This window comes from Trachinotus anak, unplaced genomic scaffold (assembly GCF_046630095.1).
Source record: "Trachinotus anak isolate AG129_WGS33_773 ecotype Australia unplaced genomic scaffold, CSIRO_AGI_Tana_v1 ptg000019l, whole genome shotgun sequence".
Lineage (NCBI taxonomy): Eukaryota > Metazoa > Chordata > Actinopteri > Carangiformes > Carangidae > Trachinotus > Trachinotus anak.
Window position 1 is genome coordinate 21,964,782 of NW_027273870.1, and position 576,716 is coordinate 22,541,497.

Sequence of the window (576,716 nt, forward strand, 5' to 3'; positions counted from 1 at the left end):
TTTTACTTGAGCTTTGGTTTTGCTCCCATTTACATTTTTTAATATTTTTATAATGGAAAATTGAAAATATATTTGAATCAATAAAGTTTAAAAAAAAAAAAAAACAGGAGAGGACAGGCTCCAAATCCAATTTCGCATGGTGTGTCACAGATCATGCCAGATGTAAACAAGAAAACCCAAGCCTAAGTCTTCCCAGCATACTGAGCCTCGTTTATTTATGGACCAAAATGCTAGGTGGATTAGTGTCCTCCTGCTCCTGCTGCTGCTGCTGAAGTTAGCCCTACAGTGCCAGCAATGGTTAGTTTTGGCTCATGGTCATTTTCATGCCCTGTATCTGGATCCTCCAGGGAAAGTCTGAAACCCTGAGATATCACTAAGCACCAAACATGCGATCCTGAGAAGTGTGGAATTGCAGCTGGCATCCGGTCAATGAAAACTGAAAAGCAGACCCTGGAAACAAAGGATGGCTGTAAATATCCTCACTTTTGTTATTAAATGCACTCAAATAGAGGTTTGGCAGCAGCTGTAGCTGTATATGCTTTTACGGAAATTCCTCCTTACAGTGACTCCCCACGAACATCTGAACTTTCTGTGATTTTTCTGCCTTCTGTTTCAGTCGTTTTGTCAGTGAAATACAAAAATACAACTTTTAAATAATCATTTAACCTAAATTCAGTTAACCCTTGGAACTTGGATTTCTAAGTTTCACCGGCCTTAAAATGATTTCCTTTAAAAAATCCCACTATGTAAAATGTAAATGACACTTTTAAATTCCCATAAAAAATACAGAGGACATGACCTGTGTGTTCTCAGTGGTAGCTACAGCCCTATCACCCTCTATCAAATGTTGTCCAAATGGTGCAAGAGGCAATCTTTCATAAGAGGCAGGGGAAAGTTTCACACGGTTCAAAATTGCTCATCACAACTCTAAAGGACCAAACTCAAAACTATTGTGAAGTCTCCCATAATGGCATGAACACACGCTCTCACTTGTACAGATTCCCTGGTGTATTATGTGTTTTCCAGTCAGAGATTGCCCAAGAATGACTGAATGCGATGATTGCGACAGACAGACGATGCTCTGTAACATCACAGCTCTTGAAGGCAAACAAACACGGCTGCTGGTGCGGCTGTGAAATGGAGCTGATAGAGTGTGACAGTCAGGAACAGTGCCTGCTGGGCAGACAGTGAGTCAGTCAGCAAAGCTTGGTAAATTCAGAGAGATAGGTCACTGGAAATATGATGTTATGAACGTGTGCATCAGGTTATAACATCACATCATTCCTGTTCCCTATGGCAGACGTGCCTATAAACAATAAGTGTTGCATGCTATAGGCTCAGATTTCTCCGTCACTGCATTACCCATCACGCAGTGTTTGCCAAAGTTGTGTTGGGTGAGAAGCATTACTTTTTTATTTGCATGTAAACCAGTTTAGCTAGTATCTGGCACAGTGTTGGTGATGATACCTTTGCACACAGTCATTAAAACCCTACACCTGTTATTGTAGCACATCTATCTGAAAGTATTATTCAAACAAAGGGTAGTGGTGTATCTGCATTTTCTCAATAAAGTAATTTTGTGTCCGTATTTATGGGCTTAAAGTGGACTGATACAGACATAATAATAATCTTTATTTATACAGCATGAATGCATGGGGTTAAAAAGTGCTTCAGACAGGGTAACATAGATCCGTTTACATGTAGATTATTTTCTTGATTAATCATTTTACTTATTCTATGAAATATCAGACATTAATTAAAAAAAAGGCCCATCACAATTCAAGTCCAAAATGATATAGTCAGGTTTACTGGTTTTCTCTGAGCAACAGTCCTAATCCAAATATATTCATCTTACAATCACAAAAGATGAAAAAAGCAGTAAATCCTGACTTATTTAATGTCAACTGACCAATCATTTGACAAATTATTTTAGCACTAAACATCTTGTTATTGCGCCATTTGCTGAAAAGATGCTGTCTCACATGACTACTAAGTGTTAATTGACAATAAAACCTAACTATGGGTTACGAAATAAGGTTTTTGCACAGACAAGGTATGGAGTCACTTTTTATGGGAGCAAAGGAACCAAAAGACCAGAATTGGTATCAGTAATGGTAATATTGCATTTCCATCAAGTGGGGGATTTGCTAGGGACTTAAAAAAGAATGGTCAAAACAGAGGCTGAATCTTATGAAGACTTTTTGACTTTGGTGGGTGAAGCTCCAAAAGCATTGGATTCAAAACACCCCATCATGAAACTGAGTAGTGTTTTCATTAGAGCCTCCCTGACTGGTAAACACCCAGGTCTTTCAAACTCCACTCCCCCTGTTGCTAATGCAGGGTTTCAGATTCCTCCTGAGCCACAGAAGACATTTTAAAATTGTTTTCAGAGACTGGGTACTGACTTTGACATGTATAATCAGTTGGGATGTCCTTTTTAATTTGAGAAAATATCAGTCCTGAACCTGCCTTGGAACCAGTGTAAACAGGCTTAAATAGGTGTGACGTCCGGGTGAAAATCTTCGCTAATGAGGTTTTTTAGGTTAAGACAAGTGAAGAGCTGTAATAATCACGGCAACAGAGACAATACAAGTATGTAAGGTGATGCCTGTTTTTCTAAAACTTGAAATAAATCTTATTTTTGAGGGTATAAAAACACAACTGGACAAGCCTTTTGGTATCATTCTCTAAACTTAAATTACAACCAAACAAAAGGCAGAACAAGGTAACATGCTTGATACAAATATGCAAACAGTAAATCAGTATTTCCTTAATAGTTGATTATGAAAATGTCAGTGATTAGTCAGCAGTGTCTGACCAGCCTGACAGCAGTGATGATGAGGACAGTGTGACAGGCAGAACAACTGTCTGGAAATCTAATGAGGAAGAGAATGAAAAGCAGGAGTGGAGTGAGAGACTTATATCTCATTTGTATTCATTGGTTTGCATGGATGGTCTGTGCTTTCTCCCCCAGATCTTCTTCTGGTATGAATTCCATCAGCTTTTCACAAGTGACTAAGAGACATGCAGAGCTCAAAGAGGAAAGAGAAGCAGATTCATCTGTTGATTTACAGCAGGAGACATACAAGCTGAAACAGAGAGTGTACAGTGACAGGAACACATGTTGAACAGATGTATCACACTTTAAACCTGCTGTTTTGCATTTATGGTGCTATTATTCTAAACTGATACAAAAGCCCCTTTAAAGGTTTTGAGTTACACTTACACCAAGCTGAAAATATTACACAGCCATAATTTCAACACTTACACAGAAACAGAAAAATGCATTAATCACATTTATTTCTGAGGTTTCTCTTTGGTCATTTGTACATTGCTTTGAACAAAAGCATCTGCCAAATTAATGAATGTAACTGTAAAGATTTATATAATTATCCATACAATATGTAACACCATATTCAAGACTAGGTGTCTCCAGTTATGCTGGTATTTTAAACCTCATGATGGAGCTACATGTGAAGTCAGGAGATCACCAAAGTGATTACAGTTCATCTGGAGAAAGACGGACTGAATGTCTGGACCATGACTTAATACAAATCCATCCAATAGTTGTTGAGACATTTTGCTCTGAAACACAAATATCAACCTGTTGGTGGCACCAGAGCCACTAAAGCCACAAGGATTCATCCTCTGAGGACCTTGAATATGTGACGCGAGTGTAATTATAATTCATAAAACTGTCATCAAGACATTTCACTTAAATTCATGGTGGCACCAGAGGAAAAGTTAAAGGATTACCAGTCATTACATTAGTCAATATCTCAGTCTGGACAAAAGTGACATATCACGATATTTTATTTACTGAAATGTTATTCAAAGCTTCACAAACAAAGTAAAAATACTACAGCCTTATATGAAATATTTACAAAAGGCATTCAATGAAAATATTCTCTTCTGGTATTCCCATATTTACAGTGCAAGATTCTGCAAAATACTAACTGATACATTTAGATCAGTGTAACGACTGCTTAGATTCAACAAGCCAAAACTGGTAACGAAACATCTGAAGAGCATCTTTAGATACAAGCTATTCAGTCAGAGAGTTATTATCTATGATGAGATGGAAATCTTATCAGTAGCAGCTTTTAGAAAGCTGTTTCAGCAACAGGCAGTAATTTATCAAAAGACTCAGAGACAGAAGGCCCCTGATTTCACACTCTGAGATTTCAATCAGTTTCCGAATAAAAACTCTTTCTCCATAAATCCTAACCGGCTCTGCACAGGCATGAAAAAGGAGTGGCCTTCTTTGTCATGCATGCCTACAATCTCCAACAGGATATTTCCCCATTAAAAGCTGCAGCTGGAGGGAGTCACACAGTGTAGCACAACAAAGAGGCTTTGAGCTGAAGATAAGCCATCAGCAGAAACTATGAGCAGTCATATCTGTGAGGGGTGGAGAAGAGTATTGACCTAATGCACTTGAAGATGATCATGCACTCTCAGTAGTATGAACAGTATGATTCAGCCGGCTGGGAACATTTGGTAGCAACACCACAGTGTTTTTTAGGTTTAAAGCAAATACCTTATTCTCAGGCTGATTTGATGAGACATAAAATACTGTATCCTGGTATTATAGACAATAAGTAGAAACAGCAGACAAATCACCAAAGAAACAATACATGAAAGACAAAACACTGATCATTGTGATAAAAAAAAATCCAAGTCCAATTGTTGCACATTGCTCTCCACTCAAGACTTTCAGCAGGAAGGAAAGAGAATTTTGAGATTCATTTTTCTTTCTGAATGTTTTACTGTAAAACCAAAAATAATGTTTGTAAGTGTCCCGTAAGTGTTGTGATGTTGTTTCCCGGCAGTCGAATTACCTTCTGTGGTCACAAATGTAGTTGGATTATTGTATAAAGGTCAGAACATCCAAGTTGGCAACTATGCATTGTTGTCTGTGTGTCCTTGCATACCGGGAGAGTGTCCTTTGTTAACCTGCAGTAAAGGGATCATGCGAAAGAGAGACGACAATGTCAGAGTCAGGGAGAGGGAGGTCAGTCCTCTGACAGTTTGTTAAGGGAGTAGTTTCATTCTATACTTTGCAGTAGTTTATTGGTACTGCAACTATATCTGTAGAGTTATTAGGTAAGCTGTAAATAACACTTTTTTTTGTCATTTTCAGTATAGTCAATGAACAAAAGTACTAAAAACAAACAAACAAACAGGCAAAAAAAAAAACAACAACATAAAGCAGAGAAGAAAAGAAATTCAGTCTTCAACCAGATGCTTTGCTGTAGTTCAAAGCTGGTTTCTGAAGGCAAACCCAGTCAATGTCACTAACACTTACTGACTGTTGCTACTGTACAGTCCACCTATAACTTTACCACTTGTTGTTCACACAGCATCAGGGACGAACCACTGTGGTCATGACACTGACAAACTCCAACAACAAATCTTACCACAACACAACCCACACTTTCACTTCTGGTCAGAGTAAGGTGAGCTGAAACACACTCTGCACACAACCACAAATCAACAGATCAACAGACAACATACTTGACTGTTTTCAAAATTTTACAATTAACTTCAATATTTGTTATGTTAATAGTTAGACATGTTGGTACATTATCAACCCTACCTAATGCTTTCTCTGAAACACAGGCAGACATTCCTCCTGCGGTTACTCGTAGGCTAAACGCTCAAAGCTACGCTCATCATTTTATAGAGCAAGAGTAATTTAAAAAGGGTTTGTTCATGGTGACAAACCCACAGGGAATTATAACCTAACTCTACAATCCTCCACAGCTTTATGGAGAGCTTTAGTGTTTTTCAGCTCAGTGTTTTGGCTTTAGGGTCTACAACTTTGCTATTTTGGTGGGAAAAAAACCCCATACACTACATAGTGGGGCAGATATTTCCCTCAGGAGTCGGTGTAAACCAAAACAGCTTACATTACTTACATCCATCAGGTGGACACAAGTACAACCCCAAATGTATGCTAATTTTTCACTTTTTGTGTCTGCTGGATGTAGTAGTAAATAGTTTGTTTGTCACCACAACAATTTTAGGTGATGCCATGCCAGTGTTGTGTGTATACCTAGTTGTACTGCTCCCAAGTGGTTAAAAATATTAGTGCAGCTTTAAGTAAACAATGGTGCGCTTTTTCAATAAACTCAATTTAGAGTCTGGGGGGGTTTTGCTGGCTTTTGGCCATTTTGTTCATTTTCTTCAATTTGAATTAAAAAAAAAAATTCTAAACACCTTAACCAAACCTTTTTTGTATTGTGAGTGATTCTGCTATGCTTCAACTACATCCAGCACAAAGAAACGGGTAGGTTTTAAAACTGCTTTTTCAGCAGCTTCAAAAACATTGTACACAGTCCGTTTCTTTAATTTGATTCACTACTGTGCCTAAGCTGCTGTGGAATTTCACAGGTCTGACAAACAGGGCACAGCTGCCGCAGTAGCAGCATCACATTTTGCAACCACAGCAGCAGTAACATCACATTTACTTCTGTTTTGAGATCTCTTGAGTAACTTACTGTGTACAGAGTGCCTCCCTGTTGAATGAAAGTACAATCTAACCCTTGCACAGCTTTGGAAATAATATCCTGAGAAAAGGCAGTGTGTAAATGACGTTGGTCAACAGTTCGTGGAGTGGACCTTGACCTCGCCTTCCCAGCCCTTCCAGTAAGGAGACTATCCCAGGGTTAAGTTGCACCACACTTCCATGCATGCCTGTTGCAATCACTAACAGATGTTAGGGTGTTTGTGCTTTCAAACAATACCATGTGTAATGATGAAAGGGTCATAGTTCATCAGTCACAGCTATACTAGAAAACCAGCTGGTGCATCATAACAAACAGGCTGGCAGAGAAAAGAAAGTGTCTGTAAAGCCTTATTATTACCCAAGTCATCTGTTGATCTGTGTTGTGTTAGCATTGTTGTGTAACCAGCTGTATGTAATAGGTTAGTCATAATGTCTCAGTGTGTAGACCTTGAATATTAACACTTTTGTTTTGAGAGTATTCATAATGAAATAGTTGATCTGAAATAGGTTGTATTCACACCTGCAGGAATGTTGCTTGATAAAAAAGTTAAAAGAAATTGCTCATCCAGGGACACATGACCGATTCAGACATAAACATTGCCAAACAAAGGCTCGCAGAAGCACATGTGATATAATATTAACAAAGGATAGCCAGTACAAATGATTTATTTTATGCCTTTATATTAAAGACACAACAAATATCCAGGCAAACGATCACTACAACATAATAAAAATGCAAAGAGATTCCATGTTTGATAAAGTAAGACTCTCTAAAAGGAAGAAACTCAATCAAGTCCGGATGTTTTCAAAACAAGTGTAAAACATGCTCACCATGGTTAGATTCATGCATTTTTAGACCTCTGCAGTTTCACCTAGAACAAACAGGCAAACCTATAAATGTATATTCACTAAACCCTCCTGAATGTGATCACTGGTGTCACAGAAATGCTGTAAACAAGTCCTATTTAGAAATACAAAAAATTTACAAGAATGACTTTGTGATAAACTGATAACGGATAAGACAGCGATATTAGGAGCCTTTATGTATGTTACTTCTTAAAAAGCAACAGTGACCTCTGCTGGATAAATGTTCCCAACTCATGTTAACCTGAAAAACTTATTCTCACTTGCCACTTTTGTGAAGGTTATAAAGTTCAGTTGTTGCAACTGTTTTAGAGAGGTGCTGATTCAACTTTATGATCGCTCTGGAGGATGTAGTTTTAAGTGCTGCTGAACTGTATTGAACCGTATTCTATTATTTACTCTTGATATAACTGGGTTGGACAAAATGTTAGAAACATCTCTTAGTATGATGCAACATAATTCAACAGCACCACAAACTACAGCATCCAAAATGACCAAAAAGTTTATGAGGGATCTAAACAAAAACTGAAAATTATACGCTTCAACTGACTGCATCAGTTTTAGCTAGGTGTACCTAATGAAGTGGCAATTGAATGTAATTCTGACAGAAGGCACATCATGTGTATTTAAATAGCTGTATTTGAAACTATTGTTTATTTTTTGTTTAGAAAAACTTACCGTCTTTTTTCATCCATTGGTCCAATTCCTCCATTTCTAGCTCCAGTACAGAGGGTACGTCTTCTTCAAACATTGGCCTAAAAGGCACAAATTCTTCATTAAATCAAATGACAGTTAAGACAGATTAACAAACTACCTCGTCATTGTTCTAGCCACCATTTTGTCAAATCTGTGACCAAGCAAATACTGAAAAACATCTTTAATCTACTACCCAAGTTCCCTATGCATTATGTTTCAAGGATTCTTTATGCTATAGCTGTTATGTGATTGTCAGTGTGTTTATTATTAATTTAGTGAAACTGCAGTCCATGTACTACTAACTAAGCTAGCCGTCAGCTAATGCATTGCGAGCAATGGTGTCTCCCTCTCGGTGAAAAAGAACTAGAGACATGTCAACAAACTGTATTAATGTTAATTAATTGTAATGATATTAATAAGCAAATAATGTCAACAATCACCAATAATTTTACAGTAGCTATACCCCGTTTGTATATGATTAGTTGGTAACAAATTTGGCCAAAAATATGTAAGACATCCACAGTAGCTAATTTAGGCTATTTATTTAGTCTGACTCCAAGGTTAGCACCAGGGCTAACCACCTTGGAACAATGCGTGAACACTCCTAAATTAGAGGAAGGGATGTTCATCCTGTTCTTCCCATTCTGACAAGATTGTGTGAATGCAGCATTTTACAACATTCAGTGACTGTTAATTTACTACCAGGCTAACAGACATCGTTTCACTGTTTTCACTTTAACTCTTGTGAATTTCTTACCAGATTAAGCTCACTGTATGGTGATTTACTGTTATTATTTCATTGGTTACACTTAGTTTTTTCCTGACATGAGGGATGATGCATCAACATTAATTGCTAATTTGTCCATTTGTGAGTCCACTCTCCTTGTTACTGTAGCAATGAACTTTTTACAACACCTATTTTCAAGCTCTTGTTTATGGTATCTCATCTTTTCTGATGTGTAACCTCTGTTGTTGAATTTATTGTGACTTATTCAACGCTGTTCACAGTTGCATCCACTACACTTGAGGGCCAACTGATGTCTTCAGTCTTTATTGGAAGTGTGTTTAGCTCGCTGCATAGCTGTGCAACTACACAGATAATAAGAGCAGATGTAATTCTCAAAACAATTTGGTTGCTAAAGGATCAAGAAGTAAATCTAATATTTCAGATGTGGTGGATGTCATAAGATACTGTGTGTAAGCACAAGACTCAACTTGTGATGACTCCATCTTACTTTGATGTAACGCTCACAGTCATATGAAGCCAAAACCTCCTTTACACACATGTTGCATTTTGCAAATTGGAAGTTACACACTGAGGATAATATCTTATTAATTGATCATTAAGGTTAGGATACTGTAAATTTAACTGAAATTAAACATTGTACATAATTTGTCATATTCATTTAAATTAGCAGCTGCAGAGAAATCAGTTACATTAAATTCTCTGTACTTACATTGGCACCTTCTCAGTGTTGGATTCATCCAAGTACGGATCTTCTTGTCTTAGCTCTATGAGAAGAGAACGTGCTTCAATCATTGTCATTAAAATGGAAAATAGCATTACAGTAACTGAATATAGCCCATCTGTAACTTCTAAATAGGTTGAGTGATATTGGAGTTATATTGATAACAGATATTGATAAAGAGTCAATAGTTTAGTATTTTTTTTTAATGTTAATTCAATATGTCATAATAATGAAGTCAGATTTAACATCAGTTGCCACAAATTGTTGTTTCAACTTAACCCTGGTGATAGTAGTAATTACATACTAATTTGACATTATTTTAAGGAATAAACTAAAAATTTGGCATTTGATAGTACAATCCACGTATCTCACTGTGGACGGGTGACATTTTATTTGCTGTTGTCAAGCTTTCAATGCATTGAACACCCAAAGACAAAAAAGTCAGGTGATTTGGGGGAACTGACCCTTTGAAATGTTATATCTTGTGATGGACATACCTTGATTTGTTGATTTGTTGTTCCATCTGCGGCTGATGAAAATGCCGCAAACTATCATGCCGATGATTACGACCACCAGCACAACAAGGACCAGGATGATGATGAGGCCCAAATTCTGTTCATCGTCCAGTGGTGCTACGGTGGGACCTGTAATGCTGGGCTCCTCTGTACTTGTTTCTAAAACTTCAGCAGCAGCAACACAGCACTGATCAGTCAGTCATCATCAGCCTAGTCAGAGGCTTGTGATGCATCATTTGATTAACTACTGTTTTCACCATCTTCCTAAATGCATCCTGCTGAATTTATGCTAAATTTCTGCAGAACCAAACTGCTGAAACTTCTCTCGTCAAATCAGATGGTGCTCTTTACAGCCCTGTCATTTTGTCTAATGATTGATACAAACAGTAAAGAAATTATTTTAAATTTACAGGGAATCTAGATACAAATCAATACTGTACTGGTATGTTAAGTCATGGTTGGTCTGACATACCATAATTTCTGGAGAGTTGGTTGTCCTGTCCTGAGCCTTGTTCTTCTTTATTCTCTTCAGATGGAAACAACAACAGAGGAAATAATTTGATGATTTTACTGACAGGTTTCAGTGAGCACTGACTAATATACTAGTTTTGTTTCCTCTCTCCACATGGCGCCAAGAAGTGACATCAAATGGTATTAGGACGTCAAATGCTGAACATCTGTGTGGTTAATTGAGCTAAAGTACAGGACAACAATATCCTCTCATTCTAGCAGATTAGAAGCAAGTTTGATAGTCTCAGGTCTGACTTCTTTTTAAAACATATTCAGAGCTTCGTATGTGCAAAGTTACATTTATTTGCAGGTGGCTTTGTTATTTCACTTATAGAGCTTCTTTTGAGGGGCAAAAACTAATTACACAGTATACACACATTATACATTATATCTATTACAAAAATATTTTTATAATAAGTTATGCAATACCAATGTGGACAACGCAGATAAAATTAAAACAATGTTGGAAGCTGATTCGGGTTCTACAAGTGATCTAGCAGACTGGAAAGATAAACGTGAACAATTCACTCATGTTACAGCAAGAAACTCAGCTTGCACGGGAAAGCCAGTTCAAAATATTGCATCACTCCAGAGGCTATGTATAGAATCCAAATTCTGTAATAAATTTCATTTTGCAGTTTCTCTTTTGCTCCTTACTTGTGGGGCTGTCCACATTCACTCAGTTAGCAGTTTAGTAGGAACACCTAGCTAGAAGTGATGCAGTCTAGTACAACAATGAAATAAATCCTACCTTCATGAAAGTTATAATGTTCAGTTTCTATTGAACCTGTTTTAGAGAAGTGTTGATTCAGCTGATCATTTGGAGGATGTAGTTTGTGGAGCTGTTCAACTGTTTTGCATTATATAGTGAGGTGTTTCTGTTTTTTAGCCTACCCTTATTGATGGGTGGACAAAACAATAGAAACAACTCTCTGTATAAAGTGATACAGTTCAACAGAAACAAACTGCAGGCTCCAAAATGACCATATGGTTGACTCGACATCTCTTTAACACAAACTTAACATTATAACCCTCATGAAAGTAGGATTTATTACACAACTAATCAGTAAATCAATTATGAAATACTCTTTCTAAGGGTAGATGGGCCATTGTAGAATAAAAGCCTGGTGAACTTATACCTTGATCGTCTGTAGAGGAGGGGTCTGTTGGTAAAGTGGTATAAGAAATGGTTGGGGCCAACTCTACAAACAGAGAGAGTAGCACATAGTCACAATGACAATATTTACAATGAGTAATGTGTCATTCCATATACGCCACATGGCCAAAAGTGTGGCAGCCTCTAGCAAGTCTTAACACAAGGTTTTGTACCCAGTAGGTCCAAAGGCAAAAAAGAGTTACACCTATTTGGTGACTTTTACCAGAATGAAGAACAAACACTGTCCTTCAGTTTCAGTCTCAGTTCTACTTGGTGAAATAAAAGGAATATTATTACTTAGTTTAAAGTTTGAACTTTAAGTCACTGTAAGGGGTTTAACCCAAAACATCAAACATGAACGATCCCACACGTGGACACATCTGTCTAAATACTTTTGGCCCCAAAGTGCATACATATTATCATTATTCACATCTCACCAGCGTCAACAGGGTCTGAGCCATCGGCTTCTGGTTCCTCAGTCGCTTCATTTTCATCAACATAATCACTTTGGCATAACACTGCAACACAACACCTCTCATTACTTTATACAGTACCATGTCACTGTCACATCTTTGTAAAAGATAGAGGAACTTAAAGTTAACCAATTGTATCTATATTAAAAGTGAAACACACAAGTGGAAGAAGAAGAAAAAGCAACATCTGCACCGGAGGAGAGTAACTGTCACTAAGTCAGATCTCACAGGAACTGAAGACTTCCGTCTGCATGATTTCAAATGGTTGCTAAAAAAAATCAAAACTGTTGCAAAATGTACGTATTGAACAGAGCAGACTAGGTGGAGATACTCATCATGTTGAGCAATTTGTTCCCGAAACAGCTTTGTCATGTTTCTCTTGCTTAAGAAAAAATAGTGGCTTTTAAACAAAAGAGGAATACACATGATCAGTTTTAAAGGTAAAATAGTAATATATAATGGTGTGTATTGTAACAGTTAAAAAAATTCTAACTTTGAAATGCAGGAAGGATTAAGTGTCTAAACCACACTGGAACACAAAGTTTAGTACTTTGGTTCATCAAGCCTTGCTATTCAACCTATCTGCTCTGTCTCACGCTTCTCATTTCATCATAAAAGTAGCAAAAGTGCAACTGTATGAATAATAAGCAGTCTTCACTTTTAGTCAAAATGCTGAATTCGCAGTAACAAAGTCAGAAAGAATGACTAAAGCACAAAACAGAAAACAGCGAGGAGACAGAAAAGTGGAAAAATTTCTGTTGCGTCTTAGCTCTGAGAGTAAAAAAAACTGTGTTCCCAGTCCTACCTGTCCCAGTCAGAGTGGTCAGCAGCAGCAGCAGCAGCAGCAGGAGAGAGGTCTTCACCCGTGGGACTCTCATGTTACCAGGCCGAGAGGCAGACATAGTGCCATTGTGTGCCTGCTTCCTCCTGTACTGTCACAGCATCACACTTCCTGATTTGACTTAACATGTTAAATGGAAGGCACAAAAAAAAAGAAAAAAAATCACACACACACCCTCAGACTCACACAGATAACTCACTCGGATGTGATGCAATCGACTGTGTGCTTGTAGCCACAAGTCTGACGGCTCCTCAGCTGCAGTACAATCACATTCCTGCCTGTTAGGTATGCAGGCCTACAGAGTGAGGGGAAAGCTCAGCAAACTTTAAGGAAGGGAAAACAATTTGCATGAGCTCAGTGAGTGCCAGCTGGTCTGGTATCTTGAGATAATTGTTAACGTGTCTAGTTGCTGCTTAAAATAACTCCAAGGCTGTAAATTTGTTTTCTTGTTACTTAGCTCGGGCAGGATCATAAGTCAGTCTTTGTGGTGAAATACTGGTCATGAATTTGAGGGTCATGCTGTTATGATTATCTATGGGCGAAGGCTGTTGGCCTACTTTTATAAGACTATACAGTCTTTTCTTCTTCTAACAGCAGAGACATGGTGGTAGCAGGTTTCAACAGGATGACTGGCTTTTGGGATTTCTCACATCTGTGACTATTTTTCATGCATTAATGAAAAAATTTCAACTACACTTTGAATACAGGGGGTTGCCACTTCTCAAAAGTGAGCGGTTACGGTAATATGTGGTGATTCTTACATGGCAAATACCAGGGCAAAGGGTGAAGTTACCCAGAGCTCTGTGAGGACAAAACTCATTTTCTGTTCTGTCAATTATCAGTATTAGTATGAATATGAACATGCTAACATACTCACAATGGCAATGCCAACATGCTGACACATTTTGTAATTATCACCTGACGTAGAGTACAGCTGAAGTTGAGGGGAGTGACATTAGTTTTGCAGGTATTTAGTCCTAAACCAAAGTAATTCTTGAAGACTCCTCTTTTCCAAGAGCACCTCCCCTTCTAACATCTCTCACATACCTAACCAGCACTTACTATGCACTTCTTTATCTGACCTCCTTGGACTTATTCAATACATGTAGTATTTATTTGCATCAAAGTCTCCTACTGCACTGAAGTTTTAGTAATGTCCCTCACTTGAAAGTAACTTTGCATAAAAGCATCAGCCAAAAGAGTAAATGTGAATATAAATGTAAAAGCCTAAATTTTGTCCATCCGGACAATTGGATATATTGGATATCCAACTACCTAATAAATCTAATAGATGTGTTCACCCTTTAGCTTGATTCATTATCCTGCATCTGTCTGGCTGAATGTCTGATTTGACCATACTGGTCAAGTGACTTATTTGGATTCAAGATGATTCATACATAACTGGAAAGAAAGAACAGTGTAAATTAAAGAGGAAACTTCCAATGTCATTCTGTGATGGGAAATTAAAATGACAACTTTAAAGAGAATAGCCCTGAAGGTGTTGGCACATCGAAAAAACAGAATTGAATTATGCTTTTCTGAAGAATCTCTGTTTTATAATTCTTATATGTGTTATATTATGCTTCTCTTGAGATTCTTGTCCTCACCCAGAAAACCTGCCCAGCGACATAAAGCTTCCATATTTTGACCTATTTGGATTCAAAATGACTTTGATTTGAATCAATAATTCATGCATAACATACATTTGCTGGAGAGAAAGAACGGTGTAAACGGAAGAGGAGACTTCAAATGTCATTCTGTGATGGGAAATTAAAATGACGCCTTTAGAAAGAATAGCCTTGAAGGTGTTGGCACAGAGAAAAAACTGAAGAATCTCTGTGTTATAATTCTTTCCTGCAACAGTGCAGCCAGCTCATATTTACGTGACTGCTGTTCCTCCTTCAAAAGATTTTATTCATCTAACTGAGTCATACAATCTGCGTCAGTCTGTTAAGGTGTAACTCACTTCAGTGGACAAACACTTGGTTTATTACTGTGAATGTGACTGACGACATGTAACTTTGTTTTGCAAGAGTTGGGCACATTTTACAACATCACCTTTGTAATGTTTGTTTTTGTACATTTGTTTTAGTATTATGGTGTATTTATGATAGTGGCGTTCTAACTAAATACATCTACTTACTACCTCAGAAGTGTATTTATACTTAATTCCATTTTATGGTACTTTCTAATTCTCCTCCACCACATTTACATTTATTTGAGAACAATTACTAGTTGCCTCACTGATTAAAATTTTATATGAGCAAACATATGATAATCCTATGATGGTTAAAGACTAAACCCTGAGATCCCAATCATTAGAAGAAATCAGACATTCAATGTTGTGTCTTCTCTCCTATTAATCTTCTTCATAACCTCATGTCAGGTCCTATGGAGGGGCCTGACCGCCAGGTTGGGAACCACCAGACTAAACTAAGTATATATAAAGTAGCTGCAAAGCAACTTGCTACAACAGTAAAATGCTAAAAAATCTGTATTAGAAACCTAATAATGTCTTGTATAAAATAAAGCAATCAGTTACAGGGGTCTTTTTTGTCTGTCGAACAAGTATTTCTACTTTTATACTCTCGGTATGTTTTTCTGATAATGCCCCTGTACTTTTATCTAATTAGCATTTGGATACATGACTTCTACTTAATATATAGTATATCTACATTCTTGTATTGGTACTTTTATTTAAATGATAAGTAAAAGTACCAAGATAATATATAGATAATGATATTATCTATATACTATAGATAATAATCTATAAGATATAAAATGAAAAATCTTTTCAAACAGGAAATGTTAACTTTGAAGTCACTTCAAACAGAGAGAGAGAGAGAGAGAACCCTAACCCTAACTCAGGCGTTAGGGGACACATAGAGGACTCATGGGGTTGAGGTCAGGACTGTGTGCAAATCTTTCAAGCTCTCTCACATGCCAAAACTGGGGAAACCATTTCTTTATGGAACTGGATTAAAGTTATTAAGTAATTAAAGGAGTAAATTATTCTTCATATCTGATCTGTTCAACATAGGCCTAGGAAAAGCCTGAGGTGCTGGAGGAGCTTCACTGGTCTCAACTGGTCTCCCTGAAGTCGTTTGAACTAGACTGATCGTTATCATCGTCATCCCAGTAAAGCGCAGATGTGGACAGAATCATCTTGTGTTCTGCTGTATTCTTTTGCAATTTTGTCCGTTTAATTCTCAGTGGTGAATTTAACAGACAAAACAATCAGTGGTGAGGTTACACAAAGCCACTGTGAAAGAGGAAATGCTGTTTTGGAGGTCTCCGTACAGACACAGAGCAGAAAACTCAGCTGTTCAACAATCCCAGTGTGTGAGTGACAAGTACACACTCTTCTTCTCTGTGTCTGTACACAGATGTTGCAAAGTTATCTCTTCGTTTACAGTGTCTTTGTTTGATCTCAACAATGATCATTTGTTTATAGTTTTGAGTCACTTTTTTTTATTTGATGCCATATTGGTATCAGATGCACTCATGCGCATGACTTACCATTTCTTGCTGGTTGTGGAGGACCATAAGGTGTAGTGCTGGCTTGAGTTGGATTCTACAATCCCTATGAAGACTCACAATAGCAATTGTATCGAATAAAATGGGTTTCCATTGCAGGCCAAACAAGGACATTTTAGGTAGCTTTCTTTTGACTATGAAATGTTTTTGAAGCATTCTAAGGACCTAAGAACGAAAGATTTATCAAGCATCCATTTAAACCTCAATTAGCATATTCTGTAAGAAGTACACTTTGAACAAGTTTGTACATGTGAAAAAATTTGTATGTAGGACAGATTTGTATTCTTAAAAAAGATGCTGTGATTAAAATCTGTGAACAAATGATATCAGTGGTGAGGTTACACAAAGACACTGTAAAAGACGAAGTGCTTTTGTCAAAATCTGCGAACAGATACAGAGCAGAAAACTGTAAAACTTGGCGCTCAAAGTTCCTACAAGGTGTGTGACACTGAAGTTAAAGGTAACTTACAAAACTGAGTGACAGATCCTCCATTTATTGCACCTCTTACTGTTGTGACCATGTATTAGACATTTAAGGTAAAGCTTTAATGCTGTCTGAACCCCTCTCTCAAATTTGTGATACCTTGATTCTATTCGTGAAAATGCAAAAAATATTCCGCTGCTTTTTATTCACATCTAGACCTAAATGGACCAGGTCTAGATCAAAAACCACTACACCTACACAGCTCTTTAAAGCATTGTTTTGTTTTTTTGCTGGTTTTTGTTGTTTATTTTTTATTATTATTGTTGATTATTGTTGTTGTTCCAATAATAATACTTACTCAGCAATCCCACCAATTACCTGTATTACTAGATGAATGTGTTAGTTGAAACTTGCTGTTTGAAGAATTATTTTATGAACCTGACACGTTTAACGATCTTGAATTTAGGACACACTGAAAAACAGGAACGGTGTTGTTTTCCCCGCGACAAAGCCGGACACCATTTGATGACGGACCAGGCGGCTTCTGGTGCAGTTGTCAACAGAGCGGCACCACGCGTGTTTCTGAACAGATAAAATGGTAATACTCGTTTGTGCCGTCTGAAACTATTACACATTAAAGCACATATCATGTTTGTGAGCTCAGCTGTTTAATGTGACTGATGTGGATTTAAATCTGTTTTTCAGCCAAAGGTTCAGAAAGGAAAAGTGTCGGAGAAGGTTGTTCACCCGTTCAGCAGGAAAGCTGCTTATCTCGCCCGAGAGGAAATCCGGCAGAAAAGGAAAGAGAGGTGAGTGGTGAATAAATAAAAAAAATAAAAAAAGATTCAACAGATAACAACAGATAACAAGTATTTTTAGCACAGCGTGTCGGTGCCTCTCTGCAGTGATCTCATGATGCGATTACTGCAACTGTCCTGTGATAGGTTTTGGGGACTTGTTGTGACATATATAACAGACGTTTCAAATGTATTGTGACATATTTGATTTTCTTTACTCCTACTAATGAAGCAACAGGAAATACAATGTTTTTGCACCTCATACTGCTGTGAAGGGGAGTTAGACATGGTAGTTAAAGTCTTAAAAAAAAAAGAAATTCACATCTAGACCACATCAGACCAGGTTCAGATCAAAACCCACTTTACTTAGACTTATCAAATCTGGACTAGTTTATCCCCGAGAAGCTAAAGACTCTTCAAAACTCTTTCCCTTCCGGCTTTCATAATAAAATACATTTTTCGCAAATTTGAAAGTGGGTGTCAGACAGTGTTAATGCTTTAACTCTATAACACCCTTTCACAAAATGTTAGTACACTGTCACAGAAAAAATGAATTTGTAATTTAAATTTGGGTTTAACATACAGGATTATAGACTAGAATAATTCTCATTCCAACGTCTTCTCTGATACTGCAGGCAGAAAAATGACAAAGCCACGCGTCTGAGCAGCATCGGTAAGCTGGTTTCTCATTTCCACTTTATTTCTTTTGAGCACCTGCTTTATATCTTACATAGTAGCTAGTTGAAAGAAGGGGACCCTGCCTCAGGTCAGGCATGAGGTCAGACAGTCACATACCTTTGGGTGCAATGATATCATGAGACACATCCATATGTTTTCTTTGAAGGAGTTTGGTTTGATTTACATCAACACTCAGCCATCTCCTATTTTAAATTTAGCGCTTTAGCATCAATATTTTCATTTTATTTTAATTATTTTGCAAATGTATCTTATCCTCTGTTCTCTCTTTCTCTCTCTTCCAATCTTTTTATGGTTCCCCTCCTTTTTTTTTATTGGGAAAGTGTGCAGTGAGGGCCTTTTGCAGCACTCCATCACATTTTTTTGTTGTTTCTGTTTTTACCTATTTGTATCTTTTGCATATGTATGAATAAATACAATCTGAAAATTCTTTTCAGATGTTTCACCTCTTCTGTGGCAATTTTCAGTCATCTGAAGCCACTCTTCCAGATATTCTTGGTGCATTACCAAATGCACTTAATAAACACCTAGAACCAGAACAACTTTTAATAATATTGAGAGTTATGTGTTGTTGTTGTGATGATATAAAATATTGAAAGAGAACATCTTCTCCTTACTCACAGGTGAGAAGCTGCTGTGGTTTCAGGGACAGTTGGATCCAGCAAAGACGACGTACACCAGAAAAGATGCCTGTGACATTATTGAGAGGTTGTAAGAATTTTGTAATTGCAACAAATGGAATCGATGCATTTTAATTAGAATATTGTTAAATTTGTTAATGTAAAAAGTTGCAATTAAAATTGGGCGCATTTTAAATTGTGTGTATTTTAGAGCAGTCAGTCATCGTGTGGGTTTAGTTTCCGTGTTTTTGCTTTGATCAAGACTTTTTGTCACCATCATATGATAGAAGCAAATCGTTCCCATGTTTTTGTTTCATAATCTTTTGTAATTTTTTTGTTAAATACAGTAATTGGTGCTTTTATCTAGTTGGGGGAAGGTACCTTGTAATAAAATTAGGAGTAAAAATACAAAAGGCAGATGAGTATATGTACAAACGTAAGAACGTTTTAATGTTTAACGAGCTTGTGTCTGTGTTTTCTCTCTCTCTCTCTCTCTCTCTCTCTCTCTCTCTCTCTCTCTCTCTCTCTCTCTCTCTCTCTCTCTCTCTCTCTCTCTCTCTCTCTCTGTGTGTGTGTGTTAAGGTACCTGCAAAGGTTTGATTCTGAACTTGAGCAGATCGAGTTGATGAATGGGATCAAAGGTCGTCAGGGTCGTCTCCATGGTGCACGGGAGGATGTCATCAAACAGACCATCGAGCGAGAGCGAGCGCAGTATGAGGGCGTTGGATTTGGTCAGTCCTCACTCTATAAATATATGCACACACATATGCACATACACACACACAGTCATTGTTTGAGATTTTGCAACAATGCTGTGTGTTGTCTCCTCCACAGAAATCCCAGACATCATCAACGCAAAGCATCTCAAAACATTCAGGTGAGTGAATTGGACTAACATCATCTGGCATTAATGTTTTGTTGTAAATGTCCAGTTTATTTAAAATGGTCTTTTACTGTTATCATGTTCCTTGGAAAACAATCAATGCATCATTTTAGCATGTCTGCAGCCTGAGAATGAGACCACATTTCCTTTTCATACAAGTAATTCATTCAGTTTAACATAGTGTTAAGACTGTCACTGTTTTCTCATCCAAACCAATCACTACCAAGTGTTTTAACTGTACTGAAACATTATTGATAATACTCTGTTAAGAGTGAGTTGTATAGACTAGATAACATACTTCACCTTGTGTAAAGAAAATGTGTTTTGAACCATTGGATCAGCAGATGAGTTTTTGACTATGATTTATTTATGATTTATTCCTCTCTGATAACCTTTGATATCATGTGTTGATTCTCTGTTTTGGCAGGGAGTGGACCGGCGATCTGAAGAAACTTCCAAATATTAAACTGCGAAAGGTGTCTAACAAAGGTCTGGACACGAAGAATGAAGGACAGGAGAATGATGAGGCAGCAGAAGACGATAATGAGGATGATGACGATGCTTTGGATGATGAGCAGGTGGATGAGATGGTTCTGATGTCAGACTGAAACTGAGGCTCTTCGTATTTGACCATGTCTTAGTATTGAAGCTTCAGTCGTCCATTCAGGACAAGTGAACATCAGACGGCCTTCAGCAAAGACTTTTTGTGCCTGTGTGAAGATGCTGCTGCTCCATTACTATCCAGAAGATGGCACCACAATCTTGAAAAGTGGAAACTAACTTTTTATCGGTCTACTCTCTTGTCCTTCTGTTTCTCAAAAACTTAACACCAGCCTGTGAGGGGTTCTACATTCATTTATTACACAAACAAATATACATTGTATGTAACCTGAATAATTTATCCAATCAGAGATAGAAAAAAGGTGTTGACAAAGATGTTGAGTGCTCTGATGTTGTGGTGGATAGAAGACACAGAGAACATTGTCTTTTCCGTGACTTGACAGTGACACTGATAAAAAAAAAAAAAAAAACCCAAAACAAATTAAACCTGTACAAAACCATGAACTAATGGCAACCATGAAAGCTGTAGTTACATAAATGTGTAAGTAACGGGCCTCGCAGAGCAGGACCACATAAAGCTGCAGACTGTCAGAAGAAAACATCATAAACATTTGGGCTACTTGAGATTTGCTATTTAAAGAAATATTCAGAACTTTCCTATGACAGTAAATTAATTTTCATAACATATTTTTTTTTAGATATCAGATTGAGCTAAAGATACTGTTTAAATAATTGTTTCTCATCATAATATCTGACTCTTTGGTGTCTGAAGACCTGATTGTCCAAAGGGAGAGTTAAGGCCTCAGTATGCTTCAAACAAAGACCTTGTTGGATTCTCTAACCACATCTAAAATCTTCTCTCCAACCCCCTTTCTTCACAAAGCATTAGGCCAGATGTGTGGAGGTGTGTGCAGGCTTCTCTTGAGCTTTTTTTTTTTTCTTTCTTCCCACAGATAAATCTATCATGTCTTGTGTACAGCTGGGCGCGGCGCCACAAATGACTGTGGAGAAACTGTCCCAAAGTGTGCACCGTTCATTTCAGCAACTGTCACACATTATATCACACATAATATTTAAACTTGAAGCCTAAATTATTAATTCTGTGCCCATGTGACGTGAACATCAATCAGTTAGTGTGCCTACAGACGTGTGAACAGATGTGTATACAGACGCCCCGTGCAGTAAAAAGAGACTGTAGTGTGCGTCTGCTGTCTATATCTGCCCCTTTATACAAAGATTGGCCAGGTTTGAAGTTCTCGCTTCACTTTTTGAACGTGTAAATGAGTGTAACTCAATGAAAGACGTCTGTAGGAGTGCAGGCTCTCTTCAGACATGGTCATACATATATATGACATGCTGTCCAAAGTTTGTTTGAAGCATAGGGAGACCTTTGGTTAATAGCATCCACAGAGTGTTTACACCTTTAACCCAAGTCAGTGCAGTTTTTCAAAGTGCATACAGGAACGAAATGGTGTCATATACCACATAACAACAGTCTTTACACCGCTTCCTTGCTGATGGCTTTATTTTCCTTTACATCTCCTCACCACCTCTTCATTCTATTTTCCGGCCTGTTCCATTTTTCCTTACTTTGCACGTTCACTGAACTGCAGCCCTTCAGCCTTTCAGTTTTCTGTGATCACTGAGGGACAGGATTGGTTCTTTCACTTTAAATCTGTCCGCTGTGTCGCACAAGATCAGAAATCACAGGAGCTGGGAACAACAACACACTGAAACACTGTTACAAGTCTAAATCACACCTTGATCACACCAGCTTGTGTTTTAAGAGCAGGGTGTAATTCAGGACTTTTCTGAGCAAGAGGAGAATCAGTCAGACAGGGTTTTGTACCGGTGCCACCGCAGCCTCCACTGACATGTCTGAGTCCATCTGTGCCTCTGGAGCCAGGACAGGGGCTGGGCTGACTGGCACCTCCACAGTTTCATGCCTGCCGTTGGTGAGGACGTTGGGCCGGGCCTGAGAGTTGTGCAGGTCTTTCTCGGGGCAGTTCTGCACAGTGATGATGCGGTTAAAAGCCTTGAGGCGGCGCCACAGCTGCAGGTACACTTTACACTGAATGTACATGAAGATGAGGCCGCCTGTGAAGCCTATGGCCACCACGATCAGTTTGGTCCAGAAGGGCCACTCCAGCACACCTGAGGACGTGCACATACAAACACACAGCGCTGCTGTAAGTCAACCTGCAGGATGTGTGATGGGTCATGATGGGTGGTGTGTGCAGAGCTGTGCTTACCCTGTGGCGAATAGTACTTCAGAAGAGAAACTCTCCATAAATCCTCTGCAATCAAGAGTGAGTGTAATTTCTCTTTATTTCTATAATCTCAGTGGAAAAATGTTCTATACTATTTTTTTATGATATTAAAGAACTATATATTAATATTTATTAATTAATATTATTATTATTTTTTAAATACTGTATCTACACTAAGTTGCCAGTTTATTAAGTACACCTAGTTAAAATTCACCCAGTCTAAAGCAAGAGACCTGCAATAAATTCTTACAGTTTTTATTGAAACTGTATTAGAGAGATGTTGATTCAACTTTATGATAACTGCTGAACTGTATTGTGTTATACTCACAGGTGTTTTTTTTTATCATTTTGTCCACCTCATTTATATTAGTGAAGGTGGGCTAAAACAAAAACACATCTTGTAGTATAGTTCAACAGCACGGCAACATAAGGTTGAATCAACACCTCTTTACAATAGTTTCAACAAAAACTGAAAATCATAACTTTCACGACGACAGGACTTATTGCAGAGCTGTCATGTATTAAAACTAATAAACTGGCCACTAAGTGTATGATTTCTGCCTCTAACATTGGGTCCCTACAACATGAAAGTGATAAGACAGATATACTAGCATCACAGCACAGCACAACACACCACACCATCACTAAACACAGCAATGAACATACAAAAGCACTGAGGGGTGTATGTACAGCATCTGCACTATGTTCACCTTAACAACGTCGTAAATTGCGACAAACTCAAATAAAATTTGAGATATAATGTGCATCACACTGTAGCCAGCACATCCCTGATTTTATTCATTAACAACCATCATGTGACCTGTGTCTGACTTGAACTTTAATATTTGAAACTTAACCCAAGTATTTTCATGACATTCGTATTTGCATACAGTCTTGTTTTCTCGGTTTCATTTCCCAGCACCATGCAGTGCAATACTGGAATTTCCACAAATTCACCAGTATTTTCAAAACATATTGTCCCCAGCTGCATCACCATGTGACAAAAATAATGCCTATATATGCCTGAAAAGTAGGAAATTGATCATAAGAAATTATTCAGAAATCATATATAAGCTTTATGCAAGTTGTAGTTAATGAGCCAAAACATCCCCAGTTTAGCTAAATACCCTCAATTTTAATTACAGTTTTTGTATGGGGTGCAGGTCCAAAATATCATAAACAATTTATCTACAAATCAATTGAATGTGTCTTTTTAAAGTCAATGATATAACAGTTATTTATTTCAAATTTAAATTAGCTTTTTTTAAATGTAAGATAAGATGTTGTGATTTAAGTAAATGCATCTACATGTTAAACTACTGGTAGGTAAAATTACAAATTTGACTTGGATATATGTGCACTTCATCAAGAATATGTCAGCTGTCTATTTAATTTGCAGAGCGACAGTTAGTGCTGACTACCACTGTCTGTTTATTAAAGATCAATACTGTACAATACACTCACATACTTAGATTTAAAACATGAAAACAGTGGTTGACTACACAGGAAATGTATCTTCAAAATCACATCACCAGAGTCAGACAGGTGTAGACTCACCAGGTGAAAGGGTGAGTTTTTATAGAGGAGTTTTTGACTTCTCTGGGGTGCTGCAGAGTACAGAGCTTAAAGCAAAGAAAATTTCTCTGCCTAAAATGTGTTGAGGGAGTGGCTGTTATTGGCCAGCAAGCCCAGTCCCAGAACACGCATACGGCACGCTCTCATGACAGACAAACAGAGAGGGCTGAAAACTTGGTGGACTTTTTTCAGGGTCCACCGGACCATTGGGATTTGTCCCAGTAATCCTGATTGGCGGATCTGATGTGTTCATTACCACAACTAATAACAAAACAATTTGTACAATAACAAATTGTGCAAAACAAACAAAATGATATACTGCACTGGTATAAGATACTAAAAACATAGACTAGCGAGTTGTAGGTTACAAGCCAGATAGTTGCGGTCTCTGGTGCATATCACAACCTGTGAGACAAAAACACAATATCTAATTCTTTCTAAATGTGCATCCTCACATTAACTTGAAAGGTCCAAATGATGGGAAATGCATTATCTACTGACCCTTTCCTCTGGTGGAAACTGTAGTCTTCCAAAACCATAAAGAATATTTAATACTGTCTTTCAAACTTTTCAATGCTCACTACTCTGTTGGTCTCTAAACAGTGTATGCAGCTTAACAGCCCTACTGTTGTCAAATCATTGCCAAACTTGTCCAAAAGATGGCAACGATGATATGAAAACAAAATGAATAGCCTGTTCATCACAGTGCTTTTTCAAAGTGGAGTGGTCATGTGCATTATTGAGCTGGCATTTCAACAAAGGTGTCAACAAAGGTTTTTATAAATAAAGTATGTCTACTTTATGAATACAAAATATAGGGTTCCTTATGGCTGTATGTTGTACATACATATACAGCCATATTCTTGCTGTGCAACAGTTAAAAATATGCAAGACATAGACACATAATTATCAATTTTCTAATCTAAAACTTTAGCACTTAAAGCCCTGAGGGTTATGATGTAATAGCCCTGTATTGTTTTGGTCAGGGGTTTCACCAGCATGTGCAGATGTAATGAGTTATAAATGTCTACAGAGAGCAGTATACTGACATTTGGAAATTTTACTTTATAGTTTGTCTTCCAACTGTGATACATGTACATTTTATATTTTTATATCATGTAACCATTGTACAGCCCACCCACTATTACACTTATATAATTTAAATATTTATACTGCATATATTTATTTTATAAATTATTATTTTTATCTTTAGTACTCATTATTCTATTACTTATTCTTTATTGCATACTTTATTGTATTATTGCAAAGGTAAAAATTATTTAAAGTTTCAGATTTCACTCTGGATGTCTCTGGTATGTGAGAATGGGAGTGGGGAAAGTACTGACCGTTCTTCCCAAGTCTGATCTCTTCAGCGGTTCTTTTGACCAGAATGAAGACTGACCACAACATACACACTAATGCTATCAGGTGAAACAACACTGAACAGAAGATCTTTCTCCTCTCACTCTTCGACATGTGTAGTCTCTCCCACTGGAAGACAGAGGGATGGAGACGGAGAGGGGATGAGAGGAAAGATAATATTAGATGTCAAGAGGGACAGAAGGTTGAAGGGAGAGAAAGAAATGAGAGGTTGATGAGCATGTACGTACTTTCCGTAAAGGTTTGAGCTTCGTCTCCATGATGAAGTCAAATTTACAGAGTTCACAGCAGCGAGTATCTGAGGATTTGATCCACTGGTTGAGACAAGCCTGGTGGACGAAACTCAGGCTCCCTGTGCAGCGACAAGGCATTATCAATGGGTACTCGTCATCCCCCTCACAGTGGCAGATCCTACACACAGACACACACACACACACACACAGAAAGTATACACACACATTAGTTTCAGTACACAGTGATGTGCAGCTACTGTACTATTATTATGGCTTGTCTCTGTTGTTTTACCTTCTGTCTCTGTAATTGTTTTTGGTAATAAAGTTAAACTTGAACTTGATGCTGATAGATGGCTTTCACCCCAGTACATTGGAGGTGGATTCAATTTTGCCTGAACTAACAGACTTAAAGAAATTCAACACAAACATCTCTTTGTTGAATTTCTGTTCTAGTTACACTGGAAATTCTGACAAACACTAACCTGCAGACCTCAAGCTCAGAGTCATCAGAGCAGGGCCGTAGCGTGCCTCCATTCACACCGCAGTGTTTCTGTGGTGTAGGCACTGACATGTCTCCACCCCCTGACCCCTTTTCTTGGTATCTCTTGGTAATGAGCTCTTCAGCATCCTCTGCCAGTGAGGAGCTGCCTGCTGGGCTGTGTGACTTGTAGCTCTTCTCCTTATCTCTGCTTTGTGAGCATTCCCTCCGTGAAACATGTCCGTCTCTCTTCATTGAGCCCCGGCTGCCGTGCCGCTTCTTAAGGCCTCCGGTGTCCTCCACCAGAGGCTGGTTCTCCCTCCCTTCATCAGAACCCACCGACTGCAGCTCCATATCTGCTTTGTCTTCACCTTTACCCCTGTTCGCCCCTTCCCTCTCACGACTGCTCCCACTGCGGCGGCGTGCTCTTCGGGCTTTCTCTTTGCTCCAGCTGCGGGCTTCACGGCACACCTCATCTTCAGAGGATGAATCAGACTGTGGGGCACCTGAGCAGCGGAGGCGAGGTGGGAGGTCCCTACGGTTCTTGGAAGACCGCTCCCTCTTTTCCCCCCTCTCGCTGCGGTCAGAGCTCAGGCTGCGGTCGCTGCGGTCTGTCTTCTCCTGTTTGCCATTGGTTTCCACGCAATCCAAGGCGGTGCAGCTGCTCCTCTTGCGGCGGTGACGACGCTTCACCTGCTTCTTCTGGGCTTGAGCTGATGAGCCCAGAGTTGTGCTGGTGACTGTCATTGCAGAGGTATATGTGTGCTTTTTGTGTTTGTGTGATTCAGAAGTATCCTCCTCTAAACGGGTCAGCTGGCCAGAGCTGCACACACACACACACACACACACACACACACACACGCACACAAATGAAGATGTGTAAAAATAACGTGAAACAAGATGGAAAAGACATGGACATGAGGACATTGACAAAACAAATGGCCTGAAATCTGAATATATGCACTTGAAGGGTCCATTCACCAAAATTACAAAAAAAGTTACTTACTATCTAGCCATGTAGATTGTTTTATTTTATTTATCCAGGTTTTTGAAATATTTGTATCTGTAATTTCTGCTTTCACCCCAGTACAGTGGAGGTGAAAAAAATTCAACACAAATATCTCTTTGAATCTCGTTGAATTTCTGTTCTGGTTACACTGGAAATTCCAGACCTAATTGTCAACACTTTTCATATGGACTACTTCTTTAAAAGAAAGTAGTTCCAGTTTTAGATGTTTACAGTGAGACCTCTAAATTATCCTGAGTAACATCTAGAAATATGAGTGAACTTTGAAATATCATCAAACCTGGGCAATAAGGCTAAACATATTTGCACTGTTAGATAAATATATATGTAATTCTGTTGGATCACCATTTAAATAGCCAGTAGCCAGTGTCCTCCAGAGCTGAATGATTTTAAGATAATATCAAACCTGGTTCCAGACTTATAGATCAAATTCACATATCATTTTTAAGTGATTCAAATAGGTCTGTTGGACAGCTGTTTCCTGTTTGGGAAAATAACAGAGCCAATTAGAGTTTTATAGGTGGTAAAAGGAGTCAGAAAAAAAACTGAAACTGTGGATAAAGTGGCACAGCTGTTTGGATTGCTGTAGGCTGACTTACAGAAATAACTAACCCTAAATCAGCATATTTCCTCAGCGTGAAAAGCATTAAGGAAATGACTGAAAGTGACTGGTATCATGGCTTCTGTATTAACTAAAGATGTTATCAGTAGGATGTATGTGTCACATACTACTGACTGGCTGGGGCAAAACAGCTGACAAGAACAAAATGTCAGACGAAATAATGAAGAGAAAACAAAATGGGAGTTTAGTCTGATTAACAGGCTAAAGAACCAGAATAGGAAATGATGAATTTTGAATGAGATAAACAAATAAGGTTCAAGTGACAAATGGAGGTTCAAGCACTCACATACATCTCATGTTCACTTTGCTAACAGATACAGTGTCCTTTCAATCTTGAAATCGAAGGACTGAGCCTGTCAGCTTGACGACCACATCAACAATGAAGATAATTAGCTGAAGGATCTCATTTCTGCCATCAGTCATCTTCCTCTCATTGATTACGCCATGAGAGCACCATTGGATTTCAGCCTCCACTTTAATTTTGTTATGCCCTCTGGGTGCGGCAGACCATGATAATTCATTCTCCCACTCAGTGGAGAAACTGCTTTAAACTGCGCATGTTAACATCACAGAGTGCATCTGGTGCCTGGCTTTAAGAGAGATGTTTGTGTTTGCAAGCAGTCATTAAACAGAGAAGGAATCATAGTTTTCTTTTGGCCTTTCACTTCCTGCACATATAACTAAAATTTTGGATAAACTTAGTGACAGCGGTCTTACCTGCATATGTCCTGAGAAGATGGGGTGATTGATGTCCTTGAAGCTGTAGTTAGTCCTGCTGTAGAGTTGCTGGCCTGCAAAAGCCAACATACTCAAATTATCTCTAGTCTGTACATGTCTAACAACCTTAAAGAAACACTAGCATTTATTTTTATTTGTATTGCTGCTCACTTCACAAATGAAAGTAAAATGTTTTTCTCATTACCTGATTGCTCACTTTGTCCTGATTTACCTTTAACTTAGGTTGATTTTTCTGAGGTTTAGCTGAAAAAAGCCGCCTACTGCAGCTAAAAGCTGGACTGACACTGGGGAGACTAAAGCCCATCTGACCTGCTGAGCTACAGGTGATGATTAATATGTAGGTTTGTTACTTTGACTTACCCTTACTACACAAAGTGATTTGATTCATAGTTATTCTGAAAAAGAGTTTAAGTATAATTTTGAGTCTCATAAGTAATACAATGTATGCTTAAAGCAACCTTACATTGATTGGTTTGTAACACTGGTTTGTGCACACATTCTTGCACATCAGATTCTGCTTGGATAAAAAAAAAAATGCTACCATACACTATGAACTGTGACCTTGATTTTGGCCCTTGAAGCTGTCTGATATTCAGTGGTTACCTTGGAGATGTTGCTGGATCGACTCCCTGAGCGCCCAGGGGCCTTCCTCCCCTGCAGGGAGAAAGAGAGATAGAAAATCATTAGAGAAGTCAAAGAATATCATCTCACCATAGCATTTTAGCGTGATCTGATTTTTTTTAAATTGATTAATAGTTTAGTTTACAAAATCAGATAAAAAAGTTTTAAATAACCATCAAAAGTTCTGGAAGCCAAAGGTGATGTCTTTCAATGTCCTTTTCTATGATACTCATTTTGCACGATGTTTAATTTAAAATAATATAAGACAAAGAAAAGCAGTGAAGCTTCACACTTGCCAAGTTGTGATATTAATTAATCAATTATCAACATTCTTGGCAATTACTTTAATGTCGATCAATGAATCATAAATTGACTGCATGTTTCAGCTCCTATTGGCTGTCAGTTACATTGCAGGAACTATAAACAGGGAATTTTTAACTTTGCAAACCAGATTTTCAATTATATTTCAATTCTCTTACTTTCAAAAATAAGGAAAATAAGAGAAATCTTGGTACATTTCATAAGTTTTGTGTTGTTAAAGTAGCTACATATATAATCGGACAAGCTGCTTCTTAAACTCAGCAATAAAAACAAAAAAATTATATTAAACTAAGCAGCTTTTAACATCACCACTGTGTTCTACAGTATTCAGTGTTGGCTGGTCCTGGGTCGACCAGTTAAAATCCAGTGTTAGGAGTCATGTGTGGCCACGTGTTATTTCATTCTGACCTGAGCTAAAGCCAGCCAATCCTATTACCTGGTTGTCCTGTTAAATGCACAAGACGCTGCTTTGCAATGTGTCTCTATTTAAAGTCAACTTAAAGCACTTTTTCTGGAACTTCCTAGAGTTCTGACTGTGTGAACTCAACCAGTAGACCTTGAATTCAACCCTCAGGCATCTGCAGCCTTGTTCACCGTCTGCTGCAACTTAAACAAGTTTCGGGTTACCAATAGATGATGGTGTGTAGGAGTTACCAAGTTTACCAAGGAACACGGTTAAACCATAATGAAAACATCTCTTATTTTCTCATGTTGAATCATGTTTCTACGTTATTTTCCAGACACCAAAACACTCTTAAACCAGGACAGCTTACAAGTGGCCAATATAAAAATATCAATTTTTATCATAATAAAGAACAGTTCTAAAACATGCAAACTGAAATTGTTCATGACTAAATAACTCAACAGAAATGTCTGTTTTGGGGTAATTCGGCAAAGTCAGTATCTGACAAAGTACTTCATCACACTGATCATCATTATGTGTAACTTTTCCCACAATGGCCCAATACACTGGGAGATATTAAAGAGATGGTACTATGGTACAAACAACACAGAAAAATCACTGAAAGTAGAGAAATTTATATTATTTGACATGACACACATTATCATATCATCCAAACCTAGTTCAGCTGTGTGGCTGTGTACACGAGTATATTACTTCTTGTTTTAAAACGTGAAATAAATGTACAGAAACTGAGCATATTTATGGCAACTGCAGGGGTTTGGTCCATATAGAGTACAAGAAATAGATGGAACATTTCTCGTCAATGTATTTGGCCATAAAACATCAGAAAACCCTTAGCAAACACACACACACATACACACACACTTAACATGCCACAGAGACATGCTAACCATCCAATTGTATTGTAGTCACTGAGTGGTGGAAAATGAACAGATGCATAAAGTCAAAGTATATGTGAAAAGTATATATGTATGTTTTCATAGTATATGGCAAGGATTTATAGGAAATTTCCAATGAAAAGACTAAAAACAAAAATGATTTTGTCTGTCTCCCAATGCTTTCTGACTTCTCTCTCTCTGTGGTACTCAGCATCAAGCTCATTTGATCTCACTAAAGTACAAATATGTACTTTCATTTTTTAAAAAGGCTACATAATTTCCCCAAACATCTAGACATTGTAGTTTTTAAGCAAACATTGCTATAATAATAGTAGGACCTACTTTCAGCTGTGAATTTTTGTGTATTTATAGCAGCAGGAAGGTCTACGTGGCTCTGACTCAAAATAAAAGACAGTGCCCACGTTCTCCATAGTGAAGGAACATGTCACACAGTGCAACCTTGTATGGCTCACTGGCATGATTTTAATAATTTATGCAGAAAAAAACTTATATCACATTCTGGCTACACAGACAGTAAGTGTTAGTTATGATCAGTTAATTATTAGTTCTGGTCTTTATATGGGATTTGTTGACTCTAATATTTGTTAAAATACTTTCCAGCTCTGATGGCAATGTTAAAAATCAAAATGAACTCAACACGCTTGCTTACATGTAGTTAATGTGTTAAATGTCTGCAAATCATTATCGTTATTCAAATGTCAGTATTTGGTGTACTGTATGATACCTCTAGGTATAACAATATGAAGGTGGAGTTAACGTTGATGTCTGGAATCTCTCATGTGGGTGGCTTCTTCATTTTCTTTTGTACTTGACATTTAAAAAGCAAAACAGAGCTTGCACATATCAGCCCACATACAGACAGTTGTGGGTACATACTGTGCATATCGGAGAAATAAATAAGAGGGACACCGACAAGTGAAGACTGCATCATCTAAGCTGATCAAGGGATTTGCCGATAGCCAGCTTTAAATCAGTAGTCCTGCGTGCAGTCAAAGCAAACACTCTGCAACCTCCTCTGGGTGTTAGAGGGACACATGTACCTGTGACCTCAGATGCATGTGTGTGAGGTTTTGGTAGTCTTATCTCACTGGAAAAATCAGTATTTGATTACAATATATTATATAAAAATACATTTCATTAATATATTTATAACAGCAGATAGGTCGCTCATCAAAAGTGACACAGTAGTGTTTCATTTCACTACCCAAACTTTCAAAATATGATTAGAAAATCATGGGTAAATCTATGCCTTTAAATGATACATATGTGTGCTCTCCAGGTGTACAGGAATGCTTAGATTTTTCATTACTCTAAATTTGCATTTCTGAGAAAATGTAGATGTTAGTACCTCTGTTTCCCATTCAGAGATTTAAAATTTTCAGTCATGTCAGGCTTTCATTGACTGTTGTCCATAAAGCTGTGTTCATACATGTCCATGGAGAAGCATGTAGACAGTGGCTTGCAACGTTCACATGTGAACTGTTTAGAAAGTGTCCTGGGAATTGAAATCATTTATCATATTTTTAAATTTACCCAACAGGTTCGTTACTGAATTCTGTCATATTCAAATCAGATGTAGGTTCAGAAACTTGAACACAGTTTGCCAAAAACTATTGCTCATCATTAAGAGATTAATAAGATCTTGGTAGCTTCTTTCATAAAAAAAAAAAAAAAAAACCCAAAAAACTGACATAACTGTTAAGTGTGAGCACACCTTGTGACAGTTACATGTATGTAAATAGAACAGCATGCAGTAGACTTTCTATAGCAACTTCTCTGTATTCAATAAAGAGACTGGTCTAACAGGTGTTTCACATGTCTTAGCACAAAGGTAGAAAGAAAGTAAAACAGTTACCCAGCACAATTTGTTAGAGGAGGCTTTGATGCAATCTGCACCAGATGTAAAAAGGGAGAAGCACTTTTCTGAGGCAAGCAAGGAAGCCAAAAGGGACAGGCACAAATCACACTTGTTCAGAAGTCACAGCACAACAGAACCAACAAGTTAAATGAAGATATAAGTCATTTAGAGGCTGTCCAGTTTCTTCTGTATAGAAAATAACAATACATTCTGCTAATTACTGTTCAGATAAATTAACCTGTATTTTGCAATATACTTCTAACCATGTGGGCATGTAAATATTGTTTTGGATAACGGTTGTGTTACAAACAGTAGTTGTAGTCCTGTGACAAAGTCATAGCTTGTGTTTGTATCGGCCTTTTCCCAGAGAAAGTATTTGGCACATTGTGTGAAAGAGTAAAATATTTTGAGCTAGCTGTGGTCTGGATTAAGAACAGACACGCTTTAAACCATAGCTGACAAAACAACATTACATTAATTTCAAATATCTCCCACTGTTTTAGATGAGACAGACAAGAAGAGAACATGAAATCTCTGTTTTGTAGCCAAGAGCTAAACAGAATTAGTAGGACGGGGTTTATACACAGCGGACTAACACAATGTACCACAGATACAAGCACTATAATTGGCTCTGAATAACTTTAGTGAAAAATTCAACATGCTCTCCAATATGTATACTAGTCTGTAGCATCTGCACAGTAGCTCTCTATCTCTATCTTTATTGGACTATATTGGTTCCTCAATTGTATGACTCACACACAGAGCATCCTCAGTGGTACAGTTCTCAGTCCCCTTATGGATTTTCATTTATCTAAATCTGTATTTTCAGTCCTCATGACAAGCAAGCAAACTGTAATTTAAGATCCAAAGTATCCCAAATTAACAGCCTGATAGGGCTAAGATGCAACAAATCACTTCCAGCTAGAAGACTTGCAAGAAGATTTACACACAAACTTAACATCTGATCACAGGAAAACAAACAGTTCAGTTCTACTAGGCTCATGTATACACCTTAACTTACAGTCCTGTAGTATTAAAATGCTGTATCAGAGCTAACATCTGACTGTCACTTACCTGAGCCTCTGTTCCTCTGCCAACACTCTGACTCTGATGCACAGAACAGACTTTGGTGAGTCTGTGTGTGGACATGTACATGTTTCTGCAGAGGGGATTAAGTGATGTGGCGTGGACCGAGGGCTATATTTTAGTTCTGTACTCTGGCTTGGGATCAAAAACACCTACAGCCACATTTAGACAACCACCCATGTAGCTGCAGTTGCACAGTTTATAACTATTCACGTCATGTTTTACAGAATCTGCTTTAAGGAACCTTAAAATCTTAAATATTTCTTTATGAGATGAAATATTTGTGATTAAATAAGCTGCAGTCAAATTTTTACTCAAAAATTCTGTTCTGACTATTATTCAATCTGGATTGGTCCGGGAAATGTGTGATCTCACCTTTTTCCAAAAGAGACCTGCCCACCTCAAACCAGTGAGAACAGCACATAGCAAGCATCACTTACTCTGTCATGTTAAGATGCTGATATGAAAATATGGAAATCTACACTTGCAGTAGAGTTGTGAACAGTGGATATTTACCTTAAATCATAACTTAAACAGCTTATTCAGTAGAACCTCTACAGCCTTGAGATGTGGCTGAAGGTGTTTTTTTAAATCATGTAAATGCTACACTTTTTCATTTTGAAATGCAGTCTTTTTTTTTTTTTTTTTTTTTTTTTTTTTACTTTTTACACAGTATGAAAATCAAAGTCCAGGCAATGTAATCACATAACTTTAAGAAAAAATAATGTAGAATTGTTTGGGCATCTCCTAAAAATAAGATTATTTGATAGTTGGCAGTATAGGTAGAGGCAGGAAACAAGGGAAGCCCCTATGTCTCTCCCTATAGCATTGAGAGAGGGGTATGACATGCAACAAGTGTCCCTCAGCCAGGAATTGAACTGTGGACATGTAGGTTATTTGGCATGCACCTTAACTAGCCTTGCTAATTGATGTTTGTATTTTATGGCTATGAATGGAAACCAATGGATGTTGCTTTTAAAATAACAATAACAGATCTTAAATATAGATAAAGATTTGGATTAGAGAAAAAAAACAAAAACAAAGTCCTGCATCATTCACTAAGATCATTTATACGTACTATTATTATGACAGTACCATTAGCAGGCATGTGTGTGTTATCTATCTAAATACATCTTTTTTTGTCTACATAGGTGAAAATCAGTAGAAAGGACTGTGTAAATGGTCATGCTACACAAGAAGTTAGCCTGTTATATGTGTAGTCTGTGGTAATCCTCGTGGCCCAATGATCTATTAATGTAAAGTGTGCAGCCACTGTATTTCAGTCACGCTTGGGTCCAGTGTTGTGTGTTATAATCCCACTGCCTTACATTTTCTGTTTGTTTTCACTGTCATTTGTCACATAAAGACAAAAATGTCAAAGATGACGATAAGGTAAAAAAAAAAAAAATGCACTGGATGGAGGTTTCAGGTATTAAGGGGAGTGAGAGGAGAGATGACGTGTAACAAAGGCCCCCAGCTAGAGTCAGAACTCAGACTGGGGAAGTTGCATTGATGTGGTTGTGGTGTCAAAAAAAAACCCCAAAAAAACATTAACACATTAAAATGGAATAGTCCTGTTCCGTCTCAAGAAGCAGATATAAAGTTCACTATAAATGAGTGTAGCGACAACAAATGAAGAACGTCATAATTTTGTTGTTTTTGAGAGAACTGAGAGAACAAATATACACAAACTAATTTGCATGACTTTGAAAATGACATAGTTATAGAAGCCAGCTCACAATGACCTCAGTTCTTTTATCACTATCACTATATCAAACGCTTCCTGTGTCAGAGAAAAACACTTCATTGCTTAAGGAATGTGGCGTAACATCAGGTGAGGCAATGTGACATTCTATAGTGTTCTAGGATGTTCTAGGATGTGATATTTTCTTATGTGATTTTTTTTAGGATGTGACGTGATGCCAGGCTCTGCATAAGATTCAGCTGAAAGCTCCAAACCCCAAGTGAGCAAACAGTGATAAAAGGCTGCTGAGTACATCCATACTGTGTGAATGATTGAGGGCGAGAGTTGGAAGGACTATCAGCTGATACTGTAAGTACGCACAGACACACCACACACGAGCACGCACGCACGCACTGCAAGGACCAATCAATCAATCAATCAATCAATCAATCAATTTTCTACCCTCTGACCACGTATATAACTTATCTTGATATCTTAGATCTCTGTTATTTGACTAACTTTACATTAGTTTTAAACCTTAACCACACACAAAAAAATAAAAATAAAACAAAAAAACTTACAAAGAATTTATTGCACCTCTGAGGCTTGAGAACAGAGTTAAGAGGTCAGGAACTCACCTCATTTTTGTCTTTGGAGCGAGGAGCGTTCTTGCCGTTGCTGGCTGTCTCCCTGGCCGGCACCACAGTTATCTGTTGTACTGGCATGCTGCTGTTTCCAGGCAACACTCCGGCGTTACTCCCACAGCATTCCCAACACGCCGCACCTTCCCGTCCTCCGATCCTTGTCCCTGTGTGTGATTCTCTGTCCCATCAACGGGCTGTTTTCAGGGAAAGGAGACAGTACTCCTGGGTTGCTCTCCTTTATCAGCCCAATCCGGATCATCAAGAGCAGCAGAGATGGAACAGGATCAGGTCACCGTGGCAACAGAAAGACAGCTCTGGAGATGGTGGGGTGTGAGGTCGTCATGACGACTGGGAAACTACTCAACAGTGTGCACCACCTCCTCCCCCTCCTCCTCCTCCTCTTCTTCTTCCCTCCTGCTGAGAGAGACGGAGCGAGGAAGAGTTGAGATGGAGCTGAGCAGTAAACAAGGAGGCAGGGAAAGCGTGTGTTGTAGTGTTGTGTGTGTGTGTGTGTGTGTGTGTGTGTGTGTGTGTGTGTGCCTTCTAAGGGCGGAGCCAGGATTTTGTCGTGCTTACTGGGTAACAAGCATACGGTCCACGAGGATTAGGGCTTAGACTAACCTCAATCTCCTCCTCTGACCAGTGGTGCTGCTAATAAGCTTACACAACTAGTGCACATGGACAGAGCACTCACACACTCACAAACACACACACACACACACACACACACACACACACACACACACACAGTGCGCGATGGTTCAGGGACTCCCTGGTGAGAAACAATGTGTTGATAGATATTAACCCACCTCAATTCTCCTGTCGTGTTGAATGAAAGGGAAATCACTCGGCTGACTGGCCATGAAGTGAAAAACCTACAGAAGTCATATACAACTATAAGAGCATCTTCACAGAATGTGTGTGTAGGTGTGTGTGTTGTTGTCAAAGGTGTAATCCTATCTCAAACTGTCTCAGGTCATGAGGATTATGATTGATATAACTGGAAAATGGGTGACTTAAAGGGATCACTAAAGAGCAGCGACTGACTGAGGTAAGAAGGCAGATGCAGATGAAGAGGCAAACAACTCAAGTGGTAAATTAAATAAAACGTCTCCAAAGACTGTCTACTCTAACAGTACCGTTCAAAATGGTTCATGGGGACACAAACTGCTTCCAAGTTGCATATCAAAGATAATTTGGAAAATTACAAAAATGTATTTATGCCCAATGCAATTGAAATTTGTATATTTTTTTCTTTCAATTTTATTATTAATATGAGAATATTTTTGGATGGGACTCCACGCTCTGCATGTTTGCGATTCGTTTGTTGGCTTTATAAATACATTTTAACCAAGGCTTGGCGATTTCATTATTGTTTGCTATTTTGGAACAGCAATAGCACAGAATGTATTGATCTTATTGAGTTAATAGCAGAGAGGTGACAGGAAATGGTCAGACCTTGTAGTCCTCTTCTTAGGATCATGTGGATGTGGACAGACCTGATTGATGGGCTCTCTTAATTGCCCCTTTTTGGACAGAACAAATTACACCTTTATTGTACTTCTTACTACACAGCTGTGTCACCTTATGTAATTCCCACCATAGCTCTGCCCATGGCAACTGAATCAACTGAAAACACCTGTGAGGGTTTGGAGGGCCATTCAAGTTAGTGTTGGTTAGTTAATATGAACTCAAATTAAAAGTGAAGTAAACGTAAATTACAATTTAGTCTTTTATCAGGTTAGCCACAAAATGCTTCCAAAACCTGAGATAATTTTGGATTTAGAAAAAACTAATGTTATTAATTTGTTTATGTAAGCTTTTATGTTTTCCTACAGATGAGATTGTAAAGTTAAGGAATTTCCACCACAGTGGACTATTAAGTCACAGTATATTTTATGGTATCGTATATACAAACTTTCTCTTTTTTGCATCAAGGTTTAAAGCTTTGCTTGACTGGTTTGTTGGACAGCAGCTATACTGTTGAAAGCCATTAACATTTATTATTTCTGCCTCAAAGAAGATTCGGTTAGAGCACTTATAGACAGATCTTATCTGTTTGTAGGCCTCAGGATTTCAATCTTGTCTTTTTACACTGAAAAGCCAAAATAAAATTTGAAACTTGCACTTTAATGTGTTTAAATTTCTATTTAAGGTAAGTGTTCCTCCACCTGAACCTTGTTTGAAACTGACCTTCTGCCTCCACTCTACCTGGTTGTGCATCACTTCCTCAGGCTACTTCAACATTTCAACACTTTAACGTTCAACACCATGGTAGCAGCAGCAGCAGCAGTAGCAGCCACCCTGTTCTCAGCAAGAACAGAGAAGTGGTCAATTAGGCGCCCCAGATAAACAGTACATGGCCACCCACATCCTTTTCACACACTTGCACACAACCACAGGTACACATTGCTGCCATAGCATTCATAATTATTTTGGAAATGAAGAAGTCAGAAGATGCTTGCTTTGTGGTATCTTATCTAAAATAATGTGTAGTATGCAAAGCTTCAGTTCTTTTAAAAAATGCATTCAGAGAGGATATGTGTGTTTGTGTTTGTGTAGGAACTGAATAATAGTTTCAGAAGGCGAATGGATTTGTTCCATTGCAACAAGAAAGCAACCACATCACAAAGTTTATCGCAAAAAAACACAGAAAACCACTTCAGCTTTATTTTTAAGACTCTCGGTTTCATATCCACATGTGAATGTTAGAACAATGTGTAAGTGGAATGTGCAAGTAAGCTCTTCACAGTTCTTGCAACAGTTCTTGTTATCACTGGGAGAGAGACTTAGAGAGAGAGAGTGCAAGAGAGAGACAGGGGGTGTGTGTGTTGTGTCATGAAGCATGTATGTATGTTTGTGTGATAGTCAACATCTCAGTGCTCCTGTAACATACCCAGGGTAAGTGTTAAATCCTAATTTTCATTTGGTGTGTGATGAGAGGGGATTTTACAGATGAAACATTTACTGTTGACATACATCATATGTAGATGGCGTCTCCATTCACTGAACTAGAGGTGCTGACGATCATGTTCTCTCTCCTGGTTTTCACCCTCCTCATACTTACTGGGATTATCAATGAGGAATGTGCACACTCGAACGGTATGACTGCAAACACACACACACACATAACAAAATGCCTGACATTGTCCTTTCAGTCACTTTACAGACCCTTATTCTTTATCAAGAACAATATTACAATCATATGTGGTGTTTAACTTTTACATAATGTACTTAAATTTTTATAGTATGAATCGATTTCACTGATCACTGTCACTGTCAACAGAAATACCTACTGTACAAACTGTTTCCATTTTTATTAGATACACCTGTTAAAAATAATACAATCTAATACAACAGTGTTGCAATAGAAGGTTATGATGTTCCTTTTTTGTTGAAAATGTTTTTAAGACATTTTGATTTAACTTTGTGGTCATTACGGAGGCTGTGGTTTCTAAGTCTACCTTTGTTTTTATAAATGAGATGGAGAAAATTTCAGAGGCACCTCACCGTACAACGTATTGTAATTCTACAGCCAGCAGAGCAGTTGTATTAAACTACATTTTTAAAGGTGTACATATTAACCTGATGATTAAGTGTGTAGTAAATGCTGAAAATATTTTTGTGTTAACACATCCTATGATGTCTATTAATATAATTACAGTTCAACAAACTATGGCCTCAAAAATTACAGTGAAATTAATTCAAAACTTATCTGAGGCAGTGGCAACATTTGCTACATTTCTTCTGAAATGTAGCAAGATCTTAAATACATTTTCACATTTTTATTCTTCCTAAACGTCATCTTAAAACTCATTTTCAAAAAACATGACAGTGCTTTTTTACCTTTCCTCGTAACTTAATGATAGTCTTTCAGTACTTTTTTCTGTAACATTATATTTATTACATTTTCTTGCCCTATGGTCTATGTGCATGTCTCCTTCATTATTTAATTCCTTTCTCTCTAGCATTATTTCTTTTATTTCTTAATGGTAACCGTTTTTTTGTCACTGCGCTTTAATTGCAAATCCTCTGGAAAACAGTTGGTGCTTTTGGTTTACAAAGTGCAACATAAAATTATATACAAGGTGTTTCTGATATTTCATCCACCCTGTTTAGACCAATACCCACACGATAAATATTTGAAATACATTTCGGTGTAATGGTATACAATTCAACTGCACCACAAACCGGCTTCTCCTCAAAAATGATAGTGATACGTGCCTGCGATAGACACTTCATCAGTTCCAATAAGACAATAATCAACACCTCGTGGGAGTATGCCTCCACCAGTCAAGTTGCAGGAAATATGGTCACAATCTCCCCTTCCTGAGTCACAGCACTGAATAATTGCCTATAAAGTGTTTTTGCCAAACATTATAATGTCACAGTGAAGTTGACCTTTGACCATTTGGATGTAAAATCATTTCATTGTATTAGACATTTGTGTTCAGTTGTGTCATAATAAGCATATTCATTTTTAAGTTATTGTGTTCCAAAATTGTGTTCTGTGAGGTCACAGTGACCTTTGACCTCCAGGTTCTGTTCAGTTCATCCTGAGTCCAAGTGAGTGTCTGTGCCAGATGTAATGAAATTCCCTCTGGATGTTCCTGATGAATTGCATTCACAAGAATGAGGTCATCATTTGACCTTTGACCCTTGAGTCCAAGTGAACATTTGTACAAATAAAGTGAGAAAAGAATTAAAGTGAGAAAATTGTAAACAAAAAGGAAAGGTATGCTTACCAGTGTGGTCTGACCGATATCAGAACACCAAACTAACTAACAAACTAGAGCCCATCTCGCAATGGGATCAAACCATCTGCTATGCCCCTCAACATGTTAATTATCGAACCGATGAGTACTCAGTTGTCATTACGACTTGTTACATGAGTATTCAGTACTCATGCTTCCGACACCAACCATCCTCAAACTTGGCCTTTATTTTGATCTCAACTACATACCTGTGTTAGTTTCAAGAATGTACCTGGCACAGTTGTGACATTATTGCAGAAACAAAATCCGTCCACATACATACAAACACCTGCCAAAGTACTCAAAATGCCTCTGTGGTAGTTCCCACTCCCGGATCACAATCAACCATGATGACACACACAGACACAGCCAGACTCACAAAGTGAAAACAATAGCAGCCAGCCTGTCATGGCTTGTGATTAAATTTGATCTTTGACACTATGGACTCAGGGATTCATAGTGTCAAAGATCTATACATTGAGGGTACATTTCCCACCTTCGCAGAACTACAAAAGAAATTTGCCAGACTTTTGCCAGATATTTACAAATTAGAGATTACATACGAAAATATCTAATAGGATTTGAAACTGGAAGACAATAGACAACTGTCTGAAAACATCACCATATCGAGATTTCACTTCCTACCTATATGACACCCTACTATCAATAACCTCTCCATCTTCTTAAAGTTTTAAGGGCCACCTGGCAAAAGGAAATAGGTAACTCTTGGACACATACACAAATGTTCAAACAACACCAGACACTGTCTTATAGAATTTAAAATAATACATAGACTCCAAGGTTAAAAAATACACTGCACAGTGAATATCCATATATATTACCTGCATGTGATAAATGTCATACCTCAGAGGCAACTGTTTTTCCAAGCGTCATATCATGTACCAATGTTACATCTTTTTGATCTGATATCTTCAACAACTTCTCATAAATTACTACTTCACTAGAACCAGAACTGTTATCAATCATTCTTGGAATGTCTGAAGCATTAAGAAGACTCACCACAGCCTAACAACAATTCCTCTCTTACTGCTTTATCACAGCAAAATACACAACTACTTATGTCATGGAAAGAAACAACTTTCAAAATGTGGCTACGTGATCGAACAAGTACTTTACATTTGAATAGGATATGGTTATGTATATCTTAAAATATAATATATTTGGCAATCCCTCATATCACACATAGCACACAGATGTCCCTGAGTTGTAACCTATACTTAAACAATGTTTCATTTTATTTAATTAGTAAATGAGTGAGAGAAGGGTAGGGTACATGCAAAAAGGAAAGGTTCAGGAGAATAAAGAAGACTAAAGGAGAATATTGGAAATCAATGATCCTAGAATGTCTTATCTGAATTATGTTCCAATTTTATGAATTCAATTTATTTTATGCTTCTTTTCAGAATCAGAATCAGAATCAGAATCAGAATCAGTTTTATTGCCAAGTATGCTTTCACATACAAGGAATTTTTTCTGGTGATTGGTGCAATTGATCAGCAACAGTGGGGCTCTCTAGCCTTGTTGATGAGGCTAATAGCAGATGGGAAGAAGCTATTTTTGTGGCGAGAGGTTTTGGTCCTGAAGGACCGCAGCCTCCTGCCAGAGGGGAGTGTCTCAAAGAGTTTGTGTCCAGGGTGGGAGGAGTCAGCTACAATCTTCCCTGCACGCCTCAGAGTCCTTGAGGTGTACAGGTCCTGGAGGGACGGAAGATTGCAGCCAATCACCTTCTCAGCAGAGTGGATGATACGCTGCAGTCTGTTATTGTCCCTCTCCGTGGCAGCAGCGTACCAGATGGTGATGGAGGAGGTGAGGATGGACTCAATGATGGAGGTGTAGAAGTTCACCATCATAGTCCTTGGCAGGTTGAACTTCTTCAATTGCCTCAGGAAATACATCCTCTGCTGAGCTTTTTTGATGAGGGAGCTGATGTTTAGCTCCCATTTGAGATCCTGTGTGATGGTGGTTCCCAAGAATCGAAAATGCTCCACGGTAGCCACGGGGGAGTCACACAGGGAGATGGGGGTGGGTGGGGCTGGGCTCTTCCTGAAGTCCACTATCATTTCCACTGTCTTCAGAGCGTTTAGCTCTAGGTTGTTCTGCCTGCACCAGGTCACCAGACGCTCAGTCTCCCACCTGTAGGCAGACTCATCGCCATCAGAGATGAGTCCAATGAGAGTGGTGTCGTCTGCAAACTTCAGGAGCTTGACAGACTGATGGCTGGAGGTGCAGGTGTTGGTGTACAGGGAGAAGAGCAGAGGAGAAAGAACGCAGCCTTGCGGGGATCCAGTGCTGATGGTCTGGGAGTCAGACACGTGCTTTCCTAGCTTCACGTGCTGCCTCCTGTCAGACAGGAAGTCGGTGATCCACCTGCAGGTGGAGTCAGGCACGCTCAGCTGGGAGAGCTTGTCCTGCAGCAGAGCCGGGATGATGGTGTTGAAGGCAGAGCTAAAGTCCACAAACAGGATCCTGGCATAGGTCCCTGAGGAGTCCAGGTGCTGGAGGATGAAGTGGAGAGCCATGTTGACGGCGTCGTCTACAGACCTGTTGGCTCTGTAGGCGAACTGCAGGGGGTCCAGGAGTGGGTCAGTGATGGATTTGAGATGGGACAGGACAAGACGCTCAAATGATTTCATGACCACAGAGGTCAGGGCAATGGGTCTATAGTCATTTAGTCCTGTGGGCCTTGGTTTTTTGGGGACAGGGATGATGGTGGAGGATTTGAAGCAGGCTGGCACGTGGCAGATCTCCAGTGAGGTGTTGAAGATGTCTGTGAACACTGGAGACAGCTGATCAGCACAGTGCTTCAGGGATGATGGAGAGACAGAGTCAGGACCGGCTGCTTTGCGGGGGTTCTGCTTCTTAAAAAGCCTGTTGACATCTCTCTCCAGGATAGAGAGAGACGTTCCTTTGGTAGGGGAGGAGGGGGGTTCTGATGTGGCTCTGATGTGGAGGTTAGTGTCAGGCTTGTCCCACTGTCTTTCAAAGCGGCAGTAGAACTCATTCAGATCGTTGGCCAGACGGAAGTCATTAATGGAGTGGGGGGGTTTAGGTTTGTAGTTAGTGATCTGTCTGAGCCCTTTCCAGACAGAAGCAGAGTCATTGGCTGAGAACTGGAGCTGAAGTTTCTCAGAGTACAGTCGTTTAGCTTCTCTCACCGCTTTGCTAAACCTGTACTTGGACTCTTTAAACCTGTCCCTGTCCCCACTCCTGAAAGCTTCCTCCTTTTGCCTCCTGAGCTGACTGAGCTTAGCTGTGAACCAGGGTTTGTCATTGTTATAACTCACCCTGGTGCGTGATGGGATACAGCAGTCCTCACAGAAGCTGATGTATGACGTCACAGCCTCTGTGAACTCATCCAGACTGTTGGAAGCAGTCCTGAACACCTCCCAGTCAGTGCAGTCCAAACATGCCCGCAGATCCTCTATGGCTTCACTGCTCCACTGCTTTGATGTCCTCGCAACAGGTTTACACAGTTTTAGTTTCTGCCTGTATGTGGGAATCAGGTGGACCATGACATGGTCAGAGTGGCCCAGTGCAGCCCGGGGGACGGCGTGATAAGCACCACTGATTGTGGTGTAACAGTGGTCCAGAGTGTTCCCCTCTCTGGTCGGGCAATTAACAAACTGTCTGTATTTGGGCAGTTCATGACTGAGGTCACCTTTGTTAAAGTCACCAAGGACAATAACTACGGAGTCCGGGTTGGTCCGCTCCACACACAGTATCTGGTCTGCGAGCGCCCGCTGTGCCTCCTGCACGTTGGCCTGTGGTGGGATGTAAACACCGACCAGGATGATTGAGGTGAACTCACGGGGGGAGTAGAAGGGCCTGCAGTTTATGATGAAAGTCTCCAGGTCAGGAGAACAGTGCTGCAGGATCACTGTCACGTCTCTGCACCAGCCACTGTTAGCATAAAAGCAGATTCCTCCACCTTTGGTTTTGCCGGACAGCTCTGTGTCGCGATCCGCTCTGAAGAGCTGGAAGCCGGCCAGCTCCAGCGCAGAGTTCGGAATCGATCCACACAGCCACGTCTCCGTGAAGCACAGGACGGCAGATGAGGAAAAGTCTCTGTTCTTCTGCACCAGTAGCTGAAGTTCATCCAGTTTGTTGGGCAGTGAACGCACGTTGGAGAGAAAGATACCTGGGAGAGGTGTGCGGGTATCTTTCTCTCCAGTGTTTTATTTAGTATATGCACATTTATTTTACTTTTATCAATTTGTATCTAATTTAATTGTTTCTACCTTTATTTTGTTTTATTTCTGTGAATATAATTTTATAATTGTTTCATATGAATGTAAATGGGCATTGACATCAATATATGGTATGTATATTCTTTGGTTCAATAAAAAATATTTGGAAAAAAATAAAAAAATAAAAATATCAGTCGCCCCCTGGTTAAGACTTTATACTTGTTTTTTTGTTTCCAATTCATTTATTTTTAACATATTGAACACATTAATTTTTAAGTATATACCTTATATCATTGATTTATTTTGTACATCATAGATTTTTATCTTATCACAAAGGACAACGATATTTATGTTTGGGGTTTTTTTTGCTACAAACCATTCTCTCTCATAGATTATTACTAAAAATAACTGTTGACAAAGTGCTAATCATGTTGATAAAAATGTTTCTTCTAGCTGGAAGTGGAAAACCAAAGAAAGTGACCTTTTTTAATGTTTCCATCTTCTACAGAGACTAACACGCAACCACAAAGTGAGGAGCATGTTGTTTGACTCCAGATGAGATTCATGACAAAGAACGAGAAACTTCTGCCAAGCGCAACGAATTCTTTCTTCCTATTCGTTGACTTATGAGGACGTGTCCTGCCTTGAGGACTCTGCGTGTGTGAATGAGTGTGTTAGTGGCTACCGGCACAGAGTTTACACCACTGGGTGTGTGTGTGTGTACTTTGTTATAGGATCCAGTGTTATTTGGTTCCGGGTTGTGGCACAAAGGAGTGGCCTAGATAAGGGACACTAAAAAAATCAATAAATAAAAAGCTGCTTTGTCAAACAATGACGAGACAGTATCTTGTACTTGCTTTCTTTCTTCTTTGAGAGTGCGTGTGTGTGTGGAATACACACAAATCCTTTTAATCTGCTCTTCAGATCTGAAAATAGGGATTTCCAATGCTGGGATTCTTCTTCTGGTAAGTTCCAAAACCTTGTAACTGCCACTTCACTTTTCTTGTTGTATCTTGCTGTTTGATTTGACAAGAAATTTCTATCAGACAAAGGTCATCTCAGATTTAAAACTACAGCTCTTGAGGGGTTTTTCAAAATATGGGTCAGACAGGATTGCTGACAGGATTAGAGTGAGCTCTCAAATTATTTGCAGAAATGAGATGTCTGAATCATCCTTGTCAGGGATCAAAGGGTGGAGCTTGTGTGAATGAGCAGATCACGGCAGCAGGAAAAATGTGTGAATCACAGGCAATCTGTGTTTGGCTATTATGATACATTAAGACTCAGCAATAATATAAAACTGCATGGTGCAACATAAATGATACCTGTTGATGTATTATTTCAAACAGACGTGAAAACCAACAGAAGGGTCATATTTTTATAATTTTTTTTCTTTTTTTCAGTGAAGCTCCAGACCATATTTACGGTAGTTTAACATATTTATATACATGTTTTCATAGGATGTGTTCATAAGAAATGTTTGTTAAGATTCAATCTCTGATTATATTATAATTTTGGTTAAAGTTAGGTACCTGAGGCATTTTGGCTCAAGTAAGTTTAAGAGTTCAAAGGAGGTTTGATCATAAAACTCTACCAAAAATGAAAAATTCATTCATTGAAGTTTCCTGTAGGCTGAGATCACTGAAATCTTCCAAAACTTCTGTGTCTTTACTTTCTTCTTTGATATCAGCCCTGACTGTTTTATTCATGTGAGCCTCCAATTTTACCCAGTCATTCTCAAAAACTATAGTGTATTTATTAACTTTGTGACACTCAAACACAACATCTGATATTGCTTAGGCCACTGGAAGGATGGAAGTGGATAGATTATTCAAATGTTTCAGACTGAAATTAATCATAAATAGACAATTCTGCAAGAAAATGTCTTATAAAGTCAAGGAAAAATTATTCTGCTTTAGCATTTTTGTGAACAGAGATGAATTTTGATTTTTAATACAGTAAAAAGATATAACCCAGCACAACAAAGAGCACTCTAGGTAGACTGAGGAGCATGAGTCATTATTAACCAACAACAGTTAACACAGTTAAATAACATGGTTATAAGGCCCCCTGGTGGAATAACAGGCTGCTGCATCTCAAGCTGTGTGTAAACCTATTTGCTATGAAAATACTTTTCATGCATGTCAAGCAAATCAGTGGCTTTTGAGTTAACAGATAAATAAAGTATATTGAGTATTACTACTGGATATTTAAGTTAGCAATAACCTACAGTTTCACTATGAATTCAAGACAAGTCAAGTCCTGATTTTATCCAGATTGAATGCGAGTAGCCTGGTCCACAGCCCACATCTAAGATTTGTCAAGTGGTCTGAATAGTGAATGGATGAAGTGAGATGAAATTTCAGTCTGATTATCAGGCTACAAGTATAGCAGCACACATGTATACCCACATATGCAAGCAGGAAACTGGTTTGGTAGCATGTGTGTAAAAAAAGATGCAGTAAATCTGACTGGAGAGTCCAAACATCTGCAATATGCATTTAAAAGGCAACAAGATACCCGTCTGGGATCAATGTTCAGCAATGATGGAATTTTTGTTACTTAAAAAATATGGCAGCAAAAATTAAAATACAGCAAGTAGATTGACACGATAACAGGGTGGAAAGTACAAATAATTATTAAAAACCTATGTCTATTTATTCAAGCATGGATGAACTCATGCTTACTATATATACACGGGTAAATATGCACATTTTGTAAATTATCATATGACACACTGTGTTTGGTATGACTATAAACTGCCACTTTTAAACATAAAAGGTTTAAAAATGTTTTGTATAGGTCTATTTTTTTTTAAATAACAACACAGCAAGATCACAAAAGGTGATTTCTGAATTTGTCAGTGTCTTTGTCATGCTTTACATGCTGTCTGAATGTGAGGGTCTTACATAATGTAATGGCGTTTTTTGTGTTGCATAGCTGTGTAGATGGCATTCCCATTCACTGGCTTTGAACTGACCTTCATCATTGTTGCCTTCGTCATTTTCTCCCTCTTCAGCCTGGCTTCAGTCTGCATCCAGCCACAAGGAGACCAGCCAGGTACCAAATGTCCTCTGTTATCAGATTCACACAGAAAAATGTCAGCTTTTCTAATGCTGCAAAGTATATACGTGTTTACTTTCAGAAAACGGTGTCTGTGAAGTAAAGAAGTCAACACTATTCAACAGAAAGCAAAGAGTGATCACCAAGCAAGCTGGACAGAAGCCATAAAGTCAGAATTCTTTATCTGCTGGGTTTTCATGGTACCCTGAAGTTCTCACAAGAGCGAAAGAGAGAAAACATCAAATGAACTGAACTGGGGGCGTCACCAAGATGGCTGCTGAGTGGCAAACCTTGCCTAGGCTCGGCACACTTTTCATCAAGAATCACATCAACACTATTCTAATTCCACTGAAAATGAGCCAGACAGATGGAACCCAAGTTAAACAAGACAAAGCTCAAACTTCTGCAGGATTTCTTTGTGAACTTTTAGTAGATGTGTCTACTAATGTGTATGGACATACAGCCATACAGAGCCATACCGCAGTGCAAAAAAATCTAATGACTGCCTGGGTTTGTGTGTCCATAGAAGCCGCTGTGTCTGGGTTAGGATTTAACAAACCAAGTGACTTTTGGCCCCTGAAGCCCTTGTGGGGTGACATCCTGGGGGTTTAGAGGCTGCTCCCTGTTGAGTTTGCCCCTTGACCCATAAGCCCTCCGTCACTCCTCCACAGTCAGCCGTCTAGTATCCAACACGGAGGGGAGTTGGTGCACCAAAACAGATAGAGTTTATCAACTGTTGTGAGATCTTTTTCTTCACAGAGCTGCTGGAGAAAAAGAGACACCCAGCTCATTTGTGTTGTGATTCGGGGTGTGTGATGTGTCCTGATGATCTATACCATTTAGGCGTGTATTGGGTGTTCACTGCTGTTCATGCATCTATTGAGGTCTGTATTGGGCAATTGGAGATAAAGGGTCTTAAGAGTAATTAAGCCCTGGCTGGCTGCGGCCCTCATTAACAGCGATGACCTTTGGCATGACAAGAGAGCCACTATCACTCTAACGATGGACATTGAACTGACCCATCAGAGCACAATCAACACTCGTACACACACATACAGACACTGGACGACACCCTAAAAATTTCAGACAATGTGGCTCAGAACATCTCTGCTCTAGTGTATACAGTCGATACAACTTGGGTTTTATTTTGTAACCAAGTAATTGCTGGATATTGGACCAATACCAGCCTCATCACTACTAATCAGTCCAACATGGCAACAAAATAAAAAGTTAAATAAACATGTACAGATGTTTCCAGAAATGACACACTGGGTCAATGAAAGAGAGTGTGTGTGTGAAAATGAGGTGGGTGAAATGGATAAAGTTCTCTATCACAGTATATGTCATTTCATGTCACAATGTCAATTAGGACTACAATTACAGACTATTTTAGTCAGAGGCATGTACAAGAGTTTGGGCTCCGTACATATTAAGCCCAAGTGGGCCCACTTCCCCTTTTAATACTTCCGTTGTCATGCCTGAACAAATATACATTCACTATATACCATTATAGAGGACAACAGAATAAGAGTTCACTGGAAATTTGCAGAATGGGGCTGAATCAGTTCCCAACAAGTGCCAGCCCAGTCTGTTGCAACGCAGAAGTACATAATAACCTAAGGGCACAATCAGTAAATATACAAAACAGGTATCCCAGATAGTATTAAAACTGAACTCAGCGTATGACCCATCTCAAACTGATGACAGGTCCTAACACAGGGAGCTGTTTTAGAGGCTCATGTTGGCCCAACATTTTACTAAAAAACTTTATCTTGGTCTCCTTTCTGTATGTAACATATACAACTATTTGCACATGTTAAGTGTACATGTATGTGCAACAATGTTTGGGTCAGTGGAAAAGAAACAGTCACTTTATGACCCACTGTTCTTCTTAACACGTTTTATCTGGGAGGAAGTTCTTTATCAGTATATCCTGGTCAGGAGAAGATGGGAGAGAAAGAAGAAAGTGATAATTCTGGAGGGGAGGAGAGGCTGAAGCTTCCTCTGTAGTCGTAAAGATCACAGCTACTAGGAAGCCTGTGACCTCTACCACAGCAGCAGTGACATCATCTCCAGTCCAACTCTGTCAAACTCTCTCTTGGGTTACACACTCACCCATGATTCATTTAAAATTAACCAATTGGCAAAAGGAAATCAGGTAAAGCATTCTGCTCTACATGTAGGCTGACATATAACTTTGTCATCATCTAAGTACAATTTGAACTGTCTCCTTCCATGAAACAGATACAATAACCGCTTTCATTTCTACCATGTCATAGGTTGACGATACTCCTTCCAACTCTCTACATTGAGAAATATAATATACAACAAATACAACACCCCTTTTCTCTACCAACAAAAAAAGGAAAAAGTGTCAAATAAATGTTGTCTGGACTCAGGCCGCCATACAAGAACTTAGTCTATATCAAATAAACATTTTTAAAGCATTAACTATGCAAAGAATCAGCCAACTTTAATATAAATTTGAGTAGATGTTCAAAGCCAGTTTTCAGCACTCTAGATAATGACAGGTGTGGAGATATATTTCAGTTGGTATCAGACAAACTGGTTGATTAATAGATTAGTCAATTGACAGTGAATATGAATTCCTTTATAAAGGAATAACACACAACATTCTCTGGTTTCATCTTCCCCAATGTGAGTATTTGTTGCTTTTCTATGTTTTATATACTAAACTGTAAACCATTTGATTTTGGACTTTCATTTGTACAAAACAGGATATCTGAAGACATCACCTTGGACTCTGGGAAACTGGAGGATATATTTTACTGTTTTCTGACATTCTATTTACTAAATCCAAGGGAAAAAAATAAACGGATTAATGAATAATGGAAAATAATCATTTGTTGCACCCCCGCAGTACTTGACAGTTTTTGATACTGAGTGCAAGAGACACACTTTGGTTTATATAAAACAGTACTGAGCTTTAATACGCAACTATTCATCGCATACAAAATATTCACCTTTAAGACAGTGAGTCTGGAGTACAGCCCTGCCAAGGTACCGAAGCGGTTTAATAGGAGGCTGCCCTGTGTGTGTGTGTATGCCTGTCTCTCTCTCTCTCGTAGGGGAGTGTTTGAGCAGGCTGGGTAATCCCTGTAAAGGCGTATAATCCCCAGGAAGAGCAAATATTACAACATGCTCGAATCAGTAACACAGAAAACCTGGTGGGTAGAGTTTGGTGAGATTCACTTGCTTCTGTTTTTCGGGGCAGATAGAGAGACACAGAGACAGACAGAGAAACTGAGATTTGGCAGCAGTTAGTGGGCAGTGGATACCAGGTGGCTCTGAATGACAATTGAGACCAAATTAGCATATTCAAATAGGGAAAATAAAAGTTTTTTAAAAGACAATGGCAGCTGATATGCAAAGCGCAGCTCGCCACAGAAACAAACTACATACCTCAGCTGAGTGTTTGCAGCAGGATGATGTGTGTGTGTGTGTGTGTGTGTACGTGAGATTGTGTGTTTGTACGTTACTCAAATCCATGTGGAATCTCTGTCATTTCAAGCAACATTTTTGCAAACACCATAAAACAATAAAGGCAACATTTCTAAAGACATAATGACGCTGACACATACACACATACCACTAAAAAACCCACAAATGGAGACTCTGGCCTCTTTTGTCTATTTTTCAGGGCTAAAGAGAGCTGACGGTCCAGATGCTTGTTCAAAGTCTCTGCGACTATTTTGAGCCCTGCGGTCCATTAGTGTCCTGCTGCTTCTCTAATCCTCATTCACATGTAATGGCTGACATTTCATCTTAATGTGTTAATTCATTAGCTGGGTGCTGAATGGAGAGTCTCAGTCCACAGAGACGGCCGTAAGCAGACACGCTAATGAGTCCTCACACTTTGCAAAACCACCGGCAACCGCAGAGCTAATGCCAAGTGAGGTGGGTTACCTGCTGCAAGAAAATCCCCTGTTATACCACCAACTGACAACCTGCATGAAAAGTAGGACTGGGTGTTTGGGTATATATTTTGATACAACGCCAAAGACAATAGCAGCATTTCTGTATGAGAAAATTTTTGACCTCTTACTTACTATTTTTTGAAATTTGGCTAAACACAAGCAGCCCACAACAGCTTTGCATAAACAAAATGGTGTAAAATTGGCAAAAAAAAAAAAAATCTAAACCAGGAACTTTCAGGTCAAATAATGAGTAAACAACTACATGCCACCTTAGTTTACAATACATGACATATTACAGTATTTTCAACTGCTATCATTGGTACCAAAAAACTGCTGAGGTTCTACATTCAACACAAGTTGTCACAAATCAAAACATCAAATCCAGTCACAAATCAATTTGTCAAGGATTTGATTCTAACTTTTGGTACTTGACAGTTTTCAATACTCTGTACAAAGGACATATTTTTGTCTATAAAAAGTACTTAAGTTTGATAACCTGCCTATAGAGAGGACACTAAAAATATGAACCAAACTATCTGAATTGAAGATGACACTGTTCTAAAGAACAGCATTCTCAAAAAAACATTTGCACAAAGGACTTCTTGTTAGATAAATACAGAAGTTTTACTCAATCAACTGACAACTGATGAGAAAAATTTGCAAACCAACAAGCACCAAACAATGATGGACACTCATGCAGACAGTAGATGGAGACCCAGACGGACAGTCAGGCTATCGTTACTCCAGTTCATCTCTGGATTTCATTCAGTCAGGTCCCCTGCCCCAAAATGCTTGGTGCAAATACCCCCCACCACCAACACCACCCAAAAGCACCAGATGTGTGTGTCCTCAGCGCGGGGGTAGGGGACGAGTAAGGGAGGAGTGACCTGTTTCTTGAAGGACCTGCTACTTTCAATTATGATTTCTTAAATCTTTGCTTTGTTATAAGCGATAAATCAAAAAATGCCTGCTTCCTCAGCTCGTCTGACACATATCAATTACTCATAGTTGCACACACACACACGCATCCATGCATATATAAAATGTAGCAGGAGAGTGTGTGTTCAAGGGGCAGTTGGAGGCTAGGGAGGGGGCTTCCTGTCACTTGAATTACCCTCTACATGTGGGGTCAATATGTGCAATGCTGAAGTGTGTGTGTGTGTGTGTGTGTGTGTGTGTGTGTGTGCATGTATCAGGGATTGGGGTGGGGGCTGCTGTGGGAGCAACACCCCTCCATACTCCCCCCTCCCTCTAAAAGGCTGTATAAATGAGATGGGGGGAGAAGCACCTTTGTCACTTTGCTCTGAGACACAGAGACAATCACACTCTCACTGGACACACAAACACTCTGGACACTCACATTCCTCGGGGACATACTGATCATCCTGAGAAAAGAGGTACTTCTGTGTACTGGATTCTCCCTGTGGTGGGCCTTCTGGACTGAAAGAGAGGAGGGAAAAGACTGAGCTGAACCACACTGAGCATCATCAATCCAGCACAGAGCCAGCAGGACTTTTGGAAAAAAAAAAAAACATATCAATAACTGAGCTCCTCTGAAGTTAACTAAAACCAAGCCATGAGGATCTTCAACTTGCTCTACCTGCTCCTGCTGCTTGCAGCTGTTGTAGCACCATCTTCTGCCAGACCAGGTAAGCATCCTAAACCGTTACCGTCCAGATTTCCCGGATGGCCGTCGGGTGTCGGTTTAAACTCGAATCACCGCACTATGAACGTTACTTCTTGCTAGGTTACAAAACGTTAGCTGAGTCAAACAAGTGCGTTAAAAGCCTGAACTTACTGAAAATCTAAGAGAGTAAACACGGTTTTATAAATGCACGTATTTTTGCTAGAGATAATGGTAAAAAGCAGCCCAAAACTTTACCTTTCAGCTTTCCTAAACGACCAGCAGGTGTTACAAGTGGCCAGTCCCGGGTTTTACGTTAAAATGCCGGTAACCATGGCAACAGACATGGGTTTGACAAGTTGGAAAATTCAAACTTAAAAAGAAACTAAATTGAATTGTATTACAGCACCCTTTTTTCTTTTTTTCTGTTTTTTGAAATGGCAATATGAAAAAAAAAACAAAAACAAAAAAAAACGATATCACATTGCGACATCATGGCCTGATCGAATTGTACCGATTCCTTTCAACGTATGCTGCGTTCACGTCTTGTCATACAAATCGTAAAAACGACAACGAACACCGTTACCATTAGAAGAGACCATAATAAAATACACCAACAACCAAAAAAAGGGTCGGGTGTTTTTGTAGCTATACCCAAAACAAATATGTAACACAGTTAAGTTGCTAATTATTAATTCGTTTCTTTATATTTATCTGCTAAAACAACGTGGCTAGCGAAGGGGTTAATTACAGTAGAATAATGTCTTTAAAGGGAAGTTTTCCCTTTCTCTGCCGACATGGTGTAAATGCAGAACTAGGAAAAGCCACGTTAAGTTGTGGAGTGCTTAGGATTTAAATTAAGTTTAAAAGTTTAAAACCAGAATCTGGCTAAAAATGGGCACACTCACTTTTTAAAAAAGTGAACAGTGTGCTTCTCCTGTCTGGCATAGCAGGTGCGCTTTTTGCGTAAATCCAATCCGGTTTGCGCTTATGTTCCCCTCGGCCTTGCGGCAGAGACAAACAGCTGTTGCTGAAAAGGTTGAGGCTTTGGGCTTGAGGTCGCGATTAGGTTCATGTGACGATGGAGAGGAGAGGATGAAGGGAGGAAGAGGGGTGGGTACTGGAGCGCAGCGCCGCCGGGGATCGCACAGTGGCCCCAGTGAGTCCTTTTGTCCCCGGCTGGAAGGCGCTCCGGCGCGCTTTTGTTAATCACGGTGTTAAAACGCCATGCAAATACCCCTGCTTTATTAACATGACATGGAGTAGCAGTGCCAAGTGTAAAGAAGCCTACCTTCAGGCGTGGGGAGCAGTTTCTTGCGGAGGTACTCAGAGTGGGGGGGGGGGCTGGTGAGCCATAAAGTCATCTGGCTGTTTATCTCTTCCTGGGCTTGGCTGGCAGCCTGTGAACCGCGGGAGTCAAAGTGGATTTATTAGGGACGTTTAAAAATAATCATGTGTTGGGTCTGTGTGTCCCGGTTTATTAGAGGGGGTCGCCCTGCTGTTGGTAAATGCATCCAAACAACACCTACACATGTAGGCCTTTCCTGGTCAGGACAGGATTAGTTGAGCTATAGTGGGCATTGTTAGTGTCAGTGTTAAATTATACTTGCTTGGAAAATGATGATTGAGGGAGGTGTAGTTTTATCTTTTTTGGTGCTAAAATATCCAGGTTAATATTACTATCCTCCATTTGGGATTAATTAGGCCTGTCCAGTGTAATGCAAGGGTCCAGCTGCAGACATAAATCTTTCCAAAAAATGACTTTTACACTTTTACACTTTGTACACAACAGTTGATAAGCAGTTAATCTGACTTCCCAACCAGCCCAACTTACTTGCTTAAAATTCATATATTTGTAGCCTACAAACTGGTTTTACAGCATGCTTATCCGGTGGTTTAATTCTGCATATTTTAATTAAAATCTCAACATTAATTTCAGATTTCCTGAACCTAAGGAGAAAATACCACAGACACCACTGCCCACACAGGCGGTGTCTGCCTCTCCACTCCAGAGTACCCTTCCCCTAAGGTAAGACATGTGATGTGATACATGGAACAAAAGCAGGTTACAGAGCTGGCAAGTGGCAGTTAGGGAGGTGTGTGTGATTAGTGGCAGAGGTGTGTATTCACGCAGAACAGGAGTGCAGGGGAAAAGGCTCAGACATAAATCTCACTAACGATGAAGAGGAAGGCTTTAGTGCCACGAGGAGTTTGTGTGGAGAGGGGTGGGGGGTTCAGCTTTAACTTTGACTCCTATACATGCACAGTTACTTAAGCTTACCCTGAATTCCAGGCACTAAATGTTGCTTTTCCATTACAGGTAGAAGCACAAGAAGGAAAGTGGTCTAAGGAGAGAAATATGAATCTGAAGCAACTGCAGTGTGTGGCACAGACACCATGGATGGATCCCAGGGCCAAGACATGGACTCAAGTGGAGGAAAACTATGGCACAACACGAAAATGCCATCCAAAAACTATGTATATACTATGTATATGTAGCTGTTCACATATACACAACCAGCAGAAGAGCAACAAGCAACTTCAGATTGTGCATTACTGACTTTTCATTCCAAACAAAGAAAACATGAAAAAATATAAACCATGACATTTTACTTTATGGCAGTTTGGTAGCCACAGATCTGAGTTTCCCCAGTTGCAAGCACCTTCCCTTCTCGTCTTTAAGCTAATACTACTCTCACCGTCATGGACAAGGGAGACAGAGCTACAACATCATAGATCTTTAAGTAATTTAGACACTCCACTGAAAAGCTACGGACCAAAGAGCTGGGGACATCTTAGTGACTGCCGCTACGATGAACAGCACCCACATTGTATTCCTAAAAAAGTGTTTATATTGCATGTATGCACTTCAAATGTTTATTGAATTACATTTTAAACGTTTTAATAAAAAATGTATAAATGTTCTTTCTGATATTCTATTTGTGTGTGTGCGTGTGCATTTAAGTAACAACTGATTACAGGTCCAACTGAATGTGGCGAGTTTGAAGATAACCGCTATTGTTAAGAGTAAGGTTTTAAGCCAGACTTCATTTAAATCTGGGATACTTTTATTATAAACTGATTAAAAAAAATCTTTGTGTATCAAAAGCCCCAGATCAAACACTGATCCTGATACCTGGAGTACTCTGGAAAACTCCCAGCAGAAGCCACATGGGAAAGAAGTCGTAAATGCTGTGCTCCCTGTGGAGTTACGGACGCCAGAGCGTTAAGGAATCACAATGGGGAACAAACACCAAGGGCTCAAATTACGACCTCGATATTTCGTTAACATAGATTCCCGTGACTGTTGAAATTTAACACAGAAAAAGTGAGGCGGGAAAAGGCATTCACACCAGCTTATGTTGACACTGCAGTGTTTCTATTGTTTGGGCTCTTTCTTTTAGCTCTTACAGTACATTCTACAAAATAAACACTTTTCAAAACACAAAACAGAAGCCACTTACTTGGGTTTCACTAAAGTCCCGTGTCAATTCTCATCCTGAAAAGGCTTTAAACATAAATGAAATAAACAAGACTTGAGAATATTAAAGATTTATTGAAATCTGATCACAAATACACAAACTGATTGAACGAATAGAAAAAAAAAATCACCCAAAACAGCGCATTTACACATATGACACGTATTTACAAAACTACCACTTAGAGACATTTTACAGTGTTATTTGAGCTCTTTCTCTTGTTTGACCCTGAAAAGTGATAACCTCCCTCCTGTATCTCCTGCTCTTTCAGTCCCTCCTTAGTGCAGATCATCTCTAAAACAATTTCACCTCCTCTGTTTCTCTCAGAGTAACACAAGCGGCAGCATACACGGGTCACTGGGGGTCATAAAAGAGCGATAAAAACCCCTCACCTCTGATCTGTGACCCATGACTCCTCCCCCCACTTCTCCTCTTTAACTGCCCTCCACTTTCAGCTCACCTCCTCCTGCGTTATCTGTCCATCTCAGGTGGGATGCCCTTCTGTCTCAGTCTGTGCATACAGGTGCATTTGCTTACGTTAGTCTTTCATCCACTGTTTCTCATGGCTTTAGTCCTTTCTGTTAAATAGATCCCCTCTCCGAGTGTTAAAATGATCAGGCTCTTTCTCCACAGCGCTGTCTTCTCCAGAGAGGGTGTCGGCTGGCTCATGGGGAGGAGGGGGCCGGGCTGTGGTCAGTGCTGAGCAGTGAGGTTGAGCAGCCTCTTGCTCAGTAAGGTGTTGTGCTGTTTCAGGTACTCTATGAGGTCGGCCTGCTTCTCCACCACCTCCTCCAGACTGGAGCCCTCTCTGTCACACACACACACACAGAAATAACACATACACCCTATTTAGACAGGAATCCGTAACATTGCTGGCTGCATCTGTCTGTTTAAAGATAAGTCTGGTCTATATTTTTCTTTATTATCCACAAAATAAATATTAAACTAACAATGAACAGATCTTAAGTATTATTTAGCACACTATTTAGCACAGTATTGCCCGTTCAAAGGCTGTCTAAAGCTTATTCATCTGTGCCAGAGCTCTATAGCTGTCCAAACTATTAAAAACACAGCAATGGTCAACAGACTTTATGGGAGAATACATATTTAACCTTAACAGACAGACATTTTAGGACATGAGAAGTTGTACTGAAATGTAAAAAGAAATACCTCCCTATCTTTGACAATAGATAGACATGGCATGGGATATTTATGTGATGGAAAACTGACTAAGGGGGAGATTTTCTCCAGAAAACGGCAGAAATGGATCTGTTTCACTGCAAATGACAAGGATGGTGTCATATCTCAGTCTGGATGAAATCAAGGACAATGTGGACATAAAGTCAGTAAAAGAAATGTACACTCCACTTTTTCCGTCATTACCATGGATATGGGCACTGTTAAAAACAACAGTTTTTTAAGATGTTTCGTATGAATGTGCTAACACATTGTTGGTTTTGGTGTTTTCATGGGATTTGTAACATTATGAATAGAACATCTGTGCAACATTCAGCATCTGGTAAACAAGAGGGAGCGATGGTACAGCTGGAGAACAGAAATGAGGTTGTTATAGGTTTCACAGTTTATCAGACATTATACAGAATAGCTCCTCGTTCTATATGGCTAAACAGTGCCTGTATAACTTAAAAAACAACAACAGGGGAAAAATGAAGACATGTTTTTGAGATGGATCTAACATGAGAAGAAAATCCTTAACAACTTAAAATTTGCTCAATCTAATTATTTCTTAGTTTATTTTCTTTTCTTTTTGCATGAGAGACTAGATTGCACATTTATTACAGTATTCTCAAGAAGATGGACCAAGTACTACATTTAATATCTCTCTCTGGAGCATGTCTGAAAGGGGCTAGAGAGAGACAGGTGTGTGTGGCTGAGTGAAATCTATCTACCTGAAGCCGGTCTCAGTTGGCAGACTCGTGACACTGTAGGTGTGCGAATGCTCTTCTTGGCTCACATCTGGTGCAGCTCGCTCCCCGTTGAACCGCATCACCTTGACTAGAAATGCAAACAAAACATCTTGAGTCACTTGGACATGAGGACGCACAGACACTATTGAGCAGTGAGAGCTTTTCCTACAAACGGTAATCAGGTGAGAAACAGCAAACATTCGTTTTTTTTACTGTTTTCCATCCCTCTCCCTCTCCTAAACACACACAGGCTGTTATATCCTGCACTTAGACCTTATGGGCTGTCATATCCTGCGCTCAAACCTCTAATTCTCACACCCTAAACATACACCTTTACACAAGGGGTGGGGTTAGCAGCAAGGTGTGAGTGTGGAGGATACAGTAGCGGTGAGCCACAGCCAAAATATGGGATGAATGTCGGTGCTGTTTGAATGAGATAAGGCTGTGGTATGTGTGTATGGATGCAGGCCGAGTGTGTGAGGAAGGGCAGAGGGAGGAGCTGGCTGAGTATTGATAAGACTGAGTGTCATTAGCCAGAGGAAATTGTCAGGGAGGTTCTAAAGAGCACTATCTTTGCTTTGCTAGAGTGCAGCATCTCAGTATCCACACTCACACTCAATCCAAAGAAATACTGTGCATTCCTGCATAATGAGGCCCTGAAACTCTGTGTGTGTGTGTGTGTGTGTGTGTGTGTGTGTGTGTGTGTGTGTGTGTGTGTGTGCGTAAATAAAGAAATAGAAAGCAAGTATGTGTGAGAGAAAGACATTCCAGAGAGGCAGAGCAGTGAGTGTGGTGGAGAGAAGAATAGTGATGATGAGCCTGCATTTGCTGAGTGTTTGTTGCAGAAAACGCCAACACAGAAAGGCAAATTGGTGTCAAATATTTACAGTGAATGCCACCATGGCAGAATCCAACCATTTCCCCAGATTTTTCAATAAAGGGCACAAATGGATAAATGTTTCCATGCACAAAAATTACTGAGAATAACCAGGTTAAAATAAAATAAAATAAAAATAAGCATTTACTTTCACAGAAACCTGTTTTACCAAGTAACTTGACTTCATATTATTAAAAAACAAAAAACAAAAAAAAACAAAACACACACACACACACACACACACACACACACACACACACACACACACACACACACACACACACACACACACACACACACACACACACACACATATATATATGGTAAATGCATTTCTGGAAAGTATGTAGTGCAGTCTGTAGGAGGCACCTTTTTAGCTCTACAAAATTATGGATTGACAATTACATGTATAATTTATGAAAATAGATTTACTTTGATGATCTACCACCTTAGTGCCATGTTTGTCCATTGCTTTACATGCATTTCACTCAGTTAACTTTGTAGCTTATGAGCATCATTAAAAACAAGCAAAAAAGAACCAATAAACTTATGAGTGAAGCTGTGTCAACCAATATTTTTCGGTGGTACTGGCTGACATTTCAGAAACAAACTCATATCCTATCGGTCTAATTTTTATTAGGGGATCTGTATATTTTTTAACCTGCTGTAGTGAATTTATAGAATATAAATACATTATTTCAAAGTTTCTTTAACTAAATTTTACTTGCAATTGTTTTTATCTCTGCCTCTGGAGCAGCGGGATCCAGATCTACCACTACTCATCATTACTATTAACCACTGTTATCTATCATTATTATTGATAACACCATTACCTACACAGCTGTTCCTGGTCTCTCTCTCTCTCTTTTCTCCTCTCTCCTCCCCCCACCCTCTCTTTCTCCTCCTAAACCCAACTGGTCGAGGCAGACGGCTGCCCACCCTGAGCCCGGTTCTGTTGGAGGTTTCTTCCTGTTAAAAGGGAGTTTTTCCTCCCCCCTGTTGCCAAGCGCTTGCTCTCTGTGGGAACTGTTGGGTTTTTCTCTATAACAAAGTAAGGTCACAACCTTACCCTGTAAAGTGCCTCGAGATAATGTATATTATGATTTGGCGCTATACAAATAAATTAGGAATTGACACACAACAGTTGAATGAAACTTGATCTAAATTTCATTAATTTGATTTAAAAAAATCTTTTTACCACATAATAATGGGATTCATTTCTATGATGAGGATTAGGATTTAGTATTTCCTTTTCTATATCTTGTTGACTTCTACTGTTGCTAGGTCTGATGCTACATTATACAAATACAAATACAAGGAAGTAGTGCACACACGCACACAAAAGGTGAAGTGTTTGGATGAGGTCAGTGAGGATGTTCAGGAATTCCTTAAATCAGACTGATGTCTGTGGAGTTCAGTGTATTACAGCAGGGGGCAGGAAAAAAACAGATAGAGATACCAGGATGGATGGATGTATGGACAGAGCAGTGCAAAGGAAGTGACACATTTCACACATCCCTGTGACTCTCACACACTCGCACACCTGGACAGACAGTGCTAAGACCTGTGCTTCTCAGATGTGACAAGCTTCAATCACCCATCCAGAGGTGCACATTTCCAGGTGATAACAGTGAAGCTCCAGAGGTGATAACAGCTAATGGCAGCACACAGAGTGTTCAACAACTATGCAGTGCCCGTGTTGAAAATCAAAGAACTGGAAGGAAATGGATCCCAACGACCACAGGAACTGATGTTCAGTTTTGAATAGAGCAGTGTAAATCACCTTTTACTTCTAAGTAGTCTGAAGTCTACTGAAGTCTAACGATTCAAAAACTTGCTCCAAGGACAAACCTGAGGAGATGCTCTAGCTTCTCCTCAGACTAATTAGACGTACTGTATGTTCCACAATGAGCAACACAACTTTAGAAATTCTGAACCATTTAGATGAAAAAAGACCAAATTTTGTGTAAATAATGACCAAAACTATAGTTTGCACTTCAAAATCGTGAGTGTGGATGCTAAACTAAGAAAATTATTTCTGACTAATTTGTCAACAGTTACAGTTTTGGTACTTCTAGAGCATAACGGCTTGTGGACTGGCCTGACCTGGGTCAATGTAACACATTTCAGGCTGTAGAAAACGACACTAGATGAGTTGTTTGGGTTGTTGGTGTGAACTGCTGAACATGTGACACCACAACCCCGATGCTGTTATGGGCTTTTTATAGGTCTGGTATTGCTATAACTTTTTTCATAAACAGGTTTCTATGATAACTATAAGCAAAACTGACACAGCGTTACTAACTACAGGTTCACAGCAGTAAACCTATAATAGTCTTAACTTATTACAGGTGAGTCAGTTCAGTCTTTGATCATAAATTGACTGAATCTGACCAGTTAAGCCAGATTGTTTTTGAAGTGAAGCAGGTTTTCTCCAGATCCCCAGCTTAAAAACAATACTGACCCCTAACGCTCGTAAAACATCAACGTGCCTCTGCAATCGTGTTGCTACAAAATACTCATTGTGGTTTACAGTTGGCATAGATCTGTAGATATGATGAGCAGATATGTAAGCTAAATTTTACTGAGAGTTTAAATCATAGGTTTTGCTCTTGGGAAAAAAAAAAATCACTTAATGAGATGAACATGATATTTGCTACGTGACAACCGTGACTCTGAGTAGTGATACTTTTATTACCTATCCTAATGTTCATTTTGTACATACCCTCCACCCCTAGCACAGACACAGTTCAGAAACAAGTGTGAATGACAATGGTCAGGTATTTATAATCAATACTATGAATGTCTGCACGTACACTGAACATGTCCCTCCACTTTATTGCTTCTCCTGTCTCACACAGTACATGGGGTTTGTGCATGAGAGGTTATCTGTAGGTATCTGTATCTGTGTGTGTGTGTGTGTGCGTGTGTGTGTGTGTGCGTGTGTGTGTGTTTGGACCCCGTGCCCTGCAGTGCTTACACTAAGTTCTGACCAGGCAGAGGAGAGAGATGTATTCTAAGTTTAGCCTTTGAAGGCCAAGGCATGGCTTTGATGTGCATGGAGGTCTATAGAGGAGAGTGTATTCATGTTAAAATGAGAGAGGCAGAAACATACAGAAAACCTCAAAGACACACACACGGGCACTCACACACACACTTACAATCAGCACGCACTTCAAAGAGAAGTTGAACGAGGCCTTCCTGTATGGACTTCATAGCTGCAGGCATTATATCTCTCCCTCACTGTCCCCTCTAAAAAGACAGTTTTTCTTTTCTTTTCGTGATCCCACTGGTGTCAACTTGACTATGTCTCAGTTGGAGTGTGTGTCTGTGAGTTTGCGTTAGCGGTTTAAAAGGTTTGTGCTGCGAGGCGTCGCTCAGTTTGCGTCGTGCCTGACTGCACTGATCTGAGCAGGAATGCAACGGGTGAACAGAGGTACCCTCCTCACACACTGGATCACCCTCACTGTAAACACAGGGACAATGTGTGTGTGAGTGTGTGTGTGTGTAAGTGTGTGTCTCCTTGTGTTTGGGTGGAGTGGGCTCAGAGCTACCCTTTGGCTAGGTTAAATCCTAATGCCTCTTATCTTCTCTCCTTGCCTCTGTAGTATCTCCATCTCCAATCTGTGCCCTTCAGCGGCCAAACACACCTTTAATATGGATTTCCTTTCAATACACATTCTTCAATATCAATATCCTCTGATAGAGCATCTTTAACAGCAGTTTTCCTTTACACGCTGACAGACACCAAACATTCTGGGCAATAACCAATATATACTGTTTATTTATCATGTTAGCACTGTGTTAACATGCAGTGGCATTTCTTAAATATTGCAATAACACATTAGTTGTCTAAATCAATCTTTAAGAAACAGAATAATTACTAAGTCAATGTGGACTCCCTGTAGTTCAGCAGTTAAGATGCCGACTGTGAACCACAATGTCCCCAGTCCAAGTCCGACCGGGGACCTTTGTTGCATCTCCCTCACTCATTTTCTTTCATCTCTCTATTGTCTATAACAATGAAGTATTTTTGGTCATTTTTATGCCAAACAAAACGAAAGATTTGTTACAATGATTTCTGAAACTGAGTTTTGTACCACTGCTGCCAATATGATATAATTGTGTAATTGTTTTGAGGAATTCAAAAACGTATTTTTCCAAACTTTAAGCTCTATTTAATGAAATCATCCACACTTCTCAAATGCATCTCATCTTAAAACAAAGCAGCTGTAAAAGAACAGTAAAATATCACCTAAAATGTGTAGTTTTGTTGCGTGTCGTTTTTTTATTTTCAGCGCTACAGAGGGATTTCAGTCTGTACTCACAGTGGGCTGAGGTTTCATACCCCTAATCTGAAGTCGGACGTCCTATTACCATGTAGCCTAATGTGATGGACATCAAATAGTAAACTGGGATTTTCAGGTGTTTTTCTGAAAGGTTTTTCCATCATACATAGGCGTTGGTATCACACGAAGTTCATGATTTTTACTGAAATATTTTAAAGCCCTGTTATAGAATAACATGCCAGTCAAACAACAAGCTGAGTGATTTCTGTTTTTTTTTTAAGTTCACAATGTTTCTGTGAGGAATACAGGGATGCTGCAAAGTTTTTGAGTGGCCTGCGACACTTTCCCCCCATTCAGCCTTTACAGCCAGTTTATTGAAAAATGAATAAATGGTTTAAAATATACCAGACTGTAGTTGTAAGTCTATTTAAGTGTTTATTCATGTTTCTGTCAACAACTATTACTCTTCCATAAGTGAGGCTGGTATATAAACAGATAATTGATAACAATATAGTAAAATACAGGTGTAATAATATAAAATAGTCCTAACAGATCAGAGAAGTTGACGGATGCTATCCATTAATAATACACAATAATAAATTCTGCTTTCAGCTACACTATGGTGTGGTATAAACCTTCTGTTAAATGATCAGTGCTTATAAATGCAAAATAGGAAGAAGAATAGAAAAGAATAAAGTTTTACACCAGTAAGATAAGTAAAGCAGGTGATAAAGGGATAAAGAAAATGTGCTGTAGGGATGACATTTAATAATGAGAACCTAAACTCACACATAATTCAATACGAAAATAACAAAAGACATTGAGCTGAATCATATGAAGGAATGTTCTTTAAAAACCATTGTAACACAGCAGTGACTTGTAATTTGGCTGATTGTAATGGATGATATCGTGACTGCCACAGCCTGACCAACTTCTCAGCATGTGAGGTGTCACCTGTTTTATCTGAAGCATGTGCACAGATCACGCTGGGGATAATTACAAATGTCTCCACTGGAGAATTTCATGATACTGTCCAGTGCTTCTGTTCTTTATTTGTGATGATCGAAGCTCAGAATTCAGAAATATGAGAGCCAGCTGCAAAATAGCACTTAACTCATGAGCTTGGTTCAGCTTAGTTATATCAGTTTGACATTTTCACACATTAGTACACTGGGACTTTTCAACAAGTCCAAACTTCAAGCTGTATTGCCCAAAGGCTTTAAAGGAAGAAATATTTGCAAAAAAATTGATTGACTTGTGGTTTTATCATATTTGAGAGGGCTGTCCAAACATGCAATGCAAATGTATTTCACTGCTTTCCCACATGCTTTTGGGTTATTTATTCTCACTATTGCTGTGACTTTTTCACAACAAATCCAGTGAATGGTTACAGTATGTTACTGCAGCCTAAGGCCATTTCAACAAAGCTACCAAAGTTGGTTATTGAGCTCTAGGGCAGAGAGAAAAAGACAGTAGAAGCGTAGGTATGGGTATCATCCCGAAAAGATTGCTTGGTGTTTGTATCGGAAGTAAAAGAAAAAAAAATCAGATCAGCAGACAGAGGGGGAGAGAGGAGGGAGGACAGGGAGCTGAATGGTTGATTGTCATGCTGTCGAGTCTGAAAAGGGCAGGGCAGGTATTGTGATGCGAATGTGCTCAGATTGAGAGTGGGGGTAGTGTGTGTGTGTGTGTGTGTGTGTGTGTGTGTGTGTGTTTGTGTGTAATGTAATCTGTAGGGTGTGTCTCTCCATATATCACTTCTGATATAACTACCATCATCCATAGGCATGAACGATGCGGCAACACTAAAACAGAAACACACCTAACTATATTGTAAACTATTAGATGTGAACTGACTGGACAAAGGTCTCACTTGTCAGGCATGAATGATAAACCAAAAACACTGATCTATTCCAGCATAAGGGAAATGGGAGAGGAGCGGAAGATGACTGTATCAGTCAAAGGTATGAAATGATTCAGTTCACAGACTTACAGTAATGACAGGTTAGATCAAATATATCCTTCTGTGAACCCATTACATTTGAGGTATAACCTTGTTTCATTTTGGTCCTGTCTTCTCATTAGTTTCTCCAAACTGGACTTCCAGCTTTGAAAGGGTACCATTCAAACTCAAAGCAAATAACTCACAGAGAAAAGCTGTGGTATTGGAAGTTGAGCAAATACCATACTTTCAAAATGTGGATATGTGACATTCTGTCTTTATTATGAGAAGGAGAAAGTTTTTTTTGTAGTTAATGTCGTATTTTTATCATTACATAATAGAATATATAATATAATATGTATCATAAAAAGGCGCCCAAGGCGACGTCTTCAAATGTCTTGTTTTGTCCACATTTGATAAATTTAATACAAAAAAAAAAGATTGTCTTTGTTTATAAATTCCACGCGGTTGTATTCTGATATAAACTTAATTGAGATATGTATCTTTTTTACTCAAATGTTACTGTCTTTTTTAGCAGGTCTCCTGGTGCAAAGGGGGTGGTAGTGTGGAACTGGGAAAAGAGATGGGTGTGTGGATGCATGTACATATGGGTAGGTGGGCGTGTGGCTTGCAGAGGTGGGAATAAGGGGTTTATGATTTGGCCGTAAAGACAAGGATGCATGTCCATGAATAAGAAAAAAATAATGCAGTAAAACTTGACTCAACCACATAAAAGTTTGCAGAAATAATGCTGTTTAAAAAATGTCTGTCTGGAATCACAGAGCAATACGTTTCAACACTAAACAAATGATAACTGAGATCAGTTTACCTGCGTAATAGAACAAGCATGGCACTGCCACCAAGAGTTCCAACCCCAGGATGCTGAGCAGCATGTAGGTTTGCACAGCTGATGATAATCTAGCGGCCAGAACAACCAACACCAAAACATTCCCTGCAACACAACAAAAGAAACATTTTTCCTGTATCATTACTTCCACCTTGTGGAGAAAACTGGCCCCTACATGGGCAGTAAAGGGACAACGTGTGTGCAGTCGAACCTGCAGAGTGAACGGTAAGAGGCAGGTGATTCAGTCCTTGTGTCTCTCTGTAAAACCGCAGGTATCCTCTCCTTCTGGCTTGACTGTGATGGTGCTGCACACACTGTGTGACCACCAGCACCAGCACCCACAAACACACCTTCCCAAACACAATGACACTGTCACCTGACACATTACGCAAAACACTCGCACACACCTCTACCTGACCAAATTTCAACACACACAGCACGGACACACACACTGACAACACAACATACACAATCTGAAAAGAAGAAGAGAGAAGTGGAAGTGAGACAGATGTATCAGACCAGCACATACTATCGCTACTGTTATACATATAAAATAAAAAGTGAGTAACAGAGTTAAGAAGACAGGTTAGAAAAATGCCTTTACATGTGCTACGTTGGCGAGATTATCTAAAAGGACTGAAAATAAAGTTTCAATTTACATTTACTCTAGGGCTGCAACTAACATTTACTTTCAATATTGATTAATCTGCCAATTATTTTCCTAATGAATCAATTAGTTCTTATGTCTATAAAATGTCATAAAATAAAAAAGGTAATCATCATTAAAATTATTGTTCTTTCAGCACTATATTTCCAAATGCAACTGTTATTTCGGTTTTGTTTTGGTTTGATTTTTATTTAATCACATGTAATTCAGTTTCCCCAGCAGAAAAAAACAAGCCTTTTCTGTGTTAACTGACTTTGTACAAATGTTTACAAGGTCAGGTTTCTGATGATATTGGGGAATATGCATGAAAACACAAAGTGTGTGTGTGTGTGTGTGTGTGTGTGTGTGTGTGTGTGTGTGTCTGCAAGTGCACATCATACATGCAGCAGGGACAGCAGGCCTGCATGGCAGTGTGTTGGCACAGTCTGAAACTGTCTTCTGATGGCAGAGTGGAGGGCGTCAGCAGAGATCAGAGGTCCATCCACCAAAGAATCTTCCTCTATACTCCGTGTCATATCTACTGAGGTGCCAGCCTGCTGAAATAAACCATATTATTATACTATTATACTAACAGTTCTTGCAGAAATTTTATACATACTGTATATAAACTACTACATTATACTTTTCTAATGCCTATAATGTTTAGTTTTTGTTGACACTGTTATAGAGGTGTTTATGTAATTACATATTTTAGCAGCAAGCATAGTTAAAGGTGTTGCATTATATTCAAAGGTGTCTCTTGACCCCCTTATGTAGGTAAATAGAGTGGACATAAACGTTTGAAACACCTCTGAATATGATGAATATAATGTAGTCTACACAAACACCAACTCTAACTGTGACCTAAGTAATAAGCACATAACTGAGTGTACACATTTCCAGCAATGTCCCAAAAAACTGAACATTATGAGTTTTGTAAAGACAGATGGTATGACACAGCTATATTATATTGTGTGCATATATGACTAACAAAAGCTTCAAATTTGCACATTTGAGAAGCTGGAACCAGTAAATGTTTAACAGCTTTGCTTGAAATATGACCCCAGTTATCAAAATAGCTGCAGATTTTTTTTTTTTTTTGGCGAGCAACTAATCGATTAATGGACGAACTGTTGCAGCACTAGCTTGCAGTATTATCACAAGCTAACACATAAATGCCGTCATACCAAGATATCTCATAAAATGTAGTACGTCTTGAAGATCGAAGCATATTGTTTCATCATTTTTCAGTAATGTCTAATGGCTCATTCCTTATAAAAACGACCAATTGACTAAACTCGACCCAAAACACCATCAATAAATTAGTCAATTCAAGATTGAGAGCAGCAAAAAAAAAAACAAAAAAACAAAAAAAAACCCAGCTAGCGGGTCAGTTTATAAGATCTGTGTGTGACTAACCTCTGAAAGAGAAACTGTTGAGATTAATCTACAGTCTGCACCGCAATGATCTTCAATATAAAACATAACCAAAACAGGAAAACAACTGAAAAACCACAAGATCTACAAATGCAGATTTTAGTGCGTGTTAATGCTATGTAGGGCTGATACTCTTTTAGTCTGATAATATGGGAAAGACAACTATCCTACATAAAAAAACAGATTACAGTCGTACTTTAGACCAGCTGTCAGATCTTACTAGCTCCTGGGCTAACTACCGAACAAACTAAGCGTTGACATATTAACCAGTTATCGTTCAATGACTTGTACTTACTGCAAGCAAGCGTCCCTTCGAGTCCATTTTGTTTGGATATTTCTACGTTTTTGAAGAAAATGAAAATAAAAAAACAACAAACATTAGCTTACATACTATCAGTGAAAGGGGCGGGCAAGCTTATATTTGTAAACTTCCGGTTTCCCCATTTTCTGGTCCCGTTCTATGTCGAACTGGTTCCTAGCACAATGGTTCCGGCAGAGCCTCATCATGATATTGACGCAGATGCTCAAGGCTTAGTTAGCAGTTGTTGTCTTTAATGATCAACTGATTGTTCAGTATATAAAATGTCAGAAAATAGTAAACAAAAAAGGTAAAATAGTTAAAAATGCACCCTGAAGTCCAATTTTAATATCTGAATCTGAATATGTTATTCATACAATTCATACATACACATACAAGTGAATTTTTCATAATTTTGCTTTAAAAATTAAAAGCAATCAGTCAATTAACAAAAACTTCTATTGACATTCATTTTCTGTCTATCAACTAATCAACTCATCAGCTTACTCATTTGTTGGCCACTGACTGTCTAGGGCAACAATGAAACTGACAGGTGGTCTGCATCAATAGAGGCCCAACAAGAAATTTAACAAAAACTCCAGGATTACTGCTTATCAACTAGTTTGTGCTAAGCTTAATTACAAAAAATGTTGAAGGGTACACACCACCAAAGCATAACATCATTATCAACTGACATAATAATCGCCTTTAGGTGCTTTATTACCTGGTCCTCATATTTCAGATTTGTGCTTCTGAATTGAATATTCCTCAATCCACACATTTCATCACACACAGTAAATTGGGGGTCATGTAGTACTGAACACACAATATGTGTTTCACACAGGTCTTTGTCATTTGTGACTGAATAGACCTACAACATACTGTATGCTATTTTCTAAAAAATGCAAACACAACAGCGCTCTACACAACGTCTGATCTAATGTCTGGTGTTGTGTAGGCAGTGATGGAAGTTATATTACTTGAGTATTTACATTCAATACTACTTTGTACTTCTACCTCACTACATTTCAGAAGGGAATATTGTACTTTATATTTGTACTTCCACTACAATTATTTGACAGCTTTGACAATTATTTTGGAGAAACCTTGGGCTCATTTTTATGAAAGAAAACTCAAAGAAAAAAAAAAGGAAGCATCCCATTTAAAATATTTTATTGATAAACATACACTTGCTATAAAATACAATGAACTAGGCCATCTATTCGTCTGAGTGATGAAGACGCTGTCAGGTGTCCAGATAGAGGCAATAACAGAGAGGAATTCAGCTCAGACTCTGGGGAGGCAACACTTGTGATAGAGGCAGACAAGGAGAGATTTTAGGACATTGTGAACTGATATAATATCAGGGGGTAATAAACAGGGAAGCAGCAAATAACTGTGTCATTGGTTTAGCTCATGGGAAAGGGTGGAAGCGAACAGAAGGTGATTAGGAGCGGCTGATCCATTTAACTTTTTTTTTTTTGCTGGTATGGAACTGTGCTTCAAGTCAAATCACACATTGCATACATACCTACATGCATGATTTCATACACGCATGCACACACAGTCATAACACACACGCACACAATGTGCCGAGACCCAGAGGTCTGTGAGTGGGAAATACTCCCGCACAGAAAGTACACTAGCCCTCACATTCATTACCTAAGGCACTGATTCGGATGCAGTCAGTATATGAGAATAAACAATTGCTAAAACATCTTAAAGGGAAAATATTTAAAATTCAAAGTATTATTACTTAATATAATGCATTCCCATTCTTGTACAATGAAATATAAAGAAAAAGCTTGTGTAAGTTTGCCATATTTCCAAAACTTCAGAAAATATCATGATGATGTACAACATACAAGAGGAAAGTTAAAGTTCAGCCACTTAGAAGATACCAACCTATGTCAAACTCGCACTATCCATCTGAGCAATACTCACAATAACTTATATATGTTCTTCTTTCATGCAAATCTGTAAACACAAAACCCAAAATGAATGACAAAGTATGATGAGTAAGGCATTATAATGGTCAAGCTACTTCAGGTTATCCAACCCAAACCAGTTTACAACACACTCAGAGAGTGGAGTCACACGATCGGTGCAGAAGCTGGGGTTAATGAATCAAGAGTTTGAGACTGTATTGTGTTAAAGACAGTAGAGATTAGCTTGTAGTGTAACATGTCTAGCTTGTGACAGAACAGGTCCTTATTTTAGTGTCTTGACTGTGCTAAGTATGGATGTGCAAAGGCCTAAACACACTGATTTCTTGATTATGTGCATGCTACACATATGAAAAAGAAGTGTTTACATGTGTACAGTTACGAAGCACACACTGTACTGTACTGCATGTGATGTTGTGCCATTTAGTCCATATATCAGTCCAGTTCTGCTCTCAGCAACATCCATAAAGCTGTTTGTGCATTTCAGGAAAAAAGGGGAAAAGAAATGATGATTCCGAAGTTCTGCAGAGATTCCAAGAAGGTTCCAGAATGTGATTCAAGGTTCTAGAATCGTTCTCCGCCCAATCACAGACTGTGGTGGTGATGGTGGGGTTCCAGTTCTAATGCAGGTCATCATAGGGTGGTGGGCTGTCCCCTGCCTGCACATACACACACAAACACACACACACGCACAACAACACATTAACGTCTATACAACAGCCTGCTCTCATAACTTATTGAACTTATGTGTTTTAGCAACGAGGACACGCTCCGACTCTGTTATCTTGTCTTTTCAAGTCCATCTAAAGTACACCAGAAGTGGTAATGTGTTGAATTGTGTGGAAGTAACAACCTGCATCAATTCTCTCCATAAAAACAGCTACAGCATCATTCACTGAGTGATTCGAGCTAGTTGTAAGCTAATTAATGCCAAATGTAATTTTGAGCCAAAGATCATCAAGATTGTTAATCTGGTGTCTTTGGTGAATATGATGCTGTCAGGCTATGTGAGCTTCTCAAAAATGCGGACGTGTACTCCCAGCAGTGAGAAATTGATATCAGGCTGTATAGCCTAATCAGGAAAGACTTTTAACTTTTATTTACTAATTTGTTGAAGCCAGCTTCTCAGACCTTTAAAACAAAGACAGTGAGTTTATGTCAGTTTGCTTAGTCTATTAACCTCACTTTTTTAAGGTTAGGGCAGTTTATATTAATCGGTAAAGTTTAGAATTAGGTTTAGATTAGAGAAGGAGTTAGGGTTAGGCCAATATAAACTTCAAAAGTCTTTAGAAAAAGTGTGAAAGCAGTAAAAAGTCCTTTTAAATACTCCATATGAGGTAGGCAGTGTCAGACAGGTTTTGCAGTTTTCTGAAGGTCTATATACTGCAGATGTCAAAATAGGCAGAGCTGCAAGTTCCCTTCATATCAGGGTTTCTGCAGGGTTCACAAAGTAAAATTTCAGATTTTTAATACTACATACAAAGTAAGCTAATAACTGTGTCTCATTGATACTGGTCAAAGTAAGAGTTAGAGCATGAGTCTCCTCTTTAGTCAGAGATGGAGATGAAGTGCGCTTTCATGTGCATTTGGAGGAGATGTGAAGAGTGTGACCAAAGCGGTTGTTGAGTTTAACAGTGCTAATAACTTTGAAAAACTTGCCCATCCTGAATGTGGGGTAAGAAGCAGGTTGCACCTTGCACGTCCTTCGTCTTTTTAAGTATATGAATGTAGTTGAAAGATGATACTCATGACTAATGTAAGAGGAAATAAATGTGTGTGTTCCATTGTGTGTTAGTCTGTGTGTCTTTGTGTGTGTGTGTTTTCTCACCTCGAGATGCAATATAGCACTCATGACAGCTCAACAGTCCATTACGAATCCTTACGTCAGTCCCTGCAGTGGCGTCACCAAGCTGCCCGTCACACACTCCACACTGAGGTGAGAAATACAGTGAATGACTAACATGAATCGTAGAAAGGATGTTTTAGACAACCTCTCAAATGGATAAAAGTGTCATACAAACACGAGATGATTTTTGTGTTTTATATATAAGCCATCTTTTTTATGCACATTCACTATCGTGGAGATAATTGTGTTGTAGTAAACATGCTTTAGCAAACTTTGTACATCATCAAAAGCTTTATACAGAAGCCAAATGCTGCTCCCATACAAAGCAAAATAAAGTATGAAGTTTCTTAATTAATGTGCATGTGTGTACTAGTGCCTAAAAATACAGTACCTTGAAACACTGTATGTGGAAAAACAGTCCCAGTGTATCGATGATCATGGCGGCTCCTTTTCCCAGAGGCTGAGAACAGCCAGAACATAGTCTCTTCCCACTAACACACCTACACAGAAACACAGCAGTGTAAAAATAGACATTAACGCAGATACCAGTCCTAATTCACACACACAGTTTAGGCTCCTAGTCATTCAATCATGCAGTGTAGCCTTCTTTTCTTTCGGATTTGTTTTTCTGTATGTGTGCAGATGTGTCATTACCTGCTTGGTGAAGGAGGCTGTGGTGATGGGGAGGAGGAGGAGGACTGTTGTTTTCCCGTCACAACGTCATGTGATCCAGACCTGTGGTCAAGAAACATAATGGAGAACTTACATTCACATCCAAAACATCTGTGACATATTTCAGTGAATTCAGATGACAACAGTATATACACATAAGAAGAATGAGGCAAGTGAACATTTTTCACCTTGAAAGAGTGGCTCAGAAATTCTGAGCACATTTTTGTCGTCTCTACAGTAGAATTAGCGCTTTGATACTTTCATAGTATTAATATAGAACCTACACCTGATTTACAATCAAAAAAGACATGGAAATCTCACTTTATATAATATGGGACCTTTAATGGATCATCAGCTAATGAATATTAACCCACAGTTACTTCATACATTACTTTATATGCGATCAAATTAGCAGGAACCCAGTTACATGGAAAAGGGCATTTCAGATCTATTCAGCCTCTCTCAGAGCAGAAGAGCATCTTTTCAGCTCAGTGTTAACAATATGTAAAAAAAGAAAAATAACACAAAGGCCATAACAAAAAAAAAAAAAACAACTTCACATATATTCAGTGTCATGCACATGTAAACACATACAAAGTATCCTGACATACCTTTTAACAACATGTGTCTGGTTTAGTTGAGGGTTGCGGTCTAAGGATGCTGTCTTCCACAGTTCCTGTTTCTTTGAAGATTCACCATCACATGCAGAATCTGCAAAGACACATCATGAAATAAAACTTAATCACAGAAACTCCGAGGAATACATGGTTGAACTAGACTGACTGAGCTGGGCACAGACACATGCGGACACTGTCTGCCTATCAGTGCGTATTTCTGCATGAACCTCACCCTGGAAGAAATGCAGCTTCGATGCATGCTGATCCTCGTTCCCTGCGGAGATGCTTTGGCCGTTTTGCTGCGGAGGAACATGTGTCTTCTCTGTCGTGCTGTGTTCCGGATCTGAGGAAGTCACGTCTGTCTGGCCAAACTGCTGGTTCAACAAGCCGGTGGGATTGAGGGGTGTTACGGTCTCCTCCAGAATTCGTCTCTCCTGGAAGATGTCCAAACAAATTAATCACACAAAGAGGAAGATATAAGACACACAAAACTAGGAAAGAGTTTTTTTTTAAAGTGTGTCAGTCTGTGTGTTTGTACCTCTTCATTGTGTTTTCGCTCCTCCTCCTCCACCTCTAGTTGTGCTTTTTCCCACTCCTTCTTCAGCTTCTCCTGTTCTCTCTGGTATTGCTCCTGCAGAGAAACAATGTACACATCAAATACTGCACATAAACACACACATGACAAGCACATGAACACATATACATACAAACATCCAAAAGAGCCTGTGTCTTCCGTTGTCTGCTAAACATTCCCAGGGCCATGCACATACACACCATTCCACCAGTACCTGTAGGAGGCGCTCTTGCTCGTGTTGCCACCTCTCCAGGCGTTTACGCTCTTCATTGGGGTCCCAGACCCAGTGATTAACACGTTTAGCCAAGTTCAACATGGGGGTCTCAATCTAACCAGACCCGACCATCAAGGACACACACACACACACAGATACATGTATACGCACCAAAAGGACAGAAAGAGAGGAAAGGTGAGAGGACAAGTAAGACTACAGTAACTACTGGAGACGAAGGGTCAGGACAGGGTCAAATTTAAGAATGAAGGAGAAACAGAGAAATAGAAGCTGGAACTGCTCCGAGATACTCACAGTCACACTGCTCTCCTCGAGTCCCTCTGTGCAACAGGAAGAGAAAGACAAAATAAAATTCACACCTGCTAAAAGAAATGGTACAGACGTCTGCGAGGAAGAATTATGCAGATATAAAAGATACTTGTTTGAAATGTAGGGGAGTATAAACTATAGCTCTGTAAATTATAAGTGACTGAAAACAGAGGTCATCTGAGGTATAGCAGTTTTACCTGTGACAGTGGGAGAATATTCTTGAACGCTGCTGGGGGACGTAGCCGACTCAGCCTTTTTTTCCTGCTCCGGTGTCCCAATCAAACCTGTGGTACCATTGACCTGAAAGTTGAATATTCAACTACATAAATAAAGCATTTACAGGAAGGATCTGTGTTTGTCCTGTTTCTACAAATCTATATTTAAAATATTTAATGGACCATACTGACAATTTTGGATACTGTAACAAATTTAGTGAAAATTACATAATACATCAATATCTGCTCAACATTCTTTCAAAACATGGCATTAGGTTTAGACTTCAGGCAGTCACTTGTTTCAGTTCATGTAAATGCAATATTAAAATCAACCTGAAGAAACTCGAAACTTGCTTTACATAGGCCATCAATCACAGTGAGCAACTGAGGAGTTTCAGTACAGGCTCATGTCTGTCCACTGTGAATTACAATTTCTACCCACTACCCACTGTAACAAAACATTGTTTTGTATTTGTATTTCAATTTAAGGGAGGAAAAAAAAATCCTGCTGGCCTAGGATTTGTGAAATTCCCTGTACGTGTGAAACAATTTTTAATTATTTTTTAAATTGTCATGTGCAGTGTTTTATGTCTGTGAATTCCCTCTTGCGTTTGCTATTTTTAGAAGCGCCAGGCACACAAGGCAAATTTCCCAATAGGGGCATTAAGTATATTCTATTCTCTAGACTTTCTATTTGTATCATCACTTTGTAGTAATGTAGATTAAGAATGAATTAACTCCAATACTCTGCATTAGAGTATTCATGTGCTTCCAAGACCGGAGTCAGTCGCTAAACTGAAATTCACCATGTCCCTTTAATAATGTCCATGTTTGTGCTTGGTTTGCCTCCTGGGTTTAATTTTCCTCCAACACAGCACATGGATAGACTGAAGTGGCACCTGATTCTCATGTCTCAGGTGTAAAAGAGTTCACAAACACTTGAATGCTCCAGGATGGAAAATTCATGAAAGCGATCCCCACTTTCATCTGCATTTCCCATGCAGACAGTAAACACAACAGAATCTTCACTGTGCACCTGGAGCACCACCTCAGTTAGACTGAAGTGTCTGTAAGTGGATCTTATCGTGCATCAGAACTGGAACAAGTGTCTGCCTGGATGTTAGAGAACATATTCAACAATCTGAAAACCAATGGTCAATAGGAATAACAACAAGTATTGTCCTTTAACATGTCACCTGTAGTGTTACCTGTCCATTGCTTTGGATATCCGGGAGATGAGGCTCCACCAGAGTCTGGGTGAGCTCTGTGACAATAGTCGTTGTGATGATACAGTTTCGGCCTCCAATTAAGGAGCTGATGGCAGAGCCTGAAGAGGGGGTTGATTTCTCTGTCTGTGGAGGTGGTGGGTGCTCTGTTGTCTCCTGACTTGTCACTGTCTCCCCAGGGGAAACATCTTTCTCCGTCTGTTTGGAAGCAATGTCTTTGTCCGTCTGTTCGGTGGTTTTGTCTTTGCCCGTCGGTTTGGGCGTGACATCTTTAATCTCCTGTGGCAAGGGCTGAGGGGAGGCAGGTGTAGTGGAAACAGGTAAATCCTCCGTGGTCTCTCCATTCACGCGCACCAACCCATCCATCTGAGTGGGACACATACATAAAGATCAGGATTGAAAGGATAGTTTGATCACGCAAAGTTCACTTCTCTACTTAGTGAAAATCACAAACGTGGATTCCATTTTAATGTGTCTGTGTGCAGTTTGAAGACCTGCCCAACCCATTTGATTCATTAGTGTACTATTTGTCCATTGTTAAATTCTTCATAACAACCCGATGACCCACATTATTGGAACTACTTTTTTTACCTTCAAGGTTCCATTTGAATTTATCCACAAACATATCGTAATTACAATGCAAAGCAATGCTGATTATAGAATATATGTATATAAATAAAATTAAATAAAACCATGGATAAACAGTGAGCATGGTTTGCAAGATTAGCAACCCTCAGAAACCAAATATCTGGAAACTAATGTACTGTATTTAAGTATACACGCAGTCTTTGTATTGATCCAAAATGTAAAAAGGAAGTGGATCAGAGGTGTGACCTTGAATTGTTTCTTGTCAATACAGGAAATGATCACTGTGAATATATGTTGATCAGAAAGGTGAGCATTCCTCATTTGGAGAAGCTCAAAGATCATTTCTACTTTCTGAGAGAAACTGATACTGACAGAGCTAACCGGACATATTATTCAACACGCCTTCAAGCTGCATACAGAGAAGTACGACAAGCATCCATGTCACTAGATGAGAAGTCAGAATGGTGAAACTTCCTAAAAGCTGCAAACAACTCCTTTCATATATGTGTGAGGTCAGGCACTAAGGTGAAAGGACCAAGTATCAGATGATGCTAGTCGGTCTGACCGACTGTTATCGCGCCCTCACCTTGACAGGTTTGTGTCCGGACGGTGTACTCCTGGGCTGGCAGTAGGGCTTGGCTGACAGGAGGGGGACAGGTCTGGAGGGTACAGATGGAGGGGAGGGGAGTGTGTGTAGTGGTTGTGTGGCGTGAGGCTGCACTTGTGCAAACTGAGGCGCTGCGTGCTTGGTCTGAGCCTGTGCATCTCCTGTAATCGGTTGTTTCTGATGTGTGGTTGGAGACTCTGTGGGTTTGGATTGAGGTTCATTAAGCTCTAATGACTGAGGTGGTATATTATCTGAGCTTGTGACCGTGGTGAGGGGACTGTTAGGTGTTGGGGAGCTGGTGGAGGCAGAAACTGATGTCTCTTGCTGAGCAGTGGGCTCTGTCTCCATCTCCTCAGGTTTAGTGTGCTTCGGTTCTGTTGGAACAGTTGGTTCTGGTTTGTGCAGAGGTGTTTCAGAGTCATTAATAGGTGATGAGGGTTTGTGCTCTTTGTCCACCTGACTTAGGTCTGATTTGGGTTTTGAGGTGGATCTGGGCAGTTTTAGGCTGTCCAGAGTTGCGTCGCTGATGGTGAAGCGAAGAGCGTAACGCTGCAAAACCATGGCTGCCTCCTCTGGCGTTGCTGCATTTCTGTAGGCTTCACACAACTCTGCTTCTCTACGCTCCCTAGAAAGGAGGAGTACACAGAGAGACACAAAGCATTTGGTGTCATGGTAGTGTTTCTGATAATGTATGTTTATCTATTCAAGGATCAAGGTTTAACTTTGGCCGACTTTAATTGAGTTTGTCTCATGTTGGCGCCTCAATATCTTCCTTACTTCTCCTCCACAATCTCTTTGTAGGTCTTAATGCTTTTCCTCTTGTTGCCATCACTTCCCTCCTCCTTCATCCTTTTCTCAATCCTCTTCCTCTCTTCCTCTTTCTTAATCAGCTCCTGTGATGCGCTGCGGCGGCGATTCTTCCACCGAGCCAAGTCCTGTCACAGTGTCAAAAAATAAGTTATTGCAGGACATTAAAGTCTTTTAATAATATCCCCCCCCTCTATTATTTAAATGGATACAGCTATCTTACTTTGTTTTAATGTCATAAGTTTCTTACATCTTGCCAGTGGTCCTCGTCTTCCCGAAAGCTGTTGTACTGATCATGCATGCGCTCATATCGTGATTGGCTCAGCGGTGGTAAGTGACCCGCCTCTTCCTCGTTAAGCATGTCACTCATACTCACGCTCCTAGACAGGAAAGAGGCCAGGATAAGCTTGTATAAATTACTTAATCATTTCACCCAACAAGCTCACTCTGTCCAACCTGGCCATGGACAAAAGCAGACATTTGAATTGATTTAATTCATTGTTTGCTTTGGTTTCCAAAGAAAATTTCACACAAGATAAACATTGCAAAAAAACCCAAACAAAATCAAAATAAAGAGATGACAGTGAAAGATGGTTTATCTTTTTGCTACCGTCATACACAACCAATAACAGTCCACTAAATATAAAAATTACATTATCATTCTTAATGTTCTTGTCTGTATATATACATATGCGTTGCCCCACACCTGACAAAAATATGTCACTGATTTATGAACTGCTCACAGGCAATTAAACAAGCAACTGATCAAATGGATAAACTTTGATTGGCAAGCAAAACAAATTAATTCAACTTAATATGAATATGAATGTGTTAGTTGAGCAGTTTATATATTAGCATACGTATCTTTAACTAATTTAAACAAACAACCAAAGAAAGTACATAAAAGAATACAGTGGTGGAAAGTACATTTACTGTGCTGCATGTACAGCAAATGTACAGGTTTTATGTATTTGTACTTGTGTTTCCATTTTATGCTACTTTTAACTTCGCTATAACTCTTAATAAAGCAAAATATAATGAAAGATATGTTATGATGTATCATTATAAGTTAAGACTATGATCCTCTAGGGGAAATTAACAAACAATCTAGCAGTAAATGAAGTGTTAAAATCAGCTCACGTTATTGCATCAATAATTATTATCCAATGATATACACTATTCTGAAATGGGCAATTTTTCATAATGAGTAATGTTACTTTTTTTGTAGTAGTAGTATATTTTGATGCAAATACTACTGTACTTACTTGTAACCTATTATTTCTAGTCTGTTGTGTTACTATATTTGCTTAGGTAAAAGATCTGAGTACTTCTTCCACCACTGAGAGAATAAGGTTAAAAATACCACTTCAAAGCAAAATATGACAACAAGAAGCTGGATATTAGTAATAAGTGTTATTGTGTCGTACATTAGTATATTTTTGGGCTGTACTCTTGAAATCTAACATGCACAGCGTGCATATATTGTTGTCATGCAGAAGCTCTTCCAGGTTCACACTAAAAGACTTACTCTGTGTCCTCAGACATAAAAGCCACTCGCCGGCTCATCCTAAACCAATGACAGAATAAAATGAATGAGGAAAGATCAGGTGAGGGAAAGTGGAGCATGTTGTTATGTAGGAGTGCTATCATCATATTCAATTAAACATTTGCCAACATTGCAGCAAAAACACTAGCAGATAGTAATCATCCCAGTCACTTCGATTCACAGATCAAGTAACTGCGTGAACCAAAACCAGACTGGATTGATGCCAGCAACTCTGAAAATGGAAGTAAAGACATTATGCAAAAAGCTTCGACGGGCATCTCACATAATGGGAGGTAGATCATCGTCCTCCAGCCAGAATGGTTTCTTTCGTGGTTTTTCATTCACATCCGCTTTTCTCTCTTCCTCCCTTTTCTCATTTTTTTCCTCCACACTCTGCTTTTCCAACTCTGCCTCCACTTTACGGATCGGGGCAGCAGCAGGGCTGGGTGGAGGGGTGAGTGATGGAGAGGAGAGGGGTTCAGTCACATCTGTGACTGAGGTGTTAGGAACTGTCAGTTCGCCCTTTTGCTTTCCATCATCCTCCTCCTCCTCCTGCCTCTCCCTCTGTGCTGCACACTTGGGGCTGGTTGGGGTTGTGGGGGGCGGGGCCTGAGGTTCTGCTGCTACGGTAACGACGCTGCTAAAATCCAGTGACAAGGCCAAGATTACCAAGAAACACAGTTTTAAGTGTAAAACAAGTCAGCATCACACACAACAGAAGGCTGCAGCAGGCCTGCACTTATGACCACCCCCCAGTAGTCAATGTAAGTTATAATGAACTGTCAAAAGCAAACAAAAAACCTCCTGTGACATAATTGAGTGGGGAGTGGCCAGATTACATGTCCTTTCACCCAAATTACAAAAAAAAAATTCTCACTCACATCCAAGATTTCTGCCTCCAAAATAATAGTTTTTGTTTATGGAGCTCAAAGGAAATTTATTAAACATTTCTCTCCTGTTACTATTAATAATCTACTGAACTCACATGATCAGTTTGGATTAGAAATACTTTTTACTGAAGAAATGCTACCTATGAAAACTATTGATGGCAAGTTAGATTGGTATCATTCTTTGTAATACATCTCTTGCAAGAGTATTGTTAGTAATTTCCTGCTGATCGACAAAATGATTAATTTACTTATTGTCTCACTATTTACTTGATTCTTGGGCTCTAGCAAACTTTCAAAGATATGTATCTCAAAATCTGGGAAAATAACACCAAAACTATCTGTGTGCCTAAATAACATTAGAGGTGAGACAGAAAAAGATATGTTTTTGTAGTTTATTTTAAAGGTCCATAATTTCATAAGCTTGGTGGGCAGAACTACGTGTTCAATTGTCACACTTTGATCTAGAGTCTTTTATCCAATACACAGTGGCTAAGGTGAACATGGAAAACTGTAAAAAAACGTTGTCAGGTAAGCCTTTTTGGAGAATATGTGGAGAATAAAGAGCTCAATAATAAATTAACAAAGTCAAATTACTTTATTTCCCTAAAATGTACAAAGCAATTATCAGATAATTACAGACCTGTCTGAAGGCTATTTTTTCTGTAATTTGGGTGAACCAACCCTTTAAGAGTTTCAAACACTAGCGAATAGTGCGAACAGTTTTCGACCCCATGTGATTCAGCAGTGATTAACACTTGAAGTACAAAGATGAGAGACATCATCAGCCAGTCAACTTCATTCCATACTCCACTGACAGTGAACAATCAAAGTGGTGCCAAACAAAGCTAGAGTTAGACCTCAACAACAAAAGAAAAGGCCAGATGAGTCCAAACCAAGCACAAACTGAGCCAAACCATGGGAGAAAGAGAGCTGCAAGAATCCGACCACAACAACAAATCAAATCCCCCGGTCCTTTGATATACAAATAATACAAATAAAACCACATCGGTCATGCAGCTGCAGGCACTCAAACATGCTGGAACCAAAACAGCAACACTATCAAGTCAGGATCTAAATCATCCACAGGGACTGAATGTTAGCACTGCAGGCCATAAAAGTTGCGAACTTGATTAAAACTTCATCTTTGCCAGTAAAATGTGCTTTGTTAGCTGTCGTAGTTGACCAAAACCACAATCTCATTATCATTCAGACACAGTAAATACCTTTCATTAGCCATCCTCTCTGCGAGCTTAGGTCTGCTGTGTAGCTGCTTCATTGCAGACACTGGGCTGACGTTAAATTTGACTGATCCAGGTACAGGCAGGAACTGATTAAAGGACTGATTTGTTTTGACTGCAACTGGTTTTTGAAAAGATCCAGTCCTTCGTGCCATCATATCATCCTTCTCCAGGTCAGGCAGAGGCTCATTTTCATCATACTCATCCTCATCATCGTCATATTCACGGTCGCTGTGAGAAGTTGATCGGGTCACCACTGCGTCAGGCTGCGGTTGAGGTGTTTCCATGTGAACTTTGGATTGCTGTTGCTCCACTCTGTGAAGGAAACTCCTGCAGTTGAAACAGCTAAAAATCAAGTTGGAGATTCTAATCTAGGATGCAAACCACACCAAGCTTGTTAGCGCTCTCTGCACACTGTGAACAAATCTCAGCCCACCTGACATTCAGTTTCTTGTTTCTCTCTGTCTGCACTTCCTTTTTGTTTCGCGGAGCAGCATCGGCAGTGTCCTCCCCCTGTGTGCAGCGTTTGGAGCCAGGCAGAGGCAGGAAACGGTTGTAAGTCCCTGTAGCACTGCTTTGTTTATGGAAAATGCCTGTCCTCCTTGCCATCATATCGTCTTTCTGAAGATCTGGGATCCTTTCCTGTTCCTCCTCATCCTCCTCGTCTGTTCTCTTTTCGTACTGAGCCAGACGAGCATCCAGCTCAGCAGGAGTCAGAGCAACCTCTGGGGTCCAGGGTGGGAGGGCAGCAGGAGGAGGGGTAGTTCGATTGAGGTCAGCTCCATCAACCTGGCTGTGAGAGCATTGCATAAAGCTCTAACTGCAGCAGTGATGATGGATTATCTACACCCAAAACTTGCAACTATGCCCTTAAAATCCAGGCATGTACATGCAGAAAAGCAGGCCAGGTATGGTCAGAATACAGACTGTATTTTCAGTCAGATCAGAAACACCAAAATAAAATTCAGTAAAGCAAAAAGCAAAAAAAATATTTAGTGTTAGAAAAGAAAACATGCAAAAGTTGTGCAAATCTACTAAAACAAAAATGTTCACGATGAGATTTTGAGCCGCATCAGACACTTTGACCATCAGAGTCCTGTGACAACCTCCATCTACAAAGTGTAGCTTCTGCTCAGACCAGTAATTAACTTAAAAAATATCAAAAACATACATTAGAAAAGTTCAAGGATTCACTGGTTTATTTCTCACATCCACCAGCAATATGTGCCGTGAAATGCAATGTGGCATGCTCCTACACCTGTGCTCAAAGACTGGTGTGAAAAAAGAGGATAGGGAACAGGATAGAAAACTCAAGATGTAAATATATTTCAAAATGTAAAATGTGCTGACATCACAGTTTAAAGGAGAAGTTTCTACATGTTCCAATGAAGCAAACTGATGATGTATCATCAGTAAGATTTAAATAAATTACAGAGATAAATGATTTGTGCATTAACTATATTTTATCAGGCTAGATAAACTGACCGGTCTCCTGACAAACATTAGCTTGTCATATATATATCAGAATCAGCATATATGTAGGTAGAAGACAGAAATGCCAAAGAGATGTCTGAGGTCGTTTTAAACATAGTGTCTCTATCACAACGTTTGTCAACCAGAGGGCACTGGAAAGTTTATTTTTCATGTAGAAAATGTCATACTCGATCCACATCGTGGTCACAGTTACAAAAAAAAAACTAATTTAAGAGATCCTGTTATTTGGTTTTTTTAAACTCTTAATTATTGATATATTGGCCTCAGAAATCCAGAATTGGTCAGTTGACATAAAGCTGATCACAGCAAGATGTACATGCATGTGTCTGTGTTTGTGTGAGTGTGGACCTTTGTTTCTTATTAAAACTTCAAGCAAATCAGTACAATGCAGAGAAGTGCATCCAAACTACCTAATTTACTCATTCAAATAGGCTTGAAATGTCTTACATTTCCTAAAATGACATTGGCAAGCAATTAAATTAAATCAATTAATATGTAATGCAACAGAAAGGGATCTATTTATTCCTTAATGCAGTCCATAATAATGCAAGTGAATTTGGATTCGAGCCGCTGTAGCCTAAGTTGTCTTGTATTTGGCCTTGTCCATACCTGCGTTCCCGCTCTGAAAGCTGGGAGCCCAGGCCAATGGTAGGCATGGCTACAGTTGCCTTGGAAAGGAGTCGTCTTAGCAACTCCGTCTCCTCCCCTTCATTTGATGTGACTGTGTCTATTGGCTGCTCGATCTCAGTCACGCCCCCAAAGGTCACAACTTTGCTGTGACTTCGTCCAGCCTTTGCTGATCCGCTGAAAGGACTTCCATAACTTTTCTCCAGACAAGCCTGACACACAGGTGCCGGACTAGCCTCACTGTAGATATAACAACCTCACAAATGAAGACACACACAAATCCACCCACGCACACAACAGCCAGCAAAAGAGCAGGGGGAAAAGAAATCATGAGCAACTAGAGACAAAGGATCAGACTGTGAAGACAAAGGAAGGATGAAGTGGAAATGATGAATCAGACAGGAAGTGTGGATGGACAGAAGAGGACAAAAGCATGGGGTTGTGTACTTAAATCACTTCAGCACACACACATACATTCACATATACATGCCACGTTTTTTTATCTAGTCTAGGTAGCCACATTTTCCCGCTAACTGCTGCTCCTCTGGGAACACAAAAAACTCTTTATCCTGTCTAATGACATCAGCACAGAGAGAGAAAAACAAAGCCGAAGCAGTGCTCACAGCCAACAGTCGCCTCTTTTCTTTTTTGGTCACACACACAGAGTCTCATACACACCGGCCAATTCCCTTCTCTGTTTCAATGCCTGTCAAAGAAGACTGAAGAGGACTGAAGTGCACATTAATGAGGAGAATAAAAAAAGCAGATGAGAACATGGGGAAAACAGAGACAAGGAGAGACGGGAAACTATGGCAAACTATGGAAACTAGACAATGAAAGTTTTTTTATTTTTAATTTTTTTATTTCTGTGTTTCTAACAATTAAAAGATTGTTAGGAGGGGACTTAAGTGACATGTCCTTAAATCTGCCTGAAGTAAACTTTATTTATTTTTAAGCCTGCAACAAACAACTTTTTACATCCTGTTGATCATTTTTTTGATTACCTAACTAATCAGTTCTTGTAAAAATGTCAGCAAACAGAAGAAAAATGCCCATTATTATTTCCCAGAGCCCAGGAGAACATTTTTAGATTAATTGTTTTGTCTGACCAATCGTCAAAAATAAACCATTATTAAATTTCTAGGGTATAAAACTGGCAAAATCTCACATTTAAGAAGCTGTAACAAATAAATGTTTAAATGTTTCTTAACAAAGGACTCAAAGTAATAGTTTGACATTTTGGAAACATCAATTTGCTCTCTTGATGATGAGTGGCGAGTTGATTGATACCACTGTCATGTCTCAGCAGCTTGTTATCTTGTCTTAGCATAAAGACTGGAAATAGGGAAGCAGCTATCTTGACTCTGTCCAAGGGCAACAACACCTGCCTACTCTAAAGCCCAAAAATTACTTTGACTTATTAATAATTATACCCTGTCTCCTCAATCAAAAAACGGGCTGTTTTACGAGTGTTGTGTGTCAAACCCAGAAACCCAGAATGTTTTTACATTTAACCTTTCAGCTACATTTATTTTTGACCAAATTGAATTCAAATTATTCAAATTACTATATTTGAATATTCACCTGCTCCCTTACAGACTACCCTCTACTACTACCCAAAACAAAATGTTTAGTATTCTTGAACCCTTGTGACTACTGTCACAATCCTCTTCTGAACGGAAACTCTTCAGAGTTTACTCTCAAAATGTCAGAATTTGCCCTCAGCTGTGATTTAAGCATAGTTTGTTTTGTTTTTTGATTTTGCTTTTCTGGCTTGTTCCTGTTCTTTCCCTGTTTCTTCTTGAATCCCTGCAAACAACAGGAAATGTTTTTTACAAAGATGTTGCGATTTTAAAATGGCTTACAGAGATAGGTGCACTAGGCTTTCAGCTTTCGATGTGTATTTTGTGCAGTTTGGTGACGATTCAACTGCATGCCATCCAGAATAAGGCTAATTAAACCCCTGCTCATATTCAAGTTGCTGTTTGTTACTGGTTTCAAAAATATCTCATATGTAAGTTTGCTTGGTTACATCTGTGCAGATTTATGGGACTCTTCCGCCTCCAATGACCTGCTCAAGACTGGAACAAAAACTAGAAGCAAATGCACACACACACACACACACACACACACATACTGCACATTCTCTCATCAGCTTTGCTACACACAGTGATTTACCAACCACACACTAGACATACAGCAGGATTTACGTGCTTTGCACTGCATGTGTGCTGAAACAGAGAGTGTGTGTTGGGCACCTGGGTTCAGTCATCTTGAGTCTCTCCCACTTCTTCATATCTGCCTGGCTCATGGAGGCAGAAACAAAGCTCATTGGTCCATCCCTGTGAGGGAGGGGCCTACTCTGAGCCCGCCTACAAGCCAGGTCATCCTTCTGCTTGTTAGGCATCACCTTAACCCTTCCCTCTTCTCCCTCCTCCTCCTCTTTCTCCTCTTCCTTGTGGCAAGGGGCAGAGTTTAGGAAGGGGTTGTCTCTGCGTGTAATGATGTCAGGGAATGTTTCCTTCTCACTGTCCAATCAGATGGCCAGTACACAGGCATCACACAGCACGTTACACATCAAAGTGGAGCGCACACATCAAACCACACGTGACCACAACACCCAAAGAAAGAAAGAGCAGGAAAATGGTTCAGAATTTTTAGAAGTGAGTCAGAGGAAATGGAAGAAAAAAGGTAAATTCACACACACACTAACACACGCAGCTAACCTGAGCTCCTTCTTCTGCAGCGTTTGCTGTGAGGCCCGTCTAATGCCCTCCCAGCGCTCTCGGTCTTTGTTACTGCATACAGGTGGAGGGATGAACTGGTGCACCTTAGGAGCAGCAGGGCTGCGATGAGCTCGTCTGGATGCCAGGTCATCTCTACGAACATCTGGAACCTTCTGCACCGCTGCTTCCTCCTCCCCATCGGAGGAGGAATCCCAGGCAGATTTCTGAGAGCTCAAAAAGTCGTTATCACGACGAAGGATGATGTTTGGAGACGGCGACCTTACTTCCTGTTCCTCCATTGTGGGAGGGCTGGAGTTGGAGATGGGATGACGTAGCACAGTCATTAAAAATCCATCCTGACAGGTTGTGAGCAGAGGTAGCGACGTGCAAAATTCAAGTCAAATGCAGTCAAATATATCATAACGTGCTCCAGATAATTAGGATTTTTTAACACATCAACCCAAAAGCAGTCACTCAGTTGGGTAGCAATTCCCGTCCACTGAAACCTCTATTCCACTAAAACCAACTGCCATGGTTTGATCAATCTCTCCCATGCATCTCTCTCCCACAACACCAATAAAGAGCAAGCAGTTAGTTATCAGTCACTCCACAAATCAGTATGCACAAAACTGGTCATAAAGTAGCCACACAGCTCCAGTGCTGGAGCAAACCACAGGTAAAACTACAATCACAACTTTTCATTAGTGGACACGACCAAAGTTGTTGAACCACCACGACAGCGGCAGATCTCATGCCCGTCCTCTCTGACCTGCTGTAGCGAACAGCAGCAGGCAGAACTTTAATTCCCGCCTTCTCCAACCTCTGCAGCCTCCTCTGCTCCAACACCTCCTGGGGCACCTTCTCCTCTTCCTGTTTTAGTTTTTCCCCATTGTTCTCGAAGGCCCAAGTGACAGTCTTGGGAGTTTTGTGGTGCAGTCCAGTTGTTTTGCCCTGCTCTGGAGGGTAACTAGGGAACAGTGTGTAACGGCAGGGAAAGATTAGGGATGATGGAAGTTTGTATGTCTGTACGTCCGTGTGTGTTTTTCTTCTTTCTGCTTGTTTGTTTTGCTTTTTCTTTTGAGGCTCTTCATATCATTCATTTCATTTACATTACAATTATTTATTGTATTAGCTGTTAGCTGTTACCTCCGCTGCTCTCCCTCCTCCGCATGTGGTTTTCGTCGCGGAGTCGGCACGTAGGAGCTGGCGTTGGTTCGGTTAGGAAGAAACTGGTTGAAGGGGATGGAGCTTCTTGATTCACTGCTGGCAGTCCGCCTGGCCAACATGTCATCCTTCCGCACATCTGGCTTCCTGCTGGGGGCATCAGCCTCCGAATCGCTGCCTCGCCCTGGGCAACAAAGACAGATGAAGCGTAAAAGAGAAAAGAGTGTTTAAGGTTAGACAGTATGTCAGGACTTTGAGAAACTACAATTAATTGGTCCTTGTGTAATGACCTCTCCAAACACTATACAGTTATCAAAATATATGGCTCCATGTTTCTTTTCATCAAAAGCTTATAATTTCTTCAATTCCATTAACTAACAACTGACATCATCACTGCTAAAAATCACAAGCACCATTTTATGGCTGGTCAGAAAAACACATTAATCACTTCTTCTCTTGTCAACCCTTTGACAACCTGCAACAATGCAGTATTCTGACATAAAAAAGACACACAGACAGGGAAGTACAAATTATATCAGCTGTCCATCTTGTTGGGTAATAAATATTACTTGGTAAAGCAGTACACCATCTCTGTGACCTCTGGGAAATGTAGGGAATGATTCTATTCCCGGCCCTTGAATAGTGTTTTTTTTGTCACCCTGCAGCACACATATTACATTGTCAACATAAAAGACACAAACAGGATGCCAGTGATACTTCTAGGACACACACACACATATGCACAGACTGACATATGACAGGCAGGATGTTGACCTCAGTCTGTGTTTCCCAGGTCCAAATCTCTAGTGATTGCTACTTAGACCAACAGCTGCTGCATCTGGGACACACACACACATATGCACAGACTGACATATGACAGGCAGGATGTTGACCTCAGTCTGTGTTTCCCAGGTCCAAATCTCTAGTGATTGCTACTTAGACCAACAGCTGCTGCATCTGGGACACACACACACACACACACACACACACACACACTGAGATGTTCAGCTGTTGTCCACAGCCGGTCTGACTGACCGTAACATACCAAGGTTAAAACTCTAACATGTTACAGAACTGCAGTCAGACTATTTATGGATGAGTGACTCTGTAACGCTGCTTTAAAGGAATAGTTCAACATTTTGGGAACCACGCTTTGCTGTCTTTTTGAGAGTTATATGAGAAGATCAATATCATTCTCAGGGTTGTGTGTTAAGGATAGCTTAGCTTAGAATAAAGACCGGCAGCAGGGGAAAAAGCTTGCGCTGCTATCTCCAAAGGCAGAACATTTATTTTTCCTACTTAAGAGACGTTTATCAGAACCAACCATCACTGTTGCCTCGATTCACCACATCAGGAGAAGGACTGTGCTGTGAGCGGGAGCCAAAAGAGTCCAGACTGTCCAAAACAAAGGAAAACAGACCAGAAAACATATTATAGTTTCACATTGCAGCAACTAAATGAACACATGGGATATTTATTTGAAAGAAATGCAAGTTTTATGTCTATACTGGGACTGAACTTCTCATGAGTGATTTTAAAAACCCTAAATGTGTGGTTACCTTGTCTTAGCATGAAGACTGGAAATAGGGAAGCAGCTACTATGTGTGTGAGTGTCAGTATTGGCAGATGTCTCTCACCTGTCAAGGGAGTTGTCGCGAGTGTGTCGTGGTGGAGATAGAGACTCACTCCTCTCAGAGTCCCAGCAGTCATAGCCGCTGTCTCTAACACTGCGTTTCTGTGGACTGTCGCCTCCTTCCTCACTCTCCTACAAACACACACACGAGCACAAAAGGGACTTGGGTTGTTTAATGTCCTGCCATGATCTCTGAGACAGAAGAGGATGCTAACACACACAAGTTTTTGAAAAAAATCTGTTTTACCTAATTAATATGCAAATGTATGAATCTTAATAGATCATGTATTTCATAACAGGTACCTTTAGTGTAAGTATAAAGTTACAGTCAGTATAAACTACTATTTATATATTCAAAAGCAAAGATTTTTCACAACAACATGTTTGTCATGCTACATACCTGGTATCAATTTGAACTTGTTAACCTAGAGTCTGGGAAATCAGTGTTTCCTCATTAATATGCAAATTTACTCAGATCGTCCACTCCATAAGGAGTACCTGTGGTGTAAGCATGACGTCTCCACTATATCTCGTTCTTGAGCTATCAGGTTCACAACAATGTGTCCACACAATAACAGAGTCACTGGAGATAAGATGCAAAAGAGCTGAAGGAAGAGAAACTTACAGCCAAATGAAAGGAAACTGAAAAAAATAAGATAAAAGAACTCAAAACTGCAAAGATTAACTAATTTGAATGGACCCGAATTGATCCAAAAGATAAAATTTAGAGAGCCAAGCCCCTGTTTTTTAATGATATCCTGTGTCCTCTCTCTGTCTCTCCCTGAAATAGGAGTAGCTGTGGTGTAACAAAAACAAGGATATGTTTTCTCCTGTCTCCTGCACCCCAACAAAGACAGGAAACTAACAAATCCATCCCCTGCACCTCCTCTGTGCTCTTATCGGTCTTTCTGTCTGCCCCCCCCCCCCCCCCCCCCTTCTGTTCTTTCTGTCCTCCTTCGCATCGCTGTGTTCACTCACCATCTTCATTTGAGCAAGAAGCCCTTCAAACTCCTTGAGGTTGAGAGTAGGGCCAGTGTAGGAGGCACAGCCGCTGGCAGCCTTCCCCAGCCAGAACACTGTGTTCAGCACCTGAGAGACATAGATACAGGGCGTTGGTGTTTGCTAAACACACTAGCATTGAAGCTAATGCAGGAGAAAAAGAAGAAAGAGCAATGACAACTCACATTTTTTAGTTTGCGGTTGCAGTCGGAGTCCCTAATGAGAGAAAAGTGTGTTACTGTGGTGCTACACTACATTAAATTGGACAAGTGCAGGTATAGAAGCCACCAACACGCCTATTTACTTGAGGTTTGCTCGTATAGAAGTGTCCTGCAAGTCTCCAGGGTCAAACAGCTGGGAGCCCCTCAGGCCCAGCTCCTCACAGCCCCGCAGGAAGACTGACAGGTTGTCCTAGAGGAAACAGCAGGGGATGACAGACAGTCAGAGTTTATCACTTTGACGAACAGGGTGGTTTACAGGGCTGAATGTCACACTGGGGAGTGTCTTCTTACCAGCCCAGCGATGGGGGTGGGCAGTCTGTTGATCTTCTTGACCAGCCCTGGTTTGATTGCACTCAGCAGCCTGAGTGGAGGAGGGGAGAAGCAGAGATTTATTGAGTCCTGGGGGAGTTTATGTATGTTGATGCTACTACAGACATCAAAAACTGAAGAGGAGTGATGTCACAGGCTTACTCGCATAACAGGATGCCGTTCTCCAGCGCACTGCGGAAGTCCTTGTCTCCAAAGCTCTTCCCCGTTACAGCCTTGTGAAGGGGGACAGGAAGAGACAGATGTAAAGGAGGTGGACTGGAACCTGGGCTGCAGCTAACAATTATCTTAAATATTGATTGAATATTGGTTATTATTTGTTTGTTGATTAGTCGTTAAGTCTGTGAAATATCAGAAATCATTAAAAATGTCTGCTTTGACAAATGACAACTTGAAATTTTCATAAAAAGTAATGAAATATATGAAGAGGACATAGACAGACAAGGAGTGTAGAAAAGGTTGATCATAATAGATCCAGGCAACATTTTAAACCCTGTTATGTCATCATAACAATACCTACACTAATGTATAGCAATTAATACAGGAATTATTGCTGCAATTTTACAGATATGTAATTTCTCTTCAGGTCTCACCTGCCAAATATGGCTTGATCTCAATAAAAATCCCTGCATAAATAAACCTAAACCAACCAACTAATTAACTAAGTCCATCATATGAATATGATTACAGTCATTTGTAGACAAGTATTTTATACTTTAGTCCTGGGATTGTGCCTCACTGTGTCCCTGACAGAGGAACCTGCTTCTGCTTGGTCCACCCTTCCCCCAACATTTTGCTTCAGTAGAAACCAAATTAGAGTGACACAGGCCAATGGCACACCGCTCTGTGTCCTCATTCCTTTTTCCCAAAATGCACCCTGATTCCTTGATTTAGATGCATGGAGCTGTATCTTGAAAAAGCTGCAATTACATCTCCTCTAACTTGGGCTCTAATTTGCCGTCTATCCTCCACAGCCACGAGAGGAGGAGAGAATCAGGAAGCTAACAGTGACCAAACCAACCCCCTCACACACACGGATTTCTGGAGCTGTTGTGTAACCAGCAGCCAAAGATGAATGGAAAAGCAGAGAGGTTTGACTGACGCTGTTTAGACGTCTAATCCAGATTAGTACAGATTACATTTAGCACCCAAACTGCTAACTGCAGGCACAAACTCTCTCTGGCTCTGCTGCCTCTATGTACGCTCCTATACATGCTTTTACACTTAATCACACTTAATGTGTCAGTTTCCATGGGCAACTGCTCACAGACAATTAATAATCTGAGGAATCTAATCAATTTTCTTTTCGTTTCTGATCATTCTTACTGTTAATAATAATGAATTATTTTGAATTCTTCATGTACATTTCTGCCGGACATGTACCATATGTATTAGGGGAAAATACACACACAGACACACACACACAGCGTATCTGCAGCTATGAAAATAGTCTATTGTTTTTTGTTATATAAGTGATGACCAGATGTTTCCCATTGGCATCCCCTTCTTGTTCTTGTCTTTCATCCTCCGTCTATCACACACACACGCACGCTGGCACATCATGTTTATTAAGGTTCGACTCCAGGCCTTTGAAACATTTACACCATGGCCATGCATAATTTACCCTCCAAGCAGAGTACTATATAGAGGGAGAGCAGGACTACTGTGTTTGTATTTTGTGTAGGTTGTGTGTGAGGAGGAGGCAGGACACAGACAGTGGGTTGGGGGTGGAGGTGGTTAACGATTGGCTATGTGCAAAATGCTGAAACTGAAATATAGCAATTAGAAATAGTGCCTGGTGTGAGCATACACATTTTGGATAAGATGAACAGACGAAAAGGGATTGCCGTGACGTTTTTGTGTGTTAAAAACAGAGAGACAGAGTGTGTACATGTGTGTTAAGTGAATATTCATGTCTGCTACAAAAACCAAGCCAAAGGCCTTGGGGGTATTTCAGCGCCAGCAACAGTAATTCGACCCTCTGTCGCTCCCTCTCAGCCCTCATGCTGGATTGCTCTGCTCAGTGTGGGTGAATGGCAGCAGCAGCTACCATTTAAACCCTGAGGAGGGAGTGTGTGTGGGGGCAGAGGAGAAGCAAAAGTAGGCCAAAGTACCCTTTGCTTTTATTTCAACAACTGCAAAAAGATGGAAAGAATGAGAGGCTTGAAAATCAGAGCGAGAAGATGAGGAGACAATGATGTAGTACATCGTTAACACAGTGGTGTTATTTCTGGTCAGCACATCAGGTGCTGTAATACACTTATGTGACAAAAGCCAGGATTTTGCAGTCCCACACTAAATGATGAGGAGTTGGTTCAGGGCTATGATTCTGCAGTTTACTCAAATTGTTGTTTATTTTTAGGATGGGACAGTCAGGCAGTCTCCTCTGTTGAACCTAGTCCCACTTTACGCCTCTCATGGATTACCATGACTTTTGCGTCACAGAACTAAGCATGTTTTTCTAAAAGATAAATGCCTGTCAATGTTTGAAAAACAGATTTTATCATTATTTTATGTTTAATTCCCAGACACTCCTTGAACCACGTGGATTAAAAAATATTTTGTTCAACATAAAGAAGAATATTTTTGGCCAGTTTCTGGAAATGAGCCTGAATATTAGGATTAATCCATAATTAAAATATTCATCAACTGCAATGTAATAAATGAGAAGCACAAACAGGGGCTAGTTTGAACCACACTAAACTGTCCGTGTGTTTCCAGTAAAGCCAGTCCTGAAATTAAATACATTATCCTGCCGTAAGAGCTGGAGATGAGGAGTATTTGAGACCCGCTGTAATGGAGCGGCCACTGAGAAAGTCTGATGTTTTGATTTGTGGTGTTGCCTAAGCATTAGCCTTGTTATAATGTTATAATGTTATAATGTGCTGTGGGCACTTTGCGCACCAACGCCATGTGGTACACAAACACAAAGAGAAGACAACAAAGAGAAAAAAACAGAATGAGGAAGAGAGAAAGACAGAGAGACAAAGTCAAAATCCAGATGTATTGTAGATTTGAGGATGAGTTTAATCTGGATCAGAGTAATTAACCAGAGTGAGTCGAGACCAGACAGCACAAGACCCTTAGACTGCTTATGACTAAGCACAATCATAGTGTAATCACTGCTTGATATTTTTATTTGATTAAAATATAGAAATATGAAAAGATACGGTACTCTCAAAAGATATTTTTATAAATTTACATTTCACTCTGCACTGTGCCAAAAAATGTGGTCAGTTCTTCAGTATAGACATGACGATGTCGTATCGCAGCACAGCAAAGAAGCAGTTTTATTAACTTAAATATAAATTAATAAATAAATAATAGTACAAAAAGTATGAGGTATATTCACTAATTGTCTGTTTTGCATGTACATTTCAAAGTACTCTGTATCCTACAAAGTTGTATTGTTGAAACTAATGATATATGGAACATCTGTGCAGTGCTTATCAGAGACAATAAATCATAAATTATGTATGATAAAGCATATACCGTTATAAATTACGCAGGCTAGCTTATGTCCCGTCTGTAATTCTTCAAGAAAATACAACATGACATGTTCACTTCTGTCTGTGGCGGACTGTCACCATCCTGGCTTTACAAAAACTCAATCACTGAGGCATGAAAGACATTTTAGCCAACAGCAGGTCTGTGTCAACATTATTTCACATTCTTTAATACAGCTTTGATGCACGGAAAGTCGATGAATCCCAGCTCTCACACTCTCTCTCGTGCAGACACAGCTGGCAGTCTGACTGGAGTTAATCTGCCCAGGACAGCTGTGACATCTGGCACACACACACACACACTTGCTCAGTCACACACATTCCTTTATTTATTCCCTGTGTGTCAAACCCTCACTCTTGCTATGTACTGTATGTTGGTGACAGCAGAGGTTAACTGCTGCCACTAAAGTCAACTTTGTGTTCCTCTGAGCCTGTACAACTTTAACTTGCTCAACGTCACTTCCAACAGGTTTAAAGCACCTTCGACAGTGCGTGTGAGAGACAGTCTAATCCAGCCTTGTCTCGGCTATAAACAGACAGAAAGGTCTGGTCTGTGCCAGTCTAATTTCCTGCTCAGGTCATGTGGTGATATATAGCCTACTGCTCTACTGCCCCCCTGGAAACAGTGACACCTGAGAGCCTATCCATGTTATGTTCCCATAGTGACCAGTGTCACCCAACCGGGGCGTGTCTGAGTGGTGTGTGAGCAGTATCATGCATAGCTGATCGGCATGGGTGTGTGTGTGTGTGCATACACTTTGCATACTCTTACACAAAAACACACACACAAGGAGCAAAGGGTGGCATGGTTAACCCTGAATCATCCCCACCTGTGAGAGCATATAAATACACCACTAGAAATAGAGTCAGCCTGACCAGTCTGAAAATATCTGGAGTATTAGGAGGCAGGAAGACGACAAAGCACGAGGAACACCGAGCAAAGATACTGCAGGAGAGATTAAGACTTAGAGGCCAGCATTAACCTAGACCAGTGTGCTGACTACTGATGTAACATGGCTGCAATTGGTCCCTTTTAAGCGCCGACCAAAATGCGTCTATAGCATCAAGCATCAAAAAATATTGATAATCTAAAATGTTCACATCATTTTACAGTAGTTCCCAAAAAACACAGGATGCTTTGAGAGAAAGATGAACCTCAGTTAAATAAGGATATGTTGGGGTCAACTGTACCGTAGACTAAAAAATGTAAATTTGTTTTGGAAAAATAAAGTTTGTTTATAGCCCTTGGTATTGAAGTGTTACATTTGCGTTGACACTGGTATTGTGTTGGTGTTCTAACCATCAATGAGTGAAAAGTATGCTTAATACAACAATACACACTCCTGCTTTTAACTTTATTGGTTTTAAGAAGATGCAAACATTTCTTTGAGGTTCTTTTTTGTGACTTGAGTAGAGCACAAGGATGACTTGAGAGAGTAAACGGCATCCAACCTCAACATCATTCATTGAAGGGATAACTGTTCAAGTTTGGAGGGAAATTATCTATTCACATTAACATCCCTAAAGCCACATAAATAGGTCATTCTTCTCCACAGAAATATTTAATAAATACTGATAACTTTGATTTTCTTGCACTGTATGTGGGAGTAGCAGATCTGAACTTGGTGGTGGGAAGACGAATGATCCTCTTCTGTGGCCTCTGAAATTTTAAAATTAATCATGATGAAAAGATGTGGCCCCAGGCAAGCCATTTAACTCTCACACATATATATTGATAGACTGGTTAATAAAAGCTAAAAGTGTATTTAGAAGAGGGACTGTTAGTTTAAAACCAACGGGCGTCAGTGTTTTTGAGTTTTACAATTTACCAAGTCTTTGAAGAAGTGTAAAAATGTGACTTTATCTGCTCATATTAAACTGGTAGATCCCAGCCTTTTTAAATTGTGACCCCTTAAATTAAAGCAATATCTACTTGTCACCCCTAACCAATGTCAGCCTACTACCTAACGTCTACGGGTGGGGATACGTTTAACCAAACAGTGATTTTTAGTGAACTTTTAGGGGCTGTAAAGTGATCCAAATCAGACTGCTTGGGAGGTTTGTGGCTCACCAAATTCATTCACATACCAGAGTCAAACAGACTTGTTAACCTATTAGCCTGTGGATATTAATCCTGAGTCCTGCTGCTTGCAGACTTCAGAGAGACTCGCTGCTGCAGTTCAGTTAAGTTGCAAAACTTTTTGTGCTTGTTAATGTAAATAATGTTTTGCATTTTGATTTAGCTGAATACCACTATCATCTCTAAGTTAATCTTTATTTATGTTACTGCCATGACACAACATATATATGAGTAATAAGTAAAGTAAACACATCTTCATTTTACAGGTTATCAGTTTTATGTGGCCTGCAGCTTAATATTTTGTTTGATAACGCCATATCATGTAAGTGTGCAAAACACAAAATACTGGAAAACACAAATTACTTGACACATTTAAAAGTCTGCAACCAGGATATAATGTGGGAAAATAACACTCAAACATTCCAGCACTAGTCCTTGCCCACGCAAAGAGATACTCAGTGGTATGGTGGATGCTTGATAGGCAACTTCATCCGAACACCGAATTCAAATAAATCCCATCTATCCATGTTCTCCTTCATCTACCTCCACCAGGAATAAACTGGTTGACTGCAGGACAAGCTACACAGGCTGTGGGAGCCCCGAAAATACAGCCAAGCTGAATCCAAACCTTTATTTCCCCAATATCTGAGATTCCAGTTGGCAGGTAGCTTTGGCTAAAGCAGACTGAGCAATGATGGAAGGAAAAAAAAAAAAATAGGTCATAATGCAGCTCCATGGGCAAAACATGATTCACCACTCAGGCTTAGAGTGGGGCGTTTCAGCCACATGATGGTGGAGGCGATGCAGCAGACCACGGATAATAATCTCATCCTATCAGCTGCTGCTTAACCATGGCAACCGGAATCCCCTCACACCCGAAGAGGGGGGCGTCCCCCCCCCGCCCCCCCGCCAGCAAGTAGAAGATGGGCTTTTATTATCGACGGTAAACATATAGGCAAAAAGAATCGGCTACTTTGTGGGGCTTAGTTTGTGTTTGTCCTTTATTTTATAAAAGTGCTCACAGTGCTGGTCTCGGTGTTGGATTCCACCAAGAGTCAGGCATGACTGAAAACTTTGAACACACACACACACACACACACACACACACATACACATGTTTGTTCACCCATGCACCAGAGCCGTTGTCCCACAGCGGTAACCTAACACTGCCCCCCCCCCCCCCCCGCCCCCCCCCCAACAGGTGATGATGCACCGGTGGTGCTGCTGGCCTATGTATTTATATCCCCGGTCGCAGAATGTGGCAGTATGACCCATTTACCAGGCCCCGGAGCCTCTGTGGTCGGTCACTTCTCTCACCTCTATCCATTTCTGTGCCTCCTGACAGGCCGGTTCGGGATGGCTCGGCTCCAGTGGCTCCGACTCGACATCTCGACCTGCTGCGGGACTCGCCATCTCCGGGCCGGGCCGTGCACCAAGGAGCAGAGTCTGACGGCGACGATACTGTGAAGTGTGTTGTGCGATAATGCCCCCTTCAGATGCGCGGAGGTGCTCCCCTCCCCTGCTCCTCGCTTCCCACCGTCGACTGAGTCCTGCCCACGCTGTGGCGGGGGAGAGGGAGGAGAAACGCGGCGCTGCAACGCGAACCAGGCGCTAAAAATAACAATGTTGTGCGCCGCCAAACTGCGTGAGGCCGCCGCCGCCGCTGTCCTCAGCCTGCAGCCCGCACATGAACGCGCAGACAGGAATCTATGCGGGGGAGGTCGAGAGAGATAGACAGAGATAGGAGAGAGAGAGAGAGAGGGAGGGAGACGAGGGGGTTGCGAAAGATGTCCCGTTATTCCACAGTTCCCGTGCGTCTGCTGGGGTGACCGCTGGGAGATGTGCTTCATGCTTGCGTGGGCCATAGAAAGTCAACCGGCTTTAAAACGGAGAGCGAAGAACAAGTCGGCCACCTGTCAAAAAGCAGAGTTTTAAGATCAAGGCTTGATTACCAAACGGGCAACGTGGGCTACCGTGCAGTGGCCCCAGAAAGTCCAATGCAATATCATTTGAGTCTGCATAATTGAATTAATCACAAATTTGCACCTCTACAATAACAGCTATAACTAGTTCTAGTGAAAACTGGCATGTTTTCTCCAAAGATGCCGAGTTTACTATCATAGAAAACAGGAGAAACTGGCAAATACAAAAAAAACACACAGGCTGTAAAAAGTTAGGTTTTGGCATTTTTGTTTTAAAATTACTAAATTTTTTAATCAAAGTTTTTGCCAAATACTTTTCTGGCAATCATCTTTTTGATAAGTGAACTAATGATTTCAGCTCTAGAGAACTGGTTGGATTCTGTATGCCTCAGGCATAATAATATAATAATGAATCTGCCATGGACAGTGGTGGGACACCTATAAGGTTAATCCAGCCTATGTTTGAGTTATGTCCAAGCATGAAGGTGTAAATGCTGTTTTAAAGCCAAGAAGGCAACTAGCCTGGGCCTCTCAGATCAATAAATTTGTTAGGGGAATATGCACCTGAACCATAGCAAAATATAAACTGCATTTACTGTACTTTTACTGTCTTATCAAGGGGGCCTTTAATTTTAATATTTACTTCAGTTTTTACTAAATACAGTTGTGTTTTATCAATTGCCACAAACAAACAGATTTCTGGCAAACCTGGGCCAAATGTAATCTACCGTGTGCTATACCTGATGGGAGCTTAAAGATGGGAGCTTATAGACATGCTGTACAGTATGAAAAGGTTTTATACAGGAGTTCACAGCTCAACTTTGCTCCAGTGCCCCCCTCACAGAAATGAATTAATAATTCCCTTATTTATTTATGTATCTGCTGGCCTTAAATTAGTTAAACTCAAAATGCAGAGTCCAAACTAGAACTTCTCCCAGGTTGCTTAAACTCCCCAAATGACCTCAGTGTTCTCAAAAATAGCCCTGTTCCATGTTGCTTAAAATAAAAAGTATGCCCCATTTTGAAATAGACAGCTTCTCTGGGACTGTCTTTAAAGTCATCGATTACAAACAAAAATCAATACAAAACGGTCATCAGGAATGTTGTAAGTAATCAGTGCAGTTGGTAACAGTTGCTTACACAATGGGGTTGAGTGTTGATAACTCCTGCCCTTTCCTTTTCGATGCAAATGTGACCTTTTCAAACGGCAGGTCACACTTTTATTTTACTGTTACTTTATCTAATCAACTGAATGGAGAGGTTAAGTCCTCGTAAAAGACACAAGCAGGGGACAGCAGGTGTGCTGTTCACGCCCATTTTCTACTATATAAATATTGTCCCTTCTCTCTGTTAAAATGAGGACTTCATTATGCATCCCTGCCTCTGAGAGTATCTGTGCAGATAATAATCCTCCTTCAGAATAATGTTGGCCAAAATAAGCTTTTCAAAGCACTTTGTCACACTCTCTTGGTCTTTAAGGGAGTCCTGTCAGTCAGGTCAATAAACCTCATATCACACTGTGCCTGCTCTTTTGCAACACAGAGAAAGTTCTTGTGTCTGTATCCACAGCGATGAGTTGAATCACCAGACAACCTGTCGTCAGCTCCTCTATCCTCCTCCTGTTTCAGCCCTTCACAGCTGAAACGCATCCAAGATCAGCGTAGATGAGCCCCGGGCTGTGAGAGCCTTGGGATATTAACCACTTCATCACCTCATGTGACAGAAAGTATGAATGGGTGTCTGCTAAAATCTAGACTAATGACTGGAGGGAGTCGAGAAAAGAATATACATGTGGGTCTGAAGTCAAGAGCCAGAAAGGGTTAGGGCCATAACTAACGATTATTTTCATTACTGATTAATCGTTTAGTCTATGAAGTGTTAAAAATAGTTTTAAAAAAATGCCATTTGACATGATAGTGATGGCTTCACTTTGCTAGCTTTATCTGATCAACACTCCAGAACCTTAAGATATTTGATTGTTATATGACAGTGACTGTTATATATGAAAAACAGAAGAAGTAGCAAATATTTGGAATTTTTTACTTGACTGTAATCATTGTTGATTATCAAAAATAATTTCCAATTAATTTTCTGTTGATCAACTAATGAATTAATCAACTGATCATTACAGCTCTAGAAATGTTTACAGGCAGTCAAAATAACCAGAACATCATATTAAGAAAATTATATTTTGTTTTTTTGTATTTAAAAGAAATCAAAACACTGACATCCAGCTTCAGACATCTAATATCACATATCTTAAATTCAACATAATGGAGCTTCCCTGGTGTAGATTAGAAGGCAGATGCACAAGCAGGACTCCAGGCAAACAAAGCAGCGGACACATACAAGTTTAATGGTTGCTTTATTGAATTCCCACAGCTGCATCACCAGCAGAACTACAGCAACACAGTATTTGGAAAGTGCAGAAAGGTAAACAATTTGAGCACAGTCTAGACATACAGTACTAATCACCCTGCACTGCACAACAACAACCCAAAAACAGTAGCACTTTATTTGGATGGTCCCTTTCTTGATTGGAAGTTTTGTATTTTCTGTGTTAGATTTGCACAGTAATAAGTGCATTTGACTATTTGAACATTTGTGGATTGTTAAAGGACGGTTACCCAAATAAAGAAAATATCTGTAATCCACCACTGTCACTTTAATTCTGTATTTCAAATTCAAACCTCTGGAAGAAAACTTCAGCTTTTCCGAAAAATGTCAGTTTGACACCCAAGAACATGACTCAAAAGGTTGCGTGCATGCTCTGAACAATGGGTAAATTATTCCTACGGATACATTTGGGCTCTTCTGAGGAATGTCAGATCCTTACAAGCTCAACCACACAGCAGCTGAAGGCATTCGAACAAACAGGCAAAAAGTTTCCCTAAACAAGTTTTCTGCCTTTTCCTTTTCACTCATATTGGCACAAAAGGTATTTAAGCATCAGTCTTTTCAGCTTGACACAGATGCGCAAGTGATTACATACAAAAAAAGTTGCAAAAAGAAATACACACATGCCCACAAGCAGTGGTGACCTCATCTTTTACAATATTCACTGCTAAATGATATCACATAAAAACGTTTGGGCAAGCTTGTATCAGTGGGTGTGAGCAGAACAAAAGGTTTTGTTTGTGTTTGTGTGTAGATGTGCTAATGCTAAAGATTGCTTTGTTCATGAGATGAGAGTGCAATATGTGGAAACAACATGTGCTTTATAGTGCATAGTGTCTGCAGATGTATGTGTACACAGGTCATTCTGGGTGCCTGCTGATTGTGTTTGTCATGTGAATGCTCCAAGACATTTTGGTTTCCAGTTGGGTTCTGTTTCTAACCAAATATCTAACTGTGACAAAACGCCACTGCAGAGAAACGGACTTCACCTTGCTCTCTTTCCACAAATCCACGGCACACTTTGGCTGCATCCTGGACATGATTAACAAGAAAAACAAAGGAAATGAGAATGGTCTATATACGTTTAATAATCAATTAAAATACTGCACATTGCAAAAGGAAATTTTAACTTATGACATCTGATTAAATTAAATTCTAGCAGCCTCATCTGAGGTTACCAGTAACAGAGGACACTACCCCAAAGATGTAGGATTGTTCTTTTAATATTAAAGTTTCACTGCCAATATTTTCATACACTTCAGAAGGGCTGAATATATTTAATATCATTAAATACTAATGCTGTAATATGAGGCTTGCTGTCATTAAATCATAGTCATCATAGCTTGATGTTTTCCGGGTTTTTAAGGCTTGTTTTCCAGGTTTTTTAATTTTCTTAACTTATTAGATTGTTCCAGCTGAGTAAAATGATTGCCTCTGAATGTTCAAAATAAAATGTCGTGTATAGTTGCAAAAAGCAGTTCCCTGAATATCATCACATTTCTGAAATATCATTGGTGGTACTTGGTCAAATATAAATGAACTGATTTTACTATAATAACCAATGCATGTGGAGCCCTCTTGTGGTAGTTTGATGTGACTATCAAGAACAGGTTCTGTTGTCATGGCCCCAAAGCAAAGTGTGACTTTTGTTTTTTCAGTTGAATTAGTCATACATGTCATGCTTTTCCTAGATAGCTTAAAACTTTGTTAATTATACCTAATGTTTAACAAATAGACTTGACTAGCATGGCTTAAGAGTTAGGTGAAACACATCTAGCAGTCTTTTTTTATGCATTATACTGGAGATATTTCAGAGTGTGCATTAGCCAGGTTTATTGATTGAATCAAGACAGTCAGGAACTGCCACTCCCTATTCCAGTCTGATACCATGACTCATCAGAGACCATGTGTATTAAAGGTTGGATGACCATAATTCTACATACCGTTATGAAGGATTCATCTTTGGTAGCTCCGTGGTTCACTGGCCCATTCATTTTTCCATCTGAAAAACAAATAAAATAGTTGGGAATCCAATCGCTCCATCCAATGCAAAACACATACAGGAATGTACATGATGTGAGGGACATGCTTACCAAATTCATAAAGTTGTCCATTTACATTGACAAAGGCAATGAAGTGGAAGTTGACTTTGTCGGCTTCCGGCTGTGAAAGTTGATATATGTGGAAGTAATAATCTGAGTAAATTTTTGTGATACAAAAAAGCTTCAGAAAGCAAATATTTGCCACCAACAGTACATCCAGTTTAAATACAAAGTCTCTCATCTCTCTTGTACCCAGACCATCCCTAGAGCTCATGCATGGGCTATCAAGAGAGAGGAAACATGCATATAGACAGACAAAGAGATTAAACTGAAATTTGATCTTTTATTAGGTAATTATTGAACATAAATCAATGTAATTCTCAGGTTTATCAATAACATGTATGGAAATATACTGCAGACTGGAATTTATTCATTACTGACAGGCAGGGTGAGAGCTGTCTCATATGAATGGGGCCAACATTCGTCAAACATTGAGTAGACGCAGTTAGTGGCTGCTGATGTTGTGGATAAGTATCTTACCCTGCACTGGCCCTGCGCTGCAACCTCATTGTGAGCCCCACAGATTGCCTGGAGGAGAAAAATTCCGAACACATCAGTTTAATAACACTAAAATAGATAATTTTATGTTTTGAAATACACATTAAAATCCTTTTAATGGTAATGATGCGTATATAATGCTGTTCCTGTCTATACAAGTCAAACTGTCCGCTCTAGTGACAAGGATTTAACAGTGTCTGGTGCCCCCAAGTGGCCTCAACATAACATGCAGGTTATGCAACAGTACCAGTGATTCTTGAAACTTGAGATTCGTTTATGGTTGATTTCATTTTTTTTTTTTTTTATGCACTTTTGATAACTCATTAAACTTTCTACTTTTGTCTCAGATATAATGACATGTTGACATATATTGTCACATTTTAAGGATGGGTGATATGCTGAGTTGTGACTGTTTTCTTCAATATTTCATGCATATCTTATTTTCTTATTTAAAACAGTAACCATACACACAAGCACAAGAAAAAAAATGTTTTGATTGTGAAGATTACAGGCAAAGTAGTCTTGTAAAACAATAGTAGCAACTTTATCCTCTGTTGATCAGATATGCAGTGTACTCTATGTAATAGTTGAAACATCATTCCTTTACATCAAACATTACATAAAGCAGCATTACCTGGTTATTCTCCAGATGTTTGGCACGGTCATTGGCAGACATGTTTGCAGTCTCATCTAGAAACTTCTTCAAAGCAGAGTCAGTATCTGAAAACCCCAAGAGCAGCATTAGCTTAATCAATAATAAATATGACAGTCATTTATTCATTTATTTATTTATTCAATTCATTTATTCAAGTTGTCTCAAATCACAACCTGCCAGACCAAATAACTTCATAATTAATTCTCATTGAGAGGTTAAAAGTAAGAACCATATCTCTTTCCAGGCAAATTCAGCAAATACTGGAGAATGTGAATTAACATTTTTTAAGCAAACAACTGAAGAACTAACTTCCATATTTGTGACTGTATTGGACTGTAAATTTGTGGGCTGCTCAAATTCTGGTTCATAGCTGTTAACAATATACTTGAACATACATTTTATTCTGGTTAAAGAATTGGAATCAAACAGCACCTCAGTCACAGTCCTAAGAGAAGCCACTGTATTTTACCTTCAAGTAAAAATCACACATACGTATAAACAATATCTATAATATTTCAATTTGATTTTCAGGAAGAATGAGTGGTGCAGATTTGAATAGCCACACTATGCTTGTTTTATAAACAACTATTAGTTTTTGTTCCCACTATTGCACCAGTATGTATTTCAGTTCCACTCACCAAAAGTCAGTTTACTTTTGTTGTTGGCCACTGCGTGCAGCAAAGCAATGGTGCCACAGGAATTGACTACTGTCTGCTTCAGGAAATAAACCTCAGAGTTTTCTGCAACCTTGTCTGCCTGCTGCTGTCTGAAAGACTCATGCTACCATACACACAGACAAAACACACATGCACACACACGCACACAGCATGGTCATTGTCATCTGCTCATGAAAACACAATGTGCAGCCAATTCTTCCACTTAAAATGTGCACATGAATTAACAACAGAACTGGAAAAGGTAATCAATGGAACAGAAAAAAATGCTGTCACTGTATTTCTCATTTAAATACAAAAAACAGCCTCTCCAATGTAAGTCTTATCTACTTTTCTTTTTCTATTCTATATCAGGGCTATATATGGCTATAGGTAAAGATCTTTTTATGATCTTTCAATCTTTTGACTATTTTCTTTATTTATTGTTTGGTCTACTGAATATAACATCAGAAACCAGTTAAAAATGCCCATCACAATTTCCCTAGAGTCCAAGGTGATGTCACCAAGTGTCTTGTTTCATGACACCATAAGATATTTAATTAAATACAATCTTTAGACAAGAAATGTAAGAACCTTAAACAACAGACTGTTTGAATGTTTTACTTTAAAAATTAATCAGCAATCACAATGGTTATAGGTTATTGTTCTGTTGCTTGACTAATCATTGTAGCTTTAGTTGTAAATTAAATCTCTTTGGGGTTTCAACTGTTGATAAGACTAAACAGGACATTGTGAGGAAACTGTGATGGGCATTTTTCACAATTTTCTAACCTTTTGTAGACCAATTATTGATTTGAACTGCAAAAAAAAACCAAAAAACAAATAATGAAATAAACAGATAATGGCATTAACTACTATTAACTGTTCGTGATTAATGTCTAGGCTTGACAGGATAATTAGATTTCACATTGAGAAAAAAAAAAAGGTAAGCTTATGCTGAATCACTTCCTCATCAAGCCAGTCCTGCAGCTCCTTCTCGCTCTCAGTGCCCTCCCTGCATCTCAGTCTCACCCCACCCCACCCCACAGAGTCTGTATCACTGACTCACCCCACCCTCGGTCACCACCATCACCACCACCACCACCACCACCTCATCATCATCATCATCATCATCATTATCACCATCACCTGTTGTGTCAGTGGGAAGAGTAGCATCAGGGCACAGCATGGCTTCGGGACGGCGGAGAGTTGTTCACCCTCCAGCCCCAGCACATCCACGAAGCGCCAGCTCTCACCCACGCCTAGCTTGGTCATCATCTGAAACACACAGCGAGGAAAATAAACAAAACACGACGCTTTAAGTGGATGTCAAACAGCTGAGGTTACGGTGACGACATCTACTGAAGACCCCCTAGTGAGTCTCTTAAAAGATGCTGCGTTGTGTCGGTCCAGTGAGACCACACCCTTCAGCCCAGACACAGGAGCCAGCGCTGGGAAGATGCTGTCGCTCATTAAAATTAGATAAACGCCTCTCCTGTTTGTTGTCGCGCCTCTTTTGGATATTATTTCCCACTTTTCTTTACATAGACAGACACGAAATATCAGTGTGGCTGTTATTGATATCGCGGCTGCTACGTAGTGGCCTGTTGGCGTTTTAACGGTTACCTTCGTAGCGGTTAAACTGTCCTCACAACTAGCTAGCTACCGTGAAACTTACCCGGCGGTTGAACAAACGATTACCGACATGTCGGCATTGTCTGTTACCCACCTTGTTCAGCATCTGAAACGACATGAACAGAAACAGCAGGTGAGTTTGCTACCTGTGAAAACGGCATTTAAAAGTTGGTAAACACGGTTACGTCCCCACCTCGGGATTGATCTCCATCGCGGTCCACTCCATTTTTGCAATGTTTTGATGCAGCTCGGTGAGTCCGGTGTCGTCTCGTCTCTCGGTTTTAGCAGCTGTCAGTTCAAGTAACAGGGCGCCCCCGCACTTTATGCTGCCGGTCGTACCATCTTATCTGCAGACAGGGGGGTGGGCTCATATTAAATTACCTGTGGTGCACAGATTTAGCAGCCTTTTTGAGAGATGTTGAAATCATTTAAACGCTATGTTTTACTCGCTACACGTTAAGATGTGCAGTGATATCTTATGAATAATTATATCTTTATTAAAAGTTGAATAAAGAGAAATCACACCGCTAAATTTCAGATCACTCCGGTCAAATCACGTTCTTTCTAGAAAGAAAGGTGTGACGTATTTATCAACAATGGTTTTTGTAGTGTAATTTATTTTAGCACTTTATTTAAAACAGTTACTTTTACAAAAGGCCTGTAGTGCTATTTGTTTGAGAACTGCTTTTAAGTTTAAAAATGTCAAAGGTTACATACATTAGTCAGCTATTAGTATCAAATATTAGACTTACAAAAAGAACAGGTTACATTAACAGTAACGCTGCCATAGAGGATTATTTCCATATATTCCCAATATCAAGTATAATAGTCAAATGACTATTATGTGGCAGACTATCAGCCTGAATTGCAATGCTCTTGTACCTGTGCATTCAGCAGCACAAGAGCACCAGAGCACAGCTACCTGGCTTCATAGACTGACCACATACAATGATAAATGTGTATTTGTAACAATTAACATTTGTTGACAGTAAAATTGATGATGGAATTATAGGAACTTCTTATGAACTTACAGTTTACACACTTTTTATATTCATATTCCTTTTCACAATGCAAGTGAATTAAATGCTCATTGGAAAAACAGCAAATTCAACTAATACAACTAATAACACAGGGTGAAAGGCTGGTTTTTTCAAAATAGTTATATATCAGTGATTATTAGTTAGTTTGTTTTTAAAGACAATGATTTCCCTCTTCACAGGCCAAAGAGTGTTTTCCACTACTTTCTCTGTCACTGCAACAATCCACTGTTGCCAAAACTGTATGTGCCTTCCTTGTAAATTGATATTTTTCACTGTCCACGCAAGGGTTATATATCTAAGTCACAAACCTTTAGGTCCAGATCTATGATGTGCTTGGCCATAGTGTACACTGAGGCTAAAAACAATGTTGACTAACACAATATTATGCTCCTGCAGTAGGCCCACGAGAGGCTGCAGAAACACCGCACTCAACAACAAAATCTTAAGTGCAACAGACTGCAGTTGCCAAATGTCACCTTAGGGTGTTGATATTGTGCCACTAGTGAGCGATCGACTGTATTTTGAGCAATAAGTAGTTGTGAAATCCACACATATTCAATCACTTCTTACTCCTGAGGTTTGCACAATTTGTGAGAATTAGAGTGACTCTTCACTGCCGACATTTGCATACTAGTTAGTATGCCTTTGTGGTTTTTGCCAGTGGGATATTACTTTGTTTTTACTCTGCCTTTGTGTCCTGTTTTGCTAGTTTTTGTGCACCTGTTTGTTCATGTTGATCCTTCTGTAAGAATAAGCACCTGTCTGTGGTAACACCTCATGTTGGTACTCGTCTTTGTCAGTGGGAATTAAAGTGTAGACATAAATGTTCTGTGTGCACAGGAGCTCTGCTAGTCTTTTTTAATATATGTTTTGGCTATGTGGCTTTCCATTCTTCCTTCCTCCTGGTGGCACTAAAATCTGTACTGTCTGTACCTGGTTTCATTTGTATGATAATTGTAATATAACCAGTAATGATAGAAACTGAATTGGCATTAATAAATAATACATAAAAACATTTTGTAATTGTTTGTTTTGCCTCCACTAAGCACTTATTGCATGTGTGACATTCCCAGAACGAGAACACACTCTCAGGTTCTTATTGTTCGATGATACACTGTCAACTTTGAGACCATAACTCTAAGAGCTTTCCAGATAAATGTGGCTTTACCAGACTCATCATTTATTTGTCAAAACAGCAAAACATTTCTTCTATGTGGAGATATAGCAAGTGGAAATTTGTGTAAAAGACTCAGAGACTACATTCTATGATGTCATATATTAAATGTGTCACTAGGCCCTTTTGAGACATTTCCAAAATGCACATTAGTAGCAGAATAGTTCAATATGCATGTTTCATTCATGAAGACTTTCTTTGGAGAGATGTTTTAATCAGAGGTGAAGACAGATGATCCCAGACGGTATGAATCATACACACTTGCAGGGTGTGTGGGTGTGTGTTGTGTGTGTTTATGAGAGAGTGAGAGGGAGTGAGATTGCCTGTGGGCTGATGGGTTCACAGGTTAGAGGGATATGGGTAGTTGGTGATTTATTCTATGTGTGACTATCTGTCCATCTGTCTGTCTGAGTGTTAAATATGCCGGTTTAAAAAGGGGCAAGCAACAGTGAGACAGTGTTCTATGAAAATCGAGGGGAGAAGAAGACAAGCTAGACAACAACAACAACAACAACTCTTATTTTTGTCTTCATTTTTTATTGTCGTTTTAATGTGGATGAAGGAGTCAGAGCACGGAGTACACTGGTGAGTCATAATCTCAAAGGATATTCAGTCACTCTCTTCAGACAAAATTTCTGTTAGACTTGTTGCTTTGAGCAAGATCTTTGCACTTGAAGAAATTTGATTGTAGCTATCATGATTTCCTTCTATAGAGAGTTTCTGAACAGCTGGTAAAAACAACATTGTCCGTGCCAGTGAGCCTCATGGAATAATTGTGGTCCTCAGAAGATACCGAAAACCAAATATTCAGCCGTGGAGACCTGGAGACAGTTACTGTACATCACCAGCAGGGTTAATGCTGGAGAGCCCACTTATCATCTCCCAGTCAACAAGGAAACTGGTTCAGACCTTTGATACCCGTGCACACCGTCATGCCTGTCCCCGCTCAAACTGTGGAGGTGAACGGTGTGCCTCCTTTACCAGGAGGTTGGGAATTGAGCACAGTGGTGTATTTTTGTCTCTTTGTCTCACTCAGCATGCTGTTAGTTCTGTTGCTTTGGTTTTTGCTTTCAGACTCACAACGCTACAGTTACAGAAAGTGAGAATGTACTGTGACCTTCACCTGCTACCTCAACATGGACAGTTTGTGTGTGAATGTGCTGGGACGCCTAATGTGTATGTTTAGTGGTCTCTGTAACACTTTGAATATTTCATTTGTGTTGTATCATAATGTTTGAAATATTTTTAGACCTCTGTATATGATAACAAATAATGCAAAGGTAAAGAGTTTCAAACTACATTTACAGCTAGTTTGTTTATATGAGCACATTTAAACCATATAAGACACTAATTATTACTTAAAGTGAAGCACTTTCATACCTATTGACATGTTTGAAAAAAATTAAATTATGTTTTATTTATTGCTCTTTCAAAATAAAAGATTATCCACCTCCCTAAATCTTTCAGTTAGAACACACACACAACTTTTTTCTTTAAATATTAAACATACATTCTGTTTTATCCCCCTATCTCTACCCCTCTCTCTCACTATGTTTAGTCCCTTTGTAAGAATTGATCTGCAGCTCTCAGTTCAGTTTACTTGGTCATTTATTGACATGGCATGTAGATTCCATACATGCCAAAGCAAAAGGCGAAGAATGGATAGCATTCATTGTAGAACAATTCAAATCACTATATGCTCATGGTGACATTCTTTATTGAGTAGGCCTGTTTTGCCCTTGTGATAACAGTTTTGGTGTCATTCTCCACCTCATGTCAAAACTTAATTGCTTCTAAATTTGGTCTGAATAGGTGAACAGTTCCTGAGTAACGAGTCGATATTTATTTATTCATTTTGTATTCAGTTATGAAGTCTATGAATTATTGGTGCATAACCCTTATTTTGAACTTTAAACCAAACCTTGGATTCCTTTATTACAAACCAGCCTAGTGAGGTGTTCTGGTCCTTTGGTTTTAATACAGTCAAGTCGCAGAAAAAACTTTTTGGTGCAGTGCCCAGTGATCTCAATTATTTCTTGACCAAAACATTAGTTTTATTTCTTTAACCTTATTTCCTTGACCTATGTGACAAATTATACAGCCAAAACTAAAGCAAGCATATAAGTGACCATTTGATCAGTTTCTCTGTCTTCAGTGTATATGCTACATGAATGATTACACATTGAGGTTGATCACGTTGAGTGAGCACGTTATTTTGCAAATGCTAATTTATAGCAATTCTATTTATTAGTAGCAAACTACACATTATGTTATTGCTGGTTTTAGTAACCAAGGATATTTGACCGCTGCCGAGGTGAAAATAAAAATCAAAAACAACATTTCCCAGAGTGCTTCGGGAGCGGGGCTGTGCCACACCGGGGTGTGGCGCACAGACTCACGCACAGAGTTTTTCTGAGTGGGTTTTCTCTCTGCGTCCTTCTTCTCCTCCTCTCTTCACTCTCTACCGGGTCTCTCCGTGTCTGCTCCCTGAAGCCCAGCTGTCGGCTGCAGCTCTGCGGTAAGTCTCTCCACCGGAGCGCTTTCAGGCGGTCGAGTTCACCGATGCGTAAAAGCTCAGCAGCTGCGGCCAGGTGAGCGGGGACAGCCGGGGTCCACCTGCGGGCACAGAGACGGTCATGTCCGGTCCACGGAAGTTTGACAGCTACTGTTGAGAGAAGACAGAGCAGGAAATTTGATCGAAGCTGATACAAGTTAATCGCTGTCGTTTTGAGTGAATACCTCTGGTCCTCAGAGGGAGTTTGGTATCTGTCTTAACGTTTTTCTCTTTTCAGCAGACCTTCTTCTTACCGTTGAATAAACCTTCAAGACCGTCGAAATGGTGAGTCACTTCCACCCTGCAGACTTTTTTTTTTTTTTTTTTTTTACGTGCCAGCCCAAAGAAACACGACAAACTTGACGCGAAACGGATGATTAGAATAATAAAATCTCAAATAGTCTTTGTAAAAATCCGTTATTTATGCAAATGCATGACTCACAGCTGCTTTTACCCCGTGAACTCCAAGACAACGCCCACTTTATTCCACATTATATAATTCTAAAATTTTGCCTGACTGGTGAGGATAAGTCAATAAAAGATGGATATTTATTCACTCCGGATAAAGTTTAGATATCTTTCTAGTTCAACAAAACAGTACCTTTTAGTCAAATCAATGTCAGTACGTTTGTGTAAGATAAACCATGTACATGCAGCTGAATGAATAGGTACTACTTTCTGTAATTCAGTGTAGTTTAACAGAGGATTGACAAATTCTCTGTTAAAAAACTTTTCAGCCTGTTTAGCTTTAAATGTGTAATATGTGTATGGGCTTGTATTGCTATGTTTGTGAGGACCAGTTTCAGTTTGGACCCTGGTACAGAGGACATCTTGGTTACATCTTGGTTAAGGTTGGAGTCTTGCATTTAGTTGTGATTGTAAAGTTTAGGGTTTGGGGCAAGAGAATGTGCTACGTCAGTGAGGGTCCTAGCAAGTATAGAAAGACGTGTGTGTGAGTGTGTGTATTAAGTTTGTGTGGCTGCAAACTATTTTCTGTTGGGGAAGTAGGGAAGTTTAGTGTATGACTCATGTGGGCTGTATTCCATTCGGGTGGGTCTCCATGTCTCTCCACCTCTCTCACTGTGTTTAATACACCCATTTCCACGTCTCGTCTGGAGTTTAAAGCCGCCCTCCCTCTCTTAAAGGGGAATCAGTTCTTTTTCTGCATGTCAGGGTGGGGTTGGTCCGTCACCATAAAAATTATGGTTATATTCATGATGATAATCAGTCGTGATGATGTTGCCCCACCACAGTCTGCACACAGTGGTTATACACCAAATTCACAGTGGTCAGTTTTAAAAGGACTAAGATATAACTTTATATAAAAGATACATTTGGTGGTATTCAGTTTTTCTTGTTGTCAGCAAATCCTGTGAAAAGATCAAAACCAACAATGAAATGATCTTACTAACAAGTATTGTACCATTGAGCTCCACTGTTAGACAGAAACTGTTAAAATAAGTCCGTGAGCCAGGCCTTTGCATTGGGTGACATGGTTAAGGATGCTGTAGTTTCAATTGAATCAATCCCACATACTGTACACTGCCCTGTCTGTGTAAATACTCACTTGCATGTGTATTTGTAATTATTTGCAGCTGAAAATAGTCCCTGACAAATGCACCGGTCACTCCTGTTTGTACAGCCCAGCTGTTTTAGGATGTTACTATGCTTTTTTTTTTTCTACGTGCTACTATATATCTGTGACATTTTTTAAAGATTTAAGTCTTCAGTAGGAAAAAATGGGCTGGGTACCAGGGCTGCAGCCAGGATTTTTGAAATACTGAGATCATAAGTTCAAGTAGTCTCACTACTTCCCTGATTTAAAGGGAACTGGAAGATTTTACAGTTCATTTGTATTCCTTTTTCATGTTTATACATTTAAAGATCCACTTTGACATGTTTTAAAACACATAACAATATTTTATTTTCAATAATGATTTAGGTTTGATATGTTTTCTTAACCTTGTTAATTCTTAAAATCCCATTTGCTCCTCCACCCTCATTGAAAAATCCAGAATATATGAAAATGTAATTCATTGAAAAGTCTATTATCAGTGAATGTATTCCTTCATTTTTCTCAGCCTGAAAATCGTCAAAGTTGAGGACACTGAGTCTAAACATTTTTGGTATACAGCTTTTCTGCAACACACTGTGTGTAACTTGAAATTAAAAAATGTAAACTGCACTTTGAATTGCCAAATAAAAAATACAGAGGACACAATCTTTTGGTTCTCATCTCAGTCACAGCCCGACTTGTATGTATGGTAGTGGCATCGAGAGAGACACTAACACTTCGTTGGTTTTGGTCTTTTAATGATTTGTTCCTAACAAGAAAAATATTGAACAACGAGGGCATCATTATTTAATCTGGGAAGGAGTAATATCCATAGTTAATAATAAACAGTTAATAATGAACATATAATAATAAAATTTGTTATATGACAGTATGATAAGGAACTTCCCTTTATACAAGCTTGGCTACATGGATTGTGTACTGTCTCCATGGTAACCACAGTCCATAAATGTAGGGTGGGAGTGATAAGACCTTGTGTGTGGTGTCACTGTCTGTGCTTTAAAGCAGAGATACCACTTATGACACCCTCTGTTTACATATGTAGGGTCAACATACCTCCATCAGAAGCCCCCCCCCCCCACAACGCAACTCCTTACCTCAGTCATGTCTGAACTAGCTCCACAGGACTCAGAAATAGGGGCTGAAGTCTGAGTCTAACATTCCACTGGAAAGTATCTGCATTGTGTTGTGTTGTTGTCTAAATATCTCCTTGTTTGTCTGAGCAGCCGTCTGCACTGCACGTTGATTAGATTTTGTTTAGCTTGGGTGACGGCTGTGTTTATGAAAAAGGAAAGCTCGTGGACGTTTTGGCATTTCTTCCTCCAGAAAAAGACAGAATCCTGGTTGTTGGACTTTCAGGGTTAGAATTCCAGAGTCATTCCCGTGGTTTTCCTCTCTAAACATTTCACCCTCTGAAATACGAAGCAGCCGGTTGACTATTGTATATTGTTAATATGTCAGAGTTTTAGGGAGTGTCTGTAACGACTGGAGCATTGTCACAGCACTAAACACTTACTAAAATCGATCTTAAAGTTAATGTTTTTTCAGCCTTATCACACTCTTACAGTCTTCAGTGTCAGTCAGGCTGCTACTTTGAAATATTTGTTCCACACTGAGAGAAATGATTAGCCAGATAATCAGAATGAATCGCCATTTTGTTTCACTTTATCCATCACATGTGAATCCCTAGATACATCTGAGATATGGTTGGCAACTCACAGGCTCAAGAATGATGTGGGAACATGCTTTTTATGAAATGGGAATGTGTGAATAAAGTGGTTTAATGAGAGATCATGTGTGCCCATCTGAATGTTTCACAGAGCTGCAAGTTGTTATGGCATAAAGTTCGCTAAGTGCACCTTAAAGGAGAAATCTTTGATGAGTATCAGATTTGAAACCTAAGATAGAGTTTCATATGTAGCATGAAAGATTGCTTCAGTACTTTCTGTGATTTTATAAAGGGGGGGAAGAGGGAATGTCTTTGATTATTGTACAAATTATTTTATTAAATATAAACTTTATTACTTAAAATAAAAAGTGTCCTCAATTGTAAATTCTGTAACCAGAACTGGATGAAAGTTTTTGCCAGTGTTCTGTTTACCAGTGTAAAAATCCAGTGGATGGAAGTATATTCTGTAATAACTCTCCTCTGCGCACATCTTCCATGTTGCAGGCCAGCAGAGGAACCGTTAAAGCCAGCGGAAACTTCAATGCCAGCGCGGATGCTGAAGTCCTGCACAAGGCCATGAAAGGGCTGGGTAAGCTAATGCAAAGTGTGTGTGTGTGTGTGTATGTGTGTGTGTGTGTGTGTGTACTGTATACTGTATCTGCCATCAGCACATTGTTATCTGATACACTGAAAGCACATCAGTCTGTAGTACTCCTCCAACAGACCAGTGTTAGAGAGTGTTATTTGAGGACTTCCTGGCTGAACAATTACTGTAGTAATGCCTGTGGCCTGTGCTGAGCCCCGCCCAGACTGCAGTGAGTCATAAACACGTGAGCAGAGAGGTGAAACTTGAGACCCGTCACTGTGAGCAAACACACATGCTGTCCATACATATGAAGGCTGTAATTATGTGGGTAAAATACTTGTAATCAAGAGTCTACTTAGACAGCATATGCTTATTGTTATGTGATACGTGTATCATGTGAGAATAATTCTAAACAAACACTCACAGCTTGGCTGAGTAACCATGGTGCTTGTTGCCGTAGGGACTGATGAGGATGCCATCTTGCAGCTGTTGACGGCTCGCAGCAACGCCCAGAGGCAGGAGATCAAGGCCACCTACAAGACTCTGTTTGGAAAGGTTGGACTGCCTTACAGTCACATGATCACAAATAACATCACGTCTCCAACTTGAAGGCCTCAGTGTGCTTCAGACAACATGTCACATTGGTAGTCCTGTTTTGACAAGAGTTACTGAAACATAATGATCTCCAACAGTTTAACAACATTTCACTACTGTTTGATAGAAACCACCTTACAGTCCTACTGTAAATTGATAAACATCTGTATCCTTATTGAACACATAACGTGTACATGTAGATTCATATACTCTGTAAGAACATGAAAGTGGTATTAATATTTTCATTTATCTCTCAGCAAGAAGCAAATAAATGTAAAATGTTGAACCAAATCCTTTATATTCTCACACTTGAAAGTTAAACAGAAAACTGTGTGATGCCACTGCACAGGTAATAATCACCTCCCAAAATGATTTGCTTTTAATTAATTATCCATTTGAGCTGAACAGATTAGCCGCTTGAACATTTGGACACCTCAAAGGCATCTGAGTGCACTTGGTTATGAAAGGGTTGCACACTAACCATAGCATAATAATCCAGTCACACTCAACAACCATAAAAATCCCTCCTGTTACGGTGCTGTCACACATTTATGCTGCACCAGAACTAACTAAAGAACATTTTGTGTCTGCATGTCAGGATCTGATCAGCGACCTGAAGGGAGAGCTAGGAGGCAAATTTGAGACCCTGATCGTGGCTCTGATGACCCCACCCATCGCCTATGATGTGACATCACTTCGCAATGCCATCAAGGTCGGTGCTACAGTTACCAGATGTGGACAGATATTTTATCAGATAGGGCAGCTGGAAACTGAAACTGTGACATTTCCCTCCTTTCACCTGTAGGGGGCAGGAACAGACGAGAAGGTGCTGGTGGAGATTCTTGCCTCTAGAACACCTGGGCAGGTGAAGGACATCATCGCTGCCTACAGACAGGGTAACACACACACACACTGCACGATAAACTCACCTGAGATCATAAACATGTTGATGTTGGTCGCATTTAGTATCATCAAGCTGTAGAGTATAACTGTGTTTGAAACCCATAAAAGTTTTTCTCTATTACGTTAAATATTCAAGACAAAAAAAGTAACAAAATCAAAGTTGGGGAAAAAAATCACTAGACATTTCAGACCAGTGACAAAACACAAAATACAACTGTCTTTCATGTGAAATAAACAATACTGTTCTAACTTCAGTCGCACATAGTGAGAAGTTGACTGAGAGGCCTTTAAGATTTCCTGTTTAGACACCGTGAGTATTGCGTGTGAAGTCTTCTCTTAACTCTTTATTCATTAGAACTAAAGCATCTATGAAAGCATTAATACTGCTGCTGATCCACATGCAACTGGGTCACAAGTTTATAGTCTCATTACAGTTTGAAAAGTTGAGTCAAGAGAGGTTGTTAGTTGGAATGATTAACCTAGAGGAAACCCACAAAACTGAAGTGAAGTAATCTTCTTCCTATTTACGGATGTTGGCTGGACAGCAGTAATATAGTTCCTGTGGGTATGTTTCATGTTACACATACAAAAAAATGACCTGATGAACAGATGCTTTGTGGGGTTGAACAAAAATGAAATGGAGCTTGAAGGTTCATTCTTGACTGTGGAAACAGTAGTTTGACTAAAAATTCTTAACTCAAGGACCTTTTAGCAGTTTTCTTTCAAAGCTTTCAGCTGCATCTTATGACTGAAATTAACAGCTAACTTGCATAAATTATAAGGTTTCTAAAATTCTATATTTTTTTATTACCCATCAAACAACCAAAACTCTTCCATTTCTTAATTATTTTTAACTTCCTTACCCTCTATGTGGGTCTCAGCCCCAAGCAGGTTTAAAGACCTAAATCTTTAAAAATGGGTCATACATATACAGTTTATATACAGTGCTTTAAAAGGCTCTATAATTTCTCAAAGTCTCTGGGTGCTGTAGTTTAAAGCTTAGAGCCTTTTTTTTTGGTATTTTTGCATTCCAAGCTTCTGCATTTGGCCACAAAGTCTCATCCACATCACATCTGGGGAAGAGTGACAAGTGATCCACAGTGAGACTGTGAGAAGAGTTTTTAAAATGTGTGCTCAGTATAGAGAGATGTGACAATGCAATGGAAAAAAAAGTGTTACAGTAATCAAGGAACACTTTTTTTTCAAGATTCAGACAAGATATATGAGTTGTGTCTTTGCCTGTTTTCCTCAGAGTATGATGATAACCTGGAGGAGGATGTGTCTGGTGATACTTCAGGTCACTTCAAGAGACTCCTGGTTATTCTGCTGCAGGTAAACCTCTCCTCTCCTACCAGAAATGGATTATACTGATTTTTAACAATTTTATCTTGGTGTTTTCTCGTTGCAAATTTATGAGATTCATGGTAGTGTTTCAACAGTTCTGAAGCTCCTATTTTTTGAGTCCTTTATGGTCATTTATTGGATTTAGGAGGGGTAATTGTTTTCTATTGCGTAAAACACTTAATGTGTATAAAAGTACTATACAAATAAAGTCTGACTGATTGAAAGATTAATTGATTGGATTGTCTCGCCACAGGCAAGCAGGCAGAGGGGGATCCAGGAGGGAGAGATCGAGAACGATGCTCAGGTGAGTCAGTTGTTGATTGCTGCTCAGTAAATACTTCTGCTCCTCACCATCAATGGTGTCTTTGTGTTTCTCTCTGAGGGTGTGACTGTCACATGTGTTTGTGGAAAGGAACTAAATACTGGGTTTTGAGCAGGATGAAGAGTGTTTTGTGTATGTGAGTGTTGTGGAGGTGGGGAGGTGGGGGGTGGGGTGGTGGGGGGGGGGTTGCAGTTTGTATGACTCATCTATGATGATGTTGTGATGCCTTCTAGTGGAGGGAGCAAGTAAAAATTCTCTCAGCATTTCTTGTTATATTTTATATTTTTGGATGAGCCGGACCACTCCCCCATCAAAGGGTCAGGGTATCAGAGAAGTTGCAAGATGATTAGCAGCATGAAAAAACTGAAAGAAGATATTTCTGTGACACATTTTTTTTCAGACTTTTTGCATTTTTACACCTCTAAGATTATCCAAATACAGCAAAGAAGAACAACCTGTCATGCTCTAATCTGTCTTATAATAAATTTTAAATTATTTTTGCATCTATGTGATCTGTGTACACTTTGATTTGTCAGGTATTTAATTTGCTGCTTTAGCAAAAAACAGACGTTACTGTCTGGTGTCAGCTGCAAAGCCCCTGTTTGTTTAACATGCTCCTCATTAAAAATCTTTAAATTAAATGTTAAAGTTCATCTTTAGTCTTCAAGTCTGAGCTGGGATGACGCCACTTGAATTGATTTTAACTCAAACTTTTGGTCTCAGTGACTGGTGAATTGACTTTGGCATGTAAAACTGAAATGCTCCATTATGAGTCTAGTTTAATTGCTTTCATGATTTTAAAAAGACAAACAATGTGTGATGTACACAATTGTTTGTGGTTGCAGGCCCTCTTCAAGGCTGGAGAGCAGAAGTTTGGCACTGATGAACAATCGTTCGTCACCATCCTGGGCAACCGGAGTGCCGAACATCTAAGGAGAGGTGTGTGTGTGTGTGTGTGTGTGTGTGTGTGCATGTGTGTGCGTGTTGCACTAAGAATGAGAAGCTACTATAATGATTTTGCAGTTTCACATATTTAATTAGACTCATTGTGAACCTGTGTGTTGCAGTGTTTGATGCTTACATGAAGCTGTCTGGATATGAGATGGAGGAGAGCATCCAGAGGGAAACATCTGGAGCCCTGAGAGACCTGCTTCTCGCCGTGGGTACGAAACAAGTCCAAACTGCAGACCGGTTCTGTCTTTATTTCTTCTTAAAGGGTGGTGATTTATAACAGCTATTTTTAAAATCGTTGCCTATCATTTCTGTTTCCTCTACAGTGAAGTGTGCCAGGAGCGTTCCAGGCTACTTTGCTGAGACTCTGTACTATGCCATGAAGGTAAAACAACCCAGAGCTGTGGAGATTTAGAATGAAGATTTCTGAATATCACTCATACTTTAACCTATTTCTCAAAGACATATCATCCTTGTATGTAATGACACATTAAAATGGCAGAAAAATGCCATTAATGCTATAAAGATTCATGTTCGGGGGGGGATTCATGTTAATTTTTTATTTACACAGAATCAGTTCTTCTTGAAAATGTGATGCTGCTGTCAAATGTGCTGTTTATGTTTGGAGTCATGATATGTTTATCTGTTTGTTGCAGGGTGCAGGTACCGACGACAACACCCTGATCAGAGTGATGGTGTCTCGTAGTGAGGTGGACATGTTGGACATCAGAGCTGAGTTCAGGAGGAAGTTTGCCTGCTCTCTGCATTCCATGATCAAGGTATAATGATCAATAAACGACACCACACACACTCTTATGCACTTACACCAGTTGCCACCTATGAATCCTTTTTTTCCCCCCTCTTTAAATCTTTCCGCACGTGTGTGTTTGTTACAGGGAGATACTGGTGGTGACTACCGTAAGGCCTTACTGTTGCTGTGTGGTGGAGATGATGCGTAACCACAGCAACAAGCAGTAACAGGAACCACACCTGAAGTGCCTCTCCTCTAAGTGAGCCCTCTGGGCCGTTGGCTGACAGAGACAGCAAGCTAATACAAAGTCAAAGTTCATTGCAACAGAACTTTTTTATGTGTGAGACACAGTCCATCAGGTCTTTTAAACTATGATTCCAAATGTTGTCTTTGAAAGGTAGCTAACATTTCGTTTTTGTACACATTTATGCAGCTTTTGGTCGACTAATACCTTCACTATAACTAATGTTTTGTCATTTATAATTCCAAAGCCTCTGACTACATTTTGTTTGCACTTTGTATGGCAGAGCCAATATGCAAAAATAAATGTTCATTCGATGAAGTGAAATAGTGACTTATTTCCTTTTCTGACGCTGTCCTGCAGCCTGTGTGCTAGATTCTGTTGGATGTGCACTGACCTCTCTTGGCCACTAGAGGAAGCTAGATTGCAGGCAATCAATGGAATTTCATTTATAGTGTTTTGGTCATTTGCATGATCCCTTATATAATCAAAATTCATATAAATATAGGATGTTTCACTGCTGCATGTTTTGCAGGGGCCTCATGAAAAGATTATGATGGTTAGTGCCATGCTCTTTGCATTCATTGTACCTGTATAACTGGTTGTTCGGAGTAACCTTTTGGCCTGAGGTTCATGTACTTTAAATGAATACCTGCAGAAGAGCATACAGTAACTGTTGCCACTACGATGATTTTAAAGGAAAATGTTTTTGTCTGTGTGTTTTAGTGTGTGCGTGTGTGTGTTGGGTTGAAGGAGGGGTCACCTCAGTCCTGCTACACTCTGTTATTCTTTTCGCGGAAGCGGTTGCCATTGATTGTTGCCACGGAAACAGACAGCCAATAACGATGTCTGAACAGCAGGGTGTGGGGGTCAGGCCACCTCGAGCCACAGGAAGAACAATACCACCAACTCCTCCCCCTCGCTGCTTTGCGTGTTTTTGGGTGGGCGTGTGTTCGGTCAGCTTTGTAGGTCAGAGCTGAAGTACTTAGTGGAGCGATGAGTTGTGTTCTGATGTTTTTGTTTCCCCTCCTGACATCCAGCCCCTCCTGTCCATCACACTGCCTGAGGCACTGTGAAGTTCAAGTTCCAGTTGAGTCTGATGGGAAGTTTGTTCCCCAGTAACACATGAATGACAAAACTTTCTGCTGCATAATTTTGTCCGTAATTCTCTAAACTTGCAACCAGAGTGGCTAAAACCTGCCCAAAGCTGATACTGATGCTATTCTCCTGCACTTGGCTGCTGGTGTATTTAAACTGATGTAGAGCTGAAACAATTCCTTCATTCATTTATTAGTAACCCAAACCCCAACCAGCAGCTATTTTGACAATCAATTAATAATTTGATGCATTATTCAAACAAAAAAAACAAACTTTTTTTTACAGCTCAAGCTTCTCAAAAGTGACAATTTGCTTCTTTTCTCTGTCTTATGTGATAGTAAACTGAATATCTTTTGGTTATAAAACAAGCACTATGGTTAACCTTGGGTATGAAAAACAAAACAAAACAGTTAATTATGAAAATAATTGTAAGTTGCAGCCCTACGGTCATGACAGTGTGTTCATCTCTGCCAAATCATCACTATACCAGATATTATCAGCTTTTGAATGGTCTTAAATGATAAAGACACAGGATATGAAATTTACATACGTAGACTTACTGGATGTAAGAGGATTATGAATGCCTGCACATTAGTGCACATAAAACACAATAAAATATAATTCTGTCAGATATTTGTGTTTCATCAATTCTAAAATAAAACAGCTCTACGTGATTAACAAAGCTGTGGATGGTTTTATGTCAGTCCTGCTAAGTTTTGCTTTCTGTCAAGGAGCACAAGGCTGATTTTCTCTGCTGCTTTCATGACTTTACATCAAGTGGCAACCATCAATCTGTGGATTTAACAGTAATCTGGTGGTAGAAGTTGTCATAAATCCACAACACCCACATTCCTGAAGGCGTGCCCTAGCAGTGCGAGCTCGTTGGTTTCAGGGTCAGGTCTAAGTCTTTTGTATCAATCCGTCTTCCCATTGTTGGTTTTATCCTCCATATTTCTCAATTACATTGACATCAAACACAACTTAATTTTACCTTTCATAATGGTAACTACCAGCTCTCTAAAGCAGATGTCACTATATGCTTTGCAATAAAAGTCAAAGGTAAAAGACACAATACAAGATTTAAAAAAAAAAATACCCAAGTAAAAATAAATGCAACTAGATCTGCAAGCAGGTGTACTATGGGGGTCCAAGTACCTGACACAGCTCAGAAGATAAGATTAACCAACTCGTGGTGATCAGGAGCCTGAGACAATGGCTTGAGACACTCTACTGCAGTGAACTGTCAAAATCTAACCCAGCCTTGGACCATAAAAGAGTTAAGTCCATGTCTGTGCCACCATCATTTTGCTCAATTACAATTGTTTCTCTATCGCTTTGATGGAATTCACACACCAGAAATGTCATTCTCATGTCACAACTCTTGTGTCCTTGTGTCCCGTACAACCATGGTGTCCAAACATCCCTGTGTCTGTGTCTTGCCTCCCTCATCTCATGTTGTGTAGGTTTCCCAGCCAGATCAATGTGGTGGCTGTTATCAGCTCTTGGCCTGGACAAAAGGAACAAGAAACAAGCAGCTCGGAGATGGGAGAAGAGGCTGAACGAGTTTCTTGCTGGATTTGGAGTAGGTGAGAGGAGGGAAGCTGGAAGCCAGGAGCAGAGGGGCAGTGATTTGGCCACCGCTGCTGGCCCATTAACTGGAGAAAGTTGTGGTTAAGGGTCGAAACACTCAGCGAAGGTTGGGTACCACCTGATGACATCAGTTCCTGGCTGAAGACTACGGTTACCTTATTAGGTAACTGCAGATTGCACTCCAACAGGTGTATGTAGCAAGATCTCTCTAATTGTGTCCAAAATCCAGGAAATGCTTTTACCTTTAACATCAAAGTGTTAAACTTTAATGCTCAGGAAAAGAATATCTGTAACCAAACAAACCGTTAAGCTGAGAAACCTGTTTGCACCTGTTTATTTAATCTAGAAAACACTCAGTAAGAGGTGGATCTGCTGTTTGCGTGATCATGCCTTTATTTGCAAAGTTCAAAGAGGTTTTAAAGGAAGTTGTTTTAATACCATATTTAATACTTTAATACTTACTGAGCAGAGGAGTCAAAGGCTGGTTCGTTAGTTTGGTTTGTAAGGCATCAACAGCACCTTCCTCACAGACAAGATGAGGCATGCACCTATTATACCTGATATGAAAAGGAAAAGGGCACACATACCTGGATATGACTCAGATGAGCTAATGGTTATTGACAATGATGGGTTTTCCTTCAGGGATTTCCTCACCTCATTAAAATTTTACGGGGGTTACTGACAGTTTGAGAGTATTTGCCTTGACAGGACTGCTAGTCTGTAGTACTTACAGGCTTTACACATCACTGAAAACTGTACTACATGAAATTAAAGGGGCGTTCCACCAATTTACACGTCAAAGTCAATTTACCAGTCATGGGGACTAACATTCAGACTGTGGAAATGTTTTTGTGGCTGTGAAGGAGCTTTTTTTGCCTTTACTTGAAAGTGGAAATGAGAAGAGAGTCAGGTGTCGGTATATGCCATCTGAAGCCTCCTCTCTTTACACCTTTCTGCCGTTGGATTCAGTTGAAAATACATAGGAATCATGACAGCTTTGACTTGCATTGCGGTATTGCTACTTTTACTTAAGTGCTTTTTCTACCATTGTTAGAATTTAGGAAATTAGGAATCTACATCTGATCTGCTTTTGTTGAATTTGTTTGCAGATCTACTGAACTCTGACAATAAATTTGGCCGGTGGTGTTAACTAACCAAGCAAGACCACGAACACTTGATTTTCCTTTTGTCATTTGAACACTTAACCTTCAGTCCAGCTTCTGTGACACCTACAATTTCAAAACACCCCCAAACCCTCATTTACAGTAATGATGAAGATAATAATACATGAGTCACACAAACACCAGAATCAAGTGATTCCCTTTTCCACTCTGATGTTTATCTTCTGTGAAGCACAGTGCATGCCTCCTGTGATGTTAATGATATACAGTACAGAATTGGCACGGCCTAATGATAGAGCCAGTCAATTACACACATACACACACAACCTACCATCATGGGCAAAACATGTCACTAATACCACAATCCAAAAGCAAGAGCCAAACTCTTAGAACTGAAAAGCAGAAACCTGGATTCTATACGGACTCTGATTTATAGCTCTGCAGTTCTTCCACTCTCTGTCTAAACCAATTATCCTACATTATCCCATTGGTGTATCTTCTTCTGCTCAAAGCCTGCTGGAGCCCTGAGATAAAAGAAATAAACTCACATGACTCGTAAAGGTGAAGAAGATGTTTACAGTGCAGACCTTTGGATGGTATCCTCATTTCCTTCTTCACCCTTGACCTCTAACCTCTAACTACTTCCTCCCTGAGTGTGTGGTGGTGATGGAATGTGTCATCGAGCTCGTGAGAAGGAGTCAATAAAACAATGCGTCTACAAAAATCTCTTTTGTGCCATCAAAGAGAGCGGACTTCCGTTAAAAGGTGGAAATTACTCTCCAGTCGGCTTTTTAAGGGTGTGTCTGAGGGGACAAAGAGCAGCGGGTCAGAGGTGACGAAAGGTCAAGAGCAGACAGGAAAACATAAAAATCCACATCTGGGGTTGCACTTGTTCAGGGATTACACACGGACACACACACTGCTCTGACATACACAGCTGGATCATAGGAGTCTTTACTTCCAGTCTTGCTATATGGAAATGGCTCCTAATGCATCCGGCTGCTCTCACTCAGACAGTAATTAGAGACTTTGGATGCTGTGTCGCTATGAAAAATAAAGAGTATTTCATCACAAGTATGTGGTACTTTAACCTGAGGGTATGTCAGCCAAGGTAGTGCAGTTCATTAATAGTTTAATCTGTCAGAAAGAATATTCATGTTAGTATCTTGAGAGGAGATATAATAAGGTTGATTTCTGTGTTGAAATGAAGAAAAATGACACTCAGTTATGGAAACTTTCTTACAACAAGTTGATTTGTATTGGTTGGAAACAATCTGTTTTTGGAAAATACATTTTTAGGACTCAAAAATAAGAGAAAAAGAGGTGATAAAAATGGGTATATTTTCACATTTACAATCCTGATGTACATGTCTTATGTTATAGGGGTGTTCATACAGACCCCGTTAAAGGTCACATGTTTCCTATTGTTCAAGACAACAGAAGACATTTTATAAATAGAAAATATTTGGTGCATAAATACAGTGGTGCTTCTATGATATTAGTGGCTGAATGATAATATTGACCAGAGGTAGAAGAAAGTACCACTCCACTTTAATCATAAATCATCAGTGCTATGTGATAAACAGTGATGGCAATCAGGTTCTTTACTTGAATAAAAAAACAACGCACTTTTAAAACTTGACTTAATCTTACCTGTCTACAAATCAGACATTACGTCAGATTCAAAACTTTGAAACCATTTCAGTTTTTTGTTTTTTTTTTTGACATTGTAAACAAGCCCCTGACTCCAGGCAGTTAGTCACATGTAAACTTGAAAGACACATGGAGTGGTTAGGGTTTGGGCGCTGACTGTTTGACTTGAGAACATAGAACACACTCAGTGATATCGTTGATTCACTGATTAGTCTAAAGCCAGATTATATAAAATCTTTAGGCTACTGTAACATTGATGTGTGGGCAGAGTTTTAATGTGTGGGGCTAATTTTGTCTGCTTTGTATACTGTTGCATAGTTAAATCTATATCTATAGATTTAAATCATATTTTGCAATCTCGTTACATATTTTGGATGAACACTTTAATCTGATTTTTTTTTTAACATTATTATGAATAAGAACTACAGCTGACAGATACTTGTAGTGGAGAATAAGATTTACCTAAATGAAGATGAGTAGAGGTTTAAAGTAGCATAACACTGAAATACTGCAGTGAAGTGGGCCTGCAAATACCTCAAAAATGTTCTACCTGAGTAACTGAATTTAGCTACTTCCCACAACTGGTGATAAATTACAAAACTGAATGGAAATGAAATCTTCACTTCAGATTTAGAATCATGTGTGTATATAAAATAAACACCTGATAAATAAGCAGACCTGCACGACTAAATCTTGGTGTATGTGATAACTGAAGAGCGCTGATTGGATAGAAGATTATTCATTCAAAATCAAACATGTGCCTAATATGAATCCCGCATTGAGTCCGATCAAGTCCGCGTCCCTTCGTGGGGTGTGGAGCTAGCAGTCGTTACCCTGCAGCATGGAGAAAAAGAAGGAGCACACGCTGGCCCATGAGCTGCTGCAGTACTCTTCCGCCTTCTTCCTGTGGTCCGCGGCCCGTGTGCAGGCGGTGGGCCCGGCGGACGTGGAGTGGGGCGGCGGGGTGGGCTCCGCGCCTCCGGACTCGGTGGACACCACGGAGCTGTGGATGTCCAGCTTGAAGTGCGCGTCCCGGGGTGCGCGCTTACACATGCCCGCCTTCACGAGTGCGCGCTCGTCCCTGCACACGCTGCCTTGCAGCCTCTTGAACGCGCGGGCCACTTGTTTCCAGAAGCCTGTGGGGTCGGACACGTAGCCCGGGCAGCTCCGGGGTCTGGCTGTGTACTCGCACTTCACGTCGGTGATCCCCGTCATCGGGCTCTCACATTTGACCGACAGCCTCACCGGGTCCCCGGTGCCTCTCGCCCCCCACCTGCACTGCATCCCGTTCTTGAGGGAGAACCTCCCCCGGCCGGTCGCTGCGCCCTCGGTCCCGCTCCTCTGCGCTCTGCCGGGGCCTGGGATCACGGTCCTGTCCGCTCCACGGGTCTTATTGCGCGCACCGGAGGACAGAGGGACCTGCTGCCCGAGGAAAGCCAACAGCAGCCAGGGAGCGACCGTCCTCAGCAGCAACATGTCGCCTTTTAGAAAACAGTTTACTCACTGAAAGGACACAGGGGGTAGAAAACAGTTTAAAATGAGTTGTTGGGTGCTCAAAGAAAATAAAGGCGGCATCCAGCAAAACAAAAGTTTTTTTCTGTTGTCATTTTGCAACAATTATTAAAGGATTTTCCAGCAAAGATTCAAACCTGGAAAATACGCATATAAAGGGATGCACATAAAACTGCTACAAATCCACAGACTGCTGTGAAAAGTGAGGAGGCCACAGTACAGTACACCAGCTATACAGACAATACATGCAAGAAAGTCAAATATATTGGGTCTTACTTACCGAAAATGACAAGTGTTGGTGTGCGTAAAGCTTCTTTTTGTGGCTGTCTGTGGTCCCACACATGGCTTTCATACATAGATGCTGCGGCACCACGCCCCAAAACACACACACACACACACACACACACACACACACACACACACACACACACACACACACACATCCATTGAGAAAAATCTTGGCGTGGTTTTTGTGTTTGCTCTGTCCTGACCTGACGTGTCCCGCCCTCTACAGAAGCTCAACTGAAGATCAAAGAGACCATAAACTAAAACTGATGATGGATTTGCTGTCTTCACACACTGTGGGGAGCTATTCTAAACAATTTTAACAAGACAGGCTACCACATTATAACCCAACCTCACAGCACACACACACACACACACACACACACACACACACACAGTATGCCTACCTCTTGGAATAGTTCATATTAATGGTCAGCTGTGCAATCTGCTGTAAGGAAAAGTATGAACTGTGAACTTTTAACACAATTATATTGACGGGTTTCCAGTCTCTACCATTAGGCTACATTATATCCATATAGGCCCTATATGTCAGTTTTACACATTACACATATGATAAGATTGAACCACTAGTCCATTTAGCGTCTGTTCTCGAGCTTTTGTTTGTATCACCCAACAGATTGTCCTTTTTAAAGAATAACCTTTCAGTCTCAACTTTTTCACCAACACATGAGAAAAATGTAAGTTCTGTCTATGCAACGATTAGTTGATTGACAGAAAATTAATAGGCAACTTTTTCTTTCCCTCTCATGCTTTATATCCACCTGTTTGGAAGTATGGTTTTAGATTCATAATCATCATAAAATATTATACAGACACTAAATGAATATATTTGGGTTTTCAACTGTTGACTGAAGGCATTACACTGGGCTCTGAGCATCTGTAAACGACATTTACAAAGCTTGACAAAATATTGGTTTACTATTTACAGACACAAAAACAGCTCGAACTCAAACTCTGCAGTATGTCATTTGAATCACTGAAAATATCAGTAATTCAAAGCTTAAAAACTGTTTTTCAAAGAAATGTTTGCGATCTTTAGCGTTACTAGAAATAAAATAGGTGATTTTTTAATCACTTGTCAAACACAGTGTAACTAAAAACACCAGCGATGACTCCAGTCCACTCAGGTGTTCCAGTATTTACTGTTGTTCATACTGGTTTGCTGGCAGGACTTAGTGGGACACTTAATGCAACAGAGCAACCATTAATGTTATTAATTGCGCCTGTTCTTTTGCTGCTAGGACAAGTCAAAATGTCTTCTCTGAAAAAGGTTAACACACCTAGATGTATTTTCTCATAGTGTTTCATTAACCACTCTGTGAAAAGTTGAATCACACAGGGGTTTTGTTCAAAGCTAAGTGAAAGTCTACCTCTAGTAGAACTCAGATATTGAAAAACCAAGGATTTTTGCAGACAAAAGACAGAGAAGCTGCATGTTTGGAAGAACAGAGATAAAGGAATGTAGGTTTATGCAAATAGCATCTTGTTGCAAGAAAATAGGAAGTGTGTAGAGTGTGCTTCACCGGAGTCCAGATGGAAACCCTCCATGCAACACAAACCAAAATGTAGACTTGAGTCTCTTGTTAGCCTTTGCATACCTATTGGAAGGACCTTAACGATAAACTATGCAATTGTAAAGGAAATCTCATTTAATATTGCAAATGTATTGTAGTGTTTTCGTGCTATGAGTCTGACCTGAGTATCTCCTACACATGACTGGATTCTATGAGGGTAAATTAGTAAATTCACCCCATCCTGTCATCACGTTTCACACCTGTAATGATGCAGCATTTGCAGGTCTGAGCAAAGACTTTGTGATAACAAGGAAGGAACCATATAAGGCTCATATGGGCACAGGTCCAATAAGCTTGCAAGTTACAACAATTTATCAGTGTGAGTCACTGTGTTGGAAATAGTAGTAGGGGATTTGCTGTAGGTAAACAGTGGCAGGGAAGCTGTGTGTGTGTGTACATATAGCTGCCATTAAGAGGACACAAGAGACAGAAGGAGGGAGAGAGAGAGAGAGCGAGAGAGAGAGAGAGAGAGAGAGAGAGAGAGAGAGAGAGAGAGAGAAGTATGAAGCTCTTCAGGGCAACAGATTGTTTCCTCTCTGCTCAGCCGCACCACCTTGTGGTTTCCAGAGGTTACTGACTGATGAAGATGTGCACTGATCCTGTGAATGACCACACGAACCCATACATGTCTTGCAATACATTTAAATTTAGCTTCATTTAATTCTTCTCATTCTTCTATGTAGAGTAGGAAAAAGGTTTTATCTACAGTTACTCAGTATCTCTTGTTTATTCTGAACGCCTAAACTAAGTCAGTTGATATAACAGTCAGATTAGATCCCTGTTTATCCAGAGTCATATAAAATATTAACCATTTGTGTGAAATCTTGTCATAATTGCTGTGTGAAGTCCTGAGTAATGGCTAAAAAGTGTTTTGTGAGGTCACACTGACCTTGACCTTTGACCTTTCACCATTAAAATCTAATCAATCATCCTTGAGTCCAAGTGAATGTTTGTATCAAATTTAAAGAAAATCCTTCAAGGTGTTACTAAGATATCACCTTGACCTTTGACCTTTAGCTACCAAAACTTAATCATTTTCAATCAAATTTGAAGAAGTTCCATCAAGGCGTTACTGAGCTATGGATTCCATGAGAATGGGACACGATACGGACAACCCGAAAACAAGATGCCTGTCGCCGGTGCAGAGGCATAAAAAAAAAAGTTCAGTCGGATTCTCTCAGTCGTCTTTTGCTCAGTCCTTATGAACTCTTGTTCACATCTTTCCTCAACCTCATGATGTTCTAGGAAAAGTGCTTAAAAAAGGAGATTAATTTGACTTTTCAACTGCAGTCCAAGTGTAACGCTGGCTACTCATAGCATTAACGATAAACTTAGTTCTTACCAAATCAATATACATTTTGGGTCGTGGGTGGAAAACAACACGGGGACAGCTTCATCTAGCTAACTTGATCCACTTTTTTTTTTTTGTATTATCATTTTTTGGGGCTTTTGTGCCTTTATTATAGTACAGTGGAGACTGACAGGAAAGGGGGTAGAGAGAGGGGAATGACATGAAGGAAAGAGTCGGGTCGGTCAGGAGTTGAACCAGCAACTGTCTGCTAAGACTTGATCCACTTTTTAATGTCCACTCCCACTGTAGGACAACAGAACACTGACCACCACTGTCATACATCACCTTACTGCCTTACATCATATTACTCCGCCAATCTCAACCATCACTAACTTTACGAGCAAAGTGAATAATGTAGTTGTGAATCTTAATGAACAGAATGTATTATATATGCATTGTCTCTGTATTGTAGTTACATTATTTCAATTATTCCAATTCTCTCAATAAACCCAAGGAAAATAATGTAATGTACAAAATAAATCTTAACAAAAATTGACCTTTCCTCTAGCACCACCATCAGGCTAAACTGAGAAATCTTGTTTCTATCATCCATCCAGTAAAATATTGAATGTGCAATAAACAGTAAAGCTGGGAGACTGTTGGACCTTAGTGGAGGTCTGCTCTCATTCTTCAAGTTATACTCATGTATTGTTTTGTTTTGTTGCAGTTTAAGTTACTAAGTGGGTTATTGCATTTGAATAAAAGTGATTATTTGGATGTACATGTATTTTACATCTTCTTATGCACCATTCATGGAGAGTTTAGGTGTCAGCTCCTCTACTTCAACATGCACTCAATTTTATACACAACCTAACATTTCTTCAGAAACTTTCAAATCACCACTATAATTGTAGTTGTAATTGAAATGTAGTTCTGTGTGTTTTAACAATGTGACAGCACAGCATGAACTCCTGCTGAGGGTTTAAATAATTCAAAAAGTGGCTATAGTGACTGACGCCAGTAAAAGTGATTTGTATCGTTCTTCATCATCCACAAGTGCGTGTTTGTGTTTGAGTGTGTGTTAACCACACCGGTGCTGCAGCCGCTCTTTGGCTTTGACCTCCACACAGACCTCCTCTGTTCCTGCGCACGGTAGCTCTTAAGACTCGATTCACCAGCTCATACAAAGATGTGTTTAGCTCTGCTCAGACGCCCTCTGTGGCCGAACTCTATTATCTTTACTGCAGTCTGTGTCTGTACCTTAACAACTTCCTCAGCCAGGCAGCAGACATGTTGTTACAGCCGGCGATGAAAAGAAACAAGGAGTCCTTTGAATAGCGAGTGTGACAACTCGCTGCTTGTTTCAGCTCAGTAGAAGAAACACAACGACACAGGAGAAGAGGAGGTGTTACCACTTTGACTTTATTCTCATATGATAAATGTTGTTCAAACATTTATGTGTCTTACAAGGAGGGAATTTTACATCATATACAAACAGAATCACATGCCTGCCATTTTTCCCTTTGCCTTGCTGTGTGTTTTACAGATTTAAAAATTACGTACACCACATGACAGCACAAGCAGTCGTCTGCTAACCATACACAAGTGTAGGTTGTACATTTTGGCTCAGTCAAAAAAGGTGACTCCAGAGGTTCCCGGAGAGATCCTGGAGGGGTCTAAGATAGACGAGAAGATTTCTGACTGGGTCCATCGCTGCTGTTTCCAACCTTAAACAAGAAAAATGTCGGATTTATGAAATTAATTGAAGTTAAAGTTTGTTTCTTTTGTGAACGGGCAGGCTGCACAGAGACATAATACTCCATAAACTAGACTTTGTTTGAGTTGATTTTACAGACAGTTTCCCATTAGAAATATCTATGGTGATTGTATATTGTATTCTGGCTTTACAGTCATTCTCTGTTTAATTAATGCACCAACGCAAAACACAAATATTTGTCTTTTCAGCTGTCTTTATTCTACCTTTTTTAATCTACCGCTTGCTAAACTTCTTTTGTAACTTCTGTCTTTTCTTTTCCTATTTGTCCTATTTGTCATTTTTCCATCGCTCACCTGTTTCTGAGTATCATCTCAGTTTTGGAACCAGCTGATGACGTAGGTGCAGACGCCATGGAAGCTCTTCCAGCAGTACTCGGAGGCAATGCGGGAGGCTTTGGAGTCAGGCTGCTCTGTGGGACGAGTAGTGGTCTTTCCTGGCTTGGGGGTAGTTTTCTTGGTCTGGGGGCCCTTGCCTGGCTGGGGCTTGATGGGCTGCTGAGGCTGGGGCTTGACAGATTTAGGAGTCGTGACAGGCTTGGTCTGGGTTGGGACCGCCGGTTTACGTGGCTCCTGCATAGGCTTGGAAGGCTTAGGGGTGGTGTTCTTGGGCCAGGAGGCCAGGAAGGTCATCTGGGCCTCATCAGGGTATTTCTTGCACATCTGTGGGCGGTAGATTTTGGGTCCCTGACAGGCATGGCTCAGCTTCCTCAACTCCCACATCATCTGGGTGAAGTAGTGGCGAGGGTTGAGGTTGTAGGCACGGCAGAGGTTGGGTTTTCCCTGGAAGTCGCAGTAGTAGGAGCGTCCTGGGGTCTGGCCCTGGCTGGGACCTTTGCAGGAGACACGCAGTCGAGTATAGTCCCCGGCTCCGGACACCACCATGGTACAGGAATCCTTGGTCTTGGTAGTAAATTTGATGGGCTCATCCCAGATGCTTCGTTGTTGCTGCTGCTGCTGCTGCTTGTTGTCATTGCTGCTGTTGTTGGTCTGAGCATTTGACACACAAGCAGTTGCTGCCAGAACCAGCAGCAACACTCTCATCATGGCTCTCATGGCAGTGTGTCAGTGATGGATGGGCGTAGGTACGGGCTGATATGTATGTATGTGTCCGCACAGAAGGTTACGGTAGAAGGGTAGAAGGCATCCGAGTTTGACTTTATAAGGCTGAAGCTCACAAAGAAGGTATTATTCAGGTGAGCTGAGGGACTCAAAACCCCTCCTCCAGCACTGACCCCTCCTTCACATATGCACACACACTCACACACACATATGGCAACCACAAGAGGCTTCTGTGGTATGCTCAAAACTAAAAAAATGATGGACGGGATGCATGGCAGGAGGGGGAGAACATTAACTGAGGAAGGAGAAGGGGAGAGGGTCAGTGGATCTGTGGTAGCCGGGGGGGAAGGAGATTTACAAGACTGAAGGAGGGTACACACATGAAGCCAAACGTTGTGAAAACGCATGGTAGGACATTATATAATCTCACATAAGAGATTCTTTGACTATTGATGGGGGGAGGGTCCAGAGCCAAAGTGCAGACCGTAGTTATTTGCTGAAGAGGTTAATGTTGATTGGTCACCCTGTAAAAATAAAAGCCTCACTTTTGTTGCTGTACTACCATCAAAGCAACAAACTATCCCAATGCAGCCAAACTTTGAGTTTCCAAAGATGCCAAATTATGTCAGGCTGAGTGTTTGCAAAATCAGTATATATTACACTGCACACTAATATATCGCTCTTTGATGGACTGCCATTAAAACACAGTCTTGGGTTTGAATATTTGACTCAGTAGGCTGTATTAGAATATCATCCAGTCACTCTAAAATTTAAAAAAAAGTGTTGTAATGTGATATGATTTGGAAATAACATACAGTTACAACTTCTTTTAATTGTGCAGCATTTTTCCATCCAGATGGTTAAAGGAGTCTGAGACTGGAAATACCTTCAGGACAGAGTTAGGTGTTGTTAAACCACCTTCTAGGGTCTTCAAAGATCGTTGGGTAATTATCTTCATGAGAAACACATGCTTCCCTCTGTGGCTCCAATTTAATGACAATGCATGAGGGGAACAAACAGGGGCAAGATTATGGAGGTTAATATTAGCTAATTGAAGTGGTAGATGGTGCATATCATTGCATAACTGAGTCAGTTCACTGAATCTATGCCTCGTCTTGACTCATGCTATTGTTACACTGTTTTAGTATTTAGTATTGTTTTAGTATTATTAACTACTACAAGTGGCCTTGCGAGCAAAAGCAGCCTCGCTTTATTAGGAATATTTTGACATTTTAGGAAATATACTGCCCCTGAATGGCTTAAAAATATTTCAATTTGAGCATTAAATTCATGCCAGGACTTTACAAATCTACTTCTAAATCCACAGACCAGAGGAAAAACTGAAAAGATTGGAGTAAATGTGAGCTGTTGTACAAAAAGTTGTGGTTTTATGAGGACTAAGATACTGGACTTGTTACTTAGTGGGGTTTAGAGGTGCTGTTAGGCAGGTTTTGTAATCTTTGTTCAGGTCTTTCTGTCAGCTCTGACCAGTCGGGCCATTCTTCTTAGACCTCTCTCATCAGCAGTGTGTTTCCATCTGAAGAACTGCTACTGTGAGTAAAAACTTTGGAGACAGTTGTGAGTGAAAATCCCAGGAGATCAGCAGTTCTCCAAACAATACTCACACCAGCCCCTCTGGCACCAACAATCGGGCAATGGTCAAAGTCACTGAGATCACATTTTTTCCCCATTCCGATGTTTGATGTGAACATGAACTGAAGCTCCTGACGCGTATCTGCAGGATTTCATGCACTGCACTGCTGCCACATGATTGGCTGATTGGATGATTACATGAATAACCAGGTGTACAGTTGTTCCTAATAAAGTGCTTGGGAAGTGTAAAGCCAAAACAAAATGAAGACGCTCAAATTGGTGGGTGAGAAACAATACACAACAATGAAAAGCTAAACTAAATCTCAGAAGACATACTGAACTCAATAAAGTCTAAATACATACTGAATACATGTATACTCTGCAGTGATAGCCACTATCATTTTATAGCCCTAACCAGGCCTGACTGAACTCTACAACGAGTTTTAACTTCTGAAACTGAACAGAGAAACAGACGCTGCCTTTAAAGAAACTCAAATATTCCATATAGATCTGCTGGTGCGAACAGAGCGGAAGAGCAGAGTGCTGAGTACAAAGTCACACATACAGTTTGTGTACAAATGCACACATGCCCTCAGTACATTCAGGAAGTTTTATTTTTATAGCCATCGAAAAGAGTAAGTTCCCCTGTAAGAGACCCAGGAAAAGCAAAGTAAATATGTGAAGAGAGTGTGTGTATGTTGCCTGGAACAGATGTTCTCCCAAATTAAATAAGTGTGGTCATCTGCCGATAGGTTGCAACAGTGTCACGCCACCTCAACCGCTGCCGAGCCCCCCCCCCCACTACTCCCTACAAACCTGTCTACCCCCCCAAAACAGACTGCTGTGTGTGCATGTGTTCAACCCTGTAAATGTTACATGAATGTTCACTGGTGCACCGTGTTTTGGCAGAGGGGCTCCTTTTTCATTTATACCTGTGGCTCAGAGATTATGTAAAGTTTCAATCGTAGGTGGTTTCAATGAGAAAAAGTTTCCTGAATATTTTTGTTTTGGTGTGTGTGTCAGTGTGTGAGTCAGACAACAGTGGTTCATGAATCCTGTGTTTATGGAAGAAAAACAAAGCAGACACTTGGATGGATGGAAGTTTTTATTCACAGGTTTGCACCCTCACCACAAACTCCAGATTGATTTCGTGTGTGTGTGTTTGTGTGTGTTTGTGTGTGCTTTTCCATTTGATCTCTGACAGAGACACAGAGGCTTCTGGGAGTTTTATTTCTCAAACCACAGGATGGCAAAGAAAAAACAAAACAAAAAACAAAACCTCTGACAACACAAGCAACTAAGCCCTCACTAATGGTCTGGCGAGAAGTGCCTAAGACACAATATTTTGTTTGTTAGCTGTCTTAAAACCTTGTTAGGGTAATATGTATGTAGCTTATGTGTGTGTTGAACAGCTTGAAACACTTTGCCTCTTGCAGTAGAATGAACCAGGATCAACTCTGGATTAATCTCTTCATGTCTCAAAGATTTGAATACTGAGCCACTTTCCTCAGCCAGGGTTTGAAGGAATGGTTTGACATTTTGTGAAATACGCTTTTTCGCCAAGAGTTAGCTGAGAAGATTACCAGCAATTATATGTGTGTATGCTGAATATGAAGTTACAGCCTAGAGACTGTTAGCTTAGCTTTGCACAGAGACTGGAGACAGGGGGAAACAGCTGACCTGGCTCTGTTTCAAGGTCACAAAATCAGCCTGAATCCCACTAAACAACACTTTCTATCTTGTTTCTTTAATACAAACATACATAAATCAAAACCAGTAAAACTACAAATTGCCATGCTAACGGCATAGCTCTATGGCTGTTCATCTCCTTCCTTTTTTTTTTTTTTTTAACTTTGTCTTTATGCTAAGCTAAGCTAACAGGCTGCTAGTATTTAACATACAGATGTAAGAGTGGCATCCTCTCATCAAACTCTTGGAAACAAAGCAGAGAAGTATATTTGTCAAAATGTAAAACTATTTCTTGAACAGCCACCTGGTCAATAGACAAAATGATGCAAGCTATATTAGAAATATTCACCAAGCAAAGAAAAGAAAAAAAAAGAGAAAACAACTACTCCTACAAAAAAACTACGTACAGGTTATAAAACAAACATTAACAAAAATATAAAACTTTCAAAAGTTTTGAAAGCGTAAAAAATTTACACTCGTGTCACCAAGTTAAAACTGATGATGTAAATACAAATTCATTCTCTATATGTAAAACTAACTACGCAGGAAAATGTTCTGACATCTGATAAAGTACAGCATGAAGCACTAGTGGGACTGCTGTCGTGCTGCTGACTGGACGCTGGTGTCTATAAGATAAATTACAGTTGGCTGGTCTTTGTCAAATGGCTTGAAGGGGTAATGATGTCCTTGCAAGTGTTACAAGATCAGAGTAGGAAAGATGGAAAGTCCAGTGATCCTGTAAAAGAGAGAGGCCATATCAGAAATAACCTGTGCTCTATCCTACAGTGAATTTTCTTTTTTACTATTCCTGAGTGATAATGAGAAAAAGAATAAACATAAGAAAATTTACCATAAGGAAAGGCTCAGTTCCAGTTCTCTTGTCCACTGCAGAAAAAGAGAAAATAAGATCAGCTCTGTGTTAATCAGCAGCTTCATTTTCCTGCATGCTTAAGACCTACAGTCTTCCATACTTCTAGAAAAGTGCGTGTGTTAGTTTGACTCAAAGGCAAATAAAAACTGAGTTGTATGAAACCCCTTTTGAACTTTAAGACCAACACCGCTTATATTCTATCCTTTAACATTAATCAAAATAGAGCAAACACAAATTCCAGATGTAAATAAATCCATGCTTCATTTGCAAGATGATTGTTGAACCATTACCAAAGAAAAATGCTCAAATCTTGGAGATGGATACTGGGCCTTGAGCTTACATCATGCTCATCATGACTAATTTCTCCTTGATGAGTCCAGCTGTTGGAATCAGCATTGGCAGTTAAAAGAAACAACCATGGTGACGGATGAAGGTTGAAGAAGAGGAATGGATGAAACATGGATGGAGCGATGATTGAATGCTTGGTGGTTGTGAGATGGTTACCTCAGTTAGAAGCGGATTAGTGGATGGTTATATGTAACTAATAATCAATACCTCGTCAACAGGGAGAGTATTCCTGTGGGTCACCAGTCGGAGAAGCTTGGAGGAGCAGAGGCTCGTGGGAACCGAGTCAGGGTGTCGTTATAGGGGGAGCTACATCACGTACACACACACGCACAGATCCAAACACATGCATACATACACGTGAGGGGTCCTTTATAAATGTAATGTTTGTATTTAAATCTCATGTAGCACATTCAGTTCTGTCTGGAGACTGTTAACCATACGGACAAAAATATCCCACCACCAATTAATACCTCAGCATGCAAGCAAGCAGATCTGGTGGGCACAACTCGTACCTGACCACAGAGAGGTTTCCATGGAAATCGCACACTTGTTCACCGTGATTACCTGTTTTACCCAGACTGCAACACAAGAGCGAGGGAGGACAGGTGAGAAAGAGAATGGGAAGACTCTGGTGAAAGCAACAAGGAATAGTGGGATCCTCAGAGAGCATCACTCTCGATGGAAATAAAGTCGATAGCGAGAAAGTGATCTGAGGGAAGACGACGAAACAAGGATCCATGCAAAGAGACACAAGGTCATGCTCATGATTTCTGATGAAAAGAGTGAGAAGAAAAAGGGAGATCCAGAGCTGAAGTACCCCATACCGAAAAAAAGAGTGGGCATGTGGAAGAGGACGAAAGGACGCACCAAGAGCAGACAAACATCAAAGTGCAACAAGCCATGGGTAAGAGGATCTGGAGAGAGCGGAAATAACATGACGGAAAAATATGAGAAGAATCAAAAGTCATGAAATGGAATTAATGAAAGGGGGAAAGAGAGAAGAGAAGGATTCATTAATTAGTTTTGATCTACAACAGAGAAGATTTGAAGAGCTAAGGAGTAAAACTAAGGAATGGCCTGTCTTTGGCTACATGTCCGAAATGTGCACGTGTGCTGTCTGAACTCACTCTTCAAAGACGTCCTCTGTGTCCATCCTTCTGTAGTACTTGGCCAGTTTGACAGAGAAGATGATACTGGGGATCAGAAGGATGCAGCAGCCTCCCAGACCAAACCAGAATGTGTTCTGAAAAACACATTTACCCGTAATTTTTCACATTTCTATACAGTTCACCTAGGAAATCAACTTACTTCTTTAAAACAGATATCTCCTGCTAAATTGATTATTACATGAAGCAAAAATGATCAATTTTAAAGATTTGCTCTAATATTGTGAATCACTGTACATTGAATATATTTTAATTTCATTCAGACAAAACAAGCCATTTGAAGGGTTAACCTTTGGCATTTCTTATTATTTTCTAAGATTATATAGACTAAACTAGGTCTGGAATTAACAATTATTTTATTATCAATTTATCTTATTTTACATGTCTATTAGTTGTTTTGACTATAAAATGTAAGAAAAGAGTAAATAAATAAATACATAATCACTTTCCAGTGCTGTGGCATATTCAAATTGTTTGTTTTGTCCAATCAACAGACTCCTAAACCCAAAGAGTTTAAGATCACAAAGAAATCATATTTGACGAGCTGGAAGCAGCAAATGTTTAGAATCTTTGCTTAAGAAATAATAATTATTGACTCTCAGAATAGTTTCCGATTAAGTTTCATTTGATTGACTAATGGATTAATTGACAAATCATTTCAGCTGTAGACTAAGTAGTTAATCAGAAAAAATACTGTGAAGCTGTAGCCCTACAGAATTTTCCTGCTACATTTCATACAGAGACAAGCACACAAGAGCACACAAGACATGTACACATTGGGAGGCACAAATAGTATAAAATGTGAAAACATAAAAATACAAACACATATAGCACTGCTGGAGCTGCTGGAGCCCTGATATAAAAATTCTTGTTTATATTGCTCACAGTCTGTGGCTTGTTTGGGCTCTCATTAAATCCTCACAAACTCACATGCATAGCTGATAAGTAAACATTAAACTTTACAATTCCTCTGGGCGGCAGGTAAAAACAGTGAAGAATCTATGTGAAGGTAAGTCCTGAGGCCCTGCCTCAAAACAGACTCATCACAGTGTGTGTGAGCGAGACTTGAGGACAAACTGTTCTCATACATGTGGTCACAAAATCAAGAGCTCCCTCTAAACGTCAAAGAGCCATTTATATTTTTGGCTGAAATTCTGACACATGTAGGGAACATGTATGATACATACGGCTGTGAAATGAATCGATACACTTCAGCAGCCTGCCTGCCAATCACACACACACACACACACACACACAGATAACCACTCTTACCACTGAATCGACTATGAAGCTGCAGGCTACGATCTCCATGCTGTCCACCATGTTACTGATGGGTTTACACTGGGCCACCTCTCCAGTCAGCTGCAGGGAAAAATACACACACATATATAACATTAAGACCCACTACACAGATTACAGTGTCAGTGTGAATGACATCAAATGTGAAACCAGACCTGCCAAGCATTAACATTTCAACACAACATCTCACTTCCTGCTGGCTGATCTCCGGATCTCTCATCAACCTTCTCATCACTGAAGTTAAACTAAAGTGGCTTCTTAAAAAGCTCCTGTAATTTACTGCAGTCTAAAAAATCTAAATCTAAATAGATAAAATCTAAACTTCTCTGAATTAAGCTCAGTGAATGAATCATCTTATTAGAATGGGCAGTTGTGTTGTTCGTTCAATGAGATGAACTAAATCCACCTCTTGATGAAAGCTGTTCCGTTGATTTTCAAAGTGCAAACTTTTCCTGTACTGACACTGTCTCAGCTGAAAATTGACCCATGACCTTAAAAAAGCCAGAGAAAATTGGGAGAATACTCACAGAGTTTTTAACCCAGTCTGTGTACTGTTTGAAGTAGCCCACCAAGTTCTGTATGTAGCCCTTTGTTTCCTATGAACCAACAGAGGAAAAGAAATTAGGGAATGTGACTGTGGTGTTAGTATGATTAGGGTTAAAGAGAAGGGCCACAGTTGTTCACATTTGTCTTAAAACAATATTCTGGTTCCCTTATTAACACCGAAATACATTTTTCCTTTAGATATTTACCAAGTACATTATTTAATTACAATAGTGGAACTAAACTTTTATGAGACTCTCATATTCTTATGTCACTGCATCTTTACAATGCACAAACATGTCATTCATTTGTACATGATTTAAAAAAGGCTTAAAAACACTGTTAACGTGCAAAACTATTATCAGGTCAAATGTGCACAGTTATACAAAGCTGACAAAGCATTTTAGTTGTGTACCTGCTTCACCACATGGGAGGCATTATGAGTGATGAGGTACTCTGCTGCATCAATGGCACTCAGGATATTAGTGACCTTGACCTGAGAGAGAGAAAAAAATCATTTGAACTGGATGTGCATGTGTATCAGTTACACATATTATCATGTTTAGTATGCCATTATGTATTATCAGCACTGTTTTTGTTTGTTGTGTGTTCTCACCGGCAGGTCGCTGGACGTCCTCTGCAGTTGTTTGATACTCTGGCTCAAGGTACTCTGTGGGAGAAGACAAAAATACAGACTGTTAAACGAAAACAAACCAAACAAATTCACGCTCAAATGTCTCAGTATTTATTTACAAATACTCTGCCACGTCACGCCACTGCTGTCACAACATGAACAACGTTGCTACGGCAAACACACACAGAAAACACTGTCACTGTGTGGTGCATCAACGGCGGCTTACCCGCGCTCTGACATATTTCTGTCACCATTTTAGAAAAAGAAGAGAAAAAAGAAGGAACATTGAGAGGACGAGCAAACAAAGACACTTTTATAACCGTTACGTCTTTTACCTCTTATAGTGACTGTTTGGACTATTTTTATACTTTGATGAATTTTTCAATGTAATTCATGTGATTTTTGTGACATTTTACAGTTATTTTTCATGCAGGAATTTTTGAATACAGGATACTGATGCATAAAATTGTTCCTGCTATTATGTCTTCTTCAAGACAAACTGTATGTTCATTTACTTTGTCAGTAGATCAAAAAAGTGTATTTGGAGATGAGAGTGTGTATATTTGTTTGTGAGTAGTGTAGGTGTTTAATTGTGTGTGATATTGGTATAGTTTGTGTTCGTGTTGCGGGAGAGTTGATTACCATTGCTTGCTCCAAGGGCACCACCTGATCTCTGTGAATCTGTCTGATGCTGCTGGCGTGTCCCTTCAGGGCGTTCTCCAGAGCACCACGGGGCTATAAACAAACAAACGCAAACATTAAGAATTGAGGATACGTGACTTTGTGCAGATGCTCATTCAGTTGTTACAAAACTTACAGCACAATCTTTGGGTTTATTGAGTAATGGATGATAGTACAGTAATGATGAGACTTACCAGTTGGTCAGCCTGAGCCTCCAGGTCAGTAGAGAAAGACAGGAGATCCACGAGGGCGACTCCCTTATTTACCTAAAACACAACATCTATTCATGAAGCAGGATTCACATCCTTAAATTGAACATCGTATAGTTTTAAATACATTTTCTGCTTAGCTTTGCTCAGGTTTCAGTCTGGATTAGATGTAGTTATTTAAGTTCTGGTTTTGTTGGAAGTTTAATGATAAAAGTTAAGATATGGTGGATTGTGTTCTTTAGAAGCTGATACTTATTTAATGGTATTTTTTGCTTTAGGTTTACTTTAAATTTACTACAATTACCCTGACATTGAGTACTGACAGATACATACACAAACCACCTTGTTGAGGCTTCACACAAAAACACACACTTGTTTTTGTCACTGATGAGGACATTGTACAGATTTAGATTCATTTTCTGGAAGTTTCTCCTGACATTACCTTAAGTATAATTCCAATTTTAACCCAATCCTCAAACCAAGTCCTACCCTTTACATAAATGGTTAACATAGTGGGAGCCAGATTTTGTCTCCACATGGGGCAGAGTCCCCTCAGTGTGTGACTTTAGTCCCCGTGAACACGATACAAGTGCACACACACAGATTACCTCAGCCAGGTATGCCTGATAGTCAATCTGTCCAATTCCAGAGTTGGCAAAGTCGATGAGGCTGTCTCTGCCGGCCTGCTCCAGCAGTGTGATGTCCTGCAGATCGACCTGCACGCTGTCAAACACTTTGGCCAAATCCTTGTTGTACTGTGGCAAAACACACAAGCAGAGAGATGCCAGGAAACATGATGATGGGGAATGTCACACAACAAACCAGAAGACAAAACGGGGAAATTGTAGTGCCCTGAACCACTCTGCCACCCGGCCGCCCACTTACCACAGTTCTGTTGAGGAAGGAGTTGATGTTGAACATGGTCTCCAGCTGCAGAGCGTGATACAGACCGTTGTTCTCATAGCAGTCCCTGCAAGACAAATACAGCATGACAACACTTTGAATCTCCTTGTGTTCAGTAAGCGTAATAGCAGACCTCAGTATTTTCATAACAAATATAAATAAATATAAAAATCTATTTGAACCGATCAGCTCCTTTAAAAAAATCAGTTAAAATAAAACACAGTTAAGGCTTATGTACAGTAAGTGTGCATCAGCTGGTGGCATGTTACCTGTACATGCTTCCCAAAGTCAAGTCAATGTTCGGATTCTGGAATAGCATCCCAGGAAGGAAGTTCTTCTTGGCAGGATGAACCAGGAATGGTGTGTCTATAATCTACACACACACACACACATACACACACACACACACACACACACACATATTCATCAGCACAGAGCTGCAATGTTGTCTGTTATGCAATACTGTCCTACTCAGATAAAACTCTCTCCAAGATAAACACAGAGAGAGGCAGAGAGGAGAGTGAAAATAAGACAATTCAGGAAGGAAGAGAGTTTGTATTCAGTACCTTGAAAAGCTGTCGGTTAGCCAAGGGTTCACACATCAGCTTCTCCACGTTGCCACCAACAACAAACAAGGTGGTCACAATGCCCATCAGCACCCAGGCAAAGATAAAAGAGAAGCCCACCCCTCTGAAAGAGCACGAGAAGCATGGGAGACTTATTCACACAGAAACATCAGTCATCTTATCCCTGTTTCCTGCCTCCCATTATCTATTACAACACTTTTAACTTCAGCTTGAATAAACAACATTCAAGCTGCAAAAGTTCACTTTCCTGTTACTGCTGAGCTAAAAAAGTACCTGCTAAAGATACATTTTTACAAGCAAACTGCACCATTCCTCAGCTACAGAAATGGTAAACTGTGGGACATGAGGGTGCATATAACTGAAATTTTGCCACATCATTTCATTTCATTTATTTAGACCTTCCTATGAATAGCCTACAATGAGTCAGTAACAAGACTACTACATGTCAGGTGATGTCATTGATGTATGAATGTTAATGTTAATGTTAATATTAATAATAACACATGTTAATCTACTTTTTGTGAATTTAAATTAGCTTCTGATAGCTAAAATAAAGTTTTACCAAACAATTCAAATGCTAAAGTTAATGTTTCTGTAAGTTACTAGTTGGATTTTGACACTGTTTTTTTTCTTTTTTTTTCTTTTTTATAAAAAGACATATTTAACCATCTCTCATCCCCTTTGGATTTGACACACTTCTTCTCAATCTTTGTCACTAACAGTCTTACATTTCCTCATTATTATTTTAATGTGTATATGTTTGCTACTCAGCAGATGTTTTGTCTTGTCATAGCAGGAAAAACACTGGTGTATCTAACAAAAATGTCCACCATGAGAAAGATCCTCTCTGGCCATTTAGTTGCACTGTTGTCAACATACGCCATTAGCAGGTTGCCGCCAGTGTTTGAAAGGCATCCTCGGGTTGTAGGTGAAGCTTGTTTGTCGTAGCCACAGGTGCCACATAGCAGTCCGAGGATGTTGAAGGCCAGGACCAAGACGACCATGCAAAGCACTGCCACACAGCCGATCCACCTGCAACACACACACACACACACACAAAGTGTCATTTGTGAGGACACTGGATGTTTACTGTAACCATAATCTTGTCATATTGTAACCTTCAACCTGGTCTAGGGTAACTGCAGATTCAGTTATGTTCATCACTACAAGCACCTTTCACGCTGTCACGCTGTTTTGGTCATTTCATACATTGTTATTATTTTAAAATATTGATAATAGCTGCTATAAGCCCTAACACCAACTCTTAAGTAAAAGAGTAAATAGTTAATGGTGTGAGAGCTGAATTCTGGCCCCCAAATGTGACAGATTTTCGTTCCCACAATCTGATTAAGATGTGTACACAGGAAAGAAATGCATGCACAAACCTGTAGAAATCCATTTGGTCAATCTGGGGGTAAAAGGACTCAATGTTCTTCTGTCCTTGATTGAGGAAAATTGTGAAATTGGCCAGAGAGGCTTCCACTGGGAACATCTTGGAGAAGCTGTTGATCTCTGTGCCAATCTTATCCAGCATGCCTTTCACTCCTACACACATACAAACAAAAAGACAAATAAAGAAAGGGACACAGTTTTATGCATTTTCTCCTATATTAGCTAGATGGTGTCACTTCAGAGATGACAAAATTGAGAAAGTGGAGGGGGGGTTCTAACAGAAAGTGAAAAGGGACAAAACAGGACTCACGAGGAAGAGCTGTGGTTTCATCATCCACAAGTATGCAGGAGAAGATGAGAGAAAAAAGAAAATAAAAGTGAAGATACTGCAGTCATGCTTAATCTCATCTCATTTGTAAAGAGCAGGAGGAAAAAAAGCTTGACTTGTTCTAGGTAAACTAAATAAACATATACACTATACTGTTTATACACATTTATGTACCTGAGACAATGTTTTTAGTTTGCTCTTTAACCAGTTTGGGTGTGTCATTAAAGGATGAGTAACCCTGGAAGTGGAAAGAAAGAGAGAAATGATGATTAAGAAAAAGATATATATGTTTTTGAACAGGGATATGTTTAGGATGAAGGTGGAGGGTGAAAGAGAGGCTCCATTTACACCTGGTATTAACATGGGATTTGTAATTGGATACATTATTTGGATCCACAGGCCTCTGCTTTTACATCTGCTATCAATAAATGCTTCTGCCCACATCGTGACTCTGAGGTCAATATGCAAATTACTTAGGTGGAGCTGCCTTGTCAACAACAATAGCTGTGTCCCAGGTCAAGGAAAGCCTTTACAGCTGTAGGAGATCTGATTACTGAGAGCTGATCTGATTACATTCTGATTCCATTGTGTTCTGCATACGTTTACCGTTACCATTAGCATATGTTTTTACTTATCCAGGTTACTTATCCAGATATAGATTGCATTCTAGTGCCAGATGCCAACTGGGTGACCAGGAGCATGTCAAACAGGAGACAGAGACTGACCTTTTGTACAATGTTGCTGAGATCTGTTCTCAGGACTGTATTGACATTGGCCAAGGCTTGACTGACATCTGGAAGCTTAAAGGTAGAAAGGTGGGAAGATGAGTACATTTGGAGACACTGCTGCAAACTAAAATGCTTATTTTCATTCATTTTTTAGGTTGTGACACTCAATCTGTAGTTCCTCGGTACCCTTGAGAAGTCTGCGTTGATTCCCAGCTGGGACAGCGTGGATCGGATGGTGTTGCAGGTGTGAGACACGGCTCCGTTTGTGCAGGCAGGGTCGGACAGGGTGTTGGACAGAGAGGCCCGCTCTCCCGACAGACTGGCCTGAAGTTTCCCGGTCCCCTCCTGAAGAACCTCCAAGGAGGAGCTGACGTTCTCCAGAGCCTCTTTGGTTTCCCGCATGGCTGGAAACAACAGAGGAAGGATGTAGCTGAAAATTTAGCAATTTTTCAACTTTCAACTCAGAGATGAGCAACTCTTAAACTTTTGCCAAAATAATCCATAACAGTGTGTTTTTTTTTATGTGTATACACCACAGAACTATCAATAGTATTACAATAACACTGATTACACTGACCACGGATCAATAACCCACAGAAGAAAACCACAGCAAAAGACTGTTTACAAGAGGAAACAACGGTTCAGGATCAGCATTTGTTACTAACACTTAGAATCCACAAACACAAAGCCACAACACTGCACCACTGAATCCACACCAGCTCTGATTACCTTTGATGGCATTCTCAACTTTTGCTTTTGGTAAAAGGAAATTTAAGGGGATAGGAGTGGGAAAAGAAAGTTAAAAAATGGTGATAAACCCACAAGAAAGGACGCTGCATGTAAAAGACAATCATTAACAACTGTGAAGCAACAATTAACAGTTTTGCTCGAACTGTTCAGAAGTTCCAAAAATGGTTCCTGATGATTCAAGGGACTTATCCTTGAATTTTGAAATAAATAAAAATCTATCAGAATAAGAAACCGGAGACAATGTTTTAGCTTATGAACCTCCATATTGCATTGTCAAGCTACTGTATGCCTCAGCTGTGTGAGCTCAACAGACGGTCATAGTGAAAGCTGTTACCTCCTGCCATGCGCAGGGCAGTGTCCAGTGATGGAACCACCTCTTTCTCCAACTGACTGTGGATCCTCCCACCCAGCAACGGCCCAATGTCTGTCAGGAGACACAGACAGATCCGAGGGTTTTATGACAACACTACAGCTATACACTGCTTTGTAAGCACAGGGAGCCACAGGCAAACAAAGTCGGAGACATTAGACAAATACTGTACGTAAACAGCCTGGGCTCAACTTACTGTCGAGGTCTGACAGGACTTTGTTCTTTGCTGTGGTGTACTGGGCTGTCAGGTATTCAATTTGCTGCACCAGAAACCACAGTAAAATTAGAGCAGTAGTAAAATCAAAATGACACATGAATGTGTATGTGTTTTTGTTTTATTATGTATATGTGTGTGTGTGAGTACGTGTGCATACCGCAGGTGTGTTGTTAGCAAATGTCCTCAGGTCTCTCATGTTGGTATTGATGAACCGGCGAGTGCTCTTGATCTGGGTGCTGACATTATGGTTCGCAGCATAGGCAATAAGTACTCCCAAACTGAAACACACACACACACACACACACACACACACACACAGGCAGGATCACTAAAGTGTTAGAATGACCATTATTAACCAGCAGAGGGCAGCATGGCAACATACAGATAGACCTCTGCGGCATGGGTCTCAAAAGTCACTCACTGAGGACTCACCAGTGTGACACAAATACAAATGACTGGCATTTACAGTCAGCTGAAGAAGAGCCACATGTATTTATATGCCTTATCACACTGATATTTTAAAATGCAGATTATGAAAGAAGAAAGTCCTCCAGAGCAACAGCAACAGCTTTCTCTCCCTGTCCATCTCTGCTTGTCCTTCTCAAACGACAGGAGGGCTTGTTTCTGTCCTCAGACCTTCATCAAGTAAAACTGTGATCTTCACATTGAAGAGTTTTTGATCTATGAGCACCTGTCTTTGTTACCAGTTGAGACAGGTGGAGGGATTTCTGAAAGCATGACTGATGTTCAGTGAATGTACACCATATTGGGCAACCTTACTGATATTGATCTGGTTTAAACAAAAGCGTCTACTTCTCACGTCCTTGTAAGCTTTAAATTCTTCTGCCAGTAAACTGCCTCCTCCTGCTAAATTAAATGTTGTTATATACTGTGAGATTCATTTATCACAAAAGCAAATTTAGTGTAGTAGTAATGACAATTCAATGTCCTTCCCCCGGAAAGGGTTGATAACCCTTTTATGTTAATTATTATGATGATATTTTGGCTAAATATTATTCCTACTCTTGAAAAAAATATGGCAAGAATCCTACTGTTGTCTTTTAAGGTATGAACTTTACCTGCCAGATTCCTGAGCTCTTTTACACTGTAAGCCCTTGAGCAAAGATTTGACTTATTGCCTAGAGTTTTTTGTTTTTCAACAACACTGAGCTAAAAAGACAAAAAAAAACACCAGAGGGAGAAACAGAGAAATGCATGAGAAAATAGAAGAGAATCATAATGACAAACGCTGACCTGATGATATCGCCACAGCATCAAATGGCCACAAAGGGCCTCGGAGGTGTGTATATGCGTTTGTGTGTTGGTGTGTGTGTGTTTGTGATGTGAAAGCTCTCATTCAGACCAAGCCAAGTGATATCAGTAACGCCTAACTGTCCTGCACAGTTCAGATCACATTGCTCTGACTGTGCACCTGCCTCCTCCACAGAGCAGGGACAATGCTTGCATGTCCAAGTCTGTGTGTGACTGTCTGTGTGTATGTGTTTGTGTGTACATATGTTGTGATGAGCCCACATATTAACATACATACATGCATAAACAGTGTTTCAAAAAGGTGTGTACTTTTGCTGTTGTAGTTTTATCTTTAGTTGTTCTGGGTGGAAAGGGGATTACTCCAGAGAAGGTAAAAATCTTTGAGGAACTGCTCTCTAATCAAAATATATTGAAATATATAGACAACTGTAGCGACTGACAGCAAAATATCTCACTGCATCTGGAATGGATTTTAGTGTAAGGATGGGTTAAAGTTAAGAGCACATAATGTAAATATAGTATCATGCTTCTTTTTCTGCTGTATATCTGAAAATACAACATGCTGTGATAGAGATTAATGTTTTTCCTTGAGGCCACTGCAGGTACAGTAGACGCGACTGGAGTCACACTTTCTAACAGCTCAAAAGAATCCAGTAACAAACAGTGAGAGCAGAATCGTATCATCAAAGCAATGATGAACACAATGATGATGATAAGCGAAGACTCACATGATGAAGATGGTGGTGGCGATGAGCGAGGCGGTGTAGAAACCTCGCTGACAGTCAGCGTTCTTCCTCTGTCTCTGGTGCATCTCCCCTCCACAGTTCTCACAGCATCGACACACACAGAAACACGTGCCTATGATGGGAGTGAGGACAACGAACGCAATACCGATGGTCCCACATATGAGGAATCCTGCCTCGTAGAAGATCCACTGGAGGGGGACAGGATTCATCGGATCGTTATTTCACTCTACGGCCCTCACAGAGTCATTTTTGCAAGTGAAAATTGTAGTGTGTGCAAACATTTAGAACAGTGTGATGAGGAATTTACCTGTAGTAACAGGACAACGTTTTCTGGCTGTAACCCCACAGCACGTGCGCACCCGTGTTCAAAAACACAAACGCATGTGCACACACACAAACAGTCACACACAAAGCCGCAGCCGGTGGAAAACAGACAAACAAAACAAGGTCAGTGTGACAGCCAAGAGATTACAAGGCAGAGCAATTCCAATTTCTGAAGAGCAACGTGAAGGCAGCATCAAGACATGAAACAGAGTAAAACAAGGAAATTCAATTTAAACAGGGATATGAAAAAAGTCTTTCTGGCATTATGACATAATATGATCACATTGTATTAAGTACATAAATTTGCAAGAACATAATTTTTCAAAGGTGTTAAACTATAGGCTACACTTTAAATATCAATAATATCTTAATTCATTAGTGTTAAGTTGATACAGTATTATCATACTACACTGTACATTCATCTCATTTGTTCATTAATCATACTTAAATCAAACGTACCTTTCTCCATTCCTCTATTTTGATTCCCCCCATGTTTTGCTGAATGACTTTAACAATCAGATCTGAAAAAAAGATTACACAAATTAGTACTAACATACACAAATGTTTCGTTCTGCAGATACAATGCTGCAAAACAATAATAATAAGAATAATAATAATCCATTGTGCACTAGTGTTTCACAGACTGGATGTAGGTGACAAATCAACCAGATTTATAGACAATCAAATAAACTTCCTGTATAACATCTGACAAGCTACGCTGTAATGAAAAATCCATTTATCTATTCACAAGGAGACAACGCAGGTTATGTGGAGTCATTTTTAATCTCTGAGGACAGTATTGCGACTGTATTTTCCTTATATATTTAACAACTGTGTGTCTTTCATAAGTTTGAACAGTGTAGTTTGCCAACGAGTGCTGCAGTTCAGTCCAGCTGTCTATGTGTTTATATAGGTCAGCCACTGCTAAGCCTACCTGGATGGTGACTCACCCACACTGTTACTCAGCAGGTAAACACCCATTCCTTCTCACACACACTCACAAGAGCACTTGCATGCATACACACAAATATTAAGTCATACATGCTATGTATCTGTATAAAAAAGATGTGTCTACAGCTGTGTACAGACAGTTAAGACAATAGTGTTTGTTATTAGTCAGATCTCTTACATGGCACCAAAAGATACAAGAAGTTGCTGAAATGGACATGGGTGATATTGTAATATTGTCTCATAGTAAGTCCTCTCAGATCAGTACAGTAGGTGCCACTGCACATGACAAGCAGATGGAGGCCAGTTTAGCATGCAAATGCTGACACAGCTGTCACACACACACAAACAAATCACACATGCTCAGATATTCAGTATCTGCTTCTACCTTCTGCTGGCACACCTGCTGACCTCAGGTGAGGTGAGAAAGCACATGAAGACACAATGTACTGTGACTAAATCTTTTCTCACATTTAAATGAGGTGAATGAAAGTAATATCAATGTCTCTACTGTTTATAGTAATCTTATATTTATCCTCTCTCTCTTGTCCGACATTTCCTACAGGGCTGTAACTAATGATTATTTGCATTACCGATTCGCCAGTACTTCATTCTCTTGATTTATCAGTTAATCATTTTGCCAATAAATTGTCCTGGTGGCACCTTTCCTTGATTTCTCGAGTATTCACCTTGCAATGATACATGATTAAGAAAAGCAGCAAATCTCCACATTTAAGAGGCTGTAATCAGAGATTTTTTTAACAAATCCTGAAACAAAAATAATGACCAAAATAGTTGCTGATTAATTTTCTGTAGCTTTTTCCCTAAATGATCAATTAATCAACAAATCTTTCAGTTTTAATTTCCTATCAGTATTTACTACTATCTAAACAAAGGAAACTATGCTCACAAAATATTCAAAAATGTCAAGAGAAATACCGGGTGCTCATGAATATGCCGTAGTAAATATCCAGGTAAATGCAAGGTGCTCCTGAAGTTGAAATGTTTAATATAGACAAAGGGAAGATCTTGGGCTTACTTATGCCTTTATGGTGTTAACACAATTTTGTGTTTCTGGTGAGTAAAAGGAAAAGGAAGTGTGATTTTGAGTATCTTTTGTAACCATATGGATAATCCTCTTAATCCTATCTTCTTCTCATGGTGGGAGGTGGCTGCCTTCCTTTTCTTCCATGATTGCACCTGTATGTGACTGTTAATGAAACTGGTTCGACTGGGGAAGATTTCCGACTGTCACATAGGGTGAACGTATCTCTGTTAACTCTGCATCTCTGCAGATGCAGCATATGAACACATCTGATACCACCTGTTGTTGCTCAGCTACTTAGTTAGCATTAGCCACTGAGGGCAGTTAAGCTTAGACAGCTTAGTTCAGTGACCCAGTATAAGAGGTACTGTAGCTACAGCAAACGAAAGGGGGGGGTAAACATCCATCACAATTAGATCTGACAGGACGAACAGACCACTGCCCAACATGAACTTGTGTGTATAGTACAGCAACTGTCAGGGAGAGCAACTGATTGATTTCCTGAAAAATACGGGCTTTCTCTTTAGAAATCATGTTTTTTTTTGTTTGTTCTGAATTGAGTTATTCTGAAATTAGTTATTTGTGATAAAGGAACTTTTCATGAATCACTGATTGTTACTGGGCATTTTGTGTGTGTCTCTTCACTTATTCAAGGGTCTTTAAAAAACAGTCGGACCTAGTCAAACAAAGTGGAGCAACCAGTGGGTTCACAGCTAAAAAAAACACACTCAAAGGGCCATGCAAGCCACTGTGAGATGAAAAACATCAGTAGAAAACCATTAAACACTGCTGCTAGTTAGCTGCTGTGATAAATAAGTCAGATCGTACAACCCTCTTACCATTATGTGTAAATATAGGCCAGCACAATCCTCTACGCTGACCTGCTGTGAGAGATTACTGGATGGTGTAGACTGGAAGGCTTTACGCAACCTGACGACCATCTCTGCTGCTTTTTACATGAAAAGGCCTCAAAAGTAAATTAACACAACACAGAGGGCTGGAACAAACATTTGCATGATTGCATCCAGCCCCTGTCATGGTTATTGTGGGTTTTATTAGTTTAGAGGTGTACTAGCAGACATGTTTGACTTCATGGTGCAGCTACAGAAAAACTTAAAGCTCAACTGTAACTTGAAGTTGACTGCCAAAAAACTTGCTTTTAATAGGATCAATTTTTATGTAGCCACAATGCTGCACTTGAAATTATTGAAGCTTTTTTCAATTGCCATTAGACAAAAGAGAGAGAAAGTATTACACTATGTTGAGTAGTCTCTTCAGCTCCCTGGACAGTGGACAAGCTCAATCAAAGGAAAAATGTTACATTCAATGATTAAAAAAAAAACAAAAAACAGAAAACAGGAAGAGGAGGTGCGACAATGTTGGATTATTCTGCCAAATTTAGTATTTTTAAAGCCCAAAGTGGTGGAACTACTAATATAAAAATTAAAATCAAACATAAATATCTGGAATTTGAGAACTTGCTCTATTTATCTATCATGTTACTCGTGGGGGAGGGGCTGCAGCCTATGAATGGACATCTTCTTGACTGAAATGGATTTGAAAGAAGATTAACACAGTGACAAAGTGAAATTGTGACTCAGACAGTAAAAAGAGCCAAGGTCACTCCTTCTTTGGCACAATTTTTATTACAAGCCACAACGTTAACAGGAGGTGAAGTTGTGGGCTGCAGTTCAAAAGGTGTTAGTATTACGAAATAAGTCTAGTCAGGTTTGCCAAAGCCCCGTTATGTAGCGCTTATGTTACTTTAAATACTAACTGTACAGTATGTTTGACTCAGTATTACACAAGACTCTTAGTACTGTATGTATTTTCATGGCAGCAGAAGCTAAAGAAAGTTACACTGACCACTTTGAGCTGGAACAAAACAACTAAGAGGATTACATGGAATATCTTTATTCCCCTTTTTGTAGTGAACTCTCATACAGGAAGAAATTAGATTTTAGGATCAGTCAGTGGATCATAAGAGAGTTGCCCTGTTTCTGTTAATCAACTAATCAATTAATCAACAAATTCAAGTATATTTATTAGAAGGATAAACTCTTTGAGATGAACCATCTTGTTTTCGAGGGGGTCCCTAACACAAAATACAATGTATAAAGCACAAAAGCACAATTGCACTCACACATACACAGACATAGGCTTTCCCAGGCTTAACCCCTCCCACACCCGCTGATTCCTCTTATTTTCCCAGAGGAAAATAAATAAATAAATAAATAAATAAATGTGCACATACCCATAAAAGCTGGACAGAATTATTTCATGAGATTACATGTACCATCACGATAGTAAAAAAAATAGTAAAACTTATTTTCAAGTCTGTTCATATTTTATGGATGTGTATTCATGCAAACACATGCACATGCAGTATATACACACTAATAATTACAGCTCTACGAGAGTCACCTTTAGTCGTCCAGTCTGCCATCTTAAGTGGACAAACACTGAAAGCTCCTCGCTTTATTTCATTTTTTTCTGGTACACATAAACAGGAGTGCATCAATAGCAGAAGATGAATGTAACAGTGTCTGCAATCTAAGATGGAGAGATACAAGCTTTACAGTAGAGTTTTTAGGGAGAAACTCCACCTTTGCTTTAGCCAGTCAGCCAACTAATTTGTTTCTCTTTAGCGTGATCTGATTTAAGACACTTGCTTCATGACAAACAGCCTGTCTACTTCCAATCACAGTAATTAAGGCAAACAGACAAATACCAGCACTATGACCCACTTTCAGTATGTGTTTATGTGTGTGTGTGTGTGTGTGAGACAATGCCATCTGTAGCAGTGGTAGCAGCACAGAGGTAGCATTGGCCCTGTGGATGCTAATCCTCTAATCTACCCTGTGTGCATCAGAGGGATAAGAAGACCCAGACTCCACACACAGTGAAAGAGCCCAAAATGCCTCTTCACTCTAAATTCAACCTTCACACAGATTTGTAACGAGGGATGAGTGAGTCAGGAGGAGGAGGTCAAGAACCAGTGATGTCCCATGGTACACCAACTCTCTAGTCTTTCATCTGTTGCCAGTCAGATGTAAGCAGCTCTACTGGAACACTGAAACATTCACAACATTAATAAAAATAACAAGGATTTGTGGAGACAGTTTGTGCAACATTACTAAATGATTAATTCTTGTGATTGAACCTCAGAGAATTCACCTGATCTGACAGGATCAATCCATCAGCTGCTTTTCCTCACTCTCCCTCACATCAATTTGCATTTCTCCACCTTAACCTCAACTCAACTGTAGCTATAACCTCAACCAGTGAATTCACCTGGAGGAGCAACCTCTGGAGGACACAAACCATGTCAGTAACCATGGTTGATTTTGTATTTCATTTAACAAATTCTGTTTATGCAGCACTTGAATAGCCTTTTTGTACAGTTTGATGTAGTGTGTTTGTTTTCCAAAGATGCTAGGATATAGGATACTATGATATAAGATACAGAAATATTTATTCCTGGAATATCATTTTTGATCTCATCTGTATCTTTCATCTGTATTAAAAAACAAGGAAAACTGCACTGTACATCATAAATTCAAAGGCACAAAGGTAAATTTTAATTCTGGCATGGAATCTCGATTTTTGTAGAAACTTGTATAGAAATAATCTGTCCACAAGAAATGAAACAAATGTTATAAAACTATTGTTGAGTTTTACTGTAGAAACCTGACCATGCTACATACATAATACAAGCATTACATACTTATCTAACTTTATTTTCACCCTAAATAAGCACAGAATTGTGTGGTATTACTATATGTATGGTGGGGTTCAAATGTCTGAGACCACAGAGTAGTTGCTTTACCTCAGTTTTCAGCCAACCTCAGTTCTCATATCTACAATATGTTCAAAACCAGTTTTTTGTTATTAAGGCTGTGCTGCTCTTCTTCTACTTCTTGTTTTTCATTGTAGAGGATTTCATCAATCTTTATGAAACAGTACTTTTTCTTTTCAACCTAATTCTAGTCATCACCTGCAAATAGATCAACAAAACTATGGGAAACAACATCTAGGACATTAGTACTGTCCTTAACTCACAAACAAAGTATCCCTATGCTTGGGCAACATCTTAATAAAAAGAACTGCTTTGAATGAAACAATTAAAGGTTGCTAATAATTACACAACTTAATATTTTTTTCATTAGGCTACACTAACCTAGTCATATCCAGGAGTTATTACATAACAACCACTTTGAAACTGCAAAATATTTATCTATCAATTATTATTAAAGTACATGTGTCCCACAGAGTAAAAAGAACATGTGACTGTGGGCAAATTTTTTTCCAAATTTGAACAAGTTCTTGGTCTACGCAAACATGATAGTGTAATTAATATGAAACAATAAATTAAGAAATAAACTCAACTTCACAAATCGTTCACAACTATGTATCTTTTTGTCAAAGACTGCATATATGAAGACATTTTATGCAAATCAAACTTTGTCCTCCCATTTCAAAATTAAAAGCATTAGCCTTAGCATAAGTTTCAGCTTTCTAAATGAATACTAATTTCACTCTCTGAGGGCTCTGGAGTAACATGCAGAAATTCTTAAATTCACAGAAATCTCTGAAAGGTTTTTGGATACACAGAGAGATTTGTTTGTACAGAAGATGCTTGTGCCTTTTCCTAATTCATCTACAGTGGGTATTCAAAATGAGAGCTTTTAATAGCTTTGCCTCTGTAGCTGCCACCTAAAAATGGCCTTATCATTTATTTAAGGCTCGGAGGACCTGGCAGTTGACCTGGCAAAATGTGCAACTGACCCTGCCAAACCTTATGTATTAATCAGCTGAATTTGTTCACAGAGTAATAATAGGCTTCAAGGTTTATGTGTGTGTTTGATGTGTGTGAAAAAAAACATGCATGATTCTGTGCACATGTGACATATGATGTGGGAGTGTGCGACATGACACCCAGGTGGTCTCTACCTGTGCATGCGTGTGACAGTGAATCATACTGGAAAGTCCCTGACAGTAACAGCATATGGTCCAGTGGATTAAGGTATTATGCAGTGATGCAGGTGACTGAGAAAGCCTCTTCTAATCGCTGATCTGCTAATTGATTACCCAGCCAGCGGCCCTAACCCTGGGCACCAAAATGGCAGCAACTTAAAACCTTCAATCCTATTGCACTGTGTCATCCTCCAACGTGACCACTCATAGTTGTACATACAGCACACAAACAAACCGCTTTTAGCTGGGTCTAGCTCGATATATCCATCACCGGGTTACTATACTACAGCTGGGGGGACAAGAGAGCAACATTCACTCTTTATGTATTGATCATGCGACGGACCTGATCAACTTTAAATCACTGCAGTAATGTTACAGCATGATCCCAGAGAGGATCACTTATGAGCTATGACAGCTATTGATCCCATTAATCCGCTCATAACAGTGGTTTATGGACTCACTACGCACACGCCATGAGCGCATGAAGTCACTACGTGCACATGATCTTTTATCCTAGAAGGATTTTAACTGAGGGCTGCCACATGGGCAGTGTTTTTTGAAAGACAGTGCCTTAAGTCACCCATGCTATTGTGCAGATTACTCTCAGGAAGGGAATAAAGATACATGTGCAAATAATTCCTGCCACTGTAGCCACTGTAGAGGTTTTGACTTCAACAAAAATTAGTTAAAAGGCCAGAAAATTAATGGTTTTATAAAGCAGAAATATACATTTTTTTTACTCTTCACTCTATCACTTTAATTTTCTTGTTACCCTCTCAGTTTTATCAGTGGATCCCTTGGAAATACCGACAGGTGGGATGTTAGTTTTTCAAACAGACCTATACACCACTGGTCAGCAGTTTCTGCCATCTCAAATATCAAAACTGGTGATGATATCATGCAGCGTTATAATACCACCTCAGTTCAATCCACTGTTTTATCTTAAGTGTAATTCAGCCCAAACTGTGATACAGATCATACATTCTTCCATCCATCTTCTTTATTTCCATGCATTTATAACATAATACTATAATAATTCATCTTGCATAGTAACATGTTTATACTACAACACAGATCCACCCTTACGCAGTCTTTTTTCACTATGAGTAATGTGAAAACATGTATATCATATTTTCTATCTTTTTATTTTATTGTACTATTTATGTATATTCTATTTTACTACAAGTACACTATATATTGAGTATGAGTGGTACACAACTTATCTCTGGAGTCATTTAGTTAAAATAAAGGCTAAAAAAAACAGTACAGTAGTAAAAGTAATTTGCAATAAAGCTGAAATTCAGGTCATTAAATCTGAAGCCAGAAGCACACACACATGTTAAATTAGCATAAACTCCAATTCAATACAATGCATTTGAGTGATGTGCTTATTTATTTAACAATTTATATTCACATCCCATGTATCCCTCATCACTTGAGAGAAATCCTGGGAGGAAGAAACACAACCAGAGCCGAGGGATGGAGAAAAAGAGCGGGGGCTGGGGGAGGGGTTGCCGGCAATAATCTCACCTTTGGGGAAGGAGTTGGGTTGAACAACGTAGAGAAAAGCGTGGACCATGTGGAAGAGGATCCCTATGGCTCCTGGCTCGTAGTAGGCGTGGGTACCATACACCGCCGATGGCACAAACCCAAAATCCAGGGGCTCCACCGGTGGAGGTGACCGCTGTCTCCGTGGGTCCGCCCGGACTTCAGCCGTGACCCCATCCCTCTCATCCGCCTGTTGCTCGCCGCTTGTGGCCCCCCAGCAGAGCAGCAGGACGAGCCACCGTGTCCACAGCATGGCTCAGAAAAGTCCAGTTTTGTCCAAAAACAGAAGAAAACTGATTAAAATGAATTAAAGTCCGAGCCCCCGGTCGTACTTCAGTCCAGCGGGCGATGGAGAGGACACCTGTCCCTCTCGGTGGTTTATCCCCTCAGCTCAGAAACAACCGTCCGGGGCAAAACTTCGACGCTGAACATCCGACGGAGGAGCCTCGAGCAGCGGTTAGCTCCTGGTCTCTCGGTCCGGGCTCGTCGCAGACATCTTCCTGGAGCTGCTCGACGACTCAGCGGACCACCGGCCGAGGATGTGCCTGTTCTCTCAGTGTCCTCACTCTCCCCGGTGTCCTCACTCACCGGTGTCCTCACCGACGGCCCTAATCTCGCGTGCACGAAAAAAAGCCCCAGGACGCTCGTGCACGCTGCCCGGGCGCATCTGTGCCGCGCGGGTACAATCACCTGTCCAGGTCTCTCTCTCTCTCTCTCTCTCTCTCTCTCTCTCTCTCTCTGTATAATGGAAAGGTGGGGGATTCTGATCCCTTACTTTGGCCTAAGTGAAACTATTAATACTGCAATTTGGGGGGGGGGGGGGGGGGGGGGGGGGGGCTCAATTACATACAGCCAATTACATACTCAGTTAACTGTTTATGATGTGAGACATAAGAAAACAATCAAACATTTGGTGCTTTTGCTTGAAAGTAGTCTTCTTGTGTAAGATGAACTTTCCACCACTGCAGTTGACTTTTGAAGCAAATCTCCCAAGACCTCAACAGACCCTTTTCATGGCAGACATTTTTACAATGTCAGAAGAAAAAACACAGGTGTGAGTATTTTTAACACAGGCTGCCTTCACTTTAGGTGAGCCAAAGGGGTCTGGTCTACTTGCAAATATTTAAACAGCTAAGACCATGTATATGTATTTTCTCTGAGAGTGTGTCCCCTCTACTACGCCTGCTCACCTGAGCATGTGTTAAAGTTTCTGTTAACAGGGCAGTTGAACTACAATCGCAGTGGGTCTCTGTGCATGTAAAGCAGGTCATCGACTCTATATTCTTGTCACTGAGCAGCTGACCTTTAGCTCTGAGGTTGATCAGATAAATTTCCAAGGCTAGTGAAATTTTGGCAAACAAAGATGGTTCAAGTTCAGTAAAGGGGAAAACCCAAAGTTCAGTTAAAAAGTAATGTTATCCTGGTTCAGTTGTGTAAGTCTGCAAAAATATCTTTGAAGTTTTTGATGTCTGCCCTCTATTCCAACCTCTCTCACCTCCTCACATGGCTCAGGCACTTTACACAACACTGGTTAAATGTGAATGTGAAATGTGTCTGTATAATCAGGAAAATGCAAGTCATGTATCCAGAGGCAGATCATTTATTGGGATTGGACCTTCAGAAAAAAGCCCCCTCGTGTGTGTGTGTGTGTGTGAATGTCTGTGATGACAGACACCCCCCTTCAAATGCCCATTCAGGGGGAACAGTGGATGGCAGTGTTTGCCCTGTGAACAGAGCCCGAACTGACTCCTTTCACTGAAACACTCGCCACTGTTTTCCCGTGCTTTGACACACACACACACACACACACACACACACACACACACACACAGAGACACACGCAAAACATTCAAATCACACCAGAAAGGGTTAAAAAACAAAATCTTATTTTATTCTCCTTCTACCATGTGAGGAGATGCATTACACAGATGGGTTGTACATGAAAAATAAAAACATCAAATATCAGAATCATACATAAGTAGTGAGGACCATTCATGCACTGCAATTTCTCTCTCTCTCTCTCCCTCTCTCTCACACACACACACCACACACTGATACATAAACACTCTTGATCCTTCATTTGCAAGAATGTAGTTCTGTCACTGTATTGACTGTCCTCCCATAATGAAGTTCGACTTACCCCAGGTTTGTGCCTCTCATGTACAACCACTACATTGAGTCACAGTTAAGCTTAGCATCCATTTTTCTGAACAGTAAATACCTGGCGATTCAATTCACACATTTTCTTCTGTTCTGAGGGTGTACTCAAAATCGTGACGAAGTCTTTGGACCATGTAAATGTTACATTCCCTGCATGATAAAGAAACCTACACAAGTCCATCACTTGTACTCAATTAATAACGTTAATGTTTTGTCCACACAGATTTTGACTGATGAAGGTCTGAGGACTACAACGTAATTAATAGTGTTTGTTTCCCCAGTCAAGAGTGTTTCATTTACACACACATCACTATGAATTTATGTTGTGCAAGGCAAGTAAACTATTTTCCAAGTTGCAACTCTAATTCCTTCCCAAGCAGCCAGAAATTAATTAACTTCTCACTAACTTTTTGCATGACACAAGAAAAATATAAACATGTTATTTTATATAAAAACTGAAGATAATATAAAGTAACAGCAATAAAGAGAAATAGCCTAGATCTAATAATAAAACCTAAATTATGGTTCAAGAAGTACAAATTGAGCAAGGAGATAAATTATTTTTGGCTAGCAACTTTGGATTAAGAAAACAGAGCTGTGACTCGAAAACTGGGCAAAATTGGGAAACAAACTTTTTAATTCAGCTTGTTTGAAGAGTCTTTGATGTTTCTGGAAATATCATTCTAACAGCAATAAGTGTTGTTAAAAGGCCTTCTGGGTTTTTCAAAGATCACCTGTTATTTATTTAAAAATAAACCAAAAAAAAAAAAAAACAACAGATGTTTAGCATTGTGGCTAGCATGTAATGATAATACATGACAGGCAAAAATCGGAGCTTGGTTGGACTTAGCTTTTGGACATGCAACTCCTGGCACTTCAGAGCAGACGGAGTTGTTTGATACGCTTAACTGATTAAACAGCGCTTCAGGCTTTCACAGCATGCAAGACTGTTTAGTACACAAGCCTCTGCAAAAAGCGTCTTCCATTACCCACAGCCAACCACACCAAACCTAATTTTTCCTCATGTACAGCACTCTGCCAAACAAAAATTGCATTCACTGCATTCATGTGATAACAGTGCTATTATTTTCCTCCTTCCTGTTTCCTGTCATTGGATTTGACTCACTCTAACAGCTGTGTCTTAGCTTTCAGACAATCTTTGACCATTTTACCTGCATACATGTAATCTTAACTATTTTTTTTTATATCACTGTCAAAATAATGGTGAAGAACTGGAAAACATGTTAAGTTGATGCTGGTGTCACACACCATGAATTTAAAATGAGAGCAAGCACACAGTGGTACTTCACCAAGACATTTCTTAAGATCACAGTTTCCAATATAAAAATTGCTATATGCCTATGTTGTTGTAATGATCTTCCGAGGCTGCATGCTTGAGTGATGAGAGCACACATGAACCACACTGGAAAAAAAAAAAAATCACTTTAAAAAGAAATATCTGCCAAACCTGTCTGGCTTGGAGGTCACTTCAAAATAATACTTGTGCTCTCACAAACAGGCACTGTCTTGTCTCAGTGCCTCAAACATTAACACAAATGTCATGATAACAAAACTTTTATCTGTGCCTAAAAGTTTAAGTCCAAACTGCATCATCCAAAGATGGCAATCAAAGGCAATGCACTCATGCCAGACTGTAGGTAGTGTCACTGCTGCCATTCTTAACGTGTTGGACTTCACCTATGGACATCTGAGCTCATCACAGTAACTCAATTCAAAAACAATCTTTTTAAATTTGTGTTGATGTGTGTGTCTGCAGAACGACTGAGATTTCAACAATGTATTCATGTGATAGTGAGTCTCAATCCTACAGCTGAACACGGTCAATTTTAGAAAAAAAGTCCAAGATTTTTCATAAAAACCTTATTTGAAATATTAGAATTTTCAGATTTTGAAATTAAAAAATTAAAAAATTGACAAGTTTTTGTTCTGTCTAAAAACAACTCCACGCTGTACATATGATTGTGCTTTTGAACACCCACTTGCACAGTCCAGCTGTTACGTTCCTACGACTACACACATTTTCACATATGAAGTTTTGTTTCTCTCTTTGTGCTCCACTCCAGCTGTGTACACCACTTTTCCACTTTGCTGTAATCAACGTGCATGTCTGCAGGTTGCCACGATGACAGCAGACCATCATCAGAGTCTACCTGATTAACCAGGTAATGGATTGGGCCAGCTGGAAACATCTGAAGCGACCTCTGATGCTTGTAGTAACAGCTTTATGCCTTGGCTGGTTTTGTCAGTAATAAATAAATAAATACTCCAGGGGTCAGATGCACAAGAATAAGTCCGGTCTGAGCATGCTCCATGACCCTGATCCCTGAACCCTGCGGTGTTTCCAGGACACTGACTGGTTGTTCCTATGGCATTTAGTCTATTCGGTTGCCACAGATGGTGAAGCGGTCTATCTCCAGCAAGTCTTTCTTGGGTGTTCTGTTTTTGAGACCGTCTCCTTCCAGTCCTGTGTCAGCGTTGATAATTTTGTCATCGTCCTCTTCGTCAGGCGTTGTCAGGAACGTGTCCGAGTCGCTCTTTGGAAGTGTAGGAGCAGAGCTCTCTGTGATGGTGGTGGGCTGAGAATTGTCTGACACCAGTGATATTCCTCCTTTGTCTGCTGTTGGTTCTGTTTGCAAGAGAGACAGAGTTTCATTCAAGCAGATAAAAAAACTTAAAGAGTAACTTTACACTAAATTCATTTTTTTAGAGTTAGTACATTGCAGGGTATGCAGGGTTTTTCCGACACAAAGAATTACAAGGCGGCCCCCTTTGTTGAATTTCATGCCGCCTCCAGATTGCGAGTGCCGTCATGGAAGGCATTATTTTCTAATGAGCGTTGCACTTGGTGGATTACCCTAAGTTCTAACTGGAACTGTGGCATTAGTCAATGTCACTGCTTTTACTGTTTAGCAAAAATAGATGCTGCGGGTCCTGCCAGTGCAACACAAGCTGATATAGACCAGTATACACGTTAATATGATATGATGATATGCAGGCACTGAAATCTAATTCAAAAGGTTGAAAATGGCTGAAATGTGTTGCCGTTGAACATCAATGGGAAAGACGGAGGGACACTTGAACAACAATCTGACAGAGTTGTGAGGGTGGTTGGCATGTCAGTGGTACATCGTGGGGGCAGGGTTGAATGCATATCTTGAATTTGTGAGGGGAGCATGTTCAAGTTAAAACAGGGAGTTACATTGCTCTTTAATGTGTAATTTAGAAATAAAGAGAGAAATGGATATTCTGAGTGCTACCTTGCTGTGGCGAAATGTGAACATGTTTGGTCCGGTGAGCTCTGGAATTTGCACGACTGGAGACGGCAGAAGGAGGAGGGTCGAAGAGCTTTTCCTCCATGTTGGCCTCTTTGACGAACACACAAGACGTCCCCAGCAGAACGATACTGTTGAGTACCTTTAGAGTGATCATCCTGTTCAAAAACATACACAGAATTACACAAAATTAATAAAAACCCTAAGAAATGCAGAACTAATAAAACCTAAGATGTGTGTTCAAAAGAAATCTTGATATTTACCCCAAATAAAACAGCAGCACACACATAAAGGAGAGTGAACCCTGGATTTTCACTGAGCTGGTCACTACTCTGATCAACTGAAAAAAGAAACACGAACTAAATATTAGATTTATACTGTATACAGTGAATATTATAGCATCAGCAATGGGCATCTTCATAAAGAGTGACTGACCAGCAGAGCTAAGGGAAGAGGGATGAAGCCCATTCTCCTGGATACAGAGTCGCTGTAGTCTGTGTAAGCCTGGGGACACATTTACCACATTATCTCAGAAAGCATCAAAAAGCAGCATTATTCTACTTTCTCACCCAGTGCAGTAAACAGTCCACAACATTTTAAATCAAATTATTACTTATCAAAAAAGAAAGGATGAGTGGACATTTCCTCAACTTTGCAACTACACTGCAGTTTAGCCTTGCTGATGAAAACAAAATAAATCAACATCTTCTGGGGGAGCACTTTTTCAAACATCTGCCTGAAACTGGAATTACAGTTTGGTGGAGGTAAAGCTGATATTTAACTTAATTTTTCTCACGTTTTTCTGTCGACTGCTGACAAGGTCAAAGGCAAGGCTGGCTCGGTATTCTCCGTATACCTGAGAAATGACACAGAGTAACAGAAGTCAGTCAAAGCAGAAACATCTAAACATCAAACAATTGGATAGTTACTGATTGACCTGGAATGAGCAGAGGGTATCCAAGATTACAAAATTAAAGGTGACAAATAAACTCTTTGCAAAACTAAAGCTGCCGAAAAATCAGTTAAAGTCAAGACCAAAAAAAAAAAAAAAAAAAAAAAAAGGTGCACACATGGATTAAATGAGAACGAGCATGTACGCACAAGCGCTTGAACGGCAACTACATGTGAGTGAGGTTTGTGTGATTAGGTTTGACAGTTTGGAGATAAAGGGGTTAATCCCTTCTGTGGAGTTGGTTTCCATTACATAACCATGGTTACAACTCTTTGAAGGAAACCAAAGAGGATGAGAACACAAGGAGGAGGAAAGAAGGAGAGAAGTGAACATGGTTTGCAAAAAAAAAGAAAAAAGAAAAAGAAAAATGCTCAGTAGACTCAGTACACTGACAGTTTCCCTCAGATACTACTGAGTATCTAGTATGAGTGGGCTGGGGTCTGAGACAGCGTGAAAGAGAGAGGAAATCAGTTCCAGTCTGTTGAGCCTGAAGTTTCTCTCTTGATATTCACAATAGTAGACGGACAAGACAATCCTAACTCAAGGCCTACTTACTAGCTTTTTCCTGAGATTTCAACTGCATTTCACAGTCTTCTTAAGTAGATGAACTTTAATCACTGGCAACTACCCCCCCATTGGCTGACTGCTGCAGTTTGGAAATTTAACTCCTGCTTATAACATCAATATAACTATCAATACGTTTTGACATTACTGAGGCTCATAATGTCCCATCAGCATGTTTATTATATAATATTATATTACTGGAACAGTGTCAGTGTCCTGGAACCATTTATACACAGATATTCCACATTTATCGCTAATTAATTTAGTGATCCTGTTAAAAGCAGCAAATAGAGAAAGAAAGAGGTAAAAAAGATGAGGAAATTCTATCTGTGGATGAAGACTAAAGCACTGAAAAAAATTATTATTTTGTCAAATCTTAATCTGCTTTTTGAGGTGGATTGTCTTTAAAACAACAAACAACATTGCTCCCTTAATTGCCACACTCACAGCACCACAACCTCATGGATAAACTGTGAAAGTGCTATATGGAGTACTGTACTGTGAGGCCTCACATCAGCGCTGATGTCGTTGAATTTAGTGATGAAAGCGTGCTTGACGATGTCCACGGCAACCTCCGAGGCTATCACCATGACTACATCAGGAAACAGCACCCACAGGTGGTCTAAAAACAGACACATTGAAAACTGTCAATATTCAGTGCAATAAGTTAGATATAAGAGAGTCAGTGACAGTGAAGTGTCGGACCACACTGAGAAGACTTGAGGAGCAGAGTGGCGCTCATATCTAAATGTCAAATAGATAAACCAGCTGTGTAGATTACAGTATTTGCACATCACTGTTTTCGTTACCAGGGTTCCATGAAAACTGCTCCATGTTTCTCAGACAGACGATGAGCAGGAGGATGTAGTTGGTGAACCTCTCTTTTATGTCTGTGGGAAACAAACAAATCAATCCTGGATTAACCTACTTTGCACTCACTGCGGCTGAGTTTGATTCCATAAATTCACCTTGTACTGAATCACCAAGTTCAAAGGCTGAGGTACAAAATGTCCAAAAAACACTGAATTAAGTGGCATATATTTGGCTGTTTTACACATCATCATCACCACTTACCACTGTTTGACATTTGAAAAAGGTTGTTCTTTTCAAACTTCTTGAACACACTTCCTTTGATCTCCACAAACTGCAAGAAAACCCAAAAATATCATGACTTAAGTCATGCTGCTGCATACATCTTATTCTGAGTTAATATGGCTTTGTGCATTACACTCACATTGTTTGACATCATGATGGTGAGCAGAGACTTGTTGTGGGAGTTGAAGGCTACGTTGAGAGTTGTGGCCTGAACCATGATGAGGATGGCATGGAGAACTAAATACAAACATGTTAAGGAAAAACTTATACTGAGGACTACATTAAAAAAACATCCTGCCAAGTTATTTTTATTTTGATATAAATCTCCTAATATGCACAATGAGTTTGAAGTAAAGATGTGTAGGGTTGCAACTAATGATTATTTTATTATTGATTAATCTGCTGATTATTTTCAATTAACTGGTCTAATATATCTAAAATTTTGAAACATTACTAATTTAGTTTCCATCTTCAAATCTTTTTTTATCCTACCAACACTCGAAAAACATACAAAACATATTTAGTAACTCAAAGTGATGTGCACTAAGAGGATCATCTGCCAGTTTTAAGAAGACATGGGGACCATTTTTCACAAATTAAACTGATGATTATAACTGCTGCAGATTAATTTTCTAACAGACAAATTGTTTTGGCCTTTTTGGTGTGTTTTTTTTTATTGTCTAAACTGTCTTTTTTGTCAGCTCATGCACAGAAACACATCATCCCACAAAGATACACAGACTGGCAACAACAAGCACAGGTCCTTCTCAGTGAGGATACAGACATAGAGCACAGCCATGAAGAAGTGAGGAATCACGCCTATGTGCGCTCTCTTCTTCTCCTTGGGTTCAGTTGCTGTCCAGTACAGAGCGTCCAGGATGTCCTGGCCAAATGATGAGAACAGGCGGTCTGCCACCTGACAACACAACAAGGACAAGAAAGGGTAAGAGAGTGAATGAGTGGGTGGCTGACTGTACTATACAATCAGAATTATAAACACTGGGAAGTATTATCTTAGTGCACCTCTAACATGTTGTAGATGATATACAGTTTGATGACAGACTGTCCCCTGATGAGGTGGTACATCATGGCATAATCCACGTAGCTCATCATTGAGTAACACAACACCATAATGAAGCCTTTCAGCACATCACACACCTGCGCTGGCTGAAGCAGGCGGGAACCACTAAAACACACACACACACAAATTACAGATGAAGAGAATATTCACAGAAGAAAATCACTAAAACAACAGAACAGGAGAGCAATAGAATGCAGGTTGTTATAATTTTAGTCTTAACACCAAGATAGAGCTCTACTGCTCCCTAGAGGTCAAGAACAATAATGCAATGGCTGTTTCTGTTCACAAATCTACATGTTGACACTGGAAGCTACTCAACAAATCTGTATGTATTTGTCAGTTTGCACCAGGGCTACAACTAACAATTACTTTCACTATCAATTAATCTATCAATTAGTTTTTAAATAATTTTTAATTAATTGGTCTGTAAAGTTGAGAAAAGTGGCCCTCACAATCTTGCAGAAGACAAGGTGTCTTCAGATTGATTGTGTTGTTTGACCATCTGCCCAACACCCCAAGATTTAAACAGATAATAAAACCCAAGAAAAGCATCATATCCTCTCATCTGAGAAACTGAAACCAAAGAATGTCAGAGAGGTTTGGATAGGATTTGGATTTAGGTCTTGAGGTTTTGAGGTGGTTTGTAGTGATAGTGTACTGGTTGGAAAGATACAGTGAAGTGAACAAACTACAATTCAAATCAACACCTGCTGTCAATTGTTTTAATACAGCTTATATTCATGAAAAGCTTTTAATGATTAATTGAATACTGGTCATCAATGTGGCCAAAGATCAATTAAGGAAACTGCTTAAATCCTGCACAGCTGACCCTTATGTATGAACTTCACCTGAGGCCACAGCATGGCAGTGTGAGGAGTCGTAGAAGGGCCAGAATGACTCTGAGGGGCAACAGCGTGAACACGTAGAGAAAGGCATCCAGGCACAGGAAGAAGCCGAATGTCATCAACTACGGAGAAATGGAGAGAGGAAAATGCATTTATTTATTTGTGACATTTATATTTTCTAAAGTGAATGTTTTGCGTGTTTACCTTCTCCAGCTCCTTGGGGATGCGGAGGCAAGTGTAGACCCTCTCTCTGCGCTCTGTGTATTTGGCCTCATTGTGTTCCAGGAAATAGCCTCTGGTGAGCTCAGTAGTTATAAATCTGACCAGAGACAGGTCTAGATACACAAGGACAGAGACAGAGCATTGAAAAGTTACATATAGACCAACTAAACCAATCATTCTTTCTCAAGCCTCCAAGATTGAGATCATGAGCTTGTCACCTTCACCTGTCTAATATAAGGGAACTTCACCCTCCTCTGAGGTCCCCCCCACACACCTTAGTGATAGAAATAACTACCATCTTAAAAGCTTTGATGACTTAATTCAGAGGTTAACAGTGGCTGCCTGCTTGTGCATTTGAACCGCAAACAAAGATAAGTCCTTAGCTAATAATCAACCAAGCAATTTAAAATGTATATTCACCAAACCCCTAGGAATATGAATAAGCTACACTAAAACCAAAACCATGTGCAGTAATCCCTGCTATAACAGCCTCCACTCCTCTGGGAAGGTTTACAACATTTTGGAAGCTGGCTGCAGGGATTTGCTCCCATTCAGCCACAAGAGTATTAGTGAGGTCGGCCACTGACGTTATGCGATAAGGCCTGGCTCACAGTCAGGGTTCCAAAGTTGTAAGGACACAAGTCAGTCAAGTTCTTCCACACCAAAATGGGAAAACTGTTTTTCTTTATGAGCCTCACTTTGTGCATGGGGGCACTGTAATATTGACACATGAAAGGGCCTGGAAACACACTATTTTCTAAAATATTAGTGTATCCAGCAGCAATAAGATTTCCCATAAAAGGTGTCCTGCACCATGTTAAGTATCAAAGTCAATATATTAGTCACAAGAACTACTACTCAACCAGTGAGAACAGTTGTATAATGTATTTTGTGACTCTAAAGGAGCTTTGTTTTCTCAGGGTAAGTAATCAAAATTGTACATTAAAATTGCACTGAGGTACACTACTTGAGTAAATGTACATTATTACATCCTACAGTATTATTACTGCCTACAGTTGTCTTATAATGCAGCGAAAATTGTGGACACACTGGATACTGTAAAAATTTAAACATACAATATACCCATCTATACATGGATATATTTTCAGATATAAAACTTAAAGGGAAGCATGTCTTGTTGTATCACAAAGCCACAAGGTCACGAACCTGACACTGTTCTTACTCACGTTTTCTAAATTACAATCTATCCTTGCAAGAAATTAACTTATCCTATTTTTTTTTTTTTTAAGTAACTTGTTCATAAAACTGGTTCATACATTTAGGGGAGTAAAAAGTACTCTACTTTCACTCTGAAATATAGTCAAGTATGATTATAAAGTAGAACAATGGGGAAATACTCAAGTTAAGTACAACCTCAAAATTATACTTGAGTAAATGTAATTAGTTACATAACTGTAGTCGGTACTACCAATTTTAACAAGGCTGCATATTAGCCACCTGGGGTTAGTTAAATCCAGCTCAGTGTTTGACAGCGTCTGAGGTAGTCGTTGCATCCTGCGAGAGGTGCAAACTCAGTGCAGCGCCGGTGTTGCCAGACTGGGCGGGATTCCGGGAGAGACTTCATGTCGTTTGAGGTGAAACGAATAGGCGCATGCACAACAAAATGTTATTTATCGTTGTTTAACCCGCTTATCAAAAATCGCAGCAGCAATTAAAGTAGTAAAACCATCGTAAAATCCTTAGCACCCGATTGCCACAATTTGTGTCAAAAACCGAGTCATTCCTCAGCCAAATCTAAACAAAATGACATGTTACATACATACTTTTAGATTCAATGTGACTTAAGCTTTACAGATATCATTGTCTCCGAAATATACTGCAAATATATGTTCATAAACCTGCTTATAGATCACAGAAAAAGACGCTCCTTATAACTGCAGAATCTGCCTGGGAATCATCCCTTTTTTCATTTTTCTTCAATATCTAAGTTATTCATTGACCGGTATCGGTGCATCCAATGGTACACAGCAATCAGGAACTGCTAATAGCAAATTCGGCGTACTTAATTTTCCAAAATGTAAACACATATTGGCTAAACACAGGGCTCAAGTTGTACTCCACAGCTTAATTCACTAGGTCCATGGCAACATTATAGTTAATGTATCTTTAGCTACAGCTGTTAACATTTTACGTTTAAATCATATACACATAAAAGCATATATAATGCACAAAAAAACTAAATAAAAATTATAGATTGGACAACTTTTATGACGATTGGGTGGATTTAAGACTCTGACTGAGCTACTTTTATCAGGTAAATCTGGCAACATTGAGCAGCGCCCAAAGCTGCAGACTCCACTGGCTGAAATTGCAACTGCGTGCTTAAGATCCACGATTATCACAGATGACCACACTTACAGTGCAGTAGCGTTATCTAACCCCAGCCAGTTTGCTTGTGAATAAATACTAGTCATTTTAGCAGCTAGCTTAGCGCTGTCAAACTGATGGGGTCTGTGGCTGTGGAAATGAGGCTAGCCCTCACCTGACAGGTTGCGTTTCTTGCCCTTACTGCCGCCATTTTTATCGTTGAACCCCAGCGTTTCCGTGACTCCGTCCTTCTCCTTGCTCTTCTCAGTTTTTGCAGCCTTACTGTCCCTCTCCCTGTCCTCCTTCTCCTTCTCTTTCTCCTCTCCCAGACCTGTCGACAGCGAGTCCGCCATCTTCGTCAAACGGTCTCAGCTGCTGCCTGGGAGACTGACATCTGCGTCACACGCCGTGACGTCATCACGCCCCGTAGTGTCACCAAATCGCCGCAGTGTGTCGCCAAAAGCTCACTCACTTTACACCTTATTGTTAAATAAAAGGTGGGGGATTCATATGTCAGAATAAGACTATACAAAATATACAATCAAAATACCTCCAACGACAAAATTTACATTAATAATGCAAAATAAAAAATGATAATAGCAATAAATCATGCTAATATATGTCTTGTGGATGAGCCCTGAGTTAAAATCCTGTTTTAGTATCTTTTAGCAACTACTGTGTTGGTAGCTTTGGGCAAAATATAATTAAGGTGCTGTAATCTGTCATGTGCACTGAATCTGATAACAGTGTGCACCAGGGTCCACACTGTACAAGATACACACAGGTGTGGGAGGAATGGGATTCAACAAGGGCCCGCAGTTTAAAAAAAAAAAAAAAAATCTTATCTTATTATCATCTTCAAACTAGATTTTGACACAGGGATCTTTCTCAAGACAGGGTCTCTCTCCCACTTTAAGGTCCTGATCATGTATTGCACTTTAGTAATGCACACTATGTTCAATCACCCCAGTCAAATGGCCACAGACCACCGATGACACATTGACAATTTAAAATAATAAGTACTAAAATATAACTTAACAATAAAAAGAAATATAAAAGGACCAAATGATACAAAATATAAACGTCAAAATGCAATAGCAGTTTTGTAGTGGGTTAAGAAAAAGTATGGTATGATAGTAATGTATGAAAAAAGATGTGGAAATAGGGCTTAATGTAAACTTATCATACCAGTGGTCTTTATGTTGCCTTCTTTTTTTTTTTTTTTGTTTTGGTACATTTTTAACTTAATGTAGGGTCTACATGTTTTATTGCATCTTGGCCTCTATTGTATTGCACATTCTGCAAATAATGTAAACTGCCAGAAATATGTACCAATATGCACAAGATAGACCTAAATGATTAAGTGGAGCATGCAAAGAACGAGATATGAAGTTTAGGACCATAAAACCTAAATTTGCTAACCTCATTGGTGCCACGACCTGACCTTTAGGGTGTGTATTATAATGGACCACATCTGTCATTCTGACACAATTATCTATGCTTACATGATTTTATAGCTGCAGCCGCCTAAGGTCACCAATTAGATGATACATTTCCAGCTCCAAATACCAAGCCGCGAAGGTTAATTAATGCCCTGAATAAAGAGGAGAGTGTGTGTGTGTGTGTGAGTGAGAGAGAGAGAGAGAGAGAGCAGAAACCAGGCGCACAGGGCAGGGATAGAGTTTCTCCAGGTAAGAGATCTCTTTGACCGCCATAGATTCGGTTTCTCCCCCTCTGTGACTCATGCGTCAACACACGCAACATTTCACCAAGAGAAGCACATTTTCTGTCGGATTATGATTTATTTTTACTTTTCAAATTCTCAAAGAAACTCATGGTGATCGCCGGGTGCGCCCCGCTGTCGCTGCCGGGCGTCCTGCTCCCTCCCCCGGGCCACCATGGGCTAGTAAGATGCCTTCTCTGTGGAAACGGATAACTTTCTCCGTGGCCTCGGCGCTCTGTGTCGGCTCAGTGGTCCTCTTGGTCGTGGCCCTGTCCACTGAGAGGTGGGTCACCGGTCGGATCCTGTGTAAAACCGGAGCGGAGATAGTGAACGCTTCCCATCCGGAGCTGGACCAGTTCATCGGGGACGTTTATTACGGCTTGTTCCAGGGAGGAAAGAGCAAGAAGTGCGGGCTCGGGAAAAGGCGCTCGAAAATATATAGTAAGATGAAATGTAGCATGAAAGCCCTCTGTAAGCCTCTCTGCTCAGTCCTGTTAAAGACTTAGCCTCCTGTCGAGACCCAAAGTGTTTATGAAGTCATCATGAAATAGCCTACAGACTAATTATATGAATACAGATAATATAATCGCGCAATTGTGGGACAACACAATACATTTAACAAACGTGTCTATTGTTTTAGATCCCCTCTAACTACTGCATCAACAGCATCAGATATTCAGCAAAATAAAGTCCTGGAGAGTTTCCAAAAATACCAAATATATCAGGCTGAATTTTGGGAAAACTCTGCAATAAAACGATGCACAAAACATCAAGCAGAATATTTCCAGTGAATGACATTGCAGCAATAAAAACATAGTCTAAAAGCTACTTAAGGGAATACTCGATGCTATTAACATAATTAAATATCAAGTACAAATAAACACACCAGTTGCTTGGAATGGAAATTAGCTGCCATGTTTCTCTACTATAAGCTCACTTAATCTTTTGTGTTTTCACTACTTTTTCATACTGCCTGTCTTTTAAAGATAGATCTTTTTCTGGAAGATTTTTCTTGATATGAACTCCAGATTAACCATAAAAACATGAAAAACTAGACATTGAACATAAGGGATTTAAACGTAGGTATGTGAATGATGTCTTTCATTATAAAAAAGAAACACACATAAGATACATTGTTGCTACGACTACATTTACTGCAAACATTCAGACACACTACTGACTTCAACATCACAATGAAAACGTTTAAAGTAACTTTAAATTTCAAGACTTGCAGGGCTGATAATATGTGCATTTCTGTCTGACTGTCCAGTTTTTCCAAAGCTCATACGAACACTGAACAGCGGCCTTCACATGATGGTGATCCTCTTCTTGCTGGTGGCCATTGGCTTTGCTCTGGTCAGTCTGTCTTTCTGTATTTACAACGCACGCAAGATTCCCTACCAGAGCATCAAGGGGCACAAAGGACTCTACCTGTGGAACGTCATTGCTGGTATGTGAGGGGATTTTGTCTTTACACTGACACTGTCCCTCAAATATTGCTTTGTTTTGTCATTTCCATGCCCTGCATTTCCCTCTTTTTTTTTTTTTTTTTGCAATCGAGTGTGCTAACTTTTATCCCAGTTCCTGGCTTTTGAGCATTCCATCCATTTCCACTAACACTTTGTATTTCTTTCCAGCTTTTTTCGGTGCCCTGGGTGTTTTGTGTTTCCTGGCCGCCATGAAGCACCACAGTCTGACCGAGCGAGTGGCAAACTATCAGGAGAACCTCTTTGTCCTGGTTGTCCTGGATGACAGCCTGGACTGGTCCTTCTGGCTGGGTGTGGGCAGCGTTGCAACTCACTTTGCCATCTGTGGAGTGGTTGCCATGAGCCGGATCAAACTGCCGAAACCAGAGATCAAGAAACCTGAAGAACCCACCATCTCTGCTCTGGACCTGCTCTACTGAATGACCAAACAACATGTTAGCACCATCACTCATGGTTGGCCACTTAGGCTGATTATATAATCACAATTTGGCCTCATGAATGATTTTTACATAAACTGACAGTTGAAAAAAAAAAAGCTGATTTGTCAATAAGAGTTATCTGGACAAAAGTGTTGACTTGCTTCTTCAAAGTGCTGCCTGGGCTGTAAGGATGCTGTTCAAAATGTTGGAGTTATACTCTTGGAGTACATGAGCAGTCAAGTCATGTCCAAAATCTCAAATTTACCTCTCAACAGAAAAAGCACTCATAGATAGAGATGCAATACACCCTGTAGATACAGTAGTGTGAGGAAATAGAATAATAATAGTCTATTAGGTAGATAACGTTTAAAAATAAAATCAGCTGTTTTTTCAGTATATTGTCCTCTGCAATTATGCCAAGCAGTCATTCTGTATCCTACCATAGGGGTCACAGCACACAGGCAAACACAGGAGACACTGCTCACCCTGATAGAAACTGGGGACAAGTCACACTCATGACCTGCTGTTGCCTGTCCCACCACACTGCAGAGACTGTGAAATTACAACCAAACTCAGTACAGTATTTATGACAAATAGCTACAAATATCAAGTCACTGGTCGCTAATAGTGTCAAACACTATTAGAAATCCTGATCACAGAGGAGGCTGACAGTAATGGCAGGTCTTCAGGTCTATAAGATAGCTGTAAGACTGAATTGAATAATTCTCTTCCACATGAATGGACAGTGTCCTGTATCCCAAACTCAGCTATTGAGCTGTGGACTTCCCATGCTGTATATACTGACTATAGCTGCATGTGTAAATATGTTTTTTTTTTTTTGCATTGTATGTATGGAATGTCAGTAAGAGATTTGTTATGGTTCTCAGAATAAAATCTTGAACGCACAGTGCGTAACTTCTGCCGCTAGGGGTCTCTCAATCAAATCTATAACAAAATACGGCGTTGGGTGACGTCATGAAATAGCGTGGGATCATGGGAGTTGTTGTCTTCAACACCATTGTCGTAAGCTTCTACCGGTTTGGATTTCTTCAGTGTCAGTTGTTCAGGAGGTTTTTATCTGGAGCTGAATTATCTACAGAGTCTCCTCCTCAAAATAAAAACAGACTTGGTGATTATAACCGTTCAAAGCACTGAAATCAGTTTCACATTAAAAAATTCACACGGTTAAGACAAAACAGAAAAAGTGAATTTTTATCTGTCATGACAGAGGGAACCTCTGTAACTTGTATGTGAAGTATGAACCAATTAAAATTAATTTAAGAAAATTATATATATATATATATATATATATATATATATATATATATATATATAGATAGACAAAGTCCATTATCATAACAGGGGGGACACTGTTCTCCCTGCTGGCTTGTCTACCTATATAACAGTTAAATTGTGTAAACTTAAGCTTGATATTACTGACAGTATATTTACAAGATGATGACATAAAATGATAGTTACACATTTCTGTTGTACATTTTTTAACTTTACATATAAATAAAGCTAGGAACATTAATTACAATGTTACCAGCGGGTATAAAAAATACCCAAAGTTGATAGAAAAGAAACAAAAACAAGTAGATACATATTATGATGCCAAAATATGATGTTTAGAGGAAAAAGCAGTGTATTTACAGCATGGATGTATTATAAGACTGGATGCACCTGAGCTCAATTTTGAGTGTCATGGCAAAGGCTGTGAATACTTATGTACATGTGATGTTTTTTGTTTTTTATTTTTAATATATTTGCAAGAATTTCAAGCAAACTTTTTTTCACTTTGTTATTATGGGGTATTGTGTGTAGAATTTTGTGGTAAAAAATGAATTTAATCCATTTTGGAATAAGGCTGTAACATAACAAAATGTGGAAAAAGTGAAGTGCTGTGTATACTTTCCGGATGCACTGTAGAACCTTTAAATGGGGCCACCCCACAGACAAATCAAGAGGCACTGACTTAATGAAGTATCAGGGATTCTGCATTTCATTAAAATATCAATTAAATGTCCTCAGTGAGGAATGCAGAAATTATATTACTCTTTGACCCCGCCCCCACATAAGGAGCTATTGAGTTCAAATGAACTAAATAAAAACAAAAACATAGTCTGGCAGTATAGACTTGCTTGCAAATTTCATTCTCAAAAAGTTGAATGCTTCCTTTCCTCAGTCAGGCTACTCAAGTTGAAAGTAGTTTGAGCCATAATTTACAATAGCTGTAACAGGTCTCATCCAGATTTTATATTGGACATAAAGCCCGACCCCCAGGGGGCCCTGCGCCCAGCCATCGGGCTCGTTCAGCCTCGCGCGAGGCTACTCCCCCGACTTACTCCCCCGAAAACAGTAGAACTTGATGCTCAAAATTCCTACACTGTGTACGACCCTGAAGTTACAAGTACAATTTTGACTCCATCCTTACACTTTAAAAATGATTGGACAAAGACAGTCCAATCACAAAGCAGATTCCACTCAGAGGGCAGGTGGTTCTGTTGCCTTCATCTGTCGCAGATCCTGAACAGTGTAGTAGATTTTAAAGCCAGCGCTGTCGTCCATCTTGAAAATCTACCACATCTTTCAGGAAGCGCGATAGAGATGAAGATACCAGAACCACCTGCCCTCTAATTGGACTCTGCTTTGTGATTGGACTGTCTTTGTCCAATCATTTCAAGGTGTAAGGATGGCGTCAAAAGTGTGCATGTATATTCAGTGTCACACACTGTGTAGGAACTTTGAACACCAAGTTTTACACAGTTGTCTGCTTTGTATCCACACACAGACACTGACAAGAGCAGTTCTTCCACGGTGTCTTTGTGTTACCTCACCACTGATTTCATTTGGTCAGATTTTAAAATCACACGGTCTTTTTACAAATACAAATTTCCTCTACACAAGCACAATGTCTTCACGTGTATATACTTGAGTTTCTCATACAGATTTTGCAGGTTTACAAAGAGTGATTTAAAACTGCCCATGACTTACCATTTTTTGCTGGTTGTGGGGCACCATACAGGATGTGGTCCTGGCCTGAGGTGGGTTCTGGGCTCTCTATGAAAACAGGCAGTTATATTAACATACATTTTCCACTGCAGGGCAAATCAAGACATTTTAGGCAGCTTTTCACAAAACAATATTAAGAAACATTTTCACTTTAAATAATTCATTTCACTTACCATTATAAACTCAGGATCCTGGAAAGATTTTTAAAACCTTACATTACTTGGTTGTGGTTTAAGTGGCATTTACTGGTGTCAAAAAAAGAGAAGTTTTTTTTGTTTGTTTGTTTTTTAAACCTTACTGATTGGACAATGACAATCCAATCACAAAGTTCAGTCAGAGGGCAGGTCATTCAATTGCGTTCAGCTCCATGGCAGATCCTGAAAGGTGTAGATGATTTTCAAAATGGAGGACAGCATGGGCTTGAAAATCTACTACACCTTTCAGGGTATAGGCAGAGATGAAGGTAAAGGAACCACCTGCTCTCTGATTGGACTCTGGGCAGCAACAATCCCACAAAGCAATCAGATTAAGTTTAAAAAAAAAAAAAAAAAAGCGTCAGAATGTGTACTTGTAATTTTTGAGCATAGGGGTGGGCGATCTGGCCAAAGGTCATATGTCAATCTTTCGAGCTTTATCACAATCTACATTGTTTCCACTGATTTTATTGTGAAAGTCCTAAGCGGAAGTAACGATGTCTTTTTCCGCCGCTTTGACACCAGCTCCAGATGTTGGCCAGCTAGCAACTCTTCCTCGCCAACAATGTTGTCTTACATGTCCAAATTGTGCCACAACCAATCACATTTCTCGCTGAGCTCATATGGAGTATTCTTTTGGACAGCACAGTTATTTATGAGGCTGCTAACCAGCTGCTAACCAGTCGCTAACCAGCTGCTAACCAGCTGCCCCGCCTCCTGTGTGCCGCCTTTACCGCAGGTGTCTCATTGGCTGGTGACATTAGCTCTTGTTCTGCTCGGGTGAAGAATATAATAATATAATATAATATAAAATAATATATGTCTGTGAGCCAAATGCACCAGGCTGCAGAACAAGGGCCGCTCCCGCCAGCTGCGGTTAGCATGCTAGCTGTTTAACAGGTGGCAGTGGGCAGGTTAGCAGCATTAACCTTGGACATTAACCAGGGCTATCTAAATATAGCAGCTTTAATGAAGGCATCTGTGCATTCATATTAAAAGTTGATCATATGCCAAAGTCAGATCACCCAGCCCTGGTTTCACAGTTTTCTGCTCTGTATCTGCACAAAGATTTTAACAAAAGCACAACTTCTGTCACATCGTCTCTGCATCAGCTCACCACTGCTGTCTCCAACAATAACATCACTTCAGAGATTCAGCGGCTACAAAAACTCTGTTCAATATATTCAGCGTCTCATTTGCGCCGAGTTTCCCTCTTTGCAAACAAAACAATAAGCATCAATATTTCAGTTCATTTCTCTTATGATGCAAAGGACTCGTCCTCCAACTAAACAGGCTCTGATGAATAAAGTGACCTCTCTTACCTTCGGTGCTGCAGAGGAGCAGATCCGCTGGAGGCTGTTGACAGAGCAAAGCTTCAGTTTCTGCCTCATGTTTGTTTGTCGCTGGTTTTTAAAGAAGAAAACGCGCGTTTTCTGGCCAATCAGCGCAGGAGGCAGCGGATAAACAGCGGCTCTCTGCGGCTCTGCTGCTTCCTCTCTCTTCCTGCTCCACCTGCTCCACCACTGTCACAAGGATCAGCTGTTTCTGCGTGTTTGTTCCCGGTTTATATTTCTGACATTACTCACATCATTCTGGCAAAGACTCGACCGAGTCTAACCAGTTTGTTTCCGGTTTGTCTCACGGACACACGGGAAATATTAAAGCAGCAAACATGAAGGTCAGAAACAACAGGAAGTGCCAGTGGAGGAAATGTTTAAAGTTCATAAACTGCAGCGGTGAGTGAAGGTAGAAGCCCAACAACAGCTGTAAGCTGTAAGTTTCACTTACTAGTAAATAATAATCACAACATTCATAAACATACAGTTCATTCGTTTGAAGCAACTTTGAATAAATAAAAGGCTTAAATGTCACCAGTGATTCCTGGGCCCCAGGACCAGTGAAGTCTGTGTTTGAAAACACGTCACTCTGTCCTGAAGCTGGAAACCAGAGAATCCTCCAGAGACAACACAACGGCATCGACTTTGAAATGTTAGCAGCTGTGTCTTCCATCAAAACACTGATTAAAAACTGTCAGTGAGAAATGAAAATGTGGAATGCATCAGCCTTTAATTGAATCGCTCACATTGAGAGCAAATGAACAAATACAGCAGAAAAACAGACTCTGGAACGATCGACTGAAAAAGTCAAAGGTTTGTTCTCAGCATCTACAGCTGAAATTAATTTGAGCCACTGGGGGAAATTAGTTACCTTGCTAACCCTATAATCTACAGTAGCTGTGTTGTGTTCCTCCTGACACGTCTCATTTGGCTTTAAATTGGGCACAAAATTTGAAATTTGAATCTCATTTCAGGCCAAGATATATGTAATATATAAACATTTTATGGCCTCACAGCATCAGAGCCCCGTTCATTGTTAAAGAGCAAACCAGGTCGACATCGAACATTAATGTTCTCTCTTTGGTTTCTAACGTTAGTGAAGAGCTGCATGTTCACAAATATTGACCAAACTGTTCTGAGGCACAGGAATAAGAACAGTTCTGTCAAAGGGTTGGGTTCTCCTTTAAATGCACAATCCGGATTATGATTGTAGCGTCCAATCCATGATTATAGTGGTCTGTCCTCAAAGCATCTGGTGCAGGAAAATAACAGACTCAATTATAAACATTAAGGTCATTACAAAAGCCTGTAGAAGACTTCAATAGAATTATATAAACTTGAAACTGAAAAAAATCCATGATAGAATTGAGATTTCTGACACATGTATGTGTTCTAGGATAAAACACTGGACTGAATGAATGTGAGCAAAGCAGGACAAGCAGGTTCCAGTTGAAGGTTTTTAATCTTTTGCCTGCAGTCAGTCAGGTGTGAGTGGTTACATGTCTACAAATGAAAGAAAGCGAACATACAGGTCAGATTCTATCACTTTCCCTTGAATAAATCAACAAACAATTCTAAATCAAAATCAGTACATACATTATCGCTTTAAATATATAATGGTGGGAGAACAAACCAAGGAGATTAAATGTACCACTGAACAACAAAACACACATGACTTAAGGAAATATAATGAAATAAACTACTCACTCTACACACTCAGGAACAAAGGTGAGAGCAGCTCAGCTGAAGGACAAACAGAATGAGCTCAGGACACAGAACAAAGAAAACTCAAGACACCTGTGTGAGCTGCCCAGTTCTCCACCTGTGCTGCTCAGCCCAGCAGTCATGTGACCCCGCTTCCCACAGGATGCTTTATTTCAGTATAATTTAAAAAGAAAATGCAGTACTCCATTTTGCATTTTCATTTTCACATACTCATGTGTGTACTCATCTATGAACATATTAAAATGATGATTTTCAAAGACTGAACCTGCTCTGCAGTGACAGTATTTAAACATAATGAACAAACAGCCCTCAGGCCATTGCATTTACATGTCACTGTGCTCTTTAGGGGTCAAAATGAAAATGCACTCAGTCCTCTCACTGAGGCAGGTCATCAGTGGGGATGTCACTTCCTTGTCATTTGTAATGTTTCTGTCACTGGGGCAGTGGTTGTAGATGGTTCCCTGTAAGGAAATGACCAGAGATGAGATTTAAAGATTTTTAAATGTATTACAATAAGTGATAAGATGCTGAGAGACAGTCTCATCTCATCAGTGAGGACGTCACTTCCTCGTCTCTCGTCACTTTGTCTGTCTGGGGCAGTGGCAGCAGCTTGTTTTACCCGTCTGTGTCTTATATCAATACAACTCAATGAAAATTGTCAGACATATGATTTAAAGAATTTATCTGTGGGCGTGAATCTCCATCAGCTGAGTCTGCTCCCTCTGCAGCTCCACCTTGATCCCTCACTTAAGTGCACTCTTCTTCTCAGTCAGCAAGATCTTGAATTCATTTCAGATATAAAGCCTGTAAAATGATATGAGCTTGATGAGCATGTGATCACTTCCAGTGGTGATTGCACACACAGTAAACTCAGAATAACAAACCTAAATAAATGAAGGCGAAAGACCTTGTAAACATGTTTGTTGTCTCCATTTTCCTGAGAGTCACTCAGCAACTGTTTTTTGACTGATAAATCAAAGTTTAGGAGGATGTGCACACAATGAGCCCACAGGAGGAAGCTCCTCTCTGAGCTGCAGGTCTGTGGTGACCTCTAGTGACAGGACTGAAGTATTGCTCTGTGTCTGAACTATGTTCAACACTCAGAGGAAGAAAACAAGACAAGGTTCCTACTATTTAAACATGTGTTTTCTTGAAGACCATGAACTCAAATATTAAACCATAACAACCATATAATTTGAATAGGTTTGTTTGGTGTGTGTGTGTTTGGGGATTTTTGCTGCTAAAGCTGAGTAATCTTGCCCCAGAAACCTGCAAACTACTGTTGATTTTCATACGATTTTTAAAAAATATTAAGATGAGTGAGATTTTTTTTTCCACAGGTGACCCACAAACTCAAACTCCAGACGAACTGAGCCTCCTTCAAAATAAAGAAAAACCTCTGCAGCAAACTGAAAACAGCATCTGTGGTCGTCCTGGATTTCAGTGGTGTCCAGTTTACAGTTTGAACCTCATCTGACACCTTGCACCAATCAAGATTTCACTGTTTGGTCATAAAGTCTGAGTGTGAAGTGAACACAACACAACGGCCAACATTTGAATCTCAAGTGAGTAACTAATCCAGCTCACCGAGGAGATTAGATGTTCAACAGGATAAACATGACTCGAGGAAATATAATGAAATAAACTACTCACTCTACACACTCAGGAACAAAGGTGGAGAGATGGAGGGAAGCAGCTCAGCTGAAGGCCAATCAGAGAATGAGCTCAGGACACAGAACAAAGAAAAGACACCTGTGTGAGCTGCCCAGTCAGCTCACCTGTCCTGCTCAGGCCGGCAGTCATGTGACCCCACATCCCACAGTACACACCATTTCATTCAAAAGAAAATGCAGCAATCCAATCAGCATTTTCATTTTCACACGCTCACGTGGCGTCCTATGACCATATTAAATGAAAATTGAAAAGTGGCAATATCCAAATACAAAATTTACATTTACAAGTCACTACACTCTGTAGGGGTCAAAATGAAAATTCAGTCTGTCAGTCACCTCATCAGTGAGGACGTCACTTCCTCGTCTCTCGTCACTTTGTCTGGGGCAGTGGCAGCAGCTCGTTTTACCGTCTGTGTTTTATATCAATACAACTCAATGATTTAAAGAATTTAAATGTATCACAAGTGATTAGAAGCTGAGAGACAGGAGTCTGGTTGTTGTTCTGATCCCAGGTCACAGCAGAGATTCAACCAGCTGTGGGCCTGAGTCTGCTCCCTCTGCAGCTCCACCTTGATCCCTCACCTAAATGAACTCTTCTTCTCAGTCAGCAAGATCTTGAATTCATTTCAGATATAAAGCCTGTAAAATGATATGAGCTTGATGAGCATGTGATCACTTCCAGTGGTGATTGCACACACAGTAAACTCAGAGTAACAAACCTAAATAAATGAAGGTGAAAGACCTTGTAAACATGTTTGTTGTCTCCATTTTCCTGAGAGTCACTCAGCAACGGTTTTTTGACTGATATATCAAAGCTTAGGAGGATGTGCACACAATGAACGCACTCGTGAACGCGCAGCGCCAGATCGAGAACGTTTTTCGCTCGTTCTCATTGCCCAAAGGCATTATGGGAGTGACACTACTGCGCAGTCTCCATGGGCCGCATAACGCGGAAGTAACCCGGAAGCCAGAAACTTTTTCGACGTATGCGCATGGATGTATTATAAGACCTGGACACGGCGCCGCCGCTCAGCCTTGCAGCCAATTGTTTCCAGTGGCCACTCGTGGTATTGCAGCGAAAAATCCCCCTGCGGCCCAAAAAGCATTTTCCCCATAGACGGCAATAGTAAAAGAGAGGCCTGTAAAACTGTTAACAGGACACCTCCAGCTGTGCACACAGCCCAGTATCAATCTTTCTCTTCTACATTTTTAAGCCATGGGGTTTTAATCTTTGTAAAAGTTTTTCAAAGCTCAAAAAAAGCCCAGAAAAGTCTTTTTTCTCTGAGTGACGTCACCACTGTGTACGTGCACTCTATCCGCGGTCCCGCTGTGTCTCGGGAACGAGGATGGTTGCTAGGTTACTGCTAGCGTCGTCAGGACGAGAACAAGTTGGTGTGAAAAGTGAATAAACGACACAAAGGAGAGTTTTCTTCTACACAAACCAAGGTTCAGTGATTTTGTGATTTTTTTGTCGCATTTATTCGTCACTTCTTACACTTTTTTTCAGGAATGTTGTTTTTAATCGATATATTAGACGCATAACCGGATTCACTAAGACGCCGATATGATTTTTCATCACTTCCTCCGTCACAGTTTCTTCAGGTATTTTAATTTAAGTCACTGAGCTTGTGTGTGATGTTTCTGTGATGTGTGAGCAGCAGTGTCTCATCCTGACTGCAGGTCACCAGCCTGTCATCAGTCACAACCACCGCCTTATTATTTCATAGATTAATGGCCTTCACTGTGTCAGCGGGTTAAACTATAACTGAGTCCGGCCTGGATGCAGCGTCCTCCGGGTCAGCAGCGGTGGCCTGAGCCGCTGCAGCCCGCTGCCCCTCTCTGTCCCTGAGGGGAAGAACCGTCCTGGACGTCCTCACCATCGCCGCGGAACGTTCGCTGAACGTTCGCTGAACGATCGCCGTGGAACGTTCGCTGAACGTTCGCTGAACGATCGCCGCGGAACGTTCGCGGAACGTTTGCCGCGGAACGTTCGCTGAACGTTCGCCGCGTAACGTTCGCCGCGTAACGTTCCCCAAACGTTCCCGGGGGAACCGTCGCTGAACGTTCGCTGAACGATCGCCGCGTAACGTTCCCCAAACGTTCCCGGGGTAACCTTCGCTGAACGTTCGCTGAACGATCGCCGCGGAATGTTCGCGGAACGTTTGCCGCGGAACGTTCGCTGAACGTTTGCCGCGTAACGTTCCCCAAACGATCGCCGCGGAACGTTCGCTGAACGTTCGCTGAACGATCGCCGCGGAACCTTCGCTGAACGTTCGCTGAACGATCGCCGCGGAACCTTCGCTGAACGTTCGCTGAACGATCGCCGCGGAACGTTCCCCAAACGATCGCCGCGGAACGTTCGCTGAACGTTCGCTGAACGATCGCCGCGGAACGTTCCCCAAACGTAATCAGAATCAGAATCAGTTTTATTGCCAAGTATGTTTCCACATACAAGTGCTGGTGATTGGTGCAATTGGGGATCAGGGGGGATCAGTGACAGTGGGGCTCTCTAGCCTTGTTGATAAGGCTGATAGCAGATGGGAAGAAGCTGTTTTTGTGGCGAGAGGTTTTGGTCCTGAAGGACCGCAGCCTGCTGCCAGAGGGGAGTGACTCAAAGAGTTTGTGTCCAGGGTGGGAGGAGTCAGCTACAATCTTCCCTGCACGCCTCAGAGTCCTTGAGGCGTACAGGTCCTGGAGGGATGGTAGATTGCAGCCAATCACCTTCTCAGCAGAGTGGATGATACGCTGCAGTCTGTTATTGTCCTTCTCTGTGGCAGCAGCGTACCAGATGGTGATGGAGGAGGTGAGGATGGACTCAATGATGGAGGTGTAGAAGTTCACCATCATAGTCCTTGACAGGTTGAACTTCTTCAACTGCCTCAGGAAATACATCCTCTGCTGAGCTTTCTTGATGAGGGAGCTGATGTTTAGCTCCCATTTGAGATCCTGTGTGATGGTGGTTCCCAAGAAGCGGAAATGCTCCACGGTAGCCACGGGGGAGTCGCACAGGGAGATGGGGGTGGGTGGGGCTGGGCTCTTCCTGAAGTCCACTATCATTTCCACTGTCTTCAGAGCGTTTAGCTCTAGGTTGTTCTGCCTGCACCAGGTCACCAGACGGTCAGTCTCCCACCTGTAGGCAGACTCATCGCCATCAGAGATGAGTCCAATGAGAGTGGTGTCGTCTGCAAACTTCAGGAGCTTGACAGACTGATGGCTGGAGGTGCAGGTGTTGGTGTACAGGGAGAAGAGCAGAGGAGAAAGAACGCAGCCTTGCGGGGATCCAGTGCTGATGGTCTGGGAGTCAGACACGTGCTTTCCTAGCTTCACGTGCTGCCTCCTGTCAGACAGGAAGTCGGTGATCCACCTGCAGGTGGAGTCAGGCACGCTCAGCTGGGAGAGCTTGTCCTGCAGCAGAGCCGGGATGATGGTGTTGAAGGCAGAGCTGAAGTCCACAAACAGGATCCTGGCATAGGTCCCTGAGGAGTCCAGGTGCTGGAGGATGAAGTGGAGAGCCATGTTGACGGCGTCATCTACAGACCTGTTGGCTCTGTAGGCGAACTGCAGGGGGTCCAGGAGTGGGTCAGTGATGGATTTGAGGTGGGACAGGATAAGGCGCTCAAATGATTTCATGACCACAGAGGTCAGGGCAATGGGTCTGTAGTCATTTAGACCTGTGGGCCTTGGTTTTTTGGGGACAGGGATGATGGTGGAGGATTTGAAGCAGGCTGGCACGTGGCAGGTCTCCAGTGAGGTGTTGAAGATGTCTGTGAACACCGGAGACAGCTGATCAGCACAGTGCTTCAAGGATGATGGAGAGACAGAGTCAGGACCAGCTGCTTTGCGGGGGTTCTGCTTCTTAAAAAGCCTGTTGACATCTCTCTCCAGGATAGAGAGAGACGTTCCTTTGGTAGGGGAGGTGGAGGGGGGTTCTGATGTGGCTCTGATGTGGAGGTTAGTGTCAGGCTTGTCCCACTGTCTTTCAAAGCTGCAGTAGAACTCATTCAGATCATTGGCCAGACGGAAGTCATTAATGGAGTGGGGGGGTTTAGGTTTGTAGTTAGTGATCTGTCTGAGCCTTTTCCAGACAGAAGCAGAGTCATTGGCTGAGAACTGGAGCTGAAGTTTCTCTGAGTACAGTCGTTTAGCTTCTTTCACCGCCTTGCTAAACCTGTACTTGGACTCTTTAAACCTGCCCCTGTTCCCACTCCTGAAAGCTTCCTCCTTTTGCCTCCTGAGCTGACTGAGCTTAGCTGTGAACCAGGGTTTGTCATTGTTATAACTCACCCTGGTGCGTGATGGGATACAGCAGTCCTCACAGAAGCTGATGTATGACGTCACAGCCTCTGTGAACTCATCCAGACTGTTGGAAGCAGTCCTGAACACTTCCCAGTCAGTGCAGTCCAAACATGCCCGCAGATCCTCTATGGCTTCACTGCTCCACTGCTTCGATGATAAGCACCACTGATTGTGGTGTAACAGTGGTCCAGAGTGTAAAAACTATAACTGAGTCCGGCCTGGATGCAGCGTCCTCCGGGTCAGCAGCGGTGGCCTGAGCTGCTGGAGCCCGCTCCCCCTCTCTGACCCTGAGGGGAAGAACCGTCCTGGACGTCCTCACCATCGTCTCTCTAACTCCCCACGTCCTCAGTGTGTGCTCTGTATACAGTTTGCTAAATGTTCAGTGGCATTCATCATTTAAATTAAATTTTTATAAAAAATAATTTTGATATATTTTTCATTTTCAAATCAAATATCTGTGAAACAGAACAGTGAAAAACAGAAAGAGCAATGACGGGACATAAAGCTTAACTACAGCCCTGCACAGTTTTTTTTAAAGAAGGCATGCCGTATAAATCTGCTCCTCAATGACAGAAAGTAAACGTAACAACTTTATCTGATGAGTTGTAGTTATCTGTCACATGCAGCATCAATATCTTAAAATTGCCTAAAAGACTATTTAAACGTAATATTTTTGCCTGGTTATGATTTTTTAAAATGTTGATTCCAATGTGACTTTAGGCTCTAAAGCTTCAGACTGAATGTTGTTGTCGTTGCCGTTTTAATCCGTGTTTAAAGCCCCGGGCCGGTCCTGTGTTAGTCTGTTACACATCAGTCCGCTAGCAGAGCACTCGTGAACGCGCAGCGCCAGATCGAGAACATTTTTGCTCGTTCTCATTGCCCGAAGGCACGATGGGAGTGACACTACTGCGCAGTCTCTATGGGCCGCATAACACGGAAGTAACCCGGAAGCCAGAAACTTTTTTGGCGTATGCGCCAGGCGAGCAACTTGTATTGAACTGAATGGGCGCCATTTTTAGATCCGTCATCCAGGTCTTATAATACATCCATACAGTTTCGTTCATAAACAAGTGCTGTTGGCATGGTCCTTAATCTATAAACACAACTTCTCTCCACATAGATGCTTTATTTGGAACAATCGACACATCAAATATAAAAAACAAATCTTTATTTTTTAATTCATGGTTTGATAATAACATAATTTTAGTTACCCAACTACACAATGATAATGGGAATTTGTTAAATTACACTGAATTCCTTCTAACATATGGTATTCCTGTCACCCCAAAAGACTTTGCAGTTGTAATGGATGCTGTTCCTTCTGGTATCCTAACTCTATGAAGAGGTGCTGGAAAACCAGTCTGTCCTCCTTTAGATCCTATATTAACACCAGTGGGGCATATGTGTTTCTCTGTTAAAACTAAAAAAAGAAATTATCTCATCTGATCTCTGCTTCAAACTGATATCACTTCTACCCCATCTGCTGTTCAGTACTGGTCTAATATTGTTAATGATCTGAACTGGGTCCATATATGGAACCTCCCTTACCAATACTTAATTACAAATAAAGTGAGAGAAGTGTCTTACAAACTAATTCATAGATATTACCCTGCCAAACATTATTTGTTGAAATTTAAGAAAGATTTATGTGTGAACTGTTCCCTGTGTGACTGAGCCTGAAACTGTGATACACCTGTTTTGGAGCTGTCACTCTCCTGCCACCTTGTGGAAAGAAGTAATGCATTACATCACATTGAAGCTTGACTCTGATTTTTCTTTCGACTGGAACAGTATGCTCTTTGGTGTCCATGATGTCAAAAGTAGGAAACAGAAAGAACTGTATGTCATAAACTTGATAATAATATTCGGGAAATACCACATACACAAAGCTGAATTTAGTCACTCTCAGCCATGCTTTGTGGCTTTCCAAAGGGAAACGGAACAATACATGCAAAGTATCTGTGACTCGGATAACAAGGAAGCTGTAAAGACATATAATTTGTGCTCTTTATTCTCTGTATTCATTTATTAGCCAACCCCCCTGGCTGTTGTTCAAATGTTTGTTTGAAGATACATTCATAATATCTGCCTTTGTATTGAATATTTTCTGTCAATAAAGTTTTATTGAAAAAAAAAAAAAGATGTACAGTTTCGCCAGGCGGCGACTGTGATCCGTCTTCGTCGCTTGTTGGTGACATAATAAAAAACGCGACGGTGTTACGTCGTTCGGCTGCCTCCTGTACATGTGTACGACCTTTACATCTCTGAATCAGTAATTAGTTGTTTTTTTTTTATGTCCAACAGATGACAATGCTTCTTCTGAGGAGAGCTGTGCAGGCGGCGGTGCGGACAAACCACTGCAGGTCGTTTTCTGCCTCTCAGACTCTGAACCGCAGAAAGGTGAGAAGTCTGTCAGACGCCACCAGAGAAACAGCTGACAGAGCTGCATCAGTGACTGTCAGTGGCCTCATTCGCTTCTGTTCTGTGTGTGTCCGGGAGCTGTGTTTGTTTGTGTGATCACCAGTGTGTGCGGTCTGTGTCTGTCTGTGAGCGACTGTTTCTCCTATTAACTCTCATGTGTTTGTGTGTCTCTGCAGGGTTTGGTGTTGGGAGTGTTTGAGAAGGAGGGAGAGGAGGGAAGCCTTCATCTGACAGAGGCAGCTGCAGGGTTTGACCAAGCTCTGTCTGGAAAACTCTCTGAACTACTGAAAATGTGAGTCTTCATATCTGTAAACTGACAGCATACAGTTGGATGCAAATATCTGGGGAAATTACATAGTTTGTTGATTTTTAAAGTGAAAAGAAGTAAAACACCTGCCGCCAGGCGTGAACTTAGGGTGCCCAAACTATTGCACATGCCACAATTACTTTTTTTTCCTATTTATTAAGTTCATGAAATAAAGTAACAGTGCATTAACATGCTGATTTTTTTTTCTTTCTCAAATGAAATTATTATGCTTTTGTACAATTATGGTAGAAATGTTCTATTTCCTTTGGTATGAAAAGGGAATATAAGGCCTGATGCATCTTTGTGTGGAAAAAACTTTGGATCCTTGGCCACAAGTCTGAACCAATTCTGTATCAATGGCTATTGCAGTGATATGAATTTGAGCTTTTAAACCAGTGTATAATTTGTCAAGGTTGTGTGAAGATTAAGTCCAGTACAGACCAAAACACACCTAAAGTAGCGCTGCCAAGGCCAAACATAATAGTGCATTTCTAATGAATATGAGAAAAGCACAGCGATGTCTGTTCTGTTCACTGTTGAGTTTCATGAACTTCTGTTTTGCATTTTCCAGCTCTGGACCTGCGCTCAAGAAAGGCAAAAGCAGAATATTTTATGGCATCCATGAGGTAACGAAGTGTGAAATGAGATTAAGAAAAATCCATGACATGACAGCATCAGAGTAATGACATCTATTCTGTGTCTTCTCCAGGATTTCCCCTGTGTAGCAGTAGTAGGGCTGGGTAAGAGCAAGGCAGGAGTGTGTGGGGCAGAGAACTGGGACACCAACAAGGAGAACATCAGACAGGCAGTGTCAGGTAAGACATGCCACCTCTGCTCGTGTTAGCACTGGCTACGTGGAGGATTTGCTGGAGTTGGCTGATATCTGTGTGTGTGCGCTCAGCCGGCTGCCGACTACTTCAGGACCTGGAGGTGAACCATGTAGAGGTGGACGGCTGCGGTGATACCCAGTCAGCAGCTGAAGGTGCTGTCCTGGGCTTGTTTCACTATGACGAACTTAAATCCAAGAAGAAGACCAAAGTAACAACGCAGCTTCATGGAAGGTAGACTGACAAATGTAACCTAAAACTGGGACAAGCTTTTACATTTTAGTAAATTCATATCAATATTTTTCTGTGTGTAATTATTCTTAGTGCTGACTTGGCCGGGTGGGAGAGAGGAGCTGTGTATGCAGAAGGCCAAAACCTGGCACGGCTACTAATGGAAGCTCCGGCCAATCACATCACTCCTACTGCTTTTGCCAACACTATTGAAGAGAAACTAGCACCACATGCTGAACGAGTCACAGTAAATAAAAGGTTTGTGCATCATTGGGCATCATTACTGGCATTACTTTACACAGTACCCAGAAGAATCTTAATTTAAACTTTAAATTTTCATCTGTTGCATTGTTGATGGCCGTTTTAGACGTATATACTTTTTGATCAATTAGTTTTCAAGGCACTGTGGGGGAGACAAATCCAACTGCTTCATACAGTGTTGCCAGATACTGGGCTACTTCGATTACATGTTGTTGGAAGATAAATATTGACCTGGTTTCACAGCTCTTTACAGCTACAGTCTGATTATCATAGTCTGGCTCATTTAATGTAAAAGTTTGTGTTTTGAGATGGATGTGGTGAAAGAGGATTTGTTATCTGATAATTCATGTGTTTTATAAAGATCCCAGGCTTGGATAGAGGAACAACAGATGGGAGCATTTCTCAGTGTTTCCAAAGGTTCAGAGGAGCCCCCCGTCTTCCTGGAGCTACATTACAACGGCGCACCTCACAGCAAACAGGCTCCGCTGCTCTTAGTGGGCAAAGGCATCACCTTTGACAGGTGAACCGTAATAATACTCCAACAAACTCCAACTCACACCACACTTACTGCTGAACATATCTCACTTCATTTAAGCAAAACAGCGCCCTCATCGTGATCACCTGTCCCTTCTCTCTGTGTGACTCCAGTGGTGGCATTTCTCTGAAGCCGTCTCCCTCTATGGATGCAATGAGAGCTGACATGGGCGGAGCCGCCACCGTTTGCGCATCCATTGTCACAGCTGCAGCTCTGAAACTGCCAGTCAACATTATTGGTGAGTTTCAGTGATACTATATACTCTCTAACACCATTTGTTTGCATAGTGAGTATGTACAGTATGTATTTATCATTTAATGAAACTAGAGTGCCTATAAAAAGTCACTATCTAGTGTGCTTTTACACTGAATCACAGTAGATGATGATGCTTTTTTGACACCTATCAACAAATAAAATGATGACAGTAAATGTTCAAGTGAAAACACATGTCTCAGCCTGTCTTTCTGTTGTTGTGTGATTCAATCAGGTCTGGCTCCTCTGTGTGAGAACATGCCCAGTGGAAAGGCCACTAAACCAGGTGATGTTGTAACAGCCAAGAATGGGAAAACAATCCAGGTGGGTGAACCCATGATGAAATTCGGAAAATTAGAAACAGTGATCTCAACGTGTTCGGACATTTCTATGTGTGTGTACAGCTGCATAGAGTTTACTGTTCCGTCCACACACAGGTTGATAATACAGACGCAGAGGGTAGACTGATTCTCGCTGATGCCCTCTGTTATGGACACACCTTCAGCCCCAGAGCCATTGTCAATGTTGCTACACTAACAGGTGAGAAGTTGGTGCTTTCACACATAACTTGTCTGGCACAGTTTGAACCGACTCTTGGGCCTTTGCTTGTTCTGGTGTGAAAGCTGCCATTTGGCATCAAGCGCGAACCACACAACTGAGCTGGTCTGGTTCTTGTCTGACTCTGCTGGGGTTCGTTTTTGTGGTGTGAAAACAAAGCTCACGAACCATAGGACTGTGTGATAGTAGATATGGTTTTAGCATGAATTTAAAAGCTAAACTACCATTAACTTGATCTACTGATCGTGAACTGTCAGAGAAAGGTGCCAAACATATTAACGCAAGATCATCTTTTAACCATTGTAACACGTCTGCACACCTATATGTGAGGATTTTATGCTTATGTCTCGCTTTTTATTACAAAGTGAGTGAAACTGGTCGTTATTCATGACACACAAGGTCCAGTTGCCTTCTCGACACTTAATGCTAATAATCAGTTGTTTATTCATGAGCTCTTTGTGACACCACAGAAGCTGAACAAACGCAGGAGATCTATTTAAGTGCAGCATGATGTGCTGTGACTCAATGAAATATTAATTCCCAGTGTGGGTCTTGATTTGTTGGTAATAAGTTGGTTTAATCACAAAATGGACCATAATTAAAAAAGAGTTGTTATTGAAAAAGTGAACTGAACTATGGGTGTGGAAGTCCCCTTATATTATTGTGTGATTAAATGAAAGATATGTTGGTATAATTAGAGAATATTAAAATGTTTCTTCTTGTGTCTTCAAGGTGCAATGGATGTAGCTCTTGGCTCAGCAGCAACTGGAGTATTCACAAACTCTGACTGGCTCTGGGAGCAGCTGCACAAGGTAGTGTGTATGCACAGTAAACACAGACAATGTCTTGTTATCTCTCATCTCCTGTTCTGATGGATGGCGTGTCTGTGTGTGTGTGTCTGTGTGTGTGTTGTAGGCCAGTGTTGTGACAGGTGACAGAGTGTGGCGGATGCCACTGTTCCAGCACTACACCAGACAGGTGACTGACAGCCAGCTGGCTGACCTCAACAACATCGGCAAGTACAGCCGGTACGTATCTCACCACACTCAGTGAGTGTCTGCAGCTCCTGCCAGAGGCATCAGAGTATCAGAGAAAGACTATCCATGGCTTTATTTACCTGCATTCGATTGTTATGCCTGTTGATTTCTTTCTAGTTCGGGCGGCGCGTGCACAGCAGCTGCATTCCTGAGAGAGTTTGTCACAGCTCCTCATTGGGCTCATCTGGACATCGCTGGTGTGATGAGTAACAAAGATGAAATTCCTTATCTGAGGAAGGGCATGTCAGGAAGACCAACACGTACACTGGTGGAGTTTGCTTCTGGGTTAGCTCACCACAGCTGAGAGGTGGACACAAAATCTGATAATAATAATCATAAAAGACTCTCAGTGATCTTTCCATCGAGAGCTAAATGCCAAGGGTTAATCTCCTTGGAGGAACTAATGATATAATATAAATATATAATATAAAATACTTCTGTGAAACAGTGCAATGGACCTTTGGTTACATACAGCAAATACATCAGTCTAAGAATTTTTTTAGGCCTCAGTGTCATAAACATTTTCATCCCCACACGGTTGTGATTTCAGCTGAAAAACACTTGAAGCTCTGTAGTAAGTACATAATAGTTCAGATAGTTTATATGTTGTATAAATAAACTTTGTACGTCTTAAATAAGGCATATGAGCCTGTGTGTCTTTTACAATTGTCATCTCTGTGGCTCTTTGGATTTTCTCTACAAGGCCAAAAGTATGTGGACAACCAGACTTTACATGCATTTCATTGCAAAGCCATATGCCGATTTAGAAATCATGAATTTGCTTTCATTCAGCCATAAGAGCATCAATGACATCAACATCAGCTGATGCCGGGTAATAGTGCCTGGCTCACAGGCTGAGTTTTAAATCATCCCAGAGATGTTGAATGGGACTCAGGTCAGGGTGGGAAAACCATTCATTTATAGACCTCGCTTCATGAACAGGAGTATCATTATATTGAAATGTGAAAGGGCCTATGTCCAAATTGCTGCCACAAACTTCAAAGGGCTGCAACCATAAGTGTAGTGCTGCCGGAGAGCATCGCCACTTTTTTCTTCAAAAGAAGAAAAAACAGTAAAATGTTCTACTTTACTTTACCCTTTCCTATAGTGTGTTATATAGCTTTTTGTGCATTCAAGTGGTCTATAAAGTCGCAAGGCTCAAAGTACACACCATAGTGAGCACTATCAGGGCAAAATCCACTTTCTTCATTTGGATGAAACAGCTTATTGGTACATTATCCACAACTTAACCATTCACTTCATTTTTCGGTAATGAGCACAAAAATATGATTAATTCAAATTTACTAGTAATGTAAACCAGCAAGATGGTGTCCTTAAAGAGCCCTGAGGCGAATAAAGCATTTCAGACAGAGGGTGATTAGAGTACAGCATAAGAAATGCAAATCAAAGCATGTAAATCGATCTTAGTAGACACCAAGAATAAAATATGAACAAAAAATTTACAATATAAATGGTCATAATATATCCTCTTTCACACTATAACATATAGATTTTAGCTTTGGCTAGGTTTAGGCCCAAAAACTACTTGGTCAGATTTAGGAAAAGATAAAGGTGTACGTTTAAATTGGTACTTCCTTAAGGTTAGAGGACTTTTATCTTCATGGTTACAATAATAAACATGATAAAGGTTGTGGAATAGTCAGGTTTAAAAGAAACAATGGAGACTGTCAGTTTCAAACGGGCAAATCGTCCTGTGATAGCAGTCCTGTGTTTTGTGGACCCATCTGTCTGTCTTAAGTCACCTGTGTCACCTGACTTCCTCCTTCACTCTCATCATAACTAAGTTCTAGAGGTAGCCTAACAATAAAATGCAACTATGGCTCGTAATAAGCTACTTGAACAGACACGTATAGGCTTGTTGCTTTCAGCAGGACAGTCTCTCGCTCGGTATAGGTTTGAGCTACTTTAAGTAAGATCCACCTTGAATAGGCCTGATAGCTAGGTAGTTCTGGACCATACCACATGGGCACAAATACCCTGAGTCCAGCCAACCAGACTGTTTCCTATATGTCTTTCCCACAATTCATGTCTGTTTCCACTGTCCCTATCAAATACGAGGCATAAAAATGCCCCTAAAAATAATAATTACAGAAAAGAAAATCCACAGTGGCACAGTGGAAATCAAGCCCCTTGAAAGACAAGTTCAGAAATGGGTCTATACTTTTCAAATTTGCTCTCAACAGGCGTGTTGACCCTACGACTGCAGCACTCCATGGCGGGTACACTGGAGAAGAAAACCTCTCAAGTACACAGCTATGAAGACTTCTACTGTCGCAGGAGGAGGAATAAAATGTAACATAATAAAGATATGTAGGTGTTTTGAGGAATCCACTATGCTCAGCTCTGAGTAGTAGAACATTCCTCAACATTTGACGCCCATGTTTGATGTTATCTTTAATCTAATAGTTAATCATCATGTTTTCATTTTTCTCTGTCTCTGGAGGGTCAGCTGTATACCCTGGGGTGTAGATGAGTACAATGACATATTACATGCAGTAAAAAAGTATACAGTAAAACTATACAGTCCACGATGGATTATGTGCAGTGTTGTTGTATATACTGTAAAGTAGTTACATAGGAAGAAAGATAACTTAAACTCTATGTATGTACCCCTTTCTCAGCATACTAGTCGTGTGTTTTGCCTTTCTGGGCAGCTAGTCATTTGTTGTGTATTTGAACCACAGCACATTCTCAAATTTTCTACATTTTATAATTATTTGGTCCTACCTCTGTAGGTCCTACACCTGACTCTGCTTGTTTCATCCCCATTTATTAGAGAGTATGCTTTAACTGAAGAGACAAACACAATGAGACATGATCTCATAGACATCCATGAATTGTGATCATTTGTTTCAACCACATACACAGGCGTAAGAAAAGCAATGTATATCTTGACATGGCTGGTGAAATTACCCAATACAAAATTATCCTTTTACTGTTAAAAGAATGGAAAATATTCATGAACTCTCCTCTGAAAGGTTACTGTGCAACACGTGCGTACAGAGATTACCACAGTGGTATGCAGTTTCACAATCTGGCTGCATCAGCTGTGTTGCTTCTTTATCATTTATCATCTTCATCTGATTCAGTGATAAATGTCATGGTCAGAGTCCTGTTTACGTATGTTTGTACTGTCTCAGCACATAGTGTACATGTCTTTTGTATTTTTAACTGTGCAAGAGGATTTATGAGATTCTAATTTTTGGCACATTCGCATCTAGCATGATCTGCTCAGTTTATTTGGACTTTCCAGTGTTTCCTCCCTTATATTAAACAATGGACTGAAGAACACAGTGCGCTCCAACGGGTCAACATCACAAAACACATTACAGAAGTTCTCGATCTAGCAAGAAAAGACAAAAAAAAAAAAAAAAAAAATTCTGTTCTGTAAATCGGGATGCTGATTGGCATCTTAGATGCTGTGTTGGTTATCATCAAACCCAGCGCTCATTTTTGTTTCCACTACCCCACATCTGACTGTTTTGACCATTGTCAGGTGGCTATTGTGTAGTTTGATCTCAGCCCAGGTGTGTATGTATTTTTGAGCACAATTTCTGTAGGCATTGGGTTCCACAAGGGTGACAGCTTGTCACAGATTATTTTTGCCATGAATACAATGGGCACAGTATGGGATGTAGGATGTCAGGTCTGGTAATCTCAGGATGGAAGCTTTGCTTTTTGCAGATGATGTAGCTCTGTTGTTTTCATCAGACCATGACCTGGGACATTTTTCAGCCAATTGTGAGGTGGTCTCACTTACTGCTTATGTAATATGTAGCGCAAGACTGACAGACTGACTAGAGCAGTAGCAGATAGGTCGCCGTACCAGCATGTTGCAAAGAAGGAGCTCAGCCTTCCAGTCCTCACCAATGGTCATAAACTTTGGATACTGACAGAAAAAAGAGATTACTGATATAATCAACGGAGGTGGGTTACCTTCACGGGATGCTGGGCTCAACCTTCAGGACCAGGTAAGGGGCTTGGAATGAAGCCACCCCTCAGTTTCACTGAAAGCCAGTTGATTTAGGCATCTGATTAAGATGCCTGTGGAGTTATTCCAGCCATGATCGACGTGGAGGAGAACCTGGGATAGAGTCAAACTGGACTTATTATATCTACCATTTGGCCTCAAAACACCTTGAGACCACATAGGAAGACTGGGATGATGTGGATATCTTGATTCGCCTACTTCCACTGCAACCCTGACCAACATAAAGAGTAGAAAATAGATGTGTGCTGACCATTTCAGGCCAGCCTCAAATACATGTCTGTGCCAAGTTGTTCTGTCAGTCTGGAATACGAGTTTGTATCAGAACAGTTCTTTGTGTAGCCTGTGTTTGCTGAACACAAATACGTTTAAAGAAGAGAGCTTATCGAGGAATCCTGACTGAAACTCATTCATTGCAAGGTTTTACACATGCGTCAGGGGATGTCAGTCAAAGGCATGATGGGTATGTGCAGGACATGTCAACCCTGCCGCGGGATCTGCCTCAGACAGGTCTATCTCTATATCTCTTCATCGCATTCACTTATCTCAAAGGTCGCCACGGTACCACAATAAGAAAACCAAGAACAACCAAAGAAATGAATACATGATCCAGAAACACCTTGAGAGTCAATTGACCTCTTTCAGGGAAATCTCATATCTAGCCACCGGAGCTTTGGTTGCCTCTGCACTAGTATGTAGAATAGCTGTAGCTCATGGAATCGAGAGAGAAGGGAAATAGAAAGTTAAAAGATCAGATAAACACAGATAAATAGCAGTCAAACTGGTTCCATAGCTGCAGGAGTTAACATCAAGTTCAGGTTTTCAGTTGCCACCCAAGGACATTTCTTCCTCTTCCCTCTTCTTGTTTGATTGCGAGAAAATGATAAGATTATCAGTTTCTTTGAACCCGCCAGGATGTGTCTCTTCAACCTGTTGCGTTTCTGCAGCACTGTACATCTATATAAGGTACAGTATTTCTTCATCGAAGTACCAAACACCTACCAACCTCCATCAACCATGAAGCTGCTGCTGACTGTCTGTCTGGCCTGGGCTCTGCTCTACACGGGTAACTAACCTTTTTTGGCATCAGATTTGTCTGATACTTCACTCTTTATCAACACAGAAAAGTGTTGAAAATATTTCTTTCCATATTTATATCCCTTTTTGGTGCGTCAGATTTTCTTTATATACTAAGCAGGAGCCTTGTACAGTTTTTAATCCTGCATATTTTTTTCTATCTGCATCCTGTTTTAGCGAGTGAAGTTCACTCCTTCTACATTACTTCTACAAGAAATACATACCAACTGCAAAAATCCAGAGATTATGTTAACATGCAGAAAGCAAGAGAATTTGTGAAAATATGTCTAAATGTGGGGGCTGATCAAACCAAATATATTACTGTGCTATAGTGCAGCAGGAAAGGACTTTTGACTTTTACATCATGTAGTTCTGATATGTTTATGAATAAAGGCTCAGTCTTCAGTTCAGGGATAAAACTGTTAATCAGTTAATAGTTTGAAACAAAATAATGAACTACTTTGATCAAAATAAAACCATTTAAGTCATCTTTTAAACAAAAATGCAAATTATTTGCTAAGATATTTTGTTTTCTCTGTTGTACATGATTGTAAATGTAATATTCTTGTAATGGTTTGGTTCATTGGACAAAACAAGCCAATAGAATATATCACCTTGGGCTATGTGAACATGTACCTGCGATATATTTTTTTTTTATTTTTTATTTTTAGATCACAGATTAATCAATTGTGATTGCAATGCAATTTCACTACTACAATTGTCCAGTCACAACAACTTGAAGCATGTTTACATCCATATCTAAATTATTGACGAAAAATTGACATTGGCCTACTGCAAATGTGGGCAATGGTGGTTGTTCTGTTGCATGCGTTGTATATCGCATGGTGTGGAATTATGTTGGACCTGTAGGGTCTGTTATATTTCTTGGGGTGTAAATTAATAAATTGACAACTCATACTCTATTTATGTCCATGTCATGCAAATGTTATGTTGATGACAAAATAATTATGATGCATTTTTTTATTAATTAAATATTAAATATGTATAATTAAGTAATTCTTTGATGAGACTTTGATGACTTTGATGTAGTGCCATCATTTGAATTTTTTTTTAATCTTGGCATTTTGCAGTATTTGTCACAAAGAGAAAAAGGTTAAAGGGATAAATCTAGTTCAACAAACAGTAGCCTCCAGTCATAGAGAAAAATATATTCCATCCACCATCTTGGTGCTCTGTACTCCCTTATGTGCATTGCATGTAAGGTGGGGTAGGAGCTGAAGCTATTCTAGCTATTATGTGTCTGTCTTGAGATGAAACAGAAATGAATTGAATGCTGTGAATGATTTTGTTCATTTTTCAGCTGAATCACTACGCTGCCACACATGCACCAATGATTTGTGTACCAACACAACCTCAGTCGAGTGTTCTGCCACAAGTACAGCATGCAGAACTACCACTTCAGGTGGGTGGCAGTGATTTACCATACTGTAAAGCCGGTGCTTGTACATTAACCATGATAATTAGGTATCATTTCAACTAAATCAACAGTTCCATCCCACTGTGATGAGATAAAGTTGGCTTTTTTTACAAGATAAAGAGTGAGTGAATCATTTAACAATCAATCTTTCCTTTCTTCTGTCATTCCCATTGATTTTCCTTCCCTCCTGCCAGTGACGGGGACAGATGCATCTGTGAAAGTAGAAAAAGGCTGTTCAACACTGCTGTCCTGCATCACTCCTATCAACATTCAGACTGAATGGTCTGTAAACCGAGGTTTCACACGGGAAGCCCGCAATCAGATTTGCTGTGTTACTGACAACTGCAACTTCCAGACTGTGGCCAGTAAGAGCTATTGCTACTTTTATCAGGGGCATTAAGCAGTCTGCAGCTGCACTTGCATCTCTAATCCCAGGCCAAGTTTAAACTTGTCACATTTGATCCTAATCTTAATTTTCATTACAGTTCAGCATGTTGAGAAATACACAAATGTTCTTTTATTCTTAGCCCAGAGAGAAGACTCATAGCAATCCTATCCTATATAATCCCTACCAACAAATCTAAAACTGTCTTATATACAGAATGTATTTTGTCTACTTTGTTGGTAGGGAATTTTTTTTTAACTTTAGACAAAGCCTGTTTCCCCCTGCTTACAATCTTTATGTTAAGATAGACTAAGCAGCTCCAGTTGTGTTTAACACACAAGCATCAGATTGATACCAGTCTTCTCACATCTCTGAATTTGCAGTCTTTCAGTTAGCTGTCAAAGCAACAGTTCAACATTTTAGGAGAATACTTCAGGAAGTTAGGAAGTTACTACTTACTAGGGCACTAGAAGTTCTGGTGGATGGATTTTATTGGTTCTGGACAGTGGCAGCATATTTCCTAGTTCCAGTCACAGTCACAGCCAATAACAGTTCAGTAAAGTCAGTTCACCTTGAGGACCAGTGTTTAAGATGAATTCACACATGTAACGGCCCGCAGTTCAAACAAGCCTGTCTCCATTTTTCCTCTCCTCTCTTATGTTACCAGCTCCCAGTTCAGTAATAAATGGGAAGGTGTGTCCTGCATGTGCAAGCTCAGCTGACAGCATGGCAGGGATCTGCAATGTGACTTTGACCTGTATGGGAGCTGAGGACAGTTGCTTCAGCGGCAACAGTGAGTTCCTGCAATAACTGGTTGACCAAATGTACTTGTCATTTTGCTGGTTATATTCGTAATATCTGTTCTTTCCTTTCTTGTGTCCTTAATTTGCAGCTACATCAATCTCTGGAGATGTGCCGCAGTTCGGCTGTATGACAAGAAACATCTGCGCCAACCAACTTGCTCTGAACGCTTTGTTTGATGACGACCCCAGGATCACATGTGGAGCACCATGGAGCATCAGGATGAGCACTGTGCTGCTGTCCTTTGCTCTTATAGCGTTTAAAGTTTTTGTTTAGATATTACATATGGTCAAACAAATATATGAACAGACATAATATATTTGTATTTGTTTATTTGATTGGGACAAGAAACATCAATGACCATGAGTATAAAATACAAGAAGTAAACATGCCTGATTGTAGTGAGACAAATACATTTTACAACATGCTGAGTTAAAATTGATGACAGACCTGGTTTGACTTAAGCCAATGACAAGACCACAGACACACACAAACACAGCTGCTTATAATCATGCATAGAACTGCAAAAGTACTACTTATTGCTTTCTTCAAAAAATATTTCAGTGTCTGCAGAGTTAGCACAGGTCGTAGAGCACACACACACCCTAAACTTTGTTTTCCTATATTTGTGGGGACCAGTAATTGACATAATGTATTCCTTAGCCACTTGCCCTACCCTTAACCATCACAACTGAATGCCTTGCCCTAAACTAAACCCAACTATAACTCTAACCCTAAAACCAAGTCTTAACCCTCAAACAGCCATTAAGATTTTTGGGTTCCAACTTATAGATCCCCCACACAGCTGCTGAAGTAGTTTTCTTCAAAGTCCACCCTCATCTGCCATGCCTATGCCAGCTGTAGTGGGCTGTTATTGGTCTTCTTGGAGAAGGGTGGCCTCCCCTACCCTGATGAACTGTCTGGACAGAGTTGGTCTCATTGATGTCATTTTGAAGATTTAAGTCTAATAATGGCTCGCTCATATTTTTGCAGATCAAGTGATTATTGCTTAAATCTGATTTGGACTTAAGTATTAAATTAATATTTTGATGTTTTTTTTTCAATAATTAATTAATTGATTAATTGCTTGTTTGATTGGTGACTTTGACTTTCTTGACTGGTTATTCAGCTCATAGGTAATTTATTATGAATGCACTTAAAATCTTTTTGAATTTGAAATACATCAGTGACTCCCAATTGTATTTTAAATATAATTTTAAATGGATAAAACATTTTCATCAAATTTTGCAGAATAATGCTTCACAGTGACAAAGTGAAAACATGTTTTTGAAAATTTTGCAAATTTATTAAAAATTATAAACTGATATTATTATATTCCAGAAAGTAAGCATTTGAAGTTGTGGCTAGGTGGATCCTGTCTGCTTTAATTACCCTTTAGATGCGTCTACACTTTGATTGAGTCCACCTGTGGTAAAATGGATTGGACATAGTTTAGTATAAGTGTAAATTAAGTCCCACAATTCACATTGTATGGCAGGAAAAAAAACCAAGAAGAAGTCCAAAGAACTCTCTGTAGTCATCAGTGTTAACAGGTTGACCATTAAAGATACATTTCCTGTCAAAAGAAGAAATTTTGAATTACTTTAGCTGCTAAGTTTGCCCTTTAGAAATTCAGTATTGATATCAAATGAAACAGTGACAGCTACGTTACCTTGCAGCTTTGCCTACAACAAAGTAAGGTAAAAAAAACAACAGAAAACATAATTATGAGATGAATGCACTGTGAATAAATTTAAGTAACCCTAGCTGCTAACTTAATAACATCAGCAGCTAACTTGGGCCACCACAAGTTAATTGTATAGATCACATAATATCATTAACATTAGTTAGTAATTGATCAGCGAGGTTCTAAAGAGGAAAAAAAAACTAAACAAACTAAAAGTAACATTAGCTGCTGATTCTGATCTTCAGAAATTCAATATTGATTTGAAATTAAACTGACACAAGGCTAGCGTCAATTGCTACTTTTGGAAATTTCAAGGGTAGCATGAGAAGGCTAGCATTTTCTGTTAGCTTTTAGGCATTTCAAGGCTAGCTAATACACTTCTCCATTATTATCTTCTGATTTGATTTTAATGTGGTATTGAAAATTCATATCACAGTGGAAAAAAAAAGAAAAATTGTTAAATGTCATTAAATGCACATTTACAGGGGCCTCTCATTGTGTAGTGTGTGCTTGCATGACTAGGGAATCAGTACTCAACAATAAATCCCAAGCTAAAGTCTTTAAATTATTTACTTTTTTATGGACAGTTCAAAATGTAAAGACAATCAGTTCAGTGTCATAAGATGAAGAAATGCAGCTCAGACAATATCACAAAAGTCGGAGATTAATTTTCTATCAAATGATTAATCCTTCTTTAGCTTTTAGTTGCAAGTACACTTTGAATTTGCCTAGTTGCCGTAACTTTTCTCACATTGTAACTGTTTCAACAAAACTGAACATTACAACCTTCATAAAGGTAGGATTTATTACAAGACTGCATTAGTCTTAGCTATGTGAATAGGGGTGTCCACATACTTTTGGCCGGAAAGAGCATACACAGTAGCTGCTTGTGCGCATGTCCGGACCGGATAAAAGGAGGAATCGCTCAGATCAAGATGGCGTCCTCCATGAGTGGGATGTTTCCTGGTCAGCAGCCGCCTGGTGCGCATCCCGTCGGTGGTCCCGGTGGACCGGGCCAACCGGGCTTTCCCGGTACCGCTACCAGGACTCAGGGCAACAACACGCTGGTGGATGAGTTGGAGGCTTCCTTCGAGGTAGGAGGCTATTGTGCTTCCGTTAGCTGTTTGTGCTAACTGTTGTTAGCCAGGGTCAGGTGAGGTTTATTTCATTAGCTGCCTGGTGTCATTTCTACGTGTCTGCTAGAGGCTAGACTAAGAAACACCTGTGTTCTTTCACACCCGCTTTATCAGGTAAAACGCACTTAGAAATTTTTAATTGTGCGCTGACATGATTTTCAAATTTAACCTTTCCTGGCCTGTAATTCCTGAACGCAACACTAAGAAATGCATAACAACAACAATAACTCAGTTGCATCTCTGGTTTCCTACACTCAATATGCTGCAAGTCACATGGTTCTGTCCACTTTTGGTCTAGGCCCCTCGTTTAGAATATTTTAAAGTTTTAGCATGAAATTACTCACACGCTCAAAATAAAGCCATGCTTGTAAAGAAATACTTTTTCTCATTTTGGTATAGATTAGAGCTGCAACAATAGATAGTTTTGAGTCATTTCTCTGGAGAGTACAGTGAAGTCTGTTATAGGAGCTTATGAATGACCAGGATTTTCAAATGAGATATTTCTGTGTCCACATACGTTTGGTCATATCATCATTAGTCCCCTAATAAAGTAATTTGGTGCGTCTTCTCAGACTGTGTTTATTTATGCTATGGTTTAGACTAGAAAGCTTGTAGCATTCAAGGGGGGACAGATTTTCATGGCCACACAACATTTGAGACAGCCTGTCCTCAGAGACTTGCAGATTTTTGTCCATATTTAATAATTCAACTTTAGAAAACCACCTGTATTCAAGCCCAAAAGAGAAGAACTGATATCTACTCATAAATAAAACTCATAAATAAATGGCAAATGTACTAATGTTGCTCTCTGGGTTTATTCTGCAGGCATGTTTTGCATCCCTGGTGAGCCAAGACTATGTTAATGGAACAGACCAGGAGGAGATTCGAACTGGTGAGTGAAGCCCTGAATTCTTTTGTTGTTTAGCGTTAGCTTGTCATTTTGTCGCCTTTATATTGATTTACAGTATACAGTGTATGCCCCTGGTCAATCTCATTATGTCACATATCTTGTCCATTTAATACAGTTTTATTAGACAGTTAATTAGAAAAACAAATGTCTAATGACTGAATTAAATTTATGATTAAATTAAAGTTAAATGACTAATTTAACTAATGTGATAAGTCCTTATGAAAGAACCAACTGCAACAAAACCTGTTCCCTCTGTTTTTCAGGGCAAGGTTGCATACAAATATATTGCTGAAATAATTGCTGCAGACGTGTTTCAGGTTATACTTAGTAGCCTACTCATACTCTAGTACCCTCTCCAATCTTTTATGAAGTCTCACAATCTGGCATCTTACATATTCAGGCATTTCCTTATGATGTTGCATTAGACACAAGCCAGAACACAACTGAGAAAGCTGTAGTGTTCAAAGGTTATTTTGTTCATGCACTTACTTGGAATTGGAAATCACAAGTATAGTCAAATTTGTTGCAGTGATCACAGGTGTAGTCACACTTGTTACACTGAGGTACTTTAGGGCCTGTATTTTCAAAGATGTCATTATTGTAAGAAAAATTGTCAGTTTTAAATTGTTGAAAGTTTTAGTGATATTGCACAGGGGTGTACTCAGTTTTGTTGTATATTTTACTGTATGTGTCTGTTGATTGCAGGTGTTGACCAGTGCATACAAAAGTTTCTGGATGTGGCTCGACAGACGGAGTGCTTCTTCCTACAGAAGAGGCTTCAGTTATCTGTGCAGAAACCAGAGCAGGTGGTGAAAGAGGTAAATTATTAGACTGACTTGCTGTATCTTTTTTTTACCCACTTTTTTATTTGTGTCCTTGTAGGGCTTTGGCTTTGGTAAAACCTACTTGAGATTCACAATTTTATTTCTAAGCACAAAACAATCTCCCAGAGAATCCTAAAAACCACTTCCTGTGTCATATCCAGAGTTCACTGGCCTGTTCTTTCTATATTTATTGCTATCAATATTTCCGAATTATTTGTTTCACTCCATTTGTTAATGTCTCTTCTTTCTTCTCACAAACTTTCCTTTCTCAATTCAGGATGTGTCAGAGTTGCGTAATGAGCTACAGAGGAAAGAATTGCTGGTTCAGAAGCATTTGTCCAAATTGCACCACTGGCAGCAAGTGCTTGAGGATGTGAGCGTTCAACATCGCAAACCCACAGACCTTCCTCCTCCTGGACCGCTGGCCTTCCTGGAGCAGGCCTCTGCTAGTCTGCCCCCTGCCCCTTTAAAACCAAACTAACACACAAACACTCAAGGAAAGTAGATACCATGTAGATCATCGGATTCCCACTCTCAACCTGTGAGGAAACTGGTCAACAGTTTGCTGTCCAGGCAAATCACTGACACGGATTGTTTGTTTCAACTTTTTTCAGTATTTTGATTAATGTAAATATTTCTGTTGATGACTTTTTTACTGTAAAAATAAAATTTGAGTATTTGGAATCTGGACTTCAGTCTTAATTGTGTTTTTCTTCTTTGTAGAGTGCATACATTTTGGCATTTTTGTCACTGAAAACAGGATAAAGCTTTGGCTGTATAATTTAAAGGGGCATTCCACCAATTTTACACATCAAGAGCTGTTTACCAGACTGTAAAAACAGTTGTATAATGTCTTCTGAAAGACCTTTGTTAACTCTGAGAACAATAAACTATGATGATATCATTAGACACAGCCATTTGGCAGAAAGTAAATGCCTTTGAAGTGCATTCAGGATTCAGCTACTTCTGGAGCTTAACCAATACCTGGCTCTAAAAGTCAGAATATCTGCTGCAATTTTGAACATTTTTTTGTTTAATATTGTCTCTTAGAAGTCCTCCAAATTATGAAAGTGCAATACTAAATCACTGGAAAGCTAGAAAAATGATATCTATGACGCATGACAAATAAGTGACTTCAGAGAAGCTATGACTAAACCTCCTGACAGCCTGTTGTTTCTAATGCATTCAGTGTCCTCACACCACGACAGACTTGTTCTCCCCAGCTTCACAGCTATCGCCCGTCCACTGACAGTGCAGCCAGACACAAATCTTTACAGATTTTCTACAAAACAGGGGTCTTGACATGAAAAACCTGGTAATTGTGGGTTTATGATTTCATTAGCAGACCCTCAAATTGGCATCCCTTCTCCATTTTACACTCTGATTGAGATAATACGTTGTTATGCATCCTTTGGTAAAGAAAAGGAATGATTAAAGGTTATACATATCAGATATTAAGTCAATGATGACATTTAGCTTATTAATATTTTTCAGATATGAAAATGGAATGACATAAATCAAAATTATGAGCTATATCAAATGTTCGAGTTACTGAGTCAACATTACAAGTTACTCAGTCAAAACAAGGGGAGTAAGTCTTTGAGTCACTAAAACAAAATAATGACAAGTATAGGTTATGAGAGAGTAAATATTATGAACTAAATCAAAATTACGAGCTACAAAATTAAAATGAGGGGATGGCAAAATAAAGTTATGAGATAAGTCAAAAGGATTTGAGTTAAAATTATAAAATATTACATATTAAATCAAATTATGTTAAAGTTTTAGTAATTTTTGACTTACTACTACAAATACATGAGAAAGTGAATTCAAATTCTCATTTACAAAGTCAAAATTTTAATTTTAGATTATAATTTAGTAGGTAAACAATTTGAGACTTATTATCGTATATAAGTATTTTCTTATTGTTATTATCACTTGTTATGTGCCCTTCCCGACTGTGTGCCAGCCTCTCCCCGGCCGGTCTTCCACAGCTAGAGGGAGACAGTGCTTTCTTCTGGGACGCCTTGGCCGCTCCGAGGACCGTCTTTGCCGACATGTCCTTGTTTGTGCGTTTTAATCAGCGATTGGAAAATAACAGGTAGCCTTGTCCGTCCGCCTCTCGCACCCAGAAGGAAATCGGTGTGTGGGTGTGGGGGGGGCAAGAGAGATAATCAAAATAAACCCCAATTTGACACGGTGGTTGGCTCCTTTTCCTGTGCGGTTTTTTTTTCTGTGTGTGTGTGTGTGTGGCCGACAGAAGAAGCAGTCCACTGGGTACAACAGCCGGGTTGAATCGCAACGTGTTTGTCCAGAGTCACCGCAGTCGGGCTGTGTTTTTACATGAAACAGGCTGCTCCCCGCCTCTGGACAGATGGTCGCCGTGATTCACGCTTGAATTTAGAGCCATTAAAGACGACACTGTGGATATGGAATGGTGCATGCCGCTGGGCCAAGTGTTCCGCCTCTGAAAAACGCCGGAATCATGGATAGCCATCCGCTGTAAGTGCAAAACGCATGTGTGTGTGTGTGTGTGTTGACGTTTCCCAGCGGCTGCTTGACTGATGGTGCCGCATTGACAGAGACAGCGGCCAGCCGGTGTGGCTGCTCACTGACCGGTGGGATGGGGGACCGGGCACTGACACCGAGCCCCGTCGGTGCAGGAGCGGGCTGGATGGAGGATATCTGGGTCTGTTTGTTGGGATAACGAAGGTGTTTTGCTGGCAGTGCAGGGGTAGTGTGTTAACTGCTAGAAAGCCATGTGTGTGTGTGGGTGTGTTTGTGACAGAAAACAAGCCACACGTGATTTTGCCATGAGCAACATAATTATATGCAAGTGTTGGAGGCTTTTATTATGAAAGAGAGGCTGTTGGTGTGTGCTGTAAAGAGATGGAAGGTAACTAAGTACATCTGCACTTTACTTGAGAGTTTCCATTTTCTACTATTTTATACTTCTACCCCACTACACATCTGAAAAAAATTCTACTTTTTACTCCAATGTGTTTATTGCATTTATTTGACAGCTATTGCAAGGGATTTCATGCACAAAACATATTTATAATTATGAAATACCATATATCCTTACCCCCTTCACAGACTCATTTTTGCCTTAAAATAACATACCCAAAATAGGTAGATTGTTGTTCTACATCCCTTCTCAATGCAATCACAACCCTCGTCTCATTTGAAAGGCAAGGCTCTAAATTTTACAACCAACCAAATTTCCAGAGGCACGAACATGGTAGAGATGTAAGGGGTTCTTCAGAGCCACAGCATGACAGCTGTTGCAGTGATATGAGGATCCATGAAATGCTTCGCACAGATGAAATCGGGAGACTTAATGTGTCAAAGCTGTGTGAAGAATGAGTCCAGTACAGTACCAAAACACAACTAAAGCATTGTTACCATGGCCAAAGTGTCCCACAGGCTGGACAGTGTATTTCAAAAAGGATAAAGATTGGACCAGTGGTTCCCAAACTTTTGGCAACTACTCTGATAAACAATTAATCCTGTATGTCATTTTTCAGGAAAAATGCCCTAAATTTTTCTAATTCTAAGGTTTCCTGCTTCTCTTTGTTTTATGTCGTTGTAAACTCTGTATCGTTGGGTCTGGGACTGTTGGTCAGACTAAACAAGACGTCTGAACATTTAAACCTGGACTCTGGGTGGGACACTTTTCATTACATACATTTTTCTAATGATACGTCTATGTGTCCTTTTACTCAAGTCAGTTCATGAATGAAAGACTTTTTGCTTGTAATGGATTATTTTTACATTGTTGCACCATTTAAGTGAAGGAGTTGGATAGTTTGATCACTAGTGATGAATATTTGTTAAATGTGTGTGTGTAATTGTGAAGATGTGCAGCATCTACAAATTCAAATTTACTGTACTATATATTGCATAGTAGGCTTCACAAAGGTAGAATTTATGGCAGAACAGGTGTATGGAATTGCATTAGATAGTGCAGGTGTTCCTTATACATGGCTGAATTAACCTGTTAGAGGGTCCAATGGCCAAAATGGTGTTGTCGACCACCCACTTCCTGGCCTCCGCGCAGTGTTTATGTGCCCTTTCACTTCCAAGTTAGTATTACGTACAGAACACCTGCGAGACGGTATATGACAGCTTTACTATATGCCCAAAGACGCCAGCTTTTATGAGTTCCAATTAGTCAATAGAGGTCATTTGATTAAACATAACTTTATTAGGGAAATGTGCCATGTGAGCTCAATATAAACTAATAATTAACGTCTTAAAATGAGATTTAGACACAGGTGACCTCTACAGGACAGGTCCACAACATCAGCTAATAATGCAGGTCTGGCAACAGATGATTTTTGTATTTTAGATCCCAAACAAATGAGAAATTAGTCAATTCATCAAAACCAGCTGACACAGTGAAACTGGGGGTCTGGGTCTCCAAGGCAGGTGCCTGCTTTACCTGATTGATAATCCATCTCTTACCTAATAAATTGCCCACTGAGTGTAGACTGTTTATCTAGTTTGGGGGAAGAAACCCTTTAACCACTGTTGTAAATCAGTGAAAACAAATATTGAACTGCAGGTATCAAAAGTATTTGCTACAGTTCCTCCTTGCTAACAGATAAACCAACTCTCACTGGTGAAACAGGCGTAAAAAATTGTTACAAACCACCTTTAGAAAAATGGATGACAATTTAAACACAGCTTCTCAGTGTATGTAGCCTCTGCAATATCACTTGATTATTCTCTGTTAATGTGTGCATGTTTGTGTGTTTGGTTTATGTATATATATATATCTGCACTGTCCCTCCCAGGTGCACTAGACTTTGTCCACACAGTCTGGACAAAGAAGATGGAGTCGAGAGGCAAGGGCCTGTCACTTTCAACCATCGGCACATGAGGAAGGCGTTCAGAGTCATGAATGAGCTGCGCAGGTGATACACACTTGTCCTTCACTTTCTTTTTTCACCATCCCCAAATCCTTTCTGTACCATTGTCTAAACTCTACCTGGCCATGTGTTCTCCCTCTCTCTCTTCTCCGTCCATGTCCTTCATGCCAATTCAGCCAGAATCTATTGTGTGATGTGACCATAGTGGCGGAGGATGTAGAAATCGCTGCTCACAGAGTGGTTCTGGCTGCTGGGAGCCCTTACTTCCATGCTATGTTCACAGGTAAGGGTGATCTTCCATTCTTGCTGCATGACATCTGACAGGGTTTTTTTATTTTATTTTTTTTAGGCTTTTTTTTTTTTTTTTTTTTTTTTTACTTCCTTTAATGCTGACCAACACAGTCACAGTCACACAGTTGTTTCTTCTCTGGTGATAGAAGGCTAACGTTTGTGTGGGTGCACTAACAGGGGAGATGGCAGAGAGCAGGGCAAAACGAGTGAGGATAAAGGAAATGGATGGTTGGACTCTGGGCCTGCTGGTAGACTACATCTACACCGCAGAGATACAGGTCACAGAGGATAACGTGCAGGTAAACACACACACACACACACACACACACACGCATGTACACACGTTATCTTAATAAATACAGACTCTTTCACATTTAGCAGACTCTCACAACAATGTCACACTGTTCAACGTAAATATTGGAATAATATATGAATTAATTTTATTAATTAATTGCGATTATACTTTTTTTGTTGTCAGCTACTCCAAGTTACCAAACCATTATGCTAAAACCTAGTTGACATGGAGCTGGTTAGTTTTCAGATTTTCCTACCAGCCCCTACAAAACCTGATCAGGCAGTTTTAAAGGTGAAGTGGGTATTTAAACAGTGCATTTTTGGAAGTGACCTAATGCTGCATTAGTAGGTGTAACAAAAAAAGTCAAAGCAATTAAGTAATTACAGATATTTTGAAAAATCTTGTTTTCTGCCTGGACTATCAAATCAAATTGACTTTCTCTCAATAAGTGCCAAACCCATTGGTTTACACAAGGCTGATCCCTTAATATTCAATGTCCTACACCAATAACCTGTTTCATATGAAAATGCCTCACGTTAATGAAATAATGGTAAAAGTTTCAGCGTTTGAATTCCCTCCAGTGTAATTTTATTTATCACAACCAGACACTGTGTATTACCACGTAGGAAATGGAACATTCTTCCAACAATGTTACTTTTCAACATAATAGTAATTCCCCGCCCAGATATTTTCCATGCACTGGAACATATTGGAAAAACACTCGGTCACTATACGGTCGAGTAATAAGGCTTTCTCACCAGAAGTGGATGGATGGATGTTTCTGGACATCAGATTGCTGCTGAAATTAGGGAATAATCTAATAACTCCAGTGCAAATAAGCACTTTGATATTTCACTTGATAAATTGTGATGACACGTTAAGCAGCTTTCAGCTAGTTTTTAAAGGACCTATTTGCAAGTTTGCTGCATTGCCAACATTAGCATTAACAGCTGTTTACCTCCCTGGTCTGGAAGAAATGTTGCCTTTTCTGCATTAAATTCACCAAGAGCTGTCTCCAGCAGTGGAAAGCAATCCTATTATTTTGCTTCTATTTCTATTACTTCTTTTCTTCTACTGAAGTTAGCATGCTAACCAGCTAGCTCTGGCCCGGTCGGACCATCTCATTAACTCTTGCCTATGGGGAAGCTCACTCTTTCTGGAAGGTGTAAATGATTTAAAAAAACTAAACTGCCTCAAACAGAGCAGTTTAGTGCTTTGGGAAACTGTAGCGGCTACTTTTATATACTGCCAAAACTACCACTTATATTCATGTGTGTGTATGTGTGTGTGACAGGCGTTGCTGCCTGCAGCAGGCCTTCTCCAGCTGAATGAGGTGAAAAAGGCTTGTTGTGAGTTTCTCAGCTCTCAGCTTCATCCGTCCAACTGTCTGGGAATACGAGCCTTTGCTGACCTACACGCCTGCTCTCAGCTCCTCGCACAGGCCAACAGCTATGCAGGTTTGTGTGTGCAGAGCTCTGTTTTTGTGTGTGTGAGAGAGAGAGAGAGAGGGAGAGAGAGAGAGAGGGAGAGAGAGAGAGAGAGAGAGAGAGAGTGTAACTGTTATTCATTGCTGTATTAAAATAGGTTGGTGTGTGTCCTGGAGGATGTAGGACAGTGAATGAGACAGAATGAGAACAGGCTTAATTAGTTAAAATGTAGAAAATAGAGAGAAAATAAAACTGTGTTCATCTACAGTCAAACATTTTTTAAAATTATTTTATGTTTTTGCTGACAGAGCAACACTTTACTGAAGTGGTTGGAAGTGAAGAGTTCCTTAATTTGGGCATGGAGCAAGTGTCCAGCCTCATCGCCAGCGACAAGCTCACCATCCCCACAGAAGAGAAGGTAAACACACACGCACACACACACGCACGCACACACACACACACACTGCTCAGTACCTTGTACACCAGGGACCAGTGTTTTTATTCCAGATGTGCTTACATTTTTGTCTGTGTGTTCATTCTTGTGTAGGTTTTTGAAGCAGTGATAGCTTGGGTCAACCATGATAAAGATGTCCGCCAGGAACACTTGGCTCACCTCATGGAGCATGTCCGCCTGCCGCTTCTCTCCAGAGAGTACCTGGTGCAGGTATGAGTGTCTGCGTCTTCATGCTTTTGCTGTAGCTCTTAAACTAACTCACAACTCTCGCTTTTTTATGGTAGTAGTCACTTTAACATCCTTTAAGTGTGGCTCATGTCTGCGGCTCGATCACAATCATTATTTGACCACAAGGTAACCATCACTGCTGCTTAACAACTGTACTGCACTTAAATGTCATTTTTGTTTTCACGCCCAGGGAGGCTGAAAACTCTCTGTCTGTGTTTGCCAGCATACAGCTGAGCAACATGTTGCTACGTCTCCAGTTTACAGATGTGGTTCAGCTATTTTTTTCTGCTTTTGTTGAAACAGAGATGAGATGGCAAAAACATCAGGTGATGTCTTTTCCCATACTAGTGGGAAAGTATATCATGTAGTAGTCATGACACGTGAAGATTTCCAGTTCAGTAATTCCAAGCGTAGCCTGCCAGAATTGTTATTCAGAGAGCTGAAGCCTAGTCTGTTGGTATATATTCTGGTTCACTGATCTCAGTTTTGTAGTTTTTGTTTTAGTTTCGTTTGTCTTTTGTCTGTAATATTTGCAGATATATGACTTTAAATGTCACGATTTCACTATTGCTCTGACAGAACTAAACATAGTGAAAGTGAACCTTTCCTGCCATGCTGGTTATTTCCCCCCTAAGATTTCAAAATATATTTGTCACATACATAATGGCACATAGCACAGCTTGATGTGAAATTCTTGGCTATCACCTCCATAGATTGTGCATAGTATGATCTATTAATATTGTAAGTACAGAAAAAAAAACATGCTGGTATGACTTTTAAAAAAGAAGGAACATTTAAAGAACACATTTTGGTAAAAGAAAAATGAAGAAGAGCAAAAGTAAAAACAATGTACAGTGTAATAAGTAGTGGAATATAAGATAGTAAGTAAAAAGTGAATGGAGCATGGAAAAATAAATATGGTGCAATATTAGACATGAGAATGCAGAACAAAATGTAAATATGGGCATTTTAAAGGATAAAAATAAGTAAAGCACAAGTAAAGCATTAGCTGTGTTGTGAAGTGGAGAATGCAAGAGAGCAGTACCACATCATCAGGCAGTATTGGAAGCAGGATTTTAATATTTAATCACATCCCCATTGTTATTTTTTGGGTATGAAAGGAACTACAACGCCTAGTTATAAGCGAGCCGAGCTGAAGTGTTTGTTAATTTGACATCCACGGAGTGAATTTTGCAGATGGTTCCCTCTCACAGGCGACAGGTTTTTATGATGAGAATTCTCTCCATGTGTGTTGTTGACTGATTTGCTTCCACTGCCAACAAAACAACCCTTAGGTGGTTTGAATTTTTGGCTGCACTTGACATGTAAAAAAAACAAACAAAGAAACCTATGAATAAAACCGTAGCAGTTGTGAAGAGGATTTGGGCAGGGCTTTGCTATTGAAAAAATTCATTTTCTTGTTTGGGAAGGGGGAAGAGAAAATCAAAATTTCCAATAAGAAATACACTTACAATGGTTCAGTGATCTTTATTTGTGTCATATAGGGTAGAGTCAGATAAAACTCTCTGGGGAATGGACAACGGACAAATATGCATATTGTAACCCTTGGTGTGGATGTGTTTTTAATTCAGTTTAGTCTTTCAGCTGATGATTCATTACAGTCATGTTAAGCCCACAGCTGTTCAGCATTTCTTTTTCAGAAAAACGCATCATCACTGCCCCACTTCTCCCAGTCTAACATTTAATCTCATTATTAACGATGTTCAGGTAACATCTGAAGAGAGCCGATATGTTAAGAGCCACAGAAACATTTAGTTTGTTCAGTAGAATCATTACTAGTCTTGATTCATGATAATATCATGTTCAGAGTTTCCTTTGTTTTTAGTTTAAATATGTCACAACAGTAAAAAAAAAAAAAAAAGCTGCTGAGTGAGAATCATACTGTAGCACTGTACTGGCTGATTGGCTCCTCTGTCACTCTTTTGTTGCGTCAGCGGGTAGAGGAGGAGTCTCTGATTAAGAATAGCAGTGCGTGTAAAGACTACCTGATTGAAGCCATGAAGTACCACCTGCTGCCAGCTGACCAGAGAGCTCTGATGAAAACTGCACGCACACGCATGAGGACTCCAGCCTGCTGCCCTAAGGTATGACCACACTCAGCACTGAGGTTCCACCACAGCAGAAGGTATGAGGACCCAAATAAGGAAAAGCCATAATTGATCTACAATTCTTCATGTGATGACACTGCTGTTGTGGTTTGCTCCAAGGTGATGGTGGTGGTTGGAGGCCAGGCTCCCAAAGCTATCCGCAGTGTTGAATGTTATGATTTTGAGGAGCAGCGATGGTACCAGGTGGCTGAACTTCCCACAAGAAGGTGCAGAGCAGGTAGGAAACCCTTAACAACAATAACATACATTGCGTCAAAATTACAGGGCTGAACATGGGTCCATCAGAGGACCTAAAGGCCAGACTACCCCCTCTGTTTCCCTCTGCAGTCCTTGTGTTACTGGCAAATAGTGTAGCAGTTTAACAGCTTCAGCTTATTTGTGATAAACATAACCAGTTTACTGGCAGGAATGAACCCTGGAGATTGTGTCTTGCTTCCATATTTACTCCTTCTAGTGGCTTTTACACTGGTCTGGTTGTGTTGGTATATTTGCCAGTGACTGATGACCACATGCACCCAAATACCTCATAAGTACAAGTGTCACCTGGACACAAAATCCAGCAGTGCACAATACAATGTGAGATACTGAGGGCTTCAAAGAGCCTACACTAGTTATTCCCTCCAAATTCAGGTAAAAAAAGGCTGTATTTCTCAGCAGTGGATGAAAATGGAGCAGACCATGTCTGCCCGTGCGTGTATTCAGTCTAGAAATCCTTTAACTGGGACACTGTGGTAACTTCTGTCTTTTTTTTTTTTAACTCACCAAATGACATTAATAATGAGTTGTGTAAACTCCGGGGTCAGATCCTGCCTACATGCAGATCCACCCCTGTGCTCCATTTCCACTTTGAGGCTCCTTCACCTTTCATCCTTATTAAACCAGGCTGTGTATGACCGACTCTGTAGATGTTTGCGTTAAAGTTTAACGCCCTCCTGTTGGTGTCGTCAGGCGTAGTGTACGTAGGTGGTTGTGTATACGCAGTCGGCGGTTTCAACGGCTCTTTGCGTGTACGGACGGTCGACTGCTACGACCCGATGATGGACCGCTGGACGAGTGTGAGCAGCATGCAGGACCGTCGATCGACGCTCGGAGCCGCTGTGCTCAACGGACTCCTGTACGCTGTGGGAGGCTTTGACGGCAGCACAGGTACAGTCGTGTGAGTGTGTGGCTGCGATGGTAATACAGGCTTGAAGTATTTGTGGGACAACAGAGAATTATGTGAGAAATATGTGATTGTTCGTGGTGTTTGTGATGCTTGTGTTTGCAGGTCTGTCGACAGTCGAGGCGTACAACGCTAAGACAGACGAGTGGTTCCACGTGTTACCCATGAGTACCCGGCGCAGCAGCGTAGGAGTGGGTGTCGTAAATGGTGAATAATTCCCAGTTTGGTTTTACAGTCAGCATTTTGAAATAGATTGAGAAGGTGGGCAGAATAATAGAAATACCCAATGATCTAATACTGCAGCCATGTGGACTTTGGTAAAGCTAGGGTGTTTTTTTGTTTTTATGCTCAGAGGTGTTGAAGACATAGTTTGTAGGGGCAGGAATTCACTTGACGCTCCTGATACAATGACATATTATTTGATTTCTGCCAATACTGTGATTTGGTGTCACATTTTATATAATTTATACAACATAAAAATTGCCAAATTAAAAAAAACTTAAAATTTGTAATTGGATTGATTTCTTTTTTTCTTCACCCCCAGTCGTAGTTATTCAGCAAATATCCTGTTAAACCCTGTCCGTGAAAGGTGCTTGTGATTACTTTTTCCTCGTTGCCAGTGCAGTTTCTCTGTGTTTGGTCATCATTATTTTTTGTTTACTTTGTGATTTAATAGCCACTTTCTAAATTTCACATAAGCTAAAAAAAAAAAAGCTGATGTGGCACGGTGTTAATGTAAATAATTATGAAGAAAAATCAAAAGAACAATGAATTCCCAAAGTAATCCCAACTTGACCATCATCCAAACTGACTGAAAGATGCGTTTGCAAGCAACTTTACTCCTTTTAGATGTTTTTAAAAGGTTTTTCAGAGGTACTTTACTGGAAGAAATAAAGGTTAAAGGAGTCAAAGAAGAAAATATATAAAACAAGGACAAATAAGTGTGTAAAATGATGAAATGAAGAAAAACTTAAAATCTTGGAGGAGTACTTTGCATCATAACACTGCTAGATATGGCAGAAATGCATCAACAGCTCCGTCAGTTTCAGTGTTCACAAAATGTATATTCCTTGCATTGCTACTCTAATAATGCTTTTCTGTTATTTTGTTCACCACTGGGCCTCATTCTAAGTTATAGATTACAAGCGTTCTCTGTGGGGTTTTCAGGGATCCTTTATGCAGTGGGAGGTTATGATGGAGCGACCAGGCAGTGTCTGAGTACAGTGGAAGCTTATAACCCAAAAAGCAACTCGTGGAGCTACATCGCTGAGATGGGCACCAGACGCAGTGGAGCAGGTGTGTGTGTGTGTGTGTGTGTGTGTGTGTGTGTGTGTGACCTTATGTGCATGGCGCAAGGTTAACTCTAAAATATTTTCATACAATTTTCAAAATGTACTCCACAATATAGATAAATGATTCTTGCAAATTTCATTTCCATCAAACAGTATAAAAATACACTGATGGTTACATATTTGAAAAACATTAAGAAGACAGGGGAAGAAGATGCATATTGTGCTACAGTTAGAGAGTTATTGAAAAAATGAGACAGGAATATTTACCTGCCTCTCAAAAAAACTACTGCCATAACTATTATTAACCATTTGTCCAATGTCTTCCCAGGTGTTGGGGTGTTAAAAGGTTTACTATACGCTGTGGGCGGACACGATGGTCCATTGGTGAGGAAGAGTTGTGAAGTTTATGATCCGGCCTCGAACAGCTGGCGACAAGTAGCCGACATGAACATGTGTCGACGCAACGCAGGTGAGAGAGACAGTCTGTCCACCAGGCCTGAGATGTTCCTCTGTTTGGTGTCCATGAATCTTCACCTCTGTGTGTATGCACCATGTGTGTGTTTTCAGGTGTGTGTGCTGTAAACAACTTACTGTACGTGGTGGGAGGAGATGATGGCAGCTGTAACTTGGCCTCAGTGGAGTTCTACAATCCAAACTCGGACAAGTGGACGCTGCTGCCGACCTGCATGAGCACAGGACGCAGTTATGCAGGTGTGAACACACACACTGACAAAATGTGAAGGTGTTTGTTTGTAAACTGCTGCAGTGAAGTTTCATCAAGCGTCACCAATTTAGCATTAAAAAAAACGTTTAACATTTTGCATTCAAAAGGCAGGCAGCTGAAGGAAAACAGCGCACTTATGGTTAGACACATTGTGTTACTGTCACTATTCTGTTGTCCATATCAATAGCTGCAAACAAATTGATTATTAAAACTTAACAGGATGAATTAAAGAATTTTTTGTTATGCCTGATCTGTAATAACAGTGGAAAACATTCGTTGCATAGCAGGTAACAGTTTGAGAGCTTGCATACATCCACCATGAAGTGATATATATCGGTCCTATAAATAAACTCATTTTGTAACACTGATTTCAGCCATATTGCCTGGCCCTATCCCAGGGCTCACATACAGTAATGTAGCATCACTAAACTGAACACAGCATCATAATATTTACCAAATTGTACCAAAGGGACACAGAAGGCAGTAGATGTTAATTTTGCTGAGCCAGCTTCTGCTGCCTTACTGCTGTTCAGGCGCTGGTATCTTGATCTTTAGTCTGATGTGGGCAAAAAAATATGTATACCCAGCACTGGAATTTTATTTTGGCATGTAAACGGGGTCTAAATTTTAGAGCATGGGGATTCCTGGATTTTTGAGGCTGATACTGACAGTGATATTTGAGAGTTTAAAAAAAAACAAAAACATGATAAACAAAACATTTTGATAAGGATTCCTTTGTATTGGTTATTAAAGGATTGCGAGCAAGGTGTGGTCAGTACTTTCTGGTGAACTACGTTAAGGCGACAATTTCTAAATGACCTCAAAATTATCTTTGCTGCTTTGTTACTGCGATTTCTAGTTATTTAGTGGCTGACATATATGCAAATACTGATACCTCATACTATCTATCTGTGTTAGGCTAAACTGGTAAGGACACTGTTTTCTCCCCTTGTCATTTAGGATGGTTGAATGATGTACTTTTGCATGAAATTCAGTTCACTTTTTTGCAGATTTTACACAAAGACATTCGACAGAGAATAGAATAGAATAAAAAAAATGAAAAAAAATCATTCAATTAAAATAAAGAGAATTACTTATACCAAACTTTAAAAAAAAAGACAACGGCATAGCAAGAAAACCGTGTGCACTTCATTGCTAACACAAGTATGTCACTATTCCTACTGGTGTTTCTACTAAAGGTACAAACAACAGCAACCGTACTGGACATAAAACCTTTTGTTTCTATTTTTTTTCAGCAATTTTACATTTATTTTAGATGCCATGTTTGGAAATATTATGTGTGGCAATGGTGATAATCTTTTGTTTTTTGACTACAGGTGTGACTGTGATTGACAAGCCCTTATGACTGCCCTGACACCTGCCACTGACTCGGAGCAGAATGTATTCTCCTGCTGAATACTGGTCTTGGATCTGTCTATGATGCCAATGCTTGGATGTTGGGCAGCATTAGCGAAGGCACTGACGCAGATGAAGGAAATGACAAGATTGTTGTTGATGTTGTTGTTTAGGATGATGATGATGATTTTTGCACTTACCTGAACAAGGGGGAGCTGTAACAAACGGGGGGGTTTTAATCCCTTCCTGGCAGGACTGCAGCAGCGACTGGACAAACCAGTTTGAAGTACCACTGTACCAATGCAGTGCCACTGAAACGCTACTGAAATGAAGCTACTATAACTGCAAAGTTACTTTAACATTACTAATGTTAACACGAACCAGCTCTGAGAAAGACCACTGGTGTAATCTACAGGAGAGGAAGGCAGAGAATGACTCTTTGGGACTGAAATCTTTGTTTCTCCTTTGTTTTTATCCTCTTGAGACGTGTGTGCGTTTGTGTGTCTGAGTGAGTGTGTGTGCGCTTGCATTTAAAGGTGCTCCACTGCTTGCACATGTGAGCATGTGTGTTTGTGTGCATCTGACTCTCTTGTGTGGTGACGCCTGGTCCGACGCCGCATGAACGCACTCTGTCTGACCTCTGACCTTTTACAGTGTTGCAGTGTGGCTGTTCAAGAGTGCCTGAATGTCAAATTACACTCCGCTTCCCTCTTCTTCTCCTTTGTTTTGCCTAGAGTACTGTTAATGGACAGAGCACTGCTGGACTCGGCCGCTGCTCTGGGATAAAGAGAATACATTTTGAGGACTCACATAAGACGGGTGTGCCGGTTGCATTAGGCCGCATGAATTCAGAAGAGCTATGTGAGAAGCAGTTGCAGAAAATGTACATTTCTTCTAAAAAAAAAAAAAAAAAAAAAACAACAAGACTTTCTCCGGAATACTAACTCTTCTGGTAAAGGAGAAGCCTCGTTTCATTTTGCCAAAAGCAGTGACAGACAGAGGGAGAAGCTGCTGGATGTATCAGTGCTTTACTGTCACCTGGCAGCCGTTTCACTGTGGTTGTAACCACTAATGACAACAACAGCCTGAACTCACTGCATGGTCCCCATTTCTACCCTCCTATCCTTCCACCGTACCCTCTTCTCCCTTGGTGTAGCGACTCTATTAATTACTGCACACCCTGACGTACTATGAATGTGCCAACTTTAATATGTCTCTTCTTTTCTGTCTCTCTTTATTACTCTACTAATCTGTTCTCTCTTTCTGGAAAGTGACCAAACCTACGCTCAATTTTCTTTTTTCTTAAGTCTCTTTCTCTTCCCTCTGCTCCTATATTGAAAATTGCTATAATAGTAACTGGTATCGCTGTTTCTTGTCAGTGTATTGAGGAATGTCATGTAGGCTAATGACTTTGAAAATGTTTCATTATTTGTTTTATATTATCATTAATAAATATGCTTCTTGTATTTAAAGCTGTGAAATGATATCATCTGTTTTTAAAACTTTGCCAACATCAGTAAAACATTGAAACGGAATATGTGTGTGTGATATTTTAATAATTTTACAGTCACGCATTTACTATAATGTCACACAGGCTTGCTAACGAGTGACTCGGACTTCACCCCCTCATCACTGCACACCTGAGAAGACCAGACCCACAGCTTTTTGTTCCTTTTGTCAATTTTTATACTTTTTTGATACCTGCCAAAAAGTGTCCTTTGCAACAAGTTCATGTGCATGCAAAAGTTGGCATCGTTTGCTTGCCCAAGCTTGTACTTATCTCAACTTTGTCTTTGATCCAACCGTTTCTAATTTAAAATCACAGTTTTGCCAAATTTAGACTGTACTTACTTACACACCTTTCTAGTAATTCTGCCCGTGTTTAGCTAAGTACATCCAATCAAATACTGTACAGTTTTGAGGTACTTCGATTTTATGCCACTTTATATTTCTATTAATGCTATTTGAAAGCTATAATCACTAGTTACTTTGCAGATTACATTTTTTCATACAATAATCATATTAGAAAATATGATATATTGTCAATGATTAATATACCGAACACTATAAAGTAGTACGAATATATTCCTCTCAGCTGCAACATTAAAATGCTGCTTAATGTTTTGCATCAGTAATACTAATTTGTAATAAGACATCAATGGTAGATGCCATTCTGCTGCATAAGAATATATGCATATAAAATATAATTTATAATACATAGTAATGTATTCGCTTTATTTTCTTTTACATGGGGAAATATATCAGCTTGGTGCTACTTTAGAATGTAAGTTAACTGGAGAAATCCTGAGTAATTGTCCCAATTTGTCTGTCAACACCTCTACAGCGTTTTTAGAAGCTGTGGAGTTACAGTCTTTTACAATGTAAGTTTAAGATGAGGGACACACGCATGACTCAAAGTTGTCTGACCACCCCATCTCTTCCCTTAGACACTCCATTCAACACTGCTAAGGTTATGAAAGCAGATCTCGCCTTTGATTGGCTGTTGCTGTAGAAACCCTCAGTCTCACTATCATCACTCCATCCCGCGGACCAATCAGGGAGGCCGCTCTGCCTCCCGACGTCAGTCTCCTCTCCTGTCAGCCAATCAGATTGTTTTCTCGGACTGTACTTCACCCGGCCGTCCGCCTCTCGCCCAGGTAGACGGGACGTACCGCGGAAGGTGAGAGTGTGACATTGTTTTTGTGACTGCAGCTGAAATATTTAGCGGAATATGCAGCTGCGGTGGCTAATGCTTATTTGCTTTTTAGACATTTGAATCGAGAATGGAGGCAGAAAGTTGGGCTGCAGCTTGTGGTATCGTGTAAAAGAGATTTAGGCCTGTGCCATATGAGACAGACGGTTTTAATTAATAGACAGTGTGTAAGAATAAGTGACAGGGGGAAGTGAAATTTGTCGAAGTCTTTTGTATGAGTTATAACAAACGTTTAGCAGCTGTAGCTAAGTGTTACTGTCTTATTGCACTGAGGTTTACAAGCGGTTGCACAGAAAGTCCATTAGCGCCATTCTGCGTAATTATAAGTATTGTTTATTGAATTAAATGGCGTTTATCGATACTTGCTTGGACATATTAGGCTGCTGTCTCTGTGGCAAAGTGCACCACGACAGTTCTGCTCAGTGGTTAAAAAAAAAAAAAAAAAAAAAAAAATCAGTACACATGGTAAACTGATCTAAAATGTTGTTATATTTCTATGAGCTTAATTCTTTGTGGCATTTTCAGTGTTTGCTCTTTAAAAATGTGTCCTGAGTGTACATTTACTTTGGCCCATGTTTTAACAACCAAAACCGCTCAGTTAAGTAATGTATATGTGCAGCATACCTTTCCTCTGAATTATTTTGGTAAAGTGATAATTAATTTCTGTCAGTTTAATGTTTCTTTGATGTATTTAAATTGGCATAATTTATTTAATTCCCTCATATTTATAGTCATAGTTCTTTAGCCTTGATGTGATAATGATATGGCCCTTGTTGTTTTTATTCATTATATGTAGTTTTTCTGTTTTTTTCAGGACTGTTTCTGTTGCCTTCCTCTTCTTCATCAGAATCAGAATCAGAATCAGAATAATATATATAATATATATATAATATATTCATATTACTTTTGTTCATTTTGAAAGAGAAACTGAGAGTGGATTTATATTACATGTAATTACTGTACATGTAACCACGTGTTCCTGCTTTCCAGTCTTCTCTCCAGGCCTGCATTTACCTCGGGGTATCCATCATGGCGGTGAACGGCACGGCAGACATCTTGAGCTCTGCTTACCTTGCAGTGGAGTATGTAGATGCAGTGCTACCTAAAAACCCCTTCCAGCCCTCCCTGGAACAAGCCTGGGGCTACATGCTGGACAACTACACCAAGTTCCAGATTGCCACCTGGGGGTCACTCATCGTCCATGAGTTCATCTATTTTCTCTTCTGCCTACCTGGCTTCCTCTTCCAGTTCCTGCCCTTCATGCAGAAATACAAGATCCAACAGGTTTGTGTGTGACTTTGGTCATGGGATATGTTTTTATTTCTTCAGTCTGAGGTTGCTCTAAATAAGCCTTCCCACTGTGCATGCAGGACAAGCCAGAAACCTGGGAGAAACAGTGGAGATGTTTCAAGATGCTGCTGTTCAACCATTTCTGCATCCAGCTGCCTCTGATCTGTGGGACTTACTACTTCACTGAATTCTTCAGCATCCCATATGACTGGGACTCCATGCCGCGCTGGTCAGTGTGATGGCAGTAAAGAGAAGCCCCGCATAGACCATTTCTAAACATAACCAAAAACTATACATGCTATTAACAATGACCGAGCTGTTCTGCCTTATGTCACATCACATAGAATATTTGTTTTACATTAAAGTTTGCTTTATGTGCAAAACAGAAAAAAATTTGGTTTAGTTTGTGAAAGTCAAAAGATTTGTCAATAATAATAGTGTGTAATACATAGTCTGATACATGCAGTTCAACTTTTTTGTGGGCATGCAGTAATGCACATTGTTATGATGATATAGCCAGTTATTTCGAGGTTGGACATCTATTGTTATTTTACTTTGTGTATATATATATATCTCATATTGTATTGTATTGCATTAAAATGCTTCTTAGGGGATGAAAAAAAAACATTTTGCATTGAGCTAATGGTTTTGTGGTGTTTGCTTTGCTGGTTAGATTAACTCACTGAGTTTTTGTCTCCCTCTCTCTTCTTCCAGGCCGTACCTCCTGGCTCAGTGCTTTGGTTGTGCTGTTGTTGAAGATGCCTGGCACTACTTCCTCCATCGCCTGCTGCATCACCGTAGGATCTACAAATACATCCACAAGGTCCACCATGAGTTCACTGTGAGTAAAACACACAAGTGATAAGATAAATAAACACAAACACACCTCTTTCTGGTTAATCTCTTAACGGTAGAGTTACTTATTAAGCATGCTGTGGCTTCCTTTAATGGGAACACATGAATACAAACACATCATGGCACCTAACTGTCTCTCCACTGTGCTTCAGGCCCCGTTTGGCATGCAGGCAGAATACGCCCACCCCGCTGAGACTCTCATCCTGGGAGCTGGTTTCTTCATTGGCATCATGATCTTCTGTAACCACGTGTTCTTCCTGTGGGCATGGGTGGCTTTTCGCCTGCTGGAGACCATTGACGTCCACAGGTAAGACACAGTAACAGTTGCCATACATGTGCACACACACTGTCAGTGTAATTTTGTCCTTCACCCTCTCCGTCCTCCTTTGCAAGAAGACTCTAATCTAAACCTCGGTCCAACTTAGTGACTTTGGGTGCTCAAACTTATGCTATAATTAACTTTTTCTTTTTTTTCCACTTCAAATATCAACAAAATATGGAATTTGATCGCCCAAACTTTTGCATACAGCTGGAATTATTGCAACAAAAACTACCAAAATAGTCACTCTTCACACACATTTACCTCAAAATTGTTGCATCACTGCATACACCATAAACAGTGAGATGATAGTTCATGTGAACCTGCACGTTTCTCATCACTCTCTCAGTAACTTGTGAGGTCAGCCACTAGAGGGAACCAGAGAACACCAAACGTTACTGTCTGACTGTACTATGGGTGATATTGAACCCCTTTATTGCTTATTATGTTTTTATATAAATAGAACTATATAAATATAGATGTATGCAGGAGATTTGAAAATATATTCTCTATATTCTTGGTTGATAAGACAAGCTATCTTTGATTATATATCTTTGTAAAACACATTATTTTAGATTTATCTTTTGTTGCTTTCTAACATTTATACTGTATCATTCTGATCAATAAAGCTTTCTGATTTTATGTCTTTTTGTAAAATACTTTGCACCTAGTTTTACAAAAAATCTGATATCACATTACTATTATCATTAATTATTATTTTATGTTACATAAGCAACTGTAATATATTTTATTTATAAAAGACAGAAACATACATTATATGTACATATATACAACATATAACTAATCTATTTTGTACACCCAAAATAAGGAAATAGAAATTTGAAAATGAAGTTACAAATCCTAGAAAAATACACAAAAAGAGAGCGAGGTAAAAAAAAAAAATCAATAAAAATCTTTTTCTGTGTCTTTGATATTCACCATTTCCTCACGTAATCATTTGGGTTCCCCTGCTTACATGCAAGTAAGCACTCTAAAGTGAAATAGTTTTTGAGAAACAAACAAAAGAAATCTGACTCTTAAGTGTTATAGTTTGCAGTTACATACTCAGTGCACTAGAGTACAACGCTAGTTATCTCCTGGTGTCCAGCTGCAGCAACATGAGGACAGAACCATAAGAAATGCATCATATCTTCAGCATCATTGTTACAAAAATGACATTTATGATTATTTTTTATATCCCATGTAAAAATTTCTGTTGCAAATACTAAGTTTTTTGGGGGGGGTATGATTTTTAAATGAAAACGTGACTTACCTATTCCCTTCTTTCTCTCTACTCCCTGTCAGTGGTTATGATATCCCTCTGAACCCTCTCCACCTGATCCCGTTCTACGCTGGCGCCCGTTTCCACGACTTCCACCACATGAACTTCGTCGGGAACTACGCCTCCACCTTCACCTGGTGGGACAAGCTGCTGAAGACAGACAACCAGTACAACAAGTACATGCAGAAACAGGGAGAGAAGAAGGAGCAGTAAACCACTCGCACCTCACACGCCCGGTTTGTCGGGAAAAGAGACAGTGAGTCTCAGTGAGCACACAAACAGTTGCTGCTTTCCTCTCAGTACACTTAATAAAACACACACACACACACACTAAAGGTGTACTTAAAATGGATCAGCTCCACTGTGGTTTGATTCTGAATCGGACTGCACGTTGACTTCAGTCCACCGTCTGTGCCTTTCTGCAAAAGTACTGTTGTCTGCTTCTGTCAACAGCTGTTTGCTGAATAAAAACGATGAACATCCTCATTTTGATTTGTTGCTTCGCTTTATCATTGAAGTTGTACCACAACTTTTCTTGTGAAATGCTTCTGTATACCTCTGAATGTCTCAGCACTTTAACACTTCCTCTTGAGTTGAACCGAGTCGCGATGACACCGTTCTCACTTGAGCCACAGTTCAGTAGGAACTGTCTAAACTCAGTGCTGACTTCTTTAACAAGTCAGGCATGTTTGATGCAAACCCATGTTAATTTTTTTGATGAAAGGGGATTGGTTTATGTGGAACTTCCACATCGTTCAAGCCTATTTTGTTTAAGACTGTAATAATTAAATGCTGTTTTGATTTTTACAAAAGAAACCTTGAACATGTTCTGTTTTTCTGATTTTGTCATATTAGAATAAAGTATTTGAACAAAACCGAACAGGAGTTTGGTTGTGTCGAGCAGTTTTGTTTCTCTGAATGTGATCAGATAATGATATGTGTTCCAGTAGTTTTGTTGTACACATGATAAGTGTGGGGTGGTTGGACACTGGGTGATTTCATGAGTGTGTGTGCGGTAGGTTCCCTCCATCTCCTCTCTGCTGCACTGTGGACACACCCCTACGGCCCCATCCAGTACACACAGCAGCATCAAGTCAGCCAGCAGCAGCTGGTACCAAACAGGAAGTAATTGTATATGAATGACCAACTGGATTCATTCTCTGCCGACCATTTATTTTTGCACTGCTCTGAAAGTAGGCCTGTCCTCTAGACATAAAAAGACCTTATTCATTGCCTTAGATCTTAGAAATTAAAAATTAAACGTCTTTCTGCAGTCACTCCGGAATGAAAAAATATGTTTATTTTGAAAATCGTGGCCGGATGTGAACATCTTGTGCCTGACTTTACGCTGGAGGTTGACGAGGAGTCTGAGCTCAGGTACAGCAGCGCATCAGAGAGGAGGAGGAGAGAGAGAGAGCAGAGGGAGTGATATTTATAGCCTAAAGCGAGGGTGCAGCACAGAGATAAGGCTTGGGACCAAGCCGCAGGCAGACAGACAGGAAGACAGGGCTTAAGAAAAAGAGGACACGTCGAAATGAAACAGTTCCTATCGGTAGTTTTATTCGGGGCCGCAGTGGTCTCCCTGGCCGGCGCGGCCGGGACCGACGGTGAGATCTCCTTCGAGTACCACCGTTATGAGGAGCTGCGGAAAGCGCTGGTGTCGGTGTGGCTGCAGTGCCCGACCATCACCCGCATCTACACCATCGGGGAGAGCTTCGAGGGCCGGGAGCTGCTGGTGCTGGAGATGTCCGACAACCCCGGGACGCATGAACCTGGTCAGTTTTACGCACACATAAAGCCTGATATATAATATATTTATATATATATATATTTACGCTCCCATTGTCCGCGCCATACGAGCTCACCACCACACGCTGTGATAACACAAACACGTCACGCACTATTGCGCATAACAGCTCGGTGATGGTCTTGTTCTGTGTGAGGGCTGTGCAGAGGCGACCTGTGTGGCCGATGCTGCTCAAACGACTGGAAAACAGCGGAGTCGGAGCGCAGGTGTGCCGTGCTGTGCGTAAAACCGGGAGCGCAGGGCCCGCCGCATCACCTCAGAGGAATCTAGATGATAGATTGTGGGATCTGCCAAGCGAAGCCGCCATTTTGCTGGTTGATAAGAATCTCTTACCCCGAATCTTGATTCTGAGAAAACATCCCAAGGGCGGTGGATCATGCCACGGCTCAATGGGTAGCGTTTTTAATGAACAACCCTTTTCTCGGGCCAGAGCAGATGTATCTGCATTGTAGGCTTCAACCTATCAGAGCAAAGAGTTGCACAGCATTTAAAGGAGGAAGCCTCTGACTGAATATTACATGAACCTGCAAGTCCTGATGGGTTCAGGTGAGTTATGAGGGATGTGTCACAATTTCCCATTGTCTCCATCACACGGCTCCATGTTGTCAGGTCTGGACTGCTGACCAGGAAGGAGCTGTAGGGTAGAAGAAGTGATGTCAGGAAACGTGAAACCTTTTTGACAGACAGTTTGCACACCACAGTTTACACGCCACAGGAAATGCAAATGTGGACAACCACCACTGCTGCTTTTAGATGCAGTGCATCTTTTCATCTTCTTAAGTCACACTTGATTAGCAAAAAAAAAAAAAATCCACAGTCTTTAAAGTCCATTTTAGGAGTGCGAATGTATCTTGAAATTCACCAGATGGTTTCAAAAATTGCAGCTAAAGAACAGGCGGAGCAGAAAACTGTAAAATGTAACTCAAAAGAGACACCAGGCAATATTTCAATACACCTTTTAGAAAAAGCTGTTTGTTCCTGGACTGTTTATTCACCAATAGGTATGGCCTATTCGTGATACAGACAAACACCTCTTCTCTTTTGTGTTTTATTTCAGCCTGGAGTTTTTGGGGCTTTTTAACAGTGTCTACCCTCTATTATATAATAAATACAAATATATAAGTTTTGTCATTTAATACCTAACTCCATCTTGATAAATGACAGACCGTATTAAAAATGCCAGGGACAAGGATGGACATAAGTCCAGAACTTCACTGTTTAATGTCTAAAAAAGTCTGATATTTTGTACATATATCAAAATGTCAATAAGCCAAGTCTGATCTGTACCCACACCAGGTTTTGAACTCCTTTATCCTTGTGCTTCAATCCATCTAACACAAATAAAAATTCAGCGTAAGACCCAGAAAGATTAGTTGTGTTAGTATGAATAAAGTTCACTGTGTACTCCTGATAGTGAGAGGAACACTGTTGACACCAAGAGCAACAATGCAGCATTAATGGATTAGCCTGTAGTACATTTAACCTCTCCAATGAGCCTTTAATCAATGTCTTGGAACGGGTCAGTGATTCCTGTCCTACTCCCCAAACAGAAACTGACACACTGGAAGGAAGCGATTAATTTCATCACAGTGATCCTGAGGCAGAGCCCTCAAAAGAAAGAAGAAACTTTGCCTGTAATTACTGAAGTTCACAATGTAGTTTGTGGGATTTCAACTATATGTCTCGTGTAGCATTCTCGTGTAAAGGTGTATTTTGTTCTCTGTGTGTATTTGTGTGGTCTTAATGGTGCACGGCAGGTTTTTGTGAGTTTTGCAGCTCGCATGGTCACAGAGCCTAATGACCGTGCGTACGTACTAAATAAGCCTGTAATAGTCCGGTGGGTGTGCGCAGGCATGAGTCACAGTAGCGATGTGGAGCCCTTATTACTACCAGATGAGTTTCCAAGCTGCTGCCTCACCAACAGGGGTAGCACCGCCCCCCTCCTCCCTCCTCTCCCTTCCTCTCCCTCCATCTCTGCTGAGCAAAACATCCACAGTAAAAGGGAGGGGGATGAAACAGAGGAGGGAACAGGGAAAGAAGCTCCAGAGACTGACAGGGCAAAGGAGAGAGAAGGAAGAAAAAGATGATGGTTTCATTGTCAGGGGAAGAAATGATAAATGAGTGTGTGAGTCAAGAAGAAAAAAAATCTGCAGAGACTGGAGACATCTTTAAACTTCCCGTTAAAGCGCCCTACCTAATATTTTATCTGACCCTGCAATGTGATGAAACTCTAAGGTGGAGCCAAAATAGCGGTTGCCGGGGCAACAGATCGGCTTAGTGCACTGAGCTGACTGGGAGCTCGTGGTTGGCTGGCTGGCTGGCTGGCTTCAGAGGACGACGGTCTTGAGCTCATGCATCTGTCAGTAAGCAACCATCTGTCATACACTGTGGCACAGGAACTGCCTATAGCCAAGAGTGTAAACACACTGGTTACGTATTAATATACAGTGCATGGAGTGTGGGACAGGAGAGTGGAAAGCAACGGACATTTACTCAACCACTTTACTTAGAGAGGGTATAGTCGTTTTCTATATCAACAGTGGATCTTATGACTCAATTGTAGTGACAAACTCACAGAAAATTATCTCTCAGCTTTACATAGCAGCATCTTTTTACTTTAAAGTTTTGGTTCACTCTCTGTGCTCTCATCAACATTATCAGATGCAGCAGACAACTGTTTTCAGCAACAAAAAAAGAAAAAAGAAAAAGCTCTGAAAACAGACTGTTTTCTAGTAGCCCTACCCGGCAGCAACAAACAATTTAAAACAACAAATCGATTTAAAGTTGCGATCTGATTGGTCGATTTAAAGCTGCATTCTGATTGGTCGATTTAAAGCTGCGTTCTGATTGGTCGATTTAAAGCTGCGTTCTGATTGGTCGCTTATAAGAAGCGATCTGATTGGTCAATTTAAAGCTGCGATCTGATTGGTCGCTTATAAGAAGCGTTCTGATTGGTCGATTTAAAGCTGCGTTCTGATTGGTCGATTTAAAGCTGCAATCTGATTGGTCACTAATAAGACATGATCTGATTGGTTGATTTAAAGTTGCGATCTGATTGGTCGCTTATAAGAAGCATTCTGATTGGTCGAGTTAAAGCTGCGATCTGATTTGTCGCTTATAAGAAGCGATCTGATTGGTCGATTTAAAGCTGCATTCTGATTGGTCGATTTAAAGCTGCATTCTGATTGGTCGATTTAAAGCTGCGATCTGATTGGCTGCCTATAAGAAGCAATCTGATTGGTCGATTTAAGGCTGCGATATGATTGGTCGATTTAAAGCTGCAATCTGCGATCTGATTGGTTCAGATCACAGCTTTAAATCGACCAATCACATCGCAGCTTTAAATCAACCAATCTGATCGCTACTTATAAGCGACCAATCAGATTGCTTCTTTAATTCGAACAATAGTATCTAAAGGAATTATACTTAGCTCCTCCTCCACCACTTACAAACTGCTCCTTACACATTAAAACATCACTAATAAAATTCAATAATGTAACATATACAATCATACATATCTAACATGCTGAGTACTTTTTATTCTGATACTTTACGTGACGATACTGTAAATGTAAACTAATGATAACTGTATGTTTACTTATTTTCAATGCAGGACTTTTACTTGTAATGGCATATTTTTTGAAACTGTGGTATTGTTATTTCTTCCACCACTGAACATGGATGACATGTTTTTACATCTGAAGGAGGTGTTTACATCTCGCAGCTGGATCATATTTGAGTATAGCCTATAAGAGCTAAAAGAAGAGGGGCCTCTCTTCAGCCTTAACTATTTTGACTCCCATGTATGGAACTATTTACAAGGCTTCTAATATGAGGAGAAACCCTATCTTGTAATGGGTTTGAATTTGTCTGAAGGTAAAAAAAAATCCATGTCAATATGAAGCACTGCTTTACCTAATAATAATCTAATGTGGTAGAGACTGTCATAAGACTCCACACTGGACTGTTTTATCAGACAACAGAGGAAGTATGCAATCCCCAGTGAGCATGCACACAGATGCCCAGAAGTCAATAGCAGCCATACACGCTGTGGGATACAGTCATATCAAATGACATGTGCTATACTGAATATAAAGGAGCTTTTAAATGGAACATGTTCCTAATAGAAGACAGAAAACTGGAGGAGAATGTTTGGACAGTATAGCTGTGAGAACCTATGGTGCAGAGATAGCTGATAGGAAGGAGGAGCTGATGGACAAGGGAGATAAAAAAGAAAGGAATGATGATTGGAAAAACGGGAAAAAGAGAGGTGGGTGAAAGAATGTAGCGGGGATAAGGGAGAGGCAGAAATGGAAAGAGGATGAGAGAAAGGCCAAGGCATCAGCCAGAAGTCATTTATTATACATCAGACGGGCATGCTTCCTCCTTTACCTTCTGTATCTCAACATAATGTGGGACGTCTCTGCGTGTCACGATGAGTGTTGGCCATTACAAGCAGCAGCCTTTCACAGCCTCTTGTCCACTGGCTACTGTCGATGTTTGGACAGTTGTGGGGATCTTTTGTTAGTTTTCTGAAAAAGCTTAAACATGTTTATAGGATTTTCTGTCCATTTTCTAAACCTTTTCTTTGCCATTCTGTTGGCAGCTTCTTGGTTGATGAAGAATTTTGTTATCTTCTACACCTGTAGATCATATTATACTGATGTGTGTGTTCTATAACATACAGACTCAGTGGATCAAGGACTTCATTAGGGGATTTTAATAAATATTAGTGCATATCTAGAAGAATCTTCGACAAAGTAGAGTATTTCCACAAATTGTGTATAGCAATGAAAGGAACCCCTCTTAAACACACACTTACATAATTTGTGGTGGAACTGTTAAGTAAATACAGTAATCATGAATATCTTAATTAAAAAAAAAAGAAAAAAAAAGTATTTTACCGGTTTAGATGCTCTGTCTCAGCTTCTCATGAGTGTGTCTATGTAAGACCAGATGACAAAGCCGGCAATCATTCAGAGCTAACAAACTAGTTGTAGGCTATATGTGTGTGTGTGTGTGTACACTAGCATGAGTGTGTTGAGAGTGTGTTTACTCAACCTCAGAGCTGATTTATCTCCCTGAGCACCTGCCCCCTGTCAGGGTTGCCACGACGACTGAGAGCCCTCTAATGTGGTGCTTCCTTAATGACGTTGCAGCTGCAGTCATTATAACGTGGTTGCCTAGGAGAACGTATTGACCACCTGTCACACACTTCTAATAAGTCCTGACAAAGCGTAAGGATGACGCAGTGGTTTTTGTATTATTGTATTATATTGACCTGTGGAGAACAGACATGAGCTGTACTACATCAGCCTCTCACACACACATTCACAAGATCACCACCACTTTCAAGAGACGAAATAATTAATTGATTAGTTGATTGACAGGCACAGTTCCGGGTTAGGTTTAATGTATGCACAGGTTAGGTTAATTGACAACCCCAAATTGTGAATGTGTGAATGTGTATGTCAGACCTGTGATAGACTGGCAACCTGTCCAGGGTGCACCCTGCCCTCACCCAGCTGGGATTGGCTCCAGCCTCCTGCGACCCTAAAAGGATAACGTGGGATAGCTAATGAACGAATGAATAGTCAATTGACAGAAAATTTACTAATGGTTGTTTTCAGTTTCTCTCGATGTGGAGAGACGGAACTTGAGTTTTTGACTCCAGGTTAGACAAAACAATACAGAAAAAACTATAATAATTCTACTATGAATAATGATAAATTGTTTAAAACGCATGGATGTACATGGATGTCTGCCTTGAAGGTCAAAGCTTGCAATATTCACACAGCACACTGTCCTCAAATTACAATAAAGCATTTGTGATTTGCCTCCTTTGAAATGTTGTTTTTTGCATTTCAAAAGGTAACTGTCCAAAAGAATAAAAGTTCGGTGAGGTACAGACAGTTTGACAGAGAAGAGGAGTAAATTTAGAAAAGAAGGAGAAGACAACAGTCGGCCACCTACGCAGTGACACGTCACGCTTGCCTTTGTGCAAAATCCATCCTCTGGTCAAAAATGTGTGTGTTAAAAGAGTAAACAGAGCAGTTACATAAGTGTGAGTTAGCAAAAATCATAATTGATGATATTAATTCAAATGAAAGTGTTATTCATTATTCATCATGCTCTCAGCTGCCCTTCTGCACACATCGCCTTAATACATCTTAAATTAATCAATACCTACATATGTTGGCTCATACAGTACAATCACTTCTGTGTCGGTCAACTGCTCTACATGTATGAAACATGTGCAGCTCTGTGTTCTGTCACACACAGACATGGCCGTCAACAACATAAAAACATGTTTCTTATGGGAGAAAGGAAAGGTCTCCAGGTACTGAGCATCTGTGTAATAGCTCGAATCATGGTAACTTGTTTTTTCAGGGTCCAGCTTCAAAGTGTGTGTGTGTGTGTGTGTGTGTGTGTGTGTGTGTGTGTGTGTGTGTGTGTGTGTGAACATGTGAGTGCTCCGTCAGGCCTCTGAGTCCTGTAAAACCCATTCACCAACATCAGGACGGAAAGAGTTAATTGTAGTCTTGAAATCATTAGTAGCAACTCGGCGAGGAACCAGATTCGAGTGTTTAAAAATAACTTGACTACCAGATGTGTGTTGGGCAGTGTGTGTGTGTGTGTGTGTGTGTGTGTGTGTGTGTGTGTGTTACTCACTCATGAAACCTCTGGGATTATTTTACAAATACAGCAAACATACAGGAATCAGCTAAAAATTAACGATAAAGTTCCAAATGTGAGAATAGTGGCACACATGTACCCATGCATTGTGAAAGTTTTTATCACACTACAGTATATTAACTTAACAAATTCATTTCAATAAAGTGAAAAATGTGAATACGAGAAAAAGAAGCCTTGAAAATAGTCAGATCATAGTAGAACAAAAAAAAAAAAACAATAAAAACACACACAAAGCCCCCAGTAAAACAGAACCCCTGCTGCAGTTTGGCTTCATACACACACTCCCCACCATCTGCCGATCTGGAGCTACATTTCATAACTCGTAACTGATCTGAACAACAGAATTTTTTCCTCTCAGTGCTCAGAGAAGTTCTTTGTTGTCATACAGCCACAGAAAGCCACTAATCTCTGGTTTGTAGTTAATCAAAAGAGTGTGTTCTGTAGTTCATACTTAGTCACCCTCTTTGTCATTTTGTTAAAGGACTTTCTATCGCTCCTCTTTTTCATGTGCCTTTTTTTTTCAAGAGAAGAGAAGCAAAGCTAATTAGCATATGAAACAGATGGTGAGAGTTGTAGTCATTAAAACACAGCAACACACATACTGTATGTCCAAGGTAGAATGAAGAAGGAAAAGTAAAGCAGTCTGGTGGTGTTTTTATGTTGATACACAACAGAAAACATACAACACAACATACAAACCAGTATGATGTGTACTTTCATATTACACTATTTACAGAACATAAAGAACAACTGTACCAGCAACTAAAGTGAAACAAACAATCCAAATACCGAATACCCTTAAAAAAAACAGACAGTATTGGTGGTATTAATACTGTGGGTGTAGATCCCCTCATCTGTACTCTACATTGTTTAAAAGTTAGTGGGCAGTCACCTTTTTTTTAAACTATTTTTTTATGGCTTTTTAGGCCTTTATTATAGGTACAGCGAGAGAGAGACAGGAACATTGGGAGGAGAAAGAGAGGGGATGATCACCTTTTCACACATAAAAAGCACATTTCCCATTTTTGTATCAAATAAACTCCTACATTTCTCAAATCGCTGAATTTTTGATGAATGGATATCTCTTTTGTGCATTTCACATAAATGTAAGACATGACACGCAAAAACCTCTTTTATAATGTGAATCAGAATTTCTCATGTGTAAGCAGGATTAGGACTCGCTCCGAGGACCCTCCTGAAATTGCTCTGTTTGTTACCGTTTGTTTGTTGTAAGGACATTGTCAACATGACGGCTGACAGAGTGACAAGGTGCATTACAAGTGGCGCTCAGTGCTGGATTTATAGGTTGCAAGTGTCCTGAGGATCCCTAATTTTGTCACATCAGGTCCTGGAGTCACACTCTCACCGTGATGTAGTCGAATCTGATCTTCGACCTGTCACTCCAGCAAGATTCAGGCAGAACAGTCTGTGACAGCGACAGCCGATAATCCCCTCTCTCTCAGTCATTATTGCCCAAATGGAGTCCTGGGCTGCAGTGTTCAATTCTGTTTAACCCTTCGGCTGATGAGTCAGTATGTTTGTCACTGCTGGAGTGTGAAGGTCCAGTATTATATTTGGTTTAGAGTGTGTTTTTGTCCAGGGTAACCCCCATTACAAGTGAGAACACCTTATCAGTGACCTTCTCCTGGTCCACAAGAGATAAAGGAAAATGTTTGTCTCCATGAATACTGACTATAATCACTTCTTTTTACAAAAAGTGTGACGTTATTGTGACATTCCTCTTTGGGATTATGTGGTCAGATGTGTTTCGTGAGGCTATGTGTGATTGGTTTAAGCTTGTGAAAGATGCATTAATTGTAAATCTTGTTTAAATCCCCATCTTTGTAAAAAAAAATCCTGTCTGTCTCATTCACATTCTGTTCAGCCTTTCACTCTGAGCTATAACCACTGCACAGACAAAGGTTGAATACATAATGTGCAATTAAAGCAGTGTGTGACGCACTAACACAGCAAGTGCCTTTTCTTTGTTCCCCGCAGGTGAGCCGGAGTTTAAGTACATCGCCAACATGCACGGCAACGAGGCGGTGGGCAGAGAGCTGCTCATCTACCTGGCTCAGTACCTGTGCAACCAGTACCAGCAAGGCAACGAGACCATCATCGACCTCATCCACAACACCCGCATCCACCTCATGCCCTCCATGAACCCTGACGGCTTTGAGAAGGCTGCTTCACAGGTGATAACACAGCATGACAAAAACCACACTGTATATACACAAACCTGATCCAGGGATTTAACACCAGACAGATTAAGCTTATAAGACTTCAAACACTGACTTAGTAACTACAACTCTTGGCTGTGAATTACACGTACACAGTGTTTAAGAAGTATTGCAATTATCCAAGCTCAGCACAATCTCTGTCCTCCTAAACCTCCTCTTCTGTTTCCTGCTCAGCCTGGAGAGATCAAGGACTGGTTTGTGGGTCGCAGTAACGCTCAGGGTGTCGATCTGAACCGTAACTTCCCCGATCTAGACCGCATCATTTACATCAATGAGAGGGAGGGTGGACCCAACAACCACCTGCTGCAGAACATGAAGAAGGCTGTGGATGAAAACACCAAGGTAGACAAACAGACACGCAGATGAAGTCAGTATAAGTAATTTAAGGATGAAGCTGATTTTATTCATATTGTCTGGAAATCTAATGAACAGACCAAAGCAACACTCAAAACATCTCTCAGTACTTTCTGATTTTTATCTTATCTGTGGTTGTCAGTGCATTAATCCCTACTGTACATGTAAATGTAATATGCCGTGCTGCACTGGATATGTAAACAGATTATAAAAACCTGTAAAAAAAATGTATGAGGAAATTGTGGAAGGATTGCTGGCTCCTAGAACAGCTGAAGCTAAACTATATTGGTGGCCTCTAAAAAATAATTTTAATTAATTTTAATCAACATATTATTAATCCTCACAATCACCGTCTTATATTTGTGTTTAGATTGTGAAAATCTTGTGAAATGGAGTCTCAGTCAGAAAGAAATAGCAATGTGTGTGTGTATACACACATACATGTATGTGGGTCACACAAATGATTTTAAGCCATGTAATGTCCTCTCAGGTGATCTTATGATTGTGTGTCCAGCTTTACCTTACTGCCAAATAACCTCTGCCTCAGAGTGGTCATCTGATCTAGTATTATTCAAAGGACTACATGATGAAACATGTTTGAACACTTTTTATCGACGCATACAATTACCGTCATTTAATTTGGTTTGCACTGTGGAAATCTATTGAAATGGAGACTAAACTATAGAAAAACAGCTATTTGTATGTGGATGTGTGTATGTTTGTGGTTGTGTGTGTCACACCAGTGATTTCAAGTCAATATAATATCCGCACACATGATTGTGTCTGTGTCTATGTCTTTCTGTCTGCCTGTGTGTAGCCATCTAGAAGCATCAACTAAAACTAACTGCCAAATGCCTCCTAACAAAAACTGTACTAAAACATATTTGCAGTGAAAACTGTTGAAATGTGTGTAAATACATGTGTCTTGTATGTAGTGTGGGGACAGTCTGTAGTCCAGTTCCTGTTTTCCTCCTGATTTTCTGCTCTCAGTTTGCATGAGGGTGAATGGGACAGTTGGATGGTACTCTGCCAACTTTGAAGGTCAAAGTTCAAATTCTGTTAGTCACTGTGCTTTAAAAGAGAATCTAACAGCTAAAGAATCACATATTTGCGTAAGTTGATAGAGACCAAAAACAGAGGTAAAAGAGAGTAAATATTGGACGTGCACTCATCCGGTGTCCAGAGACTGAACTCTGTGACTGCTGGATGTGTAGTTCACCAAATCAGCTTAAAAGGTGATAGTTTGTCAATGTTGTGTTCATAACATGTTTCTGCTGCAACAAACTGGCAATAAAAATAAAGCCCACGGTCATTTTAGTGAAGGACGATGTCACCCAGTGAGTTAATAGTTTTTGGCAACAATGGATCTATGTCACAGAGAAATAAACTATACCAGGCCTTACTTGTTTATAGGATCAATTTTTATAGTTTATAGGATCATTTTTTCATGCAATTTGTTGACAGTAAGAAAAATATACAATATCACCATACGTTTTTTTAATGCTATGTAAGACAATTGGTGGTAAAGCTTGGAAGTGGTAATATTTTGGATATACAAATGCCTCTGGTTTGTTTGCAGGTGCAGCATATACTATTTATGTTTTTTATGTATGAATAATTTATGATGTTTTACCTTTGCAGCTGGCTCCAGAGACTAAGGCAGTGATCCACTGGATTATGGATATCCCTTTTGTCCTCTCAGCTAACCTGCATGGAGGAGACGTGGTGGCCAACTACCCATATGATGAGACCCGCACTGGTACACACACACACACACACATGCACATGCAATCTCATACACATCCTGTTTTTGCGTCTGGGTTGTTCAAATGTACTTATATTGTTCCCTTTTTTTTATGTGAGAATGTTTCCACAGATTTAATGAGACAAATATTTGACCTGTATCTAAAACAACAAACACTGTAATAGTTTTTCTTCAGTATGTCGTAACTCTAATTTAAATCAGATTGAAAATGTTTCCTTCTATGGCTTCCTGTGCATCATTACCCAAAGTAAGCAAAATGTGTTTGTGCAAGCACAGGTTTAATGTGTTGCAGATGCAGGTGCTCAATTAATAGTTTATCACAGCTGTTGTCTAAACATGTTTGTTCCTTTCCCTCTCATTTCCCCTTTAAGGATCCACTCATGAGTACAGTGCCAGTCCAGATGATGTGATGTTCAAGTCTCTGGCCAGGGCCTACTCCATGTACAACCCAGTGATGTCCGACCCTCACCGACCCCCATGTCGTAAGAACGATGACGACTCCAGCTTCAAAGATGGCATCACTAATGGAGGGGCCTGGTACAGCGTCCCAGGAGGTAAGAAACAACGCGCTCCCAGTATGTACAGCTTTAGTGATTGCCAGGCAAGAAGACAGACTTGGTACTCTAGGTTAAGACCTTGGTTTTAAATGTCAGTTCTTTACATCTGGGCAATATTCATTTTTATCATAACAAAAATAAACATAAACATATTTTTAATAAGGATTGCCTAAATCTGGTTATTTAATAACCAACATACCAGCATACGCATTGAAGGGGATATTTTACAGATGAAAAATTAAGTTATGTTTTGTTAGTGCTCTGTGGTGGACAATTTAAGCAATGGCATATCTTTGGCATTTCTGTACTGCATAATCTCCTCCTTCTGGTGGTTTTTAACGGACACATTACAGGAATGCAGGATTTCAACTACCTCAGCAGCAACTGCTTTGAGATCACACTGGAGCTCAGCTGTGACAAGTTCCCCAATGAGGACACACTCAAGACCTACTGGGAGCAGAACCGCAACTCACTCGTCAACTACATTGAGCAGGTAGGCAGCACCCCAGGACTATTATTGAATCTCATCTGATTTCGTTCATGTATTTGATGAAGCTGACCCACAAAACAACACTAAGGTACTCCATCTTCACTGAATAAAGTGCCAATGCTCAACAGAAAATGAAATAGTCCTGATATTTAAAAGCTAAAACAAGTTCAAAATGCATTTCTGATTTGATACCTTAAGTTTCGTGAACTAAAACTACTTGGTCAAGCTTGGGGAACGATCCCCCTGGTGGTGAAAAGAAACTAACACTACCTATTGGAAGGTGATGGGACATAATCCATGGTCTCACGGTGTAAAAGTCACAACCATCCACCCCAACCTCAGAGTCTTTGTGTTGGAATGACAACATAACGTTACTTCGGCCTTTGCTGCTCAGACTGGACTGTCATTACTGGCATAAACTTGAGAAAACATAACATTGGTTGATGCTTGTGCTGAACAGTCAGTTGTTCTTCACAATCAAAGGGCATTGTACCATCTTAAAGCTCAAACAAAGATTTCCCAGTCTTTCAATCAAACATAAAATGCTTCTTTGTGTGCATGTGTCAATGTGTGTATTGTATGTAGGTTCACCGTGGTGTCAAGGGCTTCGTGCGTGACCTCCAGGGCAATGCCATTTCTAATGCCACCATCTCTGTGGAGGGTATTGACCATGACATGACTACAGGTATCAGCTTCCAGTGCAAATTAAGATACACAGTACATATGTACACACCTTATTACTCCACTTTCCACATGATGTAATGGTAAGATGCTGCAAGATGCCTCCATCTTGCGGACAGAGTGGGTACTGCACCACTTCACTTTCCACGGTCACTTGAACCTGCTACATTCAGTATATCATAGTGATAGTGATGTGTGTTTGAAAAAGTGCTGTATATGTGATCAGTTGGCTGCTCTGTTCGTTGCTTGATTAAATGTATTAATCTGTATTTTGTAGCCAAAGATGGAGATTATTGGCGCCTACTGGCTCCAGGTAACTACAAAGTGGCAGCCTCTGCTCCAGGATACCTGACTGTCATCAAAAAGGTGGCTGTTCCCTACAGCCCTGCAACCAGGGTAAGACCAAGAGACAAACCATAACACAGCTTAAGAGCACCATGGTGTCTTTTCATATCTCCAAAGGGTGACTGTAGCAGGATCTGACAGTGTTGAGTGATAATTATAGTGCTTATATAAAATTGTTCATTAAGTTTACTGTATCAGTTAAAAGTTTGTGAACACCTTGTACAAATAGCATTTTTGGTTCGGTCCAGGCAAACCACAAATGTATTGTAAATTATCTAAAATTGTAGCATGTGACAATGAAGTGCTCTGACTGTTTGCACTGTCTTCATGGTTTTAGCATACGGAAAAATAAGTATCCAATTTGAGTGCCTTGTTTACACTGGGTTTATAAGAACCAGTTTTTATCCGGAGAAGGATTATTCACTTGCAGCCAAGAAAAGCAGAGGGAAATTTGTTCTCCAAACCAACCATTTCCTACCTTCAAAGCAAAGCCATGCCTTTGTACAATGCCCTTGTGGCAGGTTGCAGTTTATCTTGCCACCCATTCACTTCAAGGGATTGTTGACAATAAGAGAAGCATAGAGAACTGAAAGCTTCGTCTTTTGAATTAGGAAGTAGTCTTGCCTTGAGAATTGAAGAGATCAGAAAGACAAAAAGTTAATGTTGTGCATGTTTTGACAACATAGTGTGCTCGTATAGGAAAAGCATAAAGCAGCTCTGTGAGAACAAAAAAACAAAACAAAAAAATAAATAATCATCATGAAAATGATTGATTGATATAGTGTACAATGGTTAGGTTAACGTGTGTGTAGTCTTTTTACTTTATATCTCTGATGTGAGTCCATGTTGATCTCTGTTTCTGTCTCAGGTGGACTTTGAGCTGGAGTCTCTGATGGAGAGGAAGGAGGAGGAGCGGGAGGAGCTGATGGACTGGTGGAAGATGATGTCAGAGACACTGAACTTCTAAAGATCGGACCGTTTGCACATCGATGTAATATATTCAACATTCTGTGTGCCCGTCCACTCTAAAAAAGAATATATTGTCTCTTATTTGTTTTGTTCTCTTTCAGTCATTATTTTAATTGATTATACTGTTTATTAATGTAATGGTTTGCCTCACACTCCTGTAGACTGTTTAAATATCCTGCACAGACACACACAAACGTACACACACACACACACACACACACACACACTGAAGGATACAGGAGGAATTTACAGGTAGTTTGATGGCAGTGAGATTGGTGTTGATTTCTGTGGTGTTGTGTTCTTTATTGTACAAGTGATTGATAACCATAGCACCCATCTATATAACCAATGAGTGACTGAGTGATTATGTTTGTAAAGGAGCTGTTTACATCATTACCACATGGCTCTTTTCATAATAATTTGTAATTTTTCCTGTTTTAAATGTCTCTGTTTCTCCAGGCTTTAGTACAAAGACAAACACAACACACAGCTGTGGTGCACACCCTTTCACTTCCCAGTAACCGTAAACACACACTGACAAATAAGCTGTTTCTCTCCTGTAATATAAAAAAATACAACTATGGTTTTGAGATAATCAGGGACATTAAAAACACTGTAAAACCACTGTAAACAGTATATTGTAAACAATCTATACAGGCAAGCTTATTTCCCTGTATGTTATTGATGTTGAGAATTTTTTTTTTAATGACTGCAGCACAGCTATGATTTTAGCACAAGGTGAGTGGTTATAATATATATACTGTATTTATGAAGTAGGTATAGCAAGAACTGTCTGGTTTTTGTAACAAAAGAAAATCAAAGATAACAAGCTAATAACACATGTAAGTCTGTCCACCTCAAACCCAAAGCCATTCCTTTGTATGTGCACTACACAGAGAATACTATAGTACATAAGAAACCGTGGCAGAAGTTGTTTTTCAAGGATAATTAAACACTAATCTTCTGAGTGGACACAGAACGTTTAGCTGACTGTATGAATGCAGTTCACCTGGTTTGAGACGGAAAGAATTTATTGAATGTATGGCGACAGAAACAGATTCAAAATGTAAAGAATGAACTGATCAATAAAACTCCCCTCTTTATGTTGTCAAACTGCTGTGTCGCCTTTTGTTTCAGGGGCTACTGCTGACAGACACAAGTGATGATGCTTTCAAAAGTAAAGCCATGAATAGTCTTTAATCTATCGGTATATCTATACAGTATAAACCTAAATCAAATCAATATTTGATGTGACCATCCTTTGGCTGTAAAGCAGCACTAGTTCTCCTGTAGCTGCAGTTTTTCAAGGTACTTGGCAGGTGGGTTGATGTGAGCATCTTGGACAACTTTCCACAGTTCTTCCATGGATTGAGGCTGTCTCAGGGTCGTCTGTCTCTTCATATGATCCCAGACATAATGTTGAGCTCAGGGCCCTGTGGGGGCCGCACCATCTGTTGCAGGGGTCCTTATTCTTGTCTCTGAAGATAGTTCTTTATGACTCGGGCTGCATGTTAAGGGTTGTTGTCAGGCTGCAGAATGAATTTGGGTCAACATAGAGATACAAAGCTACCATCAACAAACCAACATCTTAGAAAGTAATGAGAGTAACATCACCCCCCTGGAGTTCTCTTTGTCCACCTGAGAAATGTAAGTCCAGTATTATCTCTCCTTTTTTAGCTCTGGTTTGGTCTTCACCAAAATAACTGTAGCTAGTTAGCTTACTAGATGCTAAACCATCATTATTTGCTAGTTGCTAACTTTGTCTGATAGTTGGTGTTTGGCTTGTCTGATAACAAAACAATAAAGTTCATTACGTTATTTTCCTGGAAATGTCACTTAATTCAGTAATTTATTTGGCTTAATATGGAATTAAAAATATGCGAAAATGTTAATTTAACTCGCTGCACTACATTTTCAGATCCTCAAGTCTGTGTTTTGAATCACAGCAGAGGTAATTTAATGTGTACAGCCAAAGTCAAAGTTTTACACATATTTTTGCTAAAAAAGTGGCAGTGTGTATGTGCTGTATTAGAATTTTTGTACATTTATAGACTTTATAGAAATTTAGGATGTTTAGTCATTGCAGGATATGCCAAAAATCTGTTCACAGTCCTCCGTGATATGCATGCATGTTCATGGACTGTGGGCCAGGTATTGGTAAAAGTACAACAAATACTACTAGTCTAAGAACCTGTCAAGCAAATTAAGTTACATTTGACACCACATCAAGATACAAGTAAAATAGAGTTAAAATTAGAAATTACATGTGCTATTTCCTTTGATCTACCACAGCATTGTGCACATTTCTGACTTGGTGACATTGCATTGCACATATGCAGGGCCTTTAAACAGCTGCAGCAATGACCAATTAGCAGGCGAAAGGTGTTTTCCATGGACTCCTTAACTCATGTGCGAATCAGGTGCGGCCACAGAGGCTACAACAATACACAGACAGGATAAATATAATGGCAGAAAACGTTCTCTTGAAGCTTTCTCTCAGTGCGTGAGTATGTTTTCCTATGTGATGTAGCAGCCAAAATTCAGGAGCACAAACCAGGGTCCAGTTCCAGGGTCCAGTTATTGTGTGTGCTGGGCTACTGTTGCACTGTCATGGTTTACTGGAACATTTTAATAGAACAGAGCTAGTGTTAATGTTATTAGTAATATCCTTCTTTTATGTGTTGTGAATCATACACAGCCCAGGATATGTCAGGATTGTGCAAGTCTAGTGTGTTTCTGACAAACATGGACTGATCTGAGTGACTGAGTCTATGTGTTTACTTCTAAATACTTGTGAATAGTTGAATCCTTTGGCCTAAAGCAGAAATGCATTGTTACCTAACTATTCACTCCAAAGTGTATACACACACACACACACACACACACACACACACACACACACACACACACACACACACACACACACACACACACACACACACACACTGAGCAACGGTGGCACTTTTAGTCCAACTATGCGGTTGAATCAGCTGTTTTAGCATTAGATGCTAACTCTGCAGATCAATGGCCCTCTTGGTCTATTAGTCATACCGGTCCTATTAGCATCTGCTATTACCATCTTCTCATCAATATCATTGATCAAGCTGCTCTGGCTTCAGGAGGGGGACACACACAGAGAGAGAATAGGACATTAATCTGATCAGACAGTCAACATCAGTCAAATCTGATACTAGACAAGTGAAGGTTTACAAAATGCCACATGATATAAAGTCTGCATCATGAAACTAAGTCTTAAAAGAAAAAAGAAGATTTTCTTGAGACTTTTTAAATTACTGTAACGAAAATGAAAAATGAAAACATGTTGTCCCAATCAATTAGTCAGTTAATTGATTAGTTGACTTGCTGCTTTTCTCTGTTTTTATATCACTGTTAATAAAATGTTTTTGCATTTTGTATGGGGCAGACAGAACAAGGCATCTGAAAAGTCATCTTGGCCTCTGGGAAACTGTGTTTGTATGATTGATAAATGATTAATTTAATGATTAAGAGAATCTGCAGATACTGAAAGTAACTGTTACTTGCAATCCTGGTTGACATCATCATTCCTCTTGAGCAAATAACAAAACATTGTCAGCAAATTAAAATAAAGGTTCTCAGATAAAAAAGAAATTAAGAAACCCATGGTTGTTGCGATTGATCATTCAATCAATCAATCTTTATTTATATAACACCTTTGACACAACTTAGTGCTATTCTGGCAAGCTAATAATAAGGCAGTTTAAATGTAAAACAGTTTAATACTAATACACATGAGCAATAAATATATAAAAATATATTAAAAAGAATAATAGCTAAAATGAAATAAAATCAAATTAAAATGTGAATACGATAAAACTAATGATTGAATAAAATAAAATAAAATACATGAGGGCCATAAAACTAAAAACACAGGAATAGCACTGATTTCATGAGACAGGAGATTTTTTTTAGGTATTCTTAAAAAAATTGCATAGCATCATTGTGCTGCTCAGCAGCACACGCAGATGATTGTAGACAAGAAAAACATTTTGGAAGTGTAAAACTTTAGAAATTTGGCTTTTAATGCAACAAAGAAGTGCTCTTGTTCATGGCTCTCAGTTCAAACTGTCATTACTCATTCGATCCTGCAGATGACAGTAGTGTGCTGATGACCTGACAATCACTGAAAAAGGTTTCAGAGCAGTCTTATGAGAGGCCCTTATCCATCTCTGCGGTTTCTCCATAAGGGCCCAACACTGGTCATGGGTCCTTATTTGTATGTGGATTTGAGCTCTTGCATCATAGGAAGTGGCTGTTGTTCATTGTGGAGTTTGTGGCCTCTGTGAATGTTCCTCATTAGAGAGCGGTTCCCCCTTCAAAGCCCACCGACTCTCACAAGTTCAAAGAGGCTGCAGGCCACAACCTTGTATAACTGGAAACTTGTACTTATTTATGCAAGAAAGCACATATAATCTTTTTCATCTGATGTGTAAGAAAAGAAGCATGAAGTAGAGTTGCTGGCCATGAGAACATCAGCAAACGTTGAGAACACAAAACAGTACATCTCTCGTCTCATCTGTGCTCTGTGTGTGTGTGCCTCTCAGTGTGTGTTCGGTTATTTTACTTTCAGATAAGAATAAAATAAGGCCAAGGATCAGTGAAGCAAACAGAAAACAGAACGAGTATGAAATAGTGACTGAAACACAATGCCGTCTGACAAAATTTCACATAAGTCAAAGACAACAATTGTGCTATGATTTCAGCTTTATTTACTTGTAAAATAATCACTCAGAGAGAAAGGTAGATGCCCTTTCATGTTTGGTGCTGTGCAGTCAGCATAGAGACATGTGCCCAAGGGTTTGTCAGCACTGCTTGTTTGCACTCAATCATTTTAAAAGAACAAATTTACATCTTTTGTGTGGCAACCTGAAAGTCTATAAACTCTGAACATACATGCTCACTGTTGTGCTTCTTTCTATCTGTATGTGTGAATGCCCTGTAAGGGACTGAACTGTCACTGATGACACCTTCTTTTCTTGTAGGTGGTGCAGGTTAACAGGTGTAGGACAGCTCTCCTCGTGAGGAATCTGCTAAATGTGACTGAGTCTGCAAGTGATTTACAAGCAGAGAGGTACTTTGCATAAAATATGCTGTTGAGCTGATTCAGTTATACCAATTTTTTTCATGAACTGGAGGAAGACATCAATTTTCACACACACACACACACACGCACAGAGTCTAAGGTCTTCGCTGCTTATTTCTACAGTCTCTCTGAAAGGAAGCATATCTGCAGGGAGCAGAGGCCAGGGCACACACACAATCCCAAGTTCCTGAAGAAGTGCTATGTCAGCAAGGGGCTACTGTTTACATTTACACACACGTACACACACACACACACACACACACACAGCATCTTTGGCTTTCAGAGCAGCGAGGTTGGTGCGAAGAGGAGGATTTGATCTTTTGTGGACTTAAGATTCAAAAAAATCTAACTCAGCATCTTTGGTCTTTTATGTTACCCTCCTTTTGCAGCAATGGAAAATTGTCCAGATCAACAAATGATTCAGTCTAACAGTACCTAGTCTTCAACTCTTTTATGCCTCTTACTGCAAAATCTGTATATGGGGCGGGGTTATATACTGGCAGGAGAAATTTCACTTTACAATACCCTGAAATAAGTGTCAAGGTAACTCTACCTGAGATTTTTATTGGAAATAAATATACATCTATGTCAACTTTTTCTTTCTTTTAATCAAATAAAGGCAGAATAGTTTAATTAAAATTACTTGATAAAATAATCCAACAAATTTTTGTAGAGAAGTTCCACCAGATTTATTTCTTCAACCTCATCACTACAAATTCATGCTGTGTGTCCAAGCGCACAATTATACAGCCACATTTTGTTTTAAACAAAGATTCCTAGAGATGATAAATACTTTATGTGAAGCACAGGATGATATCTATTGCATGAAACATGAAACACCTACAATTTTCCATTTGATGTAATGTTGAAGACGAGAGGCATCTTGGATTTGAATATTTTACACAGTGAAAATAAAGGGAGCGCTTAAACGATCAAGTACAGGATATATATACGATGCTGTAAACAGAGTGGAAAATAAGCTTTTCTCTATTTTTGAAGGCATGGCAAAATTTAGGGGGAAAAAATGTAGTTTTGTTCTGATATGAAGTAATGCTAGTTTCAGAATCACCAGTAATGATACTGGGCCTGCAACTAACGATTATTTTGAATTAATTAATCTACCAATTATTTTTTCCATTAATCAATTTGTCTATAAAATGTCAGACAATAGTGAAAAGTGCCTGCTGTGATTTCCCGCTGCCTAAGACGATGTATTCAGATTGCTTGTTTTATTTGACCAAGAGTTCAACATCCAAAAATATTCAGTTTATAATCAGAAATGATAAAGAAAAGTAATAAATCATCACTTTTGAGAGGCTTGTCGTAATTAGTCAGAAGAAAGACTAATTAATTGATTATCAAAATGGTTGCAGATTACTTTTCTGTTGCTCAGCTTATCAATTGATTGACTAATTGTTGCAGCTCAAATTGATAAGGACACTTTTTAGTATTGAAAGTAGTTAATCTACTATCATTTTTTAAATTTTCTTTTTTAATTATCTGCTACATGCATGTTACAATACAGGCCACATTTACTGATAAATAACAATAATATTTATTGGGTGTATTGTTCATTAAAGTATAGAGACAACACAGAATACATCTTGTCAAAGTGATCATTGCACACATGCAAAGGAGCAGTGACAGAGAGGAAATGATTCTAATTTTTGTAATAATCCTATTCAGTGTCCTATTGATACTCAAATCGACATATAGTACACCCCCAGTCAATATCACTAAAATGACAAAAGTAATTACAAATTCATAGTGCTGTCTATAAAATGTCATCTCTACATATCCTAACACACTCCCACCTCCATGTTTCACAGTTGAGACTGTGCAGTCCCTTGGGACGTCCTCACCAAACATGCTGGACTCCATCTGATCCACACACAAGTTTATTTTAGTTTAATCTGACCAAAGAATGTGCTTCATGTTCTTTGGCAAAGTTTAATCTTACAGTTTTATGCAGCTTTGTGAGGTTGACTTTATGCAATGTCCTTTGTACTGTCAAATCACTCACTGAAACACCAGCTTCCACAGATAATCCTTGTGCCAAGTCAGAAGTACTAACCTGTCTGATTTTCAATGCAAAGTTGTGTTAACAGTGAATTGTATGTGGCATCACTTTTCAAAGGTGACCACAGTGCCTTCTGTTGTTGGTGGCATAGCTCTTGCTGTACCTCCTAACCACTGCTGCAACCCTGTTCTTTCTTTATGAAGTGTCACAATCTGGTTTCTCACTTGTTCAGGCAGTTTCCTACTATGAGGAGCCATGTTGCATTGGACGCAACCCAGTCTAAAACCTTGTTCATGCAATTAGCCTTAACTAAACACCAACACTTCAACTCAAAGATAACACACTTAATGTGAGATGGCAGAATCATGAATCATTAACATTTTAGTGATATTGCTCAGGAGGGTACTCAGTTTTATTGTATACTGTAGTAATATCAGTACTAGCGAAGATTAGAGGTTATCAGGGTGTAAAAGGTCAAGGGTCTAATTCAACTGCTCCTCTGAACACTGCCAGTTTACAATACGCTCTTTATCAGAAGAACACTGTATATTGTTGTCACTGAAGCAATGTCCGTCTCATATTCCCTGTCATCCTTTCCATTATTCCTCTCCATGTTTTTCTATCTCTTTCTTGTTGCAGCTGCTGCTGTCTTCTCACGCCAGCATGCATCCTGCATTCATTCCTTTTCCGCCCTGTCGGTATATACTGGTGGCATGAAAACAAAACTGGTCCGTGTCATCTTTCTTAACGCACAACCGGGATCATGAATGTGAGCCCCGAGCTGGCACCCTGCACACCCACACAGTCACGGCAACATGCACGAACACACAACAGGCAGCGGAGGAGAGATGAAGGTGGAGAATCTGAGCCTTGAGAGGTGCAAAAAAGAGGAAATAAGAACAGGAGAGAGAGAATGGCAAGCACAGCTTGGCATTTAAACAGAGGATTTCCTCTCTGTACCTCGTCTTCCCTCTTCTCTTTGTTTACTTAAGGAGAGACTACTTCACATAGCTTGTATGAGTATCTGAGAGTGTGTTTGTGCATATGTGTGTGTGCTCCCCCTAGTAACAGAGATCATTTATAATACAGTCAAACCACTTTCACACTGGACCTTCAGGTATTCACTGCAGGTGTGACACAATGACTTGCTTAAAAAAAGCTGTACAATCCTGTTAACAGTGATGAAGAAATTAAACTGCATAGACAATTTTGGAGCCACTAAATAATATCCAAGCGTTATCAACCTCTGTTGTGCTCCACTGTGGTGTCAGCAGACTGTCTTCCTGTGGCGTTTTAGCCAAAAGGTGATGGATGTCTCTGGCCACCTCTTTGCTCCCGCTGGGGGAATTTCATAAAACACTTAAGACACTATCACAGTCAGCAGGCCTGAGAGAAAACATAATATTTCCTTTTTTTCTTACCTCAGGTATTCTTATCATTTTAGCTTTGTCTTCATTTTCCCTCCTTTGCCTGCTCTGACTCCTCTGTCCCAATCTTTTATCAGCTGTCCAAGTTTTTTCTTTTCACTGATTGTCTTGTACAGCATGTCCTGTAAGAAAAGTTGGGAAGGCATGGTAAGTGACCATTGATTGGAACTCATGCTCTAGCATAGGTCTTCATCTTACCCTTAAGGCTCAGTGGAGCTGGTGAATAAACCAAAGAATCCCTCAACAACTTTTTTTGATCCTAGTCACCCATTAACAAGATTAACAAGGACTTTGTGGTAATTGTGTGAATGGAGTTAAATGCATCAGGATAATAGTCCATCCCTCCATCCATCCATTTGTGTTTCATTTCCCCTTGTGAGAGCGTACTGCTGCTTAAAACGTGATTACACTGGTCCGAGGAGTAAGACAGCTGCACAAATTGCTAAGATTATTCTAAATAGCTGTAGGCTTGAAAGGTTTCAGAGCTGCAAGAGTATAACACAGAGGTTGAGTATTTAGCTGAGCAGTTAATTAAATTTTGAGAGGTCCAAGTCAAGTGTCAAGTCTTGTCAAAGCAAGTCCCTTTTCAAGAGTGAAGTCCTTGAGGGCAAGTCTAAATCAAGTCATAAGTCTTCATAAGGAATTCAGTTGCAAGATTTTCAGGTCTCTGAATGTGAACCATTACAATCACACACCATTGACCTTTGTGTTAACAGCTGAGTCCAACTCACTGTGTAGGCCTAATAATTAAACATTCAGGGCATTTTGGTCTGTTTCTGGGTTTATTTTTTATTATTGTCATCAAACCCTGACACTAGAATGCTTTTGCTCTCAAGTCACAAATTGAAGTTAGTTTTTTTTTGTGAATCAAGCATCAAGTAAAGCAAATCTCTGAGATGTCCAAGTCCCAGTGATATCGGACTGAAATGCAGCGTTTCACCGCCCTCTCTGGTTCACAGTTTCAGTTCTGTGTCCACACCCTGTACCAATGATGGGTGTGGCTGGGTGTGGTCAGAATTGTGCACTGGTGCTCCTGTAACCACACTCGCTGCTATCACAGTGTATTTGCACACCCTTAAGTACACTTCTACAGTACTGCAGCAGGATGAGAAGGTAAATCACCAGAGCTCAGGAAATATAGGACTTTATTCTGCTGTTCAGTTGTTCCTTAAGACCCAAGTCCTCATTTTTGCAGCTGCACTATTTATGTATTTATCTGTGGCCACCTGGGGGCAGCAAAACAAGCTGTAAACACAACACAGACTTACATACATACTTAAATATTACCTTATAGAGTTGATGTGCCAAACTTGTTGGCAAACAGTTGCCCATTCAGAGCATCATAAGCATTCATTTGGAGTTATGTTTCTTATAGGTGTAAGATAATATTCAATTCACAATTGACCATCTGATATATGCTTTACTGTGTTCACCAGTTAGTGGCTAACTTTCAGACTTCTGGTGGTGTGCAAGTAGTGGCTTTATTCCAGCTTTTTGTTAAAACAGCTGCCTACTGCATCTGGAAGGTTGATGAGGGTGGTGTCACTGAACCGAAACAGAAAAGTAGTGTAGCCATAAAATCAAAACAATAAGCTGAAAGACAATGCTCTGAAAATGCTCCTTAGCGCTGCTCGTTACTATGAGTGATCCCTTGCACATTACAGATAGTCATTTGAGCATTGTTGATTGTTAAAAACGCTGCTTAGCACAGCTACAAATCTTGAGTTGAGTCCAGTCTCAAGTCCACAGCTCTGGTAATTAGTTATATTTTGGCGAAATTCTTAGAGTTTTGTATTTGGACAGTAGTACACATGGATGAGCAGCAGAGAACTTTTACTGTCGTTGTGGTTTGGTTTTGATACTGCTTCTCTGGAGTAAAAACTGGCCATTGTTGAAATCTGTTGCACCTTTGTGAATTCAGTGTATAGCTACAGCAAATATTAGTGAGAAAGCTACCAACTTTGACAAACACCTTTCAATTACTCAAAAGACAGATTTCGGACAGCGTGTACCTTTTGAGTTAAACAAGTACAGTACAGGAGTTGAGCTGCTGCATTTACAATTGATGGGAAAGTGTGTTTGAAGAAAACAAAGCTAATAGTAGTGCTCCAGTACCTGCAGACCACAGCACTCGGAGGAGTCTCGAGGGGCCGCTGCTCAGATTGAGGGTTCCTCCTGATTTGTGTGTGGGGTTGTGAGTGTGTGTGCGGTCTCAGGGAGGTGGTCAGTGTGCTGGGTCAGAATGCTGGCGAGGTACTTTCAGAGTTTCAGAGACGCACTGATCGATAAATGCTTTAAATAGGGACACAAATACCTGCACACAGCATTAATCTCAATAGCTGGATCCTATTTAAAAAGGAAGCATTTTGCTGAATAGATTGGCTGGAGGGCGACCACAAGTAGGTACAGTAAGTGTTTGGAGAGGCCCAAACACCACTCAATGCCTTCGCCAGTGTTAATTAGTAATTGCTCAGGAGGGAAATCCAGACCACAAACACACACACACAGATACACACTGAAACACGCGCAATGTGGTATTAAGGTTTGTTCTACACAGCACCTCAAGTTTTGGTTTATTTTGTTTAATCTCCAGATTGTAAACTCGTTTCTAGTTTTGGTTGCCCATGCATACAATAATAAATAACAAACGAGACACAAGAAATGCTGCTGCAGCAGTAATAACACTAACACACAAAATAACACATATTCCAAAAGGACATTAGCGGGCTTAGGAACTCACCTAGCCACAAATTAAATGTAGTGTATTTAATGATGGTGTATTTATTTGATCAGCTGATAAATAAAAAGGCAGATGATAAGAGGTGCAACTGAATTTCTCTGGGGATTAATTAATTATCTATTTATCTATTTATGTAGCTTATTTGTAAACGGGACCAATGAAACAAGTCATAAATATGAAATGAAACCTTAGAAATTAACAATACAAATGAAACCCAACAAACAAAGGAAACCAATGTTGTTGAAAACAACTTTCTAATATTTTCTGTGGAGCATCATGGCACATTTCAATACCTATTTGTCACAGTGGCACAAAATTTGAATGTTGGTACGATGGTATTACCCCTTTTCTCTAGTGCCAACTTAATGTTTACAGTTGTGCTTTTGAGTGAAATGTCACCATAAATATTGGACCCATTGTTGTGAAATGTGTTAAGGATATGCACGCCCCCCTCAGGATGAATGGGAATCAACTTTGGTGGTCTCCTGACTTTTCATCTAGCGCCAACATCAGGTCAAGTTTTTATGTTAGGTTTTTAGGTTAATCAGCAAATACCTGCAGAACAAATGCCGTTCCCATCAGCCGAAGATGTAATTTGTGATTAGTGATAATAAGCAAATATTAGTATGCTAGTATGCTAAATTAAGATAGTGAATATGGTAAACATTATAGCCTACCTGCTAAAAAAAACTGAATGTTGATGTTGTCTTTGTGAGGATGGTAGCTTACTGATGTTAGCATTTAACCCATAAGCTCATAAAGCTCAGGCATGGCTGCAGATTTTCTGACCAGTGTAATTTCACATCAGTATGAACTTTCAGATATTTGTAGAAAGAAACCATGTCAGCTTTTGACTATAACTGCTGATGCTCTTTTCCTTATTCAGTGGTCAGTATCACCATCCTTCATCTTATAAAATAAAGGTTCAGGTTGTCACCTATTTTTGGAGCGAAAATCAGGAGTGTGTGAACCTACAGTGGACAAACTGTGTGTGTGTGTGTGTGTGTGTGTGTGTGTGTGTGTGTGTGTGTGTGTGTGCCTCCAGGGGATTTGTGTCCGTGGCCCGGGGCGTGTATAGTGGACAGCTTGCTGCTGGATTGATAGAGTGACGTCAGCGCGCCGCTACCTCTCCCTGAGGGCAGGATTAGTCGGGAGCGGCAGAGACAGCGCTCCGGTAATCTCCCGGTAATATATGGTGGGAGACGCGCACGTTTGGAGCTGCCAGTACCGACTGCTCCCGGAGGCCCCCTGAGACTCCTGAGAAGATCCCTGCATTTGAAGCATGATGGGTCGCTTCATGACGCCGCAGCGAACCGACGCGCCCCGGGCAGGTAAACGCAGCAGGTAAGCTGCGGAGACGCAGGGTGAACTCGTCTCAGGAGGATTTACCTTTGCAAGGTGTTCACAGGCTGCACTGCTTGTCTGTCAACAACTGCTGCTGTTTTATTTTTACTGCCGTGTGTGTGTGCGTGTAGGTTGCACTGGGGAGATTATGGGTGGCTGTTGACAACTTTGCAGTCCGTGCAAAATTAGGGAAAAGACGCCAAGTTAAACTGACTGTAAACAATATGGTCTTTAAATTGAAGTTTTTAGGGTTCGTTCAGTGAAACACACAAACTATAAGTTGCTCCACTGTGGGCTGCGTGTGGGTGTCAGGGATGCAGTGGAGGATGAACCCACATGAACTCAATTCACTCATCTGTTGTTGACTGACCTACTGCTGGCAAGGGTATTTATGACAGATTAGAGAAGACATCATAGGTGAATCTATCTATCTATCTATCTATCTATGGCATAATGGGGAGGAAATATTTTCAGAAAACAATAACAAAATATATACTATAATTAGAAACAAAACTACTGCTTTAAAGTAATTGATCGATGATCGTTTTAAACATTCCCCAAACAATCATTCTGCCTTTGTGGCCCATGATGATTACCCACTGATTGCCATAGTTTATTTTAGGCTCTATTTCTCTACCACCTTGCACTGTAAGGCTACAGTCAGGCTCCTACACGGGAAAGCCAGTGTACCCGCCTGAATCGTGATCTGTACTGCTAAACTGATGGTGTCCGTCCTGCTGAAGCCAGAGGCCCGCCTCTTTTTCTACTCGCAAAGCCTAATTAAGCTTAATTGTTTTGAATTGCAACTAATATAACCTTAAGTCTTTTTTCCATCTCTGTCTTTCCAGCAGGCTACAGAAAATAAGGAGAAGAGAGGGAGTAGGATTGACTTGTCATGTCATGGCTATAAAGGCTCCCTGTTCTACATAGTAGTAACCTACCTCTGGGCATTTATGGTTTGGCTGTCACCTACTTGGCACCTTCCTCTTAATAACCCGCTAACACCCACTACGCACCGGGTCTTTAAGGGGGGGTGGGGGGTGGGGGGGGGCGGGGGGGGGGGGGTTTACTAAAACCCACAGGCAAGTTTCAAGTTTGTAACCGCCGTGTTACTTTTACCACTACCGGTTTTTACTGTAAGTTCACTTTACTGTGTGAGATGAGGTCCAATAACCTGTAATGATCAGTGCGCCTCCTCTGAAGTTTACACTCGTTGTTAGGTTATCCTACTGTCTGCGCTCTCTCTCTCTCTCTCTCTCTCTCTCTCTCTCTCTCTATGTGTGTGTGTGTGTGTGTGTGTGTGTGAGAGAGGGGGGGGGGGGGGGGTACATTAGATGCAGATACTCAGTGAAAAGAGACAAAAGAAGACAATGAAAGTTTCGTTTATATGCGCCACTTGGGTCGGACAGTGCAGGTATGTGGCGGTCTGAGTGTGTGTGTGTGTGTGTGTGTGTGTGTGTGTGAGAGGGGGGGGGGGGGCGTGTATGTGTGTGTAGGCGGTGCACTGACTGGGGTTGAGAGAGACAGTACCACCACCGGACACGAGTGAGAGAGAGGGGCAGAGAGAGAGAGAGAGAGAGAGAGAGAGAGAGAGAGAGAGAGAGAGATCACACTACGTGAGACAACAGTGCTGGTTGGAAATATGCAAGACGGATGATTCTTGTGAGAGCAGCACACACACCGTCGTGCGTCTTTACGCTCGGAGATCATCCGCTCCTGATCTCCTCACCGCTTCTCCCTCTTGTTTGTCCCCCGGCAGCCTCACCTGCGAAGCCACAGCGGAGGACAGCGGAGCTCCTCAGCGGCCACTTTGCTGACCGAGAGGCACCGGGGCGGGCAGACAGATACCTCAGCGTACTTTGACCATGGAGGAGAGCCCGGCAGAGTAACTTCCAGCAGCCTACAGGATCCACAGCCAGACTGTCAGAGAGGAGCCCGATCTTCACAATGACCCGTTAAATTCCTGCTGCCGATGCTTTCTTTAGAGAGTGGATTGACCATCTCCTAACAGCAGAGGAGACAAGCAGCGGCCTTTATTCGTTTATTTCAGTCTTCAGATGGACCGTGTGCCCTCGGCACTGGCCGCTAAGATGCGCTGGATCACGCTGGTGCTTGCCGGCTTGACTTTCTGGGGCAAAGTGACTATTTGTAACTGTTTCGACTACGAGGAGCCAGACTATGACTATTATGAAGAGGAGAGAGCGGAGACCATTGACTACAAAGACCCGTGCAAAGCTGGTGAGTCCTGAAGCCTATTTACTGTGTGTTTTAAAATTATTTTATCAAAACAAAACAAAACAAAAAAAAAAAACATGAGAAAAAAGGAAACCTAACCTTTTACTGAGGGGGCACGTGTATGAGAGATGACAGCGCCCGCGCGCGCGCGTGTGTGTGCGTGTGTGTGTGTGTGTGTGCGCGCACCGGTCCAGATGTCCCTCTGTCCCCAGCCTTCATACCCGGCGAGTCCAGGCTGATCCTGTGGCTGAGTGCCACGTGCGGTCCCACACATGCAGCGCGTGCTCGGACGGTGGCGAAAATGCGTGCGCGTGGAAGTGTGTATCTGTGTGCGTTTGCTTGTTTCCAGATGTTAAATCAACCATCAACCAAGATGAGAAACAGCTGGACTGAACTGTACCAAAACATGCGCTGACACACACACACACACACACACACACACACACACACACTGTGATAAATTTTTTTAAGGGATTTAATGACAGGCTGGCAGCTGTTTGGTCCCAGAAGACATACAGTAAATGTGTGTGTGTGTGTGTGTGTGTGTCTGTGTGTTAGAAGCAACATCCATGCAGTTACATTATAATAGCCTCTGTCCACTGTGTCAACAAACTGCCCACACTGATTTCAGGCACTTCATGTACATCAAAAAAAGCAGTTTTTTCCCCCCACAGTATATTATAGATCTTTGTGTCATGTCTGATGTCTCTGCGCACTCCACCCAAATGAACTCATACTTTCAACACTCAGCCTGAAGATTCACTTAAGATTTTACACAGTCCTTGTATTGAAGTAACCTTCCGTTCTTTACTTCTTTAGTAAACATTGTGCGCCTTGACTGAGCGATTTGGTGTCATCTAGCTAATCTAGTCTGCCAAGGGCTGGGTAAATCTGAAATGTTTTACAAAGGTGCCATATAGTACCTGAGTTTCTGTACTGGCACCAGAACAATACTTTTTCCAATATCTTAAATCAGTACTTTAGTACCATAAGAATGTAAAAATCCTTTTTAGTTCAGTGAAATATGCAAAATTTCTCAGTGCATCAGTGTGTTTCGTCTAAACATGGTCAGCTATACAAACATTTTGCCTAAATAAACTGCAGGCTAAAATTAGTAATGTGTCATGATTTAGATCAGGAAATATCTGCCAAAATAAACAAGCATTCATTGTCAACTTTTGATACTGGACATGTTACATCACATGTTAGGTGGAGGAATCCTCTCCTCTCCTCTCACCACTTTGCCTTCTGTGTGCACAAGAGAATTGCAAGGGAAATATCGTTGTGTTGTAAGACCAGTAAGCATCTTCTTAAGCCTAGATTCTTGTTTTGGTTACACCCGTTTTGACTTGGCGTGTCCATGTGCATATGTGATTGTGTACACGTACGTCCATGTGTGTTTTAATGGGACTTAATGTTGTCTGTGATGACACGTTGGACTGATAAGGACTCCACCCAGAGTGCTGTACGTCCACACACTGACCAACACGCATTCTTCACATACCAAATACACAAACCTGACAACCCTGGACACCGGCCAGTGTGTGCGTGTGTGTGTTTGCTCATGTGCATGTTACAGTGATCTCTGTGTGGGTGATTTTTATGTTGATACTGCAGTCCCATGACTCTGTGGCTTTTAGTTATGCTAAGAACTCTTACCATGTGTGTGTGTGTGTGTGTGTGTATGTGAGTGAGTTTGTGAGTTTGTGTGTGCTTGGATGGGAGCCTGGCAGGTTACAGGGAGACAGTCAGTCTACATATATTTGAGTAACTGAGCGACTCTTGTAGGTTAAAATAACGGAGTGAGAAAACATGCTGTGTTTTTATTTGCTGGAAATATCAGCGGACATAAGGAATGCATTTACAGTGGCGAGAAATGAAAGAATGAGGAATGAAGACGTGAAAAAGGATTTACCTGAATTGGAATCACCTGCATTTAGTTATAATTATGAACATACACAACCTACTGCAACTTATAGCACACAAAATATTGAAAACATCATTTAAACATTCAGAGTGTAGGTTGGAAAAAGTAAGCGAACCCCTCGCCTGGACATCAACAGAAGCTAACTGGAGGCAGGAGTTATCAAACCTAGGGAGCACCCAGTGAAACCAGACTGAAAGGGTAGGTTGGAGCAAATTTAACTTTTACAAAAACAAATACAAACATTTTGAGTGTGCTGTTCACAAGAAACATCTGCTGTTGTGAAACATGCCTCAGCAAAAGTAGATCTCCCAGCTAAAGGCCAGTTATACTTCTGAGTTGAATTAACTGTAGGTACGGCAAAGGTGTGGCATACTCTGTGCCATAGCCTGACATGCACTTCTCTAGAAATGTGACTACATGCCATGGCGATGCAGACCACAGCGACTGTGATTGGCCTGCTCTATGTCTCTCAGTGGCCAGACAAGCAGCGAAAACTCACACTCCTTCTGCCTCAGTCAGTTCAACGGTTGTACACATCTGTCTCTCTCCTGCGTTGCAGTAATTTCAGTAAAAGTAAGTGTTAGCCAACATTTGTTAACTCGACCTCCAACATAATCTGCTCTGTTTCAGTCACCATTGTTTAAAGTGAACACAAAGTAGCATAGAAACCCCACCACCAACTACGAGTTTTGGCGGTGTAATTGCAGAGTGATGCAGACACACTAGCGCACAAGTATAAATGCCTTAAGTTTGCCAAAGAGCACCTTGCCATTCCAGAGAGATGGACAGGGTGGCTGTCTACCTGCTGAAGCTCAGAAGAAGCTGAGTGACACAGCATAACCGAATAAGGATTTACAGAATTACTTCAACAAAGAAAATCCTCCTGTTGGAGTGGCCCAGTCAGAGTCCAGACCTTACCCCAGAGGAGGAAATTCTGTGGAACGACCTTAAGAGAAACATTCACACCTGACATCTTACAAATATAGCTGATCTGAGGCAGCTCTATAAGGAAAAAAAATCCTCTTGAACGTGGTGCAGGTTTGATCAGCATGTGTTTCAGGCTATTGGTTAAAGGAGGTTTGACCAGTTACAGTATTAATTCAAGGGTTCACCTACTTTTTTTTTTTCATCAGCACAGTGAATATTCAGTGGGTGTGTTCAATAACAATAACTGTATATTTGTTATTGGCTTAAACACATTATGTTTATCTATATTTGTGACTTGGAGATCACATTTTATGACCATTTAATGCAGAAAACCAGGTGATTCCAGTGGATTCTCGTTCTTGCCACTGTATGCTGACATGCTCAGATTTTTTTCAGCAAACATCCACATGAGAATCCCATTTTTCAGAGCTGTCTATAATTGACACCTGTTTCTGTTCGATGCGGCAAAGGTCCCTGTCTGGACTTAAGCGGGGAACATCATTGTCACATGGTATGCATGTTTTGTTCAGATTAAATGCAAATAAAATGTCTCCCTCCATTTATTCATGCCAGTTGGAACAACAACCAAGGGACATGTTCCCTAATACACTGTACAGACATTGGCTGTGGCTACTGTTCCCAAACAACATGCACATCTGTGTACAACATACATTTCAAAACTTTTATTCTAACACTTCTAATTCTGCTTCTGTCTCTACATTAATTGAGTCACACAGGACAGCCACTAATGTTTGTCTTCAGTTGGAGAAATGTCTTCATGGCAGTTCACACCACCTTGATCTGTTTGCATCCTTAAATTAACTTTTTGTGGCGTCTCTAATTTGTATTTTTTGCTCAGTCTGAATTCACCAGTAGACTAATGGGCTTTACCTAACTTTTGGATTTGCCTAATATGCACTTAATTTTCATTCACCTTAATCACTTTCATTTTCACTTTCATCTGCACTTTCTTATATCAAGACAAGCTTCTGAATTAGTTACTTTATATAATTTTGTATAATCTGCATGTACATAGTGTGAGGACTAGTGCTGAAATGGCTTCTGGATTATTCTGTGAGTTTTCTGACAGAAAATTAACCGCTTGAAAATAATCTTATATAAAGGTTCATTTAGTTTCTGTTATGGAGCTTTTGGTCAAATCACAGTGTCCTTATCTGCAGTAAGTTTTTTCAATTTCCATAGAATGGTAGAACACTTTCCATGATTCTGACCATGTGTATCTCATTCATGCTGTCTTAATTAATTCCTTCATAATATTGTAAAGTTTAAATAATCAACAATCAATTTAATCTTTGATTAACTGCTTAATTTATTCCAACATATTAAGCAAACTGTTAACATCCTCTCACTTGTGAGGATTTGCTGATTCCTCTGGTTTAGAAAATTGCAGATTGAATACTTTTGCATTGTGTCGTAGGATGAAACAGGCAAATTAAACAGGGCTCTGGGAACTTGTAATGGTTATTTCCTTTTTTTGTTTGTGACTATTTTTTCATTTTTCCATGAATATGGTCACAATTTATGTGTAGATACACAACAGTTCACCTGATACTTATTGAATAATTGTATGTACGTTACTCTAAATATTCATTCTCTTATACGGTCTTACACACATCGCACATCTACACTACCATGTCCCACCACCACCATGCAAAAGGGAAGAAATAACAAAAGTAAACATAAGATGCCTTGGTCTAATATATGCACACACAAATGAATCAGTTAGAGTCTGTACATGCAGACTTTGCAAATTTCTAGATGTCTGTGGATACACAGTTTAAAGTGTGTCACTGTTTTCTGAACAGATTAACCACAAATTAAAATGATTATTAGTTGCATCCTTATCATCAACCCATACAGTTGTCGGTGTGTAAAGATTTGGTGGCTGTGTTGTAGTGTGTGTGTGTACAGCTTATAAGAAGTGGAAGCGCGGCTCATTCCAGGCCTGACCCTGTGGCATCAGTCTGAGTGGTTGGTATTCCGCCTCCTGTTTTTGCTGGGAAAACACAAGGGGAATATTTGGCTTGCTCCTTATCTCCTCCGAGTCCTGCGCTGGTAGACAGGAGAACACACACTTCCAGGCCTTTGTGAAGTGATTTCCCGATGCGAACGCACACAGCCACACATACGCACACACTTGATGCACATACACACGCAGAGCTCCATCCATTCACCCGCGCTTATCTCTTCCTGGTTGTCTGCATCCTGCTACTCAGCTGGAGATGACACACACACGCGCGCACATACACACACACACATACACACGCATACAGATGTGCACGAGCTCTTACGCTCACTCAAGAGTCATTCATGCTTCCTTCCAAATCACTGTTCTCATAAAATGCTCACACACGGAGCGAAAGCTAAACAAACCTCAGTGTCCGAGTGAAGCTGGGGGCCATTTCTTCAGGAGTGACCCAAGAGACCGACTGCTTGTTCTGTTCTTCAAATACAATAGTGGTGCATTATAGGAATGTATAGTAACAGTATGTACAACACATAATGTATATTTTCTCATGGACCTACATCTCTGAGGTCAGATGTTACAGCCCAGGACATACAATAAGAGTGGATGCTGCAACAGGGGATCAGTGTTTGCAGTTTTGGCAACGATTGGATAAGATTTTCTGTCAGAGCTCTTATGATTTCAAAGAAAATTGAAAGATGTATGGCAATGGTGTAGGTTAGGTTAATTGGTGACTCTAAATTGCCTATTGGTGTGAATGGTCAGCCCTGTGACTGATTGGTGACCCTTTCCAGGGTGTACCCTGTCTCTCGCCCCATGTTAGTTGGAATGGGCTCCAGCCTCCCTGTGACCCTCAAAGATAAGAGGGTATAGCTGATGGGTTTGAGAGTCAGGTAAAGAGTTCATAGTGATTTAATGTGAAGTTCATGAGCACTTAAGTGTCATTTTATCACAGTTTCCTTGTGAAGCTTGAAGCAGGACCTTCCACTTGAGGGACGACCTCCGCACTGCTGCCTACATGAAGTGGTTCAGCTGAAGCTCATTCTGATGTGATTTGCAGATAAAATTCTGTTGCTAATTCTCGGTGGAGAGTAGGGATGGACAATGTTAGGGTTTCATTATGGAGGTTCAGTGTCTCAATATATGTGCAGAGGTAGTTAGTGGGGCTGCACAATTAATCAAAATATAATTGAAACGGCAATATGGCCAAGTGCAATATCCAAATAGCAGGAGCTAAAAATTTTTGATAACAGTAGAACGTGTCATGAGATTGTTGTGTATTGTTAGCATCATAAATGTTACGGCCCTACAAATCATATTCTCCAGACGTAAGGTGCCTTCTTGTTTGGTACAAGCCAGAGCAAAAATCACGTTGTCATCATTTAAAAAGAATTTTCATTGAAAATGAAAATGCAAAATCCATCATTCCAACTGAAACCGTGACTCATATCGTGATTGCAGTAAGGATTTTTTTTGCATATTGTTCAGCCCTAGTAGTTAGTTAACATATGAGATTTAAGGATGCATTTTAAAGTTCATTACTTTTGACAGCAAGAAGACCATCAGACTGACACATCCGATTTAGTGTTAGTGTTGAAACAGATGCACTTGTCACAGAGTTATCAACAGACGTGTTTGTAACAGCTCAGATATTCTCCTCTTTCTCTTGTCTGTACCTCATGATTATGTGGAGTCATATAGTGTTGTGTTGAACACAAATTTTTATCTAAGGTTCAACTCGCACATCTTTGCCTCAGTTTGTGCCGTAGAGTGAATCTGCACATGTTCATGTGAACACGTCTTTGTTTACTTTACACATTTGCACCACAGAATTGACTTTGCACTTAGTCTGAACACTCCTTCATGAGTTCAGAAAGTAAATGAAAAGTGCAAAAGAATGTTTAGATTCTATATTACATGCCTCATAAACGATTGGTTAAAATGTAAAAATGTTTGTGATAACACTGTGTGAACCGTACACAGCTTTTTTTAATGTTGTGAGTAAGATCTGGTGTTGACTAAAGCAGGATGTAGGCTGCGGGATGTATCATCTATGAGCTTCACTTTGTTGAAGGAAAGCTTCAAAGAAACAACACACAACCAGTATTTTGGTCTTTTCTGGATGCAGGTGTCGTTTTAGTGACCGTCAGATGGTCTTCTAGTTGTTTCAGTAGAGGTTTAACTATTACTGAAGTATTCTATGAGTGGACCAAGTGTATCTTAAACAGGTGCATGTGTGTGCCTGTGCCCATGTATGATCAATGTGTGCTTGGAGCTTCTCAGTCAGAGACTGAAGCCCACCATGTCGTGACAGCGAGCTGCAGCTACTGTTCACCCCTTCCCCCATTCCTCGGTAGGAAGGAAACTAGAGCAATGTGTGTATGTATGTGTGTTTGACACTGTGGCTGCGTTCTGTGTGTGTGTGTTAGTGAGAGAGCGAGCGGTCTCACTCATATTATATTAAACAGGATTTTCCCGAGCAGAGTGCTCCTGCCACTGAGCTTCCGAAGTCTTCCTCAGGATTCCCGCCTCAGCACAAACTCTGCGGCCGTGCTGAGAGCCGACTGTTTGTTTTGGAGCGTCATTGTTCCGGAGCTGCAGAAGCCATGAGTCAGCACCGCCGTCACTCCGCCCACCTGCCTCGCATTGCTCAATTATTAAATGTCTGGGTGCTTTTATGTCACCTAGCTTTTCCTGATGGTATTTATAGCAGCAAAACCCATTCGCAAACAACCATTATTGGCTTGGGAAAAGTCACCTTCTCCTTACAGTCAAACTATTTTTTAAGCTCTTCCGAGTATTTTAGGAACCCAGCTGTGATGCAGAGCTACACACTTTTAGCTAGGTCTTTGCAACATGTGCAAAGACAATACTGCATGTACAGATGATGCACAATGAGAAAACAATGGCTTTTATAACAGTTGAAACAAACATCCCCACTTTATTTTTACTAACTAGGCTCTGTTAGTGGCAACATCAACCACATGGTGTTACACTGCTGGCCATAATATTTCAATGCATTATAGTTCAGAGAATTGCTTACACAGTCACTGGTAAACTACACATGGTTTCCTTTTGAGATTTCTTTATCTATTTACATAATTAAACAAAATCAACTGGGATACAGGCAAGAAACAACTGGAACATCACAAGCAAACAAGTTTCTGTTTGCTTCCAACAGCATCTGTTGGTTCCAGACAGCTGTGTGTTAGACCAGTGTGTAGCCTGTTCTTTACACTAGATGTACAAGCTTGCAAAGTTTGCTGAAAGTATAGCATAGGAAGAGCATTATGTCAAGTGTTACTCATCCTACATGTTATGCTATGCTGTGTTTTGGATTAAGAAGGCACAACTCTGAAACAAATACAAGCATGTGGCTTGAGATTTCTTAACCTTAACATTATGATTTATGATAAGTCTCATCGTATTACCACAGAAATTGTAATTTTTTCTGATTGAAAAAAATGAAATGACGAACTTTGGTGTAACAATTCTGTAAATCATCATACTGTCAAAGGAAATTTCGCAGTCAGCATCACTGGTACACCCAACCATCGTCACCCAGCCTTACGTGGTAACATGCAGCTGGCAATGAAAGCCTTTTTCACCAAAGACATTCTTGCATGTCACTGTAGGAAATCAGCTGAATTCTATTTAGCTGCAGACACTCAGGTCTATTTGTTGTGGATGCTGACTCACTGTCACACTGTCATAACTGACTGGGACAGGATGGAGCTGTCATTCATGTTATTGGTAACATCTGTGCTTTAAAGTGTGTGCTATGAAAAAGGCCTGTTGTGAATGAAAGCGGGAATACCTGACCAGCGATATGAAAACTGTCCAAAGAATGTCAGAATATCTGTGGAAACTGTAAGAATCTTCCTCTAGAAGGAAACTTTTCACCACTTTAATACAGTTTGAAACTGGTTAAATATCACACAAATATCACACAATCTGAGATGTACTCCTTGTAGTATTTATACTGACAACAATGTGAGATCAAACCTAAAAAAAAAATTGTAATGGAATGAGTGAAGACGTGCAGTTGCACCTGATGCATCAAGTGGATGATTTACAGAACAGAACTGTCTTCCATTTTCACAAGAATAATGCTCTTACAGAACTTCAACTTGATCTCTGTACCTGTTAGAGCCTGTAGGCGAGCTGGGCCACTGGGTGCACACACAGGGCACCCTGATGGTAAATCGAGACATGATCGTGTCCCGTCTCAATGTCTGGCCAAACCCATGACCTGCTGGAGAAGAATCTCAGTGTCACAGTAATGTGATTAGGAGGTTACACCAGTGCTCTGTGTGTGTGTGTGTGTGTGTGTGTGTGTGTGTGTGTGTGTGTGTGTGTGTGTGTGTGTGTGTGTGTCATATGATATTATGTTATTTTGTCCCATACCAAACATTTCTTTGCCTGTTATCCCCTTCAGTTTATGTGGCGGACCACCATTTAAGTGTGTAGTTCTTTTGAAGTTGCAGATGTTCCTTTTACCTTGCTCCGAATATTATAATTATCTACATCATTTTATTTCAGTTACAGTGCAACACAGGGACTGTTTATTTGCAAAGTAACCCAAAAGCTGCTCTACATCCTGTTTCTCTTCTTGTGTTTTTGGTCCAGAGCCATTTTATTTATGGTGATTTATTTTTTTTAAATAAAGAGATGAATAGTTCTACTTGGTAACTAATGATAGTCTGACAGTATATTCCTGTTAATTGGATTTGTTTATGATCAGTCTGGGCTTTATTTCCAGGTCGTTTGAGATGTCCAGTTATCCGCCTCACTGCTCTCCCATCTGCTTATATCTGTGTTCATGCATGAAGAAACTTTGCCTACCCTAGTCTGCAGACAAACATTCATACACACACTGTGCTGGAGGTAAACACAGTGATGTGTCAGTGTAGAGGTGTGTAATTGGTAGTGTCTAGGACTGTGTTTAAGCCTTTAAAAACGTATGATTAGTGTTTGAACATTTGTTTGTTTCAGAGTTTGTGGACTCATGACATCACAGAGATACTATCTTTAACTCCTCAGATGTACTCTGAACATCTGTTTAAGAAAAATGGCAATAAAAGTCAAAACTAAGCTTGTCCATGTTACTGGTGATTTGTAAAGTTTGTTATTATTGTGGTTTCAGTTCAGTTGTTTTCTTCAGTCTTTCATACTCACACACATAAACACACACACTCTCTTTTGTTCATGATTATTTCATTTTAGGTCACAGGAATTGAGATTATCTCCTCTTCTCTCTGTCTCTCTTTTACACACAGGCTGTCAGGAGGGTGGGGATGTGAACTTTCTGAACTTGGACTAAGCTTCTACATTTTTTATTTTTTTCTCTAAAAGCACATTTCTGACCAGTGACATTACCGACTCCAGCATCTCTTCACATTCCAACACCTTAGAAAGGGATGTAGCACATCATTATTCCATCGTCTCAGAGAAAAATATAAACCGTAATCTCAGTTTAAAGTGCTGACTGAAGTGTTTCCTTCACAATGGAGAATAGAGGCTGTGGACAGCTTGGTTTCACAGCAGTTATTTTGGATTCCAGTAGCGATAAAACATTCATAGAAACCACTCATATGGCATCATTCAGCTCAGTATCCCTACGATTTGCAAAACCTCACTATGTACGTCCACTTCCAACGTGCCAAAGCAGAGAGTCGAGCTCTCATCATGAAGGCTGGGAGTCATAGATCTGCAATCAGTGTTCACCTTTATATTAACTGTAGCCATGACCTTTCCCTAACCTTAACCATATTACAGTTGCCATGCACACATGTTGTGAAAAATGATAATTGGAAAAAAGTTGTCAATGTTCATAAAAAACAATGTCATGGTCTTAATAATCCAGGTGTTTGCAGAGTTGCCCAATATCACTGTTCTTCCTGGTGAATGGCTTGTATTATCCCTGTCTCTGCATTCTACCTGCATGTTCAACAACCCTGTTGGTCCTGCATGTATTGCTTTGTGTGCGTGTTGTGTCATTACTGGCACTGAGTGGGAAAAAACGCTCACGTCAGTTTCTGATTTGGAGATATCAGGAATTTCTGACAACAATGATATGTCTCATTCAGAGAAAAGAAAAGCACACATGTCAATAAACTGATGGCAGGATGGCTGCTAATATGGCGCTGTTGGCGATTATGAAAAATAAAACGAAAAATGTAACTCTAATACAATCCATTGAGCTAATTTTATAGCAGCCATTCATGGCTTGTTTGTATTTCACTTGGTAATGAACTGCAACAAGCATAACAAGTAGTTAATTTAGGCTGTTCACCTGGCGTGACTGTGAGGTTAGCGATAGGGCTAACCACCTTGGAATAACGCTTGAATGCATTGCGTGAATGAAGCATCAGAGAGATCCTGCTCTTCCACTGGCCAGAACGGCTGCATCCTACTTCACTCACTGGCTCATTGGGCTCGTGCTTCATATCCTATTAAACAAAACAAGATATGGCTGAGTAGAAATCTGATATGAGTTCAGCCTCGTGCATTTATTAAATACAAAAGGAAGCAGAGGAATGTTAAGCCAGTTGGTGCAGTAATACCTACTGAGGCTAACTCAAGTCTGAGGTTTTGTTTACAGAATGAGTAAATGTTTAAGTGATGCGTCCGGGAACCAATAAGTAAACTGGAACAGGATATAAGACAAACAAAAGATTAGGGGGTAGGTTCATCAGGCTGGCTAAAAGTGTGACCTGGGACAGAGCGGTTCTGACCACTGGAAGAGCAGGACGTGATGACGAGGCTACTCGCACAGTGCCACAAGGTCATGTGATAGGAATGAGACAGTGGTGGTATATTTAGGTATGTTATGGAAAACATATCCCTGTTTGGACCATACTGTCCACACATGCTGCAGGGTAGGAAAGTTTGGAAAGTTTATCGACGTTGTAATGCTTGATTTCTAAACGAGGAGAATCCACTGAAAAAGCTGTGAATTTAAGGTGAACAAAGCCTCTATTTGATATAACAGAAATCTTCTTCCATCTGAAGAATGTTTCTAGATTACCTCTCTCTTTCCCAATCTGTTGCCTTTATTACATCCCAGTTTAATTATTGTAATGCCCTTCTCCTCGTTGCACCTACTCGGGGGTTAAATAGACTTCAGTATGTCCAGAATTTGGCTTCAAGACTTATGTCGCACATGGTCACCCTTACCCTTCAGTAACTGCACTGGCTCCAAGTTAAGTACCGCATAAATCTTAAAGTACTTATCCTCGTTTACAAATCTCTCCATGGCTTGGTGCCTCCCTACCTATCCAGTCTTCTCCATCCCTATTAACCTACTCGATCGCTACGTTCCTCTGATGCCCATCTACTCTTCACTCCTCCCCCATCCAGAATCCATGGGTGACAGGGCCTTTAGTGTAGCTGGTCCTAACCTCTGGAATGCTCTCCCTCAGGGTCTGCCCCAGTGCACATCTGTTGCTTCTTTTAAGTCACAAGTGAAAACTCACATGTTTAGACTGGCCTTTCCTGGTGCTTTGTGAAACATACACTATGTATTTATTGTTTTATTATATACATTTAATTGTTTTTGCCTTGTTTGTAAAATTTTTGGAACGTTTCCTTTGGTGTCTTGAAATAAATAATGGTATTATTATAAATAAATATAAATTATTATTATTATTATTATTATTATTATTATTATTATCGTAAATTACATTTTTACAACCACCTTTCCATCTTAGAGGGATGAATGTTTCATAGTGAAAAGATTTTTGGGTAGAGTATCACTTTAATGCTCAGCTGGATTGTCTGCCGTGTGTATTGATGTGTTGTACAGTTTTTGAGCCTGTGTTTTTGGTACCTTGCCTCATCATGGCTGTTTTCAGCACCGTCGGTTTACTGTGAGCTTACACCGCAGCACCTGCTCACAAAGTGTTAATATGGATTAAAAAAACCTGCACAATGATTAGTTTTGGAGAAAATCTTCCAACAGGGCCGAGATAATCTCTTTTTAATATCACAGTACGTTCACAGTCACAGTTATATACACTATAATAATATCACACAAGTGGATCGGCTCATACACATGCACGTGTTCACACACATGTGCACACACATACACATGCACACATCTTAGCCCACCTCCAGTGTGACCTTATATTTGCTTAATGAGGAGCTTAGTGAGTAGTGTGTGTGTGTGTGTGTGTGTGTGTGTGTGTGTGTGTGTTAGATACACCCCACTGACTACAGCATGAATGCAAAACTAAGCAGTGCATAATTCTCTATTGTACTGTACTGTGGTGTCTGTAAAATGTCAAAAGGAAAAGAAAAAGCCACTAAATCTACAGGTAATAACAACAAGGGAAATGATAAACAATATTGTTCATGTTTAAGATTTTAAATGTGTACATGGCAAAAAACATAGATAAAAAACAGTTCAGCTGTAGGAACACTCATTAAATTAGCACATATCTGTTTGAAAGAAAATATTTTACAGTGATGGAGTCTGGATAGTGCCAGATTTAACAAGGTTCACATCATGGAAGGTAGTTTGAGAGAGACCCACAACATCAACATGATAACCAATTAAAATTCACCAGCTGTGAACCTGCAAAAACGTGAACCATAAAAGACGGAAAGCAACTCAAAAACAGCACACATCGTCACCGAGATTGTCCTTCTGTTTTTAAAAACAAAAACTTTTGCCATCAGGATAACGTAATAGATGCTATAATAACAAAAATGATGCAAACTAGTTGTACTTTTAAAATGATCAAAAACATAGAACATGTGAAAAATGAAAAGGAGAATTTAGTTTAAACAAAATGTTTTCCTCAATTTACTTGTTTTACACTTTTTACTGCATCGGCACTTTATAAATCGTTGCTGTTTTATCAGTTTATTAACAGATCACAGTTAAGTACAGAAAAAAAATTATGATCAGACTCATGTGTGCTCTTAGGCTTGAACAAATAACAGCTATATACTCTTGTATTGTTCAGATGCAAATTATGTTTCCGAGAATAGAATGAGTGTGGTCACATATGCATATTTTCATTTTCAAGCCCTCTATCCTCCCTCCAATCACACAGAGCCACTGGTGCATGAATGTTTGACATTTGTTACCAGGCTGCAGAGTGAACTTGCAGAAAGCCGACATTAGTCCTGTCTGCCTAGAAAACCTGATCAATACGACTCAAACTGGTCTGCTCGCTCTCCAAACAGCCAGCATGGTGGGAGGTGCTGGATGCGTGTGAAAGAAGTTTGCCTCTCAGTTTGTGTTTGGTGCATTACTCCTGTGTGTGTGTGTCCCTGTGTGCTGGAGTGTGTGTGCGTGTGTTTGCTGCAGTGCCCCTGCTGAAGGGCATGCAGTAAGGCCCTGGTCAGCATGATGTAGGTCTCCTGGGACGTCCTGGGGTTTTTGGATCAATACTTTTCCTCCTGCATCTCCCTGCCTCACTGTCCTCACCCCTCCTCACCCACTGGCTTGACTTTGGGCTATTTATGGTATCTCTATGGATTAACAAGACCCCAACAATCAATGGGCCAAACTTACTATTATTGTACTCTCCCTCCTCTTCTCGCTTTGTATTTTTGCTTGTGTCAGCTCCTTTTTTTTTTTTTTTTTAGAAAACTTTTAGTCCTTGTATTTTGCCTTGTCCTGAAATATACAGAACCACTAGAAGTGTAAAGTCAGTGCACTGTCACAAACACACTGGCCCATAAACAGAAACAAAAGCTGAGGGAATATCATTTCAAAATGCAGGTGTAATGTGATATGTTCTGTGTTTGAAGTGGCAGTTTCCTAAGGTGTAAGTGGAGTTTTTGAAACCATTTGGTAGTTTTTGTGGCTCACTATGACACTACTTATGCAGAGGGCGCAGTCGTGGGGAGTGTCTGTCGAGCGTCTGTTGCCAATCATTTCAATTTGGCGTCAGAAATAACATTTGTACCAGAGCCTGTCTAGGCCACATCTTAGTGCAAATGCCGGCGTAATTTTGTTATTTTTGTTGCTTTATATAGCAAAGTTACACCCACATAAACCACTTCAGAATCAAATAAACCTCTTTTATATACTTTTCAACTCAAACTGAATGCAGCCTTTTTCAAATCTCTTACATCAAAAAGTACAAAAGAGAAACATTTTTAATTTTACTACAAAGTTCGTTACATCTGCACATTTAATTATTGTGTAATTTGTTTCCCAAGTGCCAAAATGTGTCACAAAACACTGTGGTGACATTACAAATCATACAGCCAATGGTGACATCGGGTTGGATAGAACTGCGTTTACAGCTGCACCTGTACCACCTGTGTGATTGTTCACCTGCTCATGGAATTTCCAGAAACCTGTCGGTCAAAGTATGTCAGCAGCATGTTCGTTCACTCTCACTGTACTGTGCAGATACATTATAATTATTTTATAATTACAAAATGCTCTGTTGAATGTCATCAGATGAGTTACAGAATGACAGACAATTAATCTTTGTCTCGATGCTTTTACTTGTCTTAAATTATAGTAAATAGAATATTTTTAGGTTGGGGCGTGAACTATTAGTTGAACACTTTGGTCTCTAAAATTTTTTTTATGGTCATTTCCTACTATTGAGACATTTTACAGACTAGTAATTAATTGATAAATCAAGAAAAAAGTAGTTCATGAAATAGTAGGTTCATATGAATAATGAATAAATAAATGAACAATGTTTAAGCATGTATACATCACAGATGTCCATAAAGATTTAAGACAACACCATTTCATTTGAAATTTTATTTTTCACATGCACAGCTTGAATTCTTTTTTTAAGTAACCCTGATTTAAAAAAAAAAAAAAAAAAAAAAGTTTGAAATTGACATTTTGGGAAACACAGTTATTTGCATTTTTTGCAAAGAGTTAGATGAAAAGATTGATACCACTCTCATATGTGTGTGCTAAATATGAATATATAGCTACCAACCAATTAGCTTAGTTTAGCATGGCACAAGAGACAGCTAACCTGGCTCTGTGTAAAGGAAACAATCTGCCTACCAGCTCCTCTAAATTTCACTAATTAACACATATCATCTCTTTTGTTTTCTTTGTATTAATGTTTACCTTTGGACAGATCCAGGTTAGCTTTTTCCCACTGTTTCCAGTCCTTATGCTTAGTTAAGCTAGTTAGTTACTGACTGTTGTGTCAGATTTTATAGTGGTATAGTGGCAAGAAAGCTAATTAAGCGTATTCAGCTGTCGAACTGTTCCTGTAATAAAAGGTAGAACATTTAAGTAATGCTCTACCTGTGTGTCCTAAATGCTATTGCTAAAATGCTTAAATGCTACATGCATTTGAAAAACAGCATTTTATTAAAAACGTATCATGTTTTGTAGTAATTGTTTAAACATGAACACACATTCTTTTTAAGTTTTAGAGTGAACCCCTCAGTTTTACACAGTATTGTCTACATACTAGATATATTATACATAATAATAAATAGATTACAGCAGCTCCACCCTTGAGATCAGACATTATCCTCATATCTATCTAGTCAAAATCTCATACACCACCATTCAACAGCACACACTCCTAGTCTATATCTGATATCATGATTTGTAAACCATCTGTGGTCATTGTGGTTTGCTCCTCTCTCCAACAATAGCACAGAGTTGAGCACAATGGCACTCTGACCCCCCATTTCCTTTAGTGGCAATCCTAATTAGCTAAGTGACAAGCTTCTCCCTTGCCATTGTTAATGTATCAGTGTCTTGAGTCCCTGTGGAGGGCAATAACTCTGCTCAGCTAATCATTTAGTGATGATTATCGTTCAGTTGTTCATTGTTAGAGGCTGTGAGAGATACTCTAGATATGGAGTGTTAGTGTTACATGTTGCAGTTTTGGTAGATATACTTTACTGAAACAAGAGTGATTGCAAGGTTCAAAGAGAGGTTTTGTTATGAGCACTGTGCACCTTTTGCACTGGTCCATATGGTCTTATGTACATTACTACTCCTGCTGAAATTTGTCATTACAGCTCCCCTATAGACCTAGAATTCACTTCTAAAACTGTGAAACATTATGGTCCATGGTGCACTGACTGCTGCGATTCCTTGTTGGTGACATATTTAGTTGATTTTTGAAGTAAAAGGACATAAATATTAAAAATTGAGCCTTTCTTCGAGTGTGACTGAACACCTGACATTTCAAAGACATTAAAAAGTAAGTGTGGCATGTGTTAAGTTTGGGCTTCCCACCAAGTCCGTAGTAACCACTCCTTTGCTTTGAGATTAGGGTTACACAGGAAACATTGAGTCAGTAAAGAAAGTAAAACTGAAAAGAGGCTGGTTTCTACAACAGGACAATGATCCAAAGCAAACCTCAAAATCCACCATGAATTACTTCAACAAACACAAGCTGAGACTTTTGGAACAACGTTCACAGTCTATGTCAACTATGTAGCTCAATCTTAAACATAGTATGTGTGCAAGACAGCCTAAAACTATTGCAAAAAAAGGTTGTCAGCACTTGTAGATAAGTATATGATACTTTTAATAGGCTAATGCACAGCAGCGGAAAGAAACAAGTATTTCAGCTCAAGGCTTCCTTTCACTAGGCTTTTGAAGAAACCCTAGAGCTGAAACGTATCTTATCTGCGAGTGATGACAACTTTTTTTTTTTGCCTATTGGACTGGCAGCATACTCTGAGGTTACTTGAATTGAGCACGCCAGTTCTTTAGTTTGAGAAGCACAGATATTGAGGATCTACAGTAAGAGAAAAAGAAAAGGGGGTGTTTGCATATGTCACAATTACTGTTTCATTCATGAAATAAAGAGTAACAGTTTTTTTGCTCTCAGTTTTGAAGAAAGCTCGTTTTTAATGTCTCTTTGATGCCAGGGTTCTGCTGTGCTAAGAAACTAATTTTATTACCTTCCAGGAGACATTAACATTAAAAAAATTAACTTACACCAACCAATTCTTAGCTCTGGGCTAAATCACAATACATGGAACGGAAAACCTCTGCTCCCAGAGGTGCCAGGATAGGTTGGATCATTGTCCCCAATTTCAGAGGTGGGGGTGAGGTCCACTATTCAATCCAGTGTGTCAGAGTGCAATGGTGCTGTAGCTCTTGCAAGGGTCAGAACGCTGCAGTGTGTACATTAATGGTTGTAGACAGTGTGTGGAAACCTTTAGCCAGATTGTATGGAAAGAGGAAAGATGGGAGGATGAGGGGGAGAGACTGGAGTGGTACAAATAGGCAGGCAGGGAGGGAGGGAGGGAGGAGGCGAAGTCAGGAGTGGAGGGTTAAGCGGTGGGAGTGTCACTTGCCAAGAGGCTTACACATAGCCTGATATCGGACCATTGTAAGACCACCGGGGGCTGGTGACTCTGTGTGTGTCTGTGTGTGTGTGTTTGTGTGTGTGGATCAGGGGGAGAGGAGGGAGAAGGAGAAGGAGGGAAACAAAGCTGTCCTGAGCTCTGTCCTGTTGATATTAAACATGAGTTTCTGCATCTTTGGGTGGAGTTTTGAAACTGCAGTGATTCTGTGCTGAAGTATGATAGTAATGTTATATCAATAACCAGAGGATTCAGTTAACATGGCGACTTCAGCACTAAAGATAAAGAAAAACACCACTTCCTGGTATTTGAACTGCACCATGACTGCACTTGTGTGACATCTTCAGTACTCCTCTATCCAGTGTACAAGTACACATTGTATACTTAGAGGGTCAAAGAGTTTGCACTTGAGCTGAACTTAAGAGGAAATAAATCCAAACCTTAACAGCCTTGAAGAAACAAGACGCAGAGCATGCTGTAGTTGTGGTGACATCTGATAAATAAGAGAGACCATTTTTAAACCTTTATGTAATAATCGGGGACGTTTCACTCAGCTCAATACTCAAAATAGTAACACACATAATTAAACAAATCACATGCAAAGAACATTAAATAAACAAGCAGAATATCAGACTTCTCATTGTTTCTGTTGGATTAAGAACATTCCTTTTTTGATTGCACAGACTTGTAATGGAAAAAACAAAACAAAACAATGGAACATGAAGTCAGGACCCAAGATTTGATGCAGGTTTGGTTGAAGGACTTGGGTTTACAGCATAAAGAGTGCACACCTGTGATAAAAATCCACAGACTAACCTGTCATTCATGCACTCATCACTTCACGTCTTGACTAATGTAAAGCCCGGTCATGTCTACAGCTTGTTCAAAACTCTGTTGCTTGGATTGTAAGCATGGCAGAGAAAGACCAGCACATTTAATCTACCATTGTTACCTTCTAAGGCTCTAATTGGCCTTGCACCTGGTTAAATTACAGAGAAGAAAACTTGTTCTATAGAAACCAAGTTCTATATCAAAATTTCTCATTATTATTTGCTAACTGTGATGTTTTTTTTCTTATTTCCAGCTGTATTCTGGGGCGACATCGCTTTAGACGAGGAGGACCTGCGAATGTTCCAGATTGACAGGACGATAGACCTCACACAGCACACACACATGCACACACACTCCCGACAGGGGCACACATCTGGTGAGTGGATTCAACATCTCACTCTCACTCTGTTATCACTGTGTAATGCGCTCTGTCACGTTTCCTCTGAAACTCTCCAATTACAACATCAGCTGCAGAGTAAAGCACATTTGAACAGGAAGGAAGTAGACAGCGGGCCACCAGAGGATATGAGCATTTATTATTATACATTGTTTGTGTTTTGACTCTTGGCTCTTGTGTGTGTGTGTGTGTGTGTGTGTGTGTGTGTGTGTGTGTGTCAGGTGGCCTGGAGGAACATGAAGTTGCAAAGAAGAGAGGTTCGTTATACCTGCTGCTGGAAAGAATACGTAGATTTGGCTTCGGTAAGGAACCTGAATGTCACTACGTGCTTTAATTTGTGTTACCAAAAACACTATTGAAAGGACGTCACTGGTGGTTTTGCATGTTTTAGCTAATTAACCACCAATACTATGTTTTACATTACTGCACAAAACTTCCGAAACATACCATAATGGCATCTGAAACCTTCTGGGAGGCCACTGGTATCCATTCATGTCAGAATAGTATATATATATAAAAAAAAGCTTTTCTGAGGAATTTCTTTTTAAATTGGACTTCAGTTACCAACTAGGCAGGAAAACACTGATGACAGCAGTGATGACATTTTCACTGTGATATACGATAATCTCAAGCAAGTTTTTCTCTTTGTGCTTTTCAGCTGCAATTAAAGACAGAGCACAATGTTTTGAAACCAAACTTAAGTTACCAAATGTTCCATTTTGAGTCCTTATGGTGATCTAACCGCTGTTGCTGCAACGACTTGCAAATAGACATTTTGGCTCTGTCTAAACTTATATGGAAAATAACTGTAAATACTCTATTTGCAAATCTTGACTTGCTATTAACAAACCCTCACAGACTCAATCATAACAGCTCAAGAGCCTTGTTTTTTCATTATAATGTGAATACAGCCTAAATCATGCAAACCACTGGTCCTTTTAGGCTTAACTAATTAATTCTGTACTTGTCTGTGATTTTGATGATGAGGAAATCAGACACATCTGAAGTACAACCAGACCCCAATAAAGGCCACAGGCTGAAAGATGTTGGTTTTTATTGTAAACTTATTCTCAATACTACAAGTGTTGCTGGAAAATTCAAGATTTGTTCCATTCTCCACACACTTAACAAGTAGATGAGGTCGAGACAGAATCCTTTACTCTACTGAAGCAACTCAGCTCATGCAGTAAAGATAATAACCTTCTTTAGATTAAATGTTTGGTTAAACAACCGGCAGAGCTATTTCTGTTTGAGTTTTATTACTCTCTGAACTAAGAACAAACTCTGAAAGGTCACATATAATAAGAAATGGTGTAGTCAAATAATATAGAAGCACATTTATGAACTGATATTTATTATGATAACCCAGCAATTTATTCTGCTTCAACACATGTACTTCCCCCTCTCTGCCAGACTATCTCCCCAAGAACGTCAGCCAGGGAGCTGCCAGTCCCAAGAGCCAAACTGGGAAAGGTGGAAGGGCTGGGAGCGTCACGAAGAGCCGTATTCCTCGAGCAGCCACATCCCGAGCTGAGAGGATATGGCCTGGAGGAGTCATTCCCTACGTCATAGGAGGAAACTTCACTGGTAAGCAACTCCGCTGGACCGTTGCCTGTACTGCTCAGCAGTAAAATACACACCGACTGCGATTGTGTAAAAGTAGGATGTAAAATGTGTGTGTTTCAGGTAGTCAGAGGGCCATGTTTAAGCAGGCCATGCGTCACTGGGAGAAACAGACGTGCGTAACTTTCATTGAGAAGACAGACGAGGAAAGCTACATAGTGTTCACCTACAGACCCTGCGGGTGAGTTTGGAAGATCTCTTTGTACATGTGTGATTGTCTTTGTGATTGTGTGTGTACCTAGAGTTCGGTAGTGACCTTGTCACAGCGAGAGACGATATGGTCACTCAACAATGGCTCCACTTTCCTTCCTGTCCTCCTCCTGTTTCCCCATCCCACCAATCACACTGCTCAGTTTAAGTGTTTGTATGTTCATGCAGTTTTTTTGTTCATACTCTGCAGAAGTGCATTGTTCTGTTGAGTGGCAGCATGGTGGGGTCAGAGTGTGTTTGTACAGTGGTGGCACTTCACTGGTTGTAAGTTGTAAGTTTCAGAGTGGCTGAGATCAGAACATTTGGCTTTATTGCTCTAAGACATTGTTGTGCAGATGGTTGAAAGAGTAGGATAGCTACACTACATCTGTGACTTTCCACTATTAGCATCTCAAATAATAAGTTGATCAACAACAGCTATTTTTATTTGATAACTATTTATCAAGCAAAAATTCTGAACTGGTTCAAGCTTCTAAAAACATGAGGATTTTTCTGCTTTTTTTGAGTGTTAAAATTATAAAACTGCTGTTGTTTTAATACTATGCACAACATTTCCAGACTGAAAGTTGTATGGAGAGTTATAAGAATATGAGCATCTAATATATGTATTTATAGATTAGACTCTTATCATCTGGTTGACTAATGCACTGTCATAAAAACAATCTAGGTGTGATGCACAGCAGAGTATATAAAACAAAAAATGAAAAAAAGAAACAGATAAACTGTTAATGAAAATGATAATTTGTTGCACTCCGAGTATATTTAAAAAATCTGACTCATCTCCTCTCAGTTTCCTCTTAGGTAACTTTCAAGTTAAAACTTCCACACCACTTGATAAGATCAAATATTCAGTGTTTGATTGTTTCAATGCTGAAGTTGTTTCACACATAATATTCAAATACAGTCAGTCATTTTTCTTGTGCCGGCATTGTTACATCATATGTCTTTTACCACACACTTTCCTGTAATCTAGACTGACATATTTGATGGAAAACCTCTCCTGTCTCCAATCTGCACACAATATATTTTCTTCCATAATAACATTTGGCACCTGACAAAGATCTGTAACAATCAAAACATCACACTGCAGCTGTGATTAGAAAATGATTGTAACATGCAATCTACAACTATTTTTTGCCTTTTATATTTCCTGTTTCCCGTTGAGTAGTTTCCTTGTATGTGCATACCTCTGTCTTTCAGTTTAACACACAGTTACGCAATATCATTTCATAATGTTGCAGCTGAAGAAGTTGATTTAGTAATTTGATTTGATTTTTAAATGTAGATACCTACAGGCATTTAGATGAGCTACTGATCTGCGTGTTAACTGATGATGTCTCTTGTCTCATGTCCTGTGATAGGCTGGCTGCATCAGAGATTAGACACTTTAATCTGATGTATAAATACCCTGCAGTTTGGATTGGTGATGTGTGTGGCAGAGAGAGACAGAAAAAGAGACAGAAAAGCAAAGTACTGCTGGTGTAAATGCAGACATAATATATTTGTGGCACCTGTTTTGTGTGTGTGTGTGTGTGTGTGTGTGTGTGTGTGTGTGTGTGTGAAGTAGTTGTACTGATACAGGCACTGCAAATGCTGCAAGAAAAGACTCTATCTACTCCAGTGACTCCTGATCCTTACCCTGCAATCAGCTCTCTGGATAACTTTAATCAGATTTGTTAGCCTGGCACGGATGTCGCGGCTAACCAGAAAAAGAGAATGAATGTGTGTGTGTGCTTTGTGTGTTCTGTGAGCAGCGATATGTGAATTCTCACAGCTTATTCACTTTGGGTTATGAAACTGCAGCGTTATTGGAACGTTGTATGTAAACAAATCCTGCCGCTTTTCCTCTGGTGGATGTAGTACGTGGCAGGAAATCCTGAAAAGACTTTGTGTTTTTGTCTAAGTGTGTGTGTGTGTGTGTGTGTGAATACAACACTGCTAATGCGTTTTCCACTGCCAAATCTGTAGTAAATGTCATCTGCCTATCTCCCTGCTATCAACTTCCTACTAATCCTTATTAGGTGTTGTTCCTATGTGGGTCGTCGTGGCAACGGGCCCCAGGCTATCTCCATCGGCAAGAATTGTGACAAGTTTGGCATCGTTGTGCACGAACTGGGCCACGTCATTGGCTTCTGGCATGAGCACACACGGCCTGATCGTGACGATCATGTGACCATCATCCGGGATAACATCCAACCAGGTGAGACGGGACTTGTTACCCAAGATGCACCTGGTTTTCGGCTTGAATCACTCAGCGTTGTCTTTATCTGGAGACGAGTAAGAACACAAACGAACAGTGTGTGTGTACCTTTTCATTTTCACACTCGTGTCCGACTCTGTGTGAGTGTGAATGAGGCTTTTAATGACTGTGAAGTCACCTAGACCCCCAGAGTGCCTCCCACACACTCTGCTGTACCACAAGGCATTCAGCACCTGACAGATATTAAACCAAATGACGTAGCAGCGTATCAGACCTGACCCAAGTTTTTATTTAGAAACTCATCTCTCAACTACACCCTCAAGACATGCCCTTAAAATGTCTTATCTATTCAGACTCAGTCCTTTACATTATGTTTTGTATGAACCAGTGTTGGATAAAGAATGTATTTGTGTGTGTGTTTATAGTGACACTAAATGATTAGACTCTTAATATATGATAAAAACTGAACTTTCTCATGCTGCTGTCTTGCGTGTGTGTGTGTGCATTTGTGTGGTTCCCAGGCCAGGAGTATAACTTCCTCAAGATGGAGCCAGGGGAGGTCAACTCTCTTGGGGAGCCATATGATTTTGATAGCATCATGCACTACGCCAGGAACACCTTCTCACGGTAACCAGCAGCAAAATCTCATCTGTTGACTTGGTTTGAATATACAAAACAGGTCAGACCCGTGATCTGCCAAAACAGATTTTTCTCAACTTTCTCAACATGTCTGCTCTGTATTTTGGGAAAAAGTGACCCTGATGATTTTTTGAACGTTTCTCTACGTGGTTCATTGTTGTTGGGCGAAACAGATCGTTTGAGCTACTCCTGACCATCATCAACATTTTTATCATTAACTGTCGTCATCTCTGTAAATCATCGTTGTTGAGCTGTGCATGAACAACACAAAATAACAAAACAAACAATAACATGGTGTTATTGCTGCCAAGACAAAGTAATAAATGTGACATAGTTTGACAGATATAATATTATTAATTACAGTTCAGAGGTGTACAAATAACACAAGATGCTAAGCTAATGTTTAACTCAGGAAACTGGTTATAACATTAAAGTAGGTATACCAACCTTTTAAGCTTCCAATCCTTGATTTTTATCTTTAACTTAGCAACCTGTAGAAAATTACCAACCTGAAAATTTGCAGTTGTTCACAAAAAAAGGTAAATGTTAGAGAAAAGTCTAAATAAAACAATTTTGTGCAGCAAAAAGTTGTTCCTTCCTTTTTCACATCACCAGCTGGATTTATCCTGCGACCCCTTTGGGCATTTCAGCTCTCAAGTTAGAAACCAGTATGGTAGTGCATCTTAGCTCTAATCAGATTGTGCTTAAGGGGACTTTTCTAGCTATAAAAACTGATGGAAAGTTTTCAGTATCATGAAATTCCTTCCTATTCTTTTCCCCATATAAGCCAGGTTTGATTTGGCAGTGTGTCATGGGTTTTCTTTACATGCTTTTCATGTGAGGATGCTTTTTAATTTCTGCCATATCTTCTCTCAGAACCTCTCCCATTCCCCACTCAGCCCTTACTCACATAAGATGAAAACACAACATTGGTCAGGAAAATTGTATTTGCGTGGAGGTCACTGTTTTTCAGAATTAGAGTTTGATCTTAGAGTGTATCAAATGATATTGTTTTTTAGATAAATTAATGTGTTGTAATGTCATATTTAATTTCCCTGAAATCAGAGAAGGATGTGTTCATGCAATCTTTCTTTTGCTCTCTGCAGGGGGATGTTTCTGGACACCATCCTTCCATCCAGAGATGAAAATGGGGTCCGGCCTGCTATCGGCCAGCGGACCAGGCTCAGTAAAGGAGACATTGCACAGGCAAGGAAGCTGTATAGATGTCCAGGTACTGATATATTTACTATGAGGCCACAATATGTATGTGGGTGTTTTAGTGTGTGCTGTCGTCATAGCTGAGAAACAAAGATGACCCCTGTTTATCTTCTCATATCTTTGGCGTAAAATTGGCCTGCCCCTTCACTCTCCAAGGCACAGAGGAGAAGTTGAGTAATTTGTTTTTCCATGTGACGATACCTTCTCTGTTTTCGGGTCTCAGACACATCTCACAAACACATGCTCTTCCCATCAGTTCTTGCACACACCCCTGCTGTGCTGGCGTCCCTCAGGTCCCTAGTGAGTCGCTCTGACGTTATCTGGATCTGCTCTCAAACCGAGCTGTGCAGTTAATGTCGCAAAGATTTTATGACCACGAAGGCTGCCGTCCCTCTTTGGCCCACACACATACAGTTACATCCTCAAGATGAGTTTAGACTCTAGGTCATCATGTTTGTATGATGTACTGTTCAAACAGATTAAATAACACTCTGGTCCACTTCAATTCACACGTCTCTGCTTCTTAGTGTTTTTGTGTTTATATTTATATATTCTGGCTAATTTTGTTCTGTTAAAATAACCATTTATCTGAAAATATGCAAGAATTAGAAATTAAAACATGGTATATATAAACAGACAAATACAAACAATTATTTTACAATACATATGTGATTATACTAAATCCATTTTGATACTGGAGAGAGAGCAAGACTGTGTTAGTGTGTCCCAGCTGGAAGTAGACGCAACTTCAACCTTATAAGGTCATATTTGAGGGATACCATATTCACTGACAGATGAACAGAGCCCCAGGGCATTGTGGGGGAAAACAGCATGCATGATGGGATAGGAGGGGCACATTTGGCTAACCTCCTTTTGAGAGGGAGCGATGGCGTTAAACACAAAATGAAGCATAAAGAGAACAATATTGTCTGATATTTTTCCACAAATACCCATCCAGCTGTATCCGTTTTATCTGTGTTTTTTTTTTGTTGTCTTCATTGTGGTGAATAAAAAGCACATCACTCTTGTTCACTTACAGTAAATGACTCAACTGGGGTATGCTTAATGCCGCTAAATGGTGACAGCACTCAATGACTGTGGTTGGACCTCACAAGTATACTGATACACACAGGACTACAAACACGCATACTGTAGCCTCCTACATGCAAAACTGAAAGACGCCAAAGACAACATGAAACATGAGTTTGTTTGGGAGGGTAATTTTAATTCATTTACTGTTTTCTGACTCAGAAATACATTTCTAACAGTTTCCATATGGACAGATGGTATAATGTAGACATAAACATTGGCACAAAAGAGTGTATGAGGCTGTTGTTTTGACAAAATAGTCAGAAGGATGTTTATTCTAGTAAATTGGCAGTAAAAAAAATAATAATAATTTTGTGCAGATTGACAATAATAATAGATGTGGGAGCCATGTGATCTTTAGTAACATACCAATCTTAAGTCATCAGTACACAGTTGAAAGGATTATGCTCAACAGCAGGACTTACCACAAAAGTGTAACTCCATCTGTGTGTTTGTATGTCTGTGTGTCTGTGTCTGTGTGTGTCTGTTTGTGTCTGTGTCTTGCAGCATGTGGAGAGACGCTCCAAGAGTCAACGGGCAACTTCTCGTCTCCTGGTTACCCCAACGGATACCCTTCATACACACACTGTGTCTGGAGAATATCTGTTACACCCGGAGAGAAGGTACACACACACACACACACACACACACACACACACAGTAGCACCCTGCAGTGCAGTGAATGTGCATGCATAGCCAGTAACAATAAGAGACTGCTGACAGAACGACTGTATATTGATTAAGTCCCAACACTACAGGTACCACCCTCTTCCTCTGGTCTGATTTCCATCATCCGGGCTCTGATGTGCATAGATTTGGATTAAATGTATTAAATATGTATGTGTGTTTTTTTCTTCTTGTACTCTTCCAGATTGTTCTCAACTTCACCACCATGGATCTGTATAAGAGCAGTCTGTGCTGGTATGACTACATTGAGGTTCGGGATGGATACTGGAGGAAAGCTCCACTGCTCGGTAAGATCAAGAGACGGTCAGGGGTGAGCTGAAGGAGGGGGCCCCAGACGGACACTGGCTACGCTTAAAGGATATCCTCACAATGATATCCTCATATGAACAATGAAACAGCTTTTTCTTGTTCTAATTCAAATGTCCCTCAGATATTGCTTCAAGTTTATCTGAAGTTAAAATGAGACTTCGGCAGTCTGAGTTAGTCAAACCAGGTGAATATGCTGCAGTCTACTTAGTGTAAAATGATTTCATTATGTATCCCTCAGCTGTGTCTCCCAGTTGAGCTGCAGTAGAGGAATCAAATGGACAACAACTTTAGAAGACACTTACTTGACTTATCTAACTAGTTCAACACATTTTGCACAGAGCAAAGACTGTGGATTTTGGCCCTTACTGTTAACATGGGAAGGGCTTGAGAAATAGATTGTTGAATGGGGAGTATCAACGGAACAACTGATTACTGGAAGAAAAAGCCATTTAATTGTTGATATGGGAGTAGCTGTTAAGACAGACTTTAAAAATAGTGCTCATTAGTTTTTTCTTATTGGATTAAACCTTCTTTGCATTGCTTTCTTGTAAAAAAACCCCCAAAACATTTATCCTCAAAATGTCACCCCTTTTAGCTTTGTGACAGGAAGATTTCTCAATTTCTCTTCCCGACCCACCACTCTCTCTGGACACCCTTAACTACATAACTTGTTTAATTTAAAGCAAATGTAATGTAGACTGTAAATAGTGTATTTGAGTATAAATTAAAGGCAACTTAAGTGTTACTTTCCACTATGGTCAACTTTATGATTCACAGCTCTTTAGAGGAAAATAATTGAGTTGAAATCATGGGCTGATCAGATGCCCAGATGCTCCACAGCTGTTTATGTGGCTTTTAGGCAGAATTTCACAATTCTTGAAAGTTACTGCAGTGTCAGTAATTTTCTTCCTAGTCTTGACACTTGCCAAGTGAACAGCAGAATTAGCAAAATGCCACACTGCCCATGCTGGAAGCTATTCTACCTGACACAAGTGCATTTATGTATTTTATCATCCGTGTTGCTATGTGTTGCAGAGCCAGGTTTAACTCTGTTCCACCTATTCAGTTGTGAAAGTGCATCAGTCCATTTGACACAAATGAGACTGCTGCATTTTTTGATACAGTGGTCTTGTGAGTCTGAATGTGGCTTAAAGCTTTTGAGCTTTAATAATATTTTGCCTAAATTTTCATTGAACGTCACAATCTACATTATGGCCCTCACAAGGTTAATGTGTGTGTCTGTGTGTCTGTGTGTATGTGTGCGTTTTACAGGCCGGTTTTGTGGAGATAAAGTTCCTGACGTCTTGATTTCCACTGATAGCAGAATGTGGATTGAGTTCCGCAGCAGCAGCAACTGGGTGGGAAAGGGATTTGCTGCCATATATGAAGGTAATTCCTTTGATCAATTAATCAAACAAGTGAATGAAGAAGTAAATACATAGATATACAGTATGGGAATCCACAGACTGCAAACCCACTGCCTATGATAAAACAAGGACAGGCTCAACTTATGACTTTGTGACTTTTGTGTGACGTTTTCTTGGGGCTTTCATTATTCAGAGTGTACACAGAATGTGTTTCAGGTGTTTTGGGTCAGTGCAGTGAAGGGTAACTCATCCTGTACCTCTCTCTCTCCTTCTTTCTCTGTATCTCTCTCTCTCTCTGTCTGTCTGTCTCTCTCTCTCTCTCTGTCTGTATCTCTCTCTGTCTGTCTGTCTGTCTCTCTGTATCTCTGTCTCTCTTTCTGTCTCTGTCTGTATCTCTCTCTGTCTCTCTGTCTGTATCTCTCTCTGTCTCTCTGTATTTCTGTCTGTCTGTCTCTCTCTCTCTCTGTCTGTCTCTCTGTATTTCTGTCTCTCTTTCTGTCTCTGTCTGTATCTCTCTCTCTCTCTCTGTCTGTCTCTCTCTCTCTCTGTCTGTCTCTCTGTATCTCTGTCTCTCTTTCTGTCTCTGTCTGTATCCCTCTCTGTCTCTCTGTATCTCTGTCTGTCTGTCTGTCTCTCCTGTGCAGCGATCTGTGGGGGAGAGATCACCAAGGACTCTGGACAGATTCAGTCTCCCAACTACCCTGATGACTACAGACCCTCCAAAGAGTGTGTGTGGAGGATCACAGTGTCTGAAGGCTACAACGTTGGGCTCAGCTTCCAGGCCTTTGAGGTGACTCATTCTCTGTGTGTGTGTTTGTGTGTGTGTATGCGCTCATGTTTGTCTGTGTGTTTCTCTCTCGCTCTGTCTGTCTCCCCCCATGTGTATGTATGTGTGCTTAGGAATGTCTGGGTCAAATTTCACGCTCGTATAACTGCTAGGAAGTTAATAAAGGTGGTGGTGCCTGTGTGTGTGTGTGTGTGTGTGTGATAGAGAGAGTGTATAGAGACACAGAGCAGACAGTTGAAGAGTAGTTTTGTAGTTGTTACGCTATAAAAATGTCAGCGTGCTAAATGACTCAATCTGTACCCATTTATGAAAGGTCAAAGTTCACCTTTTCACTGCAGCTAAGCTCAACCTCTTGCACGAGTCACTTTCTATTCTATTCTATTCTATTCTATTCTATTCTATTCTATTCTATTCTATGATACACTGAATTTAAGTCTTTTTATGATTCAGTTGCAGCTGAGCATTAACAACATATCCGATATTGTTCTTGGTGTGTGATCATGTTTTAACATAACACATCACACATAACATAATAATACAATCATAAATTGGACTTTTATGAAATTTATTTGTAAAAGAAACAGAAATTATTACCCAATCTGACCATTGTAAATTCCTATTAGATTTTCTGAACTGACTTCTTTGTTCAACTGTGACCATGAGTAGCTACTGTCCATCTTTTCTGTAGATTACCTCAATCTGTAGTTTTGCTTCAAATAAGTTGTTTACATAATATGGCAAAATTATGCTGTTATTTACATCCTGTGTGATCAGGTGCCTTATATTCTTTACCCTCTAGGACTCAGATGAGAAAAGCTGCATTCAAAGATAAAATTCTCATTTTAAAGGTTTTGCAGTTGCCTTGATAATTTAACGATAACAATCCTTAAATACCTGAAGCAGGAAGAAACTTTGTGCTACATATAACACTAAACATGTCACTGTCACAGAGATATTTGAGTGTGACAGTGATGTGTCAGTGAGCACACTGATATTCACAGCAGTGTTTTGTATCTTTGTGTTTACCTACATGAATGCTTTTGTAGATCGAGAGGCACGACAGCTGTGCGTATGACTACCTGGAGGTTCGGGATGGCCCTCTGGAGACTAGCCCGCTGATTGGTCGCTTCTGTGGCTACGACAAACCTGAGGATGTGCGCTCCACGTCACACACGCTCTGGATGAAGTTTGTCTCAGATGGGACGGTGAACAAGGCCGGCTTTGCTGCTAACTTTTTCAAAGGTGTGTGTGTATGTATAATAGTGTGGTTGTGTTTTCTCACATGGCTTGTGGACCAAAGCATTCTTTATGTGCGTGAAAATGTGCTCTGACGTGTGTGTTTTTCAGAGGAGGATGAGTGTGCCAAGCCAGACAATGGTGGATGTGAACAGAGGTGTGTAAACACTCTCGGCAGCTTCAAGTGTGCCTGTGACCCTGGCTATGAACTAGCTCCTGACAAGAAGAGCTGTGAAGGTAACAGTGTGTGTGTGTGTTAATATGTGTGTGTGTGTGTGTGTGTGTGTGTGTGTGTGTGTGTGTGTGTGTGTGTGTGGTATGCTAAAATCATGATTGCACGTGCATTCCTTTGTGTATTTCTGTAGGATATGAGTCTAACTCATCAGAAAAAAAAACATCCGAACAGCCTCCATCAACAGGAAAAAACATCTTTCTGACACAAAGCCACATGCCTCGTTGTTCCAGTGCCACAAATGCTGTGAATGTCCTTTAATCCCACGAAATAGATTAACTACCCGTAATGACCCACATACTGAAACAACTGAACAAACCACTTCTGAGGCAGAGAGAGAAAAAGCTCTGCTAGTGAAATACCCGAATTGAGGTTTTCGCTGTATTTCTCTGAAGAGCAGCAGTTACATTGGCATCCCCAGTAAAGTAAAGCGTGGGAAAATGCTATAGAAAGTGGATTATCCAAAAACACTATAAAACAAAAAACATTTTTTGTTCATATACACTTTAGGTAGCTAGCTGTCTGACACTTAGCCTGGTGGTGAGAACAGGGTCAGGAGAAATAACTGGGCGAAGTCAGGAAATGTGTTGTGGTGTGAGCAGACCCTCTGGTAAAGCAAACAGGTGTTTTGTGAGTAACGTTGCCCATTTCCTGTTGAAATTAACAAACATGAGTAGCAATGACTTTCCATACACATTTCCTTTTAGCTGACCCTGGGGCCTCTGGGAAAAAATATTCCCACTGGGATTGGTAGAAGCAGAGGCTTTTCACATTCCAGCCTTAACTGTATCAGAAATATCACCCTCCTGACCAAAATTAACACTGCACACAGCTGTGGCAGTAAAATCGCAACCCCAGTGCGCAAAGCCAGCCGCTCAACCATGATGGCTCACAGCTGTGTTGGAAAAATTGTGGACGTGAAGGGCTGGATTTTGTGCAGCCACAAATGGAATAATTCACAATTATGAAAACTAGTGAATCTGAAGCCAAAACTGGTTAAAAATGGGAACAACCGCCTGCTCCTGCACTGTGGGCTGTGGCATTAGCAGGGGAGTCCTGCGCCTTTATATGAAGTCAACTTTTGAAGATGTAGTTTACTTTGATATAGCAATTTTTTTTTTTTTTTGCTTTCTTCCTTTCTGGCTGATAAAACAGGTAAACACATAATATTTCTGTATTTCTTGGTGGTTGATATTATAGAAGCAACAGAAAATGAGGAGAAAGGGAGTTGACATATGGGGACCCACTGTATGTTGAATATCATATTACTGTCTCTCCCCACATTTCCTATTTATCTCTCTCAAATAAAGGAAAAATGCAAAAAACAGAGAAATACAACCAATGAAGCAGGGGAACCTGAGAACCATTAAAGCCCAAACAGCACTCGGTTTCAGTTCCACCTTCTTCCAAGCTGTTTGTGAATGGTTTGTATCTGTGTGTTTACAGCGGCGTGTGGTGGTCTTCTCTCTAAGTTGAATGGGACCATCAGCACCCCTGGTTGGCCTAAAGAGTATCCACCAAACAAGAACTGTGTGTGGCAGGTGGTCGCTCCCACTCAGTACCGCATCTCCATGCAGTTTGAGGCCTTTGAGCTGGAGGGAAACGAGGTGGGTGTCTCCAAGTGTTTGCATTTATTACATTAATTAGAGTAACAGAGATGCTGAATTTAGCAGCCACCTTGTGGGTGTGTGTGACAGAAGCTGTATGTGTGCGTTTAGGTGTGTAAATACGACTACGTGGAGGTGCGGAGTGGCCTCTCATCAGATTCCAAGCTTCATGGGAAATACTGTGGCACCGAGGTCCCTGAGGTCATCACCTCTCAATACAACAACATGAGAATTGAGTTCAAGTCTGACAACACTGTCTCCAAAAAAGGCTTCAAGGCCCACTTCTTCTCAGGTAGGACAAGTGTGTGACTGTGTATATGTGTGGATATGTCTTTGTCAGAATGGGGGCAATGTAGACATATCTGTACAAGGATGTGTTTGGAGCATAGTGAGCATTTGTACAGACACCAGAAAAGGAGCATTTTGAGATGTTTCTATGGACTGATATTTCACAGTTGGAAACCATTTTAATGACAGAAATACAAGCTGGCCACAACTGCTCCCATCCGCACTACAAACTTTTTGAAGCCAGGACTGTAAAACATTTTGGATGGACTTATATGAGATGCTTGTAACAGGTGGAAAATGATTCTTGCAGTAACTTAAGTGAATGCTTATAGGACATTAGGCCGATTATTTAAGTTTGATTTGTTTTAGCGTTACAGGAAAACTGGCTTTGGGAGAATTCATAAGCAGAACACAGGGATGCCTATGTTAAATGTCATGTCTACCCACCTTTGCTTCATGTTATTTTGTTTGTGTATGTTTGCTTGCATTTGTGAAAGTGCCCATATATGTGTGCATATGTCTGTGTCCATACAGTATCAGTTTTTCTGCTTGTCTTCATGTGCTGTGTGTGTCTGTCATGCTGTGCCTCCTGAGCCTCCGCCGGCTCTCTGGCCTCCTGCACCCACCCTGCGCTCTGCCCTCTCTCCTTCAGACAGACTGGCCCTGTGTCAGGAGCGTATGTTTGTGTTTGAGTCATGCCAGGACATAAAGCACGGCCGCTCTCCCGCTCGTGGCCGTATCAACAACAAGCTGGCGACCTCATCAAAGGTCAGAGGTAACATGACCTCACAATCGGCATCTCTGATTGGCTCAGGTCTACAATGTGATTTGAGGGAATGGATGGATCCTTTTTGATGGTGTGGATCATTGTTTTATCCATTCTCCTCCTGAGGGAAAATGTGCTGTGTCCCAATTCCATACTGGCTACTATTAATACTCTGTATCCACAAGGGCTGGACAATAATACATGATAATATTAATTGACTTTCAGCAGAGTCATATTGTAAGAATAGAGTGGTATTATTTTATTGATCTACAAATTTTTGTCTGAATGAATGATTCAGTGTAAGCTATAATCAAGAGTTTTTGTTTTACACACATGAAGATTTTCTCTAATTTAATAGATAAGAGTGGAACAGTTTGAACTTTGCTTTGAACATCATGATTTTGCACATATTCTTGTCCATAACATCATATACATTTATATGAAAATATGAACTTACATACTTACTGTAAGTTTCAAGTGAATTGGAGAGATTTCTTTTTGGCCGGACAACAACAGCAGGCCCAGGCCCAGGCCTCTATCGCAAATGCTCCTGACTGACTGACTGACTGAGTGATCATATTTCCACCACTGGTCAGCTGAATGCCATCTGAGTGGACCGTGTATGTGTGCCAACTGTGGGTGTAGGGCAACACCTTTTGTCACAGGCAGTCACCCAGCAGCTCTGGTTTCTTTGATGCTCTGAAGCTACAGGGAAGCAGAGTGGTGCTTCAGTTTCACTTAGCTTCACCTCCATAAAATAAACCAGTTTCATTACATGTATCATCATGTATCGTCATTACTATGGAAGGCAGAGGAATGACTTAACATCCAACACACCAAACAAGAGAGAGCAGGAGAGTGGGAGGGAGAGAGAAAAAACATTGGTAACTGCTAAGCTAAAGAAACTATCAGATCTGAATAGCATGTAAACAACAGAAACGCTAGGAAGCGGAAATTAGACAATACACTCACTGCAGCGCAGCAGTAATAAGCCCTTTTAAGAAATAAAGGATTTCTGATTACAGGAAGTATTGAGTTTGTATTTCCGTCTAATGCAGTAACTTCAGCACAACAGATGGCGGTGACTCAAAACAAGGCCTCCTACTAAATTACCAATTTACATATTAGACAGAGGGAGTTAGAAAAAAAGCCCTGTCTCTAATAAAAGTGTGTTACCTTCTGCAGTTTAGGTAAAGCCCTCAGTGACTTTTTGAGGAAAAATGGATCCCAGACAGAGGCTTTGCTCTTTGTGAGAGACGAAATACAAAAGATATTCTGCTGCTTCTAATTTTCTCTGTGATCGATTTATACGTGACTATAACCAAAAACACAGCACAGTCTTTGTCTTTAACCTACTACTGGTGATTTTGTCAGATGCTGTTGTGGTTATGAAATCAGTATTTTAGCAGCAGCAGAGCAGCAGCTTTGAAATGGCCGGGAAGTTAACATGTAGTCTTAATGGGCCACATTTAATTCAATACTTGCTCCATTGTCTGACAACAGAAACAGAAAAACATGTAAATGAGAAGCTTTATTGTGAATTCTGCTGAATTATGTGTCCACAGAGAATAGGAGAGAATAGGACACGAAGATGTCAGTTGTTTACAGGTTCAAAAACAGTTTTCATTTGCGGTCCAGCCATAAACGAGGTTTTGACCTAGTCTTGTGTATTGTCTGAAATGTTTCAGGAATGTCCCCACTGTCCACAATTTCTTATAATGTTTTGCTGCTCTGCTCTTGTTTTGTGCATTGCATGATGGGACAAAAGTGTCCATTAGCACCACCCTCAAAAATCAAGTGAATCATAGGATGAATATCCTTTGATTTTTTATTTTTAATTTTCAAGTGTGAACACACTATACACTGAAAATACACTCAGTATCAGTACGTAGTATGGACTTCGGACACAGCTGTGATTTTCCAGTAAAAACACAACAAATATCCTATCCTACTCGCTGTAGAAGGGATGCATTTGTTGGATGTTGAGATCAGATAATAACAGTTTGAAGAAGGCGGCTTCTCTCTGCTGGAACTGATCATCTACAAAAGGCAACTTCATTTTAACATTTAGCGACTTCCTCCTGCTTCAGAGGAAATAGAGCTCTCAACTGTTTTGTCGAGATTCAGCTACCTGCTGAACACCTGGAACACACACTGAACCGCTCAGTGGAGTGTGGTTGTATAGAAATGACTTTCTCAGACACAGATGATGTGTTTGTGTGTATATGTTAAAAGTTGTTGTGTGAGTGGCTCAGCTATTGTCAGAAAACTTCCAGGGATAGCTTTTTGTTGGCAACAAGCCAGCAGCTTTAGGGAGGTCCCTTCAACCTCCCACACACTACTAATCCATGTGAGTGTGCATGTGTGTATGCGTGCATGTGTGTGTGCATGTGGACATTGTGTGCTTGACCTGAAGAAAGCTACAATGACCACTGTGTAGCATCAACCGCAAAGCTTCTTAGCCTGTGATAGGGTGAGACTGAGCCCACAATAGCACCGTAATACCACATCAGACACAGACAAACACACACACACACACACACACACACACACACACACACACACACACAGAGTAGGAGAGAGAGAGAGAGAGAGAGAGAGAGAGAGAGGATTTAGTGGTTTCATTAAAAGCAGATCTAGTTTGATTCACAAGCTCTTGGGTTGAGGTGAGACTCAGTGTCTGTGTCTAATCTCACATCTCTTTATAGGAATCTGTCCCTCACTCACAGTCACAAACACACCATACACACACACACACCCACCCACTGCTCTGTCTCCTACACTCTTCAGTCTTCCTGTGCGGTCTTCTGTCCATCTCCAGCTCTCTCTGTCTGTCTCCGACACCGTCGCCGTTGTCAACGTGGCACCTCCGCTCTGTGATCCGCTCTGTTCTGTGAACAGCCTCACTATAGGCCTTTGTCATCACCCAGCCATCCTGGTGACGGAGCCATGTGGTTAAAAAGCCACAAATTAGAGGATGAGAGAGAGACAATGAGAGAGGAGCAAGAAAACACCTTAGTTGTCTTGGCTCTTTTTTTGTGTGAAGTCTGCATATATCAATCAGTCATTTTATGTTCATGCTCTGCTGCCAAACATTGTTCAAATCCACAAAACTTTTAAATCTTAGTAGAGATCCCAAAGTTTCTAAAGATAATAACATTGGCCTTAATTTTGGGGTAATATGTATGAAATCATGCAAAAGACAAGTAGTGTATTTCCGTTTGATAGAATTGTGCAGTGATATGATACATGGAGTCCTGGGATTGAGTAGAGACAAATCCATTCTGAAATCCATGCTAGCTGTTTCTCCATGCTTGAATCTTTATGCTAAGCTAACCTAACTGCTGTCTGTAACATCATATTTAGTAGACAGGCCTGGGAGTGGTATGAACACAGCTAACTCTTGGTAAGAGCGTGAATAAGCATATGCACCAAAACTATTCTTTGAAGGTCTCTCTCTAGCTTAGCTCTCAAAACATCTCCTCAAAGAACATTACATTTAATGTATATACATAAATACATGATTTAAATCAAACAGCACTTTACCTGCTTTGCTGTACCGCCATTATAAAAGTATAGTATGAGCAGCTATTAATTACCAAAAAGGGAAAAAAAATCATTACATTTCATGTAGTGCAATCTTATTATAAATAGCAGTTATTGTACTTGCTCCTTTTTTAGTATGCAAATTTATGGAGCAAAGTTCTTCAAAATCTAGTCAGTTTATTTATAGCGAGAAATTGTGGTCTACATTTAGGCGTCACCATGGCAACTTAATGTCCCACATATCCTACCATGTACTGCGATGTTGGGACATAAAAAATCACACAGAAGTAGGTCTCCAGTATCTTTCCAGATTCATGACATACTGTAAGGCTTCTGGGATTCAAATGTGAAGCCAGACTGAAGCTCTCGTCAGCTACTCATCAGTTGGCCGGTTGAACACATCAGACTGATATAGAGGTGGTGGTCTGGCCCGAGGAGAGCACAGCTGATCTGAAAACAGCTTTTTAAGGTCAGAGACGTTTGACCACACAGCAGCTGTAGCCATGACCCTGAAGAGCAGCACAAAGACAGTTTTACATGCCAACTGAACCCGACACAAACAAACGAACTTAACTCTTTGTAGGTGTCTTTTGAGGTGGTTTTTCTCACTTCCTATTAATGCTAATATTTGTCACTAATTTCTATTATTAGACCTTTTTTTCCTCTAACTTTTCTAAAGAAAACTTTAGATGTTAGTGTGGTAACGATTAGGGCTGCAGACAGTGGTTAAAGCTGTGATGATCCTGCTTTTTGGGCCATCTTGTCAGGCTTTAACTGTCAGCCTTGTAGTAAAAAGTTTAAATTGTCAGTTGAATAATGTTCTGGGTGAACATATCAGCTGATGCTCCTGGTTTTTGTTCGTCCATTTCTGTCACTTTCCCTAATTTGCACTGCACCTTTTTTCTTCACTGACCTCACCTTCCTGGCTTGATTTGATTTCCTTCTCTTTTCTCTGTCTGCCTTATCCCTGCTGGTTCTCCCTCCCTCTCTTACACATAATCTTTTCTTTCTCAACTCACGCCCCCCACCCTTCCACCCCTCGTCCTTAAGGTCTCATCCTTCCACTCCTCTCCCCCGCTTGACCTCTTGCTTCCCTCCACCCCGTCTCTTTGCTGTTTCCACATGAGTGATGTGTTGCATGTGTATCTCTCACAGACAAAGATGAGTGCAGCAAGGACAACGGCGGCTGCCAGCACGAGTGCATCAACACAGTGGGCTCTTACGTTTGTCAGTGTCGCCATGGCTTTGTACTGCATGAGAACAAACATGACTGTAAGGAAGGTGGGTTTCACGTACATTCACATCCGCACACACACTGGCATAAAAACATTGGAGCACACATGCACGTCCTTACACATCCACACAAGCATGCAGTCATTCATAAAAACAGTCATCGTCCATCATACAATCCCTACTCTGTCTACCCACATCAGACTCCGCATGACAACAGACTGACCCTGTCCATTTGAGGGAAGGGTTGTTGTTTTTACAAACGCATGTTTCCACACTGCAAGCAGAGCTGTAGACCTGAGGCTTTAGACGTGGGCTGGAGTCAGTCTCATGTCAGACTTGATTTGACTTGAGTCTTGAAGTTTTTTGCTTTCAAGTCTCAAGGTTTGACTTATTAAAATCCAGAAAATAGGCCTTGATCACACACATTTAATTTTACATATGATTACATTATATGAAAGTTCTTGGAGTCAATTATGTAAAAGAACCAATGCAGCTTTAAATGAAAGTGTTCTGTTTGATATTCAGCATTTGATACTTGAACTTTTCTTAAAGGACCACTGTGTAGGATTTAAGGAAACGTATGTTTTCATTAGTGTATGAGCACCTGAAACTCACTCATGTTTTCATTAGCTTTGAATGGGCGCTTCATAGCTACATAGGGAGCGAGCCCTCTTCCTAGGAGCCCGCCATGTTGCATGGCCATCTTTGTACAGTAGCCCAGAGCAGACAAACCAAACACTGGCTCTAGAGAGGGTCTTTCACGCAGGTGCTCCTACACTCTTGGAAAGAGGGGACTGAGGAGAGGGGTATTTATTGGTTGCAATCTGACACCTCAGCACTAGATGGCACTAAATCATATACATGGGTCCTTTAAAGAATTTGCAACTTGGTCTGAGCAACTTGAGACTTGAGTACTTGTCTTGAAGTATATATACTTATATACTGTATAAGTATAGAATACTTGACTTGGACATTCTCTAAAAATCTTCAGACATACTCTGAAAAACTTAAGACTTAAGTTGCATTTCACTATGGCTGTAGACTGTGCAATAGCAACAACCTCACAAGTTCGTTGCATGTCACTCTGTGAGACAGGTCTAAAAAGAATCATGGTCATAATCTGTGACAGTCTGTGCAGTTTCATTTTTGAGGCATGTAAAATGGTGCCATAAATGTGGTGAATTGCAGCACTAAGATGTAAATATCAAAAAACAGATGTCATGTCATGCCATACCGCCAACAATTACATATCCGCACATCAAAGCCCATCACAGCAAGGGAGAAGAGAAGAGAATCGCATAAAATTCAGATTCTGCAAAGTAAGTTTGAGTTATTTTATGTTGTGTTCTGGTTTGGTTCAAGATTTCTAACACTGTCAGAATTTTGCTGCAGCTGGACTTTGGGCACCAAAACACTAAAATCAGCAGGTGGCGATCATGTCTCAGGTTGATTTAGAATTGATTAACAACCAAAGGTTAAGCCAAGTTTCTCTCACCACTGTCAGCTTTCATCAGGGCAGTTCAAAACACACGGCGTGTAGGGGGCTTTACTCTGAAAGACTTTGCTTGAACTTGCCCTGAAGCAGTTGTTCCCAACCTTTCTTGGACCGCAGTCCATTTAAAAATTTATGTTGACTGACAACATTATTACAGATTGAAAAGTAATAGCAACAAAGCACATGCAGATGTATGCAGTGCAAAATGATTGCACAAGTTCAAGGTCAACACTGAAAATAGCTTATGAAGATGTAAGTAAGTTATTATACAGTTTTTTGCTCAGTCATATTGTTCCTCCCAGCTATGCAGAAAATGCTTTGTGTCTGGTCCATGCAGGTCAGTACTGGTCTGCAGCACAGGGGTTAGGAATCGCTGCTCTTCTTGAGACTTAACCTGAACTTGTGTGACATGACTTGGGATTTGACTTGAACTTGCTTCAAAAGACAATCAAACAACTTTGAAGTCACCAAAGCTGTGTTTACTATGACGTGTGTTTGTGTGTGAGAAACAGACACACAGGGGATGGGGCAGAGGTTTCAGTTTGACAGAAAACATTATTTATTAAAAGCCACCAGCACAGTCCCATGTGCACACACATGCTTATACACAAGTGTTCAATTGACATATTATACTCAGCTCTTTGAAGTTGAACTTTTGAATGTGTACACACACACACCACATCAACACACGCATACACACCTCAGTAAAGGCTCCCTGCGCTGCCCATAAAAAGATTCATGTTTCAAACATCTGGGAGCTCGAAAGCTTTGCATGTAGCGCTGTCTTCCTGTGTGTGTGTGTGTGTGTGTGTGTGTGTGCGTGTGTGTGTGTGTGTGTGTGTGTGTGTGTGTGTGCGTGTGTGTGTGTCTGTGTGTGTGTGTGTGTGTGTGTGTGCGTGCGTGTGCGTGTGTGTGCACGCACATTGCAGAGTCATGTAAATTCATATTCCTAGCACACAGCCTGTATCCGTTTGGTAATGTACATACATACATTCATACATTCATACTGTATTTGCATGTGACCTGCAAGAGGTGTGTAACACTATGAAACACCAGCAGAGGAAAAGATAGAAAGCAAAAGACAGACAGAAAGAAAGACAAGAAAAATTAAAATCAGTATTTTTTATAGTCTCAGCAATTTAGTTTATTTCTTTTCATGAAATGAACACATCTGTTAAACTTGAAAGTGCTGGATTATTTACCTAATTATCATTAATACTGTGATGTAATTACACTTCCTGTTACTCACATCAACTTGATAATGTGAAAACATTTGACAGGTTTGCTTTTGGTGCTGTATCAGGCAAGATAATTATGGCACAATTCAATGTCCGAGCTAAAATCTATATCATGCAAGTACTTAGTTTTTTTTTTTTATGCATGAGGGTCTCCTGTGTGTCAATAGTTTGTGTGGAATATGGCATCTGTGTTCATTACATTGCATGTTGGAAAACTCCTTTACATTTATACATTGTTCTTGTGAATCCATCCATCTCATTCTGTACATGGGTTCAGATTATCTGACTCTAAATAAAAACTGTCACTCTGGAACACATCTTGTTGTCTCGTAAATGCCTCCTGCCTCCCATCACCTTCATTGTGCCACTCTGTTCATGTAACCTACACCATACACATAGACATACATACTGCATTCCCTTAATCTCTGTCTCTAAAAGCTCCTGTGGATAGCTTTTGATGCGGTTTCTAACGGATGCAAACTCTCCAGGAGTTTAACTTCAACCAGAAACAGTTGCTACACAGTTGTTAGCATGCTCAAATATTAGCCTGCAGCTGATGTGTTATCATTAAGTACAGTATCACCAGCTATAGTTAGTCACTTCCCCATGAGTGACAACTGAAACCAAACTGCGATGCTGCAGTAAATTTCAGAGTGCTTTTTCTTTTCTTTTGTTGGATTTTTCATGGGAGTCTGCTGCTATCACTCAGCTCTGCAGAGGCCATGAGCACCAGTTTGTGATATTGTGAAGCCTGAAACTGTTTTCTGAGATAAATCCAAAACAGCAACTGGTATAATGTAATAGAGAAGTGAAAGGTCAAGAAGTTCTTGTCCAGGAACAGCCAAAGGTGCAAGTAGGGAACAAAAACCTGCAACCAAGCCACTGAACATAAATCTGCATTGCTCTGTGGAACTGATTGAACCTGATGAATGTAATTCAGTTTTTAGAAGGAATCAATCCTAAGCATTCAATCACTGAGCCTTAGGCCCTCAGGTTGCAGTGTTTGCAATAAATGCTGAGTACGTAGGAATAGTTAAAAAAACAACAACATATTTTGTTAATGGGTGAATACAGTCGATTGTTGCTTCTATAAATACATGAAGCATTCAAGGTTTACATACCATACTGAAAATGACATGAAATCCCCCTTATATACTGAAGGCAGTAGGTAATGGCTGATTTATACATCAACATAAACTATATTTAACATTGACTTATTTGCTGCTGCCACTAATAATAATGAAAATGTTATATTTTATTATCATTTAAAAAAAAAATTCAATTCTTTTCGTTCATTGTCTGTGCACAATGTTGGCACAGTACAGCAACTATGTAAGGTATGAAGGTCCCACTGCAGCAGAGTCCTTGTGAGAAGCATGCGTGCATATGAAATTCACACTGAACTTGTCACCAGGATGTGTTTCTTTGAGATCTTTTCTCTCTAGTTGAGTTCTCTCGTTTCTTTCCTTCCTGTTCTCTTTCCATTTCCTCTGACCTTTTCCTGTGCAGCCACGATTTTAACTTCCTCTCCGTGTGTGCTTGCGTGTTTCTGTGTGTGTGTGTGTGTGTGTGTGTCCAGCTGAGTGTGAGCATAAGATCCACAGCCCCAGTGGGACCCTGAGCAGCCCTAACTGGCCAGACAAGTATCCCAGCCGTAAGGAGTGCACCTGGGACATCACAGCCACACCGGGGCACCGAGTCAAGATTGTAAGTGTGCATCAAGTGAAGCAGCAAACAGATGATTCTGGGCTTGTCTCTCTCACTCTGTATAGACCATTTTCTTGAGCAATGCTAGCATGCCTCCTTCCCTCATAACAATGCATTATTCTGTCTGTGGGGTCATATTGTATGTAAAAGCCTCAGGCTGCCCCCGCCTCCTTCTTCCACGATGATCTCTCTTTCCCATGTTCCACATATGAAACCCAAATGTGATCAGAGAAAGCACATGTTTGTATATTCGGGCTAACTGCAAGCGTGTGCTCATGCGTTAGAAAGAGGCCTTGGGCAGTGGCCATCTGTGTCTTTGTGTCTTTCTCTGTGTGTGTGTGTGCTGCATGCGTGCACACATGCATATGTTTGAGTGTGTAAGCATTTTTGTGTCGACACAGATAGTCTTCACATTTTCTGAGTTACTGAAGTTGTGCTTATATATTAATAAACTGAATCAGAAACAGTTATAATTTAGGTCCTACAGCATTTTTTGACGAAGAGTTTTGTTTCAGTGTCGTTATGGATAATTGAGGTTGAAAAGTTCCAACTCAGATTTGCTTGGTTATTTGTCAGAAGAAGGGAGAGAGATAATCTGAACTTCTGTGACAGCACGTCAGCTCAGACAGATGGTGTTTGACGAACAGTGTTAGCGGGATGTGAAGGGAGAATCTCCTGTCTCAGGTACAATCACAGAAGATGCTCAGTGCTGTTTATATATACACACACACACGTATGTACTTCTGTACTTGTGAGGACTCTCATTGCCATAATGCATTCCTTATGCCTAACCTGGACCACTGCAACCACATTTAACCTTTTTTTATGCAGGGTATGTACGTAGACTGAGCATAAATGCTCTCGTATGGCAACACACTGTTAACAGCTCAGTAGAACAGGAACAACAAAAGAACAGAGTCCGATAGTAAAACAGAAAACTGGCAAGAAAATACAAGCTCTGTAAAAAAATCACAGGCAGGCAGAGAGTGATTATGTGAGATGTAAAAGTGCCCAAAACCACAACCCTTACACTTACTTTAATCTGAACCGTATTGTAAATATAAACCCAAAACCCTCACAGCCCGTTGAAGTAGTGAGTACCAGACAAACTGACCTCATTGTTAAGATCTGAGACTTGTTATGTACTTTCTTTGTATCAGTGCATACACACAGACAATCGGCTGAGATGTGAGCCACATTATTCCCATACTTGCCTGCACACTTTGTGTGCTTTGGGAGAATTAAAAAGCATATCCACTGCAGATCAGTGCGGAACCATCTTTAGTTAACTTTAAATTTCTCCCATGATTCATATGCTTAATTGCATTAATGAAGGCATGTAACATTAATTCTTGAGGCTGCATGCAAGCAACACTCCAGGAACGCAGAGTATGTTTAGTTAAATGCACTTCAGCTACAACTAAATGACTATTTTCAACAGTGATTAGTCTGGTGATCATTTTCACAACAATTCAATTCATCATTTGGTCTACAGAACATCAGAAAATTGAGAAAAATACCCCTCACAATTTCCTGAGGCTGAAAGTGACCTCCTCAAATTGCTTGTTTGGTCTGACAAACAGTCTAAAACCTAAAGACTCTCAGTTTAATGTGGCTTAAGACATGGAAAAGCAGCTAAACTTTGGTCGTTAAGGTTGAGAAATGACCTAAATGATTTATTGGTTGTCAAAATCCTGTAGCTGCTGTATAACTCAAATTGGTTGTTGGGCCTCAGTCCATTCGAGATGGTCCTCACAAAGACCCAAATGCAGGAGGAGCCAGTCACACACATGCTCACATTCACAAAGCGTGCTTCAGATAATCCTCCTAAAATCTACTCATGTTCCCGAGTGCAACCAGTGTCACACACAAACACAGTGCAATCTTTATTAAATGTACACACATTCCTGGTCTAGACACACACGCACAGTCTGCAGTCTGTAGTCCTGCAGAATATTAGGATTTGGCTCCTCACTTGCTGTGTGTTATCAAAATTGTCATCAGCTGTCATTTAGTTTTGATAATCTCTTATCACAGCTTATGCAACCAAAAGCACATTACATCATCAGCTACAATCACACATTTACAGTTTTTTGCACTGTGTCACACCTCATCACACCTTTTGAATGTGTGACTACATGTGATTTACCGTCAGATTTGGGAAATGAGTACTTTGAGTGTTGCTTTCTGTTATCCACACATAGAATTGCATGTGTGTATTTTATGTGTGTGTGTTGAGATTAGCAGGGGTGCTCTCTATATCCACAGTAATGACATCACAGCGGGATAAATTTAATACCAGAAATCTGCACATAGCCATGAAGGTCATTCTGTTATTGCTTCTTCTCTCTCTCTCTCTCTCTCTCTCACACGCACACACACACATACATAATTCACTTGGGAACAGTAAACAGATCCACAAACCAGTGTCTCACCCAAGCTACAGTTAGAAACATCTGGAAGCCATCGCCATCCCCGCAATCAAACACTTGCCCTCTCAGTAACGACATCCTCACATCGGCCCACCTTCGCTCTCCTTTCTGCTTGGTTTGTAAAAATCAGTGCAGTGTAGTGGTTTGTGGTGGCGTGATGGAGCACGGCTCAGGAGACAATCAGAGGGGTGTGTGACTGTGCGTGGGAGAGAGGCCTGCAAGGTGTTATGAGTCAGCTCACGGTGACTTGATTAGATTATGAATCGTGACTCTGTGTACATGCATGTCAGCGTGTAAGCAATGTGTAGGCAAAGACAGAGGGAGGCAGGGGGTTTCTTCTCTGATGTATTAAAAATGCAAACATGTTTCTTTTTTAAAGCATCTTTTAACTGTGTCTAACACTGAGAGAAAAGCTTGAATTCTGAATTTCATTATTTTCACAAATCACAATCCAACTAATTAGGTTAAAAAAAATAACAATGATATACTGTAAATTACAGACAAAAAATATCCACACTGTGAAGAAATATATAGTGTGTGTATTTGTGACATTTGTTATAATTCTATAAACAGTTGAAACATTACTGAGAAGACTGTACAGGCTTCTGAACGCTAATGATTAGTATTTTCTTGATTAGTATCTCTCTGTTATTACTTAATGTGCAAATTCAGTCTGCTTGAAACAGGAAGTGCAGGTAAAGCTAACTTTTCCTTCAGTAGCCTTTGACTTGTCTAACTGATGACATTTAGAGAGACCCAGAGTTCTACACTGTTCCCAGTTCTACTTTTGTAACATAGAAAGTTTAATATTTTATGGTTCCTTATCAGGTACAAATTTGTAATGACATTTAAATGCTACACGTGTCTACTCTTGTGACGATGGTTAATAGTGAGGTTTCAACATGCATTCATACCTCACTCGTTCATCTCTCTCTCTCAATCTCTCTGCCCCCACCTCTCCAGACTTTCAATGAGTTTGAGATTGAGCAGCATCAGGAGTGTGCATATGACCACCTGGAGGCCTTCGACGGGGACAGTGACACGGCAGCCATCTTGGGTCGACTGTGTGGCAGTAAAATCCCGGAGCCTCTGGTCTCCACTGGAAACAAGATGTACCTCCGCTTCATCTCTGATGCTTCAGTGCAAAGGAAGGGCTTCCAAGCCACACACTCCACAGGTGTGTGTCTGTGCGGAAGTGTGTTTGAGTTTATGTATATTATTGATGTGTTTTTGAGTTTGCAAAAGGAGCATAACTCACAGTCACCAGCTTGAATTTCTCAAGTTTGACTAAATTTTTAAGAGCAATATCTCCCTCTAGTGGTTCCTAACACCACATACGTGTTGGAAATCATTCATGAAACCCTGAGTTGAGTTTTATTACTGTCTGGATCAACACAAAATCAAACAAACATGAACATAGGTCAAAATTTTGTATGACAATACTTTTTCCTCCATCTGTCTCTCCTCAGAGTGCGGAGGTCGTCTTAAAGCAGAAGCTCGTCAGAAGAACCTCTACTCTCACTCCCAGTTTGGGGACAACAATTACCCAGGTCACACTGACTGTGAGTGGCTGCTGACAGCTGAACAGGGTTACGGCATCGAGCTGAGCTTCATCACATTTGAGGTAGAGGAGGAAGCTGATTGTGGTTATGACTACATCGAGCTGTACAATGGGTACGACGCTAACTCACATCGACTCGGCCGCTTCTGTGGTTCAGGGGTAAGGCTTCATGATTTCATAAAGAACTGAATCTTTAGCATGAACTTATGTGTACCTTACATTTTTAACAACCATTGTCCAATGTATGCCAAAGGTTTAGTTTTAGCTTTGTGGATGTATTTCTTCTGCTTTTTTCCATTCATTCCCATTTTATCCCCAAAATGTGTTTGCAGACTTCTACATGCATTAGGCTAGTATTATTCAATATTTTTCGTATTAACAATACTTTTCCTGAAGAGACCAAAACCAGCAATTAACTGATCCAACTAACAAGCCTGATAGATCTTATTTCTCTGTGTGATAAAGCTCCTTTGTTAAAAACACTGTTGCACTGGTTCATATGTTCCTTCATTACCATGAGCATGGCAACTGCAGCTCATTTTGAGTCAATCCCACATACCCTGTCCTGCAAATATTTATTAATTTATGGCAAAAATGGTCCCCAACAAATGCACTATTTATTCCTCTTTGAATAACAGTGTCCAGCTGTTTTAGAAAGTTACATTTTTTTGAACGATACAATCTGTTTGTGACCTGCTCTAAAAGATTTTTGTCTTCAATGGCTCCATTGCTGAATGCCACAGACTGGATGGGGAAGTTGGGAAAGTATTGAGAGATGGAGCAATGTATTGTTGATTTTGGTGTTTTCATGAGATTTGTTCACTATAAGGAAACTGGTGAATTATGCCTGCTGTATCCTTCAACAAAAAATCATGTATATTTTTCATTTTTGCTAAGCATTTTTGAATGTATGGTGTATAGTTTTAGATTTTGTATTCTCCCACCAATCCAGGAAGCTGTTAGTTTCCATTGTTTGTAATTACTGCCCCCTGTAGATATGTAGTGAAATATTGTGAAACTATTGGCAAGAAAGTGTGATGCAGGTGTCTGGAAGGAGAGAAAAATATATTAAAAAATCGAAAACAAGCGTGGCTACCTGCTACTGTTTAATATGTAGAAAATGTTCTAAAACATGCTAAATCTCTGATACGAGCCTTTAAATGTCTGAGAAGCTGCTTCATATGTCTCTCTGTCTTCCCTTCCTCAGCCCAGGGAGGGGATTTACTCACCCGGAGACGCCATGCTGATCCGATTCCATAGCGATGACACAATCAGCAAGAAGGGCTTCCACATCCGCTACACGAGCACCAAGTTCCAGGAGAGCCTTCACACCAGGAAATGACCTCACATGTAGCCCTTGACCTCTGACCTCTGCGCATCCCCGCCACTGTTACCCTGACCTTCGCCATGGCAACAAGAAAAGTACAGCCTGTCCCCTCTTCACGGACAGATGTGGACGTTTGTGGACATTCGCCAGCCATGGGAGGAAGAAAATACTTTGGTGAACATTCATCTCCCTAAGTGGCTCCACACAGGTCATCGCACGCTGAGATGAGACAGGAAAAACAATGAGATATCAATATGAGTTTCAATAAACGTGGGGAAATGTGCTGACGACTGAGTGAGCCGTTTTCATGGAGGACATGGTTTTCATTACTGCACATCAAGCTACCCTTGTTCAGTGTGGACCGAGGGTCGCAGAAGATCCAAATCAGTTTACCGAGATACTAAAAGTTGCACAAGTGCAAACAAAAGACTATAAACACACACACACACACACCCACACACACCCACTAGATTCATATTCAGAATTATAAACTATGGATGCTAAAGGAACAAAAGAGCTCCGTAATCCTTGAACTGGGCGACTTACTGTGATCAGATGGCTGCTTATCACCCATAGTAACTGAAAGGAAACACTAAACAGACATTTCTATTGCCTTTGATGCCTGGGAACTGGTCTCTTCAACCCAGCTCAGAACGGCTGCAGATGAGTTTATTTCATGTCTTATTGTAAAACCCATTGTGTTTACTGTATGTGTGTGTATGTGCGTGTGTGTGCGTGTGTGTACAGTGAAAAAAAACAAAAGGCTAAAGTCCGTCCTTTGCCCTTTTTGCTTAAAGCTTTTGCAAACGGCCATTGTGGAAGGGAAAGAAAGAAAGAAAGAAAGAAAGAAAGAAAGAAAGAAAGAAAGAAAAAAAATGCAATTGTAGGATTTCCAAATGGTCTGTGACGTTCATGTTAAGCCTTGCATTATGTTGTATGTCTCCATGCTGTTTTTGATTTCCACCATCTTGTAACAAACCGAGCAACTTTCATGGATGTTTCCAGTTTCCCCTTCAACCACAATAATCATGTTTTTTTTTGGTTTTTTTTTGTGGATATCAGAAGGGAATATTTTTTACAGCTGTCTCTCGGAGTGACATGATCCTGATTGAAGGAGAGATTCCCATGGTGCTAAAATAAAAATACACTGAATGACTGAGTGAAGGTTTTCAAATGGAGACACAGTCAGCGTGCAAACAGCACACTGCATCAACAGCACTAGTCCTGTGGAACTACAATTTTGCCTTAGAACCAAATGTATGCTATTGGAGGTCGCTCCTATGCTCTTGCACAGGTGTCTTGTGTCAGCGGAGTGTCTTCAAGGTTTTTTGGCAGCGTATTTCATTTGTTTGAAGATCTTGAATGGTTTTATTGTGAAAAAAAACATGGGAAATGTAGTCTGTGTGTGAGATAGTGTCTATGGTGCATGTGTGTTTGTGTCATTTTTGTAGCTGCTCTCAGAGATACATACACACATGCTTACACATCCTCAAATAAACAAAAAAAACCCACACCTCATTTTTGTGCATTTTCCCAACACACACACACCTTCCCTCTGTAAATTTGGAGAGTGGAGAGCAAAGTGTTGTATCAGGTGCATACAGGTTTCTGTGTTAAATGCATTATGTGTAAGTGTGTGTTATAGGAAATTATAGAGAAATAATGTGTGTGTGTCTGTAAGCTGCATGTTTTTAAGTTGAATCATTCACTGCTGTACGTGCCAAGCTCTAGGTGACCCTGATCCACTGTAGTTTTTATTTCATCCTTCCACCTTTTGTTTCATCATTGTGTCTGCAGTTCAGAGACACTGACAGGACGTCCTCTGCATCAAGCATTAAAATACACACAGGTAAAAACTACAAACGTGTTTCATATATTATTGTTATATTTTGTGCTGTGTATGGGTTCCGCTTTTTCAGCCTGTTTAGATGAGACAACAAGTACTACAAGTGCCAACTATTGATCCATAAATCAAATCCTGGCATTTCCTTTTGTGATATTTATCATGTGAAAGCACATTGTTGTCTACCTGATGATGAAGTCTGGACATTGATGGCTCAGACTAAATGAAAGTCACACAGTTTCCCAGTTGTTTAGCAAAGTAAAAGAAGCTACTCTAAAAAAGTGTAAAGCTCGTCTGAGTGTTTTGTTAGACTTTTATTTTCCTGTTTGCAGTTGTTTCTCTGACTTGATTACTTTATTTCTACAGTTATTGTGTGTTCTTCTTTGAAACTATGGAGTCTTGAGAGTGCCATCTGAATAATTATTGGCATTGTTAAATTATAATTAATATAATAAACTAATAGCTGTTATAAATTTAACATTTAAATGATGCATTAAAAAGTCACAAAGAAATAATAAAAAGATTAATTGTTCCAAATGAGAATTCTGTTTTCATAGTTCATGTTTAAATTATGAATTCATAAAATACTCTGCTATGATAAATATTTTGTTGAACATGGTTTTCTGACAAAAAAACTGAAAAAAAGAAGAAAAAAAAATCACAAACTGGGGCTGTAAGCACATCTGTACTTACTTCCTCATTAAAAATTCTGGATCAGGCCTTGTGCCCCGGCCCACCACTCCTGCTCACGCTAGGTTGAAGGGTGAGCCAGCAGTGTGTATCAATATGATAAGCAGAGGAAACATCGGAGAAACTCAGCCACATGTTTGAGTCTCAGTCAGACCCAGACTCAGTGCACCAAAACGACTGGACGACGTATCAGACCAGTAAGCGTAGTTAATTGGTTATATTGTTTGTTAGCTTGTAAAGTAGTGGCTGTGCTAATGCAAACTGTTGGTCTCTGTACTGACAAGGTTTTGGTGACTGCTAAAGGAGCACTGGTATAAAATGGTTAGTGTTAGAGGAAACATTGGAGAGACTCAGCTACATGATTGAGCCTCAGTCAGACCCAGGCTCAGATCTTGGGCATCAAAATAGGTGACGAACAGACATATCAGAACTCTTATATTTGTTTATGCTGTTTGCAAATAGTTCCAGTTGTAACCTAATTAGCTTGCAACTGGCAGTGGCTGACACAGTGTTAGTTGGTTGTGCTAATGCAAACTGTAGCTTACTGTACTGACAAGGTGTCAGGTCTATTTTGCCCTCCCCTTATCCCCGAAAGCAGGATTGGTTACTTAGTTATGTTATGTATGAAACCCTGGCTGACTGAATCCCTTTTTATGAGACTGTCGTTGGTTTACACACACACACACACAACATACATACATAAACATCATATGGACAACATGGTCTCCAAACATAATGCTTCAACTTGAAGTTAATGTAATGAGTTTGTCATTTAAGGATGTCCAGTGTGCCACTAAGGTATAACCAACCCACAGGGGAGCAACAAGAGCTGTGACTGATCAGCTGTGACCCCACTCGTGACTCCTGTCAACATCACAGGTCTGACCACCATGCGAACGCTGTCCAATCAAATCTCCTGTTGCTGCCAGGTCAGCATTGGAAATGCAAATTTAATTTATTAACAGTATCATTTTTAAGTATGATGTTTTAGGTTCATTACAATTAAACACAGAAAAAGTCTATCATCAAACTCCATATCAAACCCCATGGACCAGACACTTCTGTCCTAATGTGGGTATTGACAGTTTCTTATGATAAATTCTGTGAGATTGTCAAGATTTATAGTGTTTCAATTGAGGTGGAATAATCTTAATTAAAAAATACTGAAAAGGCTTTAATCATTACTTTTATCGGTAAGTAACAATAATAACGCTGCTTTAAAAAAAAAAAAAAAATCTTATTCTTAGAATTTAAATTCTAATTTCTTATGTTGTTGGCCTTCATTCCTTCTGTGAACACATTTTGACCTATTTAAACAGCACAGCTTATTAGCACATGAGGACAAGCCACTTACCTTTATAGGATCAGTTTGATGAGCGTCAGATGTCACACATTTGGTGCAGCACACACACACCCAGCTGTCAAAAGCTACACTCATACCACCAGTTGCCCAGCAGAGGGTACCAAGTCTGATCTTTTCTAAGGTCAGTGATCTAAAATGGAACAATTTCCCCCAAAAGTAAAGTATTTGTGGTGTTTTTACTTAAAATTAACGGTTGTAGATTTTTTATGAGAGAATGAACTTTACTGATGAATACACAACACTGACTGAAGATGTGTAACTTGTGAAAGTTTGTTTTACATTGAAATAATTCTATTAATTTTAAGCTAATTTTAATGATAAGAAAGGTTTGTGGTGTTTATGTTGTCACTTTTTTGTTTAGTACAGTGTTTACCATCTATTGTAGGGCTGGGTCAGGCTAACCTGCTCACTCTGTGGTTTCACTGGGTCTGACCCTGCAGCAGTGTGTCAGATCTTGTACACAGTCTATGGTCAGATCTGCTTCAGTGTTTGAACTTTGTCTCTACCCACAGTTCATCCACAGAACTGCAGTCGGTTAAGGACCAGTTCATCCAAATTACAAAAATCGATCTCATCTAACTTATCGTATCTATCAATAAAAATGATGAATATAACTTTGGTTTTATTTGCTGAGGTTTTGAGATCAACACTAACTTAAAACTTGACTTGGAGCAGGAGCTTTGCTGAATTTAAAATGAAACTCTTTTTATTAAAACCCTTTGAAGCTTGATGTAGATCTGCAAAGGTGAAAACGGTAAAAGCTTTTCACTATTGATTTCACAATGACCCAGCTCTAATTCACAAATGCATGCAAGTATGCTATTTTGCCGTAGCCCCTCAAGAGCACTAGTATTTGTTTATTGAGTCTTATAGTTACCAACTGATCTCAGCACTTCTTCTTTTTTGTTCAGTGTTGCGTCCATGAAATGTTAGAGAACACTTTACTACAATAAAAGACAAAGAAAAGCACATTTGAGAACTTGGATCCAGGAAATTCCTGACACTTCTGCTAGGAAGATGAATTTCCTGTTAATTGACTAATTGCTTTAGCTCTAAAAATTATTACTTCCTAGAAACAATATCCTGGATAATGCACAGATGCAAGTATTAAAAGTTAATTAGGAACTATTTTCTCTAATGAAAACAAAAAATTAAATTAAGTTGAACTGACCGTCTTTAAACTCACATCCACAACTGTCTACAGAGTGGTCACACAGCCCACTCATTCTGCCTACAATTCCTACAGTGCACCATGGCTGCCACTACTAATTATTAGGCCACGGTGATTCCATAAAATGCCCTATTCTGTCCAACCAATTTACCATCATAGACAACAAAAATGTAGTTGTAGCTACTGGTTACACAGTGTACTCATTTTCCCACAATGCACCACATCTACACTGTTTGGAGGCACAGAGAAGTGAAAACCAGAGATAAAGAAGAGGCAAAAAGCTCAGAATTACCGCCTTAAACCTAAAATTCTTACACTGACACCGCACTTGAGACCTCATGAACCTGTTACTAATTTAAAATCAATAACTCTACTCTTTGTAACAAGTACCTGTGATGATACTGAAAATATCATTCTTAACCTTCCTTGAAAGACAACATCTACAATACCACGACAACTGAGCAAACTCTGCCTGCTGAGGAAGATCACTTGATACGATCAAAAGCTCCAAATCAGATACAAAAGTGACCTTGTGGTGAGATTTGTTCGTGGAGTACCTGTTATGTTCTGTAATGTACATGTGAGGGGTGAGGTGCAGCTCATTTTGTCCAAACACCATTTTGGTCACATAGCATCTTTAATACCACCATTATAATAATTAGGATATCAAAAGTATCGAGTATACATACATCATTTGCATTGCGGTACACAAATCTGAGCTGATTTATGTTTTTATATCTTTCATTTGTTGTTCTCAGGATCAACTTTTATTGTCTCGACATTGTGCTGATACATTGAATCGTCCTGAAGAACTTGACGCTATTTCAGGAAGGAGAACATTTAATTGGACATGTATTGTTAAGTAATATAAAAAGTTTTTTGATATTTCCAAATGTAACTTGAATCCTATAGTCTACTACTTTCCAATACCAATAATCAAGAATCTTGATATAAGCCAAACTAGAGTCCATGTCACCAAAATCAAAGTACTTCATGTAGGTTTCTTCACCTACTGTGGTCTTGAAATTCTGTAGTTTTTCTTCTGTTTTTTTTTTTTTGCAGTAAAGTTCTTGAAGCTGTGGGAACAGTCTCTTGAAGCCATGCCTGTTTTTGTAACAGTCCCAGTAAATGGATTCTCAGGAGTCTGAAGATGTGTGTTTGAGTGCGTGTTTTTTCATGTGTATGTATGTGTGTGTTGGTTGAGGAAAGCGAGGGTCAAAATGGTGAAACACCTCTCTTCCTCTCTCCTCCACCACCTTCACTGTCTCAGTCTGTGCTGCCTGTCAGACGCTGGTGATGGAGGCCAGGCAGTTCGATGACTTCTGGAGTTTCTCAGGCTGTGTGGTGGGGGGCTCTGGGATGGCGCGAAAGCTGAATGGCAGTCCGATACTACTGGTGCCAATGTGGCCTGGGCTCAGCGCTGGATTCTGCCGTCTATTGCTTTCCACAATGCTGGATGTGTTGGATGCAAGGCTTTCACGTGTCCTGCACAACAGAGAATCAAGTGAAGTGTCTGGTTTCAAAATACACCATGTATTAAAATAACCTATGACAATTTCCATATTGTGTAGAGCACAAGTGGTGCTTGGCAAGAAAGAGAAATAACACCAAAATACAACTGAAACTATTTTCAAGCATATTTTGATTGAGAGAAGAAGCAAAAATTTTTTTTACTGAGATTAATAAAAAAATCTAATTCCTTCCAGGAGTGGCATAAAAATGCATACAAATACATAGAAAAGAGATAATTAAAAATAGATTAAAGCCGGTTTTTGAGTCTAAGTATGATCCTTAAGCCTGGAATAACAAAAGTTTTTGCCACTTGGGGGCAGTGGAAACAGGTTCTGAACACAACATTTGCATATTTACACATCAAGCAGTGAAGAAATGGAGAAGCATTTACGTTCATTTGGAATCGTGTGTCTGACCACTTTGAAAATTTATTTTGGTCTATACCAACTGAGGGGGGAATATCAGTTACAGTTAAACAGTTACATGAACAGATGTAACTGAGTTGCATTTTGTGCTTTTGGAGCTAGGGAATAAAGTCAGGATAGGTCAGCCTCTACTGCTATTACATCCTACAAAGTTATGGAAGTGCAATAGAAAATTGGTGGCATACCCCTTTAATTGTCTGGTAACTATTGCTATTGCTTGTAAACTGCTGCACTGTGTTCAAGTTTGACTAAAGGAGTAGAAATAGCTTGCTAGTACACTTGTTTGCCTGATAGGCAGATATTTGCAGCGGTTTATGTGAAGTTGAAACAATCCATAATATTTATATTAACTTCACTTTTTACTTTATTATTATATAGTTATTAATACAGTTACTTTCAAAAGTCATTTTTTTCTATCAAGATAAAAAATGTCACTAGCTTTACTTTACTTCTTCACATGCCATTCTGGTTACACTTAGACTTATAGACTTAGATTTATAAGACTTTCATCTTTGTAATCAAAGTAGTCAGAATCTGTGAATCACATTGTGAGGGTGGTCAAACTTTAATTTACATATTAACAGTCGTAGGTGTGTGCTTTACACAAAATCACAGTCCAGGATGGAATCTGGTTCAGTGGGGTGTGAGTGTAAAACTGCTCCACACCTTACCTTCCACCATACTGTATGTCTAGACTTGAGATGGATTTTGCTGTCAGAACTATTATTGGACTGCTGTTAAAGCAGGGAGATGGCAATGATTTAGCAAAAGAAGAGTGGACAGGAAATATGGGAAGAGGTGTGTGTGTGGGCATGTGTGTGTGTTGGGGGGGGGGGGGGGGGGGGGTGACATCTAAAAAAGGTCCCTGGGTGGACTTGAACCATGTACATTGGTACTGCATAACTACATTATTATGGGACAAAACAGCACAATTGGAATAAGCCATTATAAGCTCTTAAGATGAGAACAGTAATGACGACCAGACAATTCTGCCTATTTAGTGTTGGAATCTGGATTGTGTACCATAAGACCTCAATAAAGACATACTTATTAAGTTAAGACCTGAATTCTACTGTAACTACATAAACCTGGGTCTTTAGCCTTCCATGTGATAGATGGGTCAATCTCATATTGGATGCTTTAACAGTGAAAACATTTATAAGAATGTAGGTTATCAGGTGGATCAAATATTAAATTGTCAAAAGCAAAGTAAGAATACGATTGCTTGGCTTTAGAGCTTTCAGTTACCACTGTGACACCTTTCATTTAGCTTTGGGGTGCAAGAAAGGGTTTGTGCATTTCACTCAATTTTGTGTGTCTGTAGAGATGTTGTATAAGGACCACATCTGTCAATACCTGGTTTGAGAGCAACCCAAACATTTGGGAATATGGAGTATTTGGTCCCACTATGTTCTACTTACTAATCCAAAACACACTATAAGTTGCAGTTTTATGTAATATACAGTTCATTTTTGCACATACCTGGGGGAGTTGAATCCACTGTCCACTGTGACACTGCTGCTGTCCATGCTGTCCAAACGGGCAGAGTGGGCGGACTTCTGGCTGCTGCTGTTCTCTGTCTCCTTGGGGCTGAGTAAGGTTAGATTGGTCTCCAGTTTCCGCTGCAGATCATGGTCCTTCTCCCGCTCCAGGAGCCACTGCATGGTTCCCTCCCCACCACCACTACTGCCTCCACCGTTACCACCCCCTTCCCCGTGGTCTTTGTTGTCCTCTGTTGTCGCCAACTCTTTGTGCGAGTCCTCCTCTGCCTCTTCCTCTTCCTCATCATCTGATACATTATAATAGTCAAAGGAGGCGGAGGGGACTGTTGGCTCTAAGCAGCTCTGTAAAACTGCAGGTGACGCTGAGGAAGTGGCTGAATTGGAAGGCTGCTGGGGCTCAGGATTGTCTAGGGCCTCTGTTGATTTGGCATGTGAGGCTTTCCGCAATGTGCCGGACTTGGTGTAGCTGTTTTCCACGTAGCCTGTGGACAAGGCATTGTGTGGAGGTTTAAACAAAGTGTCCTTGCTGAAGATCTCTTTCCTCTTGATCACCATACCGCCTCCTCCCCCTCCTGGATCTACATTGTGTTGGTGTGGCGTCAATCGGGCATTTTGCACCGGCTCTGGCGTCTGGCTTGGTGTCAGTCGCACCGAGCCATTCTGTCCCTTTGCTGCCGACAAGTCCTCTTTGTACTCCATCGTATGAGGAGAGGTGAGGTGAGGCGTTTGGCGGTCAGCCGGAGAGCCCTTTCGGAGTCCCCCTGATGAGGTTAATGTGTCATATTCTGATTTTGCCTGAGGCGAAGGGGCAGTTAGGATTGTTTCATTTGACGTATTGCACTGGAAGTACTCATCTGTTGAGGGCTTAGGAGAAAGTCCCATTAGCTCATTGTACGTTGGCAAGCTGTCTCTGCTTTTGTTCCTCTCCATCGTACTTCGGATCCTTGACTCGTCCAAACTCCCTTTCCCCAAATCAGGCACATTAAAATCAGAGTGGAACTTAGCAGCAGAGAACATAATCCTTGAGTAGTGGGAGGACTTCTGCGTGGCGCGCAGGGTGCCGTCATCAGTGTAGTAATGACTACGCTCCTCTAAAGTGGGTTCAAAGTCTTCTGGCGCACCCAGTGACAGGCCCTTGAGGGAGTTGTCCATGGACCGAGATCGCTCTTTAGCTTGATCGGATCTCTCGTGACGCGACTTCCTGTCCTGATTGTGACTGTGACTTCTTTGCACCCTGGACTGGCATGTTCCACGTGACGGCTCGGGGAAGGGCATTTCTGTCCGTCTCTTGGCTAGCTCCCCAGACACATCCCACTCAGGGGTAACAGGGCAGTACGATTCAGTAATGTTGGGGTTGCTGTGGACCAGGTATGTTGCACCTCCACTTCGCCTGCGCTCCAAGGTGTACATGGCCTCCCGTGGCGAGCGAACTAACGAGTGGCTAAAGAAGCGGTAATCTCTTTCCATGAACACGAGGTCCCAGTTTGAACCCTCAGATGGGTCTCCCCTAGAGGTCCGGGGTTTGCTATGAGAGCGGGACTTACCATGTGGAGCCCTCCGGTGGCCCCTCCCCCTCCTGCTGCGTGCACTGTGCTGGGCCGAAGACCCCGCCTTGTTCTTCTGCGTACGCTCTTCCTCCAGCCTCTTCATCACAGCTGTGTGCCTTGCCACATTCTCCACTGTTAGGTCGGGGTTGATTCGGCGGATAATCTCCATTTCCACCTCGCGGGGAATGGGCGTGGTTGGCACATCCTCATCACGAAGAGGCCACTCCTCTGGGGGGAACTGGGCTGAGAAGGTTGCCAGCTGCCGCATTTTGTCCTTCTTAAAACTCAGTCTGAACAGCCTGAGTCCAAACCTTTTGGATTGCTTCTCGCCACTTCCGTTACCACCACTTCCTTCTTTCTTTTTGGTCAGAGTGTCAGTTTTATAAGGGAAAGAAGTGATGCTTTTGCTCTTATCTGCTGGATCTTGAGGCGGCGGTTTCTGCTGGACAGGAGGGGAGGTGGGAAGTGGGGGGTGGGGGTATGACGGGGGTTCTCCTCGGTGCTCCTTGGCTGACGTGGTCTGTGGAGGTTCCCCACCGTTGTGATCCTTGGGTGGCTTACTTTGATAGGAATCTCCCCTGTGCTCCTTTGGTGACTTACTTTGGAGCGCAGAGGCATGAAGTCTGGAGGGGTCTTCGCGATAGGAATTGTATGAGTCATTGTGATTCTTGCGAGGAGGCCTCTCTCTCAGGCAGCCAGGTGTGGATGGTGTGACATTGCCAGACTGAGGCGAAGTGCATTGCTGAGGTTGCTGCTGCTGTTGCTGCTGCTGCTGCTGCTGCTGCTGCTGTTGTGGTTGTTGCTGTTGTTGTTGGCGCTCTGGCAGCCGATCATCCAGGTGATACCACTTGTTGTTGGATCTGATGAGGGAGGGAGTGATAAAGTAGGTCTGGGGAGTGACAATGAAGTAGCCCTCTGGAGTTGGGTAGATCTTCCTCTCTCGCACCAGCATGTTCAGGGTATGTCGCAGAACCTCTGAGCTGGGTGTAGGCACGCCTGCAGGAAACAGATTAGACTAAGTTGATGCACAGTTTCATGTATTCATTTTAAGCAAATGTGATTTATATTTTAACAGTTTAAATACAGGACATGGACATTTTGTTGCCACTTGCAACAATTTGGAGATAGAAAAAAGAGATAATCAAAACAAACAGGTCATAATCATCATGGTGAGGTCTCCAGAAAAAACTACTCAGTTTAATCTGACCGGACAAATGGTTAGGTCAGTCATGCAAAATTGCCATCTAATAATCTTCTGATGATCAGATAATCCATAGTATTGTTCACCCACAATTTCCCCTTAAATTACCCATCACATTTCTTCAAAACAAAACAAAACAAAAAAAAAACTGTATGACAATATCACACACTGTATACATGGTAAACATTTCCTCTATTCCAACATTTTAATTGAAGCCATGTGATCCCAACTCTGAGTCAATTGGCCAAATCAATTGACTCAGACCATTCCAACAGCCTTATATATTGTTAGGATGTTAGAAAATGTTAGAATATCACTAATATTTAAAATAAACCTGCACAACATGACACGGATAAAACACACCGGTGGGTACACTGGAGTTTATTAACAGCTGTTTATTTGAATCTTCCTTTTTCTTTTTGTATTTTAATAATAATTAAATGTCATTGAATTTTTTCATAATACTTTAAAAAATTAAGAGAATGATTAAAGGTCTATTTTGTGCTTCTTTTACAACATCGAGAGGTTTTTTTCTTTGACTAAATTTACTTTTCCACATTCATTTAAGGAATGCCCATGGTTTGTGTATATACTATAATACTGATACCTTAACATGACCTAAGAGTTCATCTGTGTTTGAATAAAGGAATAAACTAATCACTACAGTTCCCAGATGATTTCAATGACAGAATACTTAATCAGAATACAAAGCACCAGTCACCTAAAAGACTTTATATACTGTAAAACAACAAATCAACATTAACTAAACCCCGTTCATAACCACTGTCTTGCAAGACCATGTGTTGCCTGACATTACATCACCCCCGTGTATTTTTTTTATTTATTTTTTTTACACAAAAATTATGCAACCTATAAGTTTAAATTCTTTCCATTATTGTATAGAAGTAAAGATATATTTGAAGAATATGCTTCCCATTAATAAAACATAAATCAACGTGTGAACACTGAAAATCACTTGTGAAGAAAACCAAAAAAAGTATGAGTTACAAAAACAGGAGACGAGGATGGAACAGGGAGCCAAAGATGTGGTTAAGGTTGCTTCACCAACACTGTTTAAGAGAGGTTGTGGATTTAATATCCGTTTAGGGTTGCAATCACTTAATCATTTTGTCTTTAAAATAGCAATAAATGTCCATCATAATTTCCCAGAGCCCAAAGTGATATCTTTAAATCTCTTGTTTTATTCCACCAACAGTCTAAGATCCAAAGATACTGAATTCACAATGATAACATGAGAAAGAAATGCGTCAGGCTCTCATATGTGAGAGGCGGGAGCCATCATTTTTGCTTGAAAAAGGACAAAGTTGTTTGTTGATTGATATCAAAATAGTTGCCAGTTCATTCTCTATCGATCAATTAATTGCTTAAATGACTTATCGTCTCAGCCCTATTTCTGTTGAACCATTATGATGCTGTTTGCAAGATTTTAAGCACTGGACTATCTCAATTCTTAATGAATCCTTGAAATTGGTCAGGAACCCATTAAGTGAGATGAAGAGATGTTTAAAGGCTATATAGATCTTTACCTTGCTCTCTGAACTTGGCCTCTACAGTAGATGTATTTGAAATATAAAACTGGTGGTTAACAAGTGGTTAAATCTTTGGACTGGACAATTTAGTAAGATGATGATTAATAAGAAGTTGGTAACAGGCAACAAATTAGAAAAGAAAAACAGGTACACATAAAAATCTCTATTTCTACCTTGGTATTTTACTGAAGCTTCTAATTTTCCAACTACATATGTCCCATAATGTACTGAAAAGACAGTTTCTGCCTGCTTTCAGTGCTGTCCCACTTTAGGAACAAGGTGAGAGGATCATACCTGGGAAGCTGGCAGTGAGGTGCTCCACCAGAGCCTCCTGGTTGACAGGCTTGTGGGCAGAGTTCATAGCAGAGATGGCCAGGCACAAGATCTCCCCCAGCGGGATGAACTGTGACTGGCTGATGGGTGACATACTGATCGGAGACACGTCACCTGCAGGAGGAGGAGGAGGAGGAGGAGGAGGAAGAGAAGGAGGAGGAGGAGGTAGAAGCACAACTGTTAGATCATGAATGAACAGCAGGCGCAGCGTGTGAAGCTATGATGTAATGGTCAAACAGCAGCAGTTCGCATGCTGCCTGGAACAGCTCCACCCCTCCTCTCTGTGCCTCCTTAGCCTCTCATTCCTCCTGTTTCTCGTAGGTTAGTAAAACCAGGCAGCTGCTGCAGCAACCGGAGCTGTAGCGTGAGATCATCTGAATCTCTGTATCAGATTCACGTCGTCTGACAAGCAGAAAAGGAAGCTCACGCAATCCCTCACCATTAAAATTCAACATGTTTGAATTTTGTCAAAATATAACAGACTTCAGCGCCACATTCAGAGGCTACATACAGAAATTCTCTCTCGCCTTTGTTGAATTAAGCTGGCTTTGCTGTCAGTAGTAGTGAGTAGTGAGATCATCCTACAACCAGCCGGCCCGGCTTCAAGCCCCTCTGAGAGCAAACATCTGCCCTACTAAAAGGTTGTAAGCGACACACTGAATCCGCTTCTGCAGCATCTGTGCTGTAGTGACCCTCTCCTCTGACCTAAATCCGGTGATCGATACAAAATCACACCACACCATGTAGAAGCTGTGACATCAAACCTTCCATTTTTGATTTCTAATCTGTTAATAATTATAATTGATAATAATCTAATTATGTTTTCTAAGATTCACAGACAGTTTACAGAACTAATTTTGTCTGATTGATGATCATATCAAAGTTCTGTTGTCCATTACTGCTCACAGCTCTTTTACCTGTGCTGTCTGTGCAGGGCCCTGCCTCCTCACCGCACTCTGCTGAACGGTCAGTTAAGCAACACGATGACGTTATCTCTGCTTAGTATCACAGCCCCTCAAGCTTTATGTGGCTTTACAAAGCTTTACTCGGTTTCTAGTAAACATGAGAAAAGCTGGATCTGCCAGTGGTTATACAGTACAAAAGAAAATCACCCTGTCTTTTGCTTTTATAGTATGTTTTTTATAGAGTATAAAAAATCTCCAAGGAACGTGGGAATGGGGTTGCAGTGTTTATGTTTCATGTCTTACAATAAAGTAAGAAAGAAAGACAACAGAAATATACTGATATTTATAATAAAAGGGACTGAAAGCATCTGATTTTCGTATCTCAAAGGGCAGTACCCAAAGCCCCTTTGCAATCTCAACAAACACAAAACATTAATCTGTCACAAAATTTGGTAGAAAGACGAAGCAATCCTACAACTAGTGAACTTTTGCGAATTCCCGGAAATTATACTTGACTAATAAAACTTTCAAATGGTACAAAATTGGCAAATGTACATTTTTTCATAGTGTTTTACTGTTGGTTCTATTTATGTTTTACAATAGGGGGTCAGTACATTGGAAAAAAATGGGAAAATGTGCCTGGAAGTAAGAAAGTAACAGAGATTTGGACCCACTGAGATACAGTTAAATGTTTTTTTTGAAACAAGCCAAAAGATAGATTTAGATTAAATACATTGGAAAAGTAAAGAAAAGTTCTAAACATTTCTGACTTGAATACATGAAAATATTCAACTAACTCTTTGAACTCTGCCCTTTGGCCCCAAAGCAAACAGAGTCTTTGCAAACTCTGCGTAGAGAGGGTGGATCTTGTCCTAGTGGGAGTGTCTGACTCACCTGGCGCACGATAACTTGGTGGGGACGGAGAGAAATGAGGAGGAGGGGGGGGAGGAAGATGCTGCTTCTGCACACGGATGTCTTTCTCACTACGAGAGAGGTTGTGCTCCAGCGGGCGTTCAGTAAGCTCCGAGCTGGGCCAGGCCCGCCGCAGATTGTTGCTGCGGTTCTTCTTCATCGTGACCCCTTTACCAGGTGGCCTTCACCCCCCGGGGGCTTCTGGGGTAAGGTGGGGTGGGGTGGGGAGGGGGGGTGGACTGGGGAGGAGGGGGGAGGAAGGAGGGAGGGGAGGGGGGGGGGAGGGGGGGGGGGTGTGCAGGGGGAGGTCGACCAACCTCAGGCTCAGTGCCTCCCCCGCATCAGTAAGAACGTCCCGCTAGAGCGATCACACACCAGACATGGCAGGAACCAGTGTGCACCTTCACACACATACACACGTCTCATTTACATCCACGAGCAAGCTACAAACAACTGTGTTCACACTGTGGGTGGTTGTCATCGGCTGCTGGGCTCTCGCAGGCTGATCTGGAGCAGTGGCAGCGGCGGCAGAGGTGCAGGTGATTGCGCGAGGCATCACCCTTTCATCGGCATCAGTCCCAGCCACCATTTGTAGCATCCCCATTTGCATGCGTAGGGAGGCACATTACGTAGCCGCTCTGATGTGGGAGGAGGGAGCAGGAGAGAGGTGGGGGGGGCACGGGTAGAGATGAGGGAAATGGGGCATTGGAAGCAAGGAGGACGGTGAGGAGAGATTTCAGTGGAGGTTTTGGGATCCGCTTGTTCCTTTTGAGTAGAAGGTAGCAGGGGAAAGAAGGGAGGGGATGGATGGATGGTCAAAGATTCAAAGCTTTAAGAGGCCCAGTCTTCGACAAAAGCTCAATTCACCACAGGAGTGCTTGGCCGATCCCCGGAAAACAAAAGAGCCCACTTGAAAAAAAAAAAAAAATTGAAATAAAAGCTCCATTCACCCTAACGGGCAGTGAAACCTCAATAGTATGCCAAGCACCGGAGACGCCACGTTCACCTCCATCTTTATCCGATCAAGCACAAGACTCCATCGTCCTTTCGACAACAGCACACCAGGAGAGGGTGGGGAGAAAAAAATGGAGAGCATAGAAATAAATAAATAAATTCAAGAATAGATATCCACCGTTTCCCGCAATCCAACGCAAGAAGCTCCTGAGCCGATCGGCGTAGCATCCATTCATTAACAGGGGGGATGCAAACTCCAGTGAACGGCAAATCTCTTTCAACGCTAATGCTGCAGCTGCTCCCAGCACCTCCAGGAAGGGTGTGTGAGTATGTGTGTGTGTGTGTGTGTGTGTGTGTGTGTGTGTATGTGTATGTGTATGTGTGTGTGTGAGAGAGAGAGAGAGAGGGAGAGAGAGTGTGTATGCGCGCATCCGCCTGCTGCGCGCGATTCTGCGTGAGCATGCATGCGTCTGTGTCTGGGTGATTGAGGCTGAGGGGAGGGGGGGAGGCGGGGGGAGGAGGAGGAGGAGGAGGGGGGGGGTATGTGCATGAGAGAGAGAGAGAGAGAGATATCGAGGACATACATAAGGCAGAGAGGAGAGCAAATATCAACAGCTCGAAACACACACACACACACACAAACAAATAAAAAAAACTAAAAAATTTCCAGCCCTAAGGTGATGTCCAGGGAATGGGAAGAGCTCTGAATCTTTGGCAAAATTTTCATCCTCACTCTCCTTCCTCCCTCTTGTTCCCTCACCCTCTCTGTACTACAAGCTCTGCTCTTGAAGGATGAGGGTCCCCCTTAAACCACCATCCTTCCTGTTTTTGTGTCTCCCCTGACTTTTAAGACCAAATCCACAAATTTGACAGAGCCACAACCGAAAGCAAATCATTTAAAGGTGCTGATTTGTGCCTTTCTCATCAGTGCTTCCCACCGGTTGATTCAGTCGCTAAAGTGTTGGGACAACAGCTGAACTCCTCGAGTAAAAAAAACCCCTCAAAGCATCACCTTAATCATGTCCAGAGTGGCATCTCCTCCTCGCTGCAGACTCCTGCTGACTCACGTGTGTGGAGTGTGAATGGACGGTTGGAGGGACAGAATAAGGAGCAAAGTGAGAGGGCAGGACGGGGCACGGGCGGAGGGGGGACAGTGTCACAACCAATCTGCTCCAGTTCACTGATACCAAAGAGAAAGAGGAGAGGAAGGGAAGGGAAGGAGGGGTGAGGAGGAGGAGGAGGAGGAGGAGGAGGGAGAGAGCGACACCACGCCAGCCATTTTATTTCTCAGTAGTGCTGCAACAGCCTTTGTTGCCATGACGACGCAAGCCGATGATCTCATAGCTGTTACCTTTGAGTGCTGGTCCCTTAAAGAGCCAGTTACTCAAGACAGAAAGCAGACAGACACCACACAGACGAGGACTGACTGACTGACTGACTGACTGACTGACTGACTGACTGTTACATGGACAGAAAATACTCCTGCATCGCTGCTGGAAATTTGACATCCATCGACACACAAAATAGCATCATACCCTGATAATGGAAAGAATTAGTTTTGAAAAATGTACGTATCTATTGTATTTGCTAGAAAATCATGGTTACAACAATATGCAAATGTGAAAATAGAACTGGAATACTTAGTGGATTCACTGATAAATTGAGTTATCTAGTCATCTGTGACAGCTTTATGTCATTTATGGCAGTGACCTAAATGTCTTTGGGTTTATGACTCTTGGTCGGATACAAATAGTAATCTGAATACATCGCTTTGGCTTATGGGACCTATAATATGAATTTGTCACTATTTTCTGAGATCTTGTTGACAAAAACATTAATCACTTAATTGAGGAAATATTCAGCAAATTAACTGATAATGAAAATAACTTGTTCACTGCAGCCCTTAAGGAGATTAAAGTGATTTATTATTGATGCGCACCATCATAGATTTACCGAGCGTCATGGTCTTAGAGTCCATGACCTAGTTAAAAATGAGACTAAGAGTGTTCAGACGCACACTAGCAGCTTTGTGAAGCTCTACTTAGCCACAGCTGTGCTATGCGCTGAATGCTAACACCAGCATGCTAACATGCTCACAGTGACAATGTTAACATGCTGATGTTTAGCAGGTATAATGCTTCACTATCTTGGTTTAGTGTGTTAGCATTCTAACATTTTCTAATATTAGCAATAAACACATAGCACAGATGAAGCTAATGGGAATGTTGCCAGTTTTTTGGTCATAAACCAAAGTACTAGACAAAGTGAAATTTTACTTTAATTTTACACTTGTTGATGATGCTACATGAAAAGTAAGAGAATTTCTACAGTTCATTCATCCTCTGTCGCTCATGAATAATACTATCCTGCTGTTTATGATAGCAGTTAGCCAGAATGAACAGTCCAACACTAAAGGATCTGTTGCAACTTACGACCTCAACCAACTTCCATTCTTTGCCAGTGGTCTGCCCTCCAGTGGACTATTTATGAAAACATGCTTCTTTTAAAAGTCCTCCCTTTAGGCCAAACACTGAACAGACAGACAAAAGTGTTTTTTTGCCACAGCAGCCGACATAACACATCCTGATCTGACATAAAGATATATGGCAACAAATCGCTCTGCTGCGTCAAACATTTCCCCCAATTCTCTGCTGGGACCCTCCCTTTCCTTCCAATGGAGGGGTCGCTATATCAGGGAATGTAGTGCAATAGTGTTTTCCTGAACAAATGCTCCACTTTTCCTTCCTTAGGAGCACACACTCCTCCCAGTCCATTGTTTATAGTCTGCTAACGGATACAAAGTCCCTCAGTTAATCAGATTGAATTGTCAGGATTAAAAAACACTTTGTTTCCACACAGTTGAAAATACACAACTTTTGCATAAATGTATTAATCCAGCTACTTTTTGGCTCTCAGTCCTAATCATTCTCAGGCAGTTTGGTGGATAATCTGGACTATGTGAAAATGTAGTTGTTATGTGTGCAGCGGCCTGACATCAAAATGCATTTCAAAACAATAACACTGTTTTGAAATGCAAAGACTTTAGTAACTGGTTCTTATTTCAAGTGAGAAAGCTTTTAATCAATCCCTGATTCCCTGCAGCCTCAATAATACCTGTGACTCTGTGAGGTCCATAAAAATCCCTTTTTCAGATGCATTTATTTGTCCAAAACCTTGTTAATAAAAGACACTATCAGCTTGTTATTTTGCAAGTACAATATATACAAAATACTGACCACAAACATAGTTAATAAATAGTCTATGGTGAAAATTTGTCTGAACTTTGTTTGAACTTGTCTCACAAGCGAACATCTTGACACCACATCTAAGAAGATGAGTCACACAACAACTTGCAGCTCAAACTAGAAAATCAATGCAGCGCTGGTTTTCATGTTTCTGTATACTGTTATTGTTGCTGTATGACACTGTAGATAAGAATAAAACCAGCAGTTGGAATTAAAAATATGACGACTTCTTGATGCTTTCAGATGAAAAGAAATCCACCAACGTGATCTGAGTTACAGGAATGACTTGCATGTGGGAGCTGTTTCAGGTGATCTCAAAGAGGCAAAATGGTTTAAAATGTAACTGCTAGATGAATTCACACGAGCTTACTATTAAACTAAAGATTGATTATGCTGTCCAATAAATCTGGTGAGTGTGCAAAACAACCCCCGACTGTTACATGCATTTCAACACAACAAAGATTTCCAGGTTAATATCTATTCTAGATTATGAGCCTAGTTGTGAAAAATGTATCTCACACAAAAAAATCCATCAGTATCTCATTTGCATCTGCACCAACAGCATATAAACTCTGTTGGTTTAGGCATTATAGAGCATCATAGAGTCTGGTGAGTTATTAGCTATAAGACAAACATTCCAGAGCTTATCAGTGTTTGCTTCTGTAGAGTCAGTGAAGCTACGTCACCTCTTCTGATGGGCAGACAGAGAAAGAAATCCGCTTCACACAGTCATATATCTTAAGATATACTTAACTATAATAGACCTTAAGGTACAGCAGGTATTGAACTTTTCAGTTGAATGCAATCAGCATCTAGCAGCTCTAATGTAGAAATCTGATAACATACACAGAGCCACAGAAGAGTTTGAACACTCAATACACCAAATATTTAAGTGCCTGGTGGGTGTTGTATATTTCCAGGAGGTGCAGGGGTTGAGTTGACACAAAGATAAAGTTGCTAATCCCAAAATTAGCTGAAAGACACCAAAGTGCTCTGTAGAGTTGAGGAGAGCCGGAGAATCAGGTGATTATTCTCTGTGGTTTTTGTCACTACAAGCCACACCTGTCACATGACACAAACTCATTTGACCCATTGTTATTATAAAACCACGGATCAGTGCAGCTTTAAATATACTGCATTTACAGCGTGAAGTAACACCGCCGCTCGTTCTGGAAAAGTCCAGCAATATTTCCCTTCGCTATGAAACACTGCATAAAACCCTGTTAAGGTTGAAGTTTATCCCTTCAATTTCAGGATTAATGCATTAAACTTAAATGACACTGACCATGCTTTCATTTAGGTGCAATGTGTCAGTCAGCTTTATACAATGACAGATGGACCAGACAAACAAATACTGAACTGTAAGACTTCTACAAGTCTTCATCATCCCTCCCGTCTGCTCTATTTTCTGTTTTCCCTGCTGCAGTTTGATGCTGCTCGCTGATGGAATAGATGATCTAAACCAAAGCTCTGCTGTGAAACAAACATAAATAGGATGATCTGTTACACGCTGCACCCCCTCTCTCTCTCATTTGCACACCCACTCAAAGAGAGAGTTGTGAGGGCAGTATGATGGGTGCAACGGTTAGACTTGCTGGCAATTTCAAGTCGTCCTAACCTGTACCAGTGCATACAATGAATTATGGCCTTGATGAGTATGAGTGCAGGAATGTTGAACTGCAGTGGAACTAAGCTTCAGTCCTGGCTCTTCTATCTGAATGAGTAAGCTCACATGACATGAAGTAGCCGAGGTTATAAGGTGCGATGCTGGCTAAACTAATTTTTCACTCAGACTAGCTTCAGCTGGCTTCATGCAAGCTGCCAGCAGAACCAACAGACTCATGATATCATGTGAAAAACAGCTATTTAACTCACGATTACAGAGAAGGAGGGTCATGTGAGGTTCAGTGCCAATCATCAGCATTTGCCAGCAATTAAAGAGGTGTGGAAATCAGCATGAATCAACAACAACCAGCAGAACTCTTAAGAGCCACTAACTGCAGGTAAAGAAATCCGGACGTACATGAAGACGATTCCAGTGAGCTCAGCACGGGGATCATATCAGAACTGATATTCTGAGCTGAGATACTGGAAGAGACAAGGTTGGATCTGCACATCCCTTTGTGACAAATACTGTTTTCAAGCCTAATCTAGTCAAGTCTCAATTCTCTATAAACAAACGGGAAGTCAGTTGCATGTCTCTCATGCATCTGAGTCCTGACAATAACAATGCCACAACTTTAAGACTTTCTGTACAAAGCTGTGTTACTAATGTTCCTTTACACACCAGAGAACAAGTCCTTAACCAAGTCCTTTCATCAAACAGCTATGATACACAGACAGGCAGCGCTGTAGGACCTCCTCGATGCTGTTGCATTTATATCCATTTTGATTTCAAGTCTCAGATCAGTGCAGGTCCTTTGCAAGTCTCACAGACACGGAGGAAGGTGGAGAACAAGATTCATATGAATATGATGGGTTCAAATTTTACTTTATTCAGTCTGCCCGCTGCAGATATCATGGTCAGGTGACCTGATCAAGTCGCTTTGACAGTCTTTGTTAACAGAGGCCAAGATTTACCAAATTTTACTCAATTTTATACTTTATACTTTTATGCTGTACATTTTTTTGTCATCCTGTAAGAATGAATAAATGTTTCTTTTGGTGTATCTCTGTATCTCTGTGTCTGTATCTTTCCACTCACATCCACGTGGAATAAAGATGAAGTAGAATCACCACTTTTTTTTTTTTTTTTTTGTTAATGTTCCTGTCATTTTTCCAGTTTGGGGTTTAACAGCGTTGTTATGAATGTGTTTCCCATTTACTCTTAAAAAAGGACGAACATACCCACCTATGTATTTGATGTCAAAGCCCTGAGGTGGTTTAAGGGTCCGCCTGGTCCATCCGTTCCTGAGGACCTGAAGATGAACTTCTTTGCCCTGGATCAGCAGCACATGCTCATCTATCCAGCCGAGGAAGAAGATCTCCGAGAGGGCGTGCGTCAGCGCCTTGTTCCAGAAATGCTGCATGTTCACGGCTTTGAAATTGGCGAAGACCTCGTAGCCGCTGTGATGCTGTAACTTCACCGAGAGCTCGGCCGGTGAGGCTGAGGAGTCCCCTCCATCGTCCCCGCAGACCTGCGACAGCACCAGAGCCAGAGAGTGCGGGGCTATCTGCAGGAACTTCTCCATGTTTACCTCAGTCAAAGTTCATCCACATGGAGGTGGAAGAAAACTGCTGCTTGTTAGGTGAACGGCATTGTTTATACCTCGCAGAGGTGTTTTTCTTTCTTTTTTTTTTTTTTTTTACGTGTTATCCAAGACTGGCTAATAATCTCAGGCTAGTTTAAACATGTTAAGAAGTAGACTGCAGGGTAAAAGAAACACTCTGAGTCTGCAGCACGACGTTAGGAGTGTTGAACACAGGTGCGCCATGTAAACCCAGGGAAATCAGCAACCTGACACGCCGCGCACCGCAGCCAACTCTCTCCAACTGTCAGAGAGTATTAGGCCTATTTCCAGGCGAGGGCTTGTGCTGCGTTCAGGTGTTACTCGTAAAGTCCTACTCTCGATTTTGGAAATCCGCCAAAGGTCTCATTTTGTCGTCAGAAATCTCTTAACAATAACCCAAAACACTATAAGAGGTTTGGCAAAGGGTTGGCTCAACAGCTACACACACACACACACACACACACACACACACACATATATATATATAAAACTAAAATCTCCCACATAAGCTCATATAAAATAATAGTGACAGCACAATGTAAAATCTGGTGAACAATCAACCATCATTACCTCATCCAATCATCAGTTCAAAATACTCAACACATTGCATAACATATAAAAACAGGGACTCCATCATCCTCCTCCAGTGTTATATATGGAGGGTTGATCGTCATCTGCCTCATCCTGAGCAATTAACAGTTTGATGGCATGAGTGACAAAAGAATTCCTTGTACCTGGTCGTCCAGATGGGGCTCCAAATCTACAATACTTCACTTAAATGTTTCGCTTTTTGCTGAGACTGTTGAGAGGGATTGGGTGGTGTAGCTGTACAGAACCTCATGTATAAAAGGGTGTTTGTAATATTTAGTCCACCTGATTTACAAATACAAAGAAGCAAACACCTTAGAAACATCTGACAGTATCATGCAATATAATACAACACTGTAAAATACAGCTCATAGAGGTGAATCAATGCTAAGATTCTTTATCAGAGGAAAGGAACGTAAAGGTGTTTAATTATAGGTAATTCCATGTTAGTTCATTTGCACCTCCAACTGGAAACACATTTTTACAATGTGTTATGTTTACCAATTGACTAATTAAGTCATTCTTTAATTTTTTTTGCAAAAAAGACACATTTTGATAGTTTGAGGTTGTTGATTTTGAAAAATGTAAGCTTATCTTTGTCTTACATTATAGTACATTGAATATTTCTGGGTTTTGGATTGTTGGTCAGACAAAACAAGATGTGATGAAGTCATCATGGGCTCGAGGATATTGTGATGAGCATTTTCCCATTTTTCTAATATTACATGTCCTACTTGATAGATGCATAAACTGCACAAGTGGTACAAATAATGGCTTGATTGCATGATATTGAAAAACCAAACCATTAGTGTTCAACTTGAAAGTGATACTAAAATCAGTGACAGTGGAGTGAGTGCAGATTCAAAGAGGGGTTGCTTAATATCATTGGTATCATAACCAGGTTGGCGTTCACACAATGGCTGTTTGGCTTGTTGCCCCCATGGGGACCAGTAGATAATAAGTTAGCCCCAACAAATGCATACTCTGGTGCTTTTATCTATTGCCACATTGCCTTACACAAACAACAATCTTACAATACAATCACATCAGCCCAAAATGATTTACTTGTGACTATGTATCCAGTCCTAAGTCTATATTCTTGACATGAACAGGGGTGAATTAATGCATGTCATGCTTGTAAACAAGTGGTTTGGGGTGACAATGTTCAAGTGCAGCTTCTTAAATCAACCTCTAATTTAAGATATATTTTGTTGTTGCCCACAGAAATGTCAGCTGTGATTCTTTGTATTCAGAACATCCGACATGTAGTAAATGGCTTGTTGTTTGTGGAAGCAGGTTTAGGTAAAGTGCTTCAGTGCTGGCAGTGAAGGAATCTGAGGCCCAGTTTTATTTGGCCCTGGGCCTCAGGATCTGGTGGCCCAGTTCTTCACACCTCTAGGCATGCCAAATCTGGAGTAATCCTGCCTGTTTACACTCAAGACAGTGTACACAAATAGACCCTTTGCAGCATTTGTAGAGGTAAAGTCTTTTACAAGATACTGTATGAACAAAACCGTTGGTAATCTTTACTACAGTTAGAGCATACAAAATCAGTGACACTGTTAAACACCAAAGCTCAGTGAAAACTGGTCTTTATTCCTCAGGAAAAAAAACATCACACCAAATACAGTGCAGCTGCTTACAAAACAGTGATGGTACAAAAAACCAAAAACAGACCACTATCAAATTGTGCTTTGTTAGAAATCGCTCACTGCTGACGGTTACATATGACAGTAGATAAGTTACATAACAGTCAATTGGAAATTATTTTTTACGAGAAAGGCTGGAACTATTAAAGCAAAGCAAAAATGCATCCCGTTTCCTGTTACATATTTTAAAAACTATTAAAAAATACATGTACCACAGCTAAATATGAAATACAAAGTTGAGTTCAAGTATGAATGACTCATGAAAATGTGCCTGAAATAATAGCATTGAGCATGCTATGAAGAAGCCTGTGTCCCCACTAATCTAAGGATATCCACAGAAAACACTTCATTCAAAGAAATACGTGTTTAGACAGCAGAAATTGAAAATGACTTCTTAGTCTTAAATCTAACAAAACACGTGATATCTTATCGTGAATATGCTACACAACATTATCATTTAATTTACCTACAGGGTGCAAGTGATGCATTTGTTTATGCTCCACACAGTTCATTGGGTACAAGTTCATACAATAGTGTATTAAAAAAAAAAGATAACCAGAATATAAATGAAAAAACAGGCACAGAGTTACACACATGATCCCTTAATGCCAGACCAAATAGATCTCTCTTAGACTCAGAAGTTAAACTGCTTATACATATGTTGGTGCTGGAGGCCGGTAAGCCTATCTATGGTTTCATGATTAAACAGACACAGAAGGGCAAACTTCCTATCAAACTGGCTCCAAATATTTTTTTCCCTGAAATGTATATAGTGTAAACAGTAAAGAGGCATCTGATGGTAACAAACTGTGAGCTTGGAATTACAAGATCAGTTACATTTTTTTATCTGCAGATTGTCATGATTGATGACGTTTTAATGTTTTTATTTCATGTTGACCATATTTTAAAAATAACTTTTCTTGATTAAATGTCTAAAAAAGACATGTTGCTGGGATAAAAATTTTATTGCTGTACATTTCACAAGAGTACCCCACAAAGAAAGAACCCTATAATCCCAAGCTTGTGAAATGTCACAACAATTTTGCATCTACACTCCCAGAAATGCACTAAGCTGAGGTTTCAAGAGATATTCAGTCAGAGTGTGTAAACGAAAATAATTCACAAACAAGACCCTCTCATACACGTCCTTCTTCCGAGCTGAAGTCCTCTGATGTGGAGATGACATCAAGGAGAAAAATACATCTCTTTGGTCAGCATGGACACAATGCATGGGATTTGTTTCCTTGCATGGAAACCTGGAGAGTTGGAGACAGACTCAAACTCTACTGCCACCTTGTGGTTCACTCGTGTCATGATGTGCTGCAGCTCCAATTTCTTTCCATATTCGTTCATCATATCGCACAGTGACTGGATGAACCAGGACCCGGTCATAGTATTCCTCCATGAGTAGTAGCCTGTAGATAAACGAGTGATAGAATAAAAGGTATATCAAACTCGATATTTAAAAAGGAAACAAATGCAAAAAGACCCATGTCTGAGTGTTAACCTGGGGCTGTGGAGAAGGCGTAGAGGAAGTCAGCTTCCACGGGGATCTTGGTGGTGCCATCTTCTCCACTGTCTGTCTCAATGCCTGCATCCAGATCAGTGCCTCTGCAAGCCTGTTCAGTGTGCACCCAAACAGAACAAGAATTGGTTACAGATACAGATACATGAGCAAAGCCCAAGGGAAGATACTGCAGCAGGAAAAACAAACTCTTCAGATACCTGGATGAAGAAGAGTTTGGGCTTTCCCACCAGAGACTTGCAGCGATCACCTCGAAAAAGTGATGTGAGGTACTTAAGCTCTACTGAGCCATCGGTACCAAAGAACACACCCTCATCCCCGTGACTCAACAGAACACAGACAAATGAGGCTGAGCAGCTGTGATCTTCCTTTGACGCTGAAAAAAAAAAAAAAAAAAAAAAAAAGTACAGCATTTAATATGTTTTTGATACAAGCTGATATAAAAGAAAGGAGGTGGGAAATGTAACTATATTAATTTATATCTGTAATTTATATTATTTGGCATTATACTTACCAGCAGTTAAAACCTGTTTCATCTGCTCAACTGTCTGGTCATTGTAAACCTTCGCTTTATAACCCAACTTGGAAAACACTTTCATCACGTTGGCTGCATCTACGTCAGTACCATTTCGCTGATTCATGCCTGGAAAAAAGAAAAAACTAAACAATTAGATTCTTCTGTTTACTTGACAAACACAGTAAAAAAAATTAAGGAAGCAACATTTCTAGCTTCCTTGTAACTACTTTAGTTTTTAAAGGCCATGCACACCCACAGTAAAAGCCCAAACAGGCAGTTGACCTTATTTTTGTAATGTAATGTAATGTAATTTTTGTGACTAGGTGGAAGTGTATGGTTTGTGATTGACTTACATATGCCTCACTCTAATGTTAGCGTTGTTGCACCTGTGCGGGTTATCATTAGTTGCACCCATTCTAATAAGCACATCATGTCTGGTGACCTCACGTCATCAACCTAATCAGCCAGAAAATGTCAAAACACCTACACAGGTGTAAGTAATGAAATTATTGATGGCTGAATTCCATTTGCTGACTCACTGTCACTCTCTTCTTTATGTTTTACGCCTTTTAGCCGTGGTATATGGCCACTGTCAAACCTTTTCAACACAGAGAGCTACTTTACGCAGAAGTTTGCTCCTTCCAAGACAAAGTCCATCTTGATCTGACTTTTACTTACAGCCTTACTGTGCTACGTTTTTACCAAAGCTGGATGGATGCAATTACTGTATGTTTTGTACTGTCAAACTACACAATTTAGCCACCTGGCAACTGTCTGTTGGAAGATTGAATAACTCTTGTATGTTAGCTACAGTACATGCAGTCACCTGCTCTGACCAGAACTACTTTGCTAAATTTAACACAAAATCTTCTTAGCTCTTGCACAAAATGCTGTAATTTTCTTGGAAACTGGAGAAGGGGAAATTCAAAGTATGCACGATTCTGCTATAACAAGAATCTTTTTTTGACTGGAGAGAATTAAATGAACTTGACAGCCTTAATTGCTGCTGATGTTTACCCCACTCAAATGATGTACTTGCTCTTAGAACATCAAGCAGTCATGTGTATTCAGTTAGTCCTGCTAGACAGGCTTGTGAAACACAAGTCTGACAGAAATACAAGACCACAACAGACACTGATGCTCTATACACTCAGGGCAGTCTGAAGGTCTATTTGCCTGCATTGATATCCAAGGTCTTCTCAGCCAGATATGAGAGGCTCTTTCAATACTAGCAGACACATCTCTTCAAGTTTAGACTGCACAATGTCCCCGTTTCCAATAAAGGGTAGACAAGGACTAAAGGAACTCATTAAGTATCTCCAACTATTTTAGACATCAAGCTTTTATACGCATAGAGAAGCAAGCTCAGAAAAAAAATACTCCCTTATAGACCCTTAAGGGGTAGACATGGTCAGACTTTATGAAAAATTTCTGAACACCCAAAGGAAACATAACATTATGTCTGTGGTAATTGTCTGTTTGAATACTGTCACTTGCTTAAAGCAGAATATCCAAGCGACTGAGCCGTTAAACACACGTACAGAATCAACATCCTCATACATATAATTCGCCATAGACCACAACTAATTTAGAAGAGGAAGTAGTCTAACGAATGCAAGCCATGCGGGTTCCTACACTTCCTGATCAACCACTGGTCGCACAATGCAGAAGTTATTGAATCATATAGTTATAAAATGCAAGGATGCATTCAAGAATTTAGTTGCAACTGCCTGCATCAGGAATGCCACTGAGCTGACTTGAACATCTAATTCACTGGCAGGGGATGCAGATAAATGATATGATCTGATGAACAATTAACCCATTAACCTTGGGCTGACTGGTAACTTCAGTCCAGATAAACTCAACATTTCAAAGTGGCACCCTCTAATTGTCTCAGCATCAAGAGAGAATGAAAAGGTAGAGTAGAAATCAAAGTAATTATTTTAATTCCCCTGTAATTTTTAATAGAATTTGGCTTTATGATTATAAAGTATGAAATGTGACAAATTACCTATCATTTCTTTCATAAACGCGTATTTTGTCTGACTAGATTTAAAAGCCCAAGAGCATTTACTATTTAAATTGTAATGACACGGGTTAAAGAAAAGCAAGTCAATATTCAGCATTAAGTAGATGCCCAAATAAGCACAACTAAGTACATAAATAAATAAATAAATAAATAAATAAATAAACAAACCTGTTCTTCTGTCGAAGTTCTTATTGTTGATAATGATGCATTGGCCGATGCTGGGAAAGTCGAGGCTGTATCTGAAGCTGTGGGACTGGGGCTTGGCATCCACGTCCATGGGAACAAACACAGGCCCCTCTGACCTGGAGGACAACACAACCGAAACACGGTCCATTTTTCAAATGTGAGATAACAACAAGCAGTAAGTAATGCGCTACAGTTTACATTATTACAGAAAAACTGCTAGTATTTAGTAAATAGCGGGTGAAATAACATGGGAGTGACAAAGCGGTTTTCTCATCACTGTCCGCCAACAGCAGCAGATAACTAGCTAACTAGCTAAACTGTCAGTTTCTCACCGTTGTCCATCGTTTCGCTTTGCGTCTGTGGAGTCTTCTCCATTGACCGACATGTTTGGGAGTGAGCTAAGGAACTGCTAACCAGACGGTTAGGTAAGTGTGACAGTCAGCAGCCTTCACAGACAATTTGAGCAGACGTGTCTGGACCAGTGGAGCGGAGCTAGTCGTGTCAAGCCAGTAAACAAAGATGCTGATGTCACACGGAGATGCGCTTGTTTTAAACACCCTCGCCTGCCGTGTGAGAGGCGACTCAGACAGCACAAGCTCCTCTGATGAGGCCCATTGCGAAGCTTTTACAGAAAATTTTTTCATTGGATTTTTCATATTGAATAGACTAAAAATAAATGTTCATCTAGTCACCCCGCCACGCCAAGTGTCCGTCTCAAAGCCTTCCCCACACTGTCCTAAAGATAGAAAATTCAAATAACCCCACACAATTAATACTGGGGTTCACCTGTTAAATATCCACTGGGTTTCAGTATCAGTTTTAGTGTCCCAAAACCCCCCAGATTCCCAGAGAAAATCGTCAGCTGTCCCTGCTGTAACTGCATATTCTGTCAAGACATTTTGATCTATATGATGCGTTTTTCCCTCTTTTATCTCAATATTTCAAACTCAAAAACAACATGTGATTCAGAAACTGACCATTCTGTTTGAGTAGTTTTAGAGTTTTCTAATAATACTTAATAATATTTAAGTATAATTTTGGAATCTAGATCTTTAAATAGAGATATGCTGAGTTCTTAAAAAACAAAAAATGAAATACTGTGGAGCCCCTGAAAAGCATGGTTCATATTAGTGATTTAACATTGTTGTTAAGTGACCAATGAGAAAGTGAAATGTTGTTTGAGACCATGATTACCCCCATGAAAATCCACTCCTTTCCTGCCATAGCCTAACTGAATTTTTCCAATCTTTATTTGTGAAATGAGCTCCATCAGTTTTTGGATGTGGCATAATTGTTTTTATGTCAGTGTGGTAAAAGACTGTGTCAATCTGATATTAACATACGCTGTATTTAATGTGGTTAAACCCACCCATACACTAGTTCAACTATGTTAAAATAAAAAGTAATAGTCTGCTTTATAAATATTAACTTGTATGAACTGTTTTGTGATACATTTTGGAAAAAAAAAAAAAGAATGAAACCAAAGATACTCACTTCATCGCCATACAGATTTTAATATTGTCAACCTCTAACACAATCCTGCTAAAAAACTGAATCAATGGACAGGAAAGGTGAAATGTATGCTGAGACTGTAAGTCAACACATATATTTTCTTAAACTTATGTACATAGGTTTGCAAGTACTGGATACGGTTAAGGAAAAGTTTTTCAAAACAAACTCACAAAGTGAGAAAATCTTCAGTAGCAAGACATTAAAGTTGACTGTTTATCAGTCAAATAAAGTTGAGCAAATTAAATCACTATTTACTGTACTAAAGTGCAATAACACTGTCAGTCTCTTTTTGTGCAGGGAAAAAAGAATCATAGCTGGAAACAATGAAATGAAATGAAAAAAGTTAAAAACACAAACTTAATGATGGGGCTACATAATTAAGACTGATGGTTAAAAATCAATATTGTATTAAAAAAGATCGAGAGGACAGAAAGAAAACTGTAAACTTATTCTGTAATTGAAGAGATGTAATGTAGTATCAAGATATCTATTTAAATTATGTTTAAAGTAAAAGGTGAAAGTCGGAAGAAATAGTTCAGGTCGAAAACAAATTAATATAATTCAAAATATAAAGCTATCCTAGGTGATAGGGTGACTTATGATAACAGGGTACACTCAGCTTAGACAGTGGAAATGTAATCAGATCTGAGAAAATAAAAATGACAGAGAAAAAAACAAATTAAAAGTGCATCACCACCTTTAGATTCTCTATCAACTTAAACCAGTTAATATCACAATTACTTTACTATTTACTATATTTACACAGAAATATTCCAACATTATGTTTTGTGATCTTCATTTTCAGTGTTCTTCTTTTAAGTACACTTGAATATAAAATGAAATTCAGATTTTCATCAACCATACAGTCCTTCCACTCAAGTGACAACAACAGAGACGAATACAAAGACAGAATTCAGTTTTTTGCAGTTTTAGCATTCTTGCTTCACACTGTCCTCATATTTCATTTTGTGCCACATGTATATGCACTGAGGCACTCTTATTGCTGTCTGTTAAAAATCTACACTCCAAACACACAAAGACTAAAATATCCTAATTCAAGATTAAAGCTATGATCAATAAGTTTGAAGGAAACCAGGAAGACAAAAACACTTTCCTCGTATTTTACATCGCTTCACTTATCATCAAGCCAGTAGCAATCCTGCCCGGAGCACAGCTCTGCTGCTCTAAATTTACATCACAACTGTCCAAATTGTGAGCCTCAACATTTACTTTGAAAGCAGAATTGAAATGGTTGAACCTGGTTCTAGCTAGAGCTACAGTCCGAAGTCTGAAATTCATGTAATTGGATGGAGAAGCAGGGTAGACGTGCTAACAGACTATCTTAAACATAAGGATTAGAGTAAATCTAATACATTGTATCAGACAATATGACCAGGCTCATCTTCAATGAGATGGTCAACAGCTGAATTGTTGAAGGAAAAATAATGCAAAACAAAACAAACACATCACAATCACATGTTTCAAATGCCCCCTCCTCTACTGCTTACAAGACTGCCATTAGTTTTTCATACTTTCATTGGTACAAATACGGATTTGTTTGGTACCACTACTTCAGTTTATATGATATTCAATATGTTAACACGATGCAAAATAAGAAAACTAAAGTGCTACACACAGAAATGCCATTATTTTTTCCAAAATAAAAAAAGGACAGAAAAAGGACATGTCTTCAAGAGTGAAAAAACAGTAAAAAAAAAAAAAAAAAAAAGAAATGACATATGCAGCCATTTAAGACTCACCATTAGGAATTCTTAAGATAATCAAACCAGACTTCATCAGGGCAAATTACAGTGAGAGGAGTGGCATATGGAACTACTTCAACCTCGCTGCCATTTATTTTATAGAGTTATCAAGTGGGAAACAAACAGATTTTGAGTCTAGCTGAATGCAAAAATGAAAAAAGGCTAATATGTAGATATAGTATATGTCTAGGCTTTTCACCTCAGTGAATAAAGTAGCACCGCAATTGACCATAAATTCGAAGGCAAACTCTGTATCTGTAATTATTTAGTGTAATTGATGAAATAATGTATATCATCGTTGAAATAACTCACTTTTGTTTCCATCTAGGAATATGATGTGGTCTGAAATTGCTGTAGTGAATAATTACTGTGTGAACTATTGGAAACACTGGGTATGATTTAGCTGTGACTTGCAGTGGTTCTGTGTTGGGGAAGCTGCAATAAATTCATTGCAAAATAATAAAAATAAGGAATGTACATAAACTTCATGTTAGGTAGTGGCTTGCTCTGTCCAAGCAAACCTTATATATTGTAACATGTCATCTAGGTGAATTAGTGCTTCCAAAGCATTACCAGAATAAACAAAGGCTGTACCACAGGCCCCCGGACTGAAAACAAGCAGCAGACCAAGTCCAAGATAAACGAATTGGCAGTGAGAGGGATTTCTGAACACTAACCAGGTGCAATGTTACTACAATGCACAATGTCACTGTATCTACATTGAGCGTGGAATCCACATGCCCTTCATCCTGAGCAAACCTCTGCTGGAGTAGGGGAGCTGCGGGGAGTGATCAGTTGAAACTATGGACTTTGAAGTTAGGCTGATGTCAGGCTTGATTTCCCTACTTTAGCTGATGTAAGGTCAATCGCCTCTTACAATCTTCTCATTTGCACACCACTGAGGGAAACGGGTTGATTCTGCTGTGATCAGAAGATGTCAGGGCACATGTCCCAGCTGCCTTGGTCCTTCGCCTCCCAGTAACCCCCCTTGTAGACATGCAGGGTCTCTCCAGATGCAGGGTCGTCTATCTTCTCAAACCACAGTGCTTGGTGGTTGTCTTGATGGGTGCCTGAAGGGAAAAAAAAGACAATCTTTTACCAAGAAGAGGCTTAAGAGGGACCTAAGGTGAGGGTTAGGAAGCCACTTAGCCATAACAATATATCATGCTAAAATTAAGCTAATATGCTCTCAGATGGTTGACTAAAAATAGAGATAAATGCATTAAATGTTACCAGTTGGTTTGTGAAAGGTGCATGTGAAGACCAAGCAAACGCAGGAGGTGAAATATTGATTCGCGCTTGATGAAAACATCTATCATGTACCGTGTGGAAAGAACAAGGCTCAAAGCTAACGCACCAATGCCCAGGACCAAGGTATACTGATCAATGACTAACAAAATACTATTCCAAAAGACAGTAATTCTGCGCTACATTTATTGTACATATTCTACAGTTAGCTAAAGCTAGTCTACAATAAGGAGCAATAATACACACTTAAATAACAAAGAAATAATGAAAGAGGGGACAATAGAGGGCATGACTGATGTTACTTGCTTTTGGCTGGAGCTCCATAAGGACCTTCCTTGCCTTCCACTAAGAAAGGAGCAAGTTGCAAAGGATGTAAAGAGGAAATTATGAAAGATGAACAAGGGTTTGTTTTAAATCTAAATTCTACTAAATTACGAGAAAATCAGACATAATTGCACTGTATGTTATATCATGACCAGAATACTTGCTTAAATAAGGGAAGAGTGATGGTCCATAAGGGGCTGAAAAAGAAGAATGAAGGATGAATGCTTGGGAGTTTAAAAAAATAAAAGAATAGGTGTGATCTGAAAATGACTGATACAAAGAAGAATAGTGAGTGAAAATGTAAGGTGCTACTTGCATGCAACAGGTGTATGAGGGGCAGAGTCCTCTGTGTCAGCTGAGCAACACCAGCACAAAAAAAAGACGTAAATGCACAGCTCAAGAGACCAAAATCCACTCCAATTTCTTGTTTGTGTACATTTTAAAAATGCTCTTTGTAGCATCTTAGACTTGTCAAAGTAACTGTGTCAGCTCAGTACACTCATCATTAACAAAGGAGACCATAGTAGAGACAATATCTGACCTTCATCCCATGCAAGTGTGCCATTGATATTACCGTTTCTTCCAAAATTAAGGCCACATTTCCCATTAATGCCTTTGCTTTGTGCAAAGAGAATCTTTGCTTTTTCAGTTGAAGTTTTTTTTTTTAAGGAATTATATTAATGTTCCAAAGTGCACATAAAAATTTAGAGTTGTAAAATGGACATTACATCACCTATGACCTCTGTAAACTTGTCACATATAGCTCTGTCCACCACAAACAAGACCAGTTTAAAAAAATGCCTGGTGAGGAAATGTGTCTTGTGCCAAAGCATGTGGCCAAAAGCAGGTTGTTTCTCCACAAATATCAGCACTAGTTGGAGTAACTGTGAAATCATTAGACTTTACTCACTGCTTTGTTAAAATGCCACTCAAAGCACCTTTAAAAGTACAGGTTGTTTAACTGTGAAGAGATACTTGCTTTCATCAGAAACCTCACTTGCTTCTGTGCCAGTCTCCTGTGCATCAGCTAAATGGAACAGAAATGGATGAAGGGACAGTAAAATGTGAATGAGCTGTTATCAAGATGATGTGGAAGACATTTAGCACTGTCTTATCGCACACAGAAACATGTTGTATGGGTGTTTTTGATTCTAGTGTCCATGTAATGTGTGGAACTAGAACTAGGATGGGGGGAAAGCGTGAGAGAAGAGTACTTGCTTTTCAAGGATGAGTCATTGACTGAATCCTCAGTGACAGCTTAGGATTGAGACAGAGACAAGCAGGCAAAGTATACCAAGACAGACAAAGTGGACAAAGGATGAATGGACAGAAAAACATTGGACAGAAACACAGGACAAATAGATAAACTCAAAAACCAAGCTTTATTTCCTTATTTCTTTTCCTACCTTCCTCAGGTGAGCTGGCCGCTTTAACAGCTTCCCTCTCCCTTTCTCGACGGGCCGTGCGCTGTTTTTCTTCCAGCCTCTGTTTCTCTGCATTAGCCTCGTCCCAACGGCCATCCTCCATTAATCGCTGATCGGGGCGTCTTCGGCTGTCTGTTGGCGCCACTCCCTCTTCAGGTTCATTGAGGGTCAAGGCCAGTGAGGAGAAGAAGTACATGTTCTCTGCTCCCTCTCTGGAAAGTCATTACCATAAAGGATCAGAGGCACACAGCTGTACTGCTCTACCTCTATAGCTCCATTTGTTTAAAAGCACTTTCAAGTTTCTCAATCTTACCAATCTTCTATAAACTGACAACTTACGGTAAAGGGTTCTTTCTCCAGATTTCTTTGGCTTTGAGAGTCTGATAGACCGTCCTCTGTTTGCCTTCAGTGCCGTTCTCGCCTTTACTGCTCTGCATGACCCTGGAAAACTCCATCTTCTCATCCCATGTTCCTGACAGCACATAATGGGCCTTTCCATCCTTATCTGTCACTACTCCTGTTACCTGAGGGAAAAACACAGCATTCAGTTAAGAATGTAATCAGAAAAGCTGACAGAAGATAGTACAAGAGTTCATAGAATTAATAGCTGTGTAGTTTTGGGGTAGATTAATAATTCCTGAACGAGAAGCAGAGAGGCTAATCCACTCATGAAATAAAACAGTAATAATTTGCTGGTACACCTAAAAATGTAACTGTGTGCATGTCTACTTTCCTATAAGTGCTGTACTATAAAAGAAAAAAGAAAAAATACATGTGAAAAGCCCACCTTTCTTGGTACATCTCTGGAGAAGTAACTATAGGGAGCAAACTTGAGGTGGCAGCGATCCCCTGTCCTGTGGTTCACCACATCTATCTCCCCTGACTGGGAGGAGAGAGCAGTTAATGTTTGCTGCTGAACTTTCAGGACAAACCAAGTAGAACGATAAGCAAAATGATTTATCTATGTCATTTATTTCTCCTTAAATAGTAAGTGTTTCAGTCATATGTTTAATAATGTTAATATAAGTTAAATCAATACTTCACCAGCTTCAGGGTTACCTGATCAATCCATAATTTCCCCACAATAATGTTGTGTACTGTCGTAGTAACTTTTTTCCAAGAGTAGTGATTGTTGCTCTTATCAAAAATACACTGGATAGAACCTGGTGACAGAGCGGGAGCAATGTTACAATCCACAGTCTTCATTTTTATCCTGCTCAACGAAAATGTACTTATCTTGTATCTCACTTATCCACATACTGAATAATAATAACTAAATAAGACACGGTGTGTACTGACTAACAAACAGTTCAATACACACACACGCACTCACCCAAGGGCATGATAGAGAGGTATTTTCCTCTAAACTTGCTGGCCAGTGCAATTTCCTGCCTGAGGGTCCAACCTTTTTCAGAGACAGCATGATGAGCTGCAGCAGGTGGGTGGTGACTCACCTGAGAAAAGGCAAGTGAAGTGAAGAGAGAGAGAGAACAGGTAGCAAAGTCAATATATAATCATTGTAAATATGTGATGGTTGGAACCTATTCAAGAAATTAAACATACTTGTATAAAACACACTTAGAGCATGTTTATTTTTCAGAACTGGAATCTGGTTAAACATGAATGTGATCCTGTATGTTTAACTAAACAAGTTCAGTCTAAATGGAAACAGCTGTATCCTGTGAAAAGCCAGTTATTAGCTGTTAGCTTTCACAGTTAGTTAAGATGGCTTTTCAACATACCTGTTCACACAGTGAGCGGTAGCCGCAATCTCTGAGCCGATCGAGCTCAAAAGTTTCTCCCAGCAGAGGATTGAAGGGTTTTCCTGTGCGGTGGACAGTGGTGGAGTAGGAAGAGACTGTGAAAGCAGCGACATAACACATCTGCTCTAGAGAACTTTGACATTTAGCAGCCTTGTCCAGCAGCTCGTAGTACTCCAGGTCTTCTGATAGACGTTGCAGCATCGAGAGGGGCTCATTGAAATTCACCTAGCAGGTGCAAAGCCACACAGAGAAGAAGTCTGATTACTTCTAATCACCCTTAAAAAAAATACTTGGATGCCAACAAGTGCTGCACACAGCTTTCTTACAGGCATTGGTATCTTTGAGAGCTCCTTTCCAATACAATTCTTCATGATGCTCCACAAATTGAGGTAATAGTTGGGTTTGTCAGGGATACGTGTCCGTCGTTGTCTAACTGGCTCTAGCTCAAATGGCTGGGGAGACTCTGGATTGGATGCCAAGGACAGTTCATCAAACTGAAAGAAAAAGAAAAAACACCCTTAAGGGTCAGTTAACTTTGGCGTGTTGACAAGTAGAGAAGAACTTGTTTGTAAAAACAAACTTGACACACATTTACCGACTGATCGTCCATTCCAGTCTCACTGCTGAACCCACTAACATTGCTGCCAGATCTCCTGCAGAACAGAGAAGCAAGACAGCAGAACATTTAAGACCACACAGTACATAAGAAGAGAAAATAACAAGAATAAGACTTGATATTAAAAAAGGAGAAGTCCCTGACACTTGAAAATGAAAGACAGTTAATAACCTGTGATACTTGGGGTCAGCTGGGACAGTAATAAACTCTGCTGGGTCTTCCATAGCATCAAAGAACTCATTGTCATCATCCTCATCACTGGCATCACCTTTTCCTGAAACACCACCTTAAGTGAAGAAAGACAAGGAAAGAATGAATGATTAAAAGGCTCAACTGGCCTCGGAAATGTGGCATGGTGGCGTAAATCACGGTCTGAAGACAAAAGTTCAGTTGGGGTTGAAAGCCTTACCTTTGTTACCTAAGGCGGGATTGCTGAATGAAGGGGGGAGAACTGTAGCTCCTCTGAAAGCTCTTTCCAAGTGGTTGTGCTGTTTAGCCAGCTGCTCTAAAGTCTCCTCCAGCCGTATCCTCTGGTCTCTCTCAGTCTGTAAGGCCTTCTGCCAGCGTTTACTGTGGTTCTGGGCCAGGGAGAGGAAGTCTCTACATGCCTTGGGGAACATCCGAACACAAAAAAGAAATGTCAGCAAGAGAGTCAACAGCAGCATAGCAGATTTACACAATGGTAACTTACATTGATCATTGCATTAGAGGTGATTCTGAACAGAGTGGCCCTCTCTGTGACTTGTCTGATCTTATCTCCCATGTCCCCTCCAACACGAATCCCCTCCAGTTCTGACAAAGACCTGTGTGTGTAGAATAAAGACATAAATGAAGGAACAAATAAAGAGACAAACAAAATAAATGACCATCACCCTTCTTTTCCTTTAATTATTGTTTCTCTCTTAAGTAGTCAATGATACCTTTGGAGGGCCGACCCGTGCTTGACAATGAGATCATTGCAGGTGGTGAGGTCCTCCACCTTGCTGCTCAGTGTTCGTAGTGTGGACTGGATTTCTGAGTTACGGCAACTTCCACCCTGTCCTGCCGTGGGGGGCACTGTGGGACAATCGTCACCTGAGTCATCTGAGGAAAAGGACAGAGAAGACAATGTGACCAAAACAAACAAATGCCATGAGAAAATGCTTTGCATACAAGAAAATACACATATTTGTGCCTGTCATAGCTGCTGCATTATAAAATATAACAGGATATTTCCTCCCTCTCACCTGATTCAGCCTGCATATGGACTGCCTTTGCCTTGGCAAGCTCCAGAGCAGTGATCCATCGCTGGCGCTCTACTTCTGAGCTGGCCTTCAGGTGGTAAGTCTGCGCTCCACCATTGGAAATGACAAAATTGCACGAGTCCTCCACAGCGATATTGGCTGTGGCCAAGTTGATGGTGCCTCGGCATGTGTGACCCATCTCTGCCTGGGTCCTGAAAACAAACAGTTAACAGTTTGTGAACTTATAAATATTATCAAACCACCATTTCATTTTTGTAAGGTTGCTTATTTTATTTCAATACAGAATGTTAATATAACCTACCTATAATAAGACAACAATCCATTACTAAGAACAAACCAACGTCTCTGGTAACCCTTTATGTAGTTGGTCCATTTGAAGAGCCAACCCTTGTAAGTGTCTCCAGGGGTTGGAGTAGGGGACTTAGGCTCTGACATCACAACAGCCTGTGGTTTCACTGAGTGAGGTTAGAGCCTGAGAAAAAAGAAAAGCTCGTCAATATTTACATTACATTTACATAATGCTACTCAGTGTACATTTCATACATGGGATGTGTGCATAAACTGGTCTGATGGTTTCTACAGACACATGCATCACAGGGTAAACTGGATTGTTATGTTAATGCCAACACTTTTTTGACTAGAATCACAAGTTCATTATGTCATGCTATTATGACATAAATTAATTTATTGTTAGCTATATAAGACATAATGATGTGTTGGTTTTGCTGCTTGGTTCTTGAAATTGTAAGAAATTTGATGAAATCAATAAATATATACTAAACCATTAAGAAAATGTAAACATTTAATAGACACATAAAAACTAACCTCATAGTGTTTGCTGCAATGCAATGTTGTTTACTAATGCTACAGCTAAGAATGTAGTCAAACATGAATCTGGGATTAGTACTGGGCTTTTTCTATAATGGCGTTATGACAGTTTTCAGTTTGTATTCGACCTTAACGTGGAATCTGCAAACAACAACATAAATGGAGGACATGGCTCTTAATGTTCTCTTTTAGCAATCATTTAATGCGTCTTAACGACAACCCTCAAATTGAGCAAACTCACTATCAATAACAGTCATCTTAGCCCGCCAGCGTCACGTAAACAGTCAGGATAAGACGATACTTCGAGGAACAAGATACCATTTCCAAACATCAAAGCTACTTAAAACAGCATCCGTCACTAAGCTTGCTGCTAGCTAAACAACAGGAAGCTGTCAAACAAGCTGACACGTCGTAAACGATGCGAACGATCATTTTCAACCGTGACACTCTCTCAGCGTTTTCTTTTTAATTTTTATCTTAACTGACATTAAGCATTAATATGTGCTCATATTTTCCTGACACCCACCTTTTCCGTGCAAGACTTCAGCCATCAGCTGAGCATCTCGTGTTGGATGAAGCTACGTTAGCTTGGTAGTGTTAGCTTTGCTAACTACTTTGCTACAGGTTGTGCAACGAAATAGCGGTCGATTAGCCCCTTCACCGTCGACTTGAGTTCCGCCAAAAACAGGCTACGTTCTAAAACTAACAACAACAACATCATCAATAATAAATACCAGGGTTACAATCTATCAATAGCCACTCTCACACTATGAGTCTTGCAGGTCAATACGAAACAATCTGAACGACCGTGAGAATGGCTTCGGTGGTATTAAAACAATCTAGTGCAGTTAAAACTGTTTTATGCAGCTGCCTGCGCAATATCTACACAAATTTCTGAGATAAATAACATTCTTATGTTTTTAACGAAAGTCAATATTAAGTTAATTTGAGTAAAGAGACACACTGCAAGTAATTACCCACAGGTGTCGTTCCTTTTGACAAACCATCACAATGCTGTCCTCTATTGGCTAAAGATTTCACCCTTTTTTGACAGGTGTCTTCACATTTGTGGAATGTAAGTCTATTAGGTTGGGCTGAATTCCCCTTTATCTACTATCGGTTAACCAAATTCAAAGAACAATTACATTCTTGAATGAGCTTTCTGGGCTCACTTTTTGCGAAAAATTACCTCACACATTGTATTTATGTATGTATATGTATATATATGTATATATATGTATATATATATATATATATATATATATATATATATATATATGTATAGGATTAATGTTAAGATAGGATGAATGAAGTGAAAATATCAATCTTCTAGGTTTTCAATAAGTAATTAAACCATGTGTAATTCTGCAATTCAGTGTTTACATCTTTGCATTATTCTATTCACTACCGTTTAATTCCATCTACTCTTGCTACTTTAAATCATACCCCAAATGCACTTTACACTTTTGTTTCCCCTGTTCTTTACCACTCTATTTCTTGGTCAACAGCTGTCATCAAACTAAACAGGTGGATTGAAATCGACACTGCTCATATTACATAAACAAATCAGGGTTCAACTATTCTCATTATAATTATAATTACCTTCTTCATTTACTCTTCACCTTGAAAATTTCCAACACAGAAAGGAAAAAAAAAAGACATTTCTCTTGATTATATTCATTTTATTCAACAATTCTTTACTACAACAGCGACACTTGTATGAACTAGAACATGAAATTGTAGCAGGTACTTTACTTAAAACATCCTGTGTATGAATGTGTATGTTTGTATTAAAGATAATTCACTCTTCCCCATTTACTCATTTAGTGATGGTGTTTGCATTCATACTTTTCCCACTCCCACTAAGCACAATGTATGGTGTTTTCTGAGATTTCTGCTTCTCTTGAAGCAAAGCCACAGTCCCTAGAGGAGTATCACTGCTGCTCATCTTCTTCAGCAGTGCCTCTTCCTCCAGCTTTTTCATCCTCCTCTCGGTCTTCATCTTTCCAGACCCTTTCCCATGGAATCGGTGTGAAAGCTGCCTGAAAGCTTCTTTTGGAGTGAGTTTCCGCCCAGACTCATCCACATACTCGATCTTAACGTCAGGCCTGTACCCGTCCTTCTCCTTGAAGTCTTGAGTGAAGCCTCTGTATTCTTCTCTGCGACTGTACTTGTCATCAAAGCCCATCTTGTCCTCAATGCAGTAGTTGTCATTGGGCAGGGCACCCTTTGTTGCTTTGACACGGGCTACCTTCTGCATTTGAGTGTCCAACAGGCCTTTGTTTTTGCACAACAGCAAGGCGGCAGCAAGGCCGGAGTTGACAATGGGCTCTTCATCTAAAATGGTGGCTGAGGCTGTGGAGAAGTCGGGTTGTTTTTGCTCTTCATCCAAGTTCACTGTGCTCCAGCCAACGTTCTCATCCATTTCTGAGTCTGAATCTCCAGCATCGTCTTTCTCTTCCTCCTGTTCAAAGTCCATAATGTCTTCTTGGTCCTCTCTGTTGCCTGACAGTCCATAAGTTGGAATATCACCCAGAGTTCTGCAAAACTCTGAGGTGGCATTGAAAACAATGTTGTTCCTCCTTTCAGGATCATTGTCATTCTCGCTGTTACCAAGCACTTTAATCTGCTCGGCCACTTTCTCCCCAGAGTCTTTCAGAAGCTGCTTTTGCCTCAGCTTCCTCTGCTTCTCCAGTTGTTTCTGGAGCTCCTGCTCTGCCTCGTCCTCCTCAATTACAGCTGACTCAGCAGGCGTGAAATCTTCGTCATCACTTATGTCCATTTCTGCCGTCCTGATATCATCAGACATCTGCGGGATGTTGTGTGGCACGCTGCTCTCCTCCTCCTTTACTTCTTCCTCATTGTCATCCTCCTGTTTGCGGCCACGACCACGTGACCTGGAGCCAAAATCAGAGCTGCGAGTGTCATCGAGAAGTTCATCAGCAGTTGTCTGCTTCTCCTTCTTCCTGATCTTCTTCACGCGGCGTTTTGTCTTTTTGAAGCCCACCATTTCCTGAGGTGTGTAATACTCTGAGGCGATAGTGAGAGCAGGCATTTCCAAGGATTGGGCCTGATTTCGTAGAGTCTCTCTCATGGCCTGCAGCTCCCGCTCTCGCTCCCCATCAGCAAAGCCACCAGTGCTCAGCCGGAAGCTCTTTTTCTTTTCGCCCTCAATTTCCTCATCATACTTTGAAAGCACAGAGCGGGACTTAAAAGTAACCATGTCATCCACACTCTCCTCCTCTTCATAGGGCTTATAATCTGGCCTTTTCTTTTTCAACTCCACGTTCTTTTCCGCTTTTTCCTTATCCACCAGCCCCACATTTACAAGCACATCTTCTTCCTCCTCAAGTACACCTTTGTCCTGAAGGGTCAGGATGACAGTCTGACCCTCAGCGAAGGAATCCACCTTGTGCTGCACTTTGAGTCCTTTCAGATCTCGCGATGTGTAGTTATCACTTCTGCTTTGTGCAAACTCCTCCTCTACCAGACTGCTCACACCAAACTCCTCGTCCATCTCCTCCAGGAGTTTGGCTCTTTTCTCAGCCATTTCTTTCTCTTTTGCCATCTTTCTGCTTTTCTCCACCCAAGCAGCTGTGTCATCTAGCCAGTCATCCTCAGCTAGGGTCTTCACTTTTCCCAGTTTCTGGTTCAGGATGCGTTTTTCTTTCATGGCGGCAAGCTTCTCTTTCATCTCTTTCTGCTGCTTGATGATAACGGGGTTGATGGTCGCAGCCACCATGGGGTCCTCTTTGGTCCCGAGTTCCTTCTTATTCTCATTTAGCTCCAGAGGCTTCAGACCCAGCTTCGCTCTGAGCTTGTTTGTTTCGTCAATGCTGAGGGATGCATCTCCGCTTGCAGACTGGGGTTCCACTTCTGCGTTGCTCTCCTCATATCCAAGATCAACTTTCTCCTTTTTCACCCGTGGCTCGCCGCTGCTCTTCTCACCTTTGCCGCGGCTCTCCCGTCCGCTTCTATCCCTGGACCTGGAGCGCTTTCGTTTGTCTTTCTCCCGAGTCCCATCCCGATCCGAAGTGTCTCGATCCTTGTGGCGATGTTTCTTATGGTCGCGACGTCGCTCTTCTGTGTCCTTGTCGCGACTCTTTTCCTTGTGCTTCTTTGACGACCCCATTATCTCCTCTGCTGATGTTACAACGGTGCACAAAAAAACAAAAACAAAAAACAGTCACTTTAAATCTATGCGCGTATGCAGTCTCTGCCTGATGAGATTGATGGAAAGAAAATGTAGTTAGCTTCCCTTCGCTAACGCGTTCACGTTAGCTTTGAAGGCTAATTGGCTAACCGACGACACAAGTCACTCAGTGAGGAGCCAAAAATTAAAACTTGCAGTCGAAATCCGTTATTGATCCAGGGCGACCGATGATATGGATAAAATGGCCAGCTTTTAGTTTTCTTCAGTTCAGTTTAACCACCCACTTCACACCAAGCTACGCAAGTTCGACGCCTCAACGAACGAACAGCGATCGTCAATATTAGCATTTCCTTCCTGTGGGTCGAATGTTAGCTAGTAGTTAATGTATACCGCCACCTGCTGCATGGGAGTGTGCATATCAGGCCCAGGACCACATCCAGTTGTTGCATATTTGGACCGATAAAACGTTATCATTTATCAAATGGCTTTTAACCGACTTGGAGAGAATTTGTGAAACCATTATTGCGCTATATGACGTGCTAGGCAACGGTATTTCCTTCACTTTTCCCTCTGAATGGTAACATCAACGTCCTCCGTCCTAAAATGCAAGCTAACTTAGCTAGAGCATAGTTTAATATGACTAAAAGCCAGTATTTTACCTACCTGCTGCATTTGTCGATAGCTGAGTAATGTTAATGTTGGTTATTCCTCGTAATTTGCAAATCATAGCGTACTAAGATAACTAACGTGATGCTAGGCTCGATGTTTAGCTGAGATTTTTGCTTGCTTCAACTTTTACCAAGACATTTAAAGTTAGCTCCGTGTTGGGCAGCGATTAGCTAGATAGCACTAGCCAAGCTACCCCAGCAAGCATGGCAACTTTAGCGACTCGTTAGCTTGGGGTCTTGAAATTTATTTAATTTTCGATTGACACATAAAGCGCCTGGTGTTGTGGTGGTCTATCGATAGAGAATCAAAGTAATGGTAATCAGAGGTTTAGCTGATGCGGATCGGGGTTATGTGTTGCCATGGCGATTGTGGGACGGAACTAGGTCACAGTTGATGAGATGGTAACGTTAACCCAGCAAGAACGTATTTAACGGTTGTTTTAGCAAACTGCGCCTTTTCTGTCGGTTATCACTTTACTTTCTTCTAGTCAAGCTAACGGTGGCCGGTGTATGTCCCCCCGGGGAGCAGTGCCAGAAAGCTTGCGCTAACCGGCTGCGTGGTGGGGGGAATGTCTCATTGTTTTTCCCCGGGAATCTGAGCGGGCCACACATACACAAAACCCAACGGCAGCTAACGTTAACGGACAGGTCGCCAAAACTACTCGGTAACGTCGCACGATCAACGTATCTGACTGTTTTTTTTTCCAGACCAGTTGATAAGTGGAGGGTTAAAGTTAGCTAAACGGGACTGCTGTTGGTAAGAAATGACGCATTTGGTGCTTTCGTGTAACTGTTAGCTGTAACAGTGAACCCACACTGCGTTCAGAAAACATATCTACATTAATTACAGAAGCGTTAACGTTAGTATTTAGCATTATATCGTTTTGTAACATAACGTATGAGCAAGGCGTCGTTGTAGTAGCTAACTACTGTTAGCCAAGTAACCCATCTCATGTGGTTAGCTTCACTGAATGCCAAGGTTGTTGTTTTTAGGTACTTACAATAGGTTAACGTTAGATTTGCAGTGGCAGGTATCAACATTACCTTAAAATGTTGCACATTTGCCTGACATGCGTGACTCGTGTCCCTGTAACTGTTGTTTTAATGTAAGCTCTGTAACTGGCTTGTTATTCTGTGGTCTTGAATGGTGACCACTAGTATAAATTATCTTCCAGCAAACTGTTTACCAAGCAGTTTCCTGAACATTCTCCTCTTATGTTTGTTGAATGTTTATGTATGTAGAGCTTCCTCTTCGTCCTGTGTTTTCTGTGAGGTGACTGTTGTGCATTTGTTGTGAATTCCAGCAAGCTGTAGGCGGGTGACATGGCAACTGGAGGCACTCCTTTTGATGACAGTTCAGAAGAGCTGCACAACTGGACTGTAACCAACGGCAGTCTGGAAGATAGGCTCAACAACATGGTAAAGGCTGGTTAGGACCTGTTAGAAACTCTAGACATGGGACTGGCAGTTTCATTTTCAACTGTAACACTTTTGGGACTCCTCAACACTTTTATTATACTGCCAATTTTGCCACAATTTTGTAAGTTAAACAGTTAAGTGTATGTTGGTCTCTAAAATGTATCTTATTGTCTTGTGACTATCATGGCTTACTGGTGCTGTGATGTGTCTGTTGTATATTGTATACACATTATGTATCTGTCCCTTTACAAGTAAACAAACATTATAATAAACAGTAAAATATTTTTTTCTGTTGATCAGGATTGGGGTGTACAGCAGAAGAAAGCCAACCGATCCTCAGAGAAGAACAAGAAGAAACTGTCAGCTGTGGTTGTGGAGAGCCGCCTGACTAATGATATTTCGCCAGAGTCCACCCCTGGGGCCGGTCGCAGGAGAGCACGCACTCCTCATTCCTTTCCTCACATCAAATATACCACCCAGATGTCTGTCCCAGACCAAGCTGAATTAGACAAGTTGCGTCAGAGGATCAATTTCACAGACCTAGATGAGGTAAAGAAAAGCTGCTGTATCCCATTAGTAATAATCTTTTTGTTCATTGTGGTCACTATTCTGTTAATTTGCCTAACAGGAATACAAAGATAGTTTTTTTTTTTGACATACAGTGGCTTGAGTGACTTACTGGTAGTAATATGTCAACTGTGTTGTGACCGATGTTTTTTGATGTGAGAAATAAACAGTGGATGGAGCCACCTGCTGTTGCTATCTGACAGACAAGCTGTGGTGCAGTAACACAGTACACAATCAAAAATCTGACAGTAAGCTCTGTGACCAATGTGTGATCCTGATTGATGTAAAATTAGAAAGGCACCCTGTAGAGTTTTTGACTACGAACAACAATGTTATAATGACAAGGTCCTGATCTGTGCTGTAGGAATGGGTTTAACCATTCAAACAGTACGAGCACACACATGCGCGCTACAAGCAACAGGGTACAGTAATGCTCAGTTCTGCCCCCATTACAAGTATCAAGTTCACTTTTTTTTTTGTAGAATCTTAAGAATCTTAAGGACATGACAGTAAAAAAATTATCACACACTGTCAAACAAAAAAAAGTCTTTTTCTGCGATGAAATGCCAGTGCACTGCTGTGCTCCTGCAGCAGCCTATAGAGGAAGTGATAGCAGAATATTTTTCATAGTTTAGTATGGAGTTATTTGGCTAACCTTGTTCTGTTGTAGCACTCAGTGTGGTAGTAACTGTAAACAACGAAACAAGATAGTGAAAATGTGTAAATACCTAATATAAGGCTCTTTGATGGACAAAGCTAGACTCTCTCTTTTTTTTTTTTTTTTTTTACTGCATTGTATTTGTGTAATTGTTTTTACTGGGATAATGAATTATGTTTACATAACAGCTTATGGTTGTACTCAGCATGTTTTGGACATAAAGAAATATTTTGGCTTAAATATCTATGCAATCAATTAAATCAAATACAGAGGTCTGATGTAGAAAAAAGGACAATAACAAAGAACAATAACAAGAATCTAAACACACTCTTTTGTCTAACTTGTTTCTTCTTTTCTCACTCAGAGGAGCATCGGCAGTGACTCCCAGGGGCGTGTCACAGCTGCCAACAACCAGCGCCAGTTAGCTGGAGAGAACAAGAAGCCCTACAACTTTCTACCTCTTCATGTAAACACTAACAAAAGCAAGGAACTCCTCCCTCCCTCCTCCTCTGCCCCAGCCACCCCAGCTATCACCAAGGAAACCAAGAAGCAGAGCCCGGGATTCAGGGATACGTTAACCCCTGTGGTTCCTACCAAGGAAACTCCAAGGCAAAGCCATGGTGGCACAGAGAGAGGGCCCTTGGTGCACAGAGAGTATCGGAGAGGAGAGCCAAGAATAGACAGTAGCCAGGTAATGTTTGGTGTTGTTGTGGTTACTAGAGTTTAGTCTTGATGTCTTGTAGTCTAGTCCAGTTGGTGCGAGTAGATAAAGCTGAGATATTTTACTGAATAAGTAAAAACTTTGACTTGTTGATAGTGTTAGAGGAAAATTCAGAGGATCCCAAGTGATTTGAATTTATCCTCAAGGCAATTTGAATATATGTAGCAAATTTCATAGCAATTCACCTAATAGTTGTGAAGATATTTCCCCCTGAGTTAAATGTCAACCTGAAGTTGGCGCAAGATGAAAAGTCCAGGGATCACCAGAGTCATTAGGGTTCATCCTCTGGGGTCAATGAATGTCTGTACATCATATGGCAGTCCATCCAGTTTTTTTAGAGATATTTCAGTCTGACCCAAAGTGGTGAGCCATGTTGCTAACATGGCCAAAAGAAGAGCCTTGCACTGTCACAAATTGAAAGGTGTAGTCAGTAAAGCATGTGTCTCTTAAGTAACATTCTTGATTAAACTACAATAACATGGGTAGAAAAAACCCACATTGCCAAGAATCTGCAAATCCATCAACTATGTGAGCATGATTAAACAGATATTAGCTATATAAAAAGTTAAAACAGCTATAATGCTAACTCACACCAGTTTCTGAGAAACTAAATCTAGTGCCGAAAATGATAGCTAATTCAGGGGGCCTGGAGGTGTGCAGCATTCCCTGTGAATATACAAAGTGGGTTAGATTGAGTGTTAGAGAGGGTTGAGGTACAGAAAGTAATTGCAATTTTATGGTAATTTTGTACAAAAATCAAGTAAAATATTAGTGATTGTAACTTTTATTTCTTTATTAAACTATAATTCTTAGAAAGGCATACATTTCTCATTTAATTGAAATTGGTCTCTTTTATCAGGTACATATGGCATTGAGTAGCTATCACTGCACTCAGACTACTGCTGTGAAACCAGAACTAGGATGAAAGTGAGAGAGAGCTAGTGCGGCTGAAACCAGGCTGTATTTAGGGCAATTTATAAATATGCCACCCTTGGTGCCCAGTGAGTATTGTGCCCAACCCCCTTTCTGCCCTTATTCAGCCCAGACTGAGCTGTTGCTACAGATGCTCGCTCACCTTTCCTTACATCTTTCTCTGTCTTCTCTTCATTTACTCTTCTGAAACCCACACCCATACACCAACCCCCTCTCTTTGTATGGTCTCAGGTGGTGAGCAAACTGATACAGATCCGGGAGTATATCAGTAAGGCCAGCTCCATGCGGGATGACCTGGTGGAGAAGAATGATGTGCCGGCCAATGTGGAGCGTCTGTCTCATCTCATTGACCACCTCAGGGAGCAGGAGAAGTCTTATTTACGGTTCCTGCAGAAGATGCTGGTAAGTGTATCAACTGTTTCTCCAGCTGTATATATGATATCTTTTTAAAGTTCTACTTTTCTGCTTCTCACATGCTTTCAGGCAAAGCCGTGTACCTTTGGATAATGCTGTGTCATATGCAAAGGATATTCCTAAGATAATTCATAGCTGAAGTGGAACCTGTTTTTGGTGGTATTTTGGCAGCCTGCCACACATATATTTTTAATGGCTGTTTTTCTCTGTGGCCTGAAACACTTCAACAGTGGAGTCATGTTTCATGTGATGCTCAAACTGGGACATAGGATGCCACCTTTCTTTACTGTGGGAGAGTTTTTTTTCCTTGATCATTATAACTTGACTTAAGCATTGCCTGAAATACATTGTAGAATTTTAAAGAAACATACATTTATTTCACCAGACTTAAATTAACTGGTGGTTTTTATTCTCTATATTCCTGCAAATTTCAGCAGCTAATGCATGTAGACATTTCCATCTATGTTTTTGAATCATTTTCAGTTACTAACTTGTTACCTTTGATAATGAAAAAAAGTTGATGGGAGAACATTTTTTTTAGTCAGTGGCTGTTCTCTCTACTATTTCCATAGGCACGGGAGAATGAAGAGGATGATGTGGGGACCCTGGACTCAGCAGTGGGCTCAGGTTCATTGGCAGAGAGCACTTCTCTTAACATCGAGGTTCGCTCTTCAGATGCCTCAAATGCAATGGTGTGTACATTTGTTGTGGGCTGTTTGCAAAAAATCTGCCTCTTTCTGTTGATGTCTGTTGCCAGTATTGTTGGTATCAGGTGACTCTATGTTGTCCCCACCCAAGCAATAAATCTCTTCCAAGCCTTTATTATTGTATGCTATTCTTATTTGCTATGTCATTACATTTTCTACCATTTCTGCTGAGCAGCAATGCAGTATTGCTGTTGTGTTTTTCTTTTTGTACACTCCGTGTTTGTAATGGCATCTGGGTGTGAATTTTGTAGGGTGGTAGGCCAGAAGTTGTGCGTACTGACCAGAAGGAAGAGCTGGAGAATCTGCGTAAGCAGCACGAGCTACTGAAGAAGATGCTGGAGCAGCAGGAGCAGCTCAGAGCCCTGCAGGGCCAGCAGGAAGCTCTAATGGCTATGCAGCACAGTGCAGAACAGGCACTTGCTGTGATTGAAGACACTGGTGAGATACACACGTAGTCACAGATGTGGTCACAACTAAGTGCAGACTAATAGTTGTGTGTGGATTGTGGAGCTGAGGAAATTCATTCACACCATGTGTAGTATACATTACTTTTCTTGCAGACAGAGATGCATCCTTGACAACTCAGTTAAAATCTTTTTAATGAACATTTAATTGGCAGAACTGATTATATTATGGATGTTTATTTATGTATCAGTATTTTGTGGTAAATACCTTTATGTTAACCTTTATCTGTCTACCACTTGAAGTTACTTGAAGTTTAATGACTAACATAAATAAATCTTTTCCTATGTTTAAGTCCTTTGACATTTATGTTGTCATTAGTTGTCACAGAAACCACAGGCAGTGTTTCAGGCCTGAGCATCACATCAGAACTGAATGATGAGTTAAATGATCTGATCCAGCGGTTCCACAACCAACTGCATGACTCTCAGGTATAGTAGACAGTCAACTAGGCTGCCATGTTCTCCATAAATGATACCGTAAATAATAGTATTATATAATCTGTCATTATCTTTCTATTATTATCTATTTATGTATTTCATACATTGAACAGTTTACTGATTTATGCTCTGTGATTTTTAAATAAATTATTAATAATTACTTCAGCATAATGAAATGTCAATATCTGAAGATATTCACTTTGTACAATTTGATGAAGAGATTATAGTCTATAATGCTGGCATGAACAACCACAGCCACCCTCCCTTTGACAAGCCGTGACAGCTTTTTAAATAATCTTTATTTTATCAAGAAATGTATCTTAACTGTTTAATTTGAAAAAGAACTTTCAAGTTCAAGTCTTGCATTATCTGTATCCTGTAGACTAAAGCAGTGCCAGACAACCGTCGTCAGGCAGAGAGTCTTTCCCTCTCCAGAGAGGTGTGCTGGTCTAGGACTCCCCAGGCTGTTGGCCCGCCTCAACACAGGCCGCTCCTCCACTCTGCCTCTGGCCCACACACTGGGCTAGACACTGGAGCAACAGCTGCCAGTGCCAAACTCACCAAGCTCCAAGAACTCCAAGACAAAAAACAAACCATGGACAAGATCCTGCAGGAGCTGCATTCACTCAGAGACCAGACTCTCAATAATAACTCATGTAAGAATATTTCCAAAGCATTTTTTAATCATTCTGTAACATCTCGTAAATTGTTGATGAAATGCATGTGGTTCCCTTCAGGTCGTGGCTTGTCAACGCAGTGCAGTCTGAGTATGGGAGGATCTTCAGATTGTCCATCTGCTCTTTGCTCTAATGGGGCCTCAGCTTCCACTTCCTTTCATCATTCACTCACACAACATCAGGACGGCTCCAACTCCACAGACAAGCTCAGGTACACATAAAAACACACACAACTTCAAGCAGTTATAGGAGGGTCCGATATCAGCAGCAGGGTGTAGAGTGGTGTGAGTGTAACATAGAGTAGTGTAGTTAGTGTAGCTACAAAACCTGATACATGTCCTCCTGTTGACAAGTTTCAAGCTCTGCTAAAGTGTTCTTGAACAAGACCTGTATACGGGTGCTTTTCTGTAGTTGACTCTGTACTTTGACAGGTAGTAGCGAGGGAATTTGTTAAGACATTTTTCTGTGTCACACAACTCTTTTAATTATTAAGTATACACTCCTTTCATTCACGTATTTGTTGTTCTCTTCCACTCCCTACAGGAAGCTAAAGGAGGTCCACAAGCGTTTAAATGAGCTGCGGGAATTGGTTCAGTACTATGAGCAGACTTCTGATATGATGGTGGATGCAGTCAATGAGAATGTGAAAGAGGATGATGAGGAAGAGGAGGAGGAAGATGAGACAGAGGATGGCTCTATGTTTGAGGCCATGTTTGACTCTGAGCAGGAGAACCGCCAGCCTATAACGAACATCAGGTGCGTGTCTAAATAAATAAATTAGTCGTTTTTCCTGGTTGGACTTCAATCAAAAGGATAACCATTACAAACACATTCAACAACTTGTGTTAAGATGGCGAAATTACACAGAAACATTGCCAGTCAGAGAGGAAAAAAAGGAAAGTTTTGCTCTTGTAGACAACAAATGGTATTGTATCCATAACAGACTCTACACATTATCTGTTTAGAAACCCGCAGCGCAGTGGCAACTGGACAGACTTAAACAGCCTGACCAACGGGCGCAGTGTCAGGAGTAGTGGCACCAACAACCGGGACGGCAGACTCAACACTGAGTGTGAGATCAACAACCGGTCAGCAGCCAACCTCCGCAGCCTCAACATCCCCTCAGCCATAGGTAATCTCATGCAGACACTGACACAGACGTCTTACATCAACAAGCGTACATACATATTGTAAATATGAGTTAGCACAGGCTCACCGCAACACAATGGTGCAGAGATATGTTGACTCATGCCGTATAATGACACATTGGCTTAAGATCATTGTTTATGAAAATGCTTTTCAAACTTGGTAACATTGAATCTTAATTTGTCATTGACATGAACAGTTAGGTCCATGCATCTTGTCTCCTGAAATAAAATTCAAATGACAAAAATGACTTTAGGCGTGATAATATCTGTTTCTGTCAAGAGTTGTGTGATTTCAGAAGCACACACTTGGAGGTCAATGTTAATTCAAAGTTTAAAGGAAGTTTAAACCACATGACTTAAGACTAACAGAGTGAAAATAATATTTCTTTAAATTTGCTCCTCTTTAGAGTGCCAGTACAATAGGGACACGCCCTATAACCAGGTGAAGGATGATGATGAAGATGAAGACTGTCTTGATACTGATGCAGGGGCACAGGCTGTGGCTCCAGACAGTGAGGCATCAGGGTCTAGTCGGAGGAGCAGCCTGGGGAACGATGGAGGTTTTCCCCAGAAGGTTCATCGACAGACAGCAAAGCAGAAACTACGGCAGCTGCAGGAACTGGTGGCCATGGTTCAGGTGAGACAAATGACTGAATAATATAAGACACTATAGTGTGATAGTAGGTTTTCTTGATTGACAGGATGAAGGTAAAGGTTGATAAAGCCCCTATCTGTAGGGTCTGAAATGGTATGGTATGGAAGTACTGGCACAATTCTTTGCTAAACAGCATTTAAGACGTGTGTTTTGCCTGTATCTAGAGTGACGACACTGATGGTACAACAGCTAATGAGGATGAAGCTTTACACCAACAGCCAAATAATACCAGACCCGCTGCAGCTAGGACACCTGGGGCTGGATCTAAACAGAATCCCAGGGACCTCACTCTCTCCAGCAAGGCCAGGTACAGCATATTGAAGATCTCAAAAGCCTGTCTGACTGTCTGACAGTTTTTCCAAAACATTATTTTGATTCTACTCTGTTGATTTCTTGTCTTTGTGTTTTGACCATGGTTAATTTGAATTGCATTTAAACTACTCTGGACACAGGGAGAAGTTGTATGAGGAGAAGCTGCTTCAGCAGAAACAGGAGTTGAGGCAGCTCCATGAAGAGCGCCAGAGACTCATTGAAATCCAAGGCAAGATCCAGGACCTCCAGTGGGCTTGCCCTGACCTCCAGGTATTTTACACACACAAGTTTTTTTCATGTCTTACACCAATAATATGTGAAGAATCTAAACTAGGATTTCAGATGAAGTGACCCCACCGTAAGAATATACCCTTATATACTCTGCCTCTCTCCTTTCTAGTCATCTGTATCCAGCACAGCGAGCCAGCAGGGTTTGCTGAAAAAGGCTCCACTTGCAGTTTCCACTCCAGCCACTATCCAGGCTTCTTCATCATCTGGACCGAAAACCAACTCGGTTGTACTCAAACCCACTGCTCCAGAAGCAGCTACTTCTTCAGTCACTGACAATGAGGTAAGACCCTTGACTACCATTAATCAAATGTCAAAATGTGACCTGCATGGTCAGAATAGTACGGATCTGTTAACTGATGCACTCTGTTCTTGCGTTGCCAGCAGCTGTGGACAGAGATGCGTCGCCATCAGATCCTGCGGGAAGAATTGCGCCAACGCAGAAAGCACTTGGAGTCCTTGATGGCTGAACACCAGAGGCGTAGTGGTCTCAGTGACTCTCCCCACCGGACCGATGACCAAGACGGCCTTGCTACACCCTCACAACCTATTAGTAGGGATGAAAGGTAGGAGACCAGGGGCCTGTCTCAGGAATGTCCATGGTTTTTTGTTATTTACAAATTTTAGTGGAACACTTCTCACTTTATCTAACTGGTATAGGAATGTATTCCACAAACAGCTACATTTTGTACCATTTTACTGATTTGTCATTAGGACAATGGCTACCTGGGGTTCCACTCCCTGCCACCTTGAAGATGATGATGATGATGATGATGATGATGAAGACGATGAAGAATATCACTCAGAGATGGGTGCAGATGAGGAAGAAGAGCAAGATGAATGTGCAGAGAGCAGCACTGATGACGACATCCACATCTACTCTTCAAGCAGGAACCAATGCTCTTACAGTAACAGGAATAATCATGGAAGGTCAGAGAAAGTGGAGGCTGAGGGAATTGTGTTCCTGTCCAGTACTTATATCTGTAATGTGTCTTTTTAAATCCTGTGCTCACTTTTCTGTGTCTTCAGTAACCTCAAGCCTCCACAAGCCTTCTCAGGTGAGGGTAGTGGGCATTTTCATAACAAGACTAAGGCCAAGCAGCAGCAGCAGCAGTCCAGAAGTTTGAACCAGTCCGCAGGCCAGCAGGGAGGTACACGTCGGCAAGAAAACCTGCGCTGGGCCTCAGAGCTTTCCTTTGCTGAGGGCTCAAGCCACTGGCAGGAGCAGGTCAGCCAGCTGCAGAGGCAGCTGGACTTCAGCACCAGCATGTGTCAGACACTCCTGCAGGACCAGCAGGTTGGTGCACTGTACAAATACATGCGCACGCTGAGACAGTAAATGATCCTGGTAACTGACACTAGCCTACATTTCTGGACTGAATATGAAGTCACAGTGGATTTTGGATAAGTTTCTTTTTGCTTCCTCTTTTAAAACAAAAGAAACAGTAACTATTATTTCTGTTGTCACTCACCTGTTTCCACAGACACTGTCATACATGTTGCAAACCATGCTGACAGGTCAGTACAACGTGTTACCCAACAACCTGACATCACCACAGGTCCACCTGGTCATGCACCAACTCAACCAGTGTTACACCCTGCTGGCTTGGCAGCAAAACAATGTGCAAAGGTGAAAGCAACAGCATACATAAGCATGCCACTTTATTTGTATCAAGTGGTCCATCTTTGTAAATTTTCTACATTCTGTCATACTTTTCCTCCAGACTAAAGCAGGTCCTGAGTGACCTCCTACAACAACAGCAGCAGCAGCAGCAGCAGCAGCCGCCTTCCTCTTCTACAGCATGTTGGCAGACACAGAAGCAGGGCTCATCCCAGGAATCCAGCTCTGGTCCCTCAGCCTCTCCTGGTGTCTTCCTTCCTTTCTCCTCTACCCTGCATCCTTCAACCAACAACATGTCAACGGCTGCCTTATCCCCGTTCCCTCCCAGTATGACATGAATATTTATTAGTTCTTACACTTAATTCTAACAAAAATCTCTTTTTTCCCATTCCAACTGAAGAAGGTTTTTGGTTATGATGTAATGTAAAGTGCCCAAAACCCTCTTAGCTACTCTAAACTCAAGAATGACCGTGAATGGGTCATTGCATTTGTGAAAGTCCTGGCAATGCCTCTTTGCAGTACACAAATATTAGGATGTTCAATGAATTGGACTTTTTTTTTTAAGTACTTTTTGTACACTGGCTTAAATATGTTGTTGCTATTACCGATATGAGCGCTGATTTTCAATTAGTTGAATTTGAAGTAATAAATATATTTTGAAGTGACTCAGTTGTGAAAGTGAAAGGCCAGAAGTCCTACTGTCATGATTTAATAGCTTTTTTTGACCGTTAACCTTCTAGCTCAAGTTAAGTTAAGTTTTTTTTTTTTTTTCATTCACTCCGCAGGCTTTAACTTGTATCCACTGTTCCCTCCTGCCATGGGTGAGTTCCCTCAGAGTGGGGCAGGTCATGTTGCACCTGACCACCAGAAGCAGCAATTAGACCCAAACACCTCAATCAAAACGGAGTACATGAGTTTCCCCCCTCCACTGCAGCGCTCTCCTCTTAACACGACAACAGAAAGAGGGTATGTCCATCATTCGTGCCTGAAAAGACAATTGTATTTATTTGTGCATTGTTGCTCATATATTTATTTTCCACATGACCCCTTTAGACCAGCTGGCTGGCTTAACACCTCCTATGCAAACAACACTGTCCAGCGTCACCCGTCTAACACACAGCCACAAGAGTCGCCCTCCTCCTCTCCCGCCTTCATTAACCGCCACTCCAGACCTCAAGACTTTGACCAGGCGTCACAGGAAAGCTTCAGCAGCATGCCTGATCCTGTCGACCCCACCACCATAACAAAGACTTTCAAGGCTGGACGCAAGGCCTCTGCACAAGCCAACCTGGCCTCCCGAAGCAAGACTCCCAATTCTAAGATTCGCCGCAGGAGGGGCAAAGGGCACAACAAGAACAGTGAAGGTATCAAAATGGAGTTTAATTTCCACTAATACTTGCTGTTACCTGATTGGCAAAGCCTCAAAAAAAATCTCATTAGTGTTTCCTTTTTGTGTGTGTTCCTCAGGCCATGAGAGTGACAGTGTTAGCAGCACTGCAGACTTTGCCCAGGAGAGGGCAGCCGCGTCTCGTCACAAGGACCAGAACCAGAGTCTGCTGGACAAGCTGACTCAAGAGAAACTGGACAGCAAGACTAAGCTTGGGAATAAAAGAAATGACCTCTCATCTGGTACGGTTAACAGTTCCTGTAGTTAAAGTTCCACCCACCCTCACTCCTCTTTTGTCTGTGTGTTTAATTTTTCTTTGAATACATTTAATATTTGCATTAGGCTTATTTTACGTTAGAATGTTTTATTTTTCTGTAATTAAATCATCTTTTCATTTGATATAATTTTAATTTACTTTTCTTTGCACATTTGTCATGACAACATGTTTAATTTTAATTATGAGTTAAATCACTTTGTTGTCACTTTAATTTATCTTACTCACAGCCTATGCTTGGAGAACACCCTTCCTCTCTAACAGAATTGCATGCACAGAAGCACCAGGTAAACTCACAATGCAAATCCAAGCATCATTTGGTTCTTATGTCACCTAAACATCGCATGCATGGGCTGTTTTTGGCTTAACCTAAACCAAAGCTTCTAAGTTTGAGGGCAGTCTATTGTTTTCACTCACAGATGAGATTATGCAAATGCCTGTTCATTCATCTTGAACCTGCAGATGCAAGCAGCGACTTCTCTCTGTTTGAGGCACTGAGGGAGACCATTTACTCGGAGGTGGCCACCTTGATATCCCAGAATGAGTCCCGACCTCACTTTCTCATCGAGCTCTTCCATGAGCTGCAGCTGCTCAACACAGACTACTTGCGACAGAGGGCACTCTATTCCCTCCAGGTTAGTGTAGACACATGTAACTACTTACTCTTAATATGTGTATGAAAAAAAACTGTTGTTTGAATCCAGTATAGATATATCCTTTATGCTGGGCGCAGATTACAAGATACTCTGTCTGATTTACCCTTTCATCTGCCCCCAAATAGAACTCGGGCAGTGCAACTTGTTACAGATAAGATTTTCATCTCTCATACTATTTCCATAATTAAGGCTGCCTTGATCATTTTAAACCTTTGGTCACTCTAGAGAGACTCTGGACCAAATATATGCATATCAGACCTACAGGAGACAATAAGAGACCATTAACAGGAGGATGGCAATCATGAGGAGACAGTGGGTTTTAAAGACAACTGTAGTTTAAAGGCTGGTGGCTTTGAACTGCTGAGAGGAACATGTCTGAAACTATACAGATAAAGATGAAATAATAGACACTCCATTCTACTTTGTTCAGCCATTTTATGTTATTGTAAATATTTTCAAATGAATTGTACTATTTAAAATATTGTTTTTTCTGTTTTCTTATTAAAACTATAGAAAATTCACCACTTAATTATCTTTTGCAATAATTAGCTTATTTGAAATTGAATTAGAGGTTAATGTGTAGTAGAGAGCACAAATGTGTGTGAGTGAGAGCAAAATTTAGGTTTATTTATATGATTTTATTTTCTAATCATGTAGTTTCAATGAGATAATCCAAAATGTATCTGTATTTCTGTGGTGCAGTCTGATTTGATATCAGAATCACATCTCCTATGAGCGGATCCTTGCCTTAGATATGAATGCAGTGTTTCCCTGACAACTTCCGTCCATGGTTAAAGTCGGCTCTTCCTGTGTTTTTCTCAGGATATAGTGACCAGGCACCTGGCAGAGAAAAGTGCAGCTCAGGACCAGCTGCCCCCTCTTGGTCCTGTGGTGTGGGCTGCAGGCTCTCAGTCTGAGCTGACACCCAGTGAGAGTCTGGCTACCAGTGATGCAGTAAGAGACACATTATTGCTTCCCAGTGTGGCATTCTCACACTTTTCTCATCTTGTTCATTCTCTTTTTTTATTTTCAGTCAAAGCTTTTGCCTGTTCTGCTGTCTGCTGTTCCACTCGCATCCTCTTCTACATTCCAATACATTTTGGATTAGTTTCTCAGCCTCGTCTCCTTTCATCCTTTCCTGCCTTGTCTCTTGTCATCCTTCCATGTCTCTCTTTATTCTGTGGTTTTCTTAATTTTCCCTCACCCCATCTTCATTGTCTTTGAATTTATCCTGACAGCAAGGCTTCAGAAGCCTGTCTGTTAAAAAAATGACCCTCATCTGTCCATGTCTCTATTCCCGATCAGACATGTGCTCTTTGTTCTAGGCCAAGGTCCCCAGAGTTCTGCTAATTGGAAGCCAGGCCTTTGTCTGTCTAAATAATGCCTTTGTTCAAGAATGATGGATGAACTGCCTAATTTGCCATGTTAGGAGAATGGCAAGGGAAGCTACCATTGCTATTGTTTATAGTTTACACAAAACATTTCGCTTGCCTCTATGAACTCTTCAGGGGAGGCTGTTAAGCTGCTAATAAAGTGGATCTGTGTTGAATCATCCATTCTCTTACATTTAAGGGAATCAGGGGTGAATGTAAGATGGATGCTGTGTGTGTGTGTGTGTGTGTGTGTGCGCGCCTCAAAACAGAATACTTGTCTTTCAGGAGGTGGTGGAGAAGAACTTGAGGCTCACACAGGACACAATGAAGAAGAGGGATGACGCAGAATCTGTAGACAATGACAGCACCATGTCAACCTCCTCAAACCTGGAACCATTTGCTAATGATGACCTGGGTATAGTTTTTTATGTCTTAAGCATTTGATTTTGGAAAGCAGGGGTTTAAAGCTTAGAAAACTGTATACCTATCTTTTTCCACAGTGAATTCAGTATTCAACTAAATTGCTTTGCTTATTGCCCTTAACTATAGCAAATTAAGGTTACCCCCTCCCAGTTCCTCCTGCAGGGCTTCTCAGGGCTTGTCTTGGTAAACCAACCAGGTTACACCTCAGGATGACTACTACATGGCCGAATGAAAGAATATTACCTTTCAGAAGAGGTCTGTTTGGCAGAGGCAAAATGGACTCTCAGATTTGGGGAACTTCAGTATCATAGATTCAGAGCACTGAGGCCTGGCATACTTTGTTTGATCCTCTAGTGTAAACCTGGTTGTAGATGCATTAATATCCATTACTGTCTTCTCTTTTCTCTTGCTGCATTGATTTTTGAAATTTTCATATCCTATTTCTGTTTCTCCTTGCTCTCCTTTCTTTGCTGCTCTGATAGGCAACACGGTGATTCATTTAGACAAAGCTCTGGCCAGGATTAGGGAGTATGAGCGCATGAAGCTTAAAGCTGAATTTAACCCCTGCAACGCCAGCACTGCAGGTGCAGGTGGCTCTGAAGTCTCACATGCTGAACATCCTTCTGCTAACTCTGCCGAACCAGTGGAAGGTACCCAGTCACATAACCTCGCCCGATTGCAACATGTGCAAAGAACTGTAGCAACAGAAGCATTGCCTTTTTCTGTGCCATTTAATTCTGCTGAATCTCTGAAGAAAAAATGTTATTTGTGTGTGAGCAGAAGGTGTAGCCGGCGATGTGCAATGTCCTCAGATAGACACACAGCAGCTGGATCGTCAGATCAAAGCCATCATGACAGAAGTCATTCCCTTCCTGAAGGTAGGATAACCATTACAGGGAGCTGCAGGGGATTGTAGCTTCGTGCCAGCAGAGAATGTACTGCAGTTGAGTTTCTTGTACTCAAACTGAACTACTGAATTAGAATTATGTGCTTGTCAGTAATTCATTTCTCAATGTTTTAAGGCTCAAATTGAATTGTATGTGAAAATTATTGAATTTCGATAATTTCCTAACTTATAAATTTCATATTCAGCTTTGTTTTAGGAGATTTTGATCTATATCAAATTTTTTTATCAATTCTGGCTACAATACTGTTAATGTGGACAGCTTTTAAAGCATTAATTATCTTCTTAATTTAGGAAAACATGGATGAGGTGTGTTCCCTCCAGCTGTTGACATCTGTGCGGCGCATGGTCCTTAATCTCACCCAACAACACGATGAAAGCAAGGAGTTTGTCCGCTTTTTCCACAGACAGCTAGGAGGCATCCTGCAGGTAAGACCAGCGCCAGATTCCTCAAACAATGGCCTTATGCATCTAAGCAGATCACATAAAGAACAGTCCCTCTGACATTTAACGCGTTGTTTCTTGCATCAGGACTCTCTTAGTAAATTTGTTGGCCGTACTCTGAAGGACTGCGGAGAGGACCTTCTGGTGGAGATCTCAGAGATCCTCTTCAATGAACTGGCCTTCTTTAGGCTCATGCAGGATTTGGACAACAGCAGCAGCGTCGCTTTGGCAGCAAAACACAAAAATAAGAAGAGGGTTGAACAATCCAGTAAAGCAAAGCCCAGTCTCAAGGTTAGTTGTTTTTTCCTGTTTTCACTTTGTATTTTTGGGAATACGATGAAAATGTGATTAAAAAATGAACACTGAATTAACAGATTTTTTTATTTATTTTTTTAAACTAATTTGACTTGTTTTCAATTTATTCCTCCCATTAGGAAAATACAGAACCTGGTGGTGATAAACCTGTTTCTCCAGCCTACTCAGATGAAGTGAAGGTAAGTCATTTTAACACTGATAATGAATAAAAGTTAATAATGAATAATAAGTACATCAGTAATCTGCGTTACAATAATGTCACAATTTCTTTTCTTCCAGGACCTACATGAGGCTGAGCAGGAGGCCGATTCAACACTCCAGGATCTTTACCTGCAGACAGAGATGAAGAATAACAGAAGCAGTGAAGCTTCAGAGGTTGAGGAGGAAGATGACGATGAAGGGGTTGGACAGGGAATGCCTCTGTCAATCAGTAAGTGAACCTTTTTTATTTCTATTCTTTTTAAAGACCCCCATTGCCTCCCATAAGGAGGCTGAATTATAAGGCCAGTTTGTTTTCGAGCATATCTCCTAAATTCACATAAATCTGTAATCAAGTGTTTATGTGCTGTACAAATACATTCATGCTACATCACTTAACATTTTTATCTCATTTGGCTGCCTTTTTTTGCAGGTCTGTCCAAAGCAGAGACTCAGGCACTGACGAACTACGGCAGTGGGGAGGATGAGAATGAGGAAGAGGAAATCGAGGAGTTTGAGGCCGGACCTGTTGACGTCCAAACCTCCTTGCAGGCCTCTGCTGATGGACAGGTGGAGCAGGAGGTCAGAGCCACAGTTAGTTACAGAGAGTTTTTCTATAAACAAACATCTTACAAGAACACCTGTTGTCTTAGTCTCACCAGTGTAATTTCTATCGTGCTCTAGGGGACAACAGCCAGTGAAACACAGGAGACAAAAACAGAAGAGAGGAGTTCAGAGAATGATGATGGTGAGGCCCTCTTTACATTTTTAGTGGAAAAAGTTGCAAAATATGATTTACTTGGTTTTTGTGATAGAAATCTTGTATTTTCAGACCCCTTCTTAGTCTGTTATCTTTGTGTTGCAGAAATCAACAAGCCAGTTGTGACTATGAATTCCACAGCAGATGAACATACCATAGCAGTGTGTCATAGTCCTGAGGAGGAGAGTAAAGTTGGGGCAGCTGCTGCATCAGAAGAAAACACTGCAGTCTCTCTTGGTCAGGATGGACCCAAGGAGCCAACCACTACTAGCAGCCCTGACACAGACTCACCCGTCATGATCAATGTAGATGTAAGTGTGAAGACACTAGTTTAAGTGAACATTGTCAGGATAATTGTTTTCATCCTGTAATAAGATTTTACCATAATTGTTTTACTTTTATGTGAAATGAATGTCTAACCTCTTATTGGTGCTGTTCTGTATTGATTTTTGATACAGGAGGTGGGGTCAGGTAACACTAGTCAGAAGTCTGATGAGGAAGACTTTGTAAAAGTGGATGACTTGCCATTGCAGCTTACAGTCATGTGTGAGGTGTGTAATGGCTTACCAATGAAAAATTAATGTGTTTGAAAAGCTTTTAAAAAGTAATGAAAGGAAAAAGCCCTGTGAAAAGACATGTCTTTAATCGAATGGATATACTGTGTGCTGTAATATTAGGAGGAGCTTCAGAAGAGAATAGTGGAGGAGCAGCAGAATAACAACCTGTCTGTAGAGATCCTCAATGGAAACACTGAATCGCTGACTGGGCTGGTGGGAAATGCGCAGGCACTGAAGGAACCAGGTATGGATTACAGTTCTTGTCAGTTAGGATTTCAGGTTTGTTTGTGTTGTTGCCAAACAGCATACAAAAGCCAAGCCACTGTCTCTTGTTACCATGTGTACATCCATACAAGTCCAAGCAGCTGTTGTGCACATCCATAAACTAATTCTTTGATCTTTTAGAAGTAAATTATGTGTTTTCTTTTTTCTTTTTCAGACACTGCTGGTGCCCAGAGTGTGTAAAGAGTTGTACCAATGTCTTAAAATCTACTGTTTTTAGCAACACTATGCTTTCACCCTCAATCTGTTCTTAATCTGTTAGTTTAAAAGGAGCAACTACTCATAATTTTGGTCATAAATTAGTTCCACACACACACACACACACACCAGATAAAACTAAACCTCTACACACAATCAACACTTCAGTTCATTTTATTCGTGAACATTTAATGTGATTTCTTGGTAATCTGGGGTGGGGTTATCTCTATGCTGCTGATTTCTGACAGTTAAGCCTCTGTTTAAATCTTTAGTACTGAAACTTGTGTTCAGATCTGCCTTAGTCTCTTCCTTGGTTCTGGGATCAGTTTGACATGAGTTGTGATTTTTTTTTTTTTTTTTTAACTGTCTTATTTGTCTTGGCCCTGCCTTCCTGTTGTACAGCTTGTCTTTTCTGCACTTGATTTCTAATTATAAAGAGATTACAGTAGGATGGAAGTTCAGCTGCAGCCTAGCTGACTTCAGCTAATTGTTTCTCCAGCTTTAACACCTTTTCCTTTATATCAGAGCTCAAAGCTCAGACTTAACTTTTATCCCTTCAGACACATCTTTATATGCTGTTTTGTTCTGTTAATGGTTAGTCTCCATTGATTTTCATGTAATTAAAATGTAATAGGTTTTAATTAATAAAATACTGGAACTTTCAATGCCTTTCTTTCTTCTTCAAATGTTTGTAGCTGCTTTTCATGTGTTCTCAGAATATATCCAGTGCTGGATTATCAGACCCAGGTTTACTGTGTACAGTGTTGTCTTCCATGAGGACCAGTCTTTTAGAGGGACAATGTCTATATCTAGTTTGAAAATATATAATATTATAAGTAATAAGGTGCTTACATGGTGCATATTCCTAAATAAAGTTAAGAGAGGTTCAATGAAGTCATGATTAAGGCTACTACACAATAACTGAAAAATCTGCTATCACTTAATTTAAATTATAAACCAACTCATGTAGTTCACATCAAAAAAAATTACAAACAGAACTGTTGAATTTGTGAATCTTTTTAATAACCATCTTTTTAAAACAAAACAAACAAAGTGGTCAGTATTGAGGTACATATATCAGTATTTTGTTTAATGGTGAATGTGGTGAGACAGAACCTGTAACTGAGCTGTTCTCAACCTTTTGAGCTGTTTAAAATGATTTAGGAAGAAGCACAACATGGTGAGCTCGGGCTGCATTTGAGAAATGTATTAATTTAACCATGAACTAAAATTTTTGCATGATTTAATTATACATGTGTGCATTCATCTCAGGGGTCCCTAGGCCCATGTTGAGAGCCATGTATAATTACAGTAAAAAAAAGTAGGATTTTGTATTTTCATCAAAGCTTTAAGTTTTTTGAAAAAGAGAAGACAAATGTCAAAATGACATCAGGGAGACAAACTTTGGTTCAGAGGATTAGTAGTTGTGCAAACACAGAAAGAAAGATCAGCTGAGCTTATCTTACTCACTGCCTCTGTATGCAGCTAAGCATTTACAAAGTGACCAGAGTTCAGTTCAGAGGATCACCAGGGCATGCAGGGGTTAGGGCAGTCTCTGATGTATGACTCCAGTTTGCCTTCAGACACTTGCATCAGTGTTGTGTATGTGGTCAACTGGAAAAGGCACAGCGAGAAAGGAGAAAAAATGTTATTTACACTGAAATGATCAAACTAGCTTTGAATAGAGAAGTACAGACTGTCATGTAAAGGCTCACCTTGTTTAACACTGGTTTGGTTGAGAGCACATCATATATGGTCTTTAGAGAGATGTTCTAAATAAAGACAGAGCAAAGGTGTTGGCACCTTGACAAAACAGGAGTGGAACAGCTTTGTACTTCAGACCTTAACTCACATGACTGGAATAACTTAACTACATCTGCAAACATTTACATCCTCTAATCAGAGACAGAAAACCGTTCAGGTCTGTACAGGACGTGGGTGTCATCAGGACTCACCTTCTGTGTTGTCTGGTTCATACACTTCATGGCAGGAGTTCTGCGATCGTCCAGGAACAAAGGCTCCTCCCAGTGGTCGTAGTTTGTCTCCAGGACGTACCAACGGCCAAGCTTCAGGTCAATCCTGGAATACAATAAATAGGATAAAAACCTCAACATGTGACAGTCACTTAAACAACTGCTTTGTGAAGTAAGAGATAAATCAGGTGATCTGAAACCACAATGGTCATCAGTTCCTAGTTGAGCAAACAGTGTTTCACAAGACAAACACGAGACAAGCTACAATCATTGTGACTTTAGAGCAAATGTTTCCACTATTACATTTTATTGTAGTGTAGCAGATTATATTGTAGGCCCAGGTCTGTTTATACAGAAGTCAGTCTTGATGATGATTTAGCACAGGGAATTTAACACCCAAAGCATTTAGAAACAACTCTATATCCAAGAATATGCTCTAAAAGTCCAGTATAAGCTCCAGTGCTTACTCCAACAAATCGATACTGAGCAGTCTGGACCGGGTGATGATGCAGCCCTGGCCTGTCTGGTTTCCCCCCAGGATGAAGTAGGCTGGAGCGAGCAGCTTCGTCTGAGCCAGGCGAGTTTTGGCCTCCTCATAGCTGATGGTAATGAGAAAAGAACAGACAGATTGCAACATCTTTTCTATCTCGTCTTAATACCCTTTTATTTCTTATGTTAAGCATTGAAATGCCTTATGTTTGAAAAGATATCTTTGGCTTGAAATGGATTTCAGCATTTGATTTTTCAGGATGCTAAAGGTATCCTGTGCCCCTAAACATTTAGCATCACATTACTGCCACCAAACATTATTACACATCACTGTCCTCAACAAAAATGTGCATCACATCATCACTGTGCTTGTGTTACGCATGTGTGCGCATGCTAATTAACACATGGACGTGCTCATAGAAACATTGCTCTATGGTGCCACTTGTGGTCAAAACTGAGTGTCCCTCTAAATATTAAAGAGGAAAAATACCTGTTAGCATTTTCTAGTACAGAGCGGGTGAGAAAGCTCATCCACATCCCATCTCTCTTCCCCAGGATCCACTCCAGAATTCCTGCATGTGGACAGATTGAGAGGCTCACATATTAATCATGAAGCACACTGTAGCCATTCTCTCTAATCCCTGTATAAACAGATCTGAGCGAAACAGACCCACTTACCAATGTATCCTCCATCGAGGCTGAAGCGTTCGTTCATGGTCAGAGTGAAAACATGCTAAGAGGAAAACAGGGAATTTAAACAAGAAGTGTAATATTTCTTACATCTAGAAGTCTGGAAGCGTAGAAGTATATACAACTCAACTAAATAATGTTTTATGCTGATTGAATCTTCGGGAATGATGGTAAATGACTTACAGGCTTGATGCCAGTCAGCATGCCAACATATCCAGCAAAGTTTGTAGACTTGAAGACGGTCTGGTTCTTGCTCTTGAAGTCCAGGTTGACCACCAGAGGCTTCAGCTTCTCACTGATGATCCATGACTTGTTTTTCACATCCCAGCTGTGAGGAGGGACAACTTCATCTCATGAGATGTTGTTTTACCACATCTGAGTCAAGACGATCAAGCTTGAAAATTTGTGATATTCTTACCCCATAAATAATCCAAAATCCAGATTTCTGCCATGAAAGAGGTTACCTGTAAGATTGCAAAGCCAAAAAGCACATCAGTAGTGATGTAGCATCTGTTTAACTTAATTAATCCTCATGATTCTGGACGATGACTCACCTTTATTGTCTTCTGCAACAATGGATGTGCACACAGTGAACACCTCATAGAAGATGTTGAACAAGACAACTTCACCTAAATTGCAAAAGTGAAAAGTTTTGTTTGTTTTTTTTTATAAACATACATATGGAGTTGCTCAAAAGAGAGTTCATAACGTTTGTGTTTTCTTACCAAGAGGAATCCCTGAAACAGTGGCAATCCCTTTGATTTCATCACTGAAAGGATATGGGAGTGTGTCCACCATCAGAGGCTGCAGAAAATTAGAAACCATAGTGCAATCATAAAAGCTTTCATGATAAGAAAAATATGATACGAAATTCAAAGGGAAACAGTACAGAGGAGAAATGAGACTCACCAGTGTAATGTCAACCAGCTCTATCAGTCTTCCACTGGGCACAAAAGCATCGGCCAAGTCTTTGATGGCCTGAATCATTGAGACCAGCTTGAAAGGAAAACATCATGATTAAAAACAGGTGAGGTTTTTGTGAGATTGGGAGCATTTTATTTGCAAATACTTGACTGTTTCTCACATCTGTTTTTTTGTCAGTGATCAGAGCTGTCCATCTCTTGGTGGGTGGTAAGTCCAGGTCCACTGTGTACCAACTGACAGCTCCCCTGAACCTGGATAGAAATGAAAAGCTGTAAAACTCCTGCAGCTTAACGATAAAAATGACATGACAGGATGTCAACACATTACACAGATGCTCTCAGTGAATATATTCATTGATAACCTACGTCTCTCTCTCACAGAGCACTAGTCATGCCTGTTTTTCTTTTGTTTTTTGGTTTTTTAAATATCCTTGCTGATTTCAGATGACAAAAAGGAAAACAAAAACCACATGCGCCCGCCTACTCTAACTGATTACATGGAAAGCATGGATATTAAGAATTGCAGCATAAAATCCATGCAGCAGAGGCCAAGACATCCCTCACTTTCATTCTGTAGCATGAGTCAAATGGGTTTTCTTTACTTTTTTAACATCCTCCATGCTTAGTAAAGACCAATGCTTTTCAAATTCAGTGCCCCCTTTTTGCAATGCAGGCTTTCTAGTGTTCATCTGTTGTCTTTAAGCCTAAGAGGGTAGCAACTAACGACTATTATTAATTTCAGTTAATCGGTTTTTGCATATATTTTTTGACGAATTATTTAATATATAAAATACAAAATAGTGAAAAACAGAGATTAGCTGTGAATCCTCACATTTGAGAAGCCTGAGCCTGTGAATACTTGAAATTATTGTGAAATTAATTGACAGATTAATTGATAAAAACAATCATTAGTTACAGTTCTTGCTAAAAATGTACCTTCATGAATGTTTATTAATACCCAACAATAGTGGAAAGTAACTAAGTACATTTACTCAAGTACTGTATTTAAGCACAGTTTCAAAGTACTTTGAGTGAACATTTCACACTTATATTTCAATACAGTTCAGGGGGAAATATTGTACTTTTTACTCCACTACATTCATCTTGCAGCTGCAGTTAACCAGTCAGCAGTGTTACATTACTACATAGATAAGTCTACTAAGTAGTTACTTTTCAAATTCAGATAAATAATACAAAATATAATAAACACATAATTTGTGATGCATTATTATAGGTAAAGACAAAACTTAATTAATTGTAAGACACTCCACTACTAACCAAACACAGCAGGTACAAACTGTACAAACCTAAGCATTTGGGTGTTGAGTTTAACGAGGAGCAAGTGAAGGCAGCAGAGCTCAGCTTTGAAGCACAGGCGTCACATAACAAATCAGTCATTTAACACCACAGGGAGTTTCTGTAATTATTAACAATTATTTAACTCACAGACTAATCTTACTTACGTGGGACCGTTTGGTGGATACATTTCTGTCCGACAGTCTTCTGTATACTGCGGATACATGAAAATAAAAGCAGGAAATTTGAGCTTTTTGTGTGACTTTAGGGTAAAAACATCAATACAGCTCACTTTGTAGTAGCAGTTAGACAACACACTCAGTCTTAGTCATCTTGTTGTGTTCAAATGCGCAATGACGCTTACCGGAGGTACAAACTGTGTCGAGGTGACAGAGATTAAAGCCGCTAAAATGAGAAAAACACAGTGACCCATTTTCAAGAGAAGGTTTCACCCAAACTGTTCGTGTGTTTGTCTGTGCAGCGTCGGTTTATTACATGAAGTTTACCCCCGTGACAGCGAGCCGACTTCTGCGCGAAGCGGAGGGGGGACCGGAAGCGCTCAGAAGGAAACAAAACACCTTCTGTACCAATATAAAAGAAACAAATCACACGCTTTTACGATCAAATGAGCAAATGAATAATCATAGTTTCCTCTGTTTACATTAAAGCGACAGCCGCGGACGAAATAGTTAACGAATTGATGCACAACACCCCTCTAAACATTTCATAGGCCAGTGGTTGATTCCATACGGAAGTGAAAATAAATAACATGACCACCCATAAGGTTGATTGCATGTATTTCCTCCTGTGTCAGCTGCTATACCTATTTAAAGAGTGTTTAAATATGTTTGTTTTGCTTCACTGAGTAACTTTACATTTGGTTTAATAATCTCTTGTATAACACGCAGTGGTGGAGAGTACCTAAGCACATTTACTCAAGCACTGCACTTTATAATTCTGAGATATTTGTACCATACATGTGTATGTCCATTTAATGCTACTTTATACTTTTACTTTACTACATTTGAAAGGGAAACATTGTACTTTTAACGCAGCTGTAATAACTTTGCAGATTAAGAATTTTCATAGAAAACCTTATGATCTGCTACTAGTTCAGGTCATTTGAGTAAATAAGCCCTTAAGGTCTTATTTTCTTTCATTCAAAGTGAAAGAAATATGACTATTGTACTGAATATGAATGTGAGCATTCCAACTTGTTTTCAGTTGAGTTTCAATTTTTCATATTTCCACTCGTTTTGAAAAAAAATTGGTTTTTAGGATTTAATTATATTCTGAAATGGGTTCATGAGATTAGTGGTTTTGAAGATGGAACTGCCCAATTTCAAATTTGCTTTAAAAAACGCAGCTATTTGCTATATACGCACCCACTTTGATGTATCAGTAATAATAATCCAATAATATAATACATGTATGTATATATCTATATATAATTAAGCAAGGACTATTAATGGAGTGTGTTTTTTTTAATTATTCATTTTCAATTAAGTCAAGGATATAAGTACTGCCTCCACCACACACCACTACTTAATTTCCAAAGGAGACCCTTATTCCAAATGCATTTCAACTTTGTAGTTTGAGCAGGTAGTTATCTAGTATAGTTATTTTTCTTCTTTCCTACCAAATAATCGTCTCATCACACAATTAGCAATCTAATTACATTATATGTTATCAGACACTGGATCTATCTTTCTGCAGAACTTGTACTTTTACTTCAATACTTCATGTCATTTTGCAGCTATTCTGTTGGATTTTAAATTGATTTCTGTATTTTCAAGTTGTAGTTTAGTTGCTTTTACCTGAGTAAAGAATCTGACCATAATATTTTAGACAGCTCTGTGGCAACAGTTTTAGGAGGACCCTTTCCTATTTCAATATGACAATACCCAGTTCCACGGGGCCATGTAAATATCAGTGCCGTACCCCATTAAAAATCCTGTGGCTAAAGGAGCAGTTAGATTCCTGGGCCTTGTGGGTAGCCTTCCCAGAGTGGAGGTTGTTAAAGCAACATATTTTACCCATGGTTTTGGATTGAGATGTTGAACAATTTTAATGTTCAATTGTCCACATACCTTTGACTATGCAGTGCACAGTGAGGGATGAAGAGAAGGGTAAAATATATTTCATTTCAGTTTTCCCACTTTCTGACTCATGTAAATTATGTATCAGTTTTTACAGGTGACATTTATCCTTATTACATTAAGTCATGGTGTTGTCAAACTGATTAGTCATAGCATAAATAAATCATATATTCTGACCTTTCATGAAAGATTAGTCAAAGGTCAGTATTGGTAGTTTACCTTACAAGTATTACCTCCTCAATTCTAGATTATAGAGCAATTCATTGACCAAAACATGATATAATCATTGCAAAAACAAGGGTCAAAATTCTAACAAACACTAAATCCATAGGAAAGCAAAATGATAATTAATCATTTATACTGAAAAGGCCAATGGGTCACCTGAAGTGTATAAATGTCACCACAAAGGCCAATCCAACTGGCTGCAGGAGATAAAAACAAACCAGCGAAACTGATTTGACCACAAAATGTTTATTAAAAATATAAAAGGAAACAAAAAGTACATCTAATGTTAGATTAAAAGGTCAAATCTGTGAAATGACATTTACAAAGACATGGCAGCAATCCACAAAGCTGAGTCTTCATTTGCAGTACCTGTCTGCTTTCATTTTGCTTCTCCTGTAATGAAAAAAGATGACATCTTACATTCACAGTACGCAATCAATCTATTATTTTATTATCAATATCTATTCCCCAAATCAAATAACTCTGAATTTTAAAAAAACCTACCATAAACAAAATCCAGCTTTCTTTAGAGCTTCTGTTGACACACTCGATTGAATTTATGATGTGACAGCATGCTTAAATTCTCACCTATCCTGCTTGTTACTACTGCTAGGAGGATGATGTGAACACACGTCTTAATCTGTTATAATGTCAGCATGAGGCTGCCTGACCTACGTTCCTATGAACTATCACAAGTTCAAATAATGTTTGTAATGATACTACAATGTCACCACATTTCCGACAATAGATACAAAGATACAGGATCTATACAAATCACAGAGGCAAATTCAGAAAAAAGGTGAAATATTACGATAGCAGAAACATGTAATTAACAATTTATCATTTATAAACTGCACACATTGGACACTTTTTCAAAAGTATCTCCTCTCCTCAGAAGTATTTAGGTAAAAAAGATCATCCATCTATTGTGTTTTTTTTTTTTTTTTTTTTTTTTTACAACATATTAGAGAACAAATTCAGTCAACTAGAGGACAAAACACTGTACATCCAGAACAGGTGAAAATTGCACCTCTTTACTTTCACATTTTATGAGGTTTACAATTTGGATTCTGAACACTAATTGATCTTGAATGCCAACCTTTTAATTGGTTTTGTATTATATTGTTTGTGAATATACTGGTGTAACTTAGATTTAGCACAAATGTAAGTGTTTAAGTCAAAACACTCCTCTCGGATAAATTTGAGAGAAACAGGAGAGTGATTATAAAACTACATCAAGTGTTTCACAGTAAATATATAATATATAAATTACTTTCATACCTGTCAAGCAAAGCTTCATGAAACTTCCCATCCGTTCTGGCTTTCTTTAACTTGGTGGGGTCTTCCTCATTAACCCTGAGCCGCCGATCTTGAAAACTCTGAAACTTCTTCCTGTAATTCACACGGCAACATTAATAAGACAGTTACAAAAGGCTGTGCAAAGGTAAATGACTCACCATCATAATGACACACACTTCAACACAGACACAAAATTAGACATTTTCACAACTTATCCTTTTTTTGAGAGCTGACACCTAGTTTCTAAGCAGCTAAATCTTAGAAAAAAATCCAGATAATGAGCCCAAGTATTAACTAAAGCAATGTATTTAAATGTTGACAGTGGCAGCCAAAGAGCAACAGTCTGAGTGGCTGAGCTTACTCGCTGGCACAAATCAACATATTTGCATTATCTGAATGTTCAGCTAAGACTGGAGGTTTTTTCTGGGGATAACAGTAGAATCAGCAAATTAAGATGATGTGATGACTTCATCCTCCTCCATTAATATTTTCCCTTATAAATGAAACAGCTTTTATTTCAATGTAAACAATCTTAAAACTTTATGTAAATACTTGCACAACAGCGCCATAAACAACCAAGCACCCTGTCAGAAACCTCTTTGATATTCAGTCTTTCTTTGCTCTGTCTGTGTTTTATGATTCGCAGACTGCATCCATCCTGAAAGACATTTCAGATGCTAAACACTACATCAAGACACAGGCTCAAGGGCAGCCATTATCAACATGTCAACATGACGAGTCCATTTCCCCAGCATTCATCTGAAACAAATAATAGAGTGGGAACACCAGCCAAAGCATGCCAAGCAAAAAACAGCCACAGACATATTGCCTGGAACTTAATAGGCCTTAGACAGGCTGTATATAAAACACTCAGCAGCATTGGAAGCTAAAATGTGGTGTTGCCTGCTTTCTCATCCCACTCTAACAGCAGACCATCAGTTGTATCTTTAGGGCGCAGGATTGATGTGGTGGTAGCTTAAAGGCGTGATCTCACATCCGAGGATGTTATTTTGTCAGGGTTAGGGTGCAGACTGATACAATGTGATGACAACAGGAAGGAAATTACTAAGTTAGAATAAAGTGTTTAAGCATTTATTTCAGAGGACTCTGCAAGGTATACTGCTAAAATGTCAAACTGACCTAAAACACGAGTATCATTACTGACACAGTGACACCGTTCTAATCAGCAACAGCTTAAAGAAAAATTGCACTTAAAGACTGTAAATGTAATTATTATGAAGGAGAATGGGTGATGAGAAAAAGTTGTTTTTCTTTTTCTCCCCTCGTTTTATTAAAATAATTTGCAGTGAAATTATTCAACGACAGTAAAGAGTGGAGACAAGTTGGAAAAATTTACCTAATGTTATGTAGGAATAATATGTTGTTTTTTTAGCTTTCCTGCCCTGTTAACCATCTTGGAACCCCTCATATTGATCTTGTGACCCCTTGTGAGAGTCCTCACCCTCAGGTTGGGAACCACAGCTGTTTCTAATATTTTATCCACCTCAATATGGAGGTTTAGCAAAGATAATACTTAATAGAGGACTGGTGCACTGGATTGCACTGCGGCCAACCTGTGTATTTTACAAATACATTAGTGCCCTTATTTGCAAGTACTTGGGTGAAATAACTTCACCTCCACTTGACTCTGGATAAGTGGCAGAAAATGGATGGATGGATGGATGGATGGACTCCTAATCTTAAATTGCTCATTAAATGCAAACAGCTCTACCGAACCTAACAGAGAATAACAGTTAATTTGAAAGTTGAACCTGAAAGATTCCAACATGGGTTTACCTCATTTCGTTTTGACTGGGCTGTTTGTGTAATAAGTCAACACTAAGTGATACACAGTAGTGGTTACGTACACATAATTGACCTCACAGGACTTCACGTTGCCCCTGTCCTCATCTGCAATGTCATCTTTATGCTTGACCTCTCGTTCCAGACTTGATCTGATCTGTTCATCATTCAGAAAGGAGAGGAAAAAAAAAACAGAAAGAGAGAGAAGTTGTGGATTAAATATCATTACCTTGAACCTCCCCTGAAGTGAGGTCACAAACCTTTTTTCCCCTTCCATCTCGAGAGTCAGGTCCTCACAGAGATTGCATGCGTAAAATGAAGGGATTAAAATGCAACCTTGTGGAAGAACGCAATTTACACATCACCTTCACCATCTCGCCGTCCCCCGCTGTCTTGCTCTTGGCCACAATGTCCCCACTGTCACTGTAGGAGATGAAACAGCTATTTGCTGCCAGGAGAGCCATTTTGCCCTGAAGCAGAACAGAGAGAAAACAGAGGAGAAGGCAGTAGATTAGATAGAATTGCAGTGGGATTGGTTGTTGTGATAGGCATGAAAGGTTGCCTGGTATTTGATGTAAAAGAGTCTCAAGGTTGAGCCGGGCAGGTTGTTTATAGGTTCAACAAAGCATCAAGGTGAGCAATGTGCTACAGCGACAAGGTAGATGCATTCTGCATAATGAATTAATTGTTCATGACTACAGCTAAGTGTTATCTCTCATGGGCTTAACTCCATTCAGCCATGAGACGAGGCGTGAAAGGCAGGGGACAGCATTAATTACTGCTCATATGAGCATTTATGGAAATAAAACATTTACTGGAATGATGATGGAAGTATAGTACTTAAGGGCATTTTCACTTTTTTTTCTGACATTTATTAGACAAAACAATATATTGATTATTGAGAAAATAACTGACCGATTAACTTATAATCTAAATTTTGTTACTTTCAGCCCTAAGCAGCAGTGCACTTGCAAAGGACCCAAATTAACTTTTACAGATGTGTTGTTTTATCCACCTGAAACCCCAAAACGTTATGTTCATTATCATATACGACAGACCAAAGCATTAAAAAGTCACATTTGAAAAGATGAAACTTGTGACATTTTGTCATTTTTGTTTTTAAAATGACGATGAATCCTTTATCAAACTAGGTGATGATTTTCTGTTGGTAACACTGTCACTGTCCTGTATGTTGTACAGCTCCTGTCTTTGCAGAACAGCTTTCTATTTATGTTCATCTAAATTAAATGACCATCTTTGTTAATATAATGTTAATTTATGTATATTAAGGTCAAATTCCTTAAATCTGTCAACATACTTGACCAATAATGTTGATTCTGATTCTGTTTTTAAGAAGTACAACGACAAATTAAACTTGACACAGTGTTAAAAATAGTTTAATGACTGAAAAAGCTCTCTGTACTGGTTTCAAAACAAGGGTCTACTGAGCTATTTGCTAGCAGTCACTGTCATCATGTAGACAAATATAAACAAAAGTGTAAAATAGCCGTTATTTCGCTTGCTTTCATCAAGACGCCTGCAGTAGTTAGCATGGTTACCGTCCCATCTCTAGTAAGGTCCAATCAAGATATCATTGTCTTATGGGATTGGAAAAGGGACAGGACTGGCTGCAACACAAGTCACAGGACTGGGATGGGACAGGAAGAAATAAACAGTGATCAGGTAAGATGAGAAAAAACATTCACTCCTGTGCTTGATCTTAACTGGTGACCTACACAGATGAGCTGAGCCAAACTTAGGAGAAGAGGCATTTGAAGATTTACTCACATCCTGGAAGACTGGTTCCCATTGTTCCCTGGAGCCGATGGCATCAGAGCGCCCCATTACCAAACCCTCAGAGTTGATACCCAGGTACTTGCCATATCCAGACTTCAAGGCTATTCTGCAACAGCAGAAATGACAAACTGAAATTCTTCCCTGACACTGGCTTTGAAATGCTTCAAAAGGAGACAACATAAGGAAGGCCAATCTAATGTTCAAAACATTGTTAGCTTTTCTGAGAGAATGTTTTTCTTCATAACAAGAAAGGTGAAACTAGCACCTGAAACTAGCACATATGAAATTGCTCTACAACAGGCAGCACCTCTTCAAGGAGGGGGCTGCCTATGGAAGCATAATTACTTTTGTACATCTAGACAGTATAAACAGATCCTTCATATAAAATGTACAAGTGGGGTAATACATCTGTGGGTGAAAGATCATCTGGGCAGTTTGTCTTGTACTCACCGAGAGTCTGAGACTTTGATGGCAGTAAACTGCTCTGGAGGGTCTGGTCCTTCATCATCTGAAACATATAAAACAATATTTACCTTTTAAAAATGTTATGCTTGCTTGTATTACTAATTTCCATAAACATAATAACATGCTATATAATTGCTATATTAATTTGTTTTATCCCATAATGTTGTTTTCAGACTGATTTAATACTTGGTTTTATGCAACATTGTTGTGTTTAGATTATTTAATGTTGGTTTGATGCCCTTTTTTATGCCTTTATCCTTATTCTTTATTTGTACTTTGTAAGTTTAATATTTGACTAAATGTCTTTTTGTCTGCTGCTCTTATCAGCCTGTGTACACATGGTGCTCAAGCAAAAGAGAGTGAACAGCTTGTCCTTAACCACCCTGTATAAATAATAGTTGAATGAATGAATAATAAGGCTCCTGTCTACCTGTTAAAAAACAAAAAAATGTTGCAGTACGCCAACAGCTGAGTTAAAAATAGTCCATGATCCGAGATCTTTGACTTGTAACAAAATTCTGAACACTTGATTTTTCAGTTTTGACAGAAAGTTTTTGCCACACAAAAAGAATAATGTAGGCTTTAATTAATTACTGTGTAACAATCATGTATTATTAATAAAATGTGCATAATTTCTTCTCACACCAAAGTTATACTTAAGACCTATTTCATGTTTTACTTATGCAATCTTATAATTAATAATGCAAACCCTGCAGCTGGGAAGTGCTGTGCAGATCTGAGTCCAGTTCACCAACACAGAGACATTTGGAATATGATACAGAGGGAACTGTTGTGTCGCATTTAAATGCTTTATTTCATACCGAGGTAGCCCGAGCTCCTCATGATTTAATAAAAAACTGTGACCTGCCTGCGATTAGGCCACTTCCTGACCTTTATGATAAATCAAAGCTTTGTGCAGTTTGTAGTGCGTAATACGGGGATCTGGTTGAGGAAGAGCAGAGTCTGATAGACATTAACGAGGGAAGCATTTAGAAAGCAGAGGTAAAATATGACATAAGCTGCTTTTTGAAAAGGCTGATAATCTTTGGAATATGTCAGACTGTGACCCTCTGAGTTGTCTAAGAGAACATCAGCATGTTTCCTTCGACCTGCAAGTGAATGTGAATATTTTTGGAGCTTGCTAAAAAGGCTGTATCATCCACAGTGTGCCATCGTTGCAGAAAATCCAGTAAAGAGGCGAAAAGCTCTAATCTCTCTTTTTATACTGCTTGCTTGCGTCTTCTTTCATCTCCTAGAAATGTGCTCATGTGCATGCAGAAGATGAGGACCCACTCAGGGAATTACGATGTTTAAATCTCCCAACCATTTTCACTGGTTCTCACAAAACATGGGTTGAATTAATTGTTAGTAGTGTCTCTTTCTGGGCAGACTGTTGCAATGAGCACCTCTTCCTCAGAAGTGCCTGAAGGCAGAAGTGAGTGAAAACTCTGAGTTAGCTCTGTCCTTCCCCTCAACTCAACCCCTGTTCAGCCTTTTCAGTCTGGTGTCTGGATTTACTACTTAAATACTTACTGCTATGTGGACTGAAGGCAAAACCCCCTTCATCCTCAAACTCCTGAAGCCTACAGTAAATGCAGCCTCAAAATGAAGTTTTAAGTTCTTCAGGTTTGTACGACTCTGGGATAAGTCAACAGCTGCAGAGTTTTCATATTTGTTTAAAACACAGACAAAATGAACACAAGCAGAAGACACGCAAACACAGAAATAATGCTGGGTTATATGTATCTATATAAAAGATTTCTTTTCTTTATCTGTTTATATAACAGTATGAAAATTGTATGTGTAGCACTGCCACTGAAAAAAATGCTACTCTTCTGAACGGATCCTAAGTCATGCTGGCAGGAAAGCCATTTCTAGAAACTGGTTAAAACCAGAAACACCTACCATAGACGATTGGACTGACATTATTTATGAAATCTTTGGGATGGAGAGAATTATTTTTAATTACAATGAGGTTGCAACAGGACAAATTTATGGAAATATGGGAAAGATGGATAAGGTGTATAACACCTGTACGTCATTTGTGTAATGTCATTTTTTTCAACATGTCTCTCTCTCCTACCCCTTTCTTTAAAAGGATATGGGTATCAGGCCAGTACACCCCAACCTTTTAGTTTTAGTTATTTGGATTGGTTTGGTTTATCTGTATTTATGATTTGATTTGCTTCATTGGTCCTCAATTGCCTCTGTATTTTTTAATTTAACTCATTAGATTCATTACTTTTGGTTGCAATTGAGTCTTACAGAAGGACTGATAGAAAAGACCAATAATCCATCATAATGTTTGAATGAAGTAACACAATAAAAAATAATTTCAAAAAGAAAATTGTATGTTTAATACTGTGAAATGAGTTGCACCTTTATGTATTACTTCAGACGGATATTTTCAAACAAGGGCTGCAAGTAATTATTATTTTTATTATTAATTAATCTGCCAAATACTTTTGATTGATTGCTTTCGTCTGTAACATATCAAGAAATACTGAAAAAAAAATCACCTATTTTTTTCCAACAGCCCAAGGAGAAGTATTCAAATAGCTTGTTTGATGTTTGATCTCCCATATTAAACAAAGACCCTAAAAAGTAACATTGATTTGTTTGCAATCGTTCATTGGAGTACAGATTTTTGATTTTTTTTTTAAAAATGCTAACAAAATATGATCATATCATCACAGTGCGATTCCACAATAATATTGACTTATTGCCCTTGCACAATCATGGGCTCTGATGGTTATTGTATGTTCTATCACATTACTCTACATTACCTGGAAAACTCTACAGAAATGTGCCACCCTTTAATCTAAGTTAAAAACATACTCAAAAGTTCAAGAGATGCACATGGAATTAAAAATAAAGAGCTTCAAAGCTGAAAAATACTGTGCATCACTACGACAACTGTCACTCATAAGTTTAGTGTGAATGAATGTCGAGGAATTATTTGAGTGCAATTTGAAACCTGAACTTGAGAATCACCCAAATAAGCAACTTAAAGAGGTAGAAATCATTGCCATTATACAGCTAGCAGTTGTAGAACACACAAATGGATGTACAATAAGTATAAAAAAAACATGAAACATGTAAAATTACAGTTCTTATAGTGGCTGATATTATTATCAAAGCACAAGTTCAGTCAGGTATCCCCCACAATGTAGAAATTTTCCAATGTGTTGACAAAAAGTGAATGTACTGAGTAAAAGCAATAACAACTGAATGAGGGAGCTGACGCCTCTGAAAAATAAGTGCGTCAGATTCAGAAGTCGCCTCAGTGCGTTTGCTTACCTTTGTGTGGTGCACCGAGTGTGAAAAGTCCAGTATCCATGGCATGGATGTACGAGTTGTTCTGCATCTCTATGGCAACTGTCCCGGTAATTTCCCCAAAGCAGCTGACGGACCACCACCCACCTGGTGAGCAGAAAGATTTGTGTCAAAAGGTGTAATAACACATGGCATCGCTGTTTGCTTTCAAGCCACAGTAACATTAAGGTGCATTTTCCACTCAGACAGTAAACTGTATTGATATAAAACATGTGCTCTGTGTTTAGGATTAAGAGTTTACAAAAATCTTGGAGGCTTCCTCAGCTGAAACCATGTTTACCTCAGTAGCACTGTATTTTAGGGTAGCTGTATATTTGTAGCTGGTGCTTCTAAACTCAGTGACAAACATCAGGAGCAAAAACATAACATTTCTGCTGTAACTGTAAATGTTACAGATAATTTCAGTATCAATTTGTATCAATATTTTGGGTTTTTTCTTTCAATTTCTTCAAAAGGTGCAATTTATGATCCAAATATAAACTTGTCAAACCCTGTCTCAGCCACTTACATTGCAAGCAGAAAATTCACTGATTTCCAATTTAAAAATTCAGTAGAGACATATACCAATTATATCGGGTTTTTCTTCTTCATCTGCTGCTTTTCTCTTCTTATCTTTGTGCTTCTTCTTTTTCCTGTAAAAAAAAAATACCATCATGATTAAAAAAAAAAAAAAATTAGCATGTCATTTCATGGCTAAATGTTTAATTACAAAGGCAGACCTTGTAAAACCTAACCAAACATTCAGTCTCTGAAGCTGGCATGGTCATTTCTGTTAAGTGAATACATTTTCCTTGAACTGCAAATACAAGGCCCTTAAAATAAATAACAAATCATTGAGTTACCATTTATTTTCAGTATGAATGAAAGCTCTAGGACATGAGCTGCAGAGCCTTCGCTAAACATCAACTCTGATGACTAATACATTTTGTGGTGGTACAATCAACATTCGAAACAAAATTTGATTTTTTTTTTTTGTTACAAAAAATGCCCCATAACGACAAACTGAATGATGTTTTAGTAAAATGTTCTGCAATACCAATGCAATGCTTCAAAACAAAACAGTGTACATGGCTTTCTCTGTGTGGCCCCCAGTTATCCTTTATGAATACAATTCACACATTTTTTCACTCACAAGCTGATAGAAGTCAACGTACTTTATTTTCATTATTTCATAATGATAGAGTTCTCTGTTATCTAGTGTCAATTGTACATACTGTACACTTTATACGTTTTCTTGGCAGTTTCTTGTACCTCATGATGTGCTGGTCTCATCTGTCATCATAAACAAATAGTTTTTCTACATCTACATAGTGTTTGCCAGTAACTAACTCAAACATATGTATATAGATACATATATACATACATACACATAGAGATATGTATATAGATACATACATACACATAGAGATATGTATATAGATATAGAGACGCTCTTTCAAAGTTACCCCAATTCCTATCACTACTAGTTACACAGGCTATTACAGAAATTGTAAAACATACTTTTGTATGGTCAAATGCTTTCAGCGTCCAATATCGCATCTGATGTTTGTGCTGCTGTTAAAACTACTTTTAGCCAAAGAAACCTTTGCTTGTCAAGAACTGAACGATGGGTCATATGTTAGCTAATAGCATTCGCAGCTAAGAAAGGTGCTAGTGTGTTGGATAGCCTCAAACATCCCTCTAAGCTCGAAAGTCCTCAAAAAACACTGCGTAAACACTTAGTAACGAGTTTAAAAGGACGCGAAATTAAAAATAGACACTATAATTATAAACTCGTAACGTCCTCGTTTCAGTCTTTGCTAGTGTAGCCTACAGGCTAGCACAGGTTGCAGAGATCCACTTCGTTAGCTGTTAATGAGACTGCAGGCGGTAGCAATGACTGCTGCTAAGTAAGAGAAAAAACCTTACCCTTTGTTAAGACCTTTCAAAACCAGTTTGGTTGATTTTACGTGTGAATATTCAGCCATATCTTCACCAGGTTGTTAGCACGGCGAGTAAACACCAACACCAAGCTGAGTGCAAGTACGGCGGTCGCAGAGGGACATTCACAGTCTCTCCACATCGAACATTAAGTGTTTGCGTCTAACTAACAGCCTACAGAAAACTTCATGTCAGGGACACCCTACTAGGACAGACAGTGGTGAAAGAGATACTCATATGCTCTACTTAAAATAGCGAAAAGATAACAATACTCTACACTCCATTAAAAGTAAGAAGTGCTGTATTTAAACTTCTACTAAGTAAAAGTAATTAAGTATTAGTGTTAAAAGTAGTCATTTTGCAGATAAGATTGTTGAGATTGTTATAGCATATTAAATTACATACTAATACTGATGCATCAGTGTGTAAGCAACTGCTGTAACTTCAAAAAACACACAAAACAATCAAATAAACAACAACAATACAACTGCAGTAGTATCTTTTCTTTGGTGAAACTGCCAACCACTACATCTGGATAAGGGGGCACAAACAGAGACGGATTTTTAAATTTTTTATTTATTATTATTATTATTTTTTTTGTAAAGGGGCACAAGGCAAAAGGCCTGGAAACCCCTGGTCTAGACTAGAAATGTTTTTTATGAACAAATCATATGTTTCTAATGTAAATTTTAAATGTCAAATAGATGTAACATGGTAATAACAAACATAAAATTGAAATACTCTAGTACAGTACCTTAAAACTGTACTTCAGCAGAGCACTTAAATATACTGTACTGTAAGACAATGTAAATCACATTTGACCACTGGGTACACTGAGTTACCTATAAAGAGAGGTACCTGCACACTGTAATACAATTCAGCAGTCAATATAACACTGGAAGATAACTGTCCTGTAAAAATTGGACCTAATTTAATTGCTGTTTACACATGTAATAGAGGTGCTGATTATTAAAATTGTAGCTTGTGGTGATATTGTACTGCAGTGCACTAATGCTACATGCAATATGATGCTATGAGTCAACTTCTCAGGTAACTTTTAATCAGGACCATTGTATTGGATAGCAAATAGGTTTTTGGACACTCAGTGTGTGTGCACAGCAGAACTACACTAATAAATCAGCCTGGGTAATACTGTATGTGGGTCTATATTGGCCAATGACATATGTATTATGTGATTAGTCATGTGTATGTACATAAATTTCAGAGCATATGTTGGCCAGTAATGAGAAATTACAACACAAGATTGCCAAACACTGATAAATTTATTTATTTAATAAAAAAAATGCAACACCTGGTATATATCTTTTCTAAAGTAAATGAATAGATAAATGTAAAAAAAAAAAGATTGATATTATCCAGTATTGCTTTGGCTTAAGTAGATACATATTAATACACATGCTTAAAAACCTACAGTATATACCTATAGTCATTGCGCTGCATATCTCCAGCCCACAATATATCATTCACATTATTTAGATTCCCAGGGTACAATGCAATTTCTTAAATAGAGTTAAATAAATTGCTTCTTTGCAGAGTTGGAACTGAATTTGGTGAGGTAATATTGACCTGTGACCAGAGGAGAGTGAAAAACCAGTGAAAGCGGATGGAAAGTATCCAGGTAGCCCTTGATCAGATAGTCACATTCATACATTCTCCCCACAGGTCTTCATGTTTTATCCAAATCTGCACCTTTAAGTGATTTTTGAATTTCCATATACACAGTCAAGTTAATTACAAGAGCATAATCACTACTGTCAGTCAATGTCGTCAGATTTCATCACAGCAGACCATAAATCATATGAGTCATTTCCTTCTATATATCAGGCTCCAGGTCAGGGTCTGAAGACATGGCATTTTTCTTGCTTGTTACACACACACACACACACACACACACACACACACACACACACAGACTAAAATCTCTGAGTCAAACCCCTGAGACCCTCCCTCAAATGCAAAAATAGTCACACTGATCAACTGGTAAGGTAGGCAGGAGGGGGTGACCTAAAGAATGGTGTCCTCATATAACCTTTTATGCTAATGTTGCCTCATTAAAAAGAAATGGCCCAATCAGGAACCCGTGACAGGAGGTAATAAATCATTTGTGGACACTGTCAAGAAGTAAAATAAATTAGACAGTGCCTTGTGTTATCTGTCCACTGCAGTAAAACTCAGCTGGTAAGAACTCTATCATCTAACAGTAAAAAAAAAAAGTTCGGACTGAAGAAAAAGTGATGAAGTCTACCCAATACCAGGTGGAATCACCATAACAACTCCAGCACAAAACATGTCTTAACTAATGCTGGAAAAGAACTACAGTAATACCTTAGTGAGAGCCCTGGTGTTGCTGTGCTTTAAAAAAAAAAAAAGTTTGAGTCAGAGTGTGGAAGATCAGTCTGGTCAGAAAAGTCCAGGAAGCTTTCAGGAAGTTAGCCAGTGGGATTTTGAGAAGTCATGAATCAACATTTTTTTCCCCAGTGAGCTGTATTTGTACTCTTGTCATTTGCTAAATTCAGTGATGCTTTGACAGCAATCCCTGTTGTTGATGGGATTAAACAGTCAGAACGTGTACTGCGAGCTGAGTGGCTAAGCCTCTAAGTTCTCAAAAGAGCTGAAGGAACACTGTGTCAAGCAAAATGGTAACACTCACAGTACATGATACATTAGGCCTTCATTATAAATGTAATAGCAAAGAGGACATACTATAGCAGCAACAACCCACTCCAGGCTATTAATGTAAATAGACTACATCTTTCTAATGTAGAACGCAATACAGAGAGTTTTGTAACTAATGGTACAATTAACTGTTCATAAATTATTTACTGATTTGTATATCAGTTTTCAGATGTCTAGCATTTTTTCAGCATTAGCCATCCTGTGTATTCATATTCCATAATTGGATCTCTATATAGGAGCTTTAATTGTAAGTGGCAGTCCACTATTCCCTCACTGGATTCAAATTGCCTACCTCTATGGAAGAGGGATTCACAGGAAACGATGCATGCATGAAATCAGCATTACTCTTTTAAAGTTTTATCTGATTGACATTAGCCTCACTGTTTACTGTTCACTCTAATACAACCATATCAGAGTTGTATTATGTTCCTGCTGAGGCAAAACAATCTCTTCGTACTGCTAAAAAACAGGGACAATGGTAGAGATAAAAGTTTTTGTAACAACAGTACAAGTTAGCAGTTAGCAAGCTCCGGAAGTAATATCAGTTATACAGAAGTGTCTAGTGTTTGCTAATATTAAGCACCATAAAGCACGGGTCATACCAGACCAAGAATGGCTGTAACTGCCATATAATGAGCTATTTTAACTCTCATAATATGTTTTTCCTTTCATAACTATTAATCATGATTATTAATTAATGAGGAGTTATTATCCTTCACACCTGCAGTTGTAAATGATATAAAGTTGGTTATAAATAGATCTTGGTCCAGATACTTTTCCAGAAGGTTAGTGGTCAGACAGTGGTCAGATTGGGAAGATTCACCAGGTGAATTAAAGAGCTTGCTACAAAGACAATTCGGGTGTTGTGCCAGAGAAGGATAAAAACCAGCCAAAGAGATTTTTCACAACCTGGAAAACACATAGTAATGCTATACTAAGCATCAGTAAATAATTTATTAACTATTAAAAAAATGTTTTATAAAGGGTGACACCAACAAAATGACATTTCATTGCACTGAATGCATTAAGCTGTCAATATAACAAAGATGCAAGGATCTTTTTGTTGAGGTCTTAAAGGGCCAATAAATATATCACCTCACAAACACATCATCAGCAGTAATACCTTGCCATCACAAAGAAAAGTTTGATGAAGCGACTGAAAATCCCCTTCACAACACGTGGCATGATACAAGTTACTGTGCGACACCCCTCACAGTCTAAATGGTAGATCTGTCATCTGGTGAAGGATGAGTTAATTCAGGAACACCACCATGTCCTTTGTGTCTTTCATGTCCTTGTTAAAGTGCCTTTTGTCTAACAAGTCTGCCTGCTCCATTAGCTGCCTTTCAACTGTGAAAAACACATTTATCATCCTTTTATATACTGTACAAAACCCACAACAGTGCTGACAAGGAATTAACTCTTTCTTGTTGAGGTGAAATCCTTGTCTTTTGTCCCCAAATCATCACAAAAAACTAAGATAAAAGAAATTGAAATTTTTATCTTTTATTTGTTTTGAATTTTTAATCTGTCGTTTGGTCTGGTGATGGTGCACAGTTTGGTTCAGAGTAAAATATCTTGACAAATATAGGATGGATTGCCACGGATTGCCCTCTACTTAGGCCAATATCAATATTGGAGAGCATAAAAACTGAAAATGATGAATCTGCTGATATTATATAAGTACATAACATAAGAAGACATATTTGTGAAGGATCTCTTACATTTCTTTGTAAAGAAGTATGACCAAGACATTTACCGAACAGGAGATTTTATAGTTATTTGGTATTGTTGGCACTGTCTGATGGTCTAAATATGTGAAGGTGACCTAATATCGGCTGATATATCAGTACTATATCAGTACAGTTCTAGTGAATACCTTAACATCAGATTGAAGGTTTGGCACGAAATTTTGGTTTAGGCATTCATGGTTCCCACATGATGTCTCACAGAGACTTTGGTGGCATTTAGTGGCAATTAACATGCTAGCATGCTAACACGCTAAACTAACGTGGTGAATTTATGGCAAGTATTTTGTTGCCAAACCTCAGTATGTTAACACTGTCACTCTTAGTCGGTTAGAGTTATTGTTCTCAAACTATTGCTGTGCCTAAATACAGTCTTACATAGCCAATGTTAATAAACGCTATAATAAGATTTGGTGTCAGATAACGTCATATACTCACACACACACACACACACAAAAACACGTGGGCAACTTTAATTGGCATCACAACCAAGGTACACAATTACTAGACCTATAGTAGACGTTACTACTTAAACTACACGTTGTTATACTGCACAAGCTAATGAAGTGTCTGATTTCAACACTCTTCTCACACCTTTTCTAATTACTTCTCCCATAGAGTTGTTTGTTGCGCCAGTGTCTCTTTCAGCTGTTTTTCTATTTTTGTCCTTCTCTAAAAAACTTTTAGTTATGAAGTCACTTCTGTCAGCCCACTCTTCACCTCACCCCTGCCCCCCCCCCACTCCTGTCCTACATCTGTCACATACAATTCTCCTCTGGGGATTTAGGTGATAGAAGGTTAAGTTGCTGACAGTGTGGAGCAGGTGTTTTCATAAGTGCCAGCGTGCTGTTACATTGCACTATGGCCGCACTCTCGCTTTGTCAATGTCACCGCTCCTTCACGATGTGTTTCCTTGGCTTTCATGGTGTGTGTTTGTACAGGCTGCTGGAGTTTATGATGTGGATGACATCTGAGAGAGGGAGACTGATGAAGATGGATCAAGTAGCTCCATGCCCTGGGGCGTCCTAGTTAAAAATGGTGTAATGATGTAATTTCCTGAGAGTGACACTGGGGAGGAGACTAAGATGTTGGACAGGTGGAGAATTTAAATGTTTGGCCTATTTAAGCCACTTATGTCACTGCAATGTGTGCTTATTTTCTCTCCACAGCTCAATAAATTGATGACAAGACGTGGAGGAGCACATAAAGGTCCATGTAAGAGTTTAATGAATGACAGTTATTAAATCTTATTTATCATCCCTCAATGGCAGTTTTTTAATAATATCATGACCGTTTCGGCAATGAATTCAGGCTTCACTTGACTAAAAATGACTTTGTCACACAGTAATTATGTGATGAAATATTGCATCTCGGCTTTTGATTGAACACAAAGTGAAAGGGAAGGCTCTTTACAAGAGAAAGTGCCTAACATGCATATTTACTCTTGTAGTATTAGATGAAGGGCGCAAAAACATTTAATAACAAAAGACACACAATTAAAAAGATCAACTTAAGAAGTGCAAGGAGAGCTATTTATCCTTGAATGAATAGAGTGCCTGCCTTAATACCTTTCATGGTGGACTGGACTGGAGTATTACTTGACTTCATGGAGCTCTGGGTCTGGAAATTGACTACAGTCTACAGTCATTTAGAGGTCTTATGGCAATTTAGCTGCAGGTTATGGAAGAGAGGAGTTGAGAGAATGGATAAACACCTGTGACATTTCCTCTCAGCACTATGTTCAAGGTAACAGTTTCCACTTTGCCCTTTCTCTTTTACTGGATTTTTAATGCTTCCTCTTAGTATTTGATCTGTCTGTAGTGGATGTGTAGGCTACTGCATGTTTACATGACTAACATACTGCATTTTGCTTTTGGCATATGGCTTAATTTAAAATGTAGATGTTGATGTCCTGGTATGATTGAGTCACAGTTGACTGATATCTCACAACAAAATGTGATGTAAATCCACTCATATTTCCTTGCCATAAATGGACTAAATATCATTCTGAATAATAAATAAAGCAGTGTGTGATCAGAGTGTGTTAAAATAAGAAACATGTACTGTAGTGTGCTGTTTGTGCAGATGAAACTGTACAAAAACATAAACCATCATGCTATCAATGATCTCTTTCAAACATATGTTACTCATCAGGGTTATAGAGGAAATAAAAGATGCTGAAAACTTTTACAGCCTTTTACAGCCTGCTGCCCTTGAGGAGCGTGTTCAGTGCCAGGTTTTATAAAAAGTATACTGGCTTCTGTCTAATTATAAACTCTCTGAAACCAGTCATTTTGTGAGCCACTGAAACTAAACTTTTTTCCTGTAAAAACTCTCTTTACAGCTAGATTGCAGGATTGTTGCAAGCATGTATTTTTCCAAGTTTAAAATGATGACCCCTCTCTCGCTCTCTCATGTCCCATTGACAACGGCTGTGGTATTTGCTCTGAGTGGTTAGCGTCTGTGGCTCTGCTCTGTTGGCTTATGCTTATGCTATCTTGTTCTTGCCTCAGAGCATCCCAAATCCCTGCTTCACCCCTTCTGTCACTCCCCCGCTCTCTCCTGTCTTCCCTCTCTGCGCACGCCATCCAAACAGTCTTTTCAACCCCATCTTCACAGACCTTCAGATTGCCTTCCATCAGTTGTGAATGTTAAAAGAGACTAATTTATCATCCAGCCCGGGTCCCTCTGCAGCAGGGCCGAGGGAAGCAGTTCAGGCTGCATGAATGAGTCATCGAGACGTGCAGTTCTGCACATATTCACAGGGTGGCAGTATTCACACACGGCTCTGTGCACCACGCACAAGCCACCCAAAGCCCAGCAGGATGCGCTCCCCACTGATCACAGTTTGCCAATGTGAATTTTAGGCAGCATCCTATAATGAATCAAGATTAGATATTTTTGAGTCATGCATATATGTATGATTCGGATGAGTAGAGTAGACATTCAGTAAGACTTTATTTTGCCTTTCTGCTGAAAGTCACAAGAAGTGTCTAATCAAAAAGAAAAAAGAAAAAAAGAAAATCAAAAATCTAATTTATTCATGTTTAGATAGTATAAAGGAGAATATGCTTGAGAATTTTCTGTATCAACACGTTCCAAGAGTCACTTGCTGCTATTTCAAGTAGTGATTTTGACGGCATGGCATATGAGAGTGAGTTTAGCTGCGTGGTAGCAAATAAACGGCCTTATTTGCACTCTCCATGGGTGGTATATTCTCACCCCCTAATTATTCCGCTGCCCTTAATAAACTAATTGCACCTTTCTCCAGTTTGAATTAAATTTAGCTGAAGGTTTTGTAGCCCTTGAGCATAACATAAACACTGTTTCACATCAAACGTTTCACCACCGGTATCGAAACCTCTCTGATGGTCTCCTCAGTCATTTGCCACTTCACTCGCCGTGGCTGTGCAGCATCAAGTCAAAAAGCCTCTCAGAATGTGAGGGGAGTGGCTGAATAATTCACAGTCTTGTGTATTTTTAAACTCATCCTTACATTTATAATGCAGGGAAATTTGAATCATATGACACTGACACGCTGTTAATCTTTCAGTGTCTGCACATCTCTGTAGGCTTTTATCGGTGAATCAACGCCAGTTAGCAAATACACGGGATGCACTCATACACATACATCTGTACAAAGTGAGATTTGTAAGCCTGTTATCATTTCCTTCTAAAGCTTCACAAGCACAGATGGCCTCTTGTTTTGCTCTCGTCTTTCTAACAGGAAGGAGTTACTCAATTTGACATTACCTGCTGCAAACTGGCAAGAATCCATCAGCGGTTTTGAATCTGCTCCAGAAATGACCGGTGCAGAGAATATATATATAAATATAAAATATAAATATATATATAAAATATAAATATTTTTTTCATTATCTGTCATCCTATATAATTTGGAAGATTTAAAGATAACCATGTCTCTTTAATTGAAGACACCTCTGTGATTATTATGCAGTGTACTGTATACAGGAGGAGATGGAATGAGGTGGGAAATGAATCACCAGCTGGATCTGAACCAGGTTTGAACCCACAGTCTCACAAGCATATGGTAATCATGCAATAATGAACTGTTGTCTGCTGCGCTCTCTGTAAGGTATTCTCCCTAACATATTGCAATGGGTCTGTTCATACTGTGGTGGAAACGGCACTCTACAACTCTCTCTCTCTCTCTCTCTCTGTCTCTCTCTCTCACACACACACACACAAACCTTCCCTACAATCTACACCGCTCTGTGGGTAGTTAATGATTATTTTCACAATTCATACTGAATCACTCAAACGTACACACACAGTTTAGAACAAACACAAAAAAGCTCAGGGTGCTGTTGCCAGCGTACATCTCTCTTTGAAAGTGTCAGTGTTATTAAATAAATTCATCAATGACGCTGAATATTGAACTTTTCACTTCTTGTAGCACATTCAGCCTTTTGTTTATACAATGTGTGTTAGAAAGAATATAATGCAATGGGAATGTAAGTGCACCAACATTTTACAACATAAACACACTGACAAAAAGCATAAATATTTGATAGTTTCGCAGAGCATTTTGTTTCCCTGACAGTATCCTCTTATGGCAACTTAAGCACAATTAAGGTATTCATGACTATCAACAAAGCAGGACTACTTTCTGCACAACATTCCCAGTTGCTGATGAAAAGTGGACTCATGCATCAAAATCAAAAGTGAATGGTGGCACACTGCGAGGCTATGCGCCAGTATTCTTCATAACTTCATATGTATTAAATCACATGCAGCTGTGTGAACTACTGGCTCCCCCACAGGTGGTGTGTATGGATATGTATAGACAAGTGAAACTGTTTGGTTGAGGTTAGGTTAAGATTGTGGTTAAGCTTAAATATTTAAACTGACTTGAGGTATGACACAGGATGTAAACCCAGCCATCCAACACTGCATCAGACCCTGCAGGATCTGAATATCACACCATTCACAGCACTGGTGCTAAATATTACAGGTGTTTGCAAATCAGTTGCATATTAATAGAATCTATGAAATTTAGGCATGAGAGGGGTTCGAGCTGCTGTGAAGGGGAAATAAAGAGCCTGTGGTGCTCCTTGTGTCTGGTGTTGTGAGCTTTTAATGCTCTCCCACCTAAACAAGGGCATGATAGCATGATAGAAATAACTTGAATTAGATTTATTTATAAAATGTGCTATATAAATAAACTTTCCAAGCCCTGCCTGTCTTTTCAGACTGGGGCTCCAACCATGAATGATGGCTGGTGAATGCACTGTGTACTGGTTAAATCAAGGCTGCTGCATGTTTGTTAAGGAGGAGTGAAGTATTGATGGGAGCGGGCAATGTCATGTTCTTCCTTGTAGTTGGTTAGAAAATCATCAGCTGTACTGACAGAGTTCTAGTGGAAAAATCAATGCAGAATTCCTTGCAGATTTTTTGAATTTATTAACCAACTTATTAACCAATAATTTCCATGCCAGTAGATAAAGGATTCACTATGATAATGACTCAAATGGTTGTGAAAATACAATATTCCTCTTTTTTCTAATTAGGACCAGTTTGGCACCCTTGAATAGTAATAATAATTTCAAGTCTGCTACAGTATGTTTCGCTATATGCTACATTAGTTTTAAATACAGAGCTGACTTTCCGAAACTGTATTGGCAACCAGTCTTTTTCCTCTTGCCCCATCCTAATCCCATAGAAATTGTGTTAGGATTATGCACAAAAGGCGCTTTTTAGACACAGATTTGCATGTTTGGATTAGTAAAGCCTTGTAATAGAGGCTTGCAGAAAGCCACCATCTTGTTCTGACACACACTAAACCGATGCATGGTTGCCTTTGCTTTTAACTACCAGATATTACTCATCTGTTTGTGTGCCAGCTCAGATAATTTCTTGCTGGGAGAAATTTGTTCTGTTGCTTATAAATGTGGGAAGCAGAGGGAAGAGCCTCCTTTTTTTAATTATCAACCTCAGTAGCCAATCTCCTTGCCTCTACAGTGTTGTCTGAACAACAGCCACTAGATCAAATGCACTCATTTGCATTTGAGGCGTCGAGAAAATTGAGTGAGCGAGGCATGGCTTGTACCCCATAGTGACACCCAGCCAGATTTGAATACATCTGGAAACACAATTTACATGAATATATGGGTGAAAATACAAATCGTGATGATAATTTAAATTTAAGTGTTTAAATCAGCTCCTCAAGATCTTGTACTGGCTGTTTTCTTGAAACACTTGCTCAGGAAAGGCAGGTGTCCTCAGGGATTCTGTGGTACATTCAAGCACAATTAGTTCATCCACTGGAAGGCACAGCCACGAACTTGTGAAAGTCACACTTACACCAGACTGAACAGTTACAACACTTTGTCATCACTTATTTCTCCCAATCCATTTCACTGATGGATTGATCATCACATGATGATGTGTTAATAAGTATATCTCATGGCTGAAACAAACTGTTAAAGCACACATTGTACCTTGATGTAAACAGGAGTTCATGATGTGTGAGAATGTGAGCCATGCTTCTGTTTATTACAGCAACTCATGTTCTGAGTTTCACTTCACATATTATCAATCTGGACAATACTGAAAAAGCACTATATGCTTAGCAGAGCTGTTTAAATATATACTTCTCAACTTCACTTCCTGGTATGTCAATATGTCATACTTGGTTAAAACTACGAAGGTTGATAGCTAATGCAATTGTGGGTAATATAGACTGGAGGTAATGAACACTCTGTAGCAGGACAGAGCAGTCACTGAGAAGTGACAGATTAAATTAGCAAACAATTCATGTTTTGACTTCCAAAGCTGCATTTGTTGATTTTTTTTGGCCACATGTGGGTAGTGGAACAGGGTATATATTATATATTATCACCTTGTTAATGGTATCCTGTGGAGTTTTTAACCTCTAGTATTAGTAGCAGTTTTTGTATAACAAGGAGACACATGTAATATAATATACAGTCCTACCAATGGTTTCACATTATTCAACTAATTGACAAATGTATGTCCAGTATACAGTCTCCTTTTAGCTCTGCTTTGGCCTCCACCAGCACCTTGTGGCTTATTTGTTTCTAAATGCTCCACTATGTTCACACTGTAGTCGCTAACTTTGTCTGTCAACTGTTTGGAGCTGGGTAGGTAGTGAACAGTGGGTGCCTACTTCTGCTGCTGGAAATGAGGTCAGATATAGTCTGGTTAGACTGAATCAAAACTGGAAATTTACTGGTCACACAACCAAAACAATGAGCCAAGAGACACTAAAACACTACACGAACCTGAGTGCGTCTATGAGTTTGTCACTGTGAGCAATACATTTCACTTTGATTCATGGTTAATATGAAAACACTGATAAGAGCAAATGTGAATTGCATGACAAATGTAATTCCCCCAGGTTGCTTAAACACTATCTGGGATGTGCTGATCAGTGGACACATTGTGATAAAATAGTTGCTTCTCTGGAGAGTCCATGTGTATCACTGCTGTGGTGCAGTGTGTGTTGTATCCTGACTAGTGGATGCAGGTCAGGATGCCTCTGGTGTGTGTTGCCTTTAATTCTCTGTGGCTTTGTTAATGCAAGTAACTCCTTTTAAATTACACATTAATTTAATCATTTGTTCATATAAAATAATGATTAGTGCTTCTTCAAAGACTAGTGTGATATGGATCAGGTATTTATAATTTTACACAAATTAACACATAACACATAACACATTTACTCCATTACTTGCCTCCAGAGTGAAAACGCTGCAGTATAGAAATGACCCTGCTATGGTATTCTGGACTCAGAGGGCCTAAATCCAAATGTAGTTTGGATGTGACATTCCTATCATGGTTCACAGCATCTCCATCGGTACCAGACATAGCGCATTTATATTCATGACAGTGCAACAATATAATGATTGTGGGAATTTCATAACGACAGAGTTGTGTTTAACTCCAGAAAATGGGAATAATGTGGCTCGCTATTATGTTTACAAGAAGAGAGATAAATAAGCAGCATCTTTAAAATATGATCATGACCCATATCATCAACATGAAATATTAATGAATGCTTTGATAAATATTATAAATACACAGTGATATATGGGAAGTTATTTATGTACGCACACAGAAGTTGTACTCCCTGTCCCATTTATTAGATCTTCTATTCATCCTGGTTTCCACCCCTGGCAACAGCACCCTGTATTATTATAGGCAAATCAATATATGCCTCTAAGCTTTCAAACATACACAGTCATGAATATTCTCATCAGGTCCGGACCAGTGGCCGGTCAGGACCTTGCTCAGAGAACACCCAGGGGGCCAACGGAGGAGCCAATCAAGTCCTAGCATGAGGGTCACTGGTGATTATGATGCAGGGCATATTTTTCATTAGCATCCGCTGAGGCGAGACAGCATGACATGGGACACAGGTTGGTTACTCATTCTTTACAGTTTCTCACACTTAACAACTTCTAATCTGCTGCATTTAAAAGGAAAGATTTGACCATGTAGAGGAGTGAAGCACAGCTTACATTAAAATGAAACAGGTCACACTGGCAAACTGAGACATTTTTGCAGCATAAGAGATTCTGAAACACCTTTTTCTAAAATGTGAGGAGTTACTACTGAAATCCACAATTAGTCTTTTATTTCAAAAGTATAAGAAGTGAATTAAGATGCAAGGCATGGACTCCAACTTGAAGGAATGATTCAAATTTAAACAAATAAGCTTAAGGCTACATCCAGCAGCTGTTAGCAGCAACTTAACTTAGCATAAAGACTGGAAACAAAGCGGAAACAGGTGGCCTGGTTCTAAACCACAAAACTGTCATTTTTACACTTCCTTTTTTTGCACAAATTAAACAAACAAGCTATAACATGTAAATTAGTGCCGGTATGCAGATTTTGTTACCTTTGGACAGAGCCAACTTTTCCTCTCCTGTTCCAATCTTTAAGCTAAGCCAAGCTAAGCTAACCTGCTATTGGGTGTAGCTTTATTTTTAGCATATAGACATGAGAGTGGTTGATTTTTGTCTAATCACACCAGATAATATTTTACCTCAGAGTTCCTTGGAGTTATAGGCTTGTTCTTTGTCTAGACATGCAGTGTGAATTGTGGGACCTTACGTACACAGGTGTGTGCCTTTTCTGAACTGTGTGCAATCAATTCAGTTTGCCCCAGGCGGACTCCATTCAAGTTCCAGACAGAACTCATGGATAATTAAAGCAAAGAGGATTCACCTGACTATAATCTGTAACACCACTGCAAAAGGATCAGAATTTTTCTGTAATGGAGAGATTTAAAGTTTTGATTTTAATGAATTTCTGAAGACTTATTTTCACTTTGTCATTATGGATAATTGAGTGTAGGATGATGAGCGAGTATGGCAAGTTTATGCATTCAAAATTAAATACACAACACAATAAAATGTGCAAAAATGGAAGGGGTCTGAATACTTTCAGAAGCCACTGCATATTCATCTTCTGATTACTTCTTCATTGAGACTCCGCTGGTTGCCTGGCAACCCCATTGTGTTAACATAACTCCAGGAAGTCACTGAACCCGGAGAGAAATAGTTATAGCACATAACTCTCTAAAACAACATGTTTCTTTTTACATGACTGTTTGTGGACGGCTTTAGAGCGGCTGGCAGGTGGATTTTTTGATGGAGCCTGGGTAGCTGTTTCCCTGCTTCCTGTCTTCATGATTAGCTGAGCATCTCCTTGCTCTAGCGCCATCATTTCCACATGGAAAGAAAGCAAATAAGGCAAATATGGCTAAGAGGAGTGGGTCGTCCACTAAATGCATGGATAGGGGTTCGATCCACAGTTACTCCTGTCAACATGTCAATGTGCTCTTGAGCAAGACACAAACCCCCAAATTACTCCTGATGGTTAGGCCAGTGCCTTGTTGTATGAGTGGATGCATGAGGGGGAAACATTCAGACTTTGGTACTGTATATTTGCATTTACCAAGTGTATTTCCCGAATGTTGAACCATTTCCTTCAGGACATCTCACTCACAGCTCAGTCAGCCTGTACACTGTCTGAGCCACCTCCTTCACCTACTGATTTTGAAACTCAATCTTGGGATCAAATGTCTCAGAGAGTAGTGTCTCTCTAAAGTAGGTAGTAGTAGTCTCTCTAAATGTATTTTAGCAAATCCATTTATTGTTTATCTCCAACTCTCTTGCCCATTAGCAAGAACAAAATGGCTCATTTATCATCTGTGAATGAATTAACAACCAGGCTCCAGATGTCCTCTGCCTGCTTGTGTCTTCTGTGTCTCCCTGGATTGGTTTTGTCTTGTCTCCCTCCTGTCTCTCTTGAACCCTCTCAGTATGCTGAGGGTGCTGCTGTGATTGGCAAGGTATCAGACAGACACAGATGAGAGATGAGAGAGGGAGGAAAGAAGAGGAGGGAACGGTGACGGTGAGAGTAAGTAAAGAGGACAGAGATAAACTATAAATGTGTTTGTAGTAAAGCACTAGAGAGAAATACTTTAAGACAGAGGGGGCTGTGTGCTACAGAGTCAAAGAGAGGGAGAGAATAAAGTTTTACATAAGTAACTGAAAGAGTAAGTGCATGTGCATTCATGTGTGCATGAAATATTTCCCCTGCCCTCTCCATCGCTTGGTATTATCCCTCAAAGAGCCAGTTAAACTCGAGCCAGTGTTTTATCAGCACGAGGCAGCGCTGCACTTCCCTTTTGAAGATGTGATGAACGTGCAGGTGCAAAGCCAAACAGCCCCAAGTTAGGTCAAAGACAAGGTCACTGTGTCCCCTCTTTGTCTCAACAGGTAGCTTTTAATTCAAACTCGTGCTTGTGCAATTTCATTAAAATGCATCTGAGCCACTGAAACTCTAACTTATTCAAAATAATTTTTACAAATAAGAATTCATTTGTAGTTGGATTACACTTTTAGTTTAATTTCTTTGTTATTATTTTACACTACAAGTAGCATAACAATGATACCAGTTGGCTTGAGGGATTTTTTTCTTTGGATTAAAAGATGTGTTGATACATTTTTGACCACTAGGGGCAGAGAACATTGAAACAAACCGACCGACATGCCGCTCCATCCATTCTCTGCTGCTTCAGTGGAGCAAAGCTAAGCAAAGTAGCCCAGACATTCTCCCCAACCTCGCTGTCCTGCTCCTCCAGGAGGATCCCGAGGTGTTTCAATGCCTGATGGAAAATGTAATCCCTCCAGTGTGTTCTGGGCTTGCCCTCAGGTGTCCTCCCAGATGAACATGCCTGGAAAACCTCTACAGGGAGGTGTCCAGGAGGCAGCTTTATCAGATGCCCAAACCACCTCAGCTGCTTCATTTCCAGAGGAAGGAGCAGTGGTTAGCCACCCTGACGCTAACCTTTTGCTGTCAGAGCCCCTGGGCTCCTTTTTCTTTTAAAAATTAATTTTTCACAAATGTGCTTTGAATAGATTATTTTAGCTTTTTACGATCTGAGCTCATCTCACTTTACCTGATGGCCTTTGTGTTTATTATCCTTGTGTTGTGTATTTTCCTATTTTACTATTTTTAGTCACTTCTTTTAACTGCTCTTGTAACCTTGCTATTGTTATTATTATTATCATTTTAAATATTATTTCTCAGAGCTGCTGATGTGTGGGCCATAAAACCAAAACAACAAGCCAATAGAGGCTAAAAAATTTGGCTGGTAATTCTGTGGGTTTGTCACACTGTGCAACTCCAGTGACATTAAACTTCAGAATTCAGTCCTCTTCGGTTTTGCGGTTTGTATGCTTGAAATGCTCCAAATTCCCACTCACTGTTATGTAGTGACAAGCAGAGGTTTGTGTGTTCGATGAGCTGCAGGCGAGTGGTTGAGGGTCGGGTGGAGATAGAGGTGGGGTTCATTTGCATCGTCATACATCTGTGAATAAATGAGGCACAGATGAAGAGTTACCATCAAACCATTTTAAGACCATGAGGGATTTTTTTTTTGTCTAAAAAACTGCCAAGAAATGAACTTTAAAGCGGGAGGTAGAGTAACAAAACCCCTCCAGCAAAGAGCTGCTGAAAAGAATCATCTGTGAAGACTGTCAGAACATCCCTCCACAGATTTGTGCAAGACTGATATCATCCCTGCCCAGGAGCATCAAATCTGTCATCAAAAATAAAGCTGGACATATATAAAAAAGGTAGCATCTCACTAATTAAGTGTGTACTGACTTTTGTTGCAAATGATTCTTAAATATGGACCTTTTTGTTATGGTTAAATTAGTCAAACATTTCTTTAATTGGCTTCATTCTTCTTGGGCTAAAAACTAATTTAGTGGTATTGAATTCAAATGATTTAGAATGACCTATTATTGCAGTGATACTGACCAGAGGTGTATCCAGTTTAGTTGTGTACGGTATCTATCCTTTGGCACACTGAGTTTGTGCCAAATTACTTCCTCCCACACACAGCCATATAAAGACACACTTTAACACACTCCACAGTCAAAGGGAGAAAACTATGTGTTGTAGGTACAGCCATTAGGGAACAACACTAACTGAACAAGCACTTCATTTTGAGTGTTCCCAGGAGAGTGAATAAGCCTCTGGTGCTGTTGAGAGATGCAACATAATTGATGATTGCTAGCAGTTTGCAATGGTGCTTGGTAATGCCGCTGTACCTGTATCAAAATGCTATGACAGTCGACTCCCTGCAGAGAAAGGCCACTCAGTATTTCTGTCAACAAAACAAAACCCTGCTTTGCTACTTTCTTCCCTGCTGGCTGAAAATAACAAGGAGAATATTCTTTTTTTTTTCTTTCTCTCAAACCTCTGCTCTAGACAGAAAAGAAAATGACAGTGGGGGAAAACTGAGCTGGCTAACAGACTATGACAGTGTTGCTTTAGTAAGGTGTGAGTGACATTAGAGAGGAGGAGAGTGTGTAGGTGGAAAATTCAATCACGCTGTGAATCTGGTATGCAGAACAATCCTACAGGCGTAGAGCGAATAATTCTAACTCTTTGATGGGGCCAAATCATCTCAGGACTTTTGCTCTGCTGGATGTGAAGAGACGCTAAAGAGGGCCAGAGCTGTAGGAGAAAGATGAGGAATCGTCTCTGAGTGTGGGAGAGGGAAGAGCGTGAAGGTGACGGAGGTGAGCACTGCCTGTAGTGGGTTATATATGTGGGTATGTGTGAATATCTGTCTTTGTATTTTTTCCATAACGTGATATTAATACAGGCTAACAAGCCCAGTGCATCGAGGGAATCAGGCAGCCTGTCAGAACCCTGCAGAAACTCTGAAAATAACTGGATAACACATAAAAAAAAAAACATCCATCATGGCTCATTATTTGATCACTCAGTCCATCTGCTTGTGCTCTCTAGATGGGGTGAATGTTTAAATGAAAATAATTCAGTCTATCCACATGAAATGAGTGGTAAAGCACTATAAGGTACAAAGAAATGCTGAAACATAATATGCAGAGTTCATTCTCACACAGAGTGGATGAGTGTTTCTTCCTATTTTAATGTAATCTGCTTGGTCCATTTATATATTTCACATTTCTGTAACATCTCTCTGCAGGAACAAAAAAAAAACCCTTTGCCCTTTTGGGTTGTTGCCCTCAGGGAGAAATCTGCAGGTAGTAACATCAAAAGCTAGATTACCAACCGAGCAATGTCGGCAACTGCCCCAGGGCGCGAGACCTCTAGGGGTCCAAAAAAAAAAAAAACCCAGATTCAATGTGTGTGAAGGAAAGTTTTTACTTCAGTCCAGCTGTGTTACAAATTTGCCTGACCACCAAGTACAATATTGACTAGGATGGTTCCTGCATTATTGACATAATATCCATTAATTATTTTAGTTAGTATCGTAGAAAACCTGGAGGCTGGTCATATAATGAACCTGGTGTGTATTCTGGTGTATATTCTGACACTGCACAGAGAGCAGGAGCCAAACATCAAATTGTAACTGGTTTTCAGTCAACCAGATCATAATACAGATTATCAGAAGTTATTTGAGAAGAGAGAGAGGAGAAAGAGAAAACAAAGGTGAAAAAGAAAATTATTATCCATTATTATTGTCCATTTTAAACATCCACCAGAGTTTGAAATACAGTACTTAACATAGTTGTGCAAATATTTTTTGACGCTTCAGGTTTGCACACTTCAATTCATGCAAAGTTTTAGCTGCTCTCAAACCTTTTAAAGTATTATTCCTGCCATCGTTTGCCAGCCTTTGATTGACAGAGATAAAAGAGAGATGACAAGCAATGGGGGTGGGGGGTGGCAGTTAAAGATGGGGGACAACATGCAACACAGGTAGTTGCAGCATGGGAAGTTGTGAATACATTGTCATTGTCTTGTTATCTCAGCCTGTAGGCCACGGTGCCACGATGTATTATTAACTCAGTCTGAGAAAAAAAAAATGGGATGACGTGTGGCTTATTGAGTGGGACAGCAGTACAATATATTTATCACACACATGACTGTTAGCCATTGCTCATGCCAAAAAAAAAAAAAAAAAAAGAGAGAACAAGCATCTCAATACCGCTCATAAATTAAAGTGGAACAGGTCTAAGTGTAGAGAGATGATTGTATTTACAATATGATCAAAACAAATGGACCAAAACATTGTGTAATGACTCCCAAAGTAGAGAGTAAGATTGATAGAAGAGGTTAGAGTAGGGGAAGTGGCTAATCTACTCACAGCAGTATTTCTTTTAATTAAAATAGGTGTTCATAAAAAAGGGCAAGATCACTGGCTTGATGTTATGCAGAAGAGTGTTAATTAATGGCATCCTGGACGAGTGGAGCAGGGAGCAGTTGCCACCCTGATTTATTACCAGAATCTGTTTCCATGCTGACACATGATATATCACATATCTAATAGTTCCTGTTATACATGCCAAGCAATGCATTTTCTCTTCCAAGTGGGATTTAACTTGAACAATTAACTCCCATTCAGTGCTTGTACCATTGCTTAGCATTTAGCCTAGGACTATTTTGATAAAGTTTCTGTTTAAACACAGAGCAACTGAGAGAAATGTGTTGCTATATTGTAAGCCTGTGGTACTGTGACTGTGGTCCCAGTCTGGATTCAGGGCTGCAGCCAGGATTTAAGATATACAAAGATTATGCATCCATATCCACACCATCTCAAATATTTAAAAAGAATATTTGCATTTTGCATATTTGGTTTATTCAATTAAAATAGTAAGAGAAGGTGTCAACCCTGAAATATGTCTGTATGTCTGTTTTTGGTCTCCACCAACTCCTTGGGGGAATAACTGGCCTTTACGATGCTAAATGCTCCAGTATACTCATTCGTCAGCTGCCTGTTAACTGTTTGATGCCAGTCAGGTAGCGTGAAGTGCATATTGCCTTATTCTCAGTGGGTTTGTAAGTACCAGTGACTCCTTTCACATTATACTTGTTCACTTGATCTGTTGTTAATATAAAAATATGAATTGTTGCAGCTCATATCAAAGCTCATATCAAACATCATGTGCAATTCTCCAATTTTGATAAAACCACCTAATCCCCAGGAAAAAAACTAAACAGAGGCAACAACCTTACTGCCCTCAATGGCAACTACAGCCATAGCTGACATGAGCCACAGACACAGTGTGTAACTAACTGTATCCACCTGTGCCACCAGGATGCTGAAATAACAAAATTTATAACAAAGCCCTCCACTCCTCATTGTAGACATATTTTGCATGATGTTTACTTGTGAGCTTTATCGGTCTATAATTCTATTTTATTAGCATATACATATATAAAACATCACCCACACATCATTTTAGTGGCTCTGTATATTCTCACAGTGCACCCCTACACACGTGTAAGCCGTGTTTGTAAAATCTGATGGATGACAGGATTTGTTTGCAGCTCCTCGTCTTTGTTTGAGCGTGGAGGTTGTGTGGCAGGGCCCCTGGTGGATTATAAGGATGACAAGTTCAGGTGTCACTTTACAGACGTGTCCTACCTCCCAGCAGATCACTATCACAGACTGCTGCAGTGAAAAATGTCACCTCGGATGTCTAATAGCATGTTACTCATTTCCACAGCTGTTGATTTTGTGAATGAAACTGCTGGAACATATATCAAAGTGACAAACTCAAATAGAGCTAATAACAAATGCAAAGCTTGCAAAGGACAGCAGGCGACAGTGTTCACTGTGTGTGTGACAGGTTAGTTGTATTATGGAAAATAACGATACATTGCAATAAGGACCATATATACACAGCTTCATACCAAGATAACAAAACCACAAATAAGTTGTCTTTAATGGGCATCCAGAATAATATTGCTGCTCCCACAGATGTGCATCCAACTGGTTTTCCTTATCCATTTTCTCATTCACACCTTATTTACCATCCCATCGGTCTCATTTGCATTGTAATGATTAGACCTTATGCATGCAAAATATCTTTTTAAAAATGGTTTAATAGCCCTAAATATATTCATGAGATTCCCAGGAGAGTTGAGCGGGCCTGTCAGAGTGGGAACCCATAGCTAGCACAAAGACGACTGCAAGAATCCCCTGCTCTTCTTTCAGTATGTAAAACTAGAGAACACAATGTTAAGCCATATGCTCCAGTGGTGGTATGTATGGAGTTGAGGTTTAAACAGTTTTAATGTGGACAGCCACATATCTGATACATAAAGACTAAGGCAACATCTCTGCTGTGACTTTTGGACTTGTGGGTTTATTCAAAAGGCTCAGTGAAAACTACAAAAACTACAATATGAATCAGTCTCTAGGACTCACTGGAAACTCAAGCCGTTACATTACACTGAAGAGTAAAAGTTTGTGATCTGACCATGGGTTACACAAAGTGTCTTTGAAAGTAAAGAAACCATATTATATCCTATTCATACACTTCCTCAAAAATTATAAAAATTTATAATGAGTTTTTTGATTGAAAAAAATGCTACAAACATAAAAAAAGTGTGACAACAACCAGCTGTGGTAATGATGTGCAAATTGTTGTCTGAAATACAGATAAGCGGGATAAGGATTTAAATTCCTGAGCAGCTGTTCTCCATTTTTTAACCCATTCTGTCTCTACGTGTCTCTTCATTACCATTAAACAGAGAGAGATGAGGTGGAACTGGGAGCTGAAATGCTGAAATAAAGCTTTGATAATGTCACTGTCTTCCATTACAAAGACTGTAAAACTTTCGGAGCGGAGTAACCGGGTACTAACCAGACACCAAGGTCAGACAACAGAGAGGACTGACAGCGCGTGTGCACCCTTATCATATCTTCATGATCTCTTTTACATTTAGCAAAATGCTTTGTCCAATCTAAAAATGTCCAATGGATTTCCTTCTTTTTGTACTTTAAATGTCTTTCCCTTTTTCCCTCAGATACAAAAATCCATGTTCAGGCCTGTAGCTACCACTGAGACCAATTTACTTAGATTTTTTTTAGATTTTTTTTTTAAATTTGGGTGTTTTAGCAACCAACATTGGGTGGGTGTGTTATAGGATGAATCCAGTATTGTCCTCCTTTTATCAACCAAAAATATATATGATGTGTACATAAAAATTCAAGTTGGTTTTATTTGAACGTACATGTTTGGTTGTATCTGTATCTGAAATAAAAACTGGCGGCCCTATAAAGAATTCAATGTTTCTCCAGTAGAGATTTATTCTTGGCAGTGTTTGCAAAGGTTGGGTTATGTGCTCCAGGGCTTTGACCTCACTCATGATCTCAGTATATCTAATGTCTAATGTTGGATATGCATGTGTCATTAAGATGTGAAATGATTAACCATTCTTCCACCTTATATGGAGCAGCTGGTTACAGATTTTGCGAACAGCATCAAGCGATTCCCGAATCCCTCCAAAGTCAGACGCACTAAAAAACAACTGGGAAAACTTTAGCAGAGTGTTCAGCTTAAGCTAAGCTGCAAGTTAAGTATAGTATAAGAGAGCTGCTTCAAAAACAGGCCTGAAGAGGTGCGAATTAAGGGAGAGGGGCCGAAGAAGGAAGCGGTGGTATTTAATTCACCCAACAGTTCTTAATTGGATTTTGCTTTGATGTCCAACACCAGTCACCAAGGGATGGAAAAATGTGGAGCTTTTCTTATGGGAGATTTATTTTATAGGCAGTTAAATGTTCCATATTCCCCTATTAACTGGAGACTGGAACTGCAATTACTTGCAGAGACAATATGAAAACTTTGTCCTAAGAATGTCTTTGGCTTTTTAACCTTGCACTATATCTGAACACATTTTCCTTTTTTTTTCAAGGCACATGTGGCTAAATTATTTTCAAGTGGGTTGGAAAAGCAAGTTATGCTGCAGAAAGAAATAATAATAGTAAAAACCCTCAGAAATGTGCGAGACCCTGAGATTTTTTATACTGATCTCAACCTTGCACAGGTGTGTTGTAATGTTGCATCATAGAAGGATGCGTTAGGCTAAATTACGTAAGAGCTTCAAATCTGTTGCCTAGAAATTATGTTTCTATACAAATAAAAGTTTATATGTTTTTTTGGAATCGTAATCATCGGCTGGATTATAATCAGATGCAACATATTTTTTGAATGAATGACGTTCTTATCAGCGGATGGTTGGATGGCAGGTGTACAAAGCACATGACTGTCACAATAGAAACCAGGGTTTGCCTCCAGAGTCCTGTCTGTGGTCAGGGTTAGGCAACAAAAGATGTTTGGTTAAGTTTACGGACAGATCATGGTTTTGGTTAAATGTAAATGAAAATGTTATGTCTGAAGTCAGAACTGTGTCTGTATTAAACCAGACCACAGTCTTTAACTAACATTAACCAAGCACTGTGAGCAAAACCATAAACAAGCTTAATGATGCTGTGGTCACCACAAGCGCATACTGTTCTGCAACATGGGATATGTTAATACTGATATATTCAGCATTTGCTTGCCCAATATATTAATTAACAACATATCCTCATTATGGTAACGGAAAACATCAGCAATCTGGTCACAATTACATTTTATAACTAATGTAGGATTTTAGGAGAAAGGGTTGAGTGCTTATTTTCCATTCTCCCTGAATACACTCAGGTAGAACAGATTCACTTTACTAGAATTTAAAGATTTTTTTTTATTAGTTTTTTTTTATTAGCTTTGTTTTAGCCTGACATGTAGGTAGAAATGAATTGTGCCTTGTGGTTCTGTTTTTGTGAAACAAAGCGCAAATTACCTAAAGTACAGTTAATGGAGCATGATGGAGGTGCACATGTGTGGAGTCCAATGTTTGATTTTCACTGCTGAGCATAACCATAGATGGAATTAGGAGAGCCGCTGTACATGTGTCCCAAACTGCCTCCTTATTTTGAACCAACATTCAACTTTGAGTGCAACTGAACTGACAGCAAGGGGCACTATAGGTTGAGAAAAGGTTAGTCACAGCCTGTCAAACCAGTGCTTTCTCTCCCCTTTAAATCCATTGCTCCCTGCATTGGCACGCTTCTTTGTAATGGAAAAAACAGTCGAGATCCTGCCACAGACATTTCTTCGGAGTGAAATCTGATGTGCTTGTATGGGAAGTACAGAACTGCCAAGAGGGAATATATGTTGCTCCAAATTAAATCAGCTTTTGGGGGAGATATCACATTTGGTTACCCTGTTGTTCAGGTCCAAAGAGAATCACTGGCTAATATAGGAGACATTTCACTGCTATGAGGAAATGAGCCAAACAGATCTGGTGGCAAACTGATCTGTGGGGACAGCGCGGCTACTGAAACCCACTATCCACCAGCCACAGCCTGATATCCTGAAATGACACAGCCACAATTGTTATTCCATGTGCCAAGTACTGCAGCAAACATTCAACTGTGGCATATATTGATAGAACAAATGAAAAGAAAACACAGTATTTTATTTGGACCTACTTCAGGGGTATATATCAAAAAATGAAAATATGCCAAAAATATCATCCTTAAAACAGACTGGTGGGCCAGCTTCACTGATATCACAGAGCACAACTCCGCATTTTGCAGCTTTGACCTATATGTATATATATATATATATATATATATACACACACACACACACACACACACACACACACATATATACATATGAAACGCATGTATTTTGGTCAGAGGTGCACTGACCGTTGCTCTCGCAGTGAAACGCCGGAGGAGAGGAAAACGTGCCGGTGCGCTTGCGCGTCTCCGCCGGCGCGCACTCCGCACACCTCTCCCAGGTATCTTTCTCTCCAACGTGCGTTCACTGCCCAACAAACTGGATGAACTTCAGCTACTGGTGCAGAAGAACAGAGACTTTTCCTCATCTGCCGTCCTGTGCTTCACGGAGACGTGGCTGTGTGGATCGATTCCGAACTCTGCGCTGGAGCTGGCCAGCTTCCAGCTCTTCAGAGCGGATCGCGACACAGAGCTGTCCGGCAAAACCAAAGGTGGAGGAATCTGCTTTTATGCAAACAGTGGCTGGTGCAAAGACGTGACAGTGATCCTGCAGCACTGTTCTCCTGACCTGGAGACTTTCATCATAAACTGCAGGCCCTTCTACTCCCCCCGTGAGTTCACCTCAATCATCCTGGTCGGTGTTTACATCCCACCACAGGCCAACGTGCAGGAGGCACAGCGGGCGCTCGCCGACCAGATACTGTGTGTGGAGCAGACCAACCCGGACTCCGTAGTTATTGTCCTTGGTGACTTTAACAAAGGGAACCTCAGTCATGAACTGCCCAAATACAGACAGTTTGTTAACTGCCCGACCAGAGAGGGGAACACTCTGGACCACTGTTACACCACAATCAGTGGTGCTTATCACGCCGTCCCCCGGGCTGCACTGGGCCACTCTGACCATGTCATGGTCCACCTGATTCCCACATACAGGCAGAAACTAAAACTGTGTAAACCTGTTGCGAGGACATCAAAGCAGTGGAGCAGTGAAGCCATAGAGGATCTGCGGGCATGTTTGGACTGCACTGACTGGGAAGTGTTCAGGACTGCTTCCAACAGTCTGGATGAGTTCACAGAGGCTGTGACGTCATACATCAGCTTCTGTGAGGACTGCTGTATCCCATCACGCACCAGGGTGAGTTATAACAATGACAAACCCTGGTTCACAGCTAAGCTCAGTCAGCTCAGGAGGCAAAAGGAGGAAGCTTTCAGGAGTGGGGACAGGGACAAGTTTAAAGAGTCCAAGTACAGGTTTAGCAAAGCGGTGAGAGAAGCTAAACGACTGTACTCTGAGAAACTTCAGCTCCAGTTCTCAGCCAATGACTCTGCTTCTGTCTGGAAAGGGCTCAGACAGATCACTAACTACAAACCTAAACCCCCCCACTCCATTAACGACTTCCGTCTGGCCAACGATCTGAATGAGTTCTACTGCCGCTTTGAAAGACAGTGGGACAAGCCTGACACTAACCTCCACATCAGAGCCACATCAGAACCCTCCTCCTCCCCTACCAAAGGAACGTCTCTCTCTATCCTGGAGAGAGATGTCAACAGGCTTTTTAAGAAGCAGAACCCCCGCAAAGCAGCTGGTCCTGACTCTGTCTCTCCATCATCCCTGAAGCACTGTGCTGATCAGCTGTCTCCAGTGTTCACAGACATCTTCAACACCTCACTGGAGACCTGCCACGTGCCAGCCTGCTTCAAATCCTCCACCATCATCCCTGTCCCCAAAAAACCAAGGCCCACAGGACTAAATGACTATAGACCCATTGCCCTGACCTCTGTGGTCATGAAATCATTTGAGCGTCTTGTCCTGTCCCACCTCAAATCCATCACTGACCCACTCCTGGACCCCCTGCAGTTCGCCTACAGAGCCAACAGGTCCGTAGACGACGCCGTCAACATGGCTCTCCACTTCATCCTCCAGCACCTGGACTCCTCAGGGACCTATGCCAGGATCCTGTTTGTGGACTTCAGCTCTGCCTTCAACACCATCATCCCGGCTCTGCTGCAGGACAAGCTCTCCCAGCTGAGCGTGCCTGACTCCACCTGCAGGTGGATCACCGACTTCCTGTCTGACAGGAGGCAGCACGTGAAGCTAGGAAAGCACGTGTCTGACTCCCAGACCATCAGCACTGGATCCCCGCAAGGCTGCGTTCTTTCTCCTCTGCTCTTCTCCCTGTACACCAACACCTGCACCTCCAGCCATCAGTCTGTCAAGCTCCTGAAGTTTGCAGACGACACCACTCTCATTGGACTCATCTCTGATGGCGATGAGTCTGCCTACAGGTGGGAGACTGAGCGTCTGGTGACCTGGTGCAGGCAGAACAACCTAGAGCTAAACGCTCTGAAGACAGTGGAAATGATAGTGGACTTCAGGAAGAGCCCAGCCCCACCCACCCCCATCACCCTGTGTGACTCCCCCGTGGCTACCGTGGAGCATTTTCGCTTCTTGGGAACCACCATCACACAGGATCTCAAATGGGAGCTAAACATCAGCTCCCTCATCAAAAAAGCTCAGCAGAGGATGTATTTCCTGAGGCAATTGAAGAAGTTCAACCTGCCAAGGACTATGATGGTGAACTTCTACACCTCCATCATTGAGTCCATCCTCACCTCCTCCATCACCATCTGGTACGCTGCTGCCACGGAGAGGGACAATAACAGACTGCAGCGTATCATCCACTCTGCTGAGAAGGTGATTGGCTGCAATCTTCCGTCCCTCCAGGACCTGTACGCCTCAAGGACTCTGAGGCGTGCAGGGAAGATTGTAGCTGACTCCTCCCACCCTGGACACAAACTCTTTGAGACACTCCCCTCTGGCAGGAGGCTGCGGTCCTTCAGGACCAAAACCTCTCGCCACAAAAATAGCTTCTTCCCATCTGCTATTAGCCTCATCAACAAGGCTAGAGAGCCCCACTGTTGCTGATCAATTGCACCAATCACCAGAAAAAATTCCTTGTATGTGAAAACATACTTGGCAATAAAACTGATTCTGATTCTGATTCTGATTCTGATTCTGATGTATAGCAGTCTGTTTCATTTGGTTGCCTGTCAATGACGTCATATCTCCTATGTGCATGCGTTGGCATTGTGGCATTGACATTTTATTCAGTTTTAAGTCACATTTTTTGCACCTTGGTCGTTTTCAACTATGTATTTTAACCAGATGAAGGATTTTAGTCAAGTTAACAGAGAAAAAAGCAAAGTAAATTTGAGGCAGTTCAGCTCCCGGCCCCTTCAAGACGTCCTGAGTCTGCTGAACAGTGTCAGTGAATCATTTATTTTTAACGTGAAACTGCTTTATTCAGTATTTCTTCTGGTTTTAATCCCTTGATCTGTTGGTTATGGAGAGGGGGACACCTATGATAGTTCGGCTGCCATTAAAAACCTCCTGAATGACCGACACTGGAGGAATCCAAACCCAGGAAAAGTTGACGGCAATGGTGGTGAAGACAACAACTCCCATGTTGCTGTCTGTCCTAGCAGCAGAAGTTACACGCTGTGTATTAAATACCAAACACACACAGGCACAGTGGAACAGGACAGGCACAGGAACAAAAATTTATCGTCCCCACCAAAGCCAAATTCCGAAATCTTCAGTAGATTCACTACGTGACTACGGTTGTAAAGATGCCCTCTCAAAGTAAAGGGTCCTTTTATCAGAGTTTCACTCATATTTCATTTCTATCAATATATATAAAGTTTGTCCAATCCAGGCACTGATCTCTAAAATGCTTGCAGGTCTATCAAATGCTGCCTTCACTGAGGAGGAAGTAAGAAGTACTGAGAGCTTGAAAAGAGGCCAAGCTGTCAGGATAGATAGGATTCTGGATGACTATATTGAGAGCAGAGCTTATAACTTACTGCCTCTGTAGTTCAAATTTTGAATAAAGTCAAAGTTTTTTAATGAATGAAATACTTACAATATGTGCTTCAATTAAATTATACAGCCGTTACAATTAATCATGAAAAATGAAAATATCTGTTTATTTGCAAATAGTCTCAAACTGACTTGTTAAATGTGTTTAAAAAAAAAAAAAAAAGATCGCCTTTATTAGTCTCACTGTGGGGAAATTCACAAAAATAGATGACAGGTTGCTTGGTTTATGTTTATTTCTAAATCATCATGATTTTTAGATCAGCACAAACCGTTATTTTGAAAAGATCTACATTCACGTTTATTTTAAGAAAACAAGTCATGTCAGTTTAATTTCTACAGCCCAAAATCACAAACCCCAAAACTGTTTCAAAGAGCTTCACCATCTGTACAGTCTATCTTTAGAAAAGGACAAACTCCCTAAAACAACTTTATTGTCAGGATGAGGTGACTTTTATGATACAACTCATCTCAGAGGGAGAAAACCATCTGCTAATGTGGAAAATAAAGAAACGTTCAGTTCTCGGAGGCCTAAGGTGAAAATGTAAGTTGTCTATTATGCTGTGTGTTTCAGCAGTAAATGTATACGTGCCACCATATTCTCTGTGGATTTTCTTTTTATAGATATATTAAAATTATATTAGTAATTATATTCAAAATATACAGTACAGATGTGTTGTGGTTTCACATAACATGACAACCTTAAAGTGATTTGTTTCTAACTGGGAACTGTCGGCCATGTGTATGCAAATCATTCACACCTGCACACAGTGATACCAGTGCTACTGCAACAGGGATTACTAACAATAATACATAGCCTGTGGTGTGCTGCATTACATGACACTGAAATCATTAAACACTTCTGTGGTTCCTAATATGTCATATTTTGATCCCCATTGCACACATCACACTACATCAATCAAACAAAAAAGATAACAAAAGCCAAAACTCCAAAAATAAGTTGAATTACTCTACAGATGAAACAATAAATAATAGTAACTTAAACACAATAACATCTATATGAGATTCATGAAATTCTGTTCTGTTGCTCTGTAAAAATGGTGGATTTATGGGACCATTAGATGACCAGTGCTCACTTGTCAGGTTCCCATGACAAAAATGTGTATGTTCAAGTTTTTCACAAAAAGAAGTGTTGCATTATTCCAAAAGGCATTTTGCATGAATAAAAAGTCTGTAAAGTACAGTGTCACTTTGCCGTCTTACAGTCTGAGCAGTGACGTGATGAACTACACTTTGGAAGAAAGTAAGCTTGACATTTTGTGAAGTAAGCCTCCTGATAGAGTGCTCACTGAGCCGCCTGCCATGGGGTTTAAGAAGTTTTAAACTAATACCCTGTCATATATTCCCCACATCCCACCAAGTGCATGTAGGATATACTTATATAATGCTCCACTCCTAACACTCCTTTTCCAGAGAACACCTTTTATTTCTTTAAAGTTTGTCCCAAGCCTGCTCTTTACCTTGTCCTTGTGTATTTTAGAAAGGCCTGAGACCTCCTCTATAGGTGGCAGAGGTTTTGAGTGCTCCTAAACATTTATTCATGACCTGTCTGAAGGTGAAGTCTGGCTGGTCCTCTGCTGTGTGCATTATGCTGCAGAAATGTCAAAATCCAGCTTATAGTATGAAATCACACCTGTGTGCAACAACTTACAGATTCAGGTGGGTGACAAACTAAAGGCAAAACCTGAAGACATTAAAGGAGAGACATAATGAATGCAGGTACTTTAATAGATTCGACATGCTATGATGCTCTGTGGTAATTCAAAAAATGCTGAAGAGCAATAAAATGCTTGATTTTGGAGGATGGAATCTAAATTACTTTGTGCCTGATGGGAGTTGACTCTTCCTTTATGTCACAACCTTCATCCGCGGGACAAGAGGAGTCAATGCATGGTTTAAATGTGTGAAAATAATGTGAAACATATACACAGACACGTATAGTCACCAGATCTCAACCAAGCAGCTGTGGAAAGTGACAAAGTACATTTACTCTATTAAAATCACCGGGTTCCAATCTTTTCCAAATCAAGGCCCACTTGAAAATCTCAAGAATGATTGCGACCCACATCCGACCCCATAACAATATGGGAGCCAAATAATACTTTCTCAGAGCACTTTTCATTTTCATGACCACAATCAAATATTCAGGGCAGACATGGATGTTGCCTTTCTGCTCTTGGACAGGTTGGCATTTGTAAAATATTTGGAGCAGGCTATGAGATGCTTACATTTACCTCAATAATGGAGTATTAGCTTGGAACTGTGGAAATTTGTCTGAATTTTTGTAACTATTTTTAAACACTAGTAGTGTCATTTGCATGTGTTGACAGTGTTTGTGTAATTACTCTCACTGCTACAATGGGAAGACAAAGGTTCTGCACTGCAGGTTTAAAATACATCTTACACATTAATCAGTCTGTCAAACTCCTGAAGTTTGCAGATGACACCACTCTCATTGGACTCATCTCTGATGGCGATGAGTCTGCCTACAGGTGGGAGACTGACCGTCTGGTGACCTGGTGCAGGCAGAACAACCTAGAGCTAAACGCTCTGAAGACAGTGGAAATGATAGTGGACTTCAGGAAGAGCCCAGCCCCACCCACCCCCATCACCCTGTGCGACTCCCCCTTGGCCACCGTGGAGCATTTCCACTTCTTGGGAACCACCATTACACAGGACATTAAGTGGGAGCTGAACATCAGCTCCCTCATCAAGAAAGCTCAGCAGAGGATGTATTTCCTGAGGCAGTTGAAGAAGTTCAACCTGCCAAGGACTATGATGGTGAACTTCTACACCTCCATCATTGAGTCCATCCTCACCTCCTCCATCACCATCTGGTACGCTGCTGCCACAGAGAAGGACAATAACAGACTGCAGCGTATCATCCACTCTGCTGAGAAGGTGATTGGCTGCAATCTACCATCCCTCCAGGACCTGTACGCCTCAAGGACTCTGAGGCGTGCAGGGAAGATTATAGCTGACTCCTCCCACCCTGGACACAAACTCTTTGAGACACTCCCCTCTGGCAGCAGGCTGCGGTCCTTCAGGACCAAAACCTCTCGCCACAAAAACAGCTTCTTCCCGTCTGCTATTAGCCTCATCAACAAGGCTAGAGAGCCCCACTGTTGCTGATCCCCCCTGATCCCCAATTGCACCAATCACCAGCACAAATTCCTTGTATGTGGAAACATACTTGGCAATAAAACTGATTCTGATTCTGATTCTGATTCTGATTCTGATTCTGACTCTGATGCATCAGAGAAACATTCTAGTAATATGGTAAATATAACACTGTAATCTTTTTCTTTTGAGACCTTATATATATATATATATATATATATATATATAATATGTCCTCCACCACTATGAGTGATTCTGTAGTGACATGTTAGACAGTGCTCATCATTAAATTGCCAGATGAGTGAATATCATGTGGATATATCAGAGACTTGAAGAATTTATGTCAAGGAGCACTGAAGCCTGTCTGGTGGCCCATTATGACAATGACTACAGCTGCCGTTTGTAGTCAGGGCCCCGAGGCTCTGCAACGATCTGCCTGAGGAAATCAGGTTGACAGAGTCAGTGACTTCTTTTAAATCTCCTCTTAAACCAGACTCCTATCGAAGAGCCTTTCCTGATTTTACTTGAGTTTCTTTGAACTTTTTTGTCTTTTTTCTTTTTACTATTTTCATCTTTTATCTTACACTGAACTTGAACATTTTTTCATGTCTAATGATTTTATGAGTTATCTGTTTTAAATGTAATTTCCTGAGCTAGATAGAGCACTTTATATGGTGAGTTTATTCTTATTCTTATTCTTATTCTTACACAATTACACCCCATACCCTCCTTAACTCCTACTTATCTGGTTGGACTCTGTATTTGCAGGTAATCAATATTAAAGGGACATGGAGAAATGGTAATTGTAATGGTGCGTTAATTTGAAAGAATACACCCCATTTGTAATTTGAGACTTCTAAAGCTCAAGATAGATATTGGTTTAAGTCATCACAAAACAAGGAAAGCAAGAACAGGCAGAACAAACTAGCTGAACCAGCCACAGATTAGACACTGCACTATTGAAACAACTCTCTTAAACGAGGCAGAACTGACTTGAGTGAGGGTAGCATGGTGTCTCCAGGACTCAGCAACCAGGATCTGGAAGAACAAGATAGTGACTTAAAAGGTGAAGCAAAAGATGAGGGTGATGATTCAAGGCAAAGTCCCTGCCGAAGGGGTTCCAGCTCAGGAGCACCCCAGGGAACTCCAGAATCAGCGCCCTGCACAGTGGTAGTGACAGATAATAAGAGTCACTTAAAACAGTGGCTCCTGGGCCTTTGCCAGGTAGGTCTGTTCAATAATCCATCCCAGCCAACACCTTACTATGACACTTTATATTGTTTTTTACTTAACAGGGCACCTATCTGTAGAGACGTTTATTCTCAGGTGTTCAATCTGTAATGAGGGAAGAAAATGGAATTCATTTGAATACAATGAGTTCAAAATTACATTGAGGCACATTTAGTTCATTTCTGTGCGCTAGAAAAAAAAGAATGAACGTGTTTTGCAATTATCAGTCTTTTGTTAAAATCCGTCTCCGATGTTCAGTGGAGAGCTCAGTGAACTAAACTCAGTAATGAAATGCAGCCGATACCGCTGCCATTTGACTGGAATGAATAATTTAATTTTAAACATCTGCACCACTTTAGGAAATAAATGAATACCACAAACAAACAAAGAGAAGTTTTTTCAGACTTAATATGCGAAACACCCCATTGACACAACTCTCCTCATCATACTTCTCATCATCAAGCCATTCAGTGACAGTGAATAACTTGAACAGATCTGTTATTAACCCCACGCTGTAGCATTTTACTGTATATAGCAAAAATTCACAGTGACTCATTTATTCCACTTTATTAACTGCCTCTAGTACTAAATGTTCTTCATTTGTTTCCAGAAGCAACTGACTCCCTGTTTGCCAAATACGTTACATTACATTGTTCTTTTATTTTCTATATACCCTTGAGTGTGCTTCCACTAACATGCTCAGCCTCCAACTTCCTACCAAAGACTGTGAACAGCAGCTCTGCCATGATGCTGGACTCTGAAGCCTGGTGTTTGATTCCAATAAAGGGCCGCGTTGCCTCCTACTCTTTTCTTTTAAACAGAGAAAATATGGCCTTCACTGTTTGCTTCAGCACTCTACCAACCACTTTACACCGCCTGCAGCCAATTTTCAGGAATAAATAGTAATAAAAGTGAAACGCCCCAGAGTAGTACCAGCAGAAACTTGTGTGGCTTGATGGAGTTTCCACGACATGGCTGATTGAATTTTGTGCCCTTACATTCTTCCAGCAAAGACACAAGGAGAAATTATTTTTTTAAAAAGCTCTTCACAGGCCTTTTTGAAGGTTAGGAACATTGATAAACCTACTCATCGGCTGTGTGGTGAGTTTTATGATTCTTTGTCATGACAGGAGTGCCATCGTTAGTTTTACCGAATTGGCTTCCATGCTTTAACTGTGGAGGATCAGCAGTTAAAGTACTGCTTGATTAAATTCACCGAAAGTTGAAATGTCTTATGTTGTTTACATCTTATTTGCATCATATTGAATAAACTCACCTACATCCTGTTGATGTGTGATCCATATGCTGTTTGTTCTTTTTAAAATTTTGTTCAAAGGGCTGCAGGGGAAAGCTGCAGCCGATGCAGCAGGCTTTGCTCTCCTGACAAAGCTGACATCTGATGGATTGCTACAGTGAGGATGAATATATTGCCATGATCATTCATCTTGCCAAATGTGACACATCAGCACAACAGGGCATAACTCAAGGTATATCAGCTGCTGTTGACAAAAGAGTTGACATTACCCAAGGGCAAACAGTCTAACATCAGCGCTTAGAGCCCAAACATCCACCACTTAAAGACTCTTTCCGATGAAGTTTTAACCTTGTTAATATGTCATTATGATGTTTTTTGTATAGTACAGCACATATCATGAAAGAAATAAGCACTCAACTCCATGGTTGTGCATTTCCACATGTCTGAAGAGGAACTTAAAGACATGATGGCTAAAGGTTTAGTATCTGCATTCTGACAGTGGGGGTAACATTTAAAGATCATTGCAAACACCTTTTAATTTCACTCACTTTTTAGATCTGTATCCTAAATTGGCAACATATCCTGCGGAGCACAAAGTATAAAATGAAAAACAAAGTCATAATCATGAAATTGGGTTAATTTGAGTTATTACTTTTAATGAGTAATTATTATTTATAAAGCACGTTTCCAAACCAGGGTTAGAAGTTGCTGTAAAGTGGTAACATTTAAGAATTACAGAAAAATACATGGTTAAAACTTTTGGAATTAACAATATAAAAAAAGTTACAAACAGGGTAATCTCACATTACAGTATAAAGTCCATTAGTGCATTCAAAACAGGTGAGTTTTTAACAGCTTCTTAAAACTCTCAATTGAGTCAGCATTTTTTGTAACTAAGGGAGGACAGTTCCAGAGGATGGGGGCAACAACTGCAAAGGCATGGTCACCTTTGGTTTTAAGTCTAGATCTTGGGACAGCTACAATGGTCAGTAGACCTCAGTGATCTCACCATGTTCAATGGACACTACAATACAAAATTAAGTGGGGCCAGCCCGTGTAGTGATTTTATGGGTAACATCCCACTGGTGTGATGGGTGACCTAATTTCTTAACAATCCCCAACTGGCTGAGACGCAGAAAAACAATTGTGCCACTCAAAGTTAATGTGCCGGTTGAAGAAAAGATTTTTTGAGGCTTGTGTAACATTTGCTGCTAGAGGACCAATAAACTGTCGTCCACACATTGTGGAGAGTTTACTGAGGTCAATTGAACTGAGGGAAACATATAACTGTGTATTGTGCAGATAGCAATGATAAAAATGTACTTAAAATTGACTATTTAAGGGGCAAAGGGGGGGCAGGAACAGGGAGAAAAGAACAGGACCGAGGATTGAGCCTTGGGGTACACCACGTGTCAGCCAAGCAGGAGAGGAGACAAAATGATTAATGGCCACAGAGAAGAGAGAAGGAAGAGACAGACCAGTCTGTTTTCTAAACACCAGAGTTTTCTAAGGAGAATAGAGTGGCCAACAGTAGTAAAAGCTGCGTTCAGGTCAAGAAGCAACAAACCAGAGCATTCCCTGGCATCAGCGCATATTAAGATATCATTAGAAACCTAGAGCAGAGCAATTTGAGTTTCAATATAGGTTTCTATGTTTTGTCATCATCATCAGGCAACTCATGGAATAAAACACTGCTTTACTCACAACATGTCCTCATATCTGAAAAACAAAACAAAACTCACACATATAACCATCACCCCTGGGGTTAAGGTTTCAATATCAAAACAAGTTAAGAAAGAAATGCTGCTAAGGCAAGTGAAGTACTTTATGCTCCCAACCCGAAGATTGTTGGAGAATTTACACCTTTAATGCTGAATATAAACATATGGTTTACACATTTAGGGGGACTCACACTCACTTAAATGACTACGAACTGCATACTTTCAAAAGATATTCCCTCATTTGGTGTGTTGATGATGTGTTTGAGAGTGCTATTTAACATCTAACTTCAAAATCTTCCATTCTTGTTGAAGTGGGTTGAGATCACTGTGACTCAGTGACTGAGACCTCTGTATGGAAGGGGGCTATCGGCAGTATGTGCGCTCACTACATCAGACTGAACTGTCACATGTTAACCTCTGGTTGCCACCTTCAGCAGAGACTCCAGTCTGCAGTGCAGTTCTGCACAATTCACTGATAAACTCTGCAATTACAACAAACATCACTGCATGAATACCAAATAAAAATTAAGTTTCAGCTCTGTCCCTCTGTCTTCCATATACAGCAAATGTTTCTTTTTTAGCTTTCTGGGGAACTTTCTTTTTTCTTTCTCTGTCACTCTTTTTAAAGTACTATTAAATGACATTTAAATATAATTAAATTTGTTTCCATTCCGACAGAGACACACATTCACTGAAGCCAGGCAATGACCCACCTGCTTTCAACCCTGTTCATGAGGCGAGGTAGAGAATGATGTTTTTGCTGAAACAACTGATGTTCTCATTTTTCTTGTCTGGATGCGGTATTGTTCACATTTACCCTTTAATTTGCTATCCGTATGTCTACTCAATAAACGACCAATGCTGTTGTTTTTCTGGAAATAACAGTTATTAATAACATGACCAGAAAGGGTTGCTTTTTAGGAAAACATAAACATGGGTGGACCAATTCTTTTGCTGTCTGGTGAGGACAGTTTCTTCACTCTGTAATCAAGAAAAAGACTATACTCGCTCATACACACCACGCCAATGATTACAAAACTTCTAAACTTCTTCAAAAAGAGAACTTTTATTTTGCTGTGGCATGTCTGTTTTATCTGTCTCATCGTGTCACACATTTATCTAAATGTGGTTGGACTTGGAGCTCAGTGGCAGAATAGCAGCCTGTGAGTTTAATCAGTGTCACCATGGTAACAATTACCTCATCTTATTTTGTATGGGAGTGCTGCCATTCTCCACTTTCTGGGACTTGGAAACATGTCTTTCAAACACACTGGTAGCTGAATGTGATTCGTATCATGCTCTTTATAGCAGGAGATAGTTCCTTGTATCAGCTCCCAGCATGTAAACACAATTTTGTTGCAATTCTTTTCTTATCAAGGATAACTTCTTTGGCAATCAGTGTAATTCAAGTTATATCCAGAGCTTTGTGAGTATGTGTGTGCGTGTTTGTTTGCTGTGGATTGATAACATTAGACTACTGGGAGTAAATCTGCAGTGGTGCACAGCTCACTTCTTGTGTGTACGTCTGTGGAGCTCAGATTAAACTTGAATTATCGGTACGGGGACTACCTGCTGCTTCCTCCTCCTCAATCATAGGGGTTCATCTCTTGGTTGTTATTGCCGTTTTCCTCTGTAGAGAAGTAACTGCAGAAGTCCACCATGTCTCTCAGGACACCTGAGAAACATGTCATCTACTGCTTATTCATTTTATTATAGTTTGACCCACAGGCCTGCGTCCATATCACAGTAATCTGAGCAATCACAGGACTGAATGTGAGAATTTGATACTATTGGGACAAGATGAGCACAGCTGCCATGCGCTGTCCTCACGACATTTTTCACTCAACAAATACAAGAATACCAGCGTCTGAAATGAGAATAACAGTGGTTTAATTGTCCAGACTGTAAAAACATGTTTAAATTGTAATTATGACACATTCTTCCAACATTAAAAATAATATTTATTTTTTTTAGATTGCTTACAAGAAGATGTTCCTCTGCCATCAAATGACATTGATACAAAGTGTTTTTCCTCAGCTGAGCATGATTAGAAAATTATCATCCCGTTTAGGCCATGACAGCAGTGTCACACTAGTATATAATTATGAAGACAGGCTCTTTGGATTGATATGTTTGAGTGATATATTTTCTCAGCCTGCTAGAGTTGTTGTGCATATGCAGTATTTCTTGAGCTCACCCTCTGCCACACTTTTGTGGTAATTTATGTTTTCTAGTAAAACTTGCTTTGTATCTTTGGTACCATAAACCTTATTTTTGACATACTGGTAGTCTAATAAGTGAATTACCCGACATAGTATTCATGTTTGTATTTTTTAGAGGTTGTTATTTTTGCCAAATTGGTTGGGAGGCGGTAATGATGTATCTGTGATGTCATCATCACCCTCAGTTGATACAGAAGCTGCTGTACTGCTATGGGTGCAGTTTACTTAAACTTGAGTAACAATTGATTTTTTTTGACCACTTGGAGGCAGCTAAACAAGCTGTAAACACAACACTGACATATTATCACTAGTAGACAACTTCCTATTTACATCTCCTGCAGTCATGGAGCAACATTAGTATTCATTTGGAGTTTAGTTTTTGGCTATTTGATCTGTGCAAGTCTAATATCCACTCTCCGTTTGGTTCTGTTTTTTTCTCCTCCAACTCCCGAGGGAAATTTCAGGCTCTTTAGCTGCTAAATGCTCCATTATGTTCACTGGCTAGTTGCTAACTTTGCTGTTTTGTGCTGGGCAGGCAGTGTACAGTGGGTTCATCAGAGCTAGCTAACTGCGAGCAAGGTTGATATCATCAATGATGAACTCAACCAAAGCAGTAAATCAAAACAATGAACTGAAAGATACTAAAACACTCTGTAAAGTCATAATGCAGTCATGGATCCATTGTTAATATAGCAGAATTAATATACAGATTATAACCTCAATTAAAGAAATATACTGGTTTAAGAGTTGTTATATTTGTAAATCACTGTAGAAAAAGAGATGTGTGCAGGGATTCAGGTCTGGAACCAGGCTAACGTGCTGGTACATTTCTGTGTGATCACATTGACTATATTTTGAGGCATCCATGTGACAACTCCAATCCAAACTTGAAAATATCTGAATATCACAGAGTTAGTCTGTCATGGAGCTTTTATACTGCTCACCAGGGCTTTAGACTGTAGCATCAGTGGCCATAATTTAAAACCCTTGCCTGGCTGACAAGCGTGGTCTATTTTATCTCACTGTCAAAACCAGCCAGAAGTTCCTCCCTCTGTGCTGTGTCTTCCTTATTCTAAGTGTGGTCTCAGTAGAGGCAGCATGTATATTAAATGAAATCTGACCTTGCCTAGCTGTCATGTCTTCCTCTTCCTTAGCCCCAGTTTCCATAGTGCATGGCCACAAACTGAGAGTAGATGTGTGCAATGAGTGACTGAATAAACTGACAGACTGTTTGTAGCTTACCAGTCCCAGTCTGAATGATACATGAGTGACACATGTATTAGTAGCCAGGTGGTTTCTGCTCAGCTAAAGATAAATGTTTTGGCCATTAGTGTGAGTGAGGAGCATGTCTTTGCCCTGCAGATACCTGTAGGCCTTTCATGGACACCACACGCTTTCATGCACCATTAAAGATGCTATTAGAGTAGCATCTCTATTGTTTCCAACAACAAAGGCTATGATTGATAGTATGTAAGACATGTTAGTTTCATTAAATACACACCCTCTTGTGAATAATTGATAAGTATTGAGTCAGTGCAGAGGTGATCCGCCCTTAGCTGTTGAGACTTTCCCAGAGGACGGAGACCAGGATGCTAACAGCAGACAGTGCATGTCTGAGTTGTCTGAATTCATCAACTCAGGCACGGATGTGGCTGGATAATCACCAGAATGGGTTACACTATGTTTCATCTTCAACTGGAACAGAAGCAGGACACTGCCAATGCTTTTGGAAAAAGGATCCAATATTTTGGTTGAAGGAAAGTATTCCTCATTGGATCCTGATAATATAAGAAAAAAGACAGAAAGCTGAGCATGCTGTGCAACTTTATTATCAGCTCGTGTGCAGCCATTTTGCTTTGTATGTGCATGTGCATGTGCATGTGACAGCACTGCATTGACATTTATTTTGATAAGGGTGACACATAGCCTATTTATGTGAAATGAATTCATGTATTATATTTAATAGAATTACAAAAATTACATTTTCATTTACTCAGCTATACCTACTGTAAAGTCCTGTGAGATGATAACTGCCACAGAAAATCAGCATATTGTCACATGGGCCAATATTGCATTGTTGAAGCCATGAATTATTCATACCAACTCACTGGGTTTTAAATAGAGACATGAATTGTCTTTTTACTGACAGATAAACATGGACAGATCCTTTTCTCACATGGCACACACGCAGTGTAAAATAACTCATTTATCTCTTAATTTGTGAGCGGGTTTCCTCCGAATTACATATTTATAGATTCATAGGGCAGACCAGGCACCTCTGAGAGAATTCTGTATTGATTTTTAAATACATTAATTTTGTTCCAAATGAGTGAAATGTGAATTCTCTGTTGAAGGACAAGGGGGGATGAATTCTAATACTGGTCTCTTCTTATTTGCATGAAGGATCTTTGTTGGGCCTGGAGGCACTTTCCTCTCTTTACAACCACACTGTGCAATAGCCATTAGGAGGTAGAATTTTAAATGGAGTAACTTATCTGAGGGTTGCTCAGGCATTTTACTTTTGACACCCAGAGTGGCAGTAAGGACCAAAACCTGAAGATATGAAGCTCATAGTTTAATCCTCTGTTTCCAACACACACACCATGCATTTAAATTTGAAGTCAGCCCCTAATTGATATTGTTATTATCTTAGTTATTGTTAACAAACCCCATGAAATGACCAAAACCAACAATTTATTTAAACAACTGGGTAATATAGTTTTTAAGCAAACATTTCTCATGTAAAATAGTGTACAGTTTGGAATTATCTTCAACTGCAGACTATTATTGTCAGGTATGTATTTTAACATCTGGTATGCAAGTGAGTATTTAAGAAAGTGTATGTGGGAGGGACATAGCCTACGTCCATCATAATGAAGGAACATGTCAACCAGTAAAACAACAATGTGTTGTTAATGGTCTAGATCTCAATGAAAGTCTTTGGCACAGAGGAATAGTTCTGTGGCTGCGTCTGAAATCATGCCTTTGTTATCTCATTGATGCATCTCATGATGCAAAATTATGATTAGTAAATATCCAAAATCCCAATTCACTGCCCACTATTAAGTAAGTGATTGACTATCCATTACACAGGGAGTAGGGAATCACTTACTTAATAGTGGGCAGTGAATTGGGATTTTGGATGTTTACTAATCATAATTTTGCATCATCACTGACAACTGTTGAGTCTCCTATAAAATACAGAGCATTGCATTGTGGGATTGTTAGTAGAAAGTATTTTATATGCCAGAGGCACCACTTTTTTAGTGGATAAATTTGAAATGACAGTGTGGTGTGATGTAATGTTAACCAGCTTAGCTTAGAGTGTTAGCATGTTAAACATTATGAGCACTATATAAAATGTACAGCTGAGGCTGATGGGAATGTTATTAGTTTTGCAGGTATTGCAGGTCATGAACCAGAGAACCGGACAAATTAAACCTTTGACCTGATGATGATACTAGATTAAAAGTTAAGAGATCACTAAAGTTATTTTATAAATCATTCCATATATGTGGGAAGCATGATTGATGGTAGTTGTATAACCTGTAGATACAATTAGGCCACTTGTCAAGACCTGGTGGTGCCATAGTAAAAGTCGGGGGAATCACCAAAGTTATCAGGAAACATAATCTAGGAATCATGACTGTCAGTGGAAAAATTAATTAAAATCCATCCAGCAGTTGTTGAGATATGTCAGTCAAGACCAAAGTGGTGAATCTTCCAGTGAATGACATAATGACATTCCCGTCCATGGAAAGTTCAGAAGCACATTTCTTTCAGTCCTGAACATTATCTCACAAAACTCTCGACAAGAAAATTCCGTCTTCTCTGTCTGGAAAAGTGCAGCTAATTCAAAGTCCTAATTAAACTTTGATGACACATCAGTGGAACATAAGATTCAAACAACAGCGAGCTGTTACCTGCTCCAGTAAATTACATAAATCTGTTGACACTCAGGAGACTGGGGGAAGCTGTGGATGAGACTTCTTTGCTGAAGTTGGAGCATAAAAAGCAGCAGTTTCTGCTTCTTCACTTGTGGTGGTGTATTCCCGTCTGTGGAGGGAGGTGCAACATCAGCACTAAGCCACCTTACTGCACACTCACAGATGATTTAACAGCTAGCTCTTAAGCGCAGCCATGGATTAATAGAGCCTGACACAAAGCCTTTTTACTGGCTTTATCTGTTTCTCCTAAGCTAGGGGGAATTGAGCACTGGTCCTTTTCCCAGCATGACACCAGCATCATTTGCACTGATTCACAGTACTTTGTTTTCAAACTTGGGGGTTTATGCTGTGTCTGCGTTGCCACTGACTATTGGCAATGTTTCTCTTCAGAGACGCAGATCAAAGAAATATTGGGTCATCCGCCCAAAGATTAGCCTAAATCAAGACCCAATTCTATGCAGAGCCTCTGTGGGTCATCTAAATTTGTAGAAGGCCGTCAGATATCAGTATTGGTGGTGATGCTGCATTGGATTATGGGGGTTATCAAGGCTGACCTCATAATCCACTTGTCTATAGATACACTTCCTGTTTTTGTTGTAGCCGCCCCAAATAACAACTTTTTCTCTGAATTTACTGTTGAAGTTTTGAAAACCGGACACAGCTCAGAATCCAAAATAAAAAACAGTAAATTGGAAGAAATTTAGGGATTTTGGGAACTACTGGGGGATTTAACAAAATCAGGGGGTATACCTTTAAAGCTATGTGCTCCCTCCTGAGGCTCTTTGTTTTCCATCAGCATGTTAGTGAGGAAGACATGTGAAAGCTTACGTTCCTTGCTTTTGTGTTTTAACTGTCAACTTAAAAATGCCCCCAAGTTAAAACTAACACTGGGATTTTACTTGAGAATAAGACAGTGTAATAATGGATTTAAGTTAAGCAGGGTTTTCTTCTCTAAACACTGTTGATCTCAACCTGTAGGCGACCTTCCAAAGTACAAAGTCAGTCAAAAACCCAGATCCATATTGAAGTTTTCACAAGAAAGCCAGCCAGCGATAGATCTGCACTGCTCAGAATGTGAATTAAGCCACAGCAGAGGCACTGGTGGAAAAGACTGCTGAGATTAAGTGGAGATTGTTCTGAGATGAAATGGAGCATTGTGCTTCTGCTAATTGTCTCCCTCAGGGAAAGAGTCAGCTTTTTTTTTTTTTTTTTTCTGTTGTAAATCGTAGAATTCTTGTGACTTTTCCTCTGTGTGTTTTCTGTTTGGAAGTGAGTGATTTCCTAATGATATCTCACTAATAACAAATATCTAGACTTTGCTGCTCAAACTGTAGTTTGTAGGGACCTGCAGGGGTCAATTGCACCACTCACAGTGAGTCTGGACAGATTACATGAGGAGGCTGATTGCATTGCATTTTGAATATGACATGTCCGTTCCTTATAAATATGGTATTAATTGTACCAGTGCAAATATTTACAAACATTTCCCCTAAGCCATGACCTCATGCCCTGTTTAACATCAGTTCTCTGCCATCTGGTGCTGCTGTAATCTGTATTGCGTATGACTGCTGGTCAGAAAATAGCTGGTTTAATTATTTGGATTAAGATGGCCTTTTGCAGAACTGCTGGAGACAATGCAACACCAACGTTTTTTTTTTTTGTGGTTTAACAGGGCAGTGTGCTGAAACTGACAACAAATCCTCCCATTTAATAATCCACATTCAGAGCCCTGTTTAGATCAGAGGAAGAAACGGCAGTCATGCTTTATGTAGACTCTTGTCACACTGTAAAACCGCTGCTCTTCGTCTCTGGTTTGCCTTTTCTTGTGATGTTGCAGTGTTTTGTCTAAAACCCTCTGTGGACCGTTACGTCTTATATTCACCAGAAAAGTACTGCTGGTGCACAACTGATAGCGGAAGAGTTTTTGACCTCAACAGAATTCGCTGCCAAACCCGCATAGTTGAAGACTAGAGTGGATCATAAATGCCTGCAGCTAAAGGAGGAAGCCCCGGGGATCATCGACAAGCTGTCACCAAAAGGCAATGGAACAAAAAGGATTTTACACCAATTACTTAGAGTACCTGCTACAACAGTGAACAGGATATACTGTATAGTGCAGAATCTCTGGGAATCAGTTATGAAATCCACAGACAGTTGTTCTAGTTTTAAAACAAAGAAAGAAGAGGGCAGTGTTTGCTCCCTCAGCCGAACCAAACAGCTGCTTTTGTGAAGCTGAGTTTCCTTATTTTGATATTAGTACAGTAATGTTTGTGTCAAGACGTAGTTTAACTCCATTTTTCAATCCACAATGAGCCTCTGAAAACTGAAGAATTCAGTTCTTTCAGTACAATGGTCCTTTGTAATGACAGATGGCATCATTTACAACTACAATAAGCAATGACATTAAGTTTTATTGTGTCAGTATTTGTTTATGTGTCTGAACGATGTGATGATCAGAAGGGGAACGTTGACTGGAGTGGCCACTGTATTCTGAGCGCCCACCGCTGACCACATGAACACACATGCACGCACACACGATGATCCGAGAGAGACGAGAGAGGTACTGTGTGTGTGTGTGTGTGTGTGTGTGTGTGACAGAGAAAGAAAGCGAGAGAACATCAATCTTGCCCAACATGATTTGCTGACTGGATGAAAGCACTCCATCTGTCTTATGCTGTTTACTGAGGGAAAATTGGTTGAATTTAGCACAGTCGTTCCACAAACAGAGAGAAAAAAACATTAGGAGACGGTCTTGTCCACACCTGTGGTGGAGTGAGATATTGCAATTGTAGGAAATCAAGAAGAAAAAAAACCAAAATATTACATTTTATACATTATTATCACCTACAGTGCCGTCTGTAGGTATTTGGACAGAGGCACAATTTCTATTGTTCTGGTTCTTCCACTATAGCACATTGGATTTTAAACAATAAGGACGATGTTATAGTGCTGACTTTAGGTTTTGGGGGGGGGGGGGGGGGGGGGGGGGCAGAAAGCTCAGTTTTCAACTTTTGAACAGTACAGCAGAGTAACGGCAACTTTTCGACTTGAAATACCTCATGTTAAAGCTGAAAGTCGACACTTTCAACCTCATAGTCCTTCATTACAGGGTCACCAACGCAAGCGTGTCAGTTCAAATACCTACAGATTACCTGATGACAACCTTTATATTTGAAACACACAGCAACCCACTCTAATGAGAACCCCCTAAACCGGTCCATTTAACTCAAGATTAGAAGTTTAAAGTGTGAAACCTGATCCGTCAGTGTGTAAGTAAGGTCGCAGTATCCAAGTCTTGCTGAACCCACTGGAGTATGCTGCGTCAGCACTCTTAGCCAATTTGACAAGACATAGGTTGTGCCCTGCCAAGGCCCTAATCTGTGCCCACTCTTTGTGCTCAGCTGTGTGTGCCAGTCCATGACAGCTAAACAGCTTGCTCAGAAGTACTTTCACCCTTGGAGCATTAACGGCGCTCTCTCAGTTTTTCAGAGTTTCTCAAAGAGAAAAGGGTTCATATGAAGATGTTGAAGCTGTGGGAGCCCTGGTGGTTCAGAGCATCAAGATGTGGTCTGTACCACATACTGCAAATGTGCTGCCCTCAGTAACACTGCAACCAACAGTCATTTTCATTATTGATTAATCTGTCAATTATTGTTGATTAATTGTTTGGTCTATGTCAGAAAACTGTAGAAAGAAGGAAAAAGAAAGTATTTCCCATTCTCTCACAGCCCAAGATAGAGTCTTTACATACAAAGGCCAAAACCAAAGATATTCAAAGGAGCAGTTTGAGAAAATTGATACCACTCTCCTGTCTGCACAAACAAGACGTAGCATGCTACTGATCGGCAGCCAGTCTAACTGTTAGACCCTGTTTCCAGTCTATAAGCTGTGCTTAGATAACCAGCTGCTTCATTAACATAAAGACATGAGAGAGGTATAAATCTTCTCATATAACCCTCGTCAAGAAAGTGAGCATGTTTTCCCAAATATTGAACTATTCCTTTAAAGTACAATGATAGTTGTAAGATGAGAAGAAAATTGTCACTGTTGAGTTGCTCCATTTTTGGCATTTTTGCTTGATTCACTAAACGACTTAAACAATTAGTCATTCAATTAATCAAAATCTTGGTTAATCTACTCGTTGCTTAATAGCCTAATGTCTCAGTACAATTCCTCATCTTGAATCCTGGCCAAGTACGTTTATTACACATCTTATCACCAAAACTGTTTCCTACTCCGAGGGACCTAAAGTCATTAAAAAAATATGATGATCACAGATGATGATGATGATGATGGTGATGATGATGATGATGATGATGATGATACTATGTTCTGGTAAAGCTTGACAAATCTTAAAAAGCTACTCAGGACTTGGCTGCAGTCTGTGTATAAACTTATTAAACTTATAAACTACTTGCTGTGCTCAGCCTGCCCAAGATTAGCAGCATAATCACAGGTTAATGTTGCTGCAATTGACATCATGAGCCTTCAGTCACTTTGGACTGTGTACTGCAACACCCACTTTGAATGAAGCCCTGGAATAATGGCAAAGTCCTGATTTTTTTTTTCCAGATTAGTCTTTTTTTCAGCTGCTGTTTTGAAAAAAAAGGAGGACTGCATTGTGTGAGGAGTTAGTCCAAGTGATCACAGACACAACAAATGTTTGGCAGCAGGATTTCTCTTTCTGCAGCACTCTGTTGGGATTTTGCCCTGGCAAAGTTTCTCCGCTCATTTCAACCAGATTCTTTGTGTTGTCTGCTGCTTATGCACGTTTACACTGACTTGTTGTTGTTCATGGTGAACAGAGACTTGGATTATAATCTCTCCTGGCATAATTTAATGCACTGCTTGACACAGCAGGAGCAGAATGAGTAGTCAGTCAGACTGGGCCAGAAGCTGTATTTTTTTCCTAACTTTGTAGTGATGCCAAAAAAAAAAAAAAAAAAAAAAAAAAAAAAAAAAAAAGAGAGACAGCAATCATCTTCGGTTGTTAGTTAAAATGAGCAGGGGATGTCATAAAAGCTCACACCAGATGGCAGCCAGCCAAAGTCCCAGCAGAGTGAAACGTAGAGCTGGGACTTTGAGCTGGGGGAAGGAGAAAACATACAGGTTTACAACAAAATGAGACAGCTTCACAATCGTCTCCTCTTTTGAAGTGATCAGAATGAACTGAAGAGGATTGAACTCAACAGCCAACTTCAATGTAATGTAATGATGTAATGCATGTAAAGTCATTCTGCAGAAGCTTTTATCTAAAGTGACTTACTGGTGATGCTTAACTAAACACAAACTTCGAGGATCACAGATGCGCACAAAATGACATGTAAACAGTTACAGGTATGTGTTGTTTTTTTGGCCAGTAGTGGTGCGAGAGAGCAGTGTTTTCATATGCTGGTCCTTGAATTGTTTGTAATTGTTCTAACAGTGTATGGTTGTATGTGCACACCACAAACAAAGAGATGATGTGAGATGAAAATTACACAAATATGAGTCTGTGGGCTATAATATAATGTATGGCTGTTCTTCCCTTTTTCCTCTTTAATTTCACAATATAAACAAGGTTATTGAAACAATTTTTTCCAGACTTCAGTTTTCTACTGAACCCATTACAGACAAAAACACTTATAATATAATTTATTTCTCCTTTCCTCTAAAATAGCCATTTGTTGCTCCCTTGTTCCCCATGGTCTTCTTTTCATCATTTGTAAGTACCATTTGGAACTGGTTAGTATTTTATTACAAAAAGCAGAATTACTCTGTATTGTAAAGGTTTACCTATTATTCTTAAGCTTTACGTGCCTGGTGGAAAATGATCTGTGGCTGCGGGCCTGGAAAGCTCTGGCATAGTTGTTGGTAGGATCTCAGGATCATCAGATGTAGCGGGTAGCTACAGCAGCAGAGGTGTGCTTGCTGCCCATCTTCAAAATACAGGACAACAACAATGGTGGATAGTAGATGCAGTGGTAGCAGCTCACTGTTGGAAAGCGCCATAAGACTAAACCTCTGCCACTTTACTCTCTCAAACTTGCAGGCATAGACATCAAATTTTAATGTGCTACATCCATTTCCTCCCAGAGAAGAATAAAGATGTCAAGATGTCCTCTGATCTCATTCCCATAACATCCTCAACTAAACAGTAGTCCGAATCCCCGAGATGCCAGGACCTCACAGTCTAATATTAAGTAGGCAACAGAAGAGGAGCTGTTTTGGACTAACACGGCTACATCTGTGCTCCTCTGCCTGCAGGGAGAACACTCAGCCCACTAACATCAGTCTTTACCGGACACATCGCAGCACAAAGCAGCTGGAGGCTCTGAAGAGAAGCAGAGGCCAGAGCAAAGCTGAACTAACTTCAGCATAAAGGCAGTATACTTAGTTTTAGTTTTTTCATTACTTTCATTTACTTGGTGATTTTATTTTTTCACCTTTTTTTGACCTATATATATATATATTTTTTTATTTATTTATTTTTTTCAACAAGTATTATTATATATTTATTCACTTTTTGATGTTCAAGTAAGAGAAATGATCCTTCCCACACACAGCACGCATGACTGATGTTCATGTTTCCCAACGAAGGCCGATGCCTGCCCACAAGCTGCACACATGCCAAAAAATTCAAGGTCCAGCTCTGGTGACAAACTAATAATCCAAATATAAACATACTGAGCATGATGCTGACTCAGTGGCATCACTTCAGCTGACGTTGCTGCTGAAGATGATTGACAGCCTGTGCCCTGAAGCACCGGAGCTGTTTGCTCATTTGTGGTTAGGCTCAAAAATGTATTTGAAAAAGTAAATTGCAGGGGAAAAATAATCACGAACTTTGAGAGATAAGCAAAGCAAACACCCTTCGAATTTTTCTTGTTTCAAGTTGAGGAAATATTTCTGCAAAACAGACCGAACTGTGGCAGTATTTCTTCTGGTTAAATTGAAAATAAACAGGTGGTGACAGCCAGAATTAGTTTCACTGTGTTTCTAATCTTGGAGGTTGGACATAAAATCACTGCCAGTATACTGTATGATAGCTTGTTGAGTTTTACAGTAACATGGTTGGTTCGGCATGTAGACATGATTCTGCATCATTGAGTTTGTGTGTGTGTGTGTGTGTGTGTGTTTGCAGTAAATAGGTGTTTTGTTCTGGTTTCAGCAGCAGCTCAGGGACATCAGGCAGAAGCCGATGCACACTGGGGAAAAGTCATTTGATGGATTCCCAGCTCTCCCAGGAAACACAAAACCATTTTCTCCTCTCATTATTGAGACTACTTTTTTTTTATTTGGAAATGAAAATAAAGACATCCTACAGATTTACTCACTCAATATCTAGCTTTAATAACCTGTCTGCCTTGCCCTTATATCACGCTGAAAAATAGATTGTTTGACCCATGATTTCGCAATTTCGTGCTACACTTTGAGGAACACAAATAAACAAATAGGTTCTTATATCCACTATATTGGCCACTTATCTGAACAACAAGGATAACACAAAGTATGTCAATAGGCAGACTGATTCCTCTGTCTTAATTAGTGAGCTCCATTAGGAGCCACAATGATCCCCAACAAAAGTCTTCAAAGAGAAGAATGCAAATTAATGTAGAGACTGAGGCAGAGGAAATGGTGTTATTACAGTTGAGAGGAATGAATGCAGAAATTATTAGAGCTTAGCTCGTCCAGGCCTCAAAGTGTGTTTGTGTGAGAGGCTTTTCTCAGTGTAGCTCCATGTCCTCGCATTCATTTCCCCAGCTATCTATAATACTTTACAGAGAGGTGGGGGTGCAAGCTCTCGTCGTAGTCAAACACAGTTGCTTCATGCTGCTGCATAATTCACTGTCGTGTGCAGTAATCCACAGCGAAGCTGGAGTGAAACCGCAGAGCTTTTAATGGTTAGAGGGCTGGCAGCTAAAGGGTCATTGTGTCACTAATGACTGAGAAGGAAAGAGAGTGGACGAGGAACACAAACCAAACTGGTCAGAATCAGCTCTATGATTTATAGCACAAATACAGCTAATTCATAACCTGAATAAATGAAAACCTGCTGTTAGAGAGGAGAGAGTACAGCACAGAAAGTCCACAGAGTAACCACGAATCAAAAGTGTTGCCTTTTCATGATAATTAAACAATAAATACAAACATCAGCTTTTATTCTTATATAAATGTGCAAAAACCTACAACTTATGCCACACTACAGCTAGGTGTGGAGGCTCCAAAGCTGTGACAATGCTGTAGCTGGCTTGCACCTCTGCAAACAGTTTGAAGGCAGTGTGAGTGTCATCTGCTGCACACCTGAGCTACACGGCATCATTTTCACCTGCATAAATGAACCAGCCTTAGGGTACAAAATGTCCAGGATTCACATACATTGGACCAAAACTATCTAAAATCTATGTCCTTCTGATATTACAGTTTTTTACTGTTGTGAATGACCCCTTATTGTCTTATGTTCCACAACAAAATCTCTTCTCCCACCTCACCAAGCGGTATTATCAGTATTTCTTAAAGTTTCAGTTGAGAATTACAGTTAAAACTAATCTTTGAAATAAACAGTCCCACACACAGTGTTGCAGAGGACAACAAAAAATACAGTACCCACAAGAAATATATATAATAGCCTGTGTTTCTAAAAATGGTAATTTAAATCACAACACTGACAAATTACTTATTACAATAAAATACTTGATGCTTATGAGGTTTCAAGGTAAATAAGAAAGTAATTTCTATGATGTACTTCTTATACAAGAGAACATGATTATTTGATGGACAGAACGAAAAATGAAACAAACACATCACTGTATAGCAGAAAATATGAGGCACAAGTGCTTCCTCACTCACCAGCTCTAAGTTTCACCTCTGCTTTTATCAGCGCTTCTCTACGTATCTGTAAGCTGAGGTATCATGTTAACATTTACACAAAAGTGCAAATAGAGTGCCATACATAATTTTTATCTTACAGTGTTTGTTTTTCCCACCTTCCAACAGCCTTAAAAGTAAAAACCCTTGTGAGTAACATGTGATATCCCAAGGTGGAAGAAACATTTTAACACGTAGGCCACTTGTTTATGTATTTGTGCTCTCTCAATAGCTGCAGTCCCTCTCTGGCTGTCTGACAGCTCACATGTAAATACCGCTTTATTTTGCGGATGCTAATTGTCCGAAACAATTTACACGGACTCCTGTTGTGACGGACAATAAATTATAATACAGGTCCTTTTTTTAGACAAACCATTTAAAGCTTTTTAGCTGTCACATACTGTTAGTCCTTGTGAAAATTTGTGAGCGCAAATGTCTTTAATCCGATGGATCAAAACAAACCAAAGCCAGCAGTGGGATGACAATTTGTCGGCTGGGTTTCTATTATGGGCCGAATATATGAAAGATACATATGTGAGGCCTGCAATTTAGTAAAATATCACAATTTTTGGACGAATCACAGCTGAACCTTTTTCATTGGCAAGGTTTGAAAATGTGCTTTATTCAATGTGGGAACAGGTTCCATTTACACATTTGCCCTCACATGTTTGTATTTCTATACTTATGAGGACCCTTGCTAACATAATGCATTTCCTGGTCCCTCTCAAAGCCATAATCAATAATTTATCACATGACTGCTTGTATGTGAAAAGGGTCAGTTGTAGTGATGAACTCAAAGACAATCATCACCCCACTCTGCAGCTCCCCTCAGCTCTGAGGGGCCTTATTATTAATGGAATGAGTGTGGTCTGAAGTTACATCGTATCACTTTAAACCTGAAGTATAAAAAGCTAAATCAAGTTTCTGGCCCAGAATTTGTATACATGCATATGACAAAGCATTAATGTTTGACAATGTGTTTGAATATTTCATTTTGTATGTTCTTTAAAATGTATGTTGCACTTCTTCAGTGTATGAATGGTGCTGAACAAATTAACTTGTCTTGCTTGTCACTCTCAAGGTCTAAAGTACAAATAGGATAGAACACAAGGATAGAAATATAGAAGCTCACGTGCGCGCGCACACACACACACACACACACACACACACACACACACACACACACACACACACAAAGACACACAAACACACACACACTGTCTGAGAGGGAATCATTACGTTATTTTGGTTTGAACTCTATGTAAACTCTGACTCACACTCTTTTGCCTTCACTCCAGTTTTTCCATGCTTAGTCTCACACTTACACACAGACCAACACACGATCTCGTTGTAACCACATAAAACTGTGGGCCACCACCAAGTGTGGACTGCTATTTCTGTAATTTTGACAAAACCAACCGACCAACCAACCAACCAACCAACCAACCAACCAACCAACAAAACAAACAAACAAACAAAAATGTATGCAAGGTCTTGTAGTGAAGACATCCTTCCCCTCCTTCTGAATTCCACTAAGAGATAAATGGAGGGTTCTGAATAGAGTTTGTCATAAACTCTCAGAGCAGCCAAATTAACTTTTCACATTTTGTGTTTTGACACTTTTGTGAACTTTTGGCACTTTTCCTTTTTGCATTTCTACTTTCTTTTTACTTTACTTTTGGCTCTTCTTGGGTTTTTCCTTTTTACTTTTTGCCCGTCGAGATTTTCCTATAACTGCTCACCAAGCCTCTTCTCCATTCTTACTACACCTTGTCTAGACTGGCACATCTTGATCTTTAGCTGAAAAATAGGTTTGTAACTGAATGCAAGCTGAATGAGCTTGTTTTCATACCTTTGTATTACTTTTGACAAACAAGATTACTTTCAAGACTGTTTAACAGGTCTAGTTAAGGACAGCAAATGTTTGTTTTATTCAGTAACAACCTAACCAGACCGAGAAGTCAGTAACAGCTGTAGCCAACATCCACCAACTGCTGCCTGCTTACAAAAGATCCTCATCAGCCTTAAGGATCTGCTCCATCCAACTTGGGGAAAGGTTGCCAGCTGGCAACCTCACTATCTGACCCTTGTTGCATGGCAACGCCCTGGGGAGTGTCACCTCTCTGAGAGAGCCATGAGTTAAATCAACGTAACTACTTTTGGTCCAACAAAAAGGGATTTAGCTGCAAAAGAAAGCAAATATTTAACTTCTGCCATCTGTAATAAGCACTGATGTCAGATAGCGGTGACTTGCATTCTTAATTTTAAGTCCTACAGAAGCATTAGCATTCTGCCATTTGCTTGTAACTCTGAATCACACACTTCATTGCACTATTGCCAAACTATGTGACCAATTAATTTTGTCCTTCAAAGATCAACTTTATTCATCTGTTCGATTCTGACCTCTTTGTTATGTGTTCATTATTAATGCCCCATTTATTCAGTTGCTTATATGCATTTAGCTTTAAATAAATATTCTCATTTATTGCCAACTCACGGTCTTGTGTATTCCTTCAAAGAAGAGACAGAGATCCCTGCATTGAGAGCTTATAAGACTGATTAATTTATCTATTTTCCTTCAATAGAAGGTGGCGCCCCAATTTTCAATTTCCAGAGTGATTTTAATCTCTCATTTAAATTTTAACTGTAGTTAGAATCTGCTACAGTCTATTTTCATAACTGCAAAACTGCTTTTGTGGTTTTTCTTTTTAAAAGTTGTCAAGAGGGTACACGCAACCCTGGCTGATGACTACCTATCATGGAGGAAACCTCCACAGCCTGAAGCAGAACTGCCTGTGGTGAACACAGACTCGGACATGAGTAGACATAAAAAGGCTTCCCCGATATCTTTCAAAAATTGATCATGTATTATATTTAATATTTATACATGCTGCTTTTGTATCATGTAATGTTGCACTGTATTTGCACCACACAAGACCAATATTGCCATGCAGGCCTGGGGCCTGCACTGGCCCTGTACTGTGCCTCCACACTGCCACTGGCCAAGCAGGCACAGAGACCAAATCTGTTTTTATGTCCATTTGTGTGTGTACCTAGGAAGACAGTGTAAACACCGGTGTTCACAAAATGATCCAAGTAGGAGATTCCTGTGTCCAGTTCCGCTCCTTTCCTTTTCTTGTAGTGTGAGTCTTTCTCTTTTCTTCTGTGTGTTACTCTGTCATTTTGTCTGTGTGGTTCCTGCAGGAGTCAGACTGTCTGCTCCTTAAATAGGCTTCACCTCAGTACAGACTCTGGGGCTGCTTCAGTCTTTAACTCTGCACATGCTTCTCCGTTTACATTAGTCTGTGGCTTTGTGGGGGTGGGTGCTTTCCATACAGGCGCTCTGCCTGTAGCCACACATACTGTAGCCATCAGTAGCACAGATTTTATGCTTCCTGAATGTTAAATTTTTAATTTCAAATCATTTCTTCTGTATACGCTGTTGTCCACTTGCTCTAAGTGCTCATGTTGCATTCAATCATGAGTCCAGAGACAAAAGTGGTTCATGCTCAACAATGAATCCACTTCATAACATAGCTCTCGTACACCGGGGAAAATTAAATAATGCATAATGGATACAGAGGAGTAACAAAAACACATAAATAATAATAAAAATGGTAATAGCATGAAACCATACCCAACCTCTGTCAGGAACTAGTCCTTGAATGCAAGTGCTGATTTTTCATTACAACCAGTAATGCCCCAAGGTATACACACTACACAGGGCGAGACCAGTAAGGAAAGATGCACATACAAGGACATCTATTACAAATCACAGTGTCTTTGGTGTAAGGGAATGAATGATTTACACCTGTAGCTCATTCTGCACGTAAGTCTTCTTCCTCTTCCAGTGTTTTGTTGCTTTTCATTGATGCCATTTTTATTTTATTTTATTTTTTTTATTATTTTCTTGGGCTTTTTGTGCCTTTATTATAGTGCAGTAGAGACTGACAGGAAAGGAGGTAGAGAGAAGGGAATGACATGCAGGAAAGAGTTGAGCCGGTCGGGAGTCGAACAGCTCACACGGTACGCGTCCTAACCACTCGACTACCGGGCCGCCCCATTGATTCCGTTTTTGAAGGATAGAAACATCTGTGCTGCGCGTGTGTGAAGCCACAACACTGAACTTATTTAAAAGAACTGCAGCTGTTACTGTTTTGTAAGACATACATATAAGATGTTTCCCTGCTTAACCTTTATCAAATAAAAAGTTATGTTGTAAAATAAAGTTTAAGACTCTACAGACATGCTAGTTGCACTCTAAGGCTGTACTTTGAGCTAAATGCTAATGTCGGCATGGTAACATGCTCACAATAACAATGCTAATATGCTGATGTTGAGCAGGTGTAAAGTTTACCATGTATACCATCTTAGTTTATAGCATGCTAACATTAGCCAATTAGGGAATAATGATTATAAAAATATCATAAAAAATATATAAAATAATATAACAATAATAATAATAATATAAAAAATATGTTCTCATGCTTTACAAGAAATGTGCTGTGTCTTTAACTGTCTGTTGTGATAATCAAATTCGCACTGCTGTGGACATCAGCATCCAGAAAGAGTAAAGGGACACATATGAAGCAAATAGTCTGACCTTTATTCCAGCTAAGTAAATAAATATTATTTCATATTTTGAGCCAAGCACAAGTCACCATTAGCTACATTTATATAATCACACTGTGAAATTGTTCACAAGTGTTTCAGGCTTATTGACTTTTGAAGGATAACTGAGTGGTGAAATCAATACAGTGTGTCAAGTGGAAATCAAAAATCTTCAAGGGTAATTAAAAAATTCCAATAATAAAACAGACTCTCAGGGCCATGAACTTCTTAAATACAGAGGATAGTCAATTTAAAGCATGCTCTTTATGATGCAGAAATCAAGCAATAGACATTTTGCAGGAAGTCACTCTATTCAAACTTACAATGCACTGCTCATTCTTATGATCCGCCCAAACCCTTCACTGCTCATTTTGCAAAATCTACTCACTGCCAATCTGTTGTCACTCCATATTTTAGCTTTTCATCAGTGATGTTGTCTGCCAAAATTGGCACTCATGAGCTTCAGGATGACTGGAGGGAGTAATCATACTTACACCCCATATTCTGTTACTATCGCTGGCAACCTGCAACTTAGAACGGTGATCATGGATTCTGGCCTTTGCTCTGAGTATTGCCTGAGCATTATTCTGAACTCTTGTCATACTGAACAATGATGTACCAGCTTCTTATACGTGCTGTTTTTCAATACTTTAGTCCATTTCTATTGTCAGTTAAATTGCATCTAAACATGGTTACATGAGACTGCTGAGAAAATGGACACCGAATGGCCTCCTCATGGAGTAATGAATGACAATTTGCAAAAGCCAAATAAACAAAAATGAATTACTGGTACAAATGCTCCTAGAATTCCATCATGGCCATATCCCCTGTTGTAAGTACTTTCTAACAGCATGTCCTCGTAAGTGTGCGGTAAGTGACAGCATGGCTCATCCTGATGTTTTCATATATAAGTTGTACTTTATCTCCTCAAACCTGCAGTGATGTTTTTTACCAGAATAGAGGCATTAAATCATAATGAAAATCTTTTATTTTGCTTGAGTCTCAGCCGGCTGTAGTTTTCATGCAACATTAGTGTGAAACTATTGTAGCCAACAACATTGAGCTCTTTAGGTTAAATTTTTTTCAAAATGTGTCTTAAACTCTGATTATTTGCAATGCAAACTCAGGAGCTGGGCTTCAGCTCACTCACATGTGATAAAGCGTAAGTGTAGAAAAAAAGTGTTTACTTCATGCATCATAAATACTGTAGAACTGACTTGAGATAAGCTTTGCGAAGACATATCCTGTCAGGCATCCTCCAGTGAGGTGAATGAAAAAGTTAGCTCATGAACTACATCTGCTCCCTAAGCTTATCACTGCTGGTGGGGATTGCCATAGAATTATGTGCAAGACGCAGTCTTTACTTCTGCTGCGTCCTATTGATAACGCAGAGGGTGGAAGCAGTGGAGAGAAAACTAAAAGCTCAGGAGAGAGCAATAGTGTGTGGAGCAGCAGAAAACAGGACTGCAGTGCAGGACCACCTTTACAAATGATATAGACCTGTGCTCTGGACATAAACTCAGAGACTGAGGAGGACCTGAATTATCACACTGTATCATAATGAGTCATTATAAAATATGTATTTGTCAGATGGTAAGGCCATTGCATAAAGCTAACCCAAGTTCCTGGAAAGAACTGGAGAGAACTGTGGAGGCCTGGTATGTCCTGAATATGAGAACAAACTACTCTCCCATGGAAAGTGACTGCAGGCTTTTGATTTCCGAAGTTGTTGGTGGAAAAAATATAATACTATATATATATATATACACATATACGTATATATAGTATTCAAATTTAAATTATTTAAATTGACTATATAGTATGGAATAAAATTACTCAAGTAAAAGTCATGGCTTCAGAATGTTGCTTAAAGAGAATATCCACCAACTTTACACATCATCTCTTACAGGTCTTCCGGAGTACTTCTTCCTATGTGGAAAAAGTTGTCTAAAGGTTTTTGTGGCTCCAGAGGGAGCTGTGTGATGTCTGATAAATCAATTGAGGCACTGTCGTTTGGGACCGAAGACTAGAAAAAATTGAAAATGAAAAAAATCTGGAGGTGTCGGGTTAGAAGGAAGTGAGGTTACTAGACCTCCATAGCCTGCTTCTCACCTCTGCTTGAGACAAGCGGCTCAATTCCATCAGCCACTACTAGCAAAATACATCCAAGTATCTGACCAAACTGTTGGTGGTTGAGTTGCCTTGTGGATAATGTAGGAACAAGGTTTTGACAAAAAAAGAAGAATGCGCGGAATAAAAAAGATGATTAAACTGCATCAATTGCAATACTTTTTGTTAAACTGTTCATCCTATAAGTCCTTTGGTGTTATAGGAGTGTAATGCTAAATTCCTGAGTCCTTTTCCATATAACTATAAAAGCTAAAACTACTCCTGCTGAATTTACAGTATTGTATTATTATGTGTATTATATTTTTGGATTATTGTATTCTGTTGCCATGCGCAAGCAGCATTTTTACATTGATATATCCAGGTATAGTTGATTTTACATATTGCTGGGTAGTTTAATCTGTAACAACATAACAACATGTAACAACATTGATGGTTGGTTTTGTATTTACAGTTTAGAAAAGTACAATATTACTTTGTGATTTGTAGTTGACTGATATATACACATATACATATAGCTTCAAATGGAAATAGATGTACCTCACAAGTGTACTTAAGTACAGCATTAGAGTAAATGTACATACAGGTGCTAGATTATGTTTTCAAAGTCATTTTTTGGGGATTGCATGCCTTTGTTAGGTAGGTGACAGTGTGGAGATGACAGGAAATGAGGGTAGAGAGAGATGGGGAACAAAGGGGAATGAATATGATGTAAGTCATACCTGATGCCTTCACCTCTAGACCACCAGGGCATATTAATATAACAGAGAACTGTTTTTAATGTTTTACCTGCCAAGCAGCAGACTGAAAGCTACTATAAAACATTCAGAAAAAATACTTCATTTTTTTTATAACTACAATGTTTGCTTGTGGAGTGCAATTCATGTATTTATGGTTATATTCTAAGGCACTCAAAGCTCTATGCATTGGTACTTCACTATCTAACCAAAGCCACAATCTATCCTGCTTAACCAAATGGTTTTAGTACATTAATCCTAATCTAATGCAGGGCACAGGATGCAAAACTGGTCTGGTGTCAAAACTCTAGACTGCAATGTTATAGTAATATAATAACAATAGTTCATAGGTTGCCAATGAACATAACCATAGCAACAACTGAACTTTTCCTCCAAACTATATTGGACAAAATCATTTTGTTTTATAGAAATGTATCATTTAGGAAACAGAGTTGGATGATAGGTCAAGTATTCCACACAATTTCTACCTTCGGAGTTTCCTAGAGATGTTGTTGCAGAGTGAAATGAATAAGTGCTATACTTTCAGGATTTGCACTTATGCAACACAGCTGACAGCAGAGTCCTCACAGGCAATTTCACATCCAGTCTTGATGGCTAATTACACTTCCAAGGTGTTGCTTACTACCTGAGGTGGAGGTGACTTTCCGTCCCCTGAGCACAGATGACACTCTGAAATGGAACATGGGTCCTGAAAGGTGGCATTAGCGACCCACTGAAATGAAATGGTGTCAGCCTTTGTCGAACCACATGGATGAATTTAATTTGTGTGAGCCCCATGTTCTCAAACCAGTAGAGCAATCAGAGGTGCTGCTGATGAAGCTCAAGGGCATCCAGCAGTGCTTTTATGAACTGTGAGCAGTTCTATCAAGAATGAGAGAGCATTTTTTTCTGTGAATAAACAATAGTTTTGATGAATGAATGAAACTGAAAAAGCAAGGAAATTGGGAAGGTTGTAGACCTAATTTATAGTCATCCTGTGCCTTTCTTGCATTGTACCAAAATAACACCAAAATACATGTTTGTAGTTTTCAAAGCACATAAATGTGGAATTGCAATTGGCAAGAAAGCTGAAATATAAATAACAAACAAATAAGCAACTGATTGTCTTGAATGCAATGTACTGCATGAACCTTCATATGCACCCACACATTTTGGTGTGACAGAACTCTCATTACCTTCTTCAATAAAAAATCTGACATTTTTAAAAAACACAATCTTTATTCTTTTATATCTCGTCTGTCACAACAAGCTTTTTTAATAAACTGAAGGTCAACTATAATTGTACGATGACATATGGTAAATGCAAGTGCTGCCAAATGAAACACTGTTGTCATTACAATGAGATTTAGTAACCTCAATCTTTTCTGTGTTTAATTAGAATTAGTAGAATTCTTAGCGTTTGATCACTCAGACCTGCTCTGGTAGAAACTTTACTGTAGGCAACTGCAAATCCAGCTGCTGTCAGTCATTTAGTGTAACTTAAACTGTGTATGGATTTACATCAGAAATTGTACTATTATTGTAGTTTTTTTTTTTTTTTTTTTTTTAAACTTGGTAATTTAGGATAATTTTTTCTGCATGTGTTTATTTCTGTGTCAGGTAGATTTATATATTTATTTTTATACATATTTGGCGAGTGCCATGTGTTGTATAGAACAAATTATTTGAATGATCAGAATCTGAATTAGAAACAGGTTTACTGTCAAGTTGAGTTTTGATTCCTTGACATCACTCCCCCCAAAATGCATACACCATCTCCCACGTAAACTGGTGTCTTTTTAAAAGAGGAGCATGTGGACACCTGATGTGTACTTTAGACCAGACATACACTTGGCTCCCTGAACTTCATAAACTGCATTAGTGTGATCAGTTTCTTTGATTCTTCCTGTTTGTGCTTTTGGAGACATTGTTTTATTTCCTTGCGTCAAAGTTTGATCTGATCCTTCCTGATTCGATATGAGCACCATAATCTAAATCACAGATTATTTTTCTAACATTTCATAATGGTGACTGAGACATCACCACCCATGGTAGTGGGGGTATAAATTGCCACAGCTGTGTGTGATGCTCATTGCTTGTTGACGGCCGCTCTGGCATTGTTGGGAAACCTTACTACGACAACACAACCAGTAACACTGCACTGCATCTTTGCTGTTCCTTTCATTCACAGGTTTAATTGGTGCTGTTGTAGGCAGAAGTATTGATATGCAAACAGATGCTGAAGTACATTTCTGCATCTATTTATGGCAAACTGTTGTGCATGTGAGTCCAGCTCCTCAATGATTGAGATTTATTATAAAAACATGCATACACACTGCTTTATGTATCTGACAAAAAGACTGTGTATGCATATTCCTATCTTTGTGTGTATTGAGTTTTAGTTGTGAATCTATTAAGAGTTATATGCATGTGGCCCCTGAGCAAGACAGCAGTACTTAACACTCATTGAAACCAGTTAAAGATGGCATATCCTGCTGCTGTGTGATCGCAGCTTTCAGACTGTTGTAATATAACCTTAGGTTTGCTCTCTGATACAATTGGTTTATTTATTTCATAGATTTTTTCCCCTCTTTAAGTCAATGAGGACTGGTGGTTGTGGCTGCATGTTTATCATGCTTTGATGGAGATAGATTTGTTTTAGCTCTCCTGCTGTGGTTACAAATACACAAACTCTAGAAACTTTAAAACAGAAGGTGCCTGAGTGGGGCCACAGTGGGACGTTCACCACACTCGTCCTCGGGAGTTAATAAATAACACAGCTCTGCCTGGTGCTCTTATCCTCACCCACACAATCATATTTCGCATCTTGCATAATGCCTGAGGTTGTATGTAGAAAAACCCCCACAGGACGAACAAACCAAATTGTATTTAATTTACCCACTGCAGATCTCCACAGTAACAATATAGAATTAGGTTACTAGTTAGAGAGGTCTGAATAGACTTAGCATATTTATTAATTAGTGGTGTTGTTTCGGTGTTATCTGTACAGAGCAGGAGGAGACTTAAAGAACTTTTGTAATTTTATTAACTATAATTTAAAAGCTTCAAAGCAGTAACACACATTCAAACTACAGCATGGGCAGGCTGAGTTTGTGTAGTTTATCTTGAAACATCGCAAAAAAGTTTTCATACTTGGCTGAAGTGGAAATACTGCTGTATTGATAAAAGGAAAATGCGACAAAGTAAAGTGCATACCCAACTTATTGTCATCCAGACAGGTGCAACAAAGCTGATCATGACTGTATCTACAGATACAGACAGATAGACAGACAGATAGATAGATAGATGGACAGATGTCACTTCATACTTAGTACAAAGGTATTCATCTTCTCATCAAACTCTCAGCAAGAAAATGTTAATCTATTTTAATGTTGAATCTTGTTAAACTTTTGAATTTATTCATTGTGGAAGTCAGTTTACAACCAAAATCTAAGCTGTCCTGCCTGAGCTGTTCTTGTGGGTAAAGACACAAAACTTTTGCCAAAACAAATAACAGCTGTCACATTTTTTATTCTCTAAAAACCTGTTCTAAAAGCCAATCCCACTGGTACTTTGTGTTTTCATGTCTGAGTCATATCCCAGATGCTTCATAATATTAGTAGATACATTGCACCATGTTTTTTTTAAGGTAGTTCATCAACCTGACAGCTGCAGTCACCATTTAGAGATCAGTCTTGAGAAGGATTTAGGATTACACGGTTTATAAAGGAATAGCCACAATCAGCTTTCAACGTAGCTTCAACTGGACCCCCCCCCACTCCTGTGCATGTTTTTCAGTGTGGTGACAAAAATATAAAGTTGGTTCGGAGCTACCAGTGTCTTTGTTACAGTTTACGTTGACAGGATCCCCAGGCTGCTGCAAAGCAGAACTGAAGAAGGTCATGTCTGTCTATTCTCCTCTCCTTCCTGAACTGAGCCTCTCCTGGGAAGAGCAAGTCTCTCTAGTTTTCCAAGTGTCAGTATGGGGTCTGTCTGAGAGAAAATGGATTTCCTTCATGTGCTCAGTGAATATTTGCATCAAAGGAAGCTTATAGCGCCATCGGGGGGGGAGCGCAGTGATGTCTGTTAATGCTGCCACTAAAGCAATCACCCATGGCAAATTCTCCACAGACAGAGGAAGTCACAGATGCTGTGAAACTTTTAGGCTGATTCCAGGAACTTGTCAACCCTAACTGCCATCAGTGCTGACAAGGTCCGTGCCACACAGGCACTGTGTATACACCAGCTGGTACCAAATTGTCGATGCCAAAGTCTGTCTATAATTTCTGAAAATATTTCACAGGAACTGGTCTTATCATTACATCAGAACATTATGGAGGGAAGAGAGATCCACACAGCACTTTTTGTTTGGCATCTTATGTTATACTTTACCCAAAGTGTTAGATTCTCCTAATACTTGATGTAACTTTTTATTGTTTTGGCTCTACTCCAGCACACTGCATTTGTAATGACAATGACAATGAGGATAAAACTGCAGACTTTCAGCTTTAAGAGTTTGAGGGTGTTCACATCCATATTGGGTAAAAAATTTAGCAATCTTAGGTCTTTTTATACATGATCCCTCCGCTTTTAGGAAAATGCAGTGGGATGATGGTCCAACTGAAGACAAGCAAGAAGTGCAACGAAGGTAACTAGCATCTATAACTCTTCATACACTTAAGTAATATTACTCAAACAGAAAGATAAACTCTCCCTCCTCACTTATACAGTGAATAGGATGCTGATACCTTGTGTGTATCTGGTGATTGGTTGTGTTACTCATCTCTGTGCATGCTGGCATAATGTTTTGTAACAGAGCTCATCACCACATCAGCTTCCTCTGCTTTTTCTTAACATTAATAATCTACTTATCTCCAAGAGTGCTGCCATGTTAACTATGTTTAAACTCTGGAAAATGTCCAAGGAAGATGTTCTACTGGCATGGCGCATCGATGAATCAGGCCCTGTGGCTTCAAAGGTCAAGAATTAATCCTCTACCTCAAACCTAAAATAAACTGCAAATGGCATTGAGGCAGCTTCAGTGCCATTTGCATTTTTCAATGCATGAGAGCTAAAAGAATAATTGTTAAATATTTTGACGTTATACCTTCTCTTTGAAGTTTAATTGGTATTGAAAAAAATGCGGTTTGATGTTATATATACTCTTCTTATTTCCTGTTAGTATAGCATAGTGTAATATGGTGATCGCTCATATTTTACTGCCAAAACAGTATACTATTAAGATGATATGTATGAGTTTGTATGAAGGAAGGAACTAGGACACAGCACAAGTGTCTATTGAAGTCTGTGGGTCAAAAACATCCAAAAGTTACTGACTGTAAACAATTTGACACTGAATGTTTAATATGAGATGCCTGTAAGTTTATGTTAACTTGTTCATTTACTTTCCTTCCCCTACAGTTGGGTGGCTGCACATAAAAAGCACCTGGATTCCTACACTGTTCGTGTTATATGGATGCAGTCAGCACTTCTACCCAATAGTCGCTCTTTAATATGAACAAAGTGCCAAAGTGCTGGAGTACGGAGCCAAAACAATGAAAAATGTGTCACTGTCCTAATACTTTCTGACCACATTTCACAGCATGACCATAAAAGGGAAAATACGATAACCCCTGCAGCCAAACAGCCAAACCAAGCACCACACAAATATGATCAGTGTTATAGTGGCTCCTGCATATCTTTCCTCTGGGAAATTTGCATTTAGAGTGTAGGATGTGCAGTGCAGCCCACATTCACTGCCCAGCTATGAAGCAATGCAGCATGCCAACTGTAAATGATGCCAGTAGCAGATTAATGGCAGCCATCAGGATTAACTAATTAGCAACACCGCAGTAAAGCAAACTACAGATGCTATTGCCTCTGACACCCCCTCTTGCTCTCTCCGTGGGTGGGGAGAAGGGGAGAGGCTGCTTCGGTCTGATTAACGAACGAGGAGGAATATTGAAGCCTTATCTCTGCGTTCGCTGAGAGAAGTCATCATGAAAAATGTTGATAACAGTATTCGTGTGAGGAATCCTGAGTGGGATTGGAAACAAACAGAGAAAAATAAAATAAAATAAATAAAAATGGCTGAGGAATATTTAGTAACAATTACAAGTTGGAACAAGGACCGGACTGCTGCAGACAGCAGTGCTGGACTCACATAATAATACAGCTTTCTGATGATGGACATAGTGACATTCTCACATTTAGTGAGTAAGGTATAACAGCTGACAAACAAGTCTAATTTGAATGTCTGAAACAAGAAATGTTGGGGGGGGGATCTAAGAAATAACATACAGCCTTTGTCAGCCTTTCTCGTTGTCAGCAAATTCAATGAAAAGCCCAAAACCAGCAATGAATGTTGTGTGTAGCCAAAGCCTGATATCATATTCGTCTGTGTCATAATCCTCCATTGCTGTCCAAAAAACCACATCATCAGTGAGCCACAGCATTGCACTGGGTGACATGTCCCTTCATTACAGTGAGTATGGCCACTGTTGTTTGTTTTGGGTTGATCCCACATACACCATCCTGCTGCCAATAAATACTGTCCTGTAAAAAAATGACCCCATAGGTCGTCTGTACAAACAGCTTATTATGACCCACAGTTATGTTTTATTGTTAAGCAACCTCTAGTGGCTGTAGTGATTACGACGGGAGCTAACGAGGAAGTGAGGTGAGGTAGAGAAGTCCCCATTATGAGGCAGGATGGGTCAATAAAACATAGGATTTTCACACAGTAGACTGCTATCAATCATGTTTCAGCATTGTTTCTTTTTCAACCTTAACTGCATTTATTATTGAAACATGACACTAGCTAGAGAAAACGACACTAGATGCTCCATCATCTTTGCTGTAACTTAATTTAAGTTTTGTATGTTTTCTGCTCTGCTAACAAAAACACTTTCAGTGGCATTTATTGTGAATGCAGTGAAAATGAACACATACCAAAAGCAAAGCAAGCATTACTCAACACGACCCTATGGACAGGACGTCACGTCATCATTCTTTCAATTTCATTCTTTCAAAAAAAAATGCTGTCACGTTGTAACATGTGTGTCTACACATGAGGCCCTCTAAAATGTCTCATGTCTTGAATTATTGTTTGCTAGAACATCCAGTAAATCCTCCTGAATAACCCATCCTGAATATTTCAAAAGGGATGTGCCCTGAAGATCAGGAGGATGGCAACGGAGTCATATATAAATGTGAATAAATACAGTGCAGTTTGACCCTATCATATTATCATTTGAAGAGTAACGACAGCATTTCTTTACTATCAACAAGTATTTTCTTACAAAATAAAAGCATGTGAAAAAGCGCTGTGCAGTATGAGCAGACAGGTCCGACCCACCACTAACATTTATTTGCAATTCGAGCATGCGTCACAGGTGGATATTATCACATCCACCTCTGTAATGTCAGAAAACCAGGAACATATGGTGTTCTCAGTCAGCTTTCTAATTAATATATATATGATATATTAATCTTCCCAAACACAGAATTCTCTCCTGTAATGAGCCCATATTTTTTAACAGATAACAGATGGAAATTGTTCACAATTGTTGCCCTGAATATCACAATTAGCTTATGTTTAAGGTAAGTTTAAGTTTCTTTGTGGCGCTGGATTCATGGATGGTAATATTGGTCTGCCCACTGCTTCTGTTCCAGACTACAATTACATACAGCTATTGGATGAATTGCCATGTATATTTGTACAGAGTTACATACAGAGTATTTGTGGTTTATAGGGGAGTAACCTTACTGATTTTGATGAATCCCTGATTTTTCTTGTAGTGCCACCATGAGTTGGGTTTGCCTACTGACTTATTACAGATACTCATTTTCCCTTCAAGATGAATTGTAGTAATTTTTGTGATCACAAGCACAAATACAATTTAACAGCTCCTCTGGATCACAAACCTATGGCTAATCCCAGTTGACATTAGGCGAGCAGTGGTCTACGCCCTGGACAGGTCAACAAAATAGAGTGTATATAAAGATGGAAGTAGCCTCTGTGACGTCACCCATAGGTTTCTGTAGAGTGGTTTTGAAGCTTAGAGTAGGCTGCTCCTCCGTCACCATCGTGGCAGTGCCTGACTCTGCCAAACTCCCGGATAATGCAAAAATGGAGTGAATGACCACCTGTCACTCCAAGCAATCCGCCCTCAATTATGCAGCTGCTGACCTGCTGCTGCTGTAAAGTTTGGCATTTTAACATGAAAGTCTATGGAGATTGACTCTCTTTTGGGGCCAGCCAAGTGGTCATTTGTGGTCATTCTTGGTCATCATCTCATGGCTGATTTATAGAGACAAACGACCATTCACTCTCACATTCTATGAGCAGTTTAGAGTTGTCAATTACCTTAACCTACATGTCTTTGGAGTGCGGACAAGCCAAAGTACCTGGTGGAAACCCACCCACTTGTAAACTCAACATTGAACCAAACCAAGCAAACCAAGATTTGAACCGAGAACCTTCTTGCTGTGAGGTGACGATGCTAACCAATGCACCACGGTAACAACCGCCAGTTACCCCCCACTGATGTAAATATTTCTGACCCTAACAGGAAGAAAGAATGATTTGGATGAATTGCCTCAAATATTTAGACAAAATATATCTAAAAACATACCTAATATCACAGTAACTTTAATCTGGTCACAAACTACTCACAGCAACAAGTTGATGCACACCCACTCCCTGGGACTTGTTGAAAGTCATTCCCGCTCTAAACAGGAAATCACTGACTGAAGTAGAAGTCGATGAGGCAGGCTGGGTAAAGTGGGCACAACAAAAGGTAAATTATAGCACTTCATCACAAAAAAACTCTGAGAGTGCACCAAACATCATAAATCAGTGGAGGAGTATCCAAGGGATATTTCAACTCTTCTGAAGTTAAACACCATACATCAACATCTTGTAGGGATAAATTTGAGCTGTCAGCCTAGTCAAGATTCAGAAAACAGGGAATGCATTTTGAATTAATGTAGAGAGGGAAATTCACTCACAATCAATTGAGTGATTATGGAACACCATTACCTTGACAGCTGCTGCTTTGACTCAACATTGGAGATAATGTGTTCTTGACCGACATGTTGAAGAAGCAACAGGTTACAGGTTGGACGTGTAGAACCATGACCTTTTCCATGTTACTGCAGCCAGCTGATAATGTGAACCACCAGTCAACATTGCTGCCGGTCACATAACAGTATGGTTGTCAGGGAGACTGTATGACAGCAGAGAGCGGAAAGGATACCAGAGACATCTCTGACACTATTGATTATCGTATTGATGGAAACAAGTTGAGGCACTTGACCACATGCTGGCATCTCCATGCCTGAACAGAGGCTCACAGAATCTACAGTCTATCACACGTCACTCTCTCTGCTCTACGGGGGGACAGGTAACCTTTTGCTAACACATAAGACTGATGAGTTGAAAACACCTGCTGTATGTGCCTGCTACACTGGTGACTGGTACTGCACACAGCTCTGCAGCAGATTTCTGGAAATAAACTCTGCTTTAAGAATGAGTGTCAGATGTATGTTTTTTTCCTTTTTCAAAAGATGACTGTGATTGCTGACATGCACTTCATTTACTCCTTAACCTTTGCTTTACCTCTTTAACCAGTAAATTAAACTTTCTTCCAACAACCAGAAGTCTCTTTTACACTTCTTCTTTACCATCTTCTTTATCAGGACACTTAAAATGCAGCTGCTAAAAGCATATGTGGTGCAAACATCCAAAGAATAAATAACTAAAGCTACATCTGGTGACCTGTTTGATTTTAAGATATTTCAAGATTGCTTCTAGGTTGTTATGCAAATTCCTTCCTAATCTCCTAAGTGTTTCCATAAAGTGATTTCCACCTTGATAAGTTCAACTTAATTAAGCTGCAGTTATCTTATTTGTAAAACTTTAGGTTTTTGATATTATATGTCATTCATCTTTTACCCATTTTCGAACTCCCAGGCTCCTCAACAACCTCCAGGTTAATCACTGTATATCAGTATGATCATTGTTACTGCAGCCTTGTGTTTTGTTTGCAAGCCTCACAGTTAACCATCTCTATAGTTCAGCAATGACAGAAGGAAACTTATGTGAATTTAGGCCTCACCTCTGCTTTTGGTTTAGTTGTAAGACCTCCACTAGCAAAATTAGATAACAGAAGACTTGGTAAGATCTCTGCACTAAAGCTTCAACCATCAGCTCACAGATGAAAGCTGACGGATGACTGATTCCAAAAAAGTGAGCTGATTCAACTGTCGATGTGGCCGTGGCCTCCTCCTTCTAGATCCATTTCCAGCTTCAAGCTTGGCAGTATCAGCACTTAATGTAGTTAAAGCCGATTCCTTGTTGTGGCTAGTCGTCTCTTCCTTTGTTTCAAAGGATTGCAATATCAGCAAAAGTGCTCTTGACTTTATCCATTTTTGCCTCCAGTGAAGCGAAGTCTGTTTTTAATTCACCAACCAAAGATACCATGTGTTCCTCCAGAAGATTTTTCACTGCAGTTTTGCTGTTGTTGTTCAGAAAGGTTTGAAGGAAGTTGTGCTTTTTTTTTTTTTAGCTTCATTCTTTTTGTTTCATTTTAGTGTAGATCTCTCAGACATGAACAACAGTTTTAGTGGTTGATATTATTACAATCTGTGACAATATGTTCAAAACATTTTAATGACATTTCTGTAAAATCTGTTAAAGTAATTGTTTAATTATTATTCCCTCCAGTAGACAAAATAAAATCACAGGAGAAATGTCTCTGTTCATGCAAGTGCGAAAAGAACTAAGTTGACAGTTCTACCTTGATTGTTATTCTGAAAATGAGTCATGGTTACAATTTTATTACTTCAAGACCATCTTGATTACCTAACCTTCATATTTCCAAGAGCACCTTGAACTCCATTCCTTTTCTGCTCTGTAGCACTCCATCCATTATTTTAAAATCATCTTTAGTTTTCCAGAGAGCTGCTTGATATGTAACTAGTATAAAGCCACTTTTCTCTTAAGTGGCTACTTACCTGAGAAAAGTGGCCTCTTAGCTCTACAATTTTTATATTGTGTTTCTTTTTTTTTTAAGTTGAAGTGCCACCTCAGGTCTGATTTATACATATGAAATACTCTCAGAAACTTAATATTCACTTAGAAAGTGAGTCAGATAATTCGGAAATTATGATTATACAATCTTTTAGTATCACTCTTGTTACTTTCTCAGAAGACAAACTTACAGGTAACTTCAAGGTTAAGCCTTTTGTTTTGTTTGCAAGCCTCACAGTTAACCATCTCTATAGTTCAGTAACAATATAAGAAAACAAGGCCTGACCTCTGCTTTAGGAAACTCCACTAGCAAAACGACACAGCAGAGGACTTGGTGAGATCTCTGCACCAAAGCTTCAACCATTAGCTCTCAGATGAAAGCTGACGGGGGACTGATTCCACAAAACTGAGCTGATTCAACTGTCGATGTGGCCGTGGCCTTCTCCTTCTAGATCCATTTCCAGCTTCAAGCTTGGCAGTATCAGCACTTAATGTAGTTAAAGCCGATTCCTTGTTGTGGCTAGTCGTCTCTTCCTTTGTTTCAAAAGGATTGCAATATCAGCAAAAGTGCTCTTGACTTTATTCATTTTTGCCTCCAGTGAAGCGAAGTCTGTTTTTAATTCACCAACCAAAGATACCATGTGTTCCCCCAGTAGATTTTTCACTGCAGTCTTGCTGTTCTGAGAGGTTTGAAGGAAGTTGTATGTTCTTATTTTGTTGTTTTTTTTTAGCTTCATTCTTTTTGTTTCATTTTAGTGGAGTTTAGTACAGTTTTAGTGGTTAATATATTATAATATGATGTGACAATGTGATGGTTTAACCAGTAATTTTTAAGATTTCGGGGAACTTGTGATGAAAAATGACAAAATGATAATATTGTGTTGTTCTTTGGTTTAACTTTTTTTTTTTATGACACATTTGTCAAAATTCTTTTTGTGAATGAACTAACAGACAGCCTTGAGTTTCAGCTGTGTCAATTCTGTTAATGATAATGTAATGTCATGTGCACCTTCTCATGAACAAGTTCATCCAGGTAAAAGAGTTTGGTGAATCCATCCTGCAACAATAACCTGACATGCCAGATGGTTTGTTACACTGAACCATCTGGGAAGGCTTCGATGGAAACTGCTTGTAAAATGGCAGGTCCATGCCAGAGTTACTTGGTAGGTGATTGGATGAACCCTTACTATCATGGGCTAACTTCAACCAATCAAATGAATCAATCTATGTCCTTCCCAGTTTTTGGGCTACCAATGGAGTCAGTTGGTAAATGAAACTCATTCTGAAACCAGTCAGGAGAAGAATGAAAACATCTTTTTTCAATGAGGAAAATGAATGAAGAAATACACTCCTCTACTGATGTAACTGTTGCTATGGCAGCGTTTATGCTAACCGCTGTACTATTGAACTTTTTCATAGTAACTAATTTTTTTAAATTTCTTTCTTTCATCTTGTGTAGATTGAATAATTATGAAAACAAATATTCTCCAATACTGATAATATACTTCTCCAATACTCCAATACTACTTCTTAAATATACAGTGGAAGGAAGCGAGCCATCCTTCCATTCTCTCAATGGCACAACATCCCACATGTAAAGACGGCACATTAATGCTACTGGCCATAAGTACTCTCCCTCGCTCCCTCCAACCATCTCAATGTCTTTTCTTCTCTCTCTCTCTCTCTCTCCTTTTTACACACACACACACACACACACACACACACACACAAACACACACGCACACACCTTATTCCCAGCTCCATGTCCCCTGCAGTGCTCGAAGCGGCCCGCTGTCACTCTCCCTCCACCACAGAGCAGTACTCTCTTTCCCTTCTTGCTCCTGCAGCGCAGAGTGCCAAAGCTTTCATTCCTGCCTGTCAGAGGGAGTGAGAATGGAGACACCGGGGTGGTAATGGAACTGGAGAAACCAGCTCTCACTCCAAGGTTGACACGAGCAGACATGACCAGTGTGCAAGACTCCTCCTGGAGCCAACTCTGAAGCCTTGTCTTTATGCAGTGCATGTATGTTGATATTTGTTTATCAAAAACGATGTTGGGGGACTTTTTTCTCTGAAAACAAAACACTAAATCAAAGTTTTACACTGATAAGAACAGAAGGAGCTGCAGATGGGGAAATGTTAATATGTTCTCTCATCATATTCAAGCTCTAATTTACATAAGTATTGGATTACTTTCTGTTTTTAGTGAACCACGGCAGTTTAATTTAACCCTTTTCTTTGTTATGGAGTGAATTGTGGAGAGACCATTACCAGTGAGGACCATCAAATGACACGCTGCCGCTATATTGGTAGATGATGCAGTGTCTGTAGGCATACAGTATGATTACTCTTGAAGAGGGAGAGCTTCACACATCAGTCACAACAGCAAAAACCCTCCCAAGAGAGGCCAGCTCGGGGCTTCCAGTGGTCGCTGATGGACTTTTGAAGCAGGGGCTACAGTGTATCTGCTGTTCTGTTAACCCACTAACATTACCATCATATACTGTAGAAGTTGTTTCATCATGGAGCCTGTGGATTGTAGTGTGAGGCCTGAGTACAAAGACTTTTTGTGCTCAAGATCCATGAGGGACAAACATGTCGAATTGAGCCAGTTCTTCTTCATCTATAGAGAATATCTAATCTTTTCTCTGCCTGTTTGACTGAGCACAGTGGGTTTTGATTTGTGGTCATCACTTAGGTTGCACCCTATTACGTAATGATGTATGCTCCTCACAAAAAGGAACAATCAACTGTATGCATGGATACTGTAATACTCTGTTGATAAAATCACACTATTGTCTTGCATATTTGAACAAACCCATATCTAATATCTCTCAAAATTGTGTTTTCTGGTTTATGTAAAAATACAAAGCAGATCAACTCGCTGTTCCTCTTACTCTGCTTCCCTCTCTGTTTACTGGCTAAGTGTGAACATAATAATTACACAATACATCATATGAAAAACAAAATCTTGCAAACAATATACAAACACAGCAGACTGGAATTAAAGTACTGTTACTATATTAACAATGTGGATGCTGCTGAATCCAGTGCAAAGTTTTTGACATTAATTACAGATATACTGTGTTCGTTTGTATCGCTGGGAACACACTACAAGTGTTGCATGTGTGTGGAGGCTGCTGTCGCTGAATTGCTGCGCAGAAGTGTGTGTGTGTTCACACAGGTTGTGTGTCAGCTGTGTCACTGCTACTGCCAGCTCTATCTGTCTACATAGAGTTTGCAGGCCACTGGAATGTTGGATTTCTTTTCATTATAAAATAATCTCTTATTTATTTTTGACTGAAAATGTCTCTAAAATGCCACTGTCTCCACATGCAGCTGCTAAAATGCTTAAAAAATATATTCATATTATTTCACGTCTTACTACAAATCATATTTGGTGTTGCAGTTTAGCTTTATAGAAATGTCATTTGGGTCAGAATGATATGCCTTTTGACTTAATGTGGAACTGATTGTTGTTAACTCAGATTTTACAACACAGTAGTATGATTTTCCCTGAGGTTTTCCAGAAGAAACTACAAAGCCTGCAGCGCTGATGCCGCTGTGATCCACTCCATAACCAGCAGAGTTTAAAAGCCAGCATTCATTAGATGACCTTTAGACTAGTTTGGATATGATTAAAAAAAGTCTGTGTGGTTAAAACCTGTTGGAGTCAGGGTGTGCACAGCACCATCTTGATTTCTTTTGTTCATTGTAGAGGTGTCACACATAAAATAACTCAATGCAGCTGCAAGACTGTAGCTGTAGCTCTTTTGTATATGTTTTGTGCAGAAACAAAACTACTGCGAGAGTCATCATTGTAAATCTAAATGGTGTCTTTATTTTGTTAGATGGGGAAGTTTAACCGAAAACGCCTCCTTCTGAATGAGGACAGGTTTTAGGACACACCCAGAACAGAAGAAGCCATTCATCACAATAACTCACATGCATGCACTGTGCTCATTCTAGTCTGTTGACATGGGTGCCACATGAAAAACAAGACGTCTGTGGCCACGCTTGAAGATACATCCAGTGTGCCAGAGCACTTACTACTTGGAACAGGTTCTGTAACTGCAGAAAGTACTTCATACCCATCTTACACTTCAGAAAATCAGAAATTAAATTGCCAGTTTTTAACCAGTCAGTGGTGAGTGACATGTCCATCCGGCAGCATGTTGTTTGACATGGCAGCTGTGGTAGTTAACTCCATGTTTTCAGCACTGATACGATGTTGATTTAATGTTAAATCTATGAGTCGACACAGCGTTACGATTGTTCAAAAGAAACACTGTCATCTGTATAATTAGCATGTGAATAACTGATTTAGTTTCAAACCAGCTATGTTTCACAAATGCTGCTAACTAGACAAACATCTTCCACGCATCACGTGATGTACCTAAGATTTTATTTTGTATTTGTTACCTGACTGAAAACACCTGTGAGTGTCAAGATGTTGTAAATGATCAGACACGGAGTGTATGACATCAGCTGTTTCAAGGCTGTTAGCTGATGGTGAAGTGTAAACACTGACAATGATGCATACAGCAGTGGTGTGGCCACAAGCCAAGAGCCAGCAGTTGAGCAGATTAAATCCCTATTCTGATGGGATTTGTTTTAAGGACAATGTGCTAAACAGAGGACAGCTGCTCCTTGGAAATTTGCATAGGATAAGAGGTAAAAAGTCCATCCTGTGAAACAAAGCAGTTCTCCTGACCATTGGAAGAGACATGGGCAGCCTAACACACACAGATCAATTACAGCCCACATGGTAGAAATAACATGAATTTAACTGATAACAAACCTACAACAGAAGAAATATTAAAGTTATTACTCTACCAGATACTTTTGAAGCACCTAGGGAAGTATAAAGTGTACAGCTTTATTTTATGGGTCTGTAAATTCCTAATTATTTCTTAGGTTTCCTGGAAAGAGCTATGTAATGTGGATGTAATTATAATGTATTTTCCTCCTCCTCCTTTAAAAACTTTGTCTTTCACTGCTGGACAGTGCAATCCAAACAATGAAAGCTGGCTATTACTGCTGCAGATATGGTGAGTATAGTTGTTGAGTATTGTTGTAGTTTTCGTGCAGGCCTGGTGCACCACAGCATTGTTGTTTATGTAGTACATAATCTATTCTAGATAATAATATACAAATGTCTTGTTTAATTATTATTTGTTATGCACTGCATGTTAGCAGAATTCCTACAGCCACATTTATAGAATAAACATATAAAGCTGCACTATTCAATATTTTTATATCAAAGATGACTATAACAGATAACTATGCATAACCTCAAAGAACCCACAGAGATGTATCATCTGACTCTGTTCCCCTCAGCTCTACAGAGCATTTTAGCATCTTTCAGCTCAAAACCTTACTGTTTTGATTCATTTCATTTCATTCATTTTCACTCTCGTTAACTATATCTCATCATTTTATATCTCCTATCAGCACCTACATATATATAAAAAAAAAAATTCCCTTCCACATCACTGTGTGTGTTTTTTCTAATTCTAGCTGACAGGTTAAGTATTGAAGCTCAATAACAAAAGGCGGTGTACCTTTAACGTTTAGCATCCTTTCTCTCTTACTCTATAAAACACAAACACACAATTTGGAATGACTCACACTGACATGCTTAATGGACCTCACAGTTTGTGTGTGGCTCAATGATGAATATCAGCCAGTGACATCCCATCCTCAACCTTTCTGGTCCTAATTATCTTTCCAGAGCAGGGGAGATGGATTTGGTGTGTTTCTGCACAGACTGGTATGAGCTCAGGTTCTTTCTGGTGAATAATGGCTTCCTAATGGCAATATTAACCTTCTGAACAGACTGAAGTGCTTAATGTCTCCTATGATTAAGCCATGAGAGCTGTATGTCAGAGGTCAGATGCTCTAGGCGATGAAGGGAATTATCAAGACAATGTGTGAGTGATGATTTAAGCACAGAAAAAGCAAGGCCAATTGTACACTGTGCAAATATAAACTGCAGAGTGACATTTTTTTTCTAACTACAGCTCACTGTACAAAGCTCGCAGTCAAAAGACGTAGTAGAGGGCGAGGCCACAGTTTCTACCTTTTCATTTGGGGAGCAAAATAATTCAGCTTTTTTTCAATCTCATCTACACATTTAAAACTAATTTGATTATATACTATATTTAAAGCTGTTGTAATTAATATTTAATTTGATAATTTTTATATTAATGTTTATTCATATGGATCACAGGACTACTAGTACTAGTACTACTAGTATGTGAGCACACTGTCCTGTAAAAAACAACCCCACAGGTCATATATGCAAGCAGCTCATAGTTACAGTGTTAGGCGACCTCCGAAACTTGCAGCTGTAGTAATTATGACTGGAACAATGGAGGAAGGTGAGGTGACGTACGATATCTAGAGCAACAAAGTCTACGTTACAAGGTCTTGGCAAGGGTAGGTGAACTGCTGGTGAGGCTAAGGTTGGCAATGGATCAATACCAAAACTTATTTATCAGGTGGTGCAATTAAATGCTAATGTTACCCTGTGACTGCTGCATGTGTAGGCAACTGTTTACCAACAAATTAGCCATATTATCTTAAAAAGCTGTATTTAAAGCTTGTTTCCATTCCAATAAGTTTCCAATTTGCACATTTAAATAGTACTTTCACACAAATAATTAACATTAACAATAAATATTAAGAGAAAAATAGCACAAAGGAGCTAGCAAGCTTTGAGTGAACCAGACATATACCCAAGGGGAATATGAAGAAAAAAAATCCAGAATAATAATGTAGGAGTTTCATCAATTTTGAACTTAATTAGAAATATAAATGGTAGACCCACTGGGCTGACCAAATCAAACAAAGAGAGTTAGCCTGGAGCAGGTGACAAACAGAACAGTAAAATGTGTGACAGTGAAATATAAAAAAAAAAAAAAAAAAAAAAAAAAAAAAAAGAAGACGAGAAGGGAAAATAGACACACACAGATGCACACAATCACAGTAAACACATTCAACCAACATGCACAACCGTACAGATAACAGACACACATTGAGGTTGAGATGCAGCAGCCGGGACACAGAGCTTCACTGAGTCTCCCGCCACATGATTCTGCATCAGAGGAGAGAAGTGAATGACTCTGATGTTTGTTCATGCCTGAAGAAACAAGGCCATGAATGCAACAACAAAGGAAAGAACAATTTAACAATAGTCCAAGAGGGCAAGTGGAGAGGAGGAAGAGCATGATAAAAGTCATTACATTTAAAAATGAAGTATAATAATAATAATAATAATAATAATAATAATAATAATAATAATAAAACACATCCACTGAAGAATAGAGATGTGAATACATGTTTTATAAACATAAAGCTGATTTTTCACTTTGAAAAAAGAACATTTCCACAGAAATTTGCTAAATCTCAAACGGAAGTTGATTCCAGCTCAATAATTTGGGAGAAATACTGTAGTAAGTATGATAGAAATGCTGTAGTGTAAGCAGATAAACAACATCAACAGGTCGAAACATGATTAAAGGAGATAATATGAATGGTTTCTTAAAAACATAATACAGATTTTTTCATGGCCAAGTATTTTACTGTATTGTTACTTTATACTGCATTGTGTTTCAGAGAGTGGAATGGGACTGTTCAAAAGTATCCCACATGATTTTTTTTATGTTTCATTTATGCTGTGCAGTAATATAGCTTATATCGATTAAAGGGATGCTTTCATGGGCTTTAGAAGTGCTGAGGCCTGTGATAGCCTGCTATGTACTTCAACTTCAACCTGCCTTTTTAAGGTCAACAGGCTTCTGTAGGGATTATATTTAGATATGTCAGATTGTATTATGTCCATAGTGTAAACAAATGTGAATCTGAGTTTGAATAACCACTTACTGTCACAGGATATCTCATCTAGTTTTGAAACCTCAAACATAACAGACAACAGAGAGATCTGTGATACATAAATAAACTCACATTAAACAACATTATTTTCAGTCTAAAAGCTACCAGATCTCCCTCTGCTCACCTCACTTCTTTGGCCCCATGTTACCATTTTCTGTTTATTGAAAATTGTTACCAGCGTGGTATTTGCAGTTTTCATCTCCCTGGGGAATCAGACAGGCTGGCAAATTGAATCCTTGTGTATATTCATAAAAAAAAAAAACTGTTCTCACTGACTTGAAGCATACAGTACTACCAGTATGACTATTTAACACCCACCCTCTTACAGAGATATCAAGATGCAGCAAGACAAATAAAATTAGTCTGCAGAGGTAATTTCTTCTATGCCGTGCCTTTTGAAACTCACTTGTCGGGTCAAGAATGTGTTGCATTTGAAAAATTTAATCATGAAGCCATGAAAGGAAGCACACTTCAGATTCATGAAAGAAAACTGTAATCAGTTCCTCCCTGTTGTGAGACTGTGAGCAGATATGAGGAGCGAAGGATGACATTTTACATAAACAAATAAATTGAATTTCTTGCATGGTGCATCTTTCTGTTTTTCTAAGAGATAAAGACACATTTCCTTTCACACAGAAATGCCAATGGAAAAATAATATTTAATCTGAGAGACTTACACTGAACAAAAGGATTTATTGTGTTCCAGCTCAGACATACACCAGAAAAGGTTGGCTATGAGAATCTGCTGCAGGAAGGCAGCTTCATTGTACTGAATCACTGTTAAATGACACAAGGCAGACAACTCATTAAACTGTAGCTGAGCAGAAGCTCAAACGAGATCAACCATGCAGCTTTTCAATATATCCATGCATGCTCCTTAGATTTACTTCAGTTTAGTAATTACTGAGCTTTCGTAATTAGAAATTACATTTTCTATTGGGAAAAAAAAACATTAAAGCACTTGAATCACATGCTTCGACATCTACTCTTAAAGGAATAGTTCCACATTTGGGGAAATTCCCACTTCCCCCTGCTTCCTGTCTGTATGCTGAACTAACTGTCCTGGCTCCAGTTTACTGGCGAGCATTTTAGCATGTTTCAGCTAATTGTTTCAGTTTTATGGCCATATCAACTTCAGCAGCAACAAATTGATGCAGGCTTAATTTACAATATATCACCCATGGCACAGGCCTTAGCACATTATATATTTTTACATTTGTTCTTAATTGCCAGACAAAGCCACTTTCCCTTAAGAATAACTTGACTTAAAAAAGTCACGAGGGGACGAGTGAGGTGTCATCCATTCTGCACACTGCTTCAAATGACAGGATGGAAATTTACTCCGGATCCGGACAGTCATTAACTGTTGTTTAGGTTGTATCACCAAATGAGGTAGGTGCCTGAAATGGCCACAATTGAAAACAGTGTGAAAAAAGCCTATTGTCACTGTAAAGGGCAAGATGCAATAATCATGATAAATGGTGCAATTCTGCCTCCTAGAAATTATGTTCCTACGCATCTAAACTTCAACAGCAAATACCTTTTGTTGGAAACATATTCACTGTCAAGGTGACATATTTTTTTAATGAATGAAGCACTATATTTACAGAAGTGCAGTTTCCGGGAGTAGGTGGTTGGGTGGTGGTCACTGGTTGTACCAAGTACACAGCTGTCACACCAGAGACAAGGTTTCCAGTCAGGTTTAGGCAACAAGCGCTTTGGTTAAGGTTAGAGAAAGATCTACGTTTTTTGCTGAATGTAAATTAACATGTGTCTTAAGTATGATGGCATTATACTGCTGAACCCAGAGTATTTCCAATAGCCAATTCAAGTGAATTGTTATATTAAAGCTTTGTAAATTGTTGTCCAAGACTTGGATTAGTTCTTTTAATCCTTTTGAATTTGTGCACAGAGAATCTATTGTATATGTTATGTCTTTAATTCTCCTCCCCAGAGCAAAAATTACACAGTGCACTGATGAATGGGGGTGTGCTCTGGCAGCAGGTATTGACATGAAGTCAGTTCAGCCACAGAGCAGGAAAAACGGAAAATAAGCAAGTGGGGGTCGATGAATTATTAATGCCTTGCTCTGCCCACTATATAGCCTATGTGTCATGTTGATGGCCTGCCTTAACAATTCCTGTTCCTTCATCATGCCCCCTCAAATATCAGTGCACACTGCTCCTCCGTTCTTTTTTCTTATACACAATATTAGATGTTACCAGGTTTTCAGAGACCAAACAACATCCACGTTCAGCTATAAGGTCACAGTAGTTTTTCAAATATTACCCCACTCTATAGTTTATCACAGCGCCACCAAGGCACTAAAGCAATGACCTTTCCTGTGCTAAATGACTTTAATTCAATTTTCAAGTCAGTCAGTCATTACGAGAAAAAAGTGAATCTGCTCACCCACAAGTTGCACGTCGCCACCACTTCCCCTCCCGCTTTTTTACGAATGTGAACTGAAGCATCTTTGCTATAGACAGAGAAGAAGAAAAATTTTGATGCAGTAATTCAATTTTTGCAGCATTACATCTCCATGCCCACAGTACTGGATGCATAGAGACAGACAAACTTTAACAGCAGTGGATTTTGTCAGAAATCCCACTGTTTTTTCTTTGCCACCTGTCACAGTGCAACAGTGTTCCACATGAACCGTCTCTGTAACAGCACTGAGACAAGAGACTTCACAAGTGACTGAGTGGGTGAGGTACAGGTTGCAGATGAAAAAAACCCCATCAAGATCACTATTCTGAAATTACACAGCCAGCAAACACAATACGTGGTGTGGGTAATAGGTAATAAGCCAGGCGAAGTGCCCACCAATAGTTGTGGTCAAAGCCTGTGAACTGTGGGCCTCTATAAATGGATGTAAATAGGAGTTTAGTGGTGTGTAATCAGAAGGAAGCAGGGAAAGAGGATGAATAATTCAAATGGTCTCTCTCCCTCATCTCTTTACTCCCTACTGGCATTTCTGTGCGACGTACACACTCAAACACACACATATACTTGTATATATACAAGAACGGCGCTACCTGGCCTCAGCCTAACAGGTCCTGACAAAGTGTCATGTTTCAGGTCAGGCTTGTGTACAGTTATTTTCAAATGGGTGACGCAATGGTCTGTGTCCATGTGTATCATCATGTTGCGAGTAGGACACATGGTGGCCAGTGGGAATTTAAAAAAAAGACTGAGGGGCATAGACCAAAGCAAAAGCAAAAACTAAAGGGATGCTTCTCAAAATCCCCAGTGATTTAGGGAAGGCTTCTCCAATTATGGAACATCTGGCCAATATTGGAAGAAAGCAAAAATGATTTTGATGTGAAATAGCAGATGAAGCAGATGGTTCATTGCTGTGAGAAGCTATTGTGACTCATTCTGGTAGTTGACTGTAATTTGTGTAGTGTAATGGCCACTAAATGTGTGACTTAAGAGGCTTTATTATTGATTAAAGTAATTTGTGTTTTGTGCCATTGCCACCATACAATGTTATGTTTTTAGCTATGCTAATGGCACAACTCTGTGGACGGCAATGTTGGTCCACCGACTAAAATATCTCAACTGTTGGATGAATGGCCATGAAACTGTCTAGAGACATTTTGTTCTGACTTTGGTGATCCCCTGACTGCTCCTCTTGTGCCACCATAAAGTTGACATTTGTGGTTTTGAGTGAAAAGTCTCAAAGACAGTGAATGGATTTCTGTGAAAATAGGTACACAAATTTATGTCCTTTACAGAACAAACTTCAGTGACGCCAACTGCAAAATAAATGCCTGGTGCATCTTCATGTTATTATGAGCATGTTGCAATTCTGGCGTTAGCATTTTGCTACTACTGCATCACAGAGATGCTACCATGGCTGTGGACTCTTTTTGCAATCACATTTCTGTGTGATTAATGAAAGCATACTTTCTTCTTTGGTGTCAGGTACGTAGACAGCACAGTGATATTCCAACAGCTAAAGGTCTCCGCGATTGTTTCACAAGACATTTCCACCTTTAATTAATTCATTTTATGTAATTATGCCTTAATATGGGCAACTTCTAATTTATGGAGAGTAGCTCGCGGATTTTGCTTTGTCAGAACATGTTCACTTCAAGAAACAAAAAGAATAAAATGCTAATATAAAATAGTGAAGAAGAAAATGATTCTGTACAGGAACTTTGTATGGAAGCTGATGAAAGTGAAGTAAGGAAGTTGTTTTCTTTTATATGATCTTAAAAGAAAAAAATACCAATAAAATACTAGAAGTTTTGTCTAAAGTGCTAATGAGCCACACAGAGTTCTCCTTCAACCCATTGACAGTGGGCAGCCTCTTATCTGGCAAAGAGTTTTATATTGATTTAGAATTTGTTTTCATGGTATGTTACACTCCTCTTCCTCTTTTGAGAGGTAAGACGTTCAGGGTCGGTCAAACCAACATAGAGGATAGTACTTTTTTCAATTTCAATTTTTAAAGAATTTTTTTTTTTTTCCACTTTTGTGGGGATTTTTTGTCATCTGCCTGTTAATAACAACTTAGCAAGGTCTTGGTTTTGAGTTAATACACTTAGCATATGCTTGTGTCTACTGTCAATTTCCAAAGTTTGTGTAATGGTTTTAGTTTTGGACCTGAAAGACACAGACAGAGGTGAGAGGTGAAAGTGATTTTAATGAGAAGATGAGGGAAGGGGACACTGGTTGCTGGTGCAGGCTGGAGACTGGCAGATGGGGTTGAAGAGAGTGGAGTGTCCGGCTGGTGGTGTGGCTCCGATGGAGGCTGGAGGGTTTCCTGGTGAGGTGGTGTAATCGGCAGACTGGCTAAAGGCTGGTTCCAGGGAACTGAACAGAGGAGAGGAAGGTTAGAAAACAAACTCCAAGGAACAATACTGTGCACAAAAATTCCCTCTTAAGAGATTGAGGGACCAAACAGTAGCTAACACAGATGAGGCTGAACAATCTGGCGACAAGTGGAAGGAGAGCCGGGTTTCTTGAGCTGAGAGCTCGATGAGATGATGAGTAGCAGGTGTGGAGATGAACCAGGAGCCAGGAAAGGGAAGCCATGCCCACACATACACACAGAGACACAAGGACATGGATCAACACAAGGGAGAGAAAACCTGGGGGGATGTGACAGTTTGGCTTAGATATCATGTTTCCATGTCCTTGTCTTGGGGTACGTCCTCACTTGATTCTCCTCAGTACTGATGAGAGAGAAATCTGCAACAAATCAGCTTAATGAGTCAATTCATGTCTCTATATTTTGATATGATGTTTAAAGATGTTCTCACTGACTGCAAATGCAGTATGTAAGAAATGCCTCAATGTGACTGCGATTCTTTTTAACTAAAATCTGTGCAGATACAAACAAAACATTTCTGTGCTGCAATTTTATTTTTTAAAAAACAGATTCAGAGGGTTGTGCAGCCCCCTCTCCACAATTTAATTGTCCTCAGTTTGAGAATATGATGTGATGTAGCACAGGAAGCCTTGATTGCTCAGCTTGTTAAGAAGCAGGTTTAGGAACAGAGGGCTTGAGAGTTTGAATTCAGTCTGTATTCTTTCGATTTTTGGCTATTCTTGTAGTATAACAAAAATTGGGCACATAGGTGCTTTTAGCTAAATGCAAACAGCAGCATGCTAACAAGCTGATAATGCCAATGGTGACATGTTGACACTAAGTAAATGTCTTTCAGCAAGTGTTTCAGCATTAAGTTTGTGCTTAATGAAACATTAAGCAAATGTGTGTACCAACGTTCATGACAATCCATTCATAATTGTTGAATCATTTCACTCAAAACCATAAGTACAAACTTCATGGTGGCGCTACAGGAAATGTCAGAGGATCACCAGAGTCTGTAGGATCCTTCCTCTCGGGACCACAATTGTCTGTAGCCAATTATGTGTCAATTTATCCAGTAGATGATGAGATATCTAACAAGATGAGTAACCTGCTGGTGACGCTAGGATTCATTAGATCATTAGAGTTCATCCAATGGGGAATGAGATATTTCAGTCTGGTCCAAAGCGGTGGACCTACTGACCAACCGACCAATCAACATTGCCATCCCTAGAACAAAGCCACTAGCAACGCTAAAGACTGTGTAATGTGATTTCAGAGAGCATAGTGTTTATCACTGTCTTTAAAAGTGATGGGCAGCAAAAACAGTTATGTGTAATTTTAATGGTTTCCCAGTGGGTTGCATTCACACTTTCACACATGTATTTCAACATCCAGTGAATCAGTAAGTGGTTTGGGTAGACAGCAGATTTCACAAAGAACAAGAAGCATCGATATCATTAGCAAGGAGATCAAATATATTGTATAGTAATTCTAAAACTCGTTCATTACATTCACATTTTAGGTAACTGTCAAACACTGCATCACAAACTACAATTTAAAACGAGACATGGAGTGTTATTGAATACATAAAGATGTGGGAATTGTAGTAGAGCAATTTCAAATTTACAGGGACAAGAATAATTCAGTGGGGAGAAGATGAAGGTGGGAAATTTTTCCTGAAAAAATTGAGTTGTCAACAGGAAGGTCACAGGGAAGGTCATTCATTCACCATGGGGGTGCCGGGAGGAATAGGTTTGGGGAGTGTATAGAGAGATAACTAGGTAGGGAGGAAGCTAAGTGGCTTCTGAAGGGAGAGCTAGAGTGCTGTGAGGTTGTGTGTGGGGGGTGAGGCGGGGGGTTGGTTATGAGCTGCCACTGCAGACAGTGTAGGAGGAGAGTGATGAAGGACAATTAATAAAGGTTGAGTTGAGGTGCAGCATTCTGTATGAGTTGTAGGTGTTAAAGGGAATCTTTTGGAAAGATGTCAAAGAGAGGACTGCAGGCAGGCGATGATGGGCTAAATAACAAGCTGAGCAAAGTGAGGAAGAGTCTGATTTGAAGGACATTTTACTGAGATTACTTGTTACTTTGTCTTTAAAGTGACTCTTGTTGAGATTGGTTTTTCAAGTCCATTTAAAAAGGCACAAGAACTGTGATTTAGAGCAGAGGTTTAACTTTTCTCTTAGGAGTGACACCAAGATGGGAGAGGGGTTTCAATTAAATGCAAATGAAATCAAGAAGATTATGTAAGTAATGCAAATGACCCCCAGACCTCATACAACCATAATCCATATGCCATAAACTTTATGGTTGAGCCAGATGAGCTTTTAACAACCTCAACCTAAAATAGCAGGGAGCAGACTCACCATGTACAACACAGTATGCAGCCAAATAAAAAGTTAGTTTGTACTCAGTGCAGTTCTCCCTGTTTGAACAATTTTTGTGTGTGACAAGAAAATAATGATTTTTTTTCAAAACATGTGATTGACGAAGGAAAAAAAGATGATAGCATTATGGTTGCAGTTATTTCTTGAAACTGATGCTACGGCCATTGACACATTACAAATTCATGATTTTCATTTTCCTGTCTTGCACATCCATCTGCTAATTATCACAAAGCACAGAATGCACCTGAGGCTGGGGAATGCCCTGATGATGGTGCTAGATGAAACGTTAAGGGTTTAAAATTAAGGTTGGGGTTAACAGTTGCTGATGATATTTCGTGGAGCATATGCTAAGGCCGCCAACACAATTAACACATTACAAATTCATTACTTTCAGTTTCCTGCCTTGCACAGCCATGCCTCAGGGCAAAGCTACACTGAGAATCACGTGAGGTCATCCATCTCGACGAACCAATAAAGCAACGGTCACATTGGATTTCACTCTCCAACTCATTTCTACTGAGAATGGAGGATGACATATTTGCGTCTGGGTCAGAAGTGATCTGCTTTCTTTCCAGTTTGACCAGATTGAACTTTGACGTGCAAATCTCTCTCTCCAATATTCAGCCAGTTTGAGAGCAGTGGTGGGAATTACCTCTCATTCAGGAAATACTGACTGTTTCTAATCTTGTTTATACAACTGCACAGTGAAATAGCACAATCAGCAGAAAGGGAGGGATACTGCTTGGCTAGTGAGTGCAAGGACAATCACAGAGGTTAAACTTTATGGGCTGCTGCTGTTAGCCTGTGCCAATAAAATGATGAAGGAGTAAATCGTCCTGCAATTGAAAAGGTAAGGGAGATGTCAATCAAGCCTGGTCTGTATTTCACACAATCGTGAGAGGAGGTCTAATGAGGCCAAGGTGAAAACATAAGTATGAGTGGACCATGAGTGTTGGGCTGCAACACTTTTTGTGATGATGCATAATGTACCTTCACTTGCAACTCGTAGGCAGTCGTAAGGTATGGACAGTACAGGACAGTGCAAGTACAGGATTACTGAGCTGCAGGAGAAGAAGCCCATCAATCAATCTTCTGTCTGTAATAGTGCGATTTCACATTCTTTTAGATTGTTTGACAAGTGCTACATGACCAAGAAGCTGATGAAAGCAATCAGAGCTTGAATTTAGTCTTAGCTCCACTTTTAGACACCATCTTTGATGATAAACTCCATCGCTTAGATCTGTTGCTGATGATGTTTGAGCTCATGCTGTTCCACTTTTTGTCTTTGCAGACATACTGCGGCAGCTAGTGCTGATCTGTTACTACTGAGTGGCTCCTCTGCTTTACTCTAAAGCGATCACTGCTACAGATGCTGGAAATGTAAACCATGCTGCTCTCTTTTGTGGAGATTTAAACAGAACTGGGTGAGAAGGATAGAATAATTACCAAATATGAAAGGGTTGGTAGGCTGAATAACAATGAGCAAAGACAAACACACTCATACAAACTGTATGACGTGTCTTGAAATTACAATGCAACTTTTGATCTTATGTTGATGAACAAGATTTTATTATTTCCTTGAAAAAAAACCCAAACTTTGATCCCGTATGCAAATGATTCCACAAAGGTATATTCCACAAACAACAAACACAATGCATTTTTATATTCACATTATTCTAAAATGCTAAAATGAATTGCATATGCACTCCGCTATTGAGTTGATGAATTTTAATGAGTGAGATTGTTTTTGTTTTAGTTTCATTTGGAACATAATCTAGCTGTTGCTAAAGGTCAGCACTGAAGTTTCTATATAAATGTAATCAGTCCATTGCTCTCTTATTTTAACAGAGTGTTTCAGCGAGTAGTTGCAGTTGACAAAAGGTTGATTCAAAATATGTTTATTAGATATGCAGCTTGATTAATGAATTGTCAGCTGTATCTTTTTCTCACTTTTCATGTTGGAGATGACAAAGGTTTTTTGTTGGTATTAGATTTCTCAGATATGGAAATTTTAAAAACTAAAAGATCCTTTTCACTTTGTTGCGTTTTGAAGCAACAAATCAAGCTTCAAAGGCCCTGAACACCAACGCAGGTGTTTTCAATCATTCTGTGTGATTAAACCTCTGCTCAGGCTGAGGTTGGGTGGGCATTCGCTGGAAATTACTTGAGCTCATCAAACTGGATTTAGCAGTAAGAATGACAAAGGTCTCATTTGTGCAAAACAGGTGCAAAAAGGTGATCAGGGGAGTAAGTAAGAAGTCTAGTCAGGCACAACAGGTAAAATCACCTGTGTAGGTGGACCAAGGATCTCTAGAGGTTTTAAAGTAATAGGCTTAAAAAGACATTACCTGGATGTAAGAGAATTTTTAATATACCGTAATTTCCGGACTATTGAGTGCACCTGAATATAAGCCGCACCAACTAAATTGAAAAAGAAAAAAGAATTTGTACATATATAGGCCGCACCTCTTTATAAGCCGAAGGTATCCACATTGTAACATGAGATATTTACACAGAAAGATTTTTTTTAATTTTTATTTTAATAAGTGCTTTTTTCTGAACAGTGCCTGTAAGATGGCAGTAACACGGCAGTAACAAGCAGTCACAGCAGTAACACGACTGGTTAAAAAAAAAAAAAAAACAGCCTACCAGCCGTAGGCCGTTAGCCTACCAGAAAAGTCACTGATCCCTATCTTCATCTTCCTCCTGCGCACTAAAACCACTGAAGTCGTTGTCTTCAGTGTCGGAACTGAACAGCCTCAGAATGACTTCGTCACACACTTTCTCAGTCTCTCTTTCGTTGTCGCTCTCAATGTCACTTTCGCCCCCTGGAGGCCGTTAGCCCGTAAAAATCTATAGATTAGCCGCATCGTTGTTTAAGCCGCAGGGTTCAAAGCGTGTGAAAAAAGTAGTGTCTTATAGTCCGGAAATTACGGTAGTTAAAAAGCTGCATAACAATGCTGATCATAATGTAACCGTTGGTGGACAGTAGAGTGTTTCATAATTTATAATTCAATATCAAGACATATCACAGCAGGGGAAACTTAAAGACACATTTTTGTTTCTGCGGCACTAAAACCCTAGGGTTTTTTCATTGAAGCCAATTAGAGGAGACCTCCTTTGGTCAAAGTAATTCATGTCTTTTTAGCCATCATAGCTGCATCGCCCCAGGGATTAAAATATGGATCAGGAGGTCAGTCGGTCCAGCACTTAACTGCAGTCTGATTTTGTACAGATATTCATGGTCCCTGGAGGATGAATCCCACGGACTTTAGTGATCTTTTGACTTTTTTCTCCAGTGCCAACAGAAGGGTGACATTTTTCAACTTCTGTTGGATAGCTTGTCACCACTGTGCTGCTTTGCTGGCTCATTTCAAATGAATGAGAGGACAGTATTTTTGTGGCTGATAGCTCTTCCCCTTTTGTTTTTGTTACTTTGCCTCCTGCTGTCTGTTGTCCCTTTTCCCCAACTCGTAATTCACTAAGAAGACTGCCCACCAAACTTTGAGTTCATATTTTCAGTATTCTTCTTTTAACAAATTCATGAGTGATGAATGATGATAGACTGAAACGTCCAGGTTATGGGAGTTGGCCCTCCAGGTAGTCTGTTGGAGAGCAGAAGGTTATTTGTTTGTATATTTGAAGATATATTCAGGAAATATTCTGCACAGTAGAAAGGAGTTGTTTTGTATATCTTTCTTAATGGAATGTAATAGAAACTTCAAACTAGATTTCTCTCTCTCTCTCTCTCTCTCTCTCTCTCTCTCTCTCTCTCTCTCTCTCTCTCTCTCTGTAGGAGTTCATTAGCAGATCTTCTGGACAGAGACATCAGAGGAAACCAGTGCCCTCCTATAATTTTTGTAGGTCTACATCTAACAGCATGGGCACACCTCGTGAGCACAATGCAGAGAAATTCATCAGTTTGGAAAGATTTCAAAATTACACACCACAATCATCTATTCTTCTGAAATACAGTGTTACTTATATACAGAGTTATTTTTGTCTTGACAGGCATCATGTTGGCTTTGTTTAAGAACTATGGCATGGCAATGTACAGATAATTCTGCTCTGACATAAAGATTTGAAGTCTTGGAAAAAGTCTTAAACAATAACAGCCTTTATATTAAAAGAGACAGGGATGTAATATGTCTTGTACATCACTATGCATGGAGATAATGAACATAATTTCACGCTCGCATACTGATCTTAGTGCTTGAAAGAACCAGGCGTTTTTTTCTCTCCAATAATCAGCATGTAATTGATCATCATCGTTTACAAGGTAATCATTATTCCTCCTTCCACTTCTCCTGTGCTTAATCTTGATCTTGACACCACTTTTTCTCTTGCATCCTGACTGTCTCGGATCACTGCTGGCAGACAAGGCCATCACAGGTTATTTTAGTTAACAAGGTTAGACTACATTACTTTATCACATTCAGCCTCTCATAATCCCAGAGGCAAAAAGTGGCTAATCTTAACACCTGTTCTTCTCCACATCAGAATGGACTCAAAGTTATTGACATGATGCTTTACAGACAATAATGAATAGCACGTGGCCATACAAAGCACATAGAGACAACACAAAGATGTCAGCGGTAATACTTAAACTGGTTAAGTTAAAGGCTAATGAGTCAAAGTGTGTTTTCAAGTTGTCTCTTGAAAAATGTCAAAAGAAGAAAAGAGAGTGAGAGTGAAAAAACGATTTGTATGCTTCCATACTCACACTTGCTATTTTGAGTGCATAAGTGCTTTCACACTGACAAATATGGCAACATACAGTGCCCGAATAATGCACTCAACACAGTCAAAGAGTGAGTTGAGTCTAAAACAATGGACACTTCTCGTCCTCAATGGTTGCCATCTTGGCTGCATAAGGGTGGGGGAGGGACCACCAATGTATTTTCAAGCTTGTGAAAATGGCAACCACGGGAGCAGGATATATTATCGGCGCCAATGTCAGGCTAATTTCCATGTCACATGTGTACTGATGAAACTATCCTATTTGAGACACAGCACAGGTCTGTCCATTAAATATGAAGGTGGAACCAGGATGTGGTTAGCTTAGCTTAGCTAAGACTGCAAACAAAGAGAAACAACCAGCCTCGTTCTTGGCTACAACTTCCTTAATAGACAGACATGAAGTGGTATCAGTCTTCTCATGTTACTCTTGGCAACAAAACAAGAGAGTGTATTTCCCCCAATGAACTATTCTTTCCAACAGTCATTTCATTTGGATGGGAGGTTGTGACCTTTTAGAAGTAGTGCATGAATGAGGATTTTGGACTTTATCTGCACCTCTTCCTGAGACAACAGGGGCATTGATTGTGCATCTCTACCATTCATACACACAGTGATTTTACTGTCCAACAGCAGAAAATGACCACAATATATCTTTGGGGGTCGATTGAGTTGTTGATCAATACAAATGACCAGATGCCGAGATTTCTGGCTGTTAAAAAGCCATTCAACAACCTTTAGTGAATTTCTTGATGCCTCCAACCCTTAGCAAAAAAACCCAGAAATGACAACATCTCATTATTGTTCATTATGACTTCTTCACCTGACATTTCTGTGTTGAATCTCTGCTGTATTTATGTTAGTGTTATTGTTAAAATACTGCTGTATTAATTGTGAATGCTGTACCAGAGTCCTGTTGATGTTAAAAACTGAACATTTGTTTGGGGAAAAAGAGAGTTAGTCCTTTTTTTTTTTTTTTTTGGCCAGCACATAGAAAAAGGTCCCCACAAACTCTTGGAAGGAAACATCAATATAATCCTCTCAGGGATCATTTCAGGAAGCTTTGCTCTGCAGCTGCAGGTTTATTTTGGTTGCATAAAATAAAATAAAAAATTCAGTAGTGATTTTCTACAGAACACCTACAGTAGAGGATTCATCCTCGCCAATGCATACAGGATCTAGATGGTTGAAACTTGTCGTGCATCAGTGAAATGGCAGCCTGCATGACTGACACTCAAATCCTAGAATGAGGTTTGAATCTCAACCTTATGAACAAATATTGATTCATATTCACATTACTGGAGTGTGCATCAAATTTGTGGACAGGAACACATCATCATCAAGGATTAAGGAAGTGGGCCTCTTTATTGCCTGTATCCCATTATCCCTCATGGTCATTATATGGGAGAGGACTTGGGGTAAGATGCAGATTATTATGCAATAAGAGGATCATTCTCTTTGACACCTTAAGGGGGAGTACCTCAAAGAGTAATTCTTAAAGAGTAAGAATAGCCATTAGTGGGATATACCCAAACTACTAGGCAACAACATTTTCAAGTTCGCACTTCAGACAGGTCACAGTACAAGTATATACAGCCTGCTTGTATTTGTATTAAAGTGATGGATGATACATGCATGGCTCTGCACAAAGTGAGGATAAAACTGATATAAATATAATTTGTGGTTAAGCGGATGGATTTTATATTACAGGGTTATCGCACAGGCATTGTTTCTGACATTACAGGACTGACTGACTGTTCATCAGAGTGATGGTATGTGGTAAGAAACTTTTATTGTGTCTGGCTGTTTTGGCGTACAGCGTTCTGTAGCACCTGCCAGAGGGCAGAAGTCATCCAGTCTGTGAGGGGTCTGCAGTCTGCAGCGCTTCCCTGCTCTCTTCCTGACTCTGGAGGTGTACAAGTCCTTGATGGTGGGCAGGTTGATGCCAGTGATCTTTTCTGCAGTCCTGACTGTCCATTGTAGTCTTTTCTTGTCTTGTTAAGTGGCCGGGCCAAACCAGACAGTGATGGATGTGGGGGAACAGACTCAATAATTGCAGCGTAGAACTGCATCAGCATCTCCTGAGGCAGGTTGAACTTCCTGAGCTGGCCCCGGAAGTACATCCTCTGTTGGGCCTTTTTGATGACTGAGTTGACGTGGGATATCCGTTTCAGGTCCTGGGAGATGGCGGATCCCAGAAACCTGAGGGATTCCACAGCTGACATAGTGCTGTCAGGTCTGGTGAGGGAGGACAGTGGTGGTGGGGGGTACCTCCTGACAGTTTTGGGCATGTTCAGCTCCAGGTTGTTGTTGCTGCACCAGCGGTCCAGCTGTTCCACCTCCTGTCTGTATGCAGACTTGGCGGCCAATGACTGCTGTGTCATCTGCAAATTGAAAAAATATAAAATAAGTAAATAAAGAAAAAGTAAAAAACTAAAATTTTGGATCGAGAACAATAACACCAGACAGTGGGTGATAAAAATGGCTGCTCTGATCCCAGTTCCTGCTGTTTCAGGCTGATAAGAGGACAGGCGGTATTATAAAAAAACAAAAACACATGACTACATACATTCATCATAATGTCTCAACAGTGTGAGCTGGTGGTTGTGATTTGAAAAAGGAGTGTGTATTGGGACTTACAGATAAAGGTGGTGCAAAGACTTTGATCTGCATATCTGAACATCTTTGGCAATTTAGTCCGGTAAGCAAATTCAAAGTAAAGCACACAAAACATGTTTGTGCTGAAATGATTAATCAGTTAACAGGGAGTTAAATGATGTTTTCTTAACTGGTCTATAATTAAATTAATTTACAAAGTTTACAAAGTATAGAAGGATTTGACATTTATAACTTTTTTGCATCAGTATATATTGAGTATCTTCTGGATTGTTGGTCAAGCAAAGTAAGAAATTTTAAGATGTCACCTTAGGCAGTCTTGGGGGGCTTTTCTTACTATTTTATAAACTAGATATTATTTGAAAAAAATAATCAAGGGATGACTTGATAATGTGAGTAATTGTTAGACGCAGCCTTGAGCACTCCCCATCCTTAGAGATGAGCATAACACCTTAAGAAGGCAATTTCTATTCTTATCTGTTCTCACATAATAATCTTACAAATATATTGATTTAACAGACTATTCAGACAGATGATGAAATCTTTGACCATTAGTGTCATTGCTGCAGACCTCTGCACTCAGGAGCACCCTGGGTGTATAACACTGGACCAGATTTTGACAGCAAAGTACACAGTGATGGCAAATTCTTAGAGGAGACATGGAGGCACTCTGGAAGTCATGGTTCCATTACATTTTGACATTCATCAGTGCTGGCAGGTTGGGTGATTATTTCCCAGTGGCTGCAAAATTAAATAAATGCTGCAATCTGATCTTTGTACTGCAAGTCCAAGTCAGTATTTCACCAAATTTCATCCCAATAACACAGACTGGGCAAAAAATAATTGCAACAGTCCAATAATGTGTGTGTGTGTGTGTGTGTGTGTGTGTGTGTGTGTATGTGTGTGTGTGTGTGTGTGTCTGTGTGTGCATGTGTGCATTTTGTGCTTTTGTTATATGACCCAAAATCCGAGGACTTCCGATTGATGCAGCATTAATACAGGCCTGTCTCCAACAATTACTTAGAGTGAATATTTTATTCCAACCTTGAAAACATTTTTTAAAACAGCAAATACTCTGCACTAACAAAAGAGAAGAATGGGACAAAAGAGAAGGTGAATGCTTGTTTCTCTTGAAGAGAAAAACACTTGCTGCTTCAAGCATGTTTGGTTTGATTTGGGTGATGGAAAGGAGACTGGGAACTTTTTGCAAACATACTCAACAAACTCTTATAGAATTTTTTTAAATCAAGAAATTCTGTAAAATCTTTTGACCCACAATATTTTTCTGATAATGAATATGAAAATGACAATGTGTGTGTCGATCTGGGTTTTTACAACAGCTTGTGACACAGGACCTCTTGTCTCTTTACCAACAAATACTTCTACCTCGACGTCCATATAGGTTGTTTGTTCCATGGTGTGTACTGACAGCGGCATACTGTAGCTTTGTCGCCATGGTGACAATAAAAAACATGCAGCTGACTTTATGGACTGCTCATGGTTTGCTGGTTTAAACACAAAAACTACTTGGTTTAGTTTAGGAAAAGATCGTGGTTTGGGATAAATATGTATTTCCTTAAGATTAGACGATCCTCATCATCATGGTCACGATAATAATGTGGTTACAGTTGTGGAGTAGTCATTGATAAAAGAAAAGACATAAACTGCTGGTTTCACATGGAAATCAAACACCGGTCTCCTGTGTGAAATTACAGTGTTTTGTTGACCTATCCATCCACCCCAACCTCCTCCCAATGTGGACCTTGTTGCTCTTTATACTACGTCACCAGACATCTTCCTTTGCTCCTGTCATAATTCCTATGGCAGCTGGATGTCACCTAACAATAAAATGTAACCATGGGTCATAATAGGCTCCAGGAGGACAGTCTGTTTTTTATGGTCAGCACTGTGCGTTATACTCTGACATCAGTTTGGAAGGCTGGTGTACAGATTCATACCCAAAAGAGAAGCTCACATTTCTAGACAGAAGGAGAAACACACCTATTTTTAAACATTATGAAAGAAGGGTGATTTATATGAATTGGATGATGCATGGCTGCATGTAATTGGGAATATTAGTGGAATGTTCATTTTTATTAGCCATGAAAACAGCTTAGTAGGAATATTGCTGTTTTAAGAATAAGGGCAAACACCAGAATATTTTGTGCATGTAAACATAGTGAGTGATGGACTACACTGTTATCACCTTATTAAAGTCCTTATGACTGCACCACACTTCCATAGCCAGCTGAACCAGAGCAACCTGTGTCTTCTCACCTGTTAAATCCAATATTCAGTGGCATTTCGATTTGCTCCACCAGCTCCAAAGGAAACTTTTCTCTGCTTCACCTCAAGTCTGTCTGGGATAGTTGTTATTTCTGTGTGGGAAGCTTAAATTATGATAAAAATGGGTTCTTGTGCTTTCTATGCACCCAGTCCATTTAAAATCAACATTTTCATTTTACTTCATAGATAGGCTACTGGATATTTCTGATAGATAATGTATTTGCAGCTTCACTAGTAAGAGCACATTTGCGGTTTGTCTTTCACTGATTCTAGACTCTTTTAAGGAGAATATTAACTGTAAATAAAAATGTTACCCATAAAACTGAGTTGGCACTACCTTTTACTGCCCTGAGTAGTGCCTGCGGACACATCTTCCAAGCTGCATATGGCCCCAGCAACCTTCAGTAATAATGTAGAACAGCCAGTACCAAAGAGGTAAAACTCTTAGTTTGTAAAACACTGCTGCTTGTTAAGCTCAAAGCACTGACCATTGAACTCATCATTTTTATCAACTCATCTTTTCTCACATCTGGACAGTTAGGGAACAGTATTCAGAGAGACAATCAGAGTGAAATAATAAAAGTGAGGGGGACTTTTGATAAGTAATGGGATATTTCCAACCAGCCCCAGTGGAAATTTTGCTGTTGGACTTGTGCACGAGGGTTAGATGAATAGTGCTTTTATGTGGCTTATTAGTGAGGGCTAAAGCGGGTCAAACAGACATACCAGTGGACCAGAATAATGGAGAGAAAGTGTTTGATATGTGTAAAACCCCACAGAACTGACTGTTGATTCTCAGTGGGATCAGCAGTACCTCTGGTGAAGCAGAAACCTCCACAACCCCTCCATGTGTGGCATTTGTAGTGTAGTGGAGAACTTTCATAATCTGATATTCTATGATATTCAAAGAAAAGGTCAGACTGCATTTTCCTCAGCTTACCTGTTGCCCGGGAGCATGGATATTGATTGGTGGATATCACTATTACCTCAGACAGGACCAGTTAAGGATAAAAGAATAAAAATTGTGGGTAGAATATGTAGCATAAATATCAAATTGGTGCTCAGAGCACATGCCAAAAAGTTAAAGGAAAAGAAAGAACAGCGGAGACAAAAATGACACCACAGTGACATTGTTTCCAGGCAGTGCTCTGGAAGTCTCCAGCAGCTCTGTGATCAGCCATCCTGCTGCCACTGGCCAACTCTGTTCCATTACTAACCATATGGTCACAACTGTGGGTGCCAGCAGCAGCTTTGAAATAATAAGGCCATGATAACCAATTGTAGTTGCTTAAGTATGCCTGTTTGTTTATTATATGCCTATTGGTTAATTTGAAATCATGTTTTATACACTCAGTCACTGTTTCTCCAACTTTATAGAGGATCCAGACTGAAGAGCTTGGAAGTAGCTGTACTTGTCCTGGTTTTTGTGTGACAGTGTTAATTGCACATAAATCAAAACATTCAGTATAATTTAAAGTGATTCTGATTCTCACAAACAGACGTCATATCTCCTCTTTTGTATCCCCTACACTCCTTTTAATTAGAACAAAATAATTATAGCCGCAGCAGACTGTCAATGCACAGCATCATTTCACTGGTGTTAACTGTCATTTGCTGGGTGCTAACAGATGGGGCTAAAAGAAACGCAGTGAGAACAACTCTAAACTTAAACTTAATTTTTACCCTTCAAGTGGGCAGTTCAAGAATCCTTTGAAATTATAGGATGTCATAGTGTTAAAATATTGCTTAATTGAGCTTTAATCATCATGGGCCCGCTGTTCTTTCCTCTCTCTGAGAGCATTGACATCCACCATAGGACACTGACACTGTTTTACTTGGCAGAGCCTGTCAAGTGAGTCCCTCCAGAAAACTAATTATATGTGCAATCTGACAATACTACAGCCTACCTGGTTGCACCTGGTCACTCTGTCTCTCTTTCTGTCTCCCTCTTGGATGGTTTCACTGACAACCACTATGTGATATCCTTGACAACTCTTGTCGCACACAAGTTACCCAAGGATATGTTTGTTGGAACACTCAAATCAGCTGAGATAACATCACCAGGATTTAACATATAATATAAAAGCAGTTGGAACTGTCTCTCATCGTGGGTATTTTTTTTTTTACCACAGTGGTTACAATGGGCAACGATGAGCCTATTCCACACAGGAAAACTTAGTTGGACAAGTGACAAAGGTCAGATGTGAAGTGTTTCCAAACAGGACAAACTGATTTGTTTTTTTGAGGTCAACTATATGCGACTGTCTCTGCACATCTTGTTTATGCAATTATTTGCAGGATACTAACACGCTCACACAACATATTAACCTAAGATAATAAACTATCATAACATGTGTGCACACAAAATTCATGAAAACCGAAAACAGAATGATCTAATGGCAAAAAAATCTTATTCTGTGCCTGGACAGTGACTGCTAAAAAAGAAAGTTGTCCTTGTTGACATTCAGATGCTGTGTGTATTAAAGAAAAATCACAAGCCTGAAATTCTCACTAAGGGCTTCCACAGTGCAACAAGCAACACCAACACACAGGAGGGAGCAGGCACACACACACACACACACACACACACACACATACATGCAAGCACACACACACACACACACACACCAATCTTAAGGTCACATCTTTTGCTAACCGTATCATAAGTCACATCACAAATGCCACAGAGCATTTTGAATATTTTGTTGTGTGGCTGTTGTCTGGACTGTGCACCTGCACTGAAACATTTGCTCCTGAGACTCGATGAAAACAACACCTTTGTTCTTAAAGGGTGCCTTTGAAAGATTAAAGAGTTAGGGAAATACAGGGTTACACTTAGTGTGAGTCCATAATCAGCAACTACACATCAAGCGTAATATCTCAAATGCTTCTGTTAGCTATGTACAATGTACCGATGATGTAGCTTTGCTGTGGATCAGCTTTGTTTATTGTGATAAAAATTTGTTTGAACATCAATTATACTTTTCTACATGGAAAATTCCTCTGAAATATTTAGAGCGATGCAACACCATGAATCAGCTTAACAGGGGGTTCTAGGCTTTATTTACTACCCAGCAGATACACTGTATAGAGCTGCCGTATTTTATTATCCATGCTGTTTTCTTTCACACACGGCTTTTGTTTGATTTTAGTGTTGTTAACATTTGTTTTTGTTGGCAAATTCGTGTCATACTATTAATATTTGGCATCTCTAAAAAGAGTGTGGCACAAAAGCACAGAGGGACACATAAACTGATGATGAGACTTCAGCCAAAACACCATTTATTCGCTTTCATTTCATCAGGTCTGGGTTCACAGGTGAGGATAACATTAATAACTAACAATCTTCTTTTAGCAGGTTTTGTTGTCACCGTCTCACCGGCCTTTGAACCTCTCTTGACAACGAGCAGGACAAATTGTGGGAGGGTTAACAGGATCAGATGCTACTTTTGTCATGAGAGGCCACCTCTAATCTATCTCCACCTTCCAACAAAGGCTGACATCATTCCTGCTTGCAACACACATTTTTGTGTGTCAAAAAAAGATGAAACGTGCAAAACTGCATGTTAGGCACGGAAATGCCATTTAGAACGTTAAGAAAGGACACGGGGGTGATTCACTCGTCGGCACTGACATGTCAATCTTTTTACTCTTCTTTTTTTTTTTTTTAGTTTTTCCATATGGGAAATGCAGTGCAAAGTTCCTACATCTATACTAATCATCTCCACATACATTTAGCACTAATATTATATCTGTCGTCACAGCATCAAATACAACATGTACAGGTTTAGGTATTGGTAGGTGTACTTTTAAATGTTGGAGAGGACCAGGCTAGCGGTTTCCCCTGGCTTCCAGTCTACTTATGAAGCTGCAAAACTAACCTTTTTAAGTAGATTTGATGTGGGCCGAATTCACAGACTATACATTAAATCACTTCTTCATTGAAGTCACTTTTAAAGTTCAGTGTTTCACTCGTTCATTTAGTGATGTCCAGCTGACCAAGCAGTTTCCAGCACCACTGCAATCCCTGGTGCATAATATTGTCTTATTTACCGCAAAAGCTGTTATACAAATTTTTGATTTGGGAAAAGGAGGCAGTGGTATTGGATCAGTACTCAGTATGGAAAGATACCCTAAACTTAAGTATAAAAAACAGGATTTGGGTTGAAAAAGTTGGATGGGTGCAAAAGATGAGCTAATCTCCTCCTGCCTATAGCACATTCAGCTGTTGTGCTATATATGCATCTACCAGGAGGTATCTTCATGATATTCACACTATTATAATACCAGAGCACTTTTAACACATTTAACAAGTTTTTAAAGTTAATAGTTTATTTTACTCCAGTCCTACCCCCTGAGCATCTAAAGCACATTACTTACATCATCATATTCCTTGGATCTGGGTCAAACCAGGTTGTGTAAAGTCAATAAGAAAAGGAGATTTGGATCTCCTACGGTCCTGAGATTATGTCTTTATTCTTTTCAGCTTAACCACCATTTTTTAAAGCTCCTTCCTTCACACGAAGGCAAGAAAATGTTCAGGGATTTACAAAAAATTATAAAACCTTGACCTGGAATTGCCATCTTATCACAGTGGAGAGGTTTCTGTGTCCTCATGACCCTGAGAGCTGTAGTTTGAGGAGCATTAAGATCTTGGTCCACAGCGGGGGACCAAATAGAGCGATTTATTGGGTCTTATGTGGAGACAGGCCAAAGGTAATGTGAGGTAACCACACTGTGGAGGGTGTTGGTCCATCCTTGTGCTAGGCTGGGAAAAAGGAGCTCTCAGGCTGGTGGCTGGGTAATCCACAGATTTCAAGGTCAATTCTTTGTGGGCTCGCTATCTTAACAAGATACAAATAAAGGTGTTTTGACCACTGGAGTGTTGTTGTCTGTGTTTCCTGTCTTCTCACAACCAATGCAGACACAGGAGACAGGAGCTATAAGCAACAAGCAGGAGACAGCTTTTTTCCAAATACCATCACTCTTCTGAATTCTAACATGCCCATATGTTTTTAAATTCTTTAATTATTGCACTTCAAATGCACTGTCACTTGTCACTTTGTGCATAGCCACTTTATCTATCTATCATGTTTTTTTGTTTTACCTTGCCCTATGTTATATGTTAATTTTATTTATTTTGTTTCTGATGCTGCCTTGATTGACATTGTAATTGTGTTGTACTGGCTCTGCTTTGTATAATGACAATAAACTGAACAATAACTGGGTGCATGAAGTGTTACTGTGTTTGTATTTCTTGAAATTATCTTTTGGAGCTTTTAAAGATTGAAAAACAGTGGAGAGAGAGAGATTCAACAAAGCAATCCAACATGACTGTTCACTGTTGGTGTTTTAACCCTAATCCACAGAAGTGGCTTGTATTTTGGTGACAGCTCTGCACATCCATAAAGTTGAGTCATACAGATTCTGAGAAGGGTGGATTTTTGACCTCACTCAAAACATGTGGAACTGAGCTATGATGGCCATTGATGAAGACCATGAAATGTGGCTGAAAGCACAGAAAAAAACAAGTGTGTGGGCCTAAAGAAAGATGCCTCAACTCAGTTTAAAAGGCACACACACACACACACACACACACACACACACACACACACGCACACACACACTAGATTTATGTATTCCAGCAGTCAGTGTTGCTATGCTGTTGTTGTTTTTGTTTATACATTATGTATATTTCATTTTACTGCTATTATCACAAACAGTTTATAAGTAGTTGTTACTCATTGTGTCTCATCTCAGGGATGTGCATCATCCTTGTTCATTTAATTTAATGGCACTTTTTTGCTAAGAGGAATGTAATGTCATTCTGCTGTGCACTCCTCATTGTGGTCTTGAATAACAATAAAGTTCACTTTGACTTTGACTTTGAAAGGATGGACCTTTAAGATAAAGATTTAAAGTTTGTACAGATGCCTCTTGTACTTATTGTACTTGTATCTTTTGGTATCCATCAATGTCTTGCCATTGATTTTGGAGGTAGATTCACTTCGTGTTCAGTCTTAAAAGACCTAAAAAGTGCAGTGCAGGGCCCATTGGAAGCAGACTAAGGTGATAGACCACACTTTGATTGAAGAAGCTAGGTCTTAGTATAGAAAACGCTAAGGTGATTATATACTACCTTGTAGTGGGGAGTAGAATATTTGGACGACTCTTTTTACAACTGAACCTACCTTTCTTCCGGTTTTCCTCCTAAAGCAGTACATCTCATCTCAGTTTTCATCATTGGGGAATGGATATAAAACTGCAATAGACATTGTGAACATCTTTCCATTAATTAAAGCTACTTTATGTAACTTTTTGCTTTTCTTTTTAAGTTTTTTTTTTTTTTTTTTTGAAATATGCTCCAAACCATATCTTCATGTGGAGAGATGCCGTCAAAGGCTTCTGTGGCCCAGGCTCATTGAAGAGCCTAGCAGCAGTGCAGAGATATTCCCCTCTAAAGTTTTTGAGTGAGCCTCACCCTTCTAGCGAATCACAGTAGGCCAAAATCAGGGGTCAGAGCTCATGGCTGTCAATCAATATGTGAACATTCCTCTGGTCTACTACTCCTCTCCCACCAAAGCTTCAAGCTAGTATAAGTATAAACATACCTATGGTGGACTCCTGGCTCTTGCATTAGCTCAGAGAGCATATAAAACAAGGGTGAAGGTAAAGGGCTGGGAGGAGTACAATATCCATTTATTGTAACTACAGAATTATTAAACTTTTTTCTGGTTATGTTTAGACACCCACAGCCCTTGGGTAAGTATAAGGAAAGATTGGTTTATTACAGAAAAAGTTCACAGTGACTTCAGACACAACATGTTCATTTACATTTCACCAAAACTATAATCTTTTCCTAACCTTAACCACAGTGCTTTCGTTGACCAAACCAAACCTAAACAAAGACAGATAGGAACCACCATCTCCGATCTCACAGTCCTGCAGTTTGTGCACCCACCATCCACCTCTACCACTGCCACTCCGGTGCAGTTCGTAAATGAATGAATGAATAAATGTTGCCACTGAACATTTCCCACAAGGTAATTGGGAAAACAATTTCATAATATATAAATGCAATTTGTAGGACAAGGTTGCCTTACCTAGTGTTGGGTTTATCATGTAATGCTAATGTCCCCGGTGACCCATGTGCTGATGTTTATTGATTTACTTTTGATGGAGCACTGTAGTTGTGCCTTTGTTCGACTGAATGCCTTACTCACACATAATACAACAGAAATCAAGCTTTCTGTCCATAATTCAAAGTATCCCTGGTTGTCTGATTAGCATTTCAAGTTAAGGAAGGGATTTACCTAGTATGAAATACCATGGTTCTTTTAAAAATCATCAAGGTTTGATGTTGTGCTCCACAGATGCCATCAACTGAGGCCAAAACACTGTCTGACGTAAAGCCATGCAATAATGATGCAGAATGGTAATTCCTTTGATTTTAACAGGAACTAATTGCAGAGATCTGAATAGGCGAGAGAATAGGCGCTCGCCAGTCATGACTGGATGTGTTAAATTGCCATTGGTTGCGCTGCCGTGTTCCCTTCACTAATCACAACTTCTCTTCATATCAGCTGTTTCTCATCATGGGGCTTATTTTAAATGCGATGTACAAAGTTTATGCGTGGTAATTACAGAGCAGCCGAAAAGTTACTCTACCAGATACTTCTGCTTATGTCCTTCATTTATAAAAAGAACATAATAATCAAAATGACGAAAACAGACATGCAATATCATATCTGCGTAAACAATCTATATCATTACACATGTTAATAGTAGTCAGTATTAACAGATAACAGGCATGCACTGCATCGTTTCTGCTCTACTGTATGTATGTTAATGTGGCAACACATTGCTTTAGTTAGTGACTGTCTTTTTTTTCCCTTTCTCAGGAGAACGAGACAAATATAGCAGTGTCACATGTTTATTTCAAGCAGCCTACAGCTAAATACACATTAGCAGCATTACAGACTCCACCATGCTGGGATGGGGTAATGGGACAGGGCTGGTGGGAATAGCTCGCACAATAGATGCCCATATCCTTGGCAGCGCACACACAAGCTAAATAAAAAGGTTCCTTTTAGAATCTGCAGTTGTCAGAGGTGTTATTAGAGCTGAACTGCAGAAGGATAACAAGCAGAATGGCTCTTTCTATTCCCCTGAGGACATACCTGTGCCTCCAGCAGTGGAGTATAGTCAAACGTGAGATTACCTTGTTACCACTGTAATTAAAGGCAAAACAGTCTCCACACTGTACCCACAATGTATTGTCTGGAGCTGTAATGACAGATAGAAATCACAAGTGAGACTGAAAACTCTTCTCCCTGTGAAAGTGTTTAAAATAGTGACAGGTTGGTGATCTGGTTGATCTAGATAATTAGATATGATAACCAATTATCAGTGGGTGTTTCCGTAATGTCAGATACATCCCTGTGTGTGCAAACACTAAGTCACACCTGCACATGTGGGATATTAATCTGGGATAAAAAAAGGCTCATCTCTTGCTAAAAAACTGAGATTGATTGGTGCATGACTAAAACACTGTGACCAGGAGTCAAACCAGCACCAGTGTGGTAGAACTCATAGAAATAAGTTATAAAATTTAAGACACTTGATAGGGCAAGTTCAACAAAAAAAAAATCTCCTAGCCTAAGAAGTGACATTTGTTTGTATGGAAAAGATGAATGAAAGGGTTGGACTATATTAAATCATTTTTAAATTTTATTAACTGTTTAAATTAAATGTGAATATTTTTTTTCTTCCTCTTTGCTATTTGGTACCTTTTTCTTTGATGAATCTACAAATGGGGTGGCACACCAGTAAATGAAAAGATATTTAGTAATGCAATTGCTTTTAGAATTATAGACTACCTGAGCTATAAATTCATTAGCATTAGCGAATAATGTTAGAAATTAGCACAAGCATTTAAAAGTGGTAAGCATCAGTGGTCAAGAAAAGCAAACTGAAATCCTTTCCTGCATTTATGTGCAAAAAACCCCAAAACATTGTTGCAGGACAGATAGTTAGCTATCTAGCTAGCAGAGTTAGCCCTGTCAGCCGAAGGGCTGTGTTTTATTTTTTCCCATTCCCATGTGTAGACATAAAATAGACAAGGAAAGAATTGTATGATAACCTTTTAACTCATATAGGTGTGAAAATATGTTTGCTGCGAAACATTTAATGTGATTTTTTAAATTTTGTACAATTATAGTTCAGCGTACATGTTTGAATGTTTCCTATGTACTCAGTGTTCAAAGTAAAGTGTAAAAGGTTATAGCAGAATGTTTATGGATCCATGTTAACAGTTTTGCTGACCAGTGATATAATCAGTCATTGAATAGATAACTCCTGTTATTAAGCAGCCTGGATCCAGTGTTTTATTCCGAATCTGCACCAGAAGATACCAATAATACCAATGAGTACCTTTTATGTGCTGAAAAGTATTGATTTGCAAAACTGGACACATCATCAAATAATGTTACTAGATACTCAAAACCAGAATAATGCAAAAATGGTTATTGTCAAAAAAGATAATGTGAATTCTGTAAATGGGTGATGAGGCTCTACAGTTTCTTGACCACAGAAGAACATGGGGATAACATGTGGACTACAAGTCGTTAGTCTGATGCCACTGCAACCTGGTGCCAGATAAGTGGAGTGGTGGATGAATACATAGGTGGACGGGCGGATTTATAAAACACCTTATTCTCTCACAAAAATGCATTCATCTCATCCAACTATCACCAGTGGCATTTGTTCTTACCATCCTATTTCCTTTTTGAATTCACACATTTCATCCCATTTTCCATCAAAAGCAATATTCCCTGCCTTCTTTCTATGTCCATGTGTAGGGATTTAGCATAAAATCCATCATCGTGGAACAAAATGCCTGGAGACTGCTCATTCATCCAGGACATTCCTTATCACGCTGTTCAGGGAAAATATAGACACGCATCCCAGAGACAAAAAAGATTCACAGCCGTCCAGTCACCGAAAGGACATTTAGGTGTCTCAAAAGAGTAGCCCGCTTCTCCCATAGCAGACCTCAAAAACTCCCTATAGTCATTACAACTCCCTGCATTCTTTATATTACGGCCTTCAGTGAGAAAGGGCAAGATGAAAAGGAAGACTCTGAGGAAGGGCAATCAAATTCAAACAATGGGCTCTAAAAATCACAGCGCTCAAATAAAAGGGAAGAGTTCGAGTTACCTTTTGGGCGTCTCACATTTAAAGTTCTGTATAACTGGCCTTTTTTATTATGCTGATTCACTGTCTCTTTTGGAGTGTTACCACTGTGTTTCATAATTATTGCAGCAGACAATAATTAACAGTTTGATTGGATGAAGACTCACACGCTAAAGAGCAATAGGAGGAGATTGGTTGGGATAGATGGGTCGACAAAACACAGGACTTTCACACGCTTTTTTTGTTTCCCATAATCAAGATTGTTTCTTTTAACCATGACTGTTCCACAATCTTAACAAAAGTTGTCTAACTTTGAGGATTTACTTATTTTAATTCAAACAACGGTCTCCTCCTGTACCTTGGCAAGTAATTTTTTGTGCCTGGTACATCTGCTGTTGGTACGCTCCTACCAGTTCGATTCAGTTCTATTTGTATAGCATTAAATCATAACACATTATCTCAAGGCTCTTTACAGGGTAATGCAAAGACCTTGCAACAGTTTAGACAGAAACCCAACATTTCCTGCAATGAGCAGCAGTGGAGAGGAAAAACTGTCTTATAACAGGAAGAAATCTCCAACTGAACCAGACTCAGGGTGGGCGGCCATCTGCCTTGGTTGGGTTGAGAGGATGTGTGTCCAAATGAATGAATTCCAATGGAATCATGGTGGTAAAGTAAATTCCTTAAAATTTCTTGCACTGAGTGCAATTTTACTGAACTTTGACCACCAAATATTCAACTTTATGGTCATTTTGTAAGTGGTAGTTTATGGTGCTGTTAAAATGTGAAGTGTTTTACTGAGAAGTTCTATTATATGCAATTTAACCTACTGTTTCCTATTGTAATCATGTCCTTAAATGGCAGAACAAGACATTTGTCTTGTTTGCTAAAAGAAAAGACATTATGATGGCTCATGCTCACACAGTGCCAATATTTGCCACCCAGGGAAGGGGCGGCGGTAGAAACTCTGGGCTGCTCTACACTCAAACTGCCTTGGACCACTTGCTGTGTTCCTTGATTCAGGACAAATCTATATGTACATGCTGTTGTCATCTTATTATAGATCTGGCTGTGTAACTTGTTTGGCAATGCACAGATTACCAGTAGCATTGCATTCAATGTGACACAGCCTCCTGTTGTGAAAGTGATACTGAAAATGGAAAATCTTACAGTTTCCTCCAGAACATCATTTGTTTACAGTGATGTATGTAAACATTAACATGACACCTTATTGGAGATCAGTGTTTAACTATCCAACAGTGAGATGTTGCAGGCCAGAGACACATTTTCCATGCTCATCACTGGATTCAATCTTTTATCATTGTTGCAAAGGATAGAGTATTTAATTTAATTAATCCATGATTGACAGTCTGATACATTTTCAAATAAAGCCCCGTTTATTGTAGTTGAGCAGTAATTAGTTTACATTTTTGCTTTTCACCTTTGAAGAATGAGAGATTTTTGGTTCAGATTGACAGCAGGCAGAGCATAACATTATGTGCAGGTGGATATTAAAGAACTCAACCTGGGCAAAATGAAATGTCAATAAAAAAAGGCAAAACCAGACTTGGAATTTATGCTTATTGTGATGCCTTATATAAGCTCAGGCAATACCTAAGTCTGGCAGCAAGAGGCTTCTTATGACTATAAGAGAATCAGCTGTGATATCTCTGCTCATGTTGACAGTACAAAACACCTCAGGGAATAATGTGAAGGAGAGGAGCCACCTAAATGACCAACACAAATCCCCTGTATTTCAGGTTTGAGTTTATTCTCAAATTTATTTGTCAATACAACCATAAAAAGCACAGTTGAAATGAAATGCCATGTATTCAGAAGTGACAAACAACTGTAAAAAGATCCAACAGAAGAAGAGCATTAAGCTTAAAACAGCGAAGCGTATGGGTACATAAAAATTGTTGTTCACATAAAGTGCATATGGCAAAGTAAAATGATAAAGCAAGAGATATACAATATATAAATACAAACAAAAAGTGGTCCCAGACTTTTTGACCCCACATATGATGTTCCTCCTTTAGAAAGGAGGCATCTGACTGGAAGAGGTGTGGGTGTCAGCTCTGTCTGCACTCCAGTGCACCCTTGTATACCACTGGCTGTCACTGCTCACATCTTCAACACTAGAAAACACTGATGAGACTACGCTAAAAATAATTTCACAGTTTGCAGTTTCTGTCAAACCTTGTCTGCAATTTGCCCCCAGTCATGTACATCTCCATCCAGATAATGTGTTAATCTACTCTACACTGATGACAGTCTCTAAAGATCACTTGTCTATTTCATGGATAGTTTCTCACAGAAACTAAAAAGGAAGCATAGTAACTTAATTATTCTGAATGCTTCAAATTAGATATCAAATGACTACACATATAGTAAAACAGCTTGTCAGATCAGTGATTACTATCTCAGGTTGTGTTGAAAGATTCAAGATGGTTAGAAATTACATTCTTGATAAAACCAAATCTCAGAAGTAATAAAAGAAAACTAAATCTAAACAAGCAAACCAGCAGCAGTTGAGGCCAATTGTGAAATTCGTCACTCTCACTAGCAAAGTCTAGTTATAGCTAAAAATCTGAATTGGTGAGATGCCTCATGATTTGTCTTGGCAAAACGCTGATAGTTGTTGTCCTTGTATTCTTGGCAGACTGTTAGCAGTAGTAGCAGTATTACTGTTTTAGAGATAAGTGACTGTTAACACCTCAGTATGTAGAGGATTAATATGTTTACACTTTGGATTATGCTGTTGACAGTCCTATACCTGACCAAAATTATTCTGCTGACCTGAAATTTACCGTCTATATATTGAATCATAAACCAGAACAAATACAATAAAGAGATACATGTGTAGTGTGTAGGGTGAATAAAGATTACAATCTCAAATGCTTGTGCTCACTTCAGCACCCCAACGCTGCAGTCGACTGTCAACAGACTACATAAATGTCACAATATTGCTACAATTGTACTAAATGGTACTAAAGTAAATAATCCAAGGGTTGAATATGAGTTAGATTTACATAATCAAAGAGATTATGTGGCCTGAAAGATGGCATGTTTATATTAAAAGGTAAAGGGCCTAAGCTTGAGCCTTAGGGAACACCACATAAAGTGATAGTTAGTTAGGCTTGTCAAACAGAGAGACAGATAAATCCCAGAGGATACAATACTTTCTGATCTAGTTTAATACTTTCTCGTAATCCTTTTAAGGAAGATGTAATGTTCCACAGCGTCACTTAAAGTGCTTCAGTTTAATAGAAACAGCACAAGCAGCTAAAGCATGAATCTGTTATCTTGTATAAATTCAAAAAATGAAATTTGCCTTATTATCTCACTTTTTATGAAGTGTTTCTTTCACCTGTTACAGAGGCTGGATATTTTTTGACAGTCTTGGACTACTATTTTCTTAGCTCTCTGGTAACAATGACATCTTTCAGGTAGAGAGATGCTTCAAAGTTGTGACCACAGCAACTGAAAACCTTAATGTAATATGAAATTAGGACACTATATTATTTTGAATGTTTTCCGCAACATGTTGTGTAAAATCCATAATGTAAATGAGGTATCTGAAATGAAATGCCTTTGAGTCATCTGTGTTTTTGGCACGAAGGTTAAACATGCAGAATATTACAATAATGGCTGTTCATCACAATATACATACATTTTCTTAGCTAAGTTTCTTTTAAACAGTTGGGTTTATTATCCATAACACAAACATTATTGATGAATGTCATATTGGTGAGAGGTTTGACGAATTTAGATAAGTCAAATGAGAAATACACAACTGCAGAGATTAATGTTCAGCAGAATGAAAGGACAAAATCGCAAAATTTACAAACTGGCAGACACAACTGCTTGCTACTTCTTGCTGCCTGACACAGAGATGGAAAACCCACTAAAACTTTACATGAAGTTTAGATGGAACATCTTTGAAAGAACAAAAATTAATTACATAACCTAGCCTCCTACACCGTTAGAGTCACTATCTTTGTTTGGGTTAATCTTGTCTTTGGCTCAACCTCACAGAAATGTTATCACTGCCTTTACTGTCCTATTGTGTGGTGCAGCACAGGCTCAAGACGGAAGCTCTTCATACAAAAGATGTTTACTATTACCATCCCGCTCCTGTTGAGATTAATTTAAGAGGATTAACCCTTTAGAGCTTGATCAGGTCTAAGCAAATGGAAAAATTGTCAAAAAATACACAACTGAAGTAATATTGGTTAGATACCTGAAATACACCAAATGTGGACCCCTGAGATATGGGGTATACAGATGGGAGGAACAGAGGGGTAGGTGTAAATGAGGGTGCAAAGCATGAAAGGTAGAAGTAGAGACTGCATGTATCTACTACTGCATCTAGACTTGTGTATTCTCTGCTTTGGGGATTTGGCCATGAAGTGGAATGAAAAAGACAATAATGAAGGAAAGCAGTGAGGAATGGTACGCTACTCTTCTGAAATTTAAATATGCTGATGATGCAGCATCTGTCTACAGTCACAGAGAGAAAGAAACAGATTAGAGTCAGATTATATTAAATCCGATTTATGTCACTGTGATATGGCCTGTTTACCTGTAGTCAGTTTATTTCACTTTGTTTTCTGCTCATTCTTGCCCACTTACTGTTCCACTGCAGACCAAAGTGCCTTTATAGTATAACCCCACAGAGTCTTGGTGTATTTCTTGCTCTCTGTGTGTGTCTCCCCTGGGATGTTTTAGTTGGATCATATTGTCACACTGCTGTGTTCATCTCTGGGTGCTGTAGTTTCAGACTGACTCAGTGGCTTGTTCTTCAAATCACAAAACAGTGAATTGTAAACAGTGACAGTGGAGCTACACAAAAGCCTCCAGCTGAATGATGTGTTTTACACAGCTGCTTGCTTTTTTTCCTTACACTGCGCTTATACTAAACATGAAGATAATTGCCTGATCACTTTTTTAATTTAAACAGCTAATTGAAAAAGTCTTTGCACACCTACATATGTGGAATGCATACATAATATGAAAAGACAATTTGAATAAAAATGAGGTGTTTTGTTGAACTGATTTCTGAGGTCGTGTAATTGGATAATTGAGGAAGCTTTTATGTAAATACAATGAAGGTCTATCAAACCAAACCATCGTAAATTAATAAATATTTCTAGACAGCAAAATAGGTTGTTAGTGCTGAACAAACAGCACCAGCATCTGTGGTATCTATTCTAAATGCAAGGAGCTTTTGATCTTATTCCTTGGTCTTCCTCAGCAAATGGAACTTGCTCAGTGCATCACAAGTGTGAGGTTACGCAGGAGGTGGTGGGGAATATCAAAACCACCGTCTTTGTTCAAGTATGGTCTCTGGCATCGGATGTGAATATGTACCCTGATCTTTCTCTGGCTGTCCAGTGACTCCTGGTCGACGACCTTGACCCCACTGACTCAAGGTTGTGATCTGTCTCTGTCTGATGTTCATAGAAAACTGAAGTTGTCTGCTGCTGGTCGACTATCAGTCTTTCTCCATGGTCCCTGCTGTTAAACTAGTGTTCACCACTGGTGTTACAAATCATCTCATTTCCAACACCAGCTTCCTCTCATGGGTGAGATCCTGTCCTGTCCGTAGGTAGTACAAGCAGATCTGACGCCAGAAGCCATCTTTAAACTTACACAGGAATTATGATTGTGCCACGATCAGGGCTCAGGTTGAGGATGAATCTCCATCCTCAGACACCACCAGGATTTTTCTTAAATCTAGGTGACTGAACTTTGTGGTTATGCTCAGGGAAAGATTATCATCATGGTTAAAAGAAAGCAACACTGATTGTTGGTAGGACATGGGAAGTGAATCCTAGTTTCTGTTTAATATCAAACACTTTGTATCATCTTGATGCCTCTATTAGAGGGACAGTGTAGATATGACAGGAAAAGAAATGGAGAGAGAGATGAGGAGGCAATATGTAACTAAAGCTCACTGCCAGATTCGGATCACAGATGCGGCTATGTGGCATGCATCTTAACTTGTAGGTTACCAGAGCACATCATATTTATACTACTTAACTATGTCAGTGTCAGTGTCAGTTGTCACTCTGTTGCCTCTGCAATCCCACTGCCTGCCTTCTGGACACACACACACACACACACACACACACACACACACACACACACACACACACACATTCATACATATATACACACTCATAATACACTCATATTCTCATATAAACATATGTGCAGACTAAGTATTCAGTTTTGGCCTTGAACATTTCTCATCCACAGTCCACTGTAATTGCTCTTCAAGTCTTTTTCTTCCTCTGTGTCTGCCTTTGTCTCATAATATACCTCCATAAATTTAGTTTCTGTTGTTTACACAAGCCACAGAAAGAATGAAATGAATGTAGATTAGGTAACTGAGTAGCAGGTGCTTCAAGAGTCTAATACAAACTGAGTAAATACGTGAGATAAAAAAGCTTTCACAGCAGTGGGAGTGTAGTGATTTAAACAAGAGAAAGATTTTTTTATGCTATTGTGTTCAGAAGTTGCCTTATTTTCATTATGAAAAGGTCATTGATAATTAATCATTGATAGCTCTGCATAAATCTTGAATTTCTTTTCGTCTGTGATACAATATCATTTGCATAAAACTTGGGCAAACAGAAATGTGTTAAGAAGCCCGTAAAGTCGGATAAACATTGTGCTAAAAGTAAAAGGGGTTTGGATGATTTCAGTCTCGACATTAGTGCCGGATTCATAATGTATAATTCATTACAATATTTTCTGATAAAAAGTACAATCATAATTCACCCTATTCATAGTTTATGAAACTGCAAAGTTAAATTATGTGTGAATACCTTATGAGCTTTGAATACTTTAGTTGGACTGTTTTCAGTATCTGTAATTTTTTTGTGACAGGCAATTTACTGCTGGCTCTGCTGTCCATAGCATTTTGTTATATAATTCCTAGTGAAAGATGAAATTTGGTCTCAGACATGAAATATAATAATTTTTGCTGGTAGATTGTCAGAGGAGATAATGATGTTTATAATAAACACTAATTCATTTTTATAATACCTTTGGCATGTTTGAAATGTGTTTAACTTGCAGCTTAGCTCTGCACCTACTAACAGAATGAGTGCATAAGAGCATGTGCCTGCATCCCAGACCCACGCCCCTGCTCTCAGCAATAGAAACAGAATGGCTGACACTGGCTGCGGTTCCCTGCTCATGTTTTTTGCAAGTCGGACTGAAATCCTTCTGATTGAAGATTTTGGATCAACTGTGTATATGGGAAATCATTTATTTTCCTGGTGTTTACGTGTGCCAAGGGATTAACTGGAACAACTGTGTGACATGGGCAACGAACACGTCATGTATAATATGACATCCCTGTGCATTTATGCCAAGATGGAGGACGTGCGGAAAGAATGTAACCAGAGAATTTTAAACCAACACTCTGCACCTGTATGAAATTTCAATCAGTTTGGGCCTGTTTATTCTGATTGAGGTGTTCATATGGGGCATTTTTATTCTGTTTGGGCTTTTAAAAATCTAATGAGAATATTAACTTCCATGTAAATGTACCTAAACATGCCACTAAGTATTTCAGAAAGCAAAGTAATACCTGAGAACATTGTATGTCTGCACTCTCTATGTTATACTGCCTGTCTCAGTTGAAACACTGATTTTATCTTGCTCCTCAGTTGTTGTTGCTTTTCAAACACAGCAATCATGAGGACAAAATATATAACAACTAGCACGCTGCAAGTCAACAACTACTGACAAACAAACAGCAAGCCCACTACTAGTAAACAATGCAATAGCAAGACTCCAGCAGTCTCACCTTCATTCCTACTTAATAACACTCAAGGGGTATCTACCTGAATAAGTTTGTGCCCCAGTCAGAGGACCTCCTCCTCTTTGAGGCTCACACTACAGCTGCTGAATTCTCAATTCACCCGCTAGTGTTAAGGTGGACTACAGACCTATTGCAACCGGCTCCCACAGGGCACAGCCTGGCCGTCCAAACTAGCTGCTCCAACCTCACAAACAACTCAGCATACTAAGGCATTTTCCTTTCATATGTCTTATCTTCCACACTCTCCCATGTGAACTTGACAGAATATACCCCACAATCTGCTGAACCTCTGACCACATGAAATAACAGTAAATAAGCGCAACTATCAGATTTATGACCAGCTTGCTGACCAAGCTCATTTTGTGATATACCCCTAAGGATTCAGTGCAGTGGTTCTGTAAGTGAGTGTTGTTCATAGGAGCAGAGATTTAAAACTTTTAAACACTAAATATGTGTTTGTGGACTTTAAATTAAACGAACCGCTTATCTAGTGCAGAATACTAGACAGACACTCATTCTATGTGCTGGCAGTAATTTATAGCTTGAACCGAAGCTTTCACCAAAGTTCAATGCGGAACATCTCTGATTCTGCCTTTATTCCTCTATGAATGAATATCTGGTATTTTTTACCTGCACCAATCTTCTCCATCATCTCCTCTTCCTCATTTTATGAAAGTCCCTTTCACCAGAATTGTCCAGTGATTTCTCTGCCAGTATTGCTGAAGGACTTATGCTGCTCTTTAAAGCCCCTAAAAACTTATAAGTTATAAACTTGTAAAGACTTATAAGAATTTGAAAAAAAAAAAATTAATAGTTCTTATCAGTTAATAGTAACACAAACTTGACTTGACTGCTGATGAAATCACCTTTTTTCAGCTGAGCAACATCAAACCAGTGAGAAGAGCACGGAGAAAAACACAGATATGGAGAAATGTAACACATGAAATAAACTTGATCCACCACTCATACTAAGAACCTGATTGAGAAAATAGGGTTTTGGGGCATTGAAATATCTCTACAAACCTCTCCTTCAAGGCTAGAATTGCATCACCCCTCACCACTGTGACCTGCAGGATGTTCCATTCATGGGCCTCCATTTAATAAAGATGCTCCCCTTGATGAGGTCTAATCGCCAGTTGCCCTCTCTTTTGCTAACCTCAATAGATACTGTTATACCCTTTCAAATGATCCCTTTTTATTAAAATGCTCTTTATTCTGCTGTTAATTATGGAGTTGATGCTAGAGCAACTACTCGACTGTAATTCAGCTCATTTTGTACTTGGTTGATTAAGCTAAGGATAATCACATGGGCTTTGAATAGTAATGTAATGCAGTGGTCATTTAACTAATGGTATCTTCATTAGCGCTTCACTGAACAGGGAGTATTTTACAAAGCAGGCTTAGGAAGTTACCTGATACCTGAAAATAATTTTGCTGAACATCTAAACCAAACCATGAAAATATGTTGGGAATTTAATTCAGTATAACTACTGGCATTAGTTGGTGACTGATAAAATTAGGGGAAAAAAAGAAAGTAATTTATACTTTCTGAAGCTGTCTGTCACTAACCTTTTAATCTCTCTCCGTTGGACAATGTGAGTGAAATGGTAATTAAAAAATGCCCTTCCCCCACCCTAAGTCACATTTTCAAGATGAAAAACTTAAAGGGCATGCTCACATCACTATTTTCCTATTCCCACAGTAGTTTGTGTATGTATTATTAAGGGATGTCATTAACATTTTGGTGTAGGACTGATGGATATCTTAATCTCCTGAAACAAACATAATTTATTGCATATTATATTTATACAGAACCTCACTTCAGTGGGCAGGACTGAAAACTATTGGTGGGTTGAACCCCTTTAAACACACTCTACGTCTATTGTTGCTGTAATTTGACTTGATGCTCCACTTCCTGCATAGAGCGACTGTATTGCAGGTGGTTACTTTAATTTTACATATGAAACAACTTGTCGACGCCATTGTTCTGCATAATTACCACATGTTATGATGTAATTAACTAACAGCTCCTGAGTAAAGAACAAGCTCTAATGACTTCAATCGAAATAAGAACTTCTTGTTTAATGTGTATGTTGAAATTTAACTTTCCTCCAGACGTGCACTCTCCCTAATCAAATGTGGAATTAACTGACATACCTGCCAAGCTATAAGTGCCCCTTCTTAATGAAGACCACATTAAGCACTCATCTTTTGCGTACGTATGTACTGTCAGATTCCCGCAGCGTATCTCAAACAGGACGGCAAGAGGTGTAAAAAGCACAGTGCGTGTGTCTAGGAGATAAGGGCTGACCTCACAGAGCCAGGGCTGACGTGAAGGAGCTCTGTCAAAGAGCCAACCATGTGGAGAAGAAAGCTGCTCGTCTTTCTAGGTCACAGAGAGCATGTGAGTGTGCTCGGAGCTCCTTCAGCTGGACTGAATGATTTATTACTCAGTCAAGAGTCAAGAACAGAGAGAAGGGGGGGGGGGGGACATCATTTGAAAAATTGTCCAAATGTGGTGTATAGAAACAGGATAAAAATGAAAGAGCTGGAAAAACGTGTGTGAGACAGGGAGAAAAATTCAGACGCAACTAAATAATTAAAGCAGGTAAAACACACAACACTTTAAACGAAGAGTAAAAGAGAAATAAAACAATAAAACAGGAATTAATAAAAACTACACCAAGAAAAGTGATTACCAAAATGATTTTAAATCTAAGTTGTGGGGAACACTCAGCACTAAGAATACTTTGACAGGCACAAGAAAGTTGAAAGTGCTAACCACAGATTTTAAACAGCCTCCCACTGAGTCTCACGTCTGCAGGAGGTGAATAGCATTTTATTTTATTTTCAAGTCAAAAATGCAAAGGAGTTGAGAAAAAAAAAGAAGCATAAAACAGAATAAAGTATTTGAAGCTAAGACTCAAAGGGTCTGATCCCTATGACTGGTGTTAAAGCCCACTGTGTGGGTGGTTTTGTAAAAATGCCCAGGAATAAATGCATTACTCTTACTCCAAGCTAAACCTATTAAACTTGTCAGGACCATGAAAATCTGCAACAATTGGATGTAACACTTTTCACACGAAACTCAAATGTAGTACTCTCTTTCCATGGAATCACAGTGTGATGATCATACAAGTACAACCCCATGTTTCAGCCTTTAAAAAAAAAAATGGTAATTGCTTCCTTTGGGCTCACACCAGACATCACAATAATCTTGAGAACTTTTCTTTGCACTTGGTTGATGGTAAACTTTGCACTGAGTAACAAATCCCGCCAAATAAAAAAATCCACAAACATGTTGAAACACTTAATTCGCTAAATTTAACACATTTTTTCAGTGTCTGTATTATTGTAAAGTATGGGATCATCTGTTGATGAACTGCGGAGCAGTTTCAATGCTAAATTTGGAGTGTCATTTCTATTGTTGCGCCTGCTAAGTTTAAACAGTTTGTAGCTGTGGGTGGGTTCTGTGGAAGTGCTATGGAACCACAGAGTTTTGAAACAAACCTCCAGGATCCTTTTGATATTTTAAGAGCAGACTTTATAACTAAAATTACAAAATTACACAAGGTCCTTTTTTAAACATTACTTAATAAGACCATTTCTTCCACCTTCCAGCACTAATTTCATTTTGCTGATAGATGCAACCAATGTAGTGTATTTTTTAATGAAGCCATTAGACAAATTGTCAGATCCACTATGCCTAACTATACTTTTTTACACCTCTATGTGGGAAACTGAATTTCCTGCGTAATTATTAAGTTGAATTTGAAGTTGATCCTCACAGTTTATGGACAACCTGGTAACCATGACAACCATATTAAGGCAATCTTCTTCAGCTTGTGAAACTGGGAAACATCACAGCAGTCTAGGCATATTGCAGCATAACTAAAGGAAGGTTCAGAGCTCACCTGTGCAAGTTCTAGCTATGAGTCTAATTAAAGAGGAACATTTTAAGCCTAATCTTAAATGAAGAGAGGGTGTCTGTCTCCCAAACCTTAACTGAGAACTGGTTCTACAGGAGAGCTCTTTAAGATATGATAGAGCTTGGTCATTAAGGGAGAAGGATTTTCATGATAAAAAATTACAGTAGACCTGTCTGGAGGATGGACTAGTTTTACAGGATCCTTTTGAGACAGGATGTTACATAGGTGTAAGAAACTTGTCCTAGAAACTTGTTTTATGTGTGACATGCACCGGTTAAAAATGACTTTCTTATTGTAGCACTTCAGGCCAAGGTAATACCATCCAGAGTAACTGTTTTATCAGGTGTTAAGCGTCAAGTACAATAATGTCAGTTTTAAGTAATTGGTGGTCATCCAGGCCTTTATGTCTTTAAGACATGCCTGAAGTTTGACCACCTCATTAGTTTCATTTAGCTTTATAGATAATTACAGGTGGGTGTCATCTGCATAGCAATGAATTTTATGTAGTGCTTCCTGATAATATTGCCTTAAAGAAGCATATATAGAGTAAAACGTATCGGTCCTACCACAGAACCATGGGTTCTGGCAGTCTCCTGTGTGAAAGTTTTGTGTTTTGTTGACCCATTCACCTTTGATTTTGTTTTTGTGAGAATGCATTGTCTCTTTGTAGAGCTGATGCAGGCTCAGTCTGTCCTTCGGGTCCTTTGAAGCCTCTTAAGGGACCCACATTCCTGCACTGTGTCCTTGGAGGATCCTGCCTCCAAATTTGGACTTAGCTTTATCTGCAGTCCTTGTTAACAAAAGAAGCGTCATACTTATGAACACAAAATATTTTCCTGGTTTTGTTTGGATAGCTATGATAATTAATGTGTTTATTTTAACTAGCTGCAGCAATCACAAATTTAACATCCTAACAGTCTATAGCATATCCAGAGAGCTATAGCTAAATATAGAGTTGGCAATGGTCCCAAGATCTGTTGCTTGGTAACCAGTATCCAAACTTAAGTCTGGCTACTTTTGATTCAAGTGATTGCCATCACCAAATGACACCAATTAGTATCTAATTATTTTCTGTCATTATTTTCTCTTCTCTTTATTTGATGTACAAACACATTTTGGTGAGGGTTGGTAAGCAGCAAAACAGTCATGCGACTCTAACCACATTATGCTGGCGGCAGGCTTTCAGAGCAATTAACCTAATGTTAATTAGAACAGAGTGGACCAGAGCTAAACAGCTGCTGGAGTGGATGAATCACTGCGGCTTGTAGTCACACAGAGGACTATACAGTCCTCTTTATTAAAAACCAGTGAAGAAACTATCAAACAATATCTTTCCCACTGATAATCTACATAGCAAGTAAAAAAGTCTATTGAATCAGATGTTTTCCCCCCTGTAGGCTTGTGGTCTGCTCATCGAGGTTTGTGGATCTCTGATTTGTCAGATTCCACTGGTAAAAATGTGAATAACATTCCTGTTAGCAAAGCTGATTTTCAGCCAGTTCAGTTCAGTTACTTTGAATACATATATCCTTGAAAAAGCAATTTGCATGCAGTAGCTTGCAACCCAGGTCAACAAATAAACACAATGAATGTGGGGGAAAAAGCTCCTGCCAAAAAGATCAAAGTTTATGAGCTTAAGAACTACATGTGTAATTCTCTGTATACTCAAAGCACACTCTCTTCTTCATCTATCCACAACTGCCTCTGCTTTTTTTTTGATTTTCATTTACTTTCTTTGCTCAATCACTATAATATAATGATTCATCTTATACTGATTTTCTGGTTTAGTTCAAGGCCTAAAACCCTTTATATAGGGATTTTCAAAAATCCCATGTGGTACATTTACTCATGTTTCATTTAGCTCAGCTAGAAGTGGCAGAATGCCAAAAGCTGAATTTTATGGAGATATATTGGTGGCAGGTGGTGATGTTGAGGATTATGGCCCATTGTTCCGTCTCTCTCTGCTATTGATATTTAGCATACTCTGCTTTGCATACAGTGAGCTGATACACCTGAATCTAAATGAAAAGCAGATGATAATTAATTTCCTACTGCTAGTACCACTTCTTCTCCTTCAGGAAGCTTTTTACTTACACTCAGAGAACTGAGTTTTGACAATTCCTTTTTAAGGGAAACCACTGTACTAGATCACCTGAGCCAGTGAGAAGAATCAATCTAAACCTTCATCCAGAGCCAGCATTTTCAGAATCTTCTACAGAACTCTTATCACATAATTTCCATCTGCTCTTTTCTCTATATCTACACACCATGTTCTTGCTTGCTAACACTCTTAAGTACAGTGCATACTATTTCAATTGTAAAGTGAAATTGCATGAATGTACAAAAAAGAAAGTTAAAAGAAATCAAATGTGAAATCAAAACTACGCCAATAGACATTTTTTTCTTTAAAAAAATGACAGAAAACACATCAATTTTTCCACCAAATGTAGCCTGGATTTCCACCCATCTAGCAAAATCCCGCAAAACAAACTCTAGCTTGGATTTTTCATGTCATGCTGGATTTTTCATGTCATGCTGCTCTTTCCACCACTGTCAATCAAAGCACTCCAGAGGCTGTCCTCACAGTAGCCAGTAACTGAAAAAAGTGGGATTGATACTGAATTGGCTTAAGAGGTAACGTCCTTTTACTAATTATTAAGCACAGTGTGTACTCATGCTGGTATAAAAATTGGCCTCTTTTATGGCTTGTAATTTGTCCAGTGATGTGAGCGCTTATCAAACTCTCCTACCTGAACTCACATCTCTAAAAGTCCATATATCCATGCATCCATTGTAGTGATTTTAATCCTGTCCAAAATAGACACATCTCTGTGCATGACACACATAAAAAACCTATTGTTTGACAAAAGCCCAAGCCTCCAATAATTCAAATCAGGGCAGACATTTTACGTTTTAGGTGGAAGTATGAATATTTTCCTGTGAAGAGCTCTGCATTTCAGCTGCATTTCCACAGCCCATGAAAAATGACAGTCCAGTACAGGTGTCCAGGACCTCACTTGGATTACAGTGCACAGTGCCACAGATGGAATGCACAATCTACTGCTCTTATGTATCTCCAACTGTTTCTTTACACCTTTCTGCCTTAGATGCATATGCATGAAGAAGAGAGATGCACTTCAATGACTTGATGCAAGGTGTGCATAAGATGACAGCCAAACTAGCTACCAGGTTGATGCTCCTGTTTGATGGAAAAAACGAAAAAATAAAAAACACAGGTCTCTAGGCTCTAGTGCATTTAGTGAATCTGGTTTTTCCTCCTCTTTAAGTTTCCCTTTTTCACCCTCTGCTTCCTTTCTTACTCCCTCATTTGGCATTTCTGTTGCCCCCTCTCAACACAACATCTCTCTCTCTCTGTCTTTTTCAATCCCCTCTCAAACTTGCATCTCCTCCACATATGGGATCTTCTTTGCTTTAGTCTGTCACACCAACCTGCCCCTCTTTTTTTTTTCCTCACTGTAGTGCAGAGGCCACTGCTACAGATCTCAGGCAGTGGGGGCCATAGCGGGGCTGTGCTCCATCATATTATCCATATAGCCTCTACACTTGAGGAATCTTGAGCTTCACCCGCCGGCATTTACAAAGTCATTGTATAGAGTGAACATATTCGGCCCGGTTAAATGATGAGTCCAAGCCTGAACATGTTTCACTAATGTATTGAGTCTATTTTAAGTAGGGCTGTCACAATATCAGATTTTCACTACACAATTATTTGGGCCAAAATAATTTCACAATAACGATATTATTCCAGTCTCTGTAGAAAATATGGAGAAAAAAATTAAATTCATCTTTAAGTTTGTTTATTGTGTGTTTTGTCTCTTTTATGGCAAATGAATTAGACTCAAATACAAGTGTAGGGAGGCAGAGAGAGGGTTACCATAACTGTGCAAAAGCGCACAAAAAGAATAATTACACTTCATGGACAGTGACAAGGCAACGAGATGAACTGATAAACAAAAGATCTGCAAAGCCTAACATCTGCCATCACAATATAATCATGTGTTATACTGGTAACACGATATCAGTATTTCATTTTTGGAACATGGTTATCCTCAATACCAGTACATTAACTACCCTTATTTTATGTTAAATACAATAAGTTTGAATGTAAGTTCAGTGTAAGCGTCCTTCACACAGTAAACTGTGGCGCTCTCTTAGAGAAGAAAACATACACACTTATTGATATGTTCCAACACAAAGAACAATTAAGAGTCAGTTTAAAGTAAAATCTGAAATCTGTGCAATTATGCTTAAAATTACCAAAGAGCCTTACCCTTGTGTTAGTGAGGATATGCTCCTGTTTGATGGAAAAACATTCTTGAACATCCAATCACATCTCAAGTGGCACTTGTTAACTTTTTGCAGAGCTTTCACATGGTCTTCTTTAAGCCTGCATGGGGGAGAAGTCCTAAAAGATCTAGCTGAAGGTGAGGGGACCTTGAATTGGGATTGTTTTATGAAAAGGGAAAAATGAATGTGAGGGGAACAAAATGAGCTTGATTCATTTAAAATAAAATTAGCACTTTAGCATTTTAGGCAAAACAAACAACCAAACAGAAAAAAGAAATTAAATCTGTATTTATGAAATGGGGAAAAAAAGCCATTAGCAGTAAAATGAGTTACACAAATGAGTTTTGAAAGTTTATAAGCGCCACCAGTGCTATCATTTATTATTTATATTTATGTGTTATATTAATGTGCTTCATGAGGCTGTTTCTTTGCAGCCAACTCTCCCAACGTCATCACTGATCTCTTTCTCCAACTTCCATCTGTATTGCTAGCGGAGGAAAAAAAACAGGCACAGAATACAGAGTAGAGGAAATAAGGTAATAAAAACTGGAAAACACTGATAAGACACATCTGTGGGATTAAAGGAGACTCTCTCAGGCTGCTAAACGAGCACCCTCACCCCCATTAGTGTGGTTCACCAAAACATTCCTGGGTTGGCTGGTACGTGCCCCCTCCTGTGAGAATGTCAGACACACAAACTCGAACATGTTCCCTGCAATTCTCCCTCAAGACTCTGACAAAGTAAATGCATTTTACATGTTTCATATTTATGTTTTTGCTTAAGTAAGAGCAGTTATTAATAGAGTTACAGTATGGCCCTTGTATGTTACAGATTAAATATGCTGCTCTTTCATTTAAAAAGCTGGAATCCTTGGTGTAACAGAGCCCTGTGATTACCAGCTTTATCCAGGATTGTCAGTGTCAGAATTAGTGATGCTGGATAACAGGGCGAAGCTAAAGGAATAGCTCGACATTTCAGGAAATTCTCTTAATTGCTTTCTTGCTGAGAGTTAGTTGAAAAGATTGATACAACTGTCATGTCTGTATGCTAAAGCGGCATGGCAAATTCTCATTTTTACATTCTGGGTTTTGTACAGATGAAAGAAACAGACATGCTTTCATAATGCGCATCAAGAAAGCGAATAACCATATTTCCCAAAATGTCAAAGTATTCCTTCAAAAGTAAATAGATTCTTTTATTCATTGATGTAGTGTACATAAAGAGGAATTCACGACCTAAGGCTCCTCTCAAACAATGCAGACAACTCAGACAGTTCAAGTACCATTATAATGGTTTTGAAAAACAGTGTGTGGCAGTTTGTAAGACTGAAAACCTGTAATATGTCACCCAAGATACTTTCTTACTGAGAATGAAAAAGGTGCTGTTAAAAAGAAGAATGCTTCTGAGTCACACCAAAGGAATTTAAAATAATGCTGTGTTGGCCATTTTTCTTCTGGACAGGTGAACATAATTTATGTTACAGGTTTTATCTGCACCTGATCTATTGCTATTGGAGAAGTCAACCCCTACTTACCCAGAGAACTTTCTGTCTTTGTGTTTTATTTGTATTCTATTCAAATTGCTTATTATTTGTTATGTTTTGCACTGCAATATGAATAATATTATAGGCCTTGTGGCTTTTAAACCATCACGCCTTGAACTTAACCACATGTGGAGTTGAGTTGAGGTGTTAAGGGGTTTATGTTGCTAATATCTTATTTTAGTCTTCCTCTTAATTGGACCCCGTCATTTACCCTAGATTTTATCATTAGACCTTTGTATAAACTACAGACCTTTGGGCAGTGATCTTAAACAATTTTCTCTCCAGTTATATGAAAAGGTCGATGCTATTCTCATATTTGTACAGTAAATAGCCAGAGCTGGTTGGGTTAGATCATCATAAAGACTGGAAACAGGCCATTTGTGTGAAAATTTGTGTGGGTAAAGTCTTGAGTGATGGCTAAAAAGTGTTTTGTGAGGTCACACTGACCTTGACCTTTGACAACCACAATCAAATCTGTTCATCCTTGAGTGACTGAATGAATGTTTGTGCCAAATTTGAAAAAGTTCAGTGTTACTGAGATGTCACGTTCAGGAGAATGGGACAGGCATACATACAGTATCCAGCTGATTACAAACCCAGATACTATCCCCAAATACTAATGATTTTTACATCAAAGTATATATTCAGTGTTTGTCAAGTTGTTGGTTCTCAACATATACTCTCTCTTAGACTAAATTTAGTCTACTTTATATAGACAGAAAGCATCACCTCTATGTACTCTATGAACACCTGACCTTTTGCCAAAGCCTTTGCTAAAGCACATGAGCAACTAGAGAGTGAATTTGTACAAAGTGCTGAAACTCACTGATGCAAACTAAATTTTCTGGCATGAAGACACTGAAGACTTGCAAATGCTTAACAGTAAGAGGTCTAACCCTTTAATTTAAATCCTTGAAAAATTGCATTTCTCTTTTTGCACAGATAATGGGACCATTGCTTATCCGAAAGCACTAGAAAGTTCATGAGTGGAATTACTTTTACTTGAAACACGTATCAAATCCATTTTCTGTATGTGGAGCTGCGTCAAATGAGAGTGATTTAAATGCAGCCCAATCTCACAAAACTTTACTATGAATTCTAATAGACTTGCAGACCGGGATGTAATTATAACGATGCATTAACTATTCTATTTTTTATTTCCTCCCTCCTATTAAGATTAAAAACACACATCTTGGGAATATTTTATGCTTTACACATGAATCACTTTGCCTCAAAACTTAAAATAACCTCTTCAACTCCATCCCAATCAAGTTTCTGCTCGTTTACAGCATCTTGTATAAGTATTCACGCATTAGACCTTATGATGTGAATTAGTGGTGGCTACTTGACAGGTCTTGCTGATTAGAGCTCAGCATGAGTGTAGTAATTGCTCAGGTTCAGTAAGACTCCTACACAGTTTCTGGCTGAGCATTGCCTCTGGTGCTGAATTAGTATCAACTCTCCCTTCATATGAAATGTGAACTGTCGGCAAAAAACAAACAAACAAAAAGAAAAAAAAGCCTTAGACCTCTGATGTCACTCAGAAAGGACACTTCCAGCAGTGAGCCTCACTTCAAAGATCATTCCATCCTCCTTATGTCAAATATAAGAGGGAATACAACTGTTTCAGTGATGAACTAACAATGAAGTCTGAGCGCTTGGCCACTTCAGAAACGTCCCCCTTTTAAGTGAATCTAGCAGGCAGCACTGCTACCTCCTTAATGGTTTTCTCCAAGAGCTGTGTAAAACATGTACTTGAATTTGATTAGCTCAAGTGAAAAGATTTGCTTGACTTTCAATCACTTTCACATTTAGTGACTGTGAAAGCTTTACACCATGATTAAACGCACCCACTTCAGTGAAAATGATCAAGTTCCAATGACATAAATATCACTAAAAATAGATTAGTTGATGGTACAAACTGCAGCTACAATGATTTTACTCACACTGCCATTTGGTATTGGAAATTTTTATAGTTTGGTTTCTGGTACAATCTTGTTATTCATTTCTAAAATAATGATAAAGATATACGATGGCTTCAGACAGCGTTGAGACCCCTTCCCTTTTTTTTTTTATTTATTTATTTATTTTTTTAAATCTTTTTGTGATGTAAGTATTCAGACCCTCTTCTGTGGTGCTCCAGATTATGGTCAGGTGAATCCTCTTTGCTTTAGTTATCCTTGAGTTGTGTCTAGAACTTGAATGGAGTGCACCTGTGGCAAACTGGACATAGTTTAAAAAGAAATGCATCTTTTCCATGATAAAATTGTTGCCAAGTAAAGATCAGGGCAAGTGGACAAAACCATTTCTAAATATCTGAGATTTCCCTGGAGCACAGTGACCTCAATAATTGTGAAATGGAGGAAGTTTTGAATGCACCTAGAACTGGCCATCCAGCTAAAATGAGTAACAGGGTGAGAAGGTCCTTGGTCAGGGAAGTAATCAACAATCCACTCTAACAATCACTCTGACACTCTAACAGAGCTTTAGAAGTCCTCTACAGAGATGGGAGAACCTGCTGGAGGGATGATCATCTCAGCAGCACCCCATCAATCAGGCCTTTATGGTGGAGTGGCCAGATGGAAGCCACTTTGGCAAACTCCAAGAAAACTGCCACATGAGTTTTGTTCTAACAGTAAAGCACTCATGAGAGCATGAGGAAAAAAATATCTTTGATGAAACAAAAATTTAACCCTTTGGGCAGAATTCCAAACACTGTCTATTAACACTAACAGTATTTCCTCCTCTATTCCCAACGGACAAGAGCAATGATTCCTACGGCTGCTCGAAGGTTTTGTCACTTAAACATACATGGTTCAGGGGCATTTTCTGCAACAATTAATGCTATAATTTTCCTTGGGAAGACCGTCTAGCTTTTCAGTCTATTTCCGGCAGAATCTTACTGTCAAAGGAATAATAAGATATACATCTAAAGCATTAAGGAACCACATCATTATATATTTCACTAGCTCTTCAGGAACTGAGAATGTGATAATCACCAAAGTTTGACACATTCAGTGAATCTTATCTTTAAGTGCCAATGAAGTGGGATCAAAGATATCCGATCTTTCTTCTTTGTTCACTCGGGAATTTGATGAATGAATAGCTCTACTTGCAAGTACTAATATATATTCAAATACATCAATATAATAAAGAACAGCTTTCACTTTTCAGAAGCATTTTACACATGCACACCTGAGCCTCAGTGTATGTAGAATGTATAATTTAATTTATTTAATTTAATAATAAACGAGATTGTTTCAAAGCTACTTAGATCACAATGTTCACAGCAAGTATGTCACTTTTATGACATCTAACATCCTCAGAGACACTCACAGTTTTCCCCTGTCACAAAAATAGAAAAGCTCTTATATATAACATGTTAATTCTCACTTGAAAAATTCTTCTTATACTTCATTTAAAATCAACACACATTCCTCTCTCAACAGTGGAACATACTCCAGTTTTTCACTCAGGAATGGAAATTAGCTGTAGCCCAGTGATATTTCTCAGCTTCCTTTGCATTGTGTATTTGTTCTGGGAATTAAGTTTAGATTGGACAAACATGCGGCATATATGATTTGAACCTCTGCAACCCTACACGTAACTCTCGAAAACAAATATTAATTAGAAGCTGTATTTAAACTATAGTAAGTTAAAAACATCTTTAAAAATCAGGTAAGCAACCAAATCCATTTGTTATGGTTACCTGTGCTGCTTTCTGTGTGCCTTGATTTAGGGTGAGGATTTAATTGTTGATTGTAAAGATTTGAGCATGGAAGTGACCTTTAGGAACAACATCATATGTTATTATGCATAATATGCGATTGAAAGAGATCACAGAATGAACATATAATTGATATGATATAAATGCTGTCCTGATACACAATATCAACAGGCACCTTCCAGTCAATCAGAAACAATTATAGGTATAAACAGAACCACAGGAAGCATCGTTCTGCCAGGAAACAATAACCATTCAACAGAAGTGGATAATAAGAGTAGCACAGGCCCCCCTCTTGACTATAGCATCGTAACAGCCCCAGGCTAATCAGACAGAACATGAACCTCCCATTTCCCATGGCTTGTCAGCCCATCACCTGTGAAAAACCATACGAGCTTTGGTAGGACTCTCTGCTCTATTCCCACGACTTTCCTTGACTGACACTTTCTGGAGGGCAGGCACTGATCATTGCTGGCTGAGTCAAGCTGTGTTTTCGCTCCGTTTGGCATAAAAACCCACTAGAAAGAACGGCTGGGCGGGTTGTAGGATTGTTGTGGTTAATGGGTTAGACATGAAACAAGGAAGTCGAAGAATTCCACTCGATGTCATGCCTGCAATTTCCTGCTGCTCTTAATATTTTAAGGGAAATGTACAGCTATGCAGTATGCTATGCTTGAGCTAATTCAGTAAAAATATAACTATCAAATTTCAGATTGTTAAAAATGAGTAAGGCTTTCAGAAGTAAAACAAACAATTACATGAACAAACAAATAACAAATAGCCAATATGCAATATTTTGTATTACACAATTTTAATATCCCTCCATTATTTTTTAAACATCTTTGATTTTTTTTAATCTTTAATTTTTATTCTGGTGTAACACACCACAGTTTAAAAACAATAACTTTACTAATCATTAACATTTAATCATTGTTATTCTGTTGTAAATTTTAAAATGCACGTTTCATTAAAATTATGTATATAAGCAGAAACAAGAAACAACTTAAAAAAAAAAAAATAGCTTACATTTTGTCAAAAGCATTTACATGTCTTATTATTTCTATCAACGTGGTCATGTTTTCAGCTGCGTTTGTCAGGCGATGGGATATAATTTTCTTGAGTAAACCTTATTACTTCAATAATTTCACATTTGAATATAATGTGGTGGTTAAGCCATGGACAGAAGAGAAAATAAGGAATTAGCTGCAGATCACAATAAGGAACATACTTTCCAAAATCACAACACATGTTTTTGGTACAGATCATCATTTCTAAATATTTGCTATCCTGAAAAAAAGATATTTGTGGAGCAGTGTGCAGTCCTGTGTGGTGCTCTGCACTGTCTGGGTGTTTTTTTCCCTTTTGAGTGTCTCCTGTTGCTGTGTACATGCAGTGCATATATTGAAGCTGTGACAGGTCATTTTTAAGCATCAAAATAATAGAGTATGTTTTTTGTTAGGAACAGGCAGTCCAGAAATGTGGCAGCATAATGTCAAACACCTCCCGAGCCACCTCAGCCCCTGTGGGGAAGTGAGGCACCATTTTGGCAAGGATGACATTTCATGGTCCAGTAGCATTATTGCAATATGAAAACAGCCTTGACTTTTTGTGAGTGAAGCAAAGGAGCTGTAGAGAGATGGAGGCAGAAAGAGAGCCAGATGCTGTTGAAAGTTCTTAACTATCCATCCAAAGCTTTAAATGTGGCAGGAAGAAATATGGCCGGGCAAATAACAAACATGGGGTTGTTTAGAAGATTAAATATTTGTCACCTGACAAACCATAAAATCCATAAAACAATCCATCACTGTCAACAGAAATTCTCCAATATATTGTTTATTAACTTTTATTGAACTCAGTCTTGGCTAAATCTATAAAGTATATAGTTTTACTACATTTGCACTATCCAAAGTTAACTCCACCTAAAATAAATAAATAAATAATAATGTGGTTTTATGGGGGGTTGTGTGCCAGACTACTGCTTGGTCTTTTGTGATCTCCTGGAGTCTTGTTATCACAGTGAGTTTCCCCATTCAAACTGCAGCAAGAAGTAGCCACGCAACAAAAAATACATTAAATCGCTAATTATAATACTTACACTTGAAACTGTAGCTTCGTATTTGCTCACGGACACGAGTGGTAATAGTTTATCCAATTAAACTCTCTCGCAAGAAAGCCAAGAAGTGGATTTCCCAAAATATCAAACTTTTCCTTTAAGGAAGACCATTGAGGAAAAGTAGAAGAACTGTGTCGTCATTTATTAAAAAAGTAAAAAGTAAACATGCAGAAATAAGAAAGAGACTCTATTGACCAAAACCCCGACCAGACCACGTTCTTCCCAGGAACCAGACTGCCCAACTTTCTGCCTCTGCGGTGGGAACGATTTATGACTGTGTCACTGATGTGGGTGGCACAGCATGGTGGCAGACGTAGAGGGTTTAATTCAACTAGCTGGATCAAAGTGGCAGCAGGAAGCACAGAAAGGTGTGGAAAAGTACAATAAAAGAATGAGCTGTCTGGACCACTTTTTTTTTTTTTTTTTTTACCACATCCAATCCCTCATCCGCAGTTTTTTCTCTTGTCTTTGGACCCCCCCCCCCCACCCACACACTTTTGTTTCCACTCTGCTGCGATTGCTGACTTTAAATTACAACAGCGGTGATATATTGCTAATTAGTAACCAGTTTTTGCCTGTTTGTAATTGACGAGACTTCATACATTAATCATATTTTGCAGTTAGGTAAGTTCCAAATTAAATGGAGGCACTGCTTGTGCCTGTGATTTTACTGAAAGGAGTGTGGGATGCTGGAAATCTATCTTTCCAGCCAACTGAGCTAAGCCATTGGGAGACAGTCTGGGGTTGGCTGCTTCCACTTCCTCTTGGTAATGGAAAAACCCACACTGAGAGTCAAGATAAAGAATGGGGAGCAGAATTCACACACTGTATCTCAATTCCCATTGGATTTGGGCCCCAGCATGCACGAGGCACATTTTGGTCCATGCATATCTTTTAATTTTCGGAGAATGTATTAATTTAATTTACAATACTCTTGAAAGAGTGTCAGCTAGTTTAAAGCTTATTTGATCTTTTAGCAAATCCTCATCAGCTGCATGCTCTCATTTTGTCTTCAAAGCAAACTGATTGAAACATCTTAATGCCAGTGCAGTTTCCCTTGAATGAGAAAGAGGTTGGTTTCAATCTTCCACATGCTGTCGAGAGAAAGAGGAAAGGAAACGGATTCCTCCGGGAGTTCAATGCATTATTCGAGTCAATATATTGATGTATGTTTCAGGCTGATCCAAGGGTAAAATCCCCTCAGAGACAAAAAGGTAAGAAGAGAGGGAGAGATGGTGGTGTTTATATTCATTTGTCCTCCACTTGGAGAGATGAGCGCACTTTCTTTTCACCCACTCATGAATAATAAATGACCACACAGCCCAAACTGACCCCTCTGCGATTACGTCAGATGATGGATTTGTTTGAAAACCACTTGACCTTGCCTTTTAAACATCATCGTTGCGTTGTGTCATTGACGCTTGTGCAAGGTTGCCAAGTCACACCCTGGCACCATCAGCTGAATTGCTACACAGTCTGCATGGAGACGTGGTTTCAGTGACAGCCTCGCAGGTCAGACAGATATGCAGCCATAAAACTTCTGTCTCATTTGTTCACCTTGTGCCAAATGTCACACTTTGTTTACAGTAACTGAAGATGTTTTAATCATATCTCAGACGTCTCTTCACACATCTCTTTGTTCTTACCCAATTAACTAAAATCTGATGCCCGCCAATTCCAATAAAAGTGAATGCAATTTTGTGAATTTATTGTTAACTGACTTCTCCCGCGGGTGCCGTCGCTTAATAAAACCTGCAGTGCATGCGCAGCTACGTGTGCAGAAAGCATCACCAGATGCTGTATGCTACTTCAATATACAGTACGCCACCTTCAAGAAAAAAAAAAAAAACATCTGCACAATGGCTGATTTGTATGTAGGTCCTGTTTCATACAGGCCTGTGAGAAAACACCTGCCAAGACAATGTGAACGTTGTTGATTTGAAATCTCCTGGGAGGGGATGGAGACAACATCTCATCCCAACAGCTGACCTCGAGCAAAGCATTTAAAAGCTCTTGGTGAAAGTTTGACCTCTATGTTGACCTTTACTGTTCCATATGCTTGCAGTCTAATGAAGCTTCATTGCTTTAACCATTCATCTCCACATCACTCGTGCACTGAAATTTGAATGTACGTGCTAAGATTAACCAAACTTTTGTGCAATTCAGGGCTCTAGCAGTAAAATATATTCATGTAGGAAAAGAAAAAACAACATTACAAAGCAAGGTTTCATCTAAAGTATCTAAAATTCAGTCACATGATTACAAATACTCATTTGCAGTATACCAGTCCAATGAACAAAAATTTCACCAGTATAAATTTACAAAGTCACAAATCAACATACAATATACTGTGTGAATACGCCAATGTAAAGGGCAGTTTACAATAACACATCCACTGTGGCTCAAGTAAAGATTCAAAAGAACAGAGCTTTGTTCAGCCAGTTTCTTGAAGATATTACCTCTCTGTTTAACAACAATACATTTTCCTATTTTCCTCACACATGTTTAATCCACCCTAAATGACCCCCTTTATATTTCATCCTGATCCCGAAGAGAACCCTTAAAATGTAGGCTAGTTTGTTTTTCACTTTAATTTTAATTTGGCTGAAAGTTGTCCATTAAAGTTTCGTAAATGGACAGTTAAACTGGACACGTGTGATGTGTTCTTGGAGCTAGTATCATTTGTGTAACCACCACCACCACAACCAATATAACAAAGGACTAAAATGTATGATGAAACAAATGTAATTTCAAGTGTGTGTGTGTGTGTCTTATATTTGTGTCTGAATGTCAAAATCAACTGATCTAAGAAGGAGCAAAGAGAGGACGTTTGAAGTAATGTAGATAGGGGAGCTGGTAGCCTGAGCAGGGAAAAGGAAAAAAGATGGGGAGAAGTCTCAGGTAAACACGTGGGAGAGAAAGAGGGAGAGCGATGGGGAGCTAAAGTGTCTTTTGAAATGACCTGAAAATGGTGTGACTTATCTTGCAGACTAGCTACACTGCTGAGGTAGGACGGAAAAGCCTTGTGGAGAAGAGAACGTGGCAAACTGTCATGTCCTCCAAGATGTAGTCTCCAGACAAAGACAGAATATGGAGTAAATTCATACTAGGGAGCGAATGAGAGACAGAGCAAGACAGGGTGTCTGTGAGAAAGGAAGGGGCTGACAGAAGAGATGAGCGTGTATGTGACCGAGAAGGTGAAAGGTGATGCATAGCTGCCTCATCTTAATAATGTTGTGTAGTGTGTCATGCACTGATATTTTCTAATCTTGTATGAGTGTGTTTGTGATTAGACAGCAGATAATCTGTGAAATTGCGGGTGTGATGCATCCTGATTTCAAAATTGGTAAGAGCCTTAGTGCATATACTGTATGCAAAGACCAACAGGGCTTAAATTAACGCTCAGCCTGCAGTGAGATCACGACTGTAATTTTCAGGAGAAAATACTGAAACCAGATTTTTGGTGCGCTAAATCATTTTGCATCGTCATTAGGAAACTGACAGTGATGGTAAACCCTTGTGGCTCGTCTTCTGACAAACACTATTAGATGGGTTTCATTTGTTCAGAGAGCTAAGTGGTTGCGACTGTCATCTCTGGAGCCACACATGTCTGATGGAAATAGATGAAATTCCACCAGAGCTCTTTGTCTCTCTGATTTCCACATGTCTAAATTAAAAACCACTCTTCTGAAAATGATCCTAAGGAATGTATTTGGTGCTCTCCATGATCTAATAAAATGTCATGATGCTGCAAGTTGCAGCCATAAATCCACGAACCACTGAGAGTGTGACCTGCAAACACCAGACTTGTTAGCGATAGCGGTGAGATAGCAGAATGTGGTTGAACTACGAAAAGGTATTCAGAGAGATCAATATCAGAACATTGTCATTTATTATATTCTGCTGAGACATTCCCAGTCCCTCCTGACAATGTGGAATGATTTCATCTGGTTTGAATTCAAAATAATACAGACGAATGATGTCATTATGAGGGCAGTCTACAGGGGCATCTATATTTAGAGTTATATTTAAACAACAGTGAAGATAGCAAAAATAATTTCCTCTGACAGGGAAGAGAAAAAACGTATTCATAGTTGTGCCGTTTTAAAATAAATGCTAATCTGCAAAAGCCTTTGTCGCACTGGAAGGAACAGACTGCCTCTGAAAAGGGAAAGACAGGTTATTTGTTAACTATTGTCTTTTCTGTTAGTTAGCATGTCATCGCCACCACAAACTTAGGTGTAAATTAATAGGCAGAAAGGGCTATGTCACCCCTAAAAATTTAATAAATTGTTTATTCATTCCTTCAATTAATGATGAGGTGTCTCCTCAAATGTATCAGTTGTTTGTCACTTCTGTGTCAATACATTCATCCTGTAATGCATGTGTCAGATCGTATTGGCCCCTGCGGGGACTTGATACCACGTTTACATGGCCTGGATTGGAGCTTGACTGTGGTGTACCTCTTCTGAGAGAAAAAAGTACAGCAGACTGGAGAAGGAAATTGCAGGAAAAAAATGAACTTGTAGAGAGAAAGAGAGAGAGGAAAAACAACTTTCTGAGATGTACACATTTTTGAGTCTGAAGCATCATCATCATGGTAACATGACAAAATGTAAAAATAAGTAACAGTGTAGAGAGTCACATCATTCTATGATCATCTTTTGGATTAATAGAATCCTATCTAGTATCCTTAATAGATCCTTCTGGGTTTTGTTATTTGGCACATAACAAAACTGGTTAACCTCAAAGAGTTTCCTCTTAAACTGGCGGCTGAATTCTTGTACACATGGTGTATTTGGTTCCAAATTCTCTTCACTTTTGCATGCATTTACATAGCAAGCAAAACAACCTTTGATATCATGCAAAATATATGGCACTCTTCAATAAGTGGCATTATGAAAATGCTAAAGAAGATGTTTTTTCATACCAAAAAATGGAACTGATCTTGGAAAAAAAAGTTAAATGTAAGGATGAAGAAAATGACTAGACAGCTGCATTCTGTCAAACGTACAGCAGGAAAGTAACTGAAAAACATGGGACAGCTGGTCTGGAGTGGACACCCTGCATGAACCCTGCGTGGACAGTGGCCATTTCAAGGGCAATTTTGTCTGGTTGTGGAGCGTTTCGATCAGCTGCTTCAGCTTGTGAAACCGTTCAATCAACCAGAGGGTGACACTGACGTAATGCACTGTGCAGCTAAAGCTGAGACATGCTCAAGTTGAAGTTCCATGGTGAGCAGATCAATATGTGCCTATTCCCCAGTGTGAACGCATAGCTTGGAGACTCACGTTTTCAAAACCAAAAAGAAAGCATGGGGCGATTGGAAAAAAAAAAAAAAAAAAAGTCTCTTTGTGATCCTGACTGCATGAATGTCCACTCAGCATTGGTAAGGCCACGGCTCAGATAGCCAAATCAATATAAATTTCATGTGTCGTGTCATCAGCCATCAGTAAGCCTTATCAGTATTTTAAAACCCCGTTATGTAATGTGAATGTATAAGGGATGTGTGTTGGTTAGGTGCAAATCTGCTTTTTCTCTGTGTTGATACTTTTGTCTGTTTGGCACATGTTGTTCTGTGTTGTGATCTTCACATTGACTGATGTACCTGCCTCTGGGCAAAGATGAAAAACTTTGCAAAGACATGTCAAAAGCACTGATTTTCAGATCTAGAGCTAAAGCTGAGAGGCCCCTCTGAATAGCTTCCAGTCAGATCTGACCCTGGCTTCTGGGTCAAGACACTTTCTCAAGCAACCCCTGTCACCTAATTCAGATTTTATATGTTGCAAAACCAAATAAAACCAAGTTTTGAGAGAAATTTAATGCCAACTGAATTAGGGTGTGAAAGAAAGACTGTTCCTAGATAAATAATGAAAAAGTCAAACGACCATACAGGTTTATTGACAGTTACCCGAACCACACCACGGACTCAGTGTGTGAATTGCAGTCTCTTGTATCAGGGTCCTGCTCTTAGCACTTGTCCTGTGCTTTGTACATAGACAGTCCACCTTGACAACCACCTAATAAATCCAGTTGTAAAGAAAACAGCCTATGCTCAAATGTTGAACACAATTCAGGCAGAATGTGTTTCCCTCAAAGTGTATTTGTCAAAATAAATAAGTAACATAAACGTAATTTCTAGAATAAAGGATTGTCTCAAATGGGCTTTCATTACTTTATGCAATGCCTATTTATTCCCAGTGTTGGGAAGTTACATTTAACAGGATTACACAGGTCAGATAGGTGATAGGTGTTTGATCTAATAACACTTGCTAACTTAATTCAGCATTGTGTTTTCATTAAATCTTAACTTGGAGAGGTCATTAGGTAGTGAATTGTCTACAGGAAACCAACAGACCAAAGTAGTAGTACTCAAAATTAATCAAAAATTAATTGAACATTAGTTCGAAGTAATTAGAAATCCATATTACATTTCAAAAGTAACCTTACACATGCTGTTTATTCTTAAGTTGGACTTGTTGTTGTTTATTTATTTATTTTACCCCTGGAGCGATGAAGAAGACTGTGGTGTGGGACAGTATGTTATTCTGCCTGGTTGCACATTCTGGAGTGAACTGTTAGCTGAGGTTTGTCATGCAATGTGTGTACAACAAGGCCCATGTGTCCTTTAGATTTTCTTCCAACCAAACATTTCAGCAGGTGATTTCACCGAGGAGTTCTCTTCTGTGGTCCACAGTATTTTAATTAACTGCAGAAGTGTTTGGTTGGAATGACTACCTGCGTGCACGTCCCTTGATACCCCATGGTTTGAGAGGCAGTGGTGTAGAACAATGAAAGCCTATACCTCACTGTGTTCCAACACATCCCCAGCTGCCAGATTAAATCAAAGAGCAACAATGTTCAAAGGAAGGGCACGCCCCAGTCAAGCCAATCCATCATCTGATGCAACAATGTAAGTCAGGTTTATGTTGGCTAAACATTTATTATTCATGCGCCATTCATAAGGAGGGCAAGTGAAGGGGAAATGAACATAAATCTTTTCATTTCTTTCTGTTTATTTCTCTCCCCCATCTCTCTCTCTCTCACACAGACACATACACAAAACACACAACACTCTCTCCGTGAGGCAGACACCAGGACTCATATTGACCTGCAAAGCAAACCCCCTCAGGAGTTGCTCCTGCTTCCGCCTCTTTTTTTTTTTCCTCCTTTTTTTTTTTTCAGCGCCCTGAAGATGACTGATCCTGTCAACTCACTAGCTGTTGTGTTGTGAATTTATTTTTATGGTGTTTATTGTTGCATTATAACAGTTTGACCATACTGCTGTTTTTGATTATTCTTGACTTTGACAGCAATAATTAAAACATGATGAAGATGATGATTAAACATATCAAATTCAAGACAGATGTGTTGTTCCCGATGCCTCTGAGCTCCCGGCTCAGTCCTTATTATGTACTAACGAAGCATCTGTTTTGAATGTTGTTTCAGTCACATTTGTGAGGGACAGTGCCGCCACCATTTGTGGTTTCATAAAATATAAGCTCAGTCTGTCCATATGTCATGAGTCAGGGTAATTTCCCAAAGTAAAATAAAAAGGCCTGGAATTAGTCCACTTGTGTAGCTTTATGGTGTTTTGTATACACACTAACCACTTCATACTGTTCCTGCTCAACTTGCAGAGAGCATCCGGCACATTGGATCGTTCAATAAGTTGTCACAGCTTCACTGTACAGGTCTGAAAATAGCACAGCTCTAACATCACAGGAGCAACTCTGGTGTGTGATTTTAAAGGCACCATGCTGTGGGGTGCCACAAGGCTGCATTTTAGATCCCCATCATTTCCTCATCTATGCAAATGACAGGCTGCAATGTATGAGCCACAATGTAGCAGAATTAAGTCTTTTTCTAGGCAGTTAATTAAAAAGTCACCATCTATACTTCTAGGAAGGCTTTTCCACCACAAACACGTTTAAAGATTCAGTTTGGCATCTTGTTTGCCATCCTGGTGGCCTAGGGACTTTGTCATACACATGTCTCTTTCTCCCTTTGTTTCTTGTTTTTGTTTACAAATTGTTGCTATGAACGAAGGCAAAAAATATGCATTAAAAAAAACAAAAAAAAAAAAACAACATCATGTCAGACTGAATCTATTTGAGGAGCTACTGCAATCATCTACTTTGATTTACTATTACACGCTGTCTAAAAATAAAAACAGCTTGACTTTCAGGATGGGTTGGGGTTAATCTTAGTTGACCATACTAGTATAAGGCAGGTTTTCTGAATCAATTCATCAATACAGTACTTTGCATTTTGATCACTTTGTCAAGGCACTTCTGTTGGATGTTGAACCAAAAGACTGTCACCATGCACACTATGTGGCTACTTGTTGATGCTGAAGGAGCACTCCTTTACTGTTTCATTTATTATGAGTCACTCTGTACAAGTGCATCCATTTAATGGCCAAGTTGGAAGTTGGTTCTTGACTTTAATGAAATACTTTCTTGTCTCTAATGTAAGTGTGGAGTTAAATTACAGGCCAACAGACCTCAAAAGGCCATAGAGTGCCAACTGTGAGTGGGCTGCAATTTTAAGAATCCACATGGCTCATGAACCACTTCTATATGCATTTATTTCTTTCCACTCCGCAGTAAATGCACAAGAAAAATGAGAGCTGAGTGACAAATGGGACTCTAGAGGGACAGCCTACCATTTGAATGTAATGCAAGGCTATACACAAGAAGACGACAACCTTCAAAACAGTGTTTCCCTCTGTGAAGATTGATTACATCAGAGATAATGATAAATGTTTTTGTGGTAATTTCACAATATCTACCTCTTCTAGCTATAAAATGCTTTATCATTTTGCAAATATTATGGTTGACTATAGTCACTAAAAAGTGCTACATTATTGTTTCATGAGTGAATTCAATTTGTTTTATGATTTTTGGTAGAAAATTGCTATATTCTCAGTAGTTGGCTGATGACTTAAAGGGAATGTCCATTTATTATAAGGCAAAGTTCCTGTCATAAATAAGGTCAGGATGACCTGCAAATGGTAAAATCTCCACTATTTGGCCGGTTTTGGATATTCAGTTTGTCATGAGTGAGTTGATATGATTATGATGTGAAGCAAAAATCTGGAATTGTGTTGCAATTCTCGTGCACAAACTGCTGATATACTGATATTCAAAGCAGACAATGAATGTGTACAGTGACCAACATATGAATAAAGCAGCACTAACTTGCACAATTAACTGAGCCATATGCTGCATTGTATAAATACACGCCAGTAATTTTTGTTATTGTGGACTGATGCCCCAACAGTGTTTATTGCTATTAGGGAATTTTATTATCCAGCAACTCTGTTAAGTAGTCAGTGAAAGAAGTCTCATATTGTAAGCTGTTTATTCTCTGCCCAAACAACTGAATAAATCCATCGATGCAGAATCGCACACAACAGTGCTGTGTACATAACAGGCAGCAGTGATTTATCACTCTCATTATGCCACATTAGCCAAACTTAAACACCGGCAAAGGGAGAGAGACAGAGAGAGACAGAGAGAGAGAGAGAGACAGAGAGAGAGAGAGAGAGAGAGAGACAGAGACAGAGAGAGAGACAGAGAGAGAGAGAGAGAGAGAGAGAGAGAGAGAGAGAGAGAGAGAGAGAGAGAGAGAGAGAGAGAGAGAGAGAGAGAGAGAGAGAGAGAGAGAGAGAGAGAGAGAGAGAGAGAGAGAGAGAGAGAGAGAGAGAGAGAGAGAGAGCCTAAAGGAAGGTTACTGAAAGACAGACTTAACAAGTAATGTATCATTAATCTCAGCCCGCTCTCTGTGTCAGATCTTGTTTCCTGTTGGCACGTGTCACTCTTTAATCTGAGGGGCCAAATTAAAAGCTTTGCATATGCCACTAAAGTCTGTGCCACCCAAACTCTTTACCACAGTCACTGTCCCTTCCACAGCAGAGAGAGGTGAGACCTGGGCATCTTGGCAGCACATGCTCTGCAGACTTCAGTCTTACTATGTGTAGGAGAAAAAAACCCCAAACAAAGTGTGAAAACCTTTAAAGGCTTTCCTGTTCACCCTAAAATTAATGCCACATCTGTGCCTTTTCAGAGAATTGACTTGAGAGCCCTTGCAGGCTCAAAGTGAATTCACAGTGTTTTATAAACAACTTAGCAACAGAAAATGAATAGGTAACAGCTAGACTGAAAACTTATTATATTATATTCTGCTAGAAATGTTACCCAACAATTCCTAGTTCTAGATTCTCAATGTGTCAATGTGTCAAGTTGTTTTATTAGATTATGTGTAAAGTGAAGACTTATTACAATCCAATTAATTGAGAAAATACATCAGCAGGTTTATCAATAATGAAAATAATTGTTGGTTGCAGAATCATCTTCCCTCTACAACAATGTGTTTGAAACATCACCAAACATTCAAAAATAAATAATCCATTCATTTTGTTGCTGGAAGAGAAACATCTTGAGGATTTGGGTTTTTCTCTCCGATATTCTTTGTGGAGGTATACAGCTCTGCACAGTGGTGGACATGGCTTACTTTGGATAAATGTAAAATCTACCAGAAAGTTACAGCTTCCTGATTCTTGTGAATGGCACTCAAATAATGTGCACACAGCCTCCACTTGTTTAGGGAATAGAACATAGTCAGATAATCATACAGTCAAAACTAGAAGTGTATTAGACTTTCTGAGATGCACACACTGGACAAAAAACTAACTGCTAAACTGATTTATTTATTTGTGCAACTGACTTTTTTAACTGTTACACCTGACATGCATTTAATGAGACGCTGATTTCAGAAGCAGCCGTGTGTTAAGATCTCTTCACACCCTGTCTCATGAACATTGTTACAACATCAGCTGGCTCCGTCCTTATCCGTGTACTTTATCCACATCTGCCAGCCTGAAGATAAGAATTGTCATTTTCAGCCCATTATAGGCCTTGACACTAACTATCTGATGGGAGCCGCCAGACATTACTTCATGGCTCTTATGTGTTTGGTGAGTGACCTTCATCAGGATCTTACAGCAAAAACAGCTGTGGTATGTGTTGTAATTTTACATTTCAAACCCTTTTACCTTTTGTACAGCTATGGAAATAGATCATGGATTTAGTCTAATCAGATAAAACCAGAATATGTGGTGACAGTTGCCAAAATATCCTGTTGAAGGCCAAGCAAGAAGGCTCCATTAACCACATATCTGTCAAGATGAAATCCAATATTACATTCTACAACTGAACAATATCAAATTGAAAATTGTTAGCTGTAGATATGAGTGCTACTTTTTCTTCATTCATCATTATTAAAAAAAAAAAAAAAAGAAAGGTTAAATTAAACCATCCATCCATCCATCCATCCATCCATCCATCCATCGTGCCTTGAGCTAAATGCTAACAGTGCTAACAGTGACAAGGCCAACATACAGATATTTAGCAGATGTCTTTAAGAAATCACCAAAATCAGTGGGAATTTATTCTTGTGGGACACACAATGTCTGTAGCAATTTCTTATAGAAATTCAAATTATTGTCAGGATATTTCATGCAAGTACAAAAGTGTCAACCTCATGGTGCAGCTGAGGGGGAAAAAAGTCAAAGGGAACCATAAATGTCTGTACAAAAGAAGTGCCAGTCCAGTTGTTAGAGATCAAGCTATTCAAATAAGCAAAATATATGACCTGCTGGTGGTGCAAAAGCTAGAGCTTATTCTTTAGGGAACAGACCACACACAATGTTATAACAAAATACAAAGATAAGCAGATGTTGCGTAGAAACAGTGATAAGGTAATGCAGCTGCTTTAAATTAATGCCATAACAGACTGGTCTATCACTAAAAACAGCTGGGAAATCACCAGATCTCCTCTCACTTGAGGCCATTTGGTATCATTTCACTGGTGGAAACAGAGCAGTTTTGGCTGAACCACACAGAGTGAGGACACTGGAGTCCAGCTTTATATATTTGGGCATACTTCCCTACACCCTTGCTCTTGAGGTTGATGCCTACAGGAAACCTTATCGCAGAAAGCACCTTCAACACTCCCTGAAACAGTCCACTGTTTCAGATGTGTTCTTTGTTTTTCCACATGCCCACTTGATTGTGTTTTAGTTAAGAAACACCACAGGTCATTGTTGCCAAAATGAAAGACAATTTTTGCCCAAGTCTCCAAATTAACTTATCACAAAGATTCAGTGCACCACTGAAAATGAAATAGAAAATGTGGAAAAAAGGTGATTGGAAAGCCTCAGGTATGAATTTTCTGGCATATGGGTCCTTGTTCTCATTTAGAACAGTCAGTGTTACGATAAAATAGATTCACTTCATCTGAGTTCACAAGTTCATGTTGAAGATAAGGAGAGTCAGTTTGATCATGCCTCCAAACATTAATTACACAGCCGCAGGCCACAGGAAAAAAAAAAAAAAAAAAGTCTGTGAAAGTCTAAATGGCCTTTTCTCAAAGACCTTACTATTGTCTTTCAGTCTGACAAAAAGTAGAACAATGGGCACGATTCAATAGGCCCTACTTTACTCAGTAAACCTAACAAAAGCCCATCAGTGATGCTGTGAGACAGGCATAAAATGGATATGAGAGGGAGAGTGGCTAAGGCAGTAATTGCTTTTGGTTACTGAGGATCAAATTAAAACAGGTAAAGAGCAGGATAGCTGTAACAGCCGGACATCATAAATGTTTCCGTCCCAGCTGCATGCTCTGTTGCTTTAAAACGCTTGATCTAATGTGCACATTAGTGAAGGGGAAATAGAAAACATTATGTGGTGTGAAGGGCCTCTTTTTGTTCATTAACTCAGTTGTGTCAGCATGGTTAGTTACTGTGTACAGGTGCTTTGTCTTGTATGGAAACTCTGTCTTTGTCTGGTTGTGACATGAGATCTTAGCTGGCTCTGTATCTGCATAGTTTGGTGTTTCAGGGAAAAAAAAAAAAAAAAAAAAAGTGGCTGAGGGAGATTCCCTCTCCGAATCAATGAATCATGGAGAGACTACCTATATGCATGTTAATTAGCACACTTGCTCAGGTCATTTTATTATTACGAGCTGGTAATTTACCAGCTGGGTCATAAAATTTTCAACACAGAGCACACACACACACACACACACACACACACACACACACACACACACACACACACACACACACACACACACACACACACAGGACCACCTTATGCTGGGGTCCACAAAATATTAACTTTTGCAACATCATTGCCATTAAGTTCTTGCAAGACTGAATAACTTATTTGTAAGCCACAATATATAACTAAAATATACAGTATGACAGTTACAGGAAAAGTCATGTGTCACCTGTGGCCTTATGGTGAATTGATCTCTCCATATAATGCAACACCCACAAAATCCTTCTGTACACGAAGACCATAAAGTTGGCAATAATATAGCTGTTCAATACCATGAGTCGAGAGCAGCACCCTGAATGAAGACAGGGGGATGGAATCTCTTCAGAAAATAACCTACTTCACATAAATCAAAGGTTTAGTGTCTACAAAAGCCAATAATCATGTTATAATGCACAAGCTTTTTATGCAAATATAATATCTTCCTCCTCCTACACCTCATATTAAATGTGCATTCATTCATTACTGAAGCCTGAGCTATGGCAGCTCCCACTATGGATTAGTAATGGATGCTGAACCATAATGCATTTTGCATTTTTGCTTCAGATACATCTTTAGACTTGGCTGAACCTACGAACAGTGAATTTGTGGGCTGTAAAACCAAAACACTGAGCTGAAAGATGTTAAAATGGTCCATAAAGCTAGGGGAAACTTCTGCACTTCCTGCAGCTTTAACATCTACATTCAAAAACACATCCTGTGGAACCAGTGTACATATTTTTGGGCACCTGGTAAGCACATCACCAAAGCACTTTTCCTTTAAAGTGTGCTAGTCTCAGTGGGCTGGGAGGCAGACACAGAACAGATGGCAAGAAAATAGTCAGATGGATGCATGGAAGAGAAGTTGCATATAGTTGCAGCTTAAAGTACAAGACAAAAAGGAACAGATGTGATGTCAGGAAAAGAAGGAAGCAGAGGTAGTGAGATTAAGAAAAGTTCAAATGGGTCATGATTTAAGCCTCTTAAGATAGGGGTGAGATGGAAGGATTATCCAACACGATGAGAACAGCTAATCAAAAGGAGCAGACTGGAGACTTCATAGTAGGAATTTTAACAGGGACCGACAGTTTAGAGGTATGATGGACAGTTGGCCAGATTAAAAAGGACCATATATATTTCAAACATGACACTGCAGTTCAACAGAATTTAGTTAACATTTGACAGTATTTACGGGGAGTGCAAGCTGAATTGTGTTGGAATTGTCAATAATACAAATGCTTCAACTTAAAATTGTTTAGTTTTTGTGTTGATGCTGAATAGGTAATGTAGGACAAGCCTTGAAGTAGCAGAATCTACAATATGGTGTTACTGCTAGAAATATTTTGTGCCTACAGCTCGAGTGAAACTGATAAAAATGTTTTCATGTGATGCCAAAAGCATATTTGACATTTCATCTCTGGGTCTGGACTGGGTTGACTGAACTGCTCAAAAGCCTCTGCTGCTATTAGTCATCACCAGAAGTGAGGTGTTCTCAGAAAGGGAACTATTCCTGTCTGTAACACACTGCATATATGCATGTATGATACCCAACTTCACATGTCCTCCTGACCTGAACAGTGTATGAAAAAAAAAAAAAAAAAAAAAAAAAAAAAGCATTATTATGGCTTACACTGTAGCTATAGTCATGTGTAAACAAGAAATAAATGTTGTCACTTATGGTGAATTTAATTGATGTAAATGTGAATAACAAATGAATAAATAATTGATCAAGATGTCATGTAGTACTGAGAAACACAACAGTCGTCTTCACACAGCAACATGGGCATTTTTCTTCTCCTCCTCTTAGTTGGAATCTACTTGGAAAAATGTGTTTTTGAACCAGTAGCAATTTATGCCCCCCCCCCATCCAGACAGGGCAGATATAAATTTACCCCGACAGATCTGAAAACCCACACATCTCCTGCTTCATAACTAGTTAAGATTATTGATGCTTTCAGAGCTACAGGACAGATGAGAACTGCGCATCTCTTTTATTTATTTATTTTTTATACCCCCTCTGTGTTGGTTGGTTGGTTGTTTGGTTGGCAGGCAATTTCAACTCTTTCTAGTTTAAGAAAGACACCAGAGCTGGCAGAGGGCAAAATGATTTACACTAATTAGTGTGGATGACATGTCTCACTAACTATATAAAATGACACCTTTGTACGGCAGTAAGCATCGCATGTTTGTTTTTATTAATGCTCTGAGGCTTACACTGAACAAGGTTTGATTGTTCTGTCTTTCAGCCAAACAGTTTCTAAAGTCCACACTGTGGGAAGAACAACAATATATAAAACCTGTGGCATAATCCAAGATGACACAGCTCAATTAAACTGCTATGCCTCATATGCATTGCTTAAACTCTTAGAAGTTTCAACAGTTCACCTTTACTTTAAATTTGCAGCCAAGAAAGGCAAATGGGAAAAGGCAAGGGGTGATGTCTGTGGTCAGGCTTGGGTTGGCCACAGGCAGGCAGGATTGACGGGCAAACAGATCAAAAGGGACAGAGCAAAACATTGAGTCAGAATAAAACAGACTGGGATTCATAAGCGGGCAGGTTATCTGGGAGGGAAGAAGGGGGGTGGGGGGGTGGGGGGGGGGGGGGGGCTGGACTGCTACAGAAGGTGGACTATGATAGACAACCTGGCAGGGAATGAGCGAAACTGGGGCTGTATAAATACTGAGGGACTAATGAGGGAATGGGGAACAGGTGAGTAGGTGGGTGCGTAGAATTAAGTAACTGGCAACTGCAGGAAGGGCTGGGGTTACTTCAGGGCAGGTGGAACTGGCAGGATCTGGAATGACATGGGAGGTAGTGAATTGGGAAACCAGACATGAATGAATGAATCGATGAATCAGTGCATAATAATAGAGTAGAAGTGTTACACAAGGTACATTTGAAAGATGTTGCCACTTTTCTTTCCATCAGCTTCATTTGGCTTGCTTGCTGCAATCACTACTCTCTGAGACTAAAACTGTTAGGTAGCAATGAAGTTACAAATATATACTTAAAATCTCTGAACTGTAAATTCTAATGACTTTTGAACACTGACACTGAAGACCAATGAACTGTACAAGTGAACAGTGAAAGGTGGAACATGTACCCTTTTAAATGTTGTTAAAAGGTTACATATTAGTATTTAAAAAAACAAAACAAAACAAAAAAAAACAATGTCTCACCTTCATTGACTTAAGTCTTCACTCAGTTGCTACTGTCTTTGTGTTGACTGAACAGCTACTCACTGTAAAAAGCTCTTAGGAAAGAAAACCTCCTATTTTCTTATATTTCTTATTTCAGTCTCATTTATACTCCTCCAGCATTTTTCTAAGAAGCCTTACTTTCTACTCACAGCCTGCAGTCAAAAAATGTCCTTTCCTAACCTCCTTGTGAATTCTCCTGCACATCTTCCCTTGACCTCATGACATTTCCCATTGAGGTCAAAGAAAGATGCGCAGGAAAATTCATAAGGATTTAGGAGAAGACAACTGCAGTACTGAGAAGCACTTGTTTTTTTTTTTTAATACCAAATTTATTTATAATACATGGATGATACCTCTTCCTTTCCTAACCACAAAAACAAACAAGATTGAAATGATGAAATAGGACAGAATGAAAGGAATTCTTAAGGAAATAAAGCTTAGCCATTAAAATAATAATAATTAAATAAAAACAATGAAGGGGCTAGAATAAATTATGTTCACAGGAGTATATAGTTTCCTGGCATAGGTGCTTTTCACATTTTTTATACATTTGTTAAAAGGTTGTGTAAATGAGATATTAGACAATAATATAGCAGTAAGCAACTATTTTCTATGTAATGATATAGTGAAGTAATGGTGCCCAAGAGCGTACAATGAAGTCACACCTCAGTTCTCTGTTTTCAGTTTTGGTAATTGATCTGCGAAAGTGGGATGTTCATGTGTTTGAGTCCCTCCTGTTAAAGTGTTGGCCATCCCCACATTTAAACACACAGGCACCGCCTACACACAAGCTGACACAGTGAGGTGTGGAGTGTTCAGGTGAAAGTGACCATTCAGAATTTCCTCCACTGAAGAAACCACTTTCATCTAAAAAGGCTCCAACAAAGAGCGATGAGACCAGAGCACAGGCATTACTGGCTCTAATCCCGGTTGTCTGGTGGACCCTCAACACAGATTTGAAAGAGAAGAAATCTATATTTATGGATTTGGAGCTCAGCCAATCACGTTTTGCAAGTTTTCCATTGTGTCACAAGCATACAATAAGTGCTCTGTTGCTTTTACATTCATGTGTGTCTGCCTCGGTGAAACTATGATGGTGTTTCACTTAAAATGTTGCTGCTGGCAAGAAATTGTTGGATGGCTTTAGCTGCTTTCCTGGAAGGTCGAGAGTTTTCTGTGCTGAAGGACATAAGATAGGAAGCACTGAAGCTCCTCTCCTTATCATTTAGAGAATCAGAACAGTTGTTCTCATGACTGGCACTTAGATACTCCCAGGTCACTTTACTCAATTAGACACTTCTGGACAGCAGCCACAGTCTTTGTTGATCAACACTCTCTCAGTACTTCCTGCCACACTTGAACCTAAAAGCTGCTGCACAGGTGTTTTTATTTATGCTGCCTGATTAGACCTCTTCTCAAGATGTTGTGGTCGGACACCTCCCACATTTTCCTGTAAGCTTTGTTGCATTTACATGACTATCGGTGCAGTGATTAGTTTTCAACATGTGACAGTGGGAGAAGCTCAGGTGTCCATAATAAAATGAATGATGGCTGAATTCAGTCTCCTGTAACTGCTTCAGTTTCCCTGGTCACCTGGCCTGTGGCCAGAGAAGATGCAGGAGGGCAGATTAAAATGTGTAGTGTGAGTTAGTGTGATTAATTAAAAAATGGCGGTGTCTGCCCTACTGTACCGGGACACTTGAATGGAGCAGAGCCATCGTTAATGTTATCAGGAACACCTGTGATTTTCCTACTGTGACAAGCAAAAAAGGCATATGTCATTCCCAGCATGCAGCTCCACCCAACCTGAGGTTTAATTGGCCACCCACCTGTGTGGGTTCACCTGGCTTTTCAATGTTACCAAGAAAGTTTAAGAAAAAAAAAAAAAAAAGCTGTAAGCACCGATTTAGCCTCTTCATCTGTTCACAAATCCCCAAATCAGAGCAATTACAAAGCTAGCAATTTTTCATCTTGTTTAAAATCATGTCCCCTTTTTGCTAACCTTTGAAAATGAATAAACAACACATTTTCAGTGCTGTAAACCATTTTCATTTTTCCACGTCCATCATTGTACAGTTCATGATGTGATCTATCAGTACAACATCAGTCTTGTTGACTTTTGCTGTGATTATTGTGCTGATTGTGGCTTTTCTGAGAGTCTGTATCCAACCCTTATGTGTGTTATTTTAGTTGCAGTAATGTTTAAATGTCAGGTGGAAAAATTTATTGTTTAAGGTATCAACTATTTATAAGAACGTGTAAGTAGTTACTTAAATATTTCATAACAAATGTTATAGGTGAACATCCCAGTAATAAAAGTTTTTTGTTTTTTTTCTAAATAAAGCCTGTAGTTGAGGCTATATACCAGCAAATGTCATGAATCAAAGGCTGGTTTATATGCGAGTTTACTGTAAGTTTGAGATGGTTCCATTTACAGACAAGGGTATGTGAAATGTTTAGACTTAAATTGCTGCATTGAGAAGACAGCTGTGGGTTTGAAGTGTTTCAGGCACTGACACTTTTGCAAGGAAGGTGGTTTGTTTGTGTTTCTGTTTGTTTTGCTTGTGAAGTTAAGGTTTGATTTTATATCACCAGGTTCCTAACAATGGCTCTGAATTAGATCGCCATGTTTTGAAAAAGGCAATAACAGGCAAGCTATGCAATTATGTATAATGTTACAATTTTTTGCAGAGGGACTGCTGGGACTGAACAAAAGTCTACATTCTGGCGAATGATGTGGGCATTGCTAATTTGCTGAGGGACTGATCTGTGGTTTTTAAAATTAATGTGTGTGATGCTTCTCCAGTTTTTTTGTTTTATTTGGACAGTTTTATGCTACATTCAAAACAGTCCACTAATCATAATTTTACATTATTGTCATTGCTGTGTTTCAACCATCCACGTGTGAGCTCTTCTGTCGTCTCAGATTGGTTGCAGCATCTCACAGGGACACAGGCTATAAATGGTATGCAAGCCATTTGTGAGCCATTTGAAGTGATCTATATTCAAGCTTTCATGGTCTCTTATGTCGGGCCGTCCCTTGCTGCGCTCAGTTTTACATTGGAGACCACTGAAAAGGAAATACATCATTTTGGAAATATGCAAGCACCTCTGATGAAGGATTTCCTAGAGAAAAGGATTATCCTCTCATGCTCCATTTGAATCAAGCACAGCGTACCAATCCCAGTCCTACCACAAAGATATATTTCCTGTTTCATTCACACAAAATGCCAAATTTGGGATGAGAAATGTATTTAAAGACACCATGCAGACCAGCTGGAGGCTGTGAATATAAAGTGAAATACGTAACCTGTAGTCGTCCCTGCAGACCCAGGGAATGATTAATGTGGTTTAAAATGTGTGAAAAAGTTTGCAGTTTAATTCCCCCTTTTTTCATTGTTTGTCAAAACAGATAAACAGAGACATATGAATTAAAGATGTTTTCTATATATATTTTTAGCCTATTATTATTATTGCTGCAAGCATTGCACACTGTTTCGTTTGATCATTCTACATATTTTTGAAACAAAGTAATACAAAGTAACTAAAGGTATTTTAATTGTATTATTATTAGTAAATATAGCATTATTATTACACACAATATGACATAATATTACATTTACACTTATATGTATTATTGATATTTGACATTTACTCTACATGTGGATTATCTGTTTTGCAAATTAATCTGTGGTTAATGCTTGTTACATAAATACATGGTCACAAGGTTTTGCCCCTGTATGGCGTCACTAACATGTAACAGTGGTTCATAAAAGCTGAAAACAGTTTTTCATGCGAGGATGATGCCTGAGTAAATTGAAGAGAAATAGAATCATAGATTTCCACTCACATCACTACCTCAGCGGTGTGCTGCAAGGTTGAAGTCTTTCTTTGGGAAAATGAAAAACACATATGTACGCGCGCACACACACACACACACACACACAGACACACGCACAGACACTTTCTACAGAGGCCCAAACCATCTGTTAGCATTCCTAAACACCTGTTTTGGCGACCACCTGCATTGGAAACATCCTAGTTGGACAAGTTTCACATTAAGTCTATAATTGGCTGTGCCCTTTGTAAAAGCTGGAGCAATTTGGAACTCTTCCCTTCACATCTGGGAGGTGGTTAATGAGTTTCTTATTTGGAACAGAAACCTACTCAGTTAATTTGAGCTTTTGTCTAATATCCACTCCAAGTCTACATTTTTAACCTTGCAACTATTGTACGTTCAGATGAATTTAGGGGTTTGCACCAGCAAGATTTACAGAAATGATTTAACCATTTGAAAATACAGGGGAGTTCATCCTGTGTCACAATTCCTCCTTGTTATACCTGCGACCCAGAGAACAGTTACTTTCCAGACAGAGAACTAAAAAATCACAGCATTCAGATATGAACTCATTTGATATTTAGTTTTGTCTTTCACATAGAGAATGATATAAAAATGCATCACAACTTTATTTGTATTTAAAGCTGCATTTAGAATTTCACACAAAAACAGAGATCCACATCACCAAGTAACATTTTGCTTCTGTAAATGGATCATGATTCAAAATGTTATTATTTCTTTTATTACTTGATTCTATATTTTGTTAAGGGAAACATCCAGACGTATTCTTGTTTCTGCTGTCAATCACAAATAAAAGGGAAAAATCAAATGAGTGAAAATAAACCACACAGAATGTAAAAATTGCTTTGAGAATTATGTTTTATTTCAAATCAGATCCTGCATATTAACAAACATGAAATAGAAAGGATTCTTGGAGTTATCTTACAATTCTGTTCTGCTCCAATCTAAAAATGATTCTTGCAGTTGAGTTCTTGTCACTGCTTGATTACATTTTTATCTGTGGCAGACAGCAGGCAAAGTTCACCTGTCATACAGAACTCTGAATATTACTCAATGAAAATATATGCACATACTAAGCTGTTGTACACTCAGGTATGAGATGTAATCCTGCTCTCTCCCTTGTCATTCCCCGCTGGTGCACTTAACATACCATGTTGTCATGAACTGACCAAGCATGTAGTATAAATCCCCGCTTTCCTTTCTAATTCAGATTGAATATGGATACTTGAGAATGCCAGTGGGTGTTGCAGCTGACAATGCAGGACTGTTGTCTGGCACACTCTTGTCCTGGTAATGTCGGTGGCTGTCATCCCAGGGATTATGGGATGAATAGAATGATGAAGGATACATGCCGTTTCCCAGATTAGGATTGACCTGCTTTAAAACATAATGGTGATTCCTTTTCATCCGATTAAAGCCACCAACTGACCCAATTTATTTTGCTTTCTCTGCATTATATTTTGAAAAATCTGCAATAGTAGCATGACAATTAATTAGATTTTCATTCATCTAAGAGGCCTTTATTTCATACAATTCAATTCAGAACCCAAATCTGAAGCACAGTTTCGAGGCTTGTACTCTTGCAGCCTGTGTTTGTCCTGCACATGTTGACTTGTGAGCTGTATGTTCGACAGCCCGTCTGTCACAGGAAACATCTTAACCACACAGATCCAATCCTCAGACTGTCATCAGTGATGTTTAGTCTCTAGTAATCTACCTTTGACTTCAATAAAGATTTGTTGTGCTGTTCCTGTGTTAATATATTAAACTTAGATATTGCACACGGTGCCTTCATGTGTGTGTTTATTATGCTTGAAGGTTAATTCTTGACCTTGGAAGTTATTTTTTTGCATGATGGTATTTCCATACAGATGATCTGATACAACTAAACTGTCTCTATGATAACCAAGAAAACTCCATCATAATAAAAACTGCATTACTGCAATGAGTGTTTTTATTTTAAATCAAAGTATATTTTTGTTCTATGTTCTATAGTTTAATAGATACAGTAAAATGCAAGCCACAATTACATCTTATTATATGTAAAAATAGAATTTGAATTGGAACGTGTTACAGGAAATAAATCATGCCAAGACATCACTTTCAATTTTGTTTATAAGTCATAACACAGCAGAGACATAAATTGCAAGTAATTACCAGCTCATGACACTGTTGTAATATTTCATAACAATAAAACATCTGCACCACCTGCTAGCCAGTATCAAGCTCAACTAAATCAACTATTGGCCAGATGAATGAGGCTGTTACTCCTAACCTCATCGTCCAAAACAGAAGTACAGCCACAATTACAAGTCATAGTGCACATGGTCATACAGTGTTCCCGCACTTCCAATAATCTTTTGGGATTTCAAATAGCTCCCAATTCAAATGCTCCCAATTGTTTTTGCATTGAACTGTATGATGTTGTCTTACTTGCTATACCTGACACACATGAACCCAGTGGTGCAGCAAGAGAGAAGTTTTTCTTTTTTAAGAACTAAATTCAAATGACAAGGAACTCAACCTGAAATCTGATACTCTGCCCTGACCTGCTAGGCTTAGGTCATGTAGCAAAACTCCAGACCGGAGAGTTATGTATGGTTCATATAGATTCTGCGGTGTAATTTATACGGAAACTAGAAATAACACCCTGTGGCTGTGTTCCTCTGACAACCAGTCAAGTTGCAGGAAATATGGTCACAATCTCCCCCTCTGTTCCTGGGTTATGGTGTTGAATAATGGCCAGAAAAGTGTTTTTACAGAAACTTCATGATGTTGCAGTGAAGTTGACCTTTGTGCCTTGACTTTGACCACCATAACCTCAACATTTGTTGAACAATTGAACATTTGCCAAATTTGAAGAAATTCCCCAAGGCATTCCTGAGATATCACGTTCAAATGGACAAATGGAATGCCAGAGACTTTTGGACCCCACTGTATACATACAGAAATACAAATGGACAGAGTGACAAACTAAAATATGCCACTGGCCGCGACTGTCCCTGGTGCATAGACATAACAGCAGGAAAAGAGAAAAAGTGATGTATGGACTCAGTGCTCCAAAGAAATACTCAGTTAGACATAGCCGACAGGCAGAAGCTGCTACTGCTCCCACTGCATGACTACAAGCTTACATCCCTCTTCCTGCGGTGGACACAATTTAACTGTACAGTGGATGTTAAAAGTCCTGAAAACCTATTTCGCATGTCAGCCTCTTACTATGGGCTCCACATGAAGACAGTTTTCTGGCGGCCCGGTAGTCGAGTGGTTAGGGCGCGTACCATGTGTGAGCGCAAGACGCTCTTAGCAGGCAGTCACCGGTTCGGCTCCCGATCGGTCCGACTCTTTCCTGCATGTCATTCCCCTCTCTCTACCCCCTTGCCTGTCAGTCTCCACTGTACTATCATAAAGGCACAAAAAGCCCAAAAATAATAAAAAAAACGTGAAGACAGTTTTCTGCCATAGTTTGAAAAATTCTGGTTCATGTTCTCAGGCCACTGTCGCTTAAATCAGACCAAAACCACACTGATGAAACTGATTAGGTGAGTTTTGAGCATTCACTCTGAATATATTCAAGCTTTGACTGTTGCGTGTCTGAAGCTATGCTTGCAGCTGTGTAAGGCTGTACTTAGACAATACTAACATCAGCATGCTAACATGTTCACAATGGCAGTGCTAGCATGTTGATATTTACCATTTTCATCATCTTCGTTTAGCTGGGTTGACCATATTTTCAGACCCCCAAACCAGGACTGTTAAGTGTACTGTACATTCATGCATGTGTACACGTGCTTATGCATGCACCATAAGCCCCTGTGCATGTGCAGGATGTTTTTCCAGTGCTTCCAGCACACCTACCGAGCGCACCTTTCAACCCCACGGATGCCATGAATGCAGTATTTTGTTGCCGGGTATCTTACAAAGGAAGGAGTAAGCCTCCTGGAGCTCCTCAGAAAAGGCAGACTGTCTCTTCAGCATGACAGCTGACTGTGTTGCCAACTTAGCGACTTTGTCCTTATATTTAGTGACTTTTCAGAGCCCTTTAGCAACAAATCTAGCAACTTTTGGGAGAAACCTTAAAGCTGCTTTCCAGAAAGTCACCAGTACTGCGCCTGAAGCGAGAGACGTGCTGTTTACTCTGTTCAGTGAATAAGTGTTTGTGATATGATTTTGGGTGATATAGTTTTAATGAACAACTCATTCTCTGACTACAATTAACAAACAAGACAGCTCAACACCACTCATTGGCCTTTGAATAATTAGAATAGAATTAAAGCAATCTGATGATTGTACACAACCCAGCTGGTAAATTGTACCCCCAAATTTATGTTCTCATGTTTGTAAAGGTTCATTAAAGTTGACGGCACAACCACAGCGCAGAAAGGGAGCCAAGAGTTAATTTCATTGTGCTGAGCAGGCACTGTGTTCATCCAGTGTTATTTTATAGTTGGAGTCTTGATCACTGAGCCACTCCATCAATTGGGGTGTATCTCATTAGATGGTAAATGGGAGAAAGAAGAAAGGGAAAAGTGTGTAAAACCCCTCTCGGAATGGATTACTGTCTCTTGGGCAGGTCAGGTAATTTAATTTTTACAGCACCACACAGTAACGTTAATCCTGTCTGAATCAAAGAGGTCTCATGTTATTCTTTATCAATGAGAACATTTCAGAGAGTTAGGTAAGAGTTGAGAGTTAGATAGAAGATTATTACCACCATAGAGACTGGAAACTGGGCAAAACAACTAACCTGGCTTTGTCAAACAGTAACATAACAGTAAAGCCTACCAGCAACTCTAAAGCTCACGTCATATCTCATTTATTTAATTCAAACAAAAGGAAATTTAAATTAGAATGCAACTTATAGGGTTGATCTGCAATGTAATCAGCCAGTTTAATGCATAAACAAATGGTTATTTCCCTGCGGGGACAGTCATGAGCCCCCAGCTGAGTGCCACTGTGTTGGAGTTCTCCCTGGAGAACAAGAGGGTCACCTCTACGTAACTGAGGAGAAGGCTCAGACTGCTGTCTGTGTCTGTGTTGTATTGTGTATGTTTCTGTGTTGATATGCCCTGAATGCAGGGGCAAATCCGTGTTGAACCGACTCTGTGAATGGGGCCTTGAGAGAGCACAGTTTGGAGACTGCAGGCTCAGAGGGTTCAATGCTCAAAGGAGGAACATGCAGGGTGGTAACTAATGGAGCTCAATTGCCTGATCTGAAGCTGTGTGGTGTTTTGTAGCTAGACTTCCTTGCCGGTCAAGGATTGTTCATGTTTTAGGAGGTAGATAGTAAGTGTAGCTTATACCAGAACATCAGGAGATCGTTATTTACCTTTATAGCTGTATCATTGTATACCAAGGAAAGAAGAGGAGTCTTTTGGGTAATGCCTTCATTTTTTGTATCTGGAGGTCATTTTCTTTCATCATAACTTCCTTAAAGTTAGCTGGTGTTTAGCTGTAAATTACAAGGACATCAAAAAAGGCCTAAGCAATTTCTTACTGATTTAAAAAAGAAATAGACTGTTAGGTACTACAGTTATTAAGTGCCCACTTGTTACATTCAAGTGTTTAAGTAAAAGCTGGGATATTTGAAATTATGTGGTAGATAATTAGCTCATAATTAGCACCAAATTGTGTTGGCCTTTTCAAAAAATTACCTGGAAAATAAAGAAAGCTATAAAAAAGATGTTGAAAAAAATTGCCAAACCATACTTGATACTGAAATAAATAGTTCAAAACATGTGACATGTGAACATGCTTTAACCTGATTAACCACATCATTACCATAACATTTTTTATGTGAGTCAGCATTTCTAAATAAGTGGATGAGTACACTGTGAGTCATTTATTAAAAAAAAAAAAAAAGTATTAAATGCAACATTTGTAACGACCAATTGCCTGAAAAATGCTTAATGAATGACTGGCCAAATGTATTTGACAATGCTGATACTGAGACATCACTTGTTTCTTGAGGTAGGCATTTTATGTGCTGATGTTTTAAGTTTCTAAGAAGATCAGTGCTGACACCTTAAAAAGCATGCATATGTGAATATATGTCAAATGTGCTGCAGACACTGAAGGTACTGTTTCTTCAGGGTATTGGTAGAAATCCAACTACACACAAACAGACACCTCAGGAATCCTTTAATCCTGTGATATGGAGGAGAGGATTTAAGCAATAAGAGTCCTAAAAATAACACCTAAGTGCCAATATAGGGCACTGATATGGTACATCATTGCCGCAGAGTCATCAAAGGTGACAGGTTTCATCCTAAAGTAACCTGCTAGCACTGCTAGTCTTATCTCAGCACCACAGGGGCACATCTACGCATTAAAAGCGTTAATGTCACGCCAGCAACAGACAAATTACACTATTAACAAATTCTGTATCTCTCAGACGTGTATGGTGAAAAATGGTTGAGGGATAATTGTTCCATTACGTGTACAATAGTTTTAAAGAAGAACAGGGTGGGTTGTTTTTCAGATGGATAACCAGAGTCTTCTATGAATCACCTGCATGGGTGAACAGCTGATAAGAGACTCAAATATCATCTCTCTACCTGTGTGGTAATTGAGCTGCCAACAGTCATCCAACCCACTGATGAGTGCTTCAGTGACAGTCCAGCTCCAAATCTGCACTGTGTCTCAGATGGGTTGGTCATGTCATGCCACTCAAAAGGAGACAACTCAAGTTCTTCTGGTCTAGGTGTAAAATCTTGCTATCACTCTCCATCAGCTTTCTCAGTGTGGTTGGTGACATGAGAAATGGATGTACTACAACTGAGTTCGATTGATAGCTGGGTGCGAGGAAAAATGTCAGGGCTCTGGTAAAGTATTTGTGAACATGTGCACTTCCACCATTTGGGAGCATTAAGCCAGTTCCAGATTGTACTGCTCTTGCCAGTACAATCACATTGCTGGCCTGACTGGCTGACATACTTAAAGTAAATTGATGTACCACGTCTCTGGAGGTGAAAAGGATTTTCGTCTAATGCCTCAATTTCTGTGTAATGGTGGGTGGTGGAATATTGGGTTCTTACCGGGAGAGAAAAATAGATCAAAAGTTAGGAATGCTAAAAATAAAATGGCGGTTTTTGGATGGTTGCTGGAGTGTTCTAGTCAGTCAAGATTTGCGCTAATAGTAGCATCACAGCAGCAGCAATAGTATTACACCATGTCTTTCAGCTTGTTTTTAGTCCTAAATCTGCTGGAACAGATGCACTTCCAATTTAACCAAAGCAGCTGTCTATACATGATGGCTTATACTTCACTTGCATGTCATACAACATTTCACATATAACTATATGATTATATACTGAGATGTAAGATCTGCCAAACCGCTTCCTATTTCATGGCATAACTGTGGCTGCAATGATCCAGTGACACTGATGGAGGATTGCAGCTGCTGCTACAGTGTAGACGAGGTGTTTGCAGCAGCACTGACTGAGGTCCACTGGGAGAGATTTGGAGCCGTATGTGTATCTGCGCGTATGCATGTGAAAAAAACTGCTGACTCATGGGCAGTTTAAGCCATTTAGTTCAGCGTGAAGGAATGGCAGATTAAAACCTCAAACCCATGATGGCCACAGTTCAGAAATTGATATATCTCAGTTACATTTGTACTCTGTGAGTGACAGGGGCTAAACTGAACAGATTATGTGCACACAGTGTTTATATTACAGCATAAATGTTTTCAATAGAGGATTTCAAATTTCAATTGTACTGGCAGAGGATGTGAGAGCAAGAATCGCTTAAAGTATAAACTTGTGTCATATGTATGTATATATATATATATATATATATATATATATATATATATATATATATATATATATAAAAAGAGAGAGAGAGAGAGAGAGAGAGAGAGAGAGAGAGAGAGAGAGAATCTGGAGCCAGCAGAAATGCCTTCAGATACAGATTCTTTCACATAAAACTCTTTACACAGAATGGGAGGATGGATAATTTTTGCTTCCAAACTCCCAGGCAAGTTCATCCAACCATAGGTGTCACTGACAACATCACTGACTCCAGCCATCACACACAGACCCCATGTTAAAATCTGAAATATTACCAAAAAAGGAATAATTCTAATATGTGTCTCTTTAGTATACTCAGGGGCAGGAAAATGTTTGGTATATTCATTTATTAACTTGGCTTGAAATATGTCAGATTAAAGCCCAAATGCCTTCTTTGTATAATAAAAATGGCCATTGTAATGCACATCCAACCCAGCAGTGTTTCTGAATACTCAGAGGTATTAAAAACTGCTTCAGAACTGTTTAAATGAGGACTCTACAGGCATACTGAATAGCCCAAGAAGGATGTGTTTGGAAGATACAGTATATATTCAGTGGGTAAACACAGTAAAATCATAAAGCCGTGGTGGGCAATTTCTGTGAAGTAAATGAAGGTGTGATTAATTCAAGTATCCTGGTTCCTGCTCTTCTGTGATTACCAGTGGGCCATGAATCATCCACTGTACCATGCTGCACCTCAGTCTCATCCAACTGAATTACAGGAGTGGAAATTTTCTAATTAACTGTGGGTTAATTGCTCCAGCAGTTGAAGCTAGGAGAGGGATGTGCAGCGTGTGGTAGTACATTTTCTTTTAACTTTAAAGGGACTTAAGATCACCAGCTTAACTGCAAGAGTGCAGAACACAGCTCTCAAATTTGAGGGAAAATCTCAATCCTATCATTTATATATTGAAAATTAGGTGTGGATGAATAGAGCTTCTGGCGTCCGTCATCCTCATCTGTTCAGTTGTAATGTATGAAAGGAAGAGATGTTTTTTCTGCAGTCACTAAATTACCATACTGTAGAGCACTGAGGTTTTTTTTATTTTTACTTACAGTGTAGATACCGAGAGTGGTAGGTCGTACAACAGCATGTGCTCTGTAAATTTTCCAGTAATGCATGAGTTATTTGTGCTTTGCTCGGGGAGCTGCTTCATAGGGTGGAACTAGTAAGAACAAAAGTCAGACGCAGGGATGTAGTCAGAAAAGAAAAGCATAAGAGGTGAGAGAAACTTACTGAACCAAAGAATGATTTGGGCTTGACATGCCCTGCAGAGCAAATATGTCTTATATAACTTTAAAGCTACCCTGTGGTGTTTTCAACCACTAACGACTCTACAGAGCAATGTTTTGCAAGTGGGTCCCTGTTTTTTTTGTTTTTTTTATTGGGATGTGTACACAATACAATTTGCCTTCCTGCTACTTGTGTCATGCTACTCTGCTTATACACAGTGGGTGGTGGTAATGTGCAAAGAAGTCAAGCAATGCCCACCAACAGTCAAGGAAGAAGAAGACCACTGGCTGCTAAACATGCACGTAAAAAGGGCACAAAATGTTAGAATAAAAAATCTGATTTGTAAAAGTTTTATGTTGAAGGAAACTTTGTTTGACTTATATGTTTGTCCAACTTTTTCTAACACTTGATGTTAGCCACCCAGAGCACATATCAAGAAACTGCTAACTAATGATGCTCTGTCCCATAGAAATAGATAATAAATGTAATGTAAATGGACAGAACTCATTCTTCGCTAAGTTTGAGGATTTGAACTGAAACCCATATGTATGTGAAACTGAAAGTTGTGCAGTGGATCTTTGATGGTGATGGTGTTATTTTGGCAGCTGTAGATCCCAATAAAAACTCAAATCATCAACAGGGAATCTGGCTCTGTGATTTCACTATACTAAAACTTAAAAATGAAACTTTTCTCTGTAGCTCCAACAGCAATCAAAAAAGTATTTCACATTTGACTGTAAATTACTGAATAAAAAACTATATGTGGAATTTGAGACTTTTGTCTATTATTATTTCAGATTTGTACTGTATGACCTTTATGATACAATATAGATGCTACATGGAGACATGGGTACAGCTCATCTCATTCGTTTTTATCGAAATTCCATTTGTGAGTTGAGGGAGAAAATCACAGGCTGTTACATATCACGTCTGATATGGAAATGTACCTGTGAATGTTTCGGTTGGTGAAAACAGAGATACCTCTGTGTGAGTGTGAATGTGTGGGCATGCTCAGGCAGATATGTGAATACAGCTTGTAGGCAACATTACATTTTATGACTGACAAACCTGATAGATTGCCGTACATTGGAATTCCTCTGCTCTGAGGAATCCTGTAATAACAAGCACAAAATCCTTTGGAGACAGACGTCTTGTCTTTCTGGTGATTTCAATCTTGTTTTCCACCTCTGCACGTCTCTTTTCCAGCTCTGGTTCAAACATTGCAGCCTCAAAATGGTAGATTAAAAAGAACAACACAATCATTCTGTGTAGTTGTCTCATTACATGCAAAAATGATGTCTCAAACCAGTCCATTACTGGTCTAATGTATCTAATCTATGTGGTTCTTGAGACACAGCGGAAATGCAAACAAATCTGCTAAAGGGACTTTAATTCCTCCTTTGTTTTACGGAGCTTAATTTCTTGGCATGAGTGCCTTGGGTCCAAAGTCTAGCAAATATATTCTGGACAGTCTGATCTGAACAGGCTTTAAAAATAACACAGCTGTTGTACATTATCAAGTACACTGTGACTTGCTTTTTTAGTCAAAATGCATTGGTTTCTAACCATGCTTCAGTAAAAGCTTTTGTAATTTATTTATGGTTTTGGCTCTGGCTCTGATTCTTCCGTCTTGTATTCTGGACAATTTCAATCATTTGGCTGCAACATTCAAAAACATATTTTCTTCTTTTTCTGGGATGCCATGCTAGAATTTTTGTAATATTTTGTAATAAAATTTAGTTGTAAACCATTTTTCACCATCACTTTCCCCATTTACGGTCAAAATTGCTCAACAGATATGTATATCATTAGAGATGCCTCTATTGGGAAAGGTTGAGGTTGAGGTCGCATTTATCCAGTCAAAGGTCAAGCATAATCACCTCAGTACATCATTTTCTCTTTGATCATGACACGTGGTTCATTGATGATATTAACAGCAGCAAGGGGAGTTTAAAGCCCAACAGATGACAATGACTCTCTTAGAAGAGGTACTGGCTGTATGACTCACAATGACTCACAAAAACCCACAATGCTATAGCAAAGGTGGTATTCTCATTTCAAATACATATGCATTGACATTCTTCTGTTTTCATACACTGCGGGAAAAGATAAGGCCCTGTGTTTGCACATTGAATACTGAACACATTTGTGAGGGACAGTGCAACTGCACCTCACCAATGTTAATAGCATTGACTGTATAACCATATAAATAATACACAAGTGCAGTAGTATTCTCACATCATACAACACATATACGGTTTTCAGCTTCTCTGAAATCATTATAACACCAATATTGAAAGTCTGTAAAGTGCTTGAGAAAAACAAAAACAAACACTATGGACATTCATTTTAACATAGAAGCATCTCTGTGTGGAGTGCGAATGTTGGGTTGTGTTGAATACGAAACCACATGAATTATACATGGTAGAGTAGAGCTGTCAAATTTTATAACATAAGTATAGTTTTGAGCCTCTCAGCAACACTAATAATTACACATCACATTTAATTGTTCAGAAAATGAAAACAAAAAAAGAAAAAAAAAGGAAAAAAGAAAAAACAAGCACAGAAAGCAATAAATGCTTTTAAATTATGAAAAATGTTTAAAATGACACTGTTGCTCACAGCAGGAAGGTGCTGGGTTCAAACCCACTGACTGTGTGGCGTTTACATCTCTGAAGACATGTCTCATCTCTCATGCGCGAGTAGGTTACCTCCCTGTTCTCTCCCACCGCCCAAAGACATAAAGTTCAGGTGAACTGGAAAATCCAACATGCCTGTATGTGTGAACGTGAGTCTGAATGGTTGTCTGTTCACGTGTGTCCGACAGTGATAGACTTGAGGCTTAATGTGTTCTCTGATAGCACCAATCCTTGACTTCCCTGAACACTACAAGGGGGTATAAATAATGGATGGCTGGCTGGATGATTTAGAAACAACTACAGTTCTGAAATGCAATAATGAGCCTTGTTCAGGTTTTAGTTTGACCTGCCTTTGGACTACCTCTTTGAGAGAGAATCAAGAAGGACTGCCACTTGCTATGAGCAAGGTGACTATTTCTTGTAGTGTCAGTTAATAGCACCAGCTTGACAGTTAACATCGTTTACACCAAAGCAAATGACTGTCTTTACTTTAGAGCAATAATTTGCCAATCCCCTACTAATTTTAATGACACTGGTTACAAATGTAGCAAAAACCTGTATTGTGCTAATATCCAAATATCCATATTGTGTTACACAATCATTAAAGTAATGAAAATTAAATGCATGTGCCCTTTATGCAGCCCCCAAGATGACAAAATGTAGTTAACAGTTGTCAGACAAGTTAGAAATATAACTGAATATGTAAATGAATAACATCATAATTTCAAATGAAGTGTATAAAGAAACAGAACGCTTTAGAAATTTCCTTTCACCTACAATAAGTTGGTTAAAGTCTATTTAAAAATTTATTTTACCCTTCTTTACCCATCTCTCTCTTATCTTTCCATAGACCCCCATGGACCAGCAAATCAATATCTCACCTGTTGTTATAAAATACATTTATACTGAATGCTGCTGTAACTTGTGTCGACAAAAGACACATAAACTAAAAAGTCAAATGTAAACACATGCTTCCTAAGTCCTCCTATCATAACCAAAATACCATAATTACAATACATTTTATTTAATAATATCTCACATACATTTATAATTGTTGATGATCAAATGCTATATATGAAAAAAAGTATTGTATATAACACATTCTTATGTGTGTGACAGTGATTTGGTGCAACTGAAGCATATTTTCATGCACTGCAGTTGGCTACAGTAATTTGTTATATTCACAAATCTCACTTATTCACTTGGCTGTTGCACAATGTACTGTACATCTTCATTTTGTACATCATTTCTACTGCCAACACCTAACTACCTGCTGACAAGAAAGAGGTGTGTCAAAAGCTGGAACAAATCCCTCCTAAACTCATTAGGGAGGTTTCCGTTGAGAACCATCTTGATGAGGAGCTGACAGCAATTTCATTAACATCAGTTCTCTCTGACACTGACTTACTGGAATATCAAGTTGTCATCAGTGTGTCTAAAGGTGTGGGCCATCCTGAGGGCTGAGTGGGTAGGATGGAGTGGATGATATCCAATTAAATAGAAAAAATGGTGGTGAATGTGGATGAACTGATGAAACTATGGTGAAATATTGTTGTGATACTAATACATTCCAGCAAGCAGGAGATACAATAACCAGATGTAGAACAATATCTGCCCAGTTTGTGTAACACATGTCCAGAGTATTAAATCAGTTTCCAAACCAATTACAGATAGTGACACTGATGGAGGTATGTGGGTGTTCAGACTCGAGCTGCTATTGAGACTGTGTACATTAGGTAGACGATAACAGGCTCCTGACAGATATATGGTTGAATTTAACTGGAGTTTTTCTTTTTCCTTTTTTTTAACAGTGTAGAACAGAGCAGAACAGAATAGCTTGAAAATAAAACACAGTCCAAATACACATTTCCAAAGAAAAAAAAGAAAAAAGAACATATCACATTTATAATTAACACATTTAGAATATGAACTCTGCATGTCAATTCTTGCACATCATATCTAAAGCAACAGCTATGTCGAACAAGTTTTCTCAACAGTTAAACTGAAACAATGACAGATTATTTTATTAGCAAAAGAGCATAATTGGGGTGGGGGTGTAAGGCTTATATAATTAAAGTTTATTCATTTTTTGCGACAACTTGCACTGTAAAATGAGTCACAGTGCATTATTCTGGAATATTAAAAATAGTGTAGGTTGCACATGGTATAAAGTTTGAAAATCATATTCTTCAACTAAATATTCGGGGAATAAATTAAGTGTAGGCACTGTTATGAAAATGTTTTCCAGCCATTAGTTTTATACAGTTGGCCACTAAGAACCTCCACTACAGCACTTGAGGATTACACAGTATGCTTTGCATTAATATAAGTATCACTGTGGTTGTGCAGCTCTGTGGATGACAATGTCGGTTTGGTGGTTTGATGGCCAGTCAGTGGGCCACAGATGATTAAGATACTGACTTTGGTGATCCACTGACTTTTCTTCTAGCACCAGGTTGATATTTGTGGTTTTGCGTGAAATGTCTTGACAATTATTGAAGAGATCAAACATTAGGTTCCTACAGAATAAATTCATGTCCAACTCAAGATGAACTGTGACAGCTTTGATGATCCCCTGATCTTTACTCAGTGCCACCATCAGGTCAAATTTTAATTTATACATTGGTGTAGGACAGAATATTTGCAAAACGAATGACATTCCTATCATTCTCAACTGTAAAAATGTTAGCATGCAAACATGTTAAACTAAAATGGTCAGTAAGGTAAACTTACATACATGCTAAACATCAGTGTGTTAGCATTGTTATTGTGAGCGTGTTAGCATGATCTTATTTACATTTAGTGCAAGGCAATGCTGTTCCTAGGTGCAGTCTCACTCTTCAATTCATAATTTTTGCTTCTGCATAAGTCCTTGGGATGTAAATGTCATCATCTGCCCAAGTCCACGACAATCCACAGCCCAAAATTAGAGTCCATGCAGACAGTTTGCACTGCAAGCATGTTCACAAACTAGTCTAGCACAGACAAACTACATGTCTGCCAGTCGCTCCCAACCTTGGGCCTGTTCTTGTTAAGCCATCACAATACCTCTTTTAGTTTTTTGACTTTTTATTCAGCCAAAAGAGATAAAGGCGAGCTTCTTCTTGCTATCACGAGGTCATGCCTATATCCACAGTCCAAGACAGTTCAAGGGTAAAATGAAACCATAAACTGGACCTTTGTTTTGTTATTACATATCCAGCACTTCAAAATGTCTGTGTTTATGTTAAAGGCATTTCAAGAATCTGTCTCCAGACCATTAACCAGGCCTATACACAGACAGTAGTTTCTCTTCTGCCACCAATGATTACTCTTCTCCATCCTGTACCTCAGCGCTGTAATGATCCTCCTTCTCCAATCAGAACAGCAGTCATTCCCTATCTTACATCTCAGAATGAGGCGCTTTCTCTTCAAGTACCTCACATTGACCTCTTTCAATTCAGTTATTTCCATCCCAGCTTCCACGTTTTAGCTGTCTTCACCTATTGTTTTCTCTATATTGGTAACCCTTTCATTTATAGGTTGTTAATTATGTGGTAATGTGAAGAAATTGCCAATAAATAACAGTCAAGTAGGCTGTTAATCATGCAGTAATTATGCGGTAATGGGAAGAAATTGCCCAGAGTCAAGACAATCAGGTAAAATCAGTATAATGACACGTTGTAGTAGTGTAATTAATGGATAATTACAAAGTAAATTTGAAGCAGAATAAAGAAGTTTTGGCAATTATATGGGAATTCATTGTTAAAGTAAGTAGAATAAACCACATACAGGGTAGGACAGGTGAGTCATTTCTGTATAGGCTGTATTGTATTCTATGTATGTATTCTGTATTTTTGTTTTTCTTAACATACTGGTATCAGCCTCTGCTATAGCCATTAGAAGCAGAACACAAGTTATGTAGATTGCTGCAAAACCTAGAGAGGAGTGGATGCTCTAAAACCACTAGGTAGTACTACAAAGAATTGTACAGAGTAGTGTAATTGCGATACTCGTGTTGACAGACGTGTTGAGAGTGGGGTTGGAGTGATGGTTAAGGTTCGGTCCTTTCAGTCCTTTCAGTGACTTCCACGGTCAGCTATACAACCGAGGAACCGTACCAGACAGTGGAAATTACTCTGCCCCTGCCACTTCTGCTGGCCAGTGTGATTGTCACCTCTGTTGACAGTTAAGTCAAGAGCACAGTAAGTGAAGACTAGAGTGTTGTAGTGCACTGGCGTTTTATAACTAAACTTGAATTGTAACACTTGGGCTTTTGTTGTTTTTTATGTCAGACAATCAGAGACTTGAAATATAAGTTTGTTAAAACATGTTCATTTGTTCTGGCATGTTTGGACTCTAAAGCAATGGCAGTCATAGACATCCCAGTATTTTGCACCCCAGTATGTTTATAATAGATGCTCTTTTCATGGACTGAGTTGTAGGAATGAGGACAGTAGTGAGATTTGGTCTTGGATTAACAGAGTTTTAAAAGGAGTGCATTTCAACAGCAACTGAAGCACAGCATGCATGACCTGAAATACTGCAGTTTATAAAACCAAAGCAGTTTACATTTGATCCCAATGGATATAAATATTAGCTGGTGCTGGTACAACCAACATCATGTAAGTATATCCAAAATGTTATGTTCACCACTCTGCAGAGTGACAGGATATGAAGTGAGACCATCCTAGATTTCTTGTCCATTAATCTCACTCGCACATCTACAAGCAAATATATTTCATGGAAGAGAGCATTGAGCAGCAGCTTGTGTCAGACTTCTGCAACTTCGTGCAGATACCTACTTTAATCTGTTTTTTCTTCTTTCAACTGTAAAAACATTAATCTGAAACACAATTTACAAGGTTGTCAGTAGGGTTCACATTGTCAGATGAAGCAGAAATGCAGGGCTGTGAATCATCAACTTAACCATGGAATAATGTATAAAATATGGCCCTTAAAGGCAGACAGAAAAAATATAAAGCCAAGAACGGCACCTTGAGGCACAACACAATAAATATCAATTCTCTGTAATATAGTCCTCAAAGACACTAAATAGTCTTGACAATCATCATCATCTTTAGTGAGTCTTTAGTGTTTCTGTCTTGGCTGGCCCACAACCGTGGGGCCAGCATTTCTGCCATTGGTCAGCTGAATGCCATTTAACTGAGGTGGAGTTTCTGGTCCAAACAGGTTTGATTAGGGGGGGGTATTTAGAGCCTGCAGTGTTACCAACTTAGACCATTGTCACTAGATTTAGTGACTTTTTTTCAAACAAGACTACAAGCAGAGGAGCACTTCCTTTTTACTGACCCTCGCCTTCATTATGGCAAATAAACTACTTTCATTATGGGTATTATTCTTACTAAAGGAGGTAGAGGAATGACTGAAATATAAGACACACTGAGCAGAAAGAGCAGGAGAGTGGGAGGGAGATAGAGAAGTCGCCACTAACTGCTAAGCTAAAGAAACTAGCCGGTCTGAATAGCATGTAAACAACAGAAACCAGAAATGCAACCAGAAATGACACGATACACTCATCGTAGCACAGCAATAAAAGCCCAAAAGCAATAAAGGGTTTCTGACCATTGAAATGCAAGCAGGCTTTAAATTTGAAATGGTTACAGAGAGTGTTGAGGTCATATTAACACATAATTCAGTAACTTTAACATGGCAAACTGAAGCCACTGCCAAGCCTGCCTTGTCAGTATAAGGCTGTTATGTTCTGTAGTTGAGGTAAATAAAGGTCAAACTATTGTGACAGAGGCTGTGCTCTGTATGAGAAACAAAATAAAAAAGATATTCTGTTGCTTCTAACTTTCTCTCTGAGTGATCATTTTACAAATAAATACAGCTGAAATCACAGCACAGTGTTTGTCTTGAACTTGTGTGTTTGGATTTGATTTTATCAGATGACGTCATGGTTATAAAATCAGGATTTGACCATAGGCGGTCCAGCCATAAACTACATTTTGACTTTTTTTTATCCTAAAGAGGAAATGCACTGATTTTATGCAACAAAATTTGTACTACTGCATATGTGAGAAAGCCTTTTTGGTTCCAGAGGGAGCCAAGCAAAATCTGATAAATGTCATCAAGTGACAAAACTTGAGACAAGTTTGAAAATGAAGAAAAATATCTAGGGTGGTGGAGTTAAAAAAAAGGCATCTTACCAGCCCTCTGTGGCCTGCTCCTCATCTGTGCCTGAGGCTCCTCATCTCCACCTGAGGCTACTGGCCTGAGGCGCTATTAGCTGCTACTAGCAAAACCTGAAAAAAGACGATCTCTAGTTTTGCTGATTTGATTTGGACAAACTTTTTCAAACTGTCCCATCATGACTCTGATGATCGGTGGAGTAGCTCCTCTTTTAAAGTGAGTATTTTGTAGCGCAGAAAATTGTCTTTTATCTACTGTAACACTTAAAAAACTGTATTGGGTGTGTCCTGTTTTCAATCACCCTAATGACCATGAATATAGTTGAAAACCTTTTAATGACCAAATATGTTCCCCTCAGTCCATTAGATAGAGACATGGACTTTTTCTGCTTGTATTTGCATATATATCACCATGGTCATGATTATTCCCTAATGACTAAGGAGTAATATCGTGTTGGTGAGATTCAGTAATGCCAAACAAATCAGCTCCTCTCATCCCATTTAAAAGCAGTAAAACGTTTTCCTCATGGTCTAGGAGAAGAATACAGCCCAGCTTCTACAACGAGAAAATTGTTCTTTTCCAAGAGACACAGAGCGCCATAACACAACCACACAGAATCCCAAATATTAAAAACACTGATATTTTTATAAAGTAGTCCAAAGTCATGAAATGTCCATTTTTACAACCTTGTCCCTTAGAAATTACATATACAATACTGTAAAAGCGACTAGATTGCATCTTTTATAAAGGTAATGAGGACATGTTTTCAATGTACTTATTTTACAAGTTGCAAATGTTGATACTGAACTTATCAGTGCAATGTTCACAGACAACGTATTTGTTTTCCACCAATATGTGGTACAATATCAATGTGACAACTCAACATTCGCAGCTCATAGTTAAGGTTAGAGACGTGCTCTGGTTTAATACAGAACAAGTTCACAGTAACTTCACACACAACATGTTTATCTGTGTTTAACTAAAACCACAGTCTTTCTGCAACCTAAACCAAAGTGGTTTTGTGGCCTAAATTTAACCATAAATATAATTCTGCATGTGAACCCTGGTCTCTGGTGTGACAGTTGTAGGCTTTGTGCATCTGCCATCAACCCCCACCACCACCTGGTGCATCTGCTGCTGTTAATAAACACTGCTTTATTTGCTAGAAAAAAAAAAACTTTGTCTGAGCATAATCCAGCCATTATGTTTCCTACAAAATGTATTTGGTGTTGCAGTAGTTGTAACATAATAAGACATAAGACAATGTTGCTTTTTAAAAAATTTACTGTGTATAAATGTGAATACAAACACATTTCAGGTGCCAGTGGTAGGCTACAACCACAACTCAAAGAGGTGTGTGTGTCCCAACGCCGACTGAAACACCAAAAATTCCATTTGCGTTTGCAATCAGTGCGGTCTGCATTGCACCACCTCACCTACATATACACAAAGTCAGCTGTCCCACTCCACCCACAGCGATGCAAGGGAGCTCCTTTGTAGCCGTGCAATCATAAAACAGGCACATGAGCAAAGAACATTACTCGTGCCAGACTGCATTAAACACTTCTGCCAATGCACAGGGCCTTTTCTTTAAAAATATATATCGTGAAGCAAACACATAACATGAAAACAGAAACAAAACAAGAGGTTTTGTAAGTGATATTGCTTTGAAGTCCCTGTAACAGCTTCTTCAAGAGCTTTGCTGAAGAACACAAAAGCACGCTGCTGACATCCTGTCAAAGTAAAAACCATATAAACAAACAAAAAAAACAGTGAAACATAGTTGTCTGTGCTTCTCTAGTGGCTTTGTAAGAAGAGCTACAGTCGAGGTATGAGCTGACATTCTTGGAGTGTTTCTCTTTGGGGAATCAGCTAATGAATCCCTTCACAACTCTATAATATGGCGCTGCAACTACTGTGTATAGCTTCATAAAAGCCTGCTGAAAAGACGGCGCAGGTTAGAGCTGAATCACACACACACACACAGACACACACAGGGAGACTCTTGCAATGTTGCTGTGACAAACTGCGGTTTTTGAGTAAATAGAGTGCAGAGGAGACAGAGAGGAGGAATAGGTTGAGAGGCTTGAGCTGGGGGGAACAAAGATGGTGTAACCAAATAAATGCAGACATGACAGACACAACGCCCTGTATGTGATTGTCTCACTGACAAAAGAAACATTGTACAATTTTTATTTGCCTCTCTTCTTCAGAGTCAATGTGTATTCTTACGTTTCCACCCTTTGTCAGGAGATGGCTATATTTATTGGACCACACAACAGTTTCTTATCATTGTGTGAGATACTTTAGGATAAGTCAGTGCTGAACATACAGTCACTTCATAATCTGAACCCCTACACACCCTTAGTTCACCCAAACAGGAGGGTTCATTCTTGTTGCCTGATTACACATCAACGCTTTTCAGCAATGTGTGGGTGTGTCCAGGCTGTGCTTGATTGACAGCTCGCTCACACTCCTGCAAGTTTAATTTAAAATCACTTTACACTGTTAACATTTTGACATTTGTTCACATTTTTCTCCCCAACTTTTAGTGGTGCATAAAAAACATCTAACACAACAAAAAAAGAGAAGCACTTCATGAATATTTTAACCAAAAAGAGGTTTTCAAGGTGTTGTAGGGTAAATAACCAGAGCTTTCTCAACTGTTTTCAGTACAGTGCTTCCTATTATTGTCTCTTCTCTTTCTGTGCTGTCCCGAGGTCGGTGCTAAAAACCAAAGGCGACCTCGCCTTTGCACTCGTGGCCCTGCCCTCTGGAAACGGGCCATTGCCGCTGTCTTCAGATGCCCTTTATGCAATGTGTGATGGCCCCCTGCGTAACTTTTCTTGGTTTTTTTAATTATTATTGTTTTTATTTTATCTCATGTTTTCATGTATTTTCATGTAATGTTTTTAACTGTACAGCACCTTGTAATGTTACCTTGTACCTCAAAGGGAAATCCCAGTTTCTTACAACCTGGGTCTTATTTTCATAGTTTTGGTTGTTATCTATCCATCTACATGTTGGCAATATTGATAATATTGTACTTTGCAAATCCATTGCTGAGATACAGGAAGTAGGTAACATTACTGTTTTAAAACACCCAGGTTAACCACTATTATTTGGAAGACCAACAAAGTAATTTAGTAAATTTATTACTCAAACTGTCAACTGTAGTCGCCACTCATGACCTCCTGGTTCATTCTGACCCATATTTACCATCATTTTGCAGAAACACAGTTTTCCCGTGCAAGCAGAGATTACCACCAACATTTCAGGTGTGTTCATTTGTAGTCATTTGACCACTGTTGTTTCCTGACCCCTCAGACTTGTCTTGACTGTCCGTGTCACCTTAGTCCCAGACAGAAATGCTGGCCATGGCTAAATTAAGCAGATTCATGATGTTCGTGCTGTACACAACATTGTAAAATGTAATTTGTCCATATGTTTTCAGAAAAAAAATGCTTGTGCAGTGTTGGCAGTGTCTACACCTGTATTTGCTGACTTGCTGACCTCCTTACTTTACCCACCTGCTCAGGGGTGGTGGACTACACTGACTGTCTTGTATTGTTTTCAGGTCTTTTTCTGTGTCCATGTCTTTAAGAGACCTGTATGTGGAGGAGATCACTGTGTCCACTTCAGTCCTGATGTACTTCTCACCTTAGCAGCTGTAGGTGTGGGACACCACTGTGCAACAGCCCTCCACTACTGTCATGTGTTAATAGCATGACTCACCACCCTCTGTTTAACAGTCTGGATAGATGATTTTGTGCCCCAGTGCTCTCCTTCAGCTTTTTCCCCCTCTATTAGCAACCTGTTCGGCTTGGTCACAATTAGCCTTTGCTGGTTGTGTTGTGCTCCCAAGCAGCTCCATAGCAGTTGGTGTTGCTTTGCTTTCGTTTCACCTGCTGACCCACAGAAGCAGACCCAGAGGATCCTTTGTTACAGAGTGTGATACTGCTCACCCCTCAACCTTCTGCAGACTGGTTAGGTTGAGAGTTGTTCTTTCACAAATTACAAGTCTTAATGTTTTTTGTCTGTCTTGTCGGTGTCACAGCAGAGGTTGCACTTACGGAGCCCCTATCAGAGTGTGAAGCCTGTGTTAAATAGAATAATGGTTATAAACATAACCTTTGATCTGTGTCACAGGGAGAGCCATCCAATGTGTCACTGTCCAGTTCCACTTGTCACTAGGACTTAGACAGAGCGTGGTAAGGCTCTGTCCTTTTAATGGACATGCCCCGAAGAGAACAATAAGCTAATTAGCAAAGTAGATCCATCCATCCATCCATCCATCAATCAATCAATCAAGAACATGCTCAGAACAATGCATACTCCAAAAGAGTGGTATTTAAGCTTTATTGCCTCTTTTGCTTTTGTTTTTCTCAAGCACTTTACAGACTTTGAGCATTGAGATTATTCTTATTGTTGCTTAGAGGCTCAAAACTATACATGTACTATATGATGTGAGAATACTATTGCACATAATTCATATGGTCTGATATTGAACACTTAACATTGGTGAGGTTGAGTTTCATTTTCCCTTATCAAGTATTCAACATGCAAACTTACTTTATATTCCCCAGCAGTACAGGTGAAAACAGAAGATTTTCAGAACATACATATTTGAAATGAGAACAGCATCCATGCCTGGCTAACATGTAACCTTTGGGAAACTACAGCATGTGAGGCAATTGAAAGTCATGTGGGCAGCATGTAACTAAACACAAATGGGCCCCAATGGGCTGGTGAAATCAAATCCAGCACATCTTGCTGTGAGGCAACAATACTTACCACTCAGCTTCTGTGCCACCCTTGGGTAGGAACAGTTTGTAAATTTGTGGTGAGTGCCTAAGTCTGCAGAGTCTTGTTAGAGAGCTCCTTGTATGATCGTAGAAGCAGGGTTACAATATATAACTGACACTATAACTTTTGGTACAATTCATACAGGCAGAAAACAGAATCAAGTCTTTCATTTACCACTTGATTTCTTTGGTGGGTGGACCTTCAGCACCACCTTGCCTCTGATTGGCTAGTGCGCTCTATCAATTATGTTTGCACTGTACTCTTCAATTATTATGAATCGCCAATACAAATGTTGTCTGTGATTATAATGCAGCCTTGTCTGACTGTCTGTTTATATTTTGCAGCTTATATATTTTTGTGTTGACATTGCATCTTCTAAAGCTAAAGAGGTAGAACCTTTACTTTGAAGAGTACAGTATATGATTAAATAAACCAATATAACTGATAGAGCTTACCAGTTAGAAGCAAGGCCCACCTGCCAATGAAAATGAAACATTGAGCATTAAATTTGTTCAGTCAGTAAGAATGGAAAACAAGAAACTGAGTTCAATATATTTTTTGTTATTTGCCAAAAAATTGAAAAACGAAAACCTGTCTCGGCTTTCTGCCTGTATCAACGGTGCTGAAAGTTAAAACAAGTCTCGGTAAGACCCACTGTCATCCGGTGCAGACAGCTCCTTCAGGCCAAAGGGAGACTGTGGTCAGGCTGCAGGCCGGCTCAGAAAATAATCTCTGACCCGTCTCATACCCTCCACCCAGAATATCAGCTTCTCCCTCAGGCAAGTGTTTCAGAGCCATCAAATTCATATTAAGCTGCTAAAAAATTCTACAGGTATCCATTTGAAGGCCAGAGTCTTACGTTGTGGACCTGCTGTGCATATGTTGTACACTGATACTATTTGTTTTGTATCGTATTTTTAATATAAATCTCTCAAACCTTGCTTTGATGTTTCTTTTACCGGCAGCACTGATAAAGTAAGCTCAGATAAATCTCCCCCGGAGGAATGGGTTTATCTGATCTTAAACATGTAAATTCAAACAAACACAAACATAATCATATGCATGATTAGGCGGGTGTCTTCTCTTTCCCCTCTCTCACTCACACATTGGCAGGGATTGTAAACAGCCAGTGCATGTTGAGCCGTGGGGATCATGGAGTGAGGACACTGAATAATTCATCTGGTCCTCCCTGTCACTCTGTGCTTACACGATACTGAGCTCCTTTTCATAAGCATTAGTTCCAACACAGAGTTCACACACTTTGACCACACACACATTTCGCTACATGTCCATGTTGCTCTACCCTTCGTGTCTTTCAACCTTGATGGCAGTCGCATCCCAGTCGGTGTCTGTGTTTATTTTGGTTGATTTTTTTTTTTTTTTTGCCTTACAGCGTTTCCTCAGCACTTGTTACCCTCCTGCCCTCGTCTTCTCCCTCTGCGTTCTGTGTCATGGACTCTGTCTCCATGTTTCTACCTCCCACTGCTTGAAGAGTAGTCGTTACTGATGCTGTGTGCCATTGCTCCAGAAGTGACAGGCAGCCATGGGATGAGAACACAGGGTTTGAAATTGGTGCGTGGGATATCTACATCTCATTACCTGGTTGCCTCCATGCATCTGACACATCCAAGTCTGGGAGAGTTACAGTCTGCAACACATCATGAATACAAGCCCCAAACCAGGGATGTTACTGCAGCTACATTTCATTGTGGAGTTACTAACAATATTAATCTTAAAACAAACCAAATGAGAAAAGCAGACAAAACTTTTTGCATAACTTAATCATAAGCGACCACAAATGAAATGGTTTCCATTTTCAAACACATCAAAAGACGAACAGCCACAGTCTGATGGCTGTTTTTAGCATTCAAGCATGATTTCCATTTGTAATTTAATTAATATTCAATTTTACATTTCCTGAGACATGATCATTTTGTTCTGCTTTAACAAACTAATTACTGGTCGAGCCGCAAAAACAAATTCTCATTAAGTTGCGTCCCATGCCTCCTCATTTAACCTAAATTGTAAATGAGCTGTGTTGGCTGACAGAGAGGGAGAAAGAGCGAGAGACACTGAGAAACAAAGACCTGGATATCTTAACACTGTTAGCTTTTGTTTGGAGAGAGAGTATGGCTGATTCATAAGCAGAGAATTTAATATTAATGATGGGAGATCCAGGCAAAAAACCCCAGACCACTTACACACTTTGTTGAAACCAACTGATGTAGACATCAGCTCATTTTACAAGCAAGAGCCAAACAAAGGTTCAACAGCTTCTGACTTTCCAACTTTGTTGTATTTTTGTTCCAATTTGTTTTCTTTTCTTTCTAAAGTAAGAGCTGTATTGAATGGAGATTAAAAAAATCTGCCATCAAAGTGTGATTTGTTATTATCTGCAGTATGATGAATACCTTTGCCGAATGACAAGTGATGTGTCACTTTGCTACAGTTAAATTAATTGGATCAGTGAAATGAATTGAGGAGGCAAAAACATTTACAAGTTTACAAGTGTAATTTCACAAATTGCAATCTTTTTATGCTAATCATTTCTTAACATTGAATAAGGAAATATTAATGCAATATAAAAGGCACTGTTCATTATAGTGAAGCAAATGGTAAGAAATCTTTCCACCTCTTTTTGTCCTTTTGTTTATTGCATATAAGTTTCACTATTACAATCAATTGGATGATTAAACTTAACAATTAATAATCAACAATTAAGATGTTTGGTCAACAAGTTTAACATTTCAAGAGGGCACTCAGGCATACTGAAATATACAACCTAAAAAGCCAGTCCTAGTGGATAATATTTCTCCCACATATTCTAAAAGAGGAAGAAATCATGAAAATGGGTTGACTATGAATCATAAGGCTTATTCAAAGCCCACAGGAACACCATGTGGTATTTTGAGACCTAAACATGCTGTAGAAAAGACATGGCTGTAAAACCAAGATGGCATTTCTTGAGTGTTACATACATTGAAGAAGGAGTCCTGCAGTTATGAAAATATGAGCACTTATTGTAGTGGGCAGTCCGTTGGCTCAGAAGGAGAAAAGCACTGATGAATGTGAATTGTTGGTGCCCAGGGTCAGAGGTGGGAGAAATATTTTCAGCATATGTGCTTGGTGAGCAGCCTTCATTGGAATCAATGGTGACCATATTTGGATTTGTCATTAATTGTTTAATATATCCATGATTTATATCATTGTCTGTAACATTATCATTTGATGTATCGTTAGTTTGCAGGTAAACATTTGGAGGATTAATTTATTATTTCACATTGCTTTCTTTAGTTTTGTAATTGTCCTTTAGGCACGATCATAATGTCATAATGTTGTGACATGATGTTTCTGTACTGATATGCCCTCAGTAGAGAGGCAGAATTTGGTCTCATTCAGGCCTGACATTAACATGCATCTTGGGTAATCTGATCACAAGTGGACAGCTCTATACATCAATTCACACCTGACACTATGTCTCCACATGAGTCTTGAGTGACCACTTGTGATCGGATCTCACTTCCCTGCTTTATATGCAAATAAACACTTATATCGTTTCCGTTTGCAAAGACCAAATACGTTGTTGTTTTTAACAAGTGGGAGGTAGCAATGTACTTATTGTATGGAGTCAGAAGAAGATGCAATCAAAACAATACGGAATGGATCTATTTTCTGGCGTGTTTCAAGCCCAAGATGTTTGATGCTTTCGTATGGGCTTTTTGAAATTTTCAGATGTTGTGGGCAAAGCCAGCTTATGCGTTTGACAAACAGATGAGTACACACTTCTGCTTATGTCGAGGATGTCTGTTGAGCATGCAGTCCTCCAGTGTGGCCCAGGATACATTAGCATACACAGTGCTAAAAGAATGTGGCCGTATGCAGCCCAGACCACCTTCAAATGTGGTCTGAGTGATTAAACTTAGTTTTCCACTTGTGATTGGATCATCAACATGTTAATGCCAAGTATGACCATACTCTCCATTATATCTTCTGCAATTTTATATGTGACTTAAAATATTTATTTATCATTCAAAACAAATGTGTTCATAACTGATGAACATGTGTTTAACCCGAAAACCTGAAGGTGTGTTTAAAGCAATACTGTCATGATGTAATCTTCAATCATGGCTGAAGCTGTGGTCACAAATCACAATGCAGTTTGTTGTCTGAATGTTTTGGGATTGCAGCTGTCAGAAAATGTGACAAATCGAGAATGAAAATGCCTTGTTCAAGGGTAAAAAACACAAAGCTTGGTCATCTTGGCTAACAAAAATGTTTAGATAAAGCACTGCAAAAAAAAAAAAAAGTTGCATCGGTTGTTTTTTGTATGTTTACTCAGGAACAATGGAAAAATCTTCATCAGTCATTTTGTTTGCCGTTTGGAGACTGTCCTCCCATAAAAAACTTATGGTTATATTTTATTGTTAAGTGACATCCAGAGGTCATGTGAGACAGCATCAGTCTTTTCAGCAAATACCCCAAAACATGTTTACATTAAAGTGACAAAGGCCTCCAGTGGCTAAGTAGCAACAGAATGGGAGCAAAGGAGGAAGTGAGGTGAGGTTGATAGATAGTGATTGCATTGCAAGGAGGTTGGAGTGGACGGATGGAACATCAGTCCTCTAACTTTGGCAAAGTGCTTATTTCAATCCAGACCATGATCTTTCCCCAAAACTACCAAGTTATTTTTATTCCTAAACCAAACCAAAATCTTTGCCATAGGATTGTTACATTATAGTTCAGGAAATGTTCCTATGGGTCATATCAGAGAGGAGGGACAAATTAATTGTATGGTCATTTAGGTTGGAGGACTTGTTGGCCATTTGGTGTTGTTCATGAGTTTATGAGTTTGTTTACTTAAAACAGCTGACTGCTGCACCTACAGAGAAGGTTTATAAAAGGATGCTGGAAAACCAAAACAAAGAGCTGAAAAATGTTGAAGTGCTCGGTTGTATGTAGAGTAAGAGAAGCCTCTGTGGGTTTGTCGTTATATGACCCTTTTCGTCATTTGATCCATTGTTAATGTAAAATATTGATAGATGCAGCTTTAAATATTAAAACAGGTGTGGCACAACCTTGTATTTCATTTACTTAACAATGTGAGTTATATCATGAATTATTCCTTATAAGTTATGCAGTAACTCATTAATGCAACTCTGATCTTAGGTCAGCTCATCTTTGGTCTAGAATGCTACTGTAAAGCTGCTGATTTCATATCATTGCACCGCTTGCATCACATTAAATTTCAGAATTAATTTCTAATTTTTACTGCACTTATGGACTTATTATAGTCTTATTTCAACACTAGGTCATATTGTAATTCCTTTGACCATGATTTGGTGGTTGTTCCTTTCTGAGCTTTTACGGTCATGAAGGGTGATCCACAAAGAAAACGTTCTACAGCCAGGATATGTGTAAACAAAGATGAAAAACAATTGTAACACACTGTATAATTTCCAAAAGCAGCATACTTCAACACAGTTTCTGCCTCGTATTGTTTCTTGTATCTGTCATCATGTTGACACTGAAATATGGCCTTTTCTTTTGATATTGTACCTCATAGCATAAACTCGTCTGTTTTTGAGTCTGTGACACAAGAGGTAACCTTCTTTTCAATTTTGACCTTTGTGCAGAGGTAGCATGTGTATCACCTAGACAAACACTCTGGAGGTTGTCAGGTCCAGTAGTGTGGAAAAAAAATCTTTTATTTGTTTATGTGCTTTAAAATGTCATTCCTTTCCCCTCAAACCTATTAACTGGGGTTACAATGGAACTGAATTCTTATCTGTAGAGCCTCTCATGAATGCATCAAAGCCTCAGTGCATTCACAGAATAACAATGAGATTTTTTACTGGGAGAAAATATTTCATCCAGATCTACGGGGACAGATAAACAAGTGAATATTATACAAACAATAATGCCCTGAAGGATGATTAGCTCTAACCCAGAACACACAGGATAAGCCTCATGGGCTGTAGGAAACCTCAAAGATTGTTTAGAGTACTGTTTACATGTTGCAGTGAAGTAAGTCAATCATGGCTGAAGTTATACTGACAAATGACAAACCAATTTGCCAGTGAATGTTTTGGGATTATTGCTTTCAGAGAAAATGTGGCAAATCGAGAGTAAAAATGTTTCGTTCAAGGGCAAAGAACCCAACGCTCGGTGATCGTGTCGAACTTGTGTATATCTAATTTGATTTGCTATTAAAGGAATGATGTCAACACAGCATCCATAAACAATCTCTTTAATTCTCTCACTCATCTTTAAAGATGCCGGAGTCATTATCATTTCATTAATATCAGTCTATTATCCTCTAATAAACACAGAGAAAACTGCCTCCTCAATTAAGACTCTGGCCAGATTAGTCCAGATAAACCTCCTGCAACCAGAATTCACTCAGGGCCAACTCTACAGAGCCTTCTCCAGGAGAAGGACCTACTATAATTCTGTATAAATAGCTGGAATTTGTCAACTGATGTCATATCAACTGTCAACAAGCCCTAAAGTTTTGTATTCCTTTTTATTTCTCTTTTGCTCTTTACTTTATGTATTTCTATGCTTCACCTTATCTGTTTGCACAATCTCAGAGTGAAAGAAGGCAAACAACATGTATGTGACAAATAATAACTATAACCTTAATATTAAACTATGCAATATTATTAATCCCACATTATCTCATAAGAGTTGTATGTGCGTGTCTGTGCTATTTTGAAATATATGCAATAAACATTTTGCTACATCCATTCCAAATTTACTATTAATACTGCTTCAATGTTTGCCATTTGTACTAAATATTTAGAAGGGGTAAGAGAAGAAATTCAAGGGATCTCAGGTAAACCAGCAGTAAAAGCAATAAAAAGGGCTAAAGCACAGGTTATTGGGCTGTTTGCTATTTCACATTGCTGAACCTTCCCTCTTCAGTGAATGCTGTCATGGAATTGGGGCATAAATTGATTATCTCCCACCCCTGCTAACCAATAAGAGATTTTTCTCTAACAACAGGAGGTTATTTATCTTTTTTCAAATCTATGCCTTTGTTGTTTGACTCTGAAGAAGACACAGTACATGTCAAAATATTAGCTGTTTGCACCTAATCATTAAACTGTTGAAGTGAATTTGTGTGCTTCAGTTTTTCATTTGGGTTCAGCTGTTTAGAAGCGGCCCACTGAACTGTTTGTATCCTCCCCTACTCTGAGAGCTCCAGCCTTCATTGGTGGAGGGGGTGAAGTGCAAGAGGCTCATTTTAAACTGCCCAAATCTACTTGAAGTGAGCGTTGTGCGTAGGTGTGCCTGCTATGTAAAAAGTGGCATCATCTGCAAAAAATGTGAATTTGTTCATTAAAACAATGGTGTGTGTAATTGTTAAGTAAATTGACTTAGAACTATATTTTCTCACAGTAGATAGTTTTATCCTTGACCATGTGGTTGAATACAAACTGGCAGTGGTGTACAGAGTTAGAACTTTTCAACTTTAAGGTTTATTTGCTGGCTGATATAAAGGCCAATCTTTACAATCCACTTTGCTTGTGCACGTGGCTGCTCTTGTAACGCCTCATTAACATGTTGACATTAACAGTGGCCTTTCAGCCAGACAGTGGCTGACAATAACTGAGTGGTATTAGCTCTGCTAATTGATTAACTTTATACAACGGCTCATATTAGAGTGCAACAAACACAGTTTTGCCATCACAGAGTTGTATGAATATTGGCTTACAAATTTTTATAATACTGGTCTGAATGTTTAGGTTTTGATGTCTTTATCTCAAGTGACTCAGTTCTGATATATAATAATAATAATAATAATAATAATAATAATAATAATAAGATTTATTTGCATAGCACTTTTCTTAACAAAGTTAGGAAGTTGCTTCAGAGGGATAAAACAATGACATGAATTAAAATTATTTTCTTTATTATAAAAAGAGTTTTTTGGGAGGGGACTTAAAAAAGTAACAGATCTATCATATCTAATCTCAACAGGTAAGTCTTTTCAGGGTTTGGGGGCTCAGACTGCAAACACATAGCCTTAAGTCACCTCTGGGAACCACCAGAAGAACCACTTTAAGTTAATCTAAGATGTCGCCTAGGCTCATATGGAGTTAGTAAATCCTTGATGTACACAGGTAACTGGTTGTGTAATGCCTTAAAATTAAACAATACAGATTAGCAACAGTTCAACTGTTGAGATTAACTGAAATGTGTTAAATATTATTGGTTGCTTTGGTTGTTGAGCAGCAGGAAAGGCAGAAAAGGGTGAGATAATCATAATAATTATAGTCAGAAGGGCAAAACTCAACAGATGTTGCATTCCAAAACCCATTAATTTTTACACAAAAATGACACAGACACATGACATTCTCAGACCCATTGTTGATGAGTCACAAAATGAGCCCGTGTAATAATGTTTGTTTGTGTTAATCAGTTCTAACTTGCAAAGCAAACACACTGTATCATATTTCAGTTTGCCTCAGGACAAGTAATGAAAGTCTTGTCTTTCTACTTCAGTTTATTGTGAGCTGTAATTAGGCATAAAGTCTGACCAAGCCTGTGGGGAATAACGGGAAACCAGACAGCAGTGAGTAAAAGAAAGAGGCTGGTGAAAAAGAGGAGTAGAGTAAACATGAGAGACGATCTGCTTTTTTCATTTCATTTTCTAATATTCTATATCATTTATCTATTTGATGTTACGGCATTAAATTTAGCTTGCTTCCTTGATGTGTGTTTTTAAATGTGTATTAACAAAATCACAACTTAAAGGGGAGGGAAGTGTTTGTAGATATGACAGGAATGTAAATAAAGACTGACTTTTAATGATGCAGGCATAGGCTCCAAAATAAGAGCAGCACTACAATTCAGATCTTCAAACGGTCACTTTTAGATCTTTTAACACTCAAATATGAGGAGGCAGGCTGGTAACAAGCAATGACAGCTTAAGAAGCCAAAAAAAGTGATAAATGGCTGTGTGATAGCTGTGCTGCTTATCTCCACTAGCCAGCAAAGCCTTCTTTTATCACTCTTTTTTTTTAATTGCCGTGGCAGTCGCACAAACCCAGTGAAACAGGGTGTGCGCAAACAAGTTTAAAGTAATACTCCACCCAAAATGAATCCTTCAATTATAAAACACTCACCCCCAGTAGACTTGAAAGGTGACTGTCATGATGGAAAATAAATATCAAAACATCCAAAGAAACTTCAGCCACTACTGCAGCTCCATCCACTTCTCTGCTGTCCAACCATGTGCTTATTCTGACCATGTTTTTGCCAAAACAGGTCTGAAAACACCACCTCCATCTTAATCCTCAAACCAATGCTGTGCAATGGCTTGTGCACAGATGTGTGCCTGCCTACTCTTCTTTTATTAGTTTCGCCTGATCCTGCACTTCCTGTAAAAAAAAGTACAGAACGTGGCTGAGCAGTTTTAGAGGACTTTATAATGTTACCATCACACATTTAGTAACAATAACTCCTACTGCTGTTTTCCTTAAATACCACCACTGGAACCAGCCCTGAAACAATGAGTCTCTGGTGTAACAGGGCCTAAGTAGTACACAAACAGATCAAGATACAAGGTGATGTTTTCCCTTTTTTATCGTAAGAGAACAGTTTTACATTCTGGGAAATGTGCTTGTTAGTACACTAATAATAAATAATAAATGAATGTCAAATGAATGTCAAACTATGCCATTGATTTTGTGTAAACTTGCTATGAAATGCCAGTCAGTGTAAGGTTAAGCTATAGTATGATTATGCAATGGAAGGATTATGCACTAAACCAAAATGCTCTCTCTCAACTAAAATATTGACCATATAGCCAGATATTATACTGTCTACTAGTATCCATACTTCTCATCCTCCCCTAAAAACAGACTGTGCAGCAGTGTGACCTCATGACAAAGCCTCCCTGATACCCTGAGATGGTCAAATCAATAAGAAACCATAATTGTCTGATCAGTAAACTAGGAATTCCAACCAATGAAAAACCCAGAAATTCACTTGGATTACCAATTAAATCTATAACTGAATTGTACATTTGAATTGTAAAACTATCTCTGATTATTGTAACAAATGTGTAACCGTGAGTTTTAGCTGTCTTTTACATGCACATGACATCTAATAAAGATTGAATGGCACACATTTAGGTGTTTTGTTGTTGTTTCAGGCGCGATGTATATGTAATAAACTAAAGATTATCACCAGAGTGAGTGTTGCATACATTTTCAATTGAGTAGCATATTTCAAGAATCCCTGTATGTCAGTGTTAAGTGGCACACTAAGGTGTTTGAGGTGGACAGCTGTGTGATATTACCCAGAGCAAAAGATGATGATAAATGAGGCTGTTCTTTGAAATAAAATCACCGGGATAAAGGTCCCTCTAGGCCACTGGTATCCCTCCATCTCTCAATTCTGTACGCTTCCACCATCTCTAATAAAAGTATAATATCCTTAAATTGGACACATTTTACAGGGTATCCCAGCAAATACCAGTTCAAATTGAACAAAATTAGAAAGGGTGGTGGCTCCAGTTTGCTTGATGGGATTCTGCACACCAACAGAGGTGTAACTGCAGGCTTGAAATGGATAAACGAGTTGACACGGAGGGGTTGAAGTAAGTGACCTTGAGTTAATACACCTGCAGCTGCAAGAGTCGGACTTGACTGAGTGCAGGGGGACTGTGGAAGAGAACAGACCACTGATAATATACTGCTGTTTTTTTTGTCATAAACAAAACGATCCTTGTCTTCTATTCCTTTTACATCATGATTAACATATTGCAAAAGCCATAAATGAACTATACATTTACTATATATGAAGCGTTGTCAGTGACAGTTTTGACAACTCCTGCGCTCTGCTTCAGTACAGATTAAATCATCTGTCTCCATGCTATCAAACTGAGAAGGCGCTGATGGTGAGGGAGCAGGAGGTTCTCATGTGCAGGTGTGCAGATTAGTAAATGTAAAACCTTAATACGTTTAGCCGCTGATGTATGGTGCGTATAAATCTGACATAGGGAGAAGCAATATGGAGATTTATTAAATGTTTTATTTTCTGTAAATTTACTAGCTCCATATGCTTGACAGAGCGGCCTGTTAGGATTCTGCTGATTTATGACAAAGGGTAAGGTTACGTACTCTTCTTATTCTGTATAATTACCAATTCTATTCAATGACATACATTTTACATCCTTTTGCATCATGGCAGCTCAGTCTGTGGATATATCACTTGAATATGATTCATTTAAATTCCCAGTTATTGTCTCTGCAAGGCTCTGTATTAGTGTCATGTGTAAAATATTTATCAATTGAAATGTTTTTAGCCCTACAAATCAGAATCAAAACGTGTAAAGATGTGACTGGGTTAGCGCGCAGGAAAATGTCCTGGGATCCCACAACCCCAGAGGCATAAAGCTCCAGGCTTGATATGTGTCATCTGGTTCATACTGACTTAACTGAAAAAATGTTGAAGAATATCTACTACTAAAGCACAATTAACTACCTACTAAGGCCTCATTGTGCCTAAATCTGGTTTTAAGACCTTATTGTTTCAGGAAGAGTGGGAGGAATGGAGGATTAATAGGGGCCAGATAAAGATATGAAACCCATTTGTTTGTTTACATGTGTACTTGTGAGTTTTCTGTTTTTCTGTTACTTTGTTTTTCAAGAAGTTATGGCATATATAAAACATATTGCATGGTTGTATTATTGCCAAATCCACTTAGTTAACACAGATGACTTTTTGACTGCTTTGCTTGATGAAATGTACAACTTTCTCTCATTTGTTTGATGTATGATGTGGTCACCTCAGCTTCTTTTATTTCATCATTAAAGCAATGGCTACATATTTATATTTTTCATGTAGTGAGATTCAGATAATCTGTTTGAGAAACCACGTTGAGTTGACGCAGGATTACTCTATAGTAAGTATTAAGGTGACTTTTATCAGGGAACTCCTCTGGGCCAAATGTGGAATTATCAAAAACTGCAAGCAAAACTTTCTTAAGAATAAATTTAAAGTGCAATGGGATGAAATGAAGGTCAAAGTATGTAAAATGTTGCTTTTATGATGCCTTTAAGACAGCAGGTGATGTTTTAAACTGAGGGCATTATCTTGATGATTTACAGTCCAACCGTAAAGTGCTTGCTTCAGAGTGAAAAAACATATGTCATTTTCGAATATTGCCTGGGTCTAATGGTACTACATGTGATCAGTGCCTCATGGAGAATGAAAAACCAAGGGAATGGAAGTAGAGAGGGTAATTATTTCTCATACAGATGATATACAATGGACAAAAATCAATACGCTCTGAGTGTATGCGCTAATAGGTGGAAAAAAATAACTTCATTTATTTCATCACATATCAGCTGGTGAATCATTTCTGCTGGGCCACAAAGTTGAAAAAAACTAACACCAAAAAATAAATAAATAAAAAATAAAGATAGAGTGAGTGACATGATTAATGGTTAAGAACTAGAAATCATGGACCAGTCTGATTGCAAATGGATGTTTTTCTGGCCAATCAATGGTCATTTTCCTCACAGGACGGACGTAACGCCAAGCAGTGCAAAACGATTTTATCTCCTGGTAAACTGGAGAGTAGTGTGTCTGAAAAACACATGAATTTATGTAGAGTCCAGAGATGATGTACTGCATGTTTGAACAAGTCACTCACCTGAATTCATGTCCAGTGTCAAAAAGGATCAGATCCTCATGCGCCAAAGTAAACCATGTCAAATCCTGAGAAACGCTGAGCAACGTTTAAAGCATTATTAATGTGTCTCCTGACTCTGCTGCCAAAAAAAAAAAAAACTGTCAGTTCATGCATATACTGCTGACAATACCAGTGCCATCTAATTTCATTTTTTCACTAAAGATTTTAGTCTTGAGCTTGTTACCACATTGATCCATGACATAATACATACCTAGAACAAGGTGAAGCAGCTTTGTGACACTAGATGCTCCATTTTCAGTTTGACACTGATATAATTTCACATGCAGAAAGTTGCAGGTTGTACCTTCAAAGCTAAACTTTAAAGCTTTTCAAGCCAAAGAACTAATAACTGCTGAATTAATTGGCATGCTGGGGCACCCACTGACAAAATATAGACTATCATCCACCCACATGCTGTGCAAACCCTTGCTGCTCTAATTTTGATAATAGAGGATAATGGTATTAAATAATCATCACTACCTGAGTTTATTTTGCCAAATTTGTGGCTGTATAAATATCCAGTTACTTTCAATTCTTTAGTGTCCTCATGTTCTTGTTTTCTCTGTAAAATCAGATATTGCACAGCAGTGATGTGCTTACCTTTTTCAGTTTATTTCAGTGTGTACTGTCAAATTTAAAAGTCCTCATAATATGCATTTTTCTAAATTCAGCACTATTTCACACATACTGTTTTATTCATTGCAGTAAATTCCCTCTTAGATAACTACCTCGGCTCTCTATTCACCAAACTTCCTTTTAGAGGGCTGTTTATCAAATCACTGTATGTTGTAATTTCAAGGATAATGTGCTCAAGAGTCTGTAGAGCTTTTCAGTATTTCCCTCATACTTCCCTGATATATTACTAATTACCTCAGAAGTGTGACAAAAAAGGAGAGATGCATTTTCATACCACTGAAGAGTTACAGAAAGAGGCTAGTTGCAGTGCCATACTGAAATAGCACAGTAAAAAGTCAGGTTAATGGAGCTGAGGTAATGGATGGGCACACACAGTTTCTCTTATGTGTGATTTTCTGAGTGATCTGACATTTTTCACTGTGAGTGAAGTTTTACATTTAAAAGTTTTAGTTCTGTGACAGAAAGTGAAGTCTTTCTTTTTGCCAAACCCCTCTCTATTGTGTCTTCAAATACAGGGCAGCTAGGAGCCGCTTTCATCTGGCATATACATTTTGGCCTATATTTGGCCAATATTTGTAAGTATTACTAATTCACTGCTATAGATAGTAAGGCAGTTAGCTGTACATCCATTAGCAACATTGGAGCAGACACAGACACAGTTTGATAAATTTCTTACAATTTTGCTCTTGTATTTCTTGTTTTGCAAATGCAAATCAAAAACACCCTCAAAACTCGACACTGAGTTTCACTCTTACAACACTACACTACAGTCACTAAGCTATGATTGGACAATCTCTATTTAGGGGAGAGGTTTAGGAAACAGTTAATTGTAGTTCACCGTTGTACAAGACACAAAAAGTATGCAAATGGAAGCCACCTGTTTTGAATTTTGATCAACAAGGAAAGTAAGAAAGTTTCTACACCAGCAAAGTGTCCCTGCAGTGCATTGCCTTCAAGACAAATTCTGAAAACCAACATGTCAGACATAGACTGAAAGATTTGGAACTGAAAACTATGTGAGAAAGTTGTCATCTATAACAGTCAATAAATCAAAGAGGCACTTTCTTTTGGCTGCTATACTGTTGCTGCTTCTGAGAAGAACTCAAACCAAACTGAGATAGACAGCTGCACTCTCCATCAAACCCAAACTTGATAAATGATTTCATGTGCAGCTGCTCTTCTCAATTAATGCACGCTGTTTGTGTTCTGCCTTGGAGACCAAACTGTCTCCCAGGAATTACATTTCTATAGAACTAAATTGCAACAACAAATATGTTTGTTGTGAACGTAATCACTGGCTGGATTATCAGAGGCAACATTTTTTTTTTTTTGTATGAATGAAGTGCTACATTTATGAACAGCTGTGGAGGCTCCAGGTGGTGGTTGAGGTGGATGGTGGGCCACTGCCACACCAGAGACATAAATGAATAATAAAGATAAACATCTTATGTCTGAAGTCACTGTGAACATTTTCTGTTTTAAACCAGACCATAATCTTTTAATGCTTTTTAATGATGCTGAAGTCACTACAAGCGCATGATCGGAAAGTTTGAAAGATAACAATATGTTGTCTGTGGACATTACTGATATGTATCAATGTCAACATATTTGCGACTTACCAAATATGCTGTTGCAGTTTAGTTGCATAGATATGTAATTCCTAGGAGACAGGGGTTCAAGAGGCTCAGTGTCAGAGAGAGGTGACAGTAAAAGTTAATGAGTGAGACAAGGTATAATCAAATAAGGAATATATAAATATGGAGAAAGATCCAATGAGAAATAAATTGCTAGCTAATGTTATTTACAATGATAAATCTATGCTGACAAAAGAAAACAGTCATTTTTTCATTTCATTTTTCTTTTTTTTTTTTTGAAATGAATAAGACAAGTAGAAGACCAGTCCACTCACTATTTAACCCTATTGTACAGTAGCTATCCGTTTCATCTACGCAACACTATATTCACAAGGTTAAATTCCATCATTATTTGTACAGCTGCCTTTAGGCAATTTAATTTAGGACAGGAAATATATGGACAAAATTATGAGCTCAAAGACAGCTACAACTTTTACTTCACAACGCTTCAGTCAAAGTCTGAATGAGGTCCACTGAAAATTGTGGCGGTGTTTTTATTTTTGCTAATTTCTTTCAAACCCATTATGTTAACTGAACCTTGTTCAGGATACTCAAAAGTAGGGTCATTAATACAAAATTGACTCAAGGGATTCTACATGAGCTGCACATGGAAAGTATTATTCAAGCTATTTCAGGGCAGTTATTTCATTATCAAATTTGACATTTAATTTGTCCAATCCTTTGATTTACAATCAAATACCTGCAAAACTACAACAATTACCATCAGCCTCAGCTGTCTCTGTTTAGTGCTAATTAGTAAATTTTGGCATGCTAACATGCTAAACTAAGATGACAATCACTATATTAGCATTGACATTGTGAGCATGTTGATGTTAGTAATCAATTCAGCCTTACAAAGCTTGGCATTGCACACATTATACCAAATTACTGTTTTCTTCCCCACAGTGAATTAATTCAGGAGGCACATGTCTTTTGAGAGAAATAAATAGAAAATCAGGAAACAGGGAAGCTAATAACCAACAGAGAACAAAAGGAAGACATTCAAATCTTTAAAGCTGCTGGGTTTGCTGCCTTGACATTGACCAGCTGGTTCCAGAGACACTCTGTCTGCATGGTCTGCATCTCATCAGAGCCAAACTCACCACTAGTAACTACGGGTTTGACAGGTTCCCAGAATCAACCCAAAACTTTTTTCCCTCAGGATCTGCGGCTGCCCCCTTCTCTGCTGAGGAAGAATTTGTCACGGGTGATTACCTTAGTGTCAGTGTTATCAGGCATTACTCCACCCCAGAAGCTTCTTCTTCCAAAATATTCAAAATCCATTTCTCACATGCAGATCGCATGCTGGCACATCACTAGCACACTGAGTGATTTCTCCTTCCCCAGAGAGGGTTGGTGCAGAGAAGTGAGAGTGAGAGGATTTATGTGGGCTTAGCTCCTCAGGGACAGAGTCCTGCTAATCATCCGTGATCACAGACAGAATGTCAACATGCAACAGCGGCACAACTTATATTTCCCCAGAATGTCTCCCTCAGTTGTTTGTTACCCCCCCCCCGTTTAATGGACAGAAATGGAAATGGAAAATGATTTGTTCTCAGATGACAGGATTCCTAAAGAAGAGCTTTTCAGTTTGCTTTTCTCCAATGTAAAATCTGTCACATTTCCTTGTATGTGCATGCAGATTAGATTCCTGGAAATAATACAATTTAAAGGATTAGTTCAACGTTATTGTGAAATGCATTTATTTGCTTTTTGACAGGAGGTAAAAGAATAGTTTGCCATTTTGAGAAACATTGTTAGATGAGAGGACTCAAAAAAGTGCTCCTTACCAAAAAGCAGTCCAGCACTTAAACTCCTGTGAAACAGCAAATTATCATAAATTATCATGCCTTTGAATGGAGTCTAACTTAGCTGTTTCCCCTGCCTTCAGACTTTATCTTAGGCTAAAGTAATCATCTACTAGTTAATTGCTTCATAACGAACAGTAGTGGTAGGCTATCAATCTTCCCATTTAAACAGAAATACAATTATTTTCTGTCTGGCAGAGAGTGAAATAAAAAGAGTTATACTACTCTCATATATCTGTCTGTTAAATAAGAAACTATCACCAGCAGCCAGTTAGCGTAGCCTAACATAAAGACTGGAAGCTACACCATATGGCAACACTTTCAAAGCTCACGAAATATGGTTTTTAAAAACAACAATTTGTGGCACATCTCCCACCATGTCCAACTACTGCATTAAATTTACTGTTTCAACATTTAAAAGAAATTTCACGAAATACAAAGAACATTTAGTCCATTCAGTCATTACCTTGAATGGAGCATTTATAAGGAGGCAGCTGCAAATTTTGCTATTGCCACATAGCCAGCGTTAGCATCAGCAGCTGTGTACTTGACAGTCTACAAGAAACACAAGTTCAGCAAGTTCATCTCCGAGAGCTGTCGCCAGAGGTGGGAAACAACACCAATGTTAACTCTTGTCTCTATTTTCTAAGATGAGGCTAGTTGGTTAGCATGCTAGTTGGTTAGCATGTTAGCCACTTTCTTGTCACTTTCTGATAGCAACTCGCTGCAGCCTCTAATCTGCCCTGAAGATGTTGCGCTGCTCAGAGGACATATTATAATTTCATGTCTTGTAAACGCAACAATGGCCGAAGCTCTTGTCCAGCTACAATCAGCACCACCCACTTCTGGAAAGAAACCACTTTCAGCGGCAGAGATGAACTCACAAACAGACTCTTTAAGCTTATTCCTGTTTGAATTGTTTCACTTCATAGACCTGGAGTAAATGCAGCCTGTTCTAAATAGTACCATGTCTAGAGTGAATATTTAAAAGGTAATTGGGCTGATGCTTTCAAACCCTTGTCTGATGGTGTAGAGGATGGAGACTGTACCATGTGGAAATGTGTTAATTATGAACTCTTGATGCCATGGGAGGCTGATCTCTCTCCGCGACCTCTCTATTGCACCAGCTGTCGGCCCTTTGCAGCTCTCTTTCAGGGGTCAGGATGCCAAGATTGTCCATGTGCAGCTTCAGAATATGGTGAAGTGTGTGACAGGTAATACAGATTTTGCCTTGACAGTTTTGCACAGTGTAACAATTGGGCAGCTTCTGAAATGTCAACGAGTAATACAAGATAATTAAGATGTTTTACCTTTAATACAGTAACAGTTTTTTTTTCCAATCCATGATATTCTGACAGACGTGAACAACTAAATGGCAACTACACTTCTAAATTTGGCACACTGCTAAATGGGTCCTCACACCTGGATATGTATCTGAGGATATCTCTTCTTATTATTATTCTGCTCTATAGGCATGTGTCCCTGTCTTCTACAGTTGCATAACATAATTGTGATTATTAAATATTTTTCTTGCTGCACATTTTCCAACAAATGAGAGGTCACAAATACGTTGCTATAGATTTAAATCCCTCATCCAGCTCCATAATGAGAAACCTGTACTCACCCATTAGAAGTACATCCGCTGGGTTTTGCGCTCAGCAAAGTCATTAACGACACTGCTCATGTCCAAATTCCTGCCTCCGCTGTTCTTTATTGACAGTATGGTAAATCCAGCTAACTGCACGTTAGCCTCCCACTGCACGTCAACATTGCTAACATTTGATGAACCTGAAGCACACTGAGTAAAAACGTATCTGTTGTTGTTAGTTCAGCCGTAAATTCCTCCTGTTTACTTCTATCCTTGCACCGCTTTTTTGTTTGGGCTTGTTAAACATTATGCTG

At 39.7% G+C, this 576,716-nt stretch overlaps 27 protein-coding genes and 1 long non-coding RNA gene across 71 annotated transcripts; 12 read left to right on the forward strand and 16 right to left on the reverse strand.

Moving 5' to 3' along the window:
* Positions 1-2,905: 2,905 nt before the first annotated feature.
* Positions 2,906-13,271, reverse strand: tmem154 (transmembrane protein 154). Of its 3 annotated transcripts, XM_071504944.1 has the most exons (9): positions 13,000-13,171; positions 12,159-12,239; positions 11,705-11,767; positions 10,528-10,581; positions 10,038-10,220; positions 9,529-9,583; positions 8,054-8,130; positions 7,343-7,383; positions 2,906-4,956 (listed from the first exon to the last, which is right to left on the reverse strand). In XM_071504944.1, exons 1-8 carry the CDS (start codon positions 13,094-13,096, stop codon positions 7,364-7,366), a joined length of 630 nt encoding a protein of 209 aa, XP_071361045.1. In that variant the 5' UTR covers positions 13,097-13,171; the 3' UTR covers positions 2,906-4,956; positions 7,343-7,363. The 3 variants fall into 3 exon arrangements, with proteins under 3 accessions (XP_071361045.1, XP_071361046.1, XP_071361047.1); XM_071504945.1 differs by lacking the exon at positions 7,343-7,383 and having other exon boundaries at positions 3,796-4,956; positions 13,000-13,271; XM_071504946.1 differs by lacking the exon at positions 10,528-10,581 and having other exon boundaries at positions 4,817-4,956; positions 13,000-13,182.
* A 4,216-nt stretch (positions 13,272-17,487) lies between these two features.
* On the forward strand, positions 17,488-21,057 carry tma16 (translation machinery associated 16 homolog). Its single transcript, XM_071503993.1, has 7 exons — positions 17,488-17,594; positions 17,702-17,805; positions 18,429-18,466; positions 19,113-19,197; positions 19,692-19,840; positions 19,944-19,986; positions 20,420-21,057. The coding sequence occupies exons 1-7, from the start codon at positions 17,592-17,594 to the stop codon at positions 20,598-20,600; spliced, it is 603 nt and encodes a 200-aa protein (XP_071360094.1). The 5' UTR covers positions 17,488-17,591; the 3' UTR covers positions 20,601-21,057.
* Positions 20,830-54,534, reverse strand: marchf1 (membrane-associated ring finger (C3HC4) 1). Of its 5 annotated transcripts, XM_071503988.1 has the most exons (12): positions 54,259-54,534; positions 53,977-54,119; positions 53,737-53,816; positions 48,356-48,449; positions 36,408-36,824; positions 29,480-29,530; positions 28,856-28,929; positions 26,494-27,312; positions 26,009-26,189; positions 25,745-25,889; positions 22,806-22,850; positions 20,830-22,707 (listed from the first exon to the last, which is right to left on the reverse strand). In XM_071503988.1, exons 5-12 carry the CDS (start codon positions 36,492-36,494, stop codon positions 22,385-22,387), a joined length of 1,725 nt encoding a protein of 574 aa, XP_071360089.1. In that variant the 5' UTR covers positions 36,495-36,824; positions 48,356-48,449; positions 53,737-53,816; positions 53,977-54,119; positions 54,259-54,534; the 3' UTR covers positions 20,830-22,384. The 5 variants fall into 5 exon arrangements, with proteins under 5 accessions (XP_071360089.1, XP_071360092.1, XP_071360093.1 ...); XM_071503991.1 differs by lacking the exon at positions 48,356-48,449 and having other exon boundaries at positions 36,408-36,811; positions 53,724-53,816; XM_071503992.1 differs by lacking the exon at positions 22,806-22,850 and having other exon boundaries at positions 54,259-54,531.
* On the forward strand, positions 48,316-56,933 carry apela (apelin receptor early endogenous ligand). The gene is made up of 5 exons (XM_071503994.1): positions 48,316-48,435; positions 48,521-54,029; positions 54,191-54,198; positions 55,940-56,029; positions 56,321-56,933. The coding sequence occupies exons 2-4, from the start codon at positions 53,953-53,955 to the stop codon at positions 56,026-56,028; spliced, it is 174 nt and encodes a 57-aa protein (XP_071360095.1). The 5' UTR covers positions 48,316-48,435; positions 48,521-53,952; the 3' UTR covers position 56,029; positions 56,321-56,933.
* A 603-nt stretch (positions 56,934-57,536) lies between these two features.
* tmem192 (transmembrane protein 192) lies at positions 57,537-69,900 on the reverse strand. 2 transcript variants are annotated; one of them, XM_071505070.1, is made up of 6 exons: positions 69,741-69,900; positions 68,410-68,562; positions 67,574-67,835; positions 67,345-67,467; positions 59,390-59,495; positions 57,537-58,287 (listed from the first exon to the last, which is right to left on the reverse strand). In XM_071505070.1, the coding sequence occupies exons 1-6, from the start codon at positions 69,765-69,767 to the stop codon at positions 58,173-58,175; spliced, it is 786 nt and encodes a 261-aa protein (XP_071361171.1). In that variant the 5' UTR covers positions 69,768-69,900; the 3' UTR covers positions 57,537-58,172. The 2 variants fall into 2 exon arrangements, with proteins under 2 accessions (XP_071361171.1, XP_071361170.1); XM_071505069.1 differs by having other exon boundaries at positions 68,410-68,565.
* A 999-nt stretch (positions 69,901-70,899) lies between these two features.
* LOC139636420 (LIM and calponin homology domains-containing protein 1-like) lies at positions 70,900-99,682 on the reverse strand. Of its 5 annotated transcripts, none has more exons than XM_071504501.1 (31): positions 99,151-99,682; positions 92,392-92,462; positions 92,212-92,281; positions 92,004-92,110; positions 91,885-91,915; positions 91,679-91,789; positions 90,705-90,832; positions 90,392-90,462; positions 89,050-89,251; positions 88,673-88,870; positions 87,904-88,212; positions 87,436-87,705; positions 85,160-85,417; positions 83,493-83,849; positions 83,042-83,386; positions 81,212-81,565; positions 80,911-80,949; positions 79,633-79,762; positions 79,353-79,510; positions 78,555-79,200; positions 77,363-77,746; positions 76,137-76,239; positions 75,925-75,950; positions 75,613-75,726; positions 75,363-75,455; positions 75,057-75,258; positions 74,819-74,918; positions 74,190-74,270; positions 73,927-74,035; positions 73,518-73,620; positions 70,900-72,348 (listed from the first exon to the last, which is right to left on the reverse strand). In XM_071504501.1, exons 1-31 carry the CDS (start codon positions 99,244-99,246, stop codon positions 72,323-72,325), a joined length of 5,292 nt encoding a protein of 1,763 aa, XP_071360602.1. In that variant the 5' UTR covers positions 99,247-99,682; the 3' UTR covers positions 70,900-72,322. The 5 variants fall into 5 exon arrangements, with proteins under 5 accessions (XP_071360602.1, XP_071360601.1, XP_071360603.1 ...); XM_071504500.1 differs by having other exon boundaries at positions 81,212-81,568; positions 99,151-99,680; XM_071504502.1 differs by having other exon boundaries at positions 81,212-81,568; positions 83,042-83,371; positions 99,151-99,678.
* Positions 99,683-102,103: 2,421 nt separating this feature from the next.
* On the reverse strand, positions 102,104-107,989 carry uchl1 (ubiquitin carboxyl-terminal esterase L1 (ubiquitin thiolesterase)). 4 transcript variants are annotated; one of them, XM_071505004.1, is made up of 9 exons: positions 107,889-107,989; positions 107,739-107,801; positions 107,210-107,338; positions 106,046-106,187; positions 105,387-105,472; positions 104,735-104,782; positions 104,246-104,315; positions 104,096-104,154; positions 102,104-103,184 (listed from the first exon to the last, which is right to left on the reverse strand). In XM_071505004.1, exons 1-9 carry the CDS (start codon positions 107,919-107,921, stop codon positions 103,101-103,103), a joined length of 714 nt encoding a protein of 237 aa, XP_071361105.1. In that variant the 5' UTR covers positions 107,922-107,989; the 3' UTR covers positions 102,104-103,100. The 4 variants fall into 4 exon arrangements, with proteins under 4 accessions (XP_071361105.1, XP_071361106.1, XP_071361107.1 ...); XM_071505005.1 differs by having other exon boundaries at positions 107,790-107,801; positions 107,889-107,987; XM_071505006.1 differs by lacking the exon at positions 107,739-107,801 and having other exon boundaries at positions 107,889-107,984.
* Positions 107,990-112,276: 4,287 nt separating this feature from the next.
* Positions 112,277-121,724, forward strand: anxa5b (annexin A5b). Of its 3 annotated transcripts, none has more exons than XM_071504674.1 (13): positions 112,277-112,427; positions 112,705-112,748; positions 116,210-116,294; positions 116,752-116,846; positions 117,484-117,597; positions 117,691-117,781; positions 119,041-119,120; positions 119,386-119,436; positions 120,300-120,393; positions 120,522-120,617; positions 120,732-120,790; positions 121,062-121,184; positions 121,302-121,724. In XM_071504674.1, the coding sequence occupies exons 2-13, from the start codon at positions 112,746-112,748 to the stop codon at positions 121,362-121,364; spliced, it is 954 nt and encodes a 317-aa protein (XP_071360775.1). In that variant the 5' UTR covers positions 112,277-112,427; positions 112,705-112,745; the 3' UTR covers positions 121,365-121,724. The 3 variants fall into 3 exon arrangements, with proteins under 3 accessions (XP_071360775.1, XP_071360777.1, XP_071360774.1); XM_071504676.1 differs by having other exon boundaries at positions 112,318-112,427; positions 112,702-112,748; XM_071504673.1 differs by lacking the exons at positions 112,277-112,427; positions 112,705-112,748 and having other exon boundaries at positions 116,201-116,294.
* A 4,707-nt stretch (positions 121,725-126,431) lies between these two features.
* On the reverse strand, positions 126,432-128,723 carry fgfbp1b (fibroblast growth factor binding protein 1b). Its single transcript, XM_071505608.1, has 2 exons — positions 128,652-128,723; positions 126,432-128,362 (listed from the first exon to the last, which is right to left on the reverse strand). Exon 2 carries the CDS (start codon positions 128,333-128,335, stop codon positions 127,679-127,681), a length of 657 nt encoding a protein of 218 aa, XP_071361709.1. The 5' UTR covers positions 128,336-128,362; positions 128,652-128,723; the 3' UTR covers positions 126,432-127,678.
* A 4,407-nt stretch (positions 128,724-133,130) lies between these two features.
* Positions 133,131-134,459, reverse strand: fgfbp2b (fibroblast growth factor binding protein 2b). The gene is made up of 2 exons (XM_071505601.1): positions 133,613-134,459; positions 133,131-133,269 (listed from the first exon to the last, which is right to left on the reverse strand). Exon 1 carries the CDS (start codon positions 134,369-134,371, stop codon positions 133,631-133,633), a length of 741 nt encoding a protein of 246 aa, XP_071361702.1. The 5' UTR covers positions 134,372-134,459; the 3' UTR covers positions 133,131-133,269; positions 133,613-133,630.
* Positions 134,460-137,062: 2,603 nt separating this feature from the next.
* Positions 137,063-160,259, reverse strand: prom1b (prominin 1 b). 7 transcript variants are annotated; one of them, XM_071503839.1, is made up of 30 exons: positions 159,528-160,259; positions 151,487-151,548; positions 151,011-151,037; positions 150,686-150,891; positions 148,843-148,963; positions 148,665-148,728; positions 148,433-148,522; positions 148,078-148,101; positions 147,535-147,752; positions 147,346-147,420; positions 146,795-146,858; positions 146,603-146,611; positions 146,286-146,445; positions 145,780-145,932; positions 144,880-145,003; positions 144,583-144,686; positions 144,296-144,380; positions 144,019-144,165; positions 143,396-143,467; positions 143,163-143,255; positions 142,747-142,764; positions 142,503-142,556; positions 142,302-142,382; positions 141,871-141,939; positions 141,317-141,406; positions 140,006-140,121; positions 139,391-139,456; positions 139,086-139,184; positions 138,510-138,544; positions 137,795-138,395 (listed from the first exon to the last, which is right to left on the reverse strand). In XM_071503839.1, the coding sequence occupies exons 1-28, from the start codon at positions 159,796-159,798 to the stop codon at positions 139,115-139,117; spliced, it is 2,733 nt and encodes a 910-aa protein (XP_071359940.1). In that variant the 5' UTR covers positions 159,799-160,259; the 3' UTR covers positions 137,795-138,395; positions 138,510-138,544; positions 139,086-139,114. The 7 variants fall into 7 exon arrangements, with proteins under 7 accessions (XP_071359946.1, XP_071359940.1, XP_071359942.1 ...); XM_071503841.1 differs by lacking the exon at positions 139,391-139,456 and having other exon boundaries at positions 159,528-160,258; XM_071503843.1 differs by lacking the exons at positions 137,795-138,395; positions 138,510-138,544 and adding an exon at positions 139,703-139,792 and having other exon boundaries at positions 139,122-139,184.
* A 1,155-nt stretch (positions 160,260-161,414) lies between these two features.
* tapt1b (transmembrane anterior posterior transformation 1b) lies at positions 161,415-172,478 on the reverse strand. Its single transcript, XM_071503846.1, has 14 exons — positions 172,261-172,478; positions 169,740-169,870; positions 169,539-169,657; positions 168,633-168,795; positions 168,390-168,525; positions 167,749-167,846; positions 167,589-167,658; positions 167,324-167,404; positions 167,027-167,136; positions 165,795-165,854; positions 165,434-165,502; positions 165,262-165,338; positions 164,984-165,156; positions 161,415-164,352 (listed from the first exon to the last, which is right to left on the reverse strand). The coding sequence occupies exons 1-14, from the start codon at positions 172,436-172,438 to the stop codon at positions 164,099-164,101; spliced, it is 1,719 nt and encodes a 572-aa protein (XP_071359947.1). The 5' UTR covers positions 172,439-172,478; the 3' UTR covers positions 161,415-164,098.
* Positions 172,479-173,996: 1,518 nt separating this feature from the next.
* On the forward strand, positions 173,997-176,906 carry clrn2 (clarin 2). Its single transcript, XM_071505674.1, has 3 exons — positions 173,997-174,249; positions 175,079-175,258; positions 175,446-176,906. Exons 1-3 carry the CDS (start codon positions 173,997-173,999, stop codon positions 175,712-175,714), a joined length of 702 nt encoding a protein of 233 aa, XP_071361775.1. The 3' UTR covers positions 175,715-176,906.
* Positions 176,907-190,159: 13,253 nt separating this feature from the next.
* On the forward strand, positions 190,160-195,020 carry lap3 (leucine aminopeptidase 3). Its single transcript, XM_071505071.1, has 13 exons — positions 190,160-190,351; positions 190,549-190,664; positions 191,251-191,305; positions 191,389-191,494; positions 191,581-191,740; positions 191,831-191,995; positions 192,360-192,518; positions 192,647-192,771; positions 193,021-193,109; positions 193,223-193,325; positions 194,076-194,155; positions 194,259-194,371; positions 194,498-195,020. Exons 1-13 carry the CDS (start codon positions 190,256-190,258, stop codon positions 194,682-194,684), a joined length of 1,554 nt encoding a protein of 517 aa, XP_071361172.1. The 5' UTR covers positions 190,160-190,255; the 3' UTR covers positions 194,685-195,020.
* A 3,311-nt stretch (positions 195,021-198,331) lies between these two features.
* Positions 198,332-202,532, forward strand: LOC139636737 (uncharacterized). 2 transcript variants are annotated; one of them, XM_071505024.1, is made up of 6 exons: positions 198,332-198,372; positions 199,304-199,455; positions 200,788-200,889; positions 201,099-201,269; positions 201,957-202,082; positions 202,182-202,532. In XM_071505024.1, exons 1-6 carry the CDS (start codon positions 198,347-198,349, stop codon positions 202,364-202,366), a joined length of 762 nt encoding a protein of 253 aa, XP_071361125.1. In that variant the 5' UTR covers positions 198,332-198,346; the 3' UTR covers positions 202,367-202,532. The 2 variants fall into 2 exon arrangements, with proteins under 2 accessions (XP_071361125.1, XP_071361126.1); XM_071505025.1 differs by having other exon boundaries at positions 199,337-199,455.
* Positions 202,533-204,670: 2,138 nt separating this feature from the next.
* On the forward strand, positions 204,671-207,337 carry med28 (mediator complex subunit 28). The gene is made up of 4 exons (XM_071505026.1): positions 204,671-204,871; positions 205,739-205,805; positions 206,529-206,641; positions 206,925-207,337. Exons 1-4 carry the CDS (start codon positions 204,713-204,715, stop codon positions 207,126-207,128), a joined length of 543 nt encoding a protein of 180 aa, XP_071361127.1. The 5' UTR covers positions 204,671-204,712; the 3' UTR covers positions 207,129-207,337.
* Positions 207,338-208,660: 1,323 nt separating this feature from the next.
* On the forward strand, positions 208,661-222,414 carry klhl2 (kelch-like family member 2). Its single transcript, XM_071505612.1, has 15 exons — positions 208,661-209,149; positions 211,447-211,566; positions 211,698-211,804; positions 211,990-212,111; positions 213,402-213,564; positions 213,843-213,952; positions 214,082-214,198; positions 216,172-216,321; positions 216,445-216,562; positions 217,294-217,491; positions 217,613-217,714; positions 218,675-218,803; positions 219,128-219,268; positions 219,367-219,510; positions 220,861-222,414. Exons 1-15 carry the CDS (start codon positions 209,082-209,084, stop codon positions 220,887-220,889), a joined length of 1,818 nt encoding a protein of 605 aa, XP_071361713.1. The 5' UTR covers positions 208,661-209,081; the 3' UTR covers positions 220,890-222,414.
* Positions 216,315-225,686, reverse strand: LOC139637090 (uncharacterized). The gene is made up of 3 exons (XR_011694526.1): positions 225,566-225,686; positions 219,391-219,481; positions 216,315-216,572 (listed from the first exon to the last, which is right to left on the reverse strand). It is a non-coding gene; the product is annotated as an uncharacterized lncRNA (long non-coding RNA).
* On the forward strand, positions 223,441-227,824 carry msmo1 (methylsterol monooxygenase 1). 2 transcript variants are annotated; one of them, XM_071505614.1, is made up of 6 exons: positions 223,441-223,559; positions 224,583-224,876; positions 224,963-225,111; positions 225,597-225,723; positions 225,890-226,044; positions 227,362-227,824. In XM_071505614.1, exons 2-6 carry the CDS (start codon positions 224,622-224,624, stop codon positions 227,549-227,551), a joined length of 876 nt encoding a protein of 291 aa, XP_071361715.1. In that variant the 5' UTR covers positions 223,441-223,559; positions 224,583-224,621; the 3' UTR covers positions 227,552-227,824. The 2 variants fall into 2 exon arrangements, with proteins under 2 accessions (XP_071361715.1, XP_071361716.1); XM_071505615.1 differs by having other exon boundaries at positions 223,557-224,057.
* A 1,048-nt stretch (positions 227,825-228,872) lies between these two features.
* cpe (carboxypeptidase E) lies at positions 228,873-244,355 on the forward strand. Its single transcript, XM_071505613.1, has 9 exons — positions 228,873-229,113; positions 237,840-238,036; positions 238,256-238,423; positions 240,077-240,194; positions 240,572-240,754; positions 241,111-241,250; positions 241,833-241,932; positions 242,206-242,324; positions 243,142-244,355. The coding sequence occupies exons 1-9, from the start codon at positions 228,873-228,875 to the stop codon at positions 243,238-243,240; spliced, it is 1,365 nt and encodes a 454-aa protein (XP_071361714.1). The 3' UTR covers positions 243,241-244,355.
* Positions 244,356-245,619: 1,264 nt separating this feature from the next.
* On the forward strand, positions 245,620-308,663 carry tll1 (tolloid-like 1). Its single transcript, XM_071505610.1, has 24 exons — positions 245,620-245,745; positions 248,264-248,352; positions 255,597-255,895; positions 257,655-258,133; positions 277,337-277,459; positions 277,702-277,782; positions 278,894-279,067; positions 279,167-279,284; positions 281,335-281,513; positions 282,035-282,140; positions 283,259-283,383; positions 284,967-285,082; positions 285,331-285,433; positions 286,728-286,844; positions 287,467-287,612; positions 288,656-288,851; positions 288,957-289,082; positions 290,524-290,684; positions 290,796-290,976; positions 296,440-296,565; positions 300,830-300,957; positions 304,353-304,566; positions 304,859-305,109; positions 306,158-308,663. The coding sequence occupies exons 4-24, from the start codon at positions 257,953-257,955 to the stop codon at positions 306,290-306,292; spliced, it is 3,087 nt and encodes a 1,028-aa protein (XP_071361711.1). The 5' UTR covers positions 245,620-245,745; positions 248,264-248,352; positions 255,597-255,895; positions 257,655-257,952; the 3' UTR covers positions 306,293-308,663.
* A 3,303-nt stretch (positions 308,664-311,966) lies between these two features.
* On the reverse strand, positions 311,967-328,972 carry stox2a (storkhead box 2a). Of its 2 annotated transcripts, none has more exons than XM_071504579.1 (4): positions 328,282-328,972; positions 319,376-319,528; positions 314,764-317,326; positions 311,967-312,829 (listed from the first exon to the last, which is right to left on the reverse strand). In XM_071504579.1, exons 1-4 carry the CDS (start codon positions 328,619-328,621, stop codon positions 312,628-312,630), a joined length of 3,258 nt encoding a protein of 1,085 aa, XP_071360680.1. In that variant the 5' UTR covers positions 328,622-328,972; the 3' UTR covers positions 311,967-312,627. The 2 variants fall into 2 exon arrangements, with proteins under 2 accessions (XP_071360680.1, XP_071360681.1); XM_071504580.1 differs by lacking the exon at positions 328,282-328,972 and adding an exon at positions 321,214-323,189.
* A 1,851-nt stretch (positions 328,973-330,823) lies between these two features.
* Positions 330,824-335,683, reverse strand: casp3a (caspase 3, apoptosis-related cysteine peptidase a). The gene is made up of 6 exons (XM_071504958.1): positions 335,487-335,683; positions 335,137-335,270; positions 332,937-333,065; positions 332,623-332,798; positions 332,405-332,516; positions 330,824-332,312 (listed from the first exon to the last, which is right to left on the reverse strand). The coding sequence occupies exons 1-6, from the start codon at positions 335,537-335,539 to the stop codon at positions 332,083-332,085; spliced, it is 834 nt and encodes a 277-aa protein (XP_071361059.1). The 5' UTR covers positions 335,540-335,683; the 3' UTR covers positions 330,824-332,082.
* Positions 335,684-336,648: 965 nt separating this feature from the next.
* On the reverse strand, positions 336,649-350,827 carry LOC139637103 (oxysterol-binding protein 1-like). 10 transcript variants are annotated; one of them, XM_071505646.1, is made up of 17 exons: positions 350,693-350,827; positions 345,350-345,520; positions 345,031-345,239; positions 344,725-344,887; positions 344,496-344,607; positions 344,214-344,412; positions 343,976-344,090; positions 343,778-343,841; positions 343,515-343,682; positions 343,168-343,413; positions 342,759-342,879; positions 342,485-342,588; positions 342,213-342,308; positions 341,765-341,949; positions 341,408-341,637; positions 340,981-341,028; positions 339,216-339,499 (listed from the first exon to the last, which is right to left on the reverse strand). In XM_071505646.1, exons 2-17 carry the CDS (start codon positions 345,481-345,483, stop codon positions 339,357-339,359), a joined length of 2,337 nt encoding a protein of 778 aa, XP_071361747.1. In that variant the 5' UTR covers positions 345,484-345,520; positions 350,693-350,827; the 3' UTR covers positions 339,216-339,356. The 10 variants fall into 10 exon arrangements, with proteins under 10 accessions (XP_071361751.1, XP_071361752.1, XP_071361747.1 ...); XM_071505648.1 differs by lacking the exon at positions 350,693-350,827 and adding an exon at positions 346,403-346,542 and having other exon boundaries at positions 343,784-343,841; XM_071505643.1 differs by lacking the exon at positions 350,693-350,827 and adding an exon at positions 346,403-346,542.
* Positions 347,538-350,365, reverse strand: sart1 (spliceosome associated factor 1, recruiter of U4/U6.U5 tri-snRNP). Its single transcript, XM_071505654.1, has one exon. It carries the CDS (start codon positions 350,006-350,008, stop codon positions 347,696-347,698), a length of 2,313 nt encoding a protein of 770 aa, XP_071361755.1. The 5' UTR covers positions 350,009-350,365; the 3' UTR covers positions 347,538-347,695.
* Positions 350,428-370,155, forward strand: pcm1 (pericentriolar material 1). 10 transcript variants are annotated; one of them, XM_071505639.1, is made up of 40 exons: positions 350,428-350,578; positions 352,002-352,116; positions 352,417-352,665; positions 353,706-354,032; positions 355,227-355,397; positions 355,982-356,101; positions 356,368-356,554; positions 356,900-357,009; positions 357,401-357,674; positions 357,756-357,906; positions 358,239-358,451; positions 358,661-358,827; positions 359,251-359,480; positions 359,663-359,805; positions 359,951-360,080; positions 360,211-360,381; positions 360,486-360,664; positions 360,813-361,028; positions 361,128-361,395; positions 361,583-361,728; positions 361,823-362,046; positions 362,505-362,685; positions 362,773-363,083; positions 363,187-363,348; positions 363,611-363,667; positions 363,843-364,015; positions 364,859-364,990; positions 365,695-365,824; positions 366,315-366,482; positions 366,613-366,710; positions 367,031-367,165; positions 367,268-367,471; positions 367,615-367,674; positions 367,775-367,925; positions 368,127-368,275; positions 368,378-368,441; positions 368,559-368,764; positions 368,912-369,004; positions 369,131-369,254; positions 369,450-370,155. In XM_071505639.1, the coding sequence occupies exons 2-40, from the start codon at positions 352,021-352,023 to the stop codon at positions 369,473-369,475; spliced, it is 6,396 nt and encodes a 2,131-aa protein (XP_071361740.1). In that variant the 5' UTR covers positions 350,428-350,578; positions 352,002-352,020; the 3' UTR covers positions 369,476-370,155. The 10 variants fall into 10 exon arrangements, with proteins under 10 accessions (XP_071361740.1, XP_071361737.1, XP_071361736.1 ...); XM_071505636.1 differs by having other exon boundaries at positions 350,439-350,578; positions 360,483-360,664; XM_071505635.1 differs by having other exon boundaries at positions 350,466-350,606; positions 360,483-360,664.
* A 336-nt stretch (positions 370,156-370,491) lies between these two features.
* On the reverse strand, positions 370,492-375,383 carry asah1b (N-acylsphingosine amidohydrolase (acid ceramidase) 1b). Its single transcript, XM_071505040.1, has 14 exons — positions 375,226-375,383; positions 375,029-375,075; positions 373,727-373,817; positions 373,552-373,638; positions 373,368-373,446; positions 373,197-373,271; positions 373,061-373,106; positions 372,826-372,970; positions 372,631-372,685; positions 372,443-372,524; positions 371,931-372,062; positions 371,446-371,569; positions 371,206-371,262; positions 370,492-371,104 (listed from the first exon to the last, which is right to left on the reverse strand). The coding sequence occupies exons 1-14, from the start codon at positions 375,292-375,294 to the stop codon at positions 371,015-371,017; spliced, it is 1,179 nt and encodes a 392-aa protein (XP_071361141.1). The 5' UTR covers positions 375,295-375,383; the 3' UTR covers positions 370,492-371,014.
* A 2,029-nt stretch (positions 375,384-377,412) lies between these two features.
* On the reverse strand, positions 377,413-387,950 carry frg1 (FSHD region gene 1). Its single transcript, XM_071505023.1, has 9 exons — positions 387,794-387,950; positions 386,450-386,517; positions 385,850-385,972; positions 382,535-382,592; positions 382,076-382,190; positions 380,653-380,757; positions 380,353-380,444; positions 378,467-378,577; positions 377,413-377,578 (listed from the first exon to the last, which is right to left on the reverse strand). Exons 1-9 carry the CDS (start codon positions 387,850-387,852, stop codon positions 377,542-377,544), a joined length of 768 nt encoding a protein of 255 aa, XP_071361124.1. The 5' UTR covers positions 387,853-387,950; the 3' UTR covers positions 377,413-377,541.
* Between the last annotated feature and the right edge of the window lie 188,766 nt (positions 387,951-576,716).

Excerpts from the sequence above, each read along its gene's own strand:
- tmem154 (XM_071504944.1), bottom strand. The coding sequence starts at position 13,096 with ATGTCTGCCTCTCGGCCTGGTAACATGAGAGTCCCACGGGTGAAGACC. Across the intron at positions 12,240-12,999 it reads GACCACTCTGACTGGGACAG|TGTTATGCCAAAGTGATTAT; the intron begins GTAGGACTGGGA and ends GTTGTGTTGCAG. Across the intron at positions 7,384-8,053 it reads CCAATGGATGAAAAAAGACG|GTGAAACTGCAGAGGTCTAA; the intron begins GTAAGTTTTTCT and ends TGTTTGTTCTAG.
- tma16 (XM_071503993.1), top strand. Across the intron at positions 19,198-19,691 it reads GCCTGTGACATTATTGAGAG|GTACCTGCAAAGGTTTGATT; the intron begins GTTGTAAGAATT and ends GTGTGTGTTAAG. Across the intron at positions 19,841-19,943 it reads GTATGAGGGCGTTGGATTTG|AAATCCCAGACATCATCAAC; the intron begins GTCAGTCCTCAC and ends TCTCCTCCACAG.
- marchf1 (XM_071503988.1), bottom strand. The coding sequence starts at position 36,494 with ATGCCAGTACAACAGATAACTGTGGTGCCGGCCAGGGAGACAGCCAGC. Across the intron at positions 29,531-36,407 it reads GCTCCAAAGACAAAAATGAG|GGGAGGAAGGCCCCTGGGCG; the intron begins GTGAGTTCCTGA and ends TTCTCCCTGCAG. Across the intron at positions 28,930-29,479 it reads GATCCAGCAACATCTCCAAG|GCCAGCAACTCTACAGCAGG; the intron begins GTAACCACTGAA and ends TGGCTTTTGCAG.
- apela (XM_071503994.1), top strand. The coding sequence starts at position 53,953 with ATGAGGATCTTCAACTTGCTCTACCTGCTCCTGCTGCTTGCAGCTGTT.
- tmem192 (XM_071505069.1), bottom strand. The coding sequence starts at position 69,767 with ATGGACTCGAAGGGACGCTTGCTTGCA. Across the intron at positions 67,836-68,409 it reads GCCTGCTGTCCCTGCTGCAT|ATTGTGTATGTTGTGTTGTC; the intron begins GTATGATGTGCA and ends TCTTCTTTTCAG. Across the intron at positions 58,288-59,389 it reads CCAACTGAGACCGGCTTCAG|AGAGGGCTCCAGTCTGGAGG; the intron begins GTAGATAGATTT and ends TGTGTGTGACAG.
- LOC139636420 (XM_071504500.1), bottom strand. The coding sequence starts at position 99,246 with ATGGCGAGTCCCGCAGCAGGTCGAGATGTCGAGTCGGAGCCACTGGAG. Across the intron at positions 77,747-78,554 it reads CCGGACACAAACCTGTCAAG|ATGGATGGGTTGGTGCGCGT; the intron begins GTGAGGGCGCGA and ends TGTCCCACTCAG. Across the intron at positions 73,621-73,926 it reads TCCACATACAGTGTTTCAAG|TGTGGAGTGTGTGACGGGCA; the intron begins GTACTGTATTTT and ends TTCTCACCTCAG.
- uchl1 (XM_071505004.1), bottom strand. The coding sequence starts at position 107,921 with ATGGAGTGGACCGCGATGGAGATCAATCCCGAG. Across the intron at positions 105,473-106,045 it reads CAAAAGTAAACTGACTTTTG|ATACTGACTCTGCTTTGAAG; the intron begins GTGAGTGGAACT and ends TGGGGTTTTCAG. Across the intron at positions 104,783-105,386 it reads AACATCTGGAGAATAACCAG|GCAATCTGTGGGGCTCACAA; the intron begins GTAATGCTGCTT and ends TTTCTCCTCCAG.
- anxa5b (XM_071504673.1), top strand. The coding sequence starts at position 116,201 with ATGTTGCAGGCCAGCAGAGGAACCGTTAAAGCCAGCGGAAACTTCAAT. Across the intron at positions 116,295-116,751 it reads CAAGGCCATGAAAGGGCTGG|GGACTGATGAGGATGCCATC; the intron begins GTAAGCTAATGC and ends TTGTTGCCGTAG. Across the intron at positions 120,394-120,521 it reads TGCCGAACATCTAAGGAGAG|TGTTTGATGCTTACATGAAG; the intron begins GTGTGTGTGTGT and ends TGTGTGTTGCAG.
- fgfbp1b (XM_071505608.1), bottom strand. The coding sequence starts at position 128,335 with ATGTTGCTGCTGAGGACGGTCGCTCCCTGGCTGCTGTTGGCTTTCCTC.
- fgfbp2b (XM_071505601.1), bottom strand. The coding sequence starts at position 134,371 with ATGAGAGCCATGATGAGAGTGTTGCTGCTGGTTCTGGCAGCAACTGCT.
- prom1b (XM_071503839.1), bottom strand. The coding sequence starts at position 159,798 with ATGCTGTGGACACGGTGGCTCGTCCTGCTGCTCTGCTGGGGGGCCACA. Across the intron at positions 143,468-144,018 it reads ATCAGGCATACCTGGCTGAG|GTAAATAAGGGAGTCGCCCT; the intron begins GTAATCTGTGTG and ends GTTGTGTTTTAG. Across the intron at positions 139,457-140,005 it reads ACAGAGGACGTCTTTGAAGA|TCTGGGTAAAACAGGTAATC; the intron begins GTGAGTTCAGAC and ends CTTGTGTTGCAG.
- tapt1b (XM_071503846.1), bottom strand. The coding sequence starts at position 172,438 with ATGGCGGACTCGCTGTCGACAGGTCTGGGAGAGGAGAAAGAGAAGGAG. Across the intron at positions 167,405-167,588 it reads TTTTCAAATGTCAAACAGTG|ACATAAAAGAGAGGTTCACC; the intron begins GTAAGTGGTGAT and ends TGTTTCCCACAG. Across the intron at positions 164,353-164,983 it reads TCACATTTCGCCACAGCAAG|AACCAACAGCAGACAAAGGA; the intron begins GTAGCACTCAGA and ends TCTTGCAAACAG.
- clrn2 (XM_071505674.1), top strand. The coding sequence starts at position 173,997 with ATGCCTTCTCTGTGGAAACGGATAACTTTCTCCGTGGCCTCGGCGCTC. Across the intron at positions 174,250-175,078 it reads AAGGCGCTCGAAAATATATA|TTTTTCCAAAGCTCATACGA; the intron begins GTAAGATGAAAT and ends CTGACTGTCCAG. Across the intron at positions 175,259-175,445 it reads CCTGTGGAACGTCATTGCTG|CTTTTTTCGGTGCCCTGGGT; the intron begins GTATGTGAGGGG and ends ATTTCTTTCCAG.
- lap3 (XM_071505071.1), top strand. The coding sequence starts at position 190,256 with ATGACAATGCTTCTTCTGAGGAGAGCTGTGCAGGCGGCGGTGCGGACA. Across the intron at positions 190,352-190,548 it reads AGACTCTGAACCGCAGAAAG|GGTTTGGTGTTGGGAGTGTT; the intron begins GTGAGAAGTCTG and ends GTGTCTCTGCAG. Across the intron at positions 191,306-191,388 it reads TATTTTATGGCATCCATGAG|GATTTCCCCTGTGTAGCAGT; the intron begins GTAACGAAGTGT and ends TGTCTTCTCCAG.
- LOC139636737 (XM_071505024.1), top strand. The coding sequence starts at position 198,347 with ATGCTGGGCTCAACCTTCAGGACCAG. Across the intron at positions 198,373-199,303 it reads GGCTCAACCTTCAGGACCAG|GATGTGTCTCTTCAACCTGT; the intron begins GTAAGGGGCTTG and ends TGAACCCGCCAG. Across the intron at positions 200,890-201,098 it reads ATGCAGAACTACCACTTCAG|TGACGGGGACAGATGCATCT; the intron begins GTGGGTGGCAGT and ends CCCTCCTGCCAG.
- med28 (XM_071505026.1), top strand. The coding sequence starts at position 204,713 with ATGGCGTCCTCCATGAGTGGGATGTTTCCTGGTCAGCAGCCGCCTGGT. Across the intron at positions 204,872-205,738 it reads AGTTGGAGGCTTCCTTCGAG|GCATGTTTTGCATCCCTGGT; the intron begins GTAGGAGGCTAT and ends TTTATTCTGCAG. Across the intron at positions 206,642-206,924 it reads CAGAGCAGGTGGTGAAAGAG|GATGTGTCAGAGTTGCGTAA; the intron begins GTAAATTATTAG and ends TTCTCAATTCAG.
- klhl2 (XM_071505612.1), top strand. The coding sequence starts at position 209,082 with ATGGTGCATGCCGCTGGGCCAAGTGTTCCGCCTCTGAAAAACGCCGGA. Across the intron at positions 211,805-211,989 it reads CTTCCATGCTATGTTCACAG|GGGAGATGGCAGAGAGCAGG; the intron begins GTAAGGGTGATC and ends GTGCACTAACAG. Across the intron at positions 216,563-217,293 it reads CACAAGAAGGTGCAGAGCAG|GCGTAGTGTACGTAGGTGGT; the intron begins GTAGGAAACCCT and ends TGGTGTCGTCAG.
- msmo1 (XM_071505615.1), top strand. The coding sequence starts at position 223,938 with ATGGCGTTTATCGATACTTGCTTGGACATATTAGGCTGCTGTCTCTGT. Across the intron at positions 224,877-224,962 it reads AGAAATACAAGATCCAACAG|GACAAGCCAGAAACCTGGGA; the intron begins GTTTGTGTGTGA and ends CTGTGCATGCAG. Across the intron at positions 225,724-225,889 it reads AGGTCCACCATGAGTTCACT|GCCCCGTTTGGCATGCAGGC; the intron begins GTGAGTAAAACA and ends ACTGTGCTTCAG.
- cpe (XM_071505613.1), top strand. The coding sequence starts at position 228,873 with ATGAAACAGTTCCTATCGGTAGTTTTATTCGGGGCCGCAGTGGTCTCC. Across the intron at positions 238,037-238,255 it reads TTGAGAAGGCTGCTTCACAG|CCTGGAGAGATCAAGGACTG; the intron begins GTGATAACACAG and ends TTTCCTGCTCAG. Across the intron at positions 240,195-240,571 it reads ATATGATGAGACCCGCACTG|GATCCACTCATGAGTACAGT; the intron begins GTACACACACAC and ends TTCCCCTTTAAG.
- tll1 (XM_071505610.1), top strand. The coding sequence starts at position 257,953 with ATGGACCGTGTGCCCTCGGCACTGGCCGCTAAGATGCGCTGGATCACG. Across the intron at positions 285,083-285,330 it reads CTGTTACACCCGGAGAGAAG|ATTGTTCTCAACTTCACCAC; the intron begins GTACACACACAC and ends GTACTCTTCCAG. Across the intron at positions 285,434-286,727 it reads GAGGAAAGCTCCACTGCTCG|GCCGGTTTTGTGGAGATAAA; the intron begins GTAAGATCAAGA and ends TGCGTTTTACAG.
- stox2a (XM_071504579.1), bottom strand. The coding sequence starts at position 328,621 with ATGGAGAAGTTCCTGCAGATAGCCCCGCACTCTCTGGCTCTGGTGCTG. Across the intron at positions 319,529-328,281 it reads CTTTGACATCAAATACATAG|GTGACGTGTCTCCGATCAGT; the intron begins GTGGGTATGTTC and ends CTCCTCCTGCAG. Across the intron at positions 317,327-319,375 it reads CCTCACTGCCAGCTTCCCAG|GCGTGCCTACACCCAGCTCA; the intron begins GTATGATCCTCT and ends TGTTTCCTGCAG.
- casp3a (XM_071504958.1), bottom strand. The coding sequence starts at position 335,539 with ATGTCGGTCAATGGAGAAGACTCCACAGACGCAAAGCGAAACGATGGA. Across the intron at positions 335,271-335,486 it reads AAGCGAAACGATGGACAACG|GTCAGAGGGGCCTGTGTTTG; the intron begins GTGAGAAACTGA and ends GTTGTCCTCCAG. Across the intron at positions 332,313-332,404 it reads CGCCTTCTCCACAGCCCCAG|GCTACTACTCATGGAGGAAT; the intron begins GTTAACACTCAG and ends GTTTATCTACAG.
- LOC139637103 (XM_071505646.1), bottom strand. The coding sequence starts at position 345,483 with ATGTCAGAGCCTAAGTCCCCTACTCCAACCCCTGGAGACACTTACAAG. Across the intron at positions 345,240-345,349 it reads GGATTGTTGTCTTATTATAG|GACCCAGGCAGAGATGGGTC; the intron begins GTAGGTTATATT and ends GTTTGTTTTCAG. Across the intron at positions 341,950-342,212 it reads CCAGAGATGTACCAAGAAAG|GTAACAGGAGTAGTGACAGA; the intron begins GTGGGCTTTTCA and ends TTTTTCCCTCAG.
- sart1 (XM_071505654.1), bottom strand. The coding sequence starts at position 350,008 with ATGGGGTCGTCAAAGAAGCACAAGGAAAAGAGTCGCGACAAGGACACA.
- pcm1 (XM_071505636.1), top strand. The coding sequence starts at position 352,021 with ATGGCAACTGGAGGCACTCCTTTTGATGACAGTTCAGAAGAGCTGCAC. Across the intron at positions 360,665-360,812 it reads CCTATTAGTAGGGATGAAAG|GACAATGGCTACCTGGGGTT; the intron begins GTAGGAGACCAG and ends ATTTGTCATTAG. Across the intron at positions 361,396-361,582 it reads CACTCCTGCAGGACCAGCAG|ACACTGTCATACATGTTGCA; the intron begins GTTGGTGCACTG and ends CTGTTTCCACAG.
- asah1b (XM_071505040.1), bottom strand. The coding sequence starts at position 375,294 with ATGGGTCACTGTGTTTTTCTCATTTTAGCGGCTTTAATCTCTGTCACC. Across the intron at positions 373,272-373,367 it reads TGTTTCAGGGATTCCTCTTG|GTGAAGTTGTCTTGTTCAAC; the intron begins GTAAGAAAACAC and ends TTTGCAATTTAG. Across the intron at positions 373,107-373,196 it reads TGTTGCAGAAGACAATAAAG|GTAACCTCTTTCATGGCAGA; the intron begins GTGAGTCATCGT and ends GCAATCTTACAG.
- frg1 (XM_071505023.1), bottom strand. The coding sequence starts at position 387,852 with ATGGCTGAATATTCACACGTAAAATCAACCAAACTGGTTTTGAAAGGT. Across the intron at positions 386,518-387,793 it reads TTGAAAGGTCTTAACAAAGG|GAAAAAGAAGAAGCACAAAG; the intron begins GTAAGGTTTTTT and ends TTTTTTTTACAG. Across the intron at positions 378,578-380,352 it reads TCCTGTGAGGTCAATTATGT|GAAGAAGTTTCAGAGTTTTC; the intron begins GTACGTAACCAC and ends TGTGAATTACAG.